Source organism: Cynocephalus volans, chromosome 14 (genome assembly GCF_027409185.1).
Source record: "Cynocephalus volans isolate mCynVol1 chromosome 14, mCynVol1.pri, whole genome shotgun sequence".
Classification (NCBI taxonomy): domain Eukaryota; kingdom Metazoa; phylum Chordata; class Mammalia; order Dermoptera; family Cynocephalidae; genus Cynocephalus; species Cynocephalus volans.
In genome coordinates this window covers 57,730,908-58,307,623 of record NC_084473.1, presented here as the reverse complement: position 1 = coordinate 58,307,623, position 576,716 = coordinate 57,730,908, and the positions used below count along the sequence as shown (strand labels likewise).

General features: G+C 37.8%; 6 protein-coding genes and 2 pseudogenes across 13 annotated transcripts; 5 read left to right on the top strand and 3 right to left on the bottom strand.

Annotated features, from left to right (window-relative positions):
* Nucleotides 1–35,251: 35,251 nt before the first annotated feature.
* On the bottom strand, nucleotides 35,252–36,056 carry LOC134362527 (small ribosomal subunit protein eS1-like; annotated as a pseudogene).
* Nucleotides 36,057–84,711: 48,655 nt separating this feature from the next.
* LOC134363414 (cytochrome b-c1 complex subunit 7-like) lies at nucleotides 84,712–85,082 on the top strand. The gene has a single exon (XM_063079022.1). It carries the CDS (start codon nucleotides 84,794–84,796, stop codon nucleotides 85,031–85,033), a length of 240 nt encoding a protein of 79 aa, XP_062935092.1. The 5' UTR covers nucleotides 84,712–84,793; the 3' UTR covers nucleotides 85,034–85,082.
* Nucleotides 85,083–151,852: 66,770 nt separating this feature from the next.
* On the top strand, nucleotides 151,853–159,351 carry LOC134362526 (protein phosphatase 1 regulatory subunit 12B-like; annotated as a pseudogene).
* Nucleotides 159,352–162,853: 3,502 nt separating this feature from the next.
* LOC134363420 (large ribosomal subunit protein eL39-like) lies at nucleotides 162,854–163,045 on the top strand. Its single transcript, XM_063079029.1, has one exon. It carries the CDS (start codon nucleotides 162,890–162,892, stop codon nucleotides 163,043–163,045), a length of 156 nt encoding a protein of 51 aa, XP_062935099.1. The 5' UTR covers nucleotides 162,854–162,889.
* Nucleotides 163,046–217,191: 54,146 nt separating this feature from the next.
* On the top strand, nucleotides 217,192–259,215 carry XPO1 (exportin 1). The gene is made up of 25 exons (XM_063078397.1): nucleotides 217,192–217,955; nucleotides 221,315–221,446; nucleotides 226,582–226,683; nucleotides 230,287–230,359; nucleotides 241,767–241,828; nucleotides 242,290–242,334; nucleotides 244,159–244,340; nucleotides 245,428–245,476; nucleotides 245,553–245,672; nucleotides 246,975–247,103; nucleotides 247,794–247,952; nucleotides 249,526–249,723; nucleotides 250,277–250,415; nucleotides 250,616–250,797; nucleotides 250,879–251,035; nucleotides 251,110–251,273; nucleotides 251,641–251,775; nucleotides 252,119–252,302; nucleotides 252,633–252,739; nucleotides 254,516–254,710; nucleotides 255,630–255,798; nucleotides 256,596–256,730; nucleotides 256,816–256,975; nucleotides 257,235–257,331; nucleotides 258,146–259,215. Exons 2-25 carry the CDS (start codon nucleotides 221,321–221,323, stop codon nucleotides 258,290–258,292), a joined length of 3,216 nt encoding a protein of 1,071 aa, XP_062934467.1. The 5' UTR covers nucleotides 217,192–217,955; nucleotides 221,315–221,320; the 3' UTR covers nucleotides 258,293–259,215.
* A 42,449-nt stretch (nucleotides 259,216–301,664) lies between these two features.
* Nucleotides 301,665–527,863, top strand: USP34 (ubiquitin specific peptidase 34). Of its 8 annotated transcripts, none has more exons than XM_063078358.1 (80): nucleotides 301,665–302,190; nucleotides 339,654–339,741; nucleotides 346,332–346,752; nucleotides 352,042–352,092; nucleotides 352,269–352,418; nucleotides 359,775–359,842; nucleotides 363,005–363,197; nucleotides 364,215–364,276; nucleotides 366,448–366,529; nucleotides 366,617–366,709; nucleotides 386,391–386,516; nucleotides 386,948–387,077; nucleotides 387,751–387,786; nucleotides 388,163–388,293; nucleotides 388,565–389,175; nucleotides 391,649–391,863; nucleotides 397,553–397,668; nucleotides 397,761–397,888; nucleotides 411,005–411,094; nucleotides 413,446–413,541; nucleotides 418,688–418,770; nucleotides 421,793–421,947; nucleotides 423,002–423,115; nucleotides 424,783–424,882; nucleotides 425,021–425,180; nucleotides 428,285–428,411; nucleotides 428,586–428,655; nucleotides 441,299–441,399; nucleotides 441,619–441,828; nucleotides 445,163–445,288; nucleotides 446,927–447,049; nucleotides 447,186–447,269; nucleotides 447,766–447,852; nucleotides 453,667–453,867; nucleotides 457,797–457,879; nucleotides 460,813–460,853; nucleotides 460,994–461,118; nucleotides 462,145–462,297; nucleotides 463,027–463,131; nucleotides 464,721–464,776; nucleotides 464,876–464,996; nucleotides 466,476–466,659; nucleotides 467,105–467,268; nucleotides 471,210–471,275; nucleotides 472,084–472,230; nucleotides 472,329–472,385; nucleotides 472,476–472,553; nucleotides 472,943–473,037; nucleotides 476,803–476,975; nucleotides 479,595–479,748; nucleotides 480,639–480,717; nucleotides 482,737–482,790; nucleotides 482,903–482,998; nucleotides 485,336–485,400; nucleotides 485,484–485,559; nucleotides 485,648–485,695; nucleotides 485,823–485,888; nucleotides 488,159–488,239; nucleotides 489,931–490,016; nucleotides 490,662–490,830; nucleotides 490,924–490,998; nucleotides 492,152–492,303; nucleotides 497,629–497,677; nucleotides 497,762–497,866; nucleotides 497,943–497,987; nucleotides 499,065–499,169; nucleotides 500,262–500,409; nucleotides 504,830–505,464; nucleotides 507,074–507,231; nucleotides 509,222–509,300; nucleotides 511,127–511,253; nucleotides 511,887–511,994; nucleotides 513,166–513,270; nucleotides 513,387–513,511; nucleotides 514,647–514,770; nucleotides 522,937–523,016; nucleotides 525,001–525,141; nucleotides 525,247–525,390; nucleotides 526,278–526,437; nucleotides 526,635–527,863. In XM_063078358.1, exons 1-80 carry the CDS (start codon nucleotides 302,148–302,150, stop codon nucleotides 527,240–527,242), a joined length of 10,566 nt encoding a protein of 3,521 aa, XP_062934428.1. In that variant the 5' UTR covers nucleotides 301,665–302,147; the 3' UTR covers nucleotides 527,243–527,863. The 8 variants fall into 8 exon arrangements, with proteins under 8 accessions (XP_062934428.1, XP_062934427.1, XP_062934426.1 ...); XM_063078357.1 differs by having other exon boundaries at nucleotides 428,508–428,655; nucleotides 464,879–464,996; XM_063078356.1 differs by having other exon boundaries at nucleotides 428,508–428,655; nucleotides 467,108–467,268.
* On the bottom strand, nucleotides 527,785–539,627 carry LOC134362525 (activator of 90 kDa heat shock protein ATPase homolog 2-like). Its single transcript, XM_063077773.1, has 8 exons — nucleotides 539,434–539,627; nucleotides 538,918–539,382; nucleotides 537,671–537,861; nucleotides 535,463–535,548; nucleotides 531,326–531,436; nucleotides 530,829–530,930; nucleotides 528,822–528,873; nucleotides 527,785–528,681 (listed from the first exon to the last, which is right to left on the bottom strand). The coding sequence occupies exons 1-8, from the start codon at nucleotides 539,625–539,627 to the stop codon at nucleotides 528,623–528,625; spliced, it is 1,260 nt and encodes a 419-aa protein (XP_062933843.1). The 3' UTR covers nucleotides 527,785–528,622.
* Nucleotides 539,628–547,982: 8,355 nt separating this feature from the next.
* On the bottom strand, nucleotides 547,983–549,663 carry C14H2orf74 (chromosome 14 C2orf74 homolog). Its single transcript, XM_063077697.1, has 4 exons — nucleotides 549,569–549,663; nucleotides 549,224–549,334; nucleotides 548,945–549,124; nucleotides 547,983–548,154 (listed from the first exon to the last, which is right to left on the bottom strand). Exons 1-4 carry the CDS (start codon nucleotides 549,661–549,663, stop codon nucleotides 547,983–547,985), a joined length of 558 nt encoding a protein of 185 aa, XP_062933767.1.
* Nucleotides 549,664–576,716: the final 27,053 nt, after the last annotated feature.

The following is a 576,716-nucleotide window of genomic DNA, read 5'->3' as shown; positions in this document are numbered from 1 at the left end:
AATGTATAAACTAAAAATTAAATCAATGAATTTTAGTAATAATTTTAAGAAGTAACAGCTACCTATTTTTGGCATATATTTTCATGATACTTGTTAACTTATATTTAACTTACGAATGGAATCATACTGTTTTGTAACCTGCTTTTTCAACTTAACTATATATCTTGGACATCCTTCCATCCATTCTTTTTGGTTTTTTTATTTTTTATTTTTTTTTTAAATTTTTTAATTTTTTTAAATTTTATTTTGTCGATATACATTGTGGTTGATTATTGTGGCCCCATCACCAAAACCTCCCTCCCTCCTCCCTCTCCTACCCCCCCCAACAATGTCCTTTCTGTTTGCTTGTCGTATCAACTTCAAGTAATTGTGGTTGTTATATCTTCTTCCCCCCCCGCCAGTTTCTTTTGTGTGTGTGTGTGTGTGAATTTATATATTAATTTTTAGCTCCCACCAATAAGTGAGAACATGTGGTATTTCTCTTTCTGTGCCTGACTCGTTTCACTTAATATAATTCTCTCAAGGTCCATCCATGTTGTTGCAAATGGCACTATTTCATTCGTTTTTATAGCAGAGTAGTATTCCATTGTGTAGATGTACCACATTTTCCATATCCACTCATCTGATGATGGACATTTGGGCTGGTTCCAACTCTTGGCTATTGTAAAGAGTGCTGTGATGAACATTGGGGAACAGGTATACCTTCGACTTGATGATTTCCATTCCTCTGGGTATATTCCCAGCAGTGGGATAGCTGGGTCATATGGTAGATCTATCTGCAATTGTTTGAGGAGCCTCCATACCATTTTCCATAGAGGCTGCACCATTTTGCAGTCCCACCAACAATGTATGAGAGTTCCTTTTTCTCCACAACTTCGCCAGCATTTATTGTTCAGGGTCTTTTGGATTTTAGCCATCCTAACTGGGGTTAGATTGTATCTCAGTGTGGTTTTGATTTGCATTTCCCGGATGCTGAGTGATGTTGAGCATTTTTTCATATGTCTGTTGGCCATTTGTATATCTTCCTTAGAGAAATGCCTACTTAGCTCTTTTGCCCATTTTTTAATTGGGTTGCTTGTTTTTTTCTTGTAAAGTTGTTTGAGTTCCTTATATATTCTGGATATTAATCCTTTGTCAGATGTTTATTTTGCAAATATTTTCTCCCATTCTGTTGGTTGTCTTTTAACTCTGTTAATTGTATCTTTTGCTGTGCAGAAGCTCTTTAGTTTGATATAATCCCATTTGTTTATTTTTCCTTTGGTTGCCGGTGCTTTTGGGGTCATATTCATGAAGTCTGTGTCCAGTCCTATTTCCTGAAGTGTTTCTCCTATGTTTTCTTTAAGAAGTTTTATTGTTTCAGGGTGTATATTTAAATCCCTAATCCATTTTGAGTTGATTTTAGTATATGGTGAGAGGTATGGGTCTAGTTTCATTCTCCTGCATATGGATATCCAGTTATCCCAGCACCATTTGCTGAAGAGGCAGTCCCTTCCCCAGTGAATAGGTTTGGTGCCTTTGTCAAAGATCAGATGGCAGTAAGTGTGTGGGTTGATTTCTGGATTCTCTATTCTATTCCATTGATCAGTGTGTCTGTTCTTATGCCAGTACCATACTGTTTTGGTTATTATAGCTTTGTACATCCATTCTTTTTGAAGACTGTGTAGTATCCCAATACACAAATATCATTATGCTGACCATTTTCATATTTATGGATATTTGCATTGTTTTCAATCTTTTGCTACTACGAACAATGCTGCAATAAATATCCTGTACATATTTCTTCATACCCTGGAAGGATTATTTGTAAAGGATTTATTCATTATTTATTTATTTATTTATTTATTTTAAAAATTTATTTTATTTATTGAATCAAAATCAATTTACACATTTTGGGGGTTGAACATTGAGATATGTTGATTAAATCAATATCACTAGCATATATATTGTTACAAATCATAATTATTCTTTATGCCCCTTGTCCAACGTCTCCCCTTCCCCCATTCACTCCCCCTCCCCCCTCTAATTACCCTAGATTTCTTCTCTCTTTCTGAAAGAATAATGCTTACTCTGTTAATTTGTTGCCTAGATGATCTGTCCAATGCTGAGAGATGTGATCAGGTTCCCCAATATTATCACAGAGCAGATGCTTCTTCTGTCACTCTGAAATGGGTTTTGTGGAAAGAGACATCTTTTTCTTTTCTTTGTCTCTGCTGGTGACTCTCCTTGTGTCAATGCACTCCAGTGGCTGGCGGACCATCTGTGTGGTGGTTGTGGCATCTAGCCACTTTTGCGGCAGCCATGTTTATTGTGGTGGCTATGGTGGGCCACCCACATGGAGGTGCTGTTTTTGGTATGCTCCTTGGCACTGGCAGTATGCCTGGTTGTGGGGTGTGTTTGGTCCCCTTCTCCATGCCTCTGGTCCCTGGGCAGGCCCCAAGGTGCTGGCACCATGTGCCTGGTTAAGGGAGGGTGGTCTGGTCCTCTTCTCCATGCCCCAGGTCTTTGGGTGGACCCCAAGGCGCTGGCACCATGTGCCTGGTTGTGGGAGGAGGGTCTGGTCCCCTTCTCCATTCCTCAGGTACCCAGGTGGCCCCGAGGTGCTGGCGTTTTGTGCCTGGTGTGGGAGGAGTGTCCAGTCCCTGGCTCCATACCTCAGGTCACTGGGCGGGACCTGAGGCACTGGCTTGGTATACCTGGTTGTGGGAGAGAGGTCCAGTCCCTTCTGCATGCCTCTGGACTGGACGGGCCCCAAGGTGCTGGCACGGTGTGCCTGGTTGTGGGAGAGAGATCTGGTCCCCTTCTCCATACCTCGGGTCCCCAGGTGGGCTCCAAGGTGCTGGCCTGTTGTGCCTGGTTGTGAGAGGGTGGTCCGGTCCCCGACTTCATACCCTGGGTCCCTGGGTGGGCCCCAAAGCACTGGCTCAGTGTGCCTGGTTGTGGGAGAGAGGTCTAATTCCCTTCTCCTTGCATTGGGTCTCCGGGCAGGCCCCAAGGTGCTGGCGTGATGTGCCTGGTTGTGGGTGGGGGGTCCAGTCCCCTTCTCTGTGCCTCGGGTCCCCAGGTTGGCCTCGAGGCACTAGTGTAGTTTGCCTGGAAATAGGAGTGGGGTCTGGTCCCTGGATCCAAACCTCCAGTTCCCAGGCAGGCCCCAAGGTGCTGGTGGTGTGCCTGGCCCGGAACTAGTGTTTTGTCCTTTGCTTACTTCTAACATGGGGGAACTTCCTGTGAGAACCAGTACTTGAGCTCTGTGGTTGAGCTAAATTGCTGTTTTGCTGCTGTTTCTCTAGGAAAGGCTTTTTGTGCAGCTCAGAGTTTAATGGTTGGTCTTATAGGTACTTCCGGCTCTCCAGAGACCTGGTGGATCTGTGTTCTGTAGAATATCTGATCTGGGCCTGAGTTTTTTCACCAAACTGCACCCTTTGCAATTCTGCATTCCCAACCAGTCCTCTCTCAGTGGTGCTGTGCTGATTGGGGGACAGATCAGCTGTCCTTGCTGTGCCCCAGTGTTCCCCCGATGGGCATCTCCCCCACCGCCCATGCTCCAAACACTTCCCATGGGATAAGCTCTGCGCTGGTCCCTTGCTATGACTCACCGGCCTCTGAATGGCTCCCTTTCTTCAGTTGTTCTGGCTCCTCTCTCCTGTGTGGGTCCATGGGAACCCTATTAGTGGTCTTGCTGTCCTGGGGGTCACCAAGGCCCTCTTCTCTCCTGCTGCCTCCAAGTAACTCCATCTGAAGGGCACAGCTGCGGCTTCTGTGGGCTCCTGCTCCATGTGCTCCAGCATTAAAGCAGCTGCAGCCCGAAACGCTCAGAGCAGCTTTTTCTTTCTCTCATTGTGGCTTCTCCTGCTTTCATGCACTCCGTAGGTCTCTCCTCCTCTTCCCCTGAGCTCCCGCGGCCCCAGCTTGGCTGATGTTACATTTTTATAGTTGTAAATTGGCGGATTTGTGGGAGAGAGTGACGCTGGGGACTGTCTATTCCGCCATCTTGATCGGATCCTCTGTAAAGGATTTATTGTAGAGGTAAAATTGGTGAGTCAAACAGTATAAATGTTTAGATTTTAACAGATATTGCTGAATAGTCCTCTCAGAAGGTTGAAACATTTTATATTCTTGTGTAAACATTGTGTCAGGGTAAGGCAATGGTTTTCAGACTTGTTATGTGGGAACCCGTTCTTTGAAAGAATTCCTTTTCAGAATCCAGAATGTAAAGCAGAAAAGGAGCTTTGTTTGTTTATTTTGGGTTTTTTTAGGGTTTTTGGTTTTTTTGGCAGCTGGCCAGTATGGTGATCTGAACTCTTGACCTTGGTGCTTGGTATTATCAGCACCAGCTCTAACCAAGTCAGCTAAATGGCCAGCCCAGAAAGAGAACTTTATTTTAGTGGAAGCTGATACAGGGGTTGGGAGGCCTGCAGCTCTGGCCACTTGGCTCTTCCCTTAACCCCTGTGACACCCCTGCGTGGCTTCCTGGAGCACAGTTCAAAATAGGCAGTTCCTTGCTTTCTAACATAATGTGTTCTTAAATATATTTGACTGGCTGACAGTGGAACTAATGTGATTTAAGACCTAAAAGTTATAATAAAATCTCTAATTACACCTCAGTTTCAGACGCAATTTCCAGTAATTTAGTCACAGCACTTTATATGTGTTCTTTTGTTGGCTTATTTTCCTTTACAATGAACATGTGATTATGGTTGAATTCTGTTCCTTTTAGGTAGTCAAATGATTTACATCTTTGTCTTAATTGTACTAAGTTTCTGAAACCTTAACTTGCTATCATTGGTATCAGTACTTTCATTTTTGCTTCCATTCATTTTCATAAAAAACAGGCAAAATGCAATGAAATATTTAAATAATTGCACAAACAAATTCAGCAGCAAAGGTAATGACTGCCAAAACTGAACTGAAACTCTCGGCTGTATCTCCAAATCATAGCTGAAAATATGAATTCATTAGCTGATGTATAAAAACCTGAGCTGAATGAAAGTGGGTTGGAGTGTGAGTGTATAATACATAGAGGGGCAGGTGGTAAAAATTTGAAGGACCACCTATACCGTCATTTCAAGCAGTGATTTTATCTAATCTTTTGAAAGCCTATTTTCAATTTTTTCTTAACATTTTTATCAGACTTTAATAGGTCTGTTTTTTCCAGGGAAACAATGAAAGAAGAGTGCACCAGGACAAGAATACATAAATGTCCCCTTGGGCTGAGGAGCCACTTGTACTTGTAATCTTCAAAAACTGTACACTCCTCTTAGAGCTCTCACTCCAGATCTAAGCTTCTTCTGCAAGATTCTTTTCAATGGAGGACTCCATCTCCCCTTATTTTCCAGGAAAATGCTAGACTCTTTTTTTCTTTAGCCCCCACTTTTATACTGGTTTTGTTAGATTAAAGAGAAATCACCCAACATTTGTTTCAAAGTTGCTTTGCATAGGCATAATTAGCCTTCTGATTTTTAGCCAATCAGGTATTGTCTCTCTTTTGATAATTGTGTAATGCTTCTTAAAAGCATCCAGAAATCCTGGCTTTTAGAGACAAGGAAGGAATACATTCAGTTATCAAAAAGGAGCAGATCTTTAGCCTCAATCAGATGCTTATTGTGAAGGAAGAAAAAACCCAGTAGGAGAACACACAAAAAATGTTAGAACGATTTTATTCGTTGGTTCAACAAATACATGAGTCCCTGTGAAGCACTGTGCTAGCTGCTAAGGGAGTACAAAACGTATAAACCAAGGTCATTATGATCTCCCAGGGCAACTAGGCACACACACCAAAAAAATTACATAATATTATAAGGCAGCTTGTGAATAAAATGTGAGATGTGTTATACAGATTATAGTTGCTATAGAAGTTTCACCCTCTCATATTCTCGATTTATTAATCCCCACATACTTTCATGTGTCTTTGTACCCAGTCTAGACTTCATGCCCAGCCACATCAATTACATCAGCATCTCAGAATCCTCTACCCAATTGATCTTTCATAAGTGCTTTATCAATTCCCGATCCTGGGTAAGCTCCACGGTCTGCTTCTCAACTTACTCTCTCGGGGTGCTAAGCATAGCTGGAGAGAATTGTTCTTTGCTATACCTGATTCTCTACATGATACTTCATCATAGTGGCTCTTCCAATTTTTCCTGCTCTCCTGGAGATCCTGACCCCAGAGGTTCCTTTTATCTCAGCAGAAGACCTTATTGCCTTCTTTGTTTGGCTTGGCTGGTCTGAAGGTAGGAGGTTGTCAGAACTTGTTAACACTGGTGTTATTGGGCCAGCCCGTGGCTCACTTGGGAGAGTGTGGTGCTGATAACACCAAGGCCACGGGTTCAGATCCCATATAGGGATGGCCGGTTGCTCACTGGGTGAGCGTGGTGCTGACAACACCAAGTCAAGGGTTAAGATCCCCTTACCGGTCATCTTTAAAAAAAAAAAAAAATACGCTGGTGTTATTAAAGTTGGTATATAACCCCCCACTCCTAAATTTGGCTTAAAATAAAAATAAAAAAGAACATCAGCCTTAATTTCACCTCCCACCCTTCCAATCTGAAAATTTTTCTGAACCTCACTCTTCCTTTCCAAAAATAACTTCACCCTTTCCTGATGATCCTGCCCTCTACAAACTTCCTCCAGAATTTGACCTATGATTTTTCCTCTCCTTGTGGGATCTTCTCTCTCTTGGTTTCCACTGGCTCCTTCTTCTCAACCCACAAACATGTTTAAGACTCTGCTATTGCAAACCTCCTGCTTTAGTTATCTATTACTGCAAAACAAATTACCTAAAAATTTTAGTAGATTAAAACAAACACTTATTATCTCACAGTTTCTGCAGGTCAGGAACGAGATCAGCTTAGCTGCTGGTGGTTCTGGCTTGGGTCTCTGGTGAGGCTGCAATCAAGATGCTGACCAGAGCTGTAGTCATCAGAAGGCTTGACTGGGGCTGGAGAATCCACATCCAAGGTTGAGTGTCCTTACAATGTGGCAGCTGCCTTCCCCCAAAGCAAGTGATTCCAGAAAGCAAGCAAGAAGGAAACCCCAGTGTCTTTTATGACCTAGTCTCAGAAGTGGCACATCGTCACTTCTGCCTTATTCTGTTTGTTACAAGTGAATCGCTAAATCTAGTCCACACTCAAAGGAGCAGAATTAGTCTCCACTTCTCTTTTTTTCTTGGGGCTGGCAGGTATGGGGATCCAAACCTTTGACCCTGGTGTTATCAGTACCATGCTCTAGCCAAGTGAGCTAACTGGCCAGCCCACTTTCTCATTTTTCAAGACCCAGTTCAAATGCTGTATCATCCAAGAGGATTTTCTTGATCATCCTTTCTTCCTCCACACTCCCAGAGCATATTGATTGTCAACTTTAGTGTAATCATCCCATTTTACACCATAATAGTATTGGTCTACATCTTTGTATTTCTTTCACCACCTCCAAAAATACCTTGCTAGAACTAAGTTCTAATCTTTTTTGAATGAATAAATGTATTATTAATTTATTTATTAATTATTATAATTTATAAATTATTAAGATTTAATTTCACTCATCAGAAGGCAAATTAAAGTCTCTATAATGTCCAACTCTATTAGATTAATATATTGAGCTAAGAGTAATTGCAGAATGGTCTCTGCTGAAAAAGACAGTTTTCTATTATTTGAACAATTTTAATGGAGTGACTCAAATTAAATCATGATTATTTTCCAAAAAGGTTTGTTTCTGAGATATGATTGCATATAGTACTTTTGCAATTCCTGGTCAACATGAAATTTCCATGGAAACAGATCACACACATTAGAGAAGAAAGGAATTGAATTGTGTTTGAGCCACATTTTGTCATCTCCATGAAGATACCTGTGCTAAATATGAATGTTCAGGGAAACTATAATTTAAAATCACCTAAGTAAAGACACAATATTTAATTCTTTAAAAAATAGCAATATCTGCTATTAGTGTTAAAGATTTTGTTAATATGTGGGAGTAATATAAAAAGAAATTTAAATATTTCTTGAATAATACTCTAATATCAGTAAATAAAATACCTTTTTTTCCTTTTTGCTAGCTAAAAAGGGAAAGAAATTAAAAGCTCAGCCTGGAAAGGGTAGTATTGCTGTTTTTGGTGTATAGATAAATAATTTGTTCTGGATGTCATTCAGCTGTTCTTACAAATGAAGCGTGTAGCCTCATTGTCTAGCAATGAGCTATTAACAATTTTTATTCCAAATGTGACTAATCAAATAAGGACAGTTTGTTTAAAATACATGTACAGAAGCTATAAAATGGAATTTTTTTCACTCACCAAATGGTGCTATAAACCTTTATGATAGGAGTAATGTATTCTTAAGCATTGTAGAAATTTACTAAGGAACTTACCATCAGTAAAAATATTATATCTTGAAAATTTTCTTTCTTTAATCTGTCTTTGAAATATTAGTCTATTTTTGCAAATCAAAATTTTTAAACATCTGTTCAAACAACTCAAAATGTTCAAGAAGCATCAGAAACACCACCAATTTTCTTTAGATTCTCATGTACTGCACATCAATGTTGACTACTATTTATGCACTTAAATATGTATAATCAGAACAAACAGAGAAAAAGAAAAAGAATTACAAAAGCTATACATACTTTTTATTAAAAATGTGCACATAGGCTTTTTTTCTTTTGGCAGCTGACAGGTAAGGGGATCTGAACCCTTGACCTTGGTGTTACCAACAGCACACTCTAATCAGATGAGCTAACAGGCCAGACCTTTCCCGTTTGTATTTTTTCATTTTTTGAAACCTAATGTTAACAAAATAATGCATTGGTAGAAGGCGATTGAAACATATCAGAAACACAGTTTGTTCTTTTCAGGCCAACACTCTACACCAAAATTTATCTTGCAAAAAAGAACTACATCTCTTACTCTTCCAGTGGCAAAAACTATTAAACAGCAAGAAGGTAAAAGTTAAAAAAAAAAAAAGCAGCACTAAATTGCTAATGGAGTATCCCTTCCATTTGGCCAGTTTTATGTATTTTTATGGTAGTTATGCTCCAGTGGGAAATTTTTTCTTTTTTTTTTTTAAAGATAAACATTAAGCCTTGACTTAATGTTGTCAGCACCATGCTCTCCGAAGTGAGCTAACCAGCCATCCTCTATATAGGGATCCGAACCCGTGACCTTGGTGTTATTAGCACCACACTCTCCCAAGTGAGCCATGGGCCAGCCCTTCCAGTGGAAATTTGAATGAAGCCTTTACCTAGGAGAGCAGAATAAGGCTGAGTGATAATAACCCCCTCAGAGAGGTTTGCTTCCTGCTCAGCCACTTTCTCCAGTCGGGGGAGGGCTGCCTCCTAAGGCTGTGCTTCTGTTTCACGGACCATTGTAGGGCAGCTTATTCCTCCATTTAGAGAACTGGCAGCCCTGCTTAAAAGAATAAGAGCTCCACTTATGGGCTTTGTCCCAGTTATTCTTCTTCTGTACCAGCTTTCCTTTACTGGCTTTGATTGGAATAGACGGCAGCTCAAAGGCTCAGAGGTGATTAAGCTTTGACCCTCCCAAGGAGGGTGGACAGAGGGCCATGGGCCCAAAAGAAAGGTAAGCCTAAAATCCAAAATGAGATGACAGAGGCAAAAATGAATGAAAAAGCCCAAATACTCAGGCCTGGACACCCTCTTTGAGTAATGAGAATCTACACATCATAGATAATCTTTTGTTTTTCCCTTCAGATTCATTCTCCAGCCTTCTCTATCCTGGTCTGAGCCCTGAGAAGCTGACCCTGTGGACAGCCTCCCTGGGCTCCCTTGCCCTCTGGCTTCTAGTTGGGGTCAGTGAATGTGGAGGTACTGGTAGAAAACTGGTTATAGAGTGAGGAAGGGGTATTTATTCCCCTGGCTCTCTCCCTGCCACATAGCAATAGGTTGGCTGTTTCCCTGTAGCAGAAGCTAAGTCTCCTGTCACTGGTCCTTATAACAGAGCTTTCCCTTAAGGGTTCAGCATCTACCCCTTCCGCTTGCCCCCTCAAGCTTAAGGGTGGTAAGAGCTCCCCAACATTACTAGCCCTGGGGTACTACGGCATCCCTTCTTATTTTGTCTAAACCTTGCCTTTATAAATAGGCCCTTTATTAAACTCTCCTTATTTATCCACTTTGAAGGTGCCATCTGTTCCCTGGATCCTGACTGATACAGATGGTATTGATTTTCCACAAGAAATCTCAGAAACATGATATTCTACATTGCAATTCAGCTATATAATAACTTTAATATTATGGAGGCATTTCTTTGTTCACAGCATATTTTACAACTAAAACCTCCCCAATCCCCGATTCCCCACCTCCCAAGCTGATCCTGGAGGTACACTGCATTCTGTCTTTGCACTAATGAGATTTAGAACAGTCCTTCTTTCCATCCTGGAGATAAACTGAGACCCTGAGCATGTTAATGAACAATGAGTCTGTCACTTTCCTTCGAGGACAGGTCTGTCTGACTAATGTTAGTTCTGGTTACTGGTTTTCAACTCCAGCTCCCCGCTGGGCCTGAAGCCTGACCTTGAACCCCAGCCTTGTAAATCTTGCTAATACTTTCCCCAGAGATTTGCTTTTTTTCCCCTTTTCTTTCAGTGGCTGGTTGTTCCATAAGTCACCCAGATGGGCAACCTTCTCACGACATCTCTGGCCTGCTCCTAAACCTGAAAACTATCTGTCTCAAAATCTCTTCTATTATACTACTCCTGTCCCTCAGATTGGAATCATATTCACTGATTCTCCTGGAGTTTTCTATTTGGACTACTAGCCCTCCATGGAGGCTAGGCCTATTGATGAATTTATCCTCCAGTTTCCATGCCTCCTACATGGGCTACTGGCAACAGGATTCTGGAATACTTCGTGGCCAAGGTTATAACACTCATGACCAGTGCAAATGGAAGCAGGGGACAATACAGTGTTTAAAATAGAGAGATAGAAAGCAAGATTAGCGTGCTTTCAGCAAAATACTAAGGATAATGCATTATAAACAACCATGAATTTTTATGAACAAATCATCCCATTGATGAACTCGAAATAATGTTTTGGGATCTAAAAGTCTGAGGATTAAGATTCTGAAAAAGGGAGTGATATCCCTTAGACTCCAGCATAGAAACTTCGTCAAGAAACAATTTTAAATGTCCAGAAATAGGAAGAAGATTAATATTATGTTATTAATAACAACCTACTAAGTACTAGGCATTTTATATACATCACCTTATACTCTGACAACCCTCAAAATATGGAATTTTACCAATGACTGAGGCTGAGGGAGTCACACTGCTAGTATTTGGGGAACTGGAATTTGAAACCAGTCTTATTTAAAATGCTCACATTCGTCTTGCCAATATGATATATTAATACTGGGCAGCTCTTAAAATGATAAATTTGATGACTATTGATACAGAAGAAAATGTCTATGAAAAATGTAAATAAAACATAATATAAAACGTAAATATTCAATGATCATAAAATCATTTATAAAGGGAACTCAGAGAAAATAAAAATAGTCACCACTTTAGAGCAATGGGTTTTTTTGATAAATTTATACCTAATGTAGTGTTGTAACACCAAGGTCAAGGGTTCAGATCTTGATACCAGCTAGCCGCCCCAAAATAGTATATATATATCTCTACGTATTTTATATCTTTGGAGCTATTATAAATGCTTGTAGACAATCATGTCATCTGCAAATAGGAAAGGTTTTATTTTTTCCTTTCCAAACTGTACGTCTTTTACTTCTTTTTCTTGCCCATACTGCCTAGTACTTCTAGTATGATGCTGAATAGTAGTAGTGAGAGTAGACAGCGTCTCACTACTGATCTTAGGGGAAAGCAGTCAGCCTTTCATCGTTAAGTATGATGTTAGCTGTAGGTTTTTTGAAGATGCCCTTTATCATGTTGAGGAAAGTCCTTTCTATCCCTAGTTTACTGAACTTTTTATTATTATTATTTATTATCATGAATTGACATATAATTTTTTCAAATTCTTCCTCTGCATCAATTAACATAATCATGTGGTTTTCTTCTTCAGACTATTAAAATGGTAGATTACATTAATTTTCAAATACTGAACCAGCCCTGCTTGCCCCAAATAAACCCTGCTTGGTCGTCATGTGTTTTTATTTGCTTGTTTTAATGAATTACTGGATTCAATTTGCTAAATTTTTTTGAAGATTTTTCTGGCTATGTTCATGAGGGACATTAATCTCCATATAGCCATTCAAGGTTTCTTTTGATTAGAGTTTGCATGTTATATCTTTTTTCATTCTTTTACATTTAAATCTCTATATCATATTTGAAATGAGTTTCTTATAGACAGCATGTGTTGGATCATGGGGTTTTTGGGGGTCCATTTTGACAATCTCTAGTTTTAGTTGGTGTATTGAGGTCATTTACACTTAAGGTGATTACTGATATATTGATTTAGGTCAACCTTTTCCTTTGTTTTCTGTTTCATCCCTCTGTTTTTCATTCCTTTGTTTCCCCTGTCCTGCCTTCTTTTGTTCTTTATTTGAGCAATTCTTAGTATTTTCTTTTAATGTTTATTTTGAGATTTTTATATAGCTCTTTGTCCAGTTTTTTAGTGGTTGCTCTGGGGATTACAATATATGTGACTTTTCACTGTCTACTTAAAATCAGTATATTACCACTTATAAGTGGACTGTAAGAACATTACTACCGTAGAGCTCCCCCCATATGTTGAAAACCTCGTCAGATATTACTATAATTTTTGCTTTAAGCCATCAAACATGTTTTAAAGAACACAAGAGAAGAATAATTTATTACGTTTATTATTTTGGTTGCTTTTCCTTCATTCCCAATGTTCTAAGTTTTCTTTTTGTATCATTTCCCTTTTGCCTGAAAACTTCCTTTAGCACTTCTTTTACAGCAGGCCTGCTAGCAACAAATTCTTAGTTTTCATTCATCTGAGAATGTTTTATTTCATTTCCATCCTAAAGGAATTTTTGCTGGATGTAGAATTCTGAGGTGAGTTTTTTTTCTTTCAGCACTTTAAAAATGTTTTATTTCCTCTGGACTTTATGGTTTCTTGTGAAAAATTCACCATCATTTGAATCATTGTTCCCCTGTATGATGCATTTTTTTTTTTTTTCCCCTCTAGATTTCTGGAAAATATCTCAAGAGTTTTTCTCTATGTTTAGTTTTCAGCAATTTGATTACAATGTATCTAGGCATGGATTTCTTTTGGTTCATTTGCGGGGGTGGTTCACTGAGATTCTTGAATTTGTTTATGTTGTTCATCAAATCTGAGAAGTTTTCAACAGTTATTTCTTCTAATTTTTTTTTCTGCATCACAGTCTTTCTCCTCTCTGGGACTCAATAACATCGCCATTAGACCTTTTGGTATTATCTCACAGATTCCTAAGACTCTGTTCTTCTTTGTTTTTTACATCTTTTTTCTCTGTGTTGTTCAGACCAGTAATTTCTATTATATACCTTCGAGGTCACTGACTCTTTCATCCGCCATCTCCATTCTGTCTTTGAGCCCACCCAGTGAGTTTTTAATTTTGGTTGTTGTATTTTTCAGTTATCAAATTTCCATTTGGTTCTTCTAATTCTTTGCTGAGACTTTCTATCTTCTCATTCATTTCAAGAGTGTACCTGGAATAGTTCTATAGTATTTTTATAATATTCTTGGGGGTTTTTTTGTTTTTTTTTTTTTAAAGATGACCAGCAAGGGGATCTTAACCCTTGACTTGGTGTTGTCAGCACCATGCTCTCCCAAGTGAGCCACGGCCGACCTTATATTCTTGGCTTTTTGAATGCTCAGTAATTTTAGATTGTATCCTAGACATTTTTAATATTATGCTATGAGACTATGGGTCTTGTTTAGAATCCTATCAGGAATGTTGATATTTTTCTTTCAGCAGGCAACCAGTCTGGTTAGGATTTGACTGTAAGTTCCAACCAGACTTCTCTAGTTTGTGGTTTCAATATCAGTTCTGTTTTCAAAGGCTTTGCAGTGTTGTTTCTATCTGACCAGCATGTTCACCACCCACTGGCCATTCAAGTCCTGGATAGGCACTTTAGTTCAATTCTCAAAGCCTATAGTATGCTGTTGAGGGTAAGATCCATACATGCACAGCCTAGGGGTTAGCCCAGAAATCATAAACAACTTTTGCTTTCCTGAGCGCCTCCCTTTACTCAATCTCTTTGTCTTTTTTTCAGTTCCCTGGGCTCCCTTTTATAGTTATCTGATAAGGAAGCTTGGGCTTTACATTCCCCACCTTGCTGTTCACTTCCTGTAATTGTGCCTTTGCCTGGGGCCAAGCAGCAGGAAGACAAAGACAAAAAAAGGCAATGGGGGTTTACCCTACTCAGAGTTTTGGGAGCACATCTCTGATTAGAGAAGAAAGTTCCCTTTCCTCAAAGTTTTAGAAACCTGCTTGCTCCTTTTACCATTACTGTCTGCCATGGTTTGAATGTCTACCCAAGCTCATGTTGGAACTTAACCCCCAATATGGTGGTGGAAGATGGGGCCTGTAAGAGGTGATTGGATCGCAAGTACTATCCCCTGTGAATGAGTTGATCCATTCATGGAGTAATGAGTTGATGTTTTAATAGGCTGTCATGGGCATGGTTCTGATGGCTTTATAAGGAGAGCAAGTGAGGTTACCTCTCTTGCTCATCCTATTCTCATCATGCGTGGCCACAGGACCCTGTAGAGAGTTCCCACCCAGAAAAAGGCCCTCAGCAGATGTGTTCTCTGGACCTTCGACTTCCCAGCTTCCAAAACTGATAAATTTAATTTTCTTATGAATTACCCAGTTTCAGGTATTCTGTTACAAGCAACAAAAACAGACTAATACACATCTCTTTCACTGCTGCTGTTATAGGATTACTTGGGGTTTGGGTGCTAGAGAATGGAAAAAAGAAAGAAAAAAAGCACAAGGGACTTCCCTCACTCTCTCTGTGTATCAGGAAATTCCTTTCCCACTCCTCAAGCCAGCACTAGAAGGCTTCTCCTAGAGCTTTCTCTGTCCACACTGATCTGCACTTCAGGCTTTTGGGCTGCATTGAGCCCAGGCTAGGGATATGAGAGGAGAAAAAATAGCAAGCTCTCTGCAGGTTCAGTCATACTTCAAATTCACATCTTCTTTCCCAACCTTCCTGCTGTTTACTTTTTGGAGTCCTCAAATAACTGATCCATGCATTTTTTTCCAGGTTTATTACTATGTTCGATGGGAGAGACAGGGTGGGACATGCTTATTTCATCTTACTTGGAACTAGAAATTTCATAAAGTAGTGACGCTATGAGAAGATAATCTGAATTATAATTTTTCAGTTTTACAATATTTTAAAGCTGACTGAATATAAATAATTTTTAAAAGATACTTCCAGGCTCAAATATTAACATTATAATTTGAACTATTGAATCCATAATTGCCTCTTTTAATAATTGGAGGGTTTAAGACTCCAACATTCAATTTATTAGAAAAAAATACATTCATGCTTATCCCTCCATTTTTTGTGTTTCTCTGCTTGCAAGTAACACATTTATCCTATCAAAAATGTCACATAAAAATTCAAGTAATTCAGAACTTTGGAGTGGGATTCATTTATGATTCATAAGTTACATGGTAGAGTTTGACTTACAAAGAAGCACATAGTGAAACATATATGAGATTTAGTGTTAGGATCTGGTTCAACTACAAATGACAGAAAAGAAAAACCCAAAATAAAAGCAGTATACATAATATATGTTGATTTTTCTCTCACATAAAGCAGGAAGTAAAAGGTCCAAGGTTGAGATGGTGCTCCATTATGTTAGGAACCCAGGTTCCTTTTTTTTAAAAGCTCTGGCATGCATGACCTTGATTCCCTCATGACTGCCTCGTGATCCAGAATGGTTATAATAGCTCCAGACATGGTTATAATAGCTCCAGAATGGTTATAATAGCTCCAGAAAGGTAAAGGAGAAGGCACATGATTTCTCTTTTAAGGACACTTGCTGATATAGCACTTCTGCTTACATCTTTTTGACCAGAACACAGTCACAAGGTCAACCTTGCCACTAGAAAGGTTAGGAAATGTAGTTATGTTCTGGGAAGTTATACACACCTAAAAACTGGGGATTCTGTTACCATTAAAAGGGGAAGAATGATTATTGAGTGTCAACCAGTATTCTCTGCCACAGGACTGTATCCTTAAGAAATCCTTATGTTGTAAGTAACAGAAACTAAATTCAAACTAGCATAAACATTAAAGGAGATCTATTGCCTTATTTAACTGGAAAGACCAGAGGTAGAGAGAGCTTTGGAGTTAGTTTGATACAGGGGATTTTTGATGTCATGATAGACACAATTTATTTCCATACTTCTGGTAGCCTACTGCTTGTGCTGACAATTTTATTATAAGGCTAGCACTCTTCTTTATGGAAATATGTCTTCAGAAGTTACATGCTTCACATCCTTACATCACACTGCCCAGAAAGAAAGAAAGTGTTGGCTTCTGGTAGCTAGGGTGATTAACTATCCCAGAACTATCCCACTTTATCCAGGACTCTCCTGGCTTTAGCAGTAAAATTTCTATGTCCAGGAAAACCCCTCAGTTCCAGGCAAACAAAGATGAGTGGACATCCACCAGGTAGCTCTCTCAGAAGGATTCAGGACTTTCTTTTTCAGAGTCTCCCAGCTAACCTCTCTTATCTCACTGACTCAAATTGGGACATATTCCCCTTTAGCCAGGGCAATACTCGGCACTAATTTGCTTAAACCTGGCAATTATTGTGACAAAAGGGATAGAATTGCCTGATTGGGTAAGCAAATTGGAGCTAATCTCTAGAAATAAGTAAAACTCAGTTTCCCCTACCCCATAATCACATGGCTGCTACACAGCTGAGGAGACATACCCACAATGTCCACGACAAGATTCAACTAACAACACTAGAAACGCTAGCATTTATAAAGTTGAAGCCCCAAATGAAACTAGATGACTTTGTATCCCAAAAGTAAGTGGTTACTGAAAAGTATGTTAATAGATATTTTTCCCTTACTAGTCAGCCACCAAAAGAAAAAAAGTTATTTTTGCTGAGATAATAGATATTTTTGCTGATTTGTCTAAGCAAATCAGTGCCTAGAATTCACCCTTGTTAAAGGGGAATATGCCCCAATTTGAGCCAATGAGATATGAAAGGATATCTCGAGGATAGGCTGGCGCAAAACACACTCTTATATTCACTCAACAATGGCAGTAGTAGCTCTTGATATCATTTTATTTTCTTTGGTCATATGCTGAAGCTGGGGACAGCAAATAATTTGATCAATGTATTAGTGCTGAAATAAGGTTATAAGCCCATCTAAGACTGTGTCTTTATGTGATACACTGTATACTATTGATTCATATTTTGTGTCCTTTCTAAGTTGCTTCTCCTACATAAGGATTATGTATCCCCATCCTGCCGAAATCAGACACTCATGTGATTTGCTTTTGACCTGTGAAATGTGAGTGAATAGAACATGTGTCAACTTCTTGGCAGAAGTTTTGACAGCCAGTGGTTTCCTATGTTCTCTTTTCTCTCTGCCATGATGATCAATTGTTCCAATGTAGCATGAGTGAGAAATAAATATGTTGTTTTAAATCCCTGAGATTTAGGGGGGCATTTCTTACTATGGAATAATTAGCCTATCTTGACTGATATTTCCTGCATATGCTTTGCCTCTTCCAAATATTTCTTTCTAGTCTCTTTCTCCTGCTTCTCTTTTTTAGTGCTTAGTTTCTCCCTTCTTATACCTTTCTGTTTCACCAAAATCCTGCCCTTGAGAATCTGAGTCAACGAAGAACAGAGAAACAGTTAACTAGCCTGGAAGCTTGAAGGATTTTTCTGCTGTCCTACAAAGGCCAGATACCTTCTTAAAAAATTCTTGGTCATACTACCTCCTAGACAGAAAACTAGAACGCTGAGCCTTAAACAAATGCTTACATTTAGCTGGGTTCTAATTACCGACTTTATAGTAAACACTGAACTTAAACTTACAACTTTAAAAATTTATATAACTCCAACAATTGTACTCCATTCTCTATAACAATAATACTAATACGATGTTTAAAATCAAGGCTTTTAAAAATGTTTAACACTATGGTCACTTGAAGAAAGAAGACTGTCAACCAAAAAAACTTCAGCTCTCTTCCAAGCTCAAAAGGAAAATAATTCCATCACTTTATGAGTTTATGTATTTTATTTATTTATTTAAAAAGATGACCAGTAAGGGGATCTTAACCCTTGACTTGGTGTTGTCAGCACCACATTCTCCCAAGTGAGCTAACCAGCCATCTCTATATAGGGATCTGAAACCATGGCCATGGTGTTATCAGCACCACACTCTCCCAAGTGAGCCATTGGCCAGCCCTTTATGAGTTTATTTAAAGTAGAGATTTCTGGATACCTGCCCTAGATATTCTGAATACATATTCAATATGTATTCTGGACACTGTGTTAAATGACTGAATCACTAGTAAAACTGGCACAGAGATATTTAGTCTCATGTTATATTTGCCTCTTTCAAGTACTAGTTAGAAAACTTTGGAATGCCTGCCACACCCACAGCTCTGTGAGAAACTGCCCTAGCCACACTTCCAGCCAAGGAAGTGGCTGGGCTATTCCTTGAGAACCCATGTCCTGTTCCACACTCGCTTGCTTTCCTCTTTCACTTTGTACTGGCCCAAGGGCAGCTAAGCTGCCCAAGCAGGAGGTGACAAACGGTGACTAAGACAATATGATTCTTTCTGATTTTGGCAATCAGAACTGAGAAATGTGAAAAAAATTTAGTTGGCAGCAAGAGAAGTAAGAGGAAAATGCCCCAAAGGGAAGTAGAGATCAAGTGAATAACTGGATCACGTTAAAGGTGTAATACCATCCTAAAAGAGTCTTCATACTCTGTGACTGAGGAATTACCAAAATAACCTGGTTTTAGAGATGGATCCTGTGACTTCTGTCTCTATGAGACTTGGTTTTGCTTTGATTCCTGTTCTAGGATTTTTGTGGGATTCTTATCTCTTATTGACTCATGCAGTCTTGTAATAAATATCCATTACTTCAGAGAGCCTGAATAAGTCTCTGTTGCTAACACATACATACTGTCATTCATTAGGACCTCCAATTTCTGGGGAACCTTATGTTATTCTAAACCTAGAGTACTTCTCAAAGTATTGTTGTGTGGACTATCTATCCCAGAATAATTTATATTAGTAATTTAAAGTTCCAGTCACCAGCTTAGAATTATTGAATTTAGGGGTAGAGCACAGGAATATGCATAATTTAAAATCAATGAACTCTATATTTAGAGCAGTTTTGGAATTACAGAAAAACTGAGCAGATAATATAGTTCCCATATCCTTCCCTTCCCCCTACAGTTTCCCTTACAATTAACATCTTATATTAGTATGGAATATTCAGTACAATTAATGAACCTTTATTGACACATATTCTAAAGTCTACAGTTCATTCAGATTTCCTTAATTTTTAACCCATATCCTTTTTATGTTCCAGGTTCCCGTCCAGGATACCATGGTACATTTAAGTGGCACGTTGTCTTAGGCCTCTCTTTACTGTGCCATTTTCTCAGACTTTCCTAATTTTTGATGACCTTGACGGTTTTGAGGAGGTATACCCAAGAATTCTCCTCTGTTGGGATTTGCCTGACTTTTCCTTATGGTTAGATATGGGTTTGGGGCTACTAATTAATCACCATAAAGTTAGATAATTAGCCAGAAGGAAGAGAACAAATTTTACATTGTTTACGGATTGTTTTTAATATCAGGAATCCATTTTCTACAGGTAATTCACAGACTGCCTCAGAAGACTTCACATCAACCTTTCTACCCAAATATCCTACTGACACCCCAAAGTCAATGACCATTCATTCTGAATGATAATCATGAAAAACTGATTATCAACCTCCACTTGAAACACAGCTTGGGTCTACCAGGTTCCCAATTAAACGGTACCGTGACCCTCACGAGTCAAGGGAGAGTGAGGGCCTGCTCATCTCCAAGGCCTCTCCACCTCCAGTGAGTATCCCAGCGGCTGCGCTGTCCAGGGAGGTCTTTACCCCGGAGTGCTTCGGACAGTCGGTCCCTCACCGCCCTTCGCTAGCAGGGAGCGGCTGGCCGCTGACCCAAACTTTCTCCTGGGCCTCTCCTCTCCCTCCACAGTCCCACGCCCGCCATAGGACTGGCCTCGGGGAAAAGCCTCACTAGACTCCCACGGCCTTTTCCTCAGCGGAGAGAGGAAGACCAACGTGCGCCCTTCTTAACGCCGAATACGTCACTTCCCTCGCTCCGCCCAGTTCTTAAGCGCACCCGCAGGGGCGGAAGGGAGCCGCTTCGGCGCGCGGGGGCGCTTCTGCGCATGCGTTTAGCCCCGCCCTGAGGAGCCGTGGGCCAATCAGAACATGCCTCGCCTCCATGCCCTCGGTGCGTCGCACCTCCGTCCTCCTTTCCGGGCGGCTTTCGGAACACAGTAACATCCTCGTTGATCTTCCCTTGGCCGCACTCCCGCAAGTGTCACCTTTAGAAACGGCCTTCCCGGCCCGACCGGGTGGCTCACTTGGGAGAGTGCGGCGCTGGGCGCGCAGCGGCACTCCCGCCGCGGGTTCGGATCCTATGTAGGGATGGCCGGTGCGCTCACTGGCTGAGTGCGGTGTGGGTTGCGATCCCCTTGCCGGTCACGAAAAAGAGAAAAACAGAAACGGCCTTCCCGGGGTCTGTCTCTCAGCCAGCGTGTGTGAGCGAGAAACGGGGAGGAGTGGAAAGGGTTGTTTTTCAGTTTCAAGAGTTTCATCCCCACCCCTGGCTTCCCCCACAAACATCTCAGGATAGAAATGTCCCTGAACTGCGCACAGGTTAATGGGAGATGTTCTGTTAAGGTAAAGAGGCATTCCTTTTTTTTTTAAAGGTAACAGTTTTCCTCCTTGTGAGGTCATGAGGTGTCCTCCATTGCCCAGAATTCCTGAGGTCCGGCGTGGCGTGTTTCCGGTCGCGCTGCTTCCCCCGGGGGTCGCGGGGCGAGGCGCCAGCGTCAGGGAGCCCCTTCGTCACCTCGCCTCCGCTCAATGGAGTCCTCAGCCAGCGCCCGTGTTCCCTCGGCAAATTCATAGTTTCCCTGTGTTTTCTGATTGTAAGAATACCGCTTTTTAAAAATGCTCCCTGTGCTAGGCGCAATAGTTCAGTAGTACATAAACGTATATGAGCTCACCCACAGTCTCGCTGTCCAGCTGTAAATACTACTACTAACATATTGCTATATAAGTTTTTTATATACACGTAAGGGTTTGCTTTTTAAATAGAAAAATATGAGCATGTTATGGTCTCCCAATAATGTCTGGTATCTTTCCAGGCAAGTTAAAAGAGATTACATAATCATTTGTAATGGCTGCATAGATACCATAATTTGTTCAACCAGTCCCTAAATTGTTGGATTTTTGAAGTATTTCCAGTTTTTCACTTCTACATGCAATACTAGATAAGTACTCGTATACATAAATCTGTACATTTCTGATTGTTTCCTTACAATAAATTCTTGGCAATATAATTACTGGATCAAAGAGAGTGCACATTGGTAAGATTCTGAGTGATGTTACGAGACTTCCCTAAATAGGTATTTATTTACTACTTTTCCACCAACAGAGTATGAGAATGCTGTGGCTGCATCTCCTTGCTAATTTTGGGAATTGTCAGTCTTCGCGATCCCTATCATCTCTTTTAAAAAGCCTTTTAAAATTTGCATTTCATTACCTAAGTGTAAGATTGAACATTTTTCATGTATTTATTGGTTCTATTTTTGTGAATTGCCAGTCCATGACTCCTGCCTATTTTTAAATTGAAATATTCACATTTTTAAAAATTACAAGTGCTTTTCGTGTATTAGAAATATTAACCTTTATCTGAAATAATTACAAATATTTTTCCTGTTTTTTAAATTCACCTTTTAATATGGCCTATGGTGTTTCTTTACTGAAGGAAGTTTTTTATTTTTATGTAGTTACATTTAGTCAGTCTTTTCCTCTGTTTCCAGCTTTGATGGAAATACTTATCTGTGTGTATTTTCACCTAGTATTTTTAGTTATTTTTAAAATTTTTCAGTATTTACTCCATCTGAAGTTTATAAGAAGCAAGGGAAGAGTCTAGCTTAATTTTTTTTTTTTCTAAATGACTTCCTGACTGCCCCATACCATTTATTGAATACTCGGTCTTCTATACTGACTTGAAATTGTACCTTTATAAATACTAAATTTTCTTATGTTCTTTTCTGTTCCATCGATTTCTTTGGTACTGGGCAGTAATACTGTTTTAATATACCTTTAAATTATTCTTAAATTCTGATGGGATAAATCCCTGCTTAGTAGCCTTTAAGAAAATTTTGTCATATATGTTAAGTCTAAAAGCATAATAATATGAAACCATTCTCCAGCCTAAAACCTAGAATATTACCAATAACTACTAGCATCAGTCTGTGTGCTCTTCGCATTATACGTCTGCCATCCTCCTCAGAGATATATTATTTCTTCCATAGTAACTGTAAGCTTCGTCAAGTCAAAAAAGAGTTGTAATTTTGATCGGGATAGCACTAATTTTATAGGTTAATTTAGGGAAAGTGGACATCTTTTAAAGGTAATAAATATGTAGTTTTTACTAAGTGTATAATGTTCCGTTAATCCACACAATTGACTCGATTATCACCCTCATTTTACAGATGAGGAGCTGATTGGATTTGGGGTGGGTAAAAAACTGATTTGAGCTGGTCCAATCAGATTCTCTCTTCCAGAAATTTGCAGTTGCAGTAGTCTTAGCTGGTCTCTTGACCTAGAAAGTGATGAGGCAAGGGCAAAGCAGGGAGAGTTGCTTGATCTACATGCAGGTAGTGCAGAGAAAGCAAGCCTGCATAGAGAAGTAGATGCAGAGAGAAGCAGAGGTACGAAGCCCTGTAGCCTCAGGAGAGGTGGGGTGGCTGCCTGGGGTTTGGGGGTTTTCCAGGTCCTGTCTTGCCCCTACTAAGGCTCTACTGTCCTGTCTGCTCTTGGGGATCTCCACAAGGCACCCCTCTTCCTTCAAATAAAGGCCTCTTTAAGCTTAAGCTCACCTGAATGACTTCTCTTTGTTTTGAAACCACATATGCCATCTAAAAACATATGGTCCTGGGCCAGCCCGGTGGCTCACTCGAGAGCAAGCGGCGCTGGTAGCGCAGAGACTGCGGGTTCGGATCCTATATAGGGATGGCCGGAGTGCTCACTGGCTGAGCGTGGCGGGCAACACCAAGCCAAGGGTTACGATCCCCTTACCAGTCACACACAAAAAAGAATAATAAAATAAATAAAAACATGTGGTCCTCTATTTGCCCAAATTTTCCAGTAGCATCTTCTTCACATAAGACCCTATGTATTTCTTGTTCAATTCATTCCTAAATATATTTTAGGTGGGGTTTTATTTTTCTTCTTTACAGTGATAGTATCTGTTTATCATTGTTCCCTTCACGTCTTAATTTATAAAAATTCTACTTTCATTGGTTGAGATTGCCAAATGTCAATGGCTTGTAATTGTGACATCAGTCTTTCAAATGCATTCCAAAATAAGTTTCCCACTAGATATGTTTTTTAGTTCTGTACTTTGAATTGTTCTGGCAATAATTCATATGAGGATGACGATGATTCATCTGATGGAAATGAGCCACAAGGATCCCAAAGAAGTATAGAATTTTCTATAATCTGATTTAAAAAGAATGTCTCATATAATCCTTTATCCAGATTCTTTCTTGCAAGATGTGTTTCAGAACTCGGAATAGTCAGGACTGTGGAGAGGAATATAATGCATATACCATATAATCTGTAATACCTCAGCAGGATCTGGAACAGCCTCCTGTAATCACACATTAATATTCATGCAAAAAATGGATTAATATTAACCCTAACTAGGATAAATAAAGGTTAGAAATAATCCCACATCTGTTCAGGTCAGAGTTTGCAGTAGTTTGTGAATTTGTCAGAAACTTCTAAAAACCTTTAAGTTTCTAGAGTTTTTTGTGTTTTGGAATCTTAGATAATTGTTTGTAAACCTACAAAAGCAAATATGTTCAGATTTCAACATCTGGCCAGCTGGGGGGGGTCAACTAAAGAGTTTTGTGAAGTCTTGAGTGTGTTAGATAGTCTTGTGATTTGGAGTGTTTAGTCAGAGTACACTTTTAGAAGAACAAAATACACAATTTAAAGTAATTATTGAAGCAGTAATGGGTAAAGTTGCTTATCAACTTGCATTCTTGAACCTTATGCTCAGTCATTATATCAGTGTGGTGTTATGGTTGAAAAGAATTGCAATAAATGCTAAAACATCCTAGCAAATCTTAACATAAAAAACTATGCTGTGTATCTTTCCTTAAATCTATCAATAAAGAGATCATTTCTTTGATTTTTCTTTTTTCTTTTTATTTTTTGGCAGCTAGCCAGTAAGGGGATTTTTTATTTTTTACTTCTAGCACATAGAAGCACTTCCTTTTAAATATCCAATGACTGTACAGATGTTGTTTCAGTTGAGTCTATTATTTTTATTTTATTTTATTTTTATTAGCAGCTGGCCAAGTGGATCCAATCCCTAGAGGTGGTGTTATCAGCGCTGCACTCTAACCAAGTGATCAGTTGAGTCTATTAAAGTGTCAAAATTAGGGAATTTATTCAGTCATCGTATAAGTTGAGTGCCTATTCTGTGTCATACTGTGCTAGGTGCTGAGGATATAGTCTGGTGGGCAAGAAACAATTCTAAATAGGACAGTACAGTACCATGGGATAGGTGATGTGATATGGTAAGTACAGTGTGCCATGGAACACTGTGTTCAGGGAAGGACTGAAGGTTAAGAAATCAGGCAGGTGAAGAGGAGAGGGAAATAAAAAATGTTATAAGCAGTGATTTTCAAAGTGTGGTCCATGGACCAGTAGCAACAACATCACCAAGGAACTAGTCAGAAAAGCAGATTCAGCGGGCCAGTTGGCTCAGCTGGTTAGTGTGCTGCCTTCTAACATGAAGATCAAGGGTTCAGATCCCCATACTGGCCAGCCACCAAAAAAAGAAATTATAGAAAAGGAGAACAGATTAGTGAGATTAGTGGTTACCAAGGATTAAGGAGCATGAGGGTGGGTTTGAGGGAAGTAAGTGTGGCTGTAAGGGACAGCATGAAGGATCCCGTGGTGATGGAACTGTGGAAATGTTTTGTATCTTGACTGTATCCATGTCAATATCCTACTTCTGATATTTTACCATAGTTTTCTCAAATTTGACCATTGGGAGAAACTGGGAAAAGGGTACAAAGCATCTCTCTCATTTTTTACAACTACAAGTGAATTTACAATTATTTCAAAATAAAAGACTTTTAAAATAATGTTATGAAGAAGAATAATTCGGGATAAGGGGACAGAGAGCGATGAGGGGATTTGTTTTATATGGGGTAGTTAGGAAAGGCCTAGCTATATAGAACGTTAGGACATTACCTATGAATATCTGGAAAACATTAGAAGTACAAAGACCCTGAGATGGGATGTACTTTGTGTATTTGAGGAATATCAAAGACACCATTGTTGATGGAGTAGGGTGAGCAAGGGGGAGAGCAATAAGAAATGAGATCAAAGTTGGTGGACATGGTGGTGGTAGAGACAGATCATATTAGGACTTAGAGGTCACAATTAAGCACTTTTTTCCATTCTGAGTAAAATGGGAAACCATAGGGGAGATTTAAGCAGAAAACTAACATGATCTAACTTAAATTTTAAAAGTATCACTTCACTGGGTAAAATATTGAGTGATGGGGACATGGATAGAAGTGGAGTAACCAACTATGAGACTATAACAATAATTCAGGCAAGCAATGATGGTGGTTTGGACTAAGGTGGCAGAGGAGGAGGTAATGAGAAGTAGTCTGATTATGAATATATTTTGTAGGTATGGCTAACTGGCTGCTCTAACGAATTGCATGTGGGATGTGAGAGAAGGAGTAAGAGTTGATGATTCCAAGGTTTGGGCCTGAGCAGGTGGAAGAATGGAGTTACCACTCTTATGAAATGGAGAGATGAAAGAAGAGCAATATGGGGCAGAAGATCTGGAGTTTAGTTTTTGGCTTGTTTAGGTTGCCTGTAGACATCCAAATGGAAATTTCAAATAGCTTGTTGAATATGTATGTACATGTCTAGAGTTTGGTTAAGAGTTGGGCTAGTGCTATGGTCTCCATGTAAGTGTCCCTTCAAAATTCGTATGTTAGAACTTATACCCCAAAGGGGTGGTGTTAAGAGGTGGGGGTCTTTGGGAGATAATTAGGCCATGAGGGCTCTGCCCTCCTGAACAGGATTAATTCCCCTGTAAAAGAGGCTTCAGAAAGCTGCCTATCCCTTTCTGTCCCTTCTGTCGTGTGAGGACATGGCGTTCATCCCCTCCAGAAGAGACAGCAAAAAGGTGCCGTTTAGGAAGCAGAGATAGAGACTTTACCAAACACTGAATCTGCCAATGCCTTGATCTTGGACTTCCCAGCCTCCAGAAATGTAAGAAATCTATTTCCAATATTTATAAATTACCCAGTCTGTGGTATTCTGTTATAGCAGTAGAAATGGATGAAGACAGCTAGACATACAAATTTAGGAGGCAATAGCATATAGGTGGTATTTAAAGTCATCTGGCTGAGAACACCAAGGAGTGAGTATATGTACATAGAGAAGCAGTCTATGGAATGAGACCTGGGTACTCCAATTTTCAAAGGTTGGGATAATAAAGGAGAGCTCAACAAAGAATGCAGAGAAAGAATGGCCATTGAGGGAAGAGGAGAACCAAGGAGAGGGGTGTCTTGGAGCCTAAGTGAAGAAAGTGTTTCAGGGAGACCAACCAAATAAGTCAAATGCTACTAATAGGCAGAACAAGATAAGAACTGAGATTTGTCCTTTAGATTTGACTGTATGAGGTCATTGGTGATTTTGACAAATATAGCTTCAGTGAAACAGTGAGAGGAAGACCTAATTGAAGAGGATTCAAGAGAGAGAAGAGAGACAATGGAAATTAAGTATAGGCAATTTTTGGGGAGAATTGTAATCAGGGGAGGGGAAGTTCAAAGAGAAGAGGCAGTAGCTTTATCCTAAGAGCAGTGGGGATTCAATGAAGAACTCTTGGTGTATACTCTTTCTAGGACAGTTTAAAATACTTGATATAACTGTTTTGTTAATGTGTTTTTATCAGCTATTATATGCCAGAGTGACTATACTAAATAATACCTTAATTTTATGTGCTATGAAACAATGTCATTGCAAGTGGATAACTCACTATTTAAAGAATATTGCTTATCAGGTTTTGATTGTCTTCTTTAAGTATTAAGAGATTTGTTCTATAACTCTGTGTGTGTTTGTGTGTGTGTGTGTGTGTGTGTGTGTGTGTGTTTGCCCCCCAAAAAACCACAAAAAGCAACTTTCATGTAGATTAACATTAAAATACTCCTTGGTTACAGAAAGAAATACAGAAGTAAACAGTTTTAGTAATTCTCTTCCATATTAGATTCTACTTGTAATGGGCTAGTCTCTTAAAAGTTACAGATATAAAAACTAGAGATGAGGGAAAGGGAGATCCTATGAGACCTGAGTTTTGACCATGTGAGCTTAATGTTGGAAAGAGCTAGTTTGCAGAGAAAATAGTTGCTATGATCTAAATGTTGGTGGCCCTCCACAATTCATATATTACAACCTAATACCCAATGTGGTAGTATTAAGAGGTGAGACCTTTTATGAAGTGATTAGGTCATGGGGGGTCCACCCTCATTAATGTGATTTGTGCCTGATAGAGTTTGGATGTATTGTTCCCCCAAAACTCATGTGGAAATCTGGTCTCCAGTATGGCAGTGTTAGGAGCTGTTTGAGTCATGGGGGTGGATCCCTCATGAATGGATTAATGCTCTCCCTGGGGGTGTAGGGATAGTGAGTGAGTTTTTGCTCTGTTAGTTCCCATGAGAGCTGGTTGTTTAAAAGATCCTGGCACCTCCCCCCTCTCTCTCTTGCTTCCTCTTGCCATGTGATCTGCTTGTACCCACCGGCTGCCTGTCATTTTACGCCATGAGTAGAAGCAGCCTGAAGTCTGCACCAGATGCAGCTATCCCAGAATCATGAGTGAAAAAAACCTCTTTCTTTATAAATTACCCAGTTTCAGGTATTCTGTTATAGCAACACAAGATGGACTAATAAAGTGCCCTTATAAAAGAGGTTGAAGGGAGCTGCCTTGTCCCTTCTGCCATTTGAGGATGCAGCAAGAAGGTGCCATCTTTGAAGCAAGCAAGCCCTCACCAGACACTAAATCTGCTGGCTCGTGATTTTGGACTGTGAGCAATCAATTTTCATTGTCTATAAATTACTCAGTATAAGTTATTTTGTTATAGCAGCTGAATGAATTAAGACAATAGTAATATGTAAAATTTATCAAAAGTTTACTCTCAAACTAACAGGCTCGGTGCAAAGGGGGGTAAACTGCCCAAATCCCTACAGTTTATAAGTGGTAGAGTTGGGATTTGAACCCATGCAATCTAGTTTAGGAGCCCAGGAGCTTCACCACCACCCTAAAAGATAAACAAAGAAACTATGACAAAAAATGGCAATAATACTTCTTATAGTTGCTTTAGCAGAAAGCAGAAAGGGAAGATACTATAAAGACACAACAAACCTGTGTGTGTCTCAGAGCCCAAGAACAGGACCAGAGCAAAGTCTCTGGAAGGACTGGGAATTGATATGCCATCAGGGGGCAGGCAAGATGTTCTTGTACCCCAAAGGGAGACTCCATAAATGGTTCACACAGTACATGTTTGGGGCTTCTACAGATAGAATGTTTTATCTTCAATTATGTTTTTTTTTTTTTTTTCCATTAATGTAGAACAGCATACAACGGGTACAAACCATGAACAAAACATAGGCTTCAAGTACAAGAAACAGCATCAGCCTGGGAATTGAAGATTTTGTTTTTGTTTATTCATAAATGTTTATGGAAACTTTTGGGAGTGACAGGTATGTTTGATATGTTTAATATCTTGATTGTGGTGTTAGTTTCATGGAAGTATATGTATGTCAAAGTTAAATTGTACACATTAAATATGTGCAGTTTACTCTATGTCATTGTGAAAGACAGAAGAAAATGAAATTGTTTTTTCTATCCTCACACACTCAACACAATACTTCACTAACCCCCGTGTGTGTGTGGGGGGGTCCCCCACATGCCAAGCAATTTTCCAGTGGACACCAACTGCATGTCCTATAATTCAATTCCATTCTGACACGACTTACCTAGAGTCAGACCCCAAATGTTAAGAACTCAGTCCCACGAGACTGCCTCCCACTTCAGATGCCAATCACAAGCAGCAGATTATCACCTATACTTCTGACCCATTATTGGAGTTTCCACAACCCCCTCCTTGGGTTTGATTCATTTGCTAGGACAGGTCACAGAACTCAGGGGAAAACTTACTTATGTTTATCAGTTTATTATATTAATAAAGAATATAGCGAAGGATACACATGAACAGCGAGATGAAGAGGTACATAAGGCAAATTATGGGGGAAGGGGCATGAGCTTCCATGTCCTCTCCCGTGCACTGCTCTCCAAGTACCTCTACATGTTCAGCAATCTGGAAGCTCTCCCGACCCCTGTCCTTTTGGGGGTTTATGGAGACTTCATTCATAAGCATGACTGATTACATCACTGGCCATTGATGATCAACTCAACCTTCAGCCCTTCTCCCTTCCCTGGAGATCAGGGGATGGGAGCGAAAGTTCCAACCCCCTAATTACATGATTGGTTCTTCTGGGAATCAGCCCCCAGCCTGAGGCTATCCAGGAGCCTACCAAGAGCCACACATTTGAATAAAAGATGTTCCTATTACCCAAGAAATTCCAAGGGATTTAGGAGCTCTGTGTCAAATGCTCCTATCAGGAAATTACAAAGTTCTTATGAGCTCTGTGTCAAGAATTAGGAGCATAGACCAATATACATATTTGTTATTATTTTGCTGTCATTTTTACCTTGATAATACTGTTTAAAATGTTTATGGAGTGACCACAGGGTTGCCAGCACTGAGCTAGCCTTCCAGGTCACAAACAGGACACAGGCAGGACCCCAATCCTCAAAGAGCTTCTAGCCCAGTGTGGGGCACAGATATGGAAGCAAGTCACAACTCAACACAACTCAAACAACTCACAACACAACAGAGACCGCTCAACCTAGAGATGACATGCTGTAGGAACACAACTCAGTCTTATACTGGGGCAGTCTTATATTGGTGCATCACCTTCCTTTTCTGTAATATCTGCCTGCCTACCTCAGAGGATGTGGTAAAGTTCCAATGAAAACATTTTGTAAAAATTTTATACAAACGGGTTGTTTTCACAACAAGATGGTTGCTGTTAAGTATCCTATTTAGAGTCCTTGCTGAGCTGTCTAATTTAAGACGATGCTGATGTAAAATAATTATTGAGGATGTTATATCTATACAAAGTGATGAAAAATTGTCCAACAGGTTTGAATCTGACTTTGCCACTATTGTCATAGTGATGTCATCTGTATGGCTTTGGGGAACTAACCTCTCTAAGCCTTCTCTATAAAATGCAATTATTAAAATTGACCTCAAGGGTTACTGTGAGGACAAAATGAAATAATGTATATTAAGTGTTTATTACAGTGATAACAAAAGGTATGTCTGATATGAATTTTTTAAAAGTAAAAACTCTTTATTCCTTTTGAAATAACTAGTTCACATCTAACATTTCCTCTTATCTCCTGTTAAACTATTTTTACACATAGGCAATTTTCAATAAAAATGTTCATCCCTGTAACAATTGTCGTGGTAATTTCAAATTGTGTTCCTGTTTTATTGTAGTTAAGATTCTAGGTTGTGGTTTGGAGGATGGAAAAAGATGAAGGGTTGGATGAGGTCGGTTGTCACCCTACAGATCTTAGACTAATTCAACCTGTTTTTATCCCACTTTGATGACCCCAAATTATTCTGGGATAATAGTTGTACCTGTCCTGTAGGGTTTTATTTGTTCCCTTTCTTTGTTGCCTTTGATAGTGGAAGAAACACAGGGTCAATAAAGGTGAAGAAAAAAATGTATACTCAACCCACCCCAGTTAGTTGTTCTTCCTACTTCAGTGACTGATTACGTGTCCGTAAACTGAGGTAGGGAATGCAATTTTAGGATAATCACAGCAGGTTATTTAAGTGGATGGCTCTACAAAGAGCCCCTAAAGACAATTAAACAGAGAGTATTAATTACTTTATTCCCACAGTCCAAACACTAAGAACCTTATCTTACTTCCTTTTGCATTTGTGACAGAAAGTTGTTTAAATCTATGCAGAACATTGTTCACCTGTCTAGTGCTGGTGCCAATTTAAAAAGAGGCTTCACGAATTTCCCAGAATAAAGCCGTGGGTCTTATTTCCATTTGAAGACTACTAAGAACTATTCCAGAGTGCCTGGAGTACCATCAAGGACGTCTTCATCTTGTCAGCTTCAGTCGTCAAAGTCATAGACACATAGTGTCCTGCTCGGTGGACATATTTCCCTTATTTACACCCATAATTTCTACAGTTATTCTGTTTCATTTTTAAATTTATACAAACTACAGACTCCTTACCACTGCTTCTGAGGCCAGCATGATCTGGCTGGTCCCTGCCAATTTTTCCAACGTCATCTTATCCTGCTCTTCTCCCCTCCTTGCTTTCTGCTGAAGCCACATCAGTCTCTTTCAGGTCCTCAGACACTCCATGTTCTCTCCCACTTCAGAGCCTTTGTACATGCTGTTTCCTCTGCCTGGAATGCCCTTCTCTTTGAATAGTTAGCACCTTTGGGTTTCAGCTTAGGATTATCTCCTTATTTGCTTATTGAGTGACCAGTATGTTCCGGACATGTTCTAAATGCTCAGAACCAAGATCCCTGCCCTCAAAAACCTTCCCTAATTACCCTAATGAGGAGCTTCCTTGCCCCCTCCCCTGTTATTGACCACCTTCCCTCCTTGTTTGTGTCCCTTCTTAGCACTCATCGTGGTTTGTAATTATTTTACTTGTTTGTCTGCCCCTCTCCCAATGAAAATATGAGCTCCATGATGGCTAGGGCCTTGTCTATCTGTTTGCTATTGTGTCCCCAAGATCTAGCACAGTGCCTGGGATACAGTAGATCTCAATATATATTGAATGAATGAATGAATGAATGAATGAATGAATGAACGAATGAATGATCAGCACCTGCAGAAATTTTATCATCTGCAGCATAGAAAATGAGTAGTTAATTTCTAGCAAAGTGCTGAGCTCATAATAGATGTCCATCAAAATAGTTTTTGAGTAAATTAATGAATAAATTTGGATTTATTCCCATATATCTCATATGGGAGGTTTATAATGACTCATATATCAACCAGAATCTCACCTGATTCTATGTGTCACTTAAAGTTGAAAGTCCTGGCCAAGGATCCATCAAGTGAAATAATTTCCTTTAATAAACCCATAAATTAATTTTTTTAAAGAACTTCTTAAAGTATTTTCTTAAGGAACTTCTATCACATATCCTAAAACTAATCTCATAAGTGGTGCAAACTACATTGTTATAGAATACTTTGATTAATGTATTCTTTATTTAAATAATATTGAAACATATTTATATAACTATAAACTTTAGCATTGGAAGGAAACCCATGTTGATTGAACATCTACTTCATTCTAGACACTTCCCTAAATTATTATCTTCTTAATCTTCATAATAATTAAGAGAGGTATTATTATTACTCTTATTTTCCTGCTGCAGGAAATGAGGGTCCAGAAAGTTAAGTGGCTCTAGAACAAATAGTAGGTAGTGGAATGAAGATTCAAACCCAAGTCTTTGGATTCCATGAACAGGATTCTTTCTGTCTCTTTGGGCCTACCAATTCCCGGGCATCATAAAGATGAGTATAGAATAGTGCCTGCCCTCTACAAGCTTAGAATTCAGCCAGTCAGTTACAAATGTAAGCAGATAATTAAAATAAGTTCTAAACTTCTCTGTGTACTAGAGAGCTAGTCAGTTAGTCCCCCGGAGTAGCTGCTGCTAGGGGTAGACACCACATTTCAGGTCTTTTCCTCAGTTTAGTATTATACTTTGTTTTTTCAAGTCCTTATATAGTACTATGTTTTAGTTTCTTTATATGTGTTAACTCATACAATTCTCTTTTAACGATCCTACAAGATAGTTACTATTATATCTCCATTTACAGATGAGAAGCATACATATAAGTTAAATAACTTGCCCAAACTCACACAGCTAGTGAGTAGCGGAGCTGGGATTCAAATCCAAGTAGTCTAGCTCTGGGTCTACATTTCAACCACTAGGTTATATTGCCTCTAAGCTTGTCTAGGCTCAGAAAATTCAATGTTAGCATCCACCAAAGTGATCTCATTCTATGGCATTGACCTATTGTGTGCTCACTTATTGCTTAACAATGAACAACACAACTATCAAGTAGACTAGATATTCTTGTTCATTGATTACTCTTTTTCTAGGCAATCTACCTATGAAGGCAATTTATAATCAGAGGCCTCTTAGTGTACTGGGAATTAGATCAAGGGAAATTAGCTGGCTGGTCTTAAAGCTTTAGTGATTCCATTTCCACTATAGGTTTATGTCTGTGGCAACCATTTCCCTGGACAATACTGAAGGCACACTGCTTTTCAGATTCTCTTTTCTTTTTTTTTTTTTGTCCTTTTTTGTGACCGGTAAGGGGATCGCAACCCTTGGTGTGGTGTCGCCCGCACCGCGCTCAGCCAGTGAGTGCACCAGCCATCCCTATATAGGATCCGAACCACGGCGGGAGCGCCACTGCGCTCCCAGCGCTGCACTCTACCGAGTGAGCCACGGGGCCAGCCCCAGATTCTCTTTTCTAAGCTTACATGCTGACCAATCTTTCTCAAGGCTGAAATACTCTTTCTTTCAGGACTCTTCTGGTTGTAAGTGATGAGAGTCCCAACTCAAATAAGCTTAAGCACAAAAGGGAATTAGTTGACCATGTCCCTGGAAAGTTAAGAGGTGGACTTGGCTTCCCAGATCTAGTGGCTCAAATGAAATTTATCCTCCACATTTCTCTTTGTCTGTCTGCATCCCTCACCCTCTACAACTCTTCGCTCTGCTTATCTCTGTATGTTGACCTCAGGAAAAGATACTTATGGGACCATGTTGCGTTACCTGTTCTGGATCAATCAATATGGTAAAAAGAAATAAGATACTCTTGTTTGGTTGGGCTTAGGTCATGTTTCCACATATGTGGTCTTGGGGTCTGGGATTATTTGAAAACCCCACCAGAAGCACATGTTGGAGGAAAGGAGGATACATTCTTCAAAGGAGATAGGGATGAGGTACAGACAAAAACAATAGGACAACCACACACAAAACATACACACATTTATTCTTTATGAATTCAAAATATACAGTATTTATTGAATGCTTACTATGTCCCTGGGACTGTCTCACATTTCTACATGCTACACACACACACACACACACACAGACATCAGTTTATAACAGCATAGATATCTCACAGGATCAGATATATGGGTATATAGAAACAGAAATGAAATAAAACACAGTCCACAACACTTGCATAAGAGGGCAATCAAGGTAAAAGCTCAGTGCCATCCCAACTTCAGAATCAATGAGTAAAACCAGTAAGAGGGATGAGCTTTGGACATTTATCATGGTGAGTTATTTCGGGGCTACCACAACTCTTGACCACTGACCTACCTCCCATTCCTTCACTAAATGGCAAGCAGCAGCAGTTCTTGTTCATGGGCTCAAGAAAGGAAATGTGGACCCTGAAGCCAGAGAGAGAGAGGGGGCCTTGCTGGCCCAACTAGCTACTGACCAGTAGGAGGGATGGTAAACCTCATCTCAGAAAATAAGTCATTAATATATTGTTCCCTGTAGTAACAAAAAGCAAGCTATAGTAACATATACCAAACTTATTGAGCAGGCAACTAACAAACACATACAAAGAATCATCAAAATTTTGTGAAAACCAACCCATGTAAGAAAAGCACTGAACTTAACAAACAGAATAACTAAATACTCAAAGAAAGAGAGTTAATATAGCAAATTAAAGGACACTTTGGAATAAGCAAAAGTGATATTTTCAGTGTAATGTAAAAGGATACCACAACCACTTTAAAGAGCCAACTTGAGATCTCAGAATTAAAAAAAAAAAAAATTCACCAACAGGACTTTTATTTGTCACTATTAAAAGTCTGAATTTGAAACAGATTCTTGGACTGGTGGTTTATATTCATCAGCTCATTCATCTTTAGCACCTGTCACATCCCCAGTAGCTTTTCCAGAACTACAACCTTCACCTTGAAGCTCCATGAATTTTCCCAATCCAGACTTGGGCTTCTTCAGCATTTTTACTTTTCTAACAAAGACATCATGGAGAGGATAAAAAGATTTGCGATCCTTTTTTATATCTTTTCCAATGCTGTCTGGAATCAATTTATTGGTCACTTCTTTCAAGTCATTTGTCTGCACCTCTCAGGTCATGATTTCAATCATCGTCTTCTGGATTTGGCAGACCTATTGGTGCTGAGCATAAGAGGTCTTCCATATCCGATTGTTATGCTTTTTAGTAAAACCAACACAGAACAGATGAAGGTCATCAGTGGTCTTGACATCAGCATGAGCTTCAATCATGGTCTGCCATTTTTTGACCACGGCACACATTTTGTCATGAGTAGGATCCATGCCATGGAAGTTAGTCAAGCAGTTTTTTGCCCTGAACATCCTCAGTAATTAGCTTGAGTTTTCTAAATGCAATTTCATCATTCTCCAGATCAGCAAGGCTCACTTCAAACATATGACCCTTGAGGCCATCAGATGCAATTTTGGTTCCTTGAATCCTGATGACTAGTGTTTTTCCAATATGTCTTATACTGAACATAGCAGGTATTTTCACATCATACCAATCTTTCTTAGAAAATGGGTCAACCACTTTCTTCTTGGCTCTCTTTTTACTGCCTTTTGTAAGGCACTTATTCTTGCCAACTGCCATAGTGCTGTTCAGAGAACCAAAAGGCAGAAATTAAAATTTTGATTTTTGAAATTAAAAATCAACAGGTGGTATATTAGTAGAAGAGGGGTAGCTGAAGAATAAATCAGTGAGTGGAAGGTAGAGGCTGAGTAATCCTCCCTTAATGCACTTTAAAAGAAAAAATTTAAGAAAAATGGAAGATGATCCAGAAGTTTCAATAACCATGTCGTAGAGGCACTAGAAACAGAGAAAGGAGAAAAAAATCAATGATAAAAGTAAATTTCTCCAAGATTAAGAAAGACACAAGGGGCCGAGCCCGTGGCGCACTCGGGAGAGTGCGGCACTGGGAGCACTGCGACGCTCCCGCCGCGGGTTCGGATCCTATACAGGAATGGCCAGTGCACTCACTGACTGAGTGCCGTCACGAAAAAGACCAAAAAAAAAAAAAAAGAAAGAAAAAAAAAAGAAAGACACAAGTCTTCAAGTGGAAAATGTTAACCAAGATGAATGAAACAGAACCAACAACTAGACATGTCATGGTGAAATTTTAGAACACCAGGGATAAAGATAAAATCCTAAAAGCTTCCAAAGAGATAAACAGGTTAAGCTCAAAGGAATGAGAATCAGTGTGGCATCAGATTTCTCACTGGCAACACTGCTGGAAGACAATGATCTGAGGAAAATGACACCGAGAAAAACTAGCTTTCAAGTGCAAGTGCAAAATATAGTCATTTTTGCATATCTAAAGATTCAGAAATTTTACCACCCACAGATCTTTATTGATATAATAATTTGGAGATGTACTTTAGCAATGTGAACAATGAATCCAAGAAAAAGGAAGATATGGGATTTAGGAACTAATGTGAGGGGTAAACTTGGTAGGCTTGAGGTACTGTATTCTGGGTTACTTCTAATTACCTGGTATCCAGGAACTCCAAGACCACATCAAACAGGACCCACTCCAATCCTAAATGGTACTTCGGGTTTTCATCACCAATAAGCTTCTCTTCAATAAAGATAATTAGAAATTTTGTTGGATACAAAGAACTCTTCCAACTCAAAACTAAACTCTGGAATATGGCTTTATCTATTTTTTCTTATAAGGTTAGAATTAAGGAGGTCACGTTTACTATGAAAATAATTACATGATATTTTGCTCATCACTGCATTTTGCCAGTTGCAAAAATTTGAATTAAAAGGTTGTTCTTTCTCATAAAGGTATATAAATATTGGAACTGGTATAGCAAAGCAGCCTGTGTAATCAGACCAATCTGGGTTTAAGTTATGACTTTGTTATTTAACCTTGAGTGGAATATTTAACCTCTCTGAACCTTGGTTTATTCATATATATGGATAATGAGACCTACTTCTCAGGTTTGTGTAAGGATTATGTAAAGTAGCATAGTGTGGTGAGTTTCAACTCTGGCTGATCATTAGAATCATCTAGGGGCTCTTAAAAACTATAGATACTCAAGTCCTACTGCTAGAGATTTGGTTTCAACTGGACCCAGGTTGGTATATTGTAAAAGTTTCCCAGGTAATTCTAATGTGTTAATAAAGTTGAGAAAAACTGACGAGCATATATGAGGATACTTGAAAAAGTTCGTGGAAAAGTAGAATTTAAAGATAATACAAATCTTTCTGTGAGCTTTTTGTGAAGACCCCTCATATGTGGCTAGCACAAAGCAAGTACTCAATAAATAGTAATTTCAAAAAATTGGGAAAAAAATATGATAGAAGGCTTTCAGACAGAAGCAGATTTACCTTGAAACAAGTGAGGTGGAAGCTTTGGAACCCCTCACTTGCACAGGCCCCTTCCAAGTCTCAGTGTGTTCCCCTGGGCATGAAGGGAGGACATCAGCAGCTCCCCCGCCTGGGGTTACCTGCCTACGATAGCTGAACTCTTCCACTTCATTTGCTCTTCCTCTTTCTCCCAACTGCAAAAGAAACCTTAGGTAATGGAAGAGATCCACCAGAGTTCAGAACAAGGATTACAATTATTTTCATGAAAAGATCTCAGTACATCCCACAAATAAGTATTTCTTGTTATTCTCATTTTACTAGTGTTGAAACCAACACCCCGAGATGATCTCATCTGCCTCCAGTCACAAATCAGCAAATAGTAGACGCAGCAGCAGCAGCAGCAGAGTAATAGAATCCGGCGTCTTGTCTTACTGTCCTTGCCCAAGCGCACGAATCCACTCCTGAGCCATGAGGCAGGTCTATGTTGGTGACCATACACGACCTCCAGAGGATGGTGCCACTGACCTTTCAAAACTTGCCCTATTCTCTTGTAATTGATACGTCCTCAGGCCTTACTAGCTAGTGACAGAACAAGGCTACGCAGCTTAATATCCAAACTACAGCTCTGACCCCACGGAGCTGTTAAGTCCATTGCTCTGCTGGATCCACACTCCCTCTCCACCTCCCCCAAACCCAGGGAATGCTTAGGAATTGCATCTCATCTTCCTCAGCCCCTCACTTGCACAGGCCTCCTGCGATGCCCCAGGAGCCGCGTATTCAAATAGGCATATATTTTCATAAAATTTGTAGATATTTTAATGGCAATCACTTAAGACTTCTACTTCCACTCTCTCACACTCTCCCTATCTAGGCAGGTATTGGAATGACAGCGAGCCTTTTCACAGGATCTGGTCAAGAGGACAGTGAGTTCTCTGTATACATGTTAGAACTCAAAGAAATTTTAAAAGAGGAAGTTAAGTTGGAAATATGATATTTTAAATAACTTCAGGTATTAAACTGATATACAATAAACTGCATGTATTTATAGTGTACAATTTGATACATTTTGGCTTATGTATAGCCTGAGAAACCATCACTAAATCAAGATAATAAACATATCCATTACCCTCAAAGTTTCTTCATACCTCTTTGTAATTCCTCCCTCCTGCCTTCATCCTCATCCCCAAGCACCTACTGATCTCCTTTCAGTATAATTAAATTACATTTTCTATAGTTTTCTGTAAATGGAATCACACAGTATGTACTCATTTTTCTCTGGCTTTTTTCACTCAAAGTAGGTATTTTTAGATTCACCCATGTTGTTGTGTCTATCAGTAATTCATTTCTTTTCATTGTTAAATAGTATTCCATTTTATGGATATACTGCAATTTGATTATCCATTCAATTGTTGAGAAATGTTTGGATTGTTTCCAGTTTGGACTATTATAAACAAAGCTCCTATGAACATTTGTGTATAAGCCTTCATTTATATGGCCTTATGCTTTTATTTCTCTTGGATAAATACTTGGGAATAGAATAGCTGGGTCATATGATATGTGTATATTTAATTTTTAAAGAAACGCCAAGTTTTCCAAAGTGGTTCTATCATTTTACATTCCCCCTAGAAATGTATGAAAGTACCAATTGATCCATATCCTTGCCAATATGTAGTATATTTAGTTTTTTTATTTTAGCCATTCTAATAAGTGTAGTAGAATCTTACTGTAATTTTAATTTACATTTCCCTAATGGCTAATGATGTAAGGTATCTTTTCATGTGCTTATTTGCCATCTCTATATCTTCTCTATGAAGTGTCTTTTTTAATCTTTTGATCATTTTTAAAATTCTGGGTTGTTTTCTTTTTATTAGGTTTTGAGAGTTCTTTGTATATTTGGGATACTCCCAAACATGATCTGGTTCCATATGACCAGGATAAGGCGATCACCTTACAATCACCTGAGAGAATATTTCCAAAGCCCATTATTCAGTCTTGAATAATACCAAGTGAGAGACACCCCCACCCTGCCCCACAATGTAGTTCATACATCACTGGGCCAAACCAATCTAATCCTTTTCATAGTTTTTCTTCTAGCACGGGGGTAAGAATAGTTCAGACCTGCACATAATTTTGCCTACAGTCTAGTCTTACAATCTCCCATGAGCAAATGCTTTAACAAAAATAACACCTCCATCTTCCAAGAACCATCACCTTCAGGGACACTCCAGCCTACGTTCGCAATTAGAAAAGCAAACAACAACAACAAAACTCTCTTACTCTGAAAGCACATAGTCCTGCTAATGACACTCTCAATTTATATCCCTGAATGGAAGCCTTAACATTTTAAACCTTCAAATGCTTTACAACTGCCTGCAGTTGTCCTCACAGTTGTCTCCAGGAACAATTGACAGATTCCTGCTTGTCGTTTGCATTTTGCAGGTTCTATTTTGTCAACTTTTCCCTGAAGCATCTAGAAACAGAACATTAGGAGTAAATGTCACTCCTTCAGCTTCTCCAAATACTAAACTTATATATATATATATATATATATATAATATGAATAATACAAGGGTATTTCAAAAAGTTTATGGAAAAATAAGATTGAAAAATAATACAAATCTTTCCCTGAATTTTTGGAAGTACCCTCGTATAATAACGTAAGTAAACAAATATAAAATATATTTTATGTATAATATAATAAGTTCATTAGTAAATATTTATAATACTCAATACTTAAATAAGTAAGGAATATCTACAACTCTCCCTTCTTAAAAATTCTGGTTGGGGCTGGATGTAGTGGGAGCTGGGGAGTATCTAGATTAATGCGCAAGCATTTTGGAGGTTTCTAATGTTCCTAAATGTGTAAGTCTAGAATCTAGCCATTTCCAAACACTGGTAAAACTCTGACAGAGGAGTAAGGGAGTCACTCTAAACAGAGCCAAGAAGTGAGTGGCAGAATGTTTTTTCCGTCCTATACTTTTCCCTGCTGCAATAACCTTTAGTTATGCGAAAACAGAGAAAGGTTTTACAGAAGGGCATAGAATAGGAAAATTTATGGAAATTAGAGTTAACATTGTGCAAGAGACTCTGTAATTGTTATAAGACAGCCAGAAGGCCACAGAGCAGAGAGGGAGCTAAGGGAAATCACAGCTCATGGAATTAATTGACAGTAGCATGAAAATTAGTTATACCTTTGGATCTTGAGTATAGGAAAATATTTCCTGAAGTTTTATCTTTTTTTCTGACTTGACCCCTTGTTTGTGCTAATTGTCTACTCAAATTACAATATTCTTTAAGTCACTTTTCAGCAGATTTTATTGCAGAATCTTGAAAAATTTTGGAAACAAAAACCAAGTCAATCAAAGGAACTAAAAAATCATAATTGTCTGGGAACATTTATACAGGATCAAAAAGCATTATACCCCTTTATAGCCCCTGAGTACTTATCATGTTTCATACAGCACTGTCATCATCATCATCATCACATGAGTATTGCTCTTATTTTTAGCATTAACCATGTGCCAGGCACCAAAGTACACACTTTATACATCGTTCCTTTCAATAACTTAGAGCAGCCCTACGTGTTAGATACTATTAGTCTTTTCACAGACTGAAAAACTGAGGCACAGAGAAATTAACTAATTTGCTCACAGCCACAAACTGGTTAGTGGTGGAGTTAAAAATCAAACACAGATCCACTTAACCCCAGAGTCATGCTCATAGCCGCCTCACCATATTCATTCCTTCGTTCAATAATTGGTACTTGTAGAAGCAGGTTTACCATGAAGCTAGTGAAGCTTCAGTACCGGGCCTCTTGACTTATAATACTGCAGCACTTACAAAGGTTGGGAGTGGAGTTCCCTAATGGTGGTTCACACTGCCACGTATCGTTGTAAAATTAGCCATCAGTTAAGACTGCTGTCTCTCTGATTCTTCCTCCATCACACTCAACCTCCCGTTGAGTGGTACTGGAATGGCTGTGGACATTTTGGGGATTGTGCTGAACTGGGGATTTGGGGATATATTTAATTTGGGTTTTGTGTGATATTTTATGTAGTTCACAATCACTTTTGTGTACAGTTAAGGTACTGCTACCTATATTGGTGTAGGAATGGCTTTTAGTAATACTCTTACCACTTACTGTGCCTACTCATCTGGTGTTGTGACAGTTAAATCAGAAGAGTTAAAAAGTGGTGGGGAAGAAAAGAAAATAGAGGCAATTAGAACAAAAACTACATTTTGGACATTTTAAATTAAACTTATATAAGAATTTATAAAATTTAAATAAAATTAGGCTTCTTACTATTACAGTTCATTCATTAAAACATTAATGGAATTAGGTACAGTATAGTCTCTAAACATCTTAGAGAGATTTTTATTAAATGGTTTATGTAAATGAGCATAATTTTTCTGAATAATGTGCTTATATGAAGCAGCTCATTTCCTTGTGCCTGATGAAGCATGAATTCAATGGAAGAAGACTCCTAGCATGTAATGTGTGGTAAATTTATAAACTAGGCCCTTCCAGCTTCAATTGTTAGATGAGCAGTGAGACCCAGGCCTCTACCTACTTGGCACATACTTAATGAAGCATTTGTCGAATGAATGAACAAGTGAATGAGTGAATGAAGCATCAGATTTATATATCATTCTCTAGATCAAGACCCCTTGCTTCAGAGAGGATGAGTCATTTACTTCCCAAAGAGCATGGCAGAGTGACACAAGGACTCAGGTTGTTTGACTTTCAATCCTGTGTTCTTTAATAAGATTTCAAATTGTTAATATTTTCTAGAAGGCTTTAAACAAATCTCTACCGTTTTCAACAACAATAGTACTGAAAGAACATCTTTTACATTCTAGACACTGCTATCTTCTAAGAAAAAGGATTACTTCTTAGGAAATCCAGGAAGCAAGGCAGTGGTTGTTTTAGATATGCCCTCATATTGTCTGAACTGGTTCTGATAAACAAGATGCCAAAAGAGTCTTGGGGAAGAGGGGATCTCTAATCAAGAGTTTTCAAACTGGGGGTCTTGACCCCTTAGTGGTTAGTGAAACTGGAACTAGGACCTAGTGAGTTGTGGGGTGGGGATAGGCAAGGATGACACAGTGGGTTTCGGGAATCATCTCTATTACCTATTTTTCCTTGGACCACTTAGTCCATAAAACAGCTGTATATTTATAATACTGCAATGCTCTACTAAATAATATCCAAATAGAATTAGTGTAAAAGTGCTATATCTGCCTTTTTGTTAGCATTTTCTTACTGAATCTTTTTCCATCTCTTTATTTATAACTTTTTCTTTGACATTTTCTTTTACATGTGTCTCTTTCTTTACATGTGTTTTTATTTAAAACATATGAAAATGTTAAACAGCATTTTGATTAGGAAGATGAATAACTGTCAAAGTTCAAATATCTTTTTTGGGAGCTGGCTGGTTAGCTCAGTTGGTTAGAGCACAGCCTTGCAACACCAAGGTCAAGGGTTTGGGTCCCCTTACTGACCAGCACCCCCCTCACAAATAAATAAAAGTCATCTAAGGCCTTAGGAAAGGGTCAGAATTTAACTTGAAAAACAAATTTTTGTGTGTGTGTTTGGCCTTTAGGTAGATCCGAACGCTTGACCTTGGTATTATAACACTGCATCTAACCAACCAAGCTAAACAGCCAGCCTAACTTGAAATTTTTATGTAAGAAAAATTCTCTAGGAAATCTACGTTTTAAGGAGGTATTGTCTTTTAGCTATGAGGGAAAAAATCTCATTTTAAAAATTCCTAAAAGAAACCTTGAACTGTAGTTGTTATATTTTATAAAAATAAAGTATATGGCTCTTCTCTCAAGAATATAAGGACTGAAGTGTAGTTTTGTTGTTTTTGTTGTGTTTATTTGTTTTATCCACTAACAGGATAGGTTTTGGTTGAAATATTAATGTTCTTTAACCTGGTCCACTCTGTTATGTCTTGAGGAAGACTGGATGAGGATCAGTACGGCTGTGACAACAGAACCACCCTGTGGGAATAACTCTCTGAGTGGACCCACTACAAATAGCTGTGAATTACATTTTAATACACATTGTCATTATTTAGGCAGCTGAATTTTCTGTTCTGATTATCTTTGCAGAGGATAAATTTCTGTTCAGTTTCTGTGTTAACAGAAAGAGGGTTAAGATTGTTTGAGTACTATGTAGTTAACACCAAGGTCAAGGGTTCAGATCCCCATGCCAGCCAGCCACAAAAAAAAAAAAAAAAAAAAAAATTGAATGGTCAGAATAAAAAAAATAAGATTGAGTGGTCAGTGTGCTAGACATGGTCAACCCAAAGGGGCAATAGATACCAAACAGATTCATTTTTGAACCCAATCTAAGCCAAAACTTAAAACTCACAATGGTGAAGTTCCCAGTTAAAACAGAAATACTTTGTGGGCTATGGTGAGCTAACTTCAACAACAGCATTTTATAGTATATTAGATGTCACCTACATCAGCTGTGATTAATTAGTGTAAGGCAGTAATTATACCAATGATGTGGAAACACCAAGATATCTGAATGAAGTAGTAGTTAGATCAGAAAGGATTTAAGAAATAACTCATGTCACCAAACTTACCAGAAAAATGATCGTTGTCAAAGCTGGGTGATACTTGGAGGCTCATTATTCTATTCTCTCTACTTTTGTGCATCTTTGAAAATCTTCATTAAAAGCAGTGGTAGACTTCTGGTCAAGATGGCGAAATAGACGGTTCCCAGCGACACTCTCTCCCACAAATCAACCAATTTACAACTATAAAAGTGTAATATCAACCAAGCTGGGGCCGCTGGAGCTCAGGGGAAGAGGAGGAGAGACCTACGGAGTTCATGAAGGTGGGAGAAACCATGATGAGAGAAAGAAAAAGCTGCTCTGAGCGTTTCGGGTTGCGGCTGCTTTACAGCTCGAGCTGATGAACACATGGAGCAGGAGCCGGCGGGAGCCGCAGCTGTGCCCTTCAGATGGAGTTACTTGCAGGTGGCAGGAGAGAAGAGGGCCTTGGCGGCCCCCAACCAAGACCACTAACAGGGTTCCCATGGACCCCCGCAGGAGTGAGGAGCCAGAACAAATGAAAAAAGGGAGCCATTCGGAGGCCAGTGAGTCATCGCAAGGGACCAGCACAGGGCCCATCCCATGGGAAGTGTTTGGAGCACAGATGATGGGGGAGACGGGCCCACGGGGAGAACAGTGGGACACAGCAAGGACAGCTGATCTGCCCCACTATCAGCACAGCACCACTGAGAGAGGACTGGTTGGGAATGCAGAATTGCAAAGGGTGCAGTTTGGTGAAAAAACTCAGGCCCAGATCAGATATTCTACAGAACACAGATCCACTGGGTCTCTGGAGAGCCAGAAGTATCTATAAGATCAACCATTAAACTGTGAGCTGCACAAAAAGCCTTCCCTAGGGAAACAGCAGCAAAGCAGCTATTTAGCTCAATCACAGAGCTCAAGTACTGGTTCCCACAGGAAGTTCCCCCATGTTAGAAGTAAGCAAAGGACAAAACACTAGTTCCGGCCCAGGCACACCCCCAGCACCTTGGGGCCTGCCTGGGAACTGGAAGCTTGGAGCTGGGGACTTGACCCCACTCCCACATCCAGGCAAACCATGCCTGTACCTCAGGGCCCACCCAGGGACCCAAGGCATGGAGAAGGGGACTGGATCTGTCTCCCACAACCAGGCACACTGCACCAGCACCTCAGGGCCTGTCCAGGGACCTGGGGCATGGAGAAAGGGACCGGACCCCCCTCCAACAACCAGGCATGCCATGCCAGCACCTTGGCTTCTGCCCAGGAACCCGGAGCATGGAGAAGGGGACCAGACCCCCCTCCCACAACCAGGCACACTGAGCCAGTGCCTCAGGGCCCACCTGGGGACCTGAGGCATGGATCCGGGTACTGAACTCTCTTCCCACAACCAGGCACACTGCACCAGCGCCTCAGGGCCCACCTGGGGATCTGGGGCATGGAGAAAGGGACCGGACCCTCCTCACACAACGAGGCATACTGTGCCAACACCTTGGGGCCCACCCAGGACCCAGGGCATGGAGAAGGGGACCAGACCCTCCTACCACAACCAGACACACCACACCAGCACCTCAGGGTGCACCTGGGGACCCAAGGCATGGAAAAGGGGACCAGGCCCCCCTCCCACAGCCAGGCACACCACGCCAGCACCTTGGGGCCTGACCAGGGACCCAAGGCATGGAGAAAGGGACCAGAACCCCCTCCTACAACCAGGCACACTGCGCCAGCACCTCAGGGTCCACCCAGTGACCAGAGGCATGAAGAAGGGGACACACCCCACAACTAGGCACACCACTAGCAACAAGGAGCCTTCAAAAAACATCTCCATGTGGGTGGCCCACCACAGCCACCACAATAACCATGGCTGCCGCAAAAGCAGCTAGATGCCACAACCACCACACAGATGGTCCTTCAAACACTGGAGTGCATTCACGCAAGGAGAATCACCAGCAGAGATAAAGAAAAGAAGAGGATGTCTCTCTCCACAAAGCCCGTTTCAGAGTGTCAGAAGAAACATCTGCTCTATGATAACACTGGGGACCTGATCATACCTCTCAGCATTGGACAGATAATCTAGGCAACAAATTAACAGAGTAAACGTTATTTTTTCAGAAGAAGAGAAGAAATTTAGGGTAATTAGAGGGGGGAGGGTGAGGGGGGTGGGGAGAGACTGGACGAGGGGCATAAAGAATAAGTACAATTTATAACAATATATATGCTACTAATACTGATTTGATCAACATTTCTCAATGTTCAACCACCAAAATATGTATAATTGATTTTGATTCAATAAATAAGTTAAAAAAATTTTTTAATTAACAAAATAAATAAAAGCAGTGGTAAATGAAAGAGTGGAAAAACCTAGATCACTTTTTTACTTCTCTAGAAGTAAAAATAACATTTTTAAAATACAGGTTATAGAAAAAGCAAACAATACTGCAATGTGTATAAGTAGCCTTTACCAAAAATTGAATTCATATTCACAAAAATGTTTGCATTAATTTTTGTGTTTATATGTATGGACTAGAATGCGTATAATAATAATAGAATGCTTATAATAATATATAACTTATATAATAACAATATATCTGGTAAGTTTGGGTAAAATGTTTTTGGAAGTGTATATCACAATATAAATGCAGATATTCTTATTCATTCTGAAAATTACCAGTGACCAGTGTCACTGAAGCTGATAGAGGGCAGCACGGTCTTGTCATTCTAACAACAGATCTTGAGAAATGGGCTTTGATTTCGGTTTTGTTTACTAAAGAAGCAGAACAATTCAGCCATTCAACACATTAATAGTTTAACACCTTACTGGGACAGTTTTGCATAACGGCTAGAATCCTGACTTGGCCATTTATCAGCCATGCCATCTTGGGCAAATTAAATTTACTGGGCCAGGCTCAGTTTCCTCTTCCACAAATGCGAACAGTAATACCTAACTCAGAGGGTTGTTGTAAGGGTAAAATGACATACAGTTCATTAAGTATCTGTCAGGAGCCATTTTAACAATAGCCACCATTTTAACAAATAACAGCCATTTTATGTAAGCCTTTCTCTTCCTCCTCAGAAAAGCCCGCGCGCGCCAAGCCAACACCTCTCCCACCTCCTCTTCTCATACCACGCCACTATCACCCCACTGCTCTTCCGCCTATCATAAGCTGCCACACTCTGTGACAGCCCGCCCCTTCTTCACTATGTATATAAGCAATCGCCTAACAATACAATTTTGAGGCTTGATCAGAACCTTGTCTTGCCTCCATTCTGTGTGTCTCCTGTCTCTTCCTCTTTTCACCAGCTACAGGTAGTCCTCCTCGAGCCCACGTTCTTACCTGTCCCGCAGGACGGGACAAATTCTCACAACTCTGAGGTAGATACTGTTCTCTTGTTTTACAGATGAAGGAACGGGTTAGGTGAGTAGCTCTGAACAGAAAACCTCGTGTGTAACTTTGGCTATGTGAGTTCTGGAAGGTCACTTACCTCATGATATTTGGTGTATTGGTGTAACAGTAAAAGATCAGGAAGGAAGGACCACAGTAGGGCTGTTAGGAATACAAATTCTTCATGGTATCTAATTGCCTTGAACCTAGAAAAGTTTCCCAAAATTTGGCACAAAGGGAGCACCTGTGAGTGTGTTAGGTGTTTTTGATGTGTGTAGCATAATGAGGTACAAAAAGGGATATAAAAAAGCACAGTGGTGCTGGATTGTTGGAGTATAGTATTGGAAGTGATGGAGAAGATTTTCATACGGGAAGTAATGTAACAGTCTAGCAAAGGTGTGCGCAGAGCCCAATAAAGGCTAGAACAAGTCCGTTTCTGTTAAGTAGTCTGCATGTCTAGCAATTGAGATTTTGATATTAGCCTGTATGTCAGTTACAGATTGTCAGGAGCCATATTTAACAATAGCCGCCATTTTTTAACAAATAACAGCCATTTTATGTAAGCCTTTCTCTTCCTCCTCAGAAAAGCCTGCGCTCGCCAAGCCAACACCCCTCCCACCTCCTCTTCTCATACCACGCCACTATCACCCCCCTGCCTTTCCGCCTATCATAAGCTGCCACACTCTGTGACAGCCCGCCCCTTCTTCACTATGTATATAAGCAATCGCCTAACAATAAAATTTTGAGGCTTGATCAGAATCTTGTCTTGCCTCCATTCTGCGTGTCTCCTGTCCCTCCCCCTTTTCACCAGCTACAGGTAGTCCTCCTCGAGCCCACGTTCTTATCTGTCCCGCAGGCCGGGACAAGTATCTAGAACAACGTCTTGCATGCAGTATGTGCAATAAATGGTAGTGTTAGTATTACTGTCTGTCCCAGTGAGTATGATAGTACTCTCTCTAAAGTGCTAAGTAAAATCTAGAAATAATCATAGTGGTGAGTAGAATATAGAAATAGAAGTATTTTTCTCTTGCATGGACAACATTATTTGGATACAATTTCCTTGGGCAGCCTATCAGTCTCCTTCACTTGGGGGGATCTAACACCTAAGATTCCTTCAGCCTTGTGGGGCTGACATTTTGAGGAATCCACCAAGTAGAAAGCTGGCCTGCTGAAACCTGTCATGTCCTCTCCCTTTGTTAGATTATTCTTCCAAGTACTCTTACTTCCAACTGATCTAACACCAGGTCTCCCCCTGGCACCACAACAGTTGTTCAGAGCTCCAAAGTTAGATGCCATCCCCCCATCTCACCCCTCAGATCAGACCATCCTTGCATGTCATTGCCCATGTGGAGTTTAACCACTCTCCCCAGGACTGGATGTTAAGACTTGTAGTCTCCCAGCTAAGAGAGGGCCTACCTTTCCTAATGATTGCTTTCCCACTGCTGCCTTCTCCCAATCCATCCTAGCATGCTGCATAGCAAGTGTAAGAATCTAGCATATAGAGGATATCCAATAAACATTTGCTCAATAAATGATGTTTGTGTTAATGATGGGAGTGGGAGGATATTCAGTTGGAAGGTGGGTGTGGATAGGAAAACCAACTAATCAGAATGGACACTAGCCACAGGGCTGAAGAAGGGTCCTGAAGGCCCCTATAGTGCCACGTGTTAATGCTTTAGTACATGTTTCTTAGGGATCTTGAGAGAGAAGCTGGGCAGAATCAGGGCCTTTGAGGGGACAAAGGTAGAAGCCATTTACCAACCACTATGAGAAATGGTATTTCAAGACAACAATCTGGGTAACAGGGATGCTCATTGCTTCCAGAGAGATCATTGTTTCTAGACCTTTCAGTAGACAATGCTTGGAAATGTATATCTAGTTTTTAAAGATGAAATATCTCATAAGTTCATGCTAACACTTCCAGTTCAAATTCAGGACCCCACATTTTTACTTAACCTGTTCTATATCACACTTGTGTCTCCCTTCTTTTATATCAAGAATACTTGGGCCGAGCCCGTGGCGCACTCGGGAGAGTGCAGCGCTGGGAGCGTGGCAACGCTCCCGCCCCCGGGTTCGGATCCTATATAGGAATGTCCGGTGCGCTCACTGGCTGAGTGCCGGTCACGAAAAAGACAAAAAAAAAAAAAAGACCTTTGGGCCGGCCCGTGGCTCACTCGGGAGAGTGCGGTGCTGATAACACCAAGGCCACGGGTTCGGATCCTATATAGGGATGGCCGGTTTGCTCACTGGCTGAGCGTGGTGCTGACAACACCAAGCCAAGGGCTGAGATCCCCTTACTGGTCATCTTTTAAAAAAAAAATAATAATAATAAAATAAAATAAAATAAAATAAAATAAAAGAATACTCTCAAGGACATAGGGAATGATAGAATTAAATAACTTATAGTTGTAATACTAATAGCAATACTAACAGTACCACCACCAATATGGTTACTGAAAACAATTGAAATGTTTTGCCTATGCTATGTTCATTTCCTCCAATTTAAAGATATCTGTTAAAACTTCACTGTTAGAACATATACTAGGGCCGGCCCATGGCTCACTTGGGAGAGTGTGGTGCTGATAACACCAAGGCCATGGGTTTGGATCCCTATGTAGGGATGGCTGGTTTGCTCACTTGGGAGAGCATGGTGCTGACAACAAGGGTTAAGATCCCCTTACCAGTCATCTTTAAAAGAAAAAAAAAAAAGAAAATATAGCCATTACATGATATACTCTCCTTCTGTTAAAACTTCACCATTAGAGTATATAGCCATTACATGGTATACTCTCTCTCTCTCTTAACTCTCATTTTTCTTAGTTTTATAGGTAATTGTGTATTTAATGTAAACCACCAATTCTTATGTTGATGTCTTTCCAGTCTTTTTAATTGCCTGAAGCTCATTCTCTAATCTATTCCTCAGGAAAGGCACATGAGAAAAACATTTCCTGATAGCAGTTTATCTGTGCCCTTTATAACTGAATCAGTTTTGCTAGATATAAAATCCTTGACTTCATTCTCAGGCAGGCTTTCTATTGGCAGAGACAAGCTGCCTACCAGTGGCTCCATAACTATACCCTTCTAGCTTAATAACCCCACGAGAGAGAGAGAGAGAGAGAGAGAGAGAGAGAGAGAGAGAGAGATTTTCTTTCCAAATAATTCCAGCAATTACCCGGATTAGCTCTGATTGGACTCTCAGAACTATGTTCTCATCTCTGAGCCACTCACTGTTGCCAGGTAGATGAAATGTGAGGGTGGGCCAGGCATGCATTGCATGCTCATTCAGGATCTAAGGAGTGGGACAGCCCCACCCACGCGAAAAGGACTGAGAGTGGGAAGGACTATCAGTGTACTGTTAGTGGAAGAGGCAGGAATCGAGCTGCGATGGGCAAAAGCAACAGATAGATGTCCACTATAGCCTCAGATGGATGGATGGATTTGCCTCCAATTATTCTCCAGTTGTTTCAGGAATGGATCCTTCAACTATCCAACTAGGAGTGGATGTCTAAAAGGCCTACTTTTGTGACTCTAACAGCAGCTAATGAGAGGCCAGGCATTTACTCAGTTGGGTAAAACTACCACAACACCCCACTACTTAGATGAATCTAGTCTAACATTGTAACAGCATGAGTCTTGTGGCCAGATTTATTGTCATGTCAGTTGTTAGGATAAACACTTAACTGAAAGATCTTCAGGCCTATCATTTGACAACAAATGTGTGAAGCAAAGAGACCACCAAATAGGAACATACCAAGAGAAGCATCTGATCTTTCAAATTCAATGAAAATAATCAGAAATAGAATTTTCTTGTAATGCCTCAAATGGAACCCACTAATGCTAGAAGTGGTTAAAATTACAAACTAAATCTAGATAAAATTCCATTTCTAGCAGCAGCAGAAGAGAATGTTTATGTGTCAATATTAAATGCAACAAATAAATTTGCTGAAGGAAGCTTTTGAAGTCAGAGACTTTAAAAGTCAAGTGTCATGGACTGGGTCTCAACTGGGTACTGATATTTTAGGAGATAGAAATGAAGTAGCAATTCCTCCACAAGGTAAGGTAGGGAGGGGGCAGGGTTTTTGTAGATAAAGCACTTAGACAGAAGAATAAATTTTCATGAAAAAACTCTAGTGTTTATAACAAAAGCATTTTCCTTTCTGATTTTCCATGTCACTTGTGCTTGAACTATGGAATGATTGAAATCTGGCTTTTTCCATTGATTTCCTACTGCATCTCCCTTATCAGCAGAGGGTAGTAGTTACATTAAAATTTAAAAATTATTTTAGAAAAATCTCCCAAATACAATTTAACTGTATTGTTATCTACTTTTCTGTTTTAGATAAAAAGGCATACTTATAAAATAATTAATGTAGCACAATAAAAAAATGACCTAATATTACTTCTGAAAAAAATAACTAAATAAAACAAGTTCATTGTTTTTTATATTCTATCAGTAAAAGCTAAATCCTGATTCTGGGGGGCCGGCCGGTGGCTCACTCGGGAGAGTGCGGTGCTGAGAACACCAAGGCCCCAGGTTCGGATCCGGTGAGCTCGCTGGCTGAGCGTGGTGCTGACAACACCAAGTCAAGGGTTAAGATCCCCTTACCGGTCATCTTTAAAAAAATAATAAATAAATAAATAAATAAATCCTGATTCTGTTTTTCTCTTTACCCATTTTATATTCATACCACTAACTTGAAACAATCAGGTAACTGGATTTCTCAATTTATGAAGCATAGTAGACTTTGTCAAGGAGATAGAATAACTCACCACAGATTCAAATGATGATTCTCCCCAAGATTCAGTTGAATACTCCTAGATTTTTAATTATAAGTCACTTTCAGATCTTTCATTTCAAGTTCAAGTTGAATTGGAATTTTTTAGAATGTAAGAAAATGAGGAGCTGGCCAGTTAGCTCAGTTGGTTAGAGGGTTGTGCTGATAACACCAAGTTCTAGGGTTCAATCCCTGTACCAGCCAGCCACCAAAACAAAAACAAAAAAAGAATGCAAGAAAATGGAGTAATCCATATATATACCTGCCAATTTAGAAATTCCAGATCAACTCTATATGGACCAAAAAAAAAAAAAAAAAAAAATACTGAAAGATAACTATGGCTTTATAAAAGTCTTCCAGAATTTATGATTATTATGATTTTGCTCTATTTCAATTTGTCCTTATATTTGTGTCCTTCACACACAAGTACATACTTCTTCAAATTTTTCCCCCCATTTTTCAGAAATCCAAGGATTCTGTGCGTGTGGTACAGCTTGTCCCTGGATTTTCTGATTTTTCATTTTTGCATAACACTTTAGTCCCCATGAATACATCTCTCTAGCACTTGAGTTCACTAAACTTTTCTTCCTGGTCAGTACAGAGAAACTTTCATTTAACAGGATAGGCAAAGCATGGAAAATTCATTATGTTCAGTAAGTGCTTGAGTTCATCAATTAGGTACTTTTAAAGATAATCACCTTTCATGGTAGTCACTGGTCCACTGGGGAAATATGACAATTCACATTATTACCATCATAGAAATGTCTCCTGCTAAATTTCTCAGATCAGGGCTGGCTGGTTAGCTCAGCTGCTTAGAGCACAGCCTTGTAACACCAAGGTCATGGGTTTGATTCTTATACTGGCCAGCCACCAAAAAAATAGAATAAAAACAAATTTTCTCGGATCAAGTGACTCATTCACTCTCCTCATCAGCTTTTTCAAACTTTAACTTCTCGGATCTCTGGCCACTCTCTCTTACCCTCTCATTGACAACAACCAACCCTGCCTCCTACATTATAGAGGAAAAACAAGCCCCATCTCCTCAATATAAAATATATAAGCCTGCCTTTCCTCCTTCCTGTTGTAACAGTAGAGAGACTATCCTTACTGCTTTTTGGTGTTAATCCCTCTTTCCTGATTTAGATTCCATTCTCTTTCTCCTTCTAAGGAACGTTACACTGTCAGTCATCCTTTCTTTGCTCTTGTATATTCAATCACCCTCTACCTTTCTGTCTCCTCGCTCTCTCTCTCTCTCTCCCCACCCCTCTCTCTCTCTCCTCTCTCTCTCTCTCTCTCAGATCCTTCTCATACAGCTCTAAAGACATTCAAGTCATTCCCAATTTTTAAAAAATTTATTCAATCCCACATCCTCCTCCAACTATCACCTAATCACCTATCTCTCTCCTTCCCTTTAGGGACACACATTTTAGTCGTGATTTGTGCTGGCCGTGTAGCTGCTGTAGTTGCCTTCCCAATATCTATCTCCCCTTCTTTCTATCAGAATCTGGTTTTGGGGGGAGCAGCATTAGGTCCAGCTAAAGAGCTACATTTCCCAGCATCCCTTGAAGCTAGTAATGGCTACGTGACAAATTCAGGCCAATGTCGTTGACATCAACGACATCGGCTGGGGATTTACATCAAATTTTTGCTTTCCTGATATAGGCACCAGACCTTTCCTCTTGTTTCTTCCTTCTCCCTATCTGAAACACGGACTGGAGAGTGAGCAGCCATCTTGCATTCACAACAGGAAAAAAAGCGACATACTGAGGATGACACAGCAGAAAGAAAGATTCTAGGACATTGATGACATTGTAGAGCCACTGCACCAGCTTGAGTTGTCATCTCTGTCATTCTTGTTACATGAGAAAAATAACTCTACATAGTTAAGCTACTGTCATTAGATTCCATTACATGTAGCCAAATGCAATTCCTAATCAATCTCTTACTCCCTCCATTTCCTCGCCTTCCATTCACTCTCAAGTCATTCCATTCTGGCTTCTGTTCCCTCATTCCACTGAGCTCACCAGTGACCTATGTGTTGTGAAATCTAGGAGACATTTTTCAGTTCTCCTATTACTTAACCTCTCAGCAGCATTTGACTCTGTGGTCCGCCCTCCTTTATGAAACACTCTCTTCTCATTGCTTCCATGACCAGCGCTCTCTGGGTTTGCTCCTTCACCTCCTGCTGCTCCTTCTCTGTCTCCTCCATGGGTTCATCTTCCTCTCCAGCCACACTAACCATCTTGCAGCCTCTAGGACATACCATGACCTTTGCCACACGCTGTTTCCTATGTCTGGAATGCTCTCCTCTCCCTCCCTTTGCTCTTTCCATCCGTTCTTAATTTCCTCAAGGAAGCTTCACTTGACCTCCTTGTTAGATCAAATTTCCTTATTATACATTCCTTCATAGCTCTTAGCATAGTTACAACTTTACCTTTTTTATTTGCTTACTTGTTTATTGCCTGTCTTCCTCCAGCTCCATGGGAGCAGGAAACATATCTGTCTTGTTCACTACTGTATATGCAGTTCCTAACACATAGTTCATGGCACACAGTAGGAAATGCAATAAATTTATTTTTTATTGGTTATGAATATTCATGAGATACAAAGCTGATTGTCATCCCTCATGCCCAAGATGTGAAGTCCAGATCCATACTGGCAGTATGCCCATTACCACAAATTGCGTTTGTACCCCATGTCCCCCACCCAATTATCCCCACTAAATTAATTTTTTAATTAATAAAAGAATAAATGAATGGGTAGGGTTCCAAGGGAGGCATTTCAGTAGTTCTACTCCTAGTATGTCAATTTTTGTTCGTTTGTTTGTTTGTTTTAACTATCTTTTGGTACAGATTCTGGTAACAGTAGAACACCAAATACCTTTCTTGTCTGTAGAGAAGAGTCTTTTGGAAAATGTTACCTACTACCTTGTTCTCACAATATGTCATGTCTAGACTAGGCTGTCTATGAGGATCTTGAATCTACACACTTCTCTTTTTCATTGCCACCACCCTAGTTGAAATCACTGTCATATTTCCCCTGAACTAAATTGGACCACACACCTTTCTTGAAGCACAATTTTTTTTTTCTTTCTGGCGGCTGGCCAGTATGGGGATCCAAACCCTTGACCTTGGTGTTACAAGGTTGCACTCTAACCAACTGAACTAACTGGCCAGTATGAAGTATGATTTATTAAACTATATATAAACTTGAATGGTTCAGAGTTTTGATTGAATCTTAAGGCCAAGGATCATATCTGTTTATGTTATCCCCAAAGAAAACTAGGTACATAGTACCTAGGTGCATAAGTATTTTTTATTTTGTTGTGGTAGATTTTTTCTGCTCTGCATTTGATAAAGTATTTAGTTAAGGAAAAGAAGTATTTTTAAATTAGCAACAAATTTTTGTTTTCAAATGACTAAACTGAAAATATTTAGTTAAAAAAAAAGAAAGATCAGGGCTGGCTGGTTAGCTCAGTTGGTTAGAGCATGGTGCTGTAACACCAAGATCGAAGGTTCAGATCCACCTACCGGCCAGCTGCCAAAAAAAAAAAGAATTAGTCGATGATTTTCTAAGTCCTCCCTCACCTCCCTGCCCCATGAATTATTAGCCATTGAGGTACCTGAGATGTTCAATGAAGTTGATAAGAAGAGTCATTTATGCAATTGTGACAGTCCTGAGACTGCCTTCTGCCTTGTGGTCAGCTTACCTGGATCCTGCCTTTCCTTTAAGGCCAGTGTTCTATCTTTTCTCATTGACAAACCTTCTCTGACTCCCCCACTTACACATGTACCACCTCAACTTATATATGTCTACATAAACATGTGTGAATATATCCTTTCTCCCCAACCAGCCTGGGAAGGGTGGAACATGTGTTGTATACCTTGTTCTATCCACAGGGCCTAGTACAAAATATCGTAAGCATACTGTTCTGCTGTGGATGATGCTTATTTTCTTTCTAGCGATAAGATTTACTAGGCATTTATTATATGCTGGGCACTGTGTTACACTCAGTAGGTGCTATTCTTGTTCCCTCCCCACCGATGGGAGTCTAAGTAACACACGAGTCTCACAGTTAGTGAGCAGGGGACCCAGGATTCACAGCCCAGCTTACCAGGTTCCAGAGGTGACGCTCTTAACCACCAGACTGCCCTGCCCCTCATCAATATTCTTAGGTACCAATCTCCTAAGAACCAGGTTGCCTTTGATCCTGACTAACCTTGAAAGCACCAGGTGACCATCTTTGCTCACAACTAGTCAGGGTGATTTCAAACTGTTCTCACATGAAATCATAAGCCTGCAAATAATTTAAAAAATCACCTTGGAAACAGCAGGAAAGGTGATATGTAGAAACCCACTTTGACTCTGGGATATGCATTTAAACACATAGCTCAGGGCTATAAAAAGCCTCTACACTAAGATTGCAGAAGCATTGGAAATCAAACTGCCTTATACATTTTTTAGAGAACTGTAAATGATACCCTATCATCTCTGGGGAAGTCTTTCCCTTAAGCTCCAAGTCTCTTGGGGACTGGGATGGATAAGTCGGCCTCCTTCCTTTTCACCTTTCCATTCTCTACTCCAGAGGGTCAAAAAGAACCCATCTCATTTGAAGTTTCAAGCGTTGTTTGTTGAAGTGTCTAGCTAGTTACACTGAACGCAAGAAAAGCCACTTCACGTTGGCATGATAGTAGAAGGCATTTAGCTACATTCCAGTTTAGTTTAATGATAGAAGATTATTAAGTTTTAGTTTCCACATTTACTGATAAGGTTGATTAATACCCTTCCTGTCCAAAAAAGCTTTACAAAGTCTTGACTATTGATGTTTTAACCATCCTACCCTTTTGTATTTTGAGTGAAATTTACTATAACTTGGACCACTGGGTTTCCTCAAAAGTTCAAGAGAATTAAGAGTTGGGGGAAAGTCAAGGGGTAAGATAACCCAGAGACTTGAACCTGCAGCAAAATGGAGTTTTTTCAAATTACACATCAGGAGAAGCAACAGATAAGAGCAACTGGCAACTGGAGATATCCTTTCTATTCTCTGGGCTAGAAGCGTACGGGCAGAATCTTTAACTAACTAAATTTACTCGCAAGTTCTCCGAAGGGAGCTATCATATTGCACCAGGGCTGCTTTTCATAACACACTACTTTGCAAACAAGTTCCGTGGACCTTGTAAAATATTGAATTTTTAACCTCAATATAAGTATAAAAATGCCAGCATCTCCATTACATATCCCGACTACAAAAAATATGAGTCTATCTTTTCCCTGAAAATGAAAACTCCAATAATATTTATGATGTATTTGAGCATACAATCTTTGTTTTGAAAGACTTAAAGCCTCGAGGTGGTATTTATCCAAAATTAGCAACCAGTAACAGCACCTTGGGATATCTCTGTTTTGGCAGCATCTGTAGCCAGATCTGGTTACAGTTAGTAAATCTAATGCTGGAGCCACTGACCTCAGGAAGACAAGTGTCCTCTCCAACAGCAGGTCCCCATTCTGGGCAATGAGGAATGTGCTTGATCAAATTGCCTTTAATTTAATCAAGAGGCCTGGTCTGTTTGCTCAGGTATCTGGCCAGCATAGTGGCCCCTTCACAAAGAATGATGTTCTCATCTCTTCCCCAAATAAGTTGCTCTGTAATTAATCAAGCATTACATTTCCAAAAGAAATGTTTGCTTGACTGTATATAATAACCACCATTCATGGACTTGTCTGTTAATTAATCCAATGTTTATTGAATACCTACTGTGTGCGAAGCACTTGGCAGGCGATGGAGATACAAATATTAATTACAAGGAATCTCTTTCAACAATAACTCAACCTAGTTGCCCAATAGTTGTCTGATGGATCCAGGTAGATCTTCTATCTACATTTTATCTACCCAGTCCAATCTTTAAAGCAAATTCCAGATCTTACCCATTTGCTCATTCATTTAGGAAAACTTTATTGGGTTCCCAAAACTGTGTTGGGCACTGGAACTACAAAGATGAGGAGAATACAATCCCCATCACCAGAACCTTCTAGCATGGTAGGGAGGAGTTCAGCTAGGTAGACAGGACCAGATCATGGAAGATGTTGCAGCCACGCTAACCGAGGAGTATGGGTTTTATCCTACAGCGGTGATGAGCTATTGGACAGCGCAAGGAAGAGAGAAGCATGATTAAATTTTCATCTTAGAAAAATCAGTTTGACAGTGAGAAGGAAATGGATGATAAGGAAGTGTGGGTAGAGGGAAAGAGACAAGGGGAGGAAAAATCAAATTTCAAAGCTATCAAAGAAATGGAAATAAGATTTAGTAAGAAACTAAATGTGAAGACTGTGGGAGGGGATGAACTCTAAGATTCTGGCATGGGTGGCATTAGCAGAAGAAGGGGGAACAGGCTTGGTGGGAAAAAATAGTTCAAATTTGACCATGTTTTGTTGCAGGTGCCTTTGGAACCTCCAGGTGTCAAGGTCAATTTGCTGTTGTAAACGTTTGTCTGAAAGAGTTAAGGACTGAGGATCATCACCTTACAGGTGGTGGCTGAGCCAGGATTATGAATGATGTTGCCAGTTCTGTGACCACCTCATACTACTCCCTGGTCCCAAATCCCTTGTACTCATCCAGCATTCATTTTTTCATTAATTTATTATCCATTAATTTATTCCTTCATTTGGCCAACTTATACATATGGAATTCCCTTATCACATTCCACCTGACATGAAAGACTCTGGGTATACATACATGGATAAGATGTTTCCCTGTCCTAAAGGATCTCACAACCCCGCTGTTCATTATAAACTGACTAATTCTCTAATTCCATGTGTATCTAAGTCTTATGTCTCTTAGAAGAGGATAAACTCCCCAAAGTAAAGGACACTCTCTAACGTTCCTTTTTAAAGATCCCCGTAATGACCTCGCACAATGTTCTGCTCTTTGTAGAGGCTCAATGTGAACCTTGAGTAAAAGATGGATTACCTATGTAAAAGCACAGACTCGGGCTGGCCGGCTTCTCAGTTGGTTAGAGCACAGTTATAACACCAACGTATAGTTCAGATCCTCTTACCCGCCAGCCATCCGCCCTGCCCCTCTCCCCCCAAAATATATAGAGAGAGACCAATTTATTTATTTTATTTTACTTTTTTGTCAGCTGGCTAGTATAGGGAACCAAACCCTTGACCTGTGGTGTTAGAAAGCCATGCTCTAAGCAGCTGAGCTAAGCGGCCAGCCCAATTTACCTATTTTTAAATGGTTTTGAGGGAAAGAGTTCTGACTAGAAAAGTATTAAATTTTCATTGTAAAAAATGTAGACACTACATTAAAAAGATAAAATAATAAGCTTTTCAATATACTGTCCAAAGATAACCACTATTAGTATTCTCTGTAAAACACTCATTATCTTTTTTCCAAGTATAAAAACATGCTTACATTACATGTTTTTATTACATTTTGGTAAAAGAGTTCATATTAAACATGGCTTTGTGCTACTTTCTTTTCATTTACTAATGCTATATCATGAGAATATACTCCCATGCCTTTAAATACAGATTTTCATCATCATTTTTAAACTGTTTCATTGTTTTCCATTGTATGGTAGTACCATAATTTATTCAAGAGGTCCTGTACTGATGGAAACTTAGGTTGTTTCCAAATGTTCACTAGTATAAACAGTGTAATGATAAAGATCTTTGTGCTTAAGACTTCATATATTGTGTGATCTTTTCCATACAATAAATTTCTAAAAATGGGTTTATATGTTTCTTAGATTTTCTGGGTATGTCACTGCTGTGGATTGATGTCCCCCCAAAATTTAGTCCCCATTGTGACAGTGTAAAGAGGGTGGGAAATCCCATGATGGTATTTGAAAGGTGGGGCCTTGAAGAGGTGATTAGATTCTGAGGACAATGCCTAGTGAATGGATTAATAATGGTGGTCATGGGCATAGTTCAGAGGGCTTTAAAAGAAGAGAACATGAGAGTCTCTGTCTCTGCTTCTGCCATCTCACAATGTGATGATACCCTGTGTCACTGAAGCCACCACCAAGGAAGATCCTCACCAGATGTGTTCCCTAGACTTTGGTCTTCTCAGTCTCCGAAATTGTAAGCAATAAATTTTGTTTTCTTTTAAGTTACCCAGTTCCAGATCTTTTGTTAAAAGCAACAGAAGTGGACTAAGACAGTCATTGCTCTTCAAGTAGGAGGCTATCCCTACCATCTAGGGTTTGAGTTTCAAAATCCTAATTAAGGGCCGGCCTGTGGCTCACTCGGGAGAGTGTGGCTGATAACACCAAGGCCACAGGTTCTGATCCTATATAGGGATGGCCGGTTGGCTCACTTGGGAGAGTGTGGTGCTGACAACACCAAGTCAAGGGTTAAGATCCCCTTACTGGGTCATCTTTAAAAAAAAAAAAAAATCCTAATTAAGTTTTTTTATTAAGGCTACTTAGAAGCCAAAGACCTCTTTTTTCCTTTCTTTTTTTTTCTCTCTCTCACTCTGTTTTTCTTTTCTCTCTCTCTCTCTCTTTTTTTTTTTTTGTGGTGAGCTGGCACAGGGAGATGGAACCCTGGACTGTGGTGTTATCAGCACCACGCTGTAACCAACTGAGCTAACCAGCCAGCCCTATGACTTTTTTAAAAATTGAAATATAGCATATATACATAAAAGTTTACAAATCAAAAGTGAACTTGATAAAAATTTGTTAAATGATCACATACATGAAACCCAGGTTAAGTAACAGATTATTGCCCAAATCCCAGAAGCTCTTCCTTCTTCTAGTCACTACACACCATATCCATTCTCTTCCTAGGAAGCTCCCAGACAGGAACTAGGGCCTGGACATTTCCACCCAGCATGGGCACCCTCTAGGGGCTGTCTAAGATCTCAGAGCTACACCTCAGTCTGAGGCTCTTGCCACACAATCCCTCTTCCTTTCCCCTCTCCTTTTATGGGTGTCAGACCTGCAATATGGCCTAAAGCGTTTCCCTGACTACTCCTGTTCCTTTTGCCTTTTGTCCTTTTTTTTTTTTTTTTTTTTTTTTTTTTTGTCTTTTTTGTGACCGGCACTCAGCCAGTGAGTGCACTGGCCATTCCCATATAGGATCCGAACCCGCGGCAGGAGCGTCGCCGCGCTCCCAGCGCCGCACTCTCCCGAGTGCGCCACGGGCTCAGCCCTGTCTTTTGTCCTTTAACAGTTATTACCCACAACCAATCTCTTGCACTTCTAACTTTGCCTCAAGACAGTTGGTACGCAGGGTAGTCTGAAATAGCAAGCTCAGTTTGGGGACTGGACCACATGCCTCCCAGCCGGCGAGGAGAACCCCATCCCAAGTGCGAGCCCAGCTGCTAAAAATACCACCAGTAGTGATTTGAGGGTGACCTCCCAGTGGAGAAAGCACTGGCTGGTAAGATGATTCAAGCCTTTGAAAAGCACAGGGTTAGGTCGGCCTGTGGTTCACTCAGGAGAGTGCGGTGCTGATAACACCAAGGCCACAGGTTCAGATCCTATATAGGGATGGCCGGTTGGCTCACCAGCTGAGCGTGGTGCTGACAACACTAAGCCAAGGGTTAAGATCCCCTTACCGGTCATCTTTGTATAGGAAAAAAAAAAAAGAAAGAAAAAGAAAAGCACAGGGTCAAGGGGAAGGGGAGACAACACACACAATGAGATTAGCTGATTGTTAAAAAGTTGCACTGATGTCCTACAGAGGAATAATTTTTTGTTTGTTTGTTTTTCGGTGGCTGGCCAGTACGGGATCTGAACCCTTGACCTTGGTGTTATAAGGCTGTGCTCTAACCAACTGATCAAACCAGCCAGCCCAACAGATGAATAATTTAAAACAGAAGGCAGTTAACAAACAGTTATGGCTTAGTATGAGAGCCAGGGGATCTCTTGGTAGCTTACAGAGTGAAAGAGCCAGCACAACTGAGAAACGAACTCCTCGTGCAGGAAGACACTTACACAGGTCTCTCCCCCTCCAGGCAACAGCTGCCCTCCTCAGGAGCTGTGCTCACATCTTCTCTTGGCTGCCAGGTCAATAATGTGGCTCAAATCCCAGCAGAACTTGACTGGGGACATGCTGGACCTGATAAGGGCGCTAGGGTCCCTCCCTCAGCTCAGACCGATGACCCTACAGGACATCTAGTATGACTGAAAGAGGAGGAAAGACCCAAGCTTGGTGTGCAGAAGAGTCAGCTCAATGTGTGGTGCGAGCTTTGTCATTAGAACTGCCACAGTGAGCACAACAATGGAGGGTCCACAGTGGCAGAAATGGAGGCTACAGATGGGCCCCAAAGCATGGACTCCCACTTATCAAATCTGATGTTTCTATTGCTGCCTCCAAATATCCAACCTGCCAGCAACAGAGACCAATGCTCAGTCCCTTATATGGCTCTATTCCTTGAAGAGACCCACTAATAATAAGTTGACGTATTGGGCCCTTTCTGTCCTAGAAGAGGCAGAGTTTCATTCTCAGATAAATAGACACTTACTTGAGTATGGATTTGCTTTTCCTGTCCTCAGAGCCACAGCCATTACCATTATCCAGAGGCTTATAGAATGTTTGATGCACAGGCCTGGAATCTCGCACAACATAGCATCTGACCAGGGGACCCAGCTGCTATGGTCTGAATGTGTTCCCCCAAAATTCATATGTTGAAATCCTAACTCCCACGGTGATGATATTAGGAGGTAGGATTCTGCGGAGGTGATTAGGTTGTGAAGGCAAAACCCTCATGAATAGGATTAGTGCCCTTATAAAAGAAACCTACAGGAGCTCGTTTCTCTCTTCCACCATGTGAAGACATAGCTAGAAGGCACTGTCTATGAGGAAGCAGGCCCTCACCAGACACCCAGACTCCAAATCTTCTGGTGCTTTCATATTGAACTTCCCAGCCTCCAGAACTGTGAGAAATAAATTTCTCTTGTGTATAAGTTACCCAGTCTATGGTATTTTGTTACAGCAGCCTGAACTAAGACATCAATTCTGAACAAAGGAGGTGTGGGTGTGGGACCATGACCTTGGGATTCACTGCAGCATCCAGATAGAGTAATGGAATGACTGCCCTGCAACTCTGGGTCCTGGTAAGAGAGTGCACTCTTGTCAGTGGACACTGTGAACCACAAGCTATGGCTGCGGCTGGGCACTTTGGATTCCTTGTGTCCAGGGGCCAGCAGGCTCATTGTCCCTAATCAGCAAGTGGAGGCAGGGCTCCTGTTACACAATGGGGCCAGGGAGGAATATGTGTGGAACTCAAGTGACCCACTTGAGTACCTTTTGGCAATCTATTGTTGAATTGTGACCGGGAATGAAGAAGTACAGCAATACCAGACCGAAAAGGGTATGGTCACCAAAAGCTCAGACCCCTCAGAATGGAGGAACATGGAGGAGCTGCTCCCTGAACCTTTGCAGAGAAGTAGGTCTGTGCAGCACAAGGGGTGTATTATGGCAACCATGGATAGGTGCACTGTTCAAATTTCACTGCAAGAAAGAATTCAACGATTAGCTGCAAGGAGAGCAGTTAGCCTCCAGTTGCAGTGTTTTGGGGACCTGCTGCAGTATTTGAGCTGAGGTCATGTTTTTCCCTGCAGTCCCCAGCCAGTGACTGAGCATGGGCAACCTCCCTTGTGTTTGGAAACTTTGCTACTCAAGCCCCCAGCCCCAACCATGGGGTTCCAACAGGAGCAGTCATGCACTTTTATGTCCTGGCTACTGTGGCCAAAGTTGAACTGGTATAAGGATGGATGCCCAAGCTAGGCCACTGACAGTCCTTGCCCTGGATTTTGTTTTTAACTACAATTGAGAAGAGAGTCTCTCCAATGGAGGAAGCTGCAAGAAATAGACTCAGGGGTTGTTGATGTCCGGCCATGTAAGGGAGTCAATCTGCAGTGAGCGAGAATGAAACCAACATACACACAAGCTCAGTGACAAGGCACAGAGAGTACCTGCAGCATTGGAGTTCTGAGGTCCAGCTTTCCCCAGCTCTCCTGGGGTTTGATTGTTCCAGCCTTTCCTTCTATTGGGTAAGATAGTTTGGTTCGCTTCCAATAAACATTCTACTTGGAATCAGCTGTCCACACATGTGACCAAATAAGTTCCGACACACGGTTGGAAGTATACTACATCTACTTTATATCAATAGTTAACATAGATTGAGTTGAGTTTATTGTGCTCCAGACAATGGCCTAAGCACTTTACATATATAAATCCGTTTAGTCTTCCCAGAAACAACAGAAGTCCACCATCTCTCTATTATTTTCCCCAATTTACACATAAAGAAACTGAGGCTACTTTACTTTAGAATCAAGAATAAATAAGATATTTTAGCACATGACCTTAATAATGAAAGCTCCAGAGAGCTGAGACTTTGGAGATGTGCGATCTTTATTGTTTAGTCTCTCACCCGGTGATGACATCCCTGTTTTGTGTCATGAGCAAGACAGGTTTGCAGCTGCAGGTGACCTTCAACTCCTCAGGAAGGGCCATTTTTTAGGAATGAGAAGAGCAGCACTATACATAAGCAGCACTGATCATGTCCTATACATACACATTTTGAAATCCTAAACTGGGATTCAAGGCTCAACAAGTATGAGTACTTACATGGTAAGAACATATAAATCAGAACAATCCTGGAAATTCGAGATGTGAGGATGCCACAGGCATCTACCAAATGAGATTCCCACAAGGCCAAATCCCTCCCTCACAGGCTGAATTCCAGTGTCAATGCGGCAGTCCTTTATGTGAAGCTCCCACGTGACCTCTGCTCTCTTGTAAAATTAAACACTCTGGAGAGGTTTAATGAGGTACCTACCTCAAGGGTGAGAGGAGTAAAAAGGATGGGGAGGAAGGAAGAACGGAGAGGCCTAAAGTAGTAAAAGGTGGGGAGAGGCCCCACCACTTACCTGCAGCTTCTGCTGGTATCAGGTCCCTGCCTCCAGATCAAGGCCGTCCAACAGAAATATAAGGCGAGCCACATATTTCATTAAAACATTTCTAGTAGCCACATTTGAAATTTTTTTGTAAAAATAGGTGAAATCAATTTTAATATTCCTTTAGTCCAATATGCCAAAAATACTATCATTTGAAAGATAGTCAATTAAAAATTATTAATGACCTATTTTACATTTTTTTTCATAAGTCCTTCACAGCAAGTGTATTTTACACTTAAAGCAGTAAATTCGGTAATCAATTCAGATGCTAAATTCTCAGCAGAAATACTTGATCTGTCTTTAGATTTCATAAAACTGAAAATTGAAAAAGTAGTTTCATATAGCAAGTTATTCAAAATATACTTAAAATTTTCCAATAATGGAATCAGTTTTTAAATTTAAATTTTAACTAATTAAAATTAATAAAATTAAAAATTCAGCTCCTCAGTTCCAGTAGCCACATTTCAAGTACTCAGTGGCCACAGGTGGTCAGTGGCACAGTATTAGACAGCACAGAGAACATTCCATCAGCACAGAAAGTGCTATGGGACTATGCGGCTCTAGATGGTTCCAGCCTTTGGTAGTAGATACAGTGAACTTCATTCACTACCTAGCCCTGAAGAGTCAGGGAAGTGAGTTATGTACACGAAACAGGTTCTCCAGCTTCCTAGAGGCCTCTGGATGCCTCCCCCTTCACTTGCAGACTAAGACTTCTGAAGGCCCCTCCCTCCCATCCCCCAACTCCCACGTCTAGCCCGGCAGTGAAGAGCCAGGGCTATGGAGTCACAGAGATCCGAGATTTTGTCTCAGTTCATCACTTACCAGTTATTTGACTTCCAAAAGAGTAATTAACTTCTTAATTTTCTCATCAATACATTGGCGATAAGGCTGACCGGTAAGTCAGTAGTTTAGAGCATGGTGCTGATAACACCAAAGTCCAGGGTTCGATCCCTATACCAGCCAGCCACCACCAAAAAAAAAGAAGGAAAGAAATAAATTGGTAATAATATTTTAAAGCATTGTGTTGTGTGGAGTAAATGACGTAATATACATGAGGCATTTAACACAATGCCTGCCAAGAGAAGGTAATAAAGGGTCATTATTATTAGACAAAAAACAAACTCTTCTGTATGTGCTTCTGCATAGGCTTCCATAGCTTGTTCCTGCCACCGGTGCCAGGTTATTCCCTGGTATTCTTAGGCAGGGCAGGAGTAGGTGGGGATGGGGGTGAGACGCGGGGAAGGCCAGTGGTGTTTGGGCGCGGCTGTGCCGCCTGCAGCCCTGGTCAATTTATGGAGCATTTTCGCTGCTGCTACCTTCCTCCCTTCCTTTCTTACCTGCTTATCAGTTCAGATGGCTTTTGCTCTGGAACTCTAAGTCCCACGCAGCCCCCCGCCCCACCACCGCCCCTTCTCTCTCTGACCTAGAACAAACGATTAACCACACAAAACAGCCATCCACAGTCTTTCCAAGGACACCAATGACCTCATTAAGTCCAAACGCACTGGGACTTTCTCCCCCACCTTTCAGCAGCATGGGCCACTGCTGCTTCTCCCGCCTCTCCCCGCCTCTCCCCCAACACCCTGCAGACCATTCCGCCTCCTGCTTTTGCAAAGGCAAATCTTTTTTTTTACTGCTCCCTAGGCCTGAGCCTTCCCCAGGGCACAGTCTCACTTGGGCAATTTAATTTACTCCCAGGCCTCTGCCCCAAACCCCTGAACTGATGACTCCCAAACCTGTGCCTCTGTCTCCCACTTCAGGCCCAACTCAAATCTCCCTGCTGGCCTCTCCTCCTGCAGGACCCACCTGAATTCATCCTTTTCCCCTCAAAACACCCAGGTTCCCACTTGCTGTGAGTGGGGGAAGGGAACACACAGTGACTCCAGACTCCCCTGTGCCTCCTGTGCTAGGCACCTCCTTTAGCTTTCACAGTGACTCCTTTTTACAGCTAGAAAAAAAAAAAAAAAAATGAAACCTAAACCCAGTTCTTTCTAAATCCAAACTCTGCTTTCCAGTTCATAGGTCCACCTCCCATAATTCATTCAACATATCAAAGCTCTCTGCCAGGATGGATTACATACTATCTGTCCTCTAAAGGTTTGCAATTTAGTGAGTGAGACAGAGACGATACAGGTAAATGCTGTCTACTAAAATTAAGGCTGTCCAGGCAGAAATAACTCTGTAATGTTTATCGGGAACCAAATGTGAGGATCAACCTGGCAAAACACCATGTGATACATAGGCAGAAAAGTGCTCCAAAGTTTATTACAAATAACAAAGGCTTTATAGAAAGAAAAGGCTGAGGAAAGTAGAAACTAGGGCTGGCCAGTTACCTCACTTGGGTGATCGTGGTGCTGGTAACACCAAGGTCATGGGTTCAGATCCCCGGTACCAGCCAGCCACACACAAACCAAAAAAAGCAGAAACAAAGAACAAGAAGCGGATCGGTCATTTCAAAGTTACCTTCCTTGTAGGATGGGGACAGAACAATAGGAAAATGACTGACTAGTTAACTTCAGACTCTCCCTTTTGTATTTGGATTAAAGCGCAGAGAACTTCATTATCATACCTATTGAAGATTTAAACTGGCCTGTTCAGGAAATTGGCTGTTATCTCTCTCTCCTGACTTCTTGGAAGGTCAGACCACAACCTAAGTGACATGGAACTTAGCAGGGGTGACTCCATTTTGGTTTTTAGTCTGGTCTGTTGGGGCCTAGTACAGGAACTTAGTCCAAAACAATGGCCTCCAATAATTTTTATTTAACAATTCCCCCCTTTTGCTCAGGCCGTCAGCTAGGAGAGAGCCTGACCACAACTTGGGGGGCATTAGCATCGCTCTCAGACACCATCCTTCTGGATTCCTGGTCTCAGCACGCCATTCTTGCCATTCGGAGGTTAAGGTGTCTTCATTATCATGCAGTTTGCGTTTTTGTTGTTCCAGACTTTTTGACGACTTGACACTCGATAGATGGCTGCATAAAACATTTCAGACTTTTGAGAGAATACAGCGTACCCAGGAGGTTAGTTTTATGGCTATCCAGAAGATAATACTGAGAGTTTGGAGTATGCTCTCTAGCCAGAGTCCCCATGTATGGAACCAACTAAAGCTGAATTGGCAGGGGAGGAGTTTACCCGTTTTAACCACGTAACCTGTTCATTACCAAGCAGCCGGTTCATTAATTTTTTGTAACTGAGTCTCTATAATAGCCGATGTATTTATCCAGTTAGTAGGTAATCTAGCATTTATGACTGGGTTGAAGTAGGGAGTGACAATTTGCAAGTTACCCACCGATGCTACTGATTTTGAAATTTTTAACTGCATCGTCACTCTGTCAAGGAAAAGAGGAAAGCATATGGAAGGAAGAATTAAGAAGGGTTAGAGTTTCATTATTGTAGGAAGACTTGTTCTGAAGATCTCTGGGGAAAAAAACGGTCCACTTCTTGGTTTGCAGTTTGAATGTCTCTGGTTATGGCATCAGGTGTTTTTGGTGAACTCTTGGTGTGGCCCACACATCAGGCATGCAACTTGTCCCTTGAAATTTACATCGAGTTGTCTGTCTTCAGCGTATAGGCCATCAGGAACAGCAGTTCATCTCCTTCAGGTTACCTGTCCTGAATAAAGCTGACTTCTCTTTTCACTGACATTTGACTTTTGAGTCATTTGTTTCTATTTGGCTGTGGGCAGCAGGGACTTGGGTTCGGTAACAATACAACCAGTGTCTCCAATTGCATCAACTCTCGGGGCTCCATGAGGAAGACAGTGGTCACCAAAAGGAGGGGGTTAACAGTGCCTTTTTTGTGTTCCTCAAGGAATCTCAGGGGTCATCAGCAGCATCGTTCACATCTCCCTGTGGTCTCCAGAACTGTCAAAAGACAAACTTGTCATTCACAGCAGGAACTCTCAATCTCTGTGAGAGATTCCTGAATCAGCCTAAATGGAAAGGGATCAATGAAAGTGAACAATTGAAGATAGATGACACAACAGTGGTTAGCATGCGGTCCCAGGCGTGGCAGAAGAGGATGAGTTCAGACCCAGTGTGGGTATCTCCTCCATAATGGCACCACCAATTTCCTAGCACAAGTCTTGGAATCCCATTGGGACCTATGGAACGAACTCCTTTGCACCCTGGATCCAATCAGCTATACAATTCCATATTCACCCATTCAATTTCGATCTTTCTATTCTTTTCTCTCCTGCCTAGGGCTTTAGTTCAGGTTTTCATTATTTCTGACTTGGACAATAGACTTTTAACTGATCTCACTTTTCCCACTTGAGACATACACTGATGCCAGGTGAATCTTTTTAAGGTGGAGCTCTCATCATTTTACTCTGTTGTTCAGACTCTGTAGTCTGTCTTTCAAGGCCTTCCACAGTGTGGTCCCAGCCTAGTGGGAAAATGGGGAGGTTCAATCAGGGAAGAGTGGGGCGGAGTCAGGGGCAAATGGAGCATGTTCCTCGGACACAACAGTAGTCAGTCAGTTCGCCCGACTACAAGAGCTTCAAGTCCCTTCCAAAGGAGGCAAAATCTGGTTAGGTACCCTATATGTGCCTATTGCAAAACCAAATAACCATAGCATGGCCTCTGGTTCAGAAATTCTCTTAATATTTCCTTGGAAATTCACAAAAGAAGAAATACAAACAGTCAATAAATATTTAAAAGGTTAACATCCTTAGTCTAGAGTGGCAGCCATGAGAAAAGGTGTGTACCATTTTTTAAAAGAGTTCCTTCGTATCCATTATTAAATGAGATCAGTAGCTGGACTGTGTTCCTGGCAGCTGCTTTCCCCTCTTTCTCTGATGTGAGTCATCTGGGGAACTGGATATGCCTGGCTTAGGGCACTAACTGCAGAGAGCATGTGAGGTATGTACCTCTATGTCCCAGAAGCTCCGACACTGAGCAAGATTATTTTTAGAGATGACCTTCTAGGTTCCACGGAAAAGTAAACAGACAGATGCACATGATTTCCTCTGAGAGACTGGTGGTAAACAAATCCACACACATGCACGCACTATTAGCCTGTGTCAGATGAAATGCTGTATTGAAAGCTCAAACCCAACTAGGATGAAGAGAGGGGTAACTGAGTGAAAGCATCTAGCTACTCAGTCAGAAAACTGCAGGTGGAACAACTTATTCATTTCAAGTTCTTGGTAAATGTGTTGTATTAAATGAAGTTTACATACTTCCCATGAAAATATTGCTAAAACTTACTATTTAATTTCATGTCTTTCATTTTATATTATTCTGCTTGTTATCACCATTGTTTTTCCTGTGCACTGTGTTTATTATTTTTAAGTGAACCTTATAAAAAAAAAAAAGAAAAATCTTATAATCCTGCTTCTTATTAGTAGTTTGTATTATGTCTTCATACTACATTTGTATGCATATATTTATATGTATGTATCAAGAAAAGAAAAACATTTTGTCTTATAACTTTCTTTTGTCATCTAGCACTATATTCTGGGCACCCTTTCATGTTAGTATATATACTAACTCTCTATACAGACTACTCTCTTATTCTATTGATGAACATTTAGGTCATTTCCAGTGTAACAATATAGAAGTAAGCATCTTTGAACATATCTTTGAGCACTTGCATGAAAGTTTCTGTTGGGCAGCTTCTGGGAAGAAGATTTCTAGATAAAAACATTTACATGTTTTAAAAGTTTTAATTTACTATTGCTAAGATGCTCTCCACCTGTCTCCCGAAACATATAAAAATAAATTAATTTCTCATGAAGACTTAGCACCTAACACAGTACCTGGCATGCAGTAGCTGATCATTAACTGCTGGTTGGATTAAACCATCACAAACATTAGTTATTGTTCTGACTGTGAAAAAGTGATGCCCCTGACACTATTGACATGTATCGTCTTGTCTGCCTCGCTCTTAATTGTCCCAGACACCTGAGGTATTTAAGTGCTGGTAGATTCATAGTAGTTGAATGAATAGCAAATATGATAAAAAAGAATAGTACATACCACAATACATACAACTTCTGACTGTCTCCTTGTTTGAAAGCTATTTGTTGTTACCTGAAATCATAGAATTCTAGAGAAAACAGGAACTTAGACATCAAATCTAAGTGTCTCTTTCTTAATAAGAAGTGAAAGCCCACAAAGGTAGTAATTGGCCAAAGGTTTGAGAATTGTATATCCTACTTAAAGCACTTCTTCTTTCTTGCCTTCCTTTCTTGACTTGAATGTACAGATTGGGGGGCTGGCTGGTTGCTCAGTTGGTTAGAGCACAGTGTTGATAACACCAAGGTCAAGAGTTCGGATCCCTGTACCAGCCAGTTGCCAAAAAAAAAGTATAGAATGTAGAGATTGAGTGTAATTTTATTTCATTTGACTATATCATATAAATAAGGCACCTTACTGACTGAGATAAGTTTCCTCAAGTCTTTTTATTTCTGTCAATTTGCCTGCCTAGAGCTTTCCTTCTCGCCTTTCGAATTTTCTACTTCAAGTCAGCCAAGAATTGGAAATGAGATAACCAAGCTTATTAAAACTGTATGTCAAGTGGTGGGATCTGAGTGTGAGTCTGAGGTTTTCCTATGAGTGACACACAAGAGTCTTAATACCTTTTTGTCAGCTATTTTGGCTCTTCAGGACAGCTTGTGTGTGTGCATGCATGTGTGCATGCATGTGTGCATATGTACTTTCTAAGCTTTAACAGTGTTGCCATGTTCTGGATAGATGAGATGATGTTGCAATGTCTATATATATAATATTGATATATACATAGTGCATATACAATATTGACATATTCTATGTATATACACTTTTGAAATCTTGAGAGGTATTCAGAATATATATATATATATTTTTCAATATATATGGCAATAGTATACATGCACTATATATACATATATATTTCTTTTTTTTTTTTAATCTTGAAAGGTATTCAGAACCCTTCAGATTAAAAAACTTCCCAAGTTCTAAGGAAACAAATAGCCAAAGGGTTTGTCTTCAAATTATGTTAGCATTTGGCCAAAGTCTATTTAAAGGACAGTGAAAAAGAATCCTTTCTCCATCCCCTTACTGAGATACAATTCCAACTTTGGTTTCATCATCAGAAATTTCAGGAATGGTGTCTATGATGGGCAGAATAAGGGCTGCCCAAAGATGTCCATGCCCTAATTCCTAAAATCTGTGAATATGTTACCTTCCATGGCAAAAGGTACTTTGCAGATATGATTAAAGATCTTGATATAGGGATATTATCCTGGATTGTCCAAGACAGCCCAGTGTAATTACAAGAGTCCCTATAAGTGAAAGAGGGAAGCAGGAGAGTCAGAGTCAGAGGAAATATGACAACAAACGCAAAGGTCAGAGTCATGCAGTTGCCAAAGGAATACAGACATCCCCTAGGAGCCAAAAAAGACAAGGAAATGGATTCATGTAGATGATTCTTAAAGTAAATGTACTTCACAGGGCCTGGTTTTCCAAAGCCTTGCAGTTTCAAATATTGACCTCGCAAAGGACTGGAAATTTTCCTCAGGCTATAGAGTCACTGGTGTAAGATAAAGATTTGTGGCACAGCAAGGTTGCTGGCTCAAGGACAGACTAGTCACTGATTGTTATGTAAAGATACTGAGAAATTCCTGTAAGAAGGGAATGTTTGCTAGATCAACCTTTTGTTGGTGGATCACTTAATTGTCTAATGGAATGTCATCTGACTTGTTTCACTGAAAGTTACCAGCCTATATTGTTAAACTATAACCCCACTTATGTTCTCTTCCTGTAACTTCCTGGTCTGGAAAATAAATGCAGGAAGAGAACCCCAATTCAGCATTAATTTCCCAAGGAAGGGATGCCTCTCTCTTGAGGGTTCCAGGGAAATTAACCACTTTGGGGCTTCTCACTGCTCACAAGAGATGGGCTTTGAGTGATCCTTTGTGGCTCCATCACCCAGGGGAAGTGGGGTGACAAATCTGTGGGGGCAAAGCAACAGGTTCATCTCTAGAGCCTCCAGAAATGAACACAGCTCACTAATGACACCTTGATCTTAGCCCAGCAAGACCATTTTGGATTTCTGTCCTCTAGAACTGTAAGATAATAAATTTGTGTTATTTTAAGTTTATGGTAATTTATTATAGCAGCAATAGGAAATAAATACAATGTTTTACCACAGGCAATGCAAGTCTGAATCTTGATTAAAAGACAACTGTTCTTTTACATTTTAATCAAAGCAAACATCTTTTAAAAATGAATGGTCATTTAGGCTAAGATATTTAAACAACATCCAGTCAGAATTTGCTAGAATTTCCTGGTTTTGTTTCCCTTCCAAAGAATTGCTGCTGTCATATCTGATAAGGGCAAATTATTTGTAGAAATACAAGGTAGTGTTTATTATTTTGAAGAACATGATCATGATTAGTATAAATATCTGCTCCCTGAAAGTGATAATAAAGAAATAAAGTAACATTTACAATTATATAACTTCTTTTTACCATAGAATGCTTCACATTTTAACATAATTGTATACACATTATGCCAAAAAAAACTATTAAATATTACTATTACCATTTCACTACTGATGAGCTTGATGACAAACTATCTCAGGAGAGTAGAACAGAATATTAAGCAACTACCAAATTCACATAATTCTGTGCCCTAGCCGAAGCTGGACACACTTTGATAAACTATCTTTTCAGGATGCTTCACCTAACTGAACACCACAGAGGCTTTTGCAACTTGCTTGGACTTGAGTTCAAAGCATTCTGGGGCCTCAGTCAGGGCCAGGACCAAGGTAAGGTGAGTGAAGCACTCACCTTAGTTACAAAATTTGAGGAGGCACCAAAAGTTTCAGTACTCAAGATCAATAATATATTAATGTAATATTTTTTAAAACCAAATCAGCCAACTATGGCCTATGGGCCAGCTATCTATTTTTTGTGAATATTGTTTTATCAGCAACCCTGATAAGTGGAAAAGGAAAGGGATGAGGCTAAGGAGACTAAATCTAGCTACAGCATCACCTAAAAGACAACCAGAAAAATAAATGCACATGTTGAAAATGCATGATAATATTCCAAAAAGTAACATAAAAAGATAAACAGTAAAAAAAAAAAAAAAAAAAAATGGGGGAAAATATCTGTTACAAATATATCCAAAGGGTTACAGCCTTAATGTGTACACATTAAGAAAAATACTAGCATACAATTATAAAACTAAGCTAAGAACATACATGGTGTATTAGTCTGTTTTTGTTGCTTATAACAAAGTATGCTCAACTGGGTGATTTATAAAGAAAACGAAATTTCTTGCTTACAGTTTCTGAAGCTGAGAAGTCCAAAGTCCATCTGGTGGTGGCAACAGTGACCCAGGGGTCTCACATTGCAGATGGTGGAAGCAGAGAGAACAGAGAGAGAGACAGACTGTCCTCCTCTTTTAGAGCCCTCAGAGCCACGCCTCTGACCACCATTTTTAATCCATTCACTAATGGACGGTCCTATAATCCAATCACTTCTTCAAGGCTCCACCTTTCAACTACCACAATAGGATTTCCCACCCTCTCAACAGTCACAGTGGGGGCTACGTTTCTAATAACATAAAATTTGGGGGACACAATTCAAACTTCAATGAGTTTTGGGGGGACAATTCAATCTACTACACATGGTCAATTCAGAAAAAAAGGAAAAACAAATTGGCAACAAAGGCGCTAAAAATGTTCATCCTCATTAGTAAGTAATACTTGTAACTAACATAGAGGTAACACTTTCAACTATCAAATTAATTTGCTTTTAAAAGATTTTCAGTGAAGACAGAGAAATAATCTCAAGGAAAGTATAAATTGTTGTAACTTTTTTTGGAAAGCAATTTGGCAATGTGTATCCAGAGCCTCAATTTTTTTGCACTTTTAGATACAGTAATCTCACATCTAGGAATCCATTCTGAGATGATATTGCACAGTGTGTTAAAGAGTTCCATACAAAGTTGGTCTCCAAAGAATTAAACGTTCATTTATTTAGTCAACAAATATTTCTTGATTGCTTGTCCAATAATAAGACTTATTTATTTTGATCATAAATTGAAATGGACTCTTCTATGGTTTGAATGTTTGTCCCCTCCAAAGCTGATGTGGAAGCTAGATCCCCAGTGTGGCAGTCTTGAAAGGTGGGGCCTTTGAGAGGTGATTGGAAGGTGAGGGCTCTGCCCTCATGAATGGGTTAGTTGATTCATGGATTAAGAGATTAATGGGTTAATGGACGAGTAGGTTCTCATGGGAGCAGCACTGGTGGCTTTCTAAGGAGAACAAGTGGAGCTGGCCGGTTAGCTCAGTTGGTTAATGCAGTGTTATAACACCAAGGTCAAAGGTTCAGATCCCCTTACTGGCCAGCCACCAAAAATTTTTTTAATTAAAAATAAATAAATAATAATTATATATACACATATGTACACATATATACATACACACACACATATATATGTGGAGCAAGTGAGCAAGTTAACCTGCACTCTTGCCCTATCGTCATGAGATACCCTGCATCACCACAAGGCTCTGCAGAGCATTCCCACTAAGAAGGCCCTGACGTGTCCCCTGGACCTTAGACTTCCCAAACTTCCAAATTTAAAAAAAAAAAATTGTATTTCTTTATAAATTGCTCAGTTTCGGGTATTCTGTTAAATGCAACAGAAAACTGGCTATTACAGATTTAGTTATGGAAACATCTGTCCCTGACAAGCTGCAAGTCAAGACACAATTTTGCTCTGGGTCTGATATCATGCTGCTTTAATTTTTTAACAATCATAATGATTGGTTTTGAATATGTGATGAAAAGATAGTAAATATGAGAGTACATACAAAAGATTATGGAAAGATTCATATTATCTTTTAATTCTATTTTTCCACAAATTTTTTGAAGGCCCTCATATATTGTACTCATTTATTGAAAGTCCTCCTATTTGTTTAAAGAAATGGAATGTGGATTTTAGCCATCCTAACAGGGGTGAGATGGTATCTCAGTGTAGTTTTGATTTGCATTTCCCGAATGCTGAGTGATGTTGAGCATTTTTTTCATATGTCTGTTGGCCATTTGTATATCTTCCTTAGAGAAATGCCTACTTAGCTCTTTTGCCCATTTTTTAATTGGGTTGCTTATTTTTTTCTTGTAAAGTTGTTTGAGTTCCTTGTATATTCTGGATATTAATCCTTTGTCAGATGTATATTTTGCAAATATTTTCTCCCACTCTGTTGGTTGTCTTTTAACTCTGTTAATTGTTTCTTTTGCTGTGCAGAAGCTTTTTATTTTGATATAATCCCATTTGTTTATTTTTCCTTTGGTTGCCCATGCTTTTGGGGTCGTATTCATGAAGTCTGTGTCCAGTCCTATTTCCTGAAGTGTTTCTCCTATGTTTTCTTTAAGAAGTTTTATTGTTTCAGGGTGTATATTTAATTCTTTAATCCATTTTGAGTTGACTTTAGTGTATGGTGAGAGGTATGGGTCTAGTTTCATTCTCCTGCATATGGATATTCAGTTATCCCAGCACCATTTGCTAAAGAGGCAGTCTCTTCCCCAGTGTATAGGCTTGATGCCTTTGTCAAAGATCAGATGGCTGTAGATGTGTGGGTTGATTTCTGGATTCTCTATTCTATTCCATTGATCAGTGTGTCTGTTTTTATGCCAGTACCATACTGTTTGGGTTATTATAGCTTTGTAGTATAGTTTAAAGTCAGGAAGGGTTATACCTCCAGCTTTATTCTTTTTGCGCAGCATTGCTTTGGCTATGCGTGGTCTTTTGTTATTCCATATAAATATCTGGATAGTTCTTCCCATTTCTGAGAAAAATGTCATTGGAATTTTGATGGGGATTGTATTGAATTTGTATATCACTTAGGGTAGTATGGACATTTTCACTATGTTGATTCTTCCAATCCAAGAGCATGGGATATCTTTCCATCTTCTTGTATCCTCTCTAATTTCTCTCAGCAGTGGTTTGTAGTTCTCATGATAGAGATTTTTCACATCCTTGGTTAACTCAATTGCTAAGTATTTTATTTTTTGGGTGGCTATTGTAAATGGGCAAGCTTTCTTGATATCCCTTTCTGCATGTTCACTATTGGAGAATAGAAATGCTACTGATTTTTGTGTGTTGATTTTGTATCCTGCTACTGTGCTGAAATCATTTATCAACTCCAAGAGTTTTTTTGTAGAGGCTCTAGGCTGTTCAATATATAGGACCATGTCATCTGCAAACAGGGACAGTTTGACTTCATCTTTTCCAATCTGGATGCCCTTTATTTCCTTCTCTTCTCTGATTGCTCTGGCTAGTACTTCCAAGACTATGTTGAATAGGAGTGGTGAGAGTGGGCATCCTTGTCTAGTTCCTGTTCTTAAAGGAAAAGCTTTCAGCTTTTCCCCATTCGGGATGATATTGGCAGTGGGTTTATCATATGTGGCTTTAATTATGTTGAGATACTTTCCATCTATACCTAACTTATAGAGGCTCTTTGTCATGAATGAATGTTGAATTTTATCAAATGCTTTTTCAGCATCTATAGAGATGACCATATGGTCCTTGTGTTTGATTTTATTAATATGGTGTATCACATTTATTGATTTGCATATGTTGAACCAACCTTGCATCCCTGGGATGAATCCCACTTGATCGTGGTGAATAATTTTACATATGTTTTGCTGTATTCTGTTTGCTAGTATTTTATTGAGGATTTTTGCATCTATATTCATCAATTGATGAATATAGATTCAAAAATATCGGCCTATAGTTTTCTTTTTTGGTTGTATCTTTACCTGGTTTTGGTATCAGGATGATATTTGCTTCATAGAATGAGTCTGGGAGGTTTGCGTTTGTTTCAGTCTTTTGGAATAGTTTGTAGAGAATCGGTGTCAATTCCTCTTTGAATGTTTGGTAAAATTCTGCTGTGAATCCATTTGGTCCTGGGCTTTTCTTTGTTGGGAGCCTTCTGATAACACCTTCAATCTCCTTTATTGTTATTGGTCTGTTCAGATTTTCTACATCATCATGGCTCAGTTTTGGGAGCTTGTGTGTCTGGAAATGTATCCATTTTCTCCAGATTTTCAAATTTGTTGGTGTATAGTTTTTTTTAGTATTCTTGAATGATTCCTTGTATTTTAGATGAATTGGTTGTAATATCACCTTTTTCATTTCTAATTGTTGTTATTTGAATCTTCTCTCTTCTGTTTTTTGTTAGCCATGCTAATGGTTTGTCAATTTTATATATCTTTTCAAAAAACCAACTTTTTGATTCATTGATCTTTTGTATTGTTTTTTGGGTTTCAATTTCATTCAGTTCTGCTCTGATCTTAATGATTTCTTTCCGTCTTCTAACTTTAGGTTTGGATTGTTCTTGTTTTTCTAGTTCTTTAAGGTGAAGTGTTAGGTTGTTCACTTGCCATCTTTCCATTCTTCTGAATTGAGCATTTAATGTGATAAATTTCCCCCTTAGTACTGCTTTTGCAGTATCCCACAGGTTTTGGTATGATGTATCATTATTTTCATTAGTTTCAATAAATGTTTTGATTTCCTGCTTGATTTCTTCTTGGACCCATATGTCATTAAGTAGAATGCTGTTTAATATCCATGTGTTTGTATAGTTTCCAGAATTTCGTTTGTTATTGATTTCTAGTTTTAATCCATTGTGGTGTGTGAAAATACATGGGCTAATTCCAATCTTTTTGAATTAGTTGAGACTTGATTTGTGACCTAATATGTGATCTATCCTGGAGAATGATCCATGTGCTGATGGGAAGAATGAATATTCTGAGGTTGTTGAATGGAATGTTCTGTTGAGATGGAATGAATGTTCTGAGGTTGTTGGATGGAATATTGTTGGATGGCTCACATCCAAAAGACCCTTAATGATAAACGCTGGCAAGGTTGCGGAGGAAAAGGAATTCTCATACATTGTTGGTGGGACTGCAAAATGGTGCAGCCTCTATGGAAAATGGTATGGAGGCTCCTCAAACAATTGCAGATAGATCTACCATATGACCTAGCTATCCCACTGCTGGGAATATACCCAGAGGAATGGAAATCACCAAGCCGAAGGTATACCTGTTCCCCAATGTTCATCACAGCACTCTTTACAATAGCCAAGAGTTGGAACCAGCCCAAATGTCCATCATCAGGTGAGTGGATATGGAAAATGTGGTATATCTACACAATGGAATACTACTCAGCTCTAAAAAAGAATGAAATATTGCCATTTGCAATGACATGAATGAACCTAGAGAGAATTATTTTAAGTGAAACAAGTCAGGCACAGAAAGAGAAATACCACATGTTCTCACTTATTGGTGGGAGCTAAAAATAAATAAATAAATACACACACACACACACACACACACACACACACACACACACGGGGGCGGCGGGCGGGCAGAAGACAGAACAATTGCATTTCCTTGAAGTAGATACGACAAGCAAACAGAAAGGACATTGTTGGGAAGGAGAGGGGAGAAGGAGGGGAAAGGGAGGTTTCGGTAATGGGCCACAATAATCAACCACATTTTATATCGACAAAATAAAATAAAATTTAATTTAATTTAATTTAATTTAATTTAAAAAAAACGAAGAAGTTGAGGATCTGATTCAAAATGTAGAAGAAAAATACAAAATGAAGAAGAAATGGTGAGTAAACTAGTATTAACAAAACAGTGGAAAACATTTACAGAGAGCTAACTTGTACCAGGTAACCCTTCTAAATGTTTTGTGTATATTAACTTATTATACCTCATAGCAACCTTAAAAAAATAAATAAAAAATAAAGAAAGAATGAAAGAAAGAAATGGAATGTGGCATATGTTTCCAATTGAATTTAGCTAAATTTCAAACCCACACCGAGGGGAAACATGTACTCTAATACATTGTAGGCAGAAATGTACACTAGAAAATCTTATTAGAGGGCTTTTTAATAATATCTACTAAGTTTTTAAAATATTCTTTCCCTTCGACCTAGCAATTGTACTTCCAGGAATACATTCTATGAAAACACTCACACAAGTATAAAAAATATGCACACAAAGATATTCATTGCAATACTGTTTGTAATAAAAAAATCAGAGATAACAATTTTCCAATGTAGAGGATTGGATACACAAACCACAGTACTTTTATTCAAAAGAGTAGTATTTAGCCAGTGGGGTACTGGTAAAGTGACTTTCCAAAAATAAACAAAGCCTTAATTTGTAGAGTTTGCCAATTTTTTTTTTTTTTTTTTTTTTTTTGGTCATTTTTGTGACCGGCCACACTGACACTCAGCCAGTGAGAGCGCTGGCCATCCCTATATAGGATCTGAACCGGCGGCGGGATCTCCGCTGAGCTCCCAAGCGCTGCACTCTCCCGAGTGCGCCACAGGGCTGGCCCTGAGTTTCCCAATTTTTATGGTGTACATTCTCCCATCATGGCCCATTTTGAGCTACCAACATGACATTACTTAATTTGAAGTTGGAAAGAGATGTGTACATTTGTCTCTCTCAAGTCTGCACAAGCAGGTTGCATCATACCAGTGATTCAGCAGAAGGAAGGATGGTAGGAAGGGAGGGAAAAGGAAAGAGAAAAAGAAAAAAAAGAAAAATGATATGGATCTAATTATAGCGACACAGGCAAATGTCCAAGATGTATTGTTAATTGAAAACAAGTTGCAAAGTCTTAATGTATAGTTATGTAAAATAATATGCATAGAATACATGTTAGTATATTCATAAGAAAACACTGAAACCCAATATACCTAATAACCAATGTTTACAGATCAAGACTGTTATCTCTGGATAATGAGAAATATGGGAAAGTTCCCTTTCTACATTACATATTTCTTAACATTTGAATTTTTATAATCTATATGCTATTTTAATAATCACACACACAAAAATACAGTACTTAGAATAAAACCTACAACTGAAGGTCTTAAACTCTGTTACCAAGAGGACCATTTGTGTTTTCTTTTTTTTTTTTTTTTTTTTATTATTCAGGAGTACCATTTTTAAAGTAATAACTCACCATGTTTTCAAACGGTGCTCTCACTTTTGGCTGGTGGGAATACAAATTGGAGCAACCTTTCTGTAGGGCAATTTGGAATACAAACCAAAGCTCTAAAAATGTGATATCTCTTGACCCAGTGTTTCCACTTCTGGGAATTTATCCTAGGAAAATGATTAAGGATGCAAGCAAAGATTTAGCTACAAGGATATTCTTTGTATTATTGTTTCTGTCAACCTAAATGTGCAATAAGGTTATATAAATTATTATAGATTCATATAATAAAGTATTCTGCAGCCATTAACAAAAATATAGAAGTCTATTAATGTAAAAAGATGCTTACAGGGCCGGCCCATGGCTCACTTGGGAGAGCATGGTGCTGACAACACCAAGTCATCTTTTAAAAAAAAAAAAAAAAGATGCTTACAACGTGTTTCAAATGTAAAAAAGTAAAGGCAGATCACAGAGCTCTGAATACAGTGTGATCTCCACTATCTAAAGCTACAGATCATATGACTTAAGTCCCTGGCCCATGTTCAGTTACCTGATTCATAGAGGTGAAGGGGAAATGCTGTAATTTTCCCAAAACAATTCTTGGGTTGTGCAATTCCTACTGCCTGGAATGACCTTCTCTACCCTGTGTAAGGAATTCTACTCAGGCTCCTCATCACTTTTTAATGTGCATGGCTTTTGATCTGAGTCCACTTTTAGAAATTTACCCTTGCACAAATGCCCAAAGTTATATGCACTAGAATGTTTGTTACAATATTGTGTATAATAATAAAAATGTTGGAAACATACATGCCAATAAAGAGGGTTTAGGTTAAATAAATTATGTTACATCCAATGGGATGCTATATGACCACTAAAATAAGAAACTCTCTACACTGTGAAATGAAAAATAATCCAAAATTACTAAGAAAAAAAAAAAAGCCAAAAAAAGTAACCAAATAATAATAGCTAGCATTTATTGAGCACTTATTATATACCAGACATTGTTATTTACAAAATTTCATTTAAGGCTTATCATAATCCTATCTCATTAATCTGTTTATTAGGCAGATGAGAAAGTGAAATATAAAGGAGGTGAAGAATTTAATTAACTTTACAAAGCAAAGAGATTAGCTGAACTCTCCAGTGGGAAGGTGCAGAATTCCATCCTCTCAAATCAAGCAGGAAAAAATTGAAAGCAGTTACCATAAAAGTTAGATAAAGGGAAAATTTTGTAGGATTCCTAAGAGATAGGCAATGCCCTAGACTGTGAAAATAATTCCCGGCTGAAATTCATAGGCTTTGAGCTCTCATTAAATGGCAAGCAGATCCCAGCCATTACAAGAGCTTAGCTTGTTAACTGACAGCCCAGGGGGGAATTCCCAGTAGGTGCACCCCCCACCCCCCCCACCCCCCCACCCCCCCCACCCCCCCACCCCCCCCACCCCCCCACCCCCCCCACCCCCCCACCCCCCCCACCCCCCACCCCCCGCTCCCAACCCTCATCTGGAATCTTTGACTAAGAATCGTAAATCCATAACCCCAATCCCAAATCTTTAACTGACAGCTGTGCACACATAACATCATTTTAACAGTCTCAAAATAAATCTGTTCCCCTCCATTGAATAATAACTGCAATCCCAAATAACCACAATGAGGAAATTAGTTTAAATGATACCTTCTATAAGTTATATTTACCAAGATGTAATAACAGATTTTTACCTCACTGTGCTGCTTGTGTTTGCATTGTTTTTGTTTTTTTGTTTTTTTGTTTTTCTTTTTAAAAGATGGCCAGTAAGAGGATCTTAACACTTGACTTGGTGTTATCAGCACCACACTCTCCCAAGTGAGCCACGGCCAGCCTCTGTGTTTGAATTCTCTGTGGTGGAGGTATTTTAGGCTGGCTCATTGGCTCAGTTGGTTAGACTATGGTGTTGATAACACCAAGGCCAAGGGTTCAGATCCCCTTACCTGCCAGCTGCCAAAAAAAAAAAAAAAAGAAAAAGATATTTTAGACATTTTAGAGAATCTCACAGGTTGGAAATAACCTAACATTTTAGACTGGTTTTTAATTTAAAAACTTAAATTGAAGAGGTATACTGAATATTTAATTGCTTGAGAGAATTTGATTTACTAAATTTTCACTAACACTGTAACATTCGTTGAGCACTACCTACCTGCCAGGCACTTTTATAAGTGTTTTGCACACACTAACTCAGGTAGGGCTCACAGTAGCAATAGTATGCTACCCCCATTTTCAGATGAGAAAAAGAGGCACAAAGAATTACATGACTTGCCCAAAATCACACAACCAATTAGCGGCAGAGCCAGAATTTAAATCTCAGCAGTCTGGCTGGGAGCCCATGCTCCCAACCAATGACCTTTCAGAGCCCAGGAAGACTCCTACAGGAACACTCTGTAAGTATTTGAGACTGGGCTGAGAACAGGCCAAGGTGATTTACAGCATATAAATCTGCCTTGTTAGGGGCATAAAGTACCTAAGACAATTGGAAAAAGCACTATGTGAATCTGACAAATTTAAGGAATTTAATAAGTGAAGTTTATAAACAGTTTAAATATGTAAGATAATTTGATTTGTTAGATCTGTATGCTTTTGTGACTTTAAGATGCAATGCTTAAGAAAATTCTATTACATTTCTAAAAAATGTTTTAATGGGAAGTTGAATAGTCAAATTAATAGGCTCACTGAACATTAATCAAAGAACAAATGAAAGTGTTTTATTTTAACATAAGATTGATAGATTTATAAATAAACTTGAGAAATGTGATTAAATGATTAATAACAACCAGGCTTAAAATTTACAGCCATAATAATTATCAATTAAAACACAAGCAGCTTTCTGAGTTCCTTCCCATGCACAAAAAGCCCTCTTAGACATTTAAAATCCCAACTGACAATTGGTATAGTTATAGCCCTATTTTGCAGTGGTGGAAAAAGTTAAAGAGAAATAATTTCTCAAGGTGATAGAACTAAGAAGTGGTGGATCCTGCATTCCAGCCCAGGCGACACAAGATTGCCAATGCCAACACACTCCACCACTTTCCTGTTTTCCTGTGCCACCTCCAGGATATAGAGATTCCATTTCTATGGAAAACCATGTCACTTATGAATGCATAACGTAGAGGAATATATACCAATATGACCATAATGGTCTTTACTGGAGTGGGAATTATGGAGAACTGTTATTTTATTCTGTAATGTTTATGATTTGAATAAAAGGTATTCTCTACTTCATCGCCGTAATCTCTTTGCTGACAATTTAAAATTAAGGAAATTCTGGGGTCAAGATGGGGAGCAGACCTACGGTACGAATTGTAGCAACTAACAGTGTGATGGTGATCAGTTGCAGCATCAGGCCGGTGGCTAGAACGAATTCAAAAATGGTATTACAATGCTGCAGGTTTCAATAAACTGGGGTTAATGAGAGATGATACAATACACGAGGATGAAGATGTAAAAGAAGCCATAAGAAGGCTTTCTGAGAACGTTTATAATGACAGGGTGTTTTGCATTAAGAGAGCACTGGACCTCACCATGAGACAACAGATCTTGCCTAAGGAGCAGTGGACAAAATATGAGGAGGATAAGTTCTACCTTGAGCCATATCTGAAAGACGTTATTCGGGAAAGAAAAGAGAGAGAAGAATGGGCAAAGAAGTAATCATGTAGTTAAAATCTGTGGATACAGCTGTCCTCAAAGTATTTTTATGAAGTTAGTTAACCCTGAAACATACATAAAGATGTATTACTTTAAACAAATGTTTGTTGTAATCATAAAAATAAATAAATAAATAAAATTAAATTAAATTAAGGAAATTCTGCACTTTTTAATATTTTACTTTATTTTCTGTGTTGTGAATCAGGATTCTGTAGTCATTTATTAATATTTATCTCATGGACTTTCTTTTCCTTTCTTTTTTTTCTTTTTTTCTTTTTGCTGCGGTGGGTATGGGGATCTGAACCCCCGACCTTGATGTTATAAAATTGCACTCTAACCAATTGAAGTAACCCGGCCAGCCCTCTTTTCCTTTCCTACATTCCTGTTTGTGCTTCAAATACCCCTTCAGATGGCCATCACTCCTAGGTGAGACCTTTATTTAGGTTCCCATTCCCCACATCCCATAGAATTAGTCACTTCGCTTATGCTACCTTTGTGTCTAATACAAGCTTTTATTATTAAACTTATAATACTGAATTATAGTTGTTTTTCTATTCATCCATATTCCATTGGGGTGCCTGTGTCATATTTGTCTGTTCCAGGCTCTATCATAGAAGTTGGTTGGTTAAACCAAACATGTTTTGCAGTAAAAACTGAAGTACACTTTGCATGGGCAATTATGTAGTTTTGTTTTATTTTCCTTTCCTTGAAAGTCTTACTTTCTTTTGGTCCTTTTTTTTTTTTTTTTTTTTTTTTAAATTTATAAAGAACAAGTTTATTTGGCATACGATTCTGGGACAGCTGCATCTGGTGCAGGCTTCAGGCTGCTTCTACTCAGGGCAGAAAGCAGCAGGCAGCCAATGGGTACAAGCAGATCACATGGCAAGAGAAAGCAAGAGAGCTCTTTTGGTCCTTTAACTCCAGTTTAGCATTGGAGTAGATGACAGGAAGCAAGCCAGGACTGGTGGGTTAGTTCAGCTGGTTCGAGCGCAGCCTTAAAAAGCGAAGGTCACGGGTTTGGATCCCCATACCGGCCAGCCACCAGAAAGGACAAAAGACAAGTTGAATTAAAGGTAGAATTAAGGTGTTACAAAACTAGAGAAGTTGAGCGACTTCTGTGGAAAAAACGATCCTTTGCAAGGCAGAATTGAGAATGGAGCCGTATCCCATATTAGCAGTTGGGAGGGAGAATCTTGTCTTTGCTCCCTAGGTGGTCCATCTCCTGTTGCTCACACAGGCCAGCCTGGCTGCCACCTCCAGTATGTATTTTTCGGGGTACAGTTTTCTACTTAAAAGAAAGAAAAAATAAATAAATAAAATACAAAACAAAGGCAGTTAAGCTCTTAACCAAAATATTTTTAGATAGTTGGGGCCTGGGAATACTTGTTACTTATCATGACCCCAGTATACTTGTGTTTTATCCTGGACTGCCTCAGTGGTGGAAATTTCCAGTTAAGGTAGTAACGAGGAGGGTGCAGCCCTACACACCACCTGCCCACACACCACTATCCCTGCACCTTCTCCCGCTTGCAGTGGGGGGACCAGCCTGGGGGGGGGCTGGGGCGGTGACACCTGGGTCTGGCCTTGCCACTTCCCCCAAATCGGCAGCCAGGAAAGTGAAAATGAAAAGAAAAACTGCTCTGACTGGCCCCTCTTAAGCTGGCAATCCACACTGGCCACTTAGGCTGTGGGAAAGGAGAGGAAGACCTGGGACTTAACGAGCTGATGACCCTCGTAAAGGGTTTGCCTCTCCCTCCTGAGGAGGGCGTTTCCTTTCCCTGCCCCGCCCCTGAGAGTCTCCTCCCCCACGAGGCCCCGCCCGGTTCCTGCGCCTCCGCCCCGCGCCCCGCGCCCCGCTTCCGCCCCTGAGGCCACGCCTCCCGGGGCCCAGCCCAGCCCCGCCCCTACCAGGCTCCGGCCTGCGTGGGGCGGAGCCGCGGTGAGGGCACTTCCTCTTCCTCCCTTTCCTCCTCATCTTCCTCCTTTTGGTGGGGGCAGGTCCCGGGATCCCCAGGGCTCGGCGGGAACTAGGCTGAGGCGAACCCGGGGTTCCTTCCCATTAGGAGCTGTCCAAGCCTGGTGGTAGGGCGGCGGCAGTGGCCTGGGGTTGAGTCGCCTCCTCTCAGGCGTATCTCCGCAGTGAGACCTGTCGGGAAGGGTAGACGGTGAGGATCGTTTGGGTGTTTCTTCCTCTACTGCTCACAAGCCCGACCCAGGTGGAAGTGATGGGAAGGGAAGTAGGGAGACAGATTGTTGAAAGCGGGAGAATGCAGCTGAACGACCAAGTGCCTAGCCGAAGAAACATCAGGGAGCAAGGACGTGAGAGAGGACTAAAGTTTTTTGAGGCGAATATGTTGCCAGAAAATACAAATGGCTAGAATCACCATCTAAGTATCACAAATTTCAAACTGCGCTTTAATGACAGTCCAAGGGATGTCTGGTAATTACAGTAGACACCTGACCTAAAAATTGCAGACCAAGTTCAGATGGCAATATTTAGAGAAATGCATGCACGACGCGGGAATTGCGATATTGGTGTTTTCAGAGTTGTCTTCAGGTATCTAAAAGATATTGGGGGGGATCTCCAAGGAATATATATCTCAGACATAATCAGAAATGCCGTGAAGCCACTGTCATCTGGTTTTCTTTATGTCTGACGTCAGATTGTATTCAAGCACGCATTCATTGGCTGGTGTGAGCCCTTGTGATCAAAATGAAGCCGAGGGTTGTTTGCCTACGGTCTCCGAAGCTGCAGAGCGTTGCCTCACACTTCTTGTAGGAAGTTTAAAGGAAAAAAACAAACCACTTAACTGCTTCAAGTGCTGAGCATTGTGCTAGAATAATTATAGAAGCTATCCTTCAGCTTCTGTGAATTTTTGCCTAAGGAAATGTATAGTGAGATTTACTTCATAGCTACCTATTCCTAGTAAAACTTTGTCCTTTAGAAATAATTCAGCAGGACTGGTAGGTTAGCTCACTTGGGAGAGCGTGGTGCTGGTGACACCAGGGTCACGCATTTGGATTCCCAAACCGGCCTGCCTCAAAAAGTGGGGGGGGGGGGGGACGAAATAGAAATAATACAGAAGTTGATTGCAGAGTGAAAAGTTGTGGGCAAAAATATATATAATCATGCTATTTCTCCAGTACCTCTCATGTAAAGAATGAGTAAATATGGTTAAGAGACTTCGGGGGGGAAATGATAGTAAAGGAAAGAGTCGATAGATTTCTACTTAAGAGACCCCAGGTGGAAATTTAAAAATATGAAGATTATTTTTATCCCGCTTAGTAATAAAAGGTGAATTTGAAACAGGCTGTATGCTACATGCTTGCCATTCATTATTTCACTGAACCTTCCCAACTTGTGTGAGATCTCCATTATTCTCATTTTATGGAGAGAAAAACTAAGGCTTTGAGAAGTTAAAGTAACTTGCCCAAGGTCATATGGCCAAGTAATTTATCAGTTTAGGATTGAAATCAGGTCACCCATCTCTCCAGATTAAAAGTCATGCAGAATGCAGGTGTATACATTTATCTAAGTGCATCAAGCCATACAGTTAAAATGAACACATTCTATGTAAATTATACGCCAATAAAGTTGGCTTTTAAAAAATTAGCAGAATGAATGTGATGGGTTTTGTGATAAAACTCATCCAAGAAACAGCATTATGATGATTTCACACATGACAGTTTCAGAGGAAAAAGGGAAATAATATATATATATATAATGTAACTTCCTATATAATTAACTTTTATATATAATTAACATAATTAAGGATAAAATTAATATGATATAATCATATATAAAGATATACCTTTATATATGTGTATAATTAATATACTCACTGAAAAACTGGTAACAACACACTGTCAAGGATTGTTCATTCAGGTGACCTTCCCAAACTTCAGATACAGATGTATAGAAATATCAACCAGGATGCTGCCGTGGGTTAGGGTCATGCAAGTCTGTTGTGGAAATCAACCAAGTGAACACACAATTGGAAAAGACATCTGAAGTGATATCATACTTTTCTAACAAAAATATCTTCAAAGTACATGACACTAAAAGGATCAGATACTTTTCCTATTGAATATATATTAAAGGCACATTTTCTATGTGTCATCTACTATGTATTATACTAAAAATTGTGATTATAAGCTGTGCAGAAGAATTTACAGGTTTTTTTTTTTTTCCTCAATTAAAGTTTATTTGAAGGGCTGGCCCATGGCTCACTTGGGAGAGTACTGTGCTGATAACACCAAGGCCACGGGTTCGGATCCTATATAGGGATGACCGAGTAGCTAACTGGCTGAGTGTGGTGCTGACAACACCAAGCCAAGGGTTAAGATCCCCTTACCGGTCATCTTTAAAAAATAAATAAATAAATAAAATTATTTGAACAGTTTGTCAAAAACAAGCAAGGCACCCATCATTAGTGCTTTTGTGTTTGAAGGCTATGCTTGGCTATTTAAAGACAATATGCTCACAAGTTTTTCATTTTATGATGTTCCATTTTGAAATGTCACCAGTTTCAGATACATTTTTAATTTAAGGCCTTAATAAAAATTTATAAATCAAATATTTTGTGAAGTGGGTATTCTGAACAATCATGGTTACCCATACATATATAGAAACAGGATACAAAATAACTTTTTCCCACAAGTGGCTTTATTAGGATGCTTAAATCAATGACAGTTGCCGCCCCACCCCAATACAGGTAAGTCTGTTTTAGTCAATTTAACATCCCCCCAATAATGACAAACTTCACAAGGCCTCAGAATAGGATATGACTGGATTTCACTGTTAGGAATTCTACACAACCTTATGTTTTCCAAGAGAATATTTTCTCCAGCAGCAATCACGAAAACAGTAACAAATCTTGAGTAAAAAAGACAGTAGTTGTGAGAGAAGGTGTGAGTCTCAGAGCACTCTGATCAGGATGCATACTTGGCAATCCTCATGAAGTACAGGAGGAGACTGGCCAGCACTCTCCATCAGCAGAGTTTGTTTGCAAGGTTGAGCGTACGACAGAAAATCACTACTGCTGGTAATTAGATATAGATAGTTGTGGAACAGCACAGAGCTTGAGATGAGACCTCTGTGTAAACACCTAAACTTCCTACTGGTGGTTCCTATCTTTACTATTTTACTTCTTTCACATTTATTAAATCTTATTCCTGTACCAGCCAGCCACCAAAAAAAAAAAAAAAAAAAATCCATTCCAACTAACTTCTAGTACGGCTCTTCTTAATTTACTAGTAGAATTTATAATGATTCATTCCAGCAATGTATTCATATGCTAGAAACCATTCTGAACAGTTGGAAGCAACTTTAAAATATGAGTATGATATCCGTAATTAATGCATAGTCCTTCCACCTAGATGTAGAGGTAAAGGGAAAAAATAAAAAATAAATGTACGTTCTTCTCCGGTCCAATAAGAACGCCCTCCTCCTAGATATTGGCAAAATTTTCTCTTGCTTTCAGGTCTCTGATAAAATGTAACTGTTTCTGAAGGACCTGGTGGCTTACAACCCCATCTGAAGTAGCAGCCCTATCACTCCCTGGCCCTTCACTCTTTTTTCTGCATTGCACCTACCACCACCATTACATATTTATTTGCTTATTAGCTGCTTCTTTCTCTAGAACATAAGCTCCATGAGGGCAGGGATTTAGTTTACTGCTGAACCCCCAGAGCCTAGGTCAGCATTTGGAACACAGAATGTGTTCAATAAGTGTTTAGCAAATGAAACATTAGATTTTCCACAGAGATTGTTAAGCCGAAAGACAGAAGTGAGAAGAATGTGAAGGAAATGTCATAACAATATTCATCGAATGCCTCAAAGTTAGCAGACTGCCACCTCAGTATCAGAGGTCGTGTTCCTGCTTTGCTGAAGATCAACAGTTGACATGATAACAGCCTGACCTTTTTTTTAAAGGATGACAGGTAAGGGTATCTTAACCCTTGACTTGGTGTTGTCAGCACCACGCTCTCCCAAGTGAGCCACAGTCTGGCCCTTGTAGTTGATTTTCATGTCCCTTTACCAATTGTTCCTTTTTCCCCCTCACTAGGGAAACATTGTGTATCATTTTTTCTGCAGGTGGTTCATAATTCTCATTGGCATGTTAATTACTCCAAGAAATTCTGCCACAGAGAAACCCAGTGTTTACCCGGTGTTTCCCAGAGTATGTGATCACAGAACCCTTTATATGGCATCTTTTAACAACCCAACGAACTTCTGTTTCATGGAACACACTTTAGGAAACAGTAGACTATGTAAAATATACAACCAAGTAATCGTAATACAAATTGAAATGTCATAACTAAGAGCTAGTTCTTGAAACACAAGTAGGAAGGACTGGGGGAAAGAATGAAGGAAAGGCAGAGAAGGAAACATAAATGAAGCATTCCAGAAAATAGAAAGAAAAGCAGAAGAGTTAAAGAAGCTAAGGGAAGAGAAAGAGGGTCAACTATGTCAACAAGGTCAAAGAGACCAAGAAATGACTCCTGGATTTAACAATCTTGAGGTCAGTGTCAACCTTCAGAAGAAAAATTTCAGGAAAATGATGGAAGCAGATTAGAAGGAAATAAGAAGTAGACAGAATAGCAGGTGAGCTCCGAGGAAGCAGGGATTTTTGTCTCTTTTATTTCTGATGTTCCTAAAGCCCTAGAACTATGCCTGGTATATTGAAAGTTTTCCATAAATATTAGTTAAATAAATGAATTAATTAATGCCCCATGAGTGGTGGTTTAGAAGTAAGGCAATGGGAACAATAAAGGAGGAACTAGAATAATGGTGTAGGTGAGAAAAGGGGCAACTTGAACATGCTCTAGGTGGAGGACTCCAGTGAATAGTAGAAACCAAAGATGCAAAATGGGGAAAACTGATGGAACGCCATCATAATCGAAGCAAGAGGAAATCAGAAGAAGGTCACAAATAGCAGGATAGGAGGAAGCAGGTCTCATCCTGGGTTCCATCTTCCCATCAACTATATCAAAATCCACTCAACCGCACAAGCTAGAAACTCAGTCTTCTTTGACATAAAATTGTTTGTAGTATTCCTCCTCATCATTTATCCGACTGAACCTAACCTTCTTGCCTTTCATCTTGCTTGCTTAAATGGGCACCAAGTTTCCTCAACTCCACACCTGTAATGTTCCATATCATTCCCATTTTTCATCCCATCTGGCACCGACCTAAGTAAGGCATTCGCCATTTCTTGCCTGGAATATTTTAATGATTTTCTGACTGACTATAGTATGAATTCAGTAGCTTTCTGCTCTCTGCCCTTTCTCCATACTGCCGTTAGAACTGTAGTCCTGGCACTGGCCGGTTTGCTCGGTTGGTTAGAGCACAGCCTTATATCATCAAGGTTATGGGTGTGGATCCCCATACTGGCCACCCACCCAAAAAGAACCACAGCCTTAAAACATGAATGTGATCATACCATTTTTCTCTTTAAAAGAGCAGCAATAGACCATTTCTATCACATTCCTTTATTTAGTGCCTCGTATGTGCAAGCTGCTAGGGGTGAAGTGTGAGTTACAACAAAGGGGATATTTCAAATTAGGGCAAAGAAATCAAATGGCCATAAAATGAAAAGATGCTTAAGAATTAAATGTTATTTTTCTCCTATGAGATTGGGAAAGATTAAAAAGAATTAGGGGCTGGCCTGTTAGCTCAGTTGGTTAGAGCACATTATTATAACACCAGACTCAAGGATTCAGATCCCCCATTGGCCAGCCACAAAAAAAAAAAGAAAGAAAGAAAGAAAAGAAAATACCCAACGTTGGCAAATATGTGGGAAAACCAACAACTTTATCCACTACTATTGGAAGGTTAATAGACACAAATTGCTTATGGGCAATTTAGCAATATCTATTAAAATTGTAATAATACCTATTTGTCCTAACAATGATTATCTCTGAGATTTTGTAATTGTAAAAGACTAACTTTCTACTTCTCACAGAATTTTTTACTACCTTTTTATAGTATTTAAATATTTATAATGTATGTATATTTTTTCAATTTGAAAAAAATGAAGACAAAAAAGGAGAAAAATTTTTTTTCTTTGATGATTCACACTTTTTAGGTCAACATACACGGCTCTTCAACATGAGCCCCCAGCCCCGCAATTCCAGCCCCATCCTCAGCCATTCCCATCCACCTCTCCTTCACCCAGAACTACCCCATGTAACGCCTTTCACTCTCTGGCTCTCCGCTGTTCCTCTAACTGCATGCCTTGCCGCACCCCACTCCTCTAGTGATCAAAACTGTATTCCTCTTCCCAGGACAACTCAAGAGTCACTCCCCTTTCCCTGTGAAGCTTGTCCTCCCCTCTGGATTAAGTTGCCCCTCCTTGGTGCTGAGAAGGTGTTTTGTTTATACCTCTAGCAGAGCACAGTTTGCTTGCATTGTTGTTACTTGTGTCTGGTGTCTCCCTTGCCAGCATTTACTCTCCACCTTTTTTGCCTTTTCTGTGAAATAAATGTTTATTTCAAAATATTTATTCAGAGTCTTGTCTGTTTCCTATATAAATTCACACTTAAATTATACAGCTGGTAGAGATACACAGCTCAGCCATGTGGGCAATTACCTTCAAGTCACAAAATGCTATTTTGTATTAATTTGTATTTGAAGAGAGTGCAGGAATTCATTAAACATGTCTATAGCTGCCTGGTGTTTATTCACTGACAATGAGCCGGAATTATTACCTCACTTTAAGCCTTTCTCTGGTGATTTGTTTACAGAGAGTTGTGCTAAATAGCTGAATTGTTGTCGTGACCCTTTGCCTAGATCTTTTCAAAACAGTCATTAGATTTTTGTTTTACATAACAAAAACACACATACAAAATCTCATAACCAGGAGAAAAACTGAAAACAATTTAGAATTTTAAACTTGCACATGAGTTAAGATTGGGTTTACAGTATATGGCCATAGCCCATGATTTTATAACACAACAATAATTAAACTTGACCACTTATAAGGACTGAAGTGTCTGTGGTTGCCAAAAGTAAACTGTAATAATGTATAGAATGAGATAATAACCTTAAATGAGCTTGATCAATAGTGCTCCCTCCAGTAAATAAAAGAATTAACCACTTTTTGTCACTTTTGTGACTACACAGTTTCGGGTCCCCAAGTGGGAGTAGCTCTTAAAGCAAAAGTGTCAGCCTATTATCATTTGTAAATTTCCACTAACGAGCCAGCCAGGCTGTGTCTGTTGGCAGCGCTGGCTGTGACCTTTCGAAAAGCCTAGTATTCGTCATTGTTTTGTTTATGAGCATCTATATATGCCATGGAAGTTCTGGGGAGAGAGATTCAGAAAAAGAAAACTGAAACTAAGAAGGAAATAAAAAGGAAAAAGACAGAAACTACTTCTCTCGCCTTTTCTTTATGATCCCAGGATTGCAGGGACCTTCAAAGATTGATTTCCTCTCACTCAAGTTTCTTATAAAATTAGCTTTGCTTTATATATTTGTTACACAGTAGTTAATTTTACAAGATAAGCAGCACAGGGGAAATGTAACTGAGGGGAAAATAGTGTGCCAGAAGCTCAAGAGACACTTATAAGGTCACAGAACAAAGCTAGTAAGTAAAGTGGTTCTACTATAGACCTGCAAATAGCAAAAGGTCTGCTTCCAGCTAATTTCAGTGTATCTTTCATCACATTTCACTTTTCTCAGCCAGCATTAAATATAAGTGGGCTTTGCTCAATGTGTTCTGTGAGAGCTTATTGAATTGCTCAGCCGAAGAGCAATTATGATTTAAGTTTATGAAATTTGAACTTTGTATTTTAGCATCCATTTCCCTATAATGGTTTCCAACACTGTACTAGCCACAGCAATGAATATATTAACCAGTTCTTCATGTTAAGAACTACTTATGCCATTCCTAGGTACTAAATGTGCTTTCAGATAAGCACCATTGGCTCTCCCACCTGGAAGGAATACTACAGTATTTTTAATTCAACCCTCTCACTTTATAGACGGGGGTCCCTGAGACTCAGAAAGGCTCCTAAAGATCAAGAAGGTTATTTGGAAACTGAGCTGGAATTAGAACCAGGTAGTTCAGCTAATCTAGATTCCTAATCTAGAGCTCTTTATACTCAGGGCGACTAAAGACAGAATAATTTCTTATACATTCAAAGAAAGTCTCTGTGAATTAATTAATCTTTTTATTTTGATGTGTTAGTCTTCTTTTTTTTTTTTTTTTTGGCAGCTGGCTGGCATGAGGATTTGAACCCTCAACCTTGGTGTTATCAACACCAGGCTCTAACCAAGATAATCAGCCAGCCCTGGATATGTTAGTCTTTTATTTTATTTATTTATTTACTTATTTATTTTAATTTTTATTGAATCAAAATTGATTATACATATTTTGGGGGTTCAACATTGAGATATGTTGACCAAATCAATATTAATAGCATATATATTGTCACAAATCGTAATTATTCTTTATGCCCCTTGTCCAAACTCTCCCCATCCCCGTCTCCCTCCCCCTGCCCCTTCTAATTACCCTAGATTTCTTCTCTCCTTATGAAAGAGTAATGGTTACTCTGTTGATTTGTTGCCTAGGTGATCTGTCCAACACTGAGAGGTGTGATCAGGTCCCCCAAAATTATTGCACAGCAGATGCTTCTTCTGTCACTCTGGAATGGGCTTTGTGTAGAGAGACATCCTCTTCTTTTCTTTATCTCTGCTGGTGACTCTCCTTGTGTCAATGCACTCCAGTGGCTGGCGGATCGTCTTCCTGGTGGTTGTGACGTCTAGCCCCTTTCGCAGCAGCTACGGTTATTGTGGTGGCTGTGGTGGGCGACCCACATGCAGGTGATGTTTTTGGCATGCTCCTTGGTACTGGGGGTGTGCCTGGTTGTGGGGGGGGTCAGCCAGCCCTGGGTATGTTAGTCTTTTAAAATATGCAAGAGATTCATTTAACTTCAATGTATGTCAGCACTGGGAAAATGGTCACAAATAAACTTCCCTATGAAACATTTTATTGTGGTTTGTTTATTTTGGTTTAGGGCTTTTTTTGGCTGCTGGCCAGCACCTGGAACTGCCCATGAAGCATTTAGAGATGTCTTCTAAAATGGTTTGATAAGGGCCAACCCGAGGCTCACTTGGGAGAGTGCGGTGCTGATAACACCAAGGCCATGGGTTCGGGTCCTAGGGATGGCCAGTTGGCCCACTTGGGAGAGCGTGGTGCTGACAACACCAAGCCAAGGGTTAAGATCCCATTACCAGTCATCTTTTAAAAATAAATAAATAAAAATAAATAAAACCATTTGATGGAACTGGCTTGTAAAACTGCTCAGTGAGCTACAAATGATGAAATCTCAAGAGAACACTTACAAGAACTATCAAATTTCCACCCGATTATTAAAGGGCTATGTTCAACTTGCTTCAGTAAAATTCATGTCAGTCAAATCACTGGACTTCCTCTCTCTTGTGCTCCAAATGGATGTGGCAGCTCAACATGCAAATTATCAGGGGTATCCCATGGAACACACAAGGTGCTTATCCTTGCCTTCTCTTGATACCTTTTCCGTAATATGTGGACTTGGCATTTCCCAAGCATGTCCCTTAGAATGTTAACTTGGATTTGAAAAAAATGATTCCATCGTCAAGTAAATTTAAGAAACAGGCTGACTGGTTAGAGTATGGTGCTGATAACACCAAGGACAAGGCTTCAGATCCCTGTACTGGCCAGCCTAAATAAATAAATAAATAAAAATAAGAAACGTAGTTAACCTGTTTCTTTTATTATGCTAATACACCTACTTATTCATTTCCACAAATATTTGTTCAGTACCTACTATGTCTCAGGCACTGTTTTAGGTGCTTAGGACACAGGTGAACAAAAAGCATGCAAATCTCTGTCTCATGGATCTTACATACAATGTAATGTATATAATCTTTTACTTCTGTTGAATTAATTCTGAAGTTAACGCCCTCTTAAGAATTAACTCTTAAGTTAAATACCAGAAATAAGACAAATGAATTGCATAATTAATAATTTGCAATAATAATAAGTGCTATAAAGGAAAATTCCAAGGTGCTATGGAAAGATATAATAAGAGGATTTATTAGGGACTTGTTACCAGAATCTCTCGTGGAAGGATTGCTCACCTTAAAGACATTCCGAATCTGGCTTTAGGTAGGGAGAACTTGGTATTTTGAAAGCCCCATCTGGCCCCTTCCTAGCCTTTTGTGTGTGTGTGTGTGAGAACCCTACACCACACCCTGGGGCTCCGCTCCTGGGCAGTGCAAAAACCCAGCACAGCCAGCTCCTGCGGCCTCAGGCGCTTCTTCCCACCCCCGAGTGTTCTGTATGAGCAACAAGCAGAAATTACTCCAGGACTAAAAGCAGGGCAGGAGGGAATGACTCAAGGCTCTTAGCATTAAGGACTCGACATTTCCTCTAAATCTGACATCTAAGCAAACTTTTCCCAAAAAGTAAAAAATATTCACTTTTGGTTGAATACCATGAAAGCGTACATAGTCTTTAACTCAGCAATCTCACTCTTTAGAATTTAACTTGAGTTAATTCAACAGAAGTGGGTGGGCCATCTAGCTCAGTTGGTAGAGCATGGTGCTGATAACGCCAAGATCAAGAGTTCAGATCCCCATACCACCAGCAAGCAACCAAAAAAACACAAACAAACAAGAAAACAGAATAAAGCTACATATACCTGGTTCATCATTATAGTGTAAAGTAGAATAACCAGGAGGGGGGAAAAGCAAACAACCTAGGCTGGCCAGTTAGCTCAGCTGGTTGGAGCAAGGTGTTATAACACCAAGGTCAATGGTTTGGATCCCCGTACTGGCCAGCCACCAAAAAAATAAAAAATAAGGAACTGGTAAAAAGCAAACAACCTAAATCTTCTGTAATTGGGAAACAGTCAAGTAGATTGTGGTATATTAACTTGTTAGAATTATTAACTTGTGGCCATTGTGTCAACTGTGGGAAAATAGGAAGTAATGGCAAGTGAAAAAGCAAAATACAAAATTGTGTGCTAATTAATGCAAGCTATATGAAAAGCGATATGCAAAACACAGATGACAAGGCAAAATGGAAAAATGGGAATCAATTTGCTAGGATGGTAGAACAGAATAGAAGCCCAGCTTAAGCTGGCTTAAGCAAAAAGAAGAAAATTCATTGGCTCAAATAACCTAGTCTTAGGTAGGGTAGGGGTGGCACTGGCCTGAGGAATGTCTTGAAAAAGGATCACAAATTGCTATCAGGCCTTCCTTTCTCTCTCTCTTCTCTTCCCTCTGCAAAGAAGCCTCTTTCTCTCATCCCAGCTTCTTCCCAAGGTGACTGAAAGAAAGTGGGCCAAAACACCGGGTACCAATCAAGCTTTATTAAAGGAAAAGAATCTGCTGGGCTGCACTCAAAATGGAGAGCCACAGTCATGGAGAGCAGCCCCAAGCAGCAGGGTGGGAGAGCTTATATAGGCTGTAGGGTGCCAAGGGCTGGCTGATACAATCACGGAGGGGCATTATGCTAATGCAGAAGCTCCACCTGGCTGATACAACCGGGGTGGAAAATTGTGCCCATGGGAAGTAAAAGGGTTTCTATTTCACAGAAGTCATGAGGTTTCTCATAAAGAGAAAGGGGGTGGGGGTTGGCAGCCATTTTGTGCTTGGCTTTTCCTCAAATGGCACTGGTTCAGAACCTATCAGTGACCAGCTGCCCTCTAAACACACATTCTTGTATCTTCCAACCAGGAGAAACATGCCGGCTTACCTGTCAGCTCCAGTTTAAGAATCATGCTGGGGAAAGGTTGTGATTGGCCTGGTTTGGGTCATGTGCCCATTCTGGACCACAGATGGCCAGGCTACTGGGATTGGAACCCACCTTTCAACTAACCATGGTGGTCAAGGGATCTGGGCCATTTAAGAAAAGAGTACCTTTCAACTGGCCAAAAAAGAGTAACTTTCATTAGGATCCTGTGTCTAGAGGAGGAAAGAAGCACTCCCCTAAAAAGAAGAGAGGTGCTTCTCCCAGTGGAAATTAAATTGTCTATCATCCAATGGAACATTTTAGAAAGATATCTTACTCCCTTAGTACTACTCCCAACAGCAGACTGAGATTTCCTGATGCAACATGCTTTATTATAAGGCCACATGGTCCAGCAGAAAGAGCACTACACTAAATGCCAAAAAAATGAATTCCAGTCTTGGGTGCCACGAATAAAGTGTGTGACCTTGGGCTAGTCCTTAAATCTCTCTGAATTTCGGCTTCTTTATCCCTGCCAGATACTACAGTCTCCATGAGGTCAGGAACCAGGTCAGTCTGAAATGGAGGTGTGTACTTGGGAACAACCGTAGGGGGTTGGGTTGGGCAAAGGGACAAGTTGAATTGTGATATGGTTGCAGCAAAGGCATCAGCTGGTCCTATGGGAAGCTATGGGCCTAGGATCGCCTTTCAGAGTTGTCATAAATTTTACTAAGTGGTCCTGGCCTTTATTTTTATTTATTTATTTATTTATTTTTATTTTTATTTTTTTAAAAAGATGACCGGTAAGGGGATCTTAACCCTTGACTTGGTGTTGTCAGCACCACGCTCAGCCAGTGAGCGAACCGGCCATCCTTGTATGGGATCCGAACCCGGGGCCTTGGTGTTATCAGCACCACACTCTCCCGAGTGAGCCACAGGCCGGCCCAGTCCTGGCCTTTATAGTCCAAAACAGAACTGTGGGCTGGCCAGTTAGTTCACTTGGGAGAGCGGGGTGCTGGTAACACCAATGTCACAGGTTCAGATCCCCATACCAGTCAGCCGCCAAAAGAAAAAGAAAAGGAAAGGAACAATCACTGAATGTGGCCTGTCCCTAGGGAGGGGGCCATAAGTTTGGGTGAGGCAGTTTCTTCAGCCTCAGGCAATTCCTGGAGAGGGATTCAGTATTGAGCTGATTGTATCCAATAACCCCAGCTGCTGCGAGAATGACTGCCTTGGTCCTAAAGGAAGATATCCAGGCAGCACATCACAGCATTCACTACAATCAGTAGATACAGTGTCTGAGAGGGTAGGGGCTCATTAAACATTTGTTAAGTGAATAAATTATATAAAATGGAAAGTGTGGATTAGCTAGTTCCTTTCAGCAATATTTATATGTCTATTCGTCTCCTGAGGAATATGTGGGAAAGGTGATGAATCAAAATCCTTGCAGTTTTTTTTTTTTTTTTTTTTTTACATGGGGTTGGGTTTTTTTAAATAAAGGAGTGGGAATAGAAATAGAAGAACATCAGGGCTGACCCCGTGCGCTAACTGGCTGAGCGCGGCACAGGCGACACCAAGCCAAGGGTTACGATCCCCTTACGGGTCACACACAAAAAATAGAAGAACATCTACTAAAATTAATGTTAACTGACTTGTTTGGCTAGAAAGAATAAAACATTCTTTGTGACTGAATTAACAGTAAAGAGTATTAAGGAAGTAATTGCTATAGATATTTCATAGTGTCAAACTGAGCTGTCCGATACAGTAGCCACAGGAGGCTATTTAGTTTGAATTAATTAAAATTAAATAAAATTTAAAATTCAGCTCCTTAATCACACTCATCACATTTCACATCCTCAGTAGCCATATGTAGCTATTGGCTACCATATTAAACAGTGCAGGTATAAAACCTTTCTCCGTCATTGCAGAAAGTTCTATTAACTAGCACTGGTGTATGTAAGAACCCAAATGCCCCAAGGGATCACACCGAGGAATGTAAGAACCCAAATGCCCCAAGGGATCACACCCTGATCACATAAGTCCTTCTCGGCCACACATGGTGCTGGTTGCCCTTCTCTTCCGTATTCTCCTTCCCGCCGGCGCGAATTACACACCAATCAGCTCCCCCAAAACCCCATGCGGTATGCTAAGTAGGGATTGTATTTTAAGCCAATCAGCTTTCCCCTTAAAGCCCTATATATGTGTGTGTGTGCTGCCTAATAAACGGGCTCTCTCTGGTGGATCGTCAACTGGTGGTGGATTGTCAACTGGTGTCGACTCGTTTTCGGCACGGAGCTTCTCTCCAGCGGCGACACTTTTCGGATCGCAGCGGCAACACCTTCCAAGTCGCCCCTCAGGGCTCCCTCGAGCTGTAACACTTTTCAAATCACAGCGGCAGCACTTTCGAGTCGCCTCTCGGGAACTCTGTCCCACCAGGACCGGCCTCCCTTCCACCGCTCACCACTGACGGTCCACCCTTGTCCATTCTTTTCCACGCTGGCTCCTTCCACTCACCACCAGCTCATCATTAGGTAAGCCCCCTTTCCTAAAGGGCACCAGCCGTTTTTTCAGGCTACCACAGGGAGTCTAGATCGTCTGGTAGCCCCTAACGCCCATACCCCACCCCACCATGGTCTTCACGACCACCATAAATTCCCAAACTATAACAGGTTCCAAAGCCCCGTTAAACTTTTACTTTCATTTTTGGAGGTTAAAAGCCCCATTCTGTTCTCTCCTTCTCTCTTTCACCCTCTTGTCCACCACTCTCTTCTAATCTCTGTCCGGTTTCCGTCTCTCTCCACTTCCCGGGTCCGGGACCTACCAGAAATTCCTAGCGCTAGGTCTCCTTCAGGCACCGGGCTTTTGCCCTAGAGAAGTGGAGGTCTGGGTGACGACCCACACCTCCCTTCTCTCCTCCTGGTTCGTACCTGAACCTGCCAGGACTGACGTGACCTACTGGGGACGCCCTCTAGGATCCCGCCTTTCCCAACCGGCCGAAGGATCTGTCTTATCACTAATCTCTGTCCGATTTCTGTCTAAATTCCCATTAAGAGACCAGAATGGGCGCTTCCTCCTCCTCCCTAGGGGACTCTCCACTTCAATGCCTTCTGAAAAACCTACAAGACCTCTTTACTGCCAGCGCCTAAAAAAATGGAAGGAGATTCCCTACATCAAGGCTTTTCGCCTCTTGGCTTAGAACCCCGCCCTCTGCTCCTCCTGTGCTCCCTCTCAAGTCCCTTTAGCCTGTAAACCCTCTTTACAGTCACCCCTCGATCCTTCCACCTTCGACCCTGCTGATGAACCCCCACTCTACCGACCTCCTCCTCCCCCAGTGTCTCCAGCGTCCACTCCTCCTCCCCTGTCATCCGCGTCACTTTCTGCACCTCCAGTGCCATCCACTCCCCCATCTTTACCCTCACCTACCCCTGACCCACTAAGCCCCCTTTCACCCGTTCCCGAGGACCTCCCCCCACCCCTTTAACAATCGCCCCACTACGTGAGGTAGCTGGGGCTGAAGGAGTAGTTAGGGTCCATGTTCCCTTTTCCCTAGCTGACCTTACAGAATTAGAAAAAAGACTAGGCTTTTCTCTACCAACCCTACCACCTACATTAAAGAATTCCAATGGATCCTGCAGGCCTACAGCCTCACACATCATGACATCTTCATGCTCCTAGCCAATACCCTCCTCCCCGAGGAACACCGCAGGGTCTGGGATACAGCCCAAACCCATGCCACTGACACCCATCGTACCAATCCGAATCACCCGCCAGGCCCCGAAGCAGTCCCAGAACAGGAACCTAATTGGGATTATAACACAGCCCAGGGAATCCAGGCTCGAGACCATTTTGCCTCTTGCTTAATAATTGGCCTCAAAAAAATCGGCTCGCAAGGTCATCAATTTCCAAAAAATTCAAGAAATTATCCAAAAGAAGGAGGAAACTCCCTCTGAGTTCCTCAATAGATTAACTCAGGCCTTTCAACAATACACTAACTTAGACCCCAACTCAGAAGACGGCCAGCATGTCCTTATGACCTATTTCCTGGCCCAATCCTACCCCGACATTAAAACTAAACTTAAAAAATTAGAGCAGGGTCCTGCAACCCCTCAGACCGAAATCCTGTCAGTGGCCTTCAAGGTTTTTCATAATCGGGAGGAGGAAAAAGAACGTCGAAAACAAAAGGCCGACCACGCCAACTTCCAGATGTTGGCCCGGTTTATCAAACCCGCTGGGTGCCCTCCCACAGCCTCCACCTCTAAGCCTCCACCTGGAGCCTGCTTTAAATGTGGAAAGGAAGGGCATTGGGCCAAGGCTTGCCCCACCCCCAGGCCACCCACCACTCCTTGTCCAAAATGCAAAAAGAAGGGACATTGGGGATCTGATTGCCCCCTCGCCCAAAGAGGTGAGGGACCAACTGCCCCACAGTCCCCCGAACTGTGGACACCACCTATGGTGGGCCTCACTGAGGAGGACTGACGGAGCCTTGGGCCCTTCCCGACCATCTCTATAACAAAGCAGGAGCCCAGGGTATCCATGGTTGTGGATGGCCACCCAATATCTTTCCTCCTGGACACTGGAGCCACCTTTTCGGTCTTTTTTTTTTTTTTTTTTTAAAAGATGACCGGCAAGGGGATCTCAACCCTTGACTTGGTGTTGTCAGCACCACACTCAGCCAGTGAGCGAACCGGCCATCCGTATATGGGATCCGAACCCGGGGCCTTGGTGTTATCAGCACCGCACTCTCCCGAGTGAGCCACAGGCCGGCCCAACCTTTTCGGTCTTAAGGGAATATAAAGGCCCCACCACCTCCAGCAGCTCTCCTATAGTTGGGGTAGGAGGTAAACAAATCTTTCCCCCCAAAACCCCTTTTTTAACCTGCTGCCTTCAAGGCACTCAATCTGTTTTCTCCCATTCCTTTCTAGTCATGCCACAATGCCCCGTCCCCTTGTTGGGTCGGGACATTCTATCACAGCTTCAAGTCTCCATTACCTTGCCCCTGTCCTCTTCCTCTTTCCCCATTTCCTTCCTCCTAGCGCTAGTTCAAGCCCAAGATCCTACTAATTCCACCCCTCCAAAGAAGTCCTTACCCATCTTAACGCACCCTGTTAACCCAATAGTTTGGGACACTGCCAGCCCCGCTCTGGCCCAGTGTTGCCCCGTACACATAAAACTAAAAGACCCCTCCAAATATATTTGCCAGGCTCAGTATCCATTAACCACAGCAGCCCTCCTCGGGTTAAGTCCCATCATTCAGGACCTATTCCCATTCACCCCCTTGTACCTATCAAAACAGTTGGACCCCACTGTACGAGGCTGGGCACCCTGTCTAAGAGCCCTAGCAGCGGGGCAGTTACTGCATAAGGAGGCATCCAAATTATCATTTGGGGCACCTCTTACCATTCACCACATCACCTTAAAGACCTCCTTACCTATAAGGCTCTCCACTCCCTCCCACCTTCCAGAATTCTAACCTGCCTATCCTCGTTTCTGGAAAATCCTGCCCTATCCTTCACTACCTGCCCACCCCTAAATCCGGCTACCCTACTGCCTGTACCAGATTCCCCCAACACCCCTTTGCACAGCTGCGTAGAAAGCCTTCAGAATTTCATACCTTACCGCTCTTCCATCACTGAGGGGCCCCTGTCTCACGCTGATCTCGCATGGTTCACGGATGGATCCTCATTCAAGGAAGGAAACACTCATTACACAGGTTATGCCATAGTCTCCCTTGATTCGGTTATAGAAGCCCAACCTTTACCCAGGGGTACTACCAACCAGCAGGCTGAACTTATCGCTGCCATGCGAGCCTGCGTTCTAGCTGAAGGAAAAACTCTTAACTTATACACGGACTCCAAATATGTCTTTCATATACTTCTCTCTCATGCCGCCATATGGAAAGAATGCGGTCTGCTTAACACCAAGGGTAACACAATCACCAACTCAGCTTTAATCTCCACATTAATCGAGGCATCCCATTTACCTTGTAAATTAGGAGTCATTCATTGTAGATCCCACCAGAGGGACGATTCCCCAATCACTCGTGGGAATTGTAAGGCTGACCTCGCCGCACGCACTGCAGCACGGCACCCACAGACACAAAATCAACTTCCCATTCTTCCTTACGGCTCCCAAGGTTCACAGACACCCTCTCAGCCTCAACCGCCTAATGATGATAAGTCCTCTCTCTTTCGCTTGCTCCAGGACCTGTTTCACTCTAGCCCCCAAGCTTTATCCCAGTTTTTACAAGCCTTCTTCTCAGTCACCCCATCTGACAAAGCCCTCTTACAAAAATCTCCTCCTCATGCACAATCTGCCAGCGTACCAATCCTAACACCCCTCTCAAACCTGGGCCATACCCCTCCCACCAGGCCAGAGGTCTCACACCCGCAGCCGACTGGCAAGTCGATTTTATGCACATGCCTTCTGTCCGGTGCCTCAAATACCCCTTGGTGTTTGTACCTTTTCAGGATGGGTAGAGGCATTCCCAACATCAAATAAAAAGGCCTCCACCATAGCCCAGACTCTCCTTTCCCAAATCAAACCACGATTTGGGATGCCCACTTCCATTCAAACTGACAATGGACCTGAATTTACCGCCCAGATAATACAGAAACTCTCCCAGTTACTCTCTCTCCCCTGGCACTTACATTGCCCTTACCGACCTCAGGCATCCAGAAAGGTAGAGAGAACCAACAGAACCTTAAAGGACATACTAATTAAATTGTCTCTGGAATTACACCTTCATTGGATCCGTCTTCTACCTCTCGCTCTACTCAAGACCAGAGCTCTTCCAAAAAAGCCCTCCAATCTTTCCCCTTTTGAAGTCATGTATGGTAGGACCCTCCTACCCCCGGGGATCACAGTGACTGAAGGACCCATACCACCCACCATGGCCTTACCCTTGCTCTCCCACCTTCGCACCGAATTATGGAAGTACCAGAACTGGCTACTTCCAGATCTGTCACTTTCCAAAAATAACCTTTCACTCAGCCCAAGCCGATTAGTATTCCACCGAGAACTCCAATAACAAGCTGCAAAAGAACTTAACACACCATTCTTTTAAGTGTATCCCTCATCCTACCGACCCTTTCAAACTCCGCCTATCCTGGACCTCAGCCTTACCCCCAATTCCGGAGACATGAACCTTCTCCTGTTCTTTTCATTTCACCCAGGGAGCTTTCAGGCCCTTCTGCTAGCTCCCCAGGGTCACCCATTTACACCTGGCAACAGATCATTTCTGAAACACTCATCTTTCTCTCTCTCCCGGAAATTGTTTTTCTCTCATGTGACTGCTCCTGGCGGCCGTCCCCTTAAACGCTTCCCTTCCTCAACCATTTATAACCACACCATCGCCCCACCAGGCTCTTTCTTCTGGTGCAATGGAACCCTCTCTACCTCCATCCTGTCCAGTCTTACTGTCCCATGCCTTCTCGTCACCATCGTCCCTCAACTCACTCTGTACTCCAATTCAGAACTGTTCTATCTTCTTCACCCACCCTCAAGACAAAAAAGGGCCGCCTTCCTCCCAATCATGGTCAGTATTTCCCTAACAACGTCAGCGGTTGGAGCCGGCCTGTCGGGAGGAGCCTTAGGACACAGTTTATGAGCGATCAAAGACATAAATGCTAAACTTGAAGGGGCTCTGACCTCCACTGCCGAATCTCTTTCCTCTCTACAGAGACAAATTACCTCTTTAGCTCAGGTCACCCTCCAAAACCGTAGAGCACTAGACCTCCTCACCACAGAAAAAGGAGGTACTTGAATGCTGTTATTATATCAATGAATCTGGTCTAGTAGAAACAAACATCATCAAACTCACCGACTTAGCTTCCAGCCTACGAACCACATCCAGTTCTAACCCCTTTTCTTCTTTTATCTTAAACCCTATCCTAACTTGGATTTGGCCCATTTTGGGACCTCTAATCATTATCCTCATAACCTGCCTTTTTTTTTAAAAAGATGACCAGTAAGGGGATCTTAACCCTTGACTTGGTGTTGTCAGCACCACGCTCAGCCAGTGAGCAAACCGGCCATCCCTATATGGGATCTGAACCCGGGGCCTTGGTGTTATCAGCACCGCACTCTCCCGAGTGAGCCACGGGCTGGCCCGATAACCTGCCTTTTCTTGCCCTGCATCATTAGGTTTCTTCAAACCCAAGTGGGAAAAATCTCTAATCAGGCCTTTAACCAGCTTTTGCTTAGAAACTACCAGCTTCTAGGTACTGATGAACCCCCGCCTCATCTTGTGAGCACCTCAGCGATGCTGAAGAGACACCACCTTACAGAGGGAACGCACCCTACACGTCCTCGCCACGATGCCTGGCTGCTCCCTCCAGTCTCCAACTACGAAGAATGGAACCGGTGCATATTTGACTTGTGGCTTCAAGGAACGTTTATGGACTTTTCCCCTTTTGAAATTACTTGTTTCTCCACCCTCCTTTGGGGTTTCATAATGGGTATTTATGCACCTTCCTCCTTTTGCCCCCCCCCACAACGCCCCAGTTCAGCAGGAAGTAGCTCGATGACTTCAACGTCCCCTTTCCTAAAACAAGAAAAAGGGAGGAATGTAAGAACCCAAATGCCCCAAGGGATCACACTGAGGAATATAAGAACCCAAATGCCCCAAGGGATCACACCCTGATCACATAAGTCCTTCTCGGCCACACCCCATCATGGCGCTGGTTGCCCTTCTCTTCTGTATTCTCCTTTCCGCCTGTGCGAATTACACACCAATCAGCTCCCCCCAAACCCCATGCGGTATGCTAAGTAGGGATTGTATTTTAAGCCAATCAGCTTTCCCCTTAAAGCCCTATATATGTGTGTGTGTGCTGCCTAATAAACGGGCTCTCTCTGGTGGATCGTCAACTGGTGGTGGGTCGTCAACTGGTGTCGACTCGTCCTTTCAGTCTACACTGAATAATTGTGTTCTTTACCAGCATTCAATAAAAATCTAATTTACTCTCATGAATTCTGCTGCTCATTATTGTGAGAGTGCTAGAAATAGAGCCAAAAATTAAAAGGGGTTAGGTAAAAAAGGACTGCCCTAGGCCTGGCCATTTAGCTCACTTGGGAGAGCATGGTGCTGGTAACACCAAGGTCATGGGTTTAGATCCCCATACTGGCCAGCCACCAAAAAAAAAAAAAAAGGATTTCCCTGAATCCAAGTTTCTCCTTGGAAATCCAAGTAGTACAGGACAATACTAAAATGGAATAAGTCTTTGTAGTCATTTCATCCCGTCCCTGTCACCTGAATCATCTGGATGTAGCCAGGACAAAAGGCTCTGCATGTGGCTGTCCACAGTCAGTGAGGAACAACTGCTCCTACAAGCCTTGAACTGTCAAGATTTAGACATTCAACACTAGATTTGTGTTCTTTAAAAAATGCCTCCTAGAAATTTAGGCATTAGCTCTAAGTCTGATATATTGAAGGACAAAAAAAGTCTTTTTTCTTATTAATTTTTAAGTTTTTAAGTTTTTTCCTTTTTCACCTTTCTCCTTTTAAAATTGTTTTCTATTAATTTTTACAATTTTCACATGTTATTGAAATTTTTGAACATATATAAAAGCAGATTCATATAATGAATTCCCAAGTACCTGTCAATTGGTCTCAACAATTATCAATTGATAGGCTATCCCCCATCTACTCTCTCCACCCAGGATTAACTTGAAGCAAATTCCAGACAGCACACCATTTCACTTATAAATATTTTCCCACTTATAAATATTTCACTTATAAATATTTAGAGATAAATATATCTCTAAAAAATAGGGATGCTTTTCAAAAATATTAAGCACAATGCCATTTTAACACCTTTAAAAACCCTAATAATCTTAACATCTTCAAATATCCAATCATCCATACAAGGTTGATATGTCTTTTCAGTTTTTAACTCTTTAAGTTCTCTTCCACCTCTCCATTCCTCACAACTTTCTGTATAAGAAATCAAGTCATAGGGGCCGGCCCGTGGCTCACTCGGGAGAGTGTGGTGCTGACAATACCAAGCCAAGGGTTCAGATCCCCTTACCAGTCATCTTTAAAAAAAAAAAAAAAAAATAGAAATCAAGTCCTCTGTCCTGTAAAGTTTTCCAGAGTCTGGACTTTGTTGGTTGCATTCCCATAGTGTAATATAACATGGTCCTCTGTCTCCTTTATTTCCTATATAACATAACATAGTCCTCTGTCCCCTTTATTTCCTGTAAATGGGCAGTTAGATCTAGAGCCTCAATCACATTCAGGTTAGACTTTTTCGTTTCTTTTTTTCTGGGGTGGCCGGTGGGTATGAGGGTCCAAACCCATGACCTTGGTGTTACCAGCACCACAATCTTCCAAGTGAACTAACTGGCCAGCCCTGACTTTTTCTTTTCTTGGGAGACATTTTACATATTGTGTTGTGTACTTCTATTTGGTTGAAGTACCAGATAATAATGTGATCAGTCATTGATAATCATTGCTTAGACCCATTAATTCAATTTAGGCTGCAAAACTGTGATATTTTAATTCTATCATTTTTCTTCATTTATTAGGTGGAATACATCCATAAAAAAAGACACTTCCCTCGTTAACTATTCAGTCACCCAGACGTAAAGTTACTGTGGGAAAGAGAGAATAAATGCTTGATTTTTTTTCTCTTTATTACTAGCTTTCAAAAGAATAAACTGATTGCCTACCATCCTGCAGAAGGTTAACTATGAGTTTTTTTTGTTTGTTTGTTTGTTTTTTTAAAAGATGACCGGTAAGGGGATCTTAACCCTTGACTTGGTGTTGTCAGTACCACGCTCACCCAGTGAGCTAACCGGCCATCCCTATATAGGATCCAAACCCGTGGCCCTGGTGTTATCAGCACCACACTCTCCCGAGTGAGCCACAGGCCGGCCCTTAACTATGAGTTTTTATTTGCATAGTATCACTTTTTTAAATTTATTTTTTCAAATTTTGCATAGCATCATTATAAGAGGTACACATACTTCATGTGTTTCAAACTATTGTAGTTATTTTTCTTACACAGATTGTTCCATCTCTGTCCATTGGGAGCATCTTCAGGTTGGCTCTGGAGTCCTTTTGACATGACCTCAGTAGTCTTTGATAATTTCCTCATAACAGTATATACCCATTTTCTAATCTGTTTGCTTTGATATCATCCAATATTCCCCCTCCAAAGACACCATTCACTCATGATTGTGCAATCTGAGATGTTCCTTGTATAAGAACATAGTAATGCAGTTCTTGTGTCTTCAATACGTTATGAATAACTTTACGTTCATTTATTTAACAAATAGTTATTGAGAATTAACAATGTATCAGACACTATGCAATTCACAATCCAGCAGGAAAGACGGGCAATAAAAAATGATGTGGATAGCTATATATAAGCATGCTCTGGTGAAAAGATCTGTAAAAGAAAAGGAGCAGGTGCAGCGAGAGTATGTAACACCTAGCCTGAGATGTTAGGGAAGGCTTTCCTGAGGAAGAGAGTGAGAGGCTGCTGCTGGGAGTGCAGGAAACAGTGTCAGGAAGACGGGCTGCTCTGGGGGTGGGGTAGCTGCTGACTGATATTCCCTTAGGCCAGGGAAGTATTCAGCCCCACCCTGCCTCCCTCTAAGAGGGCGGCCCCGGGATTCTTCATTGCTACGTTCAGGGGTTCAGGGTCGTGCTGCCTATGAACTGGACCTTCTTGAATGTCTCCCAAGATCACTGGGCTGGGAGACCTTGCTCCTTCCTAGATCCCATGGCCCTCACTGGAAGTTGGTGACTCAGCAGTACATTTTCAGCCCTCCACAGCATATATACAGTTCTCCTCACGAGACATCCCCATTCTTGACTTAATACCAGCTGGGGACGAACCTGGCATTGTTTATGCAGGAGTGAGGGGGATGAGTGAGGGGATGAGTAACTCTCCCCAGGGCCACCCTCCCACAATGACTGCTGCACATAGGCCAGAGAGCCAGCTCCTCACAGGGGTACAGTTGGTGGTTAGGAACAGAGGAAAGCTAACCTGATACTTGAACAAGACCCAGACCTCATTACCTAGTATCCTGCCCAAGAGTTAACAAATGATATGGCAGTGGTGTAGACTTAGGAAGCCTCAACTTAATGCACCTAATTACTGCCTGATTTCCTGTCCCAGAGAAGCTTGGGTCCTGGGAAGGTGACTTGAAGTCCGTTTCCTGGAACAAAGGAACACAGCAGTCCCGCTTCATGAGCTGCCAAGTAAAACTGTCAGAATCTATTTAAGAAAACCAGGCCAGTCTGGCTGTGTTTATTGAGAACGGCCATCTGAGACAAAGAGGGAAAGAGTTTTATTCAATTCATTCACAGATATTTATTGAGCGCCTCCCACATGCCAAGTCCAGTTCTGGGTGGTAAGGATACAGAAATAAGCCAAATAGACACAGCAGCTGTCCTCACAAAGCTTACATTCCAGTGGACAGAGAAAGAAAATAAATATAATAGACAAAATAGTATCAATTAGAAGGTGGTAAGTGCTAAAGTTTCAGTTAGCATAGAAAAATGTTCACAGGACAATTTAAGGTGTTGGTTGAGAGCATAGGTAAGGTGGAGGACCCTGTAGTAGGTACAGCAGTCAGCGAAGAGCTTTCTGAGAAGGTGACATTGAAGCTGAATCCTGAAAGATGAGGAGCCAACCACGTGAAGAGCGAGGGAGAGAGAAATACTATGAAGGCCTGGGTTAGGCAAGAATTTGGAATGATCCAAATAGGAGGCTGGGGAGGCGGGCTGCCATGATAAGGATGGGGGCTTTTCCTGACTCACTGTACTCCTTTTGGCACAATGATCTATTCTGCTGTGACACTGCCCACTCCGAACTCACGGGCTAACTCAGCTGCCTGGCCTCAGCTCAGAGAGGATGCCTCAAGAAAGTTACAAGAATGGCCAAAACAGACGTAATAAAGTCTATGCTCTAAAGCTCATACACAACACTCCTCAGGGAGCTTCTGGGATTTTCACTCAGGTCATTTCCTTTCATGTTAAATACCCTTGTAATGAATTTCCTTATCTGGTTTCCAAGCCCACAGCAAGATTACAAGCAGCAGATTAGAAGGGGAGGGAAGGGCAGGCACTCTGTTCTATTGACATTTTAATCTAGTGAGTCATTTTGCTCAGATACCACCTTCCTCCATGACTGACCTCCTCTGATACTTCAAGGACTCCTGGGTCACCTGAAAACCTTTATGTCATTTATGTTTACTGTACCATGGTGTACTGGGAAGAACGCTGATACACCTTATAGCCTAGATGCAAATCCTTATTCCACCATTCATAATTCTTTTTTTTTTTTTTTAAAGGGGATCTTAACAACTTGGTGTTGTCAGCACCACGCTCACCCAGTGAGCAAACCGGCCATCCCTATATAGGGATCCGAACCCATGGCCTTGGTGTTATCAGCACCACACTCTCCCGAGTGAGCCACGGGCCAGCCCCCATCATTCATAATTCTGTGTCCCCATTAGATTATGAATGATTTAAGGACATATGTCATAGTCATCTTTGCATAACCATGCCCCCACTCCAAGCCTAGGATAATGCTACTTGTGTAATAGTACTTGATAAAAGGAGTTTAAATAAATAAATGTAAACCTTCTCTGATCCTCAATTGCCTCATCTATAAAAGGAAATAGGATCACCACTCAAGGGCTTGCTTGGAATATTACATAACATAATGTATGTAGAAACCACAAAGATAAGTATAATGTACAATATAAATGCAAGGTATTTTGCTACTTAAGGCTGAATCAGACAGAGGTGTCCTTCAAAAGATCAAGAAAACCTTTGGGTCCTTGTGTCTACAACTTGAGCAGTTTGCCACTAGATGGCAATATTTTCTTAAGGCACCCTAAACCATTTTGAGTCTACCCTAGTGGTCTTCGAACTGGTAGTTCTCATACCCCTATGAGTGCAAAACGCTTTCCAAGAGGTGCTCAATTAAGGATAGCTTGAGGAAATCAATTTTCTGATCCTCAACTTCCGTGCGTCCTCTTTCCTAAAACTAACCTGCTTGGAGAAATGCCAGTGTTCACAATAGCCCTTCTCCAACTTTTCAAAAAGAAAGGAACACCCATTATTCATCCCAAATCTGATTTTGTGGCACCATCACGTGAGTAATATCCACTGAGGCATCAAAGGATAAATCTCCTCCAGTGATTAACGAGGAACCAGTTTTCCCCAAGTTTTTACATACTTCTGTTATGAGTGAAACTTGGCTTTAGTAATGGGGTATTTTCTCATATTGTTATGTTCTGAATAAAATATTCGGTACAGTTGGGTGGCAGGAATAAGGCCTTTTCCATCCCATAAGAAATATTGAGGAAAGCATTGATCTTAAGGAAGCAAGGCACAGAGAGCACCTGTTTAAAAAATGCTAAACAGCAGCCTTATAACATCAAGGTCAAGGGTTCAGATCCCTTTAACAGCCAGCCACAAAAAAAAAAAAAAAAAGCTAAACAATAATTTTTTCACATACTTAAATATAACTATTTTCAACTATTCTCAATATTCATCCCAAAGTCATGTCATTAGTGGGAAACAAATATGCTGGAATGGCCAAAGAGTTGATTATTTTAAATGTAACTAAAATACTTCCTAGGATCACCAATTTTTTTTTTTTTTAAGATGACCGGTAAGGGGATCTTAGCCCTTGACTTGGTGTTGTCAGCACCACGCTCTCCCATGGCCGGCCCGTTTTACTATTTTTTATTTTTATTTTTCTGGTGGCTGGCAAGTATGGGGATCTGAATCCGTAACCTCGGTGTTACAAGGCTGTGCTCTAACCAACTGAGCTAACTGGCCAGCCCTAGGATCACCAAATTTTTCATGACACACTAGCTAAAACAAACCAATAAAGCTTTTTACATGATCTCTTTCAAATTTGGTGTGTGTTATTCAATAAGATAGTTACAAAATATTTATATCAAAATCACATGATAAAATATTTATTCCAATATTAGTCAGTTCTTATCTTTATTTTACTGCTTATTTCTCACTAACAAAAACACAATTATATCCTTCGTGCCAGATCAATTAATTTTTGCAGTCTATATATTTCATTTGTTTATTTTGGGGGTCAGCTGGCCAGTATGGGGATGCTAACCCTTGACCCTGGTGTTATCAACACCACACTCTTTTTTTTTTTTTTTGTCTTTTTCGTGACCGGTACTCAGCCAGTGAGTGCACCGGCCATTCCTATATAGGATCCGAACCCGCGGCGGGAGCGTCACCGTGCTCCCAGCGCCGCACTCTCCCGAGTGCGCCACGGGCTCGGCCCATCAACATCACACTCTAACCAGCTGAGCTAACTGGCCATCCCTGAGGTCTATATTTTTTCATTTCATTAAGCACATGAGAAAAGTTTTATCATTGGGAGGGGGAAGGGAGGGGGGATGGGTAGAGATTGGACAAGGGGCATAAAGAATAGGTACGATTTGTAATAATATATATGCTGATAATGTTGATTGATCAACATACGTCAACGTTGAACCCAAAAACTATGTATAATCAACTACGATTCCATAATTTTAAAAAAAGTTTATCATGATGTCCAGTGAAATTAATGGTTCTACTTTTGATTTTTAGACCTGAGACATTTATTCAGTGTCCAACACTGGGCCTCTGGCAACGCGCCTGGCGGTCCTGCCGACCTGTCTCTTGCTGCAACCATGTCTGGAGGGAACAGACCCGGGGTCTCGCTCCCAGCCTCCGACCGACCTCCGGTCTCCTCAGTCACAGCCTCTGGGACACCTGGTCGCTCACCTCCTGCTTCAGGAACCGCCAACACAGTTCTCGGTGCTCGGCTCCTGGCGGCCCACCAACCGTGAGCTGGGAGCTGGCAGACCGATCAGCATTACCCCACCGAGGCCGCCTGCGATGCGCCTCTGCGGGCCTCCTACACCCGCCTGTCTTCGGGCTTCCGTTCCGACCCGGACGACGTGGCTATGCAGGTCGTGGGCCACTTCTTCCCCGAGTTGGCCGAGGAGAAGAGCGAGGTGCCCAGCGTCTCTCCGGGACATGCAGAAACCGTCTCCAGAGGAGAGGAGTGAAGCCCTGGACGCCAGGGCAGCCCCGGGACCCTGAAGGAGGACCTGCATCTTCATGCTCTGGGTTCTGCCCGCACGGACCCCCATCTCTGTGACTTCCTGGACAGCCACTTCCTAGACGGAGAGGAAACGCATCTAGAGGATGCGCGGCCGCCGGACCAAGCGCGGCAGGCCGGGCGGGGCGAGCGCCTCGTGGGAAGGCTCAGCCTTCGGCACGACGGGAGCCGCCGGAGCCCGCGGCCTTTGAGGGGTCTCTGCACCTGCCGCTGTCACAGCTTCTGCCTGAGCCTCTCCCTCCAGCCACTAAGCAATTTTAACCACCCTGGAGCCCTCTCCCAAGCCTTGGACCAAATGGAAATAAAACTCTTTGCAGCAAAAACAAGAAACAACAACGACAAAAAAACCTGAACCTCTGAATTTGAAACATGCATATAAATACATTTTACCAAAAGAATATCATGATTTGTATCATATTCCTTGCTTTACAGATCATAGCTCGTACCCCATAAACGTGTACGAGTAAAAAATAAAATAAAATAAAATAAATTGTAATTTGACTACATTACTATAAATTAGGTAATGAAGAATAGTATATTGACTTATTACTTTGTTTTTATACCTTTAAAAATTAAAAATGGTGCTGATAACACCAAGGTCAAGGGTTTGGATCCTCATACTAGCTAGCTGCCAAAAGACAAAAATAAAACAAAATCAAAACAAAACAAAAATCAATGAATGAAAAAACATATCTGAATTATATTAAATCTATCTCAATTTAATCTTGCCTACTTCTAATCCTTTCAATAACCCTTGAAATAGGTACTATTATTCCCCACACAGAGAGTTATATAATCCACAGTCACAAAAGCAAAAAAAAGGACATTGAGCAAGTCAATACAGATGTCACAAAAACCATGTATTGAAATTTAGGCAAATTATACTTTATGTATTTCAATTGAAGGGGTTAAAATATGCTACTCTGGCATATTGATTTTTTAAGTTGAAGGCACTTGAAAAACAGAAGGCACAAGATCACTTTGACCTTCACGCCATTTCTCAAAAGCAGAAGATGCGATTCCCATGTGAAAGATGTCCTCCCTATAGGAGAAAGACAAAAACCCCTTTATCATCAAGGACAAGAAAGTTGAGGAATACTGTACAAACAAGCCTTGTTAAACTAATCCTTATCTTCCTAGCTAACTTCTCTACCCAATTAACTACCCTAGCCCAAGCCCCTTAGCCTTATCACATCTTCACAGTTTACTACTCTTTGTCCAATTCAGTATATAAGTATCTGACACTCTGCTTTTTTGAGTCTTCATTTCTTTTATGAGGGCTCCCATGCCATGAAAAACTTGTATTATGCTTTTCTTCTGTTAATCTATATTCTGTCAATTTAATTCTCATACCCAGCCAGGACCCTAAAAGAATAGAGTTGGAATTTTTCTGCCCCTATAGTTTTTGGCGATGAGGATGGGATCCTGCCTGAGAGATGTGACAAAAACCAGTGGAAGGTAGGAATTATTACAGCTCTCCCGGATCTCTGTCTGTAGTGCCTGATTGAGAGAGGAAGGTGAAAACTTTTCCTTTTCCCTTCCTTTCTAAATTTAGATTGGCAGGAAAAAAACATTGGGAATTATTGGTTCTTTGAATTGTGAATTTTGTTCTGGGTACCCATCGGTTATTGATCCACAGCCTCCCATGAATAGTCCTTGTTTTCTTCGTCTCTTTCGTGTTGTTTGTCATAAGGAGAAAAATCATAAGATTCTCCCTTCATCTTGTTTCATGTCTTGAGAGCTTGACTCTGTGACCAGTGAGGATATTCTCCCTGTTCTGTGCCAGCTAGGGGCCACAAATTATCCACCTTGCTTCAGGCAACGAGCCAGCTGGCAAGGAAGTGTCTCTGTCCAACTGTGGCAGCTCTCAGGGGAGTTTGTCTTAATTTTTTTCAACTTTCATTTCCTTGTTAACAATGAGGGTCTTTGCTTTCTCTGACTATTTTTGAGAGAAACTTTGGATCTTGAGGGGGGCTGCATCAAAAGATGGTGCAAAAGCACCTTCTTTGGAGACACCTCTTGCACTCGTGGTTAAGATTTACTTACTTATGTTAGAGGGCACACTCAGCTCCTGGCCAAGGCCCCCCAAAATTGATACCAAACTCACAGGTCCGGCTGCCTGCCCCCAGACAAAAGCAAACCACTCAAAATTCAGTTGGTGAGAATGGAAGTCAGCTTTTATTCAGAAATACCAGTGACCTGAGGAGAGATGCTGGGCTAACCCGTCTCTCCAGTAAATCTGAAGGATGGCCAGACTAAAGCATCTCAAAGATTCAGATTTACTGAGGGGTTTTTAATCAGGGGGTCGAGGGAATGGAACGTGGGAAATGAAAAGCAGGAGGGAGGGGCACGTGAGCAGCAAGGGGTCCATGTCTATGAGTCAGGTACAGTATCTCGCCAAAGCCTCATCTGGTTTCTGCTCCCTTCTTTGCTGTTATCTCAGGGTCTGGGTGGTACATGCAAGTCCGCAGCTTCAGGCTGATGAGAAAACAACTTTACATTCATGTAATGTCCTCTTGCCCCACAACGAAGGTTCAAATATCAAATAACCATGGGAAAAGAGGGAACTCAGAGAAATGCACGCTGAAGAAAAGTGTTCTTTAAAAAATTTGTCTACAACCTATGCAGTTTTAGGTCCCAGTGTGGCTTCAGTCCTGCTCATTCTAACACTTATATATGAGGGTACTTCAAAAAGATCGTGGAAAAATGTGATTAAAAGATAATACAGATCTTTCCACGAACTTTTTGAAGTACCCTCATATATATGCATGTAAAAATCAAGGATTTTCTCAAAAAAAAAAAAATAGAAACTAACATGTTTTTCAAGTGTCTGTTCAAATCTTTGACTCATTTTTTTTATTGGGTTGTTTGTTTTATTATTATAGGTTTGTAAGAGTTCTCTACATATTCTGGATACAAGTCCTTTGTTCGACATATGTTTCGTAAATATTTTCTCCCAGTCTCTGGGTTGCCTTTTCTATTTTTTGAGTGTCTGTTGAAGAGCAAAGGTTTCTGGTACAGGGATCCAAACCTGTGATCTTGGGATTATAAGGCTGTGCTCTAACCAACTGAGCTAACTGGCCAGCCTGAAGAGCAAAAGTTTTTGGAAGTTCATGTAGTGGTTGAAAAGTGTGTCCCCCAAATTCACCCAGAAACTTGGAAAGTGGCCTTATGTAGTGGATTGAATTGTGTCCCCCCAAAACTCATTGAAGCTTGAATTGTGTCCCCCAAGTTTTATGTATTAGAAACTTAGCCCCAACTGTGACTGTTCAGAGGGTGGGAAATCCTATTATGGCAATTGAAAGGTGGAGGCTTGAAGACGTGATTGGATTGTAGGACCGTGCAGTAGTGAATGGATTAAAAATGGTGATCAGGGGCATGGTTCTGAGGGCTTTATTTTTTATTTTTATTTATTTATTTTTTTTTTTTTTTAAAAAGATGACCGGTAAGGGGATCTCAACCCTTGGCTTGGTGTTGTCAGCACCACGCTCAGCTAGTGAGCAAACCGGCCATCCCTATATAGGATCCGAACCCGTGGCCTTGGTGTTATCAGCACCGCACTCTACCGAGTGAGCCACGGGCCGGCCTCTGAGGGCTTTAAAAGAAGAGGAGAGTCTGTCTTTTCTCTGCTCTCTCTGCTTCCACTGTCTTGTAATGTGAAACCTCTGGGTCACCGTTGCCACCACCAGATGGACTTTGGACTTCTCAGCCTCAGAAACTGCAAACAAATTTCATTTTCTTTGTAAATCACCCAGTTTCAGGTATTTTATTATAAGCAATGGAAAAGGACTAATAAACCTTATTTGGAAATAGGGTCTTTGCAGATGTAATTAAGGTAAGCATTGAGATGAGAACATACTGGATCAGGGTGGGCCCTCAATCCGATGATGCTGTCCTTATAAGAGACAGAAAAGGACACCCAGAGACAGAGCCACGTGAAGATGGAGCCGGAGACTGAAATTATGCTGCCACAAGCCAAGGAACACTGGGAGCCACAAAGTCTGGAGAAACAAGGAAAGATTTTCCCCTAAAACCTTGAAAGGGAATGTGGTCCTGCCCTCACCTTGATTTCGGTCTTCTGGCTTCTGGAATTCTGAAAGAACACATTTTTGTTGTTTTAAGCCATTCTGTTTGGGGTAAGTTTTTTAGAGCACCCTTAGAAAACTAATAAAATCCAATTTATCAATTTTTTTCTTTTAAAATTTTTTCTTTTTGCCTTTTATTTAAGAAATTTTTGACTTATATGGGGTCTTTTGCTTTTGGCATTTTATTTAAGAAATTTTGTCCATATATGGGGTCACTAAGATTATCTTTTTCTCCATAAGTTTCATAGTTTTCTCTCTTACATTTAGGTCTGTGATCCATTTCACATCAATATTTGATATACTGAAAAGTAGGAATTGGGTTTTTGTTTGTTTGCATGTGGATATCCAATTATTCCAGTATCATTTGTTGAAAAAAATTATTCATTCCCCATTGAATTACCTAGGAATCTTGGTCAAAAATTAATTAGCTATGTTCTGTGGGCCTACTTCTGGATTCTTTATTCTGTTCCATTAAACATCTTTTTACCAACCACACAATGTCTTAATTTTTATAGCTTAATTTTATTTATTTATTTATTTTTTGGCAGTTGCTTGATACACAGATCTGACCTTGGTGTTACAACCCCATGCTCTGACCAACTGAGCTAACAGACCAGCCCTTTAGCTTTATTACAGGCCTTGAAAACAGATACTGTAAATCCTCCAAATATATTCTCTTTTTTTCCAAAATTGTTTTAGCTTTTCTGGGTCTTCTGCGTTTCCACCTAAATTTTAAAATCAGCTTGCCAATTTCTACAATTGGGATTTTGATTAGAATTGCATTGAAACAGTAATTCTAGGGCCGGCCCGTGGCTCACTTGGGAGAGTGTGGTGATGATAACACCAAGGCCACGGGTTCGGTTCCCTATATAGGGATGGCCGGGTAGCTCACTTTGGAGAGCGTGGTGCTGACAACACCAAGTCAAGGGTTAGGATCCCCTTACCAGTCATCTTTTAAGAAAAAAAAAAGAAAGAAAGAAGTAGTGATTCTGAACTAAAGGCAGTTTTATAGCCAAGGGAATATTAGGCGTATGGAGACATTTTTGGTTATCACAATTGCGGGGGGTACAGTACTACTGGCATCTAGTGGGTAGAGGCCAGGGATGCTGCTAAACATCCTACAATGTACAGGACAGTCCCCACAACAAACTACCTGGCCCAAAATGTCAATAGCGCTGTTGCCAAGAAATCTCGCATTGAATATATACATAATTTTGAAGAGAATTGACATCTTAAAGATATGGAATCTTCTGATACATAAGCATGATATATTTCTCCATTTATTTAAGTCTTTAATTTCTCTCAGCAATATTTTATAGTTTTTAGTATCTAAGTCTTACACATTTTATATTAAATATATAACTATCAACAATTACTACTATTCAGTTCCAGAACATGTTCATTATCTCAAAAGCTGTACCCAATAAACAGTCACTCCCCATATCCACCCCTGACTCCCCCTGGCAACAACTAATTGCTTTCTGTTTCTATGGATTTGCTTATTCTGGATATTTTGTATAAATGGAATCAGAAAATATGTGGCCTTTTGTGCCTGGCTTTTTTCACTTAGCATAATGTTTTCAAATATATCAGTGCATCATTCTTTTTTTTTTCTTTGCTGCCTGGTACAGTACTTTATATTCTTTTTATGGCTGAATAAATATCTCATTATATGTGTGTGTGTGTGTGTGTGTGTGTGCACTGTGTTTTGTTTATCCATTTGTCAGATAATGTACATTTGGGTTGTTTCCATCTTCTGACTGTTGTGAATAGTACTGTTATAAACATTCGTGTGTAAGTTTTTGTTTGGACAGCTGTTTTCAGCTCTTTTGGGTATATACCAGGAGTGGAATTGCTGGGTCATATGGTAATTCTGTGTTTAACTTTTTGAAGAACTGCCAACTATTTTTCACAGTGGCTGTACCATTTTGCCTTCCCACAAGCAATGTACGAAAGTTCTATTTTCTCTACATCCTTGCCAACAATTGTTAATTTCCCTTTTTTTGTTGTTGTTTTTTTAATTATAGTCATCCTAGTAGGTATGAAGTAGTATCTCATTGTGGCTTTGATTTACATTTGCTTAATGACTAATGATGTTGAACATTTTTTCATGTGCTTATTGGCCATTTGTATATCTTCTTTTTTTTTTTTTTTTGAGAAATGTCTATTCAAATCCTTTGCCTGTTTTTAAATTGGGGTGTCTTTTCATTGCTGAGTTGTAAGAGCTTTTTATGAGGGATACTAGACACTTATCAGATATATGATTTGCAAATATTTTCTCCATTTTATGGGTTGTCTTTGCATTCTCTTGATAGTGTTCTTTGATGCAGTAAAGTCTTTTCTTTTAATTTTTAATTTTAGTTGACACATACTAATTGTACATAGTTATGGGGTAAAATTTGATGTTTTGATACATATATACATTGTGTAATGATCAAATCACGGTAATTAGCATAGGTGTTGTATTAGTCCATTTCTGTTGCTTATAACAAAATACAAAGAACTGGATAATTTATAAGAAAACAACATTTATTGCTTACAGTTTCAGAAGCTGGGAAGTCCAAAGTCCAGGGAACACAGCTGGTGAAGGCCCTGGTTGTGGCTGCAGTGACAGCAGAGTATCACATTGCAAAAATGGTGGAGCAGAGAGACCACTAACCTCTTATTCACTCTCCTTTTAAAGCCCTCAGAACCACACCTCTGACCACCATTATTAATCCATTTACTAGTGCACAGTCCTACAATCTAATTGCCTTTTCAAGACCCCACCTTTCAATTACCGTAATAGGATTTCCCACCCTCGACATTTACAGTGGGGATTAAGTTTTGGGGGCACATTCAATACAAGGCAGATGTTTAGTGCTGTAAATTTCCCTTTAAATACTGCCTTTGAGGGCTGGCCCATGGCTCACTCGGGAGAGTGCGGTGCTGATAACACCAAAGCCACGGGTTTGGATCCTATATAGGGATGGCCGGTTAGCTCACTGGCTGAGCGTGGTGCTGACAACACCAAGCCAAGGGTTGAGATCCCCTTACCGGTCATCTTTTTTAGACGAGATCGGGCGCGTTCAGGGTGGTATGGCCGTAGACCAGTCATCTTTTTTAAAAAAAATAAAAAATAAATAAGTACTGCCTTTGTTGCATCCACAAATGTTGATATGTTCTACTCCTTTTCATTCAGTTCAAAACACATTCTATGAATTGTCATTTATAGCCTTCAATTGGCCTTCAATCTCCAGCCCTCCTGAAATGTACTTTTGACACTACTTTTAGAATTAGTCTTGAAATACACATGTGAAAATGTCATTTCTCTGCTGAAAACCTTCAATAGTTCCAATGTAAAAAGTAAAAATGTCATCACATTCTTGCTTCATCTACTTTTCTAGTCCTCTTTTTCTTCCATTTACCCCCCGCTTCCCAAAACACACACACACACCCCACATTCCCCTGTGCTCTAACCACATGGGGGTAACTTGTAGTTTCCTAGACATGCTGTTTGGTTTCTGTCTTTGAAAATGCTTTAGTCTTGTGCTGTCCAATATGGTGGCCACCAGCCACAGGTGACCACCGAGCATTTGAAACATGGCTAGTCCAAAGTGAGGTGTGATGTAAATATGAAATTAGCACTGGATTTCAAATACTTTGCACCAAAAGTTAATGTCAAAGATCTCACTAATATTCTTTTATTAAAGATTACTTCATGTTGAAATGATGATATAGTAGGTATGTTGTTTTAAAGAAAATATATTATTAAAATTTAAAAAAAAAAAACACATTCTAATTTCCCTTTTGCTTTCTTCTTTGACCCACAAGTTATATAAAGTATGTTATTCAGTTTCTAAGTATTTGGGGACTTTCCAGAGATCTTTTCGTTATTTATTTCTAATTTAATTCTATTATGGTCAGAAAAAAAACACTTTGTATGACTTGCTTCCTTTTACATTTATTTAGACTCGTTTTATCACCCAGAAGATGGTTAGAAATATAGTCTACCTATTGGGAGAAAATGTAGTCATTATTATGTTAATACAAAGACTCAGGTCTGAGCAACAATATGTTTCTCATCAACAATGTTTTTCTCATCGTAAATCAGTATATTGGAGTTTGGATTTTTTACACCAGTCTGATGAGCTCAGTAAATGTGAGTTCCCTCCTGAGAGAACAAGCTGCCTCTGAATGTTCTCTACACACAATGGCAAAGATCTTAATTGAAAACTGAACATTCCGATCTCGGTATTTTCAAGTATCCATTTGTTTGTACCCGTATATTTGTTTTAGCTTTAGAACATGAATGAAGATCCTAGGCCTCTGAATAAATTGTCTTTTTTCAGGTTATTTTGTTTCCCACCTCAGAATTAAAAATTAACTCAAGTAAGACTGACCGGTTAGCTTAGTTGGTTAGACAGCAGTATTAAAACACCAAGGTCAAGGGTTCGGATCCAGTAACAGCCAACTGCAAAAATAAAAAAAAAAAAGAAAGAAAGAAAAATTAACTCAAGTAAATTTAACTTACTATATTTATACATGAATGTATTTTGAGAAGAAATGGGATCCATATTGCTCACTATCACTGAATTTAACAGTTTAAGAGGCCACTAAATGTGTAGAATTTTAGCCTCCTTGGAATCAAGCCCCAAAGTTCTGTTCATGAACATTGAAATTAAATATTTTTAGAGCCATTAGATGGATCCAGAATATTTTTTAAAAATGTGCTACTAGGGCCGGCCCGTGGCTCACTCGGGAGAGTGCGGTGCTGATAACACCAAGGCCCCGGGTTCGGATCCCATATACGGATGGCCGGTTCGCTCACTGGCTGAGCGTGGTGCTGACAACACCAAGTCAAGGGTTAAGATCCCCTTACCGGTCATCTTTAAAAAAAAAAAAAAAAAAAAAAATGCTACTAGTGATCATAATTGTAATACCTAAGTGAAAATTACTGGTCTAGTAAAAGAAGTTGCTGTCAGTGTCAAAAAGCAAAAAAAAAAACCAAAACAAATGAAAAAGTGAGCTTTTGTTCCCAACACAGGCAAAGGGGAGTAGGTAGGGAAAGAAAAGCTCTATCATTCCTATACTGTCTCCACAGCCAATATTTAGTCTCTTTCTTGTGCCCAAATCCCTCTGTCCTTGCATGACTGTTGGACACCAATTCTTAACTGTGGTAAAGAGGATAAAGTGACAACAGGATCAGTTTGACAATAGTATCATCAGGCCCTGTGAAGACTGTTTTCTCCCACAGGCTATCTGGGAATTTCAAGTCCTGATTTTCAATATTGTCTTAATGTATGTATGTAGGGCCCACAAGCCCAAAACCTAGGCAAGGGGCCTTTCAAATACAAACTCTTATGCTGTATAGAAAACTAAATGTTACAGCACCAGATCTCAGGAATTAACCCCACTATCAATCACCAATTTTTTTCAAGGAGCTTTTGTTCTGTAATAACAAGTCTGGAGGCACAAGATGAAATTAACTGTTCCAATTTATAACATCTCAATGGTAACTCAACCTCTCTCATCTGGTATTTTTCAACTGAACATTCTTGGCATACCATAATAAGTTTTATATAAAAGAGAAAAAGAAGCATTACTAAGTTCGGCCTTATATTTAAAGAAGGGAAATGAAAGAAATATCCATTGCTTCTGCCACAAGTCTACGACAAGGTAGGCAGCTAATCCGCTCAAAAGAAAATATTTTCCTGAAGTTTCTCAATAACTTAAAAAAAAAAATCTGTAAACTTGTTAATAACTCCCTTCACATCCATAATGTCACTTTGTGGACATTATCCAAAGTGAAAGGAAGAAATAATGTAATAATACATATAGTTCAATAATTTTTTGTGTGAGAGGTAATAGATTTAGGGACCAAATCCCCATGAACAGAACACTCCAGAATTTCTCTAATTCAACTTTCCCCTGCTCCAAGGGAATTAAGAAAGGGATCACCCAGACATGATGCATGAGAGAAATAAAGTTAAGAACACTGGGGTGGTTCATTAGCTCAGTTGGATATAGCATGTGGTGCTGATAACACCAAGGTCTGGGGTTCGATCCCTGTACCAGCCAGCAAAAAAAAAAAAAAAAAAAAAGGGTGGAGAATCAGAAAACCTGAATGCTGATCTGGGTTTTATTACTAACTTGCGTGAATTGGAATTAAGCCACTAGGCTTTCTGCTCAGGAGTTCCTCATCTTAATACATTCCGAGCTTCCTGTGTGCTCCTCCCATCTGCTCTTCTCGTTTTCTCTCTGGTGTCTCCTTTTCTGATAATTCCTCCTGTTGTCACATAAATGTTGGAGTCTCTCCAGTGATCTGTCCTTGACTCCCTTTCTTCTCAGCTCCTCTCCTGCAATTCTAGTTTTCTCCGAGGTGGATACTGATGTATCACCCCAGTCCCCCCTGCAGTACTGAGGCTGTCCTCTCCCCCGGCTACTGGAGCACTGGAGAATGACAGCTCTCAGCTGAGTTCTCTCTGAGAATTGCCCTCATGCAAATAGAATCATCTCGTCCAAGGCCACATCCCCTCCCTGGAGACAGCCTGTATCCAATGCAGGGATGAGAAGAGCCAGCATCCCTGCCTCAAGATAGGCTAACTTTTTTTTTGGCAACTAGCCAGTATGGGGATCCTAACCCTTGACCTTGGTGTTACAATACCTCGCTCTAACCTACTGAGCTAACTAGCCAGCCCAAAATGGGATAACTCTTGAGGGGCCACTCCTGTTCCAGAATGACCCTGGTTTTTATTGGGACTTCATTGCCTCCTTCTGCCCAATTGTATAGGTTTTGATCCTGAGAACACATCTCAATAAATCATCTGCACAAAAATCTTCATCTCAGACTCTTCTTCCTGGAGAATCCATCCTGACAGTTGGTGCCAAGAGTAGTTGAGAAAGCAGACTGTAAAATGAGATATTGTAACTAGATCACCCATCTGCCAGCTCACATTGAAGACCCATCACTGGTGGTAGGAGGAGCACTACAAGCTCCTGGCATGCAGTGCAACTGTTGAAACTTACACTAGTAGTGAACTTGGATGGAATACTACTGGAAGGGAATGCACCAGCCAGTGCAATAGCTAAGGTTTTGGAGAGACTGGGAAAACTACCAGCCATAAGGACAATGGAATCAGATGGCTCTTTCTGAGTATTATTGATGCATCAAAGAAAGACATCAAAAACTGAGGGTGATTAATCACCAACTGAAGGCCTGGTGTGAAAACAAAAGGGCCTCCTTGACAGCTTATACAGAGAGACTCTTATCTCCTTCAGTCAGAAGGCAGAAAAAGCTTAAGGTGCGGCCCTGTATTTAATTATATGAGTAGCAGAACTCCAGAGAAATTTGAATTCTCAGGCTTGGCAAGTCTACTATATCAAGATCAGGGCCCTGAGAGGTGAAATCCTGAGACTTGGGATAGGGACATTTGGATTGATGCACTTAAAGACATTGAAACTGCAGATCGCTCTAAACCCTCTGGGCCTGCAGAAATGGCCCACTGTCTCTGTTAAGGGTTAGTGCCCCCCACTTTCTTGAAAATAATGCTGAGGGCTTTCAATCTAGACAAGAAATCAAAGAAGGATGGTCAAGAGCAGCCTTGCCACTTGGGCCATACGAACCAGCAAACAGTATGATATTAAAAATACCAGAGGTGGCAGGGCTGGCTGGTTAGCTCTGTTGGTTAGAGCATGGTGTTATAACACCAAGGTTATGGGTTCCGATCCCTGTACTGGCCAGCTACCTCCAACCCCAAATAAATAAATAAAAATATGAGAGGCGGGAAAAGATCATGTGTAACTTACAGCAAGTTTCAACAGGAGAATCACAGTAGACCCGTAAGGTACTGGAGCAAGGCTATGCAAACTTTGGTAAAGAATTTTACATCATTTGAAAAATAGCTCCAGACAAGCTACTGCACTATGGTGGAGACAGAAGAACTGAATATCGGATGTCAAGTGTCCACATGGCTGAGGCTGCCCATTATGAGAAGGTGTCTGTAAGCTCAGCAGCCATCCATGACAGAAAGGAAGGGGCACATCTGGAATCAGGCACAAGTGGGGTCTGAAGGCACAAGAAAGCTTCATAAGTAGATGATCCAGACCCCCATGTCATCCATCACTGTGGTACTGATGTCTTCTCTCAGTGCACACCTACGGCTGCATTGGCATATTCAAGCGACCTATTGCAGGTGTTTCATGATAGTCCTTTTCTCAATTTTAAAGGTCAGTGGACAAGTGCAGCAACCACAGTCTAAGAATGTGCTGGTGACCAGAGGCTTGCCTCTCAGGCTGTGGTTATCCAGTTTGTGTGGAAAGAGAAGTGGTAAGACTATATGGGCAGCCCCTGAATAGCTTGGCAGGTTGGTTAGGGGTCTGAAAGGAGAAAGACTGAAAGAGGGTATGACAATCTGGGTCACCCCGCTGAGAAAGACACCTGGACCAGCAATGGTGCTGGCCAAGGGTAAGGAGAATCTAGAATAGGTAGCGGAGGAGGGAGACTGGAGGTATTAGTTGCAACCTGGGGACGAGATGTAGTGGTGAGGGCTGAGTCCATCCCACTATCCTTCTCTTGTAAGTTTCCCCCAGGAAAAGAGACCAACCAGACTTTTGGAGTAGCTGATCCCAGAATTTATTACATGAACAAGGGGATCTGAGTGGCATAAGAGGCAGATGGTTGTGGATGCCATGGTACACCACCAGGTTCTCTGTTCTGGACAGAGGAACTCATTCTGCCAGATGCTGGGAGTGTTGGCTGCTAAAAACACTCACCTGAGTCCTTCACAAGGAATTGCCTTCAGCTGATGTTCAGTGATGGCCACCACAGGTCATTTCTTCTGCCTGGGTATAAAATCCAAGGCCTGCTGCCTCACAATGGGACACCTCTGAACGTCCGTCGCTGCTCCGAGCTCCCACTCTGTCAGCTGAGGCTCTACTGCTGCAGTGCAGGGCAACTCCTACCGCCCAGCCCTCCTGCCTGCACGCCCATCCAGATGCTGATCCCAAGGCACTTCCCACCAGAACCGCTGCACGGGGTGGAGGGTAAGGGGAATGGGAGTTACAGTTTCATGGTACAGAGTTTCAGTTTAGGAAGAAAAAATGTTCCAGAGATGGATGGAGGTAATTGTCGCACAGCAGTGTGAATATACTTAACTCCACTGAACTGTAGACTTCAAAGTGGTTAAAATGGCAAATCTTATGTTACACAGTAGTCCACCCGGTACCCCAGTTTCACTTTCCACAGTTGCAGTTACCCACAATCATCATCAGTCCAAAAATATTAAATGGAAAATTCCCGAATAAACTATTCACAAGTTTTACATTGCATGCCATTCTGAGCAGCGTGTTGACATCTTTCACTGTCCTGCTCCGGTCCTGCCTGGGAAGTGAATCCTCCCTTTGTCCAGCATCTCCATACTGTAGAGCCACCCATCTGCTAAGTCACTCAGTAGCCTTCTCTGTGCTCAGAGCGACTGTCGCATGGTGTCGCAGTGCTTGTGTTCCAAGTCACCCTTATTTTACTTCATAATGCTGCCTAAGCACAAGATTAGTGATGCTGGTATTTTGGATATGCCAAAGAGAAGCTGTGAAGTGATTCTTTTAAGATAAAAAGGTCAAAGTTCTTTTTTTTTTTTTTTTAAGATGACCAGTAAGGGGATCGTAACCCTTGACTTGGTGTTGTCAGCACCACACTCACCCAAATGAGAGAACCGGCCATCCCTATACGGGATCCAAACCCATGGCCTTGGTGTTATCAGCACCACACTCTCCCGAGCGAGCCACAAGCCGGCCCAAGGTCAAAGTTCTTGACTTAATAAAGAAATTGTATGCTTAGCAGATCTATGGTAAGAATGAATCTTTTATTCATGAAATTGTGAAGAAGGAAAAAGAAATTTGTGCTAGTTTTGTTGTCACACCTAGAACTGCAAAAGTTATGGCCACAGTGCATGATAAGTGCTTAGTTAACATGGAAGAGGCATTAAATTTGTGGGCAGGAGACATGAACAGACATGTGTTCTGATTGATGGCAGTAAGCTTCATACTAGCCGCAGTTTCAGGCATCTACTAGGGGTCTTGGGACATATCCCTGAGGATAAGGAGGGACTACTGTACATATTTTAACACACACACACACACACACACACACACACACACATCTCCCTCAGAGTCCTTTTTTCTAGGGAACCTAACATCACAACCTTCATGAATATGACAAAGGCTGCTGGTTTCTACCAATATTCATCTTCTCTTCCTCCTTTATGACTGGAATTCAACAAGAGACTGTAAGCTGTCTTGCAGCTGGCCATGGGATGTGAGACATGGGACTAAGTTCTGGCCAATTGGATGTGAGAAGTGATATGGGCCACTTCCTGGACAAGCTCCTGAAGTAACAGATGTGCCCTCTGCTTGTCTCTGCCCTCCTTCCTGCTGGCTGCGATGCAGATGCCATGGCAGGAGCTAGAGCCAGAGATGGATACCACAGTAGCAGAATGGCAGAGCCACCCTGCCAGCCATAGACTGGCTGTCTCTGGCTGTTACACGGTTACATGAAAGAGAAGTAAATTGTGTACTGCTTAAGCCACTGAATTTGAAGCATCCTTGTTACAGCAGCTCAACCTGTACCCTAACTCTTTGGTTGACTCCAAAATTTTCCTAACCTTGACTTCTTTCACAAAATAGCTCCTGTTTCATATTCCCTGTTTTGAGAGTCAGCATGTCTGTGTTGTAATTTATCCTAACGCTTTCTAAATCCTGTTTCTTCTTTGTTCCTTATTTCTCGTCAGACTTGAAAACTGTCATTTTGAACTCTTTTTCTCTCATTTCACAGCTAATCACCTGGAAACTCTGAACAAACTCTCCTTCTAGACCCTGACATCTAGTTCCCCATCATTCTGTATCATGTATCTTCTTTTTACTCTCTGGTATGGTTTAGTTAACCCCATTTTTCATCTTTCTGTGGCTAAGATATAATCTCTGGGTTTCAAATTAACACTGCTGTTCAGACACCCACCTCCTAATGGGTGACCCACATTTTCACAAGTCTATAGGAAATAGTCTTTTTCTTGGTGAGCCAGCCCTCTCTTCAATATCCTGGAGCTCAATTGCCATCTGCATCACGGTTGGCGAGTTTCATCGCCCTGTATCTTCTCATATAGTTTTCTTTATCACATTTCTACCACTGTTGAGCTTGAGACTTCTCACCAAGCTATTTTTGGAGTGTAATTGCTTTACCTCTATGCGTTGGTCTCTCTAGTCTGTCAACCCACAGTTTTCTGATGGATCTTGGATGTGACCGGCGCCATTGTGCACACAGTAAGCACAAAATAGCCACTAGCCTTGTCTTCCACTCCAGCACCAAACCCCTACCCGCTTCTCTTTACGAGAAGCCTCGTGACTTAAACAGAAACCCTTTTGCTTCTGCAAGGGGGCAGTTCTCCACCCTGGTTGCATAGTTTCCACATTAGCATAATGCCCCTCCTTGATGGTATCAGCCAGCCCTTGGCACCTATATAGGCTCTACCACCCCCACACCTGGTGCTGTCCCCCATTTTGAGGACAGCCCCGGGCTGCCATCACTTTGAGCGCAACCCATGCAACCCACCAGATTCTTTTCCTTTAATAAAGCTTGAAAGGTACCCAGCGTCTCGGCTCACTTTCTTTCATTTTCCTAAGTAGGTTTCTAACTCTCATGACTCACACTTCTCCCATGAACCAGGCTAAAAGGGTCTCTCCCTCTTTCATATATTTTTTTCTGGGATTTGTTTCCTCCTTTTACAAATTAAAAATACAGATCCCCACAGTGGTTCTGAGCCAAAGAATGCTACCTGATAAACCCCTATGTTCCTGCCACTGGGTGAATTTGTTCTTTTCCACTAGCCCATTAAAACCTTAGCTAATGGTTTGTGTCTTACCCCAAACAGCCTCTGGAGGTTTCCTTTAGATGCACTGGTTGTCCTTAAGATGTTTCCAGCAGATTTTATGAAGAGCCCTAAACATTCATGCGGTGGAGTACCATTCAGCTGTTAAAAAGGAGGAAGTAGCCCAAGATATACTGATATGGAATAATCACCAGGATCTATCATTAAGTGAAAAAAGCAAGGGAAAAAAATAAAAAGAAAGAAAGAAAGAGAAAAGAAAAAAGCAAGGGGCGGTATAGTGTCTATAACAAGCTACTATTTGTGTTAGGAAAAAAAGACTATATACATATGTAAATATTTGTATGTGCATAGAATATCTTAGGAAGGATACTCAAAAGACTAAAGTTGCTACCCTAGATAGGACAGCTAAGGAACGAGGTGGCAGAAAAACTAACTTCTTTTTTTGAAACTAACTAACACTGTGTACCTGTTTGAACCTTTGATTTGTGTACTGTTTGCAAAGGGCTGCCACATTGTGCAACCCATGGGTGCACCATTCATATTCTAATCTGCGTAAATGGCTTCTCTGGAGACATACTGTGTGTGGCTTGTGCAGCTGTACAAATCAATCCTGGTTTGAGCATGTTTGAGTATGTATACTTAAAAAAAATGTTTAGGAAAACATACTTACTCTTTGCTCTGTAGTTTGAACAGAACAGCTATTCTCTGAAACCATCTCAATTAAAATATCCTAGGATTTTACAAATCTCTATATGGATTGTTATTTACATCTCTGTTACCAGCCATTAATTTTAAATGAACTTTTATTATCATTTTAAAAGATTGCCCACTCTCTTCAGGAAATTCCTTCAGTGCTGAAATGACAGCTTTTTCCTCCTAAGTATTCCAAGGTGAGATTGGGGGAGAAGCAACACTAAAACCAGCCTAAGGGTTTGACCTTCGGTTGACCTTCTCCCGGGAGCTGTCAATTATCAATTATTTAATATGCATCGAGAACCTAAAAAATGTTCTTTTGAACCTCCAAATTCTGCTATTATGAATTCCCCACATTATCTTAAGGAAAGCATCAGATATACACACCAATATGAATGTAGCAGAATGCTCACTGCAGCTCTTGACCAAAAAATGGTCACAAACTAAACAGCCACAAATATAAGGCTAGTTAAATCTATGCAGTTTACTTAGGTAATGGAATTCTGTACAGTCAGATGTTGGACGAATAATGATATGGGGAAATGGCTACATTATGTTGATAAATAAAAAAAGCAAGTTACAAAACAGTAGGTAAGGCATCATCCCAATTTGGTTTTCTGAAAATGTGTATAACTGTATGTAGAAAAGATAATTTACCAAGATGTTAAGACTGCTTATCTTTGGAAATTGGACCTTTTATAGATTATTTTTACATCCTTCTTTATGTTTGCCTGCATTTTCCAAAATTGCTACAATTGACATGTTTTCTTTAATAATTAAAAAAATGTTACCCCCTCCCAAAATTCAATTTGGAGGATACTATGAGCACCTTAATTTGCTCATCATTAGTCTCCGGTAGTACCCAGAGGCATATACATGAATTAAATGTGAAACATCAATCCTGAGTTGGATAGAGAATTCTTCCAATTTGATTATGTACTACAGGGAGGTAGGTAAGAGTAGAGGGATGGCAGATGGTAAAGGAGGCAGGTGAGAGTTTAAGTAACTTTGTTATAAGTTTTCCTTCCAGGAAGAGTCATTTAATGATTTTCTATCTAAATGAGCTATTTTACATTTGTAGCAATGACAAACTACATTATTCACCAGGCCATATGCTTTTTTGATATTCATGAAAGCTTTGAAGTCTAAAATATATGCTGTTTAGGAACCTTAGTATAGACTAGAGAATAATAGCTCTCCCCTAAATAAAATATAAATATCTTTCTAAACTAGCTTTGGACAAGAGGAAATTTTAAAAATAGAAGATAGGGGTCAGAATCAAGTTCTGTAACTCAGTACATTCCTTATAAAACATTGATGGATTTGACTGAAGGATTATTTTAGACACATTTGTGTATAGCATAAAGACAAGTTAAATATAAAAAAAATTAATAATGAAAAAAAAGGTCCTAAGAAGACCAGCATGTGGCACAAATAATTTATTTAATCAATAATTTATTTAACTTCCAAGATATATATTGTAAAAGGTACCTTCCCTGACCTTTCTCCCATGAAAAAAATCTCTAATATTTAGACCAAAATTCCCAATTAAAGCATCTCTAAAGAGGACTTAACTTAGTTATAAGTACAAAAATTAAAATTGCAGGAGAAGGGCTGGCTGGTTAGCTCAGTTGATTAGAGCAGAGCCTTATAACACCAAGGTCATGTGTTCAGATCCCGGAACTGGTCTCCCCTCAAAAAAAAATTGTAGGAGAGGTGGATCTCACAGATATCAACCTGAAGCTAGAGTGTAAACTATGTGCCCAGGCCTATCATTAAGCTGAAACACAAGAGACAAGATGTAAACAGAGGCAGCTAATCTAGCTGCTCCACCCAACATACTCCTGCAAGCATCTCTGAGGTGGGAGGAGTGTGCGGACGCTGACATTAGAGACTTATAAAAATAATGTCTGCAAAGATATGTGGGTCTGTACCTGCTCCAGTAAAGTCTTCCATAAGAGCAATATGAAACCTCCCACCCTTCAAATACAACTGGACTGTTGGTCTCAACATTCAATCTTTACTGGGTCCTAAAGCTCCAAGACACGAAATGATCAAATACATGTTGGCTGCCTTGGATCAGAAGTAGGATATTTTCCCCATTCACAAACATCTGATGAAATGGACAGCAGGAAATATTGGCCTCTGCTTGCTTTTGTATCCGCTCCCATGAAAATGGCTCCCACAAGAAGAGGAGTTTGTGCCAGAGGAGTTGACTCTGTAGTGGTATTGGCCTTGAGTTCCACTGGAAGAGACTTTTGTCAAAGGTAATCCTGCAGGCTATTGACTATTAGTAGCATGTAGTGCAGAGGCAGAAGTCTGTGAAGGCAAACATCTCGTTTAAGACCTCTGAGCAGTGGTTCCTGAGGGCCAGGCGCCACAGACTTCTCACCATGTGTTAGAATTCAGACATGTGCAAAGTCTACAACACACTGCACCAAACTGGTAATAGTGCTTTCTCCAGAAGGTGAGTTTACAGGAGATTATCTGTTTTATGTTCACTGTTATATCTCTAGTGCCTAGTCGAGGGTCTTATACATAAGTAGGCACTACATAAATACTCATCAAATGAATGAATACTTTTCGGTAAGTTTAAATATTTTTCAATGAGCATGTTACTTTTGAAATCATAAAGAAAATAAAGATTTTCTGGCATTGTCATACTGAAAAACATAAAGAATCACTTTTCTAGAGAACTTTTCCCTAGGTGAAAACCTAATTATTTTTTCTTCCACAGTCTATTTGAATGAATTTCATTTTTTTTATCTTCATCAATTTGTTTATTAATTTTTAATAGAAACATAATTTACTATACATATTTGTGGGATACAGAGTTGAATATCCATATGAATGAATTTAATTTTGGAGTGCAAATATTACCCAATATATACAAGCTTGACAAAACCTACCTAATTAAAGAGTATATAAATCAGGTAACTGATTCAATGACATAAATTACTCATTTCAGAGACTTTTCAGGTGTCTCCACTACCTGTTTCAGTAAACGTCCTCTGCTATTACTGCATTGTTTGCTTTCCTGGGTATTCCTTACAAACCGCTGTTTTGAAGCATTACTTCTCCTGTTCTTGGTCCCTTCTCCGCTTTGGCCAGGAAACAATAACAAAAGTCAGCAGCTTTTTCTCAAGTGAGACACACACTGTACTGCTCTGTGTTCCTTGCAAGCAATCCTCAGCTTGCATACCAGGTAGCCAAATATTAATTGGAAGACAATCTGGGTGGAGAGATGTAAAACAAAGTTTACTTTAAAACCATGTTATAAATAATGGTTGGAGGCCCAGACCACCCTACAAAGTTGGATTTACATATAATATAGATGAAACCATTTGAATTTTGGTTATAGATACAGTAGGCAGTCAGAATGTAGTCGCTCAATGAATGAATATTGATAGTGCTTCTTAGCAAGAGGAATTTATAGACTGAAACCCAGTCTCACTCTCCACTTGCCCAGGGAGGCACCTGCTCTGTTCCTAGCAGCTGGCAGCTGTTGGCACCTGCAGGCACTCACAAGTTGGGTGTTGGTAACTCAGGATATGCCTGTATTGGTGTCTTAAACAAAGACCTTTTGGTTGAAAGAACTTCAGGGGACCTTTACTGTAAGGGTACTAGCCTGTTGGTGCTCGCACCTTTGGGTGGGGATAGTTCTCAGAGAAGGAAGATGTGGGCTGGAAACACAGATGTGTCCATTTCATCTGGTGCTTTGGAACTTTAGACCATTTTAGTGTAGATTCATTTGGCTGTAAGGAATTGCGGTCCACTCAAAAGTGAGCACTACTAATGAGATGAAGTGCAGATGTGGAGAGGGACAGTGGTCAGGAAGGGCTGTGACGAAGCCACTTCTCAGCCAAACTGAAGACTAAGCTGGAGTTAGCTAGAGGAAGAATAAGGGAGAAGATCATTCCAGGTTCAGGGGACAGCAGGTGCCAAAGCCCTGGACAACAAAGGACTGCCCATAGTCAAGGAATTGAGAGAGGACTGTGTGTGCAGCAAGAGTGGTTTGGGACGAGGCAGCTACTCAGTCCTTGTCTTTCTTCAGAAAGTTTATTTAAGGGATCTAATCTGCTGCTTTCCAAGGGAAAAAAATAAAGTGGGGTGTTAAGTGGCTCTAAAGCTATACTGTCAAATATAGTTAGCCTTTAGCCACATGTGGTTATTGTGCACTTGAAATGCGCAAAAATTGATATAGACTATAAGTGCAAAATACACACTGGATTTCAAAGACTTAGTATAACTTCTTATACTGATTACATGTTGAAACAACGATATTTTTGATATAGTAGGTTAAATAAAATATGTTATTAAAACTAACTTCACCAGTTTCTTTTTTACTTTTTTAATACAGCTCCTAGAAAATTTGAAATTACCTATGTGGCCAGCACTACATTTCTATCGGACAGTGCTGCTCTAAAGTGTTTACTTCAATATGAAGAAAAACTACTTAACTGTGAAGGAGATTGGGTAATTTAGGAAGGGAGACTTAAAGATCTTAGTCCCAGGAGATCTTTAAAAACAGGGCAGCTAGCCAGTCACCAACCTTGAATGACAGGAGTTTCATTTCCCTGGAGAGATGGAAGAAAACAAACCACAGAGGCTCTTAAGGTCCCTTCCAAGGACAACAAAATCCACTTATTAGCAGGTATTAGTAGGTGTACAAAATCATCGTTGGAAGTGCTGGAGGAGCAGGTTCTAGGTGGAGCTTCTGGGAACAACCCCCAACCCCCAGGATCACATTGCTTCGTGTGTGTGTGTGTGTGTGTGTGTGTGTGTGTGTGTGTGTGTGTGTGTGTGTGTGTAGTGGGGGTTGTTGCTGCCCCCACAGAAAGCTGCTGACCATAGAGCATGTTGCCTCCTCTGCCACAATCCATGCCAGTGCCATGGATGACTCCCTCCCTATTTTACTCAATGCTAAATTCAGATCTCTCACATGACAGCATCTGATTGGCAGAGTCTATGCTACTTTCATCACCTAGCTAAAATGGACTGTGAGAAATGCATTTTTTAGTGTTCTAGCTTTTGCCATAGAACAGGACACACAAGAAGGAGGTTGCAATGGAAACTGACTGAGCCAGTCCCCAGTACTCACCATAAATGTGAGGAGAACATTTGCAAGGATGCTGCTGTGAGGAAAGGCAGCTCCAGTAAGGATGGAGCATACAATGTGGTGAAGGAAATGAAGGTATCAAGAATGAACATAAACCAAGGTCAAGGGTTAGAATCCCCACACTGGCCAGCCACCAAAAAAATTAAAAGTTAAATTTTATTTATTTATTTATTTATTTATTTTTAAAGATGACCTGTAAGGGGATCTTAACCCTTGACTTGGTGTTGTCAGCACCACACTCAGCCAGTGAGCGAACCGGCCATCCGTATATGGGATCCGAACCCGGGGCCTTGGTGTTATCAGCACCGCACTCTACCGAGTGAGCCACGGGCCGGCCCTAAAATTTAAATTTTAAAAAGCTGGCTAAAAAAAAAAAAAGAATGCACAATTGAATATAGGGTTGGCCAGTTAAGTCAATTGGTTAGAGCATGGGGCCGATGGCACCAAGGTTCAGGGTTTGATCCCTGTACCAGCCAGCTGCCAAAACAAACAAACAAATATAAATAAATACATAAATAAATAAATAAATAAATGTACAACTCGAGAATGAACATGGATGAACCTTAAAAACACTTCACTCAGTGAAAGAAGCCAGTCTCAAAGGACCACATATTGTATGATTCCATTTATATGAAATATCCAGAATAGTTAAATCTACATAGACAGAAAGTAGAATAGTGGTTGCCTAGGTCTGGGGAGTGACAAGTAGATTGGCTGGTAGTTCCTAACGGGTGCAGTGTTTCTTTTCAAAATAATGAGATGTTCTAAAATTGATTGTGGTGATTGGTGCACAACTCTGTAAAGACATTAAAGCCATTGAATTGTGCACTTCAGATGGGTGGATTGTGTGGTGCATGAATTATATTTCAACAAAGCTGTTTAAAAAAAAGAACACCCAAGTTTCAGAAATGAACATCCAGATTAAATTGTGACTGAAGGTACAATTTACTGAGATACGGGGTTCCATTTCCAGTAATATAGCAAGGTGTGTATCCAAGACTGACCCTCTTGTTGAAAATAACTAAGATTTTTGATATTTAAAATATCAAAAGCATATTTTAAACAGCAGCTTGTGATATAGTAAGGAAAATATCATGCGAAAATCTAAGAGAAGGCGTAAACCGAAAGAGGTTAATGGAACACTGATGCTACTTTTGAAGAAATTTACAAACTACAAAACTACAAAACTCAGTTTTCGTGGAAGACAAAGTCCAGGACCCATCAAGGATGGGAAGCTAATGGGAGACCCTGCCCTCATAAAAGTTTGTACCAAAAGTAAATTCATCCCCACCCCCACTCCCAGTGGATAGCAAGGAAAGTTGCTGAGCAGAGCAGTGGGGAAACTGTCCCCCCCAAATTATAACCAAAGACCATTCCTAGTGTAGATTCATAGCCCAAATGTACATTACCTAGGTTGTCCTACAAACCTCAAGCTATAAATTAAGTTTAAAGCCATCCAGTGCTGACATAAAGTAGCAAGGTGAAGCTGCAACACTTCCGATGCTAGGCCAGAAAAGGCCGTGGAACTTCCACCTGGTTCTCCTGGAATGCTCACTGTATTAAAACTCCCACTCAGAACTTAGCTGCCTTGCTGTGAGAAGCCCAAACCACATGTGCTTTCTCCAATCACAGTCCCAGTTGAGCCCAGCCACTGAGACATTCTGGTTCAGGCACAGGATGTGTAAATGAAGAAGTCTCTAGATGACTTCATCCACCAGCCAAATGAGTCACTCTCAGTGTTCAAGTCTTACCCTCTGTATTTGTCTGTTTCTGTTGCTTATCACAAAATACCTGGAAGTGGGTGATTTATAAGAAAATGAAATTTATTGCTTACAGTTTCAGAGGCTGGGAATTCCAAAGTCCAGTGAACACATTTGGCTACGGCCTTGGTAGTGGCAGCATTGACCCAGAGGTTTCACATGGCAGAAATAGCAGAGCAGAGAGTAGAGAGCTCTTCGTGCACTCTCCTTTTAAAGCCCTCAGAGCCACACCCCTGACCACCATTATTAATCTATTCACTATGGCATGGTCCTACAGTCTAATCGCCTCTTCAAGGCCCCACCTTTCAATTACTGTAATAGGATTTCCCACTCTCTTAACCATCACAGTGGGGATCAAGCTACAAATACATAAACTTGGGGGACACAATCAATATCACCCTCTGAGGACCCAAATATGGTGGAGTAGAGACAATCCTTCCCTGTTGTACCCAATTCATATGATAGAGTTTGAATGTGTTGTCCCCTCCAAAACTCATGTGGAAATTTGATCTCCAATGTGGCAGTGTTGGAAACTGATTGAGTCATGGGGGCGGATCCCTCATGAATGGATTAATGCTCTCCCTGGGGGAGGGGGGAGTAATGAATGAGTTCTCGCTCTATTAGTTCCCACGAGAGCTTAAAAAGACCCTGGCACCTTCTCTCTCTCTCTTGCTTCCTCTTACCATGTGATCTGCTTGTACCCACTGGCTGCCTGCCACTTTCCACCATGAGTAGAAGCAGCCTGAGGCCTGTGCCAGATGCAGCTGTCCCAGAATCGTAAGCCAAATAAACCTCTTTTCTTTATAAATTACCCAGTCTCAGATATTCTGTTATAGCAACACAAAACGGACTAAAACATCACATAATCAGCAAAGTAAAATGGTTATTGTTTTAAGTTTGAGGTGGCTTGTAATGCAGCAATTATAATCACAACAGATTTTATTACTTGAAAATGGGATGCTGCCATAACAAAAGCCTAAAACATGTGGCTTTGAGACTGGGTGGCAGGCAGAAGCTGGAAGATCCATTGAGAAGATTGTTAGCAGAACCCTGATTGGGCTCAAGAAGACTGTTGATGAGGGCTTAAAGGAAAATGAGAAAATTATTGGAAGCTAGAGGAAAAGGGAATCTTTTTACACAGTGGTAGAAAGTTTAGCAACACTGTTGCTTGCCATAACATGGAAAACAGGAGCTGTACCTAGTGAACTCAGTGGTGTAGCTAAGGAGAATTCTAGGCAGAGTGTTGAAAGTGCCATTGGTTTCTTTTAGTTACAATGATGAGACTGAGAGTGAGAAAGATGAGAGAGAGAGATAAGCTTTAAGAGGAATAAAATTTGGAAGAATTATAAAAGAGCCAGGACTTGCTGAGTTCGAAAAATAAAACTGTTGTTCCCAACTGCTCTATAGGGCAAAAAAATGATTTCACAGCAAAGGTCAAAGCCAGGGTGGGCCTGTAAGATTCCTTGTTAAGACCCCAGAAAGAGCAAAGGTGATGCCTCAAAAGAACCCTTCACCTAGACAAAGGACTTCTAGGGAAATTATAGAGGGCTCAAGATAAAAAAAAAGGATTTCTTGCGATGTAACTTTGCTACCACTCCATCAAGAGGTGGAATCTAATTCCCCTTCCCTTGAATCTGGGATAACATATATCCCTCTGTACCCAATCGAATGTGGCAGAAGTGATGCTGCCTGACTTCTGAGTCTGGGTCAGAAAAGACCATGCAGTTTCTACCTAATTCTCTTGGAATGCCTGCTCTCAGAATGCACCCTCTTGGAAGCCAGCCACCATGCTATGAAAAGCCCAAGCCACATGGAGAAGTCATAAGTAGGTGTTCCAGTCAACAGTCTTTGTGCATACCAGCCCAGGAACCAGATATGAGTCATGAAGCATTTAGATTATCACAGCCCCCAACATTCATGTCACCTCCAACATTTTAGTCTTCTCAGCTGAGGCACCAGACCCCACTTCATGGAGCAGAGTCAGGATGTATCCACTGTGTCCTACACAAATTCCTAACCCACAGAATTTGAGCATAATAAGATAATTATTTTTTTTATACCACTGAATTTGGAGTAGTTTTATACACACCAATAGAATCCAGAATAGGAATCATGACACATTCAAAGAACCAAAAGAAGGTAGTAGGGCAGTAAAAGTGTGCTACAACTATACACTTGAAGAAACAACCAACCATCTCTGTTGTTTTCTACCACCAGAAATCAAAAGTAAAATAAAGAAGAAACAATCAAGATTATCTGAGACAAGTGTGGTTGGGAAAATTGTGGTGATGTGGCTTACACCTCTATATAACCCCTAAACCAAGCACAGTATGTTACTCATTTTCTGTCTTTCATATGTATTATACAGATAGACACAGAGGTCTCCGGCCCTACCCAGGTTTGCTTTACATCACCCTTCCTTATAACACAGGGGCCCAACCAGAGCAGCTCTTCACTTCACCCTGAGCAACAGTCCAGCAGATGTCGAAACCGGCCCTCCACATGTGCCTATTTTGCTTCATGTGAAAGCCAGGCAACTGCTGCAAACCTTGGGACTGGGGCTGGTCCATCCCACCTACAGCAAAACCATCTCTCTGCTGGTGGCGCTAACTGTATGATCATTGGAAATAAAGAAGTAGGACATTTCATACAGTTTCTTTTGACGCAAATGTTATTCCCCTGTACCCTGAGCCATTCTACCACAATGGGCATCAAATTCAAGGACACCCGGCCATGGCTCACTCTACTCTCTATTAACTGTGTAACGATGAATTCCAAGTAAGGAGGCATTAGACCTTTAGATCATTTGCATATGTTTTTCACTTTGGAGTGCACTCATGGTGCAGGGCAAATGCCTGCTGACCCTGTGGGGGTTTTTTGTTTTTTGTTTTTTCAGCTGGTGATTGAAGTTCTGGTCCAGTTATAATAGATGGGAATGCCAATGTCTTGTCCATTTTCAGCTTTATTGCAAATCTTGCATTGCATAGAGATCATATTTCTACTCTTAGCCATGTAAAATAAAAGTAATTTTCATGTCTATCTTTCCAAAGTAAACATCATTGTGTTTACCCCCCACCTCCACACTACAGAATTATTTAAAAATGAAAAGGCATGGATATGGAAAAATAACACTCCACAGCTTCTGGAGGAATTTTATTAATATAAGAGGCTTTCTTTTCTTTTAATTGTAAAGGCTTTTTAAAAAATATTTTATTCTATAATCTGCAACCACTATTCTGCCTATAGTATCTTATACCTCCCTAATGGAATAGCAGTACTCCTTTTTCTATGTATTTATTCACTCATTTAATAAGTATTTGTTGAGGGCAGAAGGGAGAATCAAGATGGCAGAATAGATGGTTCCCAGCATCATCCTCTCCCACAATCAACCAATTTACAACTATTAAAAAGCAACAATGGCCAAGCTGGGGCCACTAGAGCTTAGGGGAAGAGGAGGAGAGACCTATAGAGAGCATGAAAGCAGGAGAAGTTATGATGAGAGAAAGAAGGGACTGCTCTGACCATTTCGAGCCCTTGCCATTTCAAGTCTGACCCTGATGAGTGTACGGAGCAGGAGCTGGCTAAAGCTGCAGCTGAGCCCTCCGTGTTGAAGTTGCTTGGAGACTGCAGGGGAGAAGAGGGCCTTGGTGGCCTCAGAGCAGCAAGACCACTGACAGGATTCCTGTGTACCCACATAAGAGCAAGGGGCCACAGACAACTGAAAAAAAGAGCCACTCAAAGGCTGGTGAGTCATTGCAAGGGACTGGCACATGGCCTGTCCCATGGGAAGTGTTTGGAATACAGGCAGTGGGGGAGACTGGGGGAACACTGGGGCACAGCATGGATAGCCGGTCTGCCCTCCAATCAGCACAGGCCCACTCATTGGAGACTGGTCAGGAATACAGAACTGCAGGGGGTGCAGTTTGCTGAAAAGGCTCAGGCCCAGACCAGAGCTTCCACACAACCCAGGTGTACCAGACCTCACAAGACCCAGAAGTACATATAAGGTCACAATTAAAACCTGAGCTGCACAAAAAGCCTTCCCCAGGGAATTAGCAGCAAAGCAGCAATTTACCTCAACCACAAAGCTCACGTGCTAGTTCCCACAGGAAGTCCCCCCATTTTAGAAGTAAGCAAAGGACAACAAATTAGTTCCAGTGCAGAATTTAAGTGATGGGGGCAACTAATAATCCAACACAGAAGTGAAAGAAAGCACAGAACACCCACAGATCAGAAACAAAGTTCTGATATTAACCAGTAAATGTTTAACACATCCAAAGAACACCTATAAAACCTAGAAGGGCCAGAAGCCCCTCAGGCTCCCAAGCTGGGATAGGGGAGGGACAAGGGCCTCAGCCACGCTCCCCCTGACATCCACATCCAGCCAGTGATGACCACAGCACTGCTGCGGGAAGCACCCCAGGCTCCTGAGCCAGGGTGAGGGGGTGTCAAGGCCTCAGCCATACCCATCGACATTCACATCCAGCCCAGCAAGGACCTCCAGGCTGCCACCAGAAGCCTCAGCCACACCCTCCCAACAGCCACATCCAAAAAAATAATAAATCAACTTTTTAAATAAATAAATAAATAAATATTGGTTGAGTGTTTACTGTGAGCCAGATTTTGGGGATACAAGAGTAGTTAAGATAGACAAAATGAGGCCTTTGCTTACACGCACATACATTTGGTTTCAGGGCACAGATGGTAAACAAGTAAATAAATTGATAAGGAAATGCCACACTGGTAAACATATTTGAAGTAAATAAGGAGGGGTAAGGAGCAACTAAGGGAGGTCACTTTAGGTAGCGTGGTTGATTTGTGCCCAAGTCTTAATTTATGAAGTTGACTGAGTGACAACATGGGGAGAGGCATACCAGCCAGCCACCAAAAAAACAAAACAAAACAAAAACATAGGCAGAGGCTAATGCCATTAAAAGAAGAATTTATTCCTCATAGTTCTGAGAGAAGGGAGCACTCCGTGCCACGCAGGGCCACCTGGAGAGGCAGGAGTTTTGGTCAGGAGGGAGAGGCAGGAATGAGGAGAAAGCATGGTCCAGAGACTTCACTGTGTTTTCCGAGGGAAAGGCAAGGAGGGCGGGGGAGACAGCTACAAGCACTGGTGAGTTTGAATAATGTCAGCAGGTTCTGGGTTACAGGAGTGGTCTCCAGTTGTCTAATACCTGGCGCTGGGCTGGTTCAAGGCTTGGGAAATTTTGGCCTGGTGTGAAAGAGTTAGATAGAGGAGGTGATTAGGGTTATGGATTTGGGATTGGTTGAAGAGATTGCAACATGATTTTTGTGCATGCACAAAAGTGGATTTCAGAGGAGACATAAGCAACTTTTGTCATTATGTTGACTCTGTAATTAAAGGATGCTGAATAGATAAACACACAATCTAAGAAAATACAGTTAGAATAGTGGTTCAGGGAAGGCCTTTCTGAGAAGCAACACTTAAACTGAGACCTAGAAGCTATGTAAGAGCCGGCAGTGCGTAGAGCCTAGGGAAAGAGCCACAGGCTGAGGGAACAGCAATCGCAGAAGCCTAGGGCAGAAAGGGCTTGGAAGAGCCAGAACGGAGCTGGAGAGGAAGGCAGAGGCCAGATCATGCAAGGCCTTATAGGCTTCCCCAATCACTGCAGTGATTTTTACCAAAGGAATGACATGATCAAGTTTAAATTTTTAAGATATCTGAGCTTACTTTGGCTGATGTGAGAAATGGATGGAGGTGGGGTTGGGGGAAAGGACAGGAAGCTGGAGACCAGTTAGAAGACTGCTACGGTTCACAAGAAGAGGCTGCTTCTCTCCTGCCATCAGCAAAATTTGTGTTTTTGAATGTTTGGTTTTTTTGCAGGGTGGTGAGCAGCTGGCCAGTCTGGAGATCTGAACCCTGAAAGATAGTGAGCCAAGATGCTGGATACCGTTCAAGCTTTATTAAAGGAAAAGAATTTGCCGGGCTGTGCTCAAAGTGGGGAATAGCCCAGGGCTGCCCTGAAAATGGGGGACAGCAGCTAACCTAGTCCATGGGAGCTTAAATTGGTATGTTGGTGCCAAGAGCTGGGTGATGTAATTGTGGGGTGGGGATTGAGTTAGGTCATGGGAACAGAGAGTTCTGCACATGCGGAAACACTGAAAGTTTCATTTGCTCTGAAACCATGAGGCTTCTTGTAAAGAGAACTGGGGAGGAAAGGGGAGGAGGTGGATGGCACCATTCTGTACTTGGGCTTGTCGACAATGGTGCTGGTTATGTTGCAGATCTATTATTCCTGCCTTTTAAGTATAGGAAAAAGGGGAAAAGAGCGAAGGTCTCATTCTTCTGAAGCTACTTCCTGCTGGAGATGTAAAATATGGAAAAAAATAAAAGATTTTTGTGGTAAAACAATTAGGTGGCGGGTACTGGTTTCGTGTGGGGAGGCTTCATTCCTCCGGGGAAGGGTCGCTGATTCTGAGGGGCTGATATCCTCCTCGCAGGAACAATTCGGCGACCTTTTGGTTGGTGAAAGCCTGTGTATGTTCCTGCAAGAAATTAGAGAAACACCAAAAGAGACAGGGCACAAAAAGTAGGCTGAGTCCCAGCACAGTCAGGGGTCCTAGTAGGGGCATAAGGCAGGGTGTCCAAGAGTTCAGTGAAATGGTTTAAGTTGTTTTGGATCACCCCAGACTCATTTACATAATAACAGCATTCCTCCCCCAAGGAGAGGCAGGTGCCTTCCTTCTTGGCTCTAAGGAAGTAAAGGGCCTGACAGTTCTGTAAAGTGACTGTTGCAAGTGAGGTGACCTGTTGCTGGAGGGAGGAGATGCTGTCTGTACGTAGTTCTTCTGAGAGTTTTTGATAGAATTGAAAGGCAGTAGCAGGGCCCGCTATGCCAGTCCCAGTTGCAGGAAGGATCCCTGCCCCAATTAAAGGTACAATTAGTGCCCTACAGGAGCAGGGCCACTTCCTGAGAGGGGGGCTGAAGTCAGCCCAAGTCCTGTCTCCAACTACCATCTGTCTGGACGGTGATGTCAGGGATGAGCCAAAAGATTTTCTTACATGCAAGAAATCACGTAAGGGGGGCAGGCAATAAGATAATATAGTTTTACAAAGGAAATATATTCTGGTTTTAGGGCATGGATGAGGAGGGGGTAAGTGAGTGGCAGCGTTTGGTGTTAGTGAGGCAGAGTGTGGGCAGGCCCCGCACAACGCTGACAGTCCCCACTGAGGTGAGATTAGAGGAAAGTGAAGAGACGTTTGTGGAAACGTTGTGGGCTGCATTGACAGGGAGGGGGTGACCACAAAAAGTTTCTCATGAAGTGCGAGAGAGATGAGTCACTTGGGGACCCATCTGATTCACTGAGGACTGCATCGTCCCTGCAGACCTGGAACCTCCATGTTCCAGGTAAGGGGGAGCATTGAGATAGGAGGAAAAACATGGGAAGGCTGTGAAGGGTTAGGGAGCCAGAAGAATTTAAAGGGCACATTGCCACAGTGAACTTGCTAAGAAGCATCCTACTGATAGGAGGTAAGGGAGTGCCAGGAGAAATCTTCCTATAATGTTACACTCCTTTGGGGCAGCACTGGCCAATCCTGTAGCAAGTACTAGAACAGACAGTATAATAAAGGTTAGGGACATGGGGTGGCATATACTTATCACGTCCCGTGATGGCAAACACACGATAGCAGGTTGGGACCAGTCTTGGAGTAGCTCTTGTGCAAGGGATGTGAAGCGGGTCTGCAAGAGTGAGAGGATAATCTCCGGGGAAAAGATTATCCTTCTTCTGGGATTGGGGGAAGAGCGAAGGTCCTGGAGATTTTCAGTTTTGTGGGTCCTAAAATGGACGAAGTGTGAGGAGAGATGGTGGGTTGGGGGTTGAGCAGAGGAACCCCTCTGGCTTGGTGTTAACAGATTTTTGGTAAAGTCTCAGGTGCTAGTTTTACCAAGGATAAGTGATACCAAGGGGCCTTTCCTAGCACCTTTACTGCCTTGGGGGTGGCAAGAAGTACTGTGTAAGGCCCTTCCCAACATGGCAAGAGGGGCTTTGGGCTTTGGGTTTTAATACACACTTGCTGTCCTGGGCTCAGTTTAAAGTCTGAGAGGGTGGTGGGGAAAGGATGAGGTAATAGAAGGTTGGCCTGTTCCCAAAGAAGATCCCTAATGAGCGAAAGAGTAGGGAGATACTGGCCTAAAGGCGATGAGCTGGAAGGGAGAGGTGTGAGAGTGAAGGGTCTACCATACATAAGTTCAAAGGGGCTGAGGCCAGTGGGTTTGCAGGGGGCAGCTCACAGGCAAGTGAGTGCTAAAGGGAGAAGTTGTGTCCAGGGAAGGTGAAGCTGTATGGACAGCTTGGTGAAGTGTGTTTTAATGAGGTGATTGGCTTTTTCTATTTTACCCAATGATTGCGGTCGATATGGTATGTGTAGGTTCCATTTGATATGTAAGGCCTGCGCTGTGAGTCATGTAATCTGGGATACGAATGCCAGGCTGTTATCAGACTGGAGGCTGGTGGGTAAGCCAAAACAAGGGATGACTTCTGAGGTGAGAGCACATGTTACTGATGCTGCATCTTCTGATGTGGAGGGGAAGGCCTCAATCCAACCAGAGAAAGCATCTGCTAAAGTAAGCAGATAACGTGTTTTCTTGTGGGGAGGCATGCAAGTAAAGTCAATTTGCCAATCCTGGCCAGGAGTGTATCCTCTGGCCTGGTGAATGGGAAAAGAGTGGACTTGGAGGTCACCTTTATTGGAGCAATGAGTGCACAAAGGCCAACTTTGAGTGATTTGTTTTAGTAACTTGGCCATGTGGGGAGAGTAATATAAAGGCTGAAGAAGGCGTAGTAGGGGTTCATAGCATGTATGAACTGAATTATGGAAATCCAAGAGGATTTGTTTAGCTTGTGTAGTAGGGAGGACATAGCAACCAGAAAAAGTATACCAGTTGTCCTTCCTCTGTGCTCCCAACTGTGGGAGGTACTGTATTTCTTGGGGTGTATATTGGGGTGAGGGCATGGGGGCCATGAGAAGGACCTGAGGGGGGGAGGAAGAGTGGGGTCCTGGTGACTGAGCAGCCTGTTTTGTGGTTAGACCCACCAGTTTTGTTTCCCTGGGCTATGGGGTCGTTGGAGGTTTGGTGTCCTCTGTAGTGTATAACCCCAACCTCCTTTGGGAGTTGTGCAGCCTCAAGAAGTATCTTGATAAGATGCCCGTTTTTTATGGGCCCTCCCTGAGTGGTCGTGTACCCTCTCTCCTTCCATATGCCATGCAAGAGTGTAGGATGTGGTGAGCGTACCTGGAGTCAGTGTATATATTGACTCATTTGTTACTTGCCAGAGTGAGAGCATGGGTGAGGGCAATGAGTTCTGTCTGTTGGGAAGTGGTGTTGGTGGGGGGGGGGGCAGCATCAATAGTTTGTGTTAGATTTACTATGGCATAACCCTCCCGGGGGGTGGGCGTGGAATTGGTGCTGCCATCTATGATGAGGCCACATAATGGGATGTGGAGATGCGTGGAAAGGGATTGAGAAAGAGATCTAAAGCCTCCATGAAGTTATGTTTTAAGGGCCATGAGTGTTTTGGGATGAGAGTGGCTGGATTTAAGGGAAGGGAAAAGTTTGAAGGAAAACTTGGAATTCTCAATGAAAGTAAGGTGGGTAAGTTGTAGGTGGGAAGGGGAGAGAATTGACTTGGTCTTATGGCTGAGAAGGTCTAAAAGTTAGTTTAGAGCTTTTTTGTGCTAAAAGGGTAGCTACTGCCAAATCCCGTAAACAGGGGCCCATTCTCAAGCTGTGGTGTCTCATTATTTAGAGAGGTTTGTAACCAGGAAGAAAATGTCTCCTGCCTTTTCTACCAAAACCCCAACTGCCAATCCTTGGGTTTTGGTGATGTATAGGATAAAAGGATGAGATAGGTTTGGGAGAGATAGAGCTGGGGCCGCAAGGAGAGCGGCTTTTAATTGCTGGAAGGGAGAATGAATGGGCTTTGTGGGATCTAAGGGAATGGCAGGATCCCCTTTGGCTGCCCCATAAAGTTGTTTTGCTAGCCGCCAAAGTCAGGAATCCATAGGCGCAGATACCCTGCAAGCCCCAAGAAAGAAAGGATTTCACCCTTTGTGGTAGGAGTCGGGAGTTCAGAAATTAGACTTGAACTGAAGGAGAAGAAATTTGGGCCTTGTTGGGGGACATTCGTCATCCCCTGGAGGCCAGGAAATTAAAGAGAGCAACAGTGTGGGCCTGCGAATCCTCATAGGAGGGGCTAAAAAGGAGGAGGTCATCTACATATTGCATTAAAGTGCTAGAGGTTGGAGGAAGTTCAGATAAGTCTTGAGCTAAGGCCTGGTGGGAAAGTAGGGGCCATCCTGAAACCCCTGAGGTAGTGCTGTCCAGGTGAGCAGTTGGGAATGGCACGTGTCGGGATCAGTCCTGTACTAAATGATATGAGCCGTTAGGCTTTATAATCAGAAGGATGGTGTATTGAAAAGCGAGTGCGTAGGCCATGAGAGATGAGAAGAAAGGAGTTTGTGTACGATGGGTTTTAAGCCTATTAGGTGTTTGTTAGCAATGGGGTACTGTGGGACATCATGGAACAAAGAGGGGTTCTGCAACTTAACAAGGATAGGGGAATGGTGCATAGCAATGGAGGGAGAAGAAGCGTCCCATACTAGGGATTACCCTTGTCCAAGAGGGAGGGTAAGGTGGAAGCCTCAGGGGCCAGGTCTGGATGCGGCCTGTAACAGGAGTATTGTAGATGGAGTTAAAGTGTTTAGGGTAAGAGTAGCTTTGAATTTGAAAAGGATGTCCCATCCCAATAACAGGGCTGGGTATTGAGGCATTATTAAGAATTTGTGTGTGAATTGGGTGTGATCTAGCATGCAGGAAAGGGTTGGAGTGATCCATGGGTGGTATTCTGATCCCGTGACCCCTACTATTGTGATAGAGGATGGGGTTGTTGGTCCTGCATATTCAGGAAGGGTAGAGTAAATGGCCCCTGTATTGATGACAAAGAGATCGGGTTACCTGCTATGAGGCGAGTTACTGTGGGCTCACGCGTGGTGATCCCCGTGGGGGCTTCAGGCCCTGGGCATCAGCAGTCCTCCTCCTGGGCAAAGCTGAGAAGCTCTGGTAGGGATGGCCTTGAAGCCGAAGGCTGTAGGTTGGGGACTGGGCCACTCCCTCTCTGGCGAGTGGCACAGTCAATCCCCCAGTGACCTGGCCATTTGCAGTGAGGATAGGGCCTGGTTAGGGGGCCTGGGGTTATGACAGGTCCATGCTGAGTGGCCCGGTTGACTGCATTTGAAGCAGTTCTCAGGTGGCTTGCCTCTTAAGGCAGCCAGATTTGGAGTAGTGAGCCACAGATGGCATTAGCCAGGAGCTGGTATTTGGCCTGATTTCTTTTATAGTTTTTTGAATATCAGGGGCTGATTGGGTAATTAAATGTGAATGTAAGAGGGCCATGCCTGCAGGGGAGTTTGGATCTATACATGTGTATTCATGTAAAGCCTTAGAGAGGTGGGTTAGGAACTCGCTGAGTTTTTCAGTGGATCTCTGTGTGATTTCTCTAAGCTTGTCGTAATTGACTGACTTGTGAGTAGCCTTTTGGAGGCTGTAAATCAAGTGTGTGATCATGTTATCCCAGAGAACCTGATCCCCGTGGCCAGCCTGGTAGTTCCAATTTGAGTCCATGCAAGGAACAGCAACAACTCCCACAGGCCACATATTATTTTGAGCATGTACCTGAGCTGTCATCCAGACCTGCTCCCTGTACATGGGCTCAGATGATTCCTTCCATCCCAGCCACTTCATGGTTATAAAAAGCCGGAGCTGAGGTGGGGTTGTTACCTGACAAAGAGGGAGATGGAGAGGGGTTGAGTGGCTGAGGACAAGCATCTCAAGACCAGGTAAAGGGAAGAGAGGGAAAAGGTAAAGTCTGACGGATCAGAAGATTGATCCAAGACTGGAAGGAGAGGTTGAGCATGAGCTAGGAGAACTTGAGACACAGGACAGTTTTGACAAAAAGAATGCATTCAGAGATAGGAGAAGGTTCGAATATGAAGGAATCTCTCCAGTTTTTGCCGTTTTGGTGAGTATTTAAATCAAGTGCCATCTTGTGGCCACTGGGATCTATTGTAATGAGGCATTTGAATTTTAATGTCTCCCTGGAAGTTGAGAGGTTGTCCAGGAGACAGCCCGGAGGAATAGAGCATGGAGAACAGTAGAAAATAAGAGGCATAGAGCACGGAGTACAGTAGAAAATGAGACGTTTAGGTTTGGATTGTGAGGATCCCATTTAGAGGGTGAGAAAGGACAGTCAGTCCTGGTAGAAGAAGCATGCCAACAAAGAGCATCCTCTCTGCTGTCCATCCTCTTTTTGAGAGAAAAGCCATGACCTGCTAATGAAACATCCTTCAGTAGCTGGGGGGCATGAGAAGAGTTCCCTTGACCAGGCGCCTGGGCTTCGAGAACAAGAGAGAGCATGAGTTGGGGGAACCCAAAAAGAGACAGGACTGACCTACTGACTCACCCTGAATTGGGGCTGATGTTGGATGCATTGGTCTGAAATGGCAAAAGGAGAGTCCAGAGTGTACACAGTTTCAGCAGGTCTGGGAAGGGCGGCCAGGGGCCAATCACCCCAGGAGAGAGGGGATCATCCACAATGTTGGCCAAAACCCTTCCCAGGCTTGGGCACCATAATGAAAGAGAGTGAACTGAGATGCTGGGTACTGTTCGAGCTTTATTAAAGGAAAAGAATTTGCCGGGCTGTGCTCAAAGTGGGGAACAGCCCAGGGCTGCCCTGAAAATGGGGGACAGCAGCTAACCTGGGGTGGTGGGAGCTTATATTGGTACGTTGACACCAAGACCTGGATGATGTAATTCCGGGGTGGGGATTGAGTTAGGTCATGGGAATGGAGAGTTCTGCGCATGCGGAAACACTGAAAGTTTCATTTTCTCCGAAACCATGAGGCTTCTTGTAAAAGAGAATGGGGGAGGGACGGAGAGGAGGTGGACAGCACCATTTTGTACTTGGGCTTGTCTAAAATGGCACTGGTTATGTTGCAGATCTATTAAACCCATGTCTTGGTATTTTAAGGATGTGCTCTAACCAACTGAGCTAACTGGTCAGCCCCTTGTTTTGAGTGTGTTTTTCAGGCAATAGTCACAGATTTGCATTGATTAATTCCCATCCATTGTAACACGGTTGACTAATAGGTACTCAACAAATGCTATGTCCTTCTCTGGACATCTTTGGTTCTGTGCCTCACCAGCTGATGAATAACCATCTTCAAAATTTGTTTTTGTTTTTTCTTTGATGGCTGTTCAGTTTGGGGATCTGAACCTGTGACCTTGGGGTTGCAAGGCTGCGCTCTAACCAACTGAGCTAACCAGCCACCCTAGCCATCTTCAAACTTTGAAAATGCAGCAAATGGAGCAATTCAGTGCCACAAATGTTTTTGAGCATCTGATATGTGTAGAGTACTGTGTTAAGACTTGGACAATCATTAGAGTTGACGCTAATGCGGCAAGCGGAGCACCTTTGGCACTGGCAGGGCTCGCTGACGAACAGGAGCCCGCGGAACGACGGGGTGTGGGGCGACAAACGCAGTGTGGGAGCCCCAGGGTCCACTTCGAGGACGGAGCTGTCTTCCTGGCCGCCTGCTCTAGCCGGGACACTGATGAGGTGAAAAAGCTTCTGGCAAGAGGTGCCGACATCACAACGGTCAACATGGACGGCTTGAGAGCCCTGCACCAGCCAATGCGTACGGAACACAGAGACGTCCAGCAAGGGAGTTAGAAGCTCCATAGAGTCCACACACCCTGTGGGGGGGCCGCTGCCTTGTGATACAGCAGCAGGTAGGCTTCACTGCCACCACCCAGCTACATCCCAAGCACAGCCTAGCGCACACAAAGCAGGGAGACATACTGCAGGGGAAGGGGAAGCTCTGCAGAGACAACACGCTCTGCAGTGCCTCGGCACATCCCAGCAGCCTGGGCCAGAGCGCACCGAACAGGGAGAAATCCAGCACGGGAGGTGGACACTCAGCAGAGACCACACACCCTGTGGTACTGCCCCGTGATCCAGCAGCCTGGCAGAGTCCAAGCTGACCAGAGAGGTGGCTCCCGGGAGAGGCCCAAGACTCGAGGCAACCACACATGCAAGGCACTAGTGTCCAACTGAGCAGTGACTGAGGTAGCCATACCAAATTGGCAACCACAGCAACATCTTAGTCAGTCAATAGTGTCAAACCTGTGGACTGTGAAAACCCCTGCCACAATGAATAAACATCAAAGAAAAGATACCAGAAATACAAAAAAAATCAAGAAAGTACACCACCAAAGGATAATAACTCTCAAGCTCTAGATCTTATAGAACAAGAAGCCCTTGAAATGACTGACAAGGAATTTCGAGTGATAATTCTAAAGAAACTGAGTGAGATACAAGAAAACTCAGCTAGATATCATGATGAAATGAGGAAAAGTATACAGGAACTGAAAGAGGAACTGTACAAGGAAATCAATGCCCTGGAAAAAAATGTAGCAGAACTTGCCGAACTGAAGAAGTTATTCAGCAAAATAAAAAACACAATGGAGAGTTTAACCAGCAGGCTTGTGGAAGTTGGAGAGAGAACCTCTGAACTTGAAGATGGGCTGTTTGAAATAACACAAGCAGACAAAAAAAAAAAAAAAAGAAAGAAAAAAGAATCAAAGGCATTGAAGAAAATCTGAGAGAGATATCAGACAACCTTAAGCGCTCAAATATCCGAGTCATGGGTATTCCAGAAGGGGAGGAAAAAGGAGATTGCATTGAAAACATATTCAACAAAATAGTGGCAGAAAACTTCCCAGGTATACGAAAAATCACAGATCTTCAGATCCAGGAAGCTCAACGATCTCCAAACGTATTCAACCCAAAAAGGTCTTCTCCAAGACATGTTATAGTCAAATTGGCAAAAATCAAAGACAAAGAGAGAATCTTAAAAGCTGCAAGAGAGAAGCGTGAAATCACCTACAAGGGAGCCCCAATCAGGCTAACATCAGACTTTTCATCACAAACCCTAAAAGCTAGAAAGGAATGGGATGATATATTCAAAATACTAAAAGACAGAGATTGTCAGCCAAGAATACTCAACCCTGCAAGGCTATCCTTCCAAAATGAAGGGCAAATAGTATATTTCTCAGACAAACAAAAACTGCGGGAGTTCACCACCACACGACCACCCTTACAAGAAATTCTCAAGGGAGTACTGGGTTTGGTTCCTGAAAAATAACTACCACTGCCATAAAAACCCAAGAAAAATCAAAACCCACTAGTATAATAAAAATGGCATTCATGAAGAGAAAACAAACAGAAACACTATCTACAACCTAAGGAACCAACAAACACAGAAACCAAACAGTAAATCAGAGAGCAATGAACAAAAGACACCTAAGACAACCAAACAATAATAAATAAAATGCAACACCTTTCAATAACAACTCTTAACATAAAAGGCTTAAATTCGCCAATCAAAAGACTGGCTGACTGGATTAAAAAGGAGGACCCAACTATATGCTGCCTTCAAGAGACCCACCTCACCCATAAAGACTCACACAGACGATGAGTGAAAGGATGGAAAAAGATTTTCCATGCAAACAGAAAAGAAAAACGAGCTGGAGTAGCTATTCTTATATCTGACAAAATAGACTTTAAACTAAAAACCATAAAAAGAGACAATGTGGGACACTACATAATGATAAAAGGACTGATCCATCAAGAAGACGTAACAATCATAAATATGTACACACTCAGTGTTGGAGCAGCCAGATTCATAAAACAAACACTATTAGACCTAAAGAAGGAAATAGACACTAATACCATAATAGCAGGAGACCTGAACACACCACTGTCAATATTGGACAGAACATTTAGGCAAAGAATCAGTAGAGAAACAGAAGATGTAAACAATACTCTAGACCAATTGGACTTGGCAGATATCTACAGAACATTCCATCCAACAACCTCAGAATATTCATTCTTCTCATCAGTACGTGGATCATTCTCCAGGATAGATCACATATTAGGTCACAAATCAAGTCTCAATAAATTCAAAAAAATTGGAATTATCCCATGTATTTTCTCAGACCACAATGGATTAAAACTAGAAATCAATAACAAATGAAATTCTGGAAACTATACAAACACATGGAAATTAAACAGCATTCTACTTAATGACATATGGGTCCAAGAAGAAATCAAGCAGGAAATCAAAACATTTATTGAAACTAATGAAAATAATGATACATCATACCAAAACCTGTGGGATACTGCAAAAGCAGTACTAAGGGGGAAATTTATTGCATTAAATGCTCACCTCAGAAGAATGGAAAGATGGCAAGTGAACAACCTAACACTTCACCTTAAAGAACTAGAAAAACAAGAACAATCCAAACCTAAAGTTAGCAGACGGAAAGAAATCATTAAGATCAGAGCAGAACTTAATGAAATTGAAACCCAAAAAACAATACAAAGATCTATGAATCAAAAAGTTGGGGGGTTTTTTGTTGTTTTTTTTTAAAGATGACAGGTAAGGGAATCTCAACCCTTGGCTTGGTGTTGTCAGCACCACGCTCAGCCAGTGAGCAAACCAGCCATCCCTATATGGGATCCGTACCTGTGGCCTTGGTGTTATCAGCACCACACTCTCCCAAGTGAGCCATGGGCTGGCCTAAAAAGTTGGTTTTTTGAAAAGATAAATAAAATTGACAGACCATTAGCATGGCTAACAAAAAACAGAAGAGAGAAGATTCAAATAACAAAAATTAGAAATGAAAAAAGTGATATTACAACTGATTCAGCTAAAATACAAGGAATCATTCAAGACTACTATAAACAACTATACGCCCACAAATTTGAAAATCTGGAGGAAATGGATAAATTTCTGGACACACACAAGCTCCCAAAACTGAGCCATGAAGATGTAGAAAATTTGAACAGACCAATAACAATAAAGGAGATTGAAGCTGTTATCAGAAAGCTCCCAACAAAGAAAAGCCCAGGACCAGATGGATTCACAGCAGAATTTTACCAAACATTCAAAGAGGAATTGACACCAATTCTTTCCAAACTATTCCAAAAGATTGAAACAGACGCAAATCTCCCAAACTCATTCTACGAAGCAAACATCATCCTGATACCAAAACCAGGTAAAGATATAACCGAAAAGGAAAACTACAGGCCAATATCCTTGATGAATATAGATGCAAAAATCCTCACTGAAATACTAGCAAACAGAATACAGCAACACATACGTAAAATTATTCACCACGGTCAAGTGGGATTCATCCCAGTAATGCAAGGTTGGTTCAACATATGCAGATCAATGAATGTGATACACCATATTAATAAAATCAAACACAAGGACCATATGATCATCTCTATAGATGCTGAAAAAGCATTTGATAAAATTCAACATTCATTCATGACAAAGACCCTCTATAAGTTAGGTATAGATGGAAAGTATCTCAACATAATCAAAGCCATATATGATAAAACCACTGCCAATATCATCCTGAATGGAGAAAAGCTAAAAGCTTTTCCTTTAAGAACAGGACCTAGACAAGGATGCCCACTCTCACCACTCCTATTCAACATAGTCTTGGAAGTACTAGCCAGAGCAATCAGAGAAGAGAAGGAAATAAAGGGCATCCAGATTGGAAAAGATGAAGTCAAACTGTCCCTGTTTGCAGATGACATGATCCTATATATCGAATAGCCTAAAGCCTCTACAAAAAACCTCTTGGAGTTGATAAATGATTTCAGCACAGTAGCAGGATACAAAATCAACACACAAAAATCAGTAGCATTTCTATTCTCCAATAGTGAACATGCAGAACGAGAAATCAAGAAAGCCTGCCCATTTACAATAGCCACCAAAAAAATAAAATACTTAGGAATTGAGTTAACCAAGGATGTGAAAAATCTCTATCATGAGAACTACAAACCACTGCTGAGAGAAATTAGAGAGGATACAAGAAGATGGAAAGATATCCCATGCTCTTGGATTGGAAGAATCAACATAGTGAAAATGTCCATACCACCCAAAGTGATATACAAATTCAATGCAATCCCCATCAAAATTCCAAAGACATTTTTCTCAGAAATGGAAAGAACTATCCAGACATTTATATGGAATAACAAAAGACCACGCATAGCCAAAGCAACGCTGAGCAAAAAAAATAAAACTGGAGGCATAACACTACCTGACTTTATACTACAAAGCTATAATAACCCAAACAGTATGGTACTGGCATAAAAACAGACACACTGATCAATGGAATAGAATAGAGAATCCAGAAATCAACCCACACACCTACAGACAACTGATCTTTGACAAAGGCACCAAACCTATACACTGGGGAAGAGATTGCCTCTTCAGCAAATGGTGCTGGGAGAACTGGATATCAATATGCAGGAGAATGAAACTAGACCCACACCTTTCACTGTACACTAAAGTCAACTCAAAATGGATTAAAGAATTAAATATACACCCTGAAACAATAAAACTTCTTAAAGAAAATATAGGAGAAACACTTCAGGAAATAGGACTGAACACAGATTTCATGAATACGACCCCAAAAGCACAGGCAACCAAAGGAAAAATAAACAAATGGGATTATATCAAACTAAAGAGCTTCTGCACAGCAAAAGAAACAACAGAGTTAAAAGACAACCAACAGAGTGGGAGAAAATATTTGCAAAATATACATCTGACAAAGGATTAATATCCAGAATATATAAGGAACTCAAACAACTTTACAAGAAAAAAACAAGCAACCCAATTAAAAAATGGGCAAAAGAGCTAAGTAGGCATTTCTCTAAGGAAGATATACAAATGGCCAACAGATATATGAAAAATGCTCAACATCACTGAGCATTCAGGAAATGCAAATCAAAGCTACACTGAGATACCATCTCACCTCAGTTAGGATGGCTAAAATCCAAAAGACTCTGAACGATCAATGCTGGCGAGGTTGCGGGGGAAAAAGGAACTCTCATACATTGTTGGTGGGACTGCAAAATGGTGCAGCCTCTATGGAAAATGGTATGGAGGTTCCTCAAACAATTGCAGATAGATCTACCATACGACCCAGCTATCCCACTGCTGGGAATATACCCAGAGGAATGGAAATCATCAAGTCGAAAGTATACCTGTTCCCCAATGTTCATCACAGCACTCTTTACAATAGCCAAGAGTTGGAACCAGCCCAAATGTCCATCATCGGATGAGTGGATACGGAAAATGTGATATATCTACACAATGGAATACTGCTCAGCTATAAAAACGAATGAAATAGTGCCATTTGCAACAACATGGATGGACCTTGAGAGAATTATATTAAGTGAAACAAGTCAGGCACAGAAAGAGAAATACGACATGTTCTCACTTATTGGTGGGAGCTAAAAATTAATATATAAATTCACACACACACACACACACACACACACACACAAACCGGGGGCGGGGGGGAGAAGATATAACAACCACAAGTACTTGAAGTTGATACGACAAGCAAACGGAGAGGACATCGGTGGGGGAGGGGGGAGGGAGGTTTTGGTGATGGGCAACAATAATCAGCCACAATGTATATCTTTTTTAAAAAAAGTCTTTGCATGGGGTATTCGAATTGTTTGTCATCCAAGTGCTTTCTTGCTTCTTTAAGTTACTTTTGACTGAGAAGAAAAATAAATAAAATTTAAAAAAAAAAAAAGAAAGTTTGGAGTCAGCTCGTTTATAAAATAGTGATTTCTTCAGTTAAGCGAAGTATTTCCACAATGTAATACTGCATACGCTTCCCTTGACAAATAAAAACAACTTCCATGAATCGTGACATTTAAAAATTACTTTAAATAAAAACTATTTGGAAAACTTCTTTAGAAAAGAGAACCCTCCTCCGAACAACAGCAAGCTAGAAACTGAGCTCTGCCATCACCTCCCCCCCAACCCCTGTTGCTCTTAGCACTCCGTGTACACATTTGTATGGCACAATAGAGCCCTGCAGCAGTTCTCAGCCCCGGCCACACACTGGGATCACCTGGGGAGCTTTAAAAAATAATACTGATGCCTGGATTCCAGCCCCAGAGATTCTTATTTAATTGGTCTGAGGTACGTCCTGGGCATCAGTATTTTTTAAAGCTGCATTTCTGGTGGTTCAAATGTACAGCCACGATTTGGAACTACTGGTCTGCTAGCTCCTTAAAGAGTTGCACCTGGGACCAGGGATTAAACTACAGACTCAAAATATAGCAAGTTGTTTCTACTGACTAAATCTGATTCCCCAACAGCTACCTATACTTTTCCTTCATAGGATTTAAAGAGTGTGTGTGTGCGTGCATGTGATGTTGCTTGAGTAATGTCAATCTTCCTGTTGGAATAGAAGCTTCATGAGGGCAAGGCATCTGTGTATCAAGGCAGTATAGCATCATGGTTAAGAACACAACTTCTAGAGTCAGTCAATCTTTGTTGGAATCCCAATTCTATCACTTGTTAGCTGTTCAACCTTGGGTAAATTTCTTAACCACGTGTCTCAGTTTCCTCTGCTACAAAATGGGATTGTCACAAAATTAAGGTGATTGTGAGAATTATATGAGGTGTGTGGTGGTTTTAAGGTATGTCTGCATAAAGTCAAGGCTTGGGATTCCCATACTGGGCAGCCACTAAAATAAAATAAAATATATCTGCAAATTCTTCAGCACTCTTCACTCCAAAATATGGAGCTGATTTTCTCTTTCCTTGAGTATGGGCGGACTTAGCAACTAGCAAATAGAACATGACAGAAGTAATAGTGTCTAGAGATTAGGACATAAAAGACATTGTGGCTTTGGATCACTTTCTGGGGGAAGTCAGCCTTGTTGTGAGGACACTCAATTAGCCTATGGAGAGGCCCATTTGGTAAGGAACTGAGGTTTCTGTCAACAGCCCTGCGAGGGAGTCATCTTGGAAGTGGATCCTTCAGCCCCAGCGAAGCATTCAGATGACTGCAGTCCCTGCTGACATCCTGATGGCAACCTCCTGAGAGACCCTGAACCAGAACCAACCAGCTCAGTCACTCTGGAATCCCTTACCCACAGAACCTGAGATAATTAATGCTTTCGTTAAGCCATTACATTTTAGTGTGCTTTGTTACCCAGTAATAGATAACTATAGATAACTAATACGAGATGATAATGTAAAAGCAGTTAAAACATATATAGGCTGCCCAGTTAGCTCACTTTATTAGAACATGGTGCTGATAAAACAAAGGTCATGGGTTCAGATCTCTGTACCAGCCAGCACACACACACACACACACACACACACACACACAACATATGTAGTAAACACTCAATAAATGTTGATCATTGCTGTTGCTGCTATGTTCTCCTTTATATCTTTAGCAACTAGCACTTATTACCTAGTAAGAGCTCAATACACAGCATGTGAGTAAATGAATAAATGAATGTACACACAAAGTAAAAATGAAGGGTTGAAGCAAACATTCATGGCAGTTGTTTCTGAAGATATTTGAACAAGGACATTTTTCAAACAAAATCTTACCCCTCAGTCAGGGTTGAGTCAAGAAGATAGAAACTACTTAAGGTATTTCAAACAGAGGACATTTGATATAGTAATTGGTTACATAGGCATTGGAAGACCTGAGAAGACAGGGAAGAGTGAGGCAACCTAGAGAGTAGCCAGAGAAGGAAGCTGCTGTTATGCCTAGAGCTGGAGGGAAGAGGTGGAATCACCAGAGCCCAGAAGTTGGGACTGTCCACAGTGTGACCACAGAAGAAGGGTTGCTGGGTCAGAACCATGAAAGAGAAGCCATCTGAGACAGAAATAGAGAGAAAGAGACAACTTGGGTTCTTCTTTTCTCTTACCCTTTCTCTTGCACCAGTGCATCCCATTGGCCAAATCTCCCTGGAAGCCAGATGCAAGGGAGTCTGGGAAATAAGTGTAGTTCCCTGTGAAACAGAGCAGAGCAGAAGGTGGAGGAATAAGTCTAAAGCAAAATATATGTACATAATTAATATACATAATTATATATGTATGTGCATGTATATGTGTGTATGTATGTATATATAGATACATAGATACATAGGGAGAAAACGATAAAGCAAATGTGGAAAATGACCAGCACACACCAATAAAGAAAATAGAAAAAGCATTATTTTATTTTATTTATTTTGCAGCTGGCTGATATGTGGATCAGAACCATCGACCCTGGTCTTATAACCCCACGCTCTTACTTACTGAACTAACTGGCCAGCCCTCAGCATTATTTTATTTATTAAGTTTAAATGTGAAGCATTTACATGTTTTGTACAATTGTTAAAAACAAATGTTAATATATTAGTAGTCTCCAGTGTGATGTAATATATTGCATATTTGAATGTGTATTAGGTTTTATTTTCAATTTTTGAAGAAAATTCCCAATTTGGGAAATCCCAAATCTAGGTGATCAAAACACTTTTACCCCCAAATTATTATTTTTATATTGCCATAAATGACAATATTAAGATCCTTGATGAAATTTTGAATAAACTCTTGATTAGAATAATGTTGTATAAATGTTAAATTTCTACTTTTTGTGGTTGTGTAAGAGAAACAATCTTGCTTATTAGGAACTATACACTAAAGTATTTAGAGGTAAAAGGGCATCGTCCTATGTGTATCATGTGCGTCAAACTGTTCAGAAAAAAATTATATATATGAGAGGGGTCTTCAAACAGTTAATGGAAGGATTCATATTATCTTTTAATTCATTTTTCCATGAAATTTTTGAAGTACCCTTGTATATATGAAGAGAGAGAGGGAAAATGATAAAGCAAATATAGTAAGTATTAATGTCTGGGGAATTTTGGTAAAGGAAATTCTTTGTACTATTCTTGCAACACTGAACTGTAATTATGTCAAAAAAAAGTTAAAAACAAATCAATAATGTCAAAATATCAATCTGCAACCCATATATACGTACAATTATGTGTCAATGAAAAATAATTTTTAAAAACTACAAAAAATAAATAGATGCAATTAAATCTAAAAAAAATCAATAAAATCACTTTTGCTTAAATTACATGTGATGGGGTGGGGAAAAGGTTTGGAAGGGAATGATCAATAGGCTAGTTAAGAAAATAAAAATAAAATAAAAGAAGAAAACTACACAGTGTTGGTGCCTTGCAGCTGATGACTTGGGACAGTACTACCTCTGCTGAGATCTTCAGCTTTTCACACACAAACCTCTGGAAAGTGAGGATGGAAAAGAAGAGTCTACCAGGATTGGCAGAGCATTCCAACATTCTTAGTTGCCCTCTCTAGTGGCAAGTCTTAAAATGAAAATCGCCAGACCAGGAGAAGAATTTAGAGAAATATAGGACAATTATAAATGCAAGAAGATGAAGGAAATATAATTCACTTGGCAAGTGGGGAGGAGGGGACACTGTTAAATGATCTACTAAGTGTGTAAAAATGTGGGATGATGCTTAAAACCCCGGGACTAGTCTTCATAAATTCAAAGAGGCCATCGGCATGTTGTAAATTAAATTTCCTGAATGACCATCCGGAATTAAACTAGTACGCAGTATGTGCGAACTTCATGCAGGGGCCAAGGGCTTTGTCTGCTGTGAATTAATCATAACATTAATCCATATGTTTTCTCCACAATCAAGATGAAATTCCTGGGAGCAAGGCTCAAAAATTATGTCAAACACTACTTACCAATCTATCAGAAAATGACTAACACCCAGGGATAAAGTACAAAGAAAATGTACTGGCAATTTACTAAAGAAAAAATGCAAAAGACCCAAAAGGATATTTTTTAAAAACTTCCCTAATAAGAAAATAAATACAAACTAAAGATGGAGTACTATTTTTATCTATCAAATTGGCGAGTTGGTTTTTTTACATTGCAATACCCAGTGTTTATAAATGTATGACAAAGAAATGTATATACTTGATATATACATCAAGAAAGAGCATAAATTAGTACAATCTTTCTGGAATGTAACTTAGCAATTTACATAAAAAGACATAGAATTTTGCATACTTCTTTGACATGGAAATTCTACTTCTAAGAGTTATTCTTTAAAAAATAACCATTGATATCCCAAAAGATTTTGCCACAAGGATTATTTATAAAATGGAAAAATTAGAAACAGCCTATATTTCCACAATTGGCTAGTTAGACCAAGGTGTATGCGTAATATGGAGTACTAAGCAGCCATTAGAAATGACATAAAGAAAGAACAGTTTTAGGGCAGGGAAAAATATTCTCATTATGTTAAGTAAGAAAAAGTGGATTTATAAAAACAGTAATATAACATTTTAAAGAAAGCTTATTGTGCATAGTTAAAAGACTGAAAGAATTTACACTAAAATGTTACATCTGGTGATCTACAGGTGTTAAGATTATGGACAATTTAAATGTCCTTCCTCTTGATCATTTACGCCTTCTAAATTTTCTTCAATAAACAATACTTGCTCACTCTCTCCCTTTCTCCGCCATCGTGGTGTGTGCGGTGGCCTCCCTTCCTCACCATGTCTTTTCACAAGACTTTCAGGATCAGGCTATTACTGGCAAAGAAACAGAAGCAAAATCAGCCCATTCCCCAGCGGACTCAGATAAAAACTGGTAAGAAAATCAGGTACAACTCCAAGAGGAGACACTGGAGAAGAACCACACGGGGTCTATAAAGAATTGCACATGAGATCACACACATATTTACCAATTGATCAATGTCACTGTCATCTTACCATATCAAATGGAAAATCTAGACAGTTGGACATGTTTTACTGGGGAAATTGTTTTTGTTTCTATGCTCTACACAAGTAGATTGATTCCGTAATAAATATATGAAAGCTTTTGTTTGAAAAAAAAACCAAAACTTGTTTTTTAAAGTATTCGTTTGTTTTTGTTGGCTGGCTGGTAGGGGGATCCAAACCCCTGACCTTAGTGTTAAAACACCACGCTCTAACCAACTGAGCTCACCAGCCAGACTCTTGTTCTTAGTTACAGACCAAACTTACAGAAAAAGACATTGGAGATTTTGTCAGAATAGTGAGGTCTCTGCTTGCTCTCATGCTTTTCCCCTTTTAGAAAGAGCTAGGTTGGATCCCTGTACCGGCCAGCAGCAAAACAAAACAAAAGAAAGAAAGAGCTAGGGATGCTCCTTGTGAGTAGGAGGAAGCACAGAGGGGATGCTGGGGAAGCTGAGGTCCCCATCCCGGTAGACCAGTGTCAATTTGGACAAGTGGAAAATTCTGAGGAATTTAGGAATTAGCAGAATAAAGAAAGGCAGACAATGGTCATAGGAATTCTGGGATGCTCCCTGATTTAGAAAAAGGACACAGGTCTTTGTTTTTAAAACATTGAAATCAAGGATGAAAGTACAAAGAGTTACTCCTGGTATAAACCCTGAGTTCAATAGATAAGCCAGATCTTCTCATCTAAACTTTAGTTTAATTAAATTTATTTTTTCTAAATTATGTTGCTGAAGTCCAAAAATGATGTTAAGTGCCCTAAACCTTGGAGACTATTCACATGCTTAACCATGAGATCATGCATAAGAAAAACTGAGAGATTTTCTTAAAAATTCATTTGAGTAGAATCTGACTTCAACTAGTGCTTATTTATAGGAACTTTTAAAGGACAGAGAGAAGCAATACAGTTCACTGGGGTCAGAAAACTTCCCTGTACCATTCATTTTCTGCTTGGGCCTCTGAGAGACCCCAACTCCTCAAATCCCAGACCCTCTTCCTTTTTAGGGCTCTCAGAGGTAGGATGCTGAAGGGCAGGGCCCGTCCTAGATACCCTGAGAATTATAGCCCCAGCACAAACTTCTACCCAGAAAGTGGGTTGGTAGAAAAATCTGCATTTCAAGTTTGGTGGAAAAATCTCCATTCATACTGAACTGTAACCAAAAACCAAAGTAATTTAAACATCTTGGAAGAGATATTACAGACTTCCCAAAAAAATGCTTGAAGGAATCAATTTTCCAAAGTTGAAATTGTTACCCTCAATCCAGAAAATCTAATTTCATGCTTCCAGATGGATATTATGGGCATTGCTTTGTTTCGCAGGGCACACATAACTCTAATTATATGGAAACAGTTCACCAAGGAACCACATGGCAACCACCATGAAGACTGACAGTGATTATCAGCTCCTTTCTGTTGTCTAAATCACAGCCACACAATAAAATATTAGAATTATAAATAATGTTCTAATTAATCTGTTAACTCTTCGAGCAGTGTTTTACTAGGTGTATACTGGGAGAGGAAAATGTCTAATCATAAAATTTTCAGTTTCCCCAAACAAAAGGACTTCAAAACAAAAGAAGAAATGCTAAGAAACCCTATATAGCATCTAGCTAAAAATTCTGAACTGCCTGTTTTTGCCTTAAGAAAACTGTAAAATATTAGACTTCCAGCTTTGGGGACAATGGACCCAGGAAGTTAGCCAACTCTGTTAATTTTGCTCATTCAATCAAAATATAATAGACCCCAACCTGTGAAATAGAATCAGTAAAAACTGATTTGACAATTGAAGTGATTGCTGTTTAAGTCTGCCTCAGGAGCTTTCTCTTGAAACTGCTTTCACATTTTTCCCAGCTCTCTAGATACTTTTTATTCAACAAATATTTGTATTAAGTGCTTACTGTGTGTCAGGTAAGGAGATGCCTAGAAAGTTTCTTTGATCTTCCCAATCATCTGGTGCAGTGCTGGGCACATAATTCATCTAAGAACCAACATGGATCATGAAAGAAAATTTAAGATCATTGCCATAAGAGTTATGCCAGCTATTTCAGCCACTGATTATATTAAGCAGTTGGATTATACTCTCTGAGTGTCTACCCCGGCCAAGCACTGTGGATCCACTGAGCCAGTCGAGTGGGCATTGAGCTGTTTAGAATGTGGCTTCCAATTTGCAGCTGCATACATTCACAGGGCACCAGACATTGCAGAAAGACCTGCACCATGCATTTGCAGGAGAGTCAAGGACTGAAAAACATAATTCCAATGTTGTAAGAGTTTATGGTCAAGCTAGGGATTAAGAATTTTGGTGCTTTTGGTTAGAGCACAGCCATGTAACACCAAGATCAAGGGTTCAGATCACCATGCTGGCCAGCCACCTAAATAAATAAATAAATAAATAAAATCTTTAGGTGGCTTCTCACTGCACTGGGAATAAAGTCAATACCTAAGCAGGCCTGCAAAGGCAGCATGAAGGTCTGGCCCCTTCCTACCTCTTCAGTCTCATCTGCCAGCTCATGGTTCAGGCCTTTACAGGAGCCTTCCCTAGGCCTGGAGCATGTCCCAACTCCCTCCCTAAACATCCCTCCTCATTGAGGGCTCAGTTAAAATGTCACTGACTCAGGAAGGCTTTCTCTGGCCACCACATGTAAAGGAGATTCTCCGTTCTTAATTCTATATCTCAACACTTTGTTTCCTTCATCTCAAGTATCACAATTTTTAATGATTGTATCTATTAGTCTTTCAGCTTGTTCTTTGCATCTGCCCTGGACTGTGAGCTTTGTGTGGGTAGGGTCTTTTCAGCCTTGCTCACCACTGTATCCTCAGCTCCAAACACCTGGCATAAAGCACTGTACTAGCACATAATAGAGGTTCAATAAACAAGTGTTAAGGCTGGCCGGTTAGTTCAGTTGGTTAGAACTCAGCCTTATGATCCCAAGGTCACAAGTTTGGATCCCCATACAGGTCAGCTGTAAAAATAAATAAATATTAAAACAGTAAATGCTTAGATTCCAAACAAGTCAATCAAGGGGCTGCCCAGTTAGCTCAGCTGCTTAGAGTGCAGTGTTGATAACAACAAGGTCAGGAGTTCAGATCCTTGTACTGGCCAGCCACCAAAACAAAAAACAAAACAAAAAGCAAATCGGTCTCTTCCATTCCTCTTTATATTTGCTCAACCTCTTCCTCCAAGGCCCAGCTGAAAGGCCAACTTCTATAGGCATCTACCCTTGATGACTTTTTTGCTGTATATTTCTGTCTGAAAAACTTTCCTCACACCTAGTCAGCTCCTTCTTCCAGTCCCCATGACAACCATTTTAACCCTTCATCAGTCCTCCTTCAAGCTCCCAACCCTATCACCCCCTGGAAAGAATTTCTCTCCTCACTTCGAAAATAGAGGCCTCAGTCAAGGTCCTCTCAGCCCCTGCCTCCTTCCCACCATGGCCCTTCCCACCGTGGCTGCTCCCACACCCACACCACTTCCTTCTGCTTCATTCTCACAGTAAGACCGTTCCCCAATAAGTACTTGAACCCCCTGCCATCCCAGTTCTTTAGGGCCCTCCCTCTATCAGTCTACCCCCTCCACTATAACAAACATAACAAAAAATTTTTCATTTTAACCTTTTTTAATTATGCAGTTTGGTAGTATTAAGTATATTCACGTTGTTGTGAAACAGATCTCCAGAGCTTTTTCATCTTGTAAATCCGAAACTCTGTACCCATTAAACAACTCCCCTTTTCCCCCTCCCTCTAGCCCATGATACCCACCAGTCCACTTTCTGTTTCTATCAGTTTGACTACTTTACATACCTTATGTAAGTGGAATTATATAGGATTTGTCTTTTTGTAACTTTTTGTCTTATTTCACTCATAATGGGGATTCATAATATCCTCAAGATTCATCAATGTTGTGGCATGTGGTGGAATTTCCTTCCTTTTTAAGGCTGAGTAATATTTCACCATTTGTACATACCATTGTTTATCCATTCATCCATTGATGAACATGGGTTGCTTCCATCTCCTGACTATTGTGAATAGTGCAGCTGTGAACATGGATGGGTACATATCTCTTCAAGACCCTATTTTCAATTCTTTTGGGTATATACTCAGAAGTGAGACTGCTGAATGATATGGTAGTTCTATTTTTAATTTTTTGAGGAACCACCATACTGTTTTCCATAGTGGTTGCACCATTTTACAATCCAACTAACAGTGCACAAGGACTTCAATTTCTCCACATCCTTGGAAATACTTGCTATTTTCTGTAGCAATCCTAATGAATATGACATGATAACTCATTATGGTTTTGATTTGTATTTCTCTGATGGTCAGTGATGTTGAACATCATTTCATATGCTTGTTGGCCATCTGTACATCACCTTTGGAAAAATGTTCATTCAAATCTTTTGCGCATTTTTTAATTGGATTATTCAATTTCATGTTGCTGAGTTGTAAGAGTTCTTTATAAAAAGAACTATGATTTGCAAATATTTTTGGATATATGATTTACAAATATTTTCTCCCATTCCATAGCTTGCCCTTTCTCTATTGATTGTATCCTCGGATGCACAAAAGTTTTTAATTTTTTTGGTTTTTGGCAGCTGGCTGGTGCAGGGATCCAAACCCTTGGCTTTGGTGTTACAACACTGTGCTCTAACCATCTGAGCTAACCATCCAGCCCAATCTATCTTTCTGAAAAACACATCATTAATCTCCTACTGTTCACCCTGAGTGAAAATGGACAAGATAAGTCCTATAAATTAGGATAACTTGGGATAGTGTGGTTGTATATTCTCAGGCATATGAAAGTTTTTAAAAACAGCATATTTTTCAGCCAATAGAATTGAGTAAAAGTTAAGAAAGGAAAAACAGAATGAGCTAGGTTCTAGTAAACTTAAAACACATTTATCTAGGGCCGGCCCGTGACTCACTTGGGAGAGTGTGGTACTGATAACACCAAGGCCATGGGTTTGGATCCCTATATAGGGATGGCCGGTTAGCTCACTTGGACAGCGTGGTGCTGACAACACCAAGTGAAGGGTTAAGATCCCCTTACCGGTCATCTTTAAAAAAAAAAACACATTTATCAGTAACTTTTCTTTATTTTTTATTTCTACACATATTCCTCACACACCCCTGCCACCCCTCCTTCCCATAAAAGTATGCAGCAAGCCATTTTCAAAGCTGAAAAAATAACTCTAAGACCTCACTAGCTTAGAGTTATAGTTATAGTTTTGTTAACTTTGTTAACTATGTTAACTTTTGTTAACTTTAGTTAACTTTTGTTAACTATGACTATAACTTATAGTCATAGTTTTGTTAACAACCTCTGATGTGGGTTTGGACATTAGTTAAAATCTGAAATGGAAAACATCCTTGATACATTTATTCAGCTGTGGGATAGAATTTTCAATGAATAAGGAAATATTTAGGAAAATCAAATCTGTGTTTTTTTTAAGTTGCTAAAAACAGTAAAGTACATGATAAAAGACCTATTGAAAAAGAACAACGTCTTAACCTCAATCACATGGGAGACAGAAAGCAACAGCCGCCGAATTCTGTGACGTTCTGATCCCAGTTAGTCTCTGTGAATAAAGCCTCACGGTCACAGATTCATCTCTTTCATATCTACCTATGTCAGAAAGCTTATGGTTCTGGTTGATTTCATTCTTCGTTTCTTTCTTTTTTTTTTTTTTTTTTGTGGTGGCTGGCTGGTATGGTACTGGGATCAAATCCTGGACCTCAGTACAACCAGCACTACACCCTAACGAACTAAGCTAGCCAGCCAGCCCCTGGAGGTTACAACTTTCAGTACAGTCAATTGCATTTTTCTTGGTAAGGCCATACTTAGAAGGTGACAACTGAGTCAAAATCCTAAGAATGTGAGGCATTCTGTGGATTTCTGTGGATAGAAGGAGCAGCAAGTGCAAAGGCCCTAAGGTAGTAGGTGGGCTTGAGGAGGAAGTGCAAGAAGCTAGTGCGGCTGAAGGAAGTAAATAGGAGAGCAGAGCAGAAAAGTTCAGAGAGTGGAGGGTTCAGCCAGAGAGGAGGCTGTGAGGGGCTGGACAGTGACCTGTGACTGAATTCATTCATTTCTGACAATTAAACAATACTCTTTTCTCAGGGTTGCTGTGAGGTTTAAATAAACTAATGTATACAAAAAGTGCCTGTCAAAGAGTAGGCCCTCAGTGGACAGAAATAGATCTAATTGTCTGCAAGTCTTTGCAGCTATTTTTAGGTTGGGGACTTGCTTTTTCCTAATAATTTATTCCCTGTGATTAGAGAAATGTCTCTATTCTGAACCATCTTCATAGGAAAAAATACAAACATGTAGCTGATATCAATGAAGGTGTCGGCCCACATCCCAGAGCTGATTTTTTTAATATCTAAAAGAGATTAGGGCTGGCAGGTTAGCTCAGTTGGTTAGAGCATGGTGTAACAACACCGTGGTCAAGGGTTTGGACCTTCTTACCAGCCCTAGAAAAGAAAATCAATGCAGCAGCCCGTGCTCAATTCCAGATTCTAGAGGTCACAACTACTTTCAGAAAGCCCGTGCTTTCTTAGGCCTAGAACAGCTTTGCTGTTGTATCAACGGATAGAAACCTAGATGGATTGAGTTAATTTTGCTATCATCAATCCATCAATCAGAGGTCTGTTAAATATTAATGCATCAGACCAAGATGACCTCAGCTTCTCCAAGAGGCATCCAGGTAACACACACAATTCAACCACATCAGCAACTAGAACTAACCTAAACACACACACACACACACAAACACACACACAAAGCTATATTGAAAGAGGATTAACTGTGTTAGGGCAGTGAGATTATTTTTATCCTATTTTTCCTTTTTTTTTTCTTTTTGGCAGCTGGCTGTCCTTGACCTTGGTGTTATCAGCACCATGCTATCCTATTTTCCAAGTTATTACTTTTTTGTTTGTTTTGGGTTGTTTTTTGGCAGCTGGCTAGTACAAGGATCTGAACCCTCAAATTACTGCTTTTGAAATAAAAAGTATATGGGGTTTTAGTAAAAGGAGCTTACCTCTAAGTATTATGTGATTAATTTGTATCTTAAAACTACATAAAAAAGAAACAACCTATTCTTCAAAGGGGATTGATTTTTTAAAAATTCAGTACATTTATACAATGATATGTAGTCATTAAGATATGTTGTAGAAGGGCCGGGCCGTGGTTCACTTGGGAGAGTGCGGTGCTGATAACACCAAAGCCACGGGTTTGGATCCCTATATAGGGATGGCCGGTTCGCTCACTTGGGAGAGCGCGGTGCTGACAACACCAAGTCAAGGGTTTTTTTGTTTGTTTGTTTGTCTCTTTGTTTTTGACCGGTAAGGGGATCGCAACCCTTGGCACGGTGTTGTCAGCACCACGCTCAGCCAGTGAGCGCACCAGCTATCCCTACGTAGGATCCAAATCCGCAGCCTCGATGCTACCAGCGCTGCATTCTCCCGAATGAGCCATGGGGCTGGCCCTGGCCCCCAAGTCAAGCGTTAAGATCCCCTTACCTGTCATCTTTAAAAAAAGAAAAAAAAAAAAAAAAAAGAAAGAAAGATATGTTGTAGAAGACCAGTGAGTGACCCAGAGAATGTACGGGATATATTGTGACATGAAAACATAATGGGCACCATACAATGCCATTAAATAAATAATATTTTTATATGTTAGGATAGTATATATATGAAAACGGCTAATATATTAACAATGCTTAACCTTAGATGAAATTATAGGCAGGTTTTTTTTTTATTTTTATTTTTATTTTTTATTATTATTTTTTTTTTAAAAATTTTATTTTGTCGATATACATTGTAGCTGATTAATGCTCCCCATCACCAAAACCTCCCTCCCTTCTCCCTCCCCCCCTCCCCCCCCAACAATGTCCTTTCTGTTTGTTTGTTGTATCAACTTCAAATAATTGTGGTTGTTATATCTTCTTCCCCCCCCCCCCCCCCGGTTTGTGTGTGTGTGTGTATAGGCAGTTTTTATTTTCTTCCTTGTACTCATCTATATTTTCAAAATTTTCTGCCATAGTAGATTGCAGTGCTTATAATGCCAAGGTTAAGGGTTCGGATCTCTGTACCAGCCAGCCATGAAAAACAAACAAACAAAGTTGTTATTAAAAAATTATTTCAATTTTGCATTAATGAAAATTTAGCTGCCTAAATTTCTAAAAATCAATTTTCTAACTAGAAACTCAAATAAAGCAATTCAGCTATCTACTTTCTCTCCTCCAGAAAATGGCTTGAGCCATTGATCCATGAAGATTCATGCCACTGTGAACACTTACTCTGTGCTAGGTACTGTTTTAAGTGCTTTGCATGTATCACCTCGTTTAATCTGCACAACAACCTCATGAAGAAGGTCCTGTTAGGAAGCCCATTTGAGAAATGAGGAAACTCAGGAGCAGAGAGTGTAAGTAAATTGCACAAGACAGACCACAAAGTTAGTAAGAGGCACAGACCCAGGCATTGTGGTTGCAAAGTGTGGGCCCTTACACTACCAGTCAGAGGGGTCATAGCATTGAGGCAGCCCTGGTCACCTCCGGTCCTCTGCCTTCAACAGCTGTGGCAAGCTCGAGCCTCTCTCTCAGCAGCTGACCTGATTTCAGAGAAAAGCAGACTCCTTCCGCATCCTTCCCTAACTTCATCTCTTCCTCAAAGGGAGGTACTCCTGTTCAAGGTTAATTCCTCAGAGACTTAAGCCCCTTCTTTATTCCATCTCACCCCTGTGTCCACAACATGTCTTTTTACTGACTCTTTCCTCTCAGCATGTGTTGCCCAGATTTAGCAAGCCTACATTGATTGCAATATTTAAGACATAAGTATACTAAAAAAATTATTCATTATTTACAAGAAATTCAATGTAACTGAACGTCCTGTATTTTAGGCAACCTTATATAAGTAGATTCTCAGCTATCTTTTATCGTAAGAAAACACACCAACACAATCTTAGTTCCTTATGTCCCTCCAACTACCAATTGCCCAGCCAGGAGCTACCTATCATGTCTACCACACCCATGCCTACTCCCAAGGTATGACGACGAAACTGCAACTCCTGTTGACCTCGACAGCCCTGTTTGGGCCTGGCGTGATCCAGCCTCCTTCTCTCTCTGCCACCTCCACAGCTGATTGCAGACTGGCCTAGGGGATTACTACATCCTCCACCTCTGAACTCAGAGCCTGTCCATTAGTCTAGCCAAATTCCATCTGCCCTCAGGTGCAGTAGTGTCAATGCAGTAGGAGATCCCTGTCATAGGAGACCCAGCACCCAGCACTTTGGTCATCCTCCAGAAGTGTTAAACACAACCTCTGCCTGACAGTATCAGCGCTTGTCCCCCATAACTCTAATGCTCATAGCCCTAGAAAAAGGAAACTTGTCCCAGGCTTGCTGCCATTGTCAGTAAGGTGGGGCATGTGTAAACCCTCGGGACGGAAGTGGGGCATGGTAGATATTCCTAGAACATTAGGGTTCATCCCAATTATATAACTGTATTATACTTGTTTTCCACATCTATCTCTCCTAGACTATATATTCCTTGAGAGCAGGAGCTATAACTTTTATGTCCATATGCTGAGAATAAGCACAAGGCCTGGATAGTTTTACCGTGAATGAATGAATGAATGAACAAACTAACAAACAAAACATCCTACAATGAGGGACAACTATGCAAATTGTGGTGCCTCAGCTACATGGGATACTACATGCCTACTTAAAATAGAAAGTATATATACTTATTTCAATATATAGAAATGTGTATAGGAAACCAATTAAATTCAGAAGATAGAACATCAAATCATTTGTATTCTTATTATAACTATGCTAAACTCTACATACAGACCACAGCCAAGACTACAGAAAATCTGGAGTCTAATAATTTAGAGACTAATACTCAGTAGAGGATTTTTTTATAAATTTGCTCAGTTTCAAGATAAATATTTTCATACAGCTGAGAATCCAGACAGGGACCTCAGCCTCTGAAGCACTAGAATAAATAAATCTATGGGCCTCAGAATTTGAAGCTCCTATTGCTCCTGTTAAAATTGGCTCAAGGGCCAGCCCGTGGCTCACTCGGGAGAGTGTGGTGCTGATAACACCAAGGCCACGGGTTCAGATCCTATATAGGGATGGCCGGTTCGCTCACTGGCTGAGCGTGGTGCTGACAACACCAAGCCAAGGGTTAAGATCACCTTACCAGTCATCTTTAAAAAAGAAAAAAAAAAATTGGCTCAAGCTCAGTAGGTTGGAGTGCAGCCTTATAACACCAAGGTCACGGGTTCAGATCCCCGTACTGGCCAGCCGCCAAAAAAAAAAAAAAAAAAAAAAAAATTGGCTCAAGTTGATTCCTGTACCGGCCAGCCGCCAAAAAAAATAAAAACAAAAATAAATAAATAAATAAAATTGGCTCAAGCTAAAAGATTTTCCTGGGCTGGCTGGTTAGCTCATTTGGTTAGAGTGCAGTGTTATAACACAAAGGTCAAGGGTTTGGATCCCCTAAGCAGCCAGCTGCCAAAAATAAAATAAAATAAAATAAAAAATTAAATGAAAAATATAAAATACAAGATTTTCCTTTTCAGAGGGCCCTATTTGCTGTCAAGCTCCTCATTACTCTGATGTGACAGAAAAAGTATCTATTTGATACAAATCAAAATGAACATCTAACCGTGGTTAGTTTGACCAGTAAAGACCACAAGTGAATCTTTTCATTCCGCTGCATAATCCCTGTTGTCTTTTTGCACTTTATATTTGAATTTAGACTGTATTTAAATGCTAACCTAGTTCACAGAACCATAGCCCCATATATCCATATGACTCTCTCCCAAAACTATGTGTTCATCACGATCCTTCTCTAATACCTTTGGTGTCTCTTGGTTGCCCAATCCAAATTCCTCAGCTCAGCAGATCCCTACAGCAGCTGATCCAATCTGCCCTTCCAATCTTATCTTTCACTAATCTCTTCTGCTTTAACTGAATTTGTCTCTGGTATTTTCCTCATATAAATGCCTAATTCAAGCCCTACTTGCCTTATAAATTCCTTAGGGCTTCCCTATCAGAAAAGAGTTTTGGATCTCTCCTCCAAATTTCTCTGAATAGCATTTACTCTTCTCACCTTTCTTTGGCCCTCACCATTTTTCTGGCTTTTAATTTATTTTTTTAATACATCCAGACATACTCAGTGGATGGCTTGTATCGTCAATATCCTTTATGTGTGTTCAGTGGGTCTTCTCAAGTAGACAATGTCATCACTGAAGGTGGAATGAATCAGCAAGCTGATCTCTGCAAGATGGGTCAATGTACCACCAGGCAGTTTCAGAAATTCAATTATGTAATTCTTGTTACTTGACTGGGATCTTTAAATTTCCAGAAATAACACCATGCTCAGGCTTTCTGAATCATACTAACCCAAGGATGATTTATAAACCAGAATATGTTCTTATTTTGCGGTGGGAGTAGCCATTTGTGTAGGCTACTATCCTTCTGATGAAAACCAGATTATAGATGAGAAAGTTCCTAATGAACAGAGACAAGGGAAAAAAGAGGAATTGGATCTAGAACTACACATTAGTTTTCTATTGCTACTGTAACAAATTACTACAATTTTAGTGGCTAACAACAAATTTACTATCTTTTAGTTCTGTGGGTTAGAAGTCTGATTTTAGTCTCACTGGACTAAAATCAAGATTTTGGCAGGGATATGTCCCTTCTGGAGGGTCTAGGGGAGAATCTGTTTCTTTGCTTTTGCCAGCTTCTACAGGCCCTTGCATTCCTTGGCTCATGGCCCCTTCCTCCATCTTCAAAGCCAACAATTGTGCTTGAGTCCTTACATCACATCACTCTGATCTCTTCTACCTCCTTCTTCCACTTTTAAAAACTCTTGTGATTAAGTTGGATTCAATCCAGGATAATCTCCTCCCCATCTCCAGGTTCTTTTTAAAATATATACTTGTCTTTATTTATTTATTTTTATTGTATATATTTAAGGTGTACAACATGATACTTTAACATACACATACATAGAAAAATGATCATCTTGCATAGTTTCTTTCTTTCTTTCTTTCTTTCTTTCTTTCTTTCTTTTTTTGCAATAAGGGGCACCTAATATCTACTCTCTTAGCAAATTTCCAGTATATGATATTATTATTATTATTATTTTATTATTTATTTATTTATTTATTTTGTGTGTGTGTGTGTGACCGGTAAGGGGATCTCAACCCTTGGCTTGGTGTTGCCCGCACCATGCTCAGCCAGTGAGCGCACCAGCCATCCCTATATAGGATCCGAACCCGTGGGCCTCGGCGCTCTCAGCGCAGCACTCTCCCGAGTGAGCCACAGGGTCGGCCCCAGTATACAATATTATTAACTACAGTCCTCAGGCTGTGTATTAGAGCTGTAGACTTAACAACTCATCCCACATCCCACATAAGCAACTTTGTACCCTTTGACCCACATTTTACCATTAAGACCATTACGTTATTAATGGTATCTGCAAATTCTCTTTGCCGTGTAAAGTAACATATCTGCAGATTCTAGGGATTAGGGTGTCTCTGGGAGACCATTATCTCTGCCTACCACAATCAAATTTTCCAAAAGATATTCATGTGAAGCTAATATATTGGGTATGAATTTTAACACATATGCAACATAAGGAGATATTACTTTTATTGCCAAATTTGGGCTACCATCAGACTAAGGTGATAGGAAATTAATTATCAATCACTTTTAAAGGCACCTTATGTGGTGCCTGTGGTGCCAGAAGAGCTCAAATTTCCAGCCTGTATGGCCACAAAATCTTGGTCTCAAGCCAGTCATCCCCTAGCGTGCAATGGCACTCTATTTCTTGAGGTATGGGCATTTTTGCCCAAACAGGACAGACACCTGGGGGGCCAGTCATCCTAAATACTCATCACTCAGGTCTTTACCCCCTCACTGGGCACCTAAAGTAGTAATAAAGTTCCTGGGACTCCAGGACCCTTGTCTGTCTAGGAGAATTTCTCTTCTTCCCCTCCCCCACTCCACTACTCTCCCAGGCAGATGCCTCTCTCTTTCTTCCCTCCCCTTCTTCTCTGGACTTACGCTTTACAAAAGACCCAAAAGACCGGAAGAGCACTTGGCTTTAAGCTGCTTTTGGCTTTCCCTTTTGCAAAATTCCTATGAGAGGAATTACAAAAGACCTAGACACAAAGGACCTAGGTAGAGTGGGGTGGGTGGGGTTGTGTTGGAAGCTGAGAAATAATGTAATGAGCAAAACACATTGCTACAATTAATAAATTAGCATCACAAAAGAACAATACTGTTGCATAAATATAGCCTACTATTTTATCTTTTTCTACCAAGATCTACAAGATCTATTTCTAGTTAGATGATTTCTTTCATTTCATCTTCACAAATACTTCTACAGAGGCACTGGTAAATTCTGATTCTTTCATGGTCTTTTTTTTTAAGGACCTTTATATGCCATGAAATTTTGTTTACATTTGTCATCTACCTGTGAATGTTTCTAATACTGTATTTTATCTTATATTAACTAATTTAACCAGGCTGTTCCCTTAAAAGATTTGGGGATACTCCTAATCTAGTAATTTTATTTTTAGAGTTTTTTTTCTATGTGGCAAAATATATGTAAAGTAGAATTTTCCATTTTATTTCCCTAAAAACCTAAAACTGCTAAAAAATAAAGTCTATTACTTAGAGGGGAGAAAAGAAAAAAAATTTTTTTTAATTATTTTTTAAAAAAAAGAATTTACCATTTTAACCATGTTAAAGTGTACAATTCAGAGGCATTAAGTATGATGTTGTGCAACCATCATCACTACCTACCTCCAGAACTTTTTCATCACCCCAAATGGAAAGCCGGTACCCATTTTTTAAGCAGTCATTTCCCACTCCCTCCACCAACACCTTATTTATAGAGGGTTTTTTTTTTTTGTAGTTTTTATATTAATTTTTTTCACCCAATATAATATACTCACAATCTAAAATACATACACAATATAAAAAAATGTACAGATAAAATATCTGTTTCCCACTGTAACTTGTTTCTCTGGAGTACACTGCCAGAGTTTTTGGTTTGAGGGTATTTTTTTTTTGGTTTTTTGGGCAGCTGGCTGGTTCTGGGATCCTAACCTTCGACCTTGGTGTTATAACCCCATTCTTTTGGAGTGAGCAGGACTGAAGCCATGTTGGGACTTAAGACCACACGAGTTCTAAAAAATTTTAAGAGGACAGTTGTTTTTCTTCGTACGCATTTCTCTGAGTTCCCTCTTTTCCCATGTTTCTTTAATATTTTGAACCTTGGTTACAGGGCAAGATGACATTATTTATGTGAATATAAAGTTGCCAGTCAGCCTGGAGTTGCAAACTTGGCAATGAGACAGGTACTATCCAGACCCTGAGAAACCAAGGAAGACATCAATAAAGGTATGCTGACTCCACCTTGAAGCAAATCAAAGTCCTGCAGGACCCTAAGATAACAGCAAAGATGGGAACAGAAACCAGAAGGAGCCTCAGCAAGACCTTGCACCTGGCTCCTTGCAAGGAGCCCTGCAGTTTACATTCCCCTCCCTCCTGATTTTCATTTCTCACATTCCGTTCCCTCAATCTTCTCTTTAAAAACCCCTCAGAAAATCTGAGTCTTTGAGTTGGCTTTAGTCTGGCCATTCTCCTTCAGGTTTACCAGATGGTCTAGCCTAACATCTCTACTCAGGCCACAAGTATTCCTGAATAAATGCTGACTTCCGTTTTCACCAACATTTAACTGTTAAGTGGGTTTTTTGTTAGGGGACAGACAGCCAGACCTGGGTTCGCTAACAAGATTTTGGCAAGCCTAAACCAAGAGCTGCATGCCCTGGGGTAACAGATTTTGGCTAGTCAAGCCAGGGTTTTTGTTTAGGGCAGGCAGCTGGGCTTGGGCCTGGTATCAGTTTTACAGTTTCTTTATGCATTTACAGCAAGTTTTTCCTAATTTTTACACAGAATGTACGATCCTAAAATAAGTTCTATACGTTGTCTTTTTATCTCACTTAAAAATATGTCCTCATAAAATTGTTATAGCATCTTATATATAGGGTAAACATAACTCCTGTTTTGTTTGGCATGGCTCCTGTTATGTCTGTTTTTTAAATGTTTGGATGATAAATTATCTGATCATCCTATTTATATGGAGTTTGTATCTCACTTTTTACCAAATACAAATTATAAAAAGTTTTGAGACCTGGGTCCATAATTGACCAGTTAATAATTATTTGTTCATTGATTCACTATGAATCCCAGGTGATTCCTAAACCAGACTTTCAAAATGACTATTCTGGGCTAGCCAATTAGCCCATTTGGTGGGAGCACAGCTTTGTAACATCAAGGTCACGGGTTTGGATCCCCTTACTGGCTGGTCAGCAAAAAAAATAGAAAAGATGTTCAACATCATATGTCATTAGGGAATTGGAAATTAAAACAACAACATACTCCAACCATAAGATCCCGCAATCATGCTTCTTGGTATTTTACCCAAATGAATTGAAAACTTACATCCATTCACAAATCTGTTTATGTTTATAACAGCTTTATTCATAATTGACAAAACTTGGAAGCAACAAAGAGGCCCTTAAATAGGTGAATGGATAAATAAACTGTGGTACATCAGACAAAAGGAGTATTATTCAGTGCCAAAAAGAAATGAGCTATCAAGCCATGAAAAGCCATTGATGAACTTTAAATGCATATTACTAAGTGAAAGAGACCAATCTGAAAAGGTGACATCCTGTATGATTTCAACTGTATGACATTCTGGACAAGATAAAACTATCAAGTTTAAAACTCAGTGGTTGTCAGAGGTTGGCAGGGGGAGAGAGGGATAAATAGGCGGGGCAGAGAGGATTTTCAGGGCAGTGAAACTGTTCTGTATGACTCTACAATGGTGGACCCATACCATTATGCATTTCTCAAAACCCATAGAATGCACACCACTAAGAGTGAACCTTAATGTAAAGTATGGGCTTTGGGTGATGATGATGTGTCAGTGTAGGTTCATCAATTATAACAAATGCACCACTCGGTGGGGGATGTTAATAGTAGGGGAGACTGTGCATGTGTGGAAACAGAGGATATATGGGAACTCTCTGTCCTTTCTGCTCAATTTTGCTATGAACCTAAAAGTGCTCTAAGAAATAAAGTTTATTAAAAAATATATAAAGAGTGTGGCACAATGCTAAAAGCCACCCCGTCCAAGATTTAGAGTGTCGGTGAATAAAGGAAGTTTAGAATCATGCTTTATGATCACATTTTGTAGAAGAAAAGAGAGGGAAGAAAACAGATGGAAAGATGGAGAAATGGGTATGCTGAAATATCCCAACATTAATGGAAGGATATGAGAACCTGCTCAGAGGGGCTTCTCTGGGAAGCTGATTGGGGAATCAGGAATTGGGAACTTTAACTTCCTTCACATGTAGATTAAAATTTTAATATGGGGGGGGCGGCAGGAAAAATTATTTTAATATGAACATGTACTTCTTTTGTTTTTCCCTTGATTACTTAATTTAATTATTTAAATAATACATTGATATATTTTCTTTGCAAAATATTCTAACAATTCAACAAAAATAGGAAGGAATTTTTTAAAAAGAAAAAGTTTTAAATAAGTAAATAAAAATATTCTAACAATTCAGATAAAATAAAAGTGCCCTTGACTTCTCTCCTCCCAGTCCCACTCTCCTCCCTGGAGAAAACCACTGCAGGCAGTTTATTTGTATCTTTCTTTTATCATTTTTAAAAAGTGTATGTAAATCCCTTTGAGCTGCTTGAATCACTGTGTTTGTTATTAGTTGTGAAAGTCCCCAGTGACCCACAGAAATACTCCTATGGGGAAAGGGAAGTTTTAAAATAGGGGAGCAACAGTATTTGTTAGAAACTAGTCCAGCAGCAGGGAAAACCCCAAGCCCTTTTTAGATCTCAGACGGCAGAAGGGTGGCTTAAGGTGACTGCCCAGACATCGGAGTGGACAAAGAGAGGAAGCCCAGAACAATAGGGTTGTTCCATTCTGCCCCCGTCTGGAGGTGGGGCCACTGCAGTAAGTGTGGAATTGGCCCAAACCAGAGTTAAACTTTTAAATCTTTACTTTGCTTTTGGGATTTTTTGGGTGGTTGGCTGGTACAGGGATCGAACTCTGGACCTTGGTGTTATCAACACCACTTACGTCTTTACATTGAATTCTAGGATAGGAGATGGTGAGAAGAATGGATGCTTCTTTAGGTCTAAACTTTCTAACTGCACTGGAGTTAGAAAGGGGCACTGAAGATGGTGGCACTTAAGTTATTTTGATGCTTTACAATTGCTATAAGGATTAAAATAAGTGGATGTTATAGAATCTTTTCATCAAGAAAGTTGCTTTCTATGTTGTTTCTGGATTACCAGGCTGTTTAACCAAAACATTAATTTATTCCCCTAATCATCATAAAAAAAAAAAAAATTACTGAGTTTATTGCCCAGGTCAAGCCAGAAGGTGCATCTAGAGAGCCAGGAAATTCCTAATCTGGACCTCTGATTTAATGGGGAAAGGCTGAGACTGGACCTCTCATCCTGCCACTAACCACTGTGTGATCTCTCAATCACATGATGCTTCATTGGTCTCACCTATAAAATGAGAGTTGGTACAAATGATTTCTATCATCCTAGGGTTCAAAATCTATTAGTTGGGCCCATCTAGTTAATGTAAGACTGGCAAACTGAATTACACACTCAAAATGAAGGGGAGAGTTAGATCAATTATATGGATCATTCTGGAATAAATAAATAAATAGAACCTCAATTAGACATATTTCAGGCTAAATTGCTTATTCCATTTTATTTTTCTGGGTCTCTGAGACCAGAATCCTACCTGATGGATCAAGGTAGCACACTTGTTCTCAGTTCCATTTCACCCAGATGGACCCTTCAGAGATTCAAACACTCATAGGTAACAATGCAGGCATAGCTTTTCTTTACATACACAGAAAAAACAAAGATGTTCTCTCAACCCCAGTGCTGACCAGACCTCACACATAGTGTCTACCACCATTTAGTTAACTAATCCTTCCCAAACTTTAAAGTGACCAGAGTTGTGACTGGCCAGTTAGCCCAGTAGGTTAGAGTACATACAGCCTTGTAACACCAAGGTCAATGATTCAGATCCCAGTACAGGCTAGCCACAAAAAAAAAAAAAAAAAAACTTTTTAAAAACATTTCTTCAGAATTTAGTCTGGCCAGTTAGCTCAGTTGGTTATAACACCAAGATCAAAGGTTCAGATTTCTGTCTCACCAAAAAAAAAAAGATTCTGTGTTTCTAACAAGCTAACTATGCTGCTGCTGCTGGTCTGTGTTCTACACAAAGTAGCAAGGCGGTAAACTACTAGCCCCTCACAGAGTTTTGTAGTCCTCTTTTTCAAATGCATGCTATTTTGAATGAAAAATAACTTTTACTGATAAAATTAATGCTGCTTTCTGATTGTACTGTACTTGTGAAATAAAGCCAGAATTAAGGTCATCCCTAAAATAAATGTGTTGGACATGAATGCATAACACTTTGCTAATAGGTTAGAAAACCTAGAAGTGTTTCTTTTTCTTTAAATCTTTAAATAGGAACCTTATACAGTAGCAAAGATGAATTAACATATATAAATTCCTTGCTCCAAAAAAAAAAAAAAAGATTCAAGGCCCTAGGTTGTGAAGATTAATGAGATAACCTATGCAAAAACCCTTAGCCCTGTGCATGCTACTTACGAAATGCTTAACCAAAATAACCAAGTAAGGCAAAAGATGTGAAGAGGCATTTCATAGAAGGGAAATCTTGAATGGCCAATCAACATATGAGAAGACGCACAATCCTACTAGTAGTCAGAGAGCTGAAAATGAAAACCACAATGAGATACCGCTTTATAACTCTCAGATGGGCACAAAGGAAAAAAAAAATCATATAACAACACATGCTGGCAAGGATATGTTATATATTGCTGGTGGGATTTAAGTTGGTGTAATTACTACGGAAAAAAATTAGGAATTACTTCAGAAAGTTGAAGAATGTGAATATCCAGCTGCCACTTGTAGCTGCATGTCCTAGACAAACTCTTGCACAGTGCACCAGTAGACATGACCAAGGAGGCTCACGGTATCACTGTCCATAAGAGCAAAAAATGGAAACAACCCAAATGCTCATTAATAGTAGAATGAATAATGTTTAAAAAAATTAATTGGGAGGTCATTAAATAAACTGAGATGGCTCCAGTGCCTTGGGTTCCTACTAGGCAAACTGAAACTCAACTCAGTGTAAACAGTAAAAAGATTATGTTAGAGTGAAGTGTTACTTTTTTTTTTTTTTTTTTTTTTTTTAAAGAAGGCCGGTAAGAGGATCCTAACCCCTGTCTTGGTGTTGTCAGCACCACACTCTCCCAAGTGAGCCACAGGCCAGCCCAGAGTGCAGTGTTATAACACCAAGGTCAAAGTTTCAGATCCCCTCACCAGCCAGCCACCAAAAAACAAAACAAAACAAAAAACAGTGAAACAAAACTTAAACGTAACTAATTAGAAACTGCCAGCTTACCTCTAACTTTCCACTTTAACCAATCAAATATTTTCTTTATCTTGCTTCTGGGAACATCTTGTAAAAGTTTTCTCCTCAAACCCCCTCAGCAGAGCCCCAAACCACTTGTCGTCTGGTGCAGCTCAGTTCATTACTCGCCGAATGCTCAAATAAACTGTAAAATTTTAATGTGTCTGAGTTTATTGTTCAATAAGTTATTTTGGGCTGGCGGGTTAGCTCAGTTGGTTAGAGCGCCAGGTTGTAACACCAAACTCTCGGGTTCAGATCCCCGTACTGGGCAGCCAGCAAAAAATAGAGTTTTATGTGGTGGAATGTCATATAACAATGAAAATGAAGGTTCGACAGCCTCACACATCATCATGAATGAATTCACAGACATCAGAGAGGAACACATGCAACATGAAAAGCACACAATGAAAACACGAGTTATTTAAGAACACATATATGTATCAGAAAACTGAAGGAAATAAGAGAAAGTGCAAAATTCAGGGTAACAATTATATTTGGGTAATGAGGGAGATGTGACTGAGATGGGGGACTACAAGGAATTTCAAATGTATTTTAATGTTGGATGCTGACTTCATTTTTTTTATATAATTCTTTAAACTGTACATGTACTAGGGCCAGCCTGTGGCTCACTGGGAAGAGCGTGGTGCTGACAACACCCAGTCAAGGGTTAAGATCCCCTTACCGGTCATCTTTTGAAAAAAAAAAAAAAACTGTACATGTACTTTATATGTATTCATTAATATGTATATATATGATATAATTCATAAAACAACTTTTAAGAAATATATGGATAGCTGTATTATTTTAAAATATGGAAGAAAAGAAAGAAAAATTAAAAATTTGTACAAAACCGTAACCTTTGGTATTCTTTTGGAATATTTGAATTCATTCTTTTTTCAAAGCATGTTGAGGCTTTTCCTTTCATCCTTTTTTCATATGTGTGTGTATTTTTATTTTATTTACTTTTTTGGCAGCTGGCTGGTATGGGGATCCAAACCCAGGACCTTGGTGTTATAAGGCTGCACTCTAACCAACTGAGCTAACTGGCCAGCTCTATGTGTGCATATTATTAAATAATTGTAATCATAGTCTGTGTACACTTTAATATCTTGCTTTTTTCTCTCAATTATCCATGTTGCTACGGTCTTCATAACAATAACTAGTAGTTTTACAATAATCTGTTATATCGAGTAGATAGTCTGCTTAGCTATTTTCATATTATTGAACAATTAAATTGTATACTTTTTTATTATTCTGCTTTCCAGTTTTCCTCCTTTTTTGGATAATTTCCATATGAAAAACTTCTAACAGAAGAATTGTAAGGTCAAAGTGTTTGAAGATTTGTTCAAGTCTTCAGACACGTGTGTAATAAAATTTCTGTAGCCAAAAATATATCACCATTCAGACATACTCCCATCATTTCAAATTCAGACTTTCTAAAATAGAACTCATTATCTCTTTCTAAACCATCTCCCTGCTTCCATTTCCTATATTAGAGGCGATAGAAATATCAGGAACCTAACCTAGCCAAACTCCTGCTTCTAATTCCTAGAAATATGCTCACAGCAGAGAGACCACCCTAAAAGGAGACAGGATCTCCCTCAAGGGCCTAGATATTCTGTGATGTACTTTTGGAAATTCCACTAATATTTTCAAGAATTTGTAGAGCTGTGGTGATTGTGCTAATATATATATATGTACACACACCATATCGCCTCCCTTAATTAACATCACCATTGTTATGATTTGATGGCTATAATTAGCTTTATTTATACAGTATATTTTTAAAATTATAAAGTCACTATATATTCATTATGAAAGCGACAAACAAATCCCTCCTAATAAACACACAAAAATTTCACAATCTTAAAAATCACAATTCCAGTTGGTTAGGGTGCAGCCTTGTAACACCAAGGTCACAGATTCAGATCCCCCTGCCCACCAGCCACCAAAAAAAAACCCACCACAATTCTGTACCCTAGAGAAAACTACTATAAACATTGGCGTATAGACTTCTGAACTCTCATCTGTGACTATATAAGTACTCACATTTTTTCTCCTTCACTAAAATGGGTTTATACTATAAAGACCATTTTTCTTTTTTTTTTTGCTTTGTCTTTGGCAGCTAGCCGATATGGGGATCTGAACCCTTGACGTTGGTGTTGTCTGTACCACTTTCTACCAACTGAGCTAACCAGTTACCTGCTGTAGAGACAGTTTAGTGACGGCTTTTCTTACTTGACAATCTCCCACATCAGTTAATCCTGACTAATTCCTATACAGCACTCTGTACATGCCAGGCCCTATTCTAAGACTTTACATACGTCAGCTCATAAATCCTTCTCATAACCACACCACGAGGTGGGTAGGATTATTATCACCTCCATTTTATAGATGTGGAGATGAGGTGCAGAGAGGATCAACAACTCACCCAGGACCGCATGGCTGGTAAAAAGCAGAGTTAGGCTTCAAGCCCAGGTAGTTTGCCTCCAGCGGCTGGTCTTCTAAACCAAACCTGGCCTGTTTGGAGAACTCAATTGTTGACTGCTTCTTCCTTCTAGAAATTCTCCTCTAGCTTTTTACTTCTTCCTATCTATTTTCCCATTGAAGGAAGCATGTACCATACTAAAGTTTTTTAGCTTCACCTACCAATCTATAACTCTTTCCTGTTGTCCAAAGCTGGACACTGTCATTTTTTTTTTACTCCAACCTCTGCCCACATCTTATCAGTTTCTTGCATTATCTATCTTAATGGCACCATTAATCCTGTCACTCAAACCAGAAATTTGAGTGTCATCTTTTCCTCATCTCCACCTCCACTGCCAATTCAGTTATCAAGTTCTCTCATCTACACAGTTCTCAGGTCTCTGCCTTCATCTCCAACATTGTCACCACTAGCATATTTTAGGTCCTCAGTCTCTGACTCTTGGGATCACCTTCTAATTACTCTTCCCACCTCCGATCTCTCTCTTCATTCTTCCTCTCTATCCTCTTTTGCAGCCAGTAATCTTTCTAAAATGAAATCCAACCTTGTTCTTTTCTTAGAAATCTTAAATGGCTTCCTGTTGTTTTCAGAATAAAAAGCACACTCTAGGGCTGGCCCGTTAGACTTGTAACACCAAGGTCGAGGATTCAGATCCCCATACCGGCCAGCTGTCAAGAAAAAAAAAAATGGCACAGTCTTTCTCATAGACGCAGGTATTTTAACACTTTCATAATCAATACTAACAACGAACACTTCGTCAGCACTTACTATGGGTCAGGCAGCATTCAAGATGCTTTACATTTATTAACTTGTCCTCACCACAACCCTGTAAGGAGACATTACCATGATTATGTGCTTGGCCCATAGTAGATGCTCAATGAATACCATTGCATGAATACAGTCCTCTTTTACAGACGGAGAAATGAGGACTAGGACATTAAGTTACCCAAGATTTCATAGCTAGTAAATGGTAAAGTTACACAGGCTAGTCTGACTACAGGGCCTACAAATGTTGTCCATTATATCCCAAGGCTCTTTAAAATCAGAGCATAACCTACTTTTCTGCCTTCATCTCTGGATACTCCTTAGTGTCCTCCATCTTCTACCTTGTGACTGTTCTCTGGATTTACCACCCTGGTTTATACTTCCCCACCTTTACTCGGGCTCTCTGACCAGGAATGACGTTCTCTTTGTTCTTGGGCAGGTAAGCTGTTTTCAGTTTTCAATACAAAACTTTCTAATGACACATGTGGGAAGCCGTCCTTGATCCTGAGGCAGAATTACTCACACCGTCTCCTTTTGCTCCCACAGTGCTTTATAATTACAGCCACTATAACGCTAGATTACGGTGTTTGTGTGTTTGCGTTTGCGTCTCTCCAGGTTGTGTTCTCCTTCAGGGCAGAGACTGGGTTTCATTCATGTTTGTGTCCCCAGCCTGGCATATAATCAGGATTCAATTAATGCTAAATGAATGAATAAATGAATGTCTTTGATTTGACTTTCCAAAAGATACAGGAAATATTTCTTTGAGAGTGCATTTCTTATAATCACCTTTCTACAGAAGCTAAGGGCATAAGATTAAATCTTAATTTAGCAAAGGCCTTTGGTAAGAAACTATTTTAATACCAACACAGAATCTTGCTTTCTGACTTTAGTTGATACAAGGGTGTCAAGGAAAAGTTACAAAGACAAATCTTCAGTGCACTTAGACGGAGTAGGCTGAACAAATAAATGTGAATTGTTTGTTGCTACTAGCAATTTAGGGAATAAAACCTAGGGAATTTAAAGGCCGGAAATGTCTCAAAGTCTTTCATTTATCATTTAAATTTTATTATCAAAAGAGTTGGGAATACATAAAAAAAAAATTACCAGGTACCTATGCTAAATGTGTTTTTATGACTTCTAGTTTGAATGCCTTCTCAAAAACATTAAGGACTTCAAAGTCCTTTATTGTAGACAATGTGTCATCTCTTCTTTGTCTGTGAGATGTTGATAACAGCAAGTTCAGTTTCTGAGACCAGTCATTTGGTAAGTTATTCGGATCCTTGGGTTTCTGGAAATTGTTAATTCCTGCCAACCTGTCTTTACTAACTACTAGCTTCCAGAGAGATGCATCTGACTCACCAGCAAATCCAGAAGTTAGAGCCATCCTCTTCATTGTTATCCTGGTGTAATACTTGACAATTATTCCAATATTATTTTCAGTGACTTAGGTTAAGTCTTTCCACCTTTTTCCTCCCCAGCTTTCTCTGTGTAAACAAAAATATTAGTTGAAAAACTCTCAACAAACTTCTCTTAATTCCATTCCACAAATGTGGCCCAAAGCCATATTTTTTTTTTATCAACTTTGATGATAAGAATAAAAGCTTGGAAAGAACTATATGGCAGGGATTTCTCCTAGCTATTTGTCACTGCTTATTCAGCAAACAAGCTTCTTGCCAAAAAGGAGCCAGGTTAATAAGAACAGTCAGGTCATGGGTACAGGAGCATCACAGAAATGCCAACATACAGACAGACAGGAGCCATCATCTGAGCCAATCGAATTGTTGAGTTGTAACTGTTTAAAGACTAGTGAGCCAGAGAGATTCAAGATTTGGAGAGAGAGGATGATTCATAGCACAAAGCCCAAGAGAACTGGCATGGGGTACGTGATCCACAGCTTAGGTGGAAAAAATAGCCTTAATAGGTGAAAGGAAGGGTGTTATTTTAGAGGCAGGAAGTCAGGGGAGTTTCTTTTAAAGAATTCTGTTTTCTCTGAAGTTGGAGGTGAGGTCATTCTTGGAGGGAGAGCAGGGAGGGTCAGAGTTCTGTGGAGGTTTGAAGTGGCTGTTGAGGGTAAGGGGAACCACTCACTTCGTCTGGCAGTCCTGAGGAGCCCCTTGTAGGTAGTACTACATGAAGGCAAAGAACCACAGTCAAAATGATGGGCCAAGAGCAACAGGCCAGAGAAGAAAGAAATGAAGGCAGAAGGAACATGCCCAAAGGGAGAGAGAAGATGGGGTCAAAGAACCAGGTATGAGGAGCAACTGTGGAAAGGGCAAGGTGAGAGAAAAGTTTGGTTAGAGGGTGTCCAAGATATCATTTTAAGTTTGATAAACAGTATCAGCTTGAAATGAAATGAGTTATACTGCAATTTTATAATCCTGCATTTCAGCATTCGTTGTATTTATAAATTGTAGTTTTTGAGCTTTTTAAAAATGTTTAATTTATTTTTTGTTAAAAAGAATATTGTAAGACTCAATGAATAAACAGGGAAAAAAGAAGCATGCTTTTATTTTATTTTATTATAAATTGACCAGTTATAGTTGTGTATGTTTATGTGGTACAAAGTGATGTTACAATACATGTTTACAATGTGGAATGATTAAAGCGAGCTAATGAACATATCCATCACCTCAAATACTTATTTTTTGTGGTAAGAACATTTGAAATTGGGCTGGCCCATGGCTCACTTGGTGCTGATAACACCAAGGCCATGGTTTCAGATCCTATATAGGGATGGCCGGTTAGCTCACTTGGGAGAGCGTGGTGCTGACAACACCAAGCCAAGGGTTAAGATCCCCTTACCAGTCATCTTTAAAAAAAAAAAAAAAGAACATTTGAAATTTACTCTTTTAGCAATGTTAAAATATATAAGACATTGTTATTAACTATAATTGCCTCAAACTTTTTTTAAAATGAATTTTATCCAGACATCCCTGGTTGTATCCAAGTGGGTTATCTGGAGCCCCATTCACCCTCTGCCTGCTTTACACACCCCACCCCACCCAGCAGCCCCTGGTGCCCTTCCATTTGACCCCAGAACTCTTCAGAACACAGTTTAAATATCACTACTATCCAAGTTTTGAGACTGAAAAAAAATTTTATATCAAATGAACACAAGTGCAGTCTTGCTCTTGATAAGATGCTGGGTCATATGTTTTCTGTCAAAGTCATGATATCATTTTCAGAGCACATGTCTATATTTTCCACAGTGGATATGTATTACATTTATACTGCATTCTAACTGGAGTCAGAAATGCAGTTGATCCTGGATTCAGGTCAATTATGCATTAAAACGCACCAAAAGAGCTAGCACGCAGGAAATACCAAGGACATGTCTCCATAGTTGTGGGAAAGAGGCAGGTAGAGTTCATTTTCTGTGTCTGTCCTGTCTCCTTATTTAACAATTAGAAAATAAGACTAGGGCTAGCTGGTTAGCTTAGTTGGTTAGAGGTCGGCCTTAGTAACACCAGTTCGGATCCTCATATCAGACAGCCACAAAAAAGAAAAAAAGAAAATTTTTATGTAAACTTATGGTCAGAGAGGCCTAAGTAACTAGGAAAACTCAGAAGCTCTTCCCCCCCAAAAATAGATGTATCTGACTAGACAAGAGGACAAACGATAACAACAACAAAAAAGGCACAAAAATTATAATCAAAGTCAAAAGACTGGGGAAAATATTTGTAATACATATGATAGAACAAGAGTTAATACTACTACAAATTGATAAAGAAAAGGGCTGGCCGATTAACTCAGTTAGTCAGAGTGTGGTGTTATAACACCAAGGTCAAGGGTTTGGATCTCCACATCCACTAACTGCCCCCCCAAAAAAGAAAAAAAAAAACGAGCAAACCAAGAGAAAGGGAGGCAAAGAATACAAACAAGCAATCCACAGAAGAGAAAATCCAAGTGGTCAACAAAAATACGAAAGCAGTAGTCAGGAAAATTTAAATAACTATGAAATAACCCATGCTGGAAAAGAACTGTGGAAATGGCACCCCATATTTAGGGGGGGGTGTATTACTACTGCCTTTAAAAAAATAATCTAGCAATATTTATAAAATAAAAAATAAGATTAAAATACAAATACACATATACTTTGTATTCTAACTTTTTAAAAATTTTCAAATCTATAGAAAAGTTGCAAAAATAATGCAATGAACATACCCTTTAAGTAGAGTCACCAATTATTAACTTTTTTTTCTTCTTTTGACTCTTGCTGGTTTGGGGATCTGAACCCTTGACCTTGGTGTTACAATACCATGTTCTAACCAACTGAGCTAATTGGCCAGCCCCAATATTTTTATCTTGAGGTCCAGGTGTGTCAGAGTCAACTAAAAATTAAATGGAATCAAACTGTATGCTCTGCCTGAAACAAACCATTAAGATTGATGGTTCTAGGGCTGACCCCGTGGCGCACTTGGGAGAGTGCAGCGCTGGGAGCGCAGCGACGCTTCCGCCGCAGGTTCAGATCCTATATAGGAATGCCGGTGCACCCACTGGCTGAGTACCGGTCACGAAAAAGACAAAAAAAAAAAAAAGATTGATGGTTCTGTTTTGGCAATGGCCAAGCCCTGTGAGGGCAGGGAGTTTGCCTCATGCATAACTATATCTCTAGTGCCTAGAACACTGCCTGGCACATAGAAGGCTTTCAGTAAATATTTCTTGAATCTGTAAGTGAATGAATTGAATAAATGAATGAATGAATATGAAATTATTTGCATTCTTATGTGTACTCTTTATTTTCCATTCAGGTGAATATCTAACTCAGTTGTTCTTAGCTGAATAAAATTTCATTTAGAAATATGTGTTCTGAAGTAAAAACTATGAATTCCGAGATGATAATCGGTGCCTATCAGAAATAGTAATTGAAAGGCACTGGCCAGTTAGCTCATTTGGTTATAACACCAAAGTCAAGGATTGGGATCTCCATACTGGCCAGCTGCCAAAAAAAAAAAGAAAAAGAAAAAGTAATTGAAATTATTTGTTCATTCATCACTTATTCAGTCATCATTCATTCCCCAAACATTTATTGAGCACAATTATGTTCCTAGAAAAATATTTGCTATGCCCTTAAATTAGCACAACGCAATGGTAGGATAGGGAAGCAGGCAAGTAAACACCTAATGGGTTTACCATAACGAGAGGGTATTATGGACAAACAGAAGAAGAGAAACTAAACTAGCTTGGTCAATCAGGAAAGGGCTACTCAAGGGAGGTGATATTAAGGTTGCTCTTTAAGGATAATTAAGAATTAGGCAAAAGGAATGGTTTTCCAATCAGAGGAAGCATTCGTTCATTTATTTATTCATTCCAATATTTATAGTGCTTATTATGTGCCAGAGTTTTAGTCTCTGGGGATGTAGCAGTAAACAAGACGGAAAAGTCCATGCCCTCCTGGGGGTGTTGGAGTGAGCAGGACTGAAGCCATGTTGGGACATAAAACTGCATGGGCTGTACGCAAATTTTTTAAAGACACAGGTTTTGTTTTGTTTTGTTTTTTTCTTGGCATGCATTTCTCTGAGTTCCCTCTTTTCCCGTGGTCATTTATATTTTAAACCTTGGTTATGGGGCAAGATGACATTATTTACATGAATGTTAACTTGTTTTCCAGCCAACCTGAAGCTGCAGACTTCCCACAAGACACCTACTACCCAGACCCTGAGATAACAGCAAGGACGGGAGCAGAAACCAGATGGAGCCTTGGCGAGAATTTGCACCTAATCCCTTGCATGTGACCCTCGCTCCTGCTTTTCATTTCTCACGTTCTACTCTCTCACCCCCCTCTTTAAAAACCTCTCAATAAATCTGAGTCTTTGAGATGGCTTTAGCCTGGTCATTCTCCGTCAGGTTTACCAGAGAGATGGGTTAGCCCAACATCTCTCCTCAAGTCACTGGTATTCCTGAATAAAAGCTGACTTCCATTTTTACCAACACTTGACTTTTGGGTTGTTTGTTTTTTGTCTGAGAGCAGGCAACTGGACCTGTGAGTTTGGTATCAATTTTAGGGAGCTAGGAGCTGAATGGACCCTGCAAAAGGGAGACAGAGAATAAACAAGTAAACAATGGAGCAGGATAAGGGATGAGAAATGGTCTGGGGTGGTGAGTGCCATTTTATTTCATTTATTTATAAATTTTTTGTGGCTGGCTGGTACAGGGATAGAACCCTGGACCTTGGTGTTTTCAGAGGAATTTTATATGTAGGAAAAAATTGAATCTTTAAGGACTCATATTTAAGGAACATGTATAAAAGTAATAATTATGAAATTAAAACCATAAGCCAAACCGTAAGAAAATACTAGAACAGCTAAAAGCCACCATCTGTGTACCATTTCGTCTTGGAAAACAGAAATAAAATATTTATTTATGTGAATAATGTCTTTACAAGTTTAATACTTATTGTTGTTTTTTGGTGTAAAATTAATAAATGTTTATGGAAAAATTAAGAAAATACTAAAAACAAATTTAAAAATTAAGAAAATACTGAAGTATATGTTATGTTAATGTTATGGGCTGAATTGTGTACTCCCAGAATTTGTAAGTTGAAATCCTAAACCCAGTACCTCAAGATCAGTGTATGCCATTTCAGATAAGATGGTCAAGGGAAGGACTCTCTGAAGAGATGACATTTGAGCAGAGGCTTGAATGAAATAAGGAAAGTGATGGAAGGAGGAACAGCAAATGCAAAGGCCCTAAGGTTGGCAGTGGGTCTAGAACGGAGTGAGTGCTGAGCAATTCAGTGGTAGATTAAATCAGAGAGCTACCCAGGGAGAGATCATGGAAAACCTGGCACTCATCAGCATGGGACTTGGATGAGATCACCAAGGAAATGAGTACAGAGCTAGAAGAGAAGTCTCAGAACTGAGCTGGGAAATACCAGTATTTAGAGATCTGGAAAAAGAGAAATATCCAGAAAAGGAAACTAAAGTAGAAAGAAAACCAAGCATGAGTGATGTTCTAGAAGTCTAGTGAGGTAGATGTTTTAAGACAGAGAAGGTATTTACTGTGTCAAAATACAGAGTGAGAAAGAAAGAATGTTCAGGGAGCAGTGAGTGGCTCAGGGTAGAGGGAGCAGTCTGGGTGGGCAATAGCAGGAGAGAATGGTTACAAAGCAACTTTTTCAGTCATGTACCTTGACAACTATACGTATATATACATATATATGTATATAACTGTACAAATATATATATAAATATATATATATATAGTTTTGGTGGCTGGCTAGAAAGGGGATATGATCCCTTTGAGCTTGGTGTTATACCACTATGCTCTAACCAACTGAGCCAATCGGCCAGCTGTGACAACAATATTGGCAAGACAGCCTCAAACCTAATAAGAGGAAAACGTGCTCTATACTTGGGCTAGATCATTTTAAAATTACTTTCACATACAGGTCAGTTTCATACCAGGTCAGTTGTTCCTCAAGCAATCTTGAGCAGTGAAGGGCTGGGGTGAGATGGGGTTGGGGAGGGACACAGTATGACCATTGAAAAGACACACACTGAACAACGACAGAGCTAGGTCACCCTTGCTCCTATTCCACCTCCTGCTCTCTGTCTGCTACCTCCATCTGCCATCTTCTTTTAACAAAAAGAGTAACAATATTCAAAGTAGGCATAAACCTGGTGAACAATTTATTATTCTGGTTTCTGCCCCCACCCAAAGAAAGTTTGTTTAAAGAAACTGCATGGTTTAGAAATGAAGAACAAAATCAACCATAAGCTTTCTGGTATAGGTAAATATGAAAGAGATGAATCTGTCACCGTGAGGCTTTATTCACGGAAACTAACAGGGATCAGAACCTCATGGAATTCATGTGGTTTTATATGGTCTTCCTATTTATACTTGGGTATATATCCGGGTTCCTGATTCATCTGTTTAATTTTGCACTTATGTTAAATTGTTTTAATTATTACTACTCTATAATATTTAGGTTTTGTTTGTTTGTTTTTTGGCAGCTGGCCAGTACAATTACTTTGTAACATATGTTAGCATCTATTAGAGTGGCATCCACTCTCATGACTCCTCTTTTTAGAATTAAAATATGTGTGTAGGTAGGTCCATGATACTTTTCACACATGAACTTAGTACTGTCTCAAATTTAAAATTACATGGCTTTTAGGCCGGCCCGTGGCTCACTCGGTAGAGTGCGGTGCTGATAACACCAAGGCCACGGGTTCGGATCCTGTACAGGGATGGCCGGTTTGCTCACTGGCTGAGCGTGGTGCTGACAACACCAAGCCAGGGGTTGAGATCCCCTTACCGGTCATCTTTTAAAAAATAAATAAATAAATAAATAAATAAAATTACATGGCTTTGTTTTAATGGCCTAAACCCATAAATAATTTGATAGGTAACCTTTTCCAAATATGCAATTTCTTCATCCAGTAACCTGGTCTGTGTTTTCATGTATTAAAGTCCACTATTAATTGAGAAGACTTGAGTAAAGTTTTGTATTTCTCTTCATATATTCTCCTTGCCAAAATTATTTCTAAGCACTTAATATTTTTGTAGTTATTGGGAACGAAGTCTCTTTTTCATCATATTTTCTTATTGCTAATATACAGAAATGGTCTTAAAGTGTGTATATTATCTTATATCTTCTTTTTGGACCCAGCACTATTTTCCATTTTCTTTATCTGAGGTATTCAATTAATTTTATTAACTCGAATCAATTTTTAAAAGTTATATAGCTATGTAATCACGTATAAATATTGATATATTGTCTTCTTTTGAATATTTTTACATGAAGTCTAATACATATTTTGTTGCACTGGTCAGAACTTCTAAAACAATATTATAAGAAAGTAGCTGCACCTTACGTCACAGGCAAAAGCTAGTATACTTTATGTAGAGAAAACTCCTACCAAGGCCAGAGAAAAAAAACAAGAGAAAAATGGACTAAGGATATGAATAGACAGTTCAGAGAGAAGGAAACACGAATTCTTAAACATAAGGGAGAAAATGTCCAACCTCGTTTACAATGAGAAAAATGCTGTGGTGCCATTTTTCACCCACCAGATTGGCAAACAGCCAGAAGTTTGCTAACACTTTGTGTTGAGAGGCTGTGGGAAAACAGGTGCTCTCATCCACTGATGGTGGGAATGTAAATTGATTTAATCCCTATAAAGGACAATTTGGCAATATCTGTCAAAATTACAAATGCATATGCCCTTTGACCCAGCAATACCACTCCTAGGAATTTATCCTATGGGCATATTTGCACACATGCTAATCAACTTATGTACAAGGTTATTCATTGCAACATTGTTTGTAATATCAAAAAATTGGAACTAATCCAAATGTTCCTTAATAGGATACTGGCTAAATAAATTGTAGTATATTCATTAAGTGGAATACTATGCCACCAAGAACGATGTCGTGCTGATAAAGAAAGATCTTCAAGATAAATTGCTAACAGCAACAACAAAAAAAACAAAACAAGGTACAGAACAGTGTGTATGTGTATGGATGGTATGCTACCTTTTGTGGAGGGAAAAATGGAGCAGAATAAGAATGTATATTTTTATTTGTATATTCACAAAGAAATTCTGAAATAATGCATCAGGTACTTTTAACAGGGATTATCTTTGATAATCTGGGTCTGAGCCAATGGGAGACAGGAGTGGAAATGTTTAACTGTACCCATTTATTTTATTTATTTATTTAACCTGTTCATTTTTTTAAATGTTTGAACCATAAGAATGCATTTTCTTTTCAAAAACACATGGGGAAAAAATGTTAAGTGGGCTATTATGCACCCCTTTGAAATTGTTGACAGGGGGCTGGCTAGTTAGCTCAGTTGGTTAGAGAACACCCTTGTAATACCAAGTTGACAGGTCCAGATCCCCTTACTGGCCAGCACCAAAAAAGAAAAGAAAGAAAAAAAGAAATTGTTAGCAGGGCATGGTGAAGTGGCTGGACACATAACCACAGAGACTTGCTGTGTCAGCTGGTGTGTGTATACCTGTAGCTTTTAGCTCTGGAGCCAGAAGATCTGGATAAGCTAGATTCAAATACTGGCTGTGGCTTTGGACAAGTTCCTTAATCACCCCTGAAATGATACCAACCAAAGGGATTGTCATGAGGACTGAATAAAGAAGACAATGTTATACAAGTTTTATTTCACAGCCTAGCACTTGGTAAGTGGAATTGTTTGTTTTCATGTTTTCTGAGAGTTGGCCCTTGCTCCTCCCTCCTTTCAAGGCACCTGATGCTCACTTCTCTTCCAAGCTTTGTGCTCTATGGTAGTAGATTGTTTGCAGGTCTGGTCCTTGTGAAGGCAACACACTGTCTTGCTCCTCTCTGTCCCCCCTTTTCAGTGACTAGCACCATCACCGGGCATGCAGAAGGCTATAATGGGTGCATAGTAAATATGTATTCATTCATTCATTCAAAAGAATCTATTGAGTACCTACTATTTGGCCAGGTACCCTGCTTACTGCTGAGCATTGAAGAGATGTGTGGCCCTTGTTAACAGTCTAGCAGAAAAGACAGACATTAAACAGTTACTTCATTGCAGTGGGATGAGTGAGACGAAGGAATAGTATATAGAGTACAGAGATAAAAATTTAAAAAATAAAAAATAAAGTACAGTGAGACCCTGCAGAGAGAGGGCATCCCGTAGGCAGTGGCTTTTAAAGTGAGAATTGAAGATAAATCCAATTACGCATGTACCTAAGATTATGAAGAAAGTGTTGCTGGCAGAGGCACTTGCCTCCCCAAAGAAAAGGGTTTTATGCCTTTGAGGAGCCAAAAGGCCAGTGTGGCTGACCCTTAGGGAATGAGGATTGCGGAAAAACTTCTGCAGCCTCTGCAGAAGGCAGAGGCAGATCTGATAAAACTTGTTAACACTGGTGGGCTTGATAAGAATAATGGATTTCCATTGAATGGTCTTTAGGCAAGAGAAAGAATCGATTAGATTTGGATTTCTAAAAATCTTTCTAGCTGCCGTATAAAGGTTAAGAAGGGTTAATAATGATGGTGAATATGTATTAAATGAATGAATGGAACCCCAAACAATTTATCACCAGTTATTTTTAGGTAGACTATAACAAATTTACTTAGTTGGCACATTCTTTCATATTTCCCTGAGACTATCCTCTTTAATTTAGATCTAGTTCACAGATCTCTTCAGTTACAGATTATTAACACTTTAGAGTGATTACCTCCACAGATAGATCCTATTACCTCTTGATATAATTTCACTGTAGAGGATAATGAAATCTTGAAATTCTGGGGAGACCTTTCCCTTGGCCCCCACATGGGTGGACAACACAGTCTTCATTCCACTCTACCCCAGCTGCCGCATCACTGCTCCCTGCTCAAACATCGCACAGTCACTCAGCTTAGGAGAGGCCTCAAAATACTTTACCCCCCAAAAATAAGCCAATGTGCAGTTCTGGCAGAAGAGCTAAAGCAAATATAGAAACTGAGGAATATCAGAGTAAAGCCCAGGCAGGTTAGCTCAGTTGGTTAGAGCACAGTGTAATAACACCAAGGTTGAGGATTCAGGGGATCTGAACTGGCCAACTGCCAAAAAAACCAAAGGGGCTCAATGAGTTTCTTGTTATTTAAGGATTCAGATCCCCATACCGGCAATCTGCCAAAAAAAAAAAAAAAAAGAGAGAGAGAGAGAGAGAGAGTAAAAACCAGTTTTTATCTTAATTAGTGTGATTTCCATGGTAATTCTTTGGCTGTCCTAAGCATCTAGAAATCCATTTGGGTAAGAGTTCAGAAAGTGGTACTCTCAGAATTGTAATATCTTTAGGGAGTTTCTATTCCAACAATAGCTACCAAGTATACTTGGCCAAAGGTAATAAAATTAAAATGATATAACAACAGATTTGGGGCTGGCTGATTAGCTCAGTTAGTTAAATCTTGGCGTTGTAACACCAAGGTCAAAGGTTCAGATCCCTGTACAGGCCAGCCACACATACACAAAAACAGATTATGTTTGTCTTACCAAAATAGAAATAACAATACTAATATGCAATTTGAAACTCTGGAATTACTTTTTATTCTGTTCTTCATCTTGTAAAGAATTTGACATTATTGCTGATATAGGGGCTGAGTAATAAAGCTTCGAATCTCTGAAGGTTGTGACTTTAGGGGGAAATACCTTTTTTTTTCTTCTTGTGACATTCTGAAAAAGGGAAAGAAGCCACTGTTTTGTAATATAATTAGTGCTGCAGATATCAAATGCTGTGCTTCAAGCTGTGTAAATCTGAATGAATAAAAATTCTAGAGACAAGGATGAATATTTTAAATGTCTTATTAAAACACATTTCCTCCCAGAGGGAGAGACTGTAAACACCATCTGAAAATGAATCTCAAATGCTGGAATATCCTTTCAGAGTGTCTTGATGAGGTTGATAAGCACCCTCTGTGACAAAATTATTCTTTGACCCTGAGGGGTAGCTATTTGGTAATTATATAGAACTTGAGTTTTTGTTTTTAAAACAAGGAAAACACTGTTGATTGGTAAAGTGACAAACATAGTATCTCACTAGTATCTGAAAACCAATTTGTCATGGTTTCTATTTATCAATCAAATAAAAGATAAATCATGAGCACAGTGTGTCTTTGGAATACCTTAGAATACCTGGTATCATGAACCATACATAGATATCCAGAAAACACCTGGTGACTGGTAAATAATAAATATTGGGTGTTTATTAAGTGGCAGGCACTTTGATCCAAGCTTTGCAAGTATTACATGTGTTAACTACCAGTCCTCACAATGACCCTACGAAAGACATCCTGTTATCCTCATTTTACAAATGGGGTGTCTGGGCCACAAAGAGGATGGGTAACATGCACAAGGTCACAGAGCTAGGAGGTAGGGGAGCTGGGATTTAAAATCAGATGTTTAAGGGGCCGGCCCGTGGCTCACTCGGGAGAGTGCGGTGTTGAGAACACCAAGGCCCCGGGTTCGGATCCCATATAGGGATGGCCGGTTAGCTCGCTGGCTGAGCGTGGTGCTGACAACACCAAGTCAAGGGTTAAGATCCCCTTACTGGTCATCTTTTTAAAAAAAAAAAAAAAATCAGATGTTTAACTCTAGATATTTAATCATACCTCTGTTTCTTAAATGTGGGATGACTAACAGCTGAGATTTTCAAGCAGCAAACCATAGCCCATCACTTTAATAGGTCTTTTCATAATCAAAAATAGAGTAGGGGGTCGGCCTGTGGCTCACTGGGGAGACTGTGGTGCTGATAACACCAAAGCCATGGGTTTGGATCCCATGTAGGGATGGCCGGTTCGCTCACTTGGGAGAGCATGGTGCTGAGAACACCAAGTCAAGGGTTTAGATCCCCTTACTGGTCATTATAATAAAAAAAAAAGAAAGAAAGAAAAGAAAATAGAGTAGAATGGGAAAGAAAATATGAGAGTACACCACAGTAAAGGTAAATAGTTTTGATAGAGCTACTGTCCTGTTTCTACATTTATGTGTAGACAAGTACATGTGGATTGAGTCACAATGTAAAAGGATGTTCTTTACTTTGAGCTGAAGTAAAAAATCTTTGCAAGCCCACTAACCTACAGTATAGTTGATGTTATTTTTTTAATTATCAAAAGCCACAACATTGAATTGACTAGTCTCTTAAGTTCTCTTTGTTAAATAACTAAATTAGAAAAAGTTTGAGAAAGATTATTTAATTTGTGTCTATTGTTTTAAAAAATTGGTCAATTAAAAGTTTTTTAAAAACTACTAGTAAAAAACCCCACAAAACCTCTTAGAATTAGAAGCAGATATCTGGTTGATTCTGCCAGAAAAAAAAAAAAAAGAAAAGAAAAGAAAAAAAAATTTTTTAAAGAAGTAGATAAAAATTTGAGACCACAACAAAATCAATAACTTGAGATATCTTATGGTGAAGCATTTATCTTTTAATTAAAATAAAATTCGAACATTATAGATCAAACTATCTCCGTCTTTGCTTTTTTTGTGCTTTTCAATATTTTTGAAAAAGTACAATTGGACCGAAGCATTTTTAGTCTTCATTTTTGCAGGCAAAATAAGATAGCTGTGATATTTTCCCTTTTCAAAAGACTGATTCTGTTAAGTTCATATCTGTGACAATCAGGTTTTGTAAATTGTTACTGTGTGGTAGATCATTTTTATGTTTAAAAATATAATTTATATATATAAACATAAAAAGAGCAGGCCAGTCAGTTCAGTCAGTTAGAGAGTAGTATTATAACACCGAGGTCAAAGGTTCAGATACCCATACCGGCCAGCCACCAAAAAAATTATAATAATTTATGCTTCTTTCCCATTTTACCACCAAGTTATTCAAATGAAAAGATGAATTAGTCTTTATGACTTCGTTTCTTACTTGTGTGTTGTTTAATTATTACCTTGTTTGAAAATATTTTTGATAGGACATTGAACTTTGAAATTTAAGCTTTTGTCATCACTTCTTTTTTTTTTTTTCTCATTCTCACTTTATTTATTTTATTTTTTTTTAATTTTATTTTGTCGATATACAATATTACTTCTTTGATTGTGGAAATAATTAAGGTTGAAGAATGAATCAAAGCATTCATCATGTAGGCTAAATGTGTTTATTATGTTAACCGTTAATATTATTGCTGATTTTCACTAATGAGTTATTGATTTTTTTCCTTTATTTTTTGTTTTTTTTGGTTTTTTCTTTTTGTGAGTTATTGATCAACTATAATGACTTCTTCCACCATACCTGACAGGTCTTTTTGTGGGTTGGTTTGCCCTACAACTTCAGAAATCATAGTTCAATATTTTAATAGTTACAAGAAAATTTCCAGAGAGAATCTGAACAGTACACAGGATTTTTCTGTACAGTAAGCACAGGACACTGTTTCTGACATTTCTGACATGTCTAAGTGACAAGATTTCTTAAAACAGATGTGGAATATAATAGCATACGATATTGCATTGGACAAGGGATCTCTATGTAATGTGATTCTAAGTGACTGGTTACACGCACTTTTTCCTTTGCACAAATTGTGTAAGATGAAATTAAGCATTTGCTTTAGAATAAGAGTCCATAACAGTCTCCTTTTTCTGAGGAGTAATAGGATATTTTATAAATTGATTTTATTTGCCTTTTTGACAACAGGAACACCCCACAGGCTAGCCTTTCTGCCCTCTTTCAGTCCTAACATGACTACCTTATTTATTTATATTTTATTTTCTTATTCTTGGTGGCTGGCTGGGGATCTGAACCCTTGACCTTGGCGTATGAAATGACTACCTTAATACACATTTTTCTGAGTCTTGTATAAATCTAAGTTGTGTGAGTTTTTTGTTTTGTTTTTAAGAGTAAGGACTTATCAGTTGTATCTTGTGTATAGTTACAAAGTTTCATTAATTTATTTGCTTACTAATTCAACAAATTTATTTTTAAAAATATGACTGGTAAGGGGATCTTAACCCTTGACTTGGTGTTGTCAGCACCACGCTCTCCCAAGTGAGCTACCCGGTCATCCCTATATAGAGATCCAAACCCCTGGCCTTGGTGTTGTCAGCACCACACTCTCCCAAGTGAGCCATGGGCCGGCCCAGAATTCAACAAATATTTCTTGAGCACCTCATTAATAGGTTGTCACCATAGGTACCTTAATAGACTACAAAGACACAAACATACTGCAGAGTTCCTGCTCTCCAGAAGTTTATCATTTGGCTGGGAAGGGAGGATGCATAGCTGATGAACCACTAAGTTCTGACAAGTCTGAACCCTTAATATTTCTTCAATCTTTCTGCTTCCTGCCACCCTCCCAGCCGCAACATTAGTTCAAGCCATCAACAGCTATCCGTTGATTTCCTGCAACAGTCACTCTGGCATATCTCCATGTCCCCAATCTTGCTTGTTTCAACTCTATTCTTCACAACGTTCTTTCTAAAATGCTCATCTAATTACCCCCTTTCCCAAAACTCCTTAATGACTCACCATTGTCTCCAGGGTAAAGTGCAAATTGTCTAACCAGCTGGAACTGTTCTTGTTTCTCTCTCTGTCCCATCTCTGTTTTCCAGCCTCCCCAGCCATTCTGAATTCCTTTTGGAATCCCTAATTCACCATGCTTGTCTTCCCTCATGATGTTCTCCCTGCTTAGGATGTCACCTGAAGATGTATGCTCGTTCATTCATTTATTCACTCAAAACATCTTTTTGTTTTGTTTTGTTTTGTTTTTGGTGGCTGCTGGTTCAAAACATCTTTTATTGAGAGTGTCTTATGTCCAGCCCTGTGCACCACCCTGGAATTTATCCTTGTCATCAGGAGATGGGTGTGGAAGAGGACCATTCCACTGCAGTAGGCAAGTCCCAGGATGGATGTAGACACAGGAATGAACCGAAGTCCAGGGAATCAGTGAAGCCTGTGGAGGAAGAGAGTAAAGAACATTCTGGATTGAGGGAGCAGCATGCGTAAAGGACCAGAGCTGAGAACATGTTCCTCTGGGAAATGGCAATCAGTGTGGCCTGAGAGGACAGTGTACAAGCCTCAGAACATGTGCAGGACAGGGGGACCAGTGCCCAGTCAACAAGGTCCTGGCTTGATGTGCTAGAGAGTGGGGTTCCTTTGCTTATAAGGTAATGGGTAGCCATTGAAGGATTTTTAAAAAGGTATGAGCTAGGGGCCGGCCCGTGGCTCACTCGGGAGAGTGCGGTGCTAATAACACCAAGGCCCCGGGTTCGGATCCCATATACGGATGGCCGGTTCGCTCACTGGGTGAGTGTGGTGCTGACCACACCAAGTCAAGGGTTAAGATCCCCTTACTGGTCATCTTTAAAAAAAAAAAAAAAAAAAAAAAAAAAAAAAAAGGTATGAGCTAGGGATGGGGAGCTGGAGAGGAGAAGGAAAAGTGGCATGGTCACATTTGTTTTATTAAAACAAACACTTTAGCAGCAGTGCTAGAAAAAGTGGCAATTTGTCACCATTATTTAAATAAGCAAACAGCCTTAATTTCTTTTTCAATTTTATTTATGTTTATTTTTGTGGGGTATCTTGTGTTGTTTCAATACATGCATATCCTGCACAATGATTCACTTAGGGTAGATAGCATAGTTTTGTCTCCTTTAGAGTTCACCACTAATTTTATACACACACACACACACACACACACACACACACACACACACACACACACACACACACACACTCCACCCATCCTGGCCTCTGGTAACCATTATTCTACTCGCTACTCTACTTTTTTTTTCTCCCCCCAACACACAAAGATTAACATCCTTATTGCAAAAGAACTCAAAAATGAGAGAAATCTAAGCAGAAATTTGGTGAAGGACATGAGCAGATAAGTCACACACCCCAAAGAAACACACGTGGTTAATAAGTACGTTATAGGATCTGGTTGAGGGTGGGGACATGGCTGGCCCAGCCAACATCTCAGGATCCCAGGCACTGGCTGATTCCGTTGCTGGCCTGGAAGTGCAGTGGCGGAGCAGGGGTAAGGCCCAGGCCCCCAGGGCAGGCGACCCTGGGCTGTGTCTGTTGCTGCACTGGATGTGCGGTGGCCCACAGTCTTAAATTTTCTAAAAAATCACTTGCGGACTGGCCAATGGTTCACTTGGGAGAGTGTGGTGCTAGTAGCACAAACGCCATCGGTTCGGATCCCTATATAGGGATGGCCGGTTAGCTCACTTGGGAGCGTGGTGCCGACAACAAGTCAAGGGTTAAGATCCCCTTACCGGTTATCTTTAAAAAAAAAAAAAAAAAAATCACTTGAAAAATTTCAGGGCCATCCTATGAAGCTAGGGCAATTGACTAGCATACCACAAAAGTTTAAATTACACAAATGTACACTAGTTTAAAATTCTTATATTTTAATGAACACAAGAGTATGAGTTCTTTGAGGGTAGGAGGTCTGTCTTACTTTTTCCCTACTATATTCTCACCACCTATAACACAGCCTACCATGGAGTAGATTATCAATAAATATGAGTAGCGACGTAACTCTGAAATGTCTTCAAAGAGTTTTCTCAAGATCATTTAGTAAAAAAAAAGAAAGAAACCTGCAACTAGTGGGTGTGGGGACCCAAACCATTGACCTTGGTATTACAAGGCTGTGCTCCAACCAACTGAGCTAAAAGGCCAGCCCTGGTATTTTTTTAAAAAAGCCAACTCACAACTAAATGAACCCCAACATGTTAAGGATAACATTTTTTAAATCTAAACAATTCAGTTTTAACTAATTTAAGCAAAATGTATAAAACTATGTGTGATTACTAAAAAACTATTATAGATCCAATTATAGGAAAAATTATATCAGTAAAAAATATTTTTCGCCTTTTCTTGTTTTTTTTTTTTTTTATTGGAAGAAAACATTTTTTATCATTTGGTCTTTTTCTGCCTAGAGAAGTAAAAGGTTTTCTCATCATGGTTTTCCCCAGCCCCAGCACAGAACATGACATGTGGTGGGACTCAAAATATTAGTTAAGTGAATGAATGATTAAGTAAGTATACAGAATGCTTCCTTGAGCTACACATCCACAAAATTACCAATTTAAAAAACATTTCTGCCCTTCTCTTTATCTGCTATAATCTTCAAGAAGAAAAGAATACACAGAAGTTAAGGATTGTCATTGAGCCAGAAAGGACCTTAGGAACCTTCTAACAGTTCAATCACTTCACAGATGGTGAAGAGCGCTGTCTATTAAGGGCGGAACTGGGAGGAGGATCCAGACCTCCTGATTCTTTTTTTTTTTTTTTAAATTGAAACATAATTGATTGTACATATTTGTGGGTCACAGACCTCCTGATTCTAAACATTTTCCACTGCTCCATGTCACAACTCCAATTTTTTAAAGAAGTGGCAACATGGATAAAAATATTGTTTGGTCCTGTGAAATTCCTTTTTTTTTGAAACAGTTCAAACTCTCTCTCCACACTGAGGAGTTACTGCAAAGTCGTATATCTCCCGTAGGAGCAGAATTTGGAATATAGATGTGGAATTCATAAATGAAAGTTTTCTTGTCTGCTGAGTAAATCTTGTGTGTTTTGCTGTATGCCAGTTATTTCCACAGTATAAGTTGTTTGGCTACAGCCTTCAACAACCAATGAAGTTATGTTGTGCAAAAGACTTTGGGGATTTCATGTTTGCTGGGGCCAATAGAAGCAAGTTCTCTCATGCTCTCCCACCAAGGACCTCACTATGACATTCTGCCGGTTGTCTTAGATCTGCATGTGATTCTACTTCTTTCTCTAGATTCTGGGATAGGCAGAGTTTGTCTTTGAAGCCCTATTCACTCTTCCTCCCTCACTGGTCCTCGTTCTATCCCTTTAGGTCCCTTTAGTGGTCCTTTTTTCCTCCATTAACCACCCTTTCTCTAACTCCCACTCGTATCTCACAAGAAACATAGTTGCAAATCTTTCACTCCCACTAAAGCTTAAATGCCACCCCACACCAGTGATCTGTGAGAAAAACTGGAAGGGAGAAATAACACTTGCCCAGTCCTCTGTACTGCTTCTCAAAAGCAGAGGCCAGAAGATAATTCTTCCAGAAGCTTCCCCTCATGACTGGGTTGCCAACAGTCCTTCGGGTCTTCTCGGGACAGAGGTGCAGTCTGGGGTGTGAGACGGCCTTGCTGGAGAGGGAAGGGAAGCCTCGTTCTTCTCTTCTTAGGCCCGGTCTATGGAAGCTCCCTCACATCTCCTACCCTGGGGATTCAAACAGAGGGTCCAGCTGGCCCTGCTGACCTCCTTAACAGGAAGGACAGGAGGCTGAGTGGCCGAACAGGCTGCATTCCACACTCTCAGGGAGGTGCTAGGCATGAGTGAGTTCTTCTGATGGAAGGATGAGGAGCTGTTTAAACTTCCACCTGCCCTCTGCTGCTCTGTCATAGGCTTCCTTACTTCAGCGACCAGGTTTGGTATCTCTGCATCTTTCTCTGGCATCAGAGCTGACACTACTCTAAGATAACGCTGGGCAAATTCTCGTGCCATGACTGAGTGAAGAACTCCACTGACTAGTTTTCAGGCCTTTCTAGTAATGGCAGCGGAAGTGGGAACTCCTTAGAAAACTGAGGTCACTGTGGACCACCCTGGGCTTTGAAAATTCTAGAATAGGTACAGGGCCCTGGGAGCTCTCTAAAGCCCTGGACTGATCTGTGTATAGCATGAGTTTCTTGGCCTCCTGACACACTAGCCTTCCAACCAGAAAACTGAAACCTCTGCCTGTGAGAGGGAGGTTTGTACCCTGGTAAGATAGGAGGAAGCTGGAACTGTTCACACGGGTGTCATTCCTAAGACCCCCTTCTTTTTTTCCCATAACTTCTTTGAGTCGAGCCCATTGGCCTATCACAAAGACGATGCTTCTTCCTGGAAGAATGCAGATGCCACCTGGGTAATTAGTCTGTGTTCCTCACGGTTTCCCACTTCATCTCCCCTGAAGACCAAGCAGGCACTGTTTTCTATTTCCTCAGTCTGGCGTGTCTGTAGGCTTGTTTTGACTCAGCCTCACGGATAGCATATGGTGCCCGCTAAGCCTGTGACTGCGCGTCCCCTGCAGTCACAGCGGTGGCCCCGTTGTTTCAGTGTTGACATTCTGCTTCAGCCCCAGCTTCATGCACCTTTGCCCACTTGATTTGCTCACCCTGTGCTCTACTTTTTTTCCCCAAATTCACTGCAAAACACTTGTTGGGGAGTTCTATTGTTCCCTAGTAAAAAGAAAGAAATGTTGCTTGATGTGGTGTAAACACAATCTGGAAAGAAAAGGCTGTATAGCGTATTAGTGATGAGCACAGAAATTATATTTACGTTCTACAGAAAACCTATAGTTGAATTATTAGGCACAGTATTTTCAATACGTCTTTTGGTATAATTTGACTTATGTAGGAAAGACCAATACTTCAAATACTTCAGCCTTCATCAATCTCAGAATAGGTTAAAAAATAATTAAATACACTAACATGCTTTTTTACAGTGTCCAACAGACTGTATATCTGCAAGCAAGGCGAGTGTTGTGAAATACTTATCTGGCTAAATCAGGAAAATATCATTTTAGTTTGGATTTATGTCATACATTCTCTGTGTTTATGGTGTTATAGCACAGGCAAAATTTCACTGTATATAAGATTTTTAAAATCATGTTTTATTTTATTAATCATTCAAACATTTAGAAATTTGAATTTACTTTGGCCTCATTTCTGACTTATTTATGATCACCTATATATGGGGGCACTTCAACAAGTTCATGGAAATATAGAATTAAAAGATAATATGAATATTTCCATAAACTTGTTGAGGTACCCTGGCAAATGGTAGATACTGATAAATGGTAAGTTCAGGCAATTTTCTTTCTTTTTTTTTTTAAAAGATGACCCGTAAGGGGATCTTAACGCTTGACTGGGTGTTGTCAGCACCACGCTCTCCCAAGTGAGCTAACCAGCCATCCTTATATAGGGATTCGAACCCATGGCCTTGGTGTTATCAGCACCACACTCTCCCAAGTGAGCCACAGGCCGGCCCCAAGGCAATTTTCTTATAAACAGCAGCTACTTGATTTCCCTAAGATTGCTTTATCTGGCTAGAAAAAGATTTTAAGTGTTCAAGGTTCAGAGCCTTGTAAAAAAGCCCCTTTGACAACTTCCAAAATGTTTTTTTTTTTTGAAAAGTGTTTAGGGAAAAGAGAATTTTCATTGATACTTCAATTCCAAGAGCCCACTTTTTTCTTTCCTATTTTCCCTAAGTGAGAATAGAAAGAAAAGGAATAAAAGTATGTTAGTACAAACGAAAAATTTTTACACACCCATGGAAGTGAATTATTATTATAAAAGGAGCTTGTAGAGAAGGATATTATGATCTCGTACTTATACATATGTGTTTCTCACATTTCTTAGATAAATTAAAATCACTGAAATTATGACTGCAATGGCCCATATATTTATGTAATATTTTTCACTTCACTTTTCATGTTAAAAGTAATTTAAATACTATTCATTTGAAAATCTTCAGATTCTAGTTACCTTACAAATAAAGAGTTAGGGCTGGCCAGTTAGCTCACTTGGGAGAGCATGGTGGTGTTGGTACCACCAAGGTCATGGGTTCAAATCCCTGTACTGGCCAGCTGCAAAGAAATAAAACAAAAGAACAAATAAAGAGTTGTCTTGGCAAGTCATGACTGGACCACTCTTAGAAAATATTCCATGAATTGTGGCAATTTTCAAAAAATGCCTGAGCAAATGTGGTACCTGTTACTGAAATAAACCTTTTGTTTTTACATTTCTCTGGGTAAAGATAATAGAATGGTTAAATAAATACTAAATAACTAGCTAACTTTTAGAATTTATGCTAATTCTTTTCCTTTGAGTTTTTTTCTTTGAAATTTTGATCATAGCTCTGAAATACATTTTAAGAGAACCAGAAAGTTTATAATTTTGTCAGACTAAAATAAAGCTTTTTTTTTAAAGACTGCATTATAGCTACATGTTTCATTCCTTCTAGGGATAGTATTTCTTCCTTTTCCTTCTCCCAATATTCTGGAATTTATATCCATATGGAAAGTAATAAGAACTAAAAGAGTTTATTCTTTCTAGGAAACTTCTTCCCATTTCATTCATTCATTCAATTAATTAATTGAATTTTATCTGGGTATCTTTGTGTTCTTTTACTTTGTTTTCAGATACCTTAACTTTCTTTGTCCGTGTATGCATCTTAAAATGGCAGTAATAATAGTTCCTACCTCACTGGGTTTTTCTAAGCATAAAGTGCTTAGAAAAGTTCCTGGCACATACATAGTAAGTGCTCAATAAATGTTAGCCATTATTATACTTACTGTTTTTATTACTACCTTTACCTTTTGAGCTGTCTGGGCTTATGGTCTATGTGCTGTTTGAGATGACATTTTCAATAAGCATGTATAAATCAGCTTGAAATGGTTTAAACATAATACCACCTGAAGGCAGGGTGAAGTACTGAGATTTTTCTACTAATCCACTTATGATGCTAATTTGATCTCTCCACAGAGGAATTTCTACTGCTCTAGAAATAAATACATTTTCTGGGCCGGCCCAGCCCATGGCTTACTTGGGAGAGTGTGATGCTGATAACCCCAAGGCCATGGGTTCAGACCCCATATAGGGATGGCCAGTTAACTCACTTGGGAGAGCGTGGTGCTGACAACACCAAGTCAAGGGTTAAGATCCCCTTACTGGTCATCTTTTAATAAAAAAAGAAAAAGAAAAGAAAAGAAAAGAAAGAAATACATTTTTTAACTTTTCCCAGTAGGAAAGAATTACAAAATACAGTGTACCCCAAAATAACATTTTTATGAGCCCAGTACAAACTTACACATACCATACCGGAAACATTATTTTTTTAATTTTCTCAGGACAAATTCTTAAGGAACCTCTGTCCCCGTCCTACCCCAGCAACACCATAGTGGCATGATTTAGTGCCTCCTCATTCAAAGTGTTGTCCATGGACTATCAGCATCAGCATCACCTGGGAGTTTGTCAGAAATGCAGAATTTTAGGCCCTGCCCTGGCATACTGAACCAGAACCTGCAGTTCCATAAACCCCCCAGGTGATTCGTATTTACAGTAAAATTTGAGAAACACTGATCTTATTGAGGTTCAGCTTTCTCTCTCTTTTTTTCCCCCTGGCTCTAGTGGGCCAGGATAACTTCAAACATTTTACAAATGGGTCATGGTTTCTCAATCCCTGCAATATTGACATTTTGGGCTGAATAATTCTTTGTTGTAGGATGCTGTCCTGTGTACTGCAGGATGTTTCCTGGCATTCCTGGCCTCTTATGCCAGTAGCATTCCCTCTCCAAGCAGTTGTGACGACCAAAAATGTCTCCTTCTTCTCTATTTTTATACTTTTCTTTCTTTCTTTCTTTCTTTTTTTTTTTTTTTGGTGGCAGACAGGTAAGAGGATCCAAACCTTTGACCTTGGTGTTAGAAAATTTTACCTTCTGGGCTGGCCTGTGGCTCAGTTGGTAGATTGTGGTGCTGATAATACCAAGGTCACGGGTTTGGATCCCTATATAGGGATGGCCGGTTAGCTCACTTGGGAGAGTGTGGTGCCGACAACGCCAAGCCAAGAGTTAAGATCCCCTTACGGGTCATCTTTTTAAAAAAAATTTTTTTTTTACCTTCTAATCTACCTGTAACGTGCCCTAAATGTCGGTGGCTGACGATGTTGTTTTGTGAGACAACACTGGATTGTTAAATGTTTGGGGGCAAGGGTGAGGGGGATGAGGGGGTTAAAATTTCCCTCTGCTGAGAACCAGTGAAATAGATTCACTAACTTTGCTAGGTTCTGAATTTCTTTTAAAGTCAGAACACCTCAGGCTGGCCCGTGGCTCACTTGGGAGAGTGCGGTGCTGATAACACCAAGGCCACGGGTTCGGATCCCATATAGGGATGGCCGGTTTGCTCACTGGCTGAGCGTGGTGCTGACAACACCAAGCCAAGGGTTGAGATCCCCTTACCGGCCATCTTTAAAAAAAAAAAAAAAAAAAAAGTCAGAACACCTCATAGAAAGTTTTTATTGTTGTTAGAATATATTATTTATTACATGAAAATAAGGCTTTGAAACATAATTTTGATAAAATATTATCAAAACCTGATAATATATTACTACTCTTGTCTGCTTTTTAAACTTGGTGATAATACCCGACTCTTCTTGTAATGAGGCAATTAGATCAGCAGGCAGACAGAATGATGTAGGGCAAAGAATCAGACCTACTAAGTGGTGAGAATTAAAGAACGTTTAATAGGCCTCATTCAGAGTGGCATCTAGTAGCTTTTCTCTTTTTTTTAGTCACAGAGTCATAGAATTTCACATCTGCTAGCATCTATATTGTCATCAACATTTATTTCCAGGGCTTCATATGATTGCAAAAAAAGATTAATTTATTAACAAATATTTATTAAGCACCATTAAGAATTTGGCACAAAGCCCCTGCCTTTAAGGAAATTTATGGGTGATTGGGAATTGACATCCTAATTCCACCCCATTCCCCTGCAGATTTACCCATTTCAGAATATAGTAACTCCACCTTTCCAGTCTCTGAGGCCAAAATCCATGGAGTAATCCTTGAATCCTCTCTTGACATTCCATTCCAATCCAATCCTGTAGGAAGTCCTTTTGACCCTACTTTCAGAATATATTCAGAATCTGAACACTTCTGTGGCTATCACCCTAGAAGCAATCCCGGGATTATTGCAGTCTCCTAACAGATCTCCCTGTTTCTGCCCTTGGCTCCTCAGGCTATTCTTATCACAGAAGCTAGCGTGATCCTATCAAAATTCAAAGTCAGGTCAAGTCATCAAGTCTCTGTTCAAACACTTTGATGGCTCCCAATCTCATTGAGAAAAAAAGCCAAGGCATTTACATTGGCCTATGGTAAGGCCCTACAACATCTGCTCCCCTACCTGGCACCCTTATTGCCCTGACCTCGTCTCCCTCTTGTTCAATCAACTCTGATCGCAACTGGCCTATTTGATAGTCCTTAACACACAGTGGTGTGATGGTAAATGTTTAACAGCAAGCTTTCAGGGGAAAAAGTCCTGACTTTTAGCCAACTTCTGTGGTATAAACACTGCCACTGTGGCCAACTTCAGGCTACCAACGTGATGTCACAAATTGTGGAGTGTGAAGAGACGTGCTTTGACACATCATTATACAATATATCCATCATTCAGATATCATTAATATAAATAACCTCGAGCATGGATAATAGTAAAGTACAATTACATACTTAGGAAGTGATAAATTTTGAGTATTTATTACTTTTGTTTGTGATATGATTTATTTATTCATGGTAAATTTATATAATTTAATTTTTTATAATGTGTGCATTTGACAACAAGCTTGTAAAATTCCTGGAAACTTAACAATTGGCTCCCAGGAGCCAGGACAAGCTTGCTCTAGCACACTGCTGTTAATAATACACGAAATACACTCCTGCCTCAGGGCTTTTGTTTTTCCATGTGCCTAGAAAGCTGTTCTCCCAAATACTTGTGAGGACTTCTTCCTTTACCCCCTTCAGCTCTTTATTTGAATGTTACTTTCTGGGTGACGCCTGCCCCAGCCATCCTATCTAAAATCGCATCCCCCCCACACTCCCTATTCTGCTTCCCTGATTTCTTTTTAACCTTAGCACTTATCACCATACAACACACTATTTCTCTGACTTATTTAGGTTATTTACTTCTAGTGTCCTCCATTAGACTCAAAGATCAATGAAAGCAGGGATTTTAGCAGGATTTTTTTCCCTCTCAAATCCTCAGGACTTAGAACAGTGACTGATAAATAGTGGGCTCTCAATACAATATGGGTTGAACTAATAGATTAGTGTCCCATCTTCATTTCCTTTACTTTATTTCCTTTTCTGTTTCTCATTATTAAATATATAATGGAATATTATTATGTGAGAAAGAAATGGCTTATCTTTCCAACTCACAGTTACTAACTTTACCTTCCCTACATGATTTGCTTCTTATATATTGCAATGGACTGAATGTTTGTGTCTCCCCCCACCCCCCCCAATTCATATGTTGAAATCCTCACCCCTGATGTGATGGTATTAGAAAGTAGAGCCTTTGGGAGGTTATCAGGTCATGAGGATGGAGCCTTCATGAATGAGATAAGTGTCCTTGAAAGGGGACTCCAGCAATTTTTTTTTTTTTGCTTCATGAGAGAGTACAAGGAGAAGTCAGCAGTCTGCAATCCTGAAGAGGGCCCTAACCAGAACTGGACCATGCTAGGCATCTTCACTTTGGACTTCCAGCCTCCAGAATTGTGAGAAATAAATGTTTGTTGTTTAAGCCACTCAGACTATGGTACTTTGTTATAGCAGCCCAAACTGACTATTATAGCAGACCTATACTCTCGGCTCATTATTTTTATTTTTGGTTTAGAAATACTTCAGCAAAAATAACTGTAGCTTCCCCTGTCCTGTCTGAGAATAGTCCTAGGTAAATGAGACTTCATCTCTGATTTCTACACGAGTAAGAGAATCTGGGAACCATTGTTGAATGTCACCTCATAGAACTGTATACATTTCTCAGACTGTCAAACCATAACTTCTAGATTTAACAGCTTCGTCAGATGGTTTTTTGCTATATTCTCAAAAAGGCAGCACCTCATGTTCAGAAAACTGCTGATTCTGATTGATTTGAGGTTTCTTTTATTTTTTCGGCAGCTGGCCGGTACAGGGATGTGAACCCTCAAACCTTAGCGTTATAACACCAGGCTTTAACCAACTGAACTAAACAGCCAACCTGATTTCAGGTTTCAAAGACTCCATGTAGATTATTCACTGAAGTCTTGGTGACATGCAGAGTTCAGTACCACAAACAGAATATTCAGAATTTTCCATGAACATTCTCAATGCTGTAAATTGAGCTAGATAGGAATAGGATTTCAACCTGAACTATGCCTTCCCAGCAAATTTTTTCTTGAAAAGGATATCCCTTCTTTGCCACCCTGATACTACAGCATCAAACACAATTATATTTTTGTCCAAGTTAGATTGGTAATGTTTTTGAAATCTAACGATGTGATATACTATTTGATGAAGCATTTTTAAAAGGAAAAGAAAAACAATTTCGTTATAAGATATTCACAAAGAAATATTTCTCCCAGGGCTTCCCTTCAGGGCCTTACAAAATCACAAATATGCCTGAGATTCATTGGAAGAAAATGCCCATGAAATTGTGAAATTAGGCTCAATACATGAATATGCACAGTGAGCCAGACTCGTGGCATGTTTAGTCCAAGTACCTGTTTTTTATGGCTGGTAGGAAAAATTCATGTTGCAAGGTCATTGCTGTATGCTTGAGAACAAAGTGTTATTAAATTTCTCAAAAATAGCGAAATGACCAATTTCATTATTAAAATGGATTTATTGTATAATTTTACTTTAAAAATTTTAAACTAAATTATATGGGCATTTAATCTTTTGTGTATTTCTTGAAGAACTCACAGTCAATGAAGATTGTTGTCTTCAGAGGCAAAAGTTCAAATTAAAATGCAAAGATTGCTTATTTGAATCATCAGCCTCTGGTGTGACCTTAAAGAACTTTCTTACAACTATGTGTTATAATTTCATTATCTATAAAATGACTATTATTATTTTTTCACCATCTATAGATGGAAATAGCAAGTATCTATGTCTTTGGTAGGGAATAAATAGGCACAGTTCATATATTTTGGTGGGAATTTTGGTGAGAATGTAAATTGATACAATCTTTTTAAGGGACACTTTGACAGGACCTATCAAAAAATACAAGTGCCTTTGACACAGTAATTCCACATTTAGGACTTTAACCTAGAGATATATTCACGTATGTACCCAAAGATAAATGTACAGGGAAATTCACTGCAGTATTATTTGTAAGAGGGAAACCTGGAAATAGCCTATTGTCCTTAGCAGGGAAATTACTGAATCATTTATGGTACTGAGAAGTTGGGAAGGCTATGGGGCTGCTAATGAAGCTGAGGTGGATTTATACATTCTGATTAGTTAAGTAAAAAGCAAGTCGCTCAACAATTTGTGTAGTATGATGTCCTATATTGAACAAAACACAAAGCAAATATGTTTGTAAATTCACAGGGCAGGAAGAAGGCTTGAGGGTCTTATGAAGAGGACTTTCACTTTTTACCATAGGTACTTCTTTCTGCTGTTTGAACTGTTAACTATGACCATGTATTACTTTTTAAATTAAAAGCTATTTTTATTTAATTTTTTTGGTGGCTGGCTTGTACAGGGATCCGAACCCTTGACCTTGGTGTTATTAGGTCACACTCTAACTGAGCTAACCGGCTAGCCCCCAAAATAATTTTTTAAAAAACAGAAAAATGTGAGAACTAGTAAAAAGGAATTTATAGGCTTTGTTTCTCTTATTCTGATGAATGTTATTGTTTTGTGAGACAGTACAAACTAGAGGAAAAAACACAGACATAGGTTCTAATATTGACTCAAGAATTATGGGGCAGTGTGTGCCTTTGTGTGTGTATAAGGCAAAGAGAGAGATAAAGACAGACACAGAGAAAGAAAAAGAGAGAGAGAGAGATCTGTAAACTATCTCACCGGATTGCTGTGATTATTCAATGAAATACTACTGTACAAAAAGGTCTCCAGCACTGCTGGAAAGCAGGCAAGTACTCAACACAGTTTACTCACATTTCCTTATCCCTATACCACTCCAAGGTTTGAAATCTGTTTTATTCCAACAAATGAAAGTAATGAAAAAATATTAGACAGCCAATGTCAGATCTGTGTTTGATCTGACAATTTGATCCTGAAAATACAATGATCGAACATAATTATCTGCTTTTTGCAGTTGTTAATAACAAGTTTAGATTGAATACTTCATTTGCACTAACTCTAGGCAAGATGTATAAGCCAAATATTTGCATCTGATTCACTATGGTCTGACCTCTTGGTGGTATGATTTAAAGATGGGCTGAAAAGAGCCAAAGAAGACAGCAGACTATTCCAATTTTACAATCCACATAGCACTTTGTGTTACACTGCTCCTTCACATCCATTTGATCTTTAATCCCAATCTCGTGGTACAGTCTTGGATGGTATCAACACCATTAAATGTGTAAGAAGGAACCCCAGATCCAAAGAGGTGAAGTGACTTGCCCAAGGTCACACCGAGTAAAGCCAGGTCTTATTCCCAGTTGATTTATATTCTTAGTGTTCTGCCATCCTAAAAAATCAGTGTGCCGTGGTCCAAGACCTAAAAATGTGGCGGGTAGAGGGAGGTCCTTTTTAAAAAACAGGTCAGCTCCTGTTTTTCTGGTAATAAAATGTAAGTATTTCAAATGATCAGCATATATCACCTATGTCATATACATTGTATATATTATGATTTGATATTATTTAGTGAGGCAATGAATAAAAATCTTAGGTCTGAAAGTCAGTGTCATTTCGGTGCATCTAAGCATTGAGTTGTTACTGATTTTTCCTTTATTGGCTGCGGAGGGAGTTATTCTTAAGTGGTGCTTTGGTGTTAGCCATTGTCCATTATGAGGGAAGATTGGTTGAAGAAAATTGTGTTGATTTAATAAACCATTTATCCACCTCTTGGTGGCACAATGGGCCTACTAAATTTCGGTGGGCTGCCTGCTCTTAAGCAAAGAACAATCTGTAAAGCTGATTTAGAGGACGCTTGGGGACAAACAAGAGAGGCAACCACGTGAAAGGCCATGTGCATGTGACTTTCATAGAAAATAGTATTTGGCGATGGTGAAGTATGGGAAAGGCAGCTAAGCTGAAAAGAAAAACTGAAGCGTGTGGCAGATCAAGGGCACCAAGGAGGAAGCAGTTGGCAAGCAAGCTTTCCTAGCAAAAATACGCATTGTTAAACCAATTACAATGTTTTAGTTTTTAGGAGGGTCCGTTGTTGATGCAGCCAAATTCCAGCCCGGGGAGACACAGAGTTAAAATTTTAAGACTTGCCGCGAAACTATTTAGAAATCTTTCCCAGGACTCTGAGAAGATCGGGAGGGGCCGAGAGTGCACCTCACCTCAACCCTTTTCCCGGTTATTCGCATCCTCCACTCCCTGGCCCCAAACCCAGGCCTCCCAAACGCATTAGGGTGGTCCGGGGCCTACAACTGGGTTTCGTTCTTTTTGTCCACCCCTCCCCGATTCTAAAAACAACTGGGCGTGCCCTCCCTTTTCCCAGAGCAGCCCCCGTGCAAGGGGCGGGTCCTCGTCCCGGCGGGCTCAGGCCCCCGCAGGTTGGCGGGAGCGAGCAGGGGCGGGCCGGCGCGGATCCGGGGGAAGCCAAGCCAACGCCGCCGCGCGCCGCGCTCAAACTCGCGCCACCAGCAGCTCACGAGCTGTGCCCCACCCTCTCCGTCACCAAAAGGGCCCAGCCAATGAGCAGGCCAGAAAGGCCGGGCCTTCGAGCGAGGCACTGGGAGGGGGAGCGGCGGGAGGGGGAAGGGAAGTCGAAGGCGGGCTGCGTTTGATTGACAGCTCACTTGAACCAATCCTCCACGCGGCTTCTCTTCGCTCTCTTCTCTGCTCGGCTCAGCTCTTCGTCCCACCTCCTCCTCCTCCTCCACCCGGCTCCTAGCTCCTTTTCGACCCGCCCCACTTCCCCTCCCCCACTCTGCGGGCAAATCGCTGCTGGAAAGAGGCGGGGGCCGAAGCGGCGGGCTCGTGTGAAGCCTTATGGTGGGATTGACGGGAGCTCGGGCCAATAAGAGATAGGCTGATGGCGCGGCTGTGTATGGAACCGGCCAATGGGCTGACGGGCTGGGGGCGGAGGCCCAGGTTCCAAACGCTCCGCGGCGCCATGGGCTGAAAACTCAACCGAGATGGAATCTCCCAGTCTGAACCGGTTTCAACCGGTTCCGAGTTTGAGGCACTAGGAGGAGGGGGAGAAGCGGCTGCAGCGGCCGCGGCAGGAGCAGCGGGAGCTACAGCATCAGCAAGAGCAACAGTAGCTACAGCCCCGGCGGCGGTGCCTGTTCCAGTCTTTGCTGCTGCAGTCCGTGCAACCACCCAGAGGGGGAGGGGGGAACCACCAGTCGCTGAGGAGCAAGAGAAGGGGGGAAAGTTTAGACGAGCCCAGGTGGGGGGGCCCAGCGCCGGAGCCGCGTGAGAGAGGGAGCCGTATTTTGGTAGGGGGGAGTCGGACTGCAACGGGCAGCAGAGCGTCCCTCGACCGTGTGGACTCTACACCCCCTACTCCTGCCGCTCCTGCTGCCGCCTGTGGCTGGAGGGTCCCCCTGGGGCTGAATCTTTGGGACTTGACCCCGTTCCCCTCCCCCTTCCCTGACTCCCCAAGCGGGCAGGAGCATTTATTCCACAGCTTAATTCCCCTTCTTTTTGGGGGGCGGGTGGGTGTGTGTTGGGGGGAGGTGTCCCTGGAATAGTAAATATTATCGAGCTTTTTTTTGCCCTTTTCCTCTTCGTTTTTTTATTTCCTTTTTGAAGGTGGGAAAACTGTGAAACCCACCTTGATTTCCTCCCCTCTCCCCCTCCCTACTTTCCCTCGCCCTAATCTCCCGACAAGGAAGGAAGAAGCAGTTGGTTCAATCCCTGGGTAAGTCGACTGGGTGTTCGGGGCCGAGGGTCGGGCGGCGGCGCGGCCGGGCGGGAGGAGGCCGGCGTGGGGCGCGGCGGTGGCCGCGGGAGGAGAGCCCGGGAGGCGGCGGCGGGCGGGCTGGGGGCGCGCCGGGCCCACAGCGGAGCCTGAGATTGAATGGAGCCGCTTCTGCCGCTGGGGGATGGAGGCGGGGAGGCGGCCGCGGGAGGGGAGCGCTTGGTGGGTCATTCGTGTGTGCGGGTGGCGGCGGAGAAAGGCGAGGAGCGTGGTAGTGAAGCGGAGCCCGCGCAGGGTGGAAGGGCTTCCCCGGCCCGTGGGGCGAGGGAGAGGTTGGGGTGATCTCAGAAGCATCTCTGTAAATTATTAGGAGTGGAAGTTTCCAGAAATATTTAGTGCAGCAGCATTGAAACGTCCGCCTGTATCACGTGGCCCCCTCGGTGGAGAGCTTGGGGTGGGGGAGGGAGGGGCTGCCGAGTCCCTGCTCCTCCTGCGAGGAAACTCTAAAGCTTTCTGGTTTTTCGCAGAGTAGGATCAGAAGTAGGATAGATAAGTTAATTTTTCAGGGCTTTGCAAATGGGGTTCTGTGTTGTAGTTTGTTTTCGGGGGCTTGAGTGTGTTGAGTTGGTCGAACCATGTACTGCTGGCATTGTACTGTGGATGATGCCCTGATTCTCCTTCATTCCAGTGTCTCTTGAGTTTGGGGTAGGTGGGAGGAAGTGGTGTAGTAGAGGAAGCGTTAAATACTTGCCTAGCCAGGCCTCCTGTGTTCACGCAGAGGCCATGCTGCATAGAGAATGGGGCGGTGAACTTAAGGCGCCTGGTCTAAATGCCTCCTCCGAGTATGGGCGGGGTGAGTGCGTGCTCCAGTGTGCTATAGTTAGAAGTGCAGCAAATCGGTTGGGGTGGGAAGCGAGGGAGGGCGGGCCTAGTGAAGTGTGTTTCTACTGAATGAAGCAGGCGATTGCCCCCACTTCTAAGTAGCAGTCTTTCGCCGTGTAGCGACTTGTTTTTTCACCTAGTCTGCAGTTATCATTAAGCAACGGTTATGATTTTTGGGGTTTTGGATGGGAGCTGGCATTGTGTAGCATTCAGTTTGAAGTGGCAGAGAAGGTATTTTGGTAGTCACTTGTAGAGTCACAGCATTGCTGGATAATTCCTACTGTATGCTATCCAGTAAGTGGATTTTAGGATAGAGATGCCCAACCAGAAAAGAAAGCGTTTGCGGTTACACCTCTGTTTGGCAGTTTGCTCTCTGATTGTATATCTTAAGCGTGTGGGACACTGCTGTTAGTGGAAAGAATGTTTTGGAAGCTGTTTGATTTGGGAGGACTTAAATGTGCTTGGCATTGACCACAAAGCGGTCATTTCGAAGATACGGCATTCTAAGGATGGCAAACTACTCTATTTAAACGTTTGTCTTCAAAACCTGATTTTTCACATGAACCTAGCTCGGAGAACTCTGAAAGGACGATGTACTTGAAAGTGAAACTTTTTACAGTCACTTCATTAATCTTTGTTTGTTTGTTTTTGCTATAAATTATGACTGGAGTAAACAGGAGAAAAGTTGGTTCAATTTTTAACCAGAAAAAAAAAGTCGCAAACTTTTGATCTTGGTGCTTTGTGGACATTGCTTTTAATCCTCAATTTTTTAAATTTGTTCTGATCTTTTAAATTTTGTGGCACTTGGAGGAAAATTTACACATTTGTGGAGTGTATTTCCTGTCTTATATTAGTTTTTAGGTCTAAATTTTTTTTGACGTATGACAGGTATTTTGCTGTTTAAAAAATAGAAAACACGTTTGTCCCATACCTGTTTTAAAGAATTCTGAAGTCTCATCAGTTTTAATTGTCAAATAATAAACCAAAAGACTTCAGGGGAATAAAAAATCCTTGAACTAATATCTTGATTTTTATATTATATGCTTTTACTTTGTCTAAACGAGGTGAATCATCCTTTGGACTTATAATTTGTTGTACCAACGTCATATAAAATATTTGCATTAAAATCAAAATTGCTGCCATCATTATTAGGAACATCATTAAACTCTTGTAAAATAGCCAATAAATAATGCCTTTTCTCGTATCAGACTAGTTTGTCTAAACGTAATGTAATCATATTAACCACTCATTTCCTGATCCTGGAAGGTTTCTAAGTGGGGGAGAAGTGGAGTTGACCATCTGACCTTGTTATTTCTAAATACACTTTACCAGGGGTTTCATGGATGGCTCTCAGGAAATTGTATACAAAATTGTGACTTTTTAAAATTGGGTAGAGCTATTGTATTCCTTTGATTCTAAGGCATCTTGACCCCCAAAAGGTCAAGGCCTACTGATTTAACCAGTCAGATTTGAATGGCTGGCAGTGGCTTTGAAGAAAAAGCAGAGGAAAGATTTTTATGATTCTGGGCAACAAAAATGTGGATGTGTGCCAGCTTCTTAGAGTAGAATCCTCTTAAAAGGATAGCATTGCATATGAACCAGTAGGTTTTAACCAGTACATTTATTCGAGGCGAAGTAGCTCCTTTCTCTGTTGTGATCGAATTTGTTTGTATTCAGAAATTGGCAGGCTTTAACAGCTTTTACCTTGCCAATGAATACCTGGAAATTTTAAAAAATCTTGTTTGGCACATTGCCATACAGTTTTTTTCTAGACCATATATTTAAGGAATGTGTATGCTCATAAGTGTAATTTTAATCTCCAAATTCCTTGAGAATTGAAAGAAACGAATTTGAATGGATTGAATGTGGAAGGAAACTAAGTTCTTCAGAGGTTGGGGGATTGGTACCAAGATTTGTTAGACTTGTGGGTCCTGCTAATCACTGCTATATAAAATAGGCACTCTCATATCCACATTTAATTTTTAACATCATCCTGTCTTTATAGCATATCTTAAAAACTAAGATAAGGTGAAGTGAGCTTTTGCTAAACTATCCAGCAGACCCTACTTAGGGAGAAAACCCACACCCACTTGAACTTAATCTGAGCTTTAAAATTTGGAATGACTTTGAACTGTATCAGTTTTTAGGGCCACAAAATCCTACTAGTTAATTTAAAAAGTAGGTTAGTGTACTTTATAAATGTTAGTAGAATAGTAAAATTTTTCTGGGATCTGAAAACAAACAGGAGAAAAGTTGGATAGGCCCTGATAACTAATGTACTTATGGAATAACTAAGTAATATCACCTTTTGCTATTTGCTTTTACTAGTTCTTACTGTTTTGTAATGATTTGGTGACGTCTCTAAGGCACTCATTAAAATATTCCTAAGAACATGGTTGAAGTGAAATAGTAGGAGTAGAGAGTTTTTGATATCAAAACTTCATAGGCAGCTTCATTTTTTTTTTCTTTATTTTCAGTAATCTATGCCAGCAATTATGACAATGTTAGCAGACCATGCAGCTCGTCAGCTGCTCGATTTCAGCCAAAAACTGGATATCAACCTTTTAGACAATGTGGTGAATTGCTTATACCATGGAGAAGGAGCCCAGGTAAAGTAGCTGACCAAAACTTTATAACATCATTACGGTGGGAAAAAAAAAAAACGTCGTTGGGTTTAGAATAAAATTTTATATTATCACCTTTTAAAAAGGTATTCCATAGTTTGTATGAATTTGGAATTACTTATTAGCTGTAATGAGAGTTAGTCTAGAGAAAGGAATTGTATTATGTTTGATGTAGTTAGAGTGGGATGTTTTGGAATATTTTTATACTTGTTCTGTCCTCTTCAACTTCTTAAATATTTACTCTGATAAAAGGCACCAATGTATTAAATGCTTTGTTCATACTAATTTTGTACAGTTGTAAAAGTGGTACTGTTATGTAGAAAATTATCTTAATTAGTAGGTTTTTGGGTTTTTTTAATACACCAAATTAAAAGGTGGGCGTGACAGGAATGTGTGTAAATTTTAAAATTGTACTTCTATATGTCACAAGAAACTGGGCAATCTTGAGTCTTCACTCTGTAGAGCTAAACAAAGTTTTGCATGAGCAAAAATTTCTGTAGTTGGATCAAAAATCTTTTAAGATGAGATGACAAACATAGTATGGTTTTGTTGCCAAAACATTAGATTCCTGATTAGATAATGTTTCCCTAGTAGATATGAAATTATTTATAGTGTCAAGGTAATTTATATATGCATAGTTTAAAAAAATCCTTAGTGCTGTCATACTTTTTAGAAACCCAAAAGGTGGATATGGTAGTATCTTTTACAGATAGTCCAAAAAGCATGATGTATAAATAGTAAGCACGCATAAATATTCCCATTCCCTTTTGAAGTCCAGCAATACTGGTTAAAAGGAAAAATGGCCATGGAAGTTCTAACAGAAAAATTACTCTGCAGTAATTCTTGTTAGTCCAGGTTTATACTCCTAGGGGCTTTTATTATCAGTAAATATGTTCTTACCTCCAAAAGTATTCCTGAAAAAGTTATTCTGTTGTTATTTATTATATATGTCATGTAGTTGTTTCCTTGGGCTGTACATTCAGCATGGAGCTTTAAGATTTATTTTTTCTAACATGGATGCATGGAAAGAAGCTAGCTCCTTTAGTAGAAGTATGAAAGTAAGGTTGAAAAGTATGAAGTAAGGTTGGGTTTAACTATTACTATATTATCAGAAGCGTAGGTTTATAGCCATAAGGAAGAAGAACATTTAACTTTTTCACATTGATTCAGCTATTAATACTGTTTAATCTTTGTTGTTTTTAACCTAATTCACAACATCTTAAAGTATGATGAATAAACCAACATAGCCAGTGTTCTTCTAGGCTTGTAACTGAGAAATTAGTGATTATTTTTATCATCAATAATGTAATACTGCTTTTAATAATGTTTCCCAGTATTAAGAGATTTAATCATTTGGTTTGTTTTAAATTTGACTTGTTAATAAAAAGTAAATTTGGAAAAATGTCTCTTTCTTTCTTTTTTTTTTTTTTTTTTTAAAGATGACCGGTAAGGGGATCTTAACCCTTGACTTGGTGTTGTTAGCACCACGCTCTCCCAAGTGAGCTAACCGGCCATCCCTATATGGGATCCGAACCCATGGCTTTGGTGTTATCAGCACCTCACTCTCCCGAGTGAGCCACAGGCCGGTCCTGGAAGAGTGTTTCTAAATATTTTTATTTATAAGGGCAATAGGTTAATTTTCCCAAATGTAAAGGATTTTATGTTCAGTTATATCTCATGTGACAAATCAGTTGCATAAAAATAATCAGCTGATATTTCTTATATTATACATAGTAAACTGAAGTTTAGACCTTAAAGCCAGGTAACGAACTTATTTTGGTCTCTAAAAGTTATGACTTTAAATATCTAGTTCAGTCTGCTTTCTATCTGTCCACCTCCTTAGGAGTCTTATTTCAAAGGAAAAGGACTAGAGTGTTGTAGTAGAAAAATGTTTTTAATGTTAGATGTCTTAATCTGATTCCAGGAAGTTCTCTAGCCATTGCTCTAGAGTCCCATGTACAGATGTTACCTATCTTGCAAGAGATTGGAGGGTTAGTAGTCACGTTTGTAAAACACATATTACAGTGCCTGATGTACAGAACGCACTCTGTATAAAGGGTACATTTAGAAGTATAATAAAAGGGATTTAACATGTGTGGTATAAACTCATTGTTTCAAGATACGGTATGGTTTCTTAAATTGGGGGGGGTTGAGGTGTGTTTTTTTTGTTTTTTGGGGGGTTTTTTGGCAAATTTTATGAAGTATGTGCTAATCGCAACTAAAATTTATTATGCTAATTAAACTTTTAAAGTCAACTGTAGGAAGTCTACTTTTGAAAAAAAGAGTACATAACTTTGGAGGGGAAGGAATTATTAGAAGGGTGGTTTTTAATCTGTAGACAAAACTTTTGCCTAGATGGGTGGTATAGTTGGATATTTAGCTCTGCAACATTAGGACTACCTTCTGTTATAAGCATTTTTCTATATTTAGCCAAGTAAGACAGCCAGGCGAAAAAAAGATGAGGAACAGTTGGATGTTTTCTCCAATACTGTGTTAAGTATCTTGAACTCTTTATTGCTTAGCAACTAAAATGCTTTCACTATTCAGTTAGTAGCACAGGGAGATTCTAGATTTTCTCCCTTTCGTTTCCCTTTGTGTCTTTTTTTTTTTTTTTTTTTTTTTCCTTAAACCCCCACTGGGGTTTTTATGTTAATAAAATATATGTAAGCATGGTGGGATTAGTACAAAATAAAGAAGACATCAGGATGCAAATACTAGAAGTAATTTCAGAGAGTAAAATTAAAACTAACAGGAAAGAACATGGTTTATACAGAGAGCAAATGAATGGTGATAGTGGGGGAAGTATTCACTTGTGTGTATAATGCTCATCACTTCAAAAGATCTGACACTTGATCAAGTAACTTTTACTAGGCATGAATCTTTCATATATCTTACCCTCTTGATATTTGTTACTATTTTTACGTGCAAGTTCCCATCTCTGTTAGTAAGATGTAGATATCTAGTTAGATATTCTCAGGGAGAGGATTAAAACACTGCTAAAATGTGCTTTGGCCCCAGATAACTCACATCATTATTCTTTCTGCCTTTTGTCATTTCTTCTGTGAAACAGTTATACCTCCTTAGAACTGTCAGCCCTTAATGAAATCAAATTTTTAAAAAGTGTATAATTGTATTTTTAAAGCTTGCACTTTAACTCCTAACCTCTCTCCACAAACCTTCATGGTGGAATGCAAGCAATTGTGATTTTCTTTTCATGTTCTACAGTGGTTCTAGTGGTTTTCAGGATAGAGAACCACAATGTAAGTTACTTGAGTATGTATCACTAAAAATTTCTAAACAATAAGCAGTGTGTGTTGCTGGTTGATTAATAGGATAATCATGAATGTGATGCTGTATTTGCTACCTGTGGAAAAGATCATTGCTCCCATCAAAGCCACAATAAGCATATGATTGTTTTAAGCTGGAGTAAAAGCCAAACTTAAAGATTATGAGGCACCTGTTAGTAATGATAATAATAACCTTCCTGTTCCCCCCTCCCCCCTTTTTTAAAAAGATGACCAGTAAGGGGATCTTAACCCTTGACTTGATGTTGTCAGCACCACACTCTCCCGATTGAGCAAACCAGCCATTCCTATATAGGGATCCAAACCCATGGCCTTGGTGTTATCAGCACCACACACTCCCACGGGCGGCCCGTTCCTGTCCCCTTTTTTTTGATGCTTTCTTGTTTATAAGCTCTTGATGAAGTAAACTAGCATCTAAGAGAAGAGTATAATTGACAGATTTAAAAACCATCAAACTTTACTTTTTGCTTACAACTTTTGATAGAAACAAGGGTCCAATTCAGCTACAAAACAACCTGAAAATGAAAAAGATTAAGCTGTTGCTTCTTCATAAAAAATTGCCAATATAATTAAAAGCCTTTGGCAAAATATATTCATATCATACGAAAAACTTATAATTGGGGCCCAGCCCGTGGCGCACTTGGTAGAGTGCGGCGCTGGGAGCGCTGCGACGCTCCCGCCGCGGGTTCGGATCCTATATAGGACTGGCCGGTGCACTCACTGGCTGAGTGCCGGTCACGAAAAGGACCAAAAAAAAAAAAAAGAAAAAGAAAAACTTAAAATGGATTAAAATGAAGAAACGATGTATAATGTCAGCCTGGCTGTATCTTAAATGGGAACAGCAAATTGCAGAGGAAATTCTGTAACGTACTATTAATAATGAAATTTACTAATCGCACCACTATTGTTTATGAAATTCATACACATGCCATGAAAGCATGGACAGGAAAAGATACACCAAATTCATTAAAGTGATTATCTCTTAAAGAAGGAACAAAGGAAGGAAATGGCACTGGGGAAAGTTTACATAGATGACTTCCATAAGTTTTAGTTTTTTTGTGTTTAAAAAAATAACTGTTGCAAGTACAACAAAATGTTAACATTTGTTAATTCTAGATGATGGATACATAGGTTTAATATTATTTCTGGGCTTGCATTTTAAAAATATGAAAACAAAAAAAAAAGTTTCCAAAATAAGCCAAGATTTAGTATATAAAATTAGTGGAATTTCAGAATGGAAAGAGTGTGGTTACAATAAATTTAAGAGACCTTTTGAAAAAGGTTTTATATATATCTATAGGAATTTGGGATTTGTAGTCTAACTTAGACCTAGTGTTCATCGGTCTTCCTATGAAATGTATTTTTATACATAAAGTTAGAGATGTGTTGGTAACTCTTATACAGTGAAGAAGACCACTACATAATTTATATAAGTAGATGCAATTTTGTATTTGTTGTTTTTTGTTTAATTGTAAGTGCTGAAAACATGTTTGTTTCATAGTAAATCTTTGTTAGCATTGGTTGAATTTAAGTTCAGTTTTGAGAATACTAAGTAAACCATATTTGTCAAAAACAAAAAATGGCTGTTTTGTTTCAAAGAAAATAAAACATTCCCATTTTTAATTAAAGTTGAGGAGTGATAGTTACACATTTTTATTAATTTCTGCAAGGTCTAGTTATTTATTTCCTGAATGTTTCCTAAAGTTGATAGAATCACTGTCCTCTTAGGATTTGTGTTTTGCTTGATACTTTTCATTTTAATGAATGATTCAAAAGAACAAGTTAGCTTAAAATTCTTTTTGTATAATGTTTTAGCAAAGAATGGCTCAAGAAGTACTGACACATTTAAAGGAGCATCCTGATGCGTGGACAAGAGTCGACACAATTTTGGAATTTTCACAGAATATGAATACGAAAGTAAGCAAGGGGTGGTTTTAAAATCCATTATTTCTTCTTTTTCTTCCAGTCATAAACTTTGAGGAAGGTATCTCATTTTTAGTATTAGCGTATGTTATCTCAAATCATTTTATATTGTTAACTTATTTCAAAATTTAGTTTTATACATAGAATTAATTCTTGCAAATAGTCCTAAGAATCGTGAGTGAAGTTTTGTAATCGGGACTAGAATGCAAGGTGGCTTTTTTTGTTCTTTGTTTTGTTTTGTTTTTTCTTTTAAGAATATGTATACAGGGCTAAGTAGCATAAATCCTGGATGTTATTCAGAGATGAAACATAACAGTGGAATTATTTGGGCAAGTAATCAATATAATACAGGTTAGGCACCTCCAACACCAAGTTGTATGGACAGCTTACAACGCTACTCCATGGTACCAGTGCTTTTAATGGGACAGAACTCAGCTTTTATTTGCAATTGAAAATGTTATGATTTGGGTCCTTTTTTTTTTCCTTTTTTTTTTCCTTTTAAGTTTGAACAGAAGGGTTGATCAAAATGTGTTTTGACTGTTTTAGGCTTGATGATTCACGCTTCTCTTTAAACTGCCTGAAAGTAATAAAATAAAATACCATGGCATTCTGTTTAATGCACAAAAGGTTTCCACTTGATATACATTGTGTTAAAACAGAAAATAGCCACGTTTTCATCTGTTTCTGCAGTCAGACTGTCTTAATTAACAGCTTTAAAATATTAATTAGTTTTGACATCTTGTAAATTTTAGGGCAAAATTACAGTCCAGAACTTCCTCAAAGTGCTAACCTTAAGTAACATAACAGTGTTTGCCTGTTTGCTTGCCTGGTAAATTTTGCTTTTTATACTGACAGACATTACTAATGTTTAAGTTGATTTATCAACAGTATTTTTAAAAACTCAAATTTGTCTTGTGAAAAATGAGATGATTAGAGGAACAGAAAGAAAGCAACAGGTAAAGAATTCTTCAATTTACATAAATTACAAATGATTTGGTGCTAAATTTATGCACTATGACATTTGGCTTTTATGCAATCATTTTTTTTTTCTTTAAAGATGTTAACACTACCTGATATTAATCATAATGTTCCATTATGTTGATTGCTTGTAATAGGAAGAAAAGGGGTGTCTTCCTGTGCAACTGACACAGCTAGGCTTTGACGGCAGGCCTCCACAAGGTCTACCCTTTTGATTCCCTTTAACTGAATTCTGTTCATCAATTGTTTTTGTTTCATGGGCGGTGGGAGGGGAAAGGGGGATTCAATGCATAAAATAAGTATTTCTAAGGGCTCAGTAGAAATTTCTACCATAGGGATCATTTCATGCATTTATTTTTTCATTTAGTCTTTGCTGTTATCTGTCCCTCATCTTCATAACTCAGCAGTGGATTTCTCAAGTTCTGAGCTGTAAAGCAAAAGTGTAATTTTTTAGACTGTCTGTATTATTTGTGGATATTTCCAAAGTAGTCATTTATCATTGGCTTTCAGATTTGGCTGTCACTTCAGATTTTTGAACCAAAATACTTATTTTCAAGGGAATGTGAATTCTCTCTCAGGTTTTTCTGCAGTCTTTATGTTTAGGAGAGGTTGAGTTTTAGGATATTATGATGACGGATATACATGTTCTTTTGACGTAACCTATGCAAAGCTTTTTATTGGGCACCCTGCCTCAGCCCCCTTGGCAGAAAAATGAAATATGAATTTGTATCTTCAGCAAGCTTATGCTACCTTTTTACAGTTGAAGAAAGGAATAAAAATAGGTATCTTAGATAACAGTATCAAGCAGTAAGGAAGAGGTAAATAAATGAATGTAAAAATAAAGGAAGGGGGAAATATCTTTCAATTAGTGTAAACAAAATTTGTTTATATAAGGTTATTTAAGATTATTTCTAACTGGTATATTTATGGTGGGTTTTGTTAGTGTTTTAAAGGTCTTTTTAATTGGTTGTATTATTAGCAGGAGGATACATTCTGTATAGTAAACAGTGCATTTCTTTGACTTACTTAATCTTTTGGCAATCTGATTTTGTATCTATAAAATTAAAGAATATCTTTAGGGTAGTATGTTTTTAAAAGCCACTTAGAATATAAGTTAGTCATAATGGCCAGATAGCTCAGTTGGTTAGAGCATGGTGTTAAAACACCAAGGCCAAGGGTTCAGGTCCCCCTACTGGCCAGCCACCAAAAAAAATTTTTTTTAATCAGAAATTTAACATCTTTTGCTTTATTTACATTTTTCTGAGACCTGGACCTACAGAGAGGTACATTTTTAAAAATGAACAGGATAGAAAGCTTCACTATTTACTGCTGATTATGAATCATTTTAATGGCATCAAATTTGTAATTTTAGAATTTTGCTTTGGCCTTGTTTTTATTTTGAAAGTCTTTAAGGAATGTTCTGCAAATGTAGGATTTGAGTTGAAATGACAAAATTTTCAAGTATGAAATGTTAAAATAAAAGAAACAGCAAAAACATTCACTGTTTGAGCACAATGTAGTTTGGGACAGTCTATATTGTGCTTTGGATAAAATGAGCATTCACATGATCCCTTTGGTTGAAATACTAATGCTCCTATTTTATTGTGTAATGACTAACCATTTTAAAGATGAACTCTTATTCTCAGCCAAAACTTGCAATCTGAGGTTATATATCTATGTACGAATGAGTTTACCTTTCAGGTATTGTAGCTGATTCTTCCCTAATTCTGTGAGTTGAAACGTACCACAACATTTTTGCCCCTTTTCTTCCTTCTGCCTATCCACACTAATTGGTCATAGTAATGCTTTTAGGTAGTAACTCCTGGAACATTATAAATTGTTATAAACGTTGACTATTTAGAGTGAGTAATCAGCAGGAGGGACAAAATGGTTTGAAAGTGGTATCTCTGTTTTTTAACTTCATTACACTTTTAGTTATGAGTTTTATATTAGGAAGGAATACCTGAAAGGTAGATACAGATTGCAACATGCATTTGTGTATTATTTTGACTGTGCACAAAAGTTTATCTTTAAATTAGTAGAAATAGCAACTATAAGGGTGGGGTTAAAATTTAAAATAAACCCGTGGGTTGTCTTGCTGCTCCTTAAGTAACACACCAGTGATGCTTGTAAACTCTTTCTATAGCAAGTATCTGTGACATTACTTTAATATTTGGCTAAAAGCTTACAACTCCTGGAGGATGGTAGGAAGCTTGATAGCATCCAAGCTGCTAAATTCTTAGGAGCCTGGTCGTGTTAAAGTACGTGAGCCTATGAGCAGTCATTTATGCTGTGAATTCATATCTGGCTGCTACTTTTCCTTCTACGGATAAGCCCATTTGGCTGCTAAAGGGCTTTTTATTTGGTTCTTCCTCCTGGTGTGAGCATGTATAAACAGCAGGACGTTACATAGAATAGTTGAAAGTAAAATAAGGAAAATGCATGAAAACTCAGTATTTGGGTGAATAGATCCTTGTTTAATATGTGTAATTAAACTTTGGTAGCATAATGTTTTTGAAACTTTAGACGTAAATGTGTGAATGTCTGTCCATTTGTGAATCCTGAGAGTTGCTGGTCCTATAGCAACATATTCACATGCTTCTATTCTCCAATTTTCAGTATTATGGACTACAAATTTTGGAAAATGTGATAAAAACAAGGTGGAAGATTCTTCCAAGGAACCAGTGTGAAGGTAGGAAAACATTTTTTTAATTATAAATTCAGAATTTTATTCCTGGCATTTTTATTATTAGTTGAGTATTTCCAGGGGGGATGTATTGAATGTTTAATAGTTTATTTTGCTGTAACAGAGATTACTGTTTTCATCATGTCTCAAGGCAGGTTCTATTTATATTGGGGGTTGGGAGGAGGTAGGTTATCTTTTGGGGGCAAAGAGGAAACCAGACCACTCAACTTTTACAATAAATATTGTGGTTAAAAATATGTATCAATTCATAGTTGATCTGGAACATATCTGACTGAAGTGAAGGAGATTTGAATATGTGCTTTTATACATTATTTTAAGTTCACCATACAGTACTGACAGTGATAAGTATTTGTAACACATGGAGTAATATGTAAGGTAAACAAGGCAAAGGAAAAATCAGGTACTAAGAATCACAAGGCTTTTTACCTTTTGCAATTCTGGGGATACCTTATGAGAGGTTAACTTGTAAAATAGGAAAAGAGATCAGAAAATGAAGGTGGTGATAGCTGCTGTTAATATTTAACTTTTCTGTCCTATCTTTTGAAAAGAGAGCGTAGGTTAGTCTCTTGGAATTCTTTGATGCAGTTACTTCCAGTTATGACATACTGCCTTTTTTATACCTACATTATAGCCCTTGTTTATCTCTGAAAAATATAAATAGAAGTCTGGACTTTATAAAAATGGGGGATATGTTAGTTCTTGTGGCAGTGTCATTTAAAATATATCCCCTTTCTTTGATTATTGATGTTTTTTTTGTTTGTTTGGTGGCTGGCTGGTATGGGGATCCGAACCCGTGACCTTGGTGTTATAAGGCTGTGCTCTAACCAACTGAGTAAACCAGCCAGCCCTGATTATTGATCATTAAGGTGCTAGCCTTCACTTCCCTTTTTTTGTCATGTTTTTGGATGACATAAAGACATAGTAGATCTAGGATAGTGACCTGGATCTACTCAGCTAGTTTGACAAGTCTTGACATCTTTTTAGCGCATTTAGAGGTGAATGAGACAGAACTTTTAGTGGCAGTATCCTTAATACATCATAACCATAGATTAAGAATAATAGCACAGGAGGAAATTGTGTCTCCTGAAAGAGGTTACTGTTTCTTTAAATGTTTTATGGTTTGAAACTGTCTTAGGTCATGTTGAAACCATTTTAGATCATGTTCTATGACCTGAGAAGTTAATAAGTACAGTTTGACTGTGTGGCTCGAATAGATCCTTCATACTTTATCTTAACTCTTCAGGGATCTTTGGGATCATCTTTCGTTATTCCTTTACTACTATTTTTTTTTATACATACGTGTTCCTTTACTATTATTTAGCTTGATTTAACTTTGCTGTGGTATACCATACCAGGAAAAGTGTTTTTTTACTTCTATATAATTGTACCGTAGTGTAATTTAAGTCCCTCTTTTGATTTTAAATACTTGGATCTCTGCTTCATATGACATATCACATAGGATTGTACTAGGTGATCTTCCAAGACCTTTTCCAACTTTAAAACTTACATGATTATACTAGCATATCGATGTCATGGTTGTATTTGTCAGCAAAAAAAGAGGCTAGAGGCCTCCATGAGGATTTCATAATTCTTGCTTTCTACATTAATGGGAGTGTAGTATGTTTTGTTTTTTGTTATGAAGTCATAGTTCCCATATATTGACATGTCAGTATCAAATGTAACATTCTGTGGTATGCAAGACTTTTTTAAAAAATCTATTTGCAAGAACTGGAGGGTGTGAAGGGTGGCAGTTATTCAGCATGACTTAGGGAACTCTATTTTATTCACTGTTTCTATTTCATGTTGCTCAGATTCTCATTTTTCTGCAAGCAATATATATATATTTAAAACATCAGAATCACTTTTCTGGCCCTGTGTATTTCCCCCGTAGTAAGTGATGAGATTCAGCAGGATGTAAACTTTGTAAAAGTACTTCAGGTTAGTCTATCACTCAGTGTAAGGTTGCCATTGTCAGTGAAGTCATGACAAAAAGGGGGAAAAAAGTGTGTTAACTCTTAGGGTCTTTCCAGATGCTTGTTAGAAGAACATGGAAAATGGCTCTTAGATTTTCATATGCAGCTACCAACTTTGCATTTAATGATTCATGTTTTTGTTAAAGGTACATGGTCTCATTTGTAAAACATTGGAAAATAAATTTAATACTATATTAATTTCATAATTCTTTAACATTTTTAATTTTCATTTATTAATTTGATTTTGGTGGCTGGCTGGTAAGGGGATCCAAATCCTTGACCTTGGTGTTATCAACACCAGGCTCTAACCAAGTGAGCTAACCAGCCAGCCCATAACTTTTTTTTTTTTTTTTTTTTTTAAAAGATGACCGGTAAGGGGATCTTAACCCTTGACTTGGTGTGGTCAGCACCACGCTCACCCAAGTGAGCAAACCAGCCATCCGTATATGGGATCCGAACCCGGGGCCTTGGTGTTATTAGCACCGCACTCTCCCAAGTGAGCCACGGGCCGGCCCCAGCCCATAACTTTTTGAAGTAACCTCATATATTACACTTGGTTGTCATTGTTTTTCTCTCTCCTCTTTTCCTTATCCCCAAGACTATAAAGTACATGATGTTATAAATCAGAGAATATCTTTATTATTACATATTTACATTTCTTTTGCTTGGTATATAGGCACTCGGTATATAATTATTCAGTTGATGAATTGCTATTAGTACTGAGTTAGTGTTTCCCAGTTTAGTTTATACTTTTACTAATATGTAGTATATACAAGGGGTCTTCAAAAAGTTCATGGAAAGATGTGTATTATCTTTCCCATGGTTCCACTAGGCATGGCCCTGATGGGGTTTCTCCTCCTGCAGCTCTTCAGCATTGCTCTAATGAAGGCTATCTGTGGTTAATCTGCTTCTGTGAAAGATGCGTATTATCTTTCAATTTCATTTTTTTCATGAGCTTTTTTTTTTTTTTTTTTAAGAAAATGAAATGTATTGCTTACAGTTTCAGAGGTTAGGAAGTCCAAAGTCCAGGGAACACATCTGGTGAGTCTTCCTTGGTGGTGACTTTACAGCAATGCAGGGATCTCACATGGCAGAAAATGGTGGAGCAGAGAGAGACTAACCTTTCACGCCTCTCCTTTTAAAGCCCTCAGAACCATGCCCCGACCACCATTATTAATCCATTCACAAGATGTGGTCCTGCAATCTAATTACCTCTTCAAGGCCCCACCTTTAATTACCATAATAGGATTTCCCTCCCTTCCAACAGTCACAGTGGGTGCCAAGTTTCTAATACATATAAACTTGGGGGACATAATTCAGGCTTCAGTAGGTTTGGGGGGGGGAACATTCAGTCCACAGCATTCTGCCCATGGCCCTCCCAAAACTCATGTCCTTTTCACATATAAATATATTAATTTTGTTTCCAAACTCTTGTTTCAACTCAAAAATCCAAAGTCCCATCCTTGAAATCAGAACAAGTTATTTACTTCCAACATACAATGGTGGGACAAGCATAGGGTACATAGTCCCATTAAAAAAGGGAGAAATAAGCCAAAAGAAGGGGGTAATGGGTCCTAAGCATGTCCGAAACCCAGCAGGGCAGGCATCAAATCTTAAAGCTGGTGATTCTGTGTTCAGTATCTTCTTGCAGACTGGTGTGAGGGTTGGGCCCCCAGATCATCAGGCAGATCCGCTCCTATGACTTTCCTGGTCTCAGGCCACACTTCAGCTCTCCCAGGCTGGTCTCCACAGGTCTGGAGTCTCCATGGCAGTCCCACTGTCACTGCTCCAATAGGCATGGCCGTGATGGGGTTTCTCTGCTGCAGCTCTGACCCTGTGTTTCTACTCAGCATTGCTCTAACGAAGGCTGTCTGTGGTAAATCTGCCTCTGTGACAGATCTCTTCCTGGGCCCCCAGGCTTTCCCATATATCCTTTGAAATATGCTTCCCAGTGGCTTGTATTTTCCAAAGCTGCTGGTCCAACCACACCTGGGGCCAATTTAGCTGCAGGGGGAGCAGTCAAAGCAGCAGGCTTGGTGGTGTGGGGGGAGAAGCATTCCAAGGTGGGCCCTGGGCAGCAAGCTCATGAAGGGCACCTGTTCTCCAAGACCATTCTGTCTCCCTTGGCCTCTGGGCCTGTAAATCTCCATGAACTTTCTGAAGTACCCTCCTGTGTATATGTATCTTTGAGGTTGTTTTAAAAAGAATATTTCCTTAGGTGAGTTGTTACAGGCTAAAGTCTAAATATTTTAGACTTAAGGAAGGTGAAGGGGAAAATTTTTTTTTTTTTTAAACTGGCTGTCCAGTGTGAGGATCTGATCCTTTGACCTTGGTGTTATAACACCATGCTCAAACCCAACTGAGCTGGCCGGCCAGCCTGAAGGGGAAATTCTAACATGAAGTGGAAGAATTTCCAAATAAGGAGTGGTTGTCATTCACAGAAGTCTTATGGTACTCTGGGACTGCCAATGGTAGTAATTCTCTATTTTTTGTTTTTGCCCTTTTTTAGCTTTATTTAGGTTAGGTATAATTGGTATGTACAGTAAATTGGGGGGTTTTTTGGCGGCTGGCCAGAATGGGGATCTGAACCTATGACCTTGGTATTTTAATGCTGTGCTCTAACCAATAAGTTGCATATATGTTAAAGTGTACAATTTGATGAGTTTTGACTTGTGCATACAGCCATGAAGCTACCACTGTAATCAAAGGTCTGGTTCTTTGTGATCCCCCCATGTGCTTGCTGTCATTTAACTTGATTAGCTAAGAGTGGAATGGCTGGATCATACGATAGGTGTCTGTTTTAACTGCCCAACTGTTTTCCAAAGTGGTTGTATCATTTTATATTCTCACCAGGAGTGTGTGATGAGTATGTTTCGTATCCAGGCTGGCAGTTGGTATGGTCAGTGTTGTTAATTCTAGCCTTTTTATTTTTTTTATTTTTTGGCGGGAAGAAGAACGAAAGTTTTATTTTTTATTTTTTAATTTTTTTTAAAAGATGATCAGTTAAGGGGATCTTTTTTTATTTTTTAATTTTTTTTAAAAGATGATCAGTAAGGGGATCTTAACCCTTGGCTTGGTGTTGTCAGCACCACGCTCAGCCAGTGAGCTAACCAGCCATCCCTATATAGGATCTGAACCCGTGGCCTTGGTGTTATCAGCACCACACTCTCCTGAGTGAGCCACAGACCGGCCCTGAAAGTTTTAAATTTTGATGAAGTACAGTGTGTTGTTCCCCCCCCTCCCCTTTTGTAGTTCATGCTTTTTGTGTTGTATTCACGGAATCTTTGTCAATCAAAAGTCACTAAGGTCTTCTCCTATGTTTTCTTCTAGAATCTTTATAGTTTTAACTTTTTCGGTAAGGTCTGTGATCCATTTTATTTAATTTTGAATATGGTGTGGTGAGAGGGTCAAGGTTTTTTTTTTCTTTTTTCTTTGCACATGGTATTCAATTGTTCCAGGACCATTTATTGAAAAGATGATGTTTATCCATTGAATTGTAGTCCCACTTTTTGAAAAGTCTGTTGATCTTGCATGAATGGGTCTATTTATATACTCCATTGCCTTTCATTGCTCTTTTTCTATCTTTAAGCCAATACCACACTGTCTTGATTACTGACCTAAATCGAAATTCGTGTCTCCCAACTTTGTTGTCAGAATTTTGGTATTGTTGGTCCTTTTCCTCTCCATAAAAGTTTTAGGATCACCTGTCAAATTTTGACATGAATTGTGCTGAAATTTTGGTTGAGGTTGCATTGGGTTTGTGGGTCCTCTTAGAATTGACATTCTAAAAAGAAATCCAATTGACAAATACATTATCTTCATTTATTTTTTTAGGTTTTCTTTAAAATTGTAGCAGTGTTTTGTGGTTTTTCAGTATATGGGTCTTTGATATCTTGTCAAATTTCTCCCTTAACGTTTCATGTATTTATTTACTATTTATTGTATTTATGTATTATAAATGGTTTTTTATGTCAATTTCTGATTATTTCTTGCTGGTATATAGAACTGCCATTTTTCACTTAGCTCCTGAACATGCAGTTTCCTTCAGCTATTCAAAGCCCAGTTAAAACTCATTTTTCTGCCCTTAGTTAGAAATCATCTCATTTCTGCAAATGCTCTTGGACCTTAATATTTGTTCCACTTATTTTTTGGCAGCTGGCTGGTACAGGGATCCAAACCCTTGACCTTGGTGTGACAAGGTGGCACTCTGCCCAGCTGAGCTAATTGTACAGCCCCTGTACCACTTATTTAGGTTGTACTTTTTTCCCCTCTTTTACATGTAATATTTAGTCTTTTCATAGCTCCTTGAGTATTTAATTTTCTTTAAGGAATTTACAGTACTAGGTGATCTGTAAGACTCCTGACTGGTTTGATTATTTCAGTGATTATTATTATAAGTTGATAGTGTTACTCCCTCTTGAAAAGAGATGGTAGTTTCCTTTGTTGAAGATTTTGAAAATAAAAAAAGTGGCTGGACTCTTAGGTCCTTGTATCTAAAGCAAATTCATTAGAAATCTCACGGAATGCGATGTTTGAAAAGTGAGCAAACATTTTATCAGTCTCATCTCAGAGAGTTGATATCATTCCCATTCATATTTTTTCTCAATGTTAACCATGATGGGATAATAAAGGAAAGATAATTGATATTGATTAAATTTTTTTTTTAATTTAAAAGCAGCTGTATTTCAAGATGTTCTATTACATTTCAGTCTCATACGTAATTGAGAGAAACATTTTCTTACCATTTGTGATTAATGTAACAATTTGGTCCCTCCCAAGTATCTCGGTTATGTGAAACTTCCAGGAGAGGCCTGTACTGATACTTAACAATGTTTAATCCTTAGCTTGCATCCATGTAGCAATAGGAGAGAAAACCACCTACAGGCATACTTTTAAATCGGGGTGGATTTTGATCTCTTGTTATTGGAAAAATTATTGGATTTTTAATGAATTTGTATAGTTTAGTAGCATTAAGTATATTCCCAGTGTTGTGCAATCATCATTACTGTTCATCTCCAGAATTTTTTTCCATTGGCCCCAATTGAAACTCTGTACCTGTTAAACAATAACTCCTCATTGCTTTCTCCCCGCAGTCCCAGGTAACCACTATTCTGTTTTTTGTCTCTGTGAATTTGCCTATTCTAGGTACCTTATCTAAGTAGAATCATGTAGTATTTTTTCTTGTGTCTGGCTTATTTCGCTTAGCGTAGGTCTTCAGGGTTCATACATGTTTACAGCATATACCAGAATTTCATTTCTTTTTAAAGGCTGAATAATATTTCATTGTATATATACACCACATTTTGTTCATGCATCCATTGATGGACATTTGGGTTGTTCTCACCGTTTGGTGATCATAAAGCTGCTATAAACTTCAATAAAATTTTAATGGCTGCGTATCTTCAGTATCTGAGGCCATATAAATCCATTTAAGAATGACGAATGAATGTATAGATTCATTCCTAGTAAATTACTAAACATGCAAGCACAAGTTATTTTTATTCTAGCCTGTTTGTTGGGAGTCCTAGGTTAAGAACTCCTGCTTTAGAATTGCCTTTAGCTATTTGTCTTTGATTTGGCTGTTCTCACAACTATTTCATTGAGGTGAAGAGTAGGAACAATATTCTCTGCATTCCCTTGGACATGTAAGTAAAGAAAACAGGTAACTATATACTTCAGTGATATCTTTCTGAGGATCAATCTCGGTTTAAATGAAGAGGTGTTTGTATTAAATGTTACAATTACAGATGGCTTTGATGGAGGAATGTACCAAATTTACATTTGTGTAGCTTATAAACAGATACTTAAAGTGAAATTGGTTGGGTACTTGAAGTATTTCACAGTGGTCAGTACTGGATTGAACTCACTTTTTTTTTCTTGTTTGTTGACTTTTGTAACAGTAGTGAGTTCAGGCTTTCCATTTTATGTAGTGTATGAAAATTAGCTGCTGTGTAGGAGAGGAATCAGAATGTGCAACGTTTTTATTCACACATTTTAACAGTTTGTCTAGGAATGCTTTTTCCCTTAATAGGTAGAATCCTGTATTTGGTTGGAAACTTACTGCATGATAATCTGTCACTGGCTAGATAGGATGTTAATGTACAACTTAATGACATAAATTTTGAAGGTAGGGTTTTTGCTTCCATGAGAAATTAGTACCATCAGTATGTTGTAGTTGATATTAATTTGTTCTCAATATTTTAAAGGGTTTTAGTGAATCTTTTTTATATAAAAATCAGGTTCTTAATGCATGTCTTTTACCCTGTCATTAAGCATCCATTGTTTGCAAGGCATTCCTGAGGGATAAGATTATTATTGCTGTGTAAATAATTTGCAAGACTCTGTGTATCTTCTAATTCAGCTTGGGATTTATTTACACCTCATCTTTTTAGCTAGCTAAAGTTTATATTACTCATTATAAGTTATATTGACTGACATTTCTATGTTTTAATATGAAATGGAACCGTCAAAGAGATTTTTCCTTGACATTCAGAAAATAGGATTATGAAAGATAATTCTTTGATTTGGAAAATATACATGTCATAGACTACCTTCCAGTGACTAGTTAGGCATTTTTACACTAGTGTATCATGGTTTGAATAAATTATACATGGCTGTTCTTTTGAAAAATAAAATTCCCCACCCTCCCATTAGAAAGTTTAGTTTACCAACTTTAGAGGTGAATTTTTTTCATGTTGAGAATAGGTCTTGGGTCACTGTGGATTTAAATTATAAAGTCAACGTAAGAATCCTTTGAAAATCTTGATGGCATAGTTAGCCATGGGAAGATCGTTGCACTTGTCAAAGACACACAGCTTCAGTGGAAACTCTTCATTTGAATTTTTTCTATAAATATATCAAGTTTTCCTTAAGTTTATCAAGCTTTCCAAGGAAAAAGCTTAGAAAACTACTGGAAGAAGTATCCAGCTTCACATATACTTTTCTTTCTTTCTTTCCTTCCTTCCTTCCTTTCCTTCCTTTCCTTCCTTCCTTCCTTCCTTCTTTCTTTCCTTCTTTCTTTCTTTTTTTTTTTTTTCTTTTTTTTTTTATATAACCGGTAAGGGGATATTAACCCTTGACTTGGTGTTGTCAGCACCACGTTCTCCCAAGTGAGCTAACTGGCCATCCCTATATAGGATCCAAACCCATGGCCTTGGTGTTATCAGCACCACACTCTCCCGAGTGAGCCATGGGCCAATCCTTCACATATACTTTCTGATTAGTTGAAAAATAATTTCAGATAATTATGGATTTTACTGAATTTGAAGTCTACAAAAGACTACCTTGTTTTAAGAAATTTAGTTGTGCATAAATATTCATTTTGCAATTGATGGCTCTGATTGATTTGGCACAAAGAGTAGGAGACAACAGGAATATTTCTTTTTCTGTTAAATCTCACAAGTTGAGCTATTTCCACTACTTGTAAACATTTGGACTTTCTACCTTGATATGTATTACACCATTGCTATTTGTATTTTGTTTTCTTAAGTGTAATCAATCTGTAAAGTTATTTTTAATTGAGCTGCTATATCTTTTTAATTTGGAGAAAACCATGAGGGAAGGGATTGGGGAATGAGTTGTTATTATGGTACATGATCAAATAAGCCTCGTACTTATCAGGAGATTCTAGACAGTTTGTGGGGGGGGCAGCTGGCCTATAAGCAGATCCGAACCTTTGACCTTGATGTTAACAGCACCACACTCTCCCAAGTGAGCTAACTGACCAGCAAGCCAGACACTTTTATGTGGAACAATACTTGATTAAAAAGTTGTGGCTTATATACAAGGGTTTTTCAAAAAGTTCATGGAAAAACAGAATTAAACGATAATATGAATCACTCCATGAATTTTTTGAAGATCCCCATATATTGTTTGTTTTTGACTACTTATTTCACTTTTTCTAGTTTTAATCTTTTGCCCCTTGCCCCATCTATAGGTGAATTTTAGAATTACAAGCCTTTGAAAAGAGGGGAACAATACTTAGTTTAAATTGTTAAATTGGTAACAAGAGTTGAAGGATCTGTTCAAACCTGTTTTATTATTCCCTGAGGCTGAGAAAAGCCTCCAAATCATAACATTCAAAGTGGAGGCTGCAGTAGTACTTTTAGACATTGTCTTACTCTTTATGGCAGATTTAGAATCCAACTACTGAATCTCTTCTTAGGTGTTGTCTGTTCCTCAGAGAATCTGCAGTATTTTTGTTTTAAAATGTGTAATGCTCATTAAATTTTCAGAAGAACGCTTAAGTTTTTTAGAATCACTTTAATTTCTTTTTTAGCGGCTTTCTTCATAGTAATTTATCTCTTTTTGTTTGTTTTTGGCAGCTGGCTGTACAGGGATCCAAACCCTTCACCTTGGTGTTATAACACTGCACTCTTAAACTGAGCTAACTTGCCAGCCCTTATCTGTAAAGAACTGAAGGGTCAACACTAACAGAATCATTTTTTATTAGATTTAATGAACATTAAGGGCACGTGAAAAGAAATTGTTAGTAAAGTGTTACTGTAAGAGTGAGATGTTACGTGAATTTCCCTAAGTAATTGGTATAATTAATATATTTGTTTAGAAATAAAGTTGGTTCTCTGATTTTTTTGTTATAAAAATGGTATTAAAACTAGACGACAAAGTGTCTTTTGTTATTTTGAAATAATGTTAGACTTACAAAAAAATAGCACAAAAAAGAATACAGAGTTCCCTTATTTCTTTCACTTTACCCTAATATTAACAATTTACATACATACCCATGCTACAGTTATCAAAACCCAAAAATAAGCATTGGTTCAATACTATTAACTGAACTATAGACCTTATTCAAATTTCACAAGTTTTCTCCCTATCTAAAATTCTCCAACACATTTGATTCTAGTGGTTTTGGATAAGGGAACCTGTAGTAGATGCTCAGGAAATTCTGAGTGATGCAAGCTAAAAATTTCTAGTTATTAGCTTAGTGTTACAATTAAATTGGAAAATAACATTTGATCTTGATTTATAAATATTTCACATAAACTTTTTTTACCCCACTCCCATACATAAACTTTTAACCCATAAAAATAATTGATGTATGTGTTTATTTAAATTACCAGCACATAATGAAGTGGTCACTAAAGGTATTTTTTATTTGAAAATCTCAGGTTGATATACTTGACCTGGTATTGAAGATTATCTTAGAAGATAGTAGTTAGTAATTGTTAAACCTCTATTCTATTAAAAGTTAATGAAGCAACAAAATTTTTAAGGTATGAATGGTACACTAAATTCATTGACTTTTTTTTTAAAATGCCAGTATTGGTTGATTGGGTTAGAGTTTATTATCTGATTTACTCTGCCCTCCCCGAGTCATGGGTCATGAAGATTAATTAACATGCTCTAAAACTGTTCAATAATTTCTTTTATCTATTATGTGCTGTTTTTCTTAATAGGAATAAAAAAATATGTTGTTGGCCTCATTATCAAGACGTCATCTGACCCAACTTGTGTGGAGGTAAGAAGTTTTTGGTAATTATTTTGACAGTGCAAAATCATTTAAATTTTGAGTCTTTGACTAGAATGTACTTCTCACCTGCCCCCCTTTGAAACATAATTGATTATACATTTGTGGGGTACAGAATTGACTATCAACACTTGTGTACAATATGTGATGATCAAGTCAGGATAATTAGCATATCGTTACAAAACCATAATAATTCTTTATGTTCATTAACCAATTTGACTAGAACCTACTTCTGGCACAGGCATAGAAAGGGCTTTCGAAAGTTTCATGGAAAGATTTGCGTTATCTCAGTTCCATTTTTCCACAAACTTTATGAAGTACCCTTGTATATGCACAGTTGTTTATAGTAGAGCTGTAATCATTTGTCTATAAGGAAGATTGTGTATGTGCTTGTATTCTTATATCTACTTTAGGCCCTTATTTAAGTTAACCTTTTTTTTCCCCCCTCTTAGAAGGAAAAGGTTTATATCGGGAAATTAAATATGATTCTTGTTCAGGTAAGCTTTAACTTAATTCACTGTTTTTCTCAGAAGAATTAAATGCTTTGATTATGCTTATTAGAACAAAATGTTTGAACCTACTTTATCAAATAGAGTAACAGCTTGCAGAAGTAGTGATAGTAGTATCAATGTCTATAAACAACATATTGTCCAGCATTTGAAATTAATTTGCTGTGGTAGGAATCATCAAATATTTTAAACCCGTGAATTATATGGCACTAGTGTGGATTGGACTCTGTCAAATTTTCAGTATGACTCCATGTTGGGTTCTTTCAAGTTTTCTCATTTGCTGGGCACTGTGCATGTTTCCTTTCCATGTGATCTGTCTCAATCCTAATTATATTGTTGCCTTTGATTCCTGCAGCCTTTTAATTGATCTTCACACAGTCTTTTTCAAACTTTCTATTAAGTCTAAATTTACTTTTTTTTTTTTTTTTTTCCTCAAGATGACTAGTAAGAGGATCTTAACCCTTGACTTGGTGTTGTCAGCACCACACTCTCCCGAGTGAGCCATGGGCTGGCCCCTAAATTTACTTTTTGTGTATGTGTGCTGTCCAGTATGGGGATTAGAACCCTTGATCTTGGTGTTGTAACACCTTGCTCTAACCAGCTGAACTAAGTGGCTAGCCCTAAATTAAGGATTTTTTAAAAAATTTTATTATTTTTAAAAATTTTAACTTCTCAGTATACATTATAGTTGATTTTCATGACCCTTTACCCATTCCTCTTCTCCCCCTCCCCCCCCACATCGTATCTGTTCACTTGTCTTAAAAGTTCATGGAATTGTTGTGATTGTTATGTCGTCGTTGTCATCCATGTCTCTACCCCCGCCTCCCACCCCCCGAATTTATATTTACCTCTTTTCTATAGTAATGCTACAGGTTTTTCCAGAAAACATTAATTGTTGAGGGAAAAACAAATTTTTTATTTTAATAGGTGTTGGAAATGTTTGGTTTCCCAAAACATGCATATTCACTAAGTTAAACCAGCTTATAGGGGCTGGCCAGTTTGCTAAGTTGGTTAGAGCATGGTGCTGATAACGTCAAGGTCCAGGGTTTGATTCCTGTACCCAGCTAGCTGCCAAAAAAATAAAAACAGTTTATATAAGAGCTTCCTGTTGTTAGCCTATTTGTGAATGGGTAGAGGGAGGAGTATAAAGAAGGTTGCTAATTATCACTTATTAACAGGTCCTATTAGAGAATATTTGGAAAATCCGTAACATAATGACATGTAGCGTCCAGACTTACAAATCTGATGCAGTCCATTAGGCTTTTGGTAAAAAGAGTTTTCACACCCAATTGTAGTGTGTCCTTTCTTCTAAAATTTTTTTTTTCTTTGTTGGCTGCCTGGTATTGGGGATCTGGACTCGTGACCTTGAGGTTATAAGGCTTACTCCAACCAACTGAGCTAACCTCTTCTAAATTTATAAGTCAAAATCCTAGTATATATCAAGGACCAGATTTCATCTAGTGGAAATCTGTCTTAACCTCTCACCCTTTATTACCTAGAGTTAGGTCTTTGAGTGTCCTAGGATAATTTACACATATCAGGCAAATATTGATATGCACACACACTTGAGCCAGATCAGACCACTAGTGAATATCATCAAGAGGTGTTTAAAGCAGAGTACATAATTTCTGTTTTATTTTCTACCCAGTTTATGGTATAGAGGGCGGTACATTTTCTGCCTTAATAAAGGTGGAGAAGATAAAAGGTGGTTGATATTTATTCCTGTTTTTAGCAGTAACACAATCTCTTTGGTGGTTGTTTTATTTGCCTATTACAAGTGAAATGAAATTAACATTTCATGTTTTATTTTAGATACTGAAACAAGAATGGCCCAAACATTGGCCTACTTTTATCAGTGACATTGTTGGAGCAAGTAGGACCAGTGAAAGTCTCTGTCAGAATAATATGGTGATTCTTAAACTCTTGAGCGAAGAAGTATTTGATTTTTCTAGTGGACAGATAACCCAAGTGAAAGCTAAGCATTTAAAAGACAGGCAAGTAATAATTTTGCATTAGAATTTTAAAGTTTTCCATCTATTTAAGGCAAATGGTAGATAAATTGTAAATATTTAAGGAACTGTGATAAGTAATATGTTAAGTTACTTAGTGATTTCTCACCTGCAAATTAAGGGATAGTCATAAAGTGGGCCTAGTAATCTAAATGTGGAAGACTGAAAAGTGAGTTGCTGAAATGTCATATTTCTTTGGGATCTGTTTTATGTGGCAGCTATTTAATCTTAGGTTCTAAGGAAATGACTTGTGTCCAGACATGAACTGAATTCTTAGTTATACCTGGTTCTTGTCAGTTTACCTAACAGTAGGAATTTTACTGTTAAGTTTGTGAACAGTAGGAATATGCCGGACTCACCTTTACTAGTGAACAACCAGGATAAACTATAGGTACAGTGTACTTCTTCCAGTTAATAATAACTTTGTTTTAGTTATTAGGAATACAGCAAAGTTTTATTTACTTTCATGTATTCAAACCAGCTAAATTCAGAATTTTTGTTCTGATTTGGTGTATAAGCACATTTAAGGATTTTGGATATATCTGACGGTATTTCTCTTATTTTGGAGAGTTTTGTTTGAAGTGTCTCAATTATTATTATTATTTTTTTTTTTTTAAGATGACCGGTAAGGGGATCTTAACCCTGACTTGGTGTTGTCAGCACCAAGCTCACTCAGTGAGCTAACCGGCCATCCCTATGTGGGATCCGAACCCGTGGCCTTGGTGTTATCAGCACCACACTCTCCTGAGTGAGCCACGGGCCGGCCTGTGTCTCAATTAAAGATACTAGCTTGATTGAAGTTATTAAGAGTAAAGATGACAAAAAAGCCAGACTCCCAAGAAATGTAATTATGTACTTTTATAGCAGTCTTTATTACGTGAGTTTTAAAAGAGTGAGTAGTTTTAGTAGCTTGGTAGCTTTTGATGAGTTATTGATACTTTAAATGTTTAAATAGAAGTCATTCAAGTCTTTAGTGACCATATTGCTGAAGTTTTTATCATTTTCATTAGTATGTTGAATAATTGTGGTATTCATTTCTATATGTCTTCTAAATATGATTTTTTTTTTTTAGCATGTGCAATGAGTTTTCACAAATATTTCAACTGTGTCAGTTTGTGATGGTAAGTGCTTTTGATTTCATTTTTTAAAATAACAATTATAGGAAAATAATTATTTACAGGTATGTTTCTCTTATAGGAAAATTCTCAAAATGCTCCACTTGTACATGCAACCTTGGAAACATTGCTCAGATTTCTGAACTGGATTCCACTGGGATATATTTTTGAGACCAAGTTAATCAGCACATTAATTTACAAGGTAAAGTTGAATACATTTCAGTTACATTTATCACTGGATAGCTGCATGTGCTTTTTTCACTTATAAATCTCTTTCTGCATTCAAAATCATAACCAATCTTGTTTCAAAGATGAGGAAACTGCTCTGAAGAACTTTTCTATAGTTACAGCTAGGAATTATGAGATTCTCAAAATCCTGTGATTCTGCCAGTTACATACTATGTAATTTCATGAATTCAAGTTGAACAAATATAATGGTTTTGATTATGTTGCCACCTTTTAGTTGAGTATATAAGTCATAGTGAGGTATAACTCATGATATTTTTTACAAAGTGAAAAGTCTGTGTTTTACCTGATAATTTTGAATCAGTAGCGTTTATAATGTGTAACGTCCTATAACTGTTCCCCCAGAGGTAACCATTGTTAGCTGTATTATCTTTTTCTTGACTAATGTAATAAATGTATTATGTTTTTAATTGGGACTTTATAAAAACAGACTATTCTAACATATATTTTGAACCTTGTAGTTGAAAGTTTAATAATATAATATGGATTCATAGTAGTCATCATTTTATTGATAGACAAGTTATACAAAAGTTTTTACTATTGTCAACAGTGATGCAGGGAACATTCTTATACATAGGATATTTATGTACTTGTCCAAACATTTACTTTGTGTGTTTGTGAGATTTATTTATTTTATTTTATTTTTTTTATTTATTTTTGTGGCTGGTTGGTATAGTGGTCAAACCCTGGACCCTGGTGGTGTCAGCACCACACTCTAACCAACTGAGATAGCCGGTCAGCCTGCTTTATATAAAAATATTTTATGTGTAGTTGTCAGGGCAGTAGGTACGTCCATTTTGAAGGCTTTTAATGCTTACCAAATTGCCACCCACAAATAGTATGCCATTTGTATACCTTCTCAACAATAGAATATAAAAGAGCCAATTTTCCCATACTCTTATTAATCCTAGTTGTATCAGTGACCTCTTAAAATGGTAAGCAATCCTAAATCTTGGGTCCTGTTTAACAGCATAGAAAACATGTCACAAAAAGTTATATAATAGGTCCTGGGAAAGTTACTAAGCAATTTTGTGTTTCAGATATCAAAAGAAAGCACTATTTGTTTCTAAATTACTTACTGTGTACTGGGTAGGTAATGAAATTTATGTGCAAAATAAAACATCACCCACTTAATCTGTTTTGGGCTCATATTTTTATATTTCTCATTGTTAAATCCTCTTTTTTTAATTGTTATTTTTAAGAACAGTGTGTTTTAGGCCATTTACTTTTATGCTCCCCCCCCCCCTTTTTTTAATAGTTCCTGAATGTTCCAATGTTTCGAAATGTCTCTCTGAAGTGCCTCACTGAGATTGCTGGTGTGAGTGTAAGCCAATATGAGGAACAATTTGTAACGCTATTTACACTGACAATGATGCAACTGAAACAGGTAATAACACTATCATGAAAGTTGACTGAACAATTTTAGTGCCTTAGAAAATATTGGATTCAAGTTAAACTATTTTAGCACAAACTAAATCCATAACGTGATTATATATTTATTACATAAAATCGGTAGTAAGCTAGAAATTTTTATGAGCACTCTGAAAATTCCTTGCAGTAAAAGTTTAGGGAGTATCATGGTAATTTATTTCTACAGAATTTAGAAGCTTGGTCTTTTCTTAGAGATCTGACCAGACAAAGGGAAACCTGGGATCTATCATCAGATCTGCTTCTGACTTTATGTGTGAAGGAGTTGTTTCAAGCCCTAGTTTGATTAGTTATCATCGAAGTGATCTAGAAGGTTAATCATAATACTACATTACTATATATGTTTGTGATCTTAATGAAATAATTGAGTATTTTTACATTTCCATTGTCACTGACTAGGGAAAAATCTGACATAGGGAAAAATTCAAAGGATAAATATAATAGTGGCAGTTACTACCTGCAACATATTTTCTTGAGAACGGTCAAAATGTAGGTAGATCACGGATACAAGAACAGTATAGCAAGCCCAGAAGTTATCTATATGGTTTAGTATTAACAAAAGGATGTTGGAATCCTAGGGCTTAAAATATTAGTGTCTTCTGTGGTTGGTTTTGTAAAATGCACTGATCGTCCACTTTTAAACTTGCAGATGCTTCCTTTAAATACCAATATTCGACTTGCATACTCAAATGGAAAAGATGACGAACAGAACTTTATTCAAAATCTCAGTTTGTTTCTCTGCACTTTTCTTAAGGAACATGGTCAACTTATAGAAAAAAGATTAAATCTCAGGGAAACACTCATGGAGGTAGGCTTTGTGGAGCCTTTGGTTCCCAAAATTATTCTCTGTGTAGTAAAAATTTTTAAAAAGTTAAAAAGCATACCTTTCTCCTAAAGCGTATGTACCTTTTGAGATTTCTTCTTACTTATCACTTGCCCTGTGCATTATAAGTATATGTTGTCAATTTTGAATTACAGTTACAAGCCAAATTTTCTGATTTTGTTTTCAACATAAGGCTACGACTAAAAATTTAATTCCTAAAGGATATTACATGTGTCATGTATTTTGGTTTTTTTGTTTGTTTGTTTTTTGTGGCTGGCCAGTATGGAGATCTGAACCCATGACCTTGGTGTTTTATATATTATAAGGCTGTGCTCTAACCAACTGAGCAAACCAGCCATCCTACCACACATGTCATTTCTAAGACGTAAAGTCCAAATGCCTTTTTAAAAAAATATTGAGGTGTAATTTATCCACTTAAAAGTATACAATTCAGTGGCACTTTAGCACATTCTCAATGTGCAGCCATCAATATCGAGTTTCAAAACATTTTCATTGTCCACGAAGGACACCCTGTACCCATGAAACAGTCACTCCCCCCACACTCTACAAATGAATAATATACTTTCAATAGGTGGATTTACCTATTCTGGATATTTGAAATAAATGGATATGTGACCTTCTGTGTTTGGCTTCTTTGATTTAGCATAGTGTTTGCAAGGACCATGTTGCAGCCTGTGTCAATACTTCATTCCTTATTATAGCTGAGTAATATTCCATTGTATGAACATGCCACATTTTGTTTATACATTTATCTGTGATGGATTTTTGGGTTATTTCTACCTTTTGGTGTTGGTACCAAAGGCCTTTTTTTTTTTTTCCGGTTTTTTTTTTTCGTGGCCGGCACTCAGACAGTGAGTGAACCGGCCAGTCCTATATAGGATCCGAACCCGCGGTGGGAGCAACGCTGCGCTCCCAGCGCCGCACTCTCCCGAGTGCGCCACGGGTTCAGCCCCCAAAGGCCTTTTAAATGCCATACTTTTTTCTTTTCTAAAAATTTTTACTTTCAGTTACACATGGTGTTTGTACATACTTACAGGGTACAGTCTGACATTTTGATACATACATAGGTTATATTATATAATAACCGGGTTGCGGTAGTTAATATATCAGTCGCCTCGTGCATCTATCATTTCTTTGTGACAAAAAACATTCAAACACCTCTCCTCTAGCTATTATGTAATACACAAAACTTAATTGTTAACCATAGTCACCTTACTGTGTGATACAATACTAGAACTTATTCCTTCTATCTAGTTGAAATTTTGTACCTGTTGGCCAGCCTCCTCCCCACAATACCTTTTTAAGAGACTGGATTACGATAGGTATTGATCAATAATTATGGAAGATGTTTTTGAAGTGTCAGGAGAAGCACAATTTACTCCCAGAGAGTTTACAGCCTACTAGTTGAAAAATGAGATCTCAAGAGTTGTGCTAAATAAAACATGAGTTTTTATTTCTCATTAATGTAGCCAGTGAAAGGCAGTTTCAAGTTGGTTAGTAATGTTCAAGAATTATTTAGTTTTGTTCTTCTATATAGGCCCTTCATTATATGTTGTTGGTATCAGAAGTGGAAGAAACTGAAATTTTTAAGATTTGTCTTGAATACTGGAATCATTTGGCAGCCGAACTTTATAGAGAGAGCCCATTCTCTACATCTGCCTCTCCATTGCTATCTGGAAGCCAACATTTTGATGTTCCTCCCAGGAGACAGCTGTATTTACCTGTGTTATCCAAGGTAACAGTAAAGTGGTTGGTTGAATGCCGTTCCTGTTGGCTTACTGTGGTTTTGAGGGCTAAATGCAAATACTTCTGGGGGGCTAATCTACCTAAATGAGCTATAAAAAGAGAATCCAACAACTTCTCCATGAATGTTGAAAACTAGAACATTGGAGCGGGGGGTTAAGAGCCATGGTTCTCTAAAGCGTAGTCCTTGACCCAGCAATATCAGCATCACCTGTGATTTTGTTAGAAATCCAAAATCTTTGGCCACGTACTAGTCTGCTGCATCAGAGTCTGGGAATGAAACAGGAAACTGCTGTAACAAAAGTTGATTTTTTTATTCATGTTAAAGCATGGTTAAACAATTTTTTGAAAACCATTGTCAACCAGTTATATTTTTAATTTTTTTTTTTTTAATTGTGGGAATCACTTTACTCATTTGGTGTGGTAATTTTAAGTACATGCCTTAAGATTTTGGGGATTTCTCTGTTTCTCCTAAATTTCTGCACTTGACCTGGCTGATTCTAAAAATCTAACAAATTTTTCTTGTTTGGTTTATTGTTGAATAGGTCCGTTTATTGATGGTTAGTCGCATGGCTAAACCAGAGGAAGTATTGGTTGTAGAAAATGATCAGGGAGAAGTTGTAAGAGAATTCATGAAGGATACAGATTCCATAAATTTGTATAAGAATATGAGAGAAACATTAGGTAAGTCAGTAAATACTATTAATGTAATCTTTACCTTTGAAAACCTATTCTGTGGTGGAAATACTTTTTAAAAAAGAAATGTGATACACTTAGTTTTTGAATCTTTTAATAGCCATTTTTCTTAGTGTACTGTTATTCCTTAAAATCTTTTTGCTCATTAAATTTTGCATTTAAAACTTTTGGAACTTTTTTCTTTGTAGTTTATCTTACTCATCTGGATTATGTAGATACAGAAAGAATAATGACTGAAAAGCTTCACAATCAAGTGAATGGTACAGAGTGGTCATGGAAAAATTTGAATACATTGTGTTGGGCAATAGGCTCCATTAGTGGAGCAATGCATGAAGAGGATGAAAAACGATTTCTTGTTACTGTTATAAAGGTATGCAAGAGATGTGTGAACTAGAACCATCAGATTATATTTTGTTACAATAGATAACCTAATTTTTGTCTTATTTTACAGGATCTATTAGGATTATGTGAACAGAAAAGAGGCAAAGATAATAAAGCTATTATTGCATCAAATATCATGTACATAGTAGGTCAATATCCAAGATTTTTGAGAGCTCACTGGAAGTTTTTGAAGACTGTAGTCAACAAGCTGTTTGAATTCATGCATGGTAAATCTCTTCACTTAATGTTATATTTTTTTATTTTTGTTGAACAAAATACATGATTGTTTTTGTTTTGTTAGAGACCCATGATGGAGTCCAGGATATGGCTTGTGATACTTTCATTAAAATAGCTCAAAAATGCCGCAGGCATTTTGTTCAGGTTCAGGTTGGAGAAGTAATGCCATTTATTGATGAGATTTTGAACAACATTAACACTATAATTTGTGATCTTCAGCCCCAACAGGTATGTAAAGTACTAAAAGCACATTATTGTTAGAAAGTAACCATTGTAATAATCAGAATTTATTAATGGGAATAGAGTGCCAGTATTGGATTCAATTCAGATGTTCAATTCAGATGTCTCTGGTTAAATTTTCATAGCATAAGGTCAAGGGTTCAGTTTCCCTTACCAGCCACCCCAAAAAAAATTTTTTTTGTCTTTTTTATTTCATAGCAAGACTGAAACCTCACCAGGAGATCTTTATTTAGGCTATTGTTCTACATAATATAAATTATTTCTAACAAAATCAGTTTCAGTATATTTATGAATTGCTTGTGTGATTTTCCTTAAGATGTATAAGAGTATAAAAGTAAAAATGTCTGCTTTATAGGTCCATACATTTTATGAAGCTGTGGGGTACATGATTGGTGCACAAACAGACCAAACAGTGCAAGAGCATTTGATAGAAAAGTACATGCTACTCCCTAATCAAGTGTGGGATAGTATAATCCAGCAGGCAACCAAAGTAAGTTTTATTACTTTTAAAGTTATAATGGGACTGAAGAAGATGGTGTTATTTACAAAAGTAGTGAATTTATTTTGACATGAGTATCTGATCCACAAGTGCTTTTATGTGTTGTTTTGCACATTTAGAAAATTGTGTACAGTACATTTTTATTGTTTTGATCTTAAAATGAGGGTATCTTACTCCATTCTTAAGTAGATGTGGCTAATAAAGACTTGTTATCTGTTTTTAGTATTTAGGGTTATAGATTTGATGGTGGTTTGGAGTAAGGGAAGTGGTGTTTTTTGTTTTAGTAATTATATGGATAATTTTCATGTGATAAATGGAATTTTTTTCTTCACAGAACGTGGATATACTGAAAGATCCTGAAACAGTCAAGCAGCTTGGTAGCATATTGAAAACAAATGTGAGAGCCTGCAAAGCTGTTGGACACCCCTTTGTAATTCAGCTTGGAAGAATTTATTTAGATATGCTTAATGTATACAAGTGCCTCAGTGAAAATATTTCTGCAGCTATCCAAGCTAATGGTGGGTAATTCTGAATTCTTATAAAATGCTATATCAAATCAGTTCTACTTTTGCTGCCTTAGCATTCAAAAGCTTTATGCCCCTTCCCTTTTTAAAATTAGTCTTAAAGCTTATTTGCCCAATAAATTCTGTGTACTTTTTTTTTTTTTTTCCCCAATTTGAAATTTTATTAAAGTAGAGTTATGGAGTTGTGTGTTTTCTCCAGTTAATAAATTCTGTGTATTTAAGTCTTCTAATGGTAAATGGGAGCTAATTGCATCTGAAGTACACCTAAGTACCACTGTAGAATTTTACTTATCAAGTGAGATTCTACTTGATTGTGTTTTTTAGGTGAAATGGTTACAAAACAACCATTGATTAGAAGTATGCGAACAGTAAAAAGGGAAACTTTAAAGTTAATATCTGGTTGGGTGAGCCGGTCCAATGATCCACAGATGGTAAGTGAGAGATGTTTTCCTTTTTGTATTTTATGTTGATTCTGCATCATTCTCTGGAATTTGTTATGTCTATTTATACATGCATTTTCCTAATTTAAAGGTAATTTAGATTCTACATTTGGGATTATTTACAGCATTGTATTTATTGGAGTCCTTGCATGTTAAATACTAATAGTTATGTTCCATCTTCTAAATAAATTGCTGTTAATCAGTGGGGAAGGTTTTGGGGAGGGCGGTGATATGCAATGAGATAACTTAGACGACTTGGGTCATTTTTATGTTTCCAGATGATGGTGTAGTTGATGAAGCACAGATGCAATTTTTGTGTTGCAGCATGATTTTGAGAAAAATTTATAAAGCTGCAAAGCTGTCCTTAGTTTGCCTTTTTAGTAAGAGTGAGTACTTTCTAGATTTAGGTTTTGAAAGTCTCTTTTGCTCTCTTAATCCTTTTAGCCTTAAATAATTTCCAGAAAAAGATTTAGTTTCAGAAATTAAAACCAGCCCAATAAGCCTCAACTTGGAAAGATGTGAATTATTTTTAGGTATTGTTATTATATCTTTTCACTCTTGAGCCTTGGGACGTTACAAAAAATCCTATCCTATTATCACTGCTGTTTGGAGTAGTGGTTACAAAGTGCTCTATTTGTTTTTATAATTCTGAAGTTTCAGGTATTGTTCCTTGATAAGGAAATATTTTTCAGGAAACTAGTTCAGAACATAATTCTTGTGGAATTCGTAGCCTTTGTAGGAAGGCTAACCTAAACTTTGAAAAGTTTTGAACATGTGTATTGTGATCAGGACAGTGTTTAAAATTTGACAGTAGGATAGAATTGAAGGAATTGTGACATTTGTAATTTACAGTAGCTAGAGCATATTTTAGAAGCACATTGGGATTTATTAAGCCATCATATTTTACAAGTAAGATACTGAAGTTTTGGACATAAAATAAAGTTCACAGATTTTTTTTTAAACTCAAGATCCAGTTTGTAGGGAAAGAATTAGTTGTTAAAAGTGTTAGAAATGAGAATTTGTCCTAGTTTAGAGAGACCAAGTGGATGGTAATTGTCTTCATCCTTCAAATCTTAGTAGATTATTAAGTAGACAAGTATACTTATTTTGTGTAGTAGAGCACTACTAACTGTTACTCTTCAGTTAAGTGAAACATTCTGTTTTAGAGTAATAGACATCCATACATTCTAGCACAGTTGCAGTTCCTTTTCTGAGAGTACATGATTGTTATTTCCGTTTGTTAAAATAGTTATGAATTAGCATTCAGATTATTCATTGCACATAATACAGTATACCTAGAATCCTGGTCCTGCCACACTAACTTGGAGCCAGTCACTTAATTTTGGGACTCACTTTCCTTATTGTTTTTAAGAGTGGATTTGAACTATACTGTGTCCATGACCCTTCGAAACCTGTGGTGATTTCCTGTGTTCTGTTGCTAAAAAGTTTTTTTTTTTTTCATTTTTTATTTCCTTTTTTATAATGATTACATTCTAAGATGTTGTTGGGGGGGGGCAGGGGAGAGTGAGGCTGAGGCCTTTGGCCCCCAGTCTCAGGACCCTGGGGGCTTCTGGCTCCCTTGCTGGCCTGGTTGCTCTCAGTGGTGGGTGGGGTTGAGGCCCTTGAAACAGTTTTAATGTAAGAAAACCTAAACAGATTTTTCCCATTTTTAGCAGATGATCAACCTATGTCTTAATAAATAAGAATGACCTAGTTTATAACTCCAAGTACCTAGTTAAAACTTGAAGGATTTTTTTTTTCCAACAGGTAGCTGAAAATTTTGTTCCTCCTCTGTTGGATGCAGTTCTTATTGATTATCAAAGAAATGTCCCAGCTGCTAGAGAACCAGAAGTGCTTAGTACTATGGCCATTATTGTCAACAAGTTAGGGGGACATATAACAGCTGAAATACCTCAAATATTTGATGCTGTTTTTGAATGCACATTGAATATGATTAATAAGGTATGTGATTTACATTTCTATTGTATATGGGAAATTCTGCAGCATAATTTTAAGACCAATGGAGTTAAATATTTGAACTTCCAGATAAGGGAACTTGATTGGTTTTTGAAAATTTGCTACACAAAATCTGGACAGTAGGAAAGGAGTGAAAATGGAAAAGAGATTTTTATTTATTTTATTTTATTTTATTTTTTTTTATTTTAAAAGATGACCGGTAAGGGGATCTTAACCCTTGACTTGGTGTTGTCAGCACCACGCTCACCCAGTGAGCAACCGGCCATCCCTATATGGGATCCAAACCCGTGGCCTTGGTGTTATCAGCACCACACTCTCCTGAGTGAGCCACGAGCCGGCCCTGGAAAAGAGATTTTAACATTCAGGTAACACCTAGCATTTATCAAAAACTCATAACATGTCAGGCATTCTTTTAAGAACTTAGTTTTATTAATTTGTTTAAATAAATGACAAGGCAGTTGTAAAATTTTCAGTTTTTATATATGCTCATATGAAATTGGAAAATATATTAACCAAGAAGAAAAATACTAGATTTAAGTGTACAGATTTACATAGTAGCTAACAGTTTTTTCTAATCTGTAGTAGTGGTCTCATTCACAAAAACAAAAGTGGTGGTAAGAGTCTCAGAGTTACAGAAAACTTGACATTCTTTATGTGTGTTTTGATGAGTTCTCTTTATTAATAAGGTAGCCTTCTGCTCCTTCAATTTAGTGATTTGTGTGTAGTAAGTGGTAGTTTTATCTTCTGTGACAGGTGAATTATATTTTGTTTGAGATTGCTTTAAAATACCCTCATACCTTATGGGGTCCATTGACAACTCCAAACGTTTATATGGCTTGCTTTTTTCCCTTCTATTTAACATAGTTAAGGCATTGAAATGTTATTTTGTTCCTATTATTTTTAGGACTTTGAAGAATATCCTGAACACAGAACAAATTTTTTCTTACTGCTTCAGGCTGTCAATTCTCATTGTTTCCCAGCATTCCTAGCTATTCCACCTGCACAGTTTAAACTTGTTTTGGATTCCATTATTTGGGCTTTCAAACATACTATGAGGAATGTCGCGGATACAGGTAAATACATAGAACAGACACATATTTTTTTGTTTTGTTTTGTTTTGTCTTTTTTGTGACCGGTACTCAGACAGTGAGTGCACCGGCCATTCCTATACAGGATCCGAACCCGCGGTGGGAGCGTCGCTGTGCTCCCAGCGCCGCACTCTCCCAAGTGCGCCACAGGGTCGGCCCAGAAAAGACGTATATTTATTTAATACATAGTTGTGTGTGTTGTAGATAGGTAGGTATCATTTCATTTACTGTCAGAGTTTTGAGTGCGTGAACTGTATTTGGATGTCTCAGTAAGTTCTAAAATAGTAGTTTAATCAACGGAATCCATAGGCAGAATTGAGTTATGGAGAGAAAAGCCTAAAAATCAAGGTAGGGAAAACATCACTTAAGGGACTTAGTTTTCCCTATCCTTCACCAGCGAGTATTCCTTTTCCTAAGTTTTTCCTCTGCAGCCAACTGAGGATAAGAATAAAAGAACATTTCTGGCAGGAGGGTTTTTTATTTGTTTTTGAATAGTAACTGGTTCATGTAATAAATATAAAGCTCTACTTAGTTGTAGTATATTTTGAGAGTGAATGTGGAATCAGCTAAGCTTTCTGTAATAGCAGAAGGTTGGTAATAGTCATGACTTAGTCTCTGAGTAAACCAGTGTTGATTGTAGTTGTGCTCCATTAATGATTCAAGATAACATCATCAAAAAAAGAAGAGAGTAGGCTTTGAGTCAGAATAGTTTAATAACTGAAATACTGTCATTAAATGTTATCACTCTTAATAACTTTCTGTTGGTGTTGTATGTCTTTTAGGCTTACAGATACTTTTTACACTCTTACAAAATGTTGCACAAGAAGAAGCTGCAGCACAGAGTTTCTATCAAACTTATTTTTGTGATATTCTTCAGCATATCTTTTCTGTTGTTACAGACACCTCACATACTGCTGGTATGAATTTAAAGCCATTAAAATGTTAAATGTCCTAGTTGTTATAGTACATCTTGGGGCTAATAATTTTTTTTCTTATCAACAGGTTTAACAATGCATGCATCAATTCTTGCATATATGTTTAATTTGGTTGAAGAAGGAAAAATAAGTACACCGTTAAATCCTGGAAATCCAGTTAACAACCAAATGTTTATACAGGATTATGTGGCTAATCTCCTTAAGTCTGCATTTCCTCATCTACAAGAGTAAATATACTTTTTTTTTTTTTTTTTTAAAGATGACCGGTAAGGGGATCTTAACCCTTGGGTTGGTGTTGTCAGCACCACGCTCAGCCAGTGAGCTAACCGGCCATCCCCATATAAGATCTGAACCTGTGGCCTTGGTGTTATCAGCACCACACTCTCGAGTGAGCCATGGGCCGGCCCTTAAGTATACTTTTTAATAAACTTAATTTTCCAGTTTTTAAATAAAGTCATTATTTAATCATTTTGTTTTGATTTTCAGTGCTCAAGTAAAGCTCTTTGTGACAGGGCTTTTCAGCTTAAATCAGGATATTCCTGCTTTCAAGGAACATCTAAGGGATTTCCTAGTACAAATAAAGGTATGTATTTATTTGCAGTTGTAGAAATATTAAGGCTAGATAAGATCACTTAATTGTTGCATCATAGAATAAGTCACTTGATTTGTAATGCAAAATGGTTAAGGTTTTAAAATAATGTATCATCTTACCAATCAAAGAATCTGAGAAACTAATTACAGAATGTAAAACTATAAATCAGGGCCAAGAAGTGGATAGGTTTGGAATGTTGTTTTTGGAAACTTGTTAGTGATATAATTCATTATAAATGATCTAAATGTGTACTGCTATTGTGATGGAATCCCATAGACATTTTTAAGGTGTAGAATAAAGGGTAAGAAACACATTGGTAGTTTATACCCATTTTAGAGGGAAGCATGAAAGTTAGCAAAATACAACCTGTCTCTACTGCTATCATGCAATTCAGACTTTTGGGGAAGATTTTTTTTTGTACCATCTTGTACCATAAAATCTATTAGTAGATGAATTATCTATGACTGTTAAAAAAGAATTGGTCTTGTGAAATCATCACTATTTTCTTGAAAATCCAAATAATGCGGGAGGTGGTGGCTGGCCAGTACTGGGATCCAAACCTCTTGACCTTGGTTGTTACCAACACACACTAACCAACTGAGCTAACCGGCCAGCCCCATGAGAAGCATCTTTCTTGGTAACTTTGCATATGAAGAAGAATATGTGGGATCGCACCATGCCTCTTGTAACTTTTTTTTTTAACGTCTTTGGTTTTTAATTCAGCTACATACTATTGTATCGTATACTACAGTTTGCAAAGGCAAGTTGAAGTTTATTATATTGACATGTCTGTCTGTTTACACAGGAGTTTGCAGGTGAAGACACTTCTGATCTGTTTTTGGAAGAAAGAGAAACAGCCCTTCGACAGGCTCAGGAAGAGAAACATAAACTTCAAATGTCTGTCCCTGGCATCCTTAATCCACATGAAATTCCAGAAGAAATGTGTGATTAAAATCCGAAGTCGTGCTGGGGTTTTTTTTGTTTTTTTGGTTTTTTCTCTGCAATTCTTCTTGGCAGAAGAAAACAGCATCTGGATATTTGTCGACCAAAATGATGCCAATTTGTAAATTAAAATGTCACCTAGTGGCCCTTTTTCTTATGTGTTTTTTGTATAAGAAATTTTCTGTGAAATATCCTTCCATTGTTTAAGCTTTTGTTTTGGTCATCTTTATTTAGTTTGCATGAAGTTGAAAATTAAGGCATTTTTAAAAATTTTACTTCATGCCCATTTTGTGGCTGGGCTGGGGGGGGGAGGAGGCAAATTTGATTTGAACATATACTTGTAAATTCTAATGCAAATTATACAATTTTTCCTGTAAACAATACCAATTTTTAATTAGGGAGCATTTTCTTTCTAGTCTGTATTTCAGTCTAGAAGAAAAGGTAATGAGTAAAACAAATTGCGTTGTTAAAAGGATTATAGTGCTGCATTGTCTGAAGTTTAGCACCTCTAGACTGAATCGTTTGTCTAGACTACATACATGTATTACAAGTCTGTATGGCAAGTTTGCAGCAGGATCATGTGCATATCATCCCATTGTAAAGCGACTTCAAAAAATATGGGAACACAGTTATTTTTACACAGTTCTTTTTGTTTTTGTGTGTGTGTGCTGTCGCTTGTCGACAACAGCTTTTTGTTTTCCTCAATGAGGAGTGTTGCTCATTTGTGAGCCTTCATTAACTCGAAGTGAAATGGTTAAAAATATTTATCCTGTTAGAATAGGCTGCATCTTTTTAACAACTCATTAAAAAACAAACAAAACAAAATTCTGGCTTTTGAGATGACTTGTACTAATTTACATTGTTTACCAAGCTGTAGTGCTTTAAGAACACTACTTAAAAAGCAAAATAAACTTGGTTTACATTTATTTTCTCCTTATCGGCTCAAGATTATTCTTATATTAATAAAAATGGTTATTTGTGTTTAAGCATCAAGTAGCATTTTTAAAGTGAAGTCTGGGCCAGCCCCGTGGCTCACTCAGGAGAGTGCGGCCGAGGCCGCGCAGGTTCGGATCCTATATAGGGATGGCTGGTGCGCTCACTGGCTGAGCATGGTGCGGAGGACACCAAGCCGAGGGCTGCAATCCCCTTACTGGTCAGAAAAAATAAAAAGTGAAGTCTGATTCCTGTTGATTTACTAATAAGGTTTCTAAGGTCATCATTAGGAGTTTAGGCAGCAGGTGTGTAAAATAAACAAATTTCCCAAGAAATGAATTTCCTATGACGTTTTCACTCACTTTACCTTTATTTGGAATTAGAGAGCGCCTTCTCTTTTTGTCTAACTCTGGTTAGAGTCTAAATGTAACAAAAATTACAGGTTAGCCTTAGAATGAGAACACTGGTGGAAGAAACTGCTACAGATATTCTTGATTAATTGTATGCTTGTAAATGTAAATCCTTAAATGTAGTCATGAACTGTTTTAGGAAGTGTGGGAAGAAGGGAAAAAATGTATAGAGGTCCTATGAAACGTGAAAGGGGGTAGAACTAGGGGGAACAGAAAAAGGAAACCAACTTGGATGATCCTCTTTCTAGAGGACTAAACTAGGCTTTTCTAAACATTACATTTTTAGAGTTTCATGTTTATGGGGAATAAGCAACTTTGTAGAATTGTTGCGTTCTTAACTTTCTAGATCTTTGGCAAAAACACCATTTCAGTAGACTATATGCTTGCATAAAATAATTTTCCTAGAAAGGCAAATGTAAGAATTTAACTAGTCAAAGAGGAATATTGGAAAAACCTAACTTTGTTAAAGACTAAAAACATGTTTTTACAATTTCTTATTAAGGTTTATTATTGATGTCTACATAAAAATATCTTTTAGATAGGTTTGGTTTGTTTGTTTTTCTTTTTGATCAGCCAACAGTTTAGGTCCAGATTGCTGTATTTGAATTAGCTATGAAGTCGATGTTTTAGCTAAGAATAGCTGTCAGCAATTGCAGCAGTGGCAGGGGTAATATTATCCTCATACAACCCTATCCCACACCCTCTGGACTCTTGAAGTGCTCAGGATGTTGCAAGAAACCAAGGTTTTGGTTGGGAACCAGGATAATCCACTTTGAATTAGAAATGACTGGCAAGTTGGGGAATCAGCCACTGCCAAAAACAAATTCACACCTTTAAATTGACAAGGATAATTGAAGTTAATAGGCAAGAAAATCAAAGTTTAAAATAATGCATTCAAGGAAAACAATCCATAGACCAAACTAGAAACAGGTTTAAGTAATTTATTTGAAGTGGGTCTCATCAGAGGGTGGTATATTTCAGTCCCTTGCATGATGGATCTTTTGTGGAAGCATTGAACAAAGAGGAGACTATAGAGAAAATCATGATAGGAAAGTAAATCTAGGGTGGGCATATCTTGCTTAATGGGAAGTTAGTCATATTTGGGTCAGTTTCAAGATATTTGATAGCAGAGCACATGGATAATTGGCCATGTCAGATGTTTAGCTTAGTACTATTTAACTCTCAGAACAAAGCAAGGTCTCAATTGTTTTAAATTGTGAATAACTTGAGTTCTCATTATAGTAAATGAGTCCAAAGACTCATTAGGTGGGAATCTCGAGTAAGACATTTCAAAGCCTTGGGGGTAGGGGGCAGGATTTGGCTGGTACAGGGATCCAAACTTTTGACCTTTGGTGGTACAACATTTTTCTAACCAACCAAGCTAACACGCCAGCCCATAGAACGCCATTTTATTTGAAAAATGGGATCACAAACCTACATTCCAGTATGGCTGTGAGGATTTTACATAATCTTTGTTAGACATCTGATGCAACCCTATCTCACCAACTCTTAACGTGCATTTTCTTTGGTTTGTTTCACATTTAGCATCTCTGAAACACGGGTACAATTGCTGATAGCCCAGCAATACCCATGACATTTGCCCTGGTCTGTCCACGTGTGAACCTGGCTGATAGCTGTTTGTGTACACTGTTGAGTTTAATTGCTTTTTGGGGGGCAGCTGGCAGGTGCACAGATCTGAACCCTTGATTTTGGTGTTATCAGCATTGTTAATTGCTACTTGACATGTCCAAAAAGATAACTAATCATCAAGGAAGAATATTACTGTATACAAAAAGACAAACAAGCAGAATGATGTTAATAAACATTGTTGGAAGGATAACCACAATACCAAATTTTCTTGCAAAATGGCAACCAGATTTTTAATAGGACCCAAGTTTGATTCAGAAGAAATTGCTAAAGAGGGAGAACCAATCAATGAAATTTCAAGAAGAGGTTGCTATAACCCAATTCATGCATCTTGAGGACTATCCGAGATACTGTCATAGTCGGTAGTGTTCTCTTTTTAACTTTCAAAAAGTGCGTAGTTTTATTCAGATCTAACCTTTTCATGGAGCTTCAGCAAAATTCGAGTGCGAAATGCATTTCTAAAACAATAGCAAAGCTTTTCACATTTGCAATGGCAGGAAATACAGAGAAATTAGGGATTTCAGATTTTTTTAAATGTCAATTGCAGTTTTATTTTGAGGATTGTTGCAGACTTATATATTTAAGATTTCCTAAAGAAGGTGCTTGAACAAAAAGTTTTAAAGTTGGTTGGGAAGAGCTGATAATTTGGATCATAGTTCAAACAATTCCATATTAAAGTGGACTTCATTTGTTTTCTCATTTTTCGGGGTACATAAATAATGATCCATTTTGACAATCATACATACCATCTCAGATTTGAGTTAAATAGTAAGTAAACCAATTGTGAGTTCAGTCTTTATAGGCTGTCCCATTTTGAATGTAATTTACTTTGACAGGCTTACCTAAGATGCAGACATTTGGTGGTTTGAGACCAACATAGAAGCAAGGATGGAGTCTGAAAAAGTTAAAAATCTGAATATTGAGAGAAACTAATTGGTTTAATTTGGTGGTCTATTTTCTTTCAAAAAAATTCTGTAACAATGTCGAAGCCTACATCATTATGAAAAACAATTTATGAAAAATTCTAGTCACGAAGGTTAATGAACTGATTTTGATGCTGTGATTAAAACCCACAGACAAACTGGATTACAAAGAGTTTTATAAAAAAATACTTATCTAATTATTATATATAAATAGTACTTTTTTGTACTCTTAACACTATTTGTACTTTTCATCTCTGTTGCTGGAATACGTTCTTGATAAATTTAGAAAACTAGCAGTAATGCCATAATACATCTAGGCCTTATATAGATTTTCCCAATTGTCCTACGAACATCGTGCCTTGTTTTTGCAAATGAGAATCCAGTGTAGGTTCATGCTTTGCATTTGCAGCCACTGGGATTTTTTATTTTTTTATTTTTATTTTTATTTTTATTTATTTATTTTTTTAAAAGATGACCGGTAAGGGGATCTCAACCCTTGGCTTGGTGTTGTCAGCACCACGCTCAGCCAGTGAGCAAACCGGCCATCCCTATATAGGATCCGAACCCGTGGCCTTGGTGTTATCAGCACCGCACTCTACCGAGTGAGCCACGGGCCAGCCCGGGATTTTTTATTTCGATAACTGTTTTTTTCACTTCTTACAATTTCTACTCAGTTATTTTTTCAGATCTGTTTTTAAAAATAGTATCTGGCTATTCACATTTATTTATTGTTTGTTTTGGTGGCTGGCTGGTACTTGGATCCAAACCCGTAACTTTGGTGTTATAAGGCTGTACTCTAGCCAACAGAGCTAACTGGCCAGCCTATTTTTCACGTTTATTTAAACATAGTTTACATTATGTGTCTTATGTTTCTGAGATTGGCAAAAATGCCATCCTTCTCCCTACCCCCCCCCACTCCCACCTCCCACTGGCAACCTTGGCTTCAGAACCCACTTACCATTTTTATTTAAAATTTCTGTTCATTTTAGGGATCCTGAGGAACATAACCTTAAATTCTTACAAAGTGGTTATATGTTTAATAGAATATTTTTATAAATGAACATTTTATGGTGTTTTTTTCTCCATTAAACAAAACAAAACAAAACAGTGACTTAAGCAATATATAAGTTTATTTTGCTTTTATGTCAAGTCTAGAGTTAACCTAGTCTAAAACTTGTGAATGGGGGTTATGGTATCACGGGGCTAGAAATTTGTCAACTTTTTCTATCCCCAGCACCTAGATTATATCCCAATATCAAATATGGCTGCAGGAGTTTCAGCTATTACATCTGCATTCTAGACAGCAGGAAGAAAGTGTCCCCTTGTAAGACCTGAAAGTTTCAGAAAGATTTCCAAATGCATCTTGCCTAACACCACCCAACAAGAGAAGCTGAGAAATACAGTATAAAAACTGCACGCATTGCTTTTGTGTATAAAATCAGCATTCTATTCTTAAAGAGAAAGGGGGAAAGTGAATTGAAGAAACTAACAGTATCAACTACAAGGTGAAGAAGAATAAGTGAAAATAGAGAAGAGGCAGCTGACTCCATGGAAAGAGTAAAACAACTAAGATTTATGCACTGATAATGCCAGTGAAATTGCTCGTGTGGCAGTGGCAGCTGCCTTTGTCATTCACTGTCCACTATTCAGAAAAGAAAATCCATCTATATGGGGTGGCAGACAAAACCACTTGCTAGTCATCTTTGTTACTATTGCTGTTTGGATTATCAAGATAGTAAAAAACTACTGAAACTAATATTCTATCTTTACAAATGAAAACTTTAAAATTTTGAGGAGAGGAGAGATTATACAGGTTGAGGAGAAAGGCCATATAGAAGAGTTGGGAAAGTTTATATTGGGAACCTTTTGTTTCCGTAGCAAGGAAAGTCATTTGGAAGAATGAATATCTAAAATTCCAGAGTCCTTTTCTTGATCCACTGCTAATTGACTGAAGCCAAACAGATCCACTGCTTTCACTTCTGTTAGGACACCTACAGAAATTATATCATCTTTTCCCCAAATTCTGACTAAACTAGGCCACTCTTTCCTGACAAGCATTTGTTTCACTCAAAATCTTCCCTTTGAGCTCTTGAGTCTCTCCTCTTCTGTTAGTCTGTTAGAACAAGATCAGTGTTTTATGCAAGCTGTGACAGTTATTTTCATACTCCAGTAAGATATACATAAGAGATCCAGCCTGAACTTTAATTCTCAGCCCCTGACCCAAACTTTTTCCCCATACCAGGAAAAGAAACTGTAAGCTCTCACATTTCAGTCTCAATATACTAACAAGGTCAGATTCATTCAATATGCCCAACCAGTTAAGAACAAACACCCAGTTAAGAGCAAATTCTTAAATATGTTTCACCTTTTAATGATTTATCCAGCGCATAGTGACAGAAGTAGTGCACTTCACTTTATTTTCCAGAATATTGGTAATGAAATCCTTCAGTTCCTGAGTCCACTTCAAGTCTGGGTCTTCATCAGGGACACTTTAACGGTAGAACCAACATCCTGAGCTTTAAAGTTGGCATACCTGCCATTAAGGTTGCCTTAAGCATTACAGACTGTGTGTTGTGTTTTATTTTAAAGACTCTCTGAGCAGAAATAATTAGCCAGCTATTGGCTTTTAAGAAAATTTTCTGCTTCTGATGGTGCTTTCAACCAGTTCATGAGTGAACTGTCAAGATGCTACAATATTAAAAATAGAAAAGACATATAACAACTACTTAGGTTCATCCATTTATTTTTATTTTTATTTTTATTTAAAAGATGACTGGTAAGGGGATCTCAACCCTTGACTTGGTGTAGTCGGCACCACACTCAGCCAGTGAGCGAACCGGCCATCCGTATATGGGATCCGAACCCGGGGCCTTGGTGTTATCAGCACCGCACTCTCCCAAGTGAGCCACGGGCCGGCCCAGGTTCATCCATTTATATCCACAAAAATACCGCTCTGATTTTAGTTAGCTAGATTTGTACCTCCAGTATACTCCCTTATGGTCAGCAGTCTTTTTGTTCACCGAGGTGCTGTGCAGTAAATTGCCCTTTTCCATAATATTTACACATTTTGTGCCCCATAGAACCTTGGCTGTCTAGTTACATTGTTTGTACTGGACTAGTCTCTGCTGTGTCTCTTAAGTTAAAGATCTCTGTGCTTCCTGACAGCCAAGGTAAAGAAGAAAAGGTTTCTTTTAGAACTCAAGTTGTTTTACTACAGGGTTCATTTTAAATTCTGAAATGTAAGTTCTAACTCCAAAGCTTGTATGAATCTAAAATATAAATTTTGTTTATATAATTGTATGAAGTCATAATACACATCTAGGGTAGGAAATGGGTGTTAATTCATAAATTTTATTTGTCAATATTCACCTTAGTTGTAAATTAATTCACTAGTTTGTTGTGTTTGCTTTTCTTCCTTCTCAGTTCTTCAAAGCTAAATATACTCAGGGTAACCTCCTATGAGTTTCTTCTTGTCTCCATGAAGCAGCTGTATGAAACTTAAAGAAGCTTCTGGAAGTTTTCTAAGTTCAGTTATCACAAAATAAGTTCGTGATTAATATTAATAAACTTCCTGGATTCAATAGAATCGTAACTTTTGAATAGTTACAGAGTTACTTAATAGATGGAAAGTCATAATCTCAGGAAAAATTAATAGATTTTGGAAAGTCTGAACTATACCTTACATTTCTCAGGCTGCCTTTGGAATGTAAATTTCAGAGTGTGCCTGGATTGTTAAGCATCTACTCCATCAACTTGACTGGTTTCAGAATATCCATGGAATTTTAGAAATAAGGATTTCAGGATCACCTTGAAAAGACTGCATTCAAACACTGAGCATAGTCCACCTGTAGCTCTGTGAAAGTACAATGTTTTTCATAACACTTCTGAAATAGAAGCTGAAAGCCATAAGATAAGTCTGAAAAAATGCAATCCCTCCTCAACCACACCTCCAAAAAAGTTCTTCAGAGCTTGGTTTTGGGCCTTCTCATTTCTCTCCTCCATCTGCCTGGGCACTATCATCCACTTTGTGGTTTCAAATACAACCTAAATGTCTTTTCAAATTGCCATCTCCTGTTCAGACTTCTTTTCTGCCTTCCAGGCCCATATACCTTAGTATCTCAAGCTCTGTATGGCAGACAGTGTGCTTTTCCCACCTCACCCATTCAAATCAAAACAACCTGATCCTCCTTCAATGTTCCTTTCTCATTAGCACCAATATTCCTCATTCAGTTCTCATGTGTCAGGCTAGGGCTCAGACCCTTCAAACCCATTGTACAGACTGGGTCACAGACCCCTCTAGTGCCAGGCTGGATCACCAGACCCCTCACATACAGGTCACGAGCTAGGTAATTGGGAAAGATCCTGGGAGCCATTAGCAGAGTTGACAAGTTCATTCCAACACGAGCTCAATCCTCAGTTTCCGCAGCAGCAGCAGCAGCAGCAGCAGCAGCAGCAGCAGACGCAGCGGTGACCTCCTGGGGCATCCCGGGGGCCCTGGCAGCAAGAGCTTACAGCAACAGCCTCCAGCAGCAGTAGTGGCCCCCCTATGGCCCCCCTTTGGGGGCATCCTGGGAGCAGGAGCACTGTGGATCACAGCCACTCATCCTTTATACTTAAGTCTGATAACCCAGGAACACCTGGGTATGGGTCATACAACCCAGGAACACCTGGGTGCCCACACACATCCACAGACAATAGCCAGGGAACACCTGGGCACATGTACATATTTACATCAAATGCTTGGCAAGATTCTGAACATCTGAGGGACCCTGACCTTACCTTCACTTTCCCTATATCATGCACAAACTAATTCCCAAGTTTCTTTGACATCTTCCCTTCCCTCACATATCCAATCACCAAGTTTAATGGAGTCTACTTCCAAGAGAGATCTGAAATTCACTTACTTTCCTCTTCCATTGCCATCAACCTAGTCTAAGCCACCATCATCTTTCCTGGACTACTGAAATAGCTTCCTAATAGGTCTCATTTGTACTACTCATATTCCTCCCCAATCCATCCTCTCCCTTGTGGTCTGGGGACTACAGCATTCATATCACCTGGGAATCTCAGGGCCAGCTCAAACCTACTGAATCAAAATTTGTGCTTTAACATATCTCGAAGTGATTTCTATGCACATTAAAGTATCTATTCCAAATGCAAATCTGACTGTTTTAGTTCCCTGCTTGTAAACTTCACCATTAAGATTAAAATCCCTAATATCCTCTGCAATAGTGATTTCCCAATGCTTTTGCTCAAATCTCTCTAAAATAATTTTGAAAAATAATATCACCCCTTGCAAATCTTAATTTTGTTACCTAACATTTATATCATAATTTTAGTGCACTGATTGCAAAGGATATATTTTCAAGCATAATGTATTTGTATATATGTTTTATATTTTTGATGAAACCTTGGAACAACTGATTTAGCTCATTAATTTATGGGAAATGTCCACAATTTAACTTAATTGGAAGCTAGTTCTCATTGTTAAATCATATTACTGTCTCTTAGAAAATGTCTGTTTTCAGATATACATGTTAATATGCTTTCCTCTGACAACTTTCTCACTTCTCACTTATGAATTCTGAGAGGGGAAGGGCAGAAAGAGAAACAAAGACAGAGACAGAGATAATAGGGCACAAAGCCTTGCTGAGAGCTTGTCACTGGGATGAAAAAGGTTCAGTCCTCATCTTCCAAAACACCCTTTACTTTGCTTACAAGAGACTCTCAAGAATTATGCCTTCTCAAATTGTCCCTTGGAAATTTTTACATTGTAGGGCAATGGAATGGGTGAGAAGTATAAATTTCTTTTGTAAAGTGGGAAATGGGATATTATTTATTTTTTTTCTTAATGGAGCAACATTTTTATTTCTGTATATTTACACAGAAATTTTCCCTAAGATACAATAGATGCGACACCATGCAGACACGCAGCTGTGAAGGACAGTGCAGAATTCAGCATAAGCCTGTCCTGTGAACCAGCACCGCCAGAGGAATTCCCACCAACACGTGCACACGGTTCTCCTGTCAAAACCTCCAATGACTGGGTTGCAGAAAGGACAGTGGGAGGGAATTACGCCCACCAGACATGAAACATCATACTGCTTTTCCAAAATGCAAACAATACACTAAAGTCAGGTCGTGTCCTTTAAGAAGAGAAGATGTGTTGATAACATCCAGGTCAAGGGTTTGGGTCCCCTTGACCAGCTAGCTGCAAACAATAATAATAAATAAATAAATACAATATATAAAACAAGAAGATGGAGAAAACGGGACATGATTAAAGTGAAGTGGGACAATTAAACTGGAATATAGCTAAAACATTTCTGGGAAGACCACTGCTAATAAAGAATTCATATGGAATTTGATTCCCTTAAAGGTACCTTATGACATGTTTATGTATCCACAAGGCTAGACGTAGTCCAATGTGAAGACTATTAGTCTTCAAGATCCAGTATGTTTCAGGCCACACCTATTACCTTTCTCAGTTTGTCTTACACTCTGAAGCAAATATAACATAAAGCTCATGAAGTTTGGCTTCAGGGCCCCTCCCTCTCAATAAGAAAGTATTCACTTTTGAATGTAATTTTATATTTTCAATTTTGTAATCTTTTTAATTAAATTGGGATCCCCAAATTGTATAAGCTTTAGACCCCACAGAACCTAGATCCACCTCTGCTTGCACCATTTTGTGTTTACTTTTCTTTTAGTCCCGCTAGTACAGTTGGGGGTAGAGTAACTCTACTGAAAACAGGAAAATTAAATGAACCTGTGCAGCCTTCTTTCTCTTCTTAGTTTCCAGGAAAACTAGTAGCTGGACCCTCAGGCTTCTTTCTGGTAGGAGACTGAAGGAATCATTTCTGGAATCTGACCAGCTCAAGAGGAAGGAACTAAATGTACTGGCAGAAGTTCTCCAACTATGTAGATCAGTCAGACCACTATATGGTGAAGATCACACATTCCAGTCAATTTTTTTTTTTTTTTGTCTTTTTCGTGACCAGCACTCAGCCATTGAGTGCACCAGCCATTCCCATATAGGATCCGAACCCGAGGCGGGAGCGCCATCGCGCTCCCAGCGCCGCACTCTCCCGAGTGCGCCACGGGCTCGGCCCCATTCCAGTCAATTTTTAAATTCTCACTTTAAATATGAATGGACAACTAAGGATTACAAGACATCTGAGGGCAGCCTCAATATGAAGTTGTTAAAATGGGATCAAACAAATGAAAGCAACTTGAAGTATACAGAGACTATGCACAGGAAAGAAAAGTAAATAAGCAAAAAACTATCACCAATGCCCTCAGAGAAGTTGAGAGACTGTTGCAACCAAGAAATAAGAACGGAATAATATAGTTAAGGTAAATTTAGGGAACAAAAGAGAACTTTTGGAAATTAAAGAAAATAACAGCAGAAATAAAAAAAACTTTGAGTTGAAGGATAAGTTAAAGAAATATCCCAAAAACAGAACAATAAGAAAAAAAGATGCAAAATAGAAAAGAAACTATTAAAAAAATCTGAGGATTGCGTCATAAATTTCAACATATGAGTTCCAAATAATGAGAGCAGAGAAAATGGAGGGGAGGGAAAAAAATCAAAGAAAGTATTTAAGAAAATTTCCCAGAATGGAAAGACATCAATTTGCTGATTGAATGTGCGCACCAAATATCCAATCCATAATATAAAAATAGACACCAACAACACATGTTGTGAAATTTCAGAACACTGGGGATGAAGAAAAAACCCTACATGTTTCTAGAGAGATAAACAAGTCACATGAAAGGATCCAAAATCAGAAGGAATTTCTTAATAGTAACACTGCAAAGTCTTCAAATTTTGGAAAGAAAATTATTTTCAACCTAGAATTCTTTATTCAGCAAATCAACAAAGTATGAATGATAGAATACTGACACATTAAGACATGCAAGACCTAAATAATTTTCTTCCTATATGGCCTTTCTTAGAAGCAACTGGAGAATATGGTCCACCAAAACAAGGGAATAAATGAGACATAGGATACAGGAAACAGTATCTTGACACCAGAAAGTGGCAAAAGTACTCCTTCCCCAGGATGACAGTGAAGGGAAATCCCCAAATGACCAGCTGAGTACCAAGGCATAGAGGATAATCTGTTTAGATATAGGAAGGACTTTCTTTAGGAAGATGAAATTAATAGAATGCTTGATACAACAGGTCACATATATTACAGTTGTTGTAGATATTTTGAAGTATCATTCATTTTCATCATTAGTTCAAATCTACTGTAGTTAACCCCCAGCTATAGCTTGTTATTTAATGTATTAATAAAAACATGTATTACTATATCACAAATGTGTTAAATTTTTTATAATTGATTTTCTTTACAATCTTATATATTTTGTCTCAGGAGTCCAAAGGCTTCACCAGACTGCCAAAGGATTTTGTGGCATAAAAAACAATTAAGAACTACTGTACCAGAAGGACCCTAGGGGTCTCCAGGTAGTTTCTAGGCTAAAATAAAGTCTAAGTGTGGCTGTCTTGATGGCTAGTGAAAACTCTCAATGATGGTGAATAAAGTCAAGAGTGGATTTATCCCACAGGAATGTGGTGGTTGGTGGAGAAAGGAAGTGAAGTAGAAGAGAGGGAATGCAGAGAATTAATTCATAGATTCCTGACAATGAAAAAAAATCAATGCATCATTTTGAATAGATTGATGCAAAATTTAGTAGGAACAAAGAACATAGCAGAAAGTCTCATGGACTGGCTGATTAGCTCGGTTAGAACGTGGTGGTATAACACTAAGGTCAAAGTTCAGATCCCTGTACCCGCCAGCCACCAAAAAAAAATAGAACTGGTTAAATAATTTAAGGTACACAATAAAATGCTATGCACACCTTAAAATGAATGGAAATCTCCCTTTCTACCTCAGTCCCTCAGCCCTATTTCTTCCCCTTGGGGAAAACTAGTGTTACCATTTATAAGTTCTATCACAGATATTCTGTGCACATACTAGCAAATATGTAGATATGTTCTCCCCCAACCTTTTGCTTGATTAAATAGTACTATACAGTACATACTGTTTTGCAGCTCATTTTATTCACTGAAAAATACATTGTTGGAGATGTTTTTGTGTTAGTATATAAAAAGTTCCCTGCTTATTTAAGTAATAACTGCATGATGCACAATGAATGTGTACATGTACCACTTCACACATGGTAGAGTATTTCTATTGGATAAATCCCTAGATGTGGGTCAAAGAGTATGTGTATTTGTAACATTGATATTGACATTTTGCTTTCCATAAATGTTGAATCAAATTACACTCCTACCAGCAGTGTGTGAGATGTGAGAGTACGTTTCCCTGCACACGGATACAGTGAATTATTAAACTTTTATAGCTTTGCCAATCTGATAGGTGAAAAATGGCATCTTAATATGAATTCTTAGTATAAATGAGGTTGAGCATATTTTCACATGTTCCAAAACCATTTGTGCTTATTTTCTGTAAAGCATTTATATCTTTTACTAATTTTTTAAACTGAACTGTTGGTCTTTTTCTTACTGATTTGTAGAAGCTCTTTATAAAAATTAGCCTTTTATCTGTGATTACAAATGGTTTCCCTTTCTTTTCTGACTTTACATTGTATATATATCAAAAGCATAGTTCATTCCCTGTACTGGCCAGCCACCAAAAAATTTTTATCTATGTATATATACATATGTAATATGTAAACATTATACATATGTATGTATAATTTTTCCTTGTATGTAGCTGAACTTATTTATCCTTTATCTCATGGGCCTTTTCCCTTTCTTTCTTTGTCATCATTTAAATCTTTGATCCATCTAGAATTTTAGTGTAAGATACTGTTAATTTATTTTTAAATTAATTTATTATTATTTTTTACACTCTAAGATGTTGCAAAGCAGTAGGAGGAGGAGGGGGAGGGAGATAGGGAAGGGGGATGAAAGTAGGGGTAAGGGGGCCCATGGCTGGCTCCTTCACTGGCCTTGTTGCAGAGGGTGGGGGGGCATGGCTGAGGCCCTCGGCCCCCCACCCTGGCTTGGGGGCCTGGGGGGCTTCTGTGGAGGCTCAGTTGTTGCTGGACTGGATGTTGACTCAGGTGGGTGTGGCTAAGGCCCTCAGTGCCCCCCATGCCAGCTTGGGAACCCAGGGGGCTTCCAGCTCTTCTACATTTCTTTGGTTTTGTTAGACCTTTACTGGTTAATATCAGAACTTTGATCTGTGGGATTTTTGTTTTCTTTCAGTTCTATGTTGGATTATTAGCTACCCCCACCACTTAAACTCTGCACTGGAACTAATTTGTTGTCCTTTGCTTACTTCTAAAATGGGAGAACTTCCTGTGGGGACTAGCACCTGAGCCCTGTGGTTGAACTGAATTGCTGCTTTGCTGCCGGTTCCCTGGCGAAGGCTTTTTGTGCAGCTCAGGTTTTAATTGTTGACCTTTTAAGCACTTCTGGGTCGTGTGAGGTCTGATACACCTGGGATGTGTGGAAACTCTGGTCTGGGCCTGTCTATTTAGCAAACTGCACTCCCTGCAGTTCTGTAATCCTGACCAGTCTCCACTGAGTGGGCCTGTGCTGATTGGAGGGCAGATCAGCTATCCATGCTGTGCCCCAATGTTCCCCCAGTGGGCCTGTCTTCCCCACCCCCACCTCCAAACCCTTTCCATGGGCGGGGCATGCACTGGTTCCTTGCAATGACTCACTAGCCTTTGAGTGGCTCTTTTTTTCAGTTGTCTGTGGCCCCTCGCTCCCATGTAAGTCCATGGGAAACCTGTCAGTGGTCTTGCTGGCCTGGGGACTACCAAGGCCCTCCTCTCCCCTGCAGTCTCCAAGCACCTTCACACAAAGGGCACAGCTGAGTTGTTGCCTGCTCTTGCTCTGTGTGCACATCAGGGCAAGCCTTGAAATGGCCAGGGCTCAAAACAGCTGGAGTGGTCCCTTCTTTTACTGTGGCTTCTCTCACCTTCCTGAACTCTGTAGGTCTCTCCTCCTCTTCCCCTGAGCTCTAGCGGCCCCAGCTTGGCAGTCTTTGCTTTTTAATAGTTGTACATTGGTCAATTGTGGGAGAGAGTGACACTGGGGACCATCTATTCTGCCATCTTGATTCTCTCTCCAGATGTTATTTAATCTGCATTTCTTCCAGGTTTTTTCTGTTCATATTTTTATACATAGTTACAACCATAGCATACCTACAATTTGTATAAAACTAAATATTCTTCTAAGTCTAGAGATGCTTAATCATGTTGGGGGGGAAATATAATGAAAGTTATCAACCCTCCCCTCAGGCAAATGCACATATACCTCAAATTTTGTATATAATTTCAGGTCTCTGACTCCATGATATGGTTTTTACACAAACAATAGCTTACCATATGCTGTGTTTTTTCACTTAGTGATATATCTTGCATATTGTCCCATATCAGTATATAGAGAGCTTCCTCATTCTTTTTTATGGCTGCATTATATTCCATTGGATGAACATACCAAAATTAATTTAACCATATAGTAATACGATGTGCATATAGACAGTGACATGCAGTGACTTAAGGAATCTGAAACCATACTGCCTGAGTTTGGATTCCAGCTTCAGTACTTACTACTTGTGTGACTTTAGGCAAATCACTCAACCTCTCCAAATCTCAATTTCTTCATCTGTAAAGCAGGAATAATACCTACCCATACAGTTATTGTTAGGATTAAATGAGTTAATATATGTAAAGCATTTAGAACAGTGTGTGGCCCAGAGTTAAGCACTAATTATTTGCTGTTACCCTAAAGAAACTTGTACATGTGTGAATATATACAAATGATAAATTTCTAGAAGCAAAATAGCTAGATCAAAGGGTTTTTGACTTTAATATGGGCTGAAATAAAGCCAAATAATAGTTACTGCAATGTGATAAAATTAATGATATAAATTCTAGTATAAACTCATTAGTTCAAGTTAATTGTTCTAAGATATGATGATGATCATTGATAAATACGCCTCCTGTCACAGTGACATCTGAGAAACATTTGCAGCATTTCTGCCAGTTCAATTCTTACTACAAAAGGAAGATCGCCTTTAAGGAGAATTCCTGTTTATCCTTATCCTTGAATTTTGTAGTTGCTACTACTATTTCGAAATAGTTCTTTTTTCTCTTGGTTTTATTTTCATTGCTTTGAAAGTCTTGTAGAAGTAGTAGGTTTGCAGTTTTTGATATTTATAAATTGGATAATTTATAACAAAATATTAAAAACACCCAGAATAAAAAGACACAAAGTTTGGAAAAGTTTCCTAACATTCCTTTTATATATCACAAACCTAAATCTGCTGAATCTGTTGGAGAACATAGTGGAAATAATACTAATGATGAACTAACTATAACCTAAACTTGGAATACTATACATAAGAGTCTGGAATGTCTTTTGATATTGTGGAAGAACTGATACAGTATAAAGCAATTAATTGGATTTCTGGAATAGAAAAACAGCTAGATTGCTGTTTGTTTTTTTGTGGCTAGCCAGTATGGGGATCCAAAACCCTAACCTCAGTGTTACAAGGCCATAGTCTAACCAATTGAGTAAGCTGCCAGCCCTACAGCTTGATTATTTCAATAATATTTATGAGTGGCTAATTATTGCAGGCTACATAAATGTAGACAAAAATGGTGGTTAAAGGTAGTATTATTAAAAATTGAAAGGGCTAAGCATATATTACACCTAAATGGCAATTATGTTCTATAACAGCTTCTGATTTTTAAAAAATGCAATCATCAATGGGTATTTTCTTAAAAGAATATCGGATACTACTCAGCAATAAAAAAGGAAAAAAAAAAAAGAACTCTACTAATACATGCAACAAAACAGATGTACTCAAAAATATTGTTAGGCAAAAGCAGCTAACAAATATACATTTTTTTCTTTAAAAAAATTTTGGGGGGGCCAGCCCTGTGGCTCACTCGGGAGAGTGCAGCGCTGCTAGCGCCGAGGCCGCAGGTTCGGATTCTATATAGGGATGGCCGGTGTGCTCACTGGCTGAGTGTGGTGCAGATGACACCAAGCCAAGGGTTGTAATCCCCTTACAGGTCGAAAAAAAAAATTTTTTTTTTCCAGATATATTTTTTAATGTGTGAGGGTTTGACTTGTGAGGACCAGTGTGTGGTACCCACAACCTCTGTTCATTGAAAAGCTGCAGAAGCTGCTGGAAGCCCAAAGAGGTCAGATGATGATGGCTGTGTTCTTAACAGGCAGGCTGTAGGAATCAGTGACTTTTGAGGATGTAGTCATGTACTTCACTAAGAAGGAATGGCCAGCTTGATGTCTGCTCAGAGGGCCTTGTACAGGGAGGGCGCTGAAGCTGGAGAACTATGGGGCTTTGGCTTTCCATGCATCATGCACTTCCAAACCAGCTCTTATTTCTCATCTGGAGCCAGGGAAAGAGCCATGGTTCACTCAGCCACAGGTAGCCCTAAGCAGATGGGGGCCACAGAGCAGGCCTCATGAGACATATCTCAAAACTAAGAAAATTTACCTACTTAGCTAAAATAACATCACAATTTAAAATTTTTCATAATCATCAGTTCTTGGAAGACAGGACAAAGGCTTGATTTTCTCGTTTTCTTAAATTTTATTTTTTTGGTGGCTGGCCAGTATGGGGATCTGAACCCTTGACCTTGCCATTATAACACCAAGCTCTACCCAACTGAATTAACTAGCCAACCCTGATTTTCTCCTTTAAATACCAGTTTTCAAAGTAAGGAGTTGATTTAAGAGCCACTTTAAATGAGGTCAAATGCACATTTTCTTTTTCTGTAGGCTCACGAATTTCCATAAATTTGTTTTTGAGATCATAATTATTTTGATGTAAAAAAAAGTCAGACATAAAACAGTATACATTCATGAATAGACAAAACTAATGTAAGATAAAAGAAAGTGGTTGTGTGGTTTGGAGAGAAGGAAATTGACTGGAAAGGGGCATAAGGACATTTTCTGGGGGTGACAAATGTTCAATATTTTGTTTTTGGTGGTGATTACTTGGGTGTTATACAACTTCCAAAACTCATAAAAATGAACACCTAATATGTGTAATTTATGATATGTTTATTATACCTTAATTGAAAAACACAATATAAATTAAAATATAATGTTTTATTTCTGTACATGCTGTCTCTATGCACAATAAAACATCAGGATTAAGGACCTTAAAAAATCAATGTATTGATAAAGCAAAAAAATTTTATATATAAAAAACACACGTGCATATATTTAAAATAAGTATAAACTGAATTTTTAAATCTATCTACTCTATAAATAGTTGAAATTAAGCATTTTCAGATATAAAATATTTTAAAACACGTTCAAAAAACAGAAAACTATATTATTACAATGCAGATTAATGGTTCTGCTTTTTGCAAAACATACATCTACTGAAATGAGAAAACTTTTAGAAAAACAACATCAACATGGTAAAATTTCATAATTATTGATGAGACTTCAACTATTTTATGTAAAAGTTTTGTCATAATTTACTTAAAACAAATTGAGGCAAATATAATTTATTTATTATACTTTGAGGTCTGGCTGGTTAGCTCAGTTGGTTAGTGTGGTGCTCATAACACCAAGGTCCAGGGTTCGATCCCTGTACAGGCCATCTGACAAAAAAGAAAAAAAGAAAGAAAAAACAAACTTTGAACTTCAACACTTTTTTTCTCTTCTCTCATTTCTTCAACACTTTTAAGATAATTTAATGGCTTTTGTTGATCTTGTGGATATGACAGTAATTATCTCTGAAGTAATGTCAATTTTTTTTTAGTATATTAAAAGTGGGTTCAATGAGAAATCTTATATAAAATCTGTATTGAATTTTGTACAGCTTAAGCCAGTGTTAGAAAATCTGGACTTTCAGCCAAAAGTTTAGAAAATTTTCTGGATATTTTAAAAGATGTAAATGAAATAAATCACTTTAAATAGTGTTGAATAAGCTTGATTTTTATCATACAGCAAATAAATATAAAAGAGAACTGAATTATTTATGTATATGTCTATGTATGTATGTATTTATTTTTGGAGTGCTGGCCAATACAAAGAATTAAATTAAATTACATTTAATTAATTAATTAATTTTTAAAAAGATGACCGGCAAGGGGATCTTAACCCTTGACTTGGTGTTGTCAGCACCATGCTCACCCAGTGAGCTAACCGGCCATACCTATATGCGATCTGAACCTGTGGCCTTGGTGTTATCAGCACCACACTCTCCCGAGTGAGCCACGGGCCGGCCCCCAAAGAATTGAATTTTATAGCTGAAAAGCAGGAAATTGAAATAATAAAAATTTAAAGAATATTAGGACCTTGATGGGCAGCTTGTGGTGTAAAAGCTGAAAAAGTTTGGATATTGAATCAAGCCTTGTAAATTAAGTTTAACAGAAATTATGAAATTGAAGTAAACCTTTGGAAAATGAAATGGTCTTTAAAATATTTGGCTTTAATAATCAGTATTCTACCAGATGCTAATTTTGGGGGGCCTAAAAGAAAAAAAACTGTTTCAGTTATTAAAGCTGACCAGTGAATTCAGTAATTAAAGTGATAAATATATACTGTAAAACTAATGAAACTATGAAAGACAAATGGAGGATATTATAGAAATGAATAAATATGAAATATATATAAACAAATATAAAACAAAAGACTCAATTCTAAGAGAAAAATTATTCAAGAAATTATATGAACATATATTTGTTGTTTGATCATTAAAGTGAAATGAAACATACAATGAACTTCCAAGTCTTTTTAATTTATTGAATCCTAAATGTTGGCCAGATTTTAATTATGAAGTTCTGTGGACTGAAGGTGAACAAACATTAATAAAATTAAGCCAAGTAATTAACTATGAAATTCCAATAAACGGGCCGAGCCCGTGGCGCACTCGGTAGCGTGCTGCGCTGGGAGCGCGGCGACGCTCCCGCCACGGGTTCGGATCCTATATAGGAATGACCAGTGCACTCACTGGCTGAGTGCCGGTCATGGAAAAATGACAAAAAAAAAAAAAAAAAAGAAATTCCAATAAACGATTTTGACTTAGTCAAGAGTGGAGACATTAAATATATAAAGATTTCAGTGTTATATAGGTCATTTTTCATAGTAACTTTTAACTTTAGTAGTTCAGCAGAGGCTGAGAAATAAATTCTCTACTTATTGAAACTACATCTAATGATTTTCAGCTAATGTGGAAGTCGTTTGGAAGAGTCTAATGGTTCCCTTTGTTAAATCACTGCAAGGATACATTTAGCTAGTGGCAGTTGTATCAAACAAAAGATAACATCAATAGTTTCTAAAAGTCAACCAAGGACTTGACAGGGCTGGCTGGTTAACTCGGTTGGTAAAGCACAGCCTTGTAACACCAAGGTCAAGGGTTCAGCTCCCTGTACCAGCCAGATACCAAAGGAAAAAAAAAAAAGGAGCAATTTGGTGAACAATTTGTAATCTATCTTGGTAATGTTTAATATATATTTTTAGTTTACTTAGTATAAAAAGGAATATATTTTAATTGTATTTATTTTGAATGTCATCCCTGGCTTGCGTAAAGATTATATCTATTTTTTTCCTCACCAGCAATTCATGCTGCTGCCTATTTCTTTTTTAAAAAATTTATTTATTGAATCAAAATTGATTGTACATATTTTGGGGGTTCAACATTGAGATATGTTGATCAAATCAATATTACTAGCATATATATTGTTACAAATTGTAATTATTCTTTCTGCCCCTTGTCCAATCTCTCCCCATTCCCCTTTCCCGCCCCCCTCTAATTACCCTAGATTTCTTCTCTCCTTCTGAATAATGGTTACTCTGTTAATTTTTTTGCTTAGATGAGCTGTCGAATGCTGAGAGGTGTGATCAGGTCCCCCAATATTATCATAGAGCAGATGCTTCTTCTGTCACTCTGAAACGGGCTTTGTGGAGAGAGACATCCTCTTCTTTTCTTACCATTTATTTATTTATTTTTATTTTACTTCTCAATATACATTATAGTTGATTTTCATGCCTCTTTACCAATTCCTCTCCACCCCCACTCTTCTTTTATCTCTGCTGGTGACTCTCCTTGTGTCAATGCACTCCAGTGGTTGGCGGACCATCTGCATGGTGGATGTGGCGTCTAGCCACTTTTGCGGCAGCCATGGTTATTGTGGTGGCTGTGGTGGGTCACCCACGTGGAGGTGTTTTTGGTATGCACCTTGGTGCTGGTGGTATGCCTGGTTATGGGGAGTGTCTGGTCCCTGGATCCATGCCTCAGGTCTCCGGGCAGGCCCTGAGGCACTGGCGTTGTGTGCCTGGTTGTGGGAGGGGTGTCTGGTCCCTTTCTCCATGCCTTGGATCTATTTCTCTTTTTAAAAAATCATTTTGTTGACTGGAATGTTTAAGAATTTTTCAAGGACAGGAAGTCATGCAGAAGGTGAGTTTCATAAAGAATACAAATTACCTTACTTTTATTTAGTGCTTTGTGCATTTGACTGCTGCAAAGATAATTTTTTTTTCAAATAATGCACTTTCATCTTTCATATGCTTCTTTGCTATTATTTCAATTTTGGTTGTGATCTTTCTAATCAGTTGAATATTTAATAGTGTACACACAACAAAAAGTGAATTCATAGTGTTATCTTCCAAACTTCTCCAATGGACTGCAAAGTGCTGTCATTCTCTGCAACCAAAAATGGCTTAGAGGTCTTGTGGTTGTAATCGGACCACCAGGGTAGCATTATGAGCCCTGGGATTCCCTAGAGAGAAAATTCAGGAAAATGCTGAGTGGGTAAATGTTACTCAATTCTACAAATGCTTAGGGTCTGCTAATTAGGTACTGGGTCATGTTGCTGTAGTTGCAACAATGAGTAAAATATCTAGTGCCCTATTTCCACCGGAGACACAGAAAAATATTCAAGGGCCAAGTGCTATGATAAGGGTGTGCACAAGTTGTGACAGAGTGTGAAGGGGGGCAGAACTGACTGGGGGTGTTGGAGAAGGCAAGGCATACTATTCTGAACAGCCTTAAAGAAACAAGGAGTCAGCCTTGTGAAGAAGGCAGAAAGGGTAAACAAGGCAGAGAAAACAACAAGAGCAAATGCCTTAAAGCACAGAATGGTATGATGTGTGTGCCAAACACTAAGTGAAGAGATTGAAGCAGAGAGTGCCTCTTCTAGTCCTCACCAGGAATCCTACTGTGTACAAAAGTAGGAGTTGTTGGGGATATGAAGATGACCAGGTATAACATTTAATTCTCTCAAGAATCACGGTAAGTTTTTTACATGTATCGTCTCACTTAAATCTCACAACTTCTTTATGAGATGGATTCTGTTATTACCCTCATTTTACAGATAAGAAAACTGACACAAATTAAATAACTTGGCCCATATCATACAGATGGTATGTGGTGGAGCTATATGGAATTCCTACAGTATGCATCCAATTTTCACAATATTAATACAGAGAAGCTTAATATATACTTGCTCTAAAACTAGTTTTGGAGTAAAGAGGAATTTCTGTTTTCTTTTTTTAAAAAGATGACCGGTAAGGGTATCTTAACACTTGAGTTGGTGTTGTCAGCACAACGCTCTCCCAAGTGCGCTAACCAACCATCCCTATATAGGGATCTGAACCCATGGCCTTGGCATTATCAGCACCACACTCTCCCAAGTGAGCCACGGGCTGGCTCTAAGGAGAAGTTTTTTTTCTTTTTTTCTGGTGGCTGGCTGGTAAGGAGATCTGAACCTTTGGCCTTGGTGTTACCAACACTGTGCTCTAACCAACTGAGCTAACCGGCCAGCCCCATAAAGAGGAATTTCTAATGAGTACTTAGATATTATTTTCTTTTGAAATACTATGAGGGTAATAACACTACAAATTACCAAAAAGTACCCCTCACCTTTAGAAGTAAATTTTGACCTTTTTCTCAGGTTAATATTGAGTAGTCATACGCTCTGGTAAAAACATTATAGTTGTCTCAGAAACGAAAAAAAGATCTATAACACAACTTCACTTTCTGCTGTTGGAGTGGTTTTTACTAGCTAAACTGGAACTATGTTTCCAGAATCCCCTTACATGTATGGTTCCAGGTTGGAACTGTCCAAGAAAGATTTGGTGAGATTTGGGTGGTGGAAGTGAAGCAGCAGCCATTGCTCTCTAAAGGCAATCTTGGTTAGAGCTGATAAGAGAAAGTGGATTCCAGCTTGTCCTTGTTCTCCCCAATCTGCTGTCTAGTTCTTCTCACTTGCTGGCCCTGCTAACCAACAGTGACTGCAGTTCCACCAGATACAATCAACAACCTTTCCCCACTTCTCCCACTATTACATATGGTCTTGTTTCTACAAGAAATGCATTACTCCTATTTCATTACACTCATAGTGCTTCTGTTCCTTGAACCCTGACAGAGCTATGTACTTTATTAGTGTACTTAGCATATTAACAATAACTTAATGTTTTAAATTATTATAACAGTAAGGCATCTTCATCGTAGAAAATGTGCCAAATGTAGATAAGCAAAAAGAAAAAAAAAAAATATGTATTTTGTGGCTGGCCACAGGAATCGAACCCTGGACCTTAGTGTTATCAACACCAGGCTCTAACCAATGCAGCTAACCAGCCAGTCCTAAAAAAGAAAAAAATATTAAGCAGTTAATATATAATAATTCTTCCAACAAAAGCTAAGTGTTAACTCATTGTTAACGTTTCCCAGTCTTTTTCTTTTCTTTTTTTTTTTTTTTCAAAAAGATGACCGGTAAGGGGATCTCAACCCTTGGCTTGGTGTTGTCAGCACCACGCTCAGCCAGTGAGCAAACCGGCCATCCCTATATAGGATCCGAACCCGTGGCCTTGGTGTTATCAGCACCGCACTCTACCGAGTGAGCCATGGGCCGGCCTCCCAGTCTTTTTCTATAAATGAGAACCATATGCTACATACTGTTTGAAATTTCTTTTAAAAACTTATATACCATCACTTATAACATCTATTTTATTGACATGCTATTTCTTTGCATGGACATATAATTTGCTCAAGAATTTCCTTACTACTAGATATTTAGATGATTTTTTACTATATAAACAAAACTTTGATGAACATTTTTGTAACTAAATCTTAGCTCACTGTCCTTAGATAAATTACTAGACATGAACTTTCCAGGTCAAAGCATATATAAAAATTAAAGCTTTTAATACATATTTTCATATTTCTCCCCAGAAGAATTGAACGAATTATATATTCTCACCAATGCTGTATTCAGATTTGTGATTTCTCTCTACCTTGGACCAAGCTAGGATAATTACTAAAAACATCCTTTAATGTTATCTGAAGTTAAATTTTTTTAACTTTTTTTTTTTCCTGGCAGCTGGCTGGTACAGGGATCTGAACCCTCGATCTTGGTGTTACAAGGTTGTGCTCTAAACAACTGAACTAACCAGCCAGCCCTGTTTTTTTCAATGCTTCCAATTCATTCCAGCTTTTTTTTTGTCCTACAAGAGTTTTTGTATTTAACAGTAGGATAGTATTTGTAAGGTTAGAATAGTTTTCTAAGTTTGTCTTTTTTTCAGTTTTGTTTATGGTGATTAGATATGCAGAATTTTAAGAAATGTAGTCTAATCTATCAATTTATGGATTCTACTTTTCATATTATGCCTTCCATAATCCAAGATCATATAATACAAGGGGACTTCAACAAGTTCATGGAAAAATGAAATTAAAAGACAAACATAAAAAATATAAACTTTATTTCTCAAAATAAGCTCCATCAAGTTCAAGACACTTTTGTAAGCAATGATACCAGCCATTAGTCCAAGGGTTGTGGGAATTTAACCATGTCAATGCAATCTTTTTTACATAAGTAACTGAAGAAAAATGGGTGTTCTTTAGAGGTTTTTAAAAATTAGAAATTAAAAAAAAAATGTCAGAAGGAGCCAAATCAGGACTGTAAGGTGGATGCCTCATGATTTCCCATGAAAACTCACAAAAAATTGCCCATGTTTGATGACAGGAATGAGCAGAAGCATTGTTGCAGAGAAGGACTCTCTGGTGAAGATTTTCTGGGCGTTTTTCTGCTAAAGTTTTGGGTAACTTTCTCAAAAACACTTTTGTAATAAGCAGATATTATCATTCTTTGGCCCTTCAGGAAGTCAACAAGGAAAATGCCTTGAGCATCCCAAAAAACTGTCGCCATGACTTTTGCTCTTGATTGGTCTGCTTTTGCTTTGACTGAACCACTTCCACCTCTTGGTAGCCATTACTCTGTGCTCTGTCTTCAGGATCATACTGCTAAAGCCATGTTTCATCTCCTGTTACAATTCTTCAAAGAAATGCTTCAGGATCTTGATCCCATTTGTTTAAAATTTCCATGGAAAGCTCTGCTATTGTCTGCAGCTGACCTGGACACAGCAGTTTTGACACTCACCATGTGAAAAGTTTGCTCAACTGTAATATTTCAGTCAGGATTGTGTAAGCTGAACTAATTGAGATGTCTATGGTGCTAGCTATTGTTTCTGTTAATCGTCATCGGTTCTCTTCAATTAAGGAACAAATAAGATTAATTTTTTCCTCACGAATTGATGCAGATGGTCTGCTGCTGGAGACTTCATCTTCAGCACCATTTTGTCCCTTTTAAAAATGAATTATCCATTTTGTACACTGCTTATTTCTTTGCAGCATTGTCCCCATAAACTTTTCTTAGAGCATCAATGATTTCACCATTCTTCTTCCACCCAAGCTTCACCATCAATTTGATGTTTGTTCTTGCTTTAATTTTAGCAGAATTTGGGGAGGGAGAGGAAGGAAAAACTTTTTTAGCAGAATTCATGTTGCTCTGACAGGGTCTCCTTTCAAACTTACATCTTATCCTTCTTAGTGCCTTAAGCTAGATCCTGTTCAGACATGTTATAACAAGTTAGTACAAGTTTATTTTGGTGCAAAAAAAAAAAAATTGATATCCATGCAGTTTTTTTCATGGTACTCATTTTCCATGAACTTTTTGAAGACCCCTTCTTTTTCCCTATATTTTCTTTCAGTACCTTTACAATTTTATTTCACATTTGTGGTAAATGTTCAATGCTGTGAGGTAGGTGTATTAGTCCATTTCTGTTGCTTATAACAAAATACCTGAAACTGGGTGATTTATAAAGAAAAACAAAATTTATTGCTTACAGTTTCTGAGGCTGGGAAGTCCAAAGTCCTTCTGGTGGTGGAGACAATGACCCATGGGTCTCATACTGCAAGATGGTGGAAGCAGAGAAAGCAGAGAGAGACTCTCCTCTTCTTTTAAAGCCCTCAGAACCATGCCCCTGACCACCATTTTTAATCCATTCACTACTGCACGGACCTACAATCCAATCACCTCTTCAAGGCTCCATCTTTCAACTACCATAATAGGATTTTTCACCCTCTTAACAGTCACTGTGGGGGCTAAGTTTCTAATACATAAAACTTGGGGGACATAATTCAAGCTTCGATGAGTTTTGAGGGACATAATTAATTTAATTCACTACAGTAGGGAACAATTTTTTCCCCCCAGATTAACTAAGTGGCTGCCTCAATAACACTTAAGCCATTTTTTTTTTTTTTAAAGGCTAGTTTATTTTTATTTATTTATTTTTGTCTTTTTCGTGACCGGCATTCAGCCATTGAGTGCACCGGCCATTCCTATATAGGATCCGAACCCGCGGCGGGAGCGTCACCGCGCTCCCAGCGCTGCACTCTCCCGAGCGCGCCACAGGCTCGGCCCTTAAGCCATATTTATATGTACTTACTTGTACTCTTTCTGGATTTTCTACCCTTAGCTTTGCTTTTTTATTCCTGTGTACATAATGCTGTATTATGTTGTTGATGTTTTTAATCTTAGTATTTATTATCTCCTGATCATTATAGGCAAATTTTGGGTTCTCCCCCTCGTTTGCCTCTGGTAATTTATTTATTTATTGGCAGCTGGCTGGTACAGGGATTGGAACTCTTGACTTTGGTGTTATGAGGCCTGTGGCAATTTAAATATTGATTTCAACAAGAACCCCAGACATGAATTCTATCTTTATATGGATTTTTTGTTATAATTTTTCTGGTGCTCTGCCTCCCATTTATCTTGCCTTGGCTCCTTATACTAAACAGAAGAAAAAGAAACTTCCAGAACTATAGTCTTGCTGAGTTCATTGACTGAAATTCTTCGCCTCTCCTGCTTCCATTCATCCACTCAACAAAAAATACAAGCCAGCTACGGCATATGAGAAACACTTTTGGCTGTTAATTCTTAAAAAAGCAATAACTTGAAGGACTTTAACTTCCAATAGAATCAGAGGAAGAAAAAAAAGGAGAAACACAGTCTCATATTTGGGGAAGCTAAAGAAAACCTTATGCTGACACAAAGAAAATACTTATTTTGGCTTTGAGTGAGGAAAATAATATACAGAGAAGGAGGAAAAAGGAATAGAGCGAGATAATGAAGGGTCAAAGTAAAATTAAGACAAAAGCCAAGGGAACAGAGAGAGAGACGGAAGAGGGAATAGGTTGACTGTACAGTGAATTCTAGGGTGAATGTTAAATTTATGGTAAAGTGCTCTGTTGTTCACTTGAGTTGTAGTAAATAACTTATTAACTTGGCTTCATAATTGACAGGCAGTTAGACATACTTATTAAACTTTCTGTTGTTTCATACCCATAATAAAAGATCCATTATTTTTATCTTGCAGTGGCTGGTGCCAGGGCAAAATCTCCTAATAAGGCCAGATGAAATAAAACTGAAGTCTTGTTCCCTGAATCACAAATGAAATTTGACATATATCAGTCTGTCGTGAACACCAACCAGAGTAGTTTTCAGAACCTAGATTTCTAGTATGAAAATTACTACAACTTGATATAAAAGGGTAGAATTTAATTTTATATTGTCTTATTGTGAATTTAAGTTACCAAAGACAGATTCATGCTACATAAAGGCAACAAATTCATAAAAAAATAGGTAAATAAATTGATTAGCTCAGAACTTTTTTTACAGGAGAATTTTTATAATTTAGAATCACAGACTTTAAGAAAAGTACCCGGGAGGCCATGAAACCCAACCTCCTTTCTTTTTTTTTTTTTTTAAAAAAGATGACCGGTAAGGGGATCTTAACCCTTGACTTGGTGTTGTCAGCACCACGCTCAGCCTGTGAGCAAACCGGCCATCCCTATATGGGATCCGAACCCGTGGCCTTGGTGTCATCAGCACCGCACTCTCCCGAGTGAGCCACAGGCCGGCCCCCCCAACCTCCTTTCTGAGACATTCCAGTTAATTGGCCATTTAGCCACTATACCACCATGCATACCTAGCTAATACATTAACCTGTCAGCACTGTGTAGCACAGGGACAAGTGATAATCTTGGATCGCTGGAATACTTCAAAATGATTAGATTCCAGAGACATACATTTCTAAGCTCCTTCTATGACTCTGAACGAAATAAAGTGAGAGCAGTTTTCAAAATATTGTTGATGGTTCTAAAGTGCTATTCTTATTGGGCCCCTCCTCTTGGCCTGGGTCTCCCTTGACCCACTATAACCATAGTTTGGGGTTTCTATTACTTAAGTCTTCCAGCATTTAGGATTCCTAACAAGGGGCTGGAGGGAAGCAGGAGGCATAAGCATAAGAATATGGAGGAGAGGAACACGAAAGGAGATAAGAGTTCAAAAGTAAAACACATGAGGACAAAGGAATCAACTGGAAGATATAGGAACTTGGTCTTTTTGTGCTTCTTGTGTGTATTGTGATTCATTAGTAGTTAGTAACAGAAGAATCTTTACTGCTGTTAATTGCATATATTAGATAGCTAAACAAGTGAGATGACAATATGGTCTGGCCCTGGTAAACAGTATATTGTAATTAATATGCTTAGACTGCACCTCAGTAAGGACAATAAATCATTAAATATACGTTCAATTACCCTTAAGTTTTATTAGATTAAACAATGTTTTCAATGAACTTTCAGAAGGTTTTGGTGTGATAACAAACAGCCCCCAATTTTTTTTTCTTTATTCTTATCATTTTTTTGGTGTGATAACAAACAACCCCAAATCTTAATGGCTTATGACATATTTCTCCCTCATATTACAAGTCAGGTGCAGCCTTACTCCATCCATGTGCCTTTGTCACTGCAACTCGGGCTGAGAGAGGAGCCTCTGTCTCAGTCTCATGATGGAGGGAAAAGAGCAATGGTGGAACCATGTGATTGATGGCTCCTAAAGCTTCTGCTCAGACATGGCTTAAGTTACTTCTCACATTCTATTGCCCACACCAGCTGCCACCAACAGAGAGGGGAATTCCCACAAGCATGCAGTGTAAGTCACATGGAAAGGGAAGAGAGGAATAATTTTATTAAATGGAGGGTAGTGAATAATTAGAAACAATAATGCAACTTATCAATAGCAGTATATTGGTAGCAGTTTGCTATGTGAGTTTTCAGTATATTGAATAGTAAATATTTTTTCCATATACTATTATGTATCTAGGATGTGCCAGATGTCTGAGATACAAATTAAACAAGACATACTTCCTGCAATTGACAAACTCTCACTTCAATGAGGAAGGCAGATACATATATAATGAGAAATGAAAAAATACTTTGGGAGCCATATGAACTCTACAGCAGATATAGTTTCCCAAAAGAAGTGACATTTGACTGTGTCATTAGCGTGTAATTTTAAATGAATAAACTTTTTTCACCACTACTAGAAGATTAATTTGGCATACATTATTCTGATGGTGAATTGGTATAGTGAGATATAGCAATAGCCCTGGTGCATTCATCTAAGCACTGCAACACTCTGGTTTTTTACCAAGTTGGGATGACATGATGCTGAAAATTCCTTACTTGATATGTAATTTCAGGTTTATTTTTTCCAGTTCAAGATTTGATCTAAAACTTTATATTTCATAGTAATTTTCTTTCTTTCTTTTTTTTTTGGTGGCTGGCCAGCATGGGGATCCAAACCGGTGACCATAGTGTTATCAGCACTGTGCTCTTCCAAGTGAGCTAAACGGCCAGACTGTAATCTCAATTATTATTCCACCACCAGATGATCAAGAGTATTTGAAAAGAAGTTTTAAGGGTAATGGTTAGAATGACAGATGCGGGAAAAAAAAAATCTTGCCAGATAGGGTAAATAAAATGAAATTCAACAAAAATCCATTTTTCACATCAGACTGGCAAAAATTAAAAGATTATATTCAGTACAGTCAAGATATAAGGAAACTTTTATCTCTGCTAACAGGAGTATAAAATGATAACATCTTCATGAATTCATTAATTCAATAAATATTTAATGACTGCTTACTGTGTGTTCAGGATACATCAAAGAAGAAAACAAAGGTTCAGCTCCCATGGAGCTTACATTCTAGAGGGAGGGGAAGACAATAGACAAATATATCCATAATAAGTATAGAGAGTAACTGTGGGGGTGATATCTCACACAGGGTGGCCAGGGAAGGCTTCTCTGATTTTACATTTGAGGAGGAAGTTAGGAAGAAAGCCATGTGATTATCTTGGGAAAGAGCATTCAAGGTAGACGGAGCAGTGAGTGCAAAGGTCCTAACATGGAACATCATTGGTTTATTAGAACAGGGTTACTCAACATTGGCACAAATGTCTTTTTTTGGCCACTGGCTGGGGCGGGGATCTGAACCCTTGACCTTGGTGTTAATAACACTGAGCTCTAACCAACCGAGCTAACCAGCCAGCCCTACGAATGACATTTTGGGCAGGATAATTCTTTGTTGTGGGGGTTGTCCTGTGCACTGCAACATGTTCAGAAGCATCCCTCCCTGGCCCTCTACCCATTAGATGACAGTAGCACGTCCCCCTATCCTGTTGTGACAAACAAAAATGTCTCCAGACATTGACAAATGTGTCCTGAGAAGAAAATGTGTCTGGCTGAAAAATCACAGTGTTAGAGGAATAGCAAGGTTAGTGGGGCCAGGGTGGAACGAGTGAAGAGAAAGTGGTGGAGAAGTAAGGTCAGAGAGGTAATAGAGGGTCAGTTTATGTAGGGACTTAAAGATAATGGCAAGCACTCTGCATTTTATTCTGGATAAAAACAGAAGTCATTAGAGGTTTTGACTACAGAAGTGACATTATTCAATTTATAATCCAGGCATGAAATGACTATGGTTTGCCATAGGGTACAAGTGGTTGTATTCTGGATATATTCTGAAAGCTGAGCCAATAGCATTTGCATTGTTGATGGAGTGTGAGACAGAGAGAAGTCAAGATTTCTGACCTAAGCAACTGGTTAAATACAGTTAACATTACTTACTGAAAGAAGGAGACCAGAAAAGAAACAGTTTTGGCAGAGATAATCAAAAGTTCAAATTTGGACCTGTTAAGTTTGAAACACTCATTAGATAAGTGGAGATTTCAAGTCAACATTTAGATTCAGTGGAGAAGCTGGGTTGGAGATATGAATTTAGTCATTAGGCAGTATTTCAAATGATGGGACTAGAGGCCATCACCTAGCAAATAAATGAGATGCAGGGCAGCACTGAACCCTGGCACTTCAGTGTTCAGAGGTCAGTGAGATAAAAAGAAGCCAATAGGAGAGAACAAACATCCAGGACACAAAGGATCCATTTGAAGATGGTCATATCCAACAATTCCATTTCTAGGAATTTATCCTAAGATAATAAATGAAACATTACACAGAGATGTATATATTAGAAAGTTTATTGTGGTGTTGTTTAAGAGGGGAAACTTGGAGACAATTTAAATGTTCATTGACTGGGTCCACCTTAAAGAAATAATTATGGATCCAATGAAATGCTACCCATATGAACAATAAACATGATATATATCTACACATGCAATGTGGAAAAATACTTTTCTTGGCAGGGATACAAACCCTTGTGACCTTGGTGTTATAACACCATGCTTGTGCTCTAGCCAAAGAAGCTAACCGGCCAGCCTAAAACACTTGTTAAGTAATAATTGTCCCATTTAAATATTTTAGTTCAATTTTAATAAAAAATACATGCTTAGAAAGAATAAAAGGATATTAATTAAGATGTTAATAGGAGGGCTGGCTGGTTAGCTCACTGAGGAGAGTATGGTGCTGATAATACCAAGGTCAAGAGTTCGGATCCCTGTATTGGCCAGCTGCCAGAAAAATAAATAAAGATGCTAATAGTGCCTATGACTGGGCAAATGATAATGGTCAATATTTAGTTTCTTCATATTTTCCTGTAGTTTCTACAATAAGCACATACTAGTTTTATAAACAGAAAACAGGTTACAATAATAAAAAACTGCAAAATATTGCAAGTAAGTTAAAAAAACAATTGTACAAATATAGGGAGAGATGTGGCTTTCTATTAGGACATGTAGAAAAGACCTAAATATTTTAATTAACTATAGTTTAGAGTGAGTGCATATCATAATTTGACTACATTAAAGTATGCTGTCCAGAATAACAGAGAAAGCATTATGCTACCCTGTGCTGTCAGACTACATTTCTAGATACCACATTTTATGAAATATTGCTATTCTCTGAACAAGGCTTAACTTCCCAATCAGGATCATGTATAGACCTGAAACCATATGAGATGAGGAGGAAGTAGAACAATGCTTGATATTTTGGACCAAAGAAAAATCACAAAGGAAATCAGACTTCCTGCTTTCAAATACAGAAAGGAGGGCCGGCCCGTGGCTCACTTGGGAGAGTGTGTTGCTGATAACACCAAGGCCACAGGTTCGGATCCCTATATAGGGATGGCCGATTAGCTCACTTGGGAGAGCGTGGTGCTAACAACACCAAGTTAAGGGTTAAGATTCCCTTACTGGTCATCTTTTACAAAAACAAAACAAAACAAACAAACAAACAAACAAAGGAGTATCTTGAGGCCCAGGGTTCAATCCCTGTAACAACCAGCAGCCAAAAACAAAAAAAATTTTTAAAAAAACCCCATTATTTCTGGTCTATAATCAGATAATACATAGACTGCGCTTTCATTAACAACTGTCAACTAACACACAGCTGTTGAGAGTGACCTTTTTTTTTTTTTTTTTTTTTAAGATGACGGGTAAGGTGATGTTAACCCTTGACTTGGTGTTGTCAGCATTACGCTCTCCCAAGTGAGCGAACCAGCCATCCCTATATTGGGATCTGAACCCGTGGCCTTGGTGTTATCAGCACCACACTCTCCCAAGTAAGCTATGGGCCGGCCCTGAGAGAGTGACCTTTGTAAGCAAAGAAAGCCTCAAACACTACAAACACTAAAAATGACTTCTTCCCCTCCACATATTTAAAGGCAAGCAAGGGGCCAGCCCGTGGCTCACTCGGGAGAGTGCGGTGCTGATAACACCAAGGCCCCGGGTTCGGATCCCATATACGGATGGCCGGTTTGCTCACTGGCTGAGCGTGGTGCTGACAACACCAAGTCAAGGGTTAGGATCCCCTTACCGGTCATCTTTAAAAAAATAAAATAAAATAAAATAAAATAAAATAAAATAAAAAAATAAAGGCAAGCAAAATTTTTCCATCTATTCTATTACTTATTGCTAAGACATGCTATTGGCTGGAAGAAAAAGCACATTCAAATAGCTGAGCCAATATATTTGCTGTTGGTGATTCTTTTTAATTTGGGAGGATGATCAGATACAATAAATCAAGTCAAGTATGGTACAACATTATACAGAATTTCTTTCAGGTAAGTTGTATATAAATCAGTAAGGTAATTAAAACTTCTTAGTAAGATCATATAAAATATTCAAATTTTAATCAATTTTCATCTTATAAAATACTGTATTTTCCACTTCAGTTAAGAAGAAAATGAAATTATATGATAGTTACCAGACCAATTAGATGTCAGAAATGTATTCTTTTCTGTTTCATTAAATACATAGGGGTTTGATCATGAGCTCTGACAAAATTGATGTATTTATTTCTGATTTTTATACATGTTTTTAATACTCCCCAAAGCCCAATACCAGAATTTTTTTTTTTTTAAAGATGACCGGTAAGGGGATCTCAACTCTTCACTTGGTGTTGTCAGCACCACGCTCTCCCAAATGTGCTAACCGGCCATCCCTATATAGGGATCCAAACCCGTGGCCTTGGTGTTATCAGCACCACACTCTCCCAAGTGAGCCACGGGCCGGCCCCCAATACCAGAATTTGATACATGCAAACACATAGGTTTACTGAAGGCATACCGTATCATTTTTTTGATTTCGCAAGTAACTTATCTTGGCTACATAATACCTTTATTATAAATTGAATAATGAAGGGCCGAGCCCGTGGCGCACTTGGTAGAGTGCTGCGCTGGGAGCGCAGCAACGCTCCCGCCGCGGGTTCGGATCCTATATAGGACTGACCAGTGCACTCACTGGCTGAGTGCCAGTCACGAAAAAACTACAAAAAAAAAAAAAAAAAAAAATTGAATAATGAAAATATCTCATTGTACATCTTATTAAAAATTAATTATATTGCCTGTCATTTGACCTTATCACTTTTATTACCAAACTCTATAAATTGATGGCTAGCTGGTTGGCTCATTTGGTTAGAGCCTGGTGTTATAACACCAAGGTCAAAGGGGTGGATCTCTGTACAGGCCAGCCGCATTAAAAAAAAAAAAAAATTCTATAAATTGAATGAATTAATCTGCAACCTCAAGTTCTGACAACAGCCCAAGTTGCCTAAGTGAAATCCTAACAGATATTTTACTTTTATACCTAATAATTTATCAGACTGTTACACATACGTTGTTTTTGATTAACTGTGTATTCAAAATAATTTAATGTGAGAAATTTTAACATTTAAAACCTAGGCTGGCCAGTTAGATCAGTTTGTAGAGCATGGTATTGTAACATCAAGATCAAGGATTCAGATTCCTGTACTGGCCAGCCGCTACGAAAAAAAAATTTAGTATAAGAACTGTATCATGCTTATGTAGGAGAATGTTCTTGTTTTTTGGGCAACATATGCTTAGGCAGTATATTATATTAGGATAAAATTATGTGAGAGAAGTAGAATGAGAGCTTGTTCAGTTACTTTTGTAAATGCATGATCGCGGGTATCAAGCTGCCAGGATTTTTAGGTTTCACTGGATACATTTAAAAGAGATAAAACAGTTTAATTAAAAATGTTAATATTTGTGTCAGAAATTGTATCTTTTGCAACTCTTTAAGGTTATGATGAAAAATATTAGATGCCAAATTAAAAATCTGCAAAGGATACATAATTTTTCAAAACTACTTTGTGGTACGTAGGTAAAAGGGTTCACAGACCCCAGAACTGATTGATTAACCTTTCTTTCAACTCCTAGAGTTCTATGAATATGACCCTAAGAGGGTACTCAGAAAGACTGTAAAGTGTGATGGAAAACAAACACTTAAATGCTTACTTATAATGAGCTGTCCTAACTCTGAAAAAAACAAACTTAGTCCCTATACACTCTTTCTTACACACATCCACTTGCCCAATATCACCCTAAGATAAAACCTTTGCATCTCTTTTTACAATCCTTTTAAAATTATTTTAAAAATATGCACTTGATACAAGACTACTTACAAAAATGATTTTATCACAGGGAGGTGATAAAATTTTTACATCTTTAACCTGTTTTATAAAGGTCTGGGGATAGGTTGTAGACAGGGGTTGGCTGGTTAGCTCAGTTGGCTAGAGTGTGGTGTTATAACACCAAGGTCAAGTGTTTGAATTCCTGTGCAGGCCAGCTGCCCAGAAACAGCAACAACAACAAAAAACAGCCCCCCAAAACCCAAAGAAGAAACAGAGCTAAGAGCAAGGCTAGAGATGTCCAAGATTTATAGACTTCACACAGTTTATTTGTTCTCTCCTTTTACATTTTAGTGAGAACTAAGACAGTGAGAGACTTACTCATTTTTACCTTTGTTTTGCCATTTATTAGGTGTTACCATGCAAAACCTGGGAAGCTGTGGAACTAATCAGGGCAGTCTCAGCTAACCACTAGCCTTTTTGGTGCCTTTCTTTGAATTAGAAAGAGATAACCTTTCCTCAGCATACTTTACTTCCACACGTTGGAAAACTGTCATAATATTCTAATTGTCAAAAGATGCTTTATTGCCATACGGTTATAGTAAACATATGTCTAACATGTAGATGGCATTCTCTTAAGTTGTTTACTGTATAACCAGAACAACTGTACATAAAAGCTCTGGGAAGACTAGCATCAGTAAGAAGTTCATGAATACCAGAAACCAAGCTCCACCAGACCCTCATCTCCACTTGGAAATGCTACCACACTTCTCTGGTCAGCTGGTTTTCCTGCTCTCCACAATGTCTATTTCAAACCTATAGTTCCCTCAATCTGGCATAATCCTACCTTCTTGACTCCTTGTAGATGACCTTGCTTCTTATTTCAGGAGAAAAAAACATGTCACCTGATGGGAACTCCCTTGACTTCTGATCATTAACAGTATACAGATAGGTGTCACCTTATCCTTATTATCAAAGGTGAGTCCTTCTAACTGTACAATCTCCTTTCACATTCTTAGAATACGTACAGCAATCACTCTCATTTTCCTGTCCTAGTATCATCACCATTTGTCTCAAGTATAAGTTTCTTAACCTCTCTGTGCCTTAGTATTCACTTCGAAAAGTAGGGAGAACAATGAAAAACATACCACACAAGGTAGTTGTGAGAATCAGATGAGTGCTCAGAACAGTGTCTGTTGCATAGTGTGCACTTAATAAGTTACTTATTATTGTTCTCATGTTTTCTACTAGCATTTACACATATTATTCTTTTTCCTCATCTCATTACCCCCACCTTCTCTTTAGGGTGCAACACCTTCAAACAGTTTTTTATTCTAATAGTTTCTATTATGAATAGTCTTCAGTCTATTGTACCGAGACTTCAGTATCCATAATTCCTTCTCCCGTCACCTCCACGGTACTAAGTCCAATGAATATTTTGTAGATCTCATTTCAGTTTACTTCTCAGCAGCATTCAACAGTTGTCATCTTTATCCCTTTTGAGTTCTTTTCCTTTGGCTTAAAAGGCATCAAAATCCTCCCCCACCACATTCTTTAAACTCTTTGGACCTCTTCTCTTCCTCTACCTACATTTTAGATATTAAGAGTCCCTCAAGGCTCTGTCTTTTGTCCTTTTCTCTTCACTTTATTCCCTCTCCCTGTACAATCTTACAGCTCTGTTTATCGCTGTTGGTAGATGCTGTCAATATACTCAACATCTGCTGTCAGCTTCCTTTTCCTTCCTCTACCAGAAAGGCTGGAAAGCTGGATTTCCAAGCTTTCCTTGAGGCTAAGGGTGGCCATGTGACAGAGTTTGAGCAATGTGAACTAAAGTAAAGTTAGTTGTAGGGGTTTCTGGAAAGCTTTTGCTTTCCTGATAAGAGGATAGTTGAGGGACTGGCTCTTTCTTCTTTCTTCATGCCTGGAACTTCTAAGTAATGCTAACGGTGTAGCTGTTATTTTTTCCCCATAAAGTAAAGAGCTGGCATACTAAGGATTATTTTCATATTTACCTTTCCAGTCCAGACATTTTCTCTGAGTTTTAAATTCAAACAACTGCCTACTCAACAACTCCTTTTAGTAATCTCACAGGCACCTCAAGCTGAATGCTTCCAAAATAGTACTCATCATTTTGACCCCCTCTTCCTTTGGTCCTCCTTTAAGTAATCCCTAGCTTAGGGAATTGCACTAGTTTTTGGGCAGTTGGTAAATGGGCACATTTATCCAATTGTGCAAACCACAAATCTGGAGACAGGCTGATACTTTCCTACCTTGTCCCCATACCCATCAACCAGTCCTGTTCTTTTCTCCTCTAAAATATCCCTAGGATCAATGCTCTTTTCTGGATTGATCATTCTTATTAATATTAACAGCCCTCAGTTATCCCTATCTCCCATCCATTCCCTACAGACTAGTCACAATATTTTAAAATACAATTCTGATTGTGTTGCTTCCACACTTAAAAACTTTTTGGATTGCTTGTAGGAGATAGACCAAAATCTTAGCAAGATTTACAGTGCTCTGCAAGTCTGGCTCAGGTCTTCTACCCAAACCATGTTCTAGTCATACTGGCATTACTTCTACTGCTAGAAATGGCCAAGCTATTTTGTCTTAGGAGTTTTGTATATACTGTTCCCTATTTCTGCATGCTACTTTTATTACTTTTCTACCGCTGTTGTTACAAATAACCAAATTCAGTGGCTTAAAACAATCCATTTATTTTGAAATTTTGTAAGCCAGCAGTTCAATATGGGTCTCATTGTTCTAAAATCAAGTGTCAGCAGCACTGCATCCCTTTCTGGAAGCTGAACGGAAGAATCTGTTTCCTTGTCTTTTACAGCTCCTAGAGGCCACCCACATTTCTTGGTTCCTAGCCCCCTTCCTCCATCATCAAAGCCAGCAACATCACACTTTTCTGACCATTTTTGCATCATCAGCTCCTTATGAACACAGCTGGGAAATGTTGTTTTTAAAGGCCCCATGTAATTGAGCCTACCTGAACAATCCAGGCTACTCTCCCCATCTCAAGGCCCTTAATTTAATCACATCTGCAAAGTCCCTTTTGCCAGGTAAGTTGTCATATTCAGATTCCGGGGATCAGGACATGGACATCTTGGTGGAGGGAGGGAGCATTATTCTGCCTACCACACTACTCTAATGACTGCACTGGCCCACAAAAAACTCAAATGGCTCTATTTTTGTTAGATAGGCAAAAGTTTTATATAGCAAGCACTCATCAGCTGCTTGACAATGCCACCAGGGACTCAGGAATTTTCTCTTTCCATTCTGCTATTTTCCATGCCTTGGCTTTTGCTTCTTGCCTGTAGGCTTATTGTTTCAGGATGGCTGCTGCCACTCAGATATCACATCTATACTCAAGACAGATAAAAGAGGGAATGGGGTGAAAGAGATATTATCAGTGGTTTGCCCATATCTCCTGGTTTTTATCACTTCAGTGTGCAGTGGCCAGACCTCCAACTGTTAGCACCTGAATTTCTATGCCTAAGGGTTTTCTCTGGCTATTTGAGCGTAGGAGCCAGTTTTGCTGTCTACAACCCTTCCCTCTGGCAACACTCAATCAATGACTAAAGAGAGTTGATGTGAACACCCAGCTTCCCTGTCCCTTGGGTGGGATGATTTTGAGGCACATGTTTTATACTGGTATGTAGTTTCACAGAGGGGTTAGGCTCCAGTTACACTCAGGGGTAAAGGGCTTGATAATGAATCTTTTATTGGATACCTCCCTCCCACATTTCCTGTCTTGCTTCTCTACCATCTTACCAGTGTTTCTTGGGATGACATCAAGATAAACTATTTCTACTTGTATCCTTGTCTTAGGGCCTGCTTTGGGGGAAATCCAAACCAAGACAGGCCATCATCACCTTGCTTCCTTCTTCTCGTCTTTACAAGGTACATGATGTTGGTGCTGTAGTGACTATTTTGCAATTAGGAGGAGACAAGCCAATATGCTAAGCAGAGTGGAAAGAAACAAGTAACTTGGGTCCATATGTTTGAGCTACTGTATCAGCCTTGGACTGTTTACTGCCTGTTTATTACATGAGAAAAATAAACTGTATTTGTTTAAGCCATACAAATAAACATAGAAATAAATTAACTACAGGACTATACTAAGAGATATGAAGGAAATAAACAGGACTCTGACAGAATATTAAAGGGGAGAGGAGTTATGTTTTGAGATAATGTTTATGTCAAAACTTTGAGGATGAGGCTAACTATTTCAAAATCAGACAGCATGTTCTAGAAAGAAACAACATACACCAAGACCCAGAGCAGGATAAGTTTTTATGTTAGAATGCAGACCAATGTGGCTGGAATGTAACAAGAGTGACATTAAAAAGCAGAAAGATGAGTTGAGAAGGCCCAAGTAGAGTTGATTCTAAATTCAACAGGAAATTATCGAAGGGTCTTAAGGAAGGAAGTGATATAATCCAATTTATGTTTAAAAATATAATCATTTTAGCAATTTAAGAACCAAACGGCAATTTACTGAACTTATGTACAAAGTACTACGTGAGGTGCTGTAGAGAAAATAGCATGCCTTCTAATAATGGCTCTAAGGTGCACAAAATAGTACCTGGAGTGTTGGTGTGAGGGAGAAGAGTAAATTCTGCAGTAGCTCTGGTCTCCAATATAATATCAGGCTTTAACCCCAGACTCCAGAGACAATAAAGGTTAAAATCCTACGTTCAGTGATAGCAACCGGAAAGCTAAACAGGGCCAAAAACTTTCCATGGAAATATTAACTTTTCCAAAGTTGTTTATGTGGGGTTGGTTTTCAGACAAAAACTTAGAAACATACTACAAATATAATAGGGTACTTCATAAAGTGTGTGGAAAAGTAAAATTATTTTTATTTATTTATTTATTTTTTTTTAAAGATGACCGGTAAGGGGATCTTAACCCTCGACTTGGTGTTGTCAGCACCACGCTCAGCCAGTGAGCGAACCTGCCATCCGTATATGGGATCCGAACCCGGGGCCTTGGTGTTATCAGCACCGCACTCTCCCGAGTGAGCCACGGGCTGGTCCGGAAAAGTAAAATTAAAAGATAATACAAATCTTTTCATTAATTTTTTTGAGACTTCTCATACTTCAAACTGGAGAATTAGAAATTTCACATAGATTGTATCATTTTACTCTAGCATAACTCTACCACTAGATGGTGACATGTAAACAAAATATTGAAAACAGTTATCCTTATCTTCAAGCTATCAAAGGTAGTATGGTAACTGCTGATTACTAGTTTGAAAATCCAGATTTATAAGAATTTAGGAGCTATTTTACAAGATTCTGCTTTATTATTATTTTTTGGTGGCTGGCCAGTAGAGGCATTATTCTTTTAGAATGCACACCTTTCAAAAACATTAAAAGGTCCCTGTTGATACATATACCAAGTCAGTACAGAATAGCGATGTCTAGTTAGGCAGCAGGCAACCTTGTTTTTACTGGCTTCTGTGCTTTTATCTGTTAACAAGCAGTTGAAGTAGATAAGGGGTTGGTAAACTACAGCCCGTAGGCCAAATATGGTCGGCTACATGTTTTGTATGGCTGGTGGGCTAAGAATGGTTTTTACATTTTAAATGGCTTTAAAAAAATAGTATTTTGTGACACATGAAAATGATACAAATTTCGGTGTTCACAAATAAAGTTTTATTGGAACACCACCATACTTATTCCATTATGTATTATCTACACCTGCTTTTGTGATGAGTTGAATAGTTGTGATAAGAGACTAAAGTATTTACTATCTGTCCTTTATAGAAAAATTTCATTGAGCTCTGATGTAGATGATTAAAGAGCAACAATCATTCCTGATAGTAATACCCTAAATTCTCAAAGCATTTTAAGCCAAGCATCACATAACTTAAGTTTTTAAAGAAAAGAAAAAACAAAAAACTAGGAAGCAAGACACTGCTAAACTTTTTTTTTTTTCTTAAAAGATCAAAGTGTGTCTTCAACACATCTTGGATTCCACATCTATAGTAACAGTTGTCTTCTATGGCCTTAAAAGCATAGTTGACAGGTACTTACGAATAATTATTAAAAGAATATCTGTATTGTACCAATGTGTTTGGCTACAAGTAATGGAAATCAGAGAGCGGCTTCGGGAAATAATAATTGATTTTTCTCACATAAGCAGTCTGCGGACAGCTGTTTAAGGATGCATCAGGGACATACACTTTATTATTCTGTATTGTTAACTTTAAGGTTGTCTCTTATCCCGTTTGTGGTTTGTTTAAAAAAATTACAAAAATGGATGTTGTATTACTTTGTGCATCAAGAACACGTTTCAGGTAGAAAGAAGGGTTAAAGGGCATGTCAGCTGAATTAGTCCCCTTTTTATTAGGAAAGGGAAGTTCTTTCCAAAAGACCCATACTGCAGATTTCTGCTTACATTTCATCAGCAGGAACTCAATTATATGGCTAGCCCTAGAGAAACCAGATTACCACGATTGTTGGTTTTAAACAAATCACAAATATTCCCTGGGACTTTCCTTCCTGAGATCAAGGTCTCTCCGCTGCCACTTGGAAAAATTTGGGTTCAATTTTTTTTTTTTTTTTTTAAAAGATGACCGGTAAGGGGATCTCAACCCTTGGCTTGGTGTTGTCAGCACCACGCTCAGCCAGTGAGCAAACCGGCCATCCCTATATAGGATCCGAACCCGTGGCCTTGGTGTTATCAGCACCGCACTCTCCCGAGTGAGCCACAGGCCGGCCCAAAATTTGGGTTCAATTTGGCAGAGAAGAGGGATAGGTGGGAAAGGACAATGGTTGGATGGACAATGTCTGCTACAGGATCCAAAGTCCAGTCTGCAGAAACCCTGTGGGAAAGAGAAGGAAGGAGGGAAGGTAATAGAGGAAAAGCTCTACAGCTTCTAATGATCACTTGCTCATATGGAAAAATTTAAAACGGGTTGGGCAGAAATTTTACGGCATCAGCTTCAAGCAGCAGAAAGGCGAAGCAGATCGGACAAGGTGGTCCTGGCATGGAGAGGTGGGTGTGACACAACCTCGACAAAACCTATATAAGATTTACCACAGGGCCTTAATTGGTGCTCTGGTTACAGTTCTGAGAATATTACGTACGCTACCTTTCGGACTATGCAGTCACATCTCCATGTAAACATGCTGGACATAGAAATCAGTGAGGAAGGTGTAAGTGCAGATGCGAGGAAAATTTTCCCAACGCTACCTAGTTAACAAAACTTCAGCTGAGTCTACCCTTTCCTTCACCTGTTCTTCATTCCTCGTTCCTCATCCTAACATCCTTCCTATTTGTTCTCTGCTGAGAAGCCTAGCATGCTATCTCAGGTGAAGAGTTGATGGGCACACCGTGAGAGGCCCCCTTGCGTAAAAACGAGGAGGTGCCATGCGAACACCTTGCCCCGCCATTTGTCATCACATCAAGATCTTACTGCTCGAGGCCGATGAGCCTCCCAGAATTACAGGGTAGCTACAAACACCGAAGCGGGTTAAGCTTGGGCTGCTCCACTCTCACAGGGGAGAGGGCCGAGTGCTCGAGCTCGGCCTGCGGCGTCACCCTGCCCGTCACCCCCATTGACCCCTTTCTTCCCCCACCCCCAAAAGCCTCAGCGCGGGGGAGGGGTCTCGAAAGAAACCAACACTAATTCCCCTTCGTGGGCCCGGAGGAAAAATGGCGAAGCGTACGAGGGCGGCGCGAGTGACCCGGCACTCGCTGGGCCGTGGGCAGCGGTGGGTGACGCCGCGCAACCGCGACCCGCTCAGTGCCTCCGCCATCTTCTCCTACTCACCCGGACTCCCCCCGCGGCCGCGCTGGCTTCGCGTTTCCCTTCCGGCCGCTGACAGAGATCCGGGCTGGGCGGGTTGGGCGAGCGCGCCGAGGGGGTGGACCGAGGGCGGGGAGGCCGGACGGAAGAGGAAAGGGAGGGCGGCGAGCCGGCCACGGCGGGGTGTGGAGCGTGCGGCGTGTGTGCGGAGGGAGAGGTGTGAGGGCGGGAGGAGAAGAGAGGGAGGGAGGAGGAGGAATGAGAGCGCGAGGCGCCTATAGTCGGCTCCTTCGCCCGGGCGGAAAGAGCCGAGCGCAGCCCGAGCGCTCTATTAAAATGGCGGCGGCGTCGGCGGTGGCCGCGGCGTCGGGTCGGTGAAGTGACTCTGCTGCTTCTCTCCCCACCTGCCCCCTCCCTCCCTCTCCCCTCCCCCTGTCCTTCCCCCCCTTCCCCGCCGCCGGCGCCTCCGCGCCCCTCCGGCCTGTGCGCCTCCCCTCGCCCCCCTCCTCCCCCCCGCCCGCTCCGGGGACCGCCGGCCCCCTCCCCCATCCTGCTCCCCGCCCCGTCCCCGCCGTCGCCCGCCCTCGTCGCCTCCCCGCCCCGCCGGCCGGCCGGCCCCCTCCTCCGCCTCTCTCCCCTCCCCCCCGCCGGTCGGGATCAGTCAGCGCGATCCGAAGCGGGGGAGGGGGGGGCGGCGGCCGAACGATGTGCGAGAACTGCGCAGACCTGGTGGAGGTGTTAAATGAAAGTAAGTAGCCGCGGTGGCGGCCTGTCGGGGTGCACGATTTGGGGTCCCCGCATCGCTCTCCAGACTCCCCCGGCTGCCGCGGCCTGTGGGAGGCGACGGCTGGACCGGGCGGCGTGCGGGCCTATCGCCCCGGGAAGGTGCGCGGTGGCGCGGCTGCCGCGGCGCCTCGGGCCCAGCCCGGCCCGGTTACCTGGGCGCCCAGAGGCGGCCGCCGCGGAGCCCCGGCGCGGCCGGGCCTGAGCGCTCTCTGCTCTCGGAAAGTTTCCTCATTACAGGTGTCAATTAACGAAGGCACTAATGAACCCCTCGCGTCCTTCTCCCCCTTGGTCCTCTTGGGAAGGTGAGGGGAGGTGGGGTCGGACGACGAGGCTATTCTCCGCAGTCCCAATCCTCCGGCCGCCCTCTTTGATTTTCAGTGTGCCGCCGAGGCCTCTCTTACCTGCTAATTTTCATTAAACTCCCTGGGAGGAGGGTGGTGGTTTTTCCCTCCCTTGGGGGTTGTGGGTGCATTAAACCCTTCTACCAGCCCTCAAATAGCTGAAAATGAACGGTGATAGTGATGGTTGGAACCTTCATACCTATTTTTGAAATAAATTAATGATGTTTCTTCGTACTGTACCGTTCGTCGTTTTAGTGGTAGATTCTGTTCACGAGAGAGCACCGTACTACCAGACACCATCCCGGGATAGTCATGGCCTGTCCCTAGGAATGAAAGGCCTTTTTCCTTATACTTTTTATTATTAAAGAGCGTACATTGATCTTTTCTGGCCATTCTTTTAATTTTATTTCTGACCTTTGCAAGATGGTATTTCACCGTAAAGAAACAAGATATATTGTAAGTCGTCTACTTGTGGGCCCAAAGGCCTAGTTGGAAGAGGTGAATTAGATGAAAAGATCAATTTACAAAAACTTGATTGTTGAGAAAATGCTCACTTACGATCCGTTTATATGGGCTTTGAATTTTTATTCTCTGTGTGATATTTCGACAGACTTCCAAACTACCTATTTTCTAATGCGATTCATTAAAACAATTGATTTGTAAATTGTACTGTACTGTTTGTGTTTGAATTTTAATGACCAAAGGCAATAATAAAAGTGGAAGGGTCCTACTTTCCTTTCAGCTCCCTACACTGTTTACTTCCTGACAGGTGTAAGTAGATTTTTCACATATTTCAACATACTTTCCAATGTTTGTGTCATCCTGAGTGTTTCTAGAATTTTAAAGTTATTTGAATGTATTTTGAAATACTTTTATTTTTGGTGCAGGTGGTTTATGATAAGTATTTATTTCACTAAACCATATTTTGTATGGTGCAGGTGGTTTATGATAAGTATTTATTTCACTAAACCATATTTTGTATCTCAGATATAAGTTGTGTGATTATGACTTTGTTATTCTTAAGTTGGAAAATGAATAAATAGCTTTGCTGTGAAGTATGTACTCATATTAGGAAAAACTAAATTTTGTTGGTGATTTTAAACTTAACTAGGGAAATTAACTTTAAACATAGTATGTGAAGATACTAAAGTTTGTTAATCTTTATTATCTTATAAAAAGAGCTGGCATCTTGATCATAATGAAAGGTCTCATCGAAGATTATCTGGGAATTCCCTAAAATTTTGGTTAGAAGCACTAAGAAATACAGTGGATCTATGGAGAGTTAGAAATATGCAAAATTGAGATAGAATTTAGCTTTTATTACCTTTAAGTAAATACAGTTATTTCAACCAAGTTCATAAAATCTGGCCATGCAGACCTTCTAAGAAACCTGTTTTAAGGAACAAATGAAGATTTTCTGTTTGTATTTAACCCAATGGTCTCTAAAAATACTTAGTTTCATATTTCTTTTAAGGCTCAGTTTAAAAATTTGCTTCCTAAACAATAATCTCACAGTGATTCTTCCTTTTTAAAAAAAATTATTTCAGCAATTTTACATGTAGTTTATACCAAGCTATTGCATGTTGCTTTTTTTTCTGTAGTAGTTTTAAAATTGTTTTTCTTTTGTGTAGTTCTTATATCCCAAACGTAAGACTCTTAAGTCCCACAAGAGCAGAGGGTATTCCTATATCTCACCAAAGTGGTATTTATCCATGGCTATGATAGATAGAATATGATAATGAGCATGATTGTAGGAGCTTGATAAAACTTGCTGAATCGAAGTAGATTATATGCGTTTCTTGTACTCTCACTCCAAGTAATTATCTATGAAGTGTGTCCTTTTTTCCCCCTATAGGTTGTGCAAAGATGAGCATCAATTCAATCTTGATTAGAAATGTAAAGTCCCAAAATAATGTGCTCAGAATTTATCTCCCAATATAATTCCCCATTACAGTTTAACCAACCAACAGGAGATGGGTGGTGTGTTTCAAGTTGATGTTGAAAAAGATAGAATTATTTAAAAAACCAAAAACCTATTTCTTGTCAAATTTACAAACACTGATGAAACTTAAAGAAGTCTAATTGGACACACCAGTAAATATAGTCTAAAAAATTTCTGTTATAAATGAAAGGGTAGACATAATGTGGGTGGTATGGCTTTATATCAGATATGCATAGAATTTTTGTTAAGGGTAAGTACTTCATATAGAATGTTTGTTTTAAAATCTGGCAGAATGTAATATAGTTATCCAAAATTTGTAACAGAAAATTGTAAAGGGCTTCCTTTTGTCATCAGTACCTCTTAGTCCTGCTGAGAATCTGAAGCTGTAAACTCTCACCATGGAAACATACACAGGTACACACCCACAATTTTGCCTACAGTTTAAGAGGCCCATTGAAGTCTATCTGTGGAACTAAGCTAAGAACTCTATAATAAGGACTACCCCCCGCCCAATCTCCTTTTTTAATAGAGTCTTGACAGATATCCTAAAAACTCTTAACTACATTTCAAAATAACATTTGGTTTTGGTATTTGTATTGTTGAGATTGGTTATTCTAACGTATTTGAGTTTTCATTTTCCTTTTTTTAATGCTTCACTTTTAATTAGGTTGAAATTTATAAAGCTTGAATGCATTGAGTGAATTTTGCTACTATCAGTTTGTGGGGCTGCATTCAGTTTAGCATGACTTTAAAACTTAGGTTCCTATTCTCCTTCTATTGAGTTTGTATGTTAGCTGATTTTATAATTAATTTTGTGAACCAATTTACTAAGCCCAAAGCATTTCTTGATGTTGGTGAGAAGTTGGGGGCCTAAAGTTATGCTTTCGGCCATCACCATAGTGAACTCACTGGTAAATTGAGGTCATTATTTGCTTTGGTAAGGTAAATTATCTGAATGCAGAGTGAAAATAGCTTTAAATGTATATAGTCGTTTAAACCATTTATATGTTGTAGACTTTATTCTTTTTATTTTTTCTTTTTATTTCTTTACTTAGTTTGTAGATTTTATTCTATGTGTTTAGTGAATTATAATTTACCAAATTCTCGAAAATGGATAATTCATTCAAGATAGGCAGGAGTAAGTATTGGTGTCAAAAATCTTAAAGGTGAAGAAATTGAATCTCAGGATAGTGGTTTGCCACAGATCACCTGTCACCTGCTTAGTTAAATCTAAGCTATAACTCAGATGCCCTGATTTGTATTTGCAGAATAATTTTGTTGTTTTATTTTTAAAGCAGAATATTTTATTGAGCATTTGCGTAGGGTACTTTCCTGAGCACTTTGTATGCTTCTTATTTAATCAGTTCTTTCAGGTAGGTACCCTATGACCCTTTTCAAATGAGAGAATCAAGGCTTAGAGAGTTTACGTAACTTGCTTAGAGTCACATGACTATATTCACCAGAGCCCGGATTTGAACAGGTTTTAATCCCAGATCAGGCTAAAAGCCCATGCTTTTAACAGTTGTGCTATGCTGTGTAAATTTTACGATCATTTATTTGAATGGAGGAGGTTATTATGAGTATACTGTTTGTTCAGCAAAGTAAAAAATATTTCCAGTATTTTTATGTATCTTTAAATATTCAGGCATAATTCCATGGCAATTGTAGTAGGAATTTTTTTTTTAATTTTAATTTTTTAGTTCTTTTGTAGTAGGAATTTAAAAGCGATGGTAAATGTAGCTGAATGAGAATCTTTCTTAAAATTGTCTGCAATGAGCCCTTTAATAAACTATACATTTTGGAGTTCACTTGGCTCAGTTGGTTAAAGCGAGGTGCTGGTAACACCAAGGTCCAGGGTTTGATCCCTGTACTGGCCAGCTGCAAAAGCAAAATAAAACAAAAAAACTCCACGCTTATAGAGTTCTTTAGATACTTTAAGTGTGTAGGTACTAAATCATTAAGTCATTAGTAACATAAACTTTTTTTGTACACATTTAATCTAAAATGTGAAGTCTTAAAATTGGAAAATTTCATTCTTAAAATTGGAAAACTTGACTTTATTGCAATACACAAGTCCCAACTTATGGATGTTTACTTGGTAAATTAATCTTGCTAAGTATATATCCTCTTAATTAATATTTGAAATACTGGCTTTCAAAGATAACAGTATACACAGTTTCTATCCGAATATCTTTATAAAGTAACTTATAAATCATAAAGCACTACAAATATGTGCAGTATACTGTTAACATGTAGGCTATCAGCATTGTCTCAATAATAACTTGATAACTAGTGCTAGTATTCATGAAACATTAATGTTTCTTATGTTTAATAATCATAGTATCTATACACAATATCTACTTTATAGGTATTTCTTATGCATAGGTGGACTGTGAATAAGAATTTTTATATTTTCAGAAAGAGGCAGTCAGAAATTTTACAATAATTACTTGACCAATATATGACAGACTGTAGCCAGGTGGGCTAGGCTACATTTCTCCTTTTCATTTATTCTTATTTTTTCTCCTGATTTTAGAGTTGCTTATTCTCATTGTAGACAAATTGAAAACTATTCAAGTTTGGATCACCAATAATCTAACCTACCTAGTGATGATTCCTGTTGATACTTTGTAATATTTTTTCATCTTTTTTGTACACATTTACATTTTTAAAATTGAGAATGAGGTGGATGTAGTTTAATATATAGCTTGTTACACCTAACACTACTTTTTTTTTTTTTTTTTTGGCGGCTGCCCAGTACGGGGATCTGAACCTGTGACCTTGGTGTTATAAGTGTGCTTTTTAACCGACTGAGCTAAGAGGCTAGCTCCTTCTTTTACCTATCATTAGGTTTGATCATTTTCCTTAACTTTTTTGAAACATGTTTTTGTCTATATAATATTCTATTTTATATAAAATTTAATCTTTCTATTATTTGCTTCCAATTCTTTCAGTTTTTCCATGTTGTAAATAATGCTGCAAATGAACATTCTTTTACATAAATCTTTTAATTACATCCTGGTTCTTTAAGACATTTAGAGGGCCGGCCTGTGGCTCACTCGGGAGAATATGGTGCTGATAACACCAAGGCCATGGGTTCGGATCCCATTTAGGGATGGCCAGTTCGCTCCGTTCGGACAGTGTGATGCTGACAACACCAAGTCAAGGGTTAAGATCCCCTTACTGGTCATCTTAAAAAAAAAAAAGAGAGATTCTTAGAAGTGCCATTACTGTATCAAAAAATATAAACATTTTCCAGCCTTTTCATATCGTCCATTTGCTTTCCAGAAAGAATATATTTCTATTCTTTCAGCCATGTCGGTGGAACTTGGCCACTTTCAACTGTGCTGAATATTATTATTAAAATGTTATTTTTTTCAAAAAATGTAATAGCCAATTACTAATATGTTTAACCACTCATATTTTTATTGGCTACTTGCATTTCTTATTTAATGAGTTATCTGTGTTCTTTTCCCACTTCTCAGGTTTTAATATTCTGTGATGTTAACTTATGAGCTATTAATTTATTAAGTATATTAATCTTTGGTCATATTCACTGCATAGAATTTTTTTCCCTGCTTTTTTGTTTGCATTTTATTTTGGTGTTTTAAATTATAGATTTTAAAAAAGTTTTTTTATATTGTGTAACTTTTTCAGATTTGCTTGTCTAAAATAGTGTATGATTATGTTACCTGCTTAAACTGTCACAGCTCTTCATTGCCTGAAAAGTAAAGTTCTAACACTTTAGCGTGGCATATAGTACAGTTTGGCCCAAACTTATCTTTTTTTTAGCCTTTCCAACCAGTTAAAATGGCTATACTCTTTAGTTAGAATACATAGGTATGTTATAGTCCCTCTCTCTTTAAAAAAAAAAAAAAAAAAAAAATCAGCCTCATTTGCTGGGTGGTGAACAAAGTCAGGGGCCATGTTTTATTTTTTATTTTTTCAGTCCTAATATAGTGTCTTGTAGAGAGTAGGTGCTTAGTAAACATTTTAGTTAATGAAAAGTTGTGTCATAGAAGAATGTGATTGCTCATGTAAATCCTGTGTTTTGGGGTCTATAGACAGTAGTAAGTTAGAAATGAGAGTTTCTGGATGAATTATGCTGCAGCTGCGATTATATCATGTATTGCTTTTTATTACCTTATTCATAAACCAGTCGGTATATTCTTATTTAAAAAAAAAACCACACACAAAATTCCACACTGGTCAACTGTATTCTAAATTACTAGGCAATGCAAAAAGGCAAAAATTAGTTGTTTCCGTGTAGGTGGTGAGATTGGGTCTGTGGGACACATGGCTAAGTTACTTTGATTTAGGGCTTTATATACCAGGAAAATGATTGGACTTTTAGCTTTTTAATGTGATCAACACCTGTTAATGTTCTCTTTCTCTTAGATTCTATGGAAATTAAAAATAATCTCCAATGTAGGTTACTCAGTTAATTGAGAATTAATATAGTGTATACCTGACCTTCTCTTGTACTTTCCTTATTATGGTAGAAGACAGGTTTCCCTTCCTGGCCTAGGTATAGCTTATTCTAGAGAATCTATCTGGAAGCCCCTACTCCCTAGCCATTGCTGATTGGAGTAGAGATGGACTCCTGACTTGATGGATTGGTGGCGCTGCTGTCATCAGTAAGATTTTTCCTGTTAGAATCTTTGAATGAAAAAGCCAGTTAGCTATGAGCAGCTGAACTAGAATGAGTACTTTAGCAAGCTGATGTAGGGGAGCAGAAACACTGAGCAAGTGGAGGAGGCTGTTTGCAGAAAAAATTGGAGCAAATTTGTGGAAACAGTTGACATTGAAGCTCCATTAAGACAGAAGAGAACACCTTGGTGGCTTTCCAGTCCTAGGGCGGGAGCTACTTCTTAGTTGTCCCCCTTGTAATACCATTTGAGTTTGTGCAGCCAAAGAGTTTTGATTCCAATATTGCCTCTTGATGAGCTCTCTTTTATTGAAGGTTTAGTGTAATTGTTAGCTGTGTGTGCTTTGTTACAGTCTGGGTTAGGTTCTTAGATTATGTTGGGGAAGTGTCATCTGTAGTGTATGGTGGCAAGAGAAAATTTAAGAACCCTTATCATTGATCTCTCTATCAGGGTGATTAGTCTTTTTCCAAAGAATGAAAGTAGCTTTATTGTTTCTCATTTTAGAAAGGATACCTTCTTTTTTTGAAAAAAGTCCAGTGGTAGGGAAAAGAAGAAAATTAGGAGAATCTGAAACTCTACTTGATAAATAAATCATTCATGTTTTGGTAAAACATCTCTTCACTAATTCTTTTCCCTTTCCTCACACACTATTTATTTAAATAAACTAATAACTTTGTATATTATCTCTCTGTATATTTTTTTGGTGGCTGGCTGGTCTGGGGATCCGAACCTGACTTTGGTATTATAAGGCTGTGCTCTTACCAGCTGCACTAACTGGCATGTTCTCTATATTATTATTTTTTTTTTTTAAAGATGACCGGTAAGGGGATCTTAACCCTTGGCTTGGTGTTGTCAGCACCATGCTCACCCAGTGAGCTAACCGGCCATCCCTATATGGGATCCGAACCCGTAGCCTTGGTGTTATCAGCACCACACTCTCCCTAGTGAGCCACAGGCCGGCCCCTCTCTATATGATTTTTTATTAATAAGGTGTAGGCATCTTTCCTTGTCAGTATGCCCTCTGTTATACTTTATAATAACTTCAATATAATTTTTCATTATTTGTTCATACTTTAAATTAACCAGACCTCTCCTGATGGACATTTGGGTTGTAGCTGTCTGATTATCATCCTGAATAAAGTCTATGAAGTCAAATTGCTGAGTACCTCATATAGCATATCTGGAAGGAAATCTAGCAATAAGATAAGTGTATCTTCCCAACATAAGAGCCTTAGTGTATAGGCTTTATAGTCTTATTTATTTTGACTCCTATATCTGTCGACTGTTCTAAAATGTTAAGAGTGCAGTGTACTGGTTCTAAATCACCGTAAGACAAAATAGGGAGGTATTTTTTATTTTGGTAACTTTGCTTTCAGACTCACGAACCACATTCTGATTATTGAGAAAGGTTCAGTAACCAATGATGAATTTAGAAATGTAAGAGTAGTAGTAAGAGTACTAAAGCTCAGAATAAATAGAGACTTTACAAAAATGCTTAGGACAATAGGGCTTTTGAAGTTGTGTTCAAAGTAACAAGATAAAGAGACAGTGCTTGGTAGAGTGGTATAATAGAATGTGGTCAGCCAAATGTTATTTTACTCCAGTTGCACTTTGTTTTCATCTTCCCTTCTAAGGAGAATCTCCAAACTGGCAGAATAAATTGTGTTTTAAGAGGGACTCTAACCTCCAGAGTGGTGAGGAAATGAGAGATTGTTAGTGATGTTCAAGTTTAAAATGTCCGAGTCTGGGCAGATTACATCTAGTGAAGGTGGTAGAGTTTATGGTTATGTGTGATTGTAAAGCTTTAGTTGTTAAGTTACTGGAATGGTAGATATTGTCTTAGGCTGTTTTTATCCCCCTCATCTTGGAAACTACTATTAAATAATCAACACTTAGGAAAGAATGAAAGTTTAGTAAAGGATCGTCATGGCATTAATAAGTTACTACTACAGATATGGCATTTTGATTACATCAAGGCACTTGACTGAATCTGATGCTATTCTTGTGGAAAAGATGGATTTTTAAAAAAAAATCAACCTGGAGAGACATGACTGGTGGCAAGCCATGGGACTGTGACTTGACTTCTTTCATCTTCAAGATTTTTAGTAATGATCATGGTTTTTAAACGGTTTCTTAGGGTGGAATTGTCCCTATTACAAGGGAGTGAGGCGGTGCTTGGAACCTCTTCCCTTGTTTCAAAATTAAAAGCTCAGTTTTACCTGTTTTATAAATTGGAGTTATCTCTTGGGGAGAAAAGGGTACAGTTGCTTTAGAAATAAGCTTGAAAACTATTAACAATATTATGTGCGTGCTGAGAAAGCCAGCACGGGCCGGCCCGTGGCTCACTCGGGAGAGTGTGGTGCTAATACCAAGGCCACAGGTTCAGATCCCATATATGGATGGCTGGTTAGCTCACTGGGTGAGCACGGTGCTAACACCACCAAGTCGAGGGTTAAGATCCCCTTACCAGTCATCTTTAAAAAAAAAAAAAAAAAGCCAGCACAACATGAAGCTCTCTTCAAGTATTGCTAAGTATTGTGCTCAAATTACAGGAAGTAATGCCATGCTTGTGCAGTTGGAATACTCTGTTTAATTATATATAATATAGTGATGATAATGTACTTCTGTAGCTATTTGAGCACTGTAATTTCATGTATCTTCACTGAACTTCGCAAGAGTCATGAGAAATAGAATTATTTGGCTAATAATTACACAGCTAATGAGTAGCAGGGCTAGGACCAGAATCTAGTTTTTCTTATTTCTACTCAGTGTACTTTACTCTAAGCCTTTTTTTTTTTTGAAGATGAGCCTGACTATGAAAGTGGGGAAACTCGTAAGAAACTGTCAAAGGAACTATGGAGAAAGAAAGAAAGGAACAACAAAAAAAGGAACTATGGAGAGATTATTTCTGGCTAAAGTAGGTTAGGCAAGGTTTCAAGGAAGATGGAAGATTGAACAGGTCTTTACCTGGTTGAAATAGTTGCTGGGAATAGGGGGAGTGAAACAGTTTACTGTGACTTATGAGGCTTTATATGGCATGGTCTCTGCTAACCTCATCCCCTTGCTCTCTTTACCTTCTTACAGTGATGTTCTTTGCTGCCACCAAACCTTTATGTCCACCTTCCTGTGCCTTCAAGTCTTGACTTAAACATTGAGTTATTATTATTACTATTTTTTTTCCAGAGAGGCCTTTCCTGAATGCCCATTCTGAAGTAGTTCTGGTTCTTTTCCTACATAGCACTTGCCAGTTTAGAATTATTTATTTCTGTGTTTACCTCTTCAATGGCTTTTTATTATATGAGACTATTAGTTCTTTGTACCTATCGGTTATGACTAAGTTTCACAGTGACTGCACATTATAGGTTGATTATCTCTTATTCAAAACGCTTGAGACCAGAAAAGTCTCGTATTTTGGATTTTGGAATATTTGCAGGATACATACTGGTTGAGCATCGCTAATCCGAAAATCCAAACTGTGATGTGCCCCAGTGTTTCCTATGTGCGTCATGTTGGCGCTCAAAAAGTTTTGGATTTTGGAGCATTTCAGATTTTTGAATTAGGGATGCTCAACCTGTACTAGGATCGATACTAATTTATTAAAGTATTTGAAAAATCCTAAGATCACTGTAGGTGGGTAATGGAAGAGAAATCAAGGGTAGGCTGTAGGTGGTGTTTTTTCCTGTTTTCTCACTTTTCTTGGATATTTCAAGTGCCGTCAGTACTTATTTTGGTGACATCTTGCTCACACTCCTCTCCCCTTCATAAAAAGGTACTGTATTGATTTTTTTAAAACTTATTTTGTCAAGGGTTTTGGTTTTTTAAAAAATACCTTAGTAGCCTTTGATATTAATATCCATGGGTTAGAAATCTAAGATTGGGTATTACTTATGAAGCCAGTCAGGATTCTGTTGCAGGGACCAGAAAAAACAACTCCTTTGACAGAAACAAAAAGGACTTTTAAAAAGCTATAACTAAGCAGTCCAGGTAGGTGCTGTCTTCAGGTGTGGTTTACTTTTAATCCACGAATTCATAACATTATCAGGACTTCATTTCTCTGTGGCTTGCTATGTGATGATTCCTTGATTTTGACCTCAGTTTGACCCTTCCCATGGTAGCAGAAATGGCTACTACATCATCTTTATACCACATCTTTAGATCATATTGTATACTTACAACATGCGGAGGAAAAGAGAGAATTTTTTTTGGAACCTATTGTACAAGAACAAGAAACCTTTTTCCAAAACCTCCCTAGCAAACATCACTTCATATATCATTGGCTTTATTCCTGAAATAGAGTCCAAAGAGAATGGACTTTGATTGGATCAAACCAGTCAGGACCCATTCCTGAAGTTGATCTCACCCAAACCTACTTCATAGCTAATTTATTTAAATGTGTATCTTTCCTTAAGCAATGTTAAGAGTGTAATACTACTGCAGACGAGACACTAGGATGGTGGTACTTCAGAGAGTGATATTTGGAATCTGACAGACCTGAGTTCAAATTCTGCTTCTGTTATTAAGACTCAGACTTTGGTTAAGTTCCCTGACCCCTCAGTGTTTCTTATTTGAAAATGGAGATAAGAATACAATAAATACATATCACATGGGGATTTTGTGTAGATTAAACAAGACAGTGCATATCCACGTTTAATGCAGTGCCAGCTTAAGAAATACACAAAAACAGTATGAAAAATCAAATGGTAAATTCCATGAAATATTTGTAGCTGCAGTGCAGCGGGAGGAGTTTAGTTTTGGTAAGATTGGAGAAGGCTTCATGGACTTGATAAAATTTTAGTTGATCTTCAAGTAATTTTTAAAAAGTGATTGGAATGGGAGAAATGATTATTTCAGTAAAAACTTTTGTAGGAATAGTAAACATAGTTTGTCTTTTCTTGAAACTTTATAAAGAATTCTCTCTGGTTTTATTTCCTTTCTTCCATTTTCTCTAGGACCTTGCTCTTCAGCTGTCTCTTTTTATTCCTTTATCTTTTTAAATTCTCAAACTTCTGAAATTTGGCTGTGCTTTCAGCAAAAAACTATTTTACGACATACAGGTCACCAGTGGCCTCCTGTTTACCAAAGCAGATGGAACAGTTTTCTTTATAACTTTTCACATGGATCAATGCTTTCCCTTTCTTTTTTTTTTCTTTTTAAAAGATGACCGGTAAGGGGATCTTAACCTTTGACTTGGTGTTGTCAGCACCACGCTCACCCATTGAGCTAACTAGCCATCCCTATGTCGGATCCGAACCCGTGGCCTTGGTGTTATCAGCACCACACTCTCCCGAGTGAGCCATGGGCTGGCCCAATGCTTTCCCTTTCTGTTTTACGTAAAAAAATTTTTTTCTGCTTATGAGTGTAATTTAATCATTGTAGAAAGCTTTGAAAATACTTACAGGTATAAATAAAAACAAACATTTGTAATTCCATTGTTAAAATTTTGGTATATGTAATTCCAGCTATTTTCTGTGAATATATATAAAATTTGAGTTCGTACCTACTCCTGTTTGCTTTTTTCAGTGGCATTTTCTCATATCCTTGTGTATCTCTGAACAGAATTTAATGACAGTCTTCTGAATATAACACATTTTTAACTAGTGTTTTCCTGTTTAAAAAAAAAGTTCTGAAAATATCATTGAGCATAGAAATCTGGGTCATATCATGAATTAAGAGATAACAAATTTTTTTAAGGCTTCTGATTACCAATTGCCCTCTAGAAAGGTTGTATTAATTTATATCCCAATAGCAGTATATGAGAGTGCCTGTTTTGGGTTTTTTTTTTTTTTTTTTTTTTGCATTAAGATGTTCTATTTTTAAAAATCTGCATGGTAGGGATAAAAGGATACAGTCACTATCCTAAACTATTTAGTTCCTGCAAGGATTACTGCATTATTTGTATTGATATATGTGGTTCCTGAGTTTTAACAGTGAGTAGTCTTTTGTTATTTATTTATTTATTTTAATTTAATTTGATTTTTTTTTTTTTTGGTAGCTGGCTGGTGAGATGATCTGAACCATTGACCTTGGTTATTAGTCTTTTGTTATTTAGAAAGGCCTTTCCCACCCTAAAACCATATACTTGCACTTTTGGTATCATATCTGAGAATGTCTTGCCAAATCCAGGGTCAAAAAGATTTACCCCTGCCTTTTCTTCTAAGGGGTTTTATAGTCTTGATTATACATCTAGGTCTTTGATCCATTTTAAGTTAATTTTTGTATATGGTATGAGGTAAGGATCTAACTTTATTCTTTTTCATGATGCTGTTCAGTTGCCCCAGCACCATTTGTAGAAAAGACTGTTCTTTCCCTATTGAATGATCTTGGCATCTTTCTTGAAAATCAGTTGAGCATAGACACATGTTTATTTATGGACTCTAATTCTGTTCCATTGATTTATTATGTTTGTCCTTATGCCAGTCCTACACTGTCTTGATTCTGTATCTTTGTAGTAAAATTCAAAATTGGAAAGTGTAAAATCTCTAACTTTGTTGTTTTTCAAAGCTTTTTTGGCTCTTCTGGGTCTCTAGAGTTTTCATATGAATTTTTGGATCAGTTTGTTAGTTTCTACAAAGAAGCCAGCTGGAATTCCAATAAGGTGAATTCTGTATATCAAGTTGAGGAGTATTACCATCCTAACAATATTAGGACTTCTGATTCATGAACATAGGATATCTTTACATTTATTTAGGTTGTCTTTAACGCTTTCACCAATATTTTGTAGTTTACACAATATAATTTTGCACTTTTTATTTTTTTCTAGTTTTGCACTTCTTATTGTTGAATATATTCCTAAGAATTTATTTATTTATTTATTTTTAAATTTTATTTTGTCGATACACAATGTGGTTGATTATTGTGGCCCATTACCAAAACCTCCCTCTCTCTTCCCCCTCCTCCCTCCTACCCAACAATGTCCTTTCTGTTTGCTTGTTGTATCAACTTCAAGGAACTGTAGTTATGTCTTCCCCCCCTGTTTTTTTTTTTTTTTTTTTTAGTGTGTGTGTGTGTGTGTGTGTGTGTGTGTGTGTGTGTGTGTGTGAATTTATTTATTTATTTTTGGCTCCCACCAATAAATGAGAACATGTGGTATTTCTCTTTCTGTGCCTGACTTGTTTCACGTAATATAATTCTCTCAAGGTCCATCCATGTTGTTCCAAATGGCAGTATTTCATTCGTTTTTATAGCTGAGTAGTATTCCATTGAGTAGATGTACCACATTTTCCGTATCCACTCATCTGATGATGGGCATTTGGGCTGGTTCCAACTCTTGGCTATTGTAAAGACTGCTGCGATGAACATTGGGGAACAGGTATACATTGGACTTGATGATTTCCATTCCTCTGGGTATATTCCCAGCAGTGGGATAGCTGGGTCATATGGCAGATCTATCTGGAATTGTTTGAGGAGCCTCCAAAACATTTTAAATAGAGGCTGCACCATTTTGCAGTCCCACCACCAATATATGAGAGTTCCTTTTTCTCCGCAACCTTGCCAACATTTATCGTTTATAGTCTTTTGGATTTTAGCCATCCTAACTGGGGTGAGATGGTATCTCAGTGTAGTTTTGATTTGCATTTCCCAGATGCTGAGTGATGCTGAGCATTTTTTCATATGTCTATTGGCCATTTGTATATCTTCCTTATGCCCATTTTTTAATTGGGTTGCTTGTTTTTTTCTTGTTAAGTTGTTTGAGTTCCTTGTATATTCTGGATATTAATCCTTTCTCAGATGTATATTTTGCACATATTCTCTCCCACTCTGTTGGTTGTCTTTCAACTCTGTTACTTGTTTCTTTTGCTGTGCAGAAGCTCTTTAGTTTAATATAATCCCATTTGTTTATTTTTCCTTTGGTTGCCTGTGCTTTTGGGGTCGTATTCATGAAGTCTGTGTCCAGTCTTATTTCCTCAAATGTTTCTCCTATGTTTCTTTAAGAAGCTTTATTGTTTCAGGGTGTATATTTAATTCTTAAATCCATTTTGAGTTGACTTTAGTGTATGATGAAAGGTATGGGTCTAGTTTTCGTTTTCCTGCATATGGATATCCAGTTCTCCCAGCACCATTTGCTGAAGAGGCAGTCTCTTACCCAGTGTATAGGCTTGGTGCCTTTGTCAAAGATCAGATGGCTTTAGGTGTGTGGGTTGATTTCTGGATTCTCTATTCTATTCTGTTGATCAGTGTGTCTGTTTTTATGCCAGTACCATACTGTTTTGGTTATTATAGCTTTGTAGTATAGTTCCCCCCATTTCTTTTTTCTTTTTTTTAATTTAAATTTTATTTTGTCAATATACATTTGGTTGATTATTGTTGCCCCTTACCAAAACCTTCCTCCCTCCTCCCACTCCTCCCTCCCCCCCAACAATGTCCTTTCTGTTTGCTTGTCGTATCAACTTCAAGTAATTGTAGTTGTTATATCTTCTCCCCCCACCAGTTTTTTTTTTTTTTGGTGTGTGTGTGTGTGTGAATTTATATATTGATTTTTAGCTCCCACCAATAAGTGAGAACATGTGGTATTTCTCTTTCTTTGCCTGACTTGTTTCACTTAATATAATTCTCTCAAGGTCCATCCATGTTGTTGCAAATGGCAGTATTTCATTCGTTTTTATAGCTGAGTAGTATTCCATTGAGTAGATGTACCACATTTTCCGTATCCACTCATCTGATGATGGGCATTTGGGCTGGTTCCAACTCTTGGCTATTGTAAAGACTGCTGCGATGAACATTGGGGAACAGGTATACCTTCGACTTTATGATTTGTATTCGACTTTATGATTTCTATTCCTCTGGGTATATTCCCAGCAGTGGGATAGCTGGGACATATGGTAGATCTATCTGCAATTGTTTGTGGAACCTCCATACCATTTTCCATAGAGGCTGCACCATTTTGCAGTCCCACCAACAATGGATGAGAGTTCCTTTTTCTCCGCAACCTCGCCAGCATTTATCGTTCAGAGTCTTTTGGATTTTAGCCATCCTAACTGGGGTTAGTTGGTATCTCAGTGTGGTTCTGATTTACATTTCCCGGATGCTGAGTGATGTTGAGCATTTTTTCATTTGTCTGTTGGCCATTTGTATATCTTCCTTAGAGAAATGCCTACTTAGCTCTTTTGCGCATTTTTTAATTGGGTTGCTTGTTTTTTTCTTGTAAAGTTGTTTGAGTTCCTTATATATTCTGGATATTAATCCTTTGTCAGATGTACATTTTGCAAATATTTTCTCCCACTCTGTTGGTTGTCTTTTAACTCTGTTAATTGTTTCTCTTGTTGTGCAGAAGCTTTTTAGTTTGATATAATCCCATTTGTTTATTTTTCCTTTGGTTGCCCGTGCTTTTGGGGTCGATTCATGAAGTCTGTGTCCAGTCCTACTTCCTGAAGTGTTTCTCCTATGTTTTCTTTAAGAAGTTTTATTGTTTCAGGATTTATGATTAAATCCTTAATCCATTTTGAGCTGATTTTAGTATATGGTGAGAGGTATGGGTCTAGTTTCGTTCTCCTGCGTATGGATATCCAGTTATCCCAGCACCATTTGCTGAAGAGGTAGTCCCTTCCCCAGTCAATAGGCTTGGTGCCTTTGTCAAAGATCAGATGGTAGTAAGTGTGTGGGTTGATTTCTGGATTCTCTATTCCATTGATCAGTGTGTCTGTTTTTATACCAGTACCATACTGTTTTGGTTATTATACCTTTGTAGTATAGCTTAAAGTCAGGTAGTGTTATGCCTCCAGTTTTATTTTTTTTGCTCAGCATTGCTTTGGCTATGCGTGGTCTTTTATTATTCCATATAAATGTCTGGATAGTTCTTTCCATTTCTGAGAAAAATGTCTTTGGAATTTTGATGGGGATTGCATTGAATTTGTATATCACTTTGGGTAGTATGGACATTTTCACTATGTTGATTCTTCCAATCCAAGGGCATGGGATATCTTTCCATCTTCTTGTATCCTCTCTAATTTCTCTCAGCAGTGGTTTGTAGTTCTCATGATAGAGATTTTTCACATCCTTGGTTAACTCAATTCCTAAGTATTTTATGTTTTTGGTGGCTATTGTAAATGGGCAGGCTTTCTTGATTTCTCTTTCTGCATGTTCACTCTTGGCGAAAAGAAATGCTACTGATTTTTGCGTGTTGATTTTGTATCCTGCTACTGTGCTGAAATCATTTATCAACTCCAAGAGTTTTTTTGTAGAGGCTCTAGGCTGTTCGATATATAGGATCATGTCATCTGCAAACAGGGACAGTTTGACTTCATCTTTTCCAATCTGGATGCCCTTTATTTCCTTCTCTTCTCTGATTGCTCTGGCTAGTACTTCCAACACTATGTTGAATAGGAGTGGTGAGAGTGGGCATCCTTGTCTAGTTCCTGTTCTTAAAGGAAAAGCTTTCAGCTTTTCCCATTCAGGATGATATTGGCAGTGGGTTTGTCATATATGGCTTTAATTATGTTGAGATACTTTCCATCTATACCTAACTTATAGAGGGTCTTTGTCATGAATGAATGTTGAATTTTATCAAACGCTTTTTCAGTATCTATAGAGATGATCATATGGTCCTTGTGATTGATTTTATTAATATGGTGTATCACACTTATTGATTTGCGTATGTTGAACCAATCTTGCATCCCTGGGATGAATCCCACTTGGTTGTGGTGAATAATTTTACGTATGCATTGCTGTATTCTGTTTGCTAGTATTTTAGTGAGGATTTTTGCATCTATATTCATCAAGGATATCGGCCTGTAGTTTTCTTTTTTGGTTATATCTTTACCTGGTTTTGGTATCAGGATGATGTTTGCTTCATAGAATGAGTTTGGGAGATTTGCGTCTGTTTCAATCCTTTGGAATAGTTTGTAAAGAATCGGTGTCAATTCCTGTTTGAATGTTTGGTAAAATTCTGTGAATCCATCTGGTTCTGGGCTTTTCTTTGTTGGGAGCCTTCTGATAACAGCTTCAATCTCCTTTATTGTATTGGTCTGTTCAGATTTTCTATGTCTTCATGCCTCAGTTTTGGGAGCTTGTGTGTGTCCAGAAGTTTATCCATTTTCTCCAGATTTTCAAATTTGTTGGCGTATAGTTGTTGATAGTAGTCTTGAATGATTCCTTGTATTTCAGGTGAATCCGTTGTAAAATCACCTTTTTCATTTCTAATTATTGTTGTTTGAATCTTCTCTCTGTTTTTTGTTAGCCATGCTAATGGGTTGTCAAGTTTATCTTTTCAAGGAGCCAACTTTTTGATTCATTGATCTTTGTATTGTTTTTTGGGTTTCAATTTCATTCAGTTCTGCTCTGATCTTAATGATATCTTTTCGTCTGCTACCTTTAGGTTTGGATTGTTCCTGTTTTTCTAGTTCTTTGAGGTGAAGTGTTAGGTTGTTCACTTGCCATCTTTCCATTTTTCTGAGGTGAGCATTTAATGCAATAAATTTCCCCCTTAATACTGCTTTTGCAGTATCCCACAGGTTTTGGTATGATGTATCATTATTTTCAATAAATGTTTTGATTTCCTGCTTGATTTCTTCTTGGACCCATATGTCATTAAGTAGAATGCTCTTTAATTTCCATGTGTTTGTATAGTTTCCAGAATTTCATTTGTTATTGATTTCTAGTTTTAATCCATTGTGGTCTGAGAAAATACATGGGATAATTCCAATTTTTTTGAATTAGTTGAGACTTGATTTGTGACCTAATATGTGATCTATCCTGGAGAATGCTCCATGTGCTGATGAGAAGAATGAATATTCTGAGGTTGTTGGAAGGAATGTTCTGTAGATAACTGCCAAGTCCAGTTGGTCTAGAATATTGTTTAGATCTTGTGTTTCTCTGCTGATTCTTTGCCTAGATGATCTGTCCAATATTGACAGTGGGGTGTTCACATCCCCTGCTATTATGGTATTAGTGTCTATTTCCTTCTTTAGGTCTAATAGAGTTTGTTTTATAAATCTGGCTGCTCCAACATTGGGTGCGTATATATTTATGATTGTTATGTCTTCTTGGTGGATCAGTCCTTTTATCATTACATAGTGTCCCTCATTGTCTCTTTTTATGGTTTTTAGTTTAAAGTCTATTTTGTCAGATATAAGAATAGCTACTCCAGCTCGTTTTTCTTTTCTGTTTTGCAGAACATCTTTTTCCATCCTTTCACTCTACGTCTATGTGAGTCTTTATGGGTGAGGTGGATCTTTGAAAGGAGCATATAGTTGGGTCCTCCTTTTTAATCCAGTCTGCCAGTCTGTGTCTTTTGATTGGGGAATTTAAGCCTTTTACATTAAGAGTTGTTATTGAAAGGTGTTGATTTATTCCTAGCATTTTATTGATTATTGTTTGGTTTTCTTAGGTGTCTTTTGTTCTTTGCTTTCTGATTTACTGTTTGCGTTCTGTGTTTGTTGGTTCCTTGGGCTGTAAATAGCCTCTTTGTTTGTTTGTTTTCTCTTCATGAATGCCATTTTTATTATACTAGTGGGCTTTGATTTTTCTTGGGTTTTTATGGCAGTGGTAGTTATTTTTCAGAACCCAAACCCAGTACTCCCTTGAGAATTTCTTGTAAGGGTGGTCGTGTGGTGGTCAGCTTCCGCAGTTTTTGTTTGTCTGAGAAATATACTATTTGCCCTTCATTTTGGAAGGATAGCCTTGCAGGGTAGAGTATTCTTGGCTGGCAATCTCTGTCTTTTAGTATTTTGAATATATCATCCCATTCCTTTCTGGCTTTTAGGGTTTGTGATGAAAAGTCTGATGTTAGCCAGATTGAGGCTCCCTTGTAGGTGATTTGACCCTTCTCTCTTGCAGCTTTTAAGATTCTCTTTGTCTTTGAGTTTTCCAATTTGACTATAACATGACTTGGAGAAGACCTTTTTGGGTTGAATACGTTTGGAGATCGTTGAGCTTCCTGGATCTGAAGATCTGTGATTTTTCGTATACCTGGGAAGTTTTCTGCCACTATTTTGTTGAATATGTTTTCAATGCAATCTCCTTTTTCCTCCCCTTCTGAAATACCCATGACTCGGATATTTGAGCGCTTAAGGTTGTCTGATATCTCTCTCAGATTTTCTTCAATGCCTTTGATTCTTTTTTCTTTTTTCTTTCTGATTGTGCTATTTCAAACAGCCCATCTTCAAGTTCAGAGGTTCTCTCTCCAACTTCCGCAAGCCTGCTGGTTAAACTCTTTGTTGTGTTTTTTATTTTGCTGAATAAATTCTTCAGATCGGCAAGTTCTGGTACATTTTTTTTTCAGGGCATTGATTTCCTTGTACATTTCCTCTTTCAGGTCCTATATGCTTTTCCTCGTTTCATCATGATGTCTAGCTGAGTTTTCTTGTATCTCATTTAGTTTCCTTAGAATTATCACTCGAAATTCCTTGTCAGTCATTTCAAGGGCTTCTTGTTCTATAGGATCTAGAGCTTGAGAGTTATTATCCGTTGGTGGTGTACTTTCTTGATTTTTCGTATTTCTGGTATCTAAGAATTTTATTCTTTCTGATGATATTGTCAATGAAATTATTTTATAAATTTCACTTTTGGATTGTTCATTGCTAGTATGTAGAAATACACTTGATCTAATAAAGAAGACCTTGTTCATCTTACTTATTAGTTCTAATTTTTTTAGTGGGTTCCTTCGGATTTTTGAATTACAATATCATGTCATCTGTGAATAGAAACAGTTTTTACTTTCTTCTTTCCAATTGGGATACCTTTTACTTCACATATTCGCTTCTCATTCATTCATTCACCCCTTTATTATTAACATCTCTGTTCATTTGGCTCCTTAGTGATTCTCAAAGTATGAGAGTACTTCAGAAAGTTTGTGGAAAAAGAGAATTAAAAGATAATACAAATCTTTCAATGAACTTTTCAAATTACCTTATGTTATCTGCGGACTCGTGGGAGTGTGAGAGAGCCTGTGAAGAGATCTGCAAGATAAGACATTATTTGCCGTTTTCATTGTGTTGACATTTTCAAAGGTCCGGTGGGTAAAGATCCTGGCCACTTTGCACAAAGCAAGGCAGTGGCACTAAGTAGTTTCCGTATTCTTTACTGCCAAATAGTTGCTGTTAAGATAATTTACTTGATGACCTTGATAAAGCAGTGAAAATTGTTAATTTTATTAAATCTCAGACCTTGTGCACGTGTCTTTTTAATATTCTGTGTGATGAAATGAGAAGTACATACAAAGATTTCTCCTGCACACTACTGTAAGATGGTTGCTTTGAGAAAATGCACACGTGATTGTTTTGAGCTGAACTAGCTGTTTTTTTCATGAAACATCATTTCTATTTGAACGAATGATTGACTCACAAGGGTATCTAGATTTGGATATTTGACAAGCATTTTCTTGAGTGAACAAAAGCAAGTGTGTCACTTCAAGGAAGACTGACAATGTTAGTTGCTAGTGATAAAATTTGAGCTTTTAAGCAAAAATTAGAATTTTGGAAAACTTGTATCTGGCACTGTGAGCTTGACAGTTGCCCAACACTTATAGATTTTTCTGAGAGTGATGGGACTATTAATAGAGTCATTTTTTGATATTGTGTAATGAAATGTGTCAACATTGGAAAGATCCGTATAACTTAGTGAACCTGTATTTTCCAGCTCACTAATGCATGATGTTACAAAGTCATGCATGGGCAAAAGGTCTATTTAGAGTGTAAGGTAGATCAGTGGATTTTAATGTAACAGTACTGATATGATTTCAGTTTTCACATTGCAATTAATCTTTCAGAAATTACCATTCATTGAATTTTGATGTGATATCAAAGAATATCCCAAATTACTTGACAAGGCTATTAAAATATCTCTATTTTCAACTTTAGATCTTTTGAAGATGAATTTTCTTTACATACTTAAACCAAAACAAGATATTGCAACAAACAGAATAAAGAAGCAGTCGGAAGGATCCAACCGTCTTCTATTAAGCCAGATCCTAGATTTGCAAAAATATAAAACAGTTACATTTGTTTCATTGATTTTTTTTTTTTTTTTTTAATTTTTATTTTTTGGGTGCTGACCAGTATGGAGATCTGAACCTGTGACTTTGGTGTAACCAGCTGAGCTAACTGGCCAGCCCTTGCTGATATTTTTAATGGAAAACATTTATGTAATGAATTTACTTATTAGTTGTAAACTAATGAATAAGTAAATATTTAAACATTTCTGAAATTTAGTTCCTAGTACAGTAAATATTGATAGATGTAAATCACCTAAACAGGAGCTCTTTGAAATTTTAAATTTTTAAGCATGTAAGAGAGTCCTGAAAAGAAAAGTTTGAGAATTGCTGGGCTGTATAGTCTTATAATTTTCCCCTTCCTTGACCAGGGTGTTGTTACTTCAGTCCCTTAAGTATGGAGATTACCTAAGGCTTTTGCTCTGTGTTTTATGAAGAAGTAGAAGAAAGAATCCAATCTACTCTTATGACTTCATCATCTTTCTGACAACTTTCAGAGTATATTTCTAGCTTGACCAATTTTCTGAGCTTCAGTCCAATATCCTTAATGGTTAGTGCTAGACATTTCTATTTGAGTATCCTACTTTGTTCTCAAATTCAACAAAAGTGAAACTGAGTCCGTCATCTTGGTCATATATTTATTTTTATACTTGCCTTTTTTTTTTTTTTTTTTTTTACCTGAATCTTGCTTAATATGAATTTCTCACACTGGAATCTATTTTAGTACTTTACTACTTTCCAGACTATAGAATAGTGCCTCTGGAACTTTAATGTACATATGGATCACCTAGAGATCTTCTTTTTTTTTTTTTTTTTTTTTTTCTTTTTTCGTGACCGGCACTCAGCCAGTGAGTGCACCGGCCATTCCTATATAGGATCCGAACCCGCGGCCACTGGGAGCATTGCCGCGCTCCCAGCGCAGCACCCTCCCGAGTGCGCCACAGGCTCGGCCCCTAGAGATCTTCATTTTTAAAAATGAAAATTTTGACTCAGTCTGGGGTGGTTCCTTAGATTCTTCATCTTGACAAGTTTCCAGGTGATGCTGATGCTGTCGGCCCTTGGAACACACTTTGAAGGGCAAAGCCTTAGAATACTTAAATTCAGTGTATTCCATAATGTATTATAGTGTATTTTAATTCTTTATATTTTTAAAACATTATTGTGCAATTAATGTTAACTTAGATTACCCACATTTACTTCTTTTGTTGCTCTTCATTCTTTTTTGCATCTCTGGATTTTTATTTGGAATAATTTTTCTTTTATCCATTCCTTTGTATGGTTCTGCTGTTGATTTTTTTCAGTGTTTGCTTGTCTTTTAGAATGAATATAAAATACATTTTTCTGACAGGCATATACTGAAATAGGGTATTGAATTGAATTACAGGGTGGTGGTTACTATTGCTTCTTCCAAGAAGTCATTCCATTGTCTCCTGTCTTCTGTTATTTCTATTAAGAAGTCAGTCATTAGTTTTACTATTGCTTCTTTGAAGATAAGTTTTTTTCTCATCTGCTCAGTCTTAAGATTTCTTTGTCTTTGATCTTCAGCAGTTTTATTATGTATGTACCTCTGTTTTTGTGTTTATTCTTTTGGGGATTCATAGTGCTTCTTGAAAACTTAAACTGTGGTTTAAGTTTTTTAAAACTTGTTTTGGAAGTATTTAGCCATTATCTCTTCAAATGTAGGTCCTGCTTTATTCTTTTTTTTTTTTTTTTTTTTTATCACCTATTGGGACTCCAGTTACATATATGTTATGCCTTTTCATCATCATCTTTGTCTCTTTTGTTCCTATATTTTCCATCATTTTGTCTTTTGTGTTTCAGCACTTCAATGCACTTCAGTGCAGAGACACACAAAAATATATATATATTTTGACATATCTTTCTTTTTTGATATTTTTTTCTTTGGAGCTAGCTGGTATGGGGATCTTAACCCTTGACCTTGGTGTTATCAGTACTATGGTCTATCTACCCCAGTGAGTTAACTGGCCAGCTCATAAAGCTTTTGATTATTATTATTTTTTTTGAAGATGACCAGTAAGGGCATCTTAACCCTTGACTTGGTGTTGTCAGCACCACACTTTCCCAAGTGAGCTATGGGCCGGCCCTTTGATTCTTTTTAATAGTCTTAAGAACTTCACAGAAATTCTCCATCTTATTACCTAATGTCTTGAATGTATTATTTATTGTAAAGTTCAGGTCTGATAACTAAAATCTGATCTTTTTGTTTTTATTTTTTTACTGTACCCTGTCGAATTTTTAAAATTATTTTATTTATGTTTTGATTTTGTCTTATTCTCCCACCCAACCCCCATTGTTTTTGTTTATTGGTATGCCTGGTCATTTTAAAAGTTTATTATAGAAACATTTAAACATACAGAGTCATGTGCAGAAGTGGGAAGGTTTGTGGGCAATGAATACTTCTGTACCCATCACCCAGTCAACATTTACCAACTCATGGGCAATTTTGCTTCATTTGTACCCTACCCATTCCCTCTCCCCGACCCATAGGATTATTTTGAAGCAAACTTAGTTATTATATGTTGTTTGTACATATTTCAGTATAGTTCTCTAAAAGACATACTTTTAATACCTATAGCCACAATGTCATTACCAAATCTAAAAAATTAAGAGTAATTTTTTAATATAAAATATTTAGCACTCAGGTTTCTTTGATATTCTCAATTTTTAAAGTTTTTATTTAATTTTTCCTTCACAATTGGAATGAAGCTTCAGATGAGGTCTACTGTAATTACTGATTTTTTAAAAACTGAATTAAATTAATTATATAATTTACATATAAAATGGGTCTATTCTAAGTGCATGTTTTCATTCATTTGACAAATGTATACACCCATGCAAGCACCACCACAATTGAACATTTCCATCACCCCAGTATCCATTATGCCCATTTGTAGTCACACCCAGCACCAACTCTGCATTCTTGTAACTACTGATGCCACCTAAGCTTAGATTTGTCTTTTCTATAATTTTGTTAAAGTGGAAACAAACTTTTATGTACTCTTTCTGTCATATTTCTCACTCAACATATGTCATCCATGCTTCTTGTCAGTGTGTCATCAGTCTGTTTTTATTGTTGAATAGAATTCCACATATGGATATATGGTAATGTGTTGCTTAACAGCAGGGATATATTCTTAGAAATGAGTCATTAGGTGATTTTGTCGTTGTGGAAACATACAGTGTACTTATACAAACTAAATGGTATAGCCTACTACAAACCTAGGCTATATGGTATAGCCTGTGGCTCTTAGGGTATAAATCTGTATAGCATGTTACTATACTGAATACTGTGGATACTTGTAATACGGTGGTAACACAGTAGTGTTTGTGTATCTAAATGTATGTAAACGTAGAAAAGAAACAACAAAAATATTTATAATCTTATGGGGGGAGCCTGGCCGGTTTGCTCAGTTGGTTAGTGTGGGGTCACCAATTGGGGGTCACGAGGTTTGGATCTCCATACCAGCCAGCCAACAACAACAATAACAAAATAGTAATCTTATGGGACCACCATGGTATGTATGGTCAGTCCTTGGTTTTGTTATGTACCATATGACTGTACTATAATTAAAAAAAAAAAAAAAAAACTCGATCCACTGTGATGGACATGTGGTTTGTTTCTAGTTTGAGACTTTTCAAGTAAAGTCATTGACTCTCGTGTGTGTGTGTGTGTGTGTGTGTGTGTGTGTGTGTGTGTGTGTGTGTGTGTGTGTGTGTGTGTGTGTGTGTGTGTCTGCCAGTACTAATTGTGTGTGTGTAGCTGCCTGTACTGACTTTTCAAGTAAAGTCATTGACTCTCGTGTGTGTGTGTGTGTGTGTGTGTGTGAGTGTGTGTGTGTGTGTGTGTGTGTGTGTGTGTGTGTGTGTGTGTGTGTAGCTGCCCGTACTAATTGTGTGTGTGTGTAGCTGCCTGTACTAATTCTGTGGATTATGGCTGCCCAGTAGTTTGTAGCCACTGATGTCTCTGTTCAGTTGTTGTTGTTTTAATATATAATTATTTTCTTTATTTTTTATTTTTAATTCTAGGGAGTTATTCCTTAGTCAGCATAGTTTTGTGGTCATGCTTCTTCTTCTTTTTTTTTTTTTTTTCTTTTTCTTTTTCTTTTGGGCTGCTGGCCAGTACAGGGATTGAACCCTTGACCTTGGTGTTATCAGCACCACGATCTAACCAATTGAGCTGACCGGCCAGTCCTATTTTTTTCTTAAAACTGTTTTAATTTCTAGGTTCCCCTTTTTCTCTCCTTTTTTTCCGCTTGACTATTTATTTGTTGAAGAAACTGCTAATTCCGTGGATTATCTAGCCCGTAGAGTTTCCCAGTCTGGATTTGGCTGATTTTATCTTTGTGGAATTATTTAACATGTTTTTCTATGTCTATTTCTGTACTTTGATTATTAGATGTAGAGGCTTACTAGATTCTGGTTAGATTCCTTGGCAAGACTGTTTCATATGTTGTGTTGTGTTCTTCTGTGGGGTGGGGTGAGTGGTAAATACTGTTATATTGTTGCTTTTTTTTGTAAAGCCAGCAGCCATTGCCTGGATCTTTTATTTCATTAGTGGCTATAAAATGGTGATATTCTAATCCTGCATTTTTTCTTTGTTAGCTGGACTATCTGTATGAGGAGAAACTTCCTCTTATCACCTGTTTTATTACTTTGAAGTACTGTTTGTATAGGGAAAGGCAGGATAAATGTCTGATCTCCCTGTGTTTACCAGTTTTCAAACAGTGAGTTCTTTAACATTTGCAAAGGTGATGTTAGTTTTGTTTTTTGTTTTTTTTTTTTTGAGAATCATCAGGAACTCATATGATTAAAAATAATGTTTTTGCCTTTATTCTCTTTAAGATTTGGGGGATTATTTTCATTCTAGTTTATAAAGCACATCCTTTCTTTCCCCCTCCCTGATACATGGTTTTCCATCGTTAGGATATATTTAACTTGTTTTCTCTTGATAGACGTTTAGGTTATTTGTAATCTTCTGCTGTTATAAACCATGCTTTGTCGAATATCCATGAATATTATTTTTTTAAATTTTACTTTATTTTTATTTTTTGGCGCCTGGCCAGTATGGCGATCTGAACTTGTGACATTGTGTTATAAGGCTGAGCTCTAACCAACTGAGCTAACCGGCTATCCTGTAAGTGTTATTTTAGATGACAAAAATATCTGCAGTAAAAAGTTGCTGGAAAGAGGAATTACTTACTCAGAGGATCATTGTACATTGTTTATAATTTTGATAGATGCTGCCAAATTATCTTCACCAGTGTATGAAAGTGGCTATTTTCTTTTGAAGTTTGCCAGCACTAGGTGTTGTTAAACTTTTTGCTAACCTAATAGGAGAAAATAACATTTTAGCGTTATATTTTTTTAATTCATTTTTCTGCTCATTTGTCTTTTCAGTTTTTGGTTTTTTCACCTAATCTCTTTGTATGAGCTTAGAGAGATTATTACACTGTAGAAAAGATGTTTCCTAGTTTGTCATTTCTTTGGAATTTGATTTTGTTTTTTGTTGTCTATAATTTAAAATTTCTATATGGTCAAACACATTACTTCAAACACTTAAGAATGCCAGTCTTTATTTCTGCCTTCTTCCATGTTGTCTATTTTAGTTGACTTTAAAAGCTCCAAAACTAATAAGTATTTTGTTAATATTTAGTCAGTTTTTAAATTTAGATTTATCTATTTGTTTATGTCATTCTTTATCATTGTTTTTTCTTCTTGTTCCTGGATTTTTTTCCTTTTCCTTTTGAGGCACCATTATTTTTTTTTTTTCCTTTCCATTTTCCATTCATGGCCTGTGAGTGGTAAACTGTATATATATGTTTAAAATTTTATCTCACCCTTCCCCTTGAGGTTTACTTGGGCATGAAATTCTAGATTGGCAGTTATTTTAACATTTTGAAGGTTTTATTTTATTCTTATGATCAAAAGCCTGCCTCTCAATCTTGATTATTTCAAGATTACTTGATCTTTATTGTTATTTCAGGTAGTAAGTCTTTCTGTGAAGCTTTTAGTATAAGTTTTATGACAAATTTCGAATATGTACAAAAGAATACATTTAAGATGTTAAAGGTTAAAATTTGTCTGGTGATAGTTTATCCAAGTTCATAATTGTATATTGGTTTATATTTGTTTAATCAGTCCTTCAGATAGCCTTTTAAGTATGTTTGTAATTCCAGGTCTAGTGGTCATTTAACGCTTTATCTCCAAGGCAACACATTTTAAAGCATTTATGTTTATGGTTGTTTATATGGTTTTCAGAATGTACCACGCTGCATTATTTAGTGAGTCAAGCCTTAGATATTTTAACCTCTGTAACAGCTGAATCTTACCTTCCAATTCCCTTATTCAACAGTTATCCAGTACTTTATGTCTGTGTCTCTTTTCTCAGTTCTCTGAGCCTTTGTACATGGTAATCCTCTGGCTAGGATTCCATCCCTAGGAGGCTTCTGACATTGCCCTTTCTTCCCACTTTTCTGCTAACCTTCTTATTTCCTTTTTCCTAACTCCTGTCTTTCACTTAATTGTTATTTCTTTTAGGAAAGTTTTCTTAACCCTTTCCGATAGTGTTTCCGTGTCCTGCTTTTTAGATTTACAAAAAAAAAAAAAAAAGAGTTGGAAAGGGTTGATAATGAGTAGTCTAAAAAATAGTTATCTTGAATTAGGTGTGAGTAAGACAGAAAGATTGAGAAATTTAAAAAAAAAATCTAGATGTATTCTGTACTTAAATTGTTCTGTAAATTACCATAGCCCAAACTATGGTAGTAGACAGCTGAAACAAATGATAGACAATGCACTGCTTTTGTTTTTTTGAAATATAAGAGAAAATGTAGGACTTCAGTCAATAGACCACAACCCAGAGAAAAGGCCCTATATCAAAGATTATTGAGTGCACATTAATAGGTTTTAAAATGGAGTCTTAGTCCAGCAGTTTCTGTATACCCGAAGAACAACCACTAGAGGTGGCAATCACAGTCTCCTGGAAATGTTTGTGCTTATTTTAGCAGTTTCACCCACCTGGTTTAGCCTCAGTGGTGGCTAACCTTGTTGATGGCCAGGGTTCTGGAAAGGGCTCAGCTTCTTGTAGTTCTTGTTCTTTTGAGACACTGCTGAATGTACCTCTCTTATTGGCTGACTAGGAGCCTGGGGGCAGGAATTTCTGGACCTGATATATATTAGGTTGTGTTCAGCACCTTTGGCCTGGTCAGTGGTCATGAATTTTTTTCCTGTGATGAGTTGTGAGATTATATGTGAGAATATACTTAACCCTTTCCTTGGGATAAGGTCTGGGTCATAGCTACCAATGGTTTCTTGTTAGACCCCTCAGTCATACCTCCCATCTTCTCATTTTATTCTTGGGGTTGTTTCTCCTCTTGAAGTTTTAGTGAACTTTTTTTTTGATGGCTGGTCTGTACACGGGTCTAAACCCTAGGCCTTCGTGTTACAACACTGCTCTCTAGCCAACTGGCCAGCCATCATGAACATTTTTTTTTATCTTAGAGGTGACAGCCATTTTCTTTCCACTCTATTCCCATTCCTCTACTGCATGCAGTGTGTCTGATGGGTACATTTCTTGTCACTGAATTTCCTTTCCTTGCTTTTGGGGGGTGGCCTCTGGCACCACTAGGTATTGCTCAGCATTGAGCTTCCAAGTTTATTTTGATCTCTACTGTTGGGCTAAGTATGGTTTTTCCTTAGATCTGTGTGACAGTTCCCTACATTGCTTCCCTTTTCCTTGTCCAGGTGGTTGACCTTTTAGGGTTGGAGTACAGTTTCTATTCTGTAGAGAATGGGAGAAGCATTTCTGGGTCAGCCTGCCTGCCCTTTCTCCCTTCCCTTCTTTCACTGTTTGTTTATTTGTTTATTTGGCAGCTGGCCAGTATGGGAATCTGAACCCTTGACCTTACTGTTACAACACTGTGCTCTAACCAACTGCGCTAACTGGCCAGCCCCTATTTATTTATTTATGTATTTTGCTATGGACTTCAATGGGTCTCTGTTTTCAGTCTGATTTGTAAAGATCAATGGCTGCCTATTAAACGTCAGTCTGGGCTTTCACATTTCCTTTAAAAAATAAAAATAAAAAACATAATTATAAAAACACATAGCATAAAATTTACCATCTTAACCATTTTTAAGTGTACAGTTCAGTAGTGTTAAGAATATTCACTTTGTCCAGAATTTTTCATGTGGTGAAACCGAAACTCTGTACCCATTAAATAACAACCCCCCTTCTACCCCTTGGCTCTGGCAACCACCCTTCTACTTTCTGCTTCTATGAATTTGGCTACATACTTCATAGCATGAAATACAAATATTTGGCTTTTTGTGACTGGCTTGTTTCACTTAGCATAATGTCCTAAAGATTCATCTGTATTGTAGCATTTGACTGATTTCCTTACTTTTTAAGGGGAATGAAATTCCATTGTGTATATATATTACTTTTTGTTTATCCATTCATCTGTTGATGGACTTTTGGTTGTCTTCCAACTCTTGGCTACTATTAATAATGCTGCTATGAACATGGGTGTTCAGATAGCTCCCCAAGACCCTGCTTTCAATCTGAAGTGAGATTGTTGGATCACATGGTAATTCTATTTTTAATTTTTTGAGGAGCTACTATACTGTTTTCCCCAGTGGCTGCACCATTTTGTGTAACCAGCAGTGTGCAAGGGTTCCAGTTTCTCCACATCCTTGCCAACATTAAAAAAAATGTGGGTTTTTTTTATAATAGCCATCCTAATGGATGTGAGGTGATGTATCTCATTGTGGTTTTGATTTGTATAGTAAGTTTGGAAATCAGGAATTGTGAGTCCTCCAACTTTTTTTTTTTTTTAGAATTGTTTTGGTTCTTCAGGGTTCCTTGAGATTCCATATGAATTTTGGGATGTATTTTTCTCTTTCTGCAAAAAAGTTGTTGGGGTTTTAATAGAGATTGTGTTGACTCTATATCACTTTGGGTGGTGTTGACATTTAACAATATTTAAGTCTTCCAATCCATGAACGTAGGATTTCTTTCTATTTGCATCTTTCTTTCAGCAACATTGTGTAGTTTTTAGTAATACAAGTCTTTTGTTCCTTGGTTAAGTTTATTACTGTCTTTTATTCTTCTTGATGCTGTTGTAAATGGAGTTTTCTTAATTTCCTGTTCAGATTGTTCATTCTTAGTGTATAGAAATGCATCTGATTTTTAAGTGTTGATTTTGTGTCCTGCAGTTTGGTTGCATTTGTTTATTAGTTCTAACAGTTCTTTTTCTGGAATACTTAAGGTTTTCTGCAGGTTTGTGTTATCTGGGAAGAGAGGTAATTTTACAGGTTGAGCATCCCTAATCCAGAAATCTGAGATCTGAAATCCTCCAAAATCTGAAACCTTTTGAGTGCTGTGATACCATAAGTGGTAAATTGTTTCTATAGACAACATAATGAAAATGTGTGAGGGGCTTAATTATGGACTAGAGCAGCTTGCATTTGTAACAGAATAAGAAATCGTGTCACTTTATAAAATTGAGAGACTTCTGGGGCTGGCCTGTGGCTCACTTGGGAGAGTATGGTGCTGATAACACCAAGGCCACGGGTTTGGATCCCTATATAGGTATGGCTGGTTAGCTCACTTGGGAGAGTGTGGTGCTGACAACACCAAGTCAAGGGTTAAGATCCCCTTACCGGTCATCTTTAAAAAAAAAAAAAAAAATCGAGAGACTTCTAAGACAAAAACTGTTGATAATGAGGCAGATGACTTTGGAGGAAATATTTTAAAAAGCATCCAACAGAATGCCTTCGTAACCCTAGAGGACCCACTTTCTGGTCCCTTAACTGCTTGCAATATTTCTTCTCACCTAAAAAAAAAAAAAAATACAGTGTACAGTAACCTTTTGATTAAAACACAGCATCATAGGTGGAGACTGAAAGCCTGCTGGTTGTTGTTGCTGTTGTTTAATAGCTGATACAGGTATTCTGGTGATGCTTCTGTGCTGCTTAGTTACCCTGAACACATTTTTTCACTTATTAATGGTATATCATATTTTTTACTGTTAAGTACTTGTGTGTGAATAAGTATAACAAAATGATTGCTTACTGACAGCATATAAATTCATAGTCAGGAATGTTGATGCCAAACAACCACAGATTGTCCACATGGGTGACTAACATAGTGATACCTTTACCTTGTGATGGTTCAGTGTACACAAACTTTGTTTCATGCACAAAGTTATTAAAAATATTATATAGAACTACCTTCAGGCCATGTGTATAAGGTGTATATGAAACATAAATGAATTTTATCTTTAGACCTGGGTCTCATCCCCCAAATATCTCATTATGTATATGCAAATATTCCAAAATCTGAAAAAATCTAAAATCTGAAACACTGCTGTTCCCAAGCATTTTGGATAAGGAATACTCAGCCTGAAATTCTTTACTTTTCATTTTCTTTTTCTTGTCTAATTGCTCTGACCAGAACTTTCAGTACTATGTTGAATAGAAGTTATAAAAGTAGCCACCTTGTCTTGTTCCTGATCTTAGAATAAAAGTTTTTAGACTTTCACCATTAAGTATGATGCTAGCTGTGTATCTGGAGAGCCTGAGTTTGTCTGGCTCTGATAAGATGGTCTTCCTTTACCTTTCTGGTTCTGGGGTGGTTGTAATGAATGAGTTGGAAAGCTGTGTTGATTACAGTTAGGCTGCCACCAGTGAGGATGGATGTCTGACCACATATATGCTTTTTCCAGAACATATGTGCCCTTTGTATTTGGGTTAGAGAAGGATGTGATGGTTGCAGCCACTCTGTTCCCTGTGTTTTTAGGCACTGTTATGGCCAGGGAAGGAAAACTGACATTCTGTACTGTATAGTTCCTTCTCCTTACTGAATCATGCAGTCCAAAAGCTTGTTTTTAGTGGTTGCTTCATCTCATCCCCTCACTATATCTTATTCTGTCCAGGTGGCTTGGTTTTGTTTTCAGGGTCTTCCCCCTGATGGTCCATAGTGTGTTTGGCTTCTAGGATCTCAGGTGTGATCTAGGTCCCAAAAGCCTGGTCTTAGGTATAAGTGCCCATTAGGTATATTATTAGGTATAGGTGACCATTTGTTTAGCATATGATTTTGCCTTGTGCCTTCTCCTTTTCTTCCTGGCCAAGAGAATTTTTATTTATTTATTTATTTATTTATTTATTTATTTTTAACCCCCCCTTTTGGTCTAGTTAGTAGTACCAGAGAGGAATCTTCCAACCTCCTACTTGGGCTACCGGTATTTCTGGAACTAAGAAGAGAAAGAGTGCTGTAAGTCTCAACATTGAATATACAAGGATACTTCAAAAAGTTCATGGAATAATGTAAATAAAAGATAATATGAATCTTTCCATGAACTTTTTGAAGTTCCCTCGTATAGTGTGATCTAAGAACAAGGTGTGTTTTTAAACATAAATTCACCTCCTATACAATTGGTAGGTAGAGGAAAGATATTAATGTGATGGAACATCTTATTAGTTCATATGGGGTTTTTCCACCTTACATTTATGTTTTACAGTGATTCAGGAAAGCTTTCTTGGGATTAAAGAGACAACTCTTGGCTGGATGGTTAGCTCAGTTGGTTAGAATGTGGTGGTGTAACACCGGGGTCAAGGATTTGGATCCCTGTACTGGCTAGCCACCAAAAAAATTAAAAAAGACCCTAGTAGGATGTGAAGGAACAGTAGGAAAAAAAAGCTGACAGTCCACAGAAATGCCTTCTTGTATGTATAATGATTTGCTTAGTGGCTTCAAGGACCCTTATATTTTCTACATTGTAAAATTATGTAGAGAACCTGAAAAAGGTGAAAGGCATTAAAATGATGTATTAATGAGAATGGTTATATTCCGTTTTTAAGTTTTTGGGAAAAGGTCTTTTAATTAGAACTGAATGTTCTTAGGAACCTTCATATCAAAAGAGAAAGCATGAACGTCATGGTTTAAGACTGCCGAGTTGATTGACACTGTTTAGGTGCAAGTTCTAGTAGAGATACAACTGCTAGTATTTTTTTTATTTTAAATCAGGTTAGTTATTGATTTTGTCAGTGCTTTGACTATAAAGTGTCATAGATTTTGAGTAGTCTGCTTCTAACCTTGTTTTGCTGGTAGCATCATTTTTCATTAATGCAAGATTTTGCATACCATGAAGTTTCTCTAGAATGCTTATATGGCATATTGTAGGAAATACCTATACAGAGATATTTACATGTTTTCAGTGTGATACTCTTGGCATTCAGCTGCATGGTTTTCTGAAGACTACATCTTTGTGGTTTATCATCTCCAGAGAGAAAACTTAAGTCTTTTGGGAATCATGCATGGGGAGGTGAGGAGAATGGAAGAGGTGTCTAACACTTCTTAATAAGACTTTCTATCTTTTTTAGCACCACCTATATAGCTGCTTTCAGAGGCACTCAGTGCTTTCAATTCCTGAGATTTTTCTGTTGCCTACTATCAGGCTGGTTTTTCAACTTAACGTAGTTTCTAAGTCAGGTATAATTTTCTCCCCAAATTTACTTGTTTTTGCCCTTATGGGTTTATGTTTTATTTTTTCCTCTACTTTTAGTGAGGGTATGGGAGGAAGTGGAGGCGAAAGGGTATGTTGAGGCTGGCATACTTAACTGGAAGTATTTAATAATAAAATAGGTCAGACGTATAGGGAAAACCCTAAAAATAAGATACACACGTACCTGCCAGATTAAATAGATGTTAACATTTTATATTGGCTTTTTAAAAAGAAGTAAAAGTTGGCTGACACAACTAAAGGCACATCTCTCTATTCTCTTTGTCCTTTTCTCCTCGATGTAACCTCTCTTTTGACATTGGTGTGTATCACTATAGTGTAAGTATTTATACTGTAATTGTATATGAGTTCATAACAACACGTAGTGTTTTTGTGTGTGTTTGTGTTAAAAGTTAAATGATATCATACTGTTTGTATTCTTTGGCAACTTGCCTTTTTTATTCATCATTTTGAATTTGGGTATTAGACATTTTGATACATAGAGATTTGGTTTATTAATCCATTAATCTTCTACTGGACAGTACTTTTCATTTCACTCATCTCAGTCTGCATTCTTTCCCTATTACTCTATTAAAAATAGTCTTGTCTTATTTTTTAAAAAAAGTCTCTTCCCGCCAGTTAAATTTTTAACTTATATTGTATTCTTCCAGACGTCCCAGGAGTTAGGGATACAAATGGTTTGATTTAAACTTTTCTTTAATTTTAGTCACCAAATAGGTATGGTATGAATTTTGTTCATAAGAAATAACTTTTAGATAAAGAGACCTATTTCTTTTGTGTTTTGTTTTAATTTTTATTAAATAATATTTCCGAATTGTTTAAAAAGTCAAATAGTTTTACAGGGCTTTATAACAAAAAACAGCAGTCTCTTATAGCAGCCTCATTTTTAATCATTTTGTGTTTTATCTGACTTTTCCCCAGGAGCTTTTACCTGCCTGTGTCTAAATAAGATTATATTGCTGTTTCTTGATACATATTTTCAGCTGTTGACTTCTTCCTATGGAAGGTCTGTTGGTCTTAATTGACTTCCTCCTGTAGAAGAGGATTAGCTCTTTAACCCTTACCAAGGACTCAAAAAAATTTTTTTGAATCAGTGTTGTGTATTTATGATAAGACAATGTAAATATTGTTCACTGCTGAGCCAAGTAGTATATTGTACTTACAGTACATTCAGTGAGTTGTACAGTTTTTTTTCATTCCTGTGATTAGAAGTTGCCAACATGGTGTGTGTGTGTGTGTGTGTGTGTGTGTGTGTGTGTGTGTGTGTGTGTGTGTGTAAATTTCCATCTGTATCTAATTCATCTGCAAACTTGATGTTTAAAACTCTTCACAATAAAAGGTAAAAATCATTTAATTTAAATAAAATGTAAACTATATATTCAGTCCCCCCACCTCAGAACCATCTTACTTAGAGGGATTTATTTTTTTGCTCCTCTCTGAACTTGTGTTCTCAGGATCTGTGCACAGTGATAATTCTGGCTTCTCTCTCCATATCATCCTGTGGCTTCTCTTTAAACATGAACTTCTTTGCCTAGAATGATGTAATCTCTCTCTTTTTCAATGTGTGACTTCTTAACCTTTCAGTCTTTGCTTAAAAATCACCTCCTCAGAGAGCCTTCCTAATTCCACATTCTAAGGTGTGTTATCCTGTATTATATGCTGCACAACACTCTACTTGGTTTCTTCTTGGTACTTATCACAATATGTGTGCACATTTATATCTATTCATTTATCTCTTTTTGTTCTTCCTCTTCACCACTAGACTAAGTTCCATGAGGTGGGGACTATTGCTCTCTCATTCACCATTATATATCTAGTACCTAGCACATGTAGTGCTCAACAAATACAATGATGTATGCAGAAATAATGACTTCTAGACACAGTGAAGATTTAAATGCCATGGGTTGTGTTATCTTGTTCGCCTTTGTCTACTGTGGAATTGGCAGCTGTGGCCTATGGGCCAGATTTGGTCAGCTGCTTGTTTTTATAACGTGGTATGGTTCATTTGTTTACATATTGTCTGGCTGCTTTCATGATACAACAGCAGAGTTGCATGGTTGTAAAAGAAACAGTATGGCTTGGAAAGCCTAAAATTTTTTATTTTCTGGACTTTTGCAGAAAAATTTGATGACCCCTGATCTTGTATAATCAAACATTTTTCATGAGAAGACTTATTTGGACCAATAGCCAAATTGTGTTTTTCTTTATATAGTTTCTCTTGTTTTAACTTGAAATTCCTGACAGAGTTGTACATAGTGTATGTGAAATGCCATACAATAAGGGTCTAGTCAGGAAAAGTGAAGAGGGGATTTAATAAAGAGAAATAATTACACAGATGTTAGATGTTTAACGAGCAAAGAGAGAACCTGGAGGAAACCCAGAAGTAGTGATGGTGATTATAACTACAGGAAGCAGCCAGTCTTTCCTAAGGCTGGAAAAACACAGGAAGGAGAGTTGTCAGAATCTAATAACTTAAATGAGAGCCCTGTGAAGGAAGCTAGGACTTCAAGGAAGGGATGCTGCCTGGCTACTGCTGGTACCTCTTGAGAGGGGTACCATGAGACTGGTTCTTTTAATGCTAAGAGAAACTGGAGGCTGGAATGAATGCTGCTGCTGGGTAATGCTGTCCATACAGCAAGCTAACAAGTCCTTGGTCTCTCCTGCTTTCTAGTCATCTTCTAGGCCTGTAGGCACTGTAGGGAGATTTTAACAGGAATCCAGCTGGAAATGAAAAATGTAGCTTGTAGGATCCCATCCCCAGCATCACAAAACAGAAGGGTGGACTTGGAGTTGAGAGATAATACCAGAATAATGGCAGTGTCCCTGTCTACCCCGTTACGTCTGTCAAAAATCTGTTCTTAAGCTCAAATTAGTCATTAAATAAAATAAGACTTATTTTCTTTGATGAAATCAAAAGAATACAGAAATGTTTGCATTTGTAAATCTAGCTTTTATTTTGAACTATTGGTTTTAATGTTGGTTTATTATTTATTCATCATTTTTAAAACTTTTTTCTACTTTATTTTAGTATCAGATGTAGAAGGTGGTGATGGACTGCAGCTCAGAAAGGAACATACTCTCAAAATATTTGCTTATATCAATTCCTGGACACAGAGGTATGCATGTTTCGGTATTTTGAAGACTAACTTTGTGAGTCGTATTTTAAATTGCCATAGTTTGTCATCAAAATTTTCCTTTTAGGGTGTTGAATTGAATACCTTTAGTCATTAAATGACAGTTTATCAGAGTTCTTACCTTTTCCCTATTCATGGGGTTGAACATGGTCCTGTTTTTAAAACATGAGCATAAAAATTGATTTCTTTCTTTACCCCTCCATTATTTAGGTATGTGGGAGTGACTGAAATTCTGAAACATAATTATTTTGGAGAGATTAAATAATTTTTATGGCATGGCCATAGTCTTAACAAATTTAATTCTTTAAAAAAATAATCTGTGCAGGACATTTGAAGCCACTTGCTGTTTGTTCCTTTTTTATAATAGTTATGTATATTAGACTGGTTTCTAAATAATACATATATTGAGAATATAGCAAATAAAAAATAACTTCAGGGAACACAATAATTAATATAATCAAAGTTTGTAATAAAGATTTGCAAATTTCTGTTCCTCAGTGTGGTTTTAGCTGGTCATGGCTGATAATTCTAACTTGTGTTCCTATTCACTTTAAACTTACTAGTCCTAAAGTTTTTGTGGGTAAGAATGTTTGAAGCATTGTGCACAGTGATCAATAAACATGTTAAATGCAGTGACATATAAATGAGTGCCCTGAGATACACAGTCTAGCTGATCGTAAGGAGTTTAGCAGAATAATTTAATTTTAAATATCATTTGCTCTATAATAGTGTCCATTTTTCTTCTATTTTTTTCTTTCTCTGTGTCAATAAAATTGGTAGATATATTAGGTCCAAAACAGTTTGTAGGTTTTAAATGCTTAAAATTTGTGTGCCATTATTATTGTCATCTTTTTTTTTGGCAGCTGGCTGGCACGTTGGCGTCTCTTTTTCGTGTGTTACCAGCTGAATTTCTTTCAACTAAGTTTAGTTGCTATTCCTTTCATTATGGGTGGAATAGATAAATGAATATTTCATAATACTAATATGTTAATAATTTAAAATTAACAATAATCTAAGTGATTTGCTGAGAAATATTGCATCTGAGGATTTTGAATTTATTTGTTTTAACTACAGCTAGGTGACTACATGTTATACTAGGAAAAAAACCACACTTCTAATTTCAGGATCTGTGGGTGTGCCACTGAGTAAAATGAAATCCAGAGAAATAAAATGATTTTTCTAAAGTTTTACCACTAGTTATTGGTGGAGATGGAATGGGAGTTATGTTTTTCTATTCTTAGTCCACATTTATTCTAGACGCATATTCTTTATCCCTGTATTAGGAATTTTTAACCTGCAGTCTATGGATGGGAATGAAATTATAAAGGAAATTTCAGTATGTACCGTTTTAGGCAGTAATTTGTAGGTTTCATCAGAATATCAAAGCGTTAGCCCCCAAACTGTTAAAGAGCCTCTGCTTTAACTCATGCTGCTCTAGAGTGCAGTGCTTAAGAGTGTGGCCTTGGAGCCAGAAAGACAAGGGTTCCAGTCTTGTTTCATCACCTGTGAACTGGATGGTTATGACAAATTTGTTAACTTTTGTAAGCTCTCATTTCCTCATTTGTGAAATTAGAATAATATGAAAGCTACTACTATATTAGGTTATGAGGAAACAAAGTGTTTAGCACTGTATTTGATAAAATAATTTAATAAACAGCTATTTTAATTAAATTATTAAAATTTATTTTTGAAAATGAAATTGAAGGTTATATAAGCTAAAGCATGAAAGGTCAAGCTGGAAAACAGTTTGTAACGTATAATTCTGTTCACATGCTGATGAGTATGAATAGTTTTTACTTGGAGGTAATAAAAATAGAATATTGTACTCTTTATTGTTCATGTTGGTAGAAGAAAGGAGTTGAAAATAAAATATCTAGTTGGATCACAGTCCTTTGTAGTAGCAATCTTTGGCCACTGTCTCCTCCTACCTCACCTCCACCATCCCTAAATTGTTATGGAAGGCATCAGAAAATATTGTTGCCTAGATTAAGATTGTGTTTCTTGTGGGAGATGAATAGCTATTAATAAAGCACAGTTAATCTACAAAAGGATTCTTAACTTGGGGCCATGGTTCATGGGAGTCCGTAAATGGACCTTAGTGCACTAATAAACCCACAACATTTCATAAAAAATGTTATTTATAAGTTTCCTAGAAGAAAATTGTTAGTCGCTTTCATAAGATTATCAATAGATTATCAGTGGTGAAGAAGTATTTTTCTAGTGTACTAACTAGAATATATTTTTAAAAAATAGTTTGTTGATAAGCGTTTAATGTTTATAATCATTACAAAGATTTTAATACTTTATATTTTTTCTCATTTAAATGATATATTCATTATAAAAAAACCCCAAAACTTTGGAAAATGCACAGAATCACAGCTAAAAAAAAAACCCCAAAACCAAAAACATGGCACCTTTTTGTGTATAACCTTGGTGTGACATTGTGAACAGTATAGTTTAAAATTTTATAAAACTATGGTTTTACTATATGTTTTATTATCTCATTTTTCATGTACAGTTAACTGTGATCAGTCTCTCCATGTCATCAAATATTATCTGTCATCATTTTTAATTGCTGTGTAGCAGTCATGTAGCTACCATTCCTTTATTTTGTCTGTTAAGGTTAGGGAAGTTAGTTATATATATTGGTTTAATAGATTTTTTATTGTTTTATTAATATCACCTCAGTGATTGGGAATTGAATAGGAGGAAAACTAATTCAAAGAATTAGGAAGGAAAAGAATGGAATAAATTGAAGAATTTAAATTGGGGAAAGAGCATATAAGGATTTGAAAAGAATATCGTGCATGACAAAAGCACCAATACAACAGGACATAATCATGTTGGAAGTGTTGCTAGTTTTTATGACTTGCTTTAAGCTCATTACAAAACAGGCTTAGGTTTATATCTTGTAAATTCCACGTTCCCTAGCAGGCTTGCAAAGCTCTTTACTATTTCCTAGCTATGTACTTCTTAACTTTATTTCAGGATTTCTTCCCTGTAAGAACTCTGGATGCTGGCCAGGGTGAGGTTTTGTCAGATCTTTGTATTTTTAGACCAAAAATAGTACCTTTTATTCCTGTCATTTGTGCTTAATGTTTGAAACTATTACTTTTCTTCTTTCTTCTTTTTTTTTTTTTTTGTCTTTTTTGTGACCGGCACTCAACCAGTGAGTGCACCGGCCATTCCTATATAGGATCCGAACCCGTGGCGGGAGCACTGCTGCGCTCCCAGCGCCGCACTCTCCCGAGTGCGCCACGGACTCGGCCCATTTTTTCATTTTTTTAATAAACTGTTTTTTAGAATAGTTTAGGAACTATTGTTTTTGAGTAGGTTAATGTATGTGCTCCACTCTTTAAGGCCCTGCCTTTTATTTTGGCATGAAGAAATTTGTTTGGCCAGTGGGATATTAATATTGAGCACTATTTAAAGCAGTACTTTTCAGAAATTAGCTCATATGTAAAACAATTTTTGCTGAGGTTGAATACTGTGGAGTAGTAGTCTTTTCATGTTTCCATCAGTACCAAGCTAGGGAAAATGATGTTAGACCCATTGGAATATTTGTTGATGGAATTCTAGAACCCTGCTTGGCAATTTCATTTTGACATGTAGGTTCGTCATGAATGTTTATTTAACATTAATTTTATTAATTAAATCTACATATTTTATGCTAACCATTTAGAAATTTTATCATTGCATGTTTTTAAATGTAAGCCCATTCTCCTCAGGTGGGCAAACATTGGGTAATAAAGTCTTATAAGGCTGGAAATTATAGGAGTAGAACTAGGAAGTATATAGGATAACTTCAGATGGTGGAAGGGTGTGTATGATATTGCTGTATAAATACAAGTAATATATACAGAGTTTTAAAAGTCAATTGGTATGAAAAAGCCTATAATTAAAAAATAAGTCCCTTGTTCCCTGTTTCAGATACTGGTTTTTATATTAACCTCTGTATTCCGAAATACTGTTATTATACTGCTGTTGCTTCATATATCCATTTTAGGTATAACCTATGAACTTTTTTTTTATGATTTCATTCTTTTACCTTCTCCATCCTCTCAATATAGTTTATCAGTTTTTAGGGTAGTTATAAAAAGTAAAAACATGTCCATTAATGAGCCAGAAAAGGTTCTGTGATTCATTTTATATTTTGTACATTCTCTGTTTCCTGGGATTTACTGACTTGCTTTTCATTTGATTAATTTTCTGTGGTGGATCACTAATTTTTTCCAAACTTTCCAGTCCTTTTTACTACTAATTTTTACATTCTTATACGTCATTAGGTGAGCTATTATTTCTCCCCCTCCCCCATTCTCATTTGGCTTTTGTCCTTTTGCTCCAGTCTGTTGTTTGCTCTCTGGGATTACTAAACAGCTATCTTCCCTTCAGAGCTCATCCTTGAAATTCCTTTTGCTTTTCTCCTGTATTGGATCTCCAGTTTCCTGGATTTCATCTTGTCATCTTTATTGGTTTACTTTCTTGTTTTGGTAGGAGGACATCTTTTCTGGGAAAGGATACACCAAAGACAAGTATCTTTTAGGCCTTCAGGCCTAAAATGTCTATTTTACCCTTATGCTTATTGATAGTTTTTGTTGGATACAGAATTCTAGGTGGAAAATTATTTTTCTCAGAATTTTTGGAGTATCGCTCCATTGTATTCTAGGTTCCAGTATTGCTTTGGATAAGTATTAGCTATTTTTGTTCTTGAGCTTTTCCTTGTTACTTTTACCATCCTCCCTGATAGGGATCTTTATCCTTCCTCAACTTCAGAAATTTCATGATGGTATGTATTTTGGTGAGCCTTTCAGTCTGAAACTTTTATTTCATTATTTCCTCACATCTGAATTTTTACTCTGTCTTCCTGGAACTATTATTAGTTAGTCAGATATTGTATCTTCTTGATTGATTATTTACTTTTTCTTTCCATTATCAGTCTGTGTTCTACTTTATGGGAGATTTCATTTTTACCTTCTGGATTGTCTGTTGAATTTTGCAAATTGGTATAATTTTAATTGGCTTTTAAATTGTAAATAGTGTGTATACAAACAGGTATATAATATATATTTGTACACATTAAAGTGTTCTATTTTGTAATCTGAATTTATATTTTTATAAATATTCCATTCTTGTTTTAGTAATCTAGTATCTTATGTCTCGTGATATAAATTAACAGTTAAAACCCTTTTATTTCTTCCTGCTTTTTATCTGTTTTCTCTGAATTTCTTTTTACTGTTTGTTTTTATCTGCTTTTGGTGGCACGGGTATTTCATGAAAGTTTTGTTATCCTTGGCTGTCCTTTCATGACTAAGAGGAGCACTAAAAAGTATGGAGCTGGTGGATCTGCTTCCAAATTGGCTGACTTTACATGGTTGTCAAGTTAGTACTGGTTGTTAGTGGGAAGCCACAGTTCTTCCTCATGTGGACCCCTCCATAGGCTGCTTGAATGTTTTTACAGCATGATAGCTGGCTTCCCATAGAGTGAGTGATCCAAAAGAGAGTAAGGCAGAAGTGGCACTGTCTTCTGTGACCTAGTCTCAGATGTCACACATGTCATTTCTGCTACATTCTTATTCATTAGAAGCGAGTCCTGTCCACATTCAAGGGGAGGAAAGTTGGGCTTCACTTTTATATGGAAGGGTATCAAAGAATTTGTGACAATAGTTCAAATTCATCACACATGGAGAAATGAAATTATTTCTGCATGGTCATACAGGGGGTTGGTGATCTATTTGGACTACACTGTAGATGTTTTAATTTGTTTTGATAATATTATTAGGTGTGAGTTATAAGTAATAGTTGTTTAACTATCAATCATCATGGATACAAATGTTATTAGAACCAGGTACTTGTGTGTGTATTGTTTACTTATTGATTCAACAGACCCTTTTAATTATTCCCAATGTGCCAGGCATTGTGCTTCTAATTGAACATGTCTAAGAGAACTGGATTTGTGTATAATACTTACTGACTCTTTGTTTTCCTGTATATATTTTTTTAGTGGACTTGAAGCATGTATGGGTGTGAGTGTGTATGGGTGTTCCTAAACACTTTTGATCTGCCAAATAGAGTTGAAACACCCCTCCAAAGAAGCCTTTAACAGATTATTAATTTAAAAATGTAGCTGTTTTATTAGTTGACAACAAAATCTCTTATGTTAAGTAATCACCTAGCTTTACTAATAAGGTATTTTATTATAGCCAGTTTCCTAATATTTAATGAACATATATTGAGTACTTAGTATTCGAGAAGCAAAGATACATGCCGTGATTTTTGTTCTTAAATAATTCCTTGTGTAGAAGAGCAGATAAATACATACAGAAAATGGAGGATGATAGCAGTAAACCTAACATGGCGACGATACTAGCTAAAGTACCAGTTCTTGGTGTGATGCTATCATTATAAGTTATTATGGTGCTACCCCAGTAGGAAAGAGAAAAACAAAAACTGACGTCGAGGAAAAAAGTATTTTAGTATTTGCTTACTTTTTTTTTTTTATATTACTTATTAGAAAATATAACTGTTGCCTCTCTAGGAAGCATTCATTTATTGAATTTTTTTTTCTCTTGTAGGCAATGTCTATGCTGTTTCAAGGAATATAAGCATTTGGAGATTTTTAACCAAGTAGTGTGTGCACTTATTAACTTAGTGATTGCCCAAGTTCAAGTGCTCCGGGACCAGCTTTGTAAACATTGTACTACTGTTAACATAGATTCCACGTGGCAAGATGAGACTAATCAAGCGGAAGAACCACTGAATATAGATAGAGAATGTAATGAAGGAAGTACAGAAAGACAAAAATCAATAGAAAAAAAATCAAACTCTGCAAGAATTTGTGATCTGACTGAGGAGGAATCTTCAAAGAGTTCTGATCCTTTTAGTTTATGGAGTACAGATGAGAAGGAAAAACTCTTACTATGTGTGGCAAAAATTTTTCAAATTCAGTTTCCCTTATATACTGCTTATAAGCATAATACTCATCCTACTATAGAGGTATGTAAAAATGGGTATTGTGAATTTTTAAGTAATACCAAGTCATAGTTAGCTTGGCAGTCTGTTTCTCACTTATGAATACATATGAAGACAGTTACTTTTGGTGGAAGATTTTATAAGTCACTATTGTTACGAAAATCATTGCAGTTTTCTCCAGAGCAATTCCCTAGCAATTTGTGTTGAAAATTTGCTCAGCATAGTCTTATAAAGAAGATTTGTAAATAGAACTCATAGACATCAAACTGTTAGTGATCTAAACATTTTGCTGGTACAGATCTATGCTTATTTTGAGTCCAGAAATAATGGTGAGGAAAAAGAATCACATAGAATTTTAAATTTCATCTTAAGAAACATAGGATACAGACTTTGGAATTCCCTTCCATCAAGAAAAAAGTTTAAAAAATTATCTGTGATTTGTGGTTTTAAATAATACTATTTTCTGTTGTGAGTCAAGATGTTTGACTTTATTAGTGGTATTTTTACAGGCATTTCCAAGAGTTTACTAAAACTTACCTTAGACTTACTCAGATAATAGGAATTCTTTGTAGACATAGTGGGAATTGAGAGAGTTACGTGTTAATGTATTAGTGGCTTAACAAACGGTTTATTATTTCTTGTGTTTCTGTGGATTGGTTGGGCATTTCCTTAGCCCACCACTTTATGCAGCTGCATTTACTTTGAGAGTCGGATGGGTTGGAAGGTCCAGGTCTTGTGTGTCTGACAGTTGGTGCCGGCTGTTGTCTGGGATTCCTTATATTTTCTCTACATGGCTTCTCATTCTCCACTAGGGTAGACCAGTTTCCTTACATGGTAGTCTTAGCAGTGCTGCAGGAAGGTAAAAACAGAAGCTATAAGTTTTCTTAAGGTCCATCCTCTGGGCACAGTACTGATTCTGCCACATTCTGTTGGTTGAAGTAATTCACAAGGACAGTTCATGTTTAAAGGGGTTGTGAAGTAGATTCTATCTCTAAATGTGAGGAGAGGTAAAGTTTCATCTTATATCTTGTACATTCTCTTTCTTGTGCATCCCAGGGTGGGAAGAGTTGTGACCATTAGAGAATCTACCACATGCTTTCTAAAAAACTTAGTGTCTGGTTCTTTTCTCCCTATTCTGTAATGTTTGTACCTGACTTCTCTAAACTTCTCTTTCTTCATCTAAAAATAATAGTCCTTTACTGGAATATTTTCACATTGAATTGAGACTATTTAGAAACATAACCCAGGAGGCAGATATTTCCCCTATTACAATTCTCCATATGAATATTTTAAATCAGATTGTGCTCTGTATATTCTGATTATTTTAACTTTTAAAATAATCTCTTACACAATAAAAGATATATTAAACATTCTAAAAATATGCCATCTTAGAATCTTTTTTCAACAAAAAGGGCATTCATTGTGTAAACCTGAAAAATTTAACCTTAAGAACACCATGTAAATTGTGTTTTAATGTCTTAAATTGGTATTTGAAAGATACTGAAAGTAGTTTGGTTAGGGACCTAGGTATGTGAAATTCATGCAGAAATAAATTTTCTTTAGTTAAAAATTTCTTAACAGTATAGAACTGTGAGTAATAATACTATATTTGCTGTTATGTTCCTAAAGTCAATTTGCTCATCAGTGTTTTTTTTTTCTTTCTGACTTTCAAAAATGATAATCTCCAAATGTAGGCATAGTTTACACTCATCTATACTTTTCCTTTTGGAATGAAGTGCCTCATTATTACTGTCCTTGATAATCATTCCATGTGACTGCTTGGTTGAAAGCAATTATTTCATAAGGTCTTTGATGAAAAATTCTAATGAAAAAACACCCATAGATTAAAGTAAACGAGGAACCTCCTTATACAGAATTAGGTATGTGCTTCTTTGACTTGCTGTTTGTAATAGTTGTTTCCCAGGTTTCTAATATCTTAGCACTGATCTGTGACAAATACCCTAAAATTCCTAGTTTCTATCCCCGTGGCCATATGTAATTAAGGGTCAACTGTTTCAAAGGGTCTTAGAACCAAATACATATATATTATAATTATATATACATATTTATAAATATGTGTATATGTACACGTAAACAGTTAAAGAAAACCAGTACTTAATGTGCAGTGCAGTGGAGCTTACTAGAGATTTTTATCTCACTTTTCTTTAAGGAGATAGTCCATCTAGTCTTCCTTTTGTACTGCTGTGCCATCCTTTCCCAATATAGCCTTTGATTTTGATTTTTAGTTTTTTTTTTTTTAAGAGGCGCAACTTGGCAAAAACTCTTTTAGAAGGAAAAGATTCAAAACTCACGTGTATTTTGATAGCTGTGATTTTGGAAATGTGGTCAACACCTTTATTTTATGGAAGAGGGAACTGGCTTACTGAGATTAAAAGATTTGGTTAGGTTTGCATAGCACTTTCTTGAGAAGAATCCAGGTTTTATTATTATACTCCACTATTTCTTGAATATTTCAAACTAATCATTGTGTTATTGCATCCATTGCCAGTACTGAATAAGAGGGGAACTTGGAGCCCCTCCTTATCCACCTCCTTACCTCTCCCTTTCCTTCCTATCCTCCCTATAAAAGCTGATAATATTTTTAAAATTATCTGGTAAGTGGAAATAAGTAATACTAATTGAGGATAAAAATATTTTTGGAGGGGAGCTAGTTGCATTTTTTGTTTGTTTTGGCAGCCAGCCTGTATGGGATTCAAACCCATGATCTTGGTATTATAAGGCTGTGCTTTAACCAACAGAGCTAACCGGCCAGCCCCTAGTAGCATTCTTTATCCTGAATAATTTTGTGTAATACTATGAGATATGTATTGCTTTAGCGTTGTAAGTTTTTCCTAACTAGAATGAAAGTGAGTATAAAAATTGTAGAAAGGAGAGATATCACTGCATTTCTGTTAAATATGAGATGTCTTCAAAAAGTTCATGAAAGGACCTGTATTATCTTTAAATTCTATTTTTCCACAGACTCTTTTTTTAATACCCTCGTATATGAGTGGTATGATCAGGCAGATTAAATATGTACATTGTTATTTACATATTTCTAAACCGAGTCTGGTGATTTCAACACCACTGACATTTATTTATTTATTTATTTGTATATTTATTTATTTACAGCAGCTGGCTGGTAAACAGACTTCTTTGTAAGCAGGAATTTTATTCGTAGTCCACTGAGCTTCAGTTCTTCCTGGTTTGATCATGGAGCAGCATTTGCTTAATTACATAAAGAATTACTTTAATCTATAGTTACTCATTTATTTCTCTCGTAAAATAGTAAGCAAATTCCTTTTTCTTCTTAAAATAGGATGGCATCATCTCATTTAGTAAATATGAGGTTTTGATTTAAAAAAAAAGACTCAAAAAACCTTTTGAAATCACTGATGCATTTCTTAAGGCCCTCAGGAATTACCTAAAATTAGAATTTTTGAAAGAAAAATGTTGATTAAGCTTTTAGTGAGACTTCCTACTATTGTTCCTAGTGTTGGTACCTACAGATATGTGTTAACTCTTTAAATACTACTTAAAATGAGAGTATAATAACACTTCAGGATACTATCTTCATGTATCCAGAGTAGAAATATGAACTGGTAAAACACGTGATCTGAGTGGCCAAAATAGGTGTAACCAAGTCCGAGAGTAACATGTTTCACAACAGTATAGAATTCTATTAGGAGATTTTCTAGCTGCATTCATGTTAAGCACCAGAAATCTTGACTCTAATCTAATATTCCAGCATGATTCACTTGGTTGTTGATTCTGTATTTAACAATACTACAGGAATTCTTAAATCCTGGACTTTTTGAAGACAATGAAAAGGTTTGTTGAGAATGACATAAAACTCCCTGATAGTGGAAGCTTGGGAGCAAGTTTAGGAGGGTTAGTATACTTACTTTGACAAGTGTTTTCACTGAGGACATTTTTTGTTTATTTTGAAATGTGAGAATTCTGTGATTGCTTTCAGTCAGTTTTCAAACTTTATTTCAGCAGTAGAACTTAAAGATACACAATAGGTAATGGCAGTGTATGGATGGGTTCCTTCGGCAGCTTCTTCGAGAAAGTATGTAGTTTTCTGATTATAAAAGCAACATTTTCAGTGTGACAAATTGAAAAAATACAGAATATACAAAATACAAACTTTAAAAAGCCTTGAACCTCCTTTTCTCCAAAAAAAACCCCCCAAAACAAAAGAAGCAAACCATTGTTACCAAATTAGTTCAGATATTTCAAACATTCAAAAAATTATGAACATCAGATCATGGTTATAAATTCTGTTTTTTAAAAAATGTAATAAGAGGTATTATCTTTCTTTGCTTGTCCAAATGGATCTGCCTTTCTTAGTTTTTGTTTTTGTTGGCTGCCTCATATGGGGGTCTGAACTGTTGACCTTGGTGTTACAACACTGTGTGCTAACAGTTGAGCTAACTGGCCAGCCTCCACCTTATTTTTTAATAGCTTTTTTAATAACCTTTTAAAGGTATAACGTATATACTATAAAAATCACTTGTTTAAGGTGTACAATTTATTTTTAGTAAATTTTTAGCAAGTTAAGAGTTGTATAACCATCACCACATTCCTATTTTAGAGTATTTCCATCATTCCCCCAAAATCCCTCATGCCATTACACTTTATTTTTAAGCACTGCATAAGACTCTGGATGGTTATGCCACCATTTATTTAGCCATTTTATTGATGGATTTAGTTGTTTCTAATTTTGGAGTTATTTAATTATTTAACTTCAGTGAGCATTGTTATTTCCAGAACTTCTCTGATTCCTTAGGGTAAATACCTAGCAGATGAATTGTTCGGGCAAAGGGAATGTGCATTTAAAGTGCTGATAGATATTGCTACATTGCCTTCCAAAAAGATCATGTCACCTTACACACTCACCGACAATGGATGAGTGTACTTTCAGGTGGTATAAATCTTATGTATGGAAAGCACATTGTGGAACTCTTGAATATACCTCTAGGCAATTCCAGAGTATAGTTTCAAAACCACTTAACTAGTTTATGATGTAGGTTTATAAGCATTACCTCAATTTTTAAGGAGAGTTAAATAGTTTTTGTTTAAGAAATCAAGATAATGTATAGTACATACTATAGAATGATTTCTTTGAAGTAGGGTTAAAATATACCTTAAAGCTGATTCATATTAGCTTCTGTTAGGAATATCACTGTTCGTGAGAAGCAGTTGCAAAATCTGTGTTTTTATAAAATCAGTCTTTTAGAAAATTTTATATTTTTAGATTGTCATTTAGTATTTGTGACCTAATTTTATTTACTTTTTTTTTAAAATTAGGATATATCAACTCAAGAAAGTAACATATTAGGGGCATTCTGTGATATGAATGTAAGTGTTTATCTCTTTTCATTCTAAGGTTTATGGAAAATTTTATGTTTTGGTTTTTTGTTCATGTATATCTTTTGAGTTTATTTTCGTGTTTGACCATTTCTTTCCAGTTTTGTTAATAAAATAAAAATTATTCCTGATAAGTTTTAAAAATAATGATATATATTTTTTTGCAGGATGTAGAAGTACCATTACATTTGCTTCGTTATGTATGTTTGTTTTGTGGGAAAAATGGCCTTTCTCTCATGAAGGATTGCTTTGAATATGGAACTCCTGAAACTTTGCCATTTCTTATAGCACATGCATTTATTACAGTTGTGTCTAATGTAAGTATTGTTATGTAAGTAATGTAAGTTGTGTCTAATGTAAGTAGTGTAAGTATGTCCAGAAAAGGCAGGTTTTGAATGATTTGCATGTACAATAGAATTTTTTTTCTGGATTGTATTTTGAAAAATTGAGTATAGAAACCTTTTTTAAGGTCTTTATAATTAAATAAGAATTTGAATGAAATTAGTGAATTTTTACAGTTAAAATAGGTAAATGTAGCCATTATTTCTTTTATGTAAAATATAAGATGGGTGACTATGCACAAAACTCTTTTGTTGATTTTTAACTGTTTTTGCCTAGGATTTTGTCCTGGGAAAATTTTGACTGCTTAGGATTTTTGGTTGCTTAAATGATGGTTAACCTAGGGCTACTACTACAGTGTGCTCAACTTCCCTCTCTATTACAAATGAAGATGTAACATTTCTTTTTGCCTTTGTAAAGAAGTTAATTCTTCTACATGTTGTGAATATCAGTTACTGTGAAGCATAAGTATGGAAGTAAAGTTAAATAATTTTTATTACCAGTATATTAAAACTCAGCCTTTAATAAACTGTTCTGATCATTATCTTAAAAAAAAAATTGGTATAGTGAAAGTTAAATATAACCTGAATTCTTGTGTAACTGAATTACTGTAAATACAAACTAATATGAAATATTCAAAGTATATATAAAGCAAAAATATTGGGTGAAGAAAAACTTAATATTTTGTTGCATTGTTTCTAATGATAATCTCTTTGCACTGGAAAGAGCATTGGCATCACTGTTTACATTTATTGCATTATCTGGACCTGCATGTTTTCATATTTGAAACAAATGATTTGTATCAAGGTCATTTTTAGTTCCAAAATTCTATGATTTCTGATAGGTTGAAAATATTACATACAGTGGCATATAGGGGAATAATGTAGACTTTGAATTCACAGTTGTTTTTGAATCCTGAATCTGTTCCTTATTTTCTTTATCTGTAAAATGGGAATGATCGATGGTTTCTACCTTAGAGGATTGTTGTAACGTTTAAAATGAGAAGATAGATTTTTAAGCACTTGACATATAGTAAGCACTGTAGTAACACTTGATAATTGTTATTCATTTTAGCTATTATTAAATACTTAACTGAGTCTTTTATTCTGACTGAATTTATTTGGTAGGAAGTTCTATTAAGTTTGGCTTCCTCTGGGAGGAAAAATAAAATCTAAACTTTTGAGTGAACTAAAACGCTATGTTGACATTTTAATTTTATATTATGGTAATTTTGGAGAAGGCATATACCTTTGAAATCCAAAATTCACAAAATTTATCAAAGGGTTTGCTTAATCAAGAATATTAAGTAAACCTGGATTAAACTTTATTTCTTGAATTTATTTTACTAATTCTTGGTTAAAAGTCTTGTATTCTAGAAAGTTTATTAAAGACTTTATTTTACTGTATCTTTAAAAGTTATCCTTTACTAAAGAAAAAGGTTTAGGCTTAGATTCTGTTTCATCTTTCTCTTCAGGTTTTTTATGACTGCTAATTGGTGGGCTGTTAGCTTTCTTTGTTTTGCAACTCAACTGAGGCCATTAAACCAAAGTTAGATTTAAAATTAGCCATACTGCTTAAATTAATAATGTATTATTTTGAATACTGTATTCTATGTTTATTTTTCTGAGAGTGTAATGTGTACTTTAAAAAATTTATTTTGGGGGGGCTCACTTGAACCCATGTACTTTTTAATCAAAGGTTTTAATAACTCCATTGAGTAGCTCTTACTTGGCACCTTATCCTCATGAAAAACGTCTTTTACTTACATTTGGCCCTGTGCATCATTCTTATTTCTTCTTTTTCCCTTTTCCCACTGGCTGGTTTGGGATCTAAGCTTTTGACCTTGGTGTGCTATAGCACCTTACTCTAACCAACTGAACTAACCAGCCATCCCCTCTAATTTCTTTAATATAGATAACACTTTGGTGCAAATTAAGAGCTTAAGTTAGACATCTTTTTATGATCGAGGTTTCTGCAGAACCTGTGCTTTACTTTTTCTTTTTCCCCACCGTCTTCGAGTTTTTCTTAAAGAGCTAATGATACTTAAAGCAGTAAAAGTTTCGGCATGATTTCTGACTTTTTTGGTGTATTGACTACCCCACCTGAAATTTATATAAATACTTAGTGGTTTCTTTAAACAAGTAAAGTAGACATCTGTTTGCATTTGAGAAACTTGAAGACCTTTACATTTCAGAATTTTCTAGGTGCATACAAATTGATCTGGAGCATAGTAGTAGTTTCCTTTAGTGGGTCATTGTATAAATGCTGGTCATTTTTATTTGTCCGTTTATTTTTTTGAGAAACAGGCAGCTTGTTTAGCCATGCTGTTCGAGCTTCAAGAAAGCTGAAGTTCCTGTTTAGAAATCTCTGAATTTGCATAGGCTTTCCCACATCAATGAAAACTCCTAGTACATTTAACAATGAAAAAAATTAATAGACTTTAGGGCAATTCTTTCCTTGTAAAGAAAAGAAAAAAACTCATAAGTTACAAACCACTTTTAGGGTAGGATAGATATGGACTAACCTTTTTGAGTACCTTTTTCTTCCTCAATTTATTATGGCAGATCACACATTAGGAAGAGAACATATTTGATATTACTTTCTGGGACCCAGACCGTTCTGTTTTTCTTGGATGGTTTCCTTTTACTAGGAAAAGTAACTTTATCAGGTGGTGAATGTTATCTCTTACAACCTGAACCTGCAATCCTGAACTTGTATTACGGGAAGACTCACTGTGCCCTGGGTTTGAATTATCAACAAAGAAAGAAAATTCTTACTCAATAAGATTTAGGTTCAAATCTGATAATATCCTCAAGCCCATATTCTTATTTCAGTCTCAAAAACTCTTTTGCAGTTCTTAACTAGCTCTGATTGTTAGCAGATTTCTCAATTTTGCACATAATATTTCACTTATTATATGGATCTATTCTTTAGTAATGGCTGCAGGCATAGGAGAGCAATAACGAAAATGTTTATGTAGTTTTCTTACTTTGTGTTGGCCCTTAGTTATTCAGCAAAAACAGCTTACCAACATTTAACACAGGTTAGAGAAGTAGAACACAGTTGTACAAGTTTCCCCACTGAGACGCAGATGGAAATTAATCTTTCGTCCCTTTGTTGAGTTATATTTGGTTTTAGCTTATAGTGTCCTTCCTCAGCCTCAGCTCTTTGCCTGAATTTGTCATCTCCGATATAACACCTTTTATTAATTTATGAAGAATCCAGTGGAGACATGGGATTTATTTTATTAACAAGCATGGAGAAGAAAAAAGTGGAAATGGTGCTTAATAAAGAAGACTCACAAATATATGCTCTAGAAAACATATGACAACTTAAATTGTTGAGATGTAGTCAGAGATGCAAACTTCTGGGGGTTATAGTGACATATCAGAGGACATAGTAACAATTTCTGAATTTCATTGTCCTGAAACTGCTTTTACAAATGCACTAACAAGGACTTTAATATCAGAAATTAGAGTAGGATTATATATTTTCTGATACCTCCATACTGCATAGGAGTGTAGGTTGACTGTTCTGTGAAGTTTTCATTTTGTAGCTTTATCAGAACCATCTTTGTGATACAGAATACTGTTTTTCTGCAGTTATAGGGGAGCAGCGGGCATTTTTCTTATTCCTGAGATTTTTAATCTGTAGTTAGGAGAGCTAGAATTACATTAGCACCAAGAGGAGGAAAAGCAAACCTGAGAAGCTCAAAACTTACAGGAGGGAAAGAAAAAGGACACACATTGTAGGATTAATAGCATATGGAATTTGGTTCTTATACTGCTTGCATGTGTAGTAGTGTTAAAGAATGTCAATTTTATAGAGATATAATCCTGGGTTTGAATTGTAGCTTTGTTGGTGTACTACGTAATTTGGGTTTCATTTCTTTTATAAGCCCCTCTTGTCTCATTTATCAGAATGGGAATATTAAGGGCCTGGTAAATGGTAGCTCTTCTTTCTATTAAAAAATTTTCCTACCAATTTTGACATTTTTTCTTCACTTGTCATTTTAAATTTTTTATTCATTTGTGTCTTTGTTTATCCCCAAATAAAAGGTATTGCTGTAACTTCGTGTTCATCCCCTCTAATATATCTTATGTAAAATAGAATCTTTTAACCTTTTTTAAAATTTGAAAAATAACATTCATGCAGAAAGTGTATAAAATGATAATATATGGCTCAGTGATTTATCAAAGTGAATACCCATTTAATCACTACTCAAACCAAGAAACAATATATTGTCAGCTCCCCAGATCACTCCAAGTCTCTTTCCCCTTTAAAGTAAACATAATTTGTACTTGTATGGTGATCACCTTTCTGCTTTTCTTTATGGTTTTATCACCTAAGCTTACATCCCTAAACATTATGATTTAGTTTTGTCTGTTTTGTCACCGATGCAGATGGAATCACATTCTGTGCATTATTTTATGCCTGGCTGCTTTTTTTTTTTTTTTTGTGACCAGCCGCACCGAGCGCACCGGCCATCCCTATGTAGGATCCGAACCCACGGCGGGAGCGCTGCAGCGCTCCCAGCGCCGCACTCTCCCGAGTGCGCCATGGGGTCGGCCCTTTGGCTGCTTTTTTTAACATTGGGATTTATATTGCGTGCAGTTCTAGTCTGTTCATTTTCACTGTTGCGTAATATTCTTTTAAAATAAATATACCAACATTTATTTACTCATTTTACTGGTGATGGACATTTAGGCTATTACAGTTAATGTGGGTGTCAGCATTCTTTTATTTGTCTTTTGGTGTACATGTGTGTACATTTCATTTGGATATATATCTAGAAGTGGAATTTCTTCGTCAATTGGGTACACTTGTATTCAGTCTTAACGTTAATGCTGAAGTTTTCCTAAGTGACTGTATTAATTTACACTGCTGCCTGGTCTGTGAGAGTTCCCATTGCTACATATTTTTGCTAACACTTGGTATTCTTATTCTTAGACATTTCTGATGGATGTATAGTAGTATCTCATTGTGGGTTTTTTTTTTTTGACCAGTAAGGGGATCGCAACCCTTCGCACAGTGTGGTCTGCACCACGCTCAGCCAGTGAGCGTACTGGCCATCCCTATATAGGATCCAAACCCGCGGCCTCGGTGCTACCAGCGCCACACTCTCCCGAGTGAGCCATGGGGCTGGCCCTCATTGTGTTTTTATTATGTATTATTTTTAATGACTAATGAGATTGAGCAATATTTCATAGGCATATAAGCCATTTGGATACTTTTTGTGAAGTATCTGTTAAGATCTTTTGCCCATTTTAAAAATCGTCTGCTGTTTTAATGATGCTTGGAGATTTCTTTTAATTTTTGGATACAAGTCTTTTGTCTGATTTATGTATTAGTAATATCTTTTTCCACTTTGAGGATTGCTTTTCATTCTCTTGTGTTTAAGAAATATGAGGGCACTTCAAAAATTTGTGGAAAAATAAAATTGAAAGATAATATGAATCTTTCCATGAAATATTTGAAGTACCCTTGTATTATTCATCAGATTTTATGTTGTATAATTTGTCAGTGTTTTCCTTTATGGTTAAGGTTTTCATTTCTAGTGGAAAAAGTCATTCTTTACCTTAAGGGATATTTTCCTATAGTCTAGAAGTTTTGTTGTTTTAACTTTCAATTTTGGTTTACATTTCAAATGCAATTAATTTTTTTGCATAGTGTGGGGAAGGGATCAAGATTCATTTTCTTTTTCATATACATGTCCACTGGTCCTAACACTATTATTGCAAAGACAGGCCTTTCCTCTTTGTTGAGCAGTACTACTTTTGTCATAAATCAGATCTTTGTGTGCATGGGTCTGAGCTCTCTAACATAGTCCATTAGTCTACTCACTTCATCTTGTGCTGTTTGCATACTATCTTAACTTCTGGAGCTTTATAAGAAGTCCTGCTATCTGGTAAAGCAAGTGGTACCTCTTTGCTGGTTTTCCTAAAGGTTTTGGCTCTTGTACCTTTGGTCTTGGAAATCAACTGAAGTTCTGCATATAAACCTTTTAGGATTGCATTGAATCTGTAGATCAATGTGGGAAGAACTGTCATCTTTACAATATTGAGTCTTTTATAAATATGGTAAATGTCTCCTTATTTACGTGTTCTTTAATTTCATTATAATTTTCTGTGTTTTTGTGTAGAGGTATATCTTTGTTAGATTATTTGGCATATGATATTTTTTGATGCTGTTGTAAAGAGAATCTTCTTGAAAAGTTTTCCTATTCCTCGTATATAAGAAAAAAACATACATAGTGTGCACGTATACATATATATGTGTATATTTACTCATTTGTATTAACTTTCAAAGCATCAGTCTTGCTAAATTCATTAATTCCAAAGAAGTTTATGTGAAAATTGTTTTGGATTTTCTATTTACATAATCATATCATCTCAGAGTAATACCAGTTTTAATTCTTCCTTTCTAGTCCTATGTCTTTTATTTAGTTTCTTGCCTTATTGCACTGTTTAAGACTTTCAGTTTAAGTGGATTTGAGAAGGTTCTTTGTCTTGTTCCTAGTTTCAGAAGGAAGGCTTTTAACATTTCACCATTAGTGTAGTATATGCTATAGAATTTTTATAGATATCTTTTATTCGATTAGAGTGAAGCGATACATTCTATATTTTCAAATTTGTTTTTAATTTGTATCCTTGACTACGTCAAGGGTTAGTATCAGAGTTTGTTGTTTGGTTAGGATTTTTATTCTTATGATATTTAAACCACTGTGAGAATAAAACTGTTATAATGTAATCATAACAGATTTTAAAATGGGCTGGATTATCATTTAGAAAAAGTAAGGAAACAGGTTTATTATAGCTTGTATTATAACTCAGGTGAGGGATTTTTACAATGAGAGCTTATTTCAGTAAATAGTTTCTTATATTATAATCAGTGTGTGACTATAACACATATTTGCCTTAGATGGATCTTGAAATGACTAGAAATTATAGGTGATTTGATATTTTTTAGTTGGAAGGATGAGATGGATTATTTAAAACTGTGATTGTTTATGAAAAAACTAAGTTAGTGCTTTGTATTGGGGTTGCTGCCGTGCAAAGGTATAGGGAAGCATGTAGTAAAGAGATACTACTTGGATAGATGGTTTTCCCTTTTCAGCAAGAAGCTAGTATTAATTGTTCAGATTGATTTTACACATAGGATAAATTACCTGCTGTATGTGTGATTGTATTTTGAAGTTATCCTTTTCAAAATCAGTAATAAAACGTATGTAGTTTTAGAAGCCACAAAATACTAAATGCTCTTGTTTTTAATTAGTGAAAGACATGTATTTCACATATTGGTTATGTATTAATATCATTTTTATGTTTCTCTAGATTAGAATATGGCTGCATATCCCTGCTGTCATGCAGCACATTATACCTTTTAGGACCTATGTTATCAGGTAAGTTTATAAAAATCATTTCCCCCTGATTATCGATGTGTAATACATTTAAACAGTTTATAACATAGAATTACATTGTTTGAAAATTCCTTCTAGTCACATCCTCTAGAGAAAATTTTAATTAACAGTTTTGTGTATATTATTTTTTATGCACTTATTGGGTTTATATTTAATGTTTAGTTTTTAGCAACTTGTGTTGGATTTTTTTTTTTTACATGAGTATATAAAAAGAACTAAAGTGATAAATAATTATTACTGTATTTATTTAGTCATCAGATACAAAGTATTATGTTCTGGGCTCTGGGGATATAGCACAGAAGAAAATAGATTAAAAAAATCTCTGCTCTTTTATGCATTCTATTTACAAAATAAATAAGTAGATGATATAGTACATCAGAAAGTGATAAGTATTACAGGATAAACAGCAGCAAAGGTGGATTAAGAGTTCTAGAGGGTGGGTTACAGTTTTAAATATGGGGATGGGGAAGGTCTCATTGAGGAGGAGGTGACATTTGAGTTTTGTAAGTCTCAACCTAAGAAGGAAACCTAAGAAGATGGAAAAGGAGTTGTATTGATTAGTCTTAGAGTATGAACTGTCAGGATGCTTAGAATTGTATTTCTTTTTTTTTTTTTTTTTTTTTTTTAAAGATGACCGGTAAGGGGATCTTAACCCTTGACTTGGTGTTGTCAGCACCACGCTCAGCCAGTGAGCAAACCGGCCATCCGTATATGGGATCCGAACCCGGGGCCTTGGTGTTATCAGCACCGCACTCTCCCGAGTGAGCCACGGGCCGGCCCAGAATTGTATTTCTTGATAAAATTTATGAGTTCTTTCTACTGTTATTCATTCATGCGCTAATATTTGAGTGTTATTTTTCCAGTACTATACGAGTTGTGGGAGAAAGTGTCAGAAAAAAAAAAAATCAGGTAGTGATGAATGCTGTGCAAGTAAGGTAATATGATACAAAGGGAATATGAAGCCCTTCTGAAAGGTGACATCTGTGGGACATGAATCAGCTAATCCAGACATGATCAGATGGATGTATTCCAGATAGAAGGAGCATATGGGTATAGGTGCTGAAGTTGTAAAGAATATGACATATAATGAACTAGAAGCTGACTGGTATAATTATGATTTGAAATTAGAATGATAAGCACGGGCAGATTATTCAGGATCTTGCAGGCCACTAAGGATTTGGATCTGTTAAGGGGTTTTCAGCAAATAAGTCATGATCATTTTTAGATCAATTTGGTCTTTGAAGTGGATCAAAAATTATATTGGGACTGGAGTAGAAGCAAGGACACTAGTTAAAAGGTTAATTTAGTAGTCCTGGGAAGAAATGAATGGTTACTTGTAGTAGGATTATTAATGGTGATTTTGAAAATTGGATGGTATATTAGCCCATTTGCTTACAAAAGAAATTCCTGGAACTGAATGATTTGTGAGAAAATGAAATTTGTTGCTTATGGTTTCAGAGGCTGGGAGTTCCAGAGTCTAGGGAACACGTCCGGTAAAGGTCTTGGTGTAGTGATAGTAATGCAGGGATATCTCACATGGCAGAATGGCAGAGCAGAGAGAGACTCACATGTGCTCTCGTTTTAAAGTCCTCAGTACGACACCCATAACTACCATTATTAGTCCATTCACTGGGGCATGGTCCTCAGAGACTAATCCCCTCTTCAAGGCCCTACCTTTCAATTGTAATAGGATTTCCCACCCTCAACAGTTACAGTGAGGATTAAGCTTCAGTGATTTGGGGGGACCATTCAGTCCACTGCAGATGGATATAAGTGAAAATAAAAACAAGACTGATGGGGTATAAGGAAAAGTGTCATTGTGGATGGTATTTAGGTCTCCCCTCCCCCATAGATTTCTCTTTTGTACTGTGGATGTCATAACTGAGATATGAAAGACTGGGAGAACTTAAAAGACAAGACTTTGAGATACCTGTGGGATATGTAAGTGGCACTGGCAAATTGGAAATATGAACCTGTAGTTTAAAACAGTTTCATTAATTTAAGAGTTGTCAGTGTAAAGACAGTACTTAAAAATTACGGGAGTGAATGAGGGCACTTGGGGAGGGAATATTATAGTAAGAGAATAGAGGTGAGTCTAGGATAGAGCCCTGTTGTATCAGTTGCTTTTGCTGTGTAAGAAAACAACCCCAAAACTTAGTGGCTTCATACAACAGCCATTTATTCTTTCTCACAGTTCTCTGGTTGGCTATGCAGTTCTACTGATCTGGTCTGACTTGGCTGAAACTGGATGGTCTAGGATAGCCTCATTCTGACATTCTGTGATTGACAGGCTGATTGGTCTTGGGGAATGAAGGACTGTCATACACATCTTGCAGTTGATTGGATGTCAGTTGGGGCATCAGACATTTCTCTTTCATCCAGCAGGCTAACCTGGGTCCCTTCTTCTGGTTGTAGAAGAGTTCCCAGCAAGAGAGGGCAAGCTCAAAGACTTTTCAAGATTCTGCTTATGTCATGTCTGTTAATATCCCATTGGTCAAAGCAAGTTACATGGCAAAGCCTAGAATCAAGGGGGCAGAGAAATAGATGACACCTCTTGATAGGAGGAGTAGAAAAGACTTCTACATGTAGTGATGGGAGAAATTTGTGGCTATTTTGTAATCTATTACAGGAGCATTAACATTGAAAGGTTGGATAGTGGAAAAGGAACCAGCCAAAGAGATTAGGTAGGGCCTGAGATGGAAACCAGAAGTTTGTGGTTTTGGGAAGCAATAAAAGGATAATGTTTAAAATGTACACATGTTAAAGAATTTTGGCTATTTTGGGGGAGAAGATGTGCTGTATATATGAAGTCAAGCTGAAATTTATTATAACAGCTGTGCACATGACAGTTATTAGAGAATAATAAATCTGTACTGGAGGTGCAGAATCCTGTTTTAAATGACTTGGCTCTTTGCAGTTGCTGATTCAAGTTGGTCAGCAAAAGGACACACTGCCACAGGTCACAGTCCTTTAAGTATTACTTAGAAATAGTTTAAATTGGGAATGTTAAATCTGAGAATGCCAGATTCTGCCGTATTAAAACATTATGGAGATATGGAGCAAAGGCATATTGTGAAATTATTGTGTGGTCTTTAGAAATGTTTTGTGATTTTTTGTGTATTTTCTGTTTCTGAATCATTTCAGGTATTTATGCAAGCTCTCTGATCAGGAGTTACGACAGAGTGCGGCTCGTAACATGGCTGACTTAATGTGGAGCACAGTGAAAGAACCATTGGATACAACATTATGCTTTGATAAAGAAAGCCTAGACCTTGCATTTAAGTACTTTATGTCACCTACTTTGACTATGAGGTTGGCTGGATTGAGTCAAATAACAGTAAGCTGTATTTGCTTTATTTTTGGTCATTTTTTATTTGCCTTATAGTTCATCATCATAATAATGATACTCACTTTTTTATGGAGCACTTTATACTAGGCATTGTGCTAAGCATTTTACATGGATTACTTTGTGTGGTCTTCACAAATAATTTCTGTGTTTCTTTTACTTTATGAGAAATTTGAGGCTTAGATCTGTTCGATTTCAGTGTCAAGGGGATTATAAGCAGTTACTTAATTTTCCAGGCAGAAACCACAGGTTATTGGGCCATAGGACAAATTTCACTAACAGTAATGTGTTGTTTGTGTTATATAGTATTAAATACTGTTTTAAAGAGGGAGAAATCACATAAAAATCTATATTCTTGGCTTTCCGTGGTGGGGCTGTGGGGAGGAAGCCCTGTTATCCTTGGGTCTGTGTTCTTGCATAACAGTAATTTGCTAGAGCTAAGTAGTTAGCTGCATCCTTTAGGTGGATATGCTTTCTTTGGTTTGCTACAGTCCCCATTAGTCCTAACTCCTTTACATTTCCTGTCTGTATTTGTAGTGTAGTTACACTGAAAATCTCAAGTAGCTAGATTTTACCCACATATTGGACTTTGTAAATATAGGAAATACTTGTTTTCTATATTTTCCCAGAAAAATTAAATCCTGAATGAGTTTATCTAAGGAGCTTTTCTGGAAACTTTGTCTGTGATAATATATTACTTGATGCCTTGAATTACATTTTTGTGTTTTTTTTCCTTAATCAGCTTTTTTTTCTCTCGTGTGCTTAGTATAATAAAGCATAAATATTACTTGTGGAATGAATGTATTTAGTATTTTTAAATGATAAAGAAGGTAGTCATACTAATTGGGAGGTGTGTGTCTCTGATTATTTGTCTTATATTCTATAATTTTAATCTGGTTATTGATTATGATTTACATATATCAGTCAATTTACTGTGTTTCTTGACACTTGCTAACATATAGAAGAATAATTTTGGAAAAATCTTTAATTTCTTTTCTCTAATCATAGAATCAACTTCATACCTTCAATGATGTGTGCAATAATGAGTCGTTGGTATCAGACACAGAAACGTAAGTTGGAGCATTAATTTATACATAAGTATAACATTCTAATGTGTTGCTGTTTATATAATAAATATAATTGTGACTATTAGGTTTGACGTATTTAAAGTCTTAGCCTTTTGGCTTCAAATTGTACAGTCTTTAATAAGCTTTCAGAACAATTTGTTGACACATTTCTCTTTTTAGAAAGCATGTACCAATATATAGTATTATTTGTTGCAAAATGCAAAGGATACTATTTACACAGAATTGAATATGAAAACTATTGTACTGATAGTTTTCAGAAAGTATACTCTTTTGCTTCAGGCTGTTACAATAAAGTAATTTCTCCTTTCAATTATGTCAGTTTTTGCTCTGTATATTTTGGGGCCCTTTTGTTAGGTCCACATATGTTTATAGTTGTTATATGTTACCAGTAATTTGATCTTTTTATCATTATAAAATGTCTCTCTTTGTCTCTGACATTTTTTGGCTTAATGTCTATTTTATTTGATATTAGTGTACGCACTGCAGCTTTCTTATGTTTGCTGTTTGCATGGTATATCTTATTTCATCCTTTTATTTTCAGTCTGTTGTTTTGAATCTAAAGTATGTCTTTTGGAGGCAGCATATAGTTGGATCTTTTTTTAAAAAACTACCTAGTCCTGTACTCTGTGCCTTAATTGGAGTTTTTAATCCATTCACTATTAACGTCATTTATGAAGCTGGTTTTATATCTCCCATTTTGCTATCGGTTTTCTCTGTATCTCATGTCTTTTTTTATTTCTCTAGTCCTCTTTACTGCCTTATTTGCAGTTTATAGGTATATCTTGGTATACCATTTTAATTATATTTATTTTATTAAAAAAATTTTTTTTAGTGATTGCCCTATGGGTTCCAATATACATTTAACTTCTTCAGATTATAACTAACTTCGTTCTAATAAAATACAAAATCTTTGCTGTAATATAGCTTCATTACTCTGTTTCTGATAAGAAGTCAGCTGTTAACCTTATAGTGTTTCTTTTGTACATGCTTAGTTGTTTTTCTCTCACTGCTTTCAAGATTTTTGTCTTTAGTTTTCAACCATTTGACTATGATGTGTCTAGATACAGATCTCTTTGTGTTTATCCTGTTGGAATTTGTTGCACTTCTTGGATGTGTAGATGAATGTTTTTCATGAAATTTGGGAAGTTTGGCCATTATTTATTCAAATATTTTTTCTGACCTACTCCCCTTATTGATTGTAGCTTCAGTAGGGCTACCCAGACATAAGTAAAATATATCATAAATAGTTTTATTTTAATGTTTTACTTTTTGAGGACCATATATCTAATTTTTAATGTTTTTTTAAACCTTTAGAATAAGTTCTTATTATAAAATATGTCATGTTATATAATATATAACATATGGATATAATAAATTATAATAAAAATTCCTACTTCTTTGGATAAACAATAATAGAAATTATTCAGTTTGTCTAGTTTTTCTGTATGTAATTCATATAGATGAAAAAATTGGGGATCTTTTTCTGTATATCTTATTTTAAAACCTATTTTCTTCTACTCTATGCTATCACTTCCCTTGTCATTCATCAGTGGAATCTTCATTGTATCAGGCAGGAGATTTGCCATTTGGCTTGGGGTTAATTCTTTTGTTTACCATTTTGGTAATCTACTTGCTTGATGTTATATCATCATAGAGGGCATATTGGGAAACCTCTGAATGCTTCAGTGCCTGCTATGGAAATAAAGTGGGAAGACTGTCTTTGAGTAGGACTGTATATCACCAATTAAGTGTTAGTTGGTATTCTCACTTGTGTACCTGGTTTTAGTTGTTATCCTAAATTTTCAGTTTGTTGCGTGTTTATAAACCCAGGGGATATTAGCATTTGTTATATTTTATTTTAGTTACAATTTGTAGTACTCTGAACAACTAATTGTGTATGATCACTTCTTTTTAATTTGTATAGAACAGATTTAGGTTTTCAACTTCTGTGTCTGCTTTTTTCTTTCTTTCTTTTTTTTTTGTTGTTTCGGTGGCTGGCTGGTATGGGGATCTGAACCCTTGACTGTGGTGTTATCAGCACCATGCTCTAATCAGTTGAGCTAACCAGCCAGCCCTGTGTCTGCTGTTTAGTCTTAAGAAAGGGTGATAAAAAAATTTTTTTTAAATGTACTATTTTTATTATTTCACTTTAGGTCCATTGCAAAAGAACTTGCAGACTGGCTTATTAGCAACAATGTGGTGGAACATATATTTGGACCAAATTTACATATTGAGGTTTGTGGATAGTTACATGGCTTCTCTGTTCTATTAAGAGAGAAGAGTATTTTAAAAAATTAACTATAGTAACTTTTTCTTTTCCAGATTATCAAACAGTGCCAAGTGATTTTGAATTTTTTGGCTGCAGAAGGGCGACTAAGTACTCAGCATATTGACTGCATTTGGGCCGCAGCACAGGTAATATTGACAACTTAAATTTATTGACAACTTAAATTATATGTTCTAAATGCTTTTACCTCTCCTATGAGGTAAGTTCTATTGTCATCTTCATTTTATAGCTAAAGATACCAAGACATAGAAACGCTGGGAATAGAACCTCTGCATTCTGGCTTCAGAGTTCATGTTTTACTACAATTGAAGGAAATCAGACCAGTCAGTTGAAGTTTCTTCACACATCTATCTTGGCTTAATAAAGAGACATTTTCCGATTATTCTCATTTAATACAGTCTATCTTGAATGTTGTATTGGTATGTTTCTTCACTATTGTACTGATTTTTTCTTTAATTTTTCTTGAATGGGCATAAATCCACATGATTCAAAATCCAAAAAGTAAAGTAAAAGATATATTACATGTTTTTCCCTCCTGCCCCTGTCTCCCAGGCACATAGTTTTTACCTTCTCAGGTGTATCAGAGATTAATCTATATAAATAGCTGATTGTATATATTTTTGCCCTTCTCTTTTTCACAAATGTAGCATAACAGACAGACTTGGCTTTTTTTGACTTAATTTATTCTGGAAATTTCATAGCAATATATGAGGGTACTTCAAAAAATTTATGGCAAGATTTGTGTTGTCTCTTAATTCTATTTTTCTACAAACTTTTTGAAGTACCTGCATATGAAGTGCTTTCTTATTTTTCTTTAAAAGGCTGTATATTGTTTCACTGTATGTATGTACCATAATTTATTTAACCAATTTGCGTTCTGGGCATTTTTTTCCCCAATCTTTTCTATTATAAACAATGCTATAATAAGTAACTTCTAACAATCATTTCATCCTTTTGCAGAACTTACATGCAAGGAAAAATTCCTACTTACAAGTAGAATTGCTAGGTTAAAGCATATGTGTGGTTTATTTGTGGTAGATACTGGTATGATAATTCCACTTTTCCCTTAGCCGCCTCAGTGCATTCTGTCAGTAAACTTCTTGATCTTTGCTAATCTGATGGGTGAAGAGTGATATCATTGGTTTTTTAAAATTTGCATTTCTTTTATTATGAATGAGTTTGCAAATCTTGTGTTTAAGAATCATTTTGTTTCCTTGCCCAGGAACGTCTTCATATTCTTTGCCATTTATCAGTTGCTTTTCTTGTTTTTCTTTATTTGTAGGAACTCTTTACTCATCTGTGAAATTGGTCTTTTGTTTGTCATTAGGCCTTATGACTATATTCTAGTTTGTAGTCTTTTGCTTTTGCTTAAGGTGATTTTTCCTGTTCAGTTTAAAATTTCTGGTTTCAAATTTGTGGTTGAATTTTTTATGGCCTGTAGATTTTGTGTCATGGTTTGAAATGCCTTCTGTATGCCAAGATTATAAGAGAATTCCCATTTAGTTTCTTCCTATACATTTGCCATTGCAATTTTATATTTTAATCTTTGATCCAGCTGGAATTTATCTTGATTTTTTTTTTTTAATTTTATTTTGTTGATATACAATGTGGTTGATTATTGTGGCCTGTTACTGAAACCTCCCTTCTTCCTCCCTCTCCTCCCCGACACCGAACAATGTCCTTTCTGTTCACTTGTCATGTCAACTTTAAGGAATTGTAATTGTTGTCTTTTTCCCCACCCCCCACCCCCGTTTTTTTTGTGTGTGTTTGAATTTATTTATTTACTTTTAGTTCCCATCAATAAGTGAGAACATGTGGTATTTCTCTTTCTGTGCTTGACTTGTTTCACTTAATATAATTTTCTCTAGGTCCATCCATGTCGTTGCAAATGGCAGTATTACATTCTTTTTTATAGCTGAATAGTATTCCATTGTGTAGATATACCACTTTTCCGTATCCACTCATCCGATGATGTACATTTGGGGCTGGTTCCAACTCTTGGCTATTGTAAAGAGTGCTGCGATGAACGTTGGGGAACAGGTATACCTTCGAAATGATGATTTCCATTCCTCTGGGTATATTCCCAGCAGTGGGATAGCTGGGTCATATGGTAGATCAATCTGCAATTGTTTGAGAAACCTCCATACCATTTTCCATAGACGCTGAACCATTTTGCAGTCCCACCAACAATGTATGAGAGTTCCTTTTTCTCTGCAACCTTGCCAGCATTTATCATTCAGAGTCTTTTGGATTTTATCCATCCTAACTGAGGTGAGATGGTATCTCAGTGTAGTTTTGATTTGCATTTCCAGAATGCTGAGTGATGTTGAGCATTTTTTCATATGTCTGTTGGTCATTTGTACATCTTCCTTAGAGAAATGCCTACTTAGCTCTTTTGCCCATTTTTTATTTGGGTTGTTTATTTTTTTCTTGTAAAGTTGTTTGAGTTCCTTGTATATTCTGGATATTAATCCTTTGTCAGATGTATATTTTGCAAATATTTTCTCCCACTCTGTTGGTTGTCTTTTAACTCTGTTAATTGTTTCTTTTGCTGTGCAGAAGCTCTTTAGTTTGATACAATCCCATTTGTTTATTTTTCCTTTGGTTGCCTGTGCTTTTGGGGTCATATTCCTGAAGTCTGTGTCCAGCCCTACTTCCTGAAGTGTTTCTCCTATGTTTTCTTTAAGAAGTTTTATTGTTTCAGGGTGTATATTTAATTCTTAAATCCATTTTTTGTTGACTTTAGTGTATGGTGAAAGGGATGGGTCTAGTTTCATTCTCCTGCATATTGATATCCAGTTCTCCCAGCACCATTTGCTGAAGAGGCAGTCTCTTCCCCAGTATATAGGCTTGGTGCCTTTGTCAAAGATCAGATGGCTGTAGATGTGTGGGTTGATTTCTGGATTCTCTATTCTATTCCATTGATCAGTGTGTCTGTTTTTATGCCAGTACCATACTGTTTTGGTTATTATAGCTTTGTAGAATAGTTTAAAGTCAGGTAGTGTTATGCCTCCAGCTTTATTTTTTTTGCTCAGCGTTGCTTTGGCTATGTGTGGTCTTTTGTTATTCCATATAAATGTCTGGATAGTTCTTTCCATTTCTGAGAAAAATGTCATTGGAATTTTCATAGGCATTGCATTTGTATATCACTTTGGGTGGTATGGACATTTTCACTATGTTGATTCTTCCAATCCAAGGGCATGGGATATCTTTCCATCTTCTTGTATCCTCTCTAATTTCTCTCAGCAGTGGTTTGTAGTTCGCATTATAGAGATTTTTCACATCCTTGGTTAACTCAGTTCCTAAGTATTTTATTTTTTTGGTGGCTATTGTAAATGGGCAAGCTTTTTTGATATCTCTTTCTGCATGTTCACTATTGGAGAATAGAAATGCTACTGATTTTTGTGTGTTGATTTTGTATCCTGCTACTGTGCTGAAATCATTTATCAACTCCAAGAGTTTTTTTGTAGAGGCTCTAGGCTGTTCGATATATAGGATCATGTCATCTGCAAACAGGGACAGTTTGACTTCATCTTTTCCAATCTGGATGCCCTTTATTTCCTTCTCTTCTCTGATTGCTCTGGCTAGTACTTCCAACACTATGTTGAATAGGAGTGGTGAGAGTGGGCATCCTTGTCTAGTTCCTGTTCTTAAAGGAAAAGCTTTCAGCTTTTCCCCATTCGGGATGTTATTGGCAGTGGGTTTATCATATGTGGCTTTAATTATGTTGAGATACTTTCCATCTATACCTAACTTATAGAGGGTCTTTGTCATGAATGAATGTTGAATTTTATCAAATGCTTTTTCAATATCTATTGAGATGACCATATGGTCCTTGTGTTTGATTTTATTAATATGGTGTATCACATTCATTGATTTGCATATGTTGAACCTTGCATCCCTGGGATGAATCCCACTTGATCGTGGTGAATAATTTTATGTATGTGTTGCTGTATTCTGTTTGCTAGTATTTTAGTGAGGATTTTTGCACCTATATTCATCAAGGATATCAGCCTGTAGTTTTCTTTTTTGGTTATATCTTTACCTGGTTTTGGTATCAGGATGATGTTTGCTTCATAGAATGAGTTTGGTAGATTTGCGTCTGTTTCAATCTTTTGGAATAGTTTGTAGAGAATCGGTGGCAATTCCTCTTTGAATGTTTGGTAAAATTCTGCTGTGTATCCATCTGGTCCTGGGCTTTTCTTTGTTGGGAGCCTTCTGATAACAGCTTCAGTCTCCTTTATTGTTATTGGTCTGTTCAGATTTTCTACGTCTTCATGCCTCAGTTTTGGGAGCTTGTGTGTGCCCAGAAATTTATCCATTTCCTCCAGATTTTCAAATTTGTTGCTGTATAGTTGTTTATAGTAGTCTCGAATGATTCCTTGTATTTCAGATGAATCTGTTGTAAAATCAACTTTTTCATTTCTAATTTTTTTATTTGAATCTTCTCTCTGTTTTTTCTTAGCCATGCTAATGGGTTGTCAAGTTTATTTATCTTTTCAAAGAGCCAACTTTTTGATTCATTGATCTTTGTATTGTTTTTTGGGTTTCAATTTCATTAAGTTCTGCTCTGATCTTAATGATTTCTTTCTGTCTGCTAACTTTAGGTTTGGATTGTTCTTGTTTTTGTAGTTCTTTAACGTGAAGTGTTAGTTAGTTCACTTGCTATCTTTCCATTTTTCTGAGGTGAGCATTTAATGCAATAAATTTCCCCCTTAATACAGCTTTTGCAGTATTCCACAGGTTTTGGTATGATGTATCATTATTTTCATTAGTTTCAATAAATGTTTTGATTTCCTGCTTGATTTCTTCTTGGACCCATATGTCATTAAGTAGAATGCTCTTTAATTTTTATGTGTTTATATAGTTTCCAGAATTTTATTTGTTATTGATTTCTACTTTTAATCCATTGTGGTCTGAGAAAATACATGGGATATTTCCAATTTTTTTGAATTAGTTGAGACTTGATTTGTGACCTAATATGTGATCTGTCCTGGAGAATTATATATGTGCTGATGAGAAGAATGAATATTCTGAGGTTGTTGGAAGGAATGTTCTGTAGATATCTGCCAAGTCCAGTTGGTCTAGAGTCTTGTTTAGATCTTGTGTTTCTCTGCTGATTCTTTGCCTAGATGATCTGTCCAATATTGACAGTGGTGTGTTCAGGTCCCCTACTACTATGGTATTAGTGTCTCTTTCCTTCTTTAGGTCTAATAGAGTTTGTTTTATAAATCTGGCTGCTCCAACATTGGGTGCGTATATATGATTGTTATGTCTTCTTGGTGGATCAGTCCTTTTATCATTATGTAGTGTCCCTCATTGTCTCTTTTTATGGTTTTTAGTTTAAAGTCTATTTTGTCAGATATAAGAATAGCTACTCCAGCTCGTTTTTCTTTTCTGTTTGCATGGTAAATCCTTTTCCATCCTTTCATTCATCGTCTGTGTGAGTCTTTATGGGTGAGGTGGGTCTCTTGAAGGCAGCATATAGTTGGGTCCTCCTTTTTAATCCAGTCTGCCAGTCTGTGTCTTTTGATTGGCGAATTTAAGCCTTTTACAATAAGAGTTGTTATTGAAAAGTGTTGATTTATTCCTAGCATTTCACTGATTATTGTTTGGTTGTCTTAGGTGTCTTTTGTTCCTTGCTTTCTGATTTACTGTTTTGTGTTCTGTATTTGTTGGTTCCTTGGGCTGTAGATAGCCTTTTTGTTTGTTTGTTTTCTCTTCATGAATGCCATTTTTATTATACTAGTGGGCTTTGATTTTTCTTGGGTTTTTATGGCAGTGGTGGTTATTTTTCAGAACCCAAACCCAGTACTCCCTTGAGAATTTCTTGTAAGGGTGGTCGTGTGGTGGTCAACTTCCGCAGTTTTTGTTTGTCTGAGAAATATACGATTTGCCCTTCATTTTGGAAGGATAGCCTTGCAGGGTAGAGTATTCTTGGCTGGCAATCTCTGTCTTTTAGTATTTTGAATATATCATCCCATTCCTTTCTGGCTTTTAGGGTTTGTGATGAAAAGTCTGATGTTAGCCTGATTGGGGCTCCCTTGTAGGTGATTTGACGCTTCTCTCTTGCAGCTTTTGAGATTCTCTCTTTGTCTTTGAGTTTTGCCAGTTTGACTATAACATGTCTTGGAGAAGACGTTTTCGGGTTGAATACGTTTGGAGATCGTTGAGCTTCCCGGATCTGAAGATCTGTGATTTTTCGTATACCTGGGAAGTTTTCTGCCACTATTTTGTTGAATATGTTTTCAATGCGATCTCCTTTTCCTCCCCTTCTGGAATACCCATGACTCAGATATTTGAGTGCTTAAGGTTGTCTGATATCTCTCTCAGATTTTCCTCAATGCCTTTGATTCTTTTTTCTTTTTTTTTGTCTGCTTGTGTTATTTCAAACAGCCCATCTTCAAGTTCAGAGGTTCTCTCTCCAACTTCCGCAAGCCTGCTGGTTAAACTCTTTGTTGTGTTTTTTATTTTGCTGAATAAATTCTTCAGATCGGCAAGTTCTGCTACCTTTTTTTTCAGGGCATTGATTTCCTTGTACATATCCTCTTTCAGGTCTTGTATACTTTTCCTCATTTCATCATGATGTCTAGCTGAGTTTTCTTGTATCTCCTTCAGTTTCCTTAGAATTATCACTCGAAATTCCTTGTTAGTCATTCAAGGGCTTCTTGTTCTATAGGATCTAGATCTTGAGAGTTATTACCCTTTGGTAGTATACTTTCTTGATTTTTCGTATTTCTGGTATCTTTTCTTTGATGTTTCTTCATTGTGGCAGGAGGATTCACCTTCTACAGGATTGACACTAATGTCTGACTAAGATGTTGCTGGGGTTGCCAATTTGGTATGGCTATCTCAGTGACTGCTCAGTTGGCCCCAAGTGCCTTGCATGTGTGGTCGCCTCAGTTCTTGGCCCTGTCTGGGGAGCCACCTTTCTGGTCGGCTTGGACTCGGCTGGGCTGCTGGGTCACAGGGGTACTGCAGGGTGTGTGGTCTCTGCTGAGCTTTCACCTCCCGTGCTGGATGTCTCCCTGTTCCACTTGCACTGGGTCGGGCTGCTGGGATGGGCGGAGGCACCGCAGAGCATGTGGTCTCTGCGGAGCTTCCCCTTCCCCTGCTGGATGTCTCCGTCCTCCGTGCACGCTGGGCCAGGCTTGGGATGGAGCCGCGTGGTGGCAGAGAAGCCTATCTGCTGGATCGTGTGATGGTGGCCCTGCAGGGCATGTGGTCTCCGCGGAGCTTCTGCTTCCTCTGCTGGACGTCTCCCCGTTCCGTGTGCACTTGATGTTATGTTTTTATAGTTGTAAATTGGTTGATTTGTGGGAGAGAGTGACGCTAGGGACCGTCTGTTCCGCCATCTTGACCGGAAGTGGAATTTATCCTTATTTAAGGGGTTAAATATGTGTTCAAGTTTTTCTCCCATTTTTTTGTTAACTGGCTCAATTGCATTTGTTCAGTAACACTTTTTTCCCTTTCTGACTTGAGATACTGATTTTGTTGTCTTGACTACCTCATTTTCTGATCTTTCTAGACTGACCTATTTGTATGTCTAGTCATGATCTGTACCAGGAATGATAAACTTATGGCCCGTGGGCAGCTCAGCCACCTGTTTTTGGCCCTTTAAGGGAGTGATTGCTGATACCTAAATTTATACTTGTTTTTCTCCTTTTCTTTACTTGTGTCTTTGCAATATTTAAAAATATCTGGTAGGGCTGGTCCTTCCTCATTTTTCTAGTTTTTCTGTCTGAGTTTTCTATATGAATTTTAATACTGACTTAAAAAAATACTGTTGTTTTTATTGTGGTAATGATTAATTTGAGGAGAGTGTAAGTTCTGTCTATCCAAAACATGATATGCCTTTTCTTTTGTTTCCTTATTCTTAGAAATTTTTATTTTTTGGGCTGAGCCCGTGGCTCACTCGGGAGAGTGTGGCGCTGGGAGCGCCGAGGCCGCGGGTTCGGATCCCATATAGGGATGGCCAGTTTGCTCACTGGGTGAGCGTGGTGCTGACAACACCAAGTCAAGGGTTAAGATCCCCTTACCGGTCATCTTTTTAAAAAAAAAAAAAAAAAAAAAAAAGAAATTTTTATTTTTTATTGCCATTATAAATAGCGATTTTTCCATTATACTTAATTTCTCTCTTTGTCCCTCTCTTCCCACCTTTTCACTGTGTCTTTCTATCATAGGACTTCAGAAAATAAACTTCAAAATCTTTTAACTCTTTTGGAATTTATTGTTAAATGCTTTCCAAATTTGAATAAATTGCATAAATTTATGTTACTTATTGAGACAATACTTCTGTCTTGAAATGGAGGTAAATAGCTTTTTAGGATAGATTTTCATGTTTCAGTAACAGTGGACAAATTCCCTAGGATTTAGAAGGGCTTTAAGTATCATCTGATGCAGGTGATATTGTGAACATTTTGGGGAGAAATGATCCATAGTTTTCATCAGATTCTCAAAGTGTTGCCAGATTTTTGAAATGCTGATTTATGCTCTTGTAGTAATTAGCTTCTGCATGTGTATTTGTATGCACATTTAGATTACCACCTTATGAAACATTGCATACATTACTAGCATGTGAAGTTATGACTATATTTGGGTTATAGACTGGCGGCTGCAATATCCCTTTCTATACATTTTATAATTTGAATCCTATTCCTTCCTGCCTTTCCAGGAACTGTTAACATGAATGATTATTCCTTCCTCCATTTCATATTCAAATCTCTTGTCTTTACTGGATTTTTTTCTCCTTCATGTTGTTGGCTCTCTTCATATACCTTTGCTGTCTATTCATACTTAAGAAAGACAACTAGGTAAGTGGTATAGATAGTGTTGGGTGTTGTGAAATACTTTTCCATTAGAACTGTCTCTTATATGGGACTCCTAACTGGCCATTAGCTCAGCTGGTTAGAGTGTGGTGCTGATAACACCAAGATCTGGGGTCCCATCCCTGTTCGATCCCAGTACTGGCCAGTGGGGAAAAACAAGCAAAGCAAACCAATAAGAAAAGTGGGACTCCTGTCTGGCAACTTTTGGAGGGGATAGTAATGGAAACGTTAATGCTTATACTGTTTTCTTTAGTGTTATCAGGCTTTCTTTTCAGCTATGGAACTTTAAATGAGAGAAGGTAAAGGGATGCCAATATCTATACTTACAAGCTATGACTTGTACAACCAACTGTCTTACAAGAAAAAAAAAAAAAGCTAAGGCTTTATATAATTTTTTCCCTCAGGGAAGAGGCCTGGTAGCTGGGTAGTATAGGTTGGCTGCTTGTGTTTTTCTGACAGTGGCTGACAGATATAATCATTCTTTATAGATGACTTTACTTAAATCTTCTGTTTTCATCTCCCTGTCTCCTTACTGCTGTTCATCAAGTCTGTTATTCTGAACCCAGGTCTTTCCCAGTGATGTTGGGTAGATTGTCTGGTCTACCTCCTCTGTAGCTTCCTCACAGCTTCCTCTCAGTTCCAGCTTTTTCTACCTACTAGAGTTTACAAAGGTGTTCCCGCTCATTTCAGTCCTTCAGAAATTTGTTCAAATCTCACATCCGTTGGTGACTCTCTTATTCTTTATGGGTTTGTTTCATTTTATTCTAAAGTACAGTAATGATTGATTTTTTTTTCCTCTGGAGGATGAGGAGGTTCTTTTATCAGTTTCTCCTACTTTCTCATTTTCTACCTCCCAATTTTTATTATATTATTTGTACTTTATCAAATATTACAACATTTAAACTTTATGCTGTAACTAGAATTCTCACTGTTGTTTGGTATTCTGTTTTTAAGTATGTGACTCAACCACACGTACTTTTCCTTATTCCTGTTTTTCTCATTTTTTTCTTATTCCAGAGTTAATTTGTAATTATTCTTGTTGTGGATTTTAGAGAGTAGCCTTTTGTTTTCTTTGACGGGAAGTGTCTGGATGTTATATTCTGGGATTCTGCACACTTGAGGTGTCTTTTTTCTTTATGATTAAAGAAAAGCTTGACTGAATATATAAGATACAAGAGCCACTGTTGTTTTTCCTCAAAACATTGTAGAGTAGACATGATTAGTAGTAGTTCATTATTTTCCGAACAAACAACTTTTTTAAAAAAGGGCTGGTGGGTGGTGGGGACTAGCTGGTTATCTCACTTGGGAGAGTGTGGTGCTGCTAACGCCAAGGTCAAGGGTTTGGTCCCTGTACTGCCCAGCCATCCTCCCAATAAAAGTTTTACCAAGATATATATCCTATTATCTCCTGTTGGCAAGATTTTCCTCTCATGTAGTTTTTTCAAGTGTTCATTAATCCTGTGAAGGTTTTTGTGTTTTGTTTTGTTCTAAGTTTTTGGTTGATGTCTTTTAACATATGTATGTACTTTTTCTTTTCTGTTTTAAAATATTTTATTGTGGTAAAATATACATAACATAAAATTTACCATTTTAACCATTCATGAGTATGCAATTCAGTGGCATTAAATATATTTATAATGTGTAAACAACATCACTACTATCTATACCCAAGACTTTGTTCATCCTCAATAAAAACTCTTTATGTATTAAGCAATAGCTCCCCAGAGGGAGGAATTTTTGGCTATTCTTAGGTATCTCACATAAGTGGAATCACTCAATGTGTGTCCTTTTTTTTTTTTTTTTTTTTTGGTCTTTTTGTGACCGGTAAGGGATCGCAACCCTTGGCTTGGTGTCGCCCGCACCGCGCTCAGCCAGTGAGCGCACCGGCCATTCCTATATAGGATCCAAACCTGCGGCGGGAGCGCCGCCACGCTCCCAAGCACCGCACTCTCCTGAGTGGGCCACGGGGCCGGCCCCAATGTGTGTCCTTCCATGTGTGACTTATTTGACTAAACATAATATTTTCAAGGCCCATTCATGTTATAGCATATATAAAATTTCATTCATTTTTATGGCTGAATAATATTCCATTGTATGTATATAGCACATTTTGTTTATCTGTTCATCTTCTGATTTGTGTTGTTTCCTCCTTTGGCTACTGTGAACGTGGGTTTACAAATATCTGTTGAAGTCCCTGCTTTCAGTTCTTTTGTATATATACCTAGGAGTCGAATTTCTGGACCATATGGTAATTCTGTGTCTAATCTTTGGAGAAACTACCAAATGGTTTTCTACAGTGGCTGCTCCATTTTATGTTCTCACCAAAAATGTGGGAGGGGGTGGGGGTTCCAGTTTCTCCACATCCTCACCAACACTTGTTATTTGCCTTTAAAAAAATTTTATCGATCCTGGTAGGAGTGAATTTGTATCTTATTGTGGTTTTTATTTGCATTTTCCAAATGACTAATGATGTTAAGCATTTTCTCCTTTGCTTATTGTTATTTGTACGCAGCCATCCCTCAGTATGTGCAGGGAATTTGTTCCAGGATCCCCCACATATACCAAAAGCTGTGGATATTCAGGTACTGCAGTTGGTCCTTCAGAATCTGCATATGTGAATAGTCAGCGCTCCTTATACATGGGTTCTGCATCCTGTGAATACTGTATTTTCAGTCAGTGGTTGGTTGAAAAAAATCTGCGTTCAGGTAGACTTGTGCAGTTCAAACCTGTGTTGTTCAAGGGTCATTTGTATTTTGTTTGGAGTAATGCACATTCACATCCTTTGCCTGTTTTTGAATTGAGTTGTTCGGTTTTTCTGTTGAGTTTTAGAAGTTCTTTATAATATTATGAATGTTAATCCTTTATCAGGTATATAAGTTGCATATATTTTCTCTCATTCTATATGTTGCCTTTTCACTTTTTAAAATTGAGATTTAATAGACAATTAAAGTTATATATATTCAAGGTGTACAATTTGATATACACTGTGAAATAATCACCATAATCAGGCTAATTAACATATCCTTTACCTCTCATAGTTACTCCATCTATCCCTCCCTCCCCTTCTTCCTTCCCATCCTTTGTACTCCTTTCCTTTGTACCCTTTGACCAGCATCTTGCATTTCCTTCTCCTCCCAGCTTTTGGCAGCTACCATTCTCCTCTTCTTCAAGGAGTTTGACTACTTTAGATTCGACATAAGTGAAATCTTAAGTGAGATCATGCAGTACTTATCTTTCTGTGTCTTATTTCACTTAGCTTAATGTTCTCTAGGTTCATCCATATTGTCAAAATGGCAAGATTTTCTTCTTTTAAACGCTGAGTAATATTCCAGTGTGTGTGCATACATACCACCTTTTCCTTATTCATTCATCTGTGGAAAGACATATTAGGTTGTTTCCATATCTTAGCTATGGTGAGTAATGCTGCAATGAACGTGGGAGTGCAGATACCTCTTTGAGATACTGATTTCATTTCCTTTGGATATATACCCAGAAGTGGGATTGCTGGATAATAGGGCAGTTGTATTTTAATTTTTTTGGTAACCTCAGTACTGTTTTCCATAATGGCTGTAATCAATTTACATTCCTGCCAACAATGTACAAGAGTTCCCTAATTCTCCATATCCTGGCTAACCCTTGTTATCTTTTGTCTTTTTGACAATAGCTGTTCTAACAGGCATGAGGTGATATCTCATGGTATCGATTTGCATTTCCCTTATGATTAGTGGTGTTGAGCAGCTTTTATACCTGTTGGTTATTTGTACATCTTTTGAGAAATGTCTATTGTCCATTGCTCATTTTTTAATTGGATTATTTGGGGTTTTTTTGCTAGTGAGTTGTATGAGGTCCTTATTCATTTTGGATATTAACCCCCAATCAGATATTTGGTTTGGAAATATTTTTTTCATTTTATAGGTTGCCTTTTCACCCTGTTGATTGTTTCCTTTGCTGTGCAGCAACTTCTTAGTTTGAAATCTCACTTGCCTATTTTTGCTTTTGTTGCCTATGCTTTTGGTGTTATATCCAAAAAATCATTGCCCAGACCAGTGTCAAGAAGTTTTCCCACTGTTTTCTTCTCATATTATACGATTTTAGTCTTATATTTATGTTTAAGTCTTTAATCCATTTTGAGTCGATTTTTCTGCGTGGCGTGAGTAAGGGACTGATTTCATTCTTCTGTATGTGACTATCCAGTTTTCCCATCACCATTTGTTGAGTCTGTCCCTTCCTTTTTTGTGTATTATTGGCACCCTTCTCGAGGATCAGTTGACTGTAGATGTGTGGGTTTATTTCTGGATTCTGTTTTTGTTCCATTTGTTCGTATGTCTGTTTTTTATGCTAGTATGTTATTGTTTGATTACTGGAGCTTTCTTACAGCTTTGTTCTTCCTGCTCAGGATTGTTTTGGCTATTCGGGTTCTTTTGTGGTTTCCTATGAATCTTAGGATTGTTTTTTCTATTTTTGTAAAGATGCGATTGAGATTTTGATAGGGATTGCATTGACTCTGTAGATCATTTTGAGTAGTATGGCCATTTTAGCAATATTAATTCTTCCAGTTCGTGAATACAGGATGTTTTTCCATTTATCTTTCTCTTCACTTTTCTTGATCAGTGTTTTCTAATTCTCAGTGTAACTTTTTGGTTAAGTTTATTCCTGAGTATTTTATTCTTTTTGTGCTATGGTAAATGGGATTTTCTTAACTTCCTTCTCAGAGTTATTCGTCTATAGAAACAATTGATTTTTGTATGTTGACTTTGTGTCTAGCAGAGTTATTGAATTCATTTACTAGTTCTAACAATTTTTTTGTTGAGTCGTAAGGACTTTTTACATATGTATGATCATATCAGCTGTACACAGGGAATTTTTCTTTCCTATTTGGATGCCTTTTCTTTTCTTTTCTTTTTTTTTTTTTTGTCTAATTGCTCTGGTTAGAACTTTCTTGTTAGTATCTTTTGATGCACAGAATATCTTAATTTTTATGAAGTCTGATATATCTATTTTTTCTTTTGTTGCCTGTGCTTTTTGGTGTCATTCATGAAATTATTGCCAAATCCAATGTCATGAAGATTTATTTTTATCATTTAAGAGTTTTATAAAATTTTTATCTCTTTAGTTCTTTGGTCCATTCTGAGTTTATTGTCATATGTGGCATAAGGTAAAGATTCAGCTTCATGCTTTTGCATGTGAATATCCAGTTTTCCTAGCATCATTTGTTGAGAAAACTATCTTTTCCACCATTGGATGGTCTTGGGACCCTTTGGTTGAAAATCAATTGACCTGTTATGTGAAAGTTTATTTCTGGGTTCTCTGTTGTGTTCCATTAGTCTATATGTCTGTGCTTATGCCAGTACCACCACAATGTTTTAATTACTGTTGTTTTGTTGCTAGTTTCGAAGTTGTCTTTTTCATTGTTTTGGCTATTCAGTGTCCTTTCAAATTCCATGTTAATTTGAGGACAAGCTTTTCCATCTTTGCAAAAAAGGCTGATGGAATTTTCGTATGGATTGCATTGAATCTGTAGATCACTTTGGATAATAGTAACATTTTAATGTTAAGTCTGTTCATTAATATGGAATGTCTTTCTGTTCACTTAGATCTTCACTTGTTTTCAGCATTGTTTTAAAGTTTTCAGTATATACGTCTTTAACCTCTTTCCTTAGATTTATTTGTAAGTATTTAATTATTTTATGTGCTGTTGTAAATGCTATAACTTTCTTAATTTACTTTTCAGATTGTTCCTTGCTAATATATAGAAACATAGCTTGTTTTTTTGTATGTTGATCTTGTACCCTGTACCTTTGTGAGTTTGCTTCTCAACTTAGTAGCTCTTTTGTGGATTCTTTGAGATTTTCAATATATAGGATCATGTCATTTGTGAATAGAGAGTTTTACCTTTCTTTCTAATTTGGATGCATGCCTTTTATTTATTTATTTATTTATTTATGTATTTATTTAATTTATTTGTCTAATAGATCTGACTAGAAATTCAGTTCAGTGTTGAATAGCAGTGGTGAGTGTGGTGACTGATCCTTATCTTATACTGATCTTATGTTGTAAACTGTTTGTCATTCACCATTCAGTATGATGTTAGTTGAAGGTTTTTCATAAACAACCTGTAATGTGTTGAAGAATTTCCCCTTATTCGTTTTCTGAGTTTTTTTTCTTCATAAAAGGAATTTGTATCTTCTAGGTTGTCCAATTTTCTAGTGTACAATTTTATATTATCTCTTATAATCCTTTTTATATCTGTCAGTTTAGTAGTAATGTCTATTTTTATCACAGCTTTTAGTTATTTATGTCATATTTTTTTCTTAGTAATTCTTTCTGAAGAACCCACTTTTGGTTTTATAAGTTTTCTCTATTGCTTTTATATTTTATATTTTATCTATTCTCTAGTCTTTATTATTTCCTTTCTTATGTTAGATTTGGATTTAATTTGTTCTTTTCTAGTTCCTAAGTTGTAAAGATTGGTTGTTAATTTGAGATCTTTCTTCTATTTTAATTTACATTTGTATTTGTAAGGATAAATTTCCATTAACAGATGTAAATTTCCCTCTGAGCATTGCTTTCTCTGCATCCTGATAATTTTGGTTGTGTTTTTGTTTTCATTTATCTGTAAGTATTTTCTAATTTCCCTTGTGATTTTTCCTTTGAATGTATTGTTTAATTTCTACATATTTGAGTTTTTCAGTTTTCCTTTTAGTATTGACTTTTAGCTTCATCCTGTTGTAGGTGGAGAAATGTTTTGTATGATAATATGTGTCCTTTAAAATCTGTTGAGACTTCTTTTGTGGCCTAACTTGTCTATCTGGGAGTGTCCTATGGGTGCTTAGTACAAGGTGTTTTCTGCTGTTGTTGTGTGGAATATTCTGTATGTCTGTTAGGTCTGTTTGGTTTATTGTGTTGTTCAAGTCCTCTATTTCCTCATTCATCTTCTGTCTGATTGTTCTGTTTATTACTGAAAGTTGGAAATTGAAGTCTCCAATTGTAGAATTTTTCATTCTTTCAGTTTTGTTAATTTTTCCCTCATCATGTATGTAATTGTTATATCTTCTTGGGCTTGAACCTTTTATTAATAAGTAATGTCCTTTATTTTTGGTAACCTTTTAAACACTAATTGTGGTTTAAAAAAAAACAAAACTATGATTTCTCCCCTTTCACCATTTTTAAGTGTACAGTTCAGTAGTTTTAAGTATATCACGTTGTTTTGTAACAGATCTCTAGAACTTTTTTATATTGCAAAACTGAAAATCTATTCCCATTAAACAACAACTCTTCTCATTTTCCCCTCACATCAGCCCCTGGCAGTTTCCATCCTTCTTTTCGTTTTCATGATTTTGATTACTCTAGATACCTCATGTAATATAATCATAAGGTATTTGTCCTTTTGTGACTGGCTTATTTCACTCAGCATAATGTCCTCAAAATTCACCTATATCGTAGCATGTGGCAGGATTATCTTCCTTTTTAAGGCAGAATAATATTCTATTGTATGTATATACCATATACTCTTTATCCATTCATCTGTTGATGGCTGGCTGTTTCTATGTTTTGTCTATTATGAATAATGACATAGTGACTGTGGGAGAGCAAATATCTCTTTGAGATTCTGCTTTGAATTCTTTTGGATATATACCCTGGAGTGAGATTGCAGGATCATATGGTAATTTCACTTATTCTGGTAACCTTTTTAAAATTTAAATTCTTTCTTATTTGATATTAGTATAGCAAGCCCAACCTTTTGCTTACTATTTGAATGGAATATATTTTTCCATCCTTTCACATTCGCTCTATTTGTATCTTTGGATAGAAGGTGATCTTCTTGTAGATAGTGGATCATTTATTTCTTCATTATTGTCTGACTTCTTTTCATTTCAATATAAAGGACTCCTATTAGCAGTTCTTGGAGGGTAGGTCTAGTGTTAACAGACTCTTTCAGTTTTTATTTTTCTGCTACTGTTTTAATTTCTCCCTCATTTTTGAAGGACAGTTTTGCCAAGTATAGAATTTTTAGTTGAAAGTTTTCCTTTCAGCCTGTTGAATGTATTAGCTCACTGCCTTCTGGCCTCCAAGATTGTAGATGAGAAATTGGTGAATAATCTTATTGAGGATCTCTGGTATGTGATGCGTTGCTTTTCTCTTGCTACTCTTTCTTTCTTTCTTTCTTTTTTTTTTCTTTCTTGGTGGGTGGTCAGTGCAGGGATCCAAACCCTTGACCTCAGTGTTATAAGGTGTGGTGCTCTAACCAACTGAGCCAACCGGCCAGCCCAACTTTTGCTGCTTTTAAAACTTTTGTTTTGATTTTGGTGTTATACAATTTGATTGTATTGTGTTTTGGGTGTGGGTCTCTTTGAGTTTATCCTACTTGGAGTTTGCTGAACTTCTTGGATTTGTAGATTCATGTCATTCATCAAATTGGGTGTTTTCAGCCATTATTTCTTAAAGTGTTCTTTCCCTTCCTCTTCTCATTCTGGGATTTACACAATGAGTATGTTGGTCTGCTTCATGGTATCCCACAGGTCCCTTAGGTTAATCACTTTACTTCCTTCTTTTTTTCTTTTCCTCAGACTCGAAAAATTCAGATGTCCAATTTTCAAGTTTGCTGATTCTTCCTTTTGTTGCTCAGAGTTGCTTTTGAACCCCTTTAGTGTATTTTGCATTTCAGTTATTGTATTTTTAAAAGTTTCTTTTTATAATTTCTGTCTTTTTATTGATAATCTCATTTTGTTCATGCCTTCTCTTCCTTCCTTTTCCTTGTCTTCCTTTAGTTCTTTAAAGCATCTTTAAGATAGGTGTTTTAAAGTCTTTGTGTAGTAATTCCAAGTGGGCTTCTTCAGGTACATTTTTTGTGGACTTAATTTTGTTTCTTTGAATGGGCCATACTTTTCTGTTTTTTTGCATGTCTCATGTTTTTTTTTTTCTTTTTCTTTTTCTCCTTAAAAACTGGACATTTGAACTTAACTCTGGAAATCAGATTCTCCTCCTACTCCAGGATTTGCTCATCGTTTTTTTTTTGTTGTTTTTTTTTTAGATTTTCATAGGATTTCTCTGTCCTGGGTAATTAGCATGATATGAAAGCTTATAGTCTGTCTGCTCAGGTCTTTTCCAAGCCTGTGACTCTCTCTGGGCATCCATGGTAGCTTTCTGAATTCCCCTGCATATGCAGTTGTTTTTTAATGTTGTTCCACAAAACAGGTACAGTTCCTTTAAATTGTTTTGGTAATCACTTCGGGTGGTTTGTGTTGAAACAGTGGCAGCCAGCCTCTGTGCCTGTACCTCATCAATCAGAGCTAGCAATCAAAACTTGGAAGACATTGTCCTTATTGCCCACTCTGGCTCCAATAAGTTGCACCAGAAACCTGTATTGCTGTCCCTATATCTGCCTGCCATAGGGCTAGGGTGGAGGGTTTGGAATGGGTAGCAGCAATAGTGCTGAAAGCTGAAATTTGCTGATATTAACTACAGTTTACCAACCAGGCTTTCCCCTGCATGTGTAAGGGGTCAAATTACAAATTACTCCCAAGTTCCAGAATAGTTATATCAGAGAGTTTCTGCAGTACAGTTGTTGTCTAGGTGCAGAGATGACTTCCTGGCACTTTCTGTTCTGTCATTTTCCCTGATGTCCTTTTCCTCTGTTTTTGATAACTAATGAAGAAGAGTCTGTGAACTAGCTTCATTATGCCCACTTTACCAGAAACTTGAGCCATACAATCTTAATATTCTTTTCTGTACTTTTTGAGTTTGCTATCATAATGTGCACATCTAAAAGAACCTAATTTTTTTTTGCCTCAGTTACAGGATTTCATAATTTTCTCTCAAGGTTCTTGTCAGTTAGAGATAACCAACAAGGTATTTGATTATCAAAATTAAGTCTGTTATGGAAATTCCCTTATATTAATGATCAAATGGGCAGAAAATCAGAAGTTTATTATATTGTATGTTTTTATCACATTTTTATTAGAAGACATATATAATAATTACTTGTTGGCAAAAAGCAAGTATAAACTGTTAATATAGTCTAATTATAATGTTTAATACTATATTAAAATTAATGTCCTTAGAGACCTATTAAAAGTATTAAACTTATAATTGATTATTCATATCTTTTTTTAATGGGTAATTAGTAGCATTGAAGTAAATAGTGGTATCAAAATAGTGTAGTTTATAAGAACTTTCACCAACACAGAAGAATTTCTCCAGTGTTATTTCACTGCTTTTATTTCACTTAGTGCTTCAGAATTAGGTTGTGCACATTTACCATGATCGGGGAGGCAGCAGAAGAGAATTCATATGGTTTATATCCACAAAATAGAAAAATCAATATTTTGGAGTCAGAAAATCAATACTTTCTTATAAACTTTTTATGTATTGAAAATAAGTAGCAAACCTCAGCTTTTTATTTGAGAGCTATCAGGTTGGGAATTACTGGTCTAATCTTATATTATTTGCTCTAATTGATTTCACAGCAATGTTATAGCTATAACATAATTTTATCTTACATGGCATTGTAATATTGAGTAGTCATATGTTCATATTTTCCCTTGTATATTTACATACTTCTGTTTATTATAAAAGGGGAACTTTTCTATCTCATGGTTTATTATTATATAGACCTTTATGATAAGAGATTCTACTGTGTACTCTAGTAATGTGTTACATAATTACTTCATAAACATTTAATATGAGAAATATACCTGAAATAATATTTCCTGAAAACTGTATTTATTAAGGGCTTCCCTCTTGAGACTAGGAAATTAAGCTTGTGTTTGTTTGGTTAAGATAAATTTGTTTAAGTCATATTTTCATTATTTTATGCTCTGTTATTTATGATATTAGATAATTAGCATTTTACCAGTATATTTAGTAATATTGGTGTTCTGGCCAACTTCTTGACTTTTCAAACTATGTAACTTTTCGTATCAGGTAATTTATTTATGTAGGGTTATTAGTTTTGACTATTCTCTCTACCTTTATTTTCTAGTTGAAACATTGTAGTCGGTATATACATGACTTATTTCCCTCACTCATCAAGAATTTGGATCCTGTACCACTCAGACATCTCCTTAATCTGGTCTCAGCTCTTGAGCCAAGTGTTCATACTGAACAGGTAATACATTCAAAACATAATTGTAGTACAGAACTGTGGTTACTAGAGGTGTTTGGAAAGTAGGAGAAATTGGTTAATGGACACAGAAAAATTGGTTAGGGAGAAATTGGTTAATGGACACAAAGAATGATTATGTTTTGCAATGAAGAATATACTTATTGTCCTGATTTGGTCATCACACATTGTACACAAATTCTGATAGTCAACTCTGTACCCCACAAATACGTATAATCAATTATGTTTCAATTAGAAAAAAACAAAACAAAACTAAAACCAGAATCATAGTGTTTTTTTCCTGTAAAGTGAAAATTTGTTAGATAGTTTAACTTGTAGTTTATTAGTGCTGACATTTCAGTTAGACAAATGGGTGTTAAATTTGTTATAGTGTTGCCTAAAAGCCTCCAACTTTAATCTCTCTCTCTTTTTTTTAGACACTGTACTTGGCATCTATGTTAATTAAAGCATTGTGGAATAATGCACTAGCAGCTAAAGCTCAGTTATCTAAACAGAGTTCTTTTGCATCTTTATTAAATACTAATATTCCTATTGGAAATAAGAAAGGTTAGTAAAGTGTAATGTATTTTGAAGTAACTTGTTCAAAATTTATGACTCAAATTTGGAGTATTTTCTGCTAATACTTATAATTTAATCTTAATTTTAAATTAAGTTTAGGATGATAGAGTGTGTATGAAAGGGTTAATAAAACTGTGGTTAGTTTGTTTTTGGCTTACCCTTCAAGTAAAGGACAGTAATAAAGTTTTAGTAGTTATTGTATTTTCTCATGTTTAGATTTCTTTCCTTTAACAAAACAACCAAACTTTATTTTATGAGAGCTTTGGAGTTTTTGTTTAGTAAATAAACAAAAACTTTGTTTTAGAAATAATGTTAAGAGTAGAATATAATGATATTGTTTTCTTTTTGTGCTTGATACTTCAAAGTTTTCTACCGTATCGTGTGCTTTGTGTTTTATCTTTTACATATATAGCTTTCACGGACTTTCTAAAACTTTATCTACTTAAACCCAATTTTTGTCTCCTGACATCATATACTACTCTTTTCTTAGGCTTTTCTGTGCAGGCACCCACAACAACTACTACAGGTGGTGGGAACTTACATTATTACAGGTTTCCCTACCTGTGTCTTGTTGGTTATGTAATATGAACAACTGATATGCTGTCCCTTGGAAGCTTAGTCACTTAGAATGTTTTCCTCCTGTTTTTTCCTTTTCCTTCAGAGGAAGAAGAGCTCAGAAGAGCAGCTCCATCCCCTTGTAAGTTGAGTCTTAAAAATGCATGGCAATATGACTTACAGTTTTGTTTTTACCATCTTGTAGAGTTAATTGGTTTTATATAATAGTATATTTGTATCAGAGTCTTAAAATTCATTTTTGGAAGAGATGTAAACCATCAGTTATCCATCTTGCTCATTTTGCTTAAAATCATTAGTATCTTGACTTTTAATTGAAATCATGTATATACTCTTTAGAAATAATTGACAAATGTCAACATATTTAGAGATTGATTAAACTTTTGGCTACTTAGCATGAAGCTTTGGTAAATAGCTTAAGGAATAAAAGGATAATGTTATTCTATTAGATTCATAATAATACAAATTAGAAGTAAGAATAAATAATGTATTATATATAGGGTCACCTGCAGCTAGTCCTCAAAGCAGTGATAACAGTGATACACATCAAAGTGGAGGCAGTGACATTGAAATGGATGAGCAGCTTATTAATAGAACCAAACATGTACAGCAGCGACTTTCAGACACAGAGGTATGAAAATAGTTTTTCCTCTTTTTAACGGGATTTTGGAGTTACTGCCATGTTTACCATTTGAACTGGTGATACAAATGTAATCCATGTTTAGGCCTCTCCTCTCCTTTAAGTAGTATTTTTGGTATCCATTTCTTTGAGTTTTTAATTCCATTTTGCATTGTTCAAAGGAATATGACAAGCCTTTTAAAAAAGTACAGTGTATTAACATCAGTTACTTTTTTCTTACTAGTTTAAATATTTATTTCAATATGTTTATTTATCAATACAGGAATCCATGCAGGGAAGTTCTGATGAAACTGCCAACAGTGGTGAAGATGGAAGCAGTGGTCCTGGTAGCAGTAGTGGACATAGTGATGGATCTAGCAATGAGGTCAATTCTAGCCATGCAAGCCAGTCAGCGGGGAGCCCTGGAAGTGAGGTACAATCAGAGGACATTGCAGATATTGAAGCCCTTAAAGAAGAAGATGAAGATGACGATCATGGTCATAATCCTCCCAAAAGCAGCTGTGGTACGGATCTTCGCAACAGAAAGTTAGAAAGCCAAGCAGGCATTTGCTTGGGGGATTCCCAAGGCCCATCAGAAAGAAATGGGACAAGCAGTGGAACAGGAAAGGACCTAGTTTTTAACGCTGAGGCATTGCCATCAGTAGATAATCGAATACGAATGCTGGAAGCCTGTTCACACTCTGAAGACCCAGAACATGATATTTCAGGGGAAATGAATGCTGGACATATAGCACAAGGGTCTCAGGAGTCTTGTATCACACGAACTGGGGACTTCCTTGGGGAGACTATTGGGAATGAACTATTTAATTGTCGGCAGTTTATTGGTCCACAACATCACCATCACCACCACCACCATCACCACCACCACGATGGGTAAGCCTACTTAAAAATATCCAGCTTATATTTCCTTTAGGGAAATACTGTGTGTATCTTGTATTTATTCAATTGCAGTTTATTCTAGATTAGTTATGTTCAGTAGTAGTGTAATGAAAACTACAAGTGTAAGCCACAAATAGGTAATGTTAAATTTTCTAGTGAGTACGTTTAAAAAGGCAAAATGGAATAGGTGAGATTAATTTTAATTAGATTTCTTTTAAACCAGTAATATATAAAATATCATTTCCACATGTAATCAGTATAAAATTAATGATTTTTTCTTTTATTTTTTTCTCACTAAATATTAGTCCGTTTTGTGTTGCTTCTAACAAAACACTTCAAAGTGGGTAATGTATAAAGAAAATGAAATTTATTTGCTTACATTTTCTTAGGCTGTGAAGTCCAAAGTCCATCTGGTGGTGGCAACAGTGACCCCCAGTGGTCTTACATTGCAAGGTGGTATAAGCAGAGAGCAGAGGAAGAAAGATATACTCTCCTCTTCTTTTAAAGCCCTCAGAACCATGCCCCTGACCACCATTTTTAATCCATTCACTATGGCATGGTCCTATAATCCAATCACCTCTTCAAGGCCCCACCTTTCAATTACCATAAAAGGATTTCCCACCCTCTTATCAGTCACAGTGGGGACTAAGTTTCCAATATGTAAAACTTGAGGAACACAATTCAAGCTTCAGTGAGTTTTGGGGGGACATAATTCAGTCCACTACACTAAATCTTTAATGTTCAGTGTATACTTTATACTTATAGCACATCTCGGTTTAGACCGGCCAGTGGTCTGAATTGGTGGTTATCATAATGTACAGTACAGATTTGGATCTTCAGCTGCTTGTAATAATTGCCTAAAAGCAGATACAGGATTGCTTATGGAAAATTCCCTGAACTATGGTGATAAAAAGGGAAATTTTATGTACCTCCTTATTTTAGGGTATTAATAAGGATATACTACAGTGTAAAGCTTTTTGATTATCTGTGAAATATATCCATAGTATTTAAAAACAAATGGGATTCTGTCACTTACTAGTAGTGTTATGTTAGGCAAAGTACTTAGTTTTTCTTTGTTTCATCTTTCTCATCTATAAAATGGGAATAGTGGTACCTAACTCATGGGGTTTTTTGTGAGGACTTTGTGGGCTAATGTGATTGGTACAAAATATGTCTTTAATAAATATTAGCTGCTTATTTGTTATTCTTGTCATTACAAGTTAGTAGCATTTGAGCTAATGATGAAACATGAATATGCAGTTTATCAGGATGTGCTTTCTTAGACTTGACAATTTGCCAGACCTTCCAGGGATTCAGGTTAGTTGTTTGTGTGAACTACATAACTATTATACATATTGCATCTTTATTTCCTTTGCCTTTTTATTTTATTCGTATCACTGACACATCTGAGTTTTAGACACTGTTACTCAACTGAGGCACTATTGACATTTTGGGACAGATAATTCTTTGTTTGGAATTTACAGCAATGTGAATGCTGCCCTTTGCATTGTAGAATGTTTAGCAGCACGCATAGCCCCTATCTCTGGATGCCAGTAGCATCTCCCCAGTTTTGAGAACCAAAACTCTCTAGACATTGTCAGGTGTCACCCTGGGGGCCAAAATCACCACTGATTGAGAACCACTGATTTACTCTCTGACATTACATATGGGCACATTCAAAGTTGTTCCCAGCACAGCTCATGATGAATACAAAACAATTTGTTTATTACAAAACTGTAATCCAATATATTCACTTTGGCACATTGCACATCTATTTTAGTCTTGATACTAAATATACCTCCTATCGCCAAATACCTAATTGTTTAATTTTTCATATTAGCTCTTTCCATATTCTTTGAATATGGTACTATTTGTGAGTCTCTAAATTTATCCTGCACTTCATTTTGGTTTCTTTTTTGATGTTATTTTTCATCCTTTTTTCTTTATATCCTTTACAGCACCCAGTAGAGCATGTTTTAGAAGCTAGTGTTTAATATGTATTTGAGTTAAAAGTTTCCCGATTAATACTCCATCTATATGTAGCCTTAGATTATATATTTCAATATGTAGATTGAAATATTTTTCTAGTAGTTATCTCATTTGATTTTGCAGTTTGTATAAATAAATGTAAATAAATTCTGTGGTTTTACATTGTGACTTTAAGTTTATAAAATAATATTTAATAGTGAGTATTACTGATCTTGCCTAAAATTATTCTTTCAAGTTATTCTAGTGAGGTGTGTTATTGGGCTAGTAATAAGTGTAGATATTGCAAAATTATTAAATAGTTCTGACATTGTGGACTTTTTAGTGTTTGTAAAGCTCTCAATATTTCATATTGTTAAAAAACATGTAGCTAGCTGAGTGTGTTGCAATTTGTGCCAAATGTTTTAAGAGGTATTTTTTGTGATTCACAAAGTATGCTTAACCTGTAAGTACTAACTTTGTGCTTTTCTCTGTATTATAGGCATATGGTTGATGATATGCTAAGTGCTGATGATGTCAGTTGTAGTAGCTCCCAGGTCAGTGCAAAATCAGAAAAAAATATGGCTGATTTTGATGGTGAAGAATCTGGATGTGAAGAGGAGTTAGTTCAGATTAATTCTCATGCAGAACTAACATCTCATCTCCAACAACATCTTCCCAATTTAGCTTCCATTTACCATGAACATCTTAGTCAAGGTAAGGTTCTTTAGTAAATAAAATATATTATGTTTTTCAAAACAGGAATAATTTATATTACATTGTTAAAGGAATCAATAGTGTTGTGATACTTAAATGCTTTTGCCAAAATAACTTTCATATGGTAGTTTTCTTTCTAAGAAAATAGAATTATTGTAAATACTCTGTCATGAGTATAAGTAGGGCTTGCAGTTCTATCAAGAGATGTTCACATGGAAAAGGAAATGTACAGTAATATGTAAGAAAACTAAAGCTTTATATTTTAGAAAATATATATATATTGCTGTATTAGATTTTATATTCAGAAATCTTAGGACCTAAAAGTAATAGGAGACAGTAAAAGACCTAATACTATATGATTCCATTTATATGCAATGTATAGAATAGGCAAATCTGCAGAGGCGGAAAGTAGATTAGTGGTTGCTTGTGGCTGTGGAGGCTTGGGGGGAAATAAGGAGAGGTGAATGCTAAAGGTCAAGGTACTTCTTTTATCTGTGGTGATGAAAGTGTTTGAGAAAGGATTGCTTTAATAAATCTAAATCTTAAAAAAAGTAATAGGACATGACCAGACTTGAGAGAATGGGGGATGGGGGAGGTTAAAGAGTAGTAGAAGATTAATGAAGAAAGGGAGAAAAAATAAGAGAGGGAAAAACAGTTTTAGAATTGGCAGTTTAAAGGCCTTTATCCAACCTCTTGCTTGATTAGGTACCTTCAGCACTTGCTAGTCTAGTAAATGGGTTTTGGGATGTCAGTACATTATAACAGAAGTAAACCTGCTGGATTGGGTTTATGCTGAAAGATCATGATCAGACTTAGAGACACAACTTTCACCTTGACACAGTTAGTGATTTTAAATGTTCCTTGTACATGATCTAGATAAAGTTACTGTGACTCTTTCATTGTGTTGTGGTTGTTAAGAAATGAATAGGTTAAGATTGAGGTCATCATATTGAATTTGATGCCATATTTATTAAATCATTACCATTCTTCTCTTATCCCATATTTTTCTTTTATATATTCAGGATTCTACATATTTTTACCACATGGAGTTAGAAATTGAACAAAATGATTATATATATTAATGCTCTCTAAATTCACCTTGTATTACAGTGATTTTAGTACTATAAAGAACTCTTCCAACACAGTGAGACAAAGAATCAAATTTAAATATGGGCAAAAGATTTGAGCACATATTTTATAAAAGAAGATACATAGAAATGGTCAGTAAGTATATACTCAATGTCTCTAGTCATCTGGGAAATGGCAAGTTAAAACCACAGTGAGGTACACCTATTGGAAAGGGTAAAATTAAAGACTGAAAGTATCAAGGACTGACACTAAGGATATGGAATAACTGGAACTCTTATACATTGCTGTTGAGTATAAAATATAGCTGCTTTGGAGAACTGTTTTATCCTGCCCTAGGTTTTTACCCAAGAGAAATGAAAACGTCTGAAAAAAGATTTGTATGTGAATGTTTATACATGCTGCTTTATTTATAAGACCCTCAACTAGAATTAACTAGTATTTCATATAGTAGAATTCTACTCACCAATAAAAAAGAAAGAACTACTGACACATGCAACACCATGGATGAATATAAAAAAAACATTCTGAGCAAAAGAAGTTAGAAATAGAAGAGTACATACCATATATCATTTACATGCACCTCTAGAACAGTCAAAAGTGATTTGCAATGATAGAAATCTGTTCAGTGATGGTCTCGGGTCTGGGGGTAGGGATTGATTGTAAAGGGTCACAAGGGGACTTTCTGGAGTGATAGAAATGTTCTCTGTCTTGATTTTTGTATGTAATTATATTTTAATAAAATTAACTTTAAAAGGTAGATACCACCCCCATCCCCCGCCAAAAAAAGACAAGCCATAGACTGGAAGAAGTACTTGAAAATTATATACCTAATAAAGGATTTGTATCCAGAATATGTAAGAATTTGTACAACTCAGTAGTAACACAACCTAATTAAAAAGTGGCAAATGATTTATTTCACCAAAGAAGGCACATGAAAAGATACTTAACATCATTAGTCATTAGGAAAATGTAAATTATAAACCATAATGAGATTTCGCTACATACCTACTAGAATGGCTGAAGTTAAAAAGAGTGATGACACCATGGTGTTGAGGAGGTTGTGTAGGAACAGGACCTGGTACTCATATGCTGCTAGTGGGAGTGTAAAATGGCACAGCCCATTTGGAAAGCAGTTTGGCAGTTTCGTTTCATAAATTTATTTTTCAAATTAACATTACTAGCATATATATTGTTACAAATCGTAATTATTCTTTATGCCCCTTGTCCAATCTCTCTCCTTCCCCCATTCCCTCCCCCCTCTAATTAGCCTAGATTACTTCTCTCCTTCTGAAAGAATAATGGTTACTCTGTTAATTTGTTACCTAGATGATCTGTCCAATGCCAAGAGTTGTGATCAGGTCCCCCAATATTATCATAGAGCAGATGCTTTTTTCTGTCACTCTGAAATGGGCTTTGTGGAGAGAAACATCTTCTTTTCTTTGTCTCTGCTGGTGACTGTCCTTGTGTGAATGCACTCCAGTGGTTGGTGGACCATCTGCGTGGTGGTTGTGGTATCTAGCCGCTTTCATGGTAGGCATAGTTATTGTGGTGGCTGTGGTGGGCCACCCACATGGAGGTGAAGTTTTTGGCATGCTCCTTGGCGCTGGCAGTGTGCCTGGTTGTGGGGTGTGTCTGGTCTCCTTCTCCATGCCTCTGGTCCCTCCCTGGGCAGGCCCCGAGGCGCTGGCTCCATGTGCCTGGTTGTGGGAGGGAGGTCTGGTTCCCTTCTCCATGTCTCGGGTCCCTGGGCAGGCCTCGAGGTGCTGGCGCAGTTTGCGTGGGAGTGGGGTTCAGTCCCTGGATCCAAGCCTCCGTTTCCCAGGCAGGCTCAAAGGTGCTGGTGGTGTGCCTGGGCTGGAACTAATTTTTTGTCCTTTGCTTACTTCTAACACAGGGGAACTTCCTGTGGGAACCAGTACTTGAGTGTATGGTTGTTCAAATTGCTGCTTTGCTGCTGTTTCCCTAGGGAAGGCTTTTTGTGTAGCTCAGGGTTTAATGGTTGATCTTATAGGTACTTCTGGCTCTCCAGAGACCAGTGGATCTTTGTTCTGTGGAATCTCTGATCTGGGCCTGAGTTTTTCATCAAACTGCACCCCATGCAATTCTGCATTCCTGACCTTTCTCCTCTGAGTGGTTCTGTGCTGATTGGGGGGCAGGTTGGCCGTCCTTGCTGTGTCCCAGTGTTCCCCTGGTGGGCACAACTCCCCCACCACCCGTGCTCCAAACACTTCTCATAGGACGGGCCCTGCACTGGTCCCTTGTGATGACTCACCAGCCTCTGAATGGCTCCCTTTTTTCAGTTGTTCTGGCTCCTCGCTCTTGCGTGGGTCCATGGAAACCTTGTTAGTGGTGTTGCTGTCTTGGGGGCCGCCAAGGCCCTCTTCTCTCCTGCCACCTCCAAGTAACTCCATCTGAGGGGCACAGCTGCGGCTCCCGCCGGCTGCTGCTCCATGTGCTTATCAGCTCAAGCCTTAAAGCAGCCGCAACCCGAAACACTCAGAGCAGCTTTTTCTTTCTCTTATCATGGTTTCTCCGGCCTTCATGAACTCCGTAGGTCTCTCCTCGTCTTCCCCTGAGCTCCTGCGGCTCCAGGTTGGCTGATGTTACATTTTTATAGTTGTAAATTGGTGTATTTGTGGGAGAGAGTGACACTGCGTACCGTCTATTCTGCCATCTTGACTGGAACTCCCAAAGTTTTGGCAGTTTCTTAAAATGTTATACACATGCCATATGATCCAGCAGTTCTACTCCTATTTATTTATTTATTCATTCATTCATTCATTCATTCATTCATTCATTCATTATTTATTTATTTATTTATTTATTTATTTAATTTTTAAAATTAAAAAAAATTTTTATTGGCATATTCATTGTTACAAATCATACTTATTCTTTATGCCCCTTATCCAATCACTCCCTTTCCCTTTCCTCCTCCCCCCTCTAATAACCATAGATGTGTTCTCTCCATCTGATAGATTAACTGTTCCTCTGTTGGTTTGTTGCCTAGACAATCTGTCCAGTACTGAAACAGGTGTGATTAAGTCCTCCCCTATTGTCATAAATCAGATACTTCTGTTACTCTGGAGTGTCCTTTGTGGAGAGAGAGGACCTCTTCTCTCTTCTTTTTTTTTTGTTTTTTGGTCTCTGCTCGTGCCTCTCCTTGTGTCAATGAAGTTAAGAGTCTGGCGTGCCATCTGCATGTTGGCTGTGATTGCTGCTATAGAGACTAGCCACTTTTGCGGCAGCCATGGCAATTTTGGTGGCTGTGGTGGACTACCTGTGTGAAAATGGTGTTTTTGGTGTGTTCTTTACCTGGTTGTGGTTGCAGTTGCAGTTGTGTTTGGCTTCCCCTGGCTCAATGTCTCAGGACCCCAGTGGTGGCAGCTTGCCTAGTTGCAGCTGGGTTTGGCTTCCCCCAGCTCCTACTCCTAGTAAAAGGAAAAAAAGGAAAGTCTTTTTTCAGGTAAAAAGGTAAGTCTGTACAAAGACTTGTAACATGTTTATGGCAGCATTATTATTCGTAATAGCCAAAACCTAGAAACTATCCAACTTTCCTTTGACTGGTGAATGTGTAAACAAAATGCAGTATTTCTGTACAATGGAATATTATTCTTTAATTACAAGGATCCTCAGAAACAAGCTAAGTAAAAGAAGCCAAACTTAAATATACATATTGTATAATTTTATTTTTGTGAAGTTTTTACAAAGGCTAATTTGTGGGGAAGGAAAACAGATTAAGGCTGGCAAACAGGATCAGAGATTAATGATATTTAGGTACAAGGGAACATTTGGGGGTAGTGAAAATATTATAAAACTAGAGTGATGATGGTCGCATAGTTCTCAATTTTGTGAAATTGTATGCATGTACAATTCAATAGGTAGATTTCATGGTAAAGCTGTTAAAAAAAAAAGCATTTTTACCTAATATAATAGAACTAGTGATTATTTAATGTGGCACTCAGAAAGTCTGAGTTATTATAATGGAATCTTTTAATTGAATGTTTTGGGTAAATCATCCCCAGTAGAAATAGTTTTTCTTTTTTTTTTTTTTTTTTTTTTTTTTGTCGTTTTTTCGTGACCGGCACTCAGCCAGTGAGTGCCCCAGTCATTCCTATATAGGATCCGAACCCGCGGCGGGAGCGTCGCCGCGCTCCCAGTGCAGCACTCTACCGAGTGCGCCACGGGCTCGGCCCCTTTTTTTTTTTAAATGTAGGGATTATAGGAGATTATACAGAAGGTCATTTGGAGGAGTGTCTATTGGTTAAGGAATTATTTTATATAAATTGTTTTCTTTGTGATTAGTTTGAGTTTAAAATATTTATATAGTTTTATTGACGTGGAAAAGGTTAATCATATTTATTAGAAATAGTAAAGAGACTGGAAAGAAAACTTACTTCACTTTATCCTTATCAAACTCTAAACAGTACTATTGTTTTTCATTCACAAGGCAAATATTGTTCTAATGTTATATTTTTATTTTGCGATCTAAGAAGTTTTATTCTTATATTTTTCTTTGGATTTGTTAACTTTATGAATGTTATAATTCCCAATTTCAGTTAGCTGCATTGCTCTATAAGTATGCTATGTTTTACCCCTTTAGGACCTGCAGTTCATAAACATCAATTCAACAGTAATGCTGTGACAGACATTAATTTGGATAACGTTTGCAAGAAAGGAAACACTTTGTTGTGGGATATAGTCCAAGATGATGATGCAGTAAGTTAATGAATTGAGCCAAAAGACTATAACATTATAGCAAAATGCAATCAGGATAAATAATAGCTTCATGTGTATATATTTTTTTGTAGGTTAATCTTTCTGAAGGATTAATAAGTGAAGCAGAGAAACTTCTTTGTTCCTTAGTATGTTGGTTTACGGATAGACAGATTCGAATGAGATTCATTGAAGGCTGCCTTGAAAATTTAGGAAACAACAGGTAAAGAGAAGTTAAAATAATTTTTATGTAGCCGTCAAAGTTCTTTTTGTGTATTCTAACTAAGTATGGTGTTTTCATAATATTTAAACTACTTGTATCACTCTGTTTTTTAGTATTTGTGGTTTTCATATTAGGTTTAGAGACTTTTTCTCTCAAGGTTAACATTTTATCACTCAGTGTTTGTTTTTCATCACTTTTCAGCACCCTTGGTTAGATCTCCTCCAACAGAAACAAAGGAATTGTAATAATAATTGTTCTCGTCTTGATTCCGGGCACATAGTGATGATTACTGTGTTTTCAAATTGCAGTTAAATGTTCTTGAACTGTCTCATAGTATATATAAAGGAAGTTAAATAAGTGAAATTAAGCTAAATATAAACACTTTGATAATGGCATTTTTCTTCCATTTGGGTGGGTCTTTTGTGTCTCAACTTTTGTAGAGCATAAAAAATTAGGTTAGTAACTCATCAAGTTGTATACGTTAAGTATGTACAGCTTTTTGTATGTCAAATCATACCTCACTCAATAAAGTGGTTTTAAAAAGAATTAGTTCAGTGTTTCTTCTCCAGTTTGAATTCTGCCTTACATTTATTATATACTTCTCATCGGGGCTCAAATGTTTACAAGTTTCTTGATTTTCAGTGCTGTTTTATTGGTACAGTTTCAGGTTTCCCTTGACTTATACTGCTTTGATAACGTTCCATCCTCTGATGTAATAAAAACATGATTTTGGTATATATGTTGACAGGTCAGTTACTTATTGTTTGCAGCTCACATCTGCCCAGGCCTGTTATAGTCTAATTTTATTGAATATCTAAGTGCTTCAAAATATTTTTTTCCTAGTTGAATTAGAAAAGGTATGTGCAATATTTCATTTTTTACTTTTGGTTCTTAAAAGGGCTATAATGTGAACAATCACAATAAAATAATTGCTTATCTATGCAGGCAAAGAACTTCATTAGTGGATCAGTTGCCTCATTTGGCATATATTCTTTACAAAGAATGTTTTTAATGGCTGGATGTTATATCATCATTATATAGGTTTCATAGCAGTTAGTTGTAAAATGGTAATTTTGTTTTTTAAAAGTCTATGAAAGCACCAATTTTTAAAGTGATTATATCAATTTACACTCCCCGTATACACACGTGCATACCCTATGACCCAGCAGTTCCACTTCTAATATATGCCTAACAGAACTATATCCAGATGGTCACCAAAAGACATGTTCAAGAATGGTTATAGCAGCACTATTCAAAATAACTAAATATTCTCTGTGTAGCTATCCAAATGCCAAAGAACAGTAGAATGGACAATTGCGGACTCTTCATAGAATGAAATACTATATGGCAATAACAGTGAATGAACTACAGCTACATGGCATAATGTGGATGAATCTTATAAACATAATGTTGAGTGAAAGAAGCCAGACACAAGAGAATATATCTTTATTATTTCATTTATAGCAAATTTAAAGACAGGTGAACTATTGTACTTAGTAGTCAGGATAATCGTTACCCTTGGGTTGTTAGCAATGGAAGGGGACACAATGGAGGCTTTTGGGATGCTGATAATGACTTATTTCTTGATCTGGATGCTCGTTGCACAGGTGTTTACCTCAAAATTTTGAGCTGTGCACTTAGCTTTATACGTTTTTTGATGTATGTTGTACTTCAATAAAAAGTAAAAAAAAAAAAACCCCAAACTATGTGAAAGATGAAATATCATACAGCCATTAAGAGTTCTATTTTCAAAGATTATATAGTCATATGGGTATATACTTACAGGCCCATGTGTTAAAAAGAAAAAAGATTGCAAGAAATCAGCCAGAGTGTAATATGCAAAATGTGGTTATTTCTGGGAAGACTCAGTATTTTTTTCTTTTCTTTATGCCTTCTTCAGTTTTTCCACAATGAGCACATAAGTATTTTTATATGTACAGAAATTTAAGAGACAAAAAGAAAAATCTGTGTGTGAAATGAAAAGTTGCCAACCTCAAATTTCTTTTATTAATTTGTCCACCCCCAAATTACTTGAGGATGAAACATTTTTCATTTGTTCAAGGCGATCCCTATAACCTAATTATAGTTACTGAGTGGTGTATTGAATAACTGATAAATGTAACCATTATATTTGAAGTTAATTTTGCCTTCAAACTTTATTCCTCAGAGGAGTGCTGTTTCATGCTAGTCTTAATGTGAATGTCATCAGTCATATGTGACAATACCTGGTGTATAGTATCATTTTCATCCTGTAAAATATGCAAGATGTCCAATGTATAGCAGCTAAAATTAGTAGTTTTCATGTAAAAATTAGTAGTTTTCATGTAAAAATCATTAGTTTGGGTTTCCTGATAATTCAGTGGTTCTCAATGGGGGGTGATTTTGCCCCCAGGCGAAATCTGGAGGCGTTTTTGGTTGTCACAAGTAGTAAGCAAGAGTTGGGGGTATTATCTCAGGCCAACAATTCTGTGAAGTATCCTGCAATGCAGAGGACTGTCCCCCACAACAAAGAATTTCTAGCCCCAAATGTCACTAGTGCGGGTATTGAAAAACCCTGTTCTAGTAACAAGATTTCTTTCTCCAAACTTAGCCCTCTGAGCTTACCATCACAGTAAGAGAGTAATGTTACACAAGTGTGCCTGATATTAATGGGCAAGGTTTCCCTTATGTTGAACAAACAAATGGGCCACTGTAACCTTAACTCATTTACCATAATTCTTACATTTGACCAAAAAATACAGGTCTATTTCTTTATGATGCTAATTTGTTATATACTCAAGGTTTTATGTTTTTTTCTTTTTATCTTTTCTATGCTAACTTTTTCATTTTCTTTCCTGTCGTTTACTTCCTGTATTTTTTTTTTTTTTTTATTTCCCCCTTGTACTCACCACTATACAAACAGGAAGTTTGCTATGGTTTATAGACCTGTCAGCATTTTTTGTTTGCTTTGCTTTTCTATGGTAATAATCCAGTTTGTTTTGTAAAATGAACTTAACTCTTTTTGAACAGTATTATAGGCTCATTGCTTCCCAGAAAACATAAATATCTGAAAAAGAAAACTAACATCTCCCATAAATTACCCATAATTCTGTATATACAGAACCAATGTAAACACTTATTAAAAATGCATGTGTAGTCTCTTCTTGGGATATGTGACATGTGCTGTGTGCACATTTAGCCTTAGGCAGATTATTTTATAGGGCACATATAACATTTCAGCAGTGCACAAAGTTTAAAGTTATGCATAGAAACACATAATAGACTAGTTTGCAGAAAGTTATCATAAAGTGAGAGCATGAGGCAGACAGCAGCTTCCTCAAAGTCCATTTCTTTTCAGCTTAATGTTTGTTACCAAGGATGAATGAGATAAGACTGCTGCACAGTAAGTAGGGTTGCTGTAGGTATTCAGTTTTAATCATCCTCTTTGGTATTCTATGTTTACTAAAAGGCAGGTCCACATATTGTGCCTACGCACCCCTGAATTCTCTGGCCTACTACGAATTGAGTTGATACTGTCTGGGAACCTATCCACTGTGCTGTTTTTGGCCTTTCTTGAGCCATTGTAGGTACTTTATCCTATGTGTTCAATTTTTTTGCCTAGGTGTACAAAGAATTTTTTGAGTAAAATGATGGCATGTGTCAGAGATCTTGTTTACATAAATAAAGGTTTATATAATTAAGAAATAAATGTTACTATATTTTTTTTTTGTTTTCCCTCCCAGAGCCTATACGATTATGTCCAATTTCAATATATATTGTAACTTATGACTAAAAAATATTTTGTAAACACACTTCTTAAGGTATGGAAACCAGGATTAGGAAAATCATCCATATGTAACTTTAACTATGAAGACTACCAGTGAATGTGTCCATTCTACTAAGTAAACATAAAGCTGTGTTGGTAATTCTTACAGAAACACCACATTGCTGCCTCGTAGTAAGCTTTTGATTAAAACTAAAACTCCTAGAATCAAGCAAACAACTAAGGCACTTTAGCGTAATAGCAGTTCTCTTGAGCCTAAAATTACTGTCTTTCTACTCTGGGTCATTGAACCTTTTTATTCTAAACACTTCGTTGCCTAGGATTGTGTGTTTTAGTATTTGAAATTTTTACTCTTGGAAGAATTTGTGAAATGTAAGTTTGAATATAACAATTTCCTTTTATACTGAGTTTTTTTATTTTTTGTTTTTATACTGAGTTTTGTAAGCATACCAATAATCAAAACTACTTGGGTAAAACAATTGATGAATCATTATGACATCTCCTAAGCCTTACAGGAGAAATTCTACATTATCTTAATTAGATCAATTGTTGTTGATGATTTGATTTTGTAAAGTTTCCTTTATCATTGAAATATAAATTGTTATTGTTACCAAGCAAATAAATGATCTTCCCTGTTCTGTATATGTTCTTAATTTTTAGTCTAAAAGCAGGACTTTATATCAGGTTTTCTTTTAAATTTCATTTGTCAGCTTAAATAAAATGTTTCAGTGTTTTGGGATCACCTTGAATCTGGATTGGTCATTATATTCTTAAATATGTAGCACTTAAAATATGTGTCTCCTATGGTCTTTGGAATTTGGTATTTTTAAAAATTTAGAAAAGTTGGGATTTTTCTGATAATTTTAGGAAAAACTTAAAATGTTTTAGTCCTGAGTGATGTAATTATTCCTTGATAATTCACCATTTATATTGTCAAAAGAACAAAATTACAACAAATTTAGTTTAAAGATGTCAGTTGACTTCATTGAGACTTTAGAATCAGGCAACACATCATTCCATAAAATAGAATAAGTGTTTCAGTGAGCTGAGTAAAAGGTTTATTTTATAGACAGAAAAAGGCTTAAGAAAGCAGAAACAAAGAGCAAAAAGTGGATTGGTCATTATAAAGTTACTTTCCTTGTAAGGTGGTTATAGGAAGACAGAACAATAGAAAAATAACTGACTAGTTAGTTAATATCAGGTTACTTCAGGCTTTCCCTTTCGTATAAAGAGCAAAGCAGAGGGAACTTCATTACCTGCTGAAGATGTAAACTGACCTGTTTAGGAAATTGGCTGTTACCTCTTATTCCTGACTGTCAGACCACAACCTAAGTGAGTTGGAACTTAGAAGGGGTGACTTCATTTTGATTTTTAATCTAGTATTCTGGGGCCTAGTGCAGGAACTTAGTCCAAAATAATGGTTTCCTATAATTTTTATTTAACAGTATCATACATTGTGGAGAAAAGCATTCCCCTTAGAATAGGAGTGAAAGGAAGATCAGTCCCATTTCTACATTCCTGTTTTTGTCTTTTTTTTTTTTAAAAAAAAGATGACCAGTAAGGGGATCTTAACCCTTGACTTGGTGTTGTCAGCACCACGCTCAGCCAGTGAGCGAACTGGCCATCGCTATATGGGATCCGAACCTGGGGCCTTGGTGTTATCAGCACCACACTCTCCTGAGTGAGCCACGGGCCGGCCCTACATTCCTGTTTTTGGTTCTTCTCTTTTATGAGGGTACTTCAAAAAGTGCATGGAAAATGAAATTAGGAGATAATACAAATCTTTCCATGAACTTTTTGAAGACTCCTCAGACACGAACTACACTGTTAACTAACTACTCAACCAATATCCACTCAACGCCTGGCTTCCTATTCTCAAATGTCAGACATCATGTCCTTGCTCCTACATTGCATTTTATAAAATAAAAATGTTGAAGGAAATTTAGGGAGTAAGGTGTTAACAATATAAGCTCCTAACTTTAACTGCAAGAGAGATAATAAAGTTTTCCAAAAATAACAAAACTGTTTATGCACAGTGAAAGAAAGTGAGTCGAGATGCCGGATACCATTCAAGCTTTATTAAAGAAAGCAATCTGCCAGGCTGTACTCAAAATGGAGGACAGCCTGGGTGTGGGGGTGGTAGAACTTATATAGGTACATTGGCACCAAGAGCTGGGTGATGTAATTCTGGGGTAGGGATTGAGTTAGGTCATGGGGATGGAGAGTTCTGCGCATGCGGAAATGTGGAAAGTTTCATTTTCTCTGAAACCGTGAGGCTTCTTGTAAAAGAGAATGGGGGAGTGGAGGGGAGGAGGTGGACGGCACCATTTTGTACTTGGGCTTGTCTGAAATGGTGCTGGTTATGTTGCAGATCTATTATTCCTGCCTTTTAAGTATGGGGAAAAGGGTGGAGGTCTCATTCTTCTGAAGCTACTTCCTGCTGGAGATGGGCAAAGATATGGAAAAAATAGAGGTGTGAGAGTGAAGGGCCTACTGTACATAAGTTCAAGGTGGGCGGAGGCCTGTGGGCTTTTGGGGGGCAGCCCGTAGGTGAGCGAGTGACTGGTAGGTAGGCCAAAACAAGGGATGATTTCTGAGGTGAGAGCATGCATTACTGCTGTAGCATCCTCTGAAGTGCAGGGAAAAGCCTCAATCCAACCTGAAAAGGTATCTACTAAGGTTAAAAGATAGCATGTCCTTTTGTGGGGAGGGTAATATAAGGGCTGAGGAAAATGTAGTAGGGGTTCATAGCCTATATGAACTGAATTATGGGAGTCTAAAGGGATTTGCTCGGCTTGTGTGGTAGGGAGGACATAGCGACTGGAGAGAGTATACCAGTTGTCCTTTCTCTGTGCCCCCAACTGTTGGAGGTGTATTTCTTGGGGTGTGTATTGGGGTTGAGGGTGTGGGGGCCATGAGAAAGACCTGTGCAGGAGAGGAAGAGTGGGGGCCTGGTGATTGAGCAGCCTGCTTTGCGGTTAGATCCTCCAGTTTGTTTCCCTGGGCTATGGGGTCATAGGAGGCTTGGTGTCCTCTGCAGTGTATAACACCAACCTCCTTTGGGAGTTGTGCAGCCTCGATAGCTTGTGTTAGATTTACTATGGCATAACCCACCCGGGGGGCAAGCGTGGAGGTGGCACTCCCATCTATGAGCTGTGTAATAGGATGCAGGGAGATGTGTGGAAATGGATTGAGAAAGAGGTCTAAGGCCTCCATGCAGTTGTGTTCTAAGGGTCATGAGTGTTTTGGGATGAGAGTGGCTGGATTTAAGGGAAGGGCAAGGTTTTAGGAGAACTGGGAGTTTTCAATGAAGGTAAGGTGAATAAGTTGTAGGCAGGAAGGGGAGAGAATTATTTGGCCTTATGCCTGAGAAGGTCTTAACTGTTGTCCAAAAGTTGGTTTAGAGCTTTCTTGTTCTGAAAGGGTGGCTGCCACCAAGGCCCCTAAACGGGGGCCCATTCTCAAGATGTGGTGTTTAGTTATTTAGAGAGGTTTGTAACCAGGGGAGGGGGGGAGGGAATGTCTCCTGCCTTTTGTCCCAAAACCGCATCTGCCAATCCCTGGGTTTTGGTGACCGGGTTTTGGTGACGTATAGGATAAAAGGATGAAATAGGTTTGAGAGAGATAGAGCTGGGGCTGTGAGGAGAGCAGTTTTAATTGCCGGAAGGGAGCATGAATGGGCTTTGTGGGATCTAAAGAAATGGTAGGATCCCTTTTAGCTGCCCCATAAAGTGGTTTTGCTAGCATGCCAAAGTTAGGAATCCATAGGCGCAGATACCCTGCAGGCCCTAAGGAAGAAAGGATTTCACCCTTTGTGATAGGAGTAGGGAGTTCAGAAATTAGACTTGAACTGAAGGAGAAGAAATTTGGGCCTTGTTGGGGGACATTCATCATCCCCTGGAGGCCAGGAAATTAAGGAGAGCAACAGTGTGGGCCTGCGAATCCTCATAGGAGGGGCTAGAAAGGAGGAGGTCATCCACATATTGTATTAAAGTGCTAGAGGTTGGGGGAAGTTCAGATAAGTCTTGAGCTAAGGCCTGGCGGGAAAGTGGGGGCTATCCCAAAACCCCTGAGGTAGTACTGTTCAGGTGAGTTGTTGGGATCAGCGTGTGTCAGGATTAGTCCTGTACTAAATGATATGAGCTGTTAGAGTATGTAATTGGAAGGATGGGTGTGTTGAAAGGCGAGTGGGGAGGCCGTGAGAGATGAGAAGAAAGGGGCTTGTTTATAAGGGGCTTTAACCATATTAGGTGTTTGTTAATGATGGGGTACAGTGGGACCCCAGGGAACAGGACCCCAGTGATCCCCAGGATCAGGGAACAAAGAGGGGTTCCGTAACTTAACAAGGATAGGGGAATGGGATGTAGCAATGGAGGGAGAAGAAGTGTCCAATACTAGGGATTAACCTTGTCTGAGGGGGAGGGGAAGGTTAAAGCCCCAGGGGCCAGGTCTGGATGCGGCCTGTAACAGGAGTATTGTAGATGGAGTTAAAGTGTTAAGGGTAAGAGTAGCTTTGAATTTTTTTTTTTTTTTTTTCCGTGACCGGCACTCAGCCAGTGAGTGCACCGGTCTGTCCTATATAGGATCCGAACCTGCGGCGGGAGCGTCGCCGCGCTGCCAGCGCAGCACTCTACCAAGTGCGCCACGGGCTCGGCCCTTGAATTTGAAAAGAATGTCCCATCCCAGTAAGGGGGTTGGGCATTGAGGCATTATTAAGAATTGGTGTTGTGAATTGGGTGTGATGTAGAGTGCAGGAAAGGGTTTACGTGATCCATGGATGGTATTCTGATCTCATGGCCCCTACTGTTGTGATAGAGGACTGGGTTGTTGGTCCTGTATATTCTGGAAGGGTAGAGTCAATGGCCTCTGTACTGATGACAAAAAGAGATCAACTTACCTGCTACAAGGTGAGTTACCCTGGGCTCATGGGTGGTGATCTCCATGGGGGCCTTGGGCCCTGGGCATCGTCAGTCCTCCTCCTGGGCAAAGCCTAGAAGCTCTGGTAGAATTGGCCATGAAGCCAAAGGCTGTAGGTTGGGGACTGGGCCTCTCCCTCTCTGGCGGGTGGCACAGTCAGTCCCCCAGTGACCTGGCTGTTTGCAGTGAGGATGGGTTATGACAGGCCTGTGCCGAGTGGCCTGGATGACCACATTTGAAGCAGTTCTCAGGTGTCTTGCCTCTAGAGGCAGGCAGCTTTGGAGTATGTGAGCCACTGGTGGCATTAGCCAGGAGCTGGTATTTGGCCTTATCTCTTTTATAGTTTTTTTTAAATATCAGGGGCTGATTGGGTAATGAAATGAGAGTTTAAGAAGGCCATGCCTTGCAGGGGAGTTTGGATCTATACATGTGTATTCATGTGTAGCCTCAGAGAGGCAGGTTAGGAACTTGTTGGGATTTTCAGTGCATCTCTTATGTGATTTCTCTAAGCTTGTCATAATTGACTGACTTATGAGTAGCCTCTTGGAGACCATGAAGTAGGTTTGTGGTCATGTTATCCTGGAGATCCTGATCCCCATGGCTGGCCTGGTAGTTCCAATTTGGGTTTGTGCAAGGAACAGCAATGGCTCCCACCTATTTAGCGGCCTATTTTTTTTTTTTTTTTTTTGTCTTTTTCGTGACCGGCACTCAGCCAGTGAGTGCACCGGCCATTCCTATATAGGATCCGAACCCGTGGCGGGAGCGTCGCCGGGCTGCTAGCGCAGCACGCTACCGAGTGCGCCACGGGCTCGGCCCAAGCGGCCTATTAATAATAGCCACCTATTATTATTAACAGCCACCTATTATTTTGAGCATGTACCTGAGCTGCCATCCGGACCTGCTCCCTGTACATGGACTCAGACAATTTCTTCCATTCCAGCCACTTCACAGAAGGGTTATAAAAAAGCCGGAGCTGAGGCAGGGTTGTTACCTTATGAAGGGGGAGAAGTGGAGGAGTTGGGGTGAGGATGAACGTCTGGAGGCCAGATCTCGGGAAGAGAGAGAAATGTGGGGGGCTGGCGGATCAGAAGATTGATCTGAGTCTGGAAGGCAAGGTCGAGCATGAGCTAGGAGAATTTGAGACATAGGACAGTTTTGACAGAAGAACACGTTCAGAGATAGGAGAAGGCCTGAACAAGGAATCTACAGCTTTTGCTGCTTTGGTGAGTGTCTAAATCGAGTGCCATCTTGTGGCCACTGGGATCCATTGTAACGAGGTGTTTGAGTTTCAATGTTTCTCTGGTGGCCGAGAAATTGGCCAGGAGATAGCCCAGAGGCGTAGAGCATGGAGTACAGTAGAAAACGAGTTGTTTAGGTTTAATGTCTCCCTGGAGGCCAAGAAATTGGCCAGGAGACAGCCCAAGGGCGTAGAGCGTGGTGGTTTGGGTTGTGGGGATCCCATTTAGAGGGTGAGAAAGGGCAGTCAGTTCTGGTAGAAGAAGCATGCCAACAAAGAGCGTCCTCTGCTATCCACCTTCTTTTCAAGAGAAAAGCCATGACCCGCTAATGAAGTGTCCTTCAATAGCTGGGGGGCATGAGAAGAGTTCCCTCGGCAGGCGCCTGGGCTTCGTAGAGACCAGAGTCATAGAGAGTAGTCAGGGGAACCCGTAGAAGTAGGCAGGACAGACCCACTGACTCACCCTGAATTGAGGCCGATGTTGGATGTGTTGGTCTGAAACGGGAAAAGGAGAGAGAGTCCTGAGTGTACCCGGTTCTGGCAGGTCTGGTATGGGTGGCCGAGGGCCAGTCACCACAAGGGAGAGGGGATTGTCCACAATGTTGGCTAGAACCCTTCCCGGGTTTCGGCACCATAGTGAAAGAAAGTGAGCTGAGATGCCGGGTACCGCTCAAGCTTTATTAAAGAAAGAAACCTGCCAGGCTGTACACAAAATGGAGGACAGCCGGGGTGTGGGGGTGGTAGAGCTTATATAGGTACGTTTGCACCAAGAGTTGGGTGATGTAATTCCAGGGTGGGGATTGAGTTAGGTCATGGGGATGGAGAGTTCTGCGCATGCGGAAATGTGGAAAGTTTCATTTTCTCTGAAACCGTGAGGCTTCTTGTAAAAGAGAATGGGGGCGGGGCGGGAGGTGTGGAGGTGGACTGCTCAGTTTTGTACTTGGGCTTGTCTGAAATGGCGCTGTTGAGGTTGCAGATCTATTACACAGTAATACCACTGTAAGTTTCTTCTTACAGGAAATAAGATATGGTATCTCTTTTTCAGTCTTTGTTTTAAGAGCATTGTTGAAATCACACTATGTAAGCAATTTTGAAATTTGCTTTTGTGATTTAAGTTAACATTTTTCTACGTTGTTTTGTGATATCACCTATTGATCTTATGCTTGTAAAAACATAGATCAAATCAATGTCTATAGGTTCTAGTTTTTTATGCCTTAATTTTTAGGGGAAAATTCCCCATTAATGTTTCTGAAATTTTGATAAAGGATTTTAGATAAAGGATCTAAAAAAAATTGGTTTTTTTGGCAGTTGGCTGGTACGGAGAACCGAACCCCTTGACCTTGGTGTTACAAGACTGTGCTAACCGCCCAGCCCAGAATCTAAAATTGATTCCCCTGATCCTCCATGGCCCATTTCCCAAGAACTATTCCATTGCATCTGGTTTAAAAATATTTAAAAGTTTAAAGTATTTACAAATGCATTAAAATTAAAATATATATATGTTAAGTATTTCACAACATATTTACTTAGTACTTACTGGATATCAGGCATTTACTGTCTACATTACTTCCTTATGTATTCCTTAGTTTATAGCAATGTGTGGCTGGCTGGTCCTCTAACTTTCTGCTAACATGCTGTTTCTTTTGTCATCTGGTAGTACTTTTTTCTCTCCTCATTTTTCATAACTTGTGTAGCATTTTACACTGTTAGTCTTGCTGCTTCCTCGAAAATCTTGCCTTTAAGTTCTTTGCTGCTTTATTATTTAAGCAAATATATATTCAGTGTGCACCATATATAGAGATTTTTAATGAATAAGATAGTTTTTGCTCTTGTAGATCACTTTGTTGTGGTAGACACATTAAATAAAGAAATATTCATTTGGTGATGGTGAATGAAAAAAAAAATCAGGGTGAGAGGAATAAAGTGGTTCCTGGGGCAGTGGAAGGGTGTTGTCAGGGTTATCCTTTCTGTTGACAGTTGAGGAAACTTATGTGAGGGGAAGGAGGCTTGCTGATAGATATTTAGGTAAAGAACATTTCAAGTAGAAGCATTGCAAAGGCCCTGAGGCAGGATTGAAGGAATAACAAAGAGGAAGATTAGAATGAAATTAAATTAGACGGATGGGAGGAATGGGGGCAGATCACACCTTGCTGTGTAGTCCAACTTAAGTACTTTTTATTCAGAAAGAGGATGTTTTTTCTCTGATTTCTCCTACTGGGTGTTACCACTATTTCCCTCCCACTCAAGAAGTGCAACCTTGTGTTTTGATATCCCTGGTACTTTTCTCAAAAAGTAGGTATTGTTGGGGACTTAATTGTACATGATACTTGTGGGTGGAGTGCCAACTTCTCTCTTTTAAAAAATTCTTTTATGAACCAATATTGGCTCCTAAGCTTAAAAAAATTTAAGCTCCTCATTAGAATTTGTCCTACTACTTTAAGGCTCATGCAGCCAACCTCCTTTCCTAATTCCAGGATTTGTATGTCGGTATCTTCCCTATTCTTGTTCCTATCAGATAGGCACATTCACATATATTCAGGATTTTAGAGTGATTTCCTTTCACTTTTCTGCTTCTTCATGCTTTTGAGGTATCTGGCATGCTTCCATTGTTAACATGTGTAGTATGGCAGTGATTCTCAACTTTGATGCGAATCTTAGTGAGAATTGGGGGAGAAAGTGGTAGCAATGACTTGTTAAAGAATACTTTCATGGGAAAAAACTACCATTAAATGCTCTTCACTTGCTTTTATATCCAGACATTTATAGTATATTTCTTTGGGGGGGGGGGGGCGGGGCTGTGGCCAGTAAGGGATGTTTTCTTTTTTTTGTCTTTTTTGTGACCGGCACTCAGCCAGTGAGTGCACCGGCCACTCCCATATAGGATCCGAACCTGCGGGGGGAGCATCACCGCGCTCCCAGCCCGGCACTCTCCCGAGTGCGCCACGGGCTCGGCCTAAGGGATGTTTTCTTTTAAAAGTCTTGGATTGGAATTTTAAAACTTCGATTTCTTGCCCTAATGTATAATGTATAAAATGAATCTATACTTTAGAAAAAAATTCTTTTAATGTTCAAGAAATATATATGTGAAGTTCATTAAATCCTTTTGCATTTAGATGTTAAGAAGCTGAATTTCTGTAAAAAGCTAGAATCACTGATAATAAAGTTATTTTATTCTGCATATATCTGTTTTTGCTTTCAGATCAGTAGTAATTTCACTTCGGCTTCTTCCAAAACTTTTTGGTACCTTTCAGCAGTTTGGAAGTAGTTACGATACACATTGGATTACAATGTAAGTAAATAAAATGAAGTGTATTTATTTTCAAGATTTTTTTCAAATTTTAATTATTTGTCAGGGTTTTGAATAACTTAACCAGCTTTTACTCTGCACCAGGAAAATTTGAGTTTCATGTGGTTTAAATGTTTTTTTTAGGTTTCTCTGCCAATTAGCCCCTTGGAGATTACATCTCAATCAGTAGGAAAATCTGACTTTTGTATTCTTTGTAGTTTGAAAACAATACTGTAGCAAGTAGTACTATAATTTTAGAGAGAAGAGTTTTAGAATATAAAACTATAGAGCAGAGGACTCCTGAAGAAGGTTCACACTAAGATAAACATTCTTGGATGCCTTTGATGTTTCCCGTTTCCAGGAATTGATTCTAGATATAACATCATATTAGGAATAATCTTGACACCACCCTATTACTCCTTTACATTTATAGAGAACTTATGATTTACGAATATTAAAAGAATTCTTTCAGGGGTAGTAATTGGATGTGAAATTGATCCTGTTTTGGGGTAATAAATCTAGAGAAAGTTGGCTACTACAAGCAGTTAATCTAAAAAAATGTGTTATTTACTTTATACAAAATAAACTTTCGGAGAGATTTTGGAGATATTTGCATTTCAGAAAAAATTAGACCTGTTGAAGGATTCATTTGTGAGGTCAAGTAAGATGACTTTTCTCTGCTTCCATCTCAAATCTGAGACTAGGTAGTAAGAACACTTGTTTGCTTTCAAATTGAATATAATTTTTAAAATTCTTAGAAGTCTGTTCTATAATTCCAGATTAAATGAAGTTAGTTCTTTGTTCTTTTTAAGAAAGGATATGTTTAATCTAAATGTCTATTTTTATTTTAAAGAAGTATCTCATAAAATCTTTCTTTGGCTAACATTGCAGTATGAATCTACAGATAGTTTTGTTCATGAGCGCAACAAAGGTCCTTGAGATGCTAAAAAGAGAGGGTAGGGGGAAGCATTTAGCATCACTGAAGTACAAGAATAGTGTGAGTTCTCTTTCATTGACTCTTCCAATAATTTTTAAATGGATGAATTACAAAAATTCTAATGAAGTGAAGGGATTCACTTGGACTTTACCTGGGCAGGTGGGTGTCATATTATATTGTAGCCAATTGAAGCGATTCATATTTAGGAGTAACATTCTTATACAAAAGTGGCAATCTCTTAATATTCAGTTACTTATCAGACCTAAACCTAAGTATATTGAGTTGAAATTTTTTTAGTTTGTTCCTTAAGTTAAATGTAAATAAGCTAAGGTAAGGTCAATTAACAGGGTTTCCATTACAACATGAGACTGATGTCCTTAATCTTATACAGCAAATCACTTAAAAGAACTCTAAGCTCCTGTGGTTGGCATCAATAACAACAAAAATCTCTATTTATTTTGAATTTATTATATATAGCAGCACTCAACATTTTGTGCATTTTATATCTCTTAAACTCATTCTAATGGCCCGTATTTTAAAATTGGAAACCTTTATCCTCTGACTCTTTTAGTAAGTCTGGTAATCAGCAAACTGACTTCAAGTGATCAGGTACTTTCCTGAAGACATGTGGCAAGTGTATTGCATCTGGTTTCAGACCCCCAAGACTTACTGAATGTTTTCTTCTTTCTACCTTTTGACTTTCACTGAGTGATTGGCAAGGCAGGAGTAACTTGTATTGAAAATAAAGCCATAACAAAGACATGATATAAATTACATTAGACCTTTTGGAGTTTTGATTCTTCTATATCTATACATTTTAGCAGATAAATTGCTAATAAATGTGCGAAATACATCAGTTATGGAAGTTATGGACCCTGGGATCACTGAATGTGTTTGTCACTGTTTCTATTTTCATTCTAGTTTTTCTAGCTTATTTTGGAGCTTAACACCTGCATATATCTTTGACTCAAAAAAAAAAATTGTTAAATTACTGACAATTTAAAAAAGATTCATTCGGTAAATTTATATTGTATGCCTTCTGTACGCCAGACATACTGTTAGATTCTGCTAGATAATGATGAAGGTGCATAGCACATTCTTATATAGGATGATATAATGATTTTAATATTAACTCATATTAGTTATTTATCATAGCACTCTGCCCGGTATTTTATCCCCTTCACAGGTATTGTGTATTCTGAGATTAAAAAATGTTACTTTAAGTTCATAAAAATTAAGGAGCATTGCTTTATATCTTTTCACCATTTGAGTATAAATAAAACTTAGAGGTTTTTGATAATATAAACATTTTGCATTTGAAGATTTTTTTAGAAATACATTTTTTTTTCTGTCATGGCATAGATTTATTCTCTTACTCTGTACCCTTTAAAATTATTTTTCCCTTTAATTGGGCCAGGTGGGCAGAAAAAGAACTGAACATGATGAAGCTTTTCTTTGATAATTTGGTATACTACATTCAAGCTGTAAGAGAAGGAAGGCAAAAACATGCACTGTAAGTACCTCTCAACTGGGTCAGATGTTTATGTGCAGATTGTCTTTCCTCTGAAAGATAATTTTCCAGTGTTCCTACTTTTTTTCTTTCATATAGTAAATAAATGTAACAGAAAATCTTATCTGTATAAAATTATAAGAGAAAGAAGGCTGATAGAATTTTTTATATTGAAAGATTTTTATTAGGTTACTCTTATAATTCTTAGTCTTAGGGAAATGTAGTTCATGAAACTTTTGGGGGTTGTTTAACCATCACTATTGAGAATTGCTCAGAGTCATTTCGAGGAATCAAAAGTAAATACATTTTTCAAAAATCATCAATATCCTTGTCTTAATGAATTAAAGCATTGATTCTAAAAAAGAAATTTAACATATGAGGTACTTCAAAAAGTTTCATGGAAAATAGAATTAAAAGATAATACAAATCCTTCCATGAACTTTTTGAAGACTACTTGTAAAGTTAATTTAAAATATTTTCCTTTGTTATATTTGATACTAGTATTAAATAGTTTAGGACATGTGGAAGGTTTAAAAACTGATTAAAATTTTATCATATGAAATATATCAAAAATATTCTCGATATATTCAAGTGTCTTGGGATAAGAATTGGTGGAAATCCATTAGTTGTGGTATAACTATGTTTAAAGTTTTTTATGAGGAGGTGCATGTAAAATTCAGAAAGTTTCTGCTGGTGAGCCAGTTGGTGTCGACTGATGTTCAAGTTGAAGAAACCAGTTCATTGTCAGTACCAGCATATCCATGAGTAAGAGGAATCACACTGTTGATTGAGAAAATCTCCACATAGAAAACATCACATAACTGGAAACTGAGCAGTGTGTTTAGAAAAATCATTGACCTTTAAGGTATACTTATTCACTTCCAAAATGAATTCACTTATTTCCCCCTGGAAATCATTTTATTCTCCAGATTTTACTTTGTTCTTCAGTGTATCACCATTCTCCCAGTCACCTAAAACTTGGAGATATGGGGTTTCTTAATACCTTTTTATTTTTAAACATGGATAATGATGATCATGATAAAAAATAGCCAGTGTTCATTGATATTACTGTGTGCCAATTACCATTTAATTAAGATATCATTTATTTAATTAGGTATTAACTTCTTTAAGATACACAATAACATGTTTGAGGTAGACGGTCTCATTTTGCTAATGAAAATACTGATGATAACTTGCCCAAGTTTGCATATTTAATAGAGAGTGGAGCCAGAATTTGTACCTAGGCAATCTGTTTCTAGAACTCATATTCTTAAGTGCTGCATTATACTGCCATCAATTTCTACCTATCCTAATGTTAAAATATACCCCATGCCTTTTCACAAGTTGACATTCCCAGAAACACCACTTTTGTGCTGATAACCAACCTCCAGGTGAGTCTTGCCTCAGTCTTCCCCCATGCTGGTTCATTCCTTATCCCTATCAAATTAGGAAGGCAATATGATATTGGTGGAAAGCACATGGGCTTGAGAATCATACAGACCTGGGTTTAGGTTATGAATCTATTATTTTAACCTTATTTCAGTTACTTACCTCGAATAAATTCCAATTATTTACCTTATACATTTTTGTAAAAATTAAATGATGTAGCAGATGACACCTGGTACGTAGTAGATTATCTATAAATTATAGTGACCTAGCTAAAATAAATAGTACTCACGTATGGTATGAAACAAACAATTCTGTGCCATACCCCCATTTAGTTTCTACACTGAATAAAAAATAAAATACCTATCTCTTCAGACTGGTATTCTGAGCCTTATAAGATCTAAACTCAATTAACCTTTCCGGTTTTATTGCCCAGTAATTTCTTTAGGCAGCTTATTCTACAAGCCTATTATGTTTTTTGGAGGTATTTTCTTAAATTCACTCATCTTACAGCTTTTTTTTACAAAGTTCCCTCTACACAGGATGCAGTCTTTTAAAAATTTTATTAAAATTCTAACTGTTCTTCCAAGTCTGTGTCTTTCTTAGTTCCTCTTGAAGCAGAATTTGAGTTCCTCTTGAAGCCTTCCTAAATCTGAGCATCTCTGTACATCCTCCATAAAAATCACAGGATCAGTAAGGAGCAGAAATGAAACCAACATGACCCATTTTTCTTCAACATTTTTAGTAGACAGAGAATTCAAATTACCTCTTTGTAGAGAAATAACACTAGGTTACAAAAGAGCTCCCACTACAACCATAAACCTGTGGACTTGAAGAGCAGGAATTAGAGGCTTAAGAGGGGGAGTGGAAGACAGATGAATCATCTTCATAAAGAGAAAGTTTAATATGAAGTGCCAAAAAATGAACACAGGTCTTATAAGAGCCTGTGACATGGAGATAAGATCTCATGATTGGTTTAGTCTTATTCACTAGATGCTCAAGTGCTTGTGACAAATAGAATGTTGTTATATCACAGACGCTGTTCCACACGTAAATTCACTGAGTTGCTAAAGGAACCCTAAAACACAACCTGAGGATTACCGTCACTGCCACCCCTATCGTGACCCTGCTGATGCCCTTCAGTGAATTTCTTTTTTTAAAAGTTTTATTGAATCATAATTGATTATACATATTTCTGGGGTTCAATGTTGAGATATGTTGATCAAATCAATATTACTAGCATATATATTGTTACAAATCGTACTTATTCTTTATGCCCCTTGTCCAATCTCTCCCCATCCCTGTCTCCCTCCCCTCTTCCCCCTCTAATTACCCTAGATTTCTTTTCTCCTTTTTTGTTTTTAAAATTTTTTAATTTTTAAAAAATTTATTTATTGAATCAAAATCGATTATACATATTTTTGGGATTGAACATTGAGATATGTTGATTAAATCAATATTACTAGCATATATATTGTTACAAATCATAATTATTCTTTATGCCCCTTGTCCAGTCTCTCCCCTTCCCTCATTCCCTCCCACTCCCCCCTCTAATTACCCTACATTTCTTCTCTCCTCTTGAAAGAATAATGGTTACCCTGTTAATTTTGTTGCCTAGATGATCCATCCAATGTTGAGAGGTGTGTTCAGGTCCCCCAGTATTAGCATAGAGCAGATGCTTCTTCTGTCACGCTGGAATGGGCTTGGTGGAGAGAGACATCCTCTTCTTTTCTTTGGTCTCTGCTGGTGACTCTCCTTGTGTCAATGCACTCCAGTGGCTGGTGGACCATCTGCATGGTGGTTGTGGTGTCTAGCTGCTTTCATGGCAGCTGTGGTTATGGTGGTGGCTGTGGTGTGCCACCCAAATGGAGGTGATGTTTTTGGCATGCTCCTTTGTGCTGGCTGTATGCCTGGTTGTGGGAAGTGGGGTCTGGTCTTCAGCTCCATGCCTCTGGTCCCTGGGGAGGCTCTGAGGTGGTGGCAGTGTGCCTGGTTGTGGGAAGGGGGGATCCGATCCCTGGCTCCATGCCTCAGGTCCCTGGGTGGGCCCTGAGTCGTTGGCGGTGTACCTGGTTGTGGGAGGGGTGGGGGTCTGGTGCCTGGCTCCAGTCCCCGGGCGGGTCCCGAGGCTATTTTTTTGTCTTTTGTTTACTTCTAAAATGGGGGGACTTCCTGTGGGGACTAGCACTTGAGCTCTGTGGTTTAGCTAAATTGCTGCTTTGCTGCTGTTTCCCTACAGAAGGCTTTTTGTGCAGCTCAGGTTTAAATGGTTGACTTCATAGGTACTTCCGGCTCTCCAGAGGCCAGTGCACTTGGGTTGTGATCTAGGCCTGAGTCATCATCAAACTGCACCCCGTGCAGTTCTATATTCCTGACCAGTCTCCTCTGAGTGGTCCTACGCTGATTGTGGTGCAGATCAGCTGTCCTTGCTGTGCCCCAGTTTTCCCCTGATGGGCCTGTCTCCCCCACCACCTGTGGTGCAGACACTTCCTGTGGGATGGGCCATGCACTAGTCCCTTGTGATGACTCACTGGCCTCTGAGTGGCTCCTTTTTTTCAGTTGTTGTGGCTCCTTGCTCCTTTGTGGGTCCATGGGAACCCAATTAGTGGTCTTGCTGGCCTGGGGGCTACCAAAGTCCTCTTCTCTCCTGCCACCTCCAAGCAACTTCATCTGAAAGGCACAGCTGCAGCTTTTGCTGGCTCCTGCTCCATGCACTCATCAGCTCTAGCCTTAAAGTGGCTGCCACACAAAATGGTTGGAGCAGTATTTTCTTTCTCTCATCATGGCTTCTCCTACCTTCATGCATTCCATTGGTCTCTCCTCCTCTTCCCCTGAGCTCCAGCGGCCCCAGCTTGGCTCTTGTTGCTTTCTTATAGTTGTAAATTGGTTGATTTGTGGGAGAGAGTGACGCTGGGGACTGTCTATTCTGCCATCTTGACCGGAAGCCTCCAGTGAATTTCTTTTCTTCTTTCTGATATTCTGGCTGGACACAGTCTAACCCTTGTCTGCCTCTTCAGAACCATCTTCTGCCCTTCCTCACTGACTAACCGTTGCTAGTCCTTTGCAAATGCCCACAAACTAAATTCTGTAGAACTGTGTGAAGTTACCTAACTTAGCAAACTTCCAAAGCAACTCTTTTTTTTTTTTTTTTTTTTTTTGGTGACTGGCTGGTATGGGAATCTGAATACTTGACCTTGGTGTTGTAACACCACAGCACCACAGCAACTCTTATATTAACCATTGAATCTTGTACACATGAATTATACTCGTTTAGATTTGAAATAACATTCAAAAATGCTAATTTTGAATCAGCTATATTCTTTATGAACTAGATTTCTGGAAATGATATTAGTGTTGTTTAAGAAATATAGTATTATTATGGGAACAAAGATTTGAAAAATGCAATTTTTAGATAAAGATGTGGTTTTTTACTTGTTAACCATTTGAATTTATGTGCATGTTACATAATTTTAAAATGATATATTACCTCTGTTCTTTTGTGCCTTCTCATCATCTAATTTGAAAGTAATTTTGTTGTAGTTTGGAGGTTTAACAAATTTATCGAATAGCATAAATTTCAAATATAACACTTGGCTTTATAAACTTTTTTTGTATAGCAAATTTATAATTAACAATTAAGATTATGAATTATTAAAATGGAATTCTCCTTTGGTATAAGTTATGATTAAGACCATTAAGTCTATTTTAAAAGTTAAGAAATGGGATAGTTCGTTTAATTATTTTAATGATTTTTTAATTATAGGTACAGCCATAGTGCCGAAGTTCAAGTTCGACTTCAGTTCTTGACTTGTGTATTTTCAACTCTGGGATCACCTGATCATTTCAGTAAGTATTTAACTCAGTGTGTTTTAAAGTCTGTTTTGACTTTTGGAAGAATCTAAGTTTAATTGTGCCTTTAGATTTTTGTAGTGGTTATTCTCAATACATTTATAAATTATAACAGTATTTAGATATTTTATTAAAACAATTGAGATCCCTGTTTTCATTTTAAATAAATTTTTTTACAGTTCTGTTTTTTTTTTTTGGACCAGTAAGGGGATCATAACCTTCAGCATGGTGTCATCTGCACCACGCTCAGCCAGTGAGCGCACTGGCCATCCCTATATAGGATCCAAACCTGTGGCCTCGGTGCTACCAGCACTGCACTGTCCTGAGTGAGCCACAGGGCCGGCCCTATAACATTTTTTAATCATAGATAATTTTCAAATCTTTGGCCTATGATCATTGAAAAGTACATAACCATTGGTGTTTTCTTGATGAAGCTTTGTGATTGCAATTATAGTATTGAAAATGTTTTCTCTGTTTCACAGCATTGCGTTTCCTAAACTCCCACGTAGTGAATATCTGCTCAATATGTATGGCAATATGAGCATGACCCTGACACATTTCTCTTTCTTGCTTCAGTGTGTCAAAATACCAGTTTCTCAAAGGACAGAGTACTCATTTTAAGAACAAAATGTTTAGGTAGGAGAACATAATACTTTAGGGTGACTGCATCTTTCATCACCTTTGGTTATATAGAATCTTGCTGTCACTGTGTTGGAAAAAGCCATTGTTTATGTATTATTATCAGGGCTAATCTTTTCAAAATCACTTGGCTTCATAGGTAATAGAGACATTAGGTAATAGACATAGGTAATAGAGGCACCAGTTTTATTTAGATTACTTTAAACTCAGTTTCATTAACAGTTAATCTTTTTTTTAAAAGAGGAGAGATTGGTCTGATATATTTAGTGTGTGAACCATATCCAAATTCATATGCTAGATGTTGTCACAACATAGAAGGAAGCTTGATTTCTGATGGCCAAATCTTCTTTTCTCCTGCTATACTGATTGCATCATCTTTCTCTCTATATACTATTCTTTTTCTGTGTGTCCATATCAAACAAACCTCTTTGGTTAAAAAGACATTCTTTTTCTTTAGCTATGATTAATATGATCAGACTGACTTGCTAGCCTGAGAGGTTGACACTCTTTCAAGTCGTATGGATGTTTTAGATACATCGGGTTAATCTTACTGTTTTAAGGCAATTTCTTCACTTTCAAACTACTTGTAACAAATGCCACTAACATTGTGATACCAACAGATGTCAAAAGTAAACCATCTGTTTTTGATGGGAAACTTCTGTTTCATGTTATTAGGTCATTTATTGTATTCATTATGACTGATAGCATACAAGAAATAAATAATATAAAATATAATAAAACTGATCTTTTACAGAGGAAGTCAAACCAAAACAAATATGTTCAGCATAAATAATTTCACATGTCATTAAGTTTCTTGTTTTGTTTATTTTACACAGTGTGGACTCTGGGTTTGCAATAGCTATTGTCCAGATAGTTTCAAACTGAAAACTTCACTTCTCCCACATGGTTATACTTCTGTTATTGGTGCAGTTCCTATCATCTATGTGTTTACTCCAAAGTTATATGTAATTACATCTAATACTCATTTTCAGTATACTAATAACTATAGTCTTTTAAAAATTTAGAGCAATAAGAAAAGCTTATACATTGCCTATTGAATGTGGATTGGTGATTCAGCCAGTGATGAATACATTTCTATTTTATTATATAGTTCAGTGGATGCTGTGAAGTTAGTATCTGTTATTGCATGGTAACCGGGATATACACACACACACACACATATACACATATGTTTTTTTGTTTGTTTTAGGATTCTTATCTATTTTCTTTTATTTTGCTCTTCTTAATTACTTAATGTGTTTAAGTTTTAATATATACTGAAGGTTGTTTCTAGTTTATTTATGTTAACTCCTAGGGGCACAAGTTTTTCTTAGAACAAATAATCATTAACTTTTTTTGTGGGAAACTGATAGGGTATTATTTTCAAGATAAAACTCCTTATACTGATTATAGTTATAGAATCTTGCTATCACTGCTGCTAGGTGAATATTTTCTGAACATTTGCTACTAGGTAAATATTTTCTGAAGCATTTTTCCTTATTCTGGAATCTGATCTACTTTTCCAATAAAGAGAGAGGTTTCTTGTGATTCTACTATATCTTCATGTCTTTTGTCATCTGGGGGACCATCCCAAGCTTTGGAACCCATTATGATATACTTTAGAAATGCCTGTGATGCTTTTGTTCTGTTTGGATTGTCTCATTTATTCACATTTAGACCTGTGATTGCCTATAATGCTTTCTCTAATTCTAAATAGTTCCTTCATCTGTCTTTCTTCTGCCACACCTGGAAATCCTTTAATACTTGGGTCAAAGTACCATAAAGGTTTCACCTCATTAATCTAGCTCCCCAGCTGATTGTATTCTCTAATGTATTACTGTTTGTCTGTTTTAGGCAGTTTCTTTTGCTTCGTTTATCATAAGAATTCCTTTTTGTATAGTTTACAAAAGTATTCTTATTTATTGTTTTTCTCCTATGTACAATGAAAGAGCTTTGAACACAGTGTCTATTTGTAATCCTCAAACCTTAGAACTGTTTCCTCAATTTTGGGGATTATCTTCCTCAGTCATTTTTTCTATAATACAATGATACGTTCATATTTTAGGGAGAATGATTTTCAATACCAAATGGGTCTTCTAGAATGCTTTATAAGTTGTGTGTTTATAAGATGCTATAAGATATCACCTTATATTTCTGGTTGTATTGGTGCTTCTACTACACTGATTTAGGACCAAAATGTTATATGTACCATTATTCAAAATTTTCCAAACAGGAAGGCATAAGGAATTGTTACTGAGATAGTAAATTCTTTATATAAATAGACAAATTACCTATGTGCATATATATAGACACACCTAAGAGAAGATGTTTAATCATTTTTTTTGCATAGTAAAGTGTAAAATTTATGATTTTTATCTAGGGCTAAGTTTAGAGCAAGTCGACATTTTATGGCATTGTTTAGTAGAAGATTCTGAGTGTTATGATGATGCACTCCATTGGTTTTTAAATCAAGTTCGAAGCAAAGATCAACATGCTATGGGAATGGAAACTTACAAACATCTTTTCCTGGAGAAGGTAAGTTTATTTCCTGACAGTTTCATTATATTATCTTTCTATATTTCCTTTTCTCACTTGAAATATGAACTCTGTAGTGTTCATTTTTTTTTTGTCATAGTGTTTTTAAAAGCAGATAAATGTACTGGTTTTCAGCAGTCTTTATATAATTTTTTGCCACTCAGATTTTGCTGTAATTTTGTCCATTACAGTGTTTATATCTAAATAAAGTATATTTACAAAAATGTTCTATTTCTTAGCTAACATATTTAAACGAGTGAAAATTAGAATAACTCTTCAGGGTAGCACTAATTAAAAATGTGAGGGGTTTTTGGTGTTTGTTTTTTAAAATCAGTAATAGCACTGTAGTCCAATTTTTAGAGATGGTGCTCGCATCCACAAGTGTGAGACCTATATTCTGTGACTCTTCTTTATATAAATGGCTGTGGTTTCAGTCAGTCTTCCAGGCACAGATAAGCCAGTCTTCAGATTTGCACATCCCTGGGAAGTTATTTTAGGAAACATGGTCAGGATAGTGAAGATGTTCTATTTTTTTATTCTTCTTTACCAGATGTCACAGTTGGTTCAAGCGGTAATTTTCCTAAATGAACTAGTTTTATTTGAATTTTGAAAGTCAATGAAAATAAAACAGTAGGCTTTTTTTTTTTAATGCTTATTTTTTGAGATTATGAGGGCTATAAACTCACATTATCTTTGTGGTGGAATTAAGTATATATGAATGAGTTTTAGTACATATAAACCAAATCACTTACTAGATCCAAGGCAAAGCTACAAGGTGAAATTCAGGTATTTTAAATTTCACACCCTGACTTTAATACCACCTGTACTTGTAACTACACATCTCATAAATGTGTATGGTGTAGGTATACAATTGATAAAATGTTCTTATTCACTTCCTCTGATTTAGGTCTATATTTATTTCAAAAATTGAAACGTATATCAGACAGGTTTCAATTATGAATTGAATAAAATTAAATTTGTTTACTTAAATCTAATTAAATACAATTGTTAACTTAATTTCACACTGAACTAGCTTGAAAATTTTTTCCCCAAGATGCCCCAGCTAAAACCTGAAACGATTAGCATGACTGGCTTAAACCTGTTTCAACATCTCTGTAACTTGGCTCGATTGGCTACCAGTGCCTATGACGGTGGTTCAAACTCTGAGGTATGCATTTAGAGTTGTTTTATTAGGTCAACTTGTGGAATTTTCTTTTTATTCCTCAGATTAGATTGCCAAATTATCTTTCTTCAAAGCTTGAATTTAGTAAGAAATAGTTTTATTCTTAGATTTTAAGAGCATTTTTATCTTTTGTTTTTAGAAAGTTTTTTTAAAGAAAATTTGGTGATTTTTTTTTTCCTGTTAACAAAGACAACTTTGTTTGTGCTTAATGAAAGCCTATTGTACATTCCTTAATTTATAGAGAAGAGGCCATCTGAGTGTTCTTTTAATCCCCTGGAAGTATTTTATGTCAAATAGAAAGTTGATGTGTCTCAAGTCTCACTTTTATGCTCTTAGTCAATTTAAATTCTTCTTAGTAATTTCTCTTCTGGAATAGAATCCACGTAAATCATCTCTGACCATGAGGCAAGATGATCAGTTCATTAAGTGAATACTCACATAAATTGCTGGTTTTATCTTTGGCTTAGAGTTATGTTTGCCTAGTTTAGTGGTTGCTAGGTATTGTTGAATTCATTATTTTTGCATTGTCCTAACACAGACTGTTATTTGAAATTCTTCCTCATGGGACATTTTATTTGGTTAATAGTAGCTTTGATTTATGTAGTATCCTTTCATATTTTTCATAGTTTTCTTTAGGAGTTGGTGTTGTGGTAACAAGAGAAAGGTAGAGTGAACTGATGTTACGCATTATGGTAAAGAATAATTTCACTGTATCTACAATGCTTTCCTCATATCTTCCAACCTTCTTTTCTTGTTTGAATAGGGTTGGGTTTTTTGTCTTAATTTTTTTGGTCTTAACTCTTCAGTATCACCGTGATAAGTTTCAGTTTGGTGATTTTAGACAACCAGACATGAGATAATACTGCTTTTTAATACTCAGCAGTATGAGATAATACTGCTTTTTAAATAGATGATGTTAACCCTAAAGCTGTTCAGTCACCATTGCAGAGATATCTTTCTTCACTCTGCACAACTATTGGGAACTTTGACTTACGACTTATTCTATATTTTTAGTGAGAGCATTCTTTTTGTCATCATTATAAATTTGAGAACTTGGGGCCGAGCCCGTGGCGCACTCGGGAGAGTGCAGCGCTGGGAGCGCGGCGACGCTCCCGCCGCGGGTTCGGATCCTATATAGGAATGGCCGGTGCACTCACTGGCTGAGTGCCGGTCACGAAAAAGACAAAAAAAATAAAAAAATAAATTTGAGAACTTGGGTTAGCATATCTTTTTAGTTTTCTGGGAACACATAAAAGCAGTGGCTTTATCAGTGTAAATTAGATGGAAGCATTGACACATTTTGCTAATTATTATGTGTCTGCTGATTTTATTCCTTTGTAGTATGTTTTGGGAACTTGAGGTTTTCTTACTATGTAGCTGTAACTTTTGAGTTAAACATATATATTGTTAACTACTTTATAAATAAGTACTTTTTTAGAACCAGTACAGGTATATTTCGTTAACTAAGACAATTTTCAAGGTTTTTATCATTTATTATTATTATTTAATAACTCTAAGTAATAGGAATTGTCTTTTTAATATTATATACGATGTTAAAACTCTTTGTAAAATTTTTAAGTTTTATACTTCAATATTTTGATCAGTTACATCTTGACAGTAAAACTTAGAGATGTTGTATTTTTCTTCCTTAGCTCTGTGGTATGGACCAATTTTGGGGCATTGCTTTAAGAGCACAGTCTGTTGATGTCAGTCGAGCTGCTATCCAGTATATTAACTCCTATTATATTAATGGTGAGTGATTTGAAATATTGTCTTATAGGTTATTTCTTATGTGAGCATATTTTGCTAAACTATAGTTCATTTTATTTTTTTTATATAGCTAAACAAGAATATATAATTAGTAAATATCTCTAAACATCTGGCTTTCAGGTAAAACAGGTTTGGAGAAGGAGCAAGAATTTATTAGTAAGTGCATGGAGAGTCTTATGATAGCTTCTAGCAGTCTTGAACAGGAATCACACTCGAGTCTCATGGTTATAGAAAGAGGACTCCTTATGTTGAAGACACATCTGGAAGCATTTAGGAGAAGGTAATTTTTAAAATATCACATTAGAGAGAATTTCAGCCTTTTGATTGCTGACATGTCCAGAAGTATTCTTAAAATTAAATTAAAGTTTTTGTTGGGGACAGGTAGAAAGCATAATTTACCAAAAGTATGAAGGGTCAGTAATGGAAGTAATTTATTCAGAATATGTACTATATTGCTATGGCAATATAGGTTCCTGATAAATACTGCAGAGCTTTAAAAATCATTATACTCTGAGCAGATATGCATGAATAAGAATTTCTAGACAGAATTCCATCTCTAAGAAAGTATTAACTATGGTTGAAAAGGCAGAACACCATTGCCAAAAGTGTTTCACTAAAACTCTCACCAAGAACATCAGATAATCTCTCATAGTTGAATCAAGTTGAGTCATTTGTTTCATTTGCTGTTTTTTTTCTTCCTGGACTAGGAGACAGTATTTTAATTTTGAATTTCCATTTACCATGGAAACATGACCAAAAAATTCTATTAATGAATATCTGTATAATTAATTTAGACATACCCTGTGTAATACAGAAATAAAGCACATTAACATTTATGAATATATCGACTGAAATGAAAGGTGAGTAGATAGTTTTAATTAAGAAATACTGTTCATTAAAAATCATTAAGAACAAATATAAAAGTACTAAGAAATGTGTTGAAAAATTGTTAAAATTAATAACTTCTTTTAACTTCATATCTTAGTTTGAGATTGAAAAGTCATGCAGATTGATATTATTGATGTTTTATTTAAAATATCAGGAAATATTGAATAATAAAGCTGTTCTACACATTCCTTATTAATAACATGGTTTGATGATTTGAAACATTTGGACATTGCACAATTCTTTATTTTGATATGATTGCAATTTATGAAAATCCTACTGAAATAATTCCTTGTTTTTAAAGAATGCGTAAGGGAACTTTTGAGTTTCTTGCACAGAAACTTCATTCTGCCTCATGACTTCTACCACTTAAAAAAAAATAAGCAGATGTGCTGATGTCTTATTCAAATTTATAAAAATCAATACATGTTCATTATAAAATTCAGATATATACTAAAATATAGAAAATGAACATCTGTAAGTGCTGTCTTCCCATTGGAGAGAGTTAATGATACAATACCTATTCTATCAAAATTTTTTATATGTTGTAGGGTCTACAAACAAAAAACCAAAAAGGGCCTGTTGGTTCAAACCCTTCATCCTTGTATAGTGTTACCAATGTTTTTAAAATAAGTACTTTAAAAAGTTTTAAAATGTACATTAGTTTCAAGGGCTTAATAGTGGTTTTTGTAACTTTAATGAATTTAAGTCCCCAAATCCCCTCTCAGATGTACAATCTTTGTTCTAATTGACTCATGAAAAAATTTATTGTGTCCTTGAACAAATCTTTGTATTTGTTTGTTTTACACTAAAAGTTAATGTCAAATAATTTACGTAAATATTCACTTTGTGAGTGACTAGTATAGAAACTATGAAATAGATGAAACTGAATATTCAAAAAATTAAGAGGTGGTTTAAAAAATTTATCTGAGTATTTTCATGCAAATTTTTGTACAGTATCAAATGTTTAGTGTGTTTAGAGCTACTATTAATTTAAGATTATTGTGTGTCTGTGTAGTCCTTATATTAAAAGGGTAAATATGAGGGTACTTCAAAAAGTTCATAGAAAAATAGAATTAAAAGATAATAAGAATCTTTCCATTAACTTTTTGAAGACACCCCCGCTTTTTTTTTTAAAGGGTTTTCTTTTTTAAAAGAGATAAGTTACAATCTTAAATAGTGGTTCTCAACCAGTAGTGATGTTGTTTTCTTAGAGATAGTAGGTAATATCTGGAGACATTTTTGTTTATCACAGCTTGGGTATAGGTTTACCACTGGCATGTGATGTGTAGAGACCAGTGTTGCTGCTGAACATCCTATAGTATATAAGATAGCCTCCTCTCTTCCCACGTCCCCCCCCCGCCTCCGATAACAACAAATTATCAGGCTTAAAATGTTAATGGAGCAGAAGATGAGAATCTCCTGTCTTGAAATATGCAACAGAAAACGTTGTTTTAAGGTTACTCTTTTGCTCATAGAATCTGGACATTGGATCACTTCTAGGAAATAAGACTTATCTGTTCATTCGCTTTCTATCCTTCTCTTCTAGAATTTCTGATTAGTTGTAGACATTGCTCTTTTTTTTTCCTTAGCTAAATTCAGGTACCCTGGATCCTATCTTCAACAACTGAAGTTAGTGAGTGTCATGCTAAATGCCTGTTTCCTTTGAAATATGCATCTTTGTAATTCATTTTATAATTTTAGCACTAATGAAATTGACTCTCAAATTCTGTTAGGCTAGTTAACATATATTTACTAGAATATTTCTATCTCTGAAAAATATTTCTTTTTTTTTCTTTTAAATGTAGAAATGATAGCTTGCTAATTTCCTTTACCAGATTAGTTTTTTTTTTTTAATTCTTCCTGCCTCTCCTTTTCTCATCCCCTCTGTTTTAAAAACTGTTCTTACTGTGATATCTTTTCCCCAGTAATTTTTCTTAGAGACTATTTTGTTAGGAGCTCTTAGCTATATTTATGCCTTTACGTTTGATTTAATATGATGGATTTAAACTTAAATTTAGTAATGTAGAGTAAATTGGAATATGGACAGCCCCCAACTTACAGTGGTTCAACTTAAGATTTTTTGACTTTTCCAGTGGTATGAAAACAATATGCATTCAGTACAAAGAAGTATAATACACTCTTGTGATCTTGGACAGTGGCAGCTGTGTACCCATGAGCTATCATGTGGCTGAACAACCGTTAACTGTACAGTGTAGTGTGTTGCTAGATGATTTTGCCTAAGTGTAGGCTAATTTAAGGCAGGCTGTGCTAAACTATGATGTTTGGTAAGTTATGTGTATTAAATGCATTTTTGACTTGTGATATTTTCAATTTATGATGGGTTTATCAGGATGTAACCCCATTGTAAGTCAAGAAGCATCTGTATGCTAGAACCTGTTGTGGACATTTCCAGTTTCTAAAACGTTAAAAACTTCTGTGACATTAAAATGGTTTAAAATGATATCTTTCCTCTCTGTGGTTTTTGTCGTCTTTTAGGTTTGCATATCATCTGAGACAATGGCAAATTGAAGGCACTGGCATAAGTAGTCATTTGAAAGCGCTGAGTGACAAACAGTCTCTGCCACTAAGGGTTGTATGCCAGCCAGCTGGACTTCCTGACAAGGTAGTTATATAGTTTTAAGTTCCAAATTGATAACATTTCCCAGTTCAAATATCTGTTCTTTTTATATTTTTAAATTGGTTGCATCTCATGTTTCAGATGACTATTGAAATGTATCCTAGTGACCAGGTAGCAGATCTTAGGGCTGAAGTAACTCATTGGTATGAAAATTTACAGAAAGAACAAATAAATCAACAAGCTCAGCTTCAGGAGTTTGGTCAAAGCAGCAGAAAGGGAGAGTTTCCTGGTAAGTGCAACAGTTCAAACTTTTTTTTTTAAAGATTATATTGTATAGCAATTATCTTATTCCATTTTGTGCTGCTATAACAGAATACCACAGGCTGGATAATTTATAAAGAACAGACATTTATTTCTTATAGCTCTGGAGGCTGAAAAGTCCGAGATCAAGGTGCTGGCATCTGGTGAGGGGGTGCTCTCTGCTTTTAGGATGTTGCCTTGAATGTTGTGTCCTCATTTGGCAGAAGGTGGGAGGACAAAAAGGGATGAACTCCCTCTGTCAAATCCTTTTATAATGGCATTAATCTTTTTATGAGGACAAAGACCTCATGACCTTAACACCTCCCAAAAGACCCCACCTCTCAACACTTTTGTATTGGAGATTAAATTTCAGCATGAATTTTTGGCAGGGACAAGAACATTCAAACCATAGCAGCAATTTTGAACTCTTACTTTGAAGGTCCACAAACCATTTTCATGGCCATCCCTACAGTCTTTTTACCGTGGTACCATTGATATGTAGGTAGAAGTTGCTAACAGTTGCTTTAGATGTTATTTGCAAACATTATTTGTTTCTCAGAAAATTCTGTTTAGACTTTTGATGTAACCATTAAAAAACTTTTTGGAGTTTATTTGATAAGCAATCAAGGAATTCCTGATAAATTTAAGTTTCCATATAGTACTTATTATTCAGTTTTACCCAATAAATTTTTTGCCATTTTGAAATATTTTATTTTCAATTTTTCCAAGTATCTGAAAAAAAAAATGCTTTCCAGTCCCACCCGTTCATCTCTCCTTTCCTCAAAAAAAGTATTGTATTAGGAAATTTTTCATGTGAGCCTAAAGTATACATTTGATTCCACCATTACTGTTACCAATAGTGGACTTTTAGTGTCTTTCCATAACACATAAAATGTGAGCTAATCATAGAAATGACCATGAAAGAAACATCACAAAAACTGTTACTTTTTTGCTTAGAATGTAATGGTTTGAAATAAAAGCAAGCTGAGTATATATTTAGAAAAAAAAATCTTAAAGTTCTAAAAGATGCTTCTTAGGAACTTTTTAACCTGCCTCTGTGCAGAGTGGTAATTCCTAGGCATCGTTAGTAAGGAGCCAAAGACTTGGCTGCAGCATGCTTAAGAGGAAATTATATGTACTTCTAAAGTGTCAAATCTTGAAATTTTTTCTTGAATAATTAATTATTTTGGGTACAAAATAATGTGGAAAAGTCTCCCTCAAACCCCCATCTCTAAACCATTCATTTCCATTTTCCTGAGGCAAATATTGTTACTGCTTTCTTATTTATCATTCATGAGATATCAAGATATAATGTAAGAATATTTCTATATATTTTTTTATTGAAACATTGTACATATCTGAGTGGTACAGCATTGAATATTGATACCTGTGTGCATTATGAAGCTCAAATCAGGATAATAAGTAATGTTACAGATAGAATAATTTTTTGTGGCCCTTTACCAATTTTTCTAATGCCCCCTCCCCCTCTGCCTTTCCCACCTCTGGCCTCAATTCTGTTCTCTCCTTTTGAAAATGCAACAAATTACTGTGATTGTATCTTTCTTTCTTTTTAAAAATGTATTTATTTTTTAATTTCAACTTATAAGCAAGGACATGCGGTGTTTCTCTTTCTGGTCTTGGCTTATTTCACTTAACATAATTTTTCTCTAAGTTTATCCATATTGCTGTGAATGGCAGGATTTCATTCTTTTTTATGGCAGAAAAGCATTCCATTGTGTATATATACCACATTTTCCTAACCCAGTCATCCACTGATGGACATTTAGGTTGGTTCCTAAACTCTTGGTTATTGTAAATAGAGCTGTAGTAAACATGGGAGTGCAGATATCCCATTGACATGATGATTTCCATTCCTTTGGGTATATAGCCAGCAGTGGGATTGCTGGATCATGTGACAGTTCTATCTGTAGTTGTTTTATGAACTTCCATACTTTCATAAGTTCATGATGAACTTTTGTGTAGTTGTGTCATGAACTTCTCTCCATAATGGCCGCACTAGTTTACAGTCCCAGCAGCAGTGTAGGAGGGTTCCCCTTTCTTTGCATCTTCAGTAGCATTTGTTATTCTCTTTTTGATAATAGCGAGTCTGACTGGGGTGAAATGTTATCTCATTATGGTTTTGATTTGCATTTCTCTGATGCTTAGTGATGTTGAGCATTTTTTCATGTGTTTGTTGGCCATTTGTGTATTCTTTGAGAAATGCCTATTCAGCTCCTTTGCCCATTTTTTTGATTGAGTTGCTTGTTTTTGTATTGTTAAGTTGTTTGAGTTCTTTGTGTATTTTGGATATTAATCCCTTGTTGGATGCATAGTTTGCAAATATTTTCTCCCATTCTGCAGGTTTTTTTGTATATTTTGGATATTTATTCTGTGTTGGATATGTAGTTTTTGCAGATATTTTCTCCCATTTCCGTAGTTTTTTTTGCTCTGTTAATTGTTTCTTTTGCTGTGCAGAAGCTTTTTAGTTTAATATAATCCCATTTGTTGTTTTTTCTTTTGTTGCCTAGGCTTTTGGGGTCTTATTCATAAAGCGTTTGCTGAGTCCTACTTCCCGAAGTGTTTCTCCTGTGTTTTCTTTTAGGAGTTTTATAGTTTCAGCTCCTATATTTAAGTCTTTAATCCATTTTGAATTGATTTTGGTATATGGTGAGAGGTGCAGTTCTAGTTTAATTCTTCTTCATACATATGTCCAGTTTTTCCAGCATCATTTATTGAAGAGGCTTTCTTTTCCTCAATGTATGTTCTTGTTGCCCTTGTCAAAGATCAGCTGGCTGTAAGTATGTGGGTTGATTTCTGGGTTGTGTATTCTGTTCCATTGGTCTGAGTGTCTGTTCCTATGCCAGTATCATGCTGTTTTGGTTCCTGTAGCTTTGTAGTATAATTTGAAGTCAGATAGTGTAATGCCTGCAGCTTTATTTTTTGTTCAGGATTGCTTTGGCTTTTCAGGGTCTTTTGTTATTGCGTATGAATATTAGGATTTTTTTCTCTTCCTGTGAAGAAAGTCATTGGTATTTTGATGAGGATCCCATTGAATCTGTAGATGGCTTTGGGTAATATGGACATTTTCACGATGTTAATTCTTCCAATCCAAGAGCATGGAATATCTTTCCATCTTTTTTGTGTCCTCTTTAATTTCTTGCATCCTTGGGATGAATCCCACTTGATCATGGTATATAATTTTTTTGATGTGTTGATATTTTGTTGAAGATTTTTGCATCTATATTGATCACAGATATTGGTCTGTAGTTTTCTTTTTTTGATGTATCTCTGTCTGTTTTTGGTGTCAGAGTGAGGCAGGCCTCATAGAATGAGTTTGGCAGAGTGGCCTGTTTTTCAATTTTTTGGAATAGTTTGAAGAGAATTTGTATTAATTCCTCTTTAAAGGTTTGGTAGAATTCAGCAGTAAAGCCATCTGGTCCTGGGCTTTTTTTGTTGGGGACTGCTTATTACTGCCTCAGTCTCAGTGCTTGTTATTGGTCTGTTCAGGTTTTCTGTGTCTTCTTGATTGAGTCTTGGTAGTTTGTCCAGAAATTTATCCATTACCTCCAGGTTTTCAAATTTGTTGGCATATTGTTGTTTGTAATAATCTCTAATGATTTTGGTATTTTATGGTATCAGTTGTAATGTCTCCTTTTTCAATTTTGATTTTTGTTGTTTGGGTCTTCTCTCTTTGTTTAGTTAGCATAGCTAATGGTTTGTCTATTTTGTTTATCTTCTCAAAAAACCAACTTTTTGTTTCATTGATGTTTTGTATCTTTTTTGGGGGGGTCTGCAGTTTAGTTCTGCTCTGATCTTAGTTATTTCTGTCTGTCAACTATCTTGGGGTTGGTTTGTTCTTGTTTTTCTAGTTCTTTGAGGTGTAATGTTAGGTTGTTTGTTTGAAATCTTTCTATTCTTTTGATATAAGCATTTATTGCAATAAACTTCCTTCTCAGTACTGCTTTTGCAGTATCCCACAGGTTTTAGTATGATGTGTCTTTATTTTCATTAGTTTCAAGAAATTTTTGATTTCCTGTTTGATTTCTTCTTGGACCCACAGGCAGTTCAGAAACACGTTGTTTTACTTCCATGTATTTGTATAGTTTCAAGAGTTCTGCTTGTTATCGATTTCTATTTTTAGTCCATTGTGGTCTGAAAAAATACTTGAAATGATTTCAGTTTTTCAAAATTTGCTGGGACTTGATTTGTGACCTAACATGTGGTCTACCATAGAGAATGTTCCATGTGCTGATGAGAAGAATGTATATTATGTAGTTGTTGGATGAAATGTTCTGTAGATATCTGCCAGGTCCAGTTGGTCTAAAGTGTTTTTCTGTTGATTTGTTGCCTAGATGTGTCCAGTGCTGAGAGAGGGTATGTTCAGGTCCCCAACTATTATCTTTTTGGGGTTTTCTCTTTTTTTAGGTTTAACAGTGTTTGTTTTACATATCTGGCTTCTCTGGTGTTGGGTGCATATATATTTATGGTTATTATGTCTTCTTGCTTGATAGATTGTTTTATCATTATATAATGGTTTCTTGGTCTCTTTTTATGGTTTTTGATTTGAAGTCTGTTTTATCTAATATGAGAATAGCTACTCCTACTCCCTATTGATTTTCATTTGTGTGGTATATCTTTTTCCATCCCTTCAGTATTAGTCTATGTGTGTCTTGACAGGTGAGGTGAGTCTCTTGAAGACAGCATATAAGTTGGTCTAGCTTTTTAATCCAATCAGTGTGTGTCTTTTGAGTGGGGAATTTATTCCATTTACATTTATTGAAAGGTATTGTCTTACTCTCGGCATTTTATTGATTTTCGTTTGGATGTTTTAAATATCTTCTGTTCCTTTATTTCCCTTTTATTGTTTGTCTTCTGTGTTGGTTTTTTGAGGTGGTTAGATATAGTTTGTTTTTCTTTCTTGTTTGCATTTTTGTTGTACTAGTGGGTTTTGTTCTTCCTCTTATATTCAAGGTAGTGATTGTTTTTTGGATTCCAGATGTAGGACTCCCTTGAAGATTTCTTATAGGGCTGGTCATGTGGTGGTGAACTCCCTGCTCTATGCGGTCTGGTACTTGAGAGTTATTATATTCATTTGGTGGTGTCATATTTTCTTGTTTTTTCATATTTCTATTATCTCTATGTTGATGTCTTGTCATCTGGTAGAGCAGCTGCTTTGAAGAGAGAGACTTCCTCCAGTAGATGTGTTTTGTATTGACCATTGGGGGATGTTTAGTGTTGGTTCCACAAATATGGTAGTGTAGTTTCTGTATGGTTATTTCAGCCATATTCAGTGTTGGAGTTGTGTGTGAGCACCTCTGTGGCCTAGTCACTTGGACACTTAGTGATTCCTTGGTGAGGTTGGTAAAACTCTTTTGGTTTGTCCAGGATGTGGACAAGCTCTAGAGTTCTTGGGAGAAGTGCCTGGGTGTCTTGTTGCTCTTTGGCTGGGATGGGTGGCCCTGGGCAGCCCTGTTGGCACCCTGGGTGGGTTTTCTCTTTCCTCTTTCCTATAGGCAGACGCTCTTCCTGGGACCTTGCTTCTCCCAGTTGGTGGATGAGTTGGTGGTGATTGGGAATTTTCTGTCTTACTCTATTTGGGTATCCTGTGTTTCCGTACTTCATGGGGTGGTTCAGTGTGCATCTCTCACTGGATCAAGGCAATTCTGGCTGCACATGTGCCTCCCATCCCCATGTGTGCCACAGGGTATGGCAGCATAATTCCCCCTGTGGGTTGGGCCACTGGGATGCAGGTCTGTGCTTGCTCACCTCTTTCCCTGGGCTCCACTGGTGACTCTCCTTCTGTCATTGCTGATGAGTGTCAGTGGGCCACCTGTAAGGCAGCAGTTGCTGATGTAGCAGCGAACCACCCTTGCGGTGGCAGTTGCTGTGGCAGTGGCTGTAGAGGACTACCCATGTAGCAACAATGACTGTGGCAGCTGGGCACACTGCTGCCATCAGTTGGTTGGACAGGGCTGCTTCCCACAGCTGGCAAGATTGCTGTGTTTACTGGTGCTGTCAGTCAGGCAGACCCATATTTTTTTTAACAAATACAAATGGTACCATTTTTATTTATACTCTTCTAGTTTTTTCTTGTAGTGCTGAACACATTATCTTGGAAAACATTTTATATTATTACATATGGAACATTACTTCATTTTTTTTTTTAGATCTACATAGTCTGTTCAGTGGTGGTACCATGACTTATTTGACCTGTTCTCTGTTAATGGGCATTTAGGTTGTTTCTATTCTTTTGCAATAACAAACAGTGCTATAAGGAATATCCTTGTATATATGTCATTTACTATATATTTGGTAAGTACCTAGTTATGGAATTTCTGGTCAAATGTTACCTGCTTTTGTTACATTGAAATGTATTGTATATAAAGAAGTATATGAAATAAATAATAATAAAATGAAGACTCATATACCTACTTGCTAGTTTAAGAACTAAACTTTAGTAGAAGCTAGTGTCGCTCCCTGGTAACATCATTTTCACTTCCCCCCTTAACACTGTCTTGATTTTTGGATTTATTATTCTTCATAGTTTTTTGAGTATACCTTATCCAAAATGCTTGGGACCAGAAAGAAGTGTTTTAGATTTCGGATTTTTTTCATTTTTCAAGTATTTGCCTTATACTTACCAGTTCAGCATCCCTAATCTGAAAATATGAAATTCTCCACCGGGCATTTCCTTTAAGCATCATGTTGGTGCTCAAAAAGTTTTGGAGTTTGGAGTGTTTTGAATTTTGGGTTTTCTGATCAGGGACACTTAATTTCTATTCCTAAACTATTTAGTTTTGTGAAAGAGGTTACAAAGCACAGACCTCTAGTGGATTAAGGAAAGGGGGAGTACAGTCACTATTAGATAAATGATTGCAGAAGAGGACTAGCTGTAAACCTTCCCTATAGTTTTACATCCTCATCTGAGGATGTCAGTGGGAAAGTACTCCAGTACAGTCAGCCCTCTGTGTCCATGGGTTTTGTATCCTTGGATGCAACCAACCACAGATCAAAAATATTAAAAAAAAAAAAAAAATTGCACCTGTACTGAACATATACAGACTTTTTTCCTTGAATTATTTTCTATACAGTACAGTTTAAAAATTATTTACATACTATTTACATTTCATTAGGTATTATAAGTAATCTAGAGATGAGTCACAGTATATGGGAGAGGAGTATATGCATAGGTTACATTTAAATACTACACCATTGTACATCAGGGACTTGAGCATCTTTGGATATTGGTATCTGTAGGAGATCTTGGTACCAATCCCCCACAGATACTACTAAGGGACAAAGTCTCAGCACAGTCAAGATGTACTGTAATTTCAATAAGATGCTGGAATATCCATCAGAAAAATGGTCACAGGGTTTCTTTATTTTCTTTTTCTAAGCTCTTCATGATATACCTTAACTCAAGAGTAGATCTAAGTGGAATCTAAAGTAGAAAAGATAGCATGATGACTGCAGGGGTCTTGGTCATGATATAACTCTCAGTAATGCGTTTCTCTAAAGTCACACTGATCTTACTGATTATCCTCCAGGTCTGGTGCACAGCAGTGATTGTGGGATATCCTTTATCATCCTCCTGGTGATTCTCATTGCCTCTTTCCTGTTTTAGATAACCTGTTTCCAATATCCATACCTTTTTTATTGGTTTATATCTGGGGTTTTTTGTTGTTGTTGTTGTTGTTTCCCTGGAATACAATGCAGTGTCCAGGAGCTTCTTGAGAGAAGGTCCATGGGGTAAAGTTTTTGATTTCTTGAACTATTGAAAATATGTCTCATATATTTTCATACCTAAATAGTGATTTGGCTGGTTATAGAATTCTAGGTTGGAAAGTTGTTTCAGAGCTTTAGCGGTATTGCTATTGTACCTCTTGGTTCCATTTTGCTTTTAGGAGGTCTGAACCCATTCAGATCTGATATTTTTTACATGTTGTATTTTTTCTTTTATAGAACTTCTTATAGATCTTCTCTTTATCCTTAGTGTTCTGAAATTTGACAGTGCTGGGCCTTAATATGGGGTCTGTTTTCAAGGACAATGAACGGGTACTTCAGTATTTACATATTTAGTGGGTCCTTTTAGTTTGGCAACTTGTATCTGTGAGTTTGGAGAAATATTCTTGAATTGGTTCATAGATTTCCTGTCTTCTAATTTATCATTATTCTCTTTCTAGAACATCTCTGTTATCTAGATGTTTCATTTCTTGCAATATTCCTAATCATCTTTTCTCTCCTGTGTTTCATTTTTTTGAGTATTAACTTCCTAAGAGATATTCTCAACTTTATTTTGCAATTTTTCTTTTGAGTTTTTCATTTCTCTTGTCATGCTTTTAATATCTGGAAAAAAATTTCTTTTTTGTTCTCTGAATAAATTTGCCTATTTTCTTAGTTGAAATATCTTTTTGAGGATATTAGTATTTTGTTCTTAATCATTGAATCTTGCTTTTTAAAAATTGAGTCAGATGGTGTCTGCCTTTTAGTTAAAGTGTTTAGAGCATTTATATTTAATGTAACCACTTAATTTTTTTTTTTTTGTTCGTTTGTGCCAACTTTTTTTTCTCTTTCTTACCACATGTTTACTACTTTGGGCACTCTTCATTCCTGTCTGTAGATCTAAGTTTCTATTTGGTTTCATTATTTTTCTTTCTTAGGAACTTCTTTTGAAACTTTGTACTGCAGGTCTTCTGATGATGGATTTTCTCAGGTTTTTGTTTGTCTGAAAAAAAAATGTTTATTAAAAAATGTTTGCCTTCAGTTTTGAAGGATATTTTCACTGGACATAGAATTCTAGATCATGAGTTCCCTGCACCTCTCCCCTCACCAAGACATTACAAATGTTGTTCTGTTATCATTTGCCTAGAATCTGGTGTTTTCCTTATCTTTCATCCTTTGTATCCAGTGTGTCTTTTTTACTGTGGTTGGTTTTAAAGATTTTTTCTTTAACGTTGATTTTCAGCAGTTCATTATGGATGTGCCTGTTGTACATTTCTTTGTGTTTGCGTGCCGTAGGTTTTGTTCATCTTCTTGGATCTGTGAGTTTACTACTTTTATAAAATTTGATAAAGTTTAGAAATTATATATTCAGATATGTTTTCTTTGCCTTCTCTCTCTTTATTTCTGAGCCTATAATTAACTGTTTCTAGACTGTTAATGCCTCACAGATTACTGAGGCACTGGTTTTTCTTTTCTTTTTTTCTTTTGTCAGGATGTGGGCAGTTTCAGGTGTTGTTCTTATTCCTGTGTCAAATCAGTATGAAACGTTTTAGATTATGAGCTTGCTTCTGATTTGGGATTTATATTTTTGGGGGCTTGGTAATCACCACAAGTTCATTTGCTTTCCATCTTGCAAACTTTCTTGGTATGGTTTTCTTTCCCTGTTGTAAAATTTTGAAAATTTATTTTATTAGTTTCAGAGGGTAAAATTTAGATGTATGTTGTTCAGTATACTATCACAACCCAAGAGTTTTTCAGATTTCTTTTTTTTTTAAGACATTTATTGCATTAAGATTTTAGTTTTCTTAAAGGTAGGAATTCTTTCCAGAACTGTTAAAAAATAAGGAATTCTTAAGAAAGTTCTTCTCAAAAGCAGTAAAAGATAGAAAGTGGCTCATTTTATTGTAAAAGTCAGTGAAATCATTACAATCAACGTTAACACACTGTCATCCTTCATTCAGGCTTCTGTAACAAAATACCATAAATTTCGGTAGCTTGTAAACAACAGAAATTTATTTCTTACAGTTCTGGAGGCTAACAAGTCCAAGATCAAGGCACCCAGCAGATTCACTGTCAAGTGAGGACCTCCTTTCTCATAGATGGCACCTTCACTGTGTCCTCAATATGGTAGAAGGGGCAAGCATGCTTCCTCAGGCCTCTTTTTTAAGGGCATCATTAATCCCATTTATGAGAGCAGAGCCCTCATGACCTAATAACCTCCCACAGGTCCCATCTCCAGATACCATCACCTTGGTGATTAGGATTCAGCATGAATTTTGGGACTACACAGTTATTCAGTGCTATATATATATATATATATATATAGCACATGTTTATACAGACAAACTGTAGGCTTATCTCACATTAGATAGAGCCCACAATTCTAAATAAACTACTAGCCATCTCAGTTCTCTTTTGGAACTAAGTATACTTGCTTAGTTAGTATATGTTATAAACTAGGAAGTAAATCATCTTTATATTATTTTAGCAACCCATCACGACTAAGGTTGTTTTATCTTAATATTGAAAAGATCAATAATCATATTGTATTTGATTATCTCAGAATAGACATTTAATAAAAATCAACCAGTGTATTAAAAGTTTTATATTGAGTTTCTGTGCATCCAGTAGCCAAAGTTTTTCATAATAAACACTGTGTTTTATAAGCATTTATTTTTCTCCTATTTTGTATTATACAAAATGATTTGAATAAAATATATGAAGTATAGCAGTTGGAAGCACAATTATAATTAGAAGGTGATATGATGATGATGAAGAGGAAACTAAAGAAATCAAGTGCTTAATAGTAATTAAAAATGTTAAGGAAATGTTAATGTGAGGAGGTCTTTTGATATATATGTGATTAAAACTTTTTGTTATGTATGAATGAACAGCTGACTAAATGGAAAAACTTAGCACTTTTCTGTAGTGAATACTGTCAAGTAAATTTATTTTTTAAGTTGTTCTAAATAGTATCCCAATGTAATTTTTGTTTAAAATGTGATGAAATTACTCTGAAGTTATCTGTATGAATGAACTAAGCAATATAATAAGTTCTGAGAAGAAAACCCACAAGGAAGAGTAGAGAGAAGCATTTCTATAATGGCTATTAAACATTTTAAAATTATGATAATATGATTTTGGTGAAGGAATTGTTTGGTAAATAACACAGAATGGATAACTGAGAAGCAGTCATATATGACCTGTTCAATTTGTGGGAAGAAAGAGAAACCCTATTTCTCTCTAATATTTAGGATGTTTGAAATGTCATATCTACATTACCAAAATAAACATAAGAAAAATTCAGAAGAAAATAGCATCAAATATTTATCAAACTATTGGGAGGGCTAAGATTTCTAGGCTTAGAAATATTAAGAAGGTAAAGAATCATAGATTTAGTTACACAACAGTTAGCAATTTAGCTACAAAACAATGGTACTTTAGGAAAATTGTCACAATGAATCTAACTAGGGGAAAGCCAGTTTCTCTGTGTTTGAAAAAAAATTTTTTTAAATATAATTTTCTTATTTGTGTGAAGGGAGAAAGTAATTTTAAAATGTTATGTGTCATTGTGGAAAGCAGTAGCCCTGCCTCACTCATTATTCTTGAAATATTTAGTGCCCATCCAAAGGAGTTTTTCTACATTAATTCAATGTAGAAAAATATTTTAGAAAAAATATTTTATTAATTAATAAAATTTAACAATATTTTAAAAGTTTAATTAGATTAAGCAAAACCACAAAATGTCTGATAAATAATTTTCCCACTTTAAGTATATCCTTTCAAAACTAATGGCTAATACAATAATTAATTTGGGTTGGCTGGTTAGCTCAAGTGGTTAGAGCATATAGCCTTGTAACACCAGGATCAAGGGTTTAGATCCCTGTACCAGCCAACCAGCAAAAACAACAAAATTAATTAGTTAATTAGTTAATTAATTAGAATGTCTACTATGTTCTAGTGCCTGGAATACATCTGTGAACAAAATAAAATCTCAGCCCTCGTGGAACAAGGAATTTTTTTGCTTGTTTGTTTTTCGCTTTTTTGAGGAGAGACAGATAAATATATAATGCCAGGTGCTAATAAGTGCTTTAAAGAAAGATAAAGCAGAGTAAAGTGTTAACAGTGAAATGAGGTTCTGTACATTGAGTTCTTAGGAGGAAGTTCCTATTTGATGAGAGACTTGAAGGAAGTGACGGAAAAAGCTGTATGAATTCTTGGGGAGGAACATTTAATTCCTGAGATGGGAACATCCTCAGTATTTTCTAGAAAAGGCAAGGAGGCCAGGTGGCTGAAGCATATAGTGTGAGGTGAGAAATGAAGTCGAAGGTGTAAGCAGCAAAAAGGACTTCATGCATTCTAGAAATAAATTATCTCAATCTTTTGAGTTTATTGAATTTACAATAAACTCAGTAAAAAAAGTTGGAAAGTTGTAGGTACTTATTTATTTTTCCCCTTGTCAGATTTTTGTTTGTTCTCCAGTCTATAGTGTTTGTTTTGTTTTGGTGGATAATAATAGGGGAGAGAAAACTCAGTCATTACAAATACATGCTAGTTTCTTGTGCAACTAAAGCATTGAAGAATCTGATTCCTCTGCATGTATTGCTGGGGGAAATGTAGTAGATTCCCAGAAAGCTCCTGTAATGCTTTTCCTATTTTTAAACAAGTAGGAATCGATCTAGTTAGGCTGGTGCTAAAAGAAAACTTTCTTGTAATCTTTACTGCTTTAGGCTAAACTCAGACAACAGAAAATATGTAGGAAGCATGCTTAGTATAGTCTCTACTTCTGTCTAGAATTATATTTAAGCTTAACAGGTAGTGGACTTAATTGCTAGAATTATGTATTCTAGTCAGCAAATAAGTAAACTTATTTTAAAAAAAGTTCACTTCCGTTTTCTGTTGTTTTTAAGGAGGCCTCATGGGACCTGTCAGGATGATTTCATCTGGACATGAGTTAACAACGGATTATGATGAAAAAGCACTTCATGAGCTTGGTTTTAAGGATATGCAGGTATATATATATATATAAGATGTGGTTTGGTTTGAGTTTTAATTATCTGTTGACTGTAATAGTAAATAGTTGAATAGAGATCTCGTTTAAAAACATTTCTTATTGCTTTTGTTATATTAAAATTGTGAGTGAAGTTATTTTATACTTCAGATTTATTGTTTTATTAAACTGAAAACTTGACATATATAATTTTTTTTTCCATTTCTTCTATTGTTATAGATGGTGTTTGTATCTTTGGGTGCACCAAGGAGAGAAAGGAAAGGGGAAGGTGTTCAACTGCCAGCATCTTGCCTACCACCCCCTCAGAAGGACAACATTCCGATGCTTTTGCTTTTACAAGAACCTCATTTAACTACTCTTTTTGATTTATTAGAAATGCTTGCATCATTTAAACCACCTTCAGGAAAAGTGGCAGTGGACGATAGTGAGGTGATTATATCAGATTTTACTTTCACAAATCTTGTTTTGTCTTTCTGTTGAGAGCAAAATAATTTTCTCAGTAATCTCTTAAGAGCAATAAAACTTAGGAACCCATTTATTCATTCATTAATTATTTAAGCGCCTAATACAATCCAGGCATACTCTTTTAATCAAAGTATTGTGTTACAAGGGTTATCAAAATAGGCACAGTTTTAGTCTTTTTTGAATCCGGTAGGGGAGACAGGTAATCGACATGCCTAACAGATAAAGACTTTCAAGTAGACAAACAGATAAATAGTTTCAGATAGACATAGGTAGGTATTAAGACCGAAACATGCCATACCATTATTAAAGAGTTATAGGTTGACAGAGACTCATTTGCATATTATTTGATCTGGCAAGGTTTCTCTGAGGGAGACTGTGTATATAATCTGAGCTAGGATGAAAAGGAGCCAACTAAATGAAAAGGATGAGGAATAATATGGATAGAGTAATCTGATTCTTGAAACCCTTGATTTAAAAAGGAGTTGGGCAGGTCTAGGAATTGTTAGAGAGCAAGAGAGTAGAACATAGAGGGTGATGGGAGAGTAGAATGGGAGGAATGAGATTGAAAAGGTAGGCAGAGTGAAATAATGTAAGCTTCGTGGGCCCTTGTGGATTGTTTCCATTTTACTCAAAGTAAACAGAATTAAAGTATTTTTAAACAGAGGGAGATAACACATGTTCTGATTTTTGTTTTATACATAATAGGTTTGTTCAGCAAAAATAATGAAGGCAGTAAGGATCTTAATTCACTAGTCCAGGAAGGAGTTGACAGTGCCCTGGAATAAGATGGTGGCAGTGGAAATAAATTAAGTAGACAACAGGCCAAAACATCACTTGATGTTATATTGGATTAGGGGTAGGGAATGGGTAGGGATCAGGAAAAAAGAAGACAAAGAGATGGCATTAGTTTTCTGGCTTGAGCAACTGGATGGATTGATTCCATTTGACATGAAGAAGAATGGATGCTTGAGGGACCTCAGGTGGATATGTCAAGTAAGCAGTTGGATATATAAGTTTGGAGCTCAGAGAAGAGGTCTGGTCTGGAGAAGTAAGTGTGTGCGTTATCACTATGAAGATGGTATTTAAAGTCAGTGTGTATGAGATCACCTAAAGGAGCTATTTTTAATCCACTGACTTTTTTTTTTTAATGCCTTTAAAATGTCTTATCCTAAGATCTTGTTCATTCATGTATTTCATCCAGTGAATCACAATTTTGAGATTGAGTGACAAATAAAATGTGCTTTGGTGATTTTTTCTATGTTAGGCTACTGTTCTTTTCTTTCTTTCCCAAGAATGTTAGGTAACTTCTTCCTGTATTTCCATGTTCTGTTTGATCATGGATGTGGCGTTATCTGCTATTGATTCCTCTGTTCCCCATGATCTAGTTTCTCTTGTGGTGGCAGATTCTTAAATTCCGAAAAAGGTCCCCCTTTTGTTCAAGCAGAATAATCAATAATAGGTGCCCACGAACCTCTATTTCCTTACCTCTTTTATTTAGTGCCACAAATACTTACCTTTTATTTACTTCATGTTAGCACTGTATTGGCAGTTTAAAAGAAAGATAATTAAGAGAATGTTCTGGTTCTCCAGGAGGATGCTAGTGTTCTGTGCAATGTGTTATGGGAACATGGGGGGATGGAGGAGCATAAATTTGCAGAAGAGTTTTGCAGAACGGCAGTTATTTAAATGGGGTCCAGCTACTGAGAGGAGTGAAAAAAAAACAAACACATTAGAGATTTACAGAAGAGTGAATGACTTGTTTAAGAAACAGGAAGCATAGTATAATTCAAATAAAAAGACAAAAAGGGAGTGATTTTTATTCTTTGTGAAATGGATTGCCATCATCATGGCCTGTTTCAAGCAACAAAATGAGATCTTTTCTGGGCTTTTAGAAACAAAGTTTAGGTGTTGGTGTGGTGGGTGCATCAGGAAAATAAAGACTGGAGGTAAGAGGACCGGTTAATAGACCATTGTATGAGTCTTGAGTGGGGTATACACCAGAGGAAAAACATTTCACTGTTTGAGCAGGTTATTTTATTGAATCTTGTTTGTGGGAGGGATACTATGGTTGATGTAGGGATTCTTTGTTGAACAAGGGTGGTTCAGCCCTGATGAGCATTACAACAAAAGTAATAATAAAGGATCTTTACTGTGTATATCCCCTAGACCTTGCAGGCATAGCAGAACATAGTCATGCACACTTGGAAGAGTATTTTCTTTTTTTCCTTTTATTTGCACAGTTTAGTTTTTTTCTTCTTTTTCTTTTTTTAAATGGATGTTTAGAAAGGATTGAATTCTATTTTACTGAAGAACTGTCAGTGCCGTTTCTGCAACTAAACCAGAAGTGTTATTCGGGGCTTGCTTCTCTTTCTTATTCACAGCTGTTTGCTTCTCTTTCTTATTCAGGGTTGGGAAAGGCCAAGTTTACCTTGAAATTCATTCTCTAGGATTCTCTTGCCTTCAAAGTATTCTAGCTTTATAACATTATGCCAAAAGAACTAAATTACCTTTCACAGACTTACAGAATATCCCTTTGACATCTCTTAGACTGTATTATACCAAAGAATCATTATTACACAGTAGCAATAGTACAATAATAAGCAAATATATACTCTGTGGAAATACCAGAACTGTACATTTTTGCTTTAGCTATTTATTACCTCTTGGGGTGATACTTTAATTAAAAAAATAAAAGTTAACTTGCCTGTTTCTTATATACTTTCTAAAATATTATTTAGCACCTTCCTGAGTTCAGATTTAACAAATGGTAATGGAAAAAAGTAGATTCTTTAAAATTGTTTGCTTTCCTCTTAATCTCTGCTGGTCTGAAACTGAAAAATAAGGTATGAATTAGCAAAATAAGAGAAACAGGTATGCTGTCTTCTCAAATGGAAGGTCAAGAATTTAGTAAACTAAATTCTTTGTCATGCTTAGAATAGTGACCTGCAAAGAAGAAATAGATAGTAGTCTTACTGAAATTTACTTGAATGGCTTTATGAAACAGATATTTTTTACTTGTATTTGAAAAGTTTCCTGAGGAAAGTGACCAGCTGTTGAGGAAGGCTATTACAGAAAAGTTCGTAAGAAGTTGGAAAACCACTATTTCATCATAACTGTTAATTTTCTTGAATAAATTCTGTTTACCATGTAACAAATGTTTTATTTCTCACTTTTAAAAAAGACTAAAAAATGTTAGCAAATTTGATAATGATATTTATGTTAAAGAAAAGTTGAACTTAAGTTTAAAAATTTTGTTTTCTGATCTGTCTTGATAAAGTAGTTGTTCTTATTTGTGTAGAGTTTACGATGTGAAGAACTTCATCTTCATGCAGAAAATCTGTCTAGGCGTGTGTGGGAGCTACTGATGCTTCTTCCTACGTGTCCTAACATGTTGATGGCATTCCAGAATATCTCAGATGAACAGGTGAACCCACAAAATCTGTTTACTCTCCTGGGAGATGTTACAGTTTACATTCCTACTTGAAGTGTATGAGATCACCTCTCAATCCATACTCTCAGTAAATATGAACATAGTTTTTGCTCATTTAATAGGTAAAAAGTACCAGTTCATTTTAATGTTTGTTTATTTTAGTGAGGTCGAATAACATAGGCTAAATACTAGGGAAGGGTGTTTTCTAAAATTATCTTTAGGAAATAGGGATATGTCTTTTTTTTAGTTTTATTTTGTATTATGATATGTTTTGAATATTGCTTTGTTTTTGATAACAAAAAGTAATGTTTAGAGAAAACACTATGGTAATCTGACATGCATCAGTGCTTGTTTTAGATGCTTATACAAGTCAACTGAAAGAATTAGCGAAAAATGAGGCAAAGAAGTTTAATATATATGTGGTAATTTTCCCATGGGATATCACCTTAACATGTGTAAGTGTTGGATATTTTTGTAAAGACATCTTTAAAATTAAAGATTGTTTTAAAAAGCTGTATAATAAGGGATTTCTTTGTTGAGATCTCCAATAGAACTCCTACAGGATGAATGCAAAGACAAATGTTCTGATGTTATGCTAATGGTTATCTATGATTTGGGACACTACCATGTGATTTCAGAATGTCTTGTATCTTAATGACTGAGAAGTAAAGAAGGTGGGCTCTAGAAGATGGTGAATGATAATTTAGAGTAGGTCTAGTAATAACATTTCAAAGGTATGCATTAAGTATGAATAATAATATTTCATAAATTGAGAGTAGGAAAAAGCAGTGTTTCTAAATTCTTGTACAGTTGCTACCTGCTCCCATCTGCAGGTTCTGCTTTCACAGATTCAACCAACTACGGAGTGAAAATATTAAAAAGAAAATGCAATAGAACAATAAAAATACAAATAAATTACAGCATAACAGCTATTACATAGCATTTGCATTGTATTAGGTATTATAAGTAATTTAGAGATGATATAAAGTACATGGTGGGGCAGGCTGGCATTTAGCTCACTTGGTTAGAGCATGGTACTGATAACACTAAGGTCAAGGTTTGTATCCCCTTACCAGCCTGCCACCAAAAAAAAAAAAAAAAAAAGCATATAGGAGGATTTGTGTAGGTTATATGCAAATAGTACACCATTTTGTAATAAGGAAGTTGAGCATCTGTGGATTTTGGCATCTGTGGGGGTCACTAAACCAATCCCCTGCAGATAACAATGGACCACTGTATTTGTATATGACTTTTAAAAATGATGGTGTAAGTATTAAATAGAAACATTTAACTAGTTCATCAACATCCTTAAAAGTTCATGCCTTCAACTAGACTACAGTGTTTTCTTCATTGGGAAGATGGTAAATTGCCTCATTTGTTGTGAAGTTTAACAAATTATAATTTTTTCCCATGTTTATTAATTTTATTGTTTTAACAAAACTTAATGAATAATTGGTATCTTAAGCATGCTATTAATACCAATTATATAACTGGTCTACATATGAATATGTTTCAAAGTACATGTAATATTTGAGTTTTTATGTAGTGTTTGTTTCTTTAAAGTTATTCTTTTTGGGGGTACCTGTAGTAAGTTTGCTTGAGAAGACTATGTTTTTCTTTTTTTAATTTAAGAGTAATGATGGACTTAATTGGAAAGAACTTCTCAAAATTAAGAGTGCCCACAAGCTATTGTATGCTCTGGAAATTATTGAAGCACTGGGAAAACCTAACAGAAGAATAAGGAGAGAGTCAACGGTAATTGCATTTTCATTATTATCATTAAATATTTGTATTCTCTGTGGAGCAAGATTCCAGAAGTGTATTATCTTATCATTCTAGAAAATTTTTTCTTTCATCACCTTCCCTTATTTTATTTTTGTCTTTCCCACAGGGAAGTTACAGTGATCTTTATCCAGATTCAGATGATTCAAGTGAGGATCAAGTGGAAAACAGCAAAAATTCCTGGAGTTGCAAGGTTTGATCATATGTATTTTGCCGTGTATTGATAAAAATAATTTATTGTTAGTTTTCCAAAAGTGGGTGCCACAATTCTTCATTGTTTCTAAACCAATTAAGTATTAAAGCATAGTTTAAAAATTATGCATTGCTCTAAATCACAACAATGTATTATTGGTTGGTCATCCTGTTTTTAGCACTGACAACCACTTCTCACCACGCCCCCACCATTGAAATATTATGTTAGAAAATCCCAATGTCTGGGATTAAATGGCTAATGGAATAAAAAGATATGTTTATAGACTTTTACAAGAATCTTTTAAAAATAAATTCTTTAAAGTAGGCTTTATGTTACTATTTTAAATAGAAGTTTTCTGATGGTTTAAATGAAAGAGTAATTTTCTAAATGACATATGTAATATTTTACATATATTCAGTTACTGAGTCAGCAAACAGATTATCGTTATATTATGTAGCTGCTTTTCTCTTATCATTACCTTCACAATTGCTTACAGTTTGTTGCTGCTGGAGGGCTCCAACAGTTACTAGAAATTTTTAATTCTGGAATTCTAGAGCCTAAAGAGCAGGAATCGTGGACTGTGGTAAGTGGTAATTCACCATTTCAGCTGTTTACAGTAGTTATCCCATTTGAAGCACTTCCATTTCCATTAGCAGGTGTAACTTTTGATATATACTTTATTGTAATAAGTGAGTATGGAACATAGTAGAAATAAATTAAAAATGTAAAGAGTTTGATAAACTATTTATAGAATAAGAGTCCATCATATAAATTGTGTTATAATTCTTAAGTGCTAAAGTTAATTACCCTGAACTATGGCTAATTCCTAAACATTTTTCCTTTAGGTTAATAAATTACATATTAATATTTATATAGTTTATCTTGTTAAATTGGTTTATGCCTTACTTTTTTATGAACATTCTTTTCCATTGTTTCGTTCTGACCGGTAAGGGGTTCGCAACTCTCGGCACAGTGTGGTCTGTACCACGCTCAGCCAGTGAGCACACCGGCCATCCCTATATAGGATCCAAACCTGTGGCCTCAGCGCTACCAGCGCTGCACTCTCCCAAGTGAGCCACGGGGCTGGCCCTTTTTCGTTTTGTTTTGACCGTTTTTTCCTTTATAGCAGTTAACACTCAAAAACGTGCTTCCAGACCGTTGTCAGTGGTCTACAGTGAGCTAGATACAGAAATTGAGAGTAAGCCTTTAGAAATTTTTTACAGGAATTGGACATTGCTACAGTATTTTTAGTAGTATATCACAAAAGTATTGGTCCTAAATAAAGTAAAAAAATTTTTTGAATGGTACTTTACCACTATTAATTTGAAGAAGCACTCTTCTTTGAGGAAAATAAAACTGGGTTGTGGAATATTAAAAACTTCATGATATACAAAACTGCACAGTCCAGTTTTGAACTAAATATAAAATGTGCTCCATTTCTTGACTTTGAACAAACCAGATTAGCATTATCAAATATTCCATCCAAGTATTAATTTCTTAGTACTTGTTTTTCAGCATTACCTTGGAACTAGGAGTCAGGCGTTTAATGATTTGATATCAGATACTGCTGTGTCCAAAATAAGAGTACGTTTAAAAAACATGTTATGTAACAAGCATCTGTTAATCTTACTATTGGTTTCAGTACTTATTTTTTCTATTCTTACTTTACATATTTTACTTAAGATACTTTCCGTTTTAGGATATCCATCTCTACTACAATTAATTAGTGTAGTTTGCTGTCTCATATTTCAGATTTCTGTTTGTTGCATTTACTGTTAGTCATGTCTGTTGCCCATTAATATCTCAGAATGATGGAAGTGCCTTTTAGTTTTTTTTGTAAAACAGGTGATTTTAAACTGTTTAATGAGTTATGTGTCTATAGGAATTTTTTTAATGAACTGCCCTAAATTTAGTTGTGAATAAAGTTTACATGGTACTATATGCTAAAGGTTTTCTCTCTGTTTCCTTTGGAATTATGGATATTTTGGAAGTATTACTGATAAGAAAATTTTACTGCTGTATGTGTCCGAGGTGCTTGAGATGCAAAGCATGCCTGAGACATAGATTGCTTTCAGGTCCAACTGATACCCCTATTTATGATGTATCTTTCTTAATACTTATGAGTTCAGAATCATTCTTATTTCTTAACCAACTTTATATTTTTCATTTTAAAATTAACTTAGTTGCAGTATACATTCTATTCTTTTGAGAAATCATGTAAAATAAAATTTTTCCTTTTAGAGGCTGGCTGGTTAGAGTGTGGTGTTATAACATCAAGATCAAGGGTTCAGATCCATATACTGCACCCCAGCAATTTACTTTTTTAAAATGTACAATTCAGTTGTTTTTAGTATATTCACAAAGTTGTGCAACCATTACCATGATCTGATTCCAGAACGTTTTTACTACCTCAAAAAGAAAACCCCATACCCATTAGCAGTTATTCCTCATTTTCCCCCAAACACTTCAGCCCTAGGCAGCCACCAGTCTGATTTACTTTTTATCTCTACAGATTTGCCTATTCTGGACATTTCATATACGTGGAACCATACAATATGTGGTCCTTTGTGATTGGCTTCTTTCACTTAGTGTGTTTTCAGAGTTCATTCTTGAAAGTAGTATGTGTCTGTAATTCATTTGTTTGTATAAGTGTACCACATTTTATTCCTTCACCAATTAAAAGGCATTTGGGTTGTTTCCACTTTTGGGCTATGGTGAATATGTGTGTACAAGTTTTTGTGTAGATATTCTTTGGGGCATATATCTGGGAGTGATATGCCTTCCTCACCCACTCTTCTTCTTGTTTATTTTTTCTAATAGCCTAGTAGGTTGTGATAAGTTGTATCTCATTGTGATTTTTTCTTAATTTGCATTTTTCTTTTCTTTCTTTATTTTTTTAAAAAGATGACTGGTAAGGGGATCTTAACCCTTGACTTGGTGTTGTCAGCACCATGCTCTCCAAAGTGAGCGAACTGGCCATCTCTATATGGGATCCGAACCTGTGGCCTTGGTGTTATCAGCACCACACTGTCCCGAGTAAGCCATGAGCCAGCCCTTACTTTGCATTTTTCTAATGCTAATGATCTTGAGCATCTTTCCATTATATATATATATATATATATATATATATATATATATATATATATCATCGTTTGTGAAATATTCAGTCACAGCTGAATCAAGGGAGGAGCAGAATGATCAGTTGATTATTGTATTAGTCCATTTGTGTTGCTATAACAGAAATACCTGAGACTGGGTAATTTATAAAGAATAGAGGTTTATTTGGCTTAAGATTCTGGGACAGCTGCATCTGGCCCGGGCCTCAGGCTGCTTCTACTCATAGCGGAAAGCGGCAGGTAGCCGGCGGGTATGAGCAGATCACTTGGTGAGAGGAAGCAAGAGAGAGAGAGGAGGTGCCATGGTCTCTTTAGACAACCTGCTCTCACGGGAACTAATAAAGCTAGAACTCACTCATTACTCCCCACTCCCCCAGGGAGAGCATTAATCCATTCATGAGGGATCTGCCCCCATAACTCAATCAGTTTCCAACACTGCCACATTCGGGATCAAATTTCCACATGAGTTTTGGAGGGGACAACACATCCAGACTCCATCAATTATCATTTGCGTTGTTTCTACTTTGGGGCTATTATCAATAATGATGCTATAAACTGTATGTCTTGGGCATATACCTAGGAGTACAGTTGCTGGCTCCTATGGTAACTCTGTGTTTAACTTTTTAAAGAACTGCTGAACAGTTTTGCGAAGCTACTGCACCTTTTTACATTCCCACCAGCACAGTGTTTGAGGGTTCCAGTTTCTCCACATCCTTGCTAAGACTTGTTATTGTTTGTCTTTTTGATTTTAACCAAACAGTGGGTATGAAGTGATATCTCATTGTGGGTTTGATTTGCATTTCCCTAATGACTAATGAACTTAAACATCTTTCAATGTGCTTATTGGCTATTGTATATCTTCTTTGGAGAAATATCAATCCAAATCCATTTCTCATTTTTATTGGGTTGTCTCTTTATTGTTGAGTTGTAAAAGTTTCTTACATATTTTGGATATTAATTCCTGGCCAGACATGTGATTTACAAATATTTTCTTTAATTATATGGGTTGTCATTTCACTTTCTTGAGAGTGCCCTGTGATGTAGGAAAGTTTTAATTTTGATGAAGTCCAGTGTGTCTGTGTTTTCCTTTGTGCTTGTGCTTTTGGTGTCTTATCTAGGAAACCATTACCTAATCTGGGGTCACAACGACCGATGACTAAGAGTTTTCTAATTTTAGCTCTTATATTTAGGTCTTTGATCCATTTTAAGTTGATATTTGTATGTGATATGAGGTTGAGGTCTACTTTTCATGCAATATATAATGCACTCATTTTAAAGGTAGAGTTCAAGTTTTGAAAAATGTATATATTTATGTAATCCTCCAACCTAATCAAGATATAGAACATTTTTTGTAGCTCAGATTCCATCTTGCTGTTTCAGAATCAGTTTCACCCCCTCCCCCAAACAACCAGCCATATGCAACTACTGATCTGCTTTCTGTTACTATAAGATTAGATTTTTCATTTTATAGAATTTCATAATGTTGGAACAGTATAGTATGTGCTCTTTTGTATCTGGCTTCCTTTACTCGACATGTATTTTGAGATTGGTAAAAGTGTATTTGTAGTTTTTTAGTTTCTATTGCTGAGTATAGATATATCACAGTTTATCCATTCACATATTGATGGACATTTGAATTGTTTCAAATTTGGGGCTGTTATGAATAAAGCTACTGTAAACATTCACGTACAAGTCTTTTTTGTGTACAAATATTTTTGTTTCTCTTGGGTTAATACAGTAATGAAATCACTAAGTAATATGGTAAGTGTAAGATTAATTTTATAAGAAGCTGCCAAACTGTTTTCCAAAGCAGTTCTTCCATGCAACGTATGAGAATTTCATTTATTCTATACCCGTGCTGGTAATTGATATGGTCAAGTTGTTAAAATTTGAGCTATTCTAGTGGGTATGTAGTGCTATCTCATGGTGGGTTTGCTTTATCCTTCCCTGATGACTAATGATGTTTAGCATCTTTTCATATACTTATTGGCCATGTGTTTATCTTCTTTTGTGAGGTATCTGTCTATATCTTTTGCTTTTTGTTTTTGTTTTTGGTCTTAGTACAGAGTTTAAGGTTTTTTTTCCGTAACCATTTTGGACAAGTCTTTTCATGGATCTATGGGGAATATTTGGGCAGTCTAACTTTTCTATTATACTCACAGTATCATTTAAGGGAAGAAGTTTTTTATTTTAATGAAATTTGTATCCAATCCAAGAAATCTTTGTTCTAAGGTCACAAAGATTTTTCTGCTGTGTTTTCTTCTGTAAGTTTTATAATTTTCTTTTACGTTTAGGGCTATAATGCATTTTGGGTCAACTTTTGTACATGCAGAGTAAGGTTGAAGCTTTTATTTTTCCCTTTATATACCTATCCAATTTTTGTAGCACCATTTGGTGAAAAGTCTTTTCTTTCCTCGCTAAATTACTTTGGTACCCTTCTTGAAACTCAATAATAGTATTGCTATTATTGAAGGAAGAATACTGTTTCCTGGTATAATGGTGTAGGTGTCCCACTTGGCCTTGGAATCAGGAGAACAGGAGATCAAGGACTATTGAAGAGAAAGCTCTGAAACTTGTACATAAGTGATATTCTAATTAATTTATTTTAAAGAAAGTGTTTTAAGTTTTTGAAATTGTGATTGAAATCAGGTGTAAATTTTATTTTTCATACCAAACTCTTTATATTTTACTAAAGAAGTATTTCTTTTATTTTAAATGTGGGTATGGAAAGTAGAGGATTTTTACTTGAATTATTTTCTAGAATTATTGAGAATTGCTTTGGCCCCAAAATACTAAGAGTATATGCCACTTGTGTAGAAAAACAAAGTGCAATACTTTGTCTCTCAATTCGTTTTATTGGTGAGTAAATTACAGTATATCCTTGTTAGCATTTTAATAATTTTTTAAAAATTATAATACATCTGAGCAGTATATTTTTTCCAAAATCCTATAGCTGTCTACTACCTACATTTCTTTGTTTTTTTATAAACACTAATGAGGTTGAAATTTGTTTTTCTTTTTATATACTATTACCTACATTTTTATGAGGCTTTCATGAAAGAAATGAAAGTGTCATTTCCATTTCATTAAATACACCCTCTTAATGCCTAGATATTTTTTAAGATTGGATTGTTACTAACCATATGTTTGAGCAGCAAAATTCCTTTAGCATATGGATTAAGTACTAGCTATCTTTCCTTTGGTCTTTTAATTTCAAAATTATATAGTTGTCATATTAAATGAACGAAAATAGGGAAATGACATTTTTTTTTCATCCACAGTGGCAGCTAGACTGTCTTGCTTGCTTGCTGAAGTTAATATGCCAGTTTGCAGTAGATCCATCCGATTTGGATTTAGCTTATCATGATGTCTTTGCCTGGTCTGGTATAGCAGAAAGCCATAGGAAAAGAACCTGGCCTGGCAAATCGAGGAAAGCTGCTGGTGATCATGCCAAGGGTCTTCATATACCACGATTAACAGAGGTAAAGTAAAGAAGTTAAGATTAAGTTGTAGTGATGAGTTTCATTTATGTTTTAAGAGAGCTTGTGTGTTTTTGTTTTTACAAAGTGAAGAAATACAGTAATGCATAAGAAATGTTATCCTAGATTACTGTGATATTACCTAACAGCTGAAGTAATGGCATTGTTTTAAAGCGGTAGTGATTATGAAGCAATAATGCTTTTCAACTTATCATCCAAAATGTAGGAATGACTTAAGTGCCATTTTTTTTTCTTTTTTCTTTTCTTTAAGTGCCATTTTAATCTTATCTAGCTGTAGGATTAGGCTCATTATTTGGACTCAGTAATTTATTATTTTTTGCAAAATAATAATTGAAGTTTAATATTTAAAAATGCAATTACCAAGCACCTACAATATGCCAGGAAAAAATAGGTTTGGCTATAAAATGTTCCCAATAAGGAAAAATTATGTGAGAGAAACCAAAAGTGTGGGGACCCTCTCAACTATATCATTACAAGAACAAGAAACAAGGGGAAGAGATGTAAATTGTGATTACTCCGGTGTCTTCTTTCCATTTTGGTCAACTTGTTAATACAGTGCAGGAGAACATGTTTCAGGATCAAGGGTACTGAGTAATAGTTTTAGTGTCCTAGAGGGCTAGATAACTGAGAAATATTCCACGTCATGGTGAATGTTTGTATCTAATCATAGGAAGGGTTTTTTTTTTTTTGTACCTCTCCACTCAACAACTGAAAAAATCTTCTTGTACTACAGCTCTTAGCCACACTCCACTTGAGAAATGTCAATTTCCAATGTTATAAAATGAATCTTTCAGTGAATAAATCCTTCAATGAATACTAATGTTGTTATAAGAAATCACCCAGAGGACAGCAAAACCCTGACAAGAAAAAATTTGCTTTGAAATGTTCCAAACATTCAGGATCTTATTCATCATAGGAGCTGCTGAGGCTTTTGATGAATCCCAGAAGATGCTTTAGGAAAGTTTTCAAGAAAACGGTCACATTTCACCATCTAGAGTTCTCCAGAGGGACCCAGATGCAGGGCCTGAAGTGAATGAGCTCACATTATCTTTGAAGAAGAAAAAACTTTCAGGTTGCAAATGAGGTTCCCGAGTGCTTTGTTCAACCTGGCCTTTGGTGAAATATTGTCTGAAGAATTAACAGAGACATCACTCTGTTCACCCTGATAGACACAGAAGAAAAGCATGTCAGGAGGATGGTGAAGATAAAGATCTGGCTTCTGGAAGCTTAACTGATGGAGCACCATCAGAGGTGATGAATATGCACAAGTATTTCTAATCCCAGTGTATGCTGCCTGAATCGCAGGAGAACCAGTAGGAATACTGAGAAGCCCATGGGAGCTGTCATTGCAAGGGTCATGGTTAGTGGTGTTGCTGTGTTACAATTGGAAGTCTTCAGTGGTAAAACTCCTTGTCTGGAAACAGTTGGCAGAGTGCTCAGACCTCAGGGAGAACCAGGGATTCTGGGTCTGGACTCAGCAATTTATATATTGAGTGTATCAGGGTCCATTCAGGAAAATGGAAACCATACTAGGTATTTGAACACAGTGAATCTAATATAGGGAATTGATTTTACATGTATGTGTTGGATGGCTGAAAAAGCAAAAAGGGAATGGTGAGGCAACCCAGACAAGGAACTACTCACCACCCCTAGAGCTGGAATTAGAAGCTTGCAGGAGGGATTCTCATTGAACTGGGGTTCAGGCGTCTGAGGCCCATAGAGGTTCTGCTCAGCTGCTGTAGTATTCTCGGAGGTGACCTGATAAAGCCAGTTTCAGGAATGCCTGGAGAAGCTGAAGGCTTGACACCAACTGCCTCTTCTGGGTGAAATACTTCTGGAACAATGCTGCTGATAGAAAAAGTAAGGAAGCATTTTCTCTAGTGTCCCAGGTGGGCGCAACATAACAGGAAGCCAGATGGCAAAGGAAGAATTTGGTTTGTGATGTGCTAGCCCTAGTATCTTAGAGCAAGTGTATAAAAGGGTAAATTTAGAGCTGAAAGAAAATAATGTAATAACTGAACATCCAGCAGTAAAAATAGAACTCTTTTTGACTGTGGATTCTGTTGTTCTTGTCATCAAATATTTGCCCTTCCAACATCTCCATCAGTGAACTGGGAAGTGGGGAGAGATTGAGACAAGTTTTTAGTGAAATCTCTTTTCATTCTGTAATCTTTTAAGAACAACACCTCGCCTCATACCTGCCCAAGAAACAGCAAAGTGATGAGTTGTTATTGATAGAGAAATACTGTGTTGACATGAGGTTGGAAACTACAGATATAAATGGAAAACTGAAGCATACTTAACCTTTTGGAATTTTGGGAAAAGTGGGAAAAGTGATCTCTGCCAGTATTCCAGATCATTTACATCTAATAAAATCAAACATATGGGGAGTACAATGTAATGTAAATGTATTCTGCAGTATTGTATATTAGTAACCTTGCATTGCTGTAATGTTATGTTTTTTTCAGATTAATCTTTTTAGGTTATAAAATGCTGAAATTAGTTGTGATCTTTCCATCTATTCACTAATTTTGTTTATTGACCTTAGTGATTTTTTTGGAGATTTTAATAATATAAATATATAAAAGTATAGATATAAAATATGTGCACACATTTTTTAAGTAATTGGTTTATTTGCAACTACACATGCTTATTGAAAATAATTCAGAATATACAAGTCAACCGTCCCCCTAGTCATAGTTGACTACCATTGATATCTTTATGTGTTATCTTTTTGGATCTTTTTTCTATCCACATGCTAATTTACTGTCATGCATTATTCCTGTTAGTCTCCTTAATTACATTTTGGAAGGTTGCTTTCAGATTCCAGCCTAAATGTCAGCTTTTCTGAAAGCTTTGATTTTGCCAGCAATAGGTTTAGTTGCTGCTTCTTTTGCTCGGCCCATTTTATACACAGCCATGTATTGCTTAATGACAAAATGCATTGTTAGGTAATTTTGTCATTGTACAAACATCATGGAGTGTACTCACACAAACCTAGATGATATAGCCTTTTACACACCTAGGCTAGATGATATAGCCTATTGCTGCTACATGAATAATGCATTGTGTTATGATGTCTACAGTGTCATTAGGTGATAGGAATTATTCAGCTCCAGTATAATCTTATGGTACCACCCTTATGTATGCAGTCTGTCATTGATGAAAACCTTCTTATGTGGCACCTGGCTGTACTTGTGTTACATTGCTTTCTGTGGCTGTCAGCTCCACTGGACTAACAACTTTGAGGCAGCATAGTGTCTCTTATAAAGGATATGCCCAGAATGAGTTCCGAGCTGAAGGGATTCAGTAATTCTCTATTAAATTAGTGAATTATTTTTGTCTCATTATATGGATGAAGAACTAGAACTTAGAAACTGAGTCTCAAAATCATGCAGCTTAAAAGTTAGCAAACTAAATGCCGAACCTCAGGATTTTGAATCTAGAATCTGTGCTCTATACCCATGGTATATGTTATATTGCTTTTATATTTATTTCAAGATGGTTGAGGAATCTGCTACTGCTTGATTTTTCTGTTTTCTTATTTCAATAGTAAAAAAAGTTTAATTCTTCACCACCCCCCAAAAAAGCCACTGATGTATAATGTATAATATTTTTTTCACCCAGTTCAGTAACATGCAGATAATCTATGGATCAAATGTAAGGGATATTTTTTGCCTCTGTTTCTAAATATTTAATATTTTCTTTTAAAACTTGCTGATCTTAAGTGTGGTTACAAAATTCTGGTTTTCTAATATTTGATATTTTTACAGTATTTTCAAATAATTGTTATTAGGACATTGTTTATGTTGTCATAGATAAAAATGAAAGTAATTTGGAATCTGGGGTTAAAAATACAGTTTTTGTTTTGCTGTATTTAAAGTTTTTTCTTTTTAATGTTTGTTTTGAAGGTATTTCTTGTTCTTGTCCAAGGAACCAGTTTGATTCAGCGACTTATGTCTGTTGCTTATACGTATGATAATCTGGCTCCTAGGTATGCATTTTTTATATCTTTTATGTATGTATATATGTATGTATGTTTGTATTTGTAGTAAGAATATAGTGTTTTAAAACTTCATTTTGAAAAAACTTAAAACCTAACAGGAAAATTGTTAGTATAGTGTAGTGAGCCCTCATACCTTTCATCTAGATTTACATATGTTATCAATATTTTGCCAAAATTGTGTATTCATGGGCACATGTTTTCTGTGTGAGTTTATGTATTTTCTTGAATCTTGTGAGAGTCAGGTGCAGACATCATGATTGTTTACCCATAAGTATTTTGATGTGTGCTTCCTAAGACCAAGGGTATTTTCTTAATAACTAGAGTAAAATTTTCAAATATACCAAATTTAACATTGATATATTATCCAATGTATAGTCCATACTCAAATTGTCCCATTAATATTTTTTATAACAATACTTTTCCTGGTTCAGGATTATACATTGCATTTAGTTGTTATATTCCTTCCATTGTCTTTAGTCAGAAACACTTTCTCAGCCTTTCTCTTACAGTATTGGCATTTTTGAGTAGTGCATGCCAATATTTTTATAGAACATTTTTTAGTTTAGGTTTCCTGATTGTTTCTCATGATTAGATCCAGATTATATATTTCTAGCAATAATAGTCTATAAGTAATGTTGTGTCTTTCCAAAATACAACCTGGGATGTCAATTTGTCCCATTATTGGTGATCTCAATATTGATGAGTTAATCTGCTTTCCTCCAGGCACCTCAACTATAAAGTTTCTAATTTTCAGGCAACCTGTGGGAAGATATTTTGCAACTGCATAAATGCAAAATTAATTAAAATATTTTCCTGTGGGAAAGTATTTTGCAACTGTATAAATGTCTTTCTCCCCATAAAACTTTCACTGATGGGTTTTAGTTTTCACTGATGATTCATGCCTAAATTAAACATTAATATAATGTTTGCACAGTGATGATTTTCTAACTTACTATTATTTTTATCAGTTGACATTCTGTTATGAGGAAGAGCTTTCTCTTCCTATCTTTTATTTATTTAATTAGTATCAGTTTGGATTTCTGGATTTTTTTTTTCATTTTATATGTTCATTTATTACTGTCATTATTCACTTTGCTCAAATTATACCAGAGTTAGCTGATAGCAGCCTCTTTAGGCTTGTTCATGTGTCCTTTCGGTACAGCCCCATTATTTGGAGTGGGGAAACTCCTTTTTTTAAAATGTCACTATATCTTCTAGGCTCATCTCATAGCCTGCCTGCTTTAGTCCTAGAATCAGCTATTTCTTTAAGAAGTTTTATTTCCTGTTGATGGGGAACCTCCAAAGTATGGGTGCTTGGTGTATTCATTCAATGACTGGTATGTCATTACTTCTAGGCGCTTAGTGGACAGAGCTCGAAATATGTATATGAGAGTATAGCTTAAACATATCTCATTTATTTGGACTACTTTGGAGATTTTAGTAATGTAGAAAAATTTAATAATATAGAAATTCAAGTAAGGTAATTGCTGACTAATACATGGGAACCTGACTGTACGCCTTAAATAGTCACTTAAAGTATGTTATTTGTAAAATTAATTTCCAAGTATTCCATAGATGTTATATTGTACTGAACTTTGCCATTGTACTCAAATGACTTATACAGTGAATGTAAAAACCTTTAGAAGAACTTAATAACTACCATTCTTACAGAGCTCATTACAATCTTTGTAATACTAGTATGCCCCTCAATCCTTGGTGATTTTCTTGGCTCCTGTTTGTGCACCGTAATCTTTACATAGCCCTTACCTTCAGTTCATACAGTATTAGTAAGTCAGTGTCAATTTAAGGCAGCTAGAATGAACTTTTTGCCTAGGTTATTAAATATCTAATGTTATAAATTTAAAAAGTAGATGAGTAGGTTGCTCTTGGTAAAGTCAAATATATGGTACCAGTATGATAAAAACTGAACATGAAATAGGCCAAATATTTGATTAAGTTTTAACCTCTTATTACCTTTTTCTTTGAATCAATAAAATGGGTGAGTCTTGCTTTTTGAGATTTTTTTGAGAGGTATTTTGTTAATTGTTACAAAGTGGGGATGCCAGAGATCAGCGCTTTTTTAAATAGGCTTTATTTGTAAAGTGAATAATCCCTATTGGTTGGTTTTGTTAAAATGAGAAATTTTAATATGAATATTTAGTTTTCTTTAAATCAAAGTAATACATTTTTCATTAAAGTTACTATAAATATTATGAGGAAAATTAGTGGTGAATAATATACACTAATCCATTTTCTCTGCTTTCTCATATTTTGCTTTAAACCATTACTGATAGAAATTGACGTTATAAATACATACAGAAGACAGGGCATTTTTGTGGCAGTGTATGATTTTTTTTAAGGAGTCTATAGTTTAGACTCTAAACCATTATAACTATATCCTTGCAGTGTACATCTCTTTGGCAACTAGATCATGAGCCCTTTTTGAGGGTTCACTCATTTCACTCAATGTTGTATTCACTCAAGTTTTGTTTATTAAATCTGAAGTTATTTGATGTTTGCTGTAATAACATTTTACCAGTGATTCTTATTTTGTTTTATTTTGAAATATACATTTTCATTGACTGTAGTCACCCTGATATGCAATAGATCTCAAAATTTATTTCTCCTGCCTGGGTGAAACTTTGTACCCTTTGACCAATAACTTTCTATGCGCTCTGCCCAGGTCCCCTGCCCCAGGCTCTGACAACCACCATGCTACTCTCTACTTCTATGAGTTCGACTTACCAGTGGTTCTTTAAATAAATGGTAAAGACCATAGAACAAATAAATATGTAACTCTCTTAAAATTTAATCTTTTTTGGGAGGAAGTTATAAACTTTAAAGGATATATGGTAGTCAAATGTTATTTTCAATTCATTGCTGAATTTAACTAATGGTGGTGGTATGTTTTTCTTTTACAGAGTTTTAAAAGCTCAGTCAGATCACAGGTCTAGACATGAAGGTAAGGGTTCCACAAAGTTAATTTTTAATAAATAAAGATTTGAATAATTGTCGTATTGATGTATTTTATCTGTAATAATGAGCATTACATTTTTTTAGTGTAAGCCTTTATAGTCATAATTTTTTCTAATTTTTCTTTAGTTTCACATTATTCAATGTGGCTCTTGGTGAGTTGGGCTCATTGCTGTTCTTTAGTGAAATCTAGCCTTGCTGATAGTGATCATTTACAAGATTGGCTAAAGAAATTGACTCTCCTTATTCCTGAGGTAAGATAAAGATTAAAGATTAATATTATTACTCTTTCTGCATTTTCATATCATTAGCATTGATAATAAAAAAGCTAATGGAAACAAATATACGTGATTCCATAAATATATTACATTATCTGTTTAATCCTTTAAGGTCTAGAATGTTTTGAACTATGTACAGTTAAGAAGTGTGAATGTTACATATTCTGTAGCATTTATATTTGTCCTTTTCTGAAATGTTTGTTTAGAGAGTGATTATTTTGCTTTGGATTTAAAAAAAAATTTTTTTTTTCCAGGGGATAGGAAAGATTTGAGAATTTATTTTGGGAAATCATGTTTTAAAAAAATTAATGTTGCTTTTTATATAGAAATAAAGGCAAGAGAGACTACTAATAAATCAACCAAGTATATTTTGCTTCCCATGTTGACACTGGGTCCAATAGAATTTTCACTAACCATATCTTAATATTGCTTATATCATATTACTAAGTGAATTAGTAGAAACACACTTTTACTAATATACTTAGCCACAAAGTCACACCGTTTTTTAGTCAGCATTGTCTAATACTGTTAGCTCTGGATTGAATATTATGTGGTCTTGTTCTGGCTCTGTCCCAGGTAACCATTGTGACATTTGGGCAAGTCTGTTAGAATCTATAAAATGTTCTGATTTAAGTGCTTTCTAAGCTGCTTCTAGTTCTGAAAATATTTTATCTTTATCTTGTGAATAACTTAAACAATTATGAATAGTCTACCCTCAGTCCCTTTTTGTGTTTGTCTGTTGTTGTTGTGCTTATTTGGTTTTGTTTCTGGTTTTTATGGCCATACTTAGGAATCTCTAAAATACTGTATTTATATATCACTGTATACTTTGGGGTACTTTATTTGATCATTTATTATTTATGTGCATGTGTATGTGATCAGAACATTATATTTAAATATATACTAAAGAAGTCACTTAACGTTATTTCTGCTAATATATTAACTAACATTAGCTTTTTAATACTAACTCAGACTGTCTTTGGAACTTGCTTTTTCATTTAGACTGCAGTTCGTCATGAATCTTGCAATGGTCTGTATAAGTTATCTCTGTCAGGGCTAGATGGAGGAGACTCAATCAATCGTTCTTTTCTGCTCTTGGCTGCCTCAACGTTATTGAAATTTCTTCCTGATGCTCAAGCACTCAAACCTATCAGGGTAAGATTTTACTGTGTTTAGGGGTGGTTTCTCTTTCTGTAATTTCTTTTGCTCCAAGTTTATCATAATACTATATCCTTGCAGTAATTTTGTGCACTTGGTTACTGTATGTAATTTTTACCAAGAATTTAGTAGTTATATTGTTATTAAAGTGACAGCATTATGACAGATTGTGTCCATGTTGCAACTAGGAAGACAGTCTGTGTGTTTTGATTACATTTATGTGGGCTGTTTCATGGGTATCCTGTTTTGGAAATAACATTTGTTCTTACTAGGTTCTGGACCTTGTGTTAAAAAGTTGAACAATAGAAATTGTCCCTGTACACTCAGTCATGTGGGTTTTTTAATCCTTATGATATTCTGAATTTTAATTTTCTCTCCTGCCCCAGTGTATATATTAGCTTGCAAGAGGCTTCTACAACATAATAAATCTAGAGCCCATTAATACATTTTTACTAATTAGGATTTATATTATTTTCTTTGTTCATCTTTTCCAAGTATAATTAATTTCAGACTAATGTTTTTCTAAGGATTCTCATGTTAGTCATTTATGTACATAGTTATTCTGATTTTACAGAAACTAGGAGTATACTCCATTTTGTGTTAATTTTGAATATTGTTTAGTTTGAATAGTGATTTAATTTTTTTCATAATGCCTATAGTTTCTTAAATGTATTATAATTTTAAATTATTTTTAAAATGTTTTCACAAAGTAAATTTTTTTAATAGATAGATGATTATGAGGAAGAACCAATGTTAAAACCTGGATGTAAAGAGTATTTTTGGTTGTTATGCAAATTAGTTGACAACATACATATAAAGGACGCTAGTCAGGTATGTTCAGAAAATTGTATATTAACTTGTTAATGGATATGAATTATGCACATATATGTTCATGACTATATTGGCCCTTATTATTAAAGACACTTTTATTAATCTATAACTAGGTTGTACTATCATAATTTTTATATTATATATTTTTGCCTTTCTGTCCTGTCCTAATTCCTTTCTTGTTTTTGCTTTGACCTTAGTTGAAACATCTTTATCTGGTACCTCTAAGTAGTTTGTCTCTTCTGAGTAAGATTTGTGGATGTAAATCTTATTTGGAGAGGTGGTCAGTTAGCTCAGCTGGTTAGAGTGCAGCCTTGTAACATCAAGGTCAAGGGTTTGGATCCTCATACTAGTCAGCCACAAAAAAAAAAAAACTTATTCAGAAAGTGAAATTTAGATTTTACAGCTCTCTATAGTAGCATATGAATTGGAGTCCTAAATATGTAAAATGCAGTTCAAATAGAGGTTATTTTAAGATAAAGACACATTGTCTTTTTTTTTTTTTTTGCTATCCACTAATTTTCTTATACTGGACTAAAATGACATTTTCATCCAAACAAAGAAATGTTTAAAACAAATAAATTTTGAAGACAAACTTTGTCACATGAAGACTTGTTTTTTCCCCTTTTTGTAAATTTAGTAAGCTTAAATGCATCTAAGTTAATTCAGAAGAAATGAGAAACACATGAAGAAGGTCCATTTAAATATTTAGGAAACATTTTCTCTTAATTTTTTAGTGTATTTATCAGCACCGCACTCTACCGAGTGAGCCACGGGGGCGGCCTGTAATTTTTTAGTGTATTTAAATGAAAGTACAATATACATACTTTATGTTAAAAATTCCTATAGTGTTTTTTGTACTTCCTACTTTTAGTTTGCATCTGAATTCTTAAAATGTTCTACTTTATGTTTGAGAAATATTATAAAAATTAATATTGAGCAAGTTTTAATTTGTCTATCATTCATCAGGATAGTGATACCAGATAAACGTTGGTTTTTGTGTTTTTTTTAGACCGGGTTTGCTTATTTTATCTAAAATAGTAGTCTAATCTTAAAGTAATTTTTCTCTTGGAGATCTGAGTTTCTTTGGGAATATTCTTTTTAAGTTCTGTTTTGTGAAGTCTGTTTTTTAATATTGTTGCTCAGTTATGACAATTAAAGCTTTCTGAGATTAACTGTAGAGTTTAGTTTATTGTTAAAGCCTACTTTAAAGGTGGTGTCAAAAACAAAAACAAAAAAAACCTTAGTGGGTGAGTTGTATGTGAATTACATCTCAATAAAGGTGTTAACGAAAAAATACCATAACCAACCTTAGTGTCCTCTTAGTAGATTACTGTGACTGTCATAATTTATTACCAAAATGCCATTGATTCTTTTTTGTGGGACTATCAGTGATGCATTTAAAACTATAATTTTATTGGTTGACATCATGTATAATAAGTAAAGAGTAAGGTGTATTAAGTTTATAATTTATTTAGCAAATTTGGGGGAACCAAATTCTTGTTACCTAAAAGGAAATGTTTTTTTGTTTTGTTTTAATCTGTGTACTATTAAATATAAAAATCTATATTTGAATTTTCTTTTTGTATTAGACAACGCTCCTCGACTTAGATGCTTTGGCAAGACATTTGGCTGACTGTGTTCGAAGGTAAAATTTGATGTGAAATAGACATTTATATTATGAAGTAAATATAAAGGATGTGATTATGTGAACTGTCTTTTTTGCTTGTGTTCTTTTTTTTTGTAGTAGGGAAATCCTTGATCATCAAGATGGTAATATAGAAGATGATGGGCTTACAGGACTCCTAAGGCTTGCAACAAGTGTTATTAAACACAAACCACCCTTTAAATTTTCAAGGGAAGGACAGGTAAGATATTATGGTATCCAAATGTGTGTATGAAATATGACCGAAACTTTTTGTTATTGCATTGTATGTGTATATGTTAAATTTTTTAAACATACAGACATAAAATTTGTTAGAACTTAATTACTGACAGAAAAAGTGAACTTTGAATAAACCCTGGAAATATAAAACTTGGGTTTGTTTTTAGAATGCAAAAAGAAGTTTTAATTCCTATGACTATATATAGAAAGGAAACCTCTGCTTTAATGAGGTTTGTATAGAATTGAATATTTTGAATTAATATCTTAAATTGTGAATTAATATCCTAACGTACACACTGTAATTAATAAGTAGTCAGGGAATACTTATCTAGGGGCTAGCTGGCTGATTAGCTCAGTTGGCTAGAGCACAATATTGTAACACCAAGGTCAGATCCCCAGTCCTGGCCAGCCGCCAAAATAAATAAAAACCCTTTTTTTTTTTAAAAAAAAAAAAGAGTACATGTCTTACTGGTTTTATATTTTAAAGACCTGCTTGTGATAAAACCTATTATTGAATATTTAAGACACCTAATGACTCTATACCAACAAATGTCTAATTACTTTTTAGATTAAGTAGTTCACCATGCCTTTGGGACTTGTGTGATTGCCTACCTCGAGGGAGTTATAGTTTGAAGAATTATCTTGAGGTTACTGACTGTGTTAGGAAACAATAACCAAGAGGATGAAAGATTGTCTCCATGGGTATAGACTAAAAGATTCTTTAGATAAGCTGAAGGTGACACTCTTATCAGTCTTAAATCTGTGCTACTTCCCCTAATTCATAAAGGCCTTCTTGAGCTATTTGAGGGTTTTTTTTTCCCTTTTATTACATTCACTGGGAATAATTTGGGTGATTTACAGATTTACTGGTTGAAGTGTTATGTATAAACAAATATAGAACTTCATCCCAAATTATAAACATATTAATTGATTTTTCTGATAACATGATTATAAAGTAAAAATCATTGTAAGGAAAGAAAATTTTAGATAGTGTAGAGAAAGAGAAGGTTCCCGTGTAGTTTGATTTCCCATGATGCAGTGAAACGATTAGGAAAGGCTTCAAAGGAAATACAGCTTTTGTAATGGTGGGTAGGTTTTCTTAGGTGGAAAAGTAAGGGAAACATTTTAGTCGTAGGAAAAAATATGAGTAAAAAGTAAGTCATAGGAAATCATTGGGTTCATGCAAGAAATTGAGTGGTTGGTTTAGTTTGGCCTGAGTTTGAGGATGGTAACTTTGGGAAGCTAGGTGTCCATGTATTGTGGGTGGGCACAGGAAATTATTTTATATATAAAATAAAACAAAAGCATTACTGTCTTAGTCTGTTCAGGCTGCTATAATAAAATGCCATAAACTGGTAGCTTATAAACAACAGAAATTTATTTGTTATTTGTTATTGTTGGAATATAATTAATATCCAAGTTTAGATAACATACTTGACTTTACCTTTTTATTTTTTTTAAGGAATTTTTAAGAGATATATTCAATCTCCTGTTTTTGTTGCCAAGTCTAAAAGATCGACAACAGCCAAAGTGCAAATCACACTCTTCAAGAGCTGCTGCTTATGATTTGTTAGTAGAGATGGTCAAGGGGTCTGTTGAGAACTACAGGCTAATACACAACTGGGTTATGGCACAACACATGCAGTGTAAGCATTCTTCTTTTCCTTTAATCTTTATAAATTATGTATTAGAAATGAGATTTTTGGAGAGCATTGTTTAAAGAAAGAATCCACTCTCCTTGTACTTTAACATTATAAACTATTGTTCCAGGGATGGTATTAAAGTTGGAAAGTTAAACATCAATTTTTTTAAAAAAGAATAAAAGCAGTGTAGGACATTTTATAGGTATTTTAAATACTTTGGCATTTTTAGGTAAAATAATTTAGTGCCAAGTAAAATCAAATTTTGACAGTCTTTAGAATTTTCAGAGTGAATTAGTTTTAATATGTATTCTTACCTAGTTCTAAAAATCACTGTATGTAATGTTCTGTAACTAGATAACTAATGGAAGTTGTGGTTGTTAATGAAAGCAAAATATAATATGTTTAATAGTTTGTTTGGGGGGTCATCTTTTCCTCCCTCTTTCTTCAGCAGCTCATGCACCCTATAAATGGGACTACTGGCCTCACGAGGATGTTCGTGCTGAGTGTAGATTTGTTGGCCTGACTAACCTTGGAGCTACTTGTTACTTGGCTTCCACTATTCAGCAACTTTATATGATACCTGAGGCAAGACAGGCTGTCTTCACTGCTAAGGTAGAGTTTTCCTCACTTTAAAAATTAAAACTTAACATTGTTGGGGGAGAGGGAGAAGGGAGGGAGGTTTTGGTGATGGGGAGCAATAATCAGCCACAATGTATATCGACAAAATAAAATTAAAAAAATAAAAATAAAAAATAAATAAAAATTAAAACTTAATCTTTCTAAGCTGGATTTGGGGGGAAATAAAATGAAAGCTGTAAAGCTAAATTTAAAATTTTTGTTTATAAATTTTGTTGGGTTTTTTTGTGTGTGTGTGTGACTAGCCAGTATGGGGATCTGAATCCTTGACCGTGGTATTATCAGAACCATACTCTACCAAGTGAGCTAACTGGCCAGCTTATAAATGTTGATTATTTCAATGTAGTAAAATAGTATTTGAGAAAAGAATTTATGAATAAAAAATGAGAGAAAATTTGATTGCATAACTAGCTAACATAGGTATATTTTAATTGTTTTTACATTTTAATAGATGGCTCAATGCCATAGAATAGTTTTTTTTCTCAAAGGAAAGCGTGGTTGTGGAATATATATAGTAAATAATGAATTTTAATTTAAAAATAAGTAAAAATTTTAATTACGTAGAAAATAAGCAAAGCCTGAAACTTCGTAGAGAAATATTACCAGAATCACTGAGCTTGGTTTTTTTTTATTCCAAAGGAAATGAGATTGTGGGCCTAGTTTATTGGGTAACCTCAGCTTCATGTTATTTTTGCTCACTTGTTTCTTCTAGTTTTCATTGTTTTTTTTACCGTGTTCTATTTTTTTACTTCACCTTCTGTATGTACTGCTTTTATAATTTCTTGGCAAATTTCCATTATGTTCGTACTTGGATTTTTGTTTTCCTTCATCATGTCATCTTTTTGTCCTGATTTTTTTCCCCCTGAGTATTATGATGTTTTGTGTACTTTGAATTAATTCTTTAATATGTTTGTTACTCATCAAGGTATTCAATATGTGGTATACTCAAGTGGGTTTAGGTTTCTTGGCTTTAGTGATGTTGATATTTTTAAGTTTATCATCTCTGTAGCTTGATTATGACTAAAAATAGTTGAATAATTGGTTTATTTAGCTTATGGAAATTTTTGTGGCTAAATTTGGTGGACCCATCTGCATAGTTTTATAAAACCAGTTGTTATCAAAGAAGCGTGTTAAGCGATTCTCTTTCTAGCTGGCAACTTGCCTGTACTTATTGGTTTCTCTTCTTCATATGAATGAACACCTTTAAGCTGTTAGCACTATCAGGAATTGGTAGCAACAGGAAGAACACTCACATGTGCTGTGAGTAGGTCTTATTAACAGTATTTTTGCTTAAAAACTAAATATATTTACTTTAACTCAATTTAGACTTAGAAAAACTAAATTTCTGTATAGAAAATTCTTGAACAGAATTTGATATATGATACATGACTTTGGAAAGTATTATAGTCAAATGAGCACTTGATTCTTTAGATAAAAACTTTAGCTGGGGTGGCTGGTTAGCTTGGTTAGAGTGAGACCTTGTAATACCAAGGTCAAGGGTTTGGCTCCTCAAATGGGCTATCCACCAAAAAAAATAAAAAGAAACTTCAGTTATTTTTATTATTCCCTTTTTTGATGTTCACATAAAGATAGAAAACTACATGTATCATAATTGTAGTAAAGTATGTACAACATAGAATTTACCATTTTAACCATTTGTAAGTTATAGTTCTGTGGCAGTAAGTACATTTACATTGTTTTGCAGTCATGACCACCATCTGTCTCTGGAACTTTTTTACCTTCCCCAGTTGAAGCTCTGTACCCTTAAATACCTAAATTCCTCTTTCCCCTACCCACACCTCCTTGCAACCACCATTCTACTTTTCATCTCTTTGAATTTGACTAGGTACCTCTTATAAGTCAAGTCATACAATATTAGTCCTTTTGTGACTGTCTATGAGTGGGTTATTTCACTTAGCATAATGTCTTTAAGGTTTATCCATGTTGTAGCATGTGTCAGAATTTCCTTCCTTTTTAAAACTGAATTTTGTTTATCCATTCATTTGTTAATGGACAGTTGGGTTGCTTCTACTTTTTGTCTATTCTGAGTAATTCTGTTATGATCATGGGTGTACAAATATCTTTTTGAGTTTCTGCTTTTACTTCTGTTTGGTACATACCTAGAAGTGGAATTATTGGATCATACATGTTTAATTCTTTGAGGAATCATACATTTTCCACAGGGGCTGCATCATTTTACGTTTCTACCAGCAATGCGGAAGGGTTCTAATTTTTCCACATCCTTGTCAGCACTTACAATTTTCTGGGTTTTTTTTTTTTTTTTTTTTATAAAATCCATCCTAATGGGTATGAACATGTATTTTTTTGAGCAGTAAGTGTATATACGTATATAGTAGGATATATATTTATTTAGAAATTGTACATTACGTAAAATGTCCTTGTTTTTCCTTGATTAAAGAATTCAGGCACTTCTTTTCTTTAATGCTTTATTCTCCAGTAACAAGAGTATGAATACGGGTCTTTACTCCTGACCATTTTGTATTCTGAATTAACACTTGGCATGTATCAGATTTATTATATGTTGGAAAAGTCATTTTATGTCACCATTCTCATAATCTCTTGGAGTATTAACCCTTCTGTATGCCAAGAGTATACTGTAGTTATTTTTGCCAATTTTGTTGGCTCCCTTTATTTCCTATTGTGTTTAATATTGTATAATTTTGTAGTAACTATATGCTGAACATATCTCGGTTTTTAGTTCTGATCTAGTGACTTCTGTTTGATTATAAGCTTGTAAACAGCAGAACCATATTGTCCTCTCGACAAAAATGGCACAAATAACTAGTGTATACTCCTGGCATATAGGAAACTTATCATTCCACAAAACTATCAGAGCTTCAAAGTTATGACAGGTACTCACTTGCAATGGGGATAATATCTCCTTTATAGGTTTATTTTAATAGCTGAATGAGATAGAGTATACTTAACAAGTGCCTGGCATGAATATGGATCTCTCCTATAAAGTTCAGGACTGTCTCTAGTGAGTGAGTCTACCCAGATTCCTGAATCTCAGTTATTAATATTTGAATATTTAGGTGATTTTCAGAGATTTTGGCAAGTATTCCTCTTTATTAAGGATATACTATTCCAGATAAAGTAAACATAAAACTATGAGATGTCATTTATTAATATTGTTTTTATATATATATGTTTTATGTATATATATTTGGGGGTGGGGAGGGGTGTCCACTCTCCTGCCTAGTGTTCTTCCTGGCAATCCCTCCTGTCTTCCTGTTACTCATGACCATATGGCATTGTTCACATCCTTCTGCAGATACTTCCTCTCACACTTTTGCCTAGCATTCATTCATACTGTCATTTCCTCTGTTCCATAATATATTTTATTTATTATTAAAGGTCTGTCTCTCATGTAATCTTTCCTGCAAAGCCTTCCTAGAGCTCCCTAAGCAAAATCTATAGCTCACTGATTGGTGCAGCAGCATGGTTAAGTTCATTGAGGTCAGACTGCTTGGGCTCTAGTCCTGGATTTGCCTTTCCTATCTGTGTGACATTTAAGAAGTTATAAATACATATTTTTAACATATGAATTTGCTTCTAGAAAACAACTTTGTTGCATACCTGAAGTGTTTTTCATTCTTGTATTTTTGTAAATCAGCATTGCACCAAATGAGTGTTGATCTAGAAACAATTTAAGATCTCTCTATTCAGTTTTCTGAGATAGTAGTGATGTATGCATTTATGTAACAAAAAAAATTCCAAAAATTTTTAATGCTATAATTGCTAAAGAGAGAATAGAATGTGTCAGTGTTTTTCTTATATATAGCTTAAAGAATGAAAACAGATCGTGTTAAGCACATTGCAAGACTTTCTTTGCTAGAATGTCTAATTTATGACCATTAGTATGTTTTAATGGAAAGTTTTCTCTGGATTTCTAGTACTCGGAAGATATGAAGCACAAGACCACTCTTCTGGAGCTTCAGAAAATGTTTACATATTTAATGGTATGTTTGAGAATCATGGAGGGAAATCTAATTAGACATATCCTATGACAAAAGCTAAAAATGTTCAGTGGAGTTCATTTATACTGACTTCATCCTGACTATATACTCTTATCGTCATCCTTCAAGAGTCAGCTTGGTTTTCACCTCTCTAAGGGACCATAGATTCCACAGACTCACCAGAGTATCTCCAAGTCACCATCCCTCTCTCTTGTTTCTATTCTTGTATTGAAATTAACCTGTCTTACCTATTACAGTTTTGAGCACAGGGATTATGTCATATTATACCTGTATTTTTAGCTTCTAATACTTTGTTAGGACCAAATAAATGTTTTTTTTATAATAAGATTAGAAGATTTACCAATCATCCCTTGCCTCTATTTTCAATCTCCTTTTAACATAGCTAGAACATGCCATTTGAACTGACAAACAGAAAACTACTGCTTTAATCTACTGTTTAAAAAATGTCGAAAGAAAGTTCAATCTGTAGAAAAATTTATTTCACCTGCAAAGGTTTTATACTTTATGCTTCACAATAAAATTTGAGTCTCTGAGTCCCAAATTTCTTGCTACAAATTCCTAGACTTAAAAATACAAATGTCTTAAGATAATTTAAGCATCTTCTGGCACCAAGATCATTAAACTGAAACCATGAAAAACCAAACAAAAATGAAATAGAAGAGAACATTTTAAAACTTTCTGTGTAGATTTACTGCCTGTTTTTTATTGTTGTTGTTAGTCATTTATTTAAGAACCTGTAGCAATTTTCTTATTTTTTAGTACTTTTTTTCCCCCTCCTTTTTCTTCGCAGGAGAGTGAATGCAAAGCATATAATCCTAGACCTTTCTGTAAAACATATACCATGGATAAGCAGCCTTTGAATACTGGGGAGCAGAAAGATATGACAGAATTTTTTACTGATCTGATTACCAAAATTGAAGAAATGTCTCCAGAACTGGTTAGTACCAGAACACTGAAAAGTTTCTTTGAAAGTTGTGCAGATTTGACTATATTTTAACTACATTTGACTGACTGACTTTTTGTTTTATATTAAAGAAAAATACCGTCAAAAGTTTATTTGGAGGTGTAATTACAAACAATGTTGTGTCCCTGGTAAGTATTATACCTGCCTTTTGCTTTTTGGAGATCTTAATATATGTTTTACTAAAATAAATTACTAATTTTTAACTGTTAATTGATCAGGATTGTGAACATGTTAGTCAAACTGCTGAAGAGTTCTATACTGTGAGGTGCCAGGTGGCTGATATGAAGAACATTTATGTGAGTGATATTGTCCATCATTTTTAGATTTTTTGTGCTTTTAACTGTTTATATACAGCAAGTTTATGTTTGTCATCATAAGAAATTAACTTTTTTCATGTTTTCATGTATTTTCTTGCTTTGCTATTCAAATAAATATTAAAGGTAGACCACAAGGATATTTTTACCCAGTCAAACTTTAAATAGTTAGGCCTTTGAAAAATTTAGTAAATTCACAGAGTATCTTATTAATATGAGGGTAAACAATTTTTTACTAAGGTTAAGAATTCACATTTTTAAAAAAATTGGCATTCCTCTGTGCATTCTGCCCAAGTTATAATTACTGCTTTTTGTATGTTTGCATGCTGTAATCAATAATGTGAAACTTTTAAATGTGGTTTTATATGTAGGAATCTCTTGATGAAGTTACTATTAAAGACACTTTGGAAGGTGACAACATGTATACTTGTTCTCATTGCGGGAAGAAAGTACGAGCTGAAAAAAGGTATGCTTCTTGAAATGTAATTTTTATTGTTTTGATAAATCATCTAATGGAAGTGAAAGACAAACTAAGGATAAATGAAGATTAAACTTTTATGAAAATTATGTGATGAGTATAAAATAAGGTGCTTGGAGCTCAGTCTCATGCAGCAACTTTTCATTCAAGTTATTCAGCAAATTATAATTTCTTTTGACATATACTTGAGCTAGAAAGGAAGAATTACTAAACTGGCAAAAAAGTTTAGTTTTTAGGATCAGAAACATGGAAGGTAAGGGCAGTGATAATTTTCATCATTGTTTGTATTGACTCTGAGATGTCTGGCTTTAGTGAGTTGTTCTTTGGTAATAATAGTTAACCTTTACATAGTACTTTTTATTTAACAAGCACTGCTTCAGAACTTTACATGATTTAGTTGAGTTAATCCTCACAACATATCTTTGCAGTAGATACTATTATTATCCCCATTTTACAGGTAAAGACATCGTGGCACAGGAAGAATAAAGAAACTTTCCTGATGTTGGTCCCCAAGATAGGCAGTACAAATAAGCAAATTTCCAACTGAATTTGAGTTTTCATTGGAGTGTCTGGGTAGAAAGGTCCTTTAGGCAGTTGGCTTTTATGGTTGGAGCTTGAAAAGATGTCCGGGGTTGAGTCAGATTTGAGTTAGTTAATTGCTGAGTTAAAGAGTGCTGTGTAAATGTTCAGATTGGTTCTTCTTTCCACTACATATGTTGATTTATTTTTGGTGGTTTATGTTTTGGCTTGTTTATTAAAAATACACTTCCTCAGTTTAAATTTTTTAGAGAATTTCTTGAAAAATAGTAGTTTAGCTATCTTCAAATAAAAGTTGCTTTGCTTACTTTAGTAGTGCATGATAGGTATTTTACAATCTTTTTTTGTTTGTTTATTATTCTTTCATGATTCACATTCACACTGATTTTTTTCTTTAATCTCTGAAATACTCATCCTGTTTTCAAAGAATATTCTTAAGGATAAAAAAAATTATCTAGATTAGTGGATAATAAAAGTTTTTTAGTATATTTTCAAGCATCTTTACATTTTTTTCAGATTTTGGGGGGGTATGAGGGATCTTTTAATTAATCAAATATTTACCAAAGTCTTTCTGATTGTTTACCACCCTACTCTGCACTCAGTGGAGTATGATAAAGAGTCCATTCAGGAACCAAAGACATCCATAGAGGTTGAGAGGTTCTTTTCTTTTTTTTTGGTGGCTCGCCAGTACGCGGATCCTAACCCTTGACTTTGGTGTTACATGGTGCGAGGTTCCTAAGAGCCATAAGATGGCAGGTTTAGGACAGAGTAGTTGGGTAAAGTTTTCAGTTCTACAGGTAAACATTAAATGACGAGTAAAAATTGAATTAAAGAGCATCTTATGTAGTTAGTTACCAATAACAAAGACAGAAAAATAGAAATGACCTTGTATGTGCAAGAAATCTCAAATTAGAAAGCCTGCATGAAGTAGAAGATTTACATCAACCAATAATGGAAAATAAGACTGGTAACATGATAGCATCAAATTATTGACATCCAAGTTTGGGGCTTATCTGCATAATTGATCAATTGAAGCCTGAGAAAGAATCTAACTGTGGCAAAGGACTGAGACCTAAGTTAACCTAGAAGTGCAGAGGAAAAAGCAACAGAAGAGAGGCAAGGAAAGAAAGAAAATTGGGATAGGATGGTTTACCCAGAAACTGGGAAGAGAAGCTCAAGAAGAGGGTATTCAATGGACATAGATTACAGAGACGAAAGAAAGTGACAGCTGAATAAAAGTGTTGGATTTTTCAAGAAGGTAGTTTAGTAGTATGTTTTGTCAGGTTGTATGACTTGAAGTAGTGTTGTCAGGGTACAAGGCATCAAGTATAGGCTATTCATTTTAAAAGTTTGGCAATGAAAAACAAGGAACATGGGCCAGCCCATGGCTCACTCGGGAGAGTGCGGTGCTGATAACACCAAGGCCCCGGGTTCGGATCCCATATATGGATGGCCGGTTGGCTCACTGGCTGAGTGTGGTGCTGACAACACCAAGTCAAGGGTTAAGATCCCCTTACCGGTCATCCTTAAAAAAAAAAAAAAGAAAGAAAAAACAAGGAAGATGGAAGCTATATAAAAAGCCTTGCGATCAAACAAAGGATTTTTCTAGATGAAAGAGATCTGAGCATGTTTGAAGGCAGAGAATGAAAAACCATCATATAATAAGATATTAAAATTGCTTAAGAGAAGGTTTTTCTAGGGCAGTATGCATTTGAAAAGAATGATATTTTACTCAAGTCAAGTTGGTTGCAAGAGTGAGAAAAGTTGCAGGTGGACGTAATCATATGAAAGCATAGCTGTGCAGGCAATTATAGAAAGAAGACAAACTCATCTGAAGAGAATTGGGTTAAGGTTAGAGTTAGGGACTTACACAAAATGGAATCAGTCAACAGTTAGCTACTATAGAGGGATGTAATGAGTCACTAAAAGAAAATTGAGAGGCTGAGTCAATTTCTTTGGGGAATCTCTAGTTGAGATAATTAAACTTATTGAATAAATCTGTCATTCTTTGTTGTTGCTGGTGGCTGGCTGTTATCCCAATCCTTGACCTTGATGTTATCAGCACTGCGCTCTAACCAAGTGATGTAACTGGCCAGCCAAAATCTGTCATTCTTGATAACCCCCTACTGCTTGAAACAGTCCCTTCTTTTGTCTAATAAGATTCTTCTCTTTTTCTTAAATATGTGTCTCATCTCTCCCAGGCAAAGTAGTTATTGAGTACTTTGTGCTCTTACCATACTATTATATATCTGTAATAACATAGTAAGTGTTCAACAGAAATAGGCCAACTGAAGAAGAGAACAAAGTGTTTATGATCCTCAACAGGATTATATTCTGTTGTCTTCAAACCTCTGGTTTTCTCAGTCTTCTTATTCCCTCTGCTTTTGTAACATTTTCTCCCTCATTCTTTTTCTCCTTAAATTCCTTTTTTTTTTTTTTCAAACAGAGCTCTAGGTTTAAGCAAATTCTCTTTTTATCCTATGTACAGTTAAGAATTATTCTCTGGAATTCATATTTTCATAAATCTAAGTTTGTGTATATGTATATATTTTTGTTTAAACTGAGATTTCTTTAACTTGAGGTAGTAATATGTTATACTGTAAATTTAATTGACCACTTGATTTGCTGCTGCTGCTATTGTTATTGTTGCAGTAATAGCAGGTGACACATTGAATGCTATTTTTTAGGCAGCATTTCAAAAGTGGTATGGGGTAGGTATTTTAATCTCCATTTTACAAGTCAGGAATTAAACTCAGAGAGATCAAGTAACTTGTTTAGGGTCATACGTCTAGTAAGAGATACAGCCAGATTGCGATTCTAATTCACAAAAATACTTCGGTACCTGTTATTTAAGAAGGAAAAGAAAATTGAACCAAAGACCTTCTTGGCACTATGGTATGACATGGCTCCTTTTCGTACTTCTGTAACACCCTTTACATCTTTATCTTTGTCATGGTATTTACTGCAGTCTACTAATTTTTTATTTTTCTTATCTAGATATAGGAAAGCCCTTTCAGAATGGAAAAAGTCATTTGTAAGAGGGAGATATATATTTACACTATATATACGTATATAGTTTTAATAAGAGTGTGATTTAGAATGCTATTTATTTACAACTTAGTTGAATATTGAAATAGGTGTAGCCTGAATGTAAATGAAACCAACTAAAGTATTATCAGAAGATAGTTTTTAACACTTTTTTTTTTTGTCTTTCAGGGCATGTTTTAAGAAATTGCCTCGCATTTTGAGTTTCAATACCATGAGGTATACATTTAATATGGTCACGATGATGAAAGAGAAAGTGAATACACACTTTTCCTTCCCATTACGTTTGGATATGACACCGTATACAGAAGATTTTCTTATGGGAAAGAGTGATAGGAAAGAAGGTAACTTTTCGTCTCTCTTGTCTGTGTTTATTGTAAGTCCTCCATAACAAGGTAGTCATAATTATAAAGTTATCATCAACTACACATTTAATATTAAATTGAGTCTTAGAAAGAAGAATATGTTTAAAGACATGGTGGCACATTCAGTCAGTTTACCAATAAATATTTAATATCTACTAGAACAGTGTTCTAGGTACTGTTCAAGGCATTGGAGACAGTGGTGAACAAGATGAACAGGGTCACTTAAGTCTAGTTCAGTAAGTCATATTGAACAAGAAATTACAAGTATGATATGTCAGGTAGGACAGTAAATGTATCTCGGGGTGCAGCGGCATCAGAGCCTTCATGAGAAGGTGACATTTAAGCAGAAATAATGAAACTTGAGTAGGAATTAGATTGAGAAGAAGGGATGAGCTCTGGGGTGAGAGGATTGGAGTAGGGATGTGGGTGTTAGTTAATGAGATAGGCAAAAGGCAGTGGCCAAAACATTTTTTGTTTATAGGCCATGTTAATAATTTTAATTTTTATTCAATGTGTGACCATTAAAAGGTTTTAAACAGGGAGCTGACATAACTAGACAGGCTTTTGGGAAAGGTTATACTGAGTACTATAGCATTAGAAATGGATTAGAGGATGATGAAAGGGGTTTGGGGAGACCATTCTTGTAAACCACAGAAAAGATGGTGGCATAGATGAGAAAGAGTACCAGTAGGGATGGGGAGAAGTACATGGAGTTAATAAGACTTGATTGAATGAATAATGAATCCAATAGAAAGTTACTGAACATCTATTCAGTAGGTAACTTATGCTGTTCTGTAATACTAGGAATACAATGACAATGAACAAGATCCCTACTTCCATGAAGCTTACATTTTACTTTGTCCACTGAGAGAGGAGAAGTCAAGAATGACTCAGTTTTCTGGCTTGAGCAGCTGGGTGAATGAGTAGTGGGATCAGTAGTTCAAGAATGTCTCAAGAAAGAGGGAGTCTAGTTATAAATATTGAATGTTAAAGAGAAGAAACAGTTCCAGTAAGAATGAGAATGAGAATAATCTTTGGTTATCTTTATTAGAGCAGTTTCATCTGGGTGTTGCAATAGGAAGAAAGGCAGATTGCAGTGAGTTAAAGATGGCACTTGGTTCATAAGTAGATACCTCCAAATTGTTACTTCCTTAAGATCAGTGGTTTTCTAACTTCTGGATATGTGCCTCAAGGACCACAGTGGTGAGGAATGGAAATACAGGAGGTGAGAGAAGAAAGTAGAAAGGGCCTGGCTCTTGCCTCTTCTATTCTTCTTTAGTGAAATATTCCATTTTACATAATAAGGGTCCTGGCAATATAAAGAGTTCTGCTGATAATATACTATGCGCTGAACTTAAGGAAAGAGAACCATGTTTTACTCTTTAACTCCAGTGCCTGGCACTTAATGAGTATCCATTAAATGTTTTACTCTCACTAAATGAGAGTTGAGAAGTGTAAACAATGAGTGTAGGCTATTCTTTCAAGAGAAGAACATACTCTTTCTTTGAAGAGAGGAGATAAGCTGATGACTTTAGCTCTGAAGGAATAAGGAGTTAAGGGAGGGAATTTTTATAGTTAGGGTTTGAATATAAGTTGCAGGAAATGGTCCAGTAGACATGATAAGTTTGAAAATACAGGTGAAGTTAAGAAGTGGGCATTGTATATATTCATCCTACTTTTTAGACCTCTTAAACCATTTGGAAAATTATAGCAGGACTTCCCAGTGGCTGTGCTTCATTGTATTTTCCGTGATGCTTCCATGTGTGGAGGTAGCAGAAATTTATGCCAAGATATAAGGATTTGTTAGGCTACAAGTGATGCATTTAATTTTAGCACTGTGTGCATAAGCACATCCACACTCCTTAGCCACTACTTTGACACAGTTAGACATTTCTTCCTCTTCACCTAATTGTCACCTCCCTTTCCTGTTTAGACTGTGCACTGAAGTTAACCAGATCTGCTTTTGCTTCCTTACTGCTTATTCTACTTTTTCCTTTTACGTGGTGGTGGAAATACAGATCATAAATCATAAATCTTCAAACTTATTAGACCATTCTGTAGTATTTTTCCTTTGTATCTTTTGTTATCTTTACATTTTAAATCTTTGGGGATGAGAATCGTATCTTTTATTTATTTTGTTTCTATCTACGCCAAGTTCCTAGTAGTGTTTTCTATTAATTGATGTACATTCATGCTACCGATATAATGCTCCATTTTTCTTAACGTGAGACTCAAAGACTGAAATATACTAATGCCTTTTCATGTCTTGTGTTTGCCTGCTCCTAGTAAACATAAAATTGAATGAAGCACTTTGTGCTATCTATTTCAAAAGACTAGTCAAATTGAAGAGATATTTTATACTTTTATATTGTATTGAAGTTGTTTGTGCTTATGTACTAACACGTGGTTGTTTTGCCAGTGATTTGATTAGTAGACTATGGATGGTGAATGACTAGCAAATAGAGTTATCTTGTACTTATTTAATATATAAAATATCTGTGCCTATTTCTGTACATAAAGTATATTATAAAAGTGATTCTAAGATGTCCCTGTGGAGTTTTCAAAAGTATTGCTATTATTTTATGTAAATTATTTCAGGTTTTAAGGAAGTCGGCGATCATTCCAAAGACACAGAGAGCTATGAGTATGACTTGATAGGAGTGACTGTTCACACAGGAACGGCAGATGGTGGACACTATTATAGCTTCATCAGAGATATAGTCAATCCACATGCTTATAAAAACAATAAGTGGTAAGTTTTAAACATTTTTTCCTTGGGATTTTAAAAAACCTTCTTATTCTAAGATATAAGTTTATGGTGTTTTCTTTTCAGATACATTTTCAGCTATAAAATTAGGAAAAGAGGCAGGCAAAATTTTTAAGTGAAGGTGACTTTCAAAAGAGAATATGAATCAGTTGCTCTTAAATTTGTATCTCTGACCTGTTGAGAATTTAATGAATGCTTTTCTCAGAAAGACGAACACACACAGTTCTGCACACAACTTCAGGAGATTCATTGTCAGCATTGTACCTCCCAACTCTTATCTGTTCATTCATTCAAGAGCTGTTTACTGATGTATGCTTTCTATAGGGTGGCCAGAAAGTCCTTATATATACCAGTTAGAAGTCACCTGCATGCTGCTCCCTGTTCACCTTACCTTTTCCCTCCCCCACACACTTCTTTTTGTCAAATCAACAGCTGTAAGTCATTAAATCAGTCCCTAGTAGCTGTTTTTTTTGTGTGTGTGGCTGGACAGCACAGGGATTTGAATGATTATAAATTTTGAAATGGTGTTTTTAAGCTTTGGAAGTTTTCATATCTCTTAATCTTTCTTGTCTGATAGTTTTACATGTTATATTTAAGCAAAGTTTTTATTCATTGTTTTTATGAACTGTCTTGTTAATCCTAGGTTGTAGATGTATCTGTCAGATTTCAAGGTGGTTACAGTTGTTATAAATTATATTACTAATTTCTAGTAGATTGGAGCTGTAAAAACAAGAACTTAGAATTTATGTTATGAAATAATAATTTGATCTACATTTGCAGCATATCGGTATGTAATCCAGATATTTTAAAAATAGTAAACATATGAATATTTAGTAGTACATACATACTTATCAGTAATATATGCTCTATTTTAGGTATCTTTTTAATGATGCTGAGGTAAAACCTTTTGATTCTGCTCAACTTGCCTCTGAATGTTTTGGTGGAGAGATGACGGTAAGTTTTATTTAAAAATCATAAATGGTTTGTGACTTTCCCAATGCTTTGTTGTACATAAAATTCAATGGCATAGTCATCACTTAACTTTCTTTTAATTGCTATGGTTAAATCTAAAATTTATTTATTTGTTATTTATTGGAAGTTTAGTATGTTTAAAGTATACATTAGACACTGGGAAATATTAAAAAATTATTGTTTCTGCCTTCAACAACAGTCTGCTTAAGAAGGTAAGACTTATAACCAAAAGCTAAATAATAGTACAGGAATTGAATGAAAGTGCTGTGAGAATTACGATTGGATAAAGAGTTTACTCAGTGAATTCTGTGGGCTTAGAGCAAAAAGAAACTACTGACAATCTGAAAAATCTTTGACAGGGAAGTTGACTTAAGCTGAAATTTAAAAAATTATTTCTTTAGTGCTTTTTGTAACAGCAGCAGCAACCTGGTTAAAACCTTTTTAAAAAAATCATCTCTATTATATAATTGACAATAGAACATAAAAAAAAAAAGACAAAGTTGGAATATTATTGTAATAATTTCACATCTCCATAGGCAGTTATCCTAGTACTAATTTTCTGAAAACTATTTTAAAATACCCTGTTGATTCTCAAAAGTCCAGTATTGGTCATTTCCATTGCACAGACAAGGGTAGATAAACTTTTTTTATTTAATCCTCATATTTATTTGTGAAATAACTGAATTCTGGATGTTAATGAAGGGCTTCCTTATTACTTCTTGGTGCTATTGTCTGTTATTCTGAATAGAAAGGAAAAGTAGTGCAATTGCTAACAATTTAGAAATGGGTAGAAGAGGGGAGTAAATATTTAGTTACCATTTAAGCCATCACTAAACCACTTACAGCTCTAGATGTTATTCCTAGGACATTTCCTTTAAAAAAAAATTGAAAGAAGAAAAACAAATTTTGCAAAGATCCTATCTTAAAAGTTAGTTTTTCATATTGCTGGTCCACTTTATTTTCTTATTCTTCTATGTATTTTATGGTAAAGTACCTTGGGAAAAAGTGGTTTGAATCTTAGTTTTCAAAAGCTTCTGCCTCCATCTCTATTACATTGCCCATAATTCTGCTTGTCTACTTGCCTTGGGTTTTGTGTCCCCCCCCCATCTTTTCTGTGACAATATATCTGGAGTTTTCAAGAATTACCAGTAGAATCTTCATCTCCATACTCATTAGGATTGTAGTCCTGAAGTTCTCAGATGCCCTGCCACTGAACTCTGCTCATATTCCACAAGTCCAGTAACCTCTGTAGCATCCTTTGTACAACCTCCCTTTGTCTTATTGTCTTTCTTCTCTTATTTCACTCTCAGATTTTTACTCTCAGATTGTTTCCCATGCCTTCAAGGTCTCTCTCCTCTTTTGCATTCTTTTCCATTGTTTCTTTTGAGATGTCTTTGGTTGACTGTTGCCTTTTTCTGATACTTCTTTTCCTGTCATCCATCGGTTGCATTTCTTAATACATATACCAACAAGTCCATTTCATCTGCAAAAAGTTACTTACAGCTTTGAGGCTCAAAATTTTGTTTTTGAAGGATTGGTAGAGATACATACTGATAGTATTTTGAGATCTCAAAATAAGGTGCAGCTTTATGCCTATGCAATATTCTAATAATCTGCTTTTCTTATTTATAATGTTGCTGAAAATGCTGTTTAAATTTAGTTTTTATATGCACTTACCACATATACAAATATTAGAACCAAGCCATATATCACCTTGCCACACCTTCTTCATTTTTGTTGTTGTTGTTGTTGTTATAGTATAATTTTCTTAGATTCAGTTTTATAGTATTAAATTTTCTGTCTAAAAAATAAAATACCAAGCGTGATATTAGGATACATTAGGTAAATTTGTGGGGTATGTAGAATATGTGAAGTAGTGTTATTTGAAAACTATTTACAAAGTTACTGTGAAGTATAAAATAGCTGTATATGAGATAACATATAAATATAGCTGAGTATACCCATTTTTTTAAAGAAGGTAAACATTTGTTTTTTAAACAGACCAAGACCTATGACTCTGTTACAGATAAATTTATGGATTTCTCCTTTGAAAAGGTAACCAATTCTTTCATACATAATTTTATACTGTTTCTTTCTTCTATATTGTCTATTTTTAAAGTTATACCTTGTCAAAATGAAAATATACTTTTTTTCTTGCTTCTTAAAGACACACAGTGCATATATGCTGTTTTACAAACGCATGGAACCAGAGGAAGAAAATGGCAGAGAATACAAATTTGATGTTTCATCAGAGTTACTGGAGGTATAAGTTAATTTGACATGAGCAATAGCTTAAAAGTATAAATATTTTTGCAAGGGATAATATAAGTAAAATAAAAAATATATATATATTTTATATATATATATATAGAGAGAGAGAGAGAGAGCAGGCTGTAAACATTAAGGTCTGTAATCCAAAGTAATCCTCAAGAGTACTTACAACACTGATGTAAGATGGGTGAATGAAAAATGAATGAGATTAAAGGGTGTGGAAAATAATTATCAGTAAAAGTGAAGAAAAATAAGAAAAGTGAAAGGGTTGATGGAATCAGGATAAGCTTTTGTGTGGTTAGTAATGTCCTGCCTCTTAAATTGGATGATAGGTTTGCAGGTGTTCCTTCTGTTAAACTTCATGATAGAGACACACACACTCAAGCATACAGTGTATTTGAAATGCATTAAAAATGTTTATATATTAAAAAATTAAAAGGTGTCTCATTTGTAGTAATGTACATTGTTGAGTATCTAATTCAATGTGTGTTGTGTCAGTGTTGTATACTCAGTCAGCCAAAGTACAAAAAGTAAAACTTCTCCAGAAAGGATTACATGGTAAAAATATATTCTTCCATCTAGACAGTTCAGCCATTTTTTTCTGTAAATACTTTTAACTGGTATCTTGCCTACCCATTTGTTACTGGTAAGAAGCCAAGAATATTATCTTTTTTCAACTCCTCAAATTGGATTTACCAGCAGAATTAGATACTATTGATTAAAGATGGCTTCACTGTATTTGAAGTGAAGCCATTATTAAACTCACCCATTTATACAAAAACTTATTTCAACCACCATCATAACCACAATTAAACAGACTATAATCGCCACATGTGCAAGTCTTTGTGCCCTCAAAGTACTAGACAAATTTAGACCTTGCTCTATGAGAACCCAACAAATTTAATGACAACCAGCTCACATGTGAAGTAAAATGAAATTTTAAATAAAATCTTATTATTATGATGTATATTGCTTATTTACATCAGTATTTCTCAAACTTATTTGTCCTCCTTTATATTGGACAAACTTATTGGACCCCTTTATATTCTTAAAAATTATTGAGGACCTTGAAGAGTAGTACTGTTTTCTTTTTAATGTGGTTCTTAATATAGTTATATATATCAGTGTTTAACGTTATTAGAAATGAAAACAGATTCTTAAAACTTCTGTTTGTTTAAAAATAACCCATTACATGCTACCATAAATAACATTTTGTAAATAATATATATTTTCCAAACAAAACAATTTGGTGAGAAAAGTAGTCCTGTTTTACATTTTCGTAAATCTCTTTAATATCTAGTTTAATGGAAGACAGCTGGATTCTTAACAGCTTCTGCATTTGGTGCCTAGGTCTGTGATTTCCCAAATATCACTGTTTCCAGAGTAGTGTAGTGAGCTGTGGAGGCAAGTATAGGTAGTTGAAAATCTTTATTGAAGATTAAACGGGAAAAGTAAGGGAGGAATTAGTAAAGGGTCATGAAAAATGATCACACTGTATAATGTTGAATATACTAGTTATCCTGACTTGAGCATCACATATTGCATGCACCCAGGTATTGATATGTAACTCTGTACCCCACAGATATATACAATCAACTATGTTACAGTTTAAAGAAAAAAAAAAAAAGATTAAAGATGAGGTTGGAACCTTCAGCTCAAAATGAACCTGCTATCTAAATTCCAAAACACACACAGAAGTGTAATGCTAAGAAAGACAGCTGGTACTGTCAGTAATGGGAACATATATTTGTTCTAGGTAAAAATAATTTTATGGAACTGTCTGACAAAAGACTTAAAACATGTTTAGGGTATTTAGAGAGGTGAAGGAACACAAAAACAGCGGTGTGATCCTACAGGCCTAATGCCACAAATAATCATTTTTTGTGATTTTTATAGAGTAAAAAGAGAAATCACCTCATTTAGGTCCACCAACCTGAATTAAATTTTTTTATTTTGCCAACTTTTAAACATAAAACTTTCTTTTATAACCTGTTCTTATCAAAATGCAACATATGTTTTATTCATTTATATACTTGCTCTTCAGACAGATAGGATTTCAGAATTCTTTTAAAATCTTTATAAATACATTTAAAAACCCACAATCCCTTGAGGTAGCCAGATAAGTAATGATAAAATTAAAGTAGTTTTAATAACTGCTTTTCTATTCCATATACCTGGGAAAAAATCAACATGAATTTTAAGTACATGTATTTTTTGTATCTTTCTTTTATGGTTTTTTAGAGCATGTCTTTTTTTTATCTGTTAAAAATATTTGGTAAAATGTAGTGAAGTAAACTGCTTTCTGATATTAAAACATTTTTTTCTTCAGTGGATTTGGCATGATAACATGCAGTTTCTTCAAGACAAAAATATATTTGAACATACATATTTTGGGTAAGTGTGGTAAATTTAGTAGATTTTCTTCACACATTTAAAAAAAAATCTTGTTAGAATAATTTTTTTTTTTTTAATTCTAGGTTTATGTGGCAGTTGTGTAGTTGTATTCCCAGTACATTACCAGATCCTAAAGCTGTGTCCCTAATGACAGCAAAGGTAATAAATAAACTTTAGATAATTTTGTCAAAATTTATTACTTTAAAATAATTAAGTCTTTTTTGCTTGATTTTATCTTTTCTTACAGTTAAGTACTTCCTTTGTTCTAGAGACATTTATTCATTCAAAAGAAAAGGTATGTGGGGATTTTTTGTGGGTTTTTCTGTTTGTTATTTTTATCAGAAATCTTTTGGTATCTGTGCTATTATCTTTGGCTCAAAAGTCCTTGTGCCTTGACTGACTTCTCTCTTTTTCTTTTTTAGCCCACAATGCTTCAGTGGATTGAACTATTGACTAAACAATTTAATAATAGTCAAGCAGCTTGTGAGGTGAATAATTCAACAAACAATGCATAGCTTAAGATTGTTTATTTTGTTTTTCTTTTATTCTTAGCTGAGATGCCACAGCAAAATTGTTTTATCTATTATAAATTATAGAGAACCCAGTGTAACTTGTTTCTAAAATCATTTGATAACCTGGAAATTATAATTTAGGTATCAAAACCATTACACTGATTAAATAATCAAGTTATTTTGAAATATTTGGGTTTTTCCTCCCCTCATGTAATGGAAGGAAAAAGTACAGAAAAGTTAAAAGGCTCTTCCAGATATTTTTAACTACTTTTGTTTGTTTTTGTTTTTCTAGCTTTATTGAGGTATAATTGATAAGTGAAAATTGTATATAGTCAATCTGTGCAATGTGATGAATTGATTTACATATACATTGTGGAATGATTACCACAGTCAGATTAACACATGTGTTACGTGTGTGTGTGTGTGTGTGTGTGTGTGTGTGTGTGTGTGTGTGTGTGTGTGTGTGTGTGTGTGTGTGTGTGTGTGTGTGTGTGTGTGTGTGTGTTTGAGTGGTGAGGACATTTAGGATCTACTTTCTTAGAAATCAAGTGAACAGTACAGTATTATTAACTATAGTCACAATACTATATATAAGATGCCCAGAATGTATTCATCTTATAACACAAACTTTGTACATTTTGGCCAATATCTCCCCATCTCCCCCACTCCTATCTTAAGTACTTTTGAATGTTACTTGAAAATACTTTAAAACAGCTGTCTTTTCTCCCCCTCAAAAAAATCCACATATCCCAATAGATCAGTTTATCTCCCTTCATTTTAAGAGAGATGCATCCCTAAGAATAAGCTTCTCAAAAGTAATGACAACTTAATCATATTGCCATCTTAATATCATTTATAATTTTTGATTAGCAACCAAAGAGGTATAATCCTCTCTAAGAATGCACGTCGTATGAATTTCTAGAGGCGGGAGATAGTATAGTGTGCAATAGATGAAATTAAGAAGGTCATCTAATTATACCTTTTAGCAATGGAATAAAAGAATGTGGTCATTGGAAATTTCAAGCACAAAGGCGTAACTTTTTAAAAACATTATAATGAAAATTTGGGAATAGCATAAAAGTAGAAAGGTTTTTGTTGTGTGTGTTGGTTGTTTTTTTTTTGGCTGGTGTGAGGATCTGAACCCTTGACCTTGGTGTTATAACACTGCACTCTAAGCAACTGAGCTAACTGGCCAGCCCTAAAAGTAGAATGGTTTAAAGAATTCTCATATACCTATTATCCAGCTTTGACAAATAATATTGTTAATTAGTATTAATTCTTTCATTCTTGTTTCATCTGTTCCTACCCGCCATTCCTTTTTTTTCCCAGCTGAAGTATTTTAAAGCAAACCTAGAAATCCATATGCATCCATAAACGCTCAGTATGTATCTCTGACAGATGAGAATTGTTAAAAAGTATCTATATAAAGGGCCAGCTGGTTAGCTCACTAGGTTAGAGCATGGTACTGATAATACCAAGGTAAAGAGTTAAGATCCCTTACTGGCCAGCTGTCAGAAAACAAAAAGTATATCTATAACCACAATTTCATTCATTATTAGTAAAATTAGAAATTATTCCATGTCACCTAAAACCCAGTCTGTGTTCAGTTTTTTCTAATTATCTCAAAAATGTTTTTTTCAGTTGGTTTGTTTGAAGTTACTGTTCAGACAAGGTTCACATTTTGCATTTGTTTGTCTCTTAAATCTTTCATCTGTAGTTGTTACTTTCTTTTTTTTCTCCATGCTATTTTGTGTCATTTGTTCTGCTGGATTTTCCATATTCTTTATGTCTTTGACTGGTTGCATCTTCCTCGTGTTACTTAACATGTTCCTCTATTCCCCTCCCACCTTGTGGCTATTTGATAGATCGAGAGGGTTGATTAGCTCATAATTTGTTTTTAAACAGAAAGAAAATGAATCATACTCATATTATTAATAGGAACAAAAGTTTCTACAGTGTGAAATTTATGAAGACCAAGAGGAAAATGCTATTCCATTTTATTATGTTAAAGACCTTAGGTTGCCATGATGCAGGTAGTGTACCGTGATGTAAATGGCAGCCAAGGACTTGTATAATGAGGTAGCCCTTATTATGATTTAAGATTTTAGACTTTCTAACAATTAGAGAAGTTTTTTGGTAAGAACTTAAAATAATTGAAATATCATCTAGAAGTAAAATCCTTACAATTTTTATCCTGTTTAATAAATATTGGTTGAGTGTTAAAATCATGCTCTATTTTCTTACAGTGGTTTTTAGACCGCATGGCTGATGATGATTGGTGGCCAATGCAGATATTAATTAAGTGCCCTAATCAAATTGTGAGACAGGTAAGGAAAAACGTATTTGAAAAAAGAAGTGGCTTTCAATTTAATTATTCTAAATTTGCTTGCAAATATGTCTTAACCTAGCTTTGAAAATAGTTTGACAATATCTACCTCTTATCAGAAAAGTTATCTTGCTATTGTTTTCTCCATCGAGGGATTAAAATTATGCACATTACTCATAGGACGATAGGCTTCCTATTCTTTCAGATTCTACTTTGAATTCTTTATGAGTTATATTCTTTTTCAAATCCTTAGATGTTCTAACCATGGTAGAGAACTGTAATGGCCTAGAAAGTTAAATGAGTAGGATGTAACTCATATCTGTGACAGGGTCTAAACTGTCACATGAATCAATTTGTTTTCTTAAATCATTGGAAAAAGTAGATAAGGAAAATGTAAATATTACTTTATAGTCACAAGACAAAACCAAAAACTTAATCTGAATTATGCCACTTTCCAGTAGTTATGGAGATATGATTCTTACACCATAAAATTTATACAAACTTTTCAAAGTGTAAAATTTAGCAGTTTTTAATATATTCACAGAGTTGTGCAACTATCATCATTATCTAATTTTAGAATATTCACCCCAAAAAGAAATCCCATACCCATTAGCAGTCACTCCCTATTTTTATACTCTTCCTTCTCCTCAACCCCTGACAACTACTGATTTACCTTCTGTCTGTGGATTTGCCTATTTTGACCATTTCATATAAATGGAATCATATAGTGTGTGGTCTTTTGTGACTTGCTGCTTTTATTTAACAATTTTTTCAGGGTCTGTCTGTGTTATAGCATGTATTCATACTTCACTTCCTTTCTTTCCCAAATAATGGATATACCATATTTTGTTTATCTGTTCATCAGTTGATGAACATTTGAGATGTGTCTTCTTTTTGGCTATTTTGAATAATGCCACTCTGAGCATTCATGTATAAGTTTTTGTTTAGATGTACGTTTTAATTTCTTATGGTTATATACTTAGTAGTGGAATTGCTGGGTCATGTGATCACTCTTATGTTTAATGTTTTTAGGACTGCCAAACTGTTTTTCACTGGGACTGCACCGTTTTACATTACCCCCAATGATGAGGGCTCCCATTTTACCATATCTTCTTCAACTCTTGTCTTTTTCATTTTAGCCATCCTAGTAGATATGAAGTGCTATCTCATGGTTTCAGTTTGCATTTCCTTAATAACTAATGATATTGCACATCCTTTCATGTGCTTGTGGCTCACTTTATGTCATCTTTAGAGAATCCCTGGTCATTTTAATCCATGTTTCTTTCGAATAAACTTTAAATCATATTTTCTTCTAGCCATTGACCCTCTGATAAGCAGCTGTCCTGCCCCATTCTATTCTTCTGAAGAAGATAGATGCTGAATTTTCTTTTCTCTACATTTCCACTAGCTAAGAGGGTTTTGTGAAGCTTTGTTTTTGGTAATCTGTGTTAACACTGAAACCTACAGTTTGTTGGGTTTTTTTCCCAAGTCATGAAACTGAATGTTGTTTTTCATGCTCATTGCTTCATGTCTTCAGTCTGTAGTTGAGACAACAGGGAAGCTTTAGAATGTCAAAAGATAATCTGGGCAAAATATAAATTGGTGGCAGAGAATTTTGTGTCATGTTAATTTTTCAATATCTTTGTTACCTGATGTAAGTTGGCTTTCGGATTGTTGTCTTTTCTTTTACAGATGTTTCAGCGTTTGTGTATCCATGTGATTCAGAGGCTGAGACCTGTGCATGCTCATCTATATCTGCAGCCAGGAATGGAAGATGGGTAAGAAGTACTTTTGGAACATCTAATTTTTAAGTTTTTTGATGATCTGCCTACAAAATATTTTTAAATATTCACACTGAAATATTTAGGTTTTTCTGTTTTTTAAAAAAAATCTGTAATAATGTAAGTCAAGAAGAGACTGTAATAATGAAAGTCAAGAAGAGAAAACAGCGCTGGCTGGTAGGCTGAGGTGCTCAGGGCACAGCCTTATAACACTAAGGTCACAGGTTCACATCCCCTTACTGGTCAACTTCCCCCTCCACTGCCCCCCAAAAATAAGGGAAACTATTTTTATTTCAATTTATTTATTTTTGGTGGCTTACTGGTATGGGGATCCGAACTCTTGACTTTGGTGTTATCATCACCACACTCTCTCAGGTGAGCTAACTGGCCAGCCCTTTATTTTACTTTTAATTAAGTGCCTCTGCAGAATTCTCTACAAAGGACTTTATGGCATGGTCTTTTTGTTTGGAATGATTTAGTCAGTCACAGTAGTTGGAATCCAGCTACCTATTTTATTGTAATTGATATTCATTATTACAAAGATAAAAGAGCTAAATTTAGGGTTTTAAAAATATTTTCCTCCCAAACAATATTTATCCCCATACTCTCTATATGGTCTCTAAAATATATTTGTCTTTTTAGGTCAGATGATATGGATGCCTCAGTAGAAGATATTGGCGGTCGTTCATGTGTCACTCGATTTGTGAGAACTCTGTTATTAATTATGGAACATGGTGTAAAACCTCACAGTAAACATCTTACCGAGTATTTTGCCTTCCTTTATGAATTTGCCAAAATGGGTGAAGAAGAGGTGAGGGTATATTTTATTTTTTGGATTATATACCAATTTTCAGTATTTTAGAACTTAATTGTTTTATTTTATATTTTTAAATCAATTTTTTAGAGCCAGTTTTTGCTTTCATTGCAAGCCATATCTACAATGGTACATTTTTACATGGGAACCAAAGGACCTGAAAATGTAAGTAAAATTCTATCGTATTTCAGGGATTAGGAGGCCATGTGTTCAGTAGTTTGCATAATGCAGAGTCATGAGATTTTAGAACCTTTTAAAGTCCCTTCCAGCCCTCATGTTAGATAATGTTAAGCATGTAAGATTAATTGATCTTTTTAATGGAATTTTAATATGTATAGCAAGAGAAAGAATAATCAAGTAATAAATTCCACTGTTAAGGCCCTGGAACAAAGCAAATGAATTTTGACAAATTAGCCACCATCTACTTTTGGGGTCTTATCAATAGTCTGTTTTGGTGAACATTTTTGGCATTCATTTTTTAAGCCCTTTGCTGTTAAGTTTGTCAGAGTCTTCCAGGAATTTAAGTAGGTGGTATATTAATAATATTAAAGTATTCTATGAATTTTGTATTGCCTATAACAGCCACATTGGATTGCGTGATCTATTTGCCCATATCCTTAACACTAAGAGAGAAGTACTATTTTTATCTCCTTTTTACAGATGAGGTATTTGAGGCTTAGAGAAGTTAATTTGTTTTAGATTGCAGTGAGTTAGGCTTTGATCCTTGGTCAGACTACTGAGTTAAGACTCTTAACCACTATGCTGTAATGCTTTGAAGAATATGGACTGGGATTATTTAATTCCAGACTATATGGCTACCTGTTTCAACTCTTCTTCTTTTGCTTTGTTAGATGATAAAATCTTTTCAGTCTCTTGCATTTCAAAGCCCAAATGAATATCTTTTTGAAATATCTGTTTGGATTATCTGGAAACTTCAAATAAGGATTTCTTCTTTTCTGCAAACTGGCATTTTTATTAACTCGGAAATATTATCTTATCATACTCATAATTTTTTATCTTGATTTATCTTCCAAGGGGCTTGCTTACAAGAAAAAATAATTGTTAAAGGATTTGTCCCTTTAGGTAAGGTAAACAGTCGTTGAGGATCACTGTTCTTTACAGTTCTGCTAATGTAGTCTAAAATTGTCCTCAGTGTGGTTTAGACTATTTTAAGTTAGGGTTAGACCTTTGAGTGGTTGTTTCTCATGATACATGATCCTGCCACCATCTACCCTGGATAATTGTATGAAACAGGTCTTTGTTCTCTTGATGATTTTCAAACTAATACTGTATTGAAATTAAATTTTGTTCCACTTAGCCTCAAGTTGAAGTGTTGTCAGAGGAAGAAGGAGAAGAAGAGGAGGAGGAAGAAGATATACTCTCTCTGGCAGAAGAAAAATACAGGCCAGCTGCCCTTGAAAAGATGATAGCTTTAGTTGCTCTTTTGGTTGAACAGTCTCGCTCAGAAAGGTGAAATGTTTCAACATTCAAAATGCTTAAAGCATGTTTGGTCTTATTCTTTTATTTACTTATTTATTTTGGCAGCTGGCCGGTATGAGGATACAAACCCTTGACCTTGTTGTTATAACACTGTATTCTCACCAACTGAGCTAACTGGCCAGATTGGTCTTCTTTTTTTTTTTTTTTTTGTCGTTTTTTCGTGACCGGCACTCAGCCAGTGAGTGCACCGGTCAGTCCTATATAGGATCCGAACCCGCGGCGGTAGCGTCACCGCGCTGCCAGCGCAGCACTCTACCAAGTGCGCCATGGGCTCGGCCCAGATTGGTCTTCTTTTTACGTAACTGTTTTACCGATACGAATTCAGTAGCTTTTATTACGTAATTTATTTTAAAAAATAACACTGTTCATAAACTCATGTGGCATAAGAATTTCAATCCTTTCTACCAGACTTTTGGTTTCTGAGTCATGTTAGAAATAGTCATTGAAAAAATCTACAGTAAAATATCTAGCAAAATTATATGAGCATTCATCCTTTAACCTAGCAACTCCACTTCTAGGAATCTGTCCCCAAAATACAGAAAGACATATGTGCAAAGCTATTTACTGAAACAGTATTTCTAGTAGCAAAAAACTAGAAACAGTCAAATGTCTATCAAAAGAGGACTATTTGAAAAAACAGGGCATCCACTCAATAGAGGACTATGTCACTGAAAAATAGAAATATGGAATTTATGTGTACTACCATAGAGAAATTTTTAGTATATTAAGTGAAAAAAGCAAGGTGGAGAAAAGCGTATATAGTATGCTACTTTTTAAGAAAGCGCAAGCTATGAGAGAAGGTGATAAGAGTGTGTGTGTATATATAAAACCAATCCTCATTATTTGTGGATTTCTCTATTTGTGAATTCACCTACTTGCTAAAATTTATTTGCAGTGCCAAAATTAGCACTTAAGGAGCTTTTGCAGTTATTCACAGACATGTGCACATGCAGAGCAGTGAAAAATTTGAGTTGCCTGACACGCACTTTCCCAGCTGAAGTCACTCACATAAGGCAACAATCTACCTTCTTGTTTCAGTTTTCATATTGTAAACAAATGTACTTCCCATGGTGTATGCTGTGAAAATTTTTCAAATGCTTTTTGCTTTTCGTTAGTGATTTCACTGTTTAAAATGGCCAATCAAGCATATTACTGAAGTGCTATCCAGTGTTCCTAAGCTAAAGAAGGCTGTGATGTACCTTAGGGTGAAGATACATTGTGTTAAGATAAGTTTCATTTATATATGAGTTACAGTGCAGTTAGCCATGAGTTCAATGTTAATTAATCAACAATATATATTAAATAAAGTGTCTTTAAACAGAAATACCCATAAAACAAGGTACTGTTGATCGGTTGATGAAAATGTGACCAAAGGCTAGCAGGAACCTGATTGTGTATTTCCCCTAAGAGCAATGATTTGATATTTGCTAATTCAGTGTTTGCAGCACTTTATAGAAGATAACTACTACAAATATCAATACTTTAACTATAAATCAAAAAGGTTTCTTTAAAAAATGGTTTCCAGGGCTGACTGGTTAGCTCACTTGGGAGAGCATGGTGCTGATAACACCAAAGTCAAGGGTTTGGATTCCCATACTGGCCAGCTGCAAAAAAAAAAAAAAAAAAAAAAGGTTTCCAGTAAATGGAAAGAAAACAGGTTGAAGAGACAATATTTTGTTTTGTAGACTTAACTTTGGAATTATGTAAATGTTTTGTATAATTACAAATAAATGAATAAGAAGGAATTCCTAAAAATCAAAAGCACAGTGAAATAAAGGAATATAACTATATATGAGGGTACATCAAGAAGTTCATATTAAGCAGGTGGCATAGCCACAGGAGAGAAATTAAAGTGACTTTGAACACAGTAACTATTAATTCCTGGTGGGATGTATATGAAGGACAAAAAGAATTACAAAATTATTCTAAACTGTTTTATAATTATATTGTTAGTAATTATTCTGAAACTCTTATGTGTATATTATAGTATAAAGCAAACAAGTAGTTATGTCGTTAGAAACCAAGATTTTCAGCAAAACAAAAAAGAGATACAAATATCAAATTGTAAGATTTTTACATAATTTCTTTAAAACTATTTTTGAATTGGAAATATCAGTATGAGTTTATGGAGTATTTTGTCTTTTTTTTTTTTTTTGTGACGGGTAAGGGGTTCGTAACACTTGGCTTGGTGTCGCCCACACTGCACTCAGCCAGTGAGCGCACTGGCCATCCCCATATAGGATCCGAACCTGCGGCCTCAGCGCTCCCCGCTGCGCTCCCAGCGCTGCACTCTCCCGAGTGAGCCATGGGGTCGGCCCGTATTTTGTCTTAAAGAAACAGAAAATGTATTACTTATCTCTGCTTTCTGAAAAGGCCTGGAAATCCTATTCAACCCAGAATCAGTGGGTATCCGTGGCATCCAGATTGTGGTCGCTAGTTCTCATTTCCACTGAAAGAATTTGGGTTCCTTGGGGAAATGGCCAATTCTGGGTCTTTGGCAAGAAATGAATGAGTAGCCTGGAATGTTTTGTCATTTTGGAAAGCAGGGAGGCTACCTAAGACTACTGAGGTCATGTTGTTGAAAGTACTCAAGAGCCAACTGAAGGAGGTTTCTACTGGTCATAGATTGGACAACTTGAGCATCAATAAGAAGAATAACTGCAGTGGACTTTGAAACACGTATTTCAAAGTCATTCATTCAGAGATGTTTAAATCTGAGTTCACAGTGATACCTAAAAAGAAAATTTTTAAAGCTTATTGTCAACCTTTGGAATGTAATGGGAAATCAAATCATTATTTTGAAAACTGACGAATAAAAGAAACAGTATTAAGTATCAAGTATACCTCGTGGCAACCAAATGGTGGATACAGGGAAGTGCATCATCATAGAGGTATTTGATCTAATAAGTGGAATAGGACTATTGGAATTAGAATTATCACTATTTTGCAACCTCCAGATGAAATAATGGATCTAGACAATAATCATCGTTGGCTGAAAAAGTTATAAAAAAGACTAATTTTTCATCGTGTGCCTCCTCGTGAAAGTCCACCTACAAAATATCCTTGATTAAAAAGTCAAACTTAGGTCTAATCAAGTCTCTAGGCCTACCTATCAGTTTACAGAGAATATAGGGACAAAGGGACATATTAAAACAACACCACAAGGATATAATCAGCAAAATATAAATGTGGGAAACTGTACAGAACTTAGGATCTGCTTTCTTCAACAGATAAATTGCAAGATAAAAACAAAGTCGGAGGAGGAACCAATAGATTAGAAGATTTGAGACATTTCAACCAGTTACAACAAAGGACTTTCTTTGGATCCTGATTCAAACAAATTAACTATAAAACATTTTTTTTAGAAACTTGATGAAATTTGCACGTTGGCTATGATAGGAATTATTGATTTATTTTAGGTGTGAATAATGATATTGTGGTTGGTTTTTAAAATTTGTCTGTTAGAGTGGTGGGAAAATTGGACATCCATATGCAGAAAAATGAAACTGGACCTGTACCTCTCACCATATACCAAAATCAACTCAAAATGGATTAAATACTTAAATATAAGACCTGAAACCATAAAATTATTAAAGAAAAATATAGGGGAAACACTACAGGTAATAGAACTGGGCAAAGACTTTATGAATGAGACCCCCAAAGCACAGGCAACAAAAGTAAAAATAACTAAATGAGATTATATCAAACTAAAAAGCTTCTGCACAGCAAAGGAAACAATCAATAGAGTGGAAAGACAACCTGCAAAATGCGAGAAAATACTTGCAAACTATTTATCAGATAAGGGATTAATATCCAGAATATACAAGAACTCAAACACATACAGGAAAAAACAAACAATCCAATTAAAAAATGGGCAAAGGAAATGAATAGACATTTTTCAAAGGAAGACATACAAATGGCCAACAGGTACATGAAAAAATGCTCAGCATCATTATCAGAGAAATGCAAATCAAAACCACATTGAGATATCTCACCCCAGTTAGACTGGCCATTATTAAAAAGACTGGGAATAACAAATGTTGGCGGGGATGCAGGGAAATGGGAACTCTTCTACACTGTTAGTGCACTGTAAAATAGCACAGCTATTATGGAAAACAGTATGGAGGTTTCTCAAACAACTACAGATAGAGCTACCATGTGATCCAACAATCCCACTACTGGGTATATATCCAAAGGAATGGAAATCATCATGTTGAAGGGATACCTGCACTCCTTTGTTCATTGCAGCTGTATTTACAATAGCCAAAATATGGAACCACCCTAAGTGTCCATTGACAGATGACTGGATAAAGAAAATGTGGTATATATACACAATGGAATATTATTCAGCCGTAAAAAAAGAATGAAATTCTGCCATTTGCAGCAAATGGATGAGTCTGGAGAAAATTATGTCAAGTGAAGTAAGCCAGACAGAAAAACAAATACCACATGTTCTCACTCATAACTGGCTGCTAGGAAGGAAGGAAGGGAGAGAGGGAAGAAGGAAGGAATGAAGGAAAGAAAGAAAAGACCACAACAATACGTTGAACTTTGAGAAGGAGAGAAGAAACCTAAGGGTACTAGAGATGGTGGGGAAGGAGGAAGGGGGTTTGGGAAGTGATAGGTCAGGCAAAGGACATAAAGAAATATGATGTGTAGGAATGAATATGATAATAATTTTAAATATCTAAAAATAACCAACAAAAAATAAATTTATCTGTTAGAGATATGAATTGAGGTTTATGAGCTAAATTATAAAATACCTGGAGTTTGCCTCAGAATTATTCATATTGAGTGAATGGGGTTACATATATAACAAGACTGGTGGTGATTTTTGTTAAATTTGAAGCTGAATGATGGGATACTTGTACTATTCTATTTTTTATGTATCTGACATTTTTTATAAGAAGTTAAAGAAATATGCAGTAATTTTAAGCTGGGTGGTGAAATGCTAGCATTTCTTACAAGTCCATTTGATTTGAAGGGTTTCATGTCAAAACAAAAACAAAACAGCTAAGTAAAATGAGAACCATCATAGTGTTTTAGTATACTAAAATATTGAGTTAGTTAATTAGAAATAAAGTAGACTTGGGCTTCCATATACTAACTCTAGAATCTTTAAAAATTGCCTAAAAAATGTTTAGCAAGCAAGTCTACCTAGCAAAAAATCCAGAAATCATTTTATGATGGCAGAGTTGGTAGTTATAATTGAATCAACATTTTGGTGCATGTCATGATGTGAATAGCTATAAAGTAACACAGATGAAAAACTTATTTCCGCTCATTTTCTTTTAGGCATTTGACATTATCACAGACTGACATGGCAGCATTAACTGGAGGAAAGGTAAATATCTTCTCTGATGTTAGACAATTTGATCATTGCGAAAATAATAACAGTTCTTAAATGAATAACTTTTGCTTTTAACAGGGATTTCCCTTCTTATTTCAACATATTCGTGATGGCATCAATATAAGACAAACTTGTAATCTGATTTTCAGCCTATGTAGATACAATAATCGACTTGCAGAACATGTAAGTGCTAAGAAAGTCTTAAAGTTTTTTTTAATTTTAAAAAGAATATTCTGAAATCCTCCTTTTTCTGTTTTAGATTATATCTATGCTTTTCACATCAATAGCAAAGTTGACTCCTGAGGTATGTAAACATACATTAGTTTGTGTTTTTAAAACTACTATCAGCACTGATAATGCTTTCAAATGAGCCTTTCTAATTGTTCTTGAAAAAATGTTTATCAAGGTGTCTCTCATAACACAATAACGTATTTTTAAGTGTATAATTTGAATAAACTGAATTATTGCTTCATGTCTTATCACAGATATAATTTTCCCGACTAAATATAAATATCCATATAAATTCAGTATATTGAAGTGCTTAGATGCTAAGCTTTAAAGTTATTTGGTGAAGCATATATCATAATTGTGCTCAAGAGGAAAAGTAACTAGATCTCCACATATGTGGAGAAATACGGGGAAAGTAGGATTATAGCATTGTATAAAAGTGTTCTTATAAAATGGAAACTGTTAAGCTACTTTAACAATACATGTCAAACATTAACATAAATTACCCCTCAGGGATCAAAGGTTGCTACAGGAAGCTTTTAATCTCAGTTTTTCAATAGAACATGGTTACTTCATTAACAAACTTTGGTTTTGGTGTTGGGCAGATGTTGGACAAAATATACAAAATTTCAGTTAGGAAGAATAGTTTCAAGAGATTTATTGTTATAACTTGACTATAGTTAATAACAATACTTGAAAATTATAATTGAAAAGTATAAATTATTCTTGAAAAATATACTTCAAAATTGCCAAGAGATTAGAGTTTGTGTTCAAACCACAAAAAATAAGTGTGAAGTAATGTGTATGTTAATTAGCTCGATTTAGCCATTCCACAGTGTATACATATTTCAAAGCATTATATTGTACATCATATATATATACAATGTTGTCAATTAAAAAAATTTTTTTTACAAATATATTTGATATCCAGAAAAATCTGTTACTTGTGGCTACCATGCCACTGACTTTGTATACCCTAGCTGATCCTGCTGCTTTATGGTAGTTCGACTTTGTAGGCAGGAGTACTGACTGAGCTCTGCTAACCTAACACAGCAGATTTCAATGTGATGTGTAGAGAGTATTTGTGTTTCTTTTCTGCTGAAAGAGATGAGTTCACATCATCTAAATACACAGTCGTATGTGTGTCTTACAGGCAGCCAATCCTTTCTTTAAATTGTTGACTATGCTGATGGAGTTCGCTGGTGGACCTCCAGGAATGCCTCCCTTTGCATCTTACATTCTGCAGAGGATATGGGAGGTAAGTCTTGCAGCAAATGTTTTCAGTATTTATTTTTCTGAGGATTTTATTTTTATAATACAGTCACTATCATTTTAAGTAATAGTTTCTTCCTATTTGGGTACTCCAAAATGGTTTTAGTAAGTCACAGGTCCAGGGAAGAAGAGGAGCTTTAGTCAGAGGTTTGGAGGAAAAAAAGAATTCTTAGCTACTCTCCCAGATGTTTTGAAGACATTCTTGTAGATTCTTAAAGAAGCTTTTAGCCAATCAAGTTCTCATTCCCTCACCCTCCAAAAAGATTCCTTGAAGACAGTAGAAGCCCTAGAAATACAAACCAAAGGTTTCAGCAATTGGCAGACAAAACAGAGGAAGCACCAACCACTTTCTTTCTTCCAGAGTTACTGCTGAGATCACACAATTTCTCCTTGGTGAGTGTCAGAAAAGCTCTAGACCAGGGATCAGCAAACCTTTTCTCTAAAGGGCCAGATAGCAAATATTTTAGGCTTTGTGGGCCATACAGTCTCTGTTGAAACTACTCAGTTCTGCTGTTTTTGCCTCAAAGCAGCCATGGACAACAAGTAAATGAGTGGGCATGGCTATGTCCCACTAAAAAACAGGCAGCCACATAATTTGGCCTGCAGGCCATAGTTTGCTAGCCCCTGCTCTAGATTCCTAGGATTTCCATTTTCCATTAAAAAAAAAATCTCCATAGAAGTACAGTGAGCTACTTTTACATTCTCATTTAATAGTAATATGTTAGGCATGGAATAAGAAAAGTAAGGATGAGGAACTTTAGAGAATTAAAAGTACTTTTAAATAAATTTATAACTTTAAGAAAACATAAAAGTCATTGAGTTTTTATATTTGTCCTGTGTTATATAGTTCTTTGGTTATTTTAAATTTATTTTGTTAAACTAATGACAAATTTTCCTGAACGTTTCCTATTGGCAAAAGGAAGTAGCTTAAAAATGGGAAAACACATGGTTGAAACTTCCTTTAAGCTTTAGTTTTCAAAAAACTACTTCAGCTTTAAGTGTTTAATGGCATATACCAAAAGTAAGTAACTGCTCATTCAGTTGGCTTTATATTCTGTTCTTGTCATTTTATTTGTAGGTGATTGAATACAATCCTTCTCAGTGTCTGGATTGGTTGGCAGTCCAGACACCCCGAAATAAACTGGCACACAGCTGGGTCCTACAGAATATGGAAAACTGGGTTGAGCGGTTTCTTTTGGCACACAATTATCCTAGAGTCAGGACTTGTAAGTCAACTATTCGGAATTTAACAAACTATTTATCACTGTTCCAAATTTTGTTTTGTTTTGTTTTTAAGGCAACCTCAATATTCCCATTGTTGTATAATGCAAAACTCTTGGAGATGTTCTTAAAAGCCAAAGTTATATTAGTATTTGGAAACTTATGACAGTGTTTTTTACAAGTACTACAACATTTTTGTTTTTGTTTTTTTAAGGATAGGAAACCATGTTCTTTCTTGGATGACATCATCACTCTACCATTTTTGTTTCCTTGCTTGATAGAGTAACAGGACATGATCAGCATTAGTGAAGGTCAGAAAGTCCTGTTTTAAAAAGTACTTCTGGAGAAGGCTAACAGTAAAATAGTAACAAAGACATAAAACAAACTGAGAGAAAATACTGACCAAAATTATGGATAAACATTATGTTAACATTATGTTAAATGATAAACAACTTTAATGTACACAAGCAGGTAAAGAATACACAAAGATCTTTGAAGACAGATGGGCAAATATCAAAAATGGATATTTCAAAGTATAGAAAATTGCTTGTAAATAAACATAGAATATGTTCACCTTTGATAGTTAAAGAAATTAAAATCAAAGTAGTTAATTTTTGAAATTTTTTATTCATTGAAAACATTTTCTATCTGTCCCTTGAGAAGGGCCTAGAGTCAGTGACACTTCAGTAGCAGAAAGCACATTCAGTACCCAGATGTTGGATTCTGAACACCATTCTTCCATAAAAGGATTCACAGCTCCTTGGAGAAATGGTTGATTTTAGGGTTGGGATAGAGAATATACAAGATGAAACTGGAGCATCTTGTAGTGCCAGAAAGTAAGGAAGTGCTCAAAATAACAAAACAGTGGGGGTATGTTAAAGGGACACAGAGCTAACCTGAAAGCATTCCCATTGGCCAAAGTTGTAACAATTTGAGTAGCAAAGTAAATAACAACACTGTACCATAACCCAAAGTATAAATATCTATGAGTCCCTACTGATATAAATAAATGATTGAATAAATAAAGGAGGAAAGAAAAAATAATGAATAAATGGAGAAGAAACAAATCTCCCATACAGAATTCCAATTAATTTATGTACACCCCTCCCCCAGGAGGTGTTGTTTAACTCCTCACTCCATGAGTATGAATTTAGTGACTTACCTCCAAAGAGTAGAGCGTGGAGGATGGGGCAAGTAACTTTACAGTGACGAACCTTGACAGGTTGTGACTTAGCCATCACAATCTTTAGTAACATCATTACTGATATGTCAAGTTGATAGCATGTATTCTTGCCCTTAATGTGATGTGATGTGAAGTGCACTTGATTTCTATCGTATTCCTCCCCAAAACCCATAACCTGAGTCTAAACATGATAGACATCAGACAAACTCAATTTGAAGGACATTCTATGAAATACCTAACCAGTATTCCTCAAAATTGTCAAGGTCATCAAAAACAAGGAAAGTGAGAAATTCACAGCCAAGAGGCAATTAAAGAGACATGATGACTAAATATAATGTATCTTAGAGGGAATCCTGGAACAAAAAAAGGACATTAGGACAGGACTAGTGACATGTAAATAAAGTGCAGGGTTACTTAATAATGTACCAGTGTTCGTTTCTTGGTCATAACAAATGTACCATGGTAATAGTAGAGGTTAACAATAGAGAAAACTGGGTACAGGCTGTATAGAAATTATCTGTTTTACCTATTCTAAATTAAAAACAAAAGATTTATTTGAGAGAAACACTTTTCAGTGGAGGGGATACATGGATTGGCATTGGTACTCTGCTCATGGTCTTACTTTTCCTGTCAGTTGAGTTAAAACCCACAATAATTGGATATTTGTAAGAGCTCACGTCTGTGCTAGTTGGCATTTGTGACCTGACCCCTGAGCATAAACCAGAAAGAAACCCTATGCTGAATCAAAAAAAAGTTTTTAGCCAGCTGTTACACCTAATATTTATGACAGTGCAGAGGAAATGTCCTTCTTGTGTGTTGCAGTAACATCAAAAGCTAATATTACCCTTATGAAAGGCAGTTTAGCAATATGTACCAAGATCCTTAAAAATGTTGTGCCCTTTTAACTCGGGGATACCATTTTGGGGATTCTAGTATAAGTAAGTCATCCAATAAATGGATGCCAGGGGGAGGGGGAGGGGAATGGATGCCCAACAGCATTATTTATAATTGTGAAAAATTAAAAACTGTTCATTTAGGAAACAAATTATTATAATGCATCATTTTAAAATTATGGAAGTGAAGACTGTTTTGTGATATGAAAAAGTGCTTTTGATATATGTAACTTGAAAAGGGGGCCCAAATATTTGAACAGAATGTATAACTCAGAATAAAAATTAACATGTATGAAAGAAAAATGAGTATTTTTTAGAATAAGTATTAAAGTAACATGTATGAAAAGAAAAACTACAGAGAAATACTTCTAAATACTACAAAATAATTTTAAGTAATGACTGAGAATGTTTAGTCTAAAGAAAAGAAGAAAAATGGAGACATGAGTGTCTGAAAATAGTTGGAGAGTTGTCAGATAGAAGTCAAAGTAGATTTGTTCTAAGTTTTCTATAATATAAAACTAGACCCAGGGACTCTTAAGTTATAGCAAGACAGTGTTTAACAAGATGGCCTATTCTTCCATATTCCTTCCTAACTGTTCTTAAAGATAAACATAATTAAAAAGTTGTGTTTTTCTCTCTAGCAGAACTTATTTTTTATTTAAAAGCAAATAGCTTTTATAGAAATTAAGAGACAGATAAGGGATAAAGCCAAGCAAAATGTTAATTGTAGAATCTAGGTGGTAGGTCAGTGAGTGTTCAGTAGAGTTTTTTTGAGCCTTTTAGTGTGTTTTAAAATTTTTCTTAATAAAATGTTGGGATGAAAGTATTACTTAAACTGAATGACTTTTTAAAACCATAAATTACTTTTCTCAATTGCAGTTTTATACAAAAATTGATCAGGATGATACCTACATGCTAAATTTTTAAATTTGAAATGCATATCAAACTAAGCCTAAAAAAAAATCAGACTAACCAGAGCAGTATATGGGTAAAGAAATACGCAGGAAATGGAGTATTGTGCACAAATGAAGTTTAATTCGAAACAAATTTGTAAAATAGACTACAATTAATTTTTGAAACCCCAACTTTATTTATTTTGACAGTACGATAGAAATTATCAAATTATTGAATAACTGAAGACAAAACTATAGTTGGTTTATTGAAAAGAGCCTAAACTCAGGCATGAGAGAGTCTTAAGGAGGTGTTCTGTAGTGAATGCTGTTAGGCGCTTTAGCCCACAAGTCTGTCGGTATGAGTTTGAATCATAGCTCTGCTGCTGGCTGTGTAATCTGGGGTAGTCTTACTGTTTTAAGCCTGAATGAAAGTGAGAATAATAAAAGCAGTGCCTACCACATGAAGTTATGATGCCAAATAGTATACAATTCAATAAATGTTAGCAGTTCTTATTATTGTTGTTATTGTTACTGTTTTACCATTATTGTTCTTGTCTTCATCATCGTTTCTCAAGGCCTAATCTAGGCTCCACCTCCTTACCAGTGTGACCTTAGTCTTTGCTTCTCCAAGATTCAGATTTTCCAATGTAACATCACTTACTTCCAGGATGATTATGAGGATTAAATGAGATAGTTGTAAAGTACCTAGCTCAGTGCCTTGCCTATAGTAACTGCTTTTACAGATGGACTCAACTAATAAGTCATTAACCTCTCAGAATTATAATATAGGCTTAATATAACAGTTTTCAGGTATGTCGAAGAAGGGATTCTTTCTTTGGGTATAAGGTTAGAATTAGAAGACTTTTAAAGATTTTCCAAATTTAATGTTCTATAATTAGCACATATAATTGTATATAATACAATGGACTTTTATATAGATATCATTTTCTTTATAACTTAAGTATATTTTACCATTATCTATAAATTATTACAAAATAATTTACTATTATTTTTTAAATAAGAAAATTAAGACCATAAAACTTTACATGGTTTGACCATGTCCAGCACCTTTCGATAGGTCTTCTGGCTCTAAGTGTTGTGCTCCCTCTGTTAAATCATACTACTTTCTGAGAAGAAATTAATTATCTAGTGGGAAAATTCTGCATCTTGGGAAAGCTAAACAAAAGAGGTTTAAAAACTGTTCCTGCTTATAGCAATTGTTGTTGCCACTTAAAAAGTAGCAATGGCAGAATGAAAGATGTCTGTTTCTGTCACCCCTTAGGATCGTTCTGTGTGTCCAAGGGTGTAAAAGCAGAAAGATATTAAAAGAGATGTTCATGTCTCTTAATTTTTATTCATTTTAATTAAAGGGAAGAGTGGCTTTGTGCTGAATGACTGCTCTTCAGTCTATTTAATATCTTATAAGGATCTGACAGTTCTGTTTTACATTTTATAGCTGCAGCTTATCTTCTGGTGTCCCTTATTCCAAGCAATTCATTCCGCCAGATGTTCCGGTCAACAAGGTCTTTGCACATCCCAACCCGTGACCTTCCACTCAGTCCAGACACAACAGTAGTCCTACATCAGGTCTACAACGTGCTCCTTGGTTTGCTCTCAAGAGCCAAACTTTATGTTGATGCTGCTGTTCATGGCACTACAAAGCTAGTGCCCTATTTTAGCTTTATGACTTACTGTTTAATTTCCAAAACTGAGAAGCTGATGTTTTCCACATATTTCATGGATTTGTGGAACCTTTTCCAGCCTAAACTTTCTGAGCCAGCAATAGCTACAAATCACAATAAACAGGCTTTGCTTTCATTTTGGTACAATGTGTGTGCTGACTGTCCAGAGAATATCCGCCTTATTGTTCAGAACCCAGTGGTAACCAAGAACATTGCCTTCAATTACATCCTTGCTGACCATGATGATCAGGATGTGGTGCTTTTTAACCGTGGGATGCTGCCTGCCTACTACGGCATTCTGAGGCTATGCTGCGAGCAGTCTTCTGCATTCACACGACAACTGGCTTCTCACCAGAACATCCAGTGGGCCTTTAAGAATCTTACACCACATGCCAGCCAATACCCTGGAGTGAGTAAAATAGATATTCTTTTAACTGTATCCTCAAGTTGATTGTAAATACCTGTTTTTCCTCTTGCTGGAATTGGTGACAAAATAGAAAAGGCTAACTATTCTTTCTTAAGAACTTAAGGAATATTTGTTTTTTCTGAGTACATGTATAAAATGTTATATTGTTATAAAATTGATAAGTATGTGGATAATTTTTCTTAGGTTGAAGTTAAAATGGAACTTATGTATTTTAATTTGTGGTTTTGTAAATGCAGCTTTCATGTGTACCTAATGAAAAAAGCTTTGTGGTACAGTTTTAGAGAAGTACTTTACTATTTAAAATTTGGATATTCATTATCAAGATATACATGCTATGCTAAGCTGTGAGCTAGACAGTATTTTGTCTTAAGATAGTAGTATTCCTTAGTATGGTTTCTCAAGCTACACCCAAGTGAATGAAAAATGTTTAAGAGATCCATTGGGATACAAGTATATGCAGTCTAAATCTGATGCTTGTTCTCTGCAGACTATTTGTAGGTTTCATATTAAAAATTTTCCCCTCCATATAAGGCTATCATTCCTAGATATTACTTTTCATTGTTGCCTCGTACTCTCTGTTGTAAACTGTTGTTTATAGATGATGTATTGAGTTGTTGAGAGTCTCCTACCCAGAAGTAATAACCTAATATCCTGTCAAGAAAATTAGAATGCCTGTTATGTAGGAAAGAGAGTGTATTTAAGTACCAAGAAGTACAAAGCCAAGGTTGCAGAATACAGAAAAGAATAAGAGAGTCTGTCTGACTTCAAAGGCATCAGGACAGGATGTATTAAGTTTCAATGGGTTTGTCTCTATCCCATTCACATACATTATATTTGATTTAATTACTGAATGTGATGTCCAGAGTTAAATATACCTTTGACGAAGGCGCTAGGTGAGTTAAAGTGCTTATCTCCTGCCCCCCACCCCTGTGTTGTTTCTTGACCTTAACATCAGTGAAAGGTAGTATCCTTTATTGTAGAAATTATCTGTTGGAAATTTTCTTGAAAATGGTGTTCAAGTCAATTTTGCCATGAAAAATATGAAGCTGGCAGTTTCAGTTCACAAGAGTTATGTTAGAAGAGCAACCCTTTCCTAACATGCACATAAGCAAATAAGTTTGTAAAATCGCAGCTAGTGATTTTTACTAAAGTATTAATTCCCACATTTCTTCTATCAGAAACTTGAACTGATCATCAATCTAGAAAGATTATTCCAAATGTAGGCACAAATATTTATTTCAGAAAGAGTATTAATTCAAGTGTAATTTAGATATTTAAAATCTTTGTGACAAAGTAACAACTTCTTATTTATTAAAGAAAAGGGGGCAGAGGATTGGTGTAGCATATCTTTTCACACATTTGAAGTTACAAAACTAGTGCTTTACACAGTCTTAAGACTAAAAATGAATGATAAGTTTTAAAAATAGAATTATTAGTCTTATAATAAATATTCCTGAATGGTAGTGTAATCTAATTCATTTGTATAATTTTAAGAGTTGTCTAATGAGCATAACATTCAGAAATGCAAAGCCGACATTCTAAAATGTTGTAGGGTTAAAAGATCATCATATTGTTTATTTGCCTGTTTTAGGCAGTGGAAGAACTATTTAACCTGATGCAACTGTTTATAGCTCAGAGGCCAGATATGAGAGAAGAAGAATTAGAAGATATTAAACAGTTTAAGAAAACAACCATAAGTTGTTATTTACGTTGCTTAGATGGCCGCTCCTGCTGGACTACTTTAATAAGGTAAAAAGATGTTTTCTGGTATTTTTTCTTTGTTTTGTTTTTGCAAGTGAGGGGATAGGTACCATCATTTTGACACTAAAAGAGAAAAACTATGCATTGTTTATAAGTGAAAATTTGCTAATTCTTTAAGGTTATTGGGGAAGCGTTTATGCATTTAGTCACTTTAGAAGAATTTATGTTTTGAAAGTTAATGAGCTACTTTTAAACAGTTTTTGTTTTGGTTTGGTTTGAGTTTATATTTGTGTGTATTCTATCAGAATCAGAATCTTGGGGGTCGAAGGAACCTTAACATACAGTCTTCCAGCTAGAGCTTGAATGATCCTGTCTGTGGCAATTCATCATAACTTACGCTTAGATAGCTCAGTTCTAGAGGCCTCCAGAAACAGCTTTCTTCATCTTTGGATGAGTCTGACTGTTGATGTTTTTTATTCTGTTGAGTCCACATCTATCTGTCTGGCTTTCTTATCTACAGGAATTGGCCAAAATAACAAAACATAATCTTTCCAGTTAATTGTTCAGAGCTACAGAAGTTACAGAATGGCTGCAGAGAAACTGCTACAAATTCCCTTACCTGTAGAAATAAAGTTCAGGCTAATTTCTTAAAATGCTTCTGTATATTACATCTAAGACTTGGAGATGATATCCTTTATTAGGCACACTTTTTTTTTTTTTTTTGGCAGTACTTTCTTGAAGACTTCATTGTAGTGTTTTGAACTAATCAAAACAACATAAGGTTATTTCAAGATTATCTTCCTCAGAAAGCTTTTAAATTTCAGTCTTCATTAATTAGGGATTAAGGTAGGGGGATTTCCAGTTCTCTATAATAGCACTTTCTGGTACCTAGTAAAATAAGGTCTGTTAACAGCAGTAATACAACAACTTTGGTAATTATGATAAAGTTTACTTTCAAGGCCAACATTTGTTTTTAGTAATTTTTCCCCTCATGTTACTTTTTCTTCCCAGTGATCAGCTGATGAATACTTTGATAATAACAAGTGTATTTCATTGTTATCTAGAACTTAATTTAGAAGATAAACCCACTATAAAAAATTAACTTTGTTTCTATTCAAAGTTTAAAAATATCCCAATCATTCCTATCTTCTGCCATTGTGGATAATTAAAAGTAGATTAGATATTGAGACATAATGTGTCTATAAGTTAGAGGATTTCTTATTTAATATTATTTCCTTTTACTGCATTACCAAGAAACAGATGTAGCAGATCCTTTTCTATAGGTAGGAAAGCAGAGATTTTATTTTATTTTATTTTTATTTTATTTTATTTTATTTTATTTTTATTTTATTTTATCGATATACATTGTAGCTGATTATTGCTCCCCATCACCAAAACCTCCCTCCCTTCTCCCTCCCCCCTCCCCCCAACAATGTCGTTTCTGTTTGCTTGTCGTATCAACTTCAAATAATTGTGGTTGTTATATCTTCCCCCCCCCCCCCCCCCCCGGTTTGTGTGTGTGTGTGTGTGTGTGTGAATTTATATATTAATTTTTAGCTCCCACCAATAAGTGAGAACATGTGGTATTTCTCTTTCTGTGCCTGACTTGTTTCACTTAATATAATTCTCTCAAGGTCCATCCATGTTGTTGCAAATGGCAGTATTTCATTCGTTTTTATAGCTGAGTAGTATTCCATTGTGTAGATGTACCACATTTTCTGTATCCACTCATCTGATGATGGGCATTTGGGCTGGTTCCAACTCTTGGCTATTGTAAAGAGTGCTGCGATAAACATTGGGGAACAGGTATACCTTCGACGATGATTTCCATTCCTCTGAGTATATTCCCAACAGTGGGATAGCTGGGTCGTATGGTAGATCTATCTGCAATTGTTTGAGGAACCTCCATACCATTTTCCATAGAGGCTGCACCATGCAGAGATTTTAAATGACAATTTTATTTCTGTTTGTTTTTTCATCACCTAAGTGTTCTGTTCTAATTCAGAATTCTCAAGCTGGACTTTATATATTCTTCTAGTGCCTTCAGAATACTATTAGAATCTGATGAAGACAGACTTCTTGTTGTATTTAATCGAGGGTTGATCCTGATGACTGAGGTAAATATTTTGTTACATTTTACTGTGGATATATCTCATTTTAATATTTTCATCAAGACTTCTTGTTTTGTAGACATTTAGAATTTTTGGTTACTGTTTTCCACATAGCAGGATTTTAATTATATACATTAATAAATGCTAATTCTTATTACAATAATAATTCAGTCATAATTTTTAGGGAGCTATTTCTTTTTCCATAGTAATTTCATACCTTTCCCCTTATTTTAAACACCCATTTAAAATAGACTAGTTTTATTCTTTTATTTGTAAGAACAAAACCAAAATTTATATGATTTAATCAAGGGCACACATAATTTTCCAAGAGCCTACTTATTTAACAGAGTACAGAAACTGAGAGCATCATCAGAGGAAGGCAGTGAGACTATACAAAGGTGGTTAAAATCGGCCATTTATTCTTTCTATAATCTTGAACATCCACAATGTGAGGTTGCTTTAAAGCCACCAGAGATGCATCATACTCTTTAGTCTTATCTAAGACCAAAGAGTACATGCTACCCTAACAGTACCATAAGAATTAAGAGGTAGGATAGTTTTTTTCAGTTAATGATTTTATAGAATAGGAGTAGAACATGTTTGAAACTACACTTAAAGAATTTGGACTTGTGAATGTAAGTAGGACAGCATTTAGATAAATGACTGTATGAGCATAGAGGCAAGTATTGATTATGTTTGAGGAATGCCGAGTATTTCTGTTTGGCTAAAAGAAAAGGTATGTGAAAAGAAATAGTGAGAATTTCGTTCTTTCATTCAACAGATGTTTGAATGTCTATTCTGTGGCAGGCATTGTGCTAGGCACTGGGGATACAGCAGTGAACAAGACATACATAGTTCCTGTCCTCACAGTTTACAGGTTAAATACTGTACAAGTACATTGTTCAGATTATTTACTGCCACAAATTCTAACCTAAGAATTTTGAACTATTAATTGTGAATAGTATATAGACTATGGTGAACTTATTCAACAGGATTACAAGAAGAATGCTACATTGTAAAATGAAATAGGAAAAAAACCAAGGGTTTAATTAGGCTAATACAGTTATAGGAATTAAAAGATTAACATTATAAAAATTGACTAATATTAATAATATATAATATGTATATTATATAATAAGTATGTAATAATTATTATTCTAATAATTGATAATTGAATTGCTACCTTTTCGAACTCTTTTTACCTCTTTCAGACCTATTATTTTGAGTATGGCTGACAGCCATTTCACCATTGTCTTTCTGCAGAGGCCCTGGAAAGTTAGTTTAAACAGTTACCTGTTCTCCCTAATCTTCTTGTGTTGCCTGCTGCTTTGTAATCTCTAAGGCTTGTAGTCTTAGAGCAAATAGTTTTTTTAAGAAAATGATTAAACAAGGGCTGGCTGTTTAGCTCAATTGGTTAGAGCATGGCACTACTAAAACCAAGGTCCAGGGTCCAAACCCCTGTACTGGCCAGCCATCCAAAAGAAAAAAAAAGATTAAACAAGTTATTTCTTCAGACTAGAATGTATACACAAAGTACCAGAGCCCTAAAGATGAGGACTGTTTAGGTACGAGGGATATTCAAAAAGTTCATGGAAAAGTTCATCTTTATTTTCATTTTTCCATGAACTTTTTGAAGTACCCTTGTATCTAGAAAGAGCTGAGTGGGAGAATTTGACTTTTGGCTCGAAAGCAAATATATCTGCTTTCCATATAGGTGCACACACATACAGTCTGAATCCAAAAACATCTGCCATAGAGGATGAGCACTACCACTTTGTGGCCCAATAAAGTAAAAATGAAATTAAGTTTTCGATTTTTTAAATCACTTATAGTCTTTCAACACATTGCACATGATGTATCATGAAGCTACAGCTTGCCATGTGACTGGAGACTTAGTAGAACTTCTGTCAATATTCCTTTCGGTTTTGAAGTCTACACGCCCGTATCTTCAGAGAAAAGGTTTGGTCATTCCTACTTAATTTTTGTTATTGCTACTATTAAAGACAGATATGGTTTTTAAATCATGTGCCCCAGAGAAATTGTCTTTATCTCTAGTTTATGCACAGAAGATGAGGGCTAACCATCAGAAAATGTACCTCATGACCTCTTGATGTAAAATTGGAATGCTCCTGTATATTTTCATTATACCCACCTGAAAAATAGGCAGGCATGCTATGAGGAGGACCAAGATTTAGGAGGCTGGAAAACATTTCCCAGCACAGTAACAAGTTGGGTATTTTGTGAAGGTTCTCCAGCTGGAAATTTCCATGTCATGGATTAGATCACTTTTAGTTTCAAGAGAAATAACTATAAAACATGTCTCTCTTATGTCCCTGTAAAATAGTGTGAACTCTGAATTTCATGTACATTCCTAGAAAGTGGGACATAGTCATTACTGAAGTACTTTAAGAAATTTAGCAGATTTAACAGAAGTAGCCATCTCATGAAAATAATTACTAAGCTTTCACCAAAGATGTTTATGTAATTAATTTGAGTTTCTAAGTGTGAGCATTCTGTAGTTTACAATAGAAGAATTTGTGAGGAAGTTTGATCTCTCAAATGGCATATTTATGTATGCTTTTATATTTGCAGATGTGAAACAAGCATTAATCCAATGGCAGGAGCGAATTGAGTTTGCCCATAAACTGTTAACTCTTCTTAATTCCTATAGCCCTCCAGAACTTAGAAATGCCTGTATAGGTAAGTAACTTGAAAAATACACCTGTTTAAAAACCTAGTCGAAGAACATTTTTGTGTTTTTTTTTTTTTTTTTTGTAAGATGTGATGTTTGGTCTGTAGGGGTTGGAAGACCTTCCTGCTTTTTACGTGTAACACACTGGCTAGAAAGTCCTAAGAAAATCGAGTTCCATTTCTTAACCTGGTAATTACCCATGTAATCATGAGTAGGTGATTTAATATATATGGGCTCTTTGACCTTAGATTATCTCTAGGTTCCTTGCAGCTCTAAAATCTTCTGATGCTATATAAGCAGGGTAGAATCGTGTAAATGTTTACAAGGTAGAACTGACACTGTAAAGGGTTGGGGTGATTATATCACCATGAGCTATTTTGCCTAAAGATACTTCTCAATAGCTGATCTTAGGTTCTGAGTATTTTACTTTGTTATTGATTGCATATTTATAATAAAATGATAATTGTGGTTGTTAAAAGATCCCCCTCCCCCATTTTAAATTTATAGTGAATTTTTTACTACCTTAGAGACCTCTTAGAGATCATTGCTGCTTATATACAGTTTCTCAAAATAGCATGAATAAATCTGGCTGTTGTGTGCCAGTAGTCTTGATGTTCTGTGTAATTACTGGCCTGCATTTTTTATACTTCTCCAGCAAAAGGAGAGGGACATATAGCAGTTACTTCTGATCACCAGAAATTCTGCCAGTAGCCAGTCATTATGAGCTTTATTTCTATGTGATTAGAAGATGAGAATCAGTCCAGTCAGCATCATAAAACATTAAAAGTAGATTAAGGATTATCCCTCACATCCAAGCAACTTTGAGTGTTGGGTTTCTTTCTGAAGTATTGTAGTTGATTTCATGAAGATACATAATCACTGTGCATTAAATATTTTCCTCACCATTTTTCTCTAAGAAGCATGTCTTGGTTAAAACACTATTCATTGATATTTTAACTTCTCTTTCTAAATGGTGGCCTATTGTGGTAACTCTGCTGATCCAGATTTGATTGAGCATCAGACAGAATTTCTCCCAATGTCAGGAGCTAAAACAGTTTTAGACTCATAAAAGTGATTGCCACACTGTAACCAGTTATCCCAACAGGATTTGTGAGTTTGAAAGTAGCAGGTAGGTGTAACTCCAGTTTTTTAATATCCAAATTGTGTTTTTCATTTTAGATGTCCTCAAGGAACTTGTGCTTTTGAGTCCCCATGATTTTCTTCATACTCTGGTTCCATTTCTACAACACAACCATTGTACTTACCATCACAGTAACATACCAAGTACGTATTCATCTAACACAATACTTGAATATGGTTCACATTTTATCGTTCTGCACACTGCAGCATGGAGATTTATTTTTTCCCTTTATTCTTATTGTACACTTTTAATGTCTTAGTGTCTCTTGGACCTTATTTCCCTTGTCGAGAAAATATCAAGCTAATAGGAGGGAAAAGCAATATTCGGCCTCCGCGCCCTGAACTCAATATGTGCCTCTTGCCCACAATGGTGGAAACCAGTAAGGTATGTTGGGATGCCAGGAAAATCATGCTTCTGTAGTGCAAAGTAATTTGAAATTTCACCCCTGGCAGTTTTGAGTATATTCGACTTAAATGACCATTTTGTGGATCCTAAGAAGATTAGGCTCATTTGGACTTTTTCCTTTTAGTGCTCTGAAATGTTGGTTGAATATTTGCAAAATCAACAATAAGCACAAGTAGTAAGTTTTTTTTTCCCTCAAAAATTACCTTAATAGTAAGTCTTAGTATTTGTCACTAGGCTAAATTATAACTGGGTCTTATATCTAAATCAGAAAAGTGAAGTTAGGTACTATTTCTAAATTTGACCATATAATCAATGACTTCTTTTACTGCCCTTAAATTATATTTCTTTGACCTAAGCATAATACCACTGATTGATAGATTTATCATCATTTTTAGTCTGGTTCCTGTCCTCTAACACTTATTCTAAAATAGTGCCAATTCTAAATTCTAGAGACAAGGTACATTCACACAGGATAATTTATCTTACTTTCAATAGTTTTTTTTAAAAACAAGTTTCCCTTTTATCTTTCTTCACCCACACTTCATTCATACTCTCCCTTGCCCACCATCTTTGGATCTTAAGTACTTGAGAAATTCTTATAAGATACAATATTAAAAATAATTAACACTGTAGTAACCATTACAGAAATAATTTGGAATATGAGGGTACTTCAGGAAGTTCATGGAAAAATAAAAATAAAAGACAATATGCAGATCCACATACTGGCCAGCTTGGGGGAAAAAAAGATTATATGAACCTTTTTGTGAACTTTTTGAAGACACCTCGTATTTCAAAAATCAAATTTAATTAATTCTTGATATATCTGATGAGCTAAATAAAGTGTCACATTTTAAAATCTGACAGCAATTTTACTTTATTAAAATATATAGAAATAATGGGTAATTTTAATTGATAGCATTTGCACACTGAAAATAAACTTATGACAATTAAGATCTTAATAACATTACTAGAAATTTGGAATTTAAAACTAGGTTCTTATAGAATTTAAAGATTTAATCAGCTTTTTAGTTAAACTTATTACATTTGCACAAAATATGCTCTTTAATTTATTATACAATTTAAGTGCAACCATTTTATCATCTTTAACCTTCAGGGCAAAGATGACGTTTATGATCGTATGCTGCTAGACTACTTCTTTTCTTATCATCAATTCATCCATCTATTATGCCGAGTTGCAATCAACTGTGAAAAATTTACTGAAACATTAGTTAAGCTGAGTAAGTATAAAAGATGAGCAGTAAATTCCACTGAATTATTTTAAGCCCCTAGCCATTCAGAAAGGGGAGAAAAATTGAGACAATCCTTTTTTTCTTTTTTAAAGTGAATGTTTAAAAATATTAATTAATATTCTTGGGAACATTTTAATTTTTATTAAGAAAAGACCAACTTACTGGTTTCCATTGAATAGTTCTTCCCAGAGTTTCAGCTGGCCTATAAAGGAGTGTGGAGTAGGGCTGATCACTTCTGTAACAGAAGCCTAAGTCCTCCACCATCTGCCCAGCAGACTTTAAAAGCAAAAAAACACAACAATCAACCAACTGCTCTGCTTAGGGAGGCAGGCTTAGAGATGGACTTTCCCCAGCCCTTGTCTTGAGGGTAAGATGAGATCTATAGTGCCAGCTGTGCTTTGGAGCTGGCAATGCCAAGAGCAAACTGAGTGGGCTTGCCAGCATGAAGCAGAGGTGCATATGTGAGTAATTAGGAGGTAAGTCTCATAAAATAGGTGAGTGTGAGAAGAGAAATTTGAAAGGGGAGATATGAGAACTAGAAAACAAAACCATCAGTGATTTATGTATGGGGAGAAAAAACTCAAATTACTTCATAGTAATATTGCCTCTGCCAGAATGTACCTGAGAGCTGTTAGAGAACTCCCTTTGGGTGATTTTCCTCCAGCTGAGGCTTTAGAAGACATGTAGTCTTCCTCCAGATGTTCCCAATCTCAGGACCTCCAGAGTTCTGGGGCTCTGTGTGTTCTACCTCCTGACTTCATTAGGGGTGGTCCATTATCCTCTCCAATGTTCTGTAGTTTTGTTTTAGAGGGTGGGAAGTGAAATAATCATGGAACCACCACCTGGATCAAGAAATAGATAATTTCCATACACTAGAAGTCCCCCTTGTGCTCCCTCTCAATCACAGCCCCCTCCTTCCTATGGAAAAGCTTTTGATCCATTCCAGGTAGGGCAAAAGATGTGACCCTACCTTAGATTTCATTATCCAAGAAGAAGGAAGTGGTAACAGCTGTCAGGGATAATTCCTCTTCAGAAAACCTTCTTATTGGTAAGTGATGAGAGCATCTTCAGGTTTGAAAGGTTGTTCCTTCCACCTGTTGTTATTAGCTGGTTTTATGTAAATGTGACTGACATGCCAAGATGTGGGGGGTAGGGATATGCTGAAATTGGCCGTTTCAGGATTATGCACCTGGTTTGTGGCACTTGTGAAAGGCTAAAACCTTTTACCAGGAGTTCTAGTAGTACTGCCTTGCTCCCACATAAGGAGAGAGTCTTATAAAGACACTGACCTTTTGAGATTTTATTGGTAATTGTGTTCATATGATTTATACCAAAAGTTATATGAGGAGCTGTTCTAGTTACTTGAACAGCTTTGACCAAGTAATGAATGTTGTGCCCAATTTGGGACTGTCTTCCTCACCAACACAAATTCACACTTTCAGGGAAATTAAACATGGCGGGAAGGAGGAGAGGGAAAGGATGCTCACCTAGCAGTCGCATCAGCTGAATCAACTTTCATATTTTATATTCACATCACTCTTATAACTATAAGCACTTCTGATGCTTCCTCATGGTGTTCAGTTCTCTATTTCACTATTTTATAACACTTTCTGTGAGAATGGAAATATTCTCTAGCTGCACCATCATCCACAATATGATAGTCACTAGCCACATTAGAATGTTGAGAATTTGAAATGTGACTAAGGAACTGACTTTATATTTTATTTTAACCAAAATAAGTTTAAATAGCTAAATATGGCTGGTGGCACAGCACTAGATGTAAACCAAAAACCTCTCAAAGTAAGCAGAAAAAGAAATTTTCTTGGTTATATCTTAGTTAATGTAGAAAATTGGACATTGTCTTGGATATGAAGTTTTAGACAAAGACCTAAAAACAATGCTATCCTTTTGTCTTCTGTAAATGGAGAAATTATGATCCAGAGTTTGAAGTTAACTCCCTCTTCTAGCTGAAATTACTGTTTCCAATAAGAAACACCTAGGAAAGGACTTGAGAAAACAAAGCCCACATTAATGACCACAGTGGGGAACAGGGAGTTTACAGTTTTAATTCATATACTTTCTTCAAGAAATTATATTTGGCAATTAGAAGTGGAAAGGTTAAGTTTAAATTGGTTATATTCTTAATCATTTGAGGCTTGTGGTCAATGGTCCAAGGGCCAGAATATTAAAATATAAAATATTGTGACGATAGGTGAGTTTGTCTCAAGACCTATATTGGATTGCAAGTCATTTCCAGTTTCAAGAAAAAATCTTTGTGATTTTTATGAGTAACCAAGCACATTTTAAGGTTTGTTAGGGGATTAAGGGGAGTTATATAAAAATTGTAGGTTAGAATTTCAGAGGGCAGTATAATGCAGGTACTAAATAGTAAACAAATTACTTTTGAAGTGCGGATGGTTGGGGATGAGATTAGATGACACAGAGAAAGAAGGGCAATAGAATTCAGGGAGGGTGAGTAAAGCTGCCGACTGCCATCTGAAATCAGTGTGTCTGAACTACAGTATTTTGATATTTAAAAATAACAGTGTAGCCAGAAAAATTCTGAAAAAGAATAATAATAAGAGGGACTGGCACTGCTGATTTCTAAACTTTATTAAAGATATGATTATTTTTTATTTTTTAGAATTTAATACATGTACATAGTTCACAATTCAAAACAATATCAAAAAGGTGCACATAAAGATATCACTCACAGACCTGTCCCCTACCACTTTTATTTATTGTTTATCTTTTTTTTCTTTTTTGCAAATATGGATGTATTTTCTCCCCTTTCTTACACAAGTGCAAACCCTTGAACAACATGGGTTTAAACTGCACAGGTTCACTTAGGGATTATTTTTTTTTGCATTTTAGAAAACTATTGGTTAGGTATGTCATAATGTATGACATACGTATCCAAACAGTTAAGTAGCCTGCCTAACAGTAGGGTACTAGTAGGATGTTAATAGTTAAGTATTTAATGAGTCCCTCACCACCCCGCCATGGGGTTCAGGGATGCAGTGTTGCTCAGCTGTGAGCCAGGGCAAAATTATGTCCAAACTTTCTACTGAGGATGTGCTGGTTTCAGAGCCCTTAACCCTCATCAGTTGTAATGATTAAAACCATGTGGTGCAGGTATAGAAGTAACATGGGCAGAACAGTGGAAAAACATCTCCAGCAGACAGAAATACAGGAGGGTCGCATAGATGACAAAGATGACATTTCAAATCAGTGGACAGTAGGTGGCATTCGGGTCATTGGTTATAGCTCTCTGGGGGGAAAGCAAGTCTTTAATACTACTCTACTCCTTAGACCAAAGCAAGTTCCAGGAGGATTAGAGATTCAATTGTGAAAACAAATCTTTGAAATATTAAACAACATGGGACCACATGAAATATTAAAAAATGTGAAAAACATGGGACTATATGAATACCACCTAGAGATTTGAAAGACCATATTAACTGGGACACAAAACCCAGAAATAAAATAAATTGAAAATTTTTACTACATAAAAATCAAAAATACTACATGGTGAAAAATGCCGTAAGTTGAATTAAAACATAAACAGCTAACAGGAAAAGTGTTTGCATACTTAACAGATAAATGGCGAATATTGCCAGTAGGCAGTTTTTAGTATTTGGTGAAATGGTGAAGAACATTAAGCAAAATCAGCAAAGGACTCCCCCCCCCCCCCCCCCCCCGCCGCCCTCATAAATGTTTGGTAACCATATGAGAAATTGCCCAGCCTCACTAACAAAAGAAAGCAAACAATAACAATTTGTGTGTGTGTGTGTGTGTGTGTGTGTGTGTGTGTGTGTATTTTTTTTTTTTTTTTTTTTTTTAAGTATGAGATAAAGTTTAGGTGATATCCATACTTAAACAGTTTGGGGAAAGAAGAGATCTTAAAATGGAATGCCTAGTCAGAGTCAATTTGGGGAGGCAATTTGGCATTATCAGTTAAAATTTAGAATGTTCATGCCTTTGACCCAACAATACCAGATCTAGGAAGCTACTCTACTCTATTCATAAGTATGTACAACAGCATACAGAGGATGTTTATTTTCATGTCATTTGTAGTGGGTAAAAACTGGTAATAACCCAAATATTCATCAACAGGAGCCCAGTTAAGTAAATCATAATAGTGTTATATAGACTTTCAAACAAGAATGTTCCTTGAATTACATGGAAAAAAAAATTGGAAAACAGTATGCAGAATATAACCATGTTTTTATAAACAAGAGGCAAATCACTCTTAGTACATGCACAGGAAAAAAGAAGATTACATTCTAACTGTATAAGGATGAAATTATGGGGTGTTTTTATTTTCTAGGTTAAATATATCTGTAAAGCTTAAATTATTTGTAGTGATCATGCATTGGTTTTGTAATTGTAAAAATTTTTTAAGTAATACAGAGAACTGGCACTGCAAGCTCTAAATCATACCATTTTTTTAGGTAACATAGTTCACATGCAGAATCAACAATGGGATGTTCAAATAAAATTAAATAAACCCTAGATTTCATCACTGTTTAATTAAATACTTTTCATTTTCAGGGACAAAACAAGGACTTCTTTATTACCTTTATTATTTAACATTGTTTTTGAAAATTGTCTTTTAATGCATTAATAAGTGATAGTAAACAAATTGATTTTTTTGCTAGTAACATTATGATGTACCTAGAAAATCCAAAATCATCAGAATCTCTGGAATTAAGATTTTAGTATAATTGGCAAAAGTAATCAGGTAAAAATTCAAATTATAGAAAGCAGAGCTCTGATTCATGCTTCGTTCATCTCTTAGTGATATCAGGGTAGTATTGACTGGGGAAATAACTGGTTAGCTGTTTCCCAAAAGGCTTCATAGAGTGAGCATACTGCAGATGAGACCAGTGCCAGGTATCCAGTGCAAATCAGAAGCCAGCTTTTACCAGCCCACCAAGAGCAAATCCATTTATGCTAGGCTAAAACATAGTTATCACATTTAGTAGACATATTTGTAATTCCAAAGTTGATTTCCAGTTTGTTAATTTACAAAAAGGAAGAACTGGCACAGGGATCTGAATATTCATGGTAGGACCATCATCATTCCCTAACCTACGTAGATAGGAAACAACAGTAGGTTGCTTAGGAGGTATGAAGTCAGAACAAGAGGAATTAGACAAATTACATGTGTGATATTCTTAGGCCAAGATGTCTTAATTCAATCTCACAGTAGAGCAATAGTCATTCATTGGCTAAAGCCACCATTTCCCCTGATTAATGCTTGGATGGGATAAACACTCTTACAGAAAACTAGACAGAGAATCATAATACAATTCAGATAGGAGAAAACATAACTAGTAAATATACATATGAAATATTTCATCTTCACAGCAATCATAGTAACACAAAATAATCTCAAGTATTATTTTACCTACAAAAGCAGTTTTTAAAATATTTTTCTTTTAATAACACACCCAGCAGCTTCTACAGTATAAGATGTTACTAACAAGGAAAGGATACGTTTGGAACTGTTTTTAATTTTTGTATACTAGTTCCTTCATGGGTGGGGATGGGGTAGAGTATGGACCTTGCTGAGGATGCCTGAAGTCACAGGATAAAGAAAGATAAGTGGTGTAGAAGCCATATGTTTTAGATGTACCCGTCCTGTTTACTGAGGCAGAATTTAGACATGTGCGTGAGAATTTTGGTGTTTTTTGCACCTACTAAGTGAGACACCCAAAGGGTATTGGAGGAGGAAAGTGTGGAATAGGAGGGCTTTGGCCTCTAACTTGAGTTACAGAGCGGAAGGGCTCCTAATCCCCGATGTTTTGTGAAGATGCTAGAAAGAAACTGAAACTATATTGCTCTGAAAGGATGGCCTTCCTTCCTAAGTGGGTGTGGCTCTGAGAGGACTGTTAAAGAGGTGTCGTAAGCTTACCACGTTGGCACAGTGATTTCCAGAGTGGACTACACAAGATGGTCCAGGGAAAATAATTTTTATATTAATAAATTTGTATGGTTGTTACAAACTAGTACATCCAACTGATGATTTCCTAGATGTTATATTGCCTAAGATAAGGCTAATGTAGTATTAGCCTCTCTATGTGAATCTAAAGAAAAGTATTAAGTAACCAGTGGTTCAGGTAATGGGCAGATGTAAAGAAAATTGTAAAAATGATACATGAATGACTGAAGTTTGGGAAAACACTGATTATTGAAAAGATTATGGGCTTTAGAAGCAGATAAATCAGGGGTAGACTCTTAACTATATTACTGACTGACTTTGGGATGAATTTGAGCAGATTATATAAACTCCCAGCCTAATTTCCTCATTTAAAAAAAAAAAGGAAGAAAGTGAGGATAAAATATACTTCCCAAAGTTGATGCAAAAATTAAATGTGGTTATCTGACGTACCTAGCACAGTAGATGCCAGTAAATGTTTATTTCCTTTTTTACTTATAAAACAGAGATTATTGTATCAGAATACCACTTGGAAGTGATTTTAGGTCATAAAAAGGGCTTCCGTGGTAATTTTTGTTTGTTGTGGTAGCGCTGGCCTTTTTAGTTGTAGACAATAGGAATAAGAATGGTTTTACTTTGGGGAATAATTGAGGGGGAAAAAATGCAGACTAGAGAAACTTACAGTACACAGTCCGCTTTCCCATGAGAAGGTTATATCAGAGCAGCATCTGCTTCAGGGGCTGGCCGACTTCTTATGCATAGAACTGGACACTAAATATTTTGCACTTTGCAGGCTACGTATGATCTCTTACATATTACTAATAGTTGGCTGTTTTTTGGGTTTTTTACTATGTTTTAAAAATATATAGGCATTTTTAGCTCACAGGGCCATGTAAAAATTGACTGTGGGTCAGATTTGACCTAATAGCCATAGTTTGCCAACCCCTTCTCTAGTTTTTATGGATAATTACAATACAGGAACCCAGTGGGAGCATAGGAACTCTTTGACTTGCCTTTTTAAGAGTTTATCAAATCCTTGGTCTAACCCAGGAGTTGGCAAACTATAACCATGTATTGCCTTGTTTTTGTATAACCAGTGGCTACCTGCTAGCTAAGAACAGGTTTCACATTTTTTAAAAAAACTGAAGTAGATTAGTATTTTGTGATACATGAAAATTATGAGATTCAAATTTTAGTGTTTATAAATAGTTTTATTGAAAGGCAGCCACATCCATTCATTTAGTGTCATCTATGGCTGCTTTCACACTACCTCAGCAGATTCAAGTAGTTGCAAAAGAGATCAAATGGTCACAAAGACTAAAATACTTACTATTTGGCCCTTTACAGAAAGAGTTAACCAACTCTTGGCCTAACTCATAATATTTTTTTAACTGGAGAAGGATAGCTTATATTATATTTCTCCTTCTCCATAATTATACTTTCCCTGGATGTGGGGGGATGTGGAGGATGAGAAATTTATTTAAGACCGTGGTATTGCAACTTCTATACTTTGATTGAGAGGTAGGATAGTGGAGGGTAAGGGGACAAATCTCTTACAGACATATTCGACTTCTGGAATAGTCAAGAGGAGAGATTAAAATCAGAGGTTCCACATAGGACTCTGACACAGTGCCAAATGTGGTCCAGGCAAAAGATCCTGGGGAGAAAGCTAGAAACTGGTAGACTTGGAGCATTGTTTACTTAAATGGCCCACAAAGATAATTCTCCCTATCTTTGGAAAAACAAGGTGAAAGAGGAAGGAATGATGTTTTCTAGTTCTACACATCTTTTTGACCTCTTCCCTCCTCCCCCCAAAGTCTAGTATTCCATGAAAATTATCTAACATGCAGAGTAGTCCCTTAATCCAAGAAAGCCTTGGAACCAGTTGCAGTTACCTTTATTTAATTTTCCCAGATAAAGTTCTAATATTCAAGAAAGAAGAGTTGGTTTAAGTTGCCTCAGATCCTTAAGGGAATGAGGTACAGGATATAAATTCAAAGTACTGTATTCTAAATTACTTCACTGGTTACAACACTGGAATGAATTCTTCCCCTTTAAGGCCTTGATATATTTGTAAAAAATGTAAAAAAAAAAAAAAAACAACGCATATTTATAACCAGAAATAGCTATAATATTGTACCTGCAGAGTTTAGTGCCTCAATAGTGTAATTTATAATTATAATCTGTTCTGATTTCTTTTCAAATATTAGGTGTCCTAGTTGCCTATGAAGGTTTGCCACTTCATCTTGCACTGTTCCCCAAACTTTGGACTGAGCTATGCCAGACTCAGGTAAAGAGCATGAGTTTTAGATGATTTGGTCTTTTATCTCATCTGACCAAGTAGTCAGTAATTTTAGGAACAATGGGTTGAAAATTAACTGGCTGAAAATAGGAGATATTTTAGAATCTTGATAGGTAAAACATGGTTAATGGAAATATTAGCTATTAAACATTGGGCATCTAGTTTCCCTTCGAGTTTTTTCTTTACTTCAGTAGATTGTATCACAAAGGCTATTTCAGATAAGCTGTTTATAACTGAATTTCTTGTTTATAGGTCAGTATTAACATTTGTGGGCAAAATCCTAAACAGGGAGACATTGGGGGAAAGAAGGCACATGCCACTATAATAATGCTTGTTAAGTTATAAAGGAAGAACTGGGAAGAGAGGGGAAGAAGCAAGATCACTCTTAAGATTTGCCTCATTCCTTGGATCAGGCATAAAGCATTGCTATTCCTTTAAACCCTGAAAAAACTATTAATTTCCTGCCTGGTTGCATCTGTCCTACCCCTGAAGAAGAGATGAGTTTGCTAACCTTCCTCGGGCACAGACCTTTACCCACAATGTAGTTTCTGAAAGTACTTTGTGTCTGGTCCAGCCTCCTACCAGGCAGTAGTGCTCTGTACATTTTCCTATTAGATGGGTGTCACATTGAACTATAATGGTTATGCTTCTCTATCTCCTTTTCCCAAAATGTGAGCTCCTCAAGTATAGAGACCTTACCTCAGTCATCCCTATTCCCTGAAATGTTACTTTTTCTACAGTAGGAATCGATCTCATTTAGCTCACATGACTTAGTACTGGCAGGCCTTCCGAAAATTGACTTACTGGTTGATTTTTGAGCTGAGTGATCTGTTCAGTAAATTGGAGCATATTCCTGCTTTTTTCCCTCTCTGCTGCTGCTATTGCTCTTTTCATTCTTCCCAGTTTGGGTAGTTGCTTTGGGTTCTGTACTCGGCCACCACCTATTGCTTCATCTACTTCTGCACTCCACACTTCCTTTGCTTGGCTGCTTTTCAAAGAATTCACCATCCCCCCAGATTTCCCTTAAAACAAAGCCAAACTATTTAAGGCTTCCAAATCTTTCAGCATATAGAGGCAGCCATCCTATGTAAAAAGCACAGGTAGTAGGCAGAAGGTGTGACTGGTAGACTAAGGCAGATTTTCCTGGTGCTAAGGATCTGAAGACGTGGGTTCTGGTCCTACTCAGTTCCTATCATGGGTGACCTTACTTTAATAAAACATTTTAGTATTCACATGTATAGATTATGTAAAATTTTTCTTATGTTTTAAAAAGTCCTTTTCCATATAAATAAATGATCTCTGATTAATACATATATAAATAATCTAGGGAGTATATCTGCTTAAAGACATACTACTTGTGTTTAAGAGCCATGACCATTTGAAAACAGGAAAACCAAATTCTAGTAAAATTTCCATATATTGGGACCCACTAATTCTGTGTGATATAATTAGGAAAAGAGGTTTACTGTTTACCTTTGCAATGTTTATGGGGAGGAAAAGGTATTTACCAAACACATTACCTATTGTTAATAAGATCATACAGTAAAGTTTAAACCGTTTGAGAATAAATTTATTTTAACTCTTAAAGTTTGTCTTTTCTCTATATGTGGTTTGGTTACCTATTAATTATCCACTAATTGGTCCCCTGAAAACATTCTCATACTATCCTTTATTAGCCTTATTTTTCCAGTTCTTGTCAACTCTCTCAATGCTGGATAATAAACCTGCTTTTCTTTTAAAACATTTTTGTTCAGTTTTGCCATTCAGGATCATCCCCAGCACTCACCTAGAGTCCAAATTAGTAATATTTTAATCTATTGGGAGGACACTTGCTATAATTGTTTGTCTTAGTTAGAAGTGGCTTTTCAAGTAGGATTTTTAAAATGACTTCAGATGTCCGTCATACGCAGTGTGTTTTAAGTCCCCAGTTATTTCATTGCTCAACCATCAGTGCTTCTTCTCCCCACTTCAGTCTGCTATGTCAAAAAATTGCATCAAGCTTTTGTGTGAAGATCCCGTTTTCGCAGAATATATTAAATGTATCCTAATGGATGAAAGGACTTTTCTAAACAACAATATTGTCTACACATTCATGACACATTTCCTTCTAAAGGTATGTACTTCTTTGGAAACTCATTGTGTTGCTTCCGATTAGTTGATGGTTGTGTTTTCATTATGTTGGTCTTTTGGAGATTTTTTTTTAAATCTTCTTTTTTAGGTTCAAAGTCAAGTGTTTTCTGAAGCAAACTGTGCCAATTTGATCAGCACCCTTATTACAAACTTGATAAACCAGTACCAGAACCTACAATCTGATTTCACCAACCGAGTTGAAATTTCCAAAGCAAGTGCTTCTTTAAATGGGGTAAGAATTGTGCATAGGAGTAGGCACATACTTCTAAACTTTCCTCAGATCAACTGTTTGGCCTTCAATGATTTTACTAACTTAGCTTTAACTTACTATTCAAACTCTAAAAGTTATGTATGATAAAAATATTTTAAATATGTGTTCACTATGCCTTGTATGTATATAGTACTCACCTTCTACATCTTAGAAGTCATCAGCTAATGTCATTAAATGCTAAGGGCAATAAGACTGCTAAGAGACATTCCCTTTATCTCTACTTGTTTATATTTTTGGAATCATTAGTTATGTTTCTGTTATTGTCTATGCCTCTAAGTAACTGAAACAATCAGATTAATGATCTATTGATTATAAAGTTCAAACTAGAGTTAGTTGTATTGTATAGACTACCATGATAGCCATGTCATATGACGGAATTCCCTAGAAACGTGCTAAAACATTGTTCAGCAGCAGCCTCCCAAGTAACAAGATGCTTATAAGCCAGAACAGATTACAAAGCTAAGTGAGGAAGACTTTACTATTTGTGGCATCCATCAGAAATTACCTTGAGAAACTGATTTTTGTATTAGTAAGACCTAAATTTCTCATGGATCATTCAAGGTGTTTTTAAAGTCTGTTTAGTTCTGGTGTAAGTCTTCTTTTTTTCCCTTTACCATTTTCAGAAAGCACTATTTGAGTCTTTGGTCTGACTTGTGGGCATAAGTGACTTAGAACTAATGAAATACAGTAGTATAATGCCGGCTTTCTGGTTTTAGCATTTTTATTATAAAAATGCCAGAGCAACCAAAATAGATTCCTGGGCAAGTAAACATCTGCATTTAATTATAAACAGTGATGTCAAAATGTTGGCTTAAGAATTTAAGATGTTCTTATCTGGGTTTTTATAGGACCTGAGGGCACTTGCTTTGCTCCTGTCAGTACACACTCCCAAACAATTAAACCCAGCTCTAATTCCAACTCTGCAAGAGCTTTTAAGCAAATGCAAGACTTGTCTGCAACAGAGAAACTCACTCCAAGAGCAAGAAGCCAAAGAAAGGAAAACTAAAGGTTAGCCTTACGGACAAATATCATTACCTTTGTGGGTGGAAGGGAAGACATACTTGATGTAACTTTATAAATAGCTGTATGTTCAGTTGAACCTCCTAAATATAAATGCTAAAAACAAAATTGATTTCCCACAACCACCCCCAATGTGATCTTAATGACTCCTTTTCAGAGAAGTTTCCATTTTGATGTTTACACAGATGATGAAGGGGCGACTCCTATTAAAAGGCGGCGTGTGAGCAGTGATGAGGAGCAGGCTGTAGACAGCTGCATCAGCGACATGAAAACAGAAACCAGGGAGGTCCTGACCCCAACTAGCACTTCAGACAATGAGACAAGAGACTCCTCAATTATCGATCCAGGAACTGAGCAAGATCTTCCTTCCCCTGAAAATAGTTCTGTTAAAGAATACCAAATGGAAGTTCCATCTTCGTTTTCAGAAGACATGTCAAATACCAGGTCACAGCATGCAGAAGAACAGTCCAACAATGGTAGATTTGAAGATTGTAAAGAATTTAAAGACCTCCACTGTTCCAAGGATTCTACCCTGGCTGAGGAAGAATCCGAGTTCCCTTCTACTTCTATCTCTGCAGTTCTGTCTGACTTAGCTGACTTGAGAAGCTGTGATGGTCAAGCTTTGCCTTCCCAGGACCCTGAGGCTGCTTTATCACTGAGTTGTGGCCATTCCAGAGGACTCTTTAGTCACATGCAGCAGCACGACATTTTAGATACCCTGTGTAGGACCATTGAATCTACAATCCATGTGGTCACAAGGATATCTGGCAAAGGAAACCAAGCTGCTTCTTGACATTAGATGTAGCATGTCTACTTTTAAGTCCCCTCCCATGCTGTTTGTATAAGTTTTGCTTATTTGTTTTTGTGCTTCAGTTTGTCCAGTGCTCTCTGCTTGAATGGCAAGATAGATTTATAGGCTTAATTCTTGGTCAGGCAGAACTCCAGATGAAAAAACTTGCATCTTCAGTATACTTTCTAAAGGGCAATCAGATAATGGATATGTTTTATGTAATTAAGAGTTCACTGTAGTGGCTTTCATTTAATATGGCTGTCTGGGAAGAACAGGGTTCCCTGGCCCTGTACAATGTAATTTAAACTTACAGCATTTTTACTGTGTATAATATGGTGTCCTCTGTGCCAGTTTTGTACCTTATAATAGAGGCAGATTGCCTCCGATCGCTGTGGTTCTTATTATCAAAATTAAGTTTACTTGTATACGGAACAACCACAAGAAATTTGATTCTGTAAAGAATCCTCTTTAGCTGTGGCCTGGCAGTATATAAATGGTGCTTTATTTAACAGAATACCTGTGGAGGAAATAAAGCACACTTGATGTAAAAATAATTGTTTTATTTTTATTGACATGACTGATTGCTATTCTGTGCACTTAATTAAACTGATTGTGATGACTTTTTATTTGTTTACATACGTTGCTTCAGTCTTCTCAGATGAAAGTAGAAAGTAATGAGAAAACCATGAGGGGGGGGGCAGGAAAGCACTTATAATTATCCATTATATTCTATTTCATGAGGACTTAGCCCCATACACTTCTCAGTCCAAGTGCACAACTGCTGCACTGCCAACCAAGGATGGCAGAGAGGTGTAACAATACAGCCCACCAGCCCGCACTTCAACATGCTTTTAGATACAACATGCCATTGTTTTACTACCTAAGACTAAAAACCCTAAAGTAAAATAAAGGAATAGTAATAACGTGCCATTTACTTTTTTGTCATCTTAAACTAAAACTACAGCTGATGGTAAGCTTGCTCTAGGACAGGCTTTAGCTTGGGAAACTTCAACAACCATCTGCACTCAAGGACACCAGAGGAACATCTATGGAAAGTGAGGTTAATACCTAACTTCAGGTTGCTTGCTATTTTTAACTCAATGCAGAGTCTAGTTAGAGTCAAACAATGCTTTAAATTCTATATAGGTTCATGGATTTCATCCAATATAAAATAAGAGGTTTTGTTCTCTTTTAAAGGAAGAATAGAGAAGTAAACATGACACTTTTTTCTGTTTACAAAAAAGTAATGAATGCCCTTATGAAATCTAATTAACCATTTAGAGTGGTCAGCTACAGTAAACCTTTTATTTCTTCAAAGTGCTGCTTCTGCCAACAGAATTTCATATTGTCTTCTTTACAGACAGGAACTCCTTTACAGTCCAATTATAATTCCGTTTGCCCAAGAGTAGGTACAAAATTCAGTGCAACTGTTGCATAGTGTTCTGAAAGAAAAATTGGAACCTTATTACTGCATTATGAAAATGAAAATTTATCCATAAATACTACTTACTATTCATAGTGGAAGAAAAATCCAGCTTTAGTATTTTGGGACATTTATACACAAAGGGCACTAATAACATACCTTCTGGCCAGTTCCTACATCTCCACTTCATGACGATCTTTTTATTTGTTAACTGAAAATAAAGGGGAAATTCCACTGCATCTTTTAAAACAACTTCTCACAGTACAACACAATATAGAAAAATAAGTCCTTTCGTTAAAAGGATTAGAAGAATCATGAACAACAAATAGTCCTATCTTCCAGTTTATATGCCAGCACCATTGATAATAATTGACAGTTGTCTTTATTGCCAAATTCTTTCTTATAACATCAAGGATGGAAGTGCAGTAATAATGGTAACTAGTACAGAGGTGACATTTGGCCATGCAGACCCTCATGATTTAGGTGGCAGAACTAGAGGGGCACAAAACTTGGAATTTTCTAGACCAAGAGGTGGGAAGATTTATGCTCACTTAAAATCATAAGCATCTGCACAATTACTGTGTAACTAAGGCTTCATCTCTACATTACTCTGTATACTTATGTAGATACACTACAAAGGGTCTTCAAAAAGTCCGTGGAAAATACATAGGAAAAAACTGCATGGATTTCCATTTTTTTGGCACCAAAATAAACTCATACTCACTTGTTACAACATGTCTGAACAGAATCTTTGAGGCGCTAAATAGGATAAGACGTCAGTTTGAAAAGAGCCCCTCCCTATCAGAGCAACATGAATTCTGCTAAAATTGAAACAAGAACAGATACCAAATTGATGGTGAAGCTTGACTGGAAGAGTGGTGAGATCACTGATGTTTTAAGAGAAGTTTACGGGGACAATGCCCCAGACAAATCGGCAGTTTACAAGTCAGTAATTCATTTTAAAAAGGGATGAGATGATGTTGAAGATGAAGCGGCAGACCATCTTCATCAATTTGTGAGGAAAAAATTAATCTTGTTTGTGCCCTAATTGAAGAGGATCAATGACAAGAGAAACAATAGCCAACACCATAGACAATTGGTTCAGCTTAATGATTCTGATGAAAAATTACAGTTGAGCAAACTTTCCACTGGGTGGGTGCCAAAACTTCCCATTCAATGGGTACACGCAGATCAGATGCAGGCAAGAGCAGAGCCAAGTGGGATCAAGATTTGGAAATATTTCTTTGAAGAACTATAAAAGGAGCTGAAAATGGCTTTACCAGTATGATCCTGAAGACAGAGCACAATCAAAGCCATGGCTACCAAGAGGTGGAAGTGGCCCAATCAAAGCAAAAGCAGATCGATCAGGAACAAAGGTCATGGCACAATTTTTGGGGATGCTCAAGGCATTTTCCTTGTTGACTTTCTGGAGGCCAAAGAATGATCACATCTTATTATGAGAGTGTCTTGAGAAAGCCAAAGATTAAGCAGAGAAACAAAGGAAAGCTTCACCAGGGTCCTCCATCCAGCAATGCTCCTGCTCATTCCTCTCATCAAACAAGGGCAGTTTTGCAAGAGATTCAATGGGAAATCATAGGTATCTACCTTCCAGTCCTCATTTGGCTCCTTCTAACTTTTTTGCTTCCTCATCTTAAAAAATCTTTAAAGGGCACCCCCATTTTCTTCAGTTAATAATGTTAGAAAGACTACACTGACATGGTTAAATTCCCAGGACTCTTGATTCTTTAGGGATGGACTAAATGGCTGGTATCATCACTTACACGTGTCTTGAACCTGATGGAGCTTATTTGGGAAATAAAGTTTATGTTTTTAATTTTTATCTTTTAATTCCATTTTTCCACAACATTTTTGAAGTCCCCTCATATACGTAATACTTTTAAATTTGCTGTACAACCAACTTTATAAAGTTCACATATATGGGCTGTTATATGTAAAAACCCAAAACAAACTACAAACAGCATGGACAGTGGCTGGACAGTTAGCTGAGTTGGTTAGAGCACAGTGTTGTAACACCAAGGTCAAGGATTGAGATTTCCTTACCTCCCAGCAGCCAAAAAATAACCCCAAAAATGGCATGTACAATAAAAGCAATATTAACCAAAGGAAGAGAGTCCCAGCTTACTTCCTTAACCCGACATTACTTACCAAATCTATATATTCACCAGTGATGTTCCCATGAAACATTTGGAATTTCCCTCCCTTTTCAGCTTCTAATACAGCAGGAGACTTAAAAAATTCTTGCACCAACTAATCAAGCAAAACATTCAGAGACATGTTATTCCAGTATACTCTATTGCCTTTTTAATCTAAAGTACATAATATAACAATTACTGTGGTGTGGTCGGTTAGATTTTTGATCCTAGACACGGTTTTTACTTATAGAACATAAAACAAAAGCATTCTCTTCCCAGAGAGAAGATTTAATTCATGCATCCCCTGAATGCTGACGTAGTCCCCCAGAATGCAAATCTTTTCCCCCTCAAATTACTAAGAAGCTACTCTCAGACTTTTCCATCACCACCATCCCAGACCCCTTTAATCAAAAACAAGACCGTGAGGGAAACCAAAAACCACTCCTGTTATTTGCAGCATATTTTTTCCCAACGTCAGCATGTAAGATAGTAGCTGAGGGAGCTACTTACATCTCTCACGGTAAAGATGCTGTACAGCTGCTCTACACTTGTGTCAAACAGTCCAGTCGTGTGCAGAGCCACAGTAGGAATCCTTACACCCAGTGCCACTGGAGATGAGGCCTACCTCGAGAAGAGAAGAGGTTTCAGAGGATAATTAACACCAGGAGATAAAGCTGCTTGCATCTGAAAAGTCAATCTTCTCAGTAAAACACCAAAATGTCCCAGATTCTATCCCTTTCAGACACTCACACATGAAAGCATCATGAAAAGCCTTTTTAGCACTACCAGTCCTGGTCATTACTTTGGAAACAGCTCATTCCTGGTCGTTACTTTGGAAACAGAGCTCATTGTTCCTATGGGCTCTTCTGTTCCATTCCATTCCCAGGCTATGGCTGAACGCCCCCATCCTAAGTCAGGCAAATATGGCCCAGAGGTTATAAAGGTGGGCAGAGGAAAGACAACTGCGCTTACAGCTAAAGGGTGTCAATCACACACACACACCTGCTCCCTGACAGCAAGCACAGTATCTAAAACCTCCCGATCCTAAAGTCAGGAGAGAAGGTTCTTCATTGTGGTATATGAACCTCAAAGTCACCTGGTTTTCTAATCTGTTGCCTACCAAAGAACACTGCCCTTAGAACAATCTTGAATTAAATTCGGTTTCACACAAAAAGGTCTCATTTTATCATTTCCACAACAAAATGGCAGATTTTAAAGGCTCACAGAGGACGCAGGGGTGAGTGAATGCCCTACTCACTGTCCTCCTCAGTTCTCCATCAGCGAGAGGCTGTTTGGAGCTGTGACTCACCCTCTTCAAGCATGTCCTTTTCCCCTCCCTACACTTTGGCCACCAAAGGTCATACCTGCGAGGTATTCTCACTCAGTTTCCTTTTAACTGTCAATTCCTGGGTTGCCACAGTTTTCGTTGGTAAAATCATCCCCATTGTAAATTCTACAAAGAAACGTGGGAAATGGTTTAAATAAAGAGCTTTTTTCTTTTAAGCACAAAGAGAAAGGTAGAAAACCCAAAACAGCATATAAGGAACTGATATTTATAAAAAGAATTCCTATAGTATTTTGATAATTTTAAGATTGTTTCATGTTTTTACATGTAAAACTACTGATGATTAACAACAGCAGTTCCATGGCAACAAATGCTTTTTTTTTTTTTTTTTTTTTTTTTTTTTCCGGTGACCGGCACTCAGCCAGGGAGTGCACCGATCATCCTTATATAGGATCTGAACCCGCGGCGGCGGGAGCGTCGCCGCGCTGCTAGCGCAGCACGCTACCGAGTGCGCCACGGGCTCAGCCCAACAAATGCTTTTATTCTGTTTTTAAATGCCTCACCTTTTATCAAGTTCTTGATAAAACAGCAAAATTTTAAAAAGTTATTTTCCAAATAGCTAAGTTTTATACAATTAACTACTTACAGCTTTGTGGCCCTCGCCTACCGTCAACACCAGACGCTTGCGCGCTGCTCCATCACCACCTCCCGTGCTTGTCCTCACAGCACTCACGCCTGTGAGCCAGACACACGTGTGTGTGGTCTCACGGGAGGAATGGCAACCCCAAACCCATCTATGCCAACACACAGGTACTCAGGTAGCAGGGTCCAAGGACGAGGTGAAGAAACACAGGCCCTGCTGGCCATTCTGCCTGGCTGGTAACTTCTCTAATTGAGGGAAGAAGACAGTAACCTCACCTTCCATGCAGCACAGGGATTATCTAGGCATATCCCAACTACCCCTGTAATACCTACAGTTGCTTTCATTCACTCATTCATTCCACAAAGATTTATTAAGCGCCTACTATTGGCAGGCATTGTACTAGATGCTGGAGATACAGCAGTGAACAAGACAGACACCTCCCATGCCCTCATGGAGTTTACCGTCTAGCAGGAAGACAGACATTAAACAAGTAATTACACAAACAACTGATCAAATCATTATCATTCCTGAAAACTATTAACAATTCTGTAGACAAAATAGTTCATGCTGTGTACAATCTTGATGATCACTAATTATGGTCTTCTCTCAACTTCCAGACTACAACTTATTCTGCAGTATAAAGAGTTGTTTCTGGCCTTAGACAACAGCCTATCCTAGGAATCCAGACCGCAGAGCAGAGCATAAATTGGGTAAATAGAAAAGGGACCCTCAGGTTCACAAGGAATGCCTTCTTTACCCGTCTTAAGTGCATTCAGGTAATCTCCAAGGGCCTCCCTGACCTTGGCGGTGCCTGCAGTTTTCATAAGATCCTTCAGTATATCCCCATCTCCTTTCTTTTTACTCACGTTCACCTATAAATCAGAAAACTACAAACCTAAGAAAAATCTGGTTTGATGTAGTCTTATGACATTGGGCCATACAGATGAGAGAACTGTGATGGTGGGGGAGGGGAGACGTGGATGTAAGTGAGGTGACAGATTTCTTTATATAGCTGGAAAGGATGTAAGGGTTTTTAATCCAGGGTCCACTGACGGGATTGGTGGCCAAATCTTAAATGAACTTCATAGAATGTGAACCCCTTAATTGGCACAGAGAATTGTGTGTGTGTATGTATATGAATATTATTAACATGGTCCATGGCTTTTATCAGGGTCTAGAAATGTGCTGTCCAGTATAGTAGCCACTAGCCACACATGGCTACTGAGAACTTGAAATGTGGCTAGTCTGAACTGAGATGTGCTGTGTGAAACGATACACACTTGACTCCAAAAAGAATGTAAAACACCTCATTAATAATTTTTATATTAATTATATGTTAAAATTATTTTCTTAGATACTGGGTTAACTAAAATATATTAAAATTAATTTCACCTGTTCCTTTTAACTTAACTTATTAAATATGGCTACTAGAAAACTTTAAATTGTATATGGGGCTTGTGTTACATTTATATTGAACAGCGCTGGTCTAGAACCCCAAAGCCACTGTTATTAGGAAGATCAAGCTCCCACATAACGTGGCCTTAGGCGACATGCTTTTTTGGCAGGGACAACTGGGAAAGGGAGAGGAAGAGTGGAAGAAAGAGAGAGGCTGAGGGAAGGAGGAAGGAACGGGCCGGGAGGGAGGCGCAGAGTGCTCTGGGGACGCCTCTGTGGTGTCCTCAGAGGAAAAGAGGCACTGGATTAACATCATTTACAGTCCCAATGACTCAGCTGAGCAGATCTCAGGCCCCAGTCTGAATCTAGAGTTTGTTCTGTGATGCTACGGAGCGATGAAATCTTTAAGACTAGTTCAATGTGCTGTTGAAAAGCTTCTCAGCAGATGGATCTGAATATGGCAAAGTGAAGTCCCAGCCCCTGAGTATAGCGGCCACATGTCTGAAGACACATCTGAGACAGCCCCATTGTTGTGGCATTTTATAACCATCGATAAAGGGGAGTCACAAGACATGCTGCTCATTATGATTTCGTTCTTGTGTCTTTGAAAGCCTTCACATTAAATACACTCACAAATTTAAAAGGAACCTTGGTCAGACTATCTTGGTTTGGAAAATGTGTCTGCTGTACAAACGGTCTCGTTCCCACAGCCACGCTGCCAGTTTAAAGAAGGCACTTAACTGCAAGCCACGTAGGGAAGTTACCTGAGGCTCTGAGAACTAGGAGAGCTAGTCACAAGTAACACATACTAACTAGTTAGTTTACGAAACACCACGAGATATGACCAAGGAAGATCACAGCTAAAGGTGGAGGATGTTCATTAGAAAAGGGAAATAGGGTGTTGGAAAAAAAAAAAAAAAAAAGGAAAAGGGAAATAGCAAAGACGCAGTGGGAGAGACACAAAATCAAATTTACCAAGACATGCAAGTCACACATTGCCACATTTAACCTGACATCACCCTGAACGATCAATTAGCCCCTTTTCACAGATAAGGCAGCTATGGAGGGGGCAGTCACCTGCCCAGGACCCCCACCTGGTTCGTGGGGGGGTCCGTGGCTTCCTGGGACTTCCTCTTCCTTCCACACCACTCTGGGCCCACACGCCACACCTACCCCACAGTAAAGCAATCCTTCCTGGCAAATAAGCCCTCCACAATCCACCAGGACCACACAGGAATCCAGTCTGAAAAACAGTTTTTCAAATGCCCGATGTCTATAGCAGAAGCTTGATTTAAGAAAAAAAGAAAGAAACTGTATCTGATACCTCAGTGTCATCTACTTCATTCTCTTCAGAAAGGTTGGGTATTTCAATCAGTCCCTTGTGCTTCCCACCAGATCCTTTAATTGTACCTAAAATGAGCAAAACAGGTTCTTCAATTACAAAGTCACAATAGGTTTCATGCCAAACTGCCACGCCTCCCTGACTAGCCCGCCCTCCTGCACAGGGCTCTGCACCCCTATCAGACGTGGGCAGCTGAGTTTGGGGTGGGCCCAGGCCAAGGACAGCACAAGGAACCGAGGCTGGAGTCAGTCAGTCTGTTACCCAGGTTTCTCTTCTTGTCCTGTACTGTTCTCGGGCTATCTTGAAGGGGAGGAGAAGTCACAAAATGGATGGGAGGACAGAAGGGGACACTGACTTCTGATCCTGGGAAGAGTGAGGAGAGGGAGGCCACGGCTTGGGGAAGTTCTGTGTGGACTCCATGCAGCTCGAGTTCCTGCAGGACTAGAGTGCTGCCTCCTCCCCTGCGGATCTCACCTGCAACCTCTGGTACTCGCCCCTCACAAACAACAGTACAAGGGGTCAGGTGAGTCTTTGCAGCCTGTCCCCTGGCTGCTGCCCAGCAGTGGCTGGGCCCTATCCTGCAAAGGACCTAGTTGTTGCTTCAGGCAAAGGGAGACTGAAGAGACACAAGCTCATGAGGATCCTCAGGGTCCTAGAGCCCTGTCCTGGGGGACAGGGGCACAGAGGCTGAGCCTGTTACGATCCAGCCAGCAGCAGCCACTGAGGGCCAGCACCTAACCGGAGATACTGCGCCTAGGAAAGGGTGGGAATGCTTTAGATACTTGCTGAATACCTCCCTGGACTCTGGCCTGGCCTTCACTAGCAAGGCAGCCACCAGGGCAGAGGCCCAAGGCCAGTTTCCTGGGCTGCATCCTAACACAAATTCTCAAGAACAGGGCTGACTTCTGGGCTGAGACCCAAACTTTAACACAGCATAATCCTCCAGAACCAGATCTCTCCCTCACTTCTCCTCGCCTTTCCCTGTGTTTCCACATTGTGGGGGTTTTTTTGACCAGTAAGGCTCGGTGTGGTCTGCTCCACGCTCAGCCAGTGAGCGCACCGGCCACCCCTATATAGGATCCGAACCCGCGGCCTCGGCGCTATCATCACCGCACTGTCCCGAGTGAAGCACGGGGCCGGCCCCACCCACATTGTGGTTTTTACAACAAATATTTTTTAAGCTTGTACTGTCTGCCCAGCCAGGAGTTAAGCACCAAAGGAGAATTTAACCAAAAGACCCAAAAAGTGGAAACTGAAGTGCCCACTAACTGATAAATGGATAAAAACGTGGCACATCCACACGTGGAATGTCAATCAGCTGTATAAAGGAATGAAGTGCTGATACATTCTGCAACACAGATAAACCTTGAAAACATAATGAAGTAAAGGAAGCCAAACACCAAACACCACATAATGTATGACTCCATTTGTATGAAATGTCCAGATGCAAATCCATAGACAGAAAGTAGGTTAGTGCTGGCTGCCTGGGGCCTGGGGAAGAGGGAAATGTGGAGTGACTGCTAATGGGTACAAGACTCCTTTTTCAGGTGATGAAATGTTCTAAAATTGATTGTGGTGATGGGTGCAAAACTCTGCAAATGTACTAAAAACCACTGAATTATACACTTTAAATGGGTAAATTGTAGGGTATGTGGATTAAACCTCAATAAAGCTATTTAAAAAAAAAAAAATCCCTCCCCTGATGAATGCCAGGGGGTGCCTGGACAAAAAATAAGTAACCATACGGAGTATACCAGGTATCAGTGCTTTGGGGAAAATACAGCACGGACAGTACAAGGGAGGGGTCTGCAATCTGACAGGATGGAGAGAGATGGCTTCGCTCAGGATGGCCCTGAAGCAGGCAGGTAGCTACCTAGGGGAACAGTGCTCCAGGCAGCAACTCCAAGAGATCCCGGTGTTCACAGGGCTTGGAAGAAGAGGGTCCAGCTGAGAGCACTGAACTCTACACAGCCTTCAGTGCTGGGAGAAAGGAAAGCCCTCAACTTCCCAGACCAAGGATCTCGAGTGTGGTCTCAGTGTTAGGAACTGCTAATGCCAATTCAGGGGCCAGTCAGTGTCAGGCCCACAGCAGGAGTTCTAAAACTACCCGCTGAATGAATGACCAATGAATGAACTGACTCTGCCCCCAGGCTGTCTCCAGGCCTACCAGTACCCTGAGGTCCCTGTTACCTTTCCAGCCCAGTTTGATGTTCCACTCATAGAAGAAAATCAGCTTTCCTTTGCGGCTGCTGCAGGAAGCCTCTCCTTCCACCTGCTTCAGCTCACTGATCTCGCAGCGGCCAGATTCATTCTCCACAACGATGCCCACCAGGAGCTCCCGGAGCTTGTCCTTGGACCAGTTGGTGACATCCCGCTCTGTCCTGCCAGGGATCAGAAGGGCACAGTCGTGAATGGAAGCACTGGTTGGCAGCCACCTGCCGAGCCTGGTTGCCACGGTAATGCCTGGGCCAGCCCAGATCAGCCCGAGTCTTCCTGAGCAGCCTTGAGAGACCTGCCGCCCTCAAACTTGCAAACGGGCTTCTCAAACCTGCTCTTTACCTGCTCAGTTCCTTAAGATATCATATCCACTATGTAAAGTAATACTTTGTTTTAAAAACACTGGCTTATTTTGGGGTTTAGCAATCTCACCTGTTGGTAATAAGAGGCAAAGTCTGGGTCGTATGAAAAGGTGGTAATAATTGAAGTAATGTGAATCAGGACAAGAGCAATTATCAAGCGTTTTCACATATATACATTATATCTCATGCAATCTTCCCAATTAATATTCCCCTCCCAGGGGAGGGAGAGGTGCTGAGAGCAGTCGGCGGCGACCATGCAGCGCAGCTCCGCCCAGGCCCGGGCCGGTGCTCTGCCAGTCCATCCCCTCCCAGGCCGATGGCTTTGCTCTGCCCTGGGGACCTGCCTCAGCATCATCTTGATGGCCTTGAGATACCACGGCCCTGGGAGCAAGAAAGGCGGGGCAGAGGGAGGCGACATCACCCCGTGTTCCGGATGAGGGGCAGAAAAAATGGGTAACTTCTTCAAACTCGTAGAAAGCAGGGCTCGCGGGAGGCCGGTCAATGGGGACGCAGCATTGAGAACCCAGTTCCTGCTGCGTCCCCTGCACAGCCACCCGGACACACGCACACGCGCGCTCTCCAGCTCGCTGGTGACTCCCAGAAACATCGCGGAGGGGCGCGCAGGGAAGCCCCCGAGGTCAGAGACTGCCCAGGTGGAAAAGGTGTGTCAGAAGGCACCGGCGGGGCTCAGCCCACCCTTCGGGAAGAGGAGCCGGACGCCTCGAGGGCCGGGGCAGCGGAGACGCCGGGATCCCGACCCCGAGCGCCCCCGAGCCCGCAGCGCCTCCGGACGAGCCCGGCGGGGACTCCCCGCGCCCCGGGAGCGCCCCCGGCCGCCAGCCGCGCACCCCGGCGCACCAGTGCCAGTTGTTCACGTTGGTGGCGTCCTCCCGCTCCTCCACGATCCAGCGCGGGTCTCCGTGGCCCCACTTGGCCGTGGCGGCGCGGGCGGCGCGGCCTCGCCGGAGACCAGGGAAAGGCGGCTGCGGCTGCGTCTCTGTCGCCGGCGTTTCCAGCCTCCGAGCCCTGGCGCCCCGCGCTGGCAGCTCCCAGAAAGTGCCAGAAATCCCCGCCCCCGGCCCCGCCCCCGCGCTGCGCGTTCCGGGAGGCCGGGGTCGGCGACCCCGCGCTCCGCTGCGCGCTTCGCCCGTGCGGGGCCGGGAGTGGCCGAGCCGCGGCTCCAGGACCCGCCGCTGTGGCCGCAGTCCCTCCCTCCAGCGCCTGGAAGCGGCCGGTGACGGAGGCGCGCGGGGGCCGGGCTGGCGCTGCCGGCAGGAAGTGGCTGCGCGGCGGCCTTTGGCCCGCTCGCTGTCCTCAGCGGACCTGACGCGACCCGGGCACGGGAACACCCGTGTGCTGTGACACCGCCCTCACGGCACGTTCAGGTTTTCTCTGAAAGCCGTGCAGAGTCGGCGCGCTGGGTTCTCCCTGGGCGCCACGTCCCTCGCCTTTCCGACCCCTGACGGAGCAGCGCGAGCTACCAAGTTCGCGGTTACTTCGGGAATATTTGCGTTTTCTTCATGTAATAATCCCCTACAGATAACGCAGCGAGGTGATTGCAAGCGCATACTCTTGCAGCTTGATACCCACTGTGCAATAATGAAGTGGGTGTTAATGAGTCCTTTCACTAGTTTACTGCTTCTAGCACAACTTTGCACCGACTATTTGGAAAATGTTACTGACGGTTATGCGGGTATTTATTTAGCAGAGAAAATGGGCAGGACAGTGGAAAGGAGAAAGTGCTTGGCTGTCCTCTTTCCCTATGCTGACCTGTCCTTTGCCTGTGCTCTGTGCTCGTCGTGAAGTAAACTAACGGGTGGAGAATTTTTTCTCCATTTTCTTTCTGGAGCTACACTTTCCAACATTGTCTTTTAAAAAACTGCAGCAGTTTTATAAACGGACGGCTACAAAGTGTCTTGACCCCAAAACAAAGTGACATTTTGATTTCATTTTTCACACTCTTCTGCACCAAAGGCAGGGGCAATTAACACAAGGTATCAGAGATGAATTAGAGTGACAATTAGTGGGCACCATTTTCTTGTGGATTACCTGTTCACCTTTTATCAAATTCTGTAAAGAATATTACTTATCATGGTAAGATTTAGATATGTATAATTTGAACCTGGCAGAAAATAAGACTTACCAGAAAACTTACAAAGAAAGGTAGGAGGTATAACCTCCAACATTTTATATGGACAAAAAAAATGTAATACATGAAATGAACTGATCCCAATGGAAATAGCTGTATTAAAATGCAAATAGAAAATATATTCTATGTAGGTAATTGATTAAGAATTAAATTGGCCTTAAAGAATTTGATCCAGAAAATAATTTCACAATGAAAATCTTTAGAATTAATATAATGCATATTAAAAGATCTGTCTTTTAAAAAAACTGAGTCAATGGGTAAAAGATTGTTGGGGAAGAGGATATTCACACAGGATCAAGTTATCACACCTCTTTTCAGTGATTAATTACAAAAAGAAAAAGTTACCTTTACAATGGAGAATTCTGGCAACTGACCACCTTAACCAAATAATCAAATTCAGCACCACCAATAATGCAGCAAACTGAACATATGTCATCCCCTATGTAGTATTCCTACCAAAAATGCTTAATCTGAATCTAATCATGAGGAAACAATCACAAAAATCCAAATTGAGGGAAATTCTGCAAAATGAATCTGGTCTGGACTCTTTAAAAATAAGTATTTCATGAATGTCAAAAAAAGAGGGAAGAGATGCGATAACTAAATGCAATGCATGATTCTAGATTAGCTCCTGGATCCAACACAAACAGTTCAAAATGACATAATTGAGGGATTTTAAATGGCATTTCAGACTGCATTTTAGATAATATTGTATCACTGTTAAATTTTCTGATCACTGTATTTTGGTTACAAAGGAGAATATTCTTGTTCATTGGAGATACATGCGGAAATATTTATGAGCAAAGTGTTATGATTTCTGCAATTGACTCAATTAGTCCAGGGGGAAAAAATAGAAAAAGCAAGTGGCAAAATGTTGACAAGCGGTAACTCCCTGTGAAGAGTATCTGAGAATTCACTGCACTATCCTTGCAACTCTTTTGTAAGTCTGAAATTTTTTTCAAAATACAAGGTTGAGTCAAGACATCCCTGGGGTAAAAGCAGTGGGCCCAATCCTCTCTAACCATCCATGACGAGGGCGGGTAAACATTACATCACAGCATTGATTGAGCACTACTGTGTGTCCAACTCTGCTCTATGCTGCGGTGACTACGAAAATGAATTAGACACGGGTCCAGGGGCTAGTGGAGGAGACCAATGTGAATTAATCTTCATGGTATATGCAAAGAACCCTGGGAACACAGGTAACAAAGTGCTTGATTCCACCTAGGGGCAGTGTTGTGCTGATGTAAGCAGGACTCTGGGCTCTAACAGAGGGAAGGGAAGACCAGGCAGAGTGAGCAGCAAGTGTCCAGGAGCACAGAAGTGTGGAGGAGCACACGATCGTGAGAAGCCTCGTTTGCCCTGCTAAGGAGCTTGGAGGTTGCTCTACAGGCAATTGGGAGCCATTGATGTGACCTAAACGAAGAAATGACACGATCAGATGTGTTTTCGAAAAATCATTCATTCCTAGGAAAATTTGAACGATGGACAGGAGTGGGATAAAAACTGAAGGAGGGAGATTTGTCAGGGTAGACAGGGAGCGACAGACAGCAGGGGTTTTGGAAGTGGGATGTGTGAGTGGATCAGATATTGGAGTGTAGGAGAGGAAAAAGTTTTCTTCAGTGTCTAGGACTTCTCAGTTTGGTTAGTTGGGATCACCCTTGGAGACTAGAATGAAGAGACCCGGGAAAAGGGCTTAGTTACATCTCTGCAAAAGATCAGCATATAAGGGGAGGGTGGGTCCTGGAAAGGAACAACTGAAGGAGGAGGAAGAAAACTGTGCGGGCATCTCATCATGGAAGCCAAGGTGCACGGTGGAGGGAGTGGTCAGCACTGATACATATTGAAAAGTGCAAGTAGGGTAATAAAGACATTTTTTCTTTGGATGTGGCAACAAGGGGGTTGTTGGGCCTTTTACAGAGAGCAGTTTCAGTGAACGATGGGGCAGAATCCAGGTCACAGTTAACAAATGAATGGGAGGTGAGAAGGTGGAGACTGTGCTTTCAAAATGTTCGGTGAGGATGGGTGAGACAAATGGACAGTAGCCAGATGGGGAGATGGGGGTAGGGAGATTTTGCCTTTTCCCTTTAAATGTTTTCGTATGCTGATGGGGATTCGGCACAGTGGTGGAACAAGGTCCCAGAAGCAATGGAAGAAGAGTCCAAAGGATCAACCTGCCTGGGATAGGAAAACCTAAGGAGAAAGGATAAGAATGAATGTTTCTATACCAACCTTGGTTTTGATTGGTTTGATTTGGGGAGGGGGAGAGGAGGTGAGTTAGGTGGCACGTTGGACTTCAGGTGGCACCTTACCTGCAGCAAAGTGAGGGAGAATAACACTGACTGCCTTTGGGGGAAGAAATGCAAAATACTCTTAAGTGTGTCTTTTTGCCCATTACCAGTGTGTGCTGAGGTAAGCCCAAATTGTTTTCACCTTTTCCAAACAACTAACTCCACCACACTTTCTCTAGCTCTAAAAAAGGAGGTTGAACAGTATATATCCAGGACTGACTCTTATTAGATGCACTAGAAAAATTAGGACTTGGATGTGCAAGTTTCATATCACAATAGACTTGTGAGCTGCTAATAAGGTTCTGCTTTTGAGGAAGTCACTATTCTAATTTCTTTTTATAATTCTGATGCCTATGCCTCAGTTTGATTTAATTCCATTAAAATTTATTGCACATCTCCCCAAGCACACTGCCCCTATAGCACATAGCATGCTGTGAATAATCTTTGCTCTCAAGCTCTGTGGTCTTCCCTGGCCTTCTATCTAATGAGAATGCTTTTCCGCGCCTCTACCAGTATCATCCATCTTTCTAATATTTGACAATTTGATAGATGAAGAATCATATCTCACTGTTTTGATTTAGATTTCTTTAATTACTAAGTCAGGGTGAGCATTTAAACTTATTTCGTCATTTATTTTTCTGCCTATACATATTATCTTTGCCCATTTTAAAACTAGGTGATTCATATTTTTCTTATTCCTACGGAGGAAATAATTTCCTATGCATTTGAATGTTCTACATCATACCTTTATAAGGAAATCACCCTTTTGTCATAAATGTTTTTTTTAAAAAAGCTTTCCTAGCACAACAATCACCTAAGTCAATGACACTGGAGCTGGGGATACTGGACCCTGTGTTTGGTGGAAGAGTGACAAACAGAGAGATTGAGTGAATAAATAAATAAGTTGAGCATAATTGGAGCCAGGTTTCATATTCCTGGAGAAAGGAGTTATGAACATGGAGGGGGTAAAGCTAGAATAAACTCTATTGTATTGGAATTGGAAGTACAGGTGTGAGCTCATGGTCTTTTATAAGGATAGATCACCATGGAAATGAATATTGTGGTCCACCATTTTTTGACACTTTTCCCTTCAAAAGGTAGAGTATAATCTCTTTGCCCTTGAATGTGGGCTGAACGTATTGACTCGCTTGTAATCAGTAGAATCTGGTGGAAGTGATGGTAGGTGACTTCCGAGGCTAGGTCATAAGAAGGATACAGCATCACCTTGTTCTCTCTCTCTCTCTCTCAAAATGCTTGAACTTGGAACTCCACCACCAATTTGTGTGGAAGCTCCAGTCAAATGGACTGGCCATGTGTAGGTGTTCTGGCCACAGCTTTTGAGCTGACAGCCAGCAGCAACTGCCACACGTATGAGGGAACAAGCCTTTGGGTGATTGTCAGCCCCAGCCTCCAAGCCTCAAGCACCCAAACATCATGAAGCAGAGACAAGCCATTCCCACTGTGCCCAGTTTGAATTCCTGACCCACATAAACCTTGAGAGATAATACATAGTTATTATTTAAATCACTAAATTCTGGAGTAATTGATTACACAGCAATAGATAATTAATACATATGTATGTCTTTTATATGTGTATGTATATGTTCGTACACTCATAGACTTCCTACCTCTGTCCACTGAGAGAGTCTAGAAACAATGATAACCCAGGAGCAATGAACACACATCGTGCACAGATCTTGGGTTCTGATTACCATTCTTTACTAAAGATATGTCTGATTCCATGGCTGGGGCAGTGAAAGCACGATTTGAGCCCTGCACATCTTATTGTATAGAAAAGTAAGGAAATGCTCAAAGAATAATGGAGATATGTCCAAAAGACTTAAAAGCCATCTTGAAGGGGCCATATTTGGAACATTTGAGCATCAAAATAAATGATCATTGTGAAGGATTATAATCCATTGAGTAAAATAGGAATGCTATAGTTTGGATATGATTGGTGCTCCAAAGTTCATGTTGAAATTTGATCCCCATCGTGGGCATGTTGGAATCATGGGGGTGGATCCCTTATGAAGAGATTAATACCCTCCCTTGGGGGAGCGGGGGGGAGCGAGTTCTCGCTCTATTAGTTCCCAACAGAGCTGGTTGTTAAGAGGAACCTGGCATCTCCCCCACCCTCCCTCTCTCGCTTCCTCACTTCCTCTAGTCACGTGATCGCCTTGCACATACCGGCTCCCTGTCACTCTCGCCATGAGTAGAAGCAGCTTGAGGTGTGCCAGATTCAGCTGTCCCAGAATCGTGAGCCAAATAAACCTCTTTTCTTCATAAATTATCCAGTCTTGGGTTTTCTGATACAGCCACACAAAAACAGACTAGTACAGGGAATCTATGAATGGATAAGTAAATAAATAGAAGGGAAAGCCTGCCTTTTAGTAGAATGCCGACTAATATTGTCTATTAATAAGTAAAAAAAAAACTTACTAACTTTATAGTGGAGAAATCTAATAGACACCATTTTAACGAAGTGATAAAAATTAAAGTTGACACCAACAGTTATGGGACAAACTGACAGCACACTCCTGATATGATGCACTGAGAACACAGGATCACTTCTGGAATATTCCTGCCAAGATGCATGACCTGAATGTAGCCATAAAGAAATATCAGGCAAACCCAACATTGAGGGACATTCTACAAAGCAACTGGCCTATAATCTTCAAAAGATTAGGATTAAAAGTTTTTAAAAATAGGCCTTCCCAGTTTTTTGTTGATATTTTAACTAAACAAATGTTTTCTAAAAAATAGTCCAATTTATCAACCTTTTCCCTTTTGGCTTCTCAGTGATATGTCCTGCTTGGGGTAGTCATCTGAAGAAAGTCCCTGGGTTAACAGCTAATTAAGGAGGTAAAGTGGCAAGTTTGATCCCACCTTTGCAAGAGATGTCAATGGGCATTGTCTTAGTCCATTTTGTGTTGCTATAACAGAATACCTGAGACTGAGTAATGTATAAAGAAAAGAGCCCATTATTCTAGTGGCTGGAAAGTCCAAGACTGGGCAGGAGAGTCTGGCCAGGGCCTCAGGAAACTCCTTCCCATGACAGAAAGGAGAAGGGGAGGAGGTGTGTGCAAAGAGATCACATGGTGAGAGAAGAAGTACAAGAGAAACTGAGGAATCCAGACTCTTTTTATAACCCACTCTTTTAGGAACTAATAGAGCGAGAACTCACTCCTGAGGGAGAGCATTAATCTATTCATGAGAGATCCCTCCCCATGACCGAACACCTCCCACTAGGCCCCACCTCCCAACACTGCCAAGTTGGGGATCAAATTTCAACATGAGCTTTTGTGGGGACAAACATCCAAACCACAGCAGACATTGCAAAAAAATTGCTCGACTTATCTCTGGAGTCATAGCTTAGGAGATAGAAATAGGAAGTCCCATAGTTTCTCTGCTCACTGGGCATCTTCAGGTGACTCTGGCCAATGATTCAAATTCAACAGAGCTAAAATCTGCCTAATCTTTTTGTCCAAACTAGTCACTTCTCTGGACTTTCCTATTTCTGACAGTCTTTCAGGTATCCAAACTCAGGAGCCATCTTTATGTCCTGCTCTCGTTTTTCCCACATCTAACCAGGAATCGATGTCCTTACTCTTTCTTCATATTCTCACTGCATTCTGTCATCTCTCTATTCCAGATCCACATCCTTCAACTCTGAATTGTCCCCATAGCCATGTCCATTTACCTTCTAGTTGCTACTCTTCAGTAACCTAATTGTGGAGGAAAGTTCTCATGGATCCCCCCCCCCATTATTGCCATAAGTGGTTTATTACAGTGTTACTTAAAAATATGTAGAAACATAAAACTATATATCAACTCCTTTTCCTTTGAGCTTTAATTCAACCCTAAAACCAAAGCAAATTTACAAATCATATACAAACAAAAGCACAAAACCAATAAAATTCAAACTAACATTTAGTGCCAGATGCTGTTCTGTTGACTGCACTACTGCTCACGTTATAGTGATGATACCAATGGCTTTCTGGAATTCTGTGTACCTATACTATTATGGGCACTGATGGCCAAACTTCCCACTCTTTGGCATTTTTAGAACCACTGTAAAATCTTGTTTAGTATAGTCAGTACCAGGAAATCGGCCTTCACTGTGACATTGATGGACCACGTAGGTGTTAATTCCTCCTCTATGTTTTTCTCATTGGCTTCTGACAAAGTAACTTGGTTTCATAAATACAGATGCAGATTTACAAATCAATGAAAATTTGAATGAAACCATGAAACAATATGGGAATACACAGCTGTAAATGGTTATCTAGGTAAGTGTGAACTTTCTTAGATTAAAATTCTAAATATTCATAACAGCATTTTTCATAACAGCCAAAAGGTGGAAGCAAACCAAGTGTCTATCAACAGATGGAGGGATAAACACAATGTGGTATACACATACAAGTGAAATATTATTCAGGTTTAAAAAGTGCGAGGGCTCGGGGCAGCGGCCCCGAACCTCCCAGTAGCCCCTTTTATCCCCCTGCCACGGGATGAGCAAGAGAGGGAACCGGTAGGATGACTCCTGCCACCCTAGTGGCCAGGAGAGCCCGGGAGGGAGGTGAGGATGCTGCCCGCCTATTCGGCCCACAGAGAGACACTCAGACGCGGCGGGGGTTCCATCAAGCAGTTCCGTTTATTTCCACACAAGCACCTGCTTTTATAAGCACCTGCTTTTATAAGGGGATTTCCTAACTTCAACCTATCATCTTAAAGGTCATGTGAACACGCATCTTGCTCTAATGCTTTGCTATTGCAATCACGCGGTGAGCACGAGCGCGGAAGTATCTTTCATCCAATAATTTTAAACTGTGTCTTTCCTTGGCCACTCCCTGGTGGCTTCCGTCAGGAGCCATCTTTATCCCTCCTGTCCAGGAGAATGTTTTCAACAGATTACATACGCCTATGTGGGTGGGGTCGTGGCTAGTCCTCTGCCCCAGGAGGAGGTGTGTGGCCTCAACGCCCCAACAAAAAAGGAAGAAAATTTTGACACATGGATGAAACTTGAGGACATTATGCTAAGTGAAACAAGCCAGTTACAAAAGGACAAATATGTATGAATATGATTCCACTTATATGGTCATGAACATCTGTGATCAGAGCATCTAAAATATGTACTGCTTCAAAAGTTTCCCTCGAATATGATTGACCTAACAGACCTCTGCACAAACACAAATAACTTAATCCACATGTTAGAAAAATGTTTGAGTAGACAGAGTTTTAAGAACACTTAATATAATCAATATCTTGAACTCAGATCTGAGTTTTTAAAAACCTGTATTCAAGCTCTGAGTATTTTACTTACAGAATTTTGCACATGGCCAACTTCTTTCTGCACAAAGGTAAACCACTATCTGTGTATTTGCTTAATTCTCCATTATTTCACTGTTTGAACATGATTTTGTACCCTCAGGCATTTCATTGTTAGTCAAAGGTTACATTTCTTTCACAGACTTTTTTGAGCTTCATTTTCTCTCTTTATGTTCTCGAGTATAGCTTCGAGGTTTACGGTATTCATTCCCAAGATCCACAACAATTACCTCCCTAGAAAATGTCACTCCTTTTAAAGCTCTTTTTTGGCTTTCAATAGCTGAAGCAGTTCTACTGAGAGGTTTGGTTGTTTTCTGCAAACTGGTACTCTGCAAGAGAATGGGATGAACAGCATAAATGATCAATTTATGAATGGAACAAGCCCTGCTTTTAAAAATATGGTTATATGTACATTGTTAATAAGAAACAAAAAAAGTATTTCTAAATGATATAGGAAAGCAATGATAATCCATCATGATCGCACTTTCATTTTCTATGATTATGAAAGCATACATTGACATATTTAAATAACATTTGGTGGCACGTTATTCTATGAAGTGGTCAAATCCTAGAGCCACCCTGATCACCATTCTGTCTTGCATTGGGCATAATCATGTGGGGTGGGTGGGCATGTGAGTTGTTCTTATTAGGGAGCCCCAGACATGCAGCTCAGGAAGGCCCTGGCAATGTTTGTGTGCTGTTGTAGAAGGAGCCTGGAACTAGAGCAGGGACACGAGGTCTGGTCCTAAGCTCAGCCACAGTGGAGAAGTGAAAAATCCATCTCATTTTCTTTGAAACATGAGAGGGCTGGAACCCTAGGTGATCTCCAAGGTCTCTTACAGCTGTGAGATCTTAGGATTCTGAGAAAAACAAAATAAAGGGGAATTATTAAGAAAAACACAAATGTAAGAATAAATAATGATAAAATTTTGAGGCTTGGCATATGCAATCGGTTTAACAACATGCATTGGTAGACTAAGAAGAATGGTTTAAATGACTGTGGACACTGGACTTACTCCAGTTACAGGCTACACCATCCCTTATTATACCTAGTTGAATAACTGATCTTTTCAATTAAACCTAAATTCCATACTACTCCTTGAGAGTAAAAGAGCACATCACCTGTTGACCCGTTTCTCCATCATCCGCAGGCTCTTGCTTCTCTTCTGTTTTGTCCTCTTCTGCCCCCATGTTCTCATTGTTTTCTAAGGATGTGGCCACCACTTCCTTACTCCGTCTTTGGACAAGAATGCCAGGCCTCACTGGTGCATCCAAGTTCGTGATTTGTGTTAGGACTCTGGAAAATCAATCAGCAGCGTTTTAAAAACCCTGCATCTCAGTCACAATTATCACACACAGAAACAACTTTCTACCACATCCTGAGATCGAGACATACTTCTCTCTGTCTCCTAAGTTGTTCATCTCCACATTAGCAACTGAACAATCTGCACCTCCGTCAGCATCTGTACAAAGAGCTTTTTCTGTCTCCTTTTTCTTGCCTTGGAAACTGAAAACAAACAAGCAAAAAATTCAGAAAAAGAAGAATGGCCCTGATTTTAAGATGTGGCATAGGAACTTCCCTGTTAAACAGACAATTAGCATTTCTAAAACTCCGAAATTGAAAAAGTAGATAACTATGGCACTATTACTTGTCCTATTTTAAATTGTCTTATATTATTTCTAGATACATTTGCTAGTGTGACTTGAAATCTGATCCCAATTTATCAGCATGGATTTATACCATTTATATAAAAAAACCACCAGTAAAAGGAAGATGCAAATGAAGAAAATTAGAAAGATGACGAAGAAACTGATTGTTGTGGATTCAAAGCTCATAGGGTTATCTAGAGGATTCATCCCCTCTCACAATCACAGATTGTCCAAATATTCCTTTCCAGCTCAGTTTGAATGCAGTTCTCTTGTTCTTTAAGTTTTCTAGAAACAGAAGAATAAAAGGCAGTTTTCATTGTTGTTCTTTTGATCAATTCAGCTTCATAGAAGACTCTCTGCTTGTTTTGGCTGAGTTGACTCACACTGGCTAATTTCTCTCCATCAATGTGGTGGGGCTGAGGTGACCAGAGGGAAGACTGAGCTGGGACACGTGTGATCACTCAGCTTACCTCCCCTTACCCACAAGACTATCAGAGTCCAGAGGAGAGAGGAAGTGGAGCAGTTGGAGCCGAACCCTGCTCTCCATTCTTCTCTCCTTGGTGACATCATAGAATCATGGAACCCCTGAGTTAGAGAGACCAGAGCACCAGCCCAGCCCAGCCCATCACCTGGAGACAGGAGAACCACTAAACTCTCCTCTGGGATGTCATTTGTCTGTATTCTCCTCAGAGAGGTCTGGGGTGGAGGCCATAGGGCACTATCTCGACCATTCTTTGGAGAAGGATTTTCTTCCTGCTCTCCAAACACTGTCTTTCCTCTACTAAACTGAGCCTGTTTCTTTGATTGCTTCTTTCACAGACCATGAACAATCGGTCTACTTCCTTCTTATAGTATCCCTCTCTACAGTCCCGAGGTCAGGAATGAACTTACCTCATAATGGTGTTCTCTCCAGGCTAAATAGCCCATATCCTTCTAACCTTGCTTCACTGGACTTACTTCCTGCACACACATGAAAACTGGCAGCTCCAAAGGCCATGGCTGAGGAAGCAGGAATAGGACAATATGATCAGAGTGAAGATGATGTCCAGTCCCAACCTAACTTCAGGTAAGAATAAGTGGTACCCATGACAGGGAGGGAGAGGGTAGAGCTAGAATGTTTTGAAAAGAGAAGGAAAGTACCAAAGAATATGGCAGCTGCTGCCAACCACATCTAAAGAAGTCAGAGATGAGCCTTGAGGGGTGTCTCGGTCCATTCCGTGCTGCTATAACAGCATACCACAGACTGGGTACTTTTTAAAGAACAAAAATTCATTTCTCATAGTTCTGGAGGCTGGGAAGTTCAAGACCAAGACACCAGTGCATCAGGGCCCCATATCTCTGCTTCAAAGATGGTGCCTTGGAAGCTGGTCATCTGTAGGGAAGGAATGCTATATGCTCCCATGGCAGAAAAGCAAAAGAGAGCAAACGCACTCCCATAAGCCCCTTTTACAGTGGCATTAAAACATTTATGAGCGGGGAGCCCTCCTAATTTAAACACCTAACAAAAGGTCCCACCTCCCACCACCGTTGCATTGGGGATTAAGTTTCCACCACATGAATTTGACAGGCAACACAGTCAAACCATAGCAGGGGGTCTTCGGGCTGCAGCAACACTAGCTCCCCTCCAGAAGGGCAGAGAGACTTAAGCTTCTTTTTCTTTGGATGTTCCATCTACACCTGTACAGGACCTGCATATTTCATAAATGTTGAGTGAATAGGGGTGTGTGTGTGTGTGTGTGTGTGTGTGTGTGTGTGTGTGTGTGTGTGTGTGATATGTGTGTAAACACAAGTAGAATTTGCTGGAGGGCTCAGGCTGAGGCTGATTTTGCAGGATATAGGAATGTCTGTGCCACTCCTGGTAGACTTAGCAGAATTCCTGGATGATTTTTCCAGCCAGGTCTCTCAGATGAAGATTCAGAACCTGTCTCATGCTCCTTACTCAACACTGCTTCCAGAATCAGGCTTTAAGAGTTCAAATCTGCTCATAGATCATGTACAAATAAAGGCTTTTTCTGGAAGTTGGAAATACAGTCATGCAGCACTTAATGACTGGGATATGTTCTGAGAAATGCTCCCTTAGGTGATTTCATCGTTGTGAGAACATCATAGAGTGTACTTGCACAAACCTAGATGGTATGGCCTACTGTACACTTAGGCTATGTGGGATAGCATATGGCTCTGACCACCATCATACATGTGGTCCATCGTTAAGTGAAATGTCATTATGTGGTGCATGACAGAATTTTACATTGATCTACTGGTGGGTATGAAGGTACAGACAGTCCCCAACATATGATGGTTCAACTTACGATTTTTCAACTTTATAATCATGTGAAAGTGATATACATTCAGTAGAAACCATACCTCAAATTTCAAATTTTGATCTTTTGCCAGGCTAGTGATATGTGGGTATAATACTCTCTTATGATGCTGGGTAATGGCAGTGCCTTGGGTTGAATGTCCCTCCAAAACTTAATCCCTACTGTAACTGTTGAGGGTGGGAAATCTTATTATGGTAATTGAAAGGTGGGGTCTTGAAGAGGTGATCAAGTTGACGGTTTAATGGTGGTTGTGGGCATGGTTTTGAGGGCTTTAAAAGGCGAGCACATGAGGAGCTCTCTTTCTCTCTGCTCTGCCATGTGAGACCCCTGCGTTGCTGTAAAGCCACCACCAAAGAAGACCCTCACCAGATGTGTTCCTTGGACTTTAGACTTCCTATTATCTGAAACTGCAAGCAATAAATTTCGTTTTCTTTGTAAAATATCAGTTCCATGTATTTTGTTATAAGCAACAGAAATGGACTAATGCAGGAAGCGAGCACAGCTCCCAGTCAGCCATGTGATCATGAGGGTAAACAACTGATATATTACTCTACAGTGTAGTATATTCAATAAATTACATGAGATATTCAACACTTTATTATAAAATAGGCTTTCTGTTAGATGGTTTTGTCCAACTGTAGGCTAACGAAAGTATTCTGAGCATGTTTAAGGTAGGTTAGGCTAAGCTATGACGTTTGGTGGGTTCGGAGTATGAAATGCACTTTCGACTTAGGATATTTTCAACTTATGATGGGTTTCTCTGGATGTGTAACCCCTTTGTAAGTTGAGGAGTGTATTAGTCTGTTCTTGTTGCTTATAACAAAATACTTGAAATTGGGTGATTTATAAAGAAAAACAAAACTTATTGCTTACACTTTCTGGGGTTGGGAAGTCCAAAGTTCATCTGGTGGTGGTGACAGTGACCCAGGGATCTTACATTGTAAGATGGTGGAAGCAGAGAGAGAGAAAGACTCTCCTCTTCTTTTAAAGCCCTCAGAACCACACCCCTGACCATTTTTAATCCATTCACTATGGCATGGTCCTACAATCCAATCACCTCTTCAAAGTTCCACCTTACAATTTCCATAACAGGATTTCCCACCCTCTTAACTGTCACAGTGGGGGCTAAGTTTCTAATACATAAAACTTGGGGGACAAAATTCAAGCTTCAATGAGTTTTATAATTCAATCCACTACTTCAATACTACAAGGAGTATCTGTATGTACATATGTAAAAACCCATCAAGCTATGTGCTGAATGCACGTCATCACCTGCTGTGTGGATATTTATACCTGATAAAAAAGGAAAAAAGGGCCCCATACCCATGCCTGAATTTGTATGTTGTGGAAAGTGTAGTGCTGGACTAAAGTGCACTGCTACTAGTTGGTCCTGTCTCCGAGATTGTTTACCACGCACTTTCTGAGACCAGAGAAGTGTGACAGGGATACAGTAGTAGCAACATGTGTAAGTTGATAGGACTGCATTATAAAGGCTTTCACTGATTGTGGCATGGAGAATCAGTATCTTAGATTTATGTGTATAGTTAAGATAATTCTGAAAAGTGGAAGGTTAACCAATTTTGGTCTCTAAATCATATTTTAAATGCACTGAACTGTAAGCTCTGTATGATCATGAGGTCTTACGCAGAGATGGGTCTCCAGGGCCTCATACATTATGTCTGGTACACAGATGTTTGCTCATAAATTATTTGCAGGGGGGACATTACTACCAATTCCACAGAAATAAAAAAGGATTTTAAAAGTACTATGAACAATTGTATGCCAAATAATTGGATAACGTAGATAAAATGAAAAAATTCCTGGAAGCACAAAACTTACTAAGACTAAATCACAAAGAAATAGAAAATCTGAATAGACCTATAATGCGATTGAATAAATAATCAAAAGCCTCCCAACAAAGAAAAGCTCTGGACCAGATGGTTTCACTTGGGAATTCTACCAAACATATAAAAAACTAACACTAATCTTTAACTCTTCCAAAAAAATGAAGAGAGAACACTTCCTAATCATTCTATGAGGCTAGCATTACTATGATACCAAAAAGCCAAAGACACTAAAAGAAAAGAAAACTAAAGACCAATATTCTTTATAAATATTGATGCAAAAATCCTCAACAAAGTACTAGCAAAGCAGACTGAATTCAGCAGTGTATTAAAATGATTACCAAATCATTGGTAGTCATGACCAAATGGGATTCACTCCCAGAATGCAAGGATGGTTCAACATACAAAAATAAACCAATGTTATATACTACATTGACAAAATGAAGGTTAAAACAATAACAACAACAACAACAACAAACATGATCATCTCAACTGGTACAGAAAAAGCATGAGACAGAATTTAACACCCTTACACGATAAAACCACTCAACAAATGAGGAACAGAAGTAAACTACCTCAACATAATAAAGGCCATGTATGATATCCCCACAGCCAACATCATACTCAATGGTGAGAATATATTCTCAAATCACATATCTGATAATGAACTAATATTCAGAAAATATAAAGAACTCCTACAACTCAACAAAAACAACAAAACACAATTTAAAAAGTGGACAAAGAATTTCAATAGACATTTCTGCAAAGAAGATATACAAATGACCAACAAGCACATAAAAAAGTGCTCAACATCATTAATCATTAGGGAAGCACAAATCAAAACCACAATGTGATACCACCTCACACTCATTAGGGGGGTTATCATAAAGAAGAGAAAAAGAAAACTACAGATGTTGGTGATGATTTGAAGAAATTGGAACGCCTGTGCATTGCTGGTGGGAATGTAAAACGGTGAAGTTGCAGTGGAAAACTGTATTCAACAAAAAATTAAACACAGAATTACCACACGATGTATCAATTCCACTTCTGGGTATATACAGAAAAGAACTGAAAGCAGGAACTTGAGCAGATATTTGTATGCCCATACTTATAGCAGGATAATTCACAATAGCCAAAAGGCAGAAACAAGCCAAGCATCCACTGATGGATGAATAGATAAAATGTAGTTTACAATACAGTGGAATACTATTTAGCCTTAAAAAGGAATGAAATTCTGAAACATGCTACAACATGGATGATCCTTGAAGACATTTTGCTAAGTAAAGTAAGCCAGACACAAAAGGGCACATATTATATGATTTCATTTATATGAGGTACTTGGAAAAGTCAAATTTACAGACATGGAAAGTAGAATAGTGATTAACAGGTGTTGGGGGAGAAGGAGGTGGAGAGTTAATGGTAGAGTTACAGTTTGAAATGATGAAAAAGTTCTGGAAAATGAATAGTGATCTGATGGTGGCAAAAGTGCTTAAAATGGTAAATTTTATGTTATGTGTATTTTATTACCATTTAAAAAAATTATTTGTGGAACGAGGCGGCCAGGTACATAGCAGGCACTGGAAAGATAAAATAACTAACACATAGAGATATTGTGAATCTCCAACCACCTCTCTAAGGCCTTGATCTATGTGATGTGGTGGAATCCTCTCATGAAAACATGATCCCTGAACAACTTGGATGAGGTGAGGATATTCAGAGGACAGTCACAGCTGCCTGAATTTGGAAACCAGGGTGGCCATAGGATGCAGGCCTGTTTGATCAAGACAGTCCACACCACAGTTCAGGGGTTAACATGTGATCTAAATCAGCTCAATTAGTTTCAGTGTCAAGACATTTGCCGAAACTATCAGCACAGAAGAAAGCAGGCTTGAGAGTATGGAGAGAGACAAATTACAAATGACTCTGATTGATCTAACCATGCCTAAAGCCTTGATTTACAGCATGGACTGGAAGCTGGACTTTCAGCTGTGTGAGCCAATGCCTTTCCTTTTTGATTCACTCTGGTTTGCGTGGGATTTATGTCTCCTGCAACCCAAGATTCCTGACCAACACAGTGTTGTAACAAACATCATACCGCCTCCCTTTCTGAGCCCCTGACACAGAGGCACGGCACCTATCTACCATGTGCTGACCTTACTTGATAGGTTCCCTCCAGCTGCAAAGACAGGTGAAATGAAATGGGTGCTTTTTCTCTTTCATCAGATTAGTGCAGCCCTTTTCCATATCTCGGCTAGTGGGCTGCTTAGAGGTCTTATTTCAGGTTTTAGAAAACTAAATGGAAGTTTCTGAAACTCATCAATAATGAGCTGTGATATTTATCAGGGCAATTGGATTGAAATGGTCTTTTTCTTCTACATTAGTGGCTAAAACCTTCACTTTTTACTAGAGGAAGAAATAAAAAAATATTAAACACCATGATAAATTGCTAACATTTCAGGATGATTTCCACAGAAGAGAAAGGTTGTTTTGTTGAAAAGCCTTCATTTTATGATACTGTTAACCTTTTCATGAAGAAGGCATCTGAAAACCTCTGAAAGTCATTACAGCTTGACAAGGTTTTTAGGCAATCCATTCATTACCCTACAGTGTCTCATGGAAAGAGTAACACTGGGCTGTACAACAGGAAACACTGCCTTGGCAGGTGCTGACCACAAGACAGCACTTCTCCAAGTAAGGAAACAGGAACTAATCCCCACATGCCACGGTTCAGAAGAGCCTGCAAACTCACTGCAAAAGATTTGGCAAACCCTTAAACCTAATATCTATTCATCTGGGATTGAAATGTCTTTGAGAGAGAAAGTGTCAGAAACAGAGCACTATTAATATTACATTATAACCACCCAGAACAGGGTAAATACATTCCTGGCTTTGATCACACTAGCCACAACACCCACACACACACCCATGCCAGGGTATATTTTAAAGTTGTTTTGTCCTGTGCTCTGCTCCAGGCTTCACGAGGATGGAAGAATGAGGAGTGGAGGATTCAGCCACCACTGAGCCATCTTCCAGGGGTCCTATTCCCTTTTGGTTTGTGAAGGACCTATCTGGACTCCATGCAAAGGAGAATCCTCTCGCCACATATGGGTATCTTCTGCCTTGACCTTGTGCTACAGCATTAGTGAGGATCAGATTCCAAGGACTTTGAAAGATGGGTCTCTGATTCCACACCTCTCTGAGATGTCTGGGGAATGTATTAAAGCTGACCCAGTTCATCATTTCCTGGGAGATTTCCTGATCTTGTGATTCCAACCCAGGAAAGAGGCAACGGGCCATTCCTGCCCACCTCAAAGGAGCAAGTTTCCTCCGGGGTTTGTACAGGGGTACTTCAGAAGGTTCATGGAAAATAGAATGAAAAGATAGTGCAAATATTTCCACGAACCTTTGAAAGTACCCGTGTATAGGCTGAGCCTTGTGCACATTGCCTCTTCCTCAAGCCCCTGCCCCATCCCCACTCCTGTAACAACTCACATCCCATGACAAGCACTGGGAACCATTATCAAGGAGATGGGGGCTTCTTTTGTGTTTTATTTTGGAAGCTCAAGCCTTCCAGGCTGAGAACATTGTTTCTGCCGGGGTGCTGCTTTAGAGGTGAAGCCAGACCCACTCCAGCTGTCCACCCAACCGTAACAAGTTGGTAACAGTGGAGTTTGTTTTCCTTTTTAATTGTTTTGTTCTATTTGGAAACGTTTTGCTTTTGTTTCTTTCTAAACATCACTTCTAATCATTTGTACTATTATGGCTTTTATATATTTTAATCTGTTTAGGTTTTTAATCTTTTTCCTCAACCCTCTACTCATAGCCTTTGATCTAGATATTTTCTGAAAAGGGTACTAGGAATTATCTAGGGGAGACTCCTTTATCTGTGCTAAGAAGCAGGTTTTTATTTTTTTCCCCCAATCCGCTAAGGACCAACACCTTAGTAAGATGCAATAAAAGTGATCATATACTTGTATTCACAGCAATGCAAAATTGTTGTTAAAAAGGCTCTAGGTATTTACTCTCAATTTCTATATATTTTTTTTTTTTAATTTTATTTTGTCGATATACATTGTAGCTGATTAATGCTCCCCATCACCAAAACCTCCCTCCCTTCTCCCTCCCCCCCTCCCCCCCAACAATGTCCTTTCTGTTTGCTTGTTGTATCAACTTCAAATAATTGTGGTTGTTATATCTTCTTCCTCCCCCCCCCCGGTTTGTGTGTGTGTGTGTGTATGTGTGTGTGTGAATTTATATATTAATTTTTAGCTTCCTCCAATAAGTGAGAACATGTGGTATTTCTCTTTCTGTGCCTGACTTGTTTCACTTAATATAATTCTCTCAAGGTCCATCCATGTTGTTGCAAATGGCAGTATTTCATTCGTTTTTATAGCTGAGTAGTATTCCATTGTGTAGATGTACCACATTTTCCGTATCCACTCCTCTGATGATGGACATCTGGGCTGGTTCCAACTCTTGGCTATTGTAAAGAGTGCTGCGATGAACATTGGGGAACAGGTATACCTTCGACTTGATGATTTCCATTCCTCTGGGTATATTCCCAACAGTGGGATGGCTGGGTCGTATGGTAGATCTATTTGCAATTGTTTAAGGAACCTCCATACCATTTTCCATAGAGGCTGCACCATTTTGCAGTCCCACCAACAATGTATGAGAGTTCCTTTTTCTCCGCAGCCTCGCCAGCATTTATCGTTCATAGTCCTTTGGATTTTAGCCATCCTAACTGGGGTTAGATGGTATCTCAATGTGGTTTTGATTTGCATTTCCCGGATGCTGAGTGATGTTGAGCATTTTTTCATATGTCTGTTGGCCATTTGGATATCTTCCTTAGAGAAATGCCTACTTAGCTCTTTTGCCCATTTTTTAATTGGGTTGCTTGTTTTCTTCTTGTAAAGTTGTTTGAGTTCCTTATATATTCTGGATATTAATCCTTTGTCAGATGTATATTTTGCAAATATTTTCTCCCACTCTGTTGGTTGTCTTTTAACTCTTTTAATTGTTTCTTTTGCTGTGCAGAAGCTTTTTAGTTTGATATAATCCCATTTGTTTATTTTTCCTTTGGTTGCCCGTGCTTTTGGGGTCGTATTCATGAAGTCTGTGCCCAGTCCTATTTCCTGAAGTGTTTCTCCTATGTTTTCTTTAAGAAGTTTTATTGTCTCAGGGTGTATATTTAAATCCTTAATCCATTTTGAGTTGATTTTAGTATACGGTGAGAGGTATGGATCTAGTTTCATTCTCCTGCATATCGATATCCAGTTATCCCAGCACCACTTGCTGAAGAGGCAGTCCCTTCCCCAGTGAATAGGCTTGGTGCCTTTGTCAAAGATCAGATGGCAGTAAGTGTGTGGGTTGATTTCTGGATTCTCTATTCTATTCCATTGGTCAGTGTGTCTGTTTTTATGCCAGTACCATACTGTTTTGGTTATTATAGCTTTGTAGTATAGCTTAAAGTCAGGTAGTGTTATGCCTCCAGCTTTATTTTTTTTGCTGAGCATTGCTTTGGCTATTCGTGGTCTTTTATTGTTCCATATAAATGTCTGAATAGTTTTTTCCATTTCTGAGAAAAATGTCTTTGGAATTTTGATGGGGATTGCATTGAATTTGTATATCACTTTGGGTAGTATGGACATTTTCACTATGTTGATTCTTCCAATCCAAGAGCATGGAATATCTTTCCATCTTCTTGTATCCTCTCTAATTTCTCTCAGCAGTGGTTTGTAGTTCTCATTATAGAGATTTTTCACCTCCTTGGTTAACTCAATTCCTAAGTATTTTATTTTTTTGGTGGCTATTGTAAATGGGCAGGCTTTCTTGATTTCTCCTTCTGCATGTTCACTATTGGAGAAAAGAAATGCTACTGATTTTTGTGTGTTGATTTTGTATCCTGCTACTGTGCTGAAATCATTTATCAATTCCAACAGTTTTTTTGTAGAGGTTTTAGGCTGTTCGATATATAGGATCATGTCATCTGCAAACAGGGACAGTTTGACTTCATCTTTTCCAATCTGGATGCCCTTTATTTCCTTCTCTTCTCTGATTGCTCTGGCTAGTACTTCCAACACTATGTTGAATAGGAGTGGTGAGAGTGGGCATCCTTGTCTAGTGCCTGTTCTTAAAGGAAAAGCTTTCAGCTTTTCCCCATTCAGGATGATATTGGCAGTGGGTTTGTCATATATGGCTTTAATTATGTTGAGATACTTTCCCTCTATACCTAACTTATAGAGGGTCTTTGTCATGAATGAGTGCTGAACTTTATCAAATGCTTTTTCAGCATCTATAGAGATGATCATATGGTCCTTGTGTTTGAGTTTATTAATATGGTGTATCACATTTATTGATTTGCGTATGTTGAACCAACCTTGCATCCCTGGGATGAATCCCACTTGATCGTGATGAATAATTTTTCGTATGTGTTGCTGTATTCTGTTTGCTAGTATTTTAGTGAGGATTTTTGCATCTATATTCATCAAGGATATCGGCCTGCAGTTTTCTTTTTTGGTTATATCTTTACCTGGTTTTGGTATCAGGATGATGTTTGCTTCATAGAATGAGTTTGGGAGATTTGCGTCCGTTTCAATCTTTTGGAATAGTTTGTAAAGAATCGGTGTCAATTCCTCTTTGAATGTTTGGTAAAATTCTGCTGTGAATCCATCTGGTCCTGGGCTTTTCTTTGTTGGGAGCCTTCTGATAACAGCTTCAATCTCCTTTATTGTTATTGGTCTGTTCAGATTTTCTACGTCTTCACGGTTCAGTTTTGGGAGCTTGTGTGTGTCCAGAAATTTATCCATTTCCTCCAGATTTTCAAATTTGTTGGCGTATAGTTGTTTGTAGTAGTCTCGAATGATTCCTTGTATTTCAGATGAATCAGTTGTAATATCGCCTTTTTCATTTCTAATTTTTGTTATTTGAGTCTTCTCTCTTATTTTTTTTGTTAGCCATGCTAATGGTTTGTCAATTTTATTTATCTTTTCAAAAAACCAACTTTTTGATTCGTTGATCTTTTGAATTGTTTTTTGGTTTTCAATTTCATTCAGTTCTGCTCTGATCTTAATGATTTCTTTCCGTCTGCTAACTTTAGGATTGGATTGTTCTTGTTTTTCTAGTTCTTTAAGGTGAAGTGTTAGGTTGTTCACTTGCCATCTTTCCATTCTTCTGAAGTGAGCATTTAATGCAATAAATTTTCCCCTCAATACTGCTTTTGCAGTATCCCACAGGTTTTGGTATGATGTATCATTGTTTTCATTAGTTTCAATAAACTTTTTGATTTCCTGCTTGATTTCTTCTTGGACCCATATGTCATTAAGTAGAATGCTGTTTAATTTCCATGTGTTTGTATAGTTTCCAGAGTTTTGTTTGTTATTAATTTCTAGTTTTAATCCATTGTGGTCTGAGAAGATACATGGGATAATTCCAATTTTTTTGAATTTATTGAGACTTGATTTGTGACCTAATATGTGATCTATCCTGGAGAATGATCCATGTGCTGATGAGAAGAATGAATATTCTGAGGTTGTTGGGTGGAATGTTCTGTAGATATCTGCCAATTCCAATTGGTCTAGAGTCTTGTTTAGATCTTGTGTTTCTCTACTGATTCTTTGCCTAGATGATCTGTCTAATATTGACAGTGGAGTGTTCAGGTCCCCTGCTATTATGGTATTAGTGTCTATTTCCTTCTTTAGGTCTAATAGAGTTTGTTTTATAAATCTGGCTGCTCCAACATTGGGTGCGTACATATTTATGATTGTTATGTCTTCTTGATGGATCAGTCCTTTTATCATTAAGTAGTGTCCCTCATTGTCTCTTTTTATGGTTTTTAGTTTAAAGTCTATTTTGTCAGATATAAGAATAGCCACTCCAGCTCGTTTTTCTTTTCTGTTTGCATGGTAAATCTTTTTCCATCCTTTCACTCTTAGTCTGTGTGAATCTTTATGGGTGAGGTGAGTCTCTTGTAGGCAGCATATAGTTGGGTCCTGCTTTTTGATCCAGTCAGCCAGTCTGTGTCTTTTATTTATTTTTTATTTTCTATTTTTTTTTTTTTTTTTTTTTGACAGTCTAAGAATTATCATTTATTCCTATCAGCAAACACAAATCTGCCTTTGAGAGCCAGAAATTCCATTTAGTTTTTTTTTTTTTTTTTTTTTTTTCCACTTTTTTTTTTTTTTTAAATTTTATTTTGTCGATATACATTGTAGCTGATTATTGCTTCCCATCACCAAAACCTCCCTCCCTTCTCCCTCCCCCCCTCCCCCCCGACAATGTCCTTTCTGTTTGCTTGTTGTATCAACTTCAAATAATTGTGGTTGTTATATCTTCTTCCCCACCCCGGTTTGTGTGTGTGTGTGTATGTGTGTGTGTGAATTTATATATTAATTTTTAGCTCCCTCCAATAAGTGAGAACATGTGGTATTTCTCTTTCTGTGCCTGACTTGTTTCACTTAATATAATTCTCTCAAGGTCCATCCATGTTGTTGCAAATGGCAGTATTTCATTCGTTTTTATAGCTGAGTAGTATTCCATTGTGTAGATGTACCACATTTTCCGTATCCACTCATCTGATGATGGGCAATTGGGCTGGTTCCAACTCTTGGCTATTGTAAAGAGTGCTGCGATGAACATTGGGGAACAGGTATACCTTCGACTTGATGATTTCCATTCCTCTGGGTATATTCCCAACAGTGGGATGGCTGGGTCGTATGGTAGATCTATTTGCAATTGTTTAAGGAACCTCCATACCATTTTCCATAGAGGCTGCACCATTTTGCAGTCCCACCAACAATGTATGAGAGTTCCTTTTTCTCCGCAGCCTCGCCAGCATTTATCGTTCACAGTCTTTTGGATTTTAGCCATCCTAACTGGGGTTAGATGGTATCTCAATGTGGTTTTGATTTGCATTTCCCGGATGCTGAGTGATGTTGAGCATTTTTTCATATGTCTGTTGGCCATTTGGATATCTTCCTTAGAGAAATGCCTACTTAGCTCTTTTGCCCATTTTTTAATTGGGTTGCTTGTTTTCTTCTTGTAAAGTTGTTTGAGTTCCTTATATATTCTGGATATTAATCCTTTGTCAGATGTATATTTTGCAAATATTTTCTCCCACTCTGTTGGTTGTCTTTTAACTCTTTTAATTGTTTCTTTTGCTGTGCAGAAGCTTTTTAGTTTGATATAATCCCATTTGTTTATTTTTCCTTTGGTTGCCCGTGCTTTTGGGGTCGTATTCATGAAGTCTGTGCCCAGTCCTATTTCCTGAAGTGTTTCTCCTATGTTTTCTTTAAGAAGTTTTATTGTCTCAGGGTGTATATTTAAATCCTTAATCCATTTTGAGTTGATTTTAGTATACGGTGAGAGGTATGGATCTAGTTTCATTCTCCTGCATATCGATATCCAGTTATCCCAGCACCACTTGCTGAAGAGGCAGTCCCTTCGCCACTGAATAGGCTTGGTGCCTTTGTCAAAGATCAGATGGCAGTAAGTGTGTGGGTTGATTTCTGGATTCTCTATTCTATTCCATTGGTCAGTGTGTCTGTTTTTATGCCAGTACCATACTGTTTTGGTTATTATAGCTTTGTAGTATAGCTTAAAGTCAGGTAGTGTTATGCCTCCAGCTTTATTTTTTTTGCTGAGCATTGCTTTGGCTATTCGTGGTCTTTTATTGTTCCATATAAATGTCTGAATAGTTTTTTCCATTTCTGAGAAAAATGTCTTTGGAATTTTGATGGGGATTGCATTGAATTTGTATATCACTTTGGGTAGTATGGACATTTTCACTATGTTGATTCTTCCAATCCAAGAGCATGGAATATCTTTCCATCTTCTTGTATCCTCTCTAATTTCTCTCAGCAGTGGTTTGTAGTTCTCATTATAGAGATTTTTCACATCCTTGGTTAACTCAATTCCTAAGTATTTTATTTTTTTGGTGGCTATTGTAAATGGGCAGGCTTTCTTGATTTCTCCTTCTGCATGTTCACTATTGGAGAAAAGAAATGCTACTGATTTTTGTGTGTTGATTTTGTATCCTGCTACTGTGCTGAAATCATTTATCAATTCCAACAGTTTTTTTGTAGAGGTTTTAGGCTGTCCGATATATAGGATCATGTCATCTGCAAACAGGGACAGTTTGACTTCATCTTTTCCAATCTGGATGCCCTTTATTTCCTTCTCTTCTCTGATTGCTCTGGCTAGTACTTCCAACACTATGTTGAATAGAAGTGGTGAGAGTGGGCATCCTTGTCTAGTGCCTGTTCTTAAAGGAAAAGCTTTCAGCTTTTCCCCATTCAGGATGATATTGGCAGTGGGTTTGGCATATATGGCTTTAATTATGTTGAGATACTTTCCCTCTATACCTAACTTATAGAGGGTCTTTGTCATGAATGAGTGCTGAACTTTATCAAATGCTTTTTCAGCATCTATAGAGATGATCATATGGTCCTTGTGTTTGAGTTTATTAATATGGTGTATCACATTTATTGATTTGCGTATGTTGAACCAACCTTGCATCCCTGGGATGAATCCCACTTGATCGTGATGAATAATTTTTCGTATGTGTTGCTGTATTCTGTTTGCTAGTATTTTAGTGAGGATTTTTGCATCTATATTCATCAAGGATATCGGCCTGTAGTTTTCTTTTTTGGTTATATCTTTACCTGGTTTTGGTATCAGGATGATGTTTGCTTCATAGAATGAGTTTGGGAGATTTGCGTCCGTTTCAATCTTTTGGAATAGTTTGTAAAGAATCGGTGTCAATTCCTCTTTGAATGTTTGGTAAAATTCTGCTGTGAATCCATCTGGTCCTGGGCTTTTCTTTGTTGGGAGCCTTCTGATAACACCTTCAATCTCCTTTATTGTTATTGGTCTGTTCAGATTTTCTACGTCTTCACGGTTCAGTTTTGGGAGCTTGTGTGTGTCCAGAAATTTATCCATTTCCTCCAGATTTTCAAATTTGTTGGCGTATAGTTGTTTATAGTAGTCTCGAATGATTCCTTGTATTTCAGATGAATCAGTTGTAATATCGCCTTTTTCATTTCTAATTTTTGTTATTTGAGTCTTCTCTCTTATTTTTTTTGTTAGCCATGCTAATGGTTTGTCAATTTTATTTATCTTTTCAAAAAACCAACTTTTTGATTCGTTGATCTTTTGAATTGTTTTTTGGTTTTCAATTTCATTCAGTTCTGCTCTGATCTTAATGATTTCTTTCCGTCTGCTAACTTTAGGATTGGATTGTTCTTGTTTTTCTAGTTCTTTAAGGTGAAGTGTTAGGTTGTTCACTTGCCATCTTTCCATTCTTCTGAAGTGAGCATTTAATGCAATAAATTTTCCCCTCAATACTGCTTTTGCAGTATCCCACAGGTTTTGGTATGATGTATCATTGTTTTCATTAGTTTCAATAAACTTTTTGATTTCCTGCTTGATTTCTTCTTGGACCCATATGTCATTAAGTAGAATGCTGTTTAATTTCCATGTGTTTGTATAGTTTCCAGAGTTTTGTTTGTTATTAATTTCTAGTTTTAATCCATTGTGGTCTGAGAAGATACATGGGATAATTCCAATTTTTTTGAATTTATTGAGACTTGATTTGTGACCTAATATGTGATCTATCCTGGAGAATGATCCATGTGCTGATGAGAAGAATGAATATTCTGAGGTTGTTGGGTGGAATGTTCTGTAGATATCTGCCAATTCCAATTGGTCTAGAGTCTTGTTTAGATCTTGTGTTTCTCTACTGATTCTTTGCCTAGATGATCTGTCTAATATTGACAGTGGAGTGTTCAGGTCCCCTGCTATTATGGTATTAGTGTCTATTTCCTTCTTTAGGTCTAATAGAGTTTGTTTTATAAATCTGGCTGCTCCAACATTGGGTGCGTACATATTTATGATTGTTATGTCTTCTTGATGGATCAGTCCTTTTATCATTAAGTAGTGTCCCTCATTGTCTCTTTTTATGGTTTTTAGTTTAAAGTCTATTTTGTCAGATATAAGAATAGCCACTCCAGCTCGTTTTTCTTTTCTGTTTGCATGGTAAATCTTTTTCCATCCTTTCACTCTTAGTCTGTGTGAATCTTTATGGGTGAGGTGAGTCTCTTGTAGGCAGCATATAGTTGGGTCCTGCTTTTTGATCCAGTCAGCCAGTCTGTGTCTTTTAATTGGGGAATTTAAGCCTTTAACATTAAGAGTTGTTATTGAAAGGTGTTGACTTATTCCTAGCATTTTATTGGTTGTTTGGTTGTCTTAGGTGTCTTTTGTTCCTTGCTTTCTGATTTACTGTTTGGTTTCTTTGTTTGTTGGTTCCTTAGGTTGTAGATAGTGTTTTTGTTAGCTTGTTTTCTCTTCATGAATGCCATTTTTATTGTACTAGCGGGTTTAGATTTTTCTTAGGTTTTTATGGCAGTGGTAGTTATTTTTCAGGAACCAAACCCAGTACTCCCTTGAGGATTTCTTGTAAGGGTGGTCTTGTGGTAGTGAACTCCCGCAGTTTTTGTTTGTCTGAGAAATATACTATTTGCCCCTCATTTCGGAAGGATAGCCTTGCAGGGTAGAGTATTCTTGGCTGGCAATCTTTGTCTTTTAGTATTTTGAAAATATCATCCCATTCCTTTCTAGCTTTTAGGGTTTGTGATGAAGAGTCTGATGTTAACCTGATTGGGGCTCCCTTATAGGTGATTTGACGCTTCTCTCTTGCAGCTTTTAAGATTCTCTCTTTGTCTCTGAGTTTTGCCAATTTGACTATGACATGTCTTGGAGAAGGCCTTTTTGGGTTGAATACGTTTGGAGATCGTTGAGCTTCCTGGATCTGAAGATCTGTGATTTTTCCTATACCTGGGAAGTTTTCTGCCACTATTTTGTTGAATATGTTTTCAATGGAGTCTCCATTTTCCTCCCCTTCTGGAATACCCATGACTCGGATATTTGAGCGCTTGAGGTTGTCTGATATCTCTCTCAGATTTTCTTCCATGTCCTTGATTCTTTTTTCTTTCTTTTTGTCTGCTTGTGTTATTTCAAACAGCCCATCTTCAAGTTCAGAGGTTCTCTCTTCAACTTCGACAAGCCTGCTGGTTAAACTCTCCGTTGTGATTTTTATTTCGCTGAATAACTTCTTCAGTTCAGCAAGTTCTGCTACATTTTTTTTCAGGACATTGATTTCCTTGTATATTTCCTCTTTCAGATCCTGTATACTTTTCCTCATTTCATCATGATGTCTAGCTGAGTTTTCTTGTATCTCATTCAGTTTCCTTAGAATTATCACTCGAAATTCCTTGTCAGTTATTTCAAGGGCTTCTTGTTCTATAGGATCTAGAGTATGAGATTTATTAACTTTTGGTGGTGTACTTTCTTGATTTTTTGTATTTCTGGTGTCTTTTTTTTGGTGTTTATTCATTGTGGCAGGGGGTTTCACAGTCCACCGGTTTGAGACTAATGACTAACTAGGATGTTGCTGTGGTTGCCAATTTGGTATGGCTCCCGCCGTGACTGCTCAGTTGGCCTCTAGTGTCTTGTGTGTGTGGTTGCCTCGGGTCTTGGGCTTCTCCGGGGATCCACCTTTCTGGTCAGCTTGTACTCTGCTGGGCTGGTGGATCACGTACCACAGGGTGTGTGATCTCTGTTGAGCTTTCACTTTCTGTACAGGACTTCTCCCCGTTCCGTGTGCTCTGGCCCAGGCTGTTAGATCGTGCAGTGGCGACCCCACCGGGTGTGTGGTTTCTGTCGAGTCTCCGCCTCCCTGGCCGCACGTCTCCCCCCTCTGTGCACACTGTGCTGGGCTGGGGTGTGTCTTCTGCACCCCTCGTCTATCAGCTGGGCCTTCAAGACCTGCTCAGCACCGCCTCGCCCAGGATGTCTACCAGGTTTCTGCTAGGCACAGACGACCGGTCTCTCTGGGTGCCTTTGTAGCACTGTGTAGATCTTTCTCGGGTCTTGTTCACCTTTGTATCCCCCCGGTATAAACCGAGTCTAGTGCCCGCCTGCAGCCTGCTCTCCGGCAGGTTCAAGCGGACCTGGGAACTCTCCTACCACACTATTCCCAACCAGAAATTCGTTAGGCTTTTTTCCAAACTGGTGGTCGCAGAGATGGTATCTGCCTCCCAGTAACAGGAAGTTTACCGGGGCCGGAGTCCAGGGTGTGGTGGAGTGACAGTCGGCCCGCCCGTACTTCCTAGCCCTCCCAACACTGGTCGGGACGCCCCACACCCCCAGCCCCGCCAGAGAACCGCGGAGGGAGTGGGAGAGGAGGCCGGCCCGCAGGGTCCGGAAAGCCCCGCGCCAGGCCAAGCAAATGGGCTCAGTGATGGCCGAGCAGGGCGGAGCTGCCCGCACCTGGGAAAATGGAGGCAGCACCGGGGCAGTGAGTGGCCTGGTGGTGCAGGCGGGAGCCGCGTGGGCATCCACCCCCCGAACAGAGCTGTGCCAGGGATCACTCACAGTGCTGTGCCAGGTCGGGCGCTCGCTCTGTCTCTGGTTTGTTGCCTTCCGTGTTCTCGGCGCTGCCGCCTCGGGCTGTTCAGTTGCGGCGCCGCTCGGGCGCTCCCAGGAATCTTCTTTAATGCCGGCCTGAAACCTCGAATCCTGAATAGGGCAGCTGGCCACCTTCAGTGCGGCCCCAGCCTCCGGGATCCTGGCTGCATCCACAGCAGCCCTGGCGCCGTGTTCCCTGTTTCAAGACTCACTTTTGCAGCTAAGAATCAGTTCTTTTCCTGCTCCACACTTCAAAGCTGTTGCCTGTAAATGAGGCAGCCTCTCCTGCCGGGGGCAAAGTGGCGTTGAGCCCCCACGACCGGCCAGCAGCAGCAGTCCTCCCTTAAGAGATGGCCAGAGGAAGGTCCACAAGTTTCCCGGCTGCCTGAGGCCCAGTGGCCACCTTTTCCACCTCAGCTACTCCGCGCCAGCCGCCGCAGCCGCCGCCATCTTGAAACTTGTCTCAATTTCTATATTTTGTTGCAGACCAGTGACAATTTAGGGACCAGCACCAGTCCACAGATCACCTAGAGTAGCACTGATTGACCAACTCCCTCATTTATTTGTTTTAAATAACATTTGTTTTTAATTGAAAACATTTGGAAAAATGCAGAGAAAAGAAAAAAATAAAATCTCTTATAATTTCACCCACCGGAAATAAAAACCTTTAAAATATTAGTATATGTCCTTTAAGCCTCTTTTCTATGCATATATATATTTTTTAAGCAGCTTTATTGAGATATAATTCACATACCATTACAAGTCACCCATAAAGTACGCAATTTAATAGCTTTTTAGGTATATTCACAGACTTTTGCAAGCATCACCACAATCTGATTTTAGAACATTTTTATGGCCCCCAAAAGAAACCCCTTATCCATTGACAGTCACTCTCTACTCCTTCTCTCTCCCCTCCCCAGCCCCTGGCAACCACTGATCTGTTTTCTGTCTCTATAGATTTGCCTGTTCTCGACATTTCATATAAATGAAATCATACAATATGTAGACTTTTGCATCTGGCTTCTTTCACTTAGCATATTTTCAAAATCCATCCATGTTGTAGCATGTAACAGTATTTCACTCCTTTTTATTGCCAAGTAATATTTTACGAGTATATCAAATTTTGTTTACCCATTCATCAGTTGATGGACATGTGGGCTGTTTCCACTCTTTGGCTATTATGGATAATGCTGCTATAAACGTTCATGTACAAGTTTTTGTGTTATATATTTTCATTTCTCTCGGACATATACCAGGGAGAAGAATTGCTGGGTCATACAGTATCTTTCCAGTTTAGCATTTCAGGAAATACACATCTATTTTTATATTAAAAAAATTTTTTAAACTGGAACCATTGTGTGTAAACGTTGCTAAACTCAACTTTTTTATTATAAACATTTATTTTCTTTACAATCATCTTCAAAAAGATGATTTTTAATACCTACACATTTTTCCTCTTTAAAGAAGCACTATAATTATTTTCTTATTGTTGGACAACTTTCTGCATTTATAAGTAGCATTGATGAACATACTTGCACATAAATATGTCAGCACAACTCTGATATTAAAATATTAATCTTTGGGTTGGTCGGTTAGCTCAGTTGGTCAGAGTGTGGCGTTGTAACAGCAAGGTCAAGCGTTCAGATCCCTCTACTGGCCAGCCACCAAAAAGAGAAAAAAAATAAAACCCACCTAAAATCTTAAATCTTTATTTTTATTTTCAAAAGCTTATTCTTTATCATTTATTTTAAATCTCATCCACTTTACATCATTTTTTGGCTCCAAATATCTTATGTTGTGATTTCTTTTAACTTCTACTTATTCCCTTTTCTTCAATTTCTTTTACTTTATTTCTAATTTCTTAGATTCAGTCTTCTCTTAACCTTTGTTAAGGCAAAAGCAATGTTCTTCTTTAGGTTTAAAAACTGTTAAAAACACCGATTTTTTAAATAATATGTCTCATTAACTTGCAAAAAGGAAATAATAAATCACATTCATCTGAAGAACCCAACAGTTATTCTGGCTTTTTGTGGGGTGGGAGGGATTTTGTGAGAAGGAAAAAAATCAGAAAAAAGAGTCATTGGTAATGTAACTTAAAGTTAAAATAGTAGAAACGTATTTCATAAACAAACACTATTTCCCATAAAAGCATGTTTTTTTGACTCCAAGCAATTTCCTCAAGCCCCAAAGTTAGTTTCTCTTGCAGATGCCAAAGTCTTTCTTAACGACAAGTGTCTTTATTACTCTATATTGAATTAAAAGAAACCCCAGAATCACAAATCTGCCATTTGAGCAACTTAGTTTTACTGGGAACTTGCTTAAACTTGATTAATCAAACACTAAGCTTTTTCTATTACCTTTTCAGGCTCACAGTAAAAACATTGATGGCACATCATTGGTAACCTAATGCTCAAGGAGACGTTTCCTCTTTGTATAAGATTTTGGTAACTGTTGGACAAAAACAGACTTTAAAAAAAACATTTATAAGAACATTTTTAGATTTAGAGTATAATTGAGAAAATAGTACAGAGAATTCTCATATATCTCATACCCAGTTTCTCCTGTTATTGATATCTTACAATAGCATGGTACATTTATGATTAATATTGATAAATTATTATTAACTAAAGTCCATGGTTTATTCAGATTCCCTTATTTTTTACCTAATGTCTTTTTTTGGTTCAGGATCCCATCCAGGAAACTACATTACAATCAGTTGTCATGTCTCCTTAGTCTCTGCTTGGCTGTGAAGTTCTAGGACTTCCCTTGTTTTTGATGACCTTGACAGTTTTGTGGAGCACTGATCAGGTACACTGCAGGATGACCCCCTACTGGAATTTAAACAGACATATTTTTCATCCCAAATTTTTTCTGAGGTACAGGAAGACATATATTTTACATTCCACACCTTTATCCTTCCATTATTGATTTACTCAAACATTTTAAATGGTCCTCGTCTTTGTTCTCACTTATATTTTTCTTTCACTTATAATGCTTGGTAATTTTGGTAAACAGTATAACCAGGCCACAGAGTAGCTTTAAGGAGAGAGCCCACTCTACAAATGAAGTTGGCAGCATCTCCTCCAACTCCTGCCATCCTGCCCATCCTAACCCACTCTTTTTGTTCTACCTCTAGCCTTTAAAGCATGGCTTTCTGAAAACCGCACTCTGGAATACCTGGGAGCCGCCACTTTGTACAGACTCCAAACCAGATTCACCCTGATTCGCCCAGAAATTTCACACCTCTAATCCACAAAAGGGAGAAGCTCATGGTTTAAAATCCATGGTCTCCAAGAGACTGAATCACTGGATTTGGGGAAAACTAGGCTGGCGTGGCCTTTGCTACAATGTCCCTGGACTGACTTTGTGGAGACCAAGTTGGTGTTGGACTTTGTGATGGTTTTAATTCTTTAATATTCCTCCCTTCCCTTGGGTGTGGACTATACTTAGTAATAACACTTCTAACGATTAAAATGTAGCAGAAGTAAGGGCCTGTGAGTTCTGAGAGTAGGTCATAAAAAGCATTGTGGCTTCCTCTTTGCCTTTTTTCTTGGGTCAACTGCTCTTGGGTCAAACTCCCTGGACTGACTTTGTGGAGACCAAGTTGGTGTTGGACTTTGTGATGGTTTTAATTCTTTAATATTCCTCCCTTCCCTCGGGTGTGGACTAGACTTAGTAATAACACTTCTAACGATCAAAATGTAGCAGAAGTAAGGGCCTGTGAGTTCTGAGAGTGGGTCATAAAAAGCATTGTGGCTTCCTCTTTGCCTTTTTTCTTGGGTCAACTGCTCTAGGGGAAGCCAGTTGCCATGTTGTGAGGACATTCAAGCAGCCTATGGAATGGCCCACATGGTGAGGAACTGAGCCTCTCTCCTTCCAGTCAGGGAGGAACTAAGGCTTCTTGCCATAACCATGTGAGACAGCTTAGAAGTGGGACCTCCACCCCTCCAACTGAGTCTTCAGATTACTGTCGATGAACACCTTGGCTGTAACCTCAACAGAGACCTTGAACCAGAATCACTCAGCTAAGCCACTCCTGAAATCTGACCCACAGAAGCTATGACATAATAAATGTTGGCATTAAGCTGCTAAGTGTTGGAGTCACTTGTTATACAGCAATAGATAATGGCATGTATTTTTATTTTCTGTATATTATGATGTTTTGACATCTTAAAAACCTTTCTGGCTGGGTAGGAACTGCCCTTCTGGGGCTAGCCAATTCTTAGAGATAATAGAGGGCTCAGCTGGGAGCACGCCTCTGATATGCAAACTAACCAATCCACAGCCAGTCTCTTCTATTTGGCACATGAACCCCCGGAGACAGTCTTCCTCTGCCTAGAGAATCCCAGGGGCCAGCATCACACCTATAGTTCACATCCCAAAATTATTCGAACCAGCCAATCCTATGTTTACCCCGCCTTACCTTGCCTTTTCCATGGAAACTCCAACAAAGGCCATGTGCTAGGCTCTCCCCTCATTCCTGTCCTTCTACCTCCTGACCAACGCCGGTGCTTTGCATGTAGACCTGTGTGGCATGTAGTGCCTCTTGCTTCTAGGATTTGTGAGTCTAGCAAACTTTGTTTTCCTTAGCCTCTCCTGTGCCTCCCCTTGCGGCTGCATCCAACTGACTGTCACATAAAGGAACACAGAACACAGTCTTTGTGGTGGAACATGTGGAGGGAAGAGAGGCATCGCTCTATAGCAGGTCCCAACCTGTCTCAAAGTGTTTCTGTCCCGCTGGGTCCATTTCCCCTCTCAACATCACAGGATGACCCTCTTAGCGTATGACTCACCATGCTCTCAATCCTTATAATAAAGGTCAAAAAGGCACCTTCAAGAGTTAGGTTCTTGAGGTTTCAAGATGGCGGCGGCTGCGGCGGCTGGCGCGGAGTAGCTGAGGTGGAAAAGGTGGCCACTGGGCCTCAGGCAGCCGGGAAACTTGTGGACCTTCCTCTGGCCATCTCTTAAGGGAGGACTGCTGCTGCTGGCCGGTCGTGGGGGCTCAACGCCACTTTGCCCCCGGCAGGAGAGGCTGCCTCATTTACAGGCAACAGCTTTGAAGTGTGGAGCAGGAAAAGAACTGATTCTTAGCTGCAAAAGTGAGTCTTGAAACAGGGAACACGGCGCCAGGGCTGCTGTGGATGCAGCCAGGATCCCGGAGGCTGGGGCCGCACTGAAGGTGGCCAGCTGCCCTATTCAGGATTCGAGGTTTCAGGCCGGCATTAAAGAAGATTCCTGGGAGCGCCCGAGCGGCGCCGCAACTGAACAGCCCGAGGCGGCAGCGCCGAGAACACGGAAGGCAACAAACCAGAGACAGAGCGAGCGCCCGACCTGGCACAGCACTGTGAGTGATCCCTGGCACAGCTCTGTTCGGGGGGTGGATGCCCACGCGGCTCCCGCCTGCACCACCAGGCCACTCACTGCCCCGGTGCTGCCTCCATTTTCCCAGGTGCGGGCAGCTCCGCCCTGCTCGGCCATCACTGAGCCCATTTGCTTGGCCTGGCGCGGGGCTTTCCGGACCCTGCGGGCCGGCCTCCTCTCCCACTCCCTCCGCGGTTCTCTGGCGGGGCTGGGGGTGTGGGGCGTCCCGACCAGTGTTGGGAGGGCTAGGAAGTACGGGCGGGCCGACTGTCACTCCACCACACCCTGGACTCCGGCCCCGGTAAACTTCCTGTTACTGGGAGGCAGATACCATCTCTGCGACCACCAGTTTGGAAAAAAGCCTAACGAATTTCTGGTTGGGAATAGTGTGGTAGGAGAGTTCCCAGGTCCGCTTGAACCTGCCGGAGAGCAGGCTGCAGGCGGGCACTAGACTCGGTTTATACCGGGGGGATACAAAGGTGAACAAGACCCGAGAAAGATCTACACAGTGCTACAAAGGCACCCAGAGAGACCGGTCGTCTGTGCCTAGCAGAAACCTGGTAGACATCCTGGGCGAGGCGGTGCTGAGCAGGTCTTGAAGGCCCAGCTGATAGACGAGGGGTGCAGAAGACACACCCCAGCCCAGCACAGTGTGCACAGAGGGGGGAGACGTGCGGCCAGGGAGGCGGAGACTCGACAGAAACCACACACCCGGTGGGGTCGCCACTGCACGATCTAACAGCCTGGGCCAGAGCACACGGAACGGGGAGAAGTCCTGTACAGAAAGTGAAAGCTCAACAGAGATCACACACCCTGTGGTACGTGATCCACCAGCCCAGCAGAGTACAAGCTGACCAGAAAGGTGGATCCCCGGAGAAGCCCAAGACCCGAGGCAACCACACACACAAGACACTAGAGGCCAACTGAGCAGTCACGGCGGGAGCCATACCAAATTGGCAACCACAGCAACATCCTAGTTAGTCATTAGTCTCAAACCGGTGGACTGTGAAACCCCCTGCCACAATGAATAAACACCAAAAAAAAGACACCAGAAATACAAAAAATCAAGAAAGTACACCACCAAAAGTTAATAAATCTCATACTCTAGATCCTATAGAACAAGAAGCCCTTGAAATAACTGACAAGGAATTTCGAGTGATAATTCTAAGGAAACTGAATGAGATACAAGAAAACTCAGCTAGACATCATGATGAAATGAGGAAAAGTATACAGGATCTGAAAGAGGAAATATACAAGGAAATCAATGTCCTGAAAAAAAATGTAGCAGAACTTGCTGAACTGAAGAAGTTATTCAGCGAAATAAAAATCACAACGGAGAGTTTAACCAGCAGGCTTGTCGAAGTTGAAGAGAGAACCTCTGAACTTGAAGATGGGCTGTTTGAAATAACACAAGCAGACAAAAAGAAAGAAAAAAGAATCAGGGACATGGAAGAAAATCTGAGAGAGATATCAGACAACCTCAAGCGCTCAAATATCCGAGTCATGGGTATTCCAGAAGGGGAGGAAAATGGAGACTCCATTGAAAACATATTCAACAAAATAGTGGCAGAAAACTTCCCAGGTATAGGAAAAATCACAGATCTTCAGATCCAGGAAGCTCAACGATCTCCAAACGTATTCAACCCAAAAAGGCCTTCTCCAAGACATGTCATAGTCAAATTGGCAAAACTCAGAGACAAAGAGAGAATCTTAAAAGCTGCAAGAGAGAAGCGTCAAATCACCTATAAGGGAGCCCCAATCAGGTTAACATCAGACTCTTCATCACAAACCCTAAAAGCTAGAAAGGAATGGGATGATATTTTCAAAATACTAAAAGACAAAGATTGCCAGCCAAGAATACTCTACCCTGCAAGGCTATCCTTCCGAAATGAGGGGCAAATAGTATATTTCTCAGACAAACAAAAACTGCGGGAGTTCACTACCACAAGACCACCCTTACAAGAAATCCTCAAGGGAGTACTGGGTTTGGTTCCTGAAAAATAACTACCACTGCCATAAAAACCTAAGAAAAATCTAAACCCGCTAGTACAATAAAAATGGCATTCATGAAGAGAAAACAAGCTAACAAAAACACTATCTACAACCTAAGGAACCAACAAACAAAGAAACCAAACAGTAAATCAGAAAGCAAGGAACAAAAGACACCTAAGACAACCAAACAACCAATAAAATGCTAGGAATAAGTCAACACCTTTCAATAACAACTCTTAATGTTAAAGGCTTAAATTCCCCAATTAAAAGACACAGACTGGCTGACTGGATCAAAAAGCAGGACCCAACTATATGCTGCCTACAAGAGACTCACCTCACCCATAAAGATTCACACAGACTAAGAGTGAAAGGATGGAAAAAGATTTACCATGCAAACAGAAAAGAAAAACGAGCTGGAGTGGCTATTCTTATATCTGACAAAATAGACTTTAAACTAAAAACCATAAAAAGAGACAATGAGGGACACTACTTAATGATAAAAGGACTGATCCATCAAGAAGACATAACAATCATAAATATGTACGCACCCAATGTTGGAGCAGCCAGATTTATAAAACAAACTCTATTAGACCTAAAGAAGGAAATAGACACTAATACCATAATAGCAGGGGACCTGAACACTCCACTGTCAATATTAGACAGATCATCTAGGCAAAGAATCAGTAGAGAAACACAAGATCTAAACAAGACTCTAGACCAATTGGAATTGGCAGATATCTACAGAACATTCCACCCAACAACCTCAGAATATTCATTCTTCTCATCAGCACATGGATCATTCTCCAGGATAGATCACATATTAGGTCACAAATCAAGTCTCAATAAATTCAAAAAAATTGGAATTATCCCATGTATCTTCTCAGACCACAATGGATTAAAACTAGAAATTAATAACAAACAAAACTCTGGAAACTATACAAACACATGGAAATTAAACAGCATTCTACTTAATGACATATGGGTCCAAGAAGAAATCAAGCAGGAAATCAAAAAGTTTATTGAAACTAATGAAAACAATGATACATCATACCAAAACCTGTGGGATACTGCAAAAGCAGTATTGAGGGGAAAATTTATTGCATTAAATGCTCACTTCAGAAGAATGGAAAGATGGCAAGTGAACAACCTAACACTTCACCTTAAAGAACTAGAAAAACAAGAACAATCCAATCCTAAAGTTAGCAGACGGAAAGAAATCATTAAGATCAGAGCAGAACTGAATGAAATTGAAAACCAA

What these genes read in the sequence shown, in the direction of transcription:
- XPO1 (XM_063078397.1), top strand. Translation starts at nt 221,321, where the DNA reads ATGCCAGCAATTATGACAATGTTAGCAGACCATGCAGCTCGTCAGCTG. An exon ending in GGTCCAATGATCCACAGATG is followed by an intron (nt 252,740 to 254,515) that starts GTAAGTGAGAGA and finishes TTTTTCCAACAG; the next exon opens with GTAGCTGAAAATTTTGTTCC. An exon ending in ATTTCCTAGTACAAATAAAG is followed by an intron (nt 257,332 to 258,145) that starts GTATGTATTTAT and finishes CTGTTTACACAG; the next exon opens with GAGTTTGCAGGTGAAGACAC.
- LOC134363420 (XM_063079029.1), top strand. Translation starts at nt 162,890, where the DNA reads ATGTCTTTTCACAAGACTTTCAGGATCAGGCTATTACTGGCAAAGAAA.
- USP34 (XM_063078355.1), top strand. Translation starts at nt 302,148, where the DNA reads ATGTGCGAGAACTGCGCAGACCTGGTGGAGGTGTTAAATGAAA. An exon ending in CTGGATTGAGTCAAATAACA is followed by an intron (nt 363,198 to 364,214) that starts GTAAGCTGTATT and finishes CTCTAATCATAG; the next exon opens with AATCAACTTCATACCTTCAA. An exon ending in ACTTAGAAATGCCTGTATAG is followed by an intron (nt 511,995 to 513,165) that starts GTAAGTAACTTG and finishes TTTTCATTTTAG; the next exon opens with ATGTCCTCAAGGAACTTGTG.
- LOC134363414 (XM_063079022.1), top strand. Translation starts at nt 84,794, where the DNA reads ATGAGAGATGATACAATACACGAGGATGAAGATGTAAAAGAAGCCATA.
- C14H2orf74 (XM_063077697.1), bottom strand. Translation starts at nt 549,663, where the DNA reads ATGAGCTTTGAATCCACAACAATCAGTTTCTTCGTCATCTTTCTAATT. An exon ending in AACTTAGGAGACAGAGAGAA is followed by an intron (nt 549,125 to 549,223) that starts GTATGTCTCGAT and finishes TTGATTTTCCAG; the next exon opens with AGTCCTAACACAAATCACGA. An exon ending in GAAACGGGTCAACAGGTGAT is followed by an intron (nt 548,155 to 548,944) that starts GTGCTCTTTTAC and finishes TCTCTTGCAGAG; the next exon opens with TACCAGTTTGCAGAAAACAA.
- LOC134362525 (XM_063077773.1), bottom strand. Translation starts at nt 539,627, where the DNA reads ATGCGCTTGCAATCACCTCGCTGCGTTATCTGTAGGGGATTATTACAT. An exon ending in ATGAAGTAGATGACACTGAG is followed by an intron (nt 531,437 to 535,462) that starts GTATCAGATACA and finishes TTCTCGAGGTAG; the next exon opens with GCCTCATCTCCAGTGGCACT. An exon ending in CTGGTGAATATATAGATTTG is followed by an intron (nt 528,874 to 530,828) that starts GTAAGTAATGTC and finishes CTTTATTTTCAG; the next exon opens with TTAACAAATAAAAAGATCGT.